Source organism: Cyanistes caeruleus, chromosome 2 (assembly GCF_971803275.1).
Source record: "Cyanistes caeruleus chromosome 2, bCyaCae1.hap1.1, whole genome shotgun sequence".
Classification (NCBI taxonomy): domain Eukaryota; kingdom Metazoa; phylum Chordata; class Aves; order Passeriformes; family Paridae; genus Cyanistes; species Cyanistes caeruleus.
In genome coordinates, this window is record NC_141702.1 from 53,194,660 (window position 1) to 53,688,807 (window position 494,148).

Below are 494,148 nucleotides of genomic sequence, written 5' to 3' on the forward strand. Positions count from 1 at the left end.
AAATAATCTTTTTGCACCCTGTCACTGTTCAAAGAAAAGGACACTGTATTAATTTAAATATATTTGTGAAAGATTGCTTCCCCCAGTGGAATTTACACAGCTACTTTCATTAATTATTCCTGAAGTTTCACCTATCAGCTGTCAATTTTCCACAGAAGGGAAGCAAAAGAGTTTGACTTTTCCTGACAGCGAAGAGCTTTAACAGAACTATAATGAAAACTGACATCTCACACTCCTTACCTCCCCAATGTCTATACTACCAGAAGAAAGAGCACTAATAACTCCTCTTTATGGAAGCATTAAAAACACAGTTTAGTCTAAACAGCTGGTAAAAGAAATCAACAAAACATTTAGTTTAATAAGTGTTACCTTGAATGTTTTTTCATCCTCAATATTTATCTTAAATGACAGACTTGTCTAACATTTAAGTTAATGAAGAACTGGTGGCACTGAATGTATTTGCTTATTTTTATTGAAACTGAAATACTAGATGTAATTTTAAAATGCATAAAAAACCCAAGCTTGCTCCGCTCCTTTCCTTTCCTTTCCTTTTCTTTTCCTTTTTCTTTCCTTTCTTTTTCTTTCCTTTTTTTTTTCTATTATCAGTGAGAGCCTTTCTAAAAGGTCCACAGAAAGATAGTCCATCAGACACAATTTTATTTGCCCAGTTTTAGAAACGGCTTTAGAAAGCTGAAGAACAAACTTGAATGTAATTACTTCTATTCTGTGTATGAACTTGAATCGAAAAGCAAATTGTTTCTGCAGGAAAAATGTGTTTCATTAAAGAATAAAGGCTTCATATAAAATGCACTTAACACTTGCCAGCATATCAGTGAAATTGATTATAATTTCCTACCTTTACCAAGGCCTTGATATTACCCTGCTGCAAGACATTTTGGTTGTCATTATAATTCACCATATGAAAACTCAGATGTATTTGCTGCCTCAGTGTTCTGCATCTATGCTCTTATTCCAGGTGTCCCTAGCTTTTTCTTAATGAGAAACAGCATAAAGGTATCAGTAATTGGTGGACTTCTTTCTTGGAGTCTTTTTTGGGTTTTCTTTATGGTTTGTTTTTCTGTTTGTTTTGTTATTGTGTCTTCTGTTTTGGGTTTTGTTGTTTGTTTGCTTGTTTTTAATTAAATACACAGGCAAATTGAACATAGATGAAGGAATTTGGAAAAGTCTAAGAAAGCTGTGGGAAAAGATCTGACATAAAGAGTTTAAAGGTTCCTTTTATTTGAAGAGGCAGCCAGACTCTTGGGCTGGCACCTGCCAGAGTTTCAGCCTGTGGGAGAAGATAGTGTCCAGGGAGTTCTCAGTCTGCCCTCATGACTCCTTACCCCTAGGGATGGTGGAATGAAAGCTGTATTTGGTCCAGCTGAGATGAGATTTGTCATCCATTTCATTACAAGCACAGATACAACAAGTTCTTTATTTTGTGTTTGTGTCATATGTTTTTTTGTTTACTTATCAGCCATTTTTTTCATGGTTTCAGGGAAGGGTCTCAGCTTCCATCCTCTACCTCACCCAAGGGATGGCTGCTAGCCAACATCTTTTCCAGTCCTACAGAGTCATCATTCTTGTGGTAGTCTGTGATGAGCACATTACACACATTGTGAGAAGATAACCCTCATGAGAGACTCGTTTGGGAAAACTGCTGGAGCACAAATATGTTCCCTTATCAAAATGGTCAATAAGCCAAATTTCCCACCTGGGGAGGAGGAAAGAGCAAAGGGGTTCTTCCCCAAAACAACCTATAAAAAGGCAAAAAGCCTTTTTTTTTTTCTTGAAGAACCCATAGGTAGAATTTATATTAACTTTATTTTTTTGTGTGTATTTTAGCCCTGACCTATTAAAACACTCAGTCCAGAAGGTTCACCAAGCGAAATAAATCTCATTACTTCTCATGTAAAATGATAACTTACTGGTTAGAACACACTGCATCCATTTCTTCTTGTAGGCAGCTTTGCATTGCAGTATGAAACATATGTTGTGATGCAGCCAATGCTCTTTCACCTTGCCCTTCTCCACAAACTTCATGTAAATTATCTAAGATTTCAAACGGTCTGTAAGGAAACATCCTGGGGCTCTCAGTTTGGAGTATAAGTCCTTCTGCCAGCCTTTCGTCTTGATTTCAGTTTGTTGCACGTACATTTATTTGACATCCAAGAGCATTTGTGACCCTTGGGCATCTCCTTCAATGTGTTTCTAGCACATGTTCCCTGCAGTTGGACCCTTCTCCTCTCCTCCTTTCTTCCCTTCACCATACTGCTGGAGACCCCTGAGCCAGGGGATGCTGAGAGCCTGTGGGGCACTACAGCATCCTGGACCTTTCAGTGCTGAGCATGATGTGAGATTTAACACACAGCCAGCATGAATAGAGAGATACATTTTGAAAAATTAAAGTCTGCATGTCCCTTTCCATCTCTCTGAGCAAAGTATCTGTAAGTGTTCTTGTAGAATTATGTCAACAGATTAATTCAGACTTGCCAAGGCTAGAGGATGAAATCTACAAAACGTTCCCACAAGTCCATTTTACAAATAATGTATTTTGTTAATTTCTTCTTTTCTGAATTCTGCTCTCTGCTCACCAAAAAAGTCCGCCTATGCTGAAGATGAGCTTGCCAAGGAAGATTCAGTATATCATATGAGAGAAGGTAATTTAAAAAGGGGAAAATAACATCCAATCTGAAAACTTAAACTCTTCCTAGAAGAGGGAGTAACATGAAATCAAAGTAAGCAGTCACAGGAAAAAATCCAAGAAAAGACAAGACAAGACAAAACAAAACAAACAAACAAACAAAAAACCCACCAAACCAAACCAAGAAACAATATCAAAGCCCAAAACAAGCCAGCCCCAATACTGAAAAAAAAAATGCTAAAGAAAATTTGCTGTTTGCTTTTAACACACAGCTGAGGATGCTTCCTTCCTAAACCCAGCAGGTAACCAGAGCCCCTAGCCCATCCAAGCCTGCCCTATGATAGGTACTTATGAGCTATTCCCTAGCTTGGACAGGAGCAAAGAGAGCAATCAGCTCAAAAGATGTTTGTAGCTTGGGGTGCAGCATCCTGTTTTGGGCAGTTATGTTTTTCCCAGAACACTGAAATGCATTTGAGTACATGAAATGTTATTTTCTGCCCCCAGACTGTGTGTTCTAACCCAGTCCCATGGCAAAGAGACAGGAGCATATCTCCCAGCTTCCATGTGGACACCAGCAACAGAAATGTTGTTGAAAGGGTGTGGGAAAGTAATTTTTGCTGTACCCCTTTGACTAGTTAATTTTAAAGTTTCCTTTGAAAATCGCTTCACAGTGGCACATTTCAGGAGCTGCCATGACAGAAAGTCACATACACACTGGATGACATGCATCCAGATATTCCTGTTTCCCTTAAGACCTAGGATCTTCTGTGGAGTTAACCAAGCTACCCCCATATGCTGCTTTTTAAAATTAATTAATCTTTTTTAAATTAAACACACCTAAATACATCACTTACCATTGTTCTTCCTGTGTTGTTTCATGTTTTTTAAAGCCCACTGACCTTTAAAGACTTGGAGACACCTTTAGAGAATTGGAAGGGGGCAGGCTTTTTCCACCTCCTCCCCAACCCAGAAAAGCACTTAGAGGAAAAAAAAACCAGTTGCAGTTGTTTCACTTTGGAATTAAGTTATTGTCATCCTGCCTAAATCACTCAGCAGATTTTGAGTGACACCCAGCAAGAAGCCTGCTTTCAGAGGTGTCAGCTGACCTCAGGTGAAGGTGGGAGGTGCTGGTTCAGCTACTTAGTGTAAATTTGGAACTACTTGTTGAAAATTGTTTCTGCTGAAAAGTTGAAATGTGTTCTAGAGATAATACCATGTTCCATCCATGTTTGGTTTGCTTCAGCCTGTGCCGAGTAAAAAAAATCTGTGAAAACAAGAATTAAAAGAAACCAAACTAAAACAACAAAATCGAGCAACATATGCAATGTCCTGTTTGTTGCTGGATTCCAGTCAGTTTACAAAGGCCATTGGAAGAAGAGGAAAAATCAGGTAAGAGTATAGAATCTAGTCTGAAAAGCACACAGGCTTGAAATGAGATGATTATCTGTCTTCCTTAAACATTTGTGTGCCTGTGATAAGTTCAGAATAGGTACCTTCTGGCAGACTCAAAGTAATGAGCAAGATCAGGACATCATAGTGCAGCAAGGAGTTAATTTCTTAAAAGTGAAGGCATGGAAAATGCAGACTTGTATGCGTATATCAACAAAAGAATTATCACATTCTAGTCTCTGTTTTTCCCAGGATTATCTGATAACTTAATTTTTATTTTGCTATGCTAGACTGTAAACTCAGATCAACTTGCAGGGCATGTGTCCCCCCCCAGTCCAATTTTCACAACTTTTCCCAAATGCCAGGTCAAGTAGGACTCTGAAGATATTTGTTTATCAAGTCGGCTTCTGTTTTCAGGACACTCAGAATTCTTCTCATTCTCTGAAATCTTTACTATGGCTCCCTGGAGGACACAGTAAAGCACTTGCCCCTCAGAATGCTCTCCCAAAAAATCCTCTCCACTCTTAACCCCAATCTCTGATGTTGCTTGTCTCAGTAAAAATTTTCTTCTTCTAAGAAACGAAAATTTTATATATATATATATATATACACACACATATATATAACTATGCTAGAAAAACAAGCATCAAAAAGAAGCCTGCACAGTAGCATTTTTCTGTCACTTAGCAGTGAGGTAGGGGCTGAGACCACCCCTGTGAAATCTCACCTAAGCTATAACTTCCTGTCACATTTACTTTACTTTTCATTTGTTGCTTTTCCTCAGATGAATGGCCATGTTTGATGTTGCAGCATTGTTTCACTTTTCTTGGTCAGCATCAACAAATATGGTATCACAAAAATTGCACCTTGTGGCCTTCAAGGCAGACTGACTCCAGAAATGTACTGGAGTTCATAGGTCATCAAATTAGGCATGTGATGAGATTCTCAAGTTTCTTTTTTCTCAAGTTTCTTGCCTGTGCTAAACCTGGTTTAGTGGCATTATTATTTTTCTAATATTTCACAATACCTCTGCAGAAATGTCCTTTATTGAAGGATCTGCTCACTTAAATTTCCCATTTCTTTCTCCTTGGCACTGTCCCTTGCTCAGCATCTTTTATCCTCAGAGGCCTAAATCAATTGTTCAACCTCCCTTGACCACAAATATGACATTTACTCAATATTTGAAACTTTTTCACTGACTGAAGCAGTCAAGATTTTTATATCCTTCCATATATTTCACAACTGCATGCTTTTTGGGAAGTTCCAGTCTTGTCTAGATTTTTATATTTTCTATCCTGCCAATTCTTACATCCAAAGCCAGAGTTTTCTATGCTGTTGCCAAATAAAGGGTGAACAAGATTCCTATCTTTGTGCTGATCCCAGTCAGTTCACTATTTTCTTCTCTGTCTCTTGCACAAAGTTTATAAATCTCCCACTACAAAAGATAAAGGCCTATTCCTCAGGCCTCTGTCCTCTGTGCTCACCCCCTGAATATTCTATAGGACTCATCATACTTGTCCCTGCTACCTTTAATCCACATACCATCTGTTGTATTTAAGGACAGAGGCTGCTGCAGGCTGTGATTCTGACTCCTTAAAGGACTACCATCTTAGAAGGGGTCTGTGTAAAGCAAGGCTATTATTTGAAGTAAACAAAGTGCCTGAAAGGAAGGCACATTGAAGTAGAAACAAAGCCTGCACTTCTTCCCTGTTTTTTAAAAGAAGTTTTTAAAAGCCTTTGCCACAGACAAAACCACACAGTTATTTTCTCACAGCTGTAATTGCAGCTCACTGTCGCACTAGCTGAACCATTTCTTCTGGCTGGAGGAGAAATATTAGAAGAACCTATAATGTGCCTAGTGCTTTTATATTCTATTTTATCCTCACCCCTGAAGAGGTCCGACCTATGAGAATTGCTGCTGTATGTCTAACTGCAAGGTAAGCTGGAAACCTTGATCATTTCAGGAGATGAAACCAAGCAGCAACTTTTTACACGGTTTAAACTGCACCAATTGAAACTTCAGTGACAGATTTTGTGCAACAGAAAAGGTTGTAGCATCATCACAGCCTTCTATGATTTCCAGCTAGTTTAAAATGAATGTATACACACCTTGAGCAGGGGGTTTCAAGCATTTTCAGTACACAGAGGCAATGTTAGTCTGGATTATCACTGTGTTTCATAACAACTTCACCCTGAAAGCAAGGAAAAAGGCTACAGCACCAGGTTCTGTGCGGAAGATAGCTCAGACCATGGTCCATATAGGCTATTTATTGTACCTGTTCATTGATACCACAAGTGGGTCAGAAGGACTAACAAAATATTAAGCAGTTTAATGTCCTTGATCATCAACAAATTATAATTTCACCTGTTGGGATTTAAGCAAGATAAACGTCTTCCAAACTTTTCTGAAACTTACGGTTTGACTTTATGGCTACTATGAATAACCAACTCACTCTGGTTATCTTGTGAGAGAAACCCCATAGATACTGTAATCTTTGCATTCATGTTTATTATCAGAACACAAAAAGACATTCACTTTCTTCAGCATTTCAGGACTGCAAAATAGTGTGTCGTTTCAGATACTATTCTAGAAGATTAAACACACAAAAGAAAGACAAAAGTTTTGCACTGAGAAATGGAAAGAGCTCACACTGGTTTGCACCTGGCAGGAAAATGCAGAGATATTATCACAGTTTGGAGGTGCTGTGTTTTGCCAGATGCCATTTCCGTGCACATTACCGAAGAGTTTCAGGATAGTCCAAAGCTTGCAAGAAATATCAGGTTTTGCTTCCATGTCCAGTTGACAGACTTTTTCTGCTGATTTTTTTATTTTTAACATACAGTTCTTTTTTTGTCTTTTACTTAGAGGAGGTTTGAAAAAAATCTCTGAGCATACAGGGATTTAAAATATATCTTGATTTAATTTGTGAAGTAAGGGACTATTTTCTGATCCAGATGGAAGCTAGAAGGCATTAAAAAAGACTACTAAAATCAAGCTGTTGTATCTCAACAAGGCACAAAAACATCTGTTTTTTGTTGGCCAAGACACAGTTAATAAACATTATTATTAGGTAAGCATCCTGTTGTGCTTGTCATCATACATACTCTGCATAAATTAGGACTCTAAACCCAACAGCAAGGAAAGAATTAATTTCTGAGAAGCGTGGGACAAAAAAACATTTATGCCTGTCAACCACCACCACAATCTCACATCATCCTTTTAGCCAGACTTCAAGAGAAAAACATCCAGGAAGCTTAAAATAATTTAGAAACATTTCTCTATTCTCAGTATCTCAATGTTTGCTCAAACAGAGGCCCCAGTTAAAAAAATTACCAAAGGTTATTCTGCAGAAAGTTGAAGGAAAATTTGTGGGACTCAACCTCTGCATGTTCTGAAAGTCTCATCCTCAGTACACACAATCTGATCCCAACAGTTTATTCAACCCTGGAAAGTAATGACATAGGTGAATATTCACAGATACCCTTGACTATCCTGGATTTGCAGAGGTTACAAGATCTTTGACTGTTTAACAAAGACCACTAGCAATAAATCACCACAAAGGTTCTTTTGTGAGATTAGGATCACTTTACTCAATTCAGACCTCTACGTGACACAGGAAAGTACAGCAGAAAATGAGTTACTTTTCTTTTCAGTACAGAGCAGAGCATTATAAAAGCAGCTTTTACATTTATTTCAAGATCTCAGGGTTTCTTCTGACACTGTAGCAGAGTGAAGTTTAAAAGAGGTCCTTTATACAGTCATTTGTCAGTCCAGGTGGCCTGGCCATGTAATGATTCTGCAACGTTTTTTCTCAGGCTGTCCCTTCCTTGTGCTTTAACATTTCAATTCACACTCGAGGCTCAATGACAAAGTACTTGCCTACCATTGCTTCCCCAGTGTGCTTTTTTTAGACCTTTGGTTTTGGAAATTGTTAATCAGTTTGAAAGAGCACACTCCTGCAGTAGCCTTGGCTTTCATGTTTCTGGAAGAAATATTATGTTTCTTAATGTACGATAGCATAAACTAAGTAAATATATTAACTGAGCAACTTCCAGAAATAAATAAATCCCATCTGCTGAAGATACTAAGCTTCAAGCTTCAAACTCCTGTGTCAGTGATTGTTTTCTAGGAAAGCAAAGCATCTTCCAAGTTGTTTCCCAATGGCATCATTTACCCAGGAAGCAGGAAATGTAAATACTAGGATCTCATCAAACAGCTGGGGTCTGATCTCTCAGGATCCAGATAAAAGGTCAAAATCTGAGTCTCCTCACACTTCTTTCTGCTGGAGTTAGGTCACATCAACAGGGAAGTCAGATTCAGAAGGCTAAAATTAAAAAGAAAGAAAGCCTCACACTATACAGGGTGCTGAGGTTTGGTAGCTATTACATCTCAATGACATGGCACAAAACAATTCCAAACATGTCCGTATTTGATGCCTTCTGTGGTTCTTCAGTGTTAAATTTTAAGACCTGGTTATTCTGGGAAAATTCAGATAATTTCAACACATCCTGAAATTACCTCTTTGATTATCAGCCTATAGAAAATGAACCAAAGCCATCCAAGGGACTCACAGAATTTCTTCCACTAACACAGAGCAGGACACTGAAGTCATCACTTCTCAGTTTTAGAGCAAAGAATAACTTCTGGCACATAGCAACCATGTTTTTTGGAACTTGTATTAACCAAATTAGTTAATTTCATTATTTGTTATTAAACCAGTTTCAACTTCATTAATTTCAAATTTGAAGCACCTCACATACCTCCATGGATGTAGCCTTTTGCAACTCTTTGTACTCTGCCTTGATGCCTGCTCACTGTGTTCACCATATGTGTGAGTCCAGCCTTTGTTTCGTCCTGCTCAGGAAAGCAGAGACAATGCACTGCGCAAGCTTTAGCCACTTGACTGAGTCTGTGTTAGTATTTCATCAAGGATGATAGCAAACAGAAAGGTTTTGAGGAGTCTTGCACCCTATGGACCACTCCAGGTTAGGAGCTGCTGGCACACGTGAAACGGGAGTCGAACGTTTCCCACTTAATGTCCAAGGTCAGGAATACTTCTATTCTTCCACAGCACACTCTTTTTGTAACAAATACTTGTTTTTTGTCTGGATCAGGTTTCAGTCCCCTCACTTCCCTTTCTTCTGTCAAGTATGGGTGAAAGTAAAGGATGCTGGAGCAGCATTTATCTGCAGTAACAAGAGCTGGTACCCTCAGAAAACAGAGCTGGGGTTTGCTTGCACTGGGTGAGATAAGAGAAAGAGCTGCACAATGAAACAATCTGTATCTTCTGATTTTATACTAAAAAACACATTCTAATATTATCTTTTGCCTAAGAGACCCTCAAGAGATAGCATTACTGGAGAATATTTCTCATCTGCTTCTCACATACCATATTCCCTCTGCATACTTTTCCCTGACCTTGCGAGGAAGAATTTCCCAGAAATTTTTCGTTCATGAGATATTGCAAAAGCTCTTTAGATCACCACAGTCAGCAACAGTTACAGAAATTATGAGACTCTCAGAGTACTTGAACACTGGCAGAGTTCCCCTCTGCAGAATGACCAGCAGCAGCTATAATCTCTTCCATCCAAGGGGATTGCTCCCAAGGAAGACTCTCTTGCAGGTTTAGTATGCTGCAATGCCAGGATTAATACTGGCACTTGCACCAGTCATGCTTGATGTCCAGAGGAAACTGGACTCAAAGGTCTTAACCAGGATCATGAAATTCTGATGGGGATGGACCCCAGTGTCCCAAACACAGCAGCTCACCATGAGAAAAACTCCACCCAAAACATAAATACCATTCTGCGCAGTACAGAATGTAGCTTTTGCATTCCACAACCCTAAGAGCTACTCATCTCATCTGTCACAAAATTAATCTAGACTTTAGACTAGTCTTAACAACATCTCAGACAACAGAGGAAGATTTTTCCACAGTCAAAATCATCTAGTGCCAGACAGACATCTAACAGGCAGGATGCATCAGGCATGTTGTTTCCACAAAAAGTGGTGACCAGACAGTCAGCTCTAGGTAACAGACCCAGCACTTGACTACCAAAGTTTGTTGAATGCCATTTCCTCACAGGGAAAGCTAAGAATGTTACAAAGCATGTAACATATACTCCACTTCCCAGTATGGCAGAAGAAAAAATAGGGCAATTTGAGTATTAAGAAGTCAGACCCAGTGAAGGTTTCAAACCTTATTTATTTACCTTGCTGTTCATAACTAGGAATTAACAGTGAGTGACAAACACACACACACACAAAAAAAAGTGGTTTAGATTTGAAAGAAGTGGAGCTATGCAGTACAGATGGAGTCACTGAAAAAAATCTGAGAAGCAGTGTTTCTCTAAACATTCCTCTGTGGTTTATAGTGTTGAATGGATAATTCCATGTATCTGAAGGAAGAAATTTAGGACATACAGATGACATGGAGCCTTGTGACATACTCCCTGAAATACCGGGATGAAAAATAATACAATTTCCCTTCGAGATTTTCCTTATCCAAATATATTGGTCTTCCAGAAAATAATGACTCCTTAACAAGGTCAGTAAATGAGAAGGTATCAATGAAAGAAAAAAATATAAAATAATCTTTAAATAAAAATTTGGTTCACTCTTACTTTACAGAATATTTAAAAGCACCATAGCATTTTACTGTCTGTTCTAAAAAACCAAGAAGCGACTGGACTGATTTTAGCTGGCAGCATAGAAGAAACTTTGTGAAGAAATGTCTGCAAGCTAAGTAAAAGCAAAGTAATATTTTGTACACCACAAGTATAATCAGAATCTGGCATTGGTTTATTCAAATTTTGCTTTCTTGGAAGCAAAGCTTACATGTTTGTAAACATCAAATCAAACATTGCTTAATTTTACAATTTGCTAAACAAATACTTTTTTACCCTGAAGGGCATATGCAGACCCATCTCTTTGTGTCACAGTTCTGTTGATCTGTGCTTCAATATTTTTTAAACAATTGGTTCCTGTACAATTTTAATGGATCTCAAAAATTTCTTCCAATATTGTGCAAGTCACAGGCAAGGCCATTTTGAAGTGTGCACTTCCTTATGTAGTTTTTTTGTCAGTACCTAACTAATGCAACTGTGAAAAACTATACATTTTCAGGAAAATTTTTAGATTTTGGTCCTGTACTTAAAGACCTCCTATAATCAAGTTGTTTACATGAATTTGAATCACAAGCATGTACACAACAAAACCACTATACCAATGTTTCTTGATCTATGCATAAAAAGTATGTCTTCTACTTACACTAAAACATACAAAAAATAAACTACAAAAATTGTTTACACTTGATTTCAGCAAAAAAAGCTTTCTTCAAGAAAAATGATTCTTCTTTTTTTCAGCCATCAAAAAAGGAATGCAAGTAAACAATAAATACATGTGCTTTCTCCATATAGACATATTTACACTTGAGTCTTTGGCTTATGTTTAAGTTTCTTTATAAAGATCTTTATGTGATCCAGCCATCATTGCACATTAAAACAAAATAAGCCAGTTTTTCTTTTACTATATATAATATATATATGCAACACTTGAAACGTATAAAGAATGAACCTTACTATCAATCTGCACTGTTATTGTACTTTAACAATGTATCAAAAGAAAAAAAAATTAATACCATATAGGAAATATTGATACATGCAACATATGGTCGCTCTACTGTATCTGAGAGACGGCTGCATATACACACACGAGAAGGTCCTAACTTGAGCAAATCTCTTCTGACTCTGGTTTTCATTAAATAGTATTTATGTGGCACTAAATGTTGATACTGTATACAAGCATAGAAACAGATTGAGTTCTTTTATTAAGATACACAACTTCATAAGAAAAATACTTTGCATTTAAAATTTAAAATCCCTCCCACCCCCCTCTTCCCCTAAAATCTTTCTTCACAGGATCAAGAACTGTTGTCAAAACAGCTTATTGAGATTCATATATTTGGTGAACTTCGTCACATCCTTTCCGACTAAGAGGATTCCAGGTACTCCAGTGCAACATCATAGCAGAAACGATATTGCTCCTTCAAGGGGAAACAGAAACAGAAGTTACACTAAAATCTAGAATCTTAGCAGCTGTATCTATAATGAAGAACAACATTCTTTGCTAACTAGTAGACTCAGACAGGCTTGGACTTTCCATTTTTCCCCCTTATTACACAAGTATATTACCAGCTCTGATTTAAAAACTCACCCTAACCAATGAAGGGGAAAAGGACCCTGACCATGGAAAGTAATGATGTACTTCTCTGATTTTTTCAGCTTTTGAACTGGTTTGTCAAACATGAAAAACTCTCCTCTCAGTCAGAGCATTCTTGCAGTGAAAGCACCTTGACTCTGATACACCACTTCTATTTGAGTTAGCTGATATTGAGCAGTAACTGGTGCAGGTCCAGAGCCCATTGGTACAATCCCATTGATATGGAATCCAAAAGATCAGATGCACATTTAAAAAAGAAGTTAAAGCTCAAAACCTCATTGTGGTTATTATTTCTCAATTGAGATCTGATACTGGGGGATAGGGAGGAGGAAGGAGGAAGGAGAGAGGAGAGGAGAAGAGGAAGAAGAAATAAAACCAAGGAAATTAATTTGATGTCTATTGTCCTCACTACTTGAAAAATGAAGTCTGCCCTTGTGATTTATTTTTGTTTGCACAGGAAGACAGTGTGATGCATTAACAGGAAGTTGTGGGGATATCTTAAAGGCTTTATGGCGCTGCTCGTTGTTATCTGATCCTGTTGCTGAATGTAGGGCACATGACACTGTTATATAGTGGTTTTCCTGGTTTGTTCTCTAACTAACAGCTCAACAGCTTCTGCTGTTCAGGAGCTTGGAATAAAAATTCACAGAACTCAAATACATAACTAAAAAATGTAGTAAATTCAGTGAAAAGCTACAGTGGAATTCAGGACTATTTTGAAATGCAATATAAGTTTGCAGAGCATTTATCAGAAACAAACACAATCTACCTTGGCCTCCCTTTACAGAAGCACAAATAATTTTCCATGTGATTTGACCTGTTTTCTTGACAGCAGTGAACTGAAATCCAGGCAGCAATTCAATATGTTGTGTCTCAGGTGTCTATGGCACAGGAGAATGCAAAGCATTTGCAGCAAAAGCAGCAATACCTAGCCCAGTGTCACTGCTGCCACAGGATGTTCTATTTGTTAACATATTAACCATTGTCTTAATTTATGTGGTGGCAAGGGATGGAAGTGATGCACTATGATTAAGAGAATCATGCCACAGAAGCTACTTGATATTAAACAAACACTGACACCTGGAAAAAAGGGGAATATGGGAAGAGGCAGCTACAGCCATTTTGCACAATATGCAAGTTCACAGGGTCAGAAGCAATTTCCACTATGCGTAAACTAAAATATGTTTTTAATTTCAATTGGCATCCCTGATTTTTATGCTGTAGGCAGCCATCTGGCTGAAAAGTGACACTGGCAGCTGGCAGTGTGAGACTCAAATGGCGGGAATTCCCAAACACTATATAACCTGCTTTCATTCACCTACAAAAAGGAAAAACATCCATGTGGGAGAATTTTTTTAAGGATCTTCCAGTCCTTAATGTTCAGTTTTTATGACAGAGGCAAACATTCGAATGGATAAGCACTCATACAGTATATGCATGAAGATTAACTAGAAGACTCAAGGTTATTTTGAGTTCTGGCAATGTACAAACAAATATTTAGTCTTGCAGTTTTGCTAATTCAGGCTCATATTGTTTATATTAGTTTACTGTTGATATCATTTATTATTTATATTGTTTATTATTTAACTGTTGGATTCAATACTCTTAATGGTCTCTTCCAACCTAAATGATTTTATATATTCAATTGTAACATACTAGATCCGAATGCTTGATTTTTAAGTTCTGAGGTGTCATTTTGACTACTACAAATCTGGGTAACAAGGATTGTCATTATTCGATACAACTTTCAAAGCAGCAGTTCTTACTAAGCTAAGGAGCAAAGTATTCACAGATCCAGCCAGGAATCTGTACTTCACCACTTATTCCTACCAAGGAGAAACGCCTTGCTCTGTAAAATTTCAAGATGGCTTGCGTGAGTGCAGCCTGCTGCAACTTCCTTTCAAACAGACCGGGTTATTTTGGGAGACCAAAGTGCATTCAGTTAACTCAGAATGCTTTCTGTGGAAAGCACGCAGCCACTACAAGAAAGGTAGTGTAAAATGCTAAGCCTGTCCTCTCATGATGCTGACTTGCATTTACACTCAATATCTGTTTGCTCTTCTCGTGGGCCAGGGTAGGTTTGCACTGTTTTGTGGGCACAGGATTGAAAACACAGCTCACACAACGAGGCAGCCTGGCTGTTTGCAGAAACCCTGCGGGGCTGGTGCTTACCGGAGTTTCTACCATGTTGGGCTTACTGTTCCGCAAGGTCTTCACAGCGTGGAAAACATCCACCACGTTCTGCCTTTTTACCATCTCAACCACAATGCCGATGGCACAGAACATCCCGCTCCGGCCACCGCCGTTTCTGTACGCAAGGAAAAGAGAGGGTTAAATGCCACTGTGCCCTAAGACGGCGTCCAGAACACATTTCTGTTCTTTCACTCTGTAAGCACAAGTGATTCCTGTGTCCCAGAGGGAGATCAGACTTTATCAATCTCTTTGCAGCTCCAGTGGGTTTGGTCTAAGACACTTGCTTTTTCTGACCTTCCTCTCAATTACTGCTTTTGAATTCTGCCCTTACAGCCCATCATGCTGCCCAACCATGCTATAAGTCTTAATTGCACCTGCTTTAGATACAAAAAAAAACAAACCAAGATCAAGTTCAATGGCAAGTAGGACATTAGAAATAATAAAAACAAGTTCAATGCCAAGCACATTTTCCACTTATCTCTGGAAAGACACTCACTTATATTAACCTATGATATGAGGATTATTCAACTAGATATGCTAAGATACCACTGATTTAATAACCTGTTGACCTTTGGGGACACTTTTGAACTATTTTAATCTTAATTTCAAAGAAATTAAGGTAGGTATTTCTTCTTATTAATTTTGAGGTAGCATAGGCTGAAATGGGTCACTAGTTAATTCTGAACATTTAAACAGAAGTCTTTTTTTCAGAGTAAGGAGAAATGCATAATTCAATTTCTAATTTTTAAACATTATATTTAAATAAGGTAGGAGACAGATTGATTTCTCTCTGCTTTGGGAGAAGATGCTCTCTTTTCAAAATTCCAGCTCCCATTTAAATATCAGGTAAGCAGCCAGCAGTCATTTACCAACAATAGTTTTATTATTGTGTATGTAATAGAGCTTTTTTCAGATGTCATATATCCATAGTTTTCCGTTTAAATTCCTCAAAATACTGTAGGCTTCCTTTTGGGAAAAAATCTAGCACACTGTGCAAAAGAGACACAAAATTTGGCACTCAGTATAAAAACCAGGAAGAAGAAACAGATCTGTACATGTCTTGCACCTGCAAAAAATTCTATTATACACAGAAGATGACAGTATACACAGTATCACTGAAGTATCACACTCAAAATATTAATTTCTTGACCTGACACAGAAAAAGCCAAAAGTTGAACAAAAGCCAACCTACAGTGGTAGGCAGTGGTACTTTTTTTTTTTTTTTCATTAGAAAAGTATCAGGTGCAAGTGCAGAAGAAGGTATCCATAAGAATATTGTTTAGTTAAAGCCAATAATGAATTGATTAGGGTTTATTTGAAGATCAGCAATTGACTTTCTCCAAGTTACTCACAGGCAGTGGATGATGGTCCGGCCCTCCCCTTCTTCACATTCCTCTTGCCATTTTTCAACCTGGAGAATTAACTTCAAGAAGGATCTCTTGGAAGCTGGTACGTCTCTGTGAGAAGCCCATCCCAAATACTGGAACTGCTGCACCATCAGATAGCCCTCTTGTGGCTGAGGGAAAACAATGAGTTTTAGGTCAAAATGGCACCTTTACACCTTGGCTTAGAAAACCAAAATATAAAACTAACATGAAACCTAGGTGTTTATATCATGGACAGATTCAAACGTGTAATTGCATGGTAGGGTCTCTGGTAATTTCTACCACTTCAGCTCAAGGAAGATGTCAGAAAATGTAAAAAAGGGAACTACATTGAAGACAACATCACAGTTGATCAATCACAAATGTAACTTATCCTGAATTCTAAATCAACAAATTCCCTACATCCCATATATTCTGTGTGCTAAGGTTGCTTAACACCACTGATCAATTTAAAACATCACTACTGAATTCTTAGGCTTGCAGAAAGAGAGATACATTTGGCTCCTACACATGATCTGACCCCATTATAAACAAACAACAAGTAATACTGGTGCACAAACATGACTACTGTCCTTGAAATCTTCCCTTTGTGCCAGACTATGATAATCATGACAGCCTTGCTGCCAGTCTCTGAGCCTTCCACGTGCTAAATGTGACACAGGGAGAGCTTTGAATAGAATTAGACTGTCACAAGAAAGGCCTCAATAACAGGAAGAATAAATAGTCTACCTAGCTTCTTGAAGCTGAAGATGACAAGTAGGAATGTGGATTTTAGAAAAATAAGAACAGAGCAGAGAGATTTTTTAAAAGCAAGGCCTATGAGCTAAAGGGCATAGGAGACAAAGAGAAGTAGAGGTGTAGAAAATCAAAGCATCATAAAAAAGGAAGAAATGGAAAAAAAAAAAAAAAGAGGAAGTCTCAAAATAAAAAAGCACTACAGTATGTTTGTCAGTGTGCCCACACCTTAGTTTCCTCTAGTTTCCAAGAAGAACTGAACATGTTTTTCATAATTCTGAATATAAGAAGAATAAAATTTGAGTAAAACACTAGCCACATAAAAACTAATCTTCGCCCCACAGAAAAATGAAAATGTGAGCAAAATAAAATAAAACAAAAATAAAATAAAATATATGAAAGATCTTTGTGTACACAGTAATTAATTTTCCCAACAGTTATCCTTCAAGATTAACGAGAGTTAAACACGTAGTCAAGATACACTAGCAATGGTGATAAATTTTCAGAGTTTTCAGAAGTTTTTCACACCCTGCTTTGCAGGGTGCCACAGTCTGCCTTTCCTGTTGTGGTTTTCACATCTTAGGCTGAGAAGCTGCTGGTTCTATCATCAGCCTCAGTGTTTCTGTTCATGATTCACTACAGAAAACATCTTACCAAAGCTATGAACTAAATACTTGTCAGTACATGTTCATTACAGGGATATTTCTTTTACTGTACACCAAACAGAATACAGAATACTTCTCACACATCAGGGAGAATACCTCAGAACAACATCCATTCACTTTAAAGCTCTCTCTGCTTAGTGTAGAAAAGTACTAGGAATCAGTATTAGATACTGATACTTGATTGACTCTTTTCTGAGTAATGTCTTATGAACATTAGTATTCTACTATTATTCAAAATTAAAAAGCACAAGAGCCTAGAGAGCATGAAAAATTGCATATCTTTCTGTCACATATTGTTAGAATAATCCTTACTCTTGTAAGATTGCATATCCTGAAAATTCTGTTTATGACGTCGCAGTCCATTGAACACGACATGCATTCCACTTGGATGGGGCCGTACCGCAGTATCCCTTCCTCAGGCCAGTATTGTGGGCAGCCCTGTGCCAGAGCAAAACAGGCATGATTAAATGGTAACTTACAACCTGAGCATTGCTTTATTCCACTGCAGACATCTCACCTAACCTTTACTGAGCAACTAGTGTTGATTAGTTGCTGTAACGCAGAGAATAATTTGCAAAGTCACTGCACTGCTCTATATTTTCATCAGGTAGTAAATCCAGGGTGATTAAAACACGTGATGGTACGTGGAGAACTCAAGCTCCAAACTAACCTGTGCTAAGTCGACTTCATTTAGCATCACAAGAGAAGTACAGCCATAGTCATATACTAATCTCCAGAAGTCTTTCACAGTGTTTGGTAAAGGATGTTGTGTGACGATAAAAGCTGCTGGCTGCCTGTAGCTCTGTAAACACAAACAATCTTATTAGTATCGGTATGGGAAGTACTTGAATTCAACTGAAACAGAACAAAGCATAAAAACAGAATAAAGCTGTGACATCTGTTACTTCATATATCACTGAGGATGTAAAAGTTAGAAATACATTATCATCTCCAGTAAGAACAAAGAGGTTACTCTGCTCAGGTCTGCCTTCTTCTTGGTTATAGAGCAAGCCCTGATTTTACACTCAGATATGCTGTGGGCACTGAAGATGTTCTTTGTGGCTCTGTTGAGACAAATCAGGCAGCTCTGCTCTAGGCACTGTGTCCAGGAGCCAAGCAGAGAACCTTCACCCCCCAATGCAGAGGTCTCAGAAGATCACCTTCCCCATTGCAAGGACTCTGTGACCAAACTGGGGACTCTATCCCAAATTCTGTTTCACAGTGCACAGCCACAGGGACACCCAGGAAACTGCCTTTTGGGATCACTAGGATGCATTTCCAGAAGAAAGCAGAAAGCAGAAGTTAAACAGCAAAATACTATTTCTTGCCATGACCAGTTTCCATTTTCTATGTGCTGTGTTATACACAACTGCAAATAGGGATTTCTAGCCTTGCACAGTAACTGAGATGCAACTAACAGCTGAAGGATGATTTTCCTGCTGCAGATGTATTACAAGCAGCAAGCAGAAGAGGAGATATCAGAAGTCTTTTGCAGGCAATTTGTAACCATCCATGGAAGAGTAAATTAACCCAGAAGAAAGACCAAGTAGGGTAGATAAACCACTTTTGCTATGGAAGCTTGCTCATGTGAGAATTGATCTAAGAGATCTTTATGTGCAATATATAGACATACCCTCCAATAATTTTTTGGTAATGTCTTTAGCATCAGTACTTGTTTGACAAGAGATTGAGGAGGTCACTGATTTTTTTTTAATCTAGGTTTTTGTTATTTTTTCTAATGCAGGAAGAATGTTGGGGTAGCAGCAGCTCATGTTCTACTTCCTAAAACTGCCCAGGGACAACACAGAGACAACCAATTTTGATTTTTCCCCTGTACTTTTAAGAAATAAAACACATCCTAGCTGATGTTGTCCGATCCCCTTCCCCATAATTTCTAGTGTTTCTCAAGACAAGAGAAAGAAAAGGGGTAAGCTTCTCTTGTTATTTTGTTATTGAAAGTCCCTTTTTCTTGTCCAGGAGTAGTTCCTCTTCTCTGAATAAATCAGTCTTAAAAGAAACAACCAGAAGAGAAAAGGCAAAAAACCCCAACTTGTGTTACCAAAAATTTTAACCTTTTACTTATAATCTTGCTCTCATTGTAATATAATACCTTTTTTCCTACTGCCGCGTTTCCTTTTATTACTACCATTTCTGCCTTTTCTAATTTGGCTCTGATTGCCAATCCATTAATACATTGCTTGGTTCATGCCCCTACCTGACACATGCTGTCGCACACTCAGAGTCCTCCTGCTCCCCACATCCTGTGTTGTCTTCCCTTCACCCCAAAACATATTCCTCTATGCAGCTCTATTGGTAGGTTCATAGCACATCAATTTTATCCAGGTGCTTAATGCAATTTTAACTGCAATTCTAAACAATTTTTGCTACCAGAATTCTGTTCACTGCTCCAATTCATCTGTTCAGGCCCTGTGATACCTTAATACATTGGTCTTACACATTTACACATGCTACTCCTCTCTTTTTTTTTGGTAAAATAAGCTAGTTGTGAGATTAGGGGCTGTATTTTGCTATCAGTTCATTTTCTGCACTAGCTCAGGCAGAACTCAAGGATGACTATACCAATCAGTGTTGATGATTTCTGCTGCTATTTGCCATTTTATTTCAGCATCTCTCCTTGACATGGCAGTTTCTGACAGCATTTCATTTTTGAGGAAGGGAAGATGCTCCTTATTTAAGTATTTACTGTAAAAGTGACTTTAGGGGCCTAACTTAGGAAATGCTAATGGGAGGCACAGGCAGGTATCTGGCAGCACATGAACTGTTTTATCGATCAGACACGTATTATAAGTGGGTTCAACTCCATTTTTCCCATTAATTCACCTTTTCCCCTGACAGTACTTCTGTTACTAAGACCACAGCTTTAAAGAGCTGCAACTCAAAATATAAACAACAAGATCCCCAGTCCAATACTCTATAACCAAACATTCCAAGAAAAACATTTTTTCTTCCTCTGTTGCTCCTGCCTCAATATAGAAAGACTTTTTTATGAAATAGTGATAGTAACCTCATGCTCAGATAGATAACATTTACTTCCTAACAAACAGATTTTTGAGATCCTGCTGAGATTTGGGATTTGGAGGTCTGGACACTAAAGCTTTATATAAAGCTGTTAAAAAGGTGAGATTTCCAGTGGGTCCCACAAGGATGCCAAAGACTAAAGAAAACAAACCTTCTGGACAAAAAACACAAGCTGGTGGGGCTTCTTACCCTTTCCCCCCACCCCCCTTCTTCATTTGGACTGTTTTTACTGGGCACTGCAGTGACAGAATTACTCTTTCTTAAACCAGCAAGTGCTCTCTCTCACATTACTGAGCTTTCCATGGCACGCTATGCAGACAAAGAAGGTAGTCTCTTACGTCCATAAGAGCAGCATTGATGTAGTTGCTGCTCTCCCCATCAATAGTAATTAAGAAAGGCAGACATCTGTCAGGTGGCAGCATATCCATGAAGCGGTTCTTGTCGTGGTTCCTTGGCAAGCAGGCGATGCTGCAGTCCTCTGCCTGCAGGCGAGGGGTCACAGAATTCAGGGTCTAAGGGAAAGAGGAGGCTTGTTTTAGCACGCTGAGATAACACACATGGACTCGAGAGTCCCCAAGTTTTACTGTAAAATATTGCAATATGAGAAAACATGAGGCATTAGCAAGAGGACATTAGCAAATGCAAGCTCCTGCCTGTCTGTTTGTTGGACATTCTGGGGCTTTGCAAGGGGGAGTTAGGCTGCAGGTATTAAAGGCACTCTGTGTACCACTGAATACATTCTGCATGACACCATCCCTTCCGAAAGGAATAAAACAAAGAGGATCCTTTGGAGCCCTAAAAAGCTATTCCTTCTATGTACAAATGCAAGCCAAAACTCTCTCTGGCTCCTATTCACTGGTCTTTATTTCAGACAGGTATTTACTGCAGTTTTATTAAAAGGCGGATAGTCTGTATTTAAAACAATTTTGCAAAGCACATAAACATGTGTGCTTTATTTTGTAGACAAAAAGTTAGGGACAAATTGCTATAAAAGTAATATGAAAAACCTTCCCCCTAAAATAAATTAAATGTATCTAGAGGCAAAAAAAATGTTGTCACATCAAGAGTTAGTAGGAACTGTGAATACCTGAAACTCATCTTTGAGATGTGAAGAGTTTGTCTGAGAGTCTATTCTAATCATATCAAAATAAGCAGCTTTGAATTCGCAGACAGGAATGGCAGTTTCTCCACACAGGCAAGCTTCTAGAATGGCATCGTGAATAAAGATGTACTGCTCCTGTCAAATTAGGAAAAGAAACAAAAATTGTAGCCATTTAAAACCAACAGATCTTTCTTTCTTTTGGGATAAACACTACTGCACACTCTTAAACCCATTCAAAGTGCTGTCCATCAATACATTAAATAATGCTTTAATACAGTCTTGCTCTTATTGGGGTGCAGTGAACAAGGATGTTTTCTCCGGGACCAATTTAAATTGAGTAAAACTTAACAGAACAGGGATAGTAATTTATTTAAGAGGAGAGTTTCAGTTTTCTTGTAGTGTTTGTGGGTTCCTGTGCATATGCCAAAGACTTGTTTGCTTTATCAATTTATTTTAATAGCTTTCAGTCTTCTGACATTAGCAGAAAGTGTAAATTGCTTCAAGCACTACTAGTGTGATTAGCAAGTATTTGGCACACTGCATTCTCCTTATGCACATGCAAGTTAGTGCATCAGTTGCCTCATACTTGGCTCTAGGCCAGCAATAAATTCCAGTGTGTTCCAACAGAAGCACCATTTCTTCCCTTTTTTACTAACTTGCCTTGAGATAGCCCGAGTCCTAGATAACTGCATTACTATTTCAGTTAGGCCTCCTGTCAATTTTTACACAAAATGCCCATTGTATTTACTCATCCTGAGAGTAATAGATGTAAACCTTGTCTAGAACTATGCCAGCATCATGTAGCTATTGTGAATACCAATGAGGTTCTTAAGAGCACAGAATTTAACATGTGCCTGTAAAAACAGCACATGTCCAGGGACCACAGTCATATTCTGGCTCTACAGTCTTACCCACACAACTATGGAACTATTGGCATCACTGTTGACTGTATGACCATCACAAGAACTTGATGCAATGACAGCTTTATTTTGCTGTGCAAGTATAGGAGAGACTTCTCTGAGAGAAGGTGAGAGGTAAGAGGCAAAAGGGGGAGAAAGGAATAATAGTGGATGTATTAATTCACATGCAAGTGCAGATTAAACTGGGAAGGTTAAAGCAGCCACACAGAAACACTTCACCCCATGCACTTCCCAAAAGTTAATGACCCTGTAGCAGGAGTAGTTGACCAGGATCATCTATTGCTCAACTGGCATAGGCTGCATGGAATAAAAACTGCACCAAATTACACTGACACGTTTGGCAGCCAAATGCAGAGATTTGCATGTGGTCACAGGTGAAATAGTATCTCAGGTATGTGTCCTTATGGAGGGCAGGAGAGAGAAGTGGTGAACCTCTTCAGGTAATCTGCCAATATAAACCAATAACCTGTGTTTCTTTGGAAGCTCAATGGTACTCTGGTGGCAGAGTGGGAGCTGTTACAACTTCATTCATAAGGCAATGGAGAAGATACTGAAGGCATGTTGAAAGAGCAAGAGTATGGAAAAGATTTTCAGCAAGGTTAATAAAGCAAACAAAAACAGAATTGAAAAGAGAGTGAGAAATGGACATAAAGTTCACCAGACAATTTATAAATAAAGTGATGGGAGATTGTCTAACAGGAGTGGCAGCCTAAAAGGAAGATCCACCTTTGGGATCCTGGGATTGCTGATACCAGAGCTGAGGAGAGACATCCCAGATATGCCTAGTATAAGGTCTTCCCTGAAAAAGATCCTTCTTTCTTTCCTTTTGTTGCCATGTTGAGTGGCCACTTTTTTCTGTGAGGACTACAAGAGTTGGCAGATCTGTTGTGCCACCTGGTTCTGGGCTCTTTTACACTGAGCAGTGCTCCCCAGTGGAGGTACCCTCTCGGCAGGGCCACTGCCTGCTCTTTTCAGAGGCACAGTGAAATTCTGACCTAGAACCTTTCAAAAAGCATCAGGTGCTTCACAGGGAAACTGCTGTACCTCAGTTTGTACCATGTTGATGCGCCGGGACCGCAAAGCTTTGACACAGTTGTAGATATCCACAACACCTTCTCTTTCTGCCATATCTAACATGATATCGATCACGATATAACAGCCTGTCCGCCCAGCACCAGCACTGGAAAGAATCAGTAAATGCTGTTAGGAATAGACTCAGAAAAACATCTACAAAATTTATAACCATTATTTGAGAGCATTTTTTATAAAATCATTCAGTTTTTCATCACAGCCACTATCTAATTTTTATCTTCTCTCCTTCTCATCATAACATCCTTTAAATTTTTTTATGTGTTCAAAACATTTTTTCCATCACATTTGATTCACTAAGTAACAGCAAAAAAGGAAAGGTTTATTCCTTTTATCACCCAGATCAATACTTAAATTAAAAAAAGAAGTTCGTTTAACTGAAATCTGGAGAATGATTAAACTTATGCACTTCAGAATATTTTTATAGATCTTGTTTTTCTTTAATAAGACTAAGAACGATTTTTAAGTGATCTATTACAATAAGAAACTCAAGTGTACATTTTACCAGCCAAGTTCCAAGCCAGTTCAGACAGCACATTTAACAATATCCAGAAGATTCACTCATGATTTATTTTGGCTTTACATAAAGCTATGGGCAGTTTTTGCACAGTGCATTATTAAAATCTGTAAAGGCTGAGTAACTGTATCTACAAAATGTAATTAAACATTCGACTAAAATATTTAAGTAAATTAAACATTTGTAGAAAGCAAGTTCTATTTGTCAAAGGACTGTGTCCCAACAACATAACCTTGCAAAATCTGCACAGGAGAAACATTATGTATTTGTTGCTACTAAACTCATTCCATCTTTCTTCATCTACTTGCTTACTTTGCTTTAAATTAATAATCTGTTCAGACATTATATGCAACACCAAACTATCAAAGCAGATGCATCTACACTCATTCTCAAACACTGTCACAAAATTGTTGAAGGCTACCTAAAATGAGAGCCTGGAGTGTTTTATTTAGCTAGTGCAGCTGTTGCAGGAAAAAGAAAATTCTCAGACTATTCCATTTAAGAAAAGTGTACTAGAATCTGGTTATTTTCAAACACTGCTGTAGACAGCCAAATCCTACTGCAGTGTGAATTAGGCAATTCAAAAAGGGACCAACAAAAACAGAACACTTCAAAATGATGGATGCTTCAGAAGAGACTGCTGTAAATAATGATAGAAACAGTCGTGAAAAATACAAATCTGTGCCTTCTGTACTCACCTGCAATGGACAACAATAGGCCCTGCACTAGGAGGGTTAGATAATTTGACTCTCCGTATAAAGGAAAGCAGGCCTGTGGCATTGTAAGGAACTCCATGATCTGGCCAGCCAGTGAAATGAAACTGTTTAACTTCACGGATTTCATTGTAGCCCCTCTGTAAAAGGCAAAAAAAAAAAAAAAAAAAAAGTTATGAAATTTGAAATATTTAGTATACTAGATATTATCTGACTCAAATAATGATCACACATACTGATAGAATCTACATGCTGTTTTCATCATTTCAACAATTATTTAAAGCAACAATCCATAGAAAGCTTAGAGATGTCATTGGGTTATTTTAATTTTGAAGTTTGTAATTTTTACTTTGGACATTAGGTATGCTAGTTTTGCTGCACTGAAGGTTTTTTTAAATAGACTTCGATGCATTTCCCATTGATTTTCAGAAGTTCTGTTAACTAGGACAAGGGCCTGCTACATTTAAACTCAAGTATAATTTAGCATATGACCACAACTGTATCACATAGAGTATTCATGGAATTTGTCCTTTGATTGACTCAGCAGTGGTCAGGACAGAGTGCATAGGGTTGAACAGCAGGCATGACTCATAATCTGGTACTTGAGTTTAGCTCAGAATTGTGGAGAAGAGGTGACTGTCAGAGAGGGGATGACAGCAGTTGACATTCTGGGGAAATTCCAAGTCCCACAGTGAGAGGCATGTTTGCGTAGCACTGACGCAATGCATAACTCCCATAGTAAGGTAAGGATGCCTACACTGTCTCCCAGATAACAAGCCAGAGGGATTTAGTATTCCACAGAAACATCAGCATAGCCACTTTCATCCTCCTTGCTACCAGGAAACAGTGTTTTCCCAAGCCCTTTCAAAATGCACTCACCCTTCCCAGAGTGAAGGTCCTGACAACATATTCCGCGAGGGGCTCCATCTCTACACAAGTCACTTTGAAGTCCCCATAAACTTCAGTGTCGTCAGGCCAGTATTTGTAACACTTGACCTAAATAAAAAAATGGGTATGATTTTACACCAAGGGAAAAGAAAAGCTTGAGGATACAGTACTGCATGTACTGCTTAACACCACATTTATTTCCAAAATGACCGTGCATTCATGTGGCTTGTCATGGCCAGTGGCTGTTATGTCAAGTTAAGCACTAGCTACAAGGAGTTTCCACTGCTTTCCACAGCTGTACTTAGGTGCCAAATTCACTTCTATATGAGCATTTGTATTTTCTTTACTCCTGAGCTATGGTATATATTTTCACTTATGCTAAACTGTGATGCATTTTGTACCCATAATCAAACTGTTGCAAGTAATCCCAGATACTTTATAGACTTCCCTGAGGTATGTGTTACTGCTAAACTGTAAATAATTTGCTGATTTCTAGCCACTGATACAGAAGCACATTTCCTCCACTACTCTTCTCATTTGAGTGATACTATATAAATCTATTCTGCTGAAATATGAGTTTTGGATTCAGAAATTTTTCACTATACATGAAAGCAACACAGCATCAGTTTTCAAAAGTTGCTTTAAGACAATACTATAACTGGAACATTGCCTGGACTCTTTCCCCTTGCCCCCTCAGGATGCTGCCCTTCATAAGACCCTTCTACATTTTGCCCATAGTATATCTTGTCAGCAGTTTTTTTTCTTTAAGTTTGCAGCATTAAAAGGAAAGACAAACCCAAAAACTTACTCTTCCAACTTCCACTAAATTTGTGACCATCACAACACAGGCTGACTGTTCCTGCCATATCATTCTCCAAAAGTCATACACAGTCTCATGAACTGGACCTGTAAGAAAAAATTCTAGGTAATATTCTGCAAAAAAATAAGTGAATGATAATAAAATCCAGTGTGTTTCAAAGCTGATGCATGTGAGAACATTTGCTCAGAGAAGAAAGCTTTTTGAAACCACATCATCATACTGATTCTAGTTTCCAGATTATATTGTTACTTCTGGATATTCTCAATTTAACTGAATTACCACTTGAAAGAAAATAACGGCAGATGTTTCATGTAGCAAAATGATAAAAGTTGCTTGAGAACTACAAGGACACAGCAATGTGTGACTGCATCTATAGTTACACTTCCAGTTTTGTTTTACTTTTGTTAAATATAATGTGTTGAGAATGAGTTTCTTCAGGTGCACACCAAGGAGATGCCCACCCCAGAGTGAAGTATCAGGCAGGAGGGCGATGGTACAGATCCTGTGCACTTACTATCCTGTTCCTGGCAAGCATGGATGCACAAGTGGGCACTGAGCCAGAAACTTCCCACTGAACTGTATTTAAACTAACTTAAGTACTTTTCTGTGAGGCAAATAGGAAGCACATGTTTAATCTTTGCCCCCTGCTCTGCTGCAGGGACATGTTCAGTCAAGTGACAGAGGCACTTGCCCTGTCACAATAATATCCAAAATAGCTCCTTTACCACCATCCAGCAGTACTATAAATATTGCTGTATATAACAGACATAGAATCACAAAATTATCTGGAAGAGACCTTTAACATCACAAGTCCAACTGTAAACCTAACACTGCCAAGTACACCACTAACCCTAAGTGCCATATTTGAAGACTCAAACACATTTTTCATATGCTAAATCAAAGGCTGCACATGAAAGCAGCAATTAATTTTTCTCTCCTTTACACACTATTATGTGCAATGATTTGCATAGTAAAACAGGAATAAAATACAAATATAGACTTAATACCGTATAGAGATGTATTTAGACAGCACTTATACAAAAATGAGAAACAAAATGTGGACAGAACTCTGAGCATCCTGCTGTAAAATAATTCTTTGACTTTCCTGTGTGCACCTACAACCAACTGACAGACAAATAACAGGATATTTCCAGACAGCTATCTGATTATGCTGACAGATCAAATAATGGCACACCTAAATCTAATAATTTTTACTTTAAATCATAGCCTCTGTTATTTCAGTGCAATCTTAGACTAATCTATTTGGTTTTCCTCATTGTGAGGAGTTTTATCAGAAGTACAAACTGAAAAATAGAATTATTTTTTTCTCTAGCACCTCTTTTTATTAGTACGATGTTATATGATAAAGATTTGCCTCACTCCTTTGTACAAAGAGTCTTTGTCCTCTGGCCTTACTTTACCCAGATTTTCTGAAAGAGTTTAATTTATCATTACTATCTTCCCTGCATCCTGGACTAAGTTGTAGACAGTAAAATTAAACATTGTACTAAGGCAAGAAAAATGCCTCAAGGCAGGTTGAAACTGTTCTCTTCTCTATGCATGTCTCTTTTCTCCATTCATCCTCATAATTGGAAATCATGGTAGTAGGTTCTGACTTTATCAGCTGAATTTATCACTGACAGATTTGCTCAATAGCTAATTAACATTATAAATTAGTGCAATTTTTGAATTTATTCACATTCCACCCAAACATACTATGTCAATTTACCATAACACAAAATGAAAACTCACAATACTGGGTATGCTTTATTTTCATCTACTTCTATTTTACCAAAACACTGTGGAACACTACAGAGAACAATTGTTTGATTGGATTAAGGCTGGCAGATACTTACCTTGGGTTGCAATGTAGTGACTTGGTCTCTGATATCCCTAAAACAGCAATATAAATTGGTTTGAGTACCATATTACTAACAGAGAGTGGAAAATAAAAGCATAAGGGTACTACAAAATCCATATATCTAGACAACATTTTCAGAACAAACCAATATTTAAGGGCAGCATGAAGCTCAAAACCTAAAAAACTAGTTCATATTGAAAAGGTTTGAATGACAACAGATAAAATGAAAATAAGAACATCTGACTTGAACAGACATTGCAGTGTACCAGGAAGGAGTACTCTAGATTGGTCCCTTGCACCTAAAAGTGAGTCCTCTATTGACATTATTTCCCTAGCTGTATACGTTGAGCTTTTATTGAAAATTTAATTGAAATTCTCTGCCACCATATTATCTCACAGCTGATCTGTGTTCCCAACTTAGCCAATATGGAAAAATAAATGCTTTTTGTTTTCTTCTAAACAGAGGAGCACTGTAAGGCACAAAGAGGTGTGTGCCTCAGCCCTAACTAATGGGGACAGATATATTGGTGTGTGCACAGAACCAAGGGTCCTACTGCAGTGAAATCTGCTCGACTGCACAAAGTGTGCACCAATTACAGTGAGCATGATACACACAAGTATATACACAGTCTTACACACACACACACATATATATACACATATACACATAGGTAAATAGATGACCCTACACAGCTAAGCCTTTCCAGATAGCTGGATCTATGCCAATGCTAGCAGCACTTACAGCACTAATTGTCCATGTAAAAAAACTACAAGACAAAGAGCTACTGCTCTTGAGGAAATAATTCAGGGTATATTTTGACCAGTGCCAGCAATTTAGGTACAAGGAGGAAGGAAAGTTTACTGTTGCTGGTGACAAGACAATACTGAATTTCACAATATGGAAATGTTAATAACTCCAATTATTCTCTAGGTTAAGTTTTATTAGGCCACTTGCTGGAAGTACTTTATTATAGGGGATTACAAGCCCTTTGAATTCCTGAAATTCACAAGATGCTACCAAAGTGAAGGATTTCAGTGTACCCAAGGAGTTTATGTTCTTTTCCACAGACAGCTTCATTATCTTTCTAGAGTGAGAGCACCTTCCTTTGGTGCTTCTAAAACAACTTTTGGATGTCTTACTCTTGGCTTTATGGGAGACCAAAATAGCATCAAGTGATGAAAGAATTTCTCCTGAAGTCCCTAATATCAAGTCACAGCTTAAAATTGTGGAAGTAGAACCTGTGCTACACGGGTTTACACTCAGTAATGCTTTCAAGAAGATAAAAGTGTCACTTAAAAATTGTAAAATGCCAGTTTTAACTTGCAGCTTTCTTGTCTGATTCTAATGAGATTCAACTCACTCCTAAATAAGAAAATCAATATCCCCGGGGAATTATTAAAAAAATCCGTGAGAGTTTTCTTGTTTAAGGCCCCAGGCAAAATATCACAGGCCTATCATTTCACAGAGATTGCCATGTTAAAATATCCAAATAAAACGACAGAAATACATCTGCTAAAGCTAAATCTTTATATCCTGGAAAGTCAAAAGAGTCTCAAATAACTTATCAACTAAAAGTGGCCAGGAAAAACTACTAAGGTGCAATTTTCAAGAAAAGCAATCAAAGACATGTATTACAAAAACACTTGTCATAGCTATTCCACTACCTTTCAAACAGCTTTAAAATTAATTTGAATACAACAACTTGTTTATTTCTAAGGTGTTAATTACAGATATATCATATTTTTTTAGTCAAATTACTTGGCAATTTGGATAAATTTTTAAAATTTATAAACTCATTTGTATTCTGATTAAAGAATGGAATTTCAAATTTTAGAGATTTTTTGCAGAAGTGAGGAAATTTCTGTTAAAATATATATATATATATATATATATGTGTGTGTGTGTGTGTGTGTTTGTGTATATACTTTGTAATACCTAAACTAGCACCTTAAAAGAAATGCCAGCTAAATATTGCTCATCTAAAACATTGTTAAAAACAAACTAATACAAAAACCCCCAACCTACAAATGTCATTATCCCTCCTTTTTCTGTCCAGCAATTATGACGACTACTGCATGGGTATATTTTCAAACAACTACAGCACAGCATACTATCTAGCTTCTTACATATACATGGGGAGGGGAAGAGAAAAGCTAGTGGCCAAAATCATCACTGAAAAACGGGAACAGCAAATTCTCTTTAACAGATAGGCTCACCTGAGTTACCTAACACCCAATAATATTCAGAGCTAAGCTAGAAGGCTAAATTGTCTTTTCAAAACAGGTACAAAAAATATTCACACAAAAATAAATTTTTTAAAGGAACAGATGAGATAGATGAAGCATGCATAGTTATCAACTGATAAAAATAGTAGAGGAAAGTAATTAATAACAATATCTATATTAAATATTTACAAAAGGATGCTGTTATTCACATATAGTGGTACTTACATCCCTGTACAGCCAAATCTACAGCCCAAACCAAAGTCAGATGTGAAAGAAAGCACAACAATGTCAGTGAGTACTAGGACGTAGAACAAGGAAAGTGTACATTTGTTCTTAATAAAAGAAAGCTTTTAATAATTTTGTAGCATAACATGCAATAATTTCACATAGAGAAGCTGGAAAATTGAGAGGGAGAAAGCTGTGCATTCCACTCACATCTATGTAGTTGGCATTAATGTAATCTGAAGATGGATCATCTTCAACAGGTTGCAAAATCACCCTGGAGTGGTCATCTGTAAAAACCAAGTGGTTACGGAGCCTTTTTGAAGAGTGATTTTTAAGTAAGATATTAATGGTAAGTCATCTAGAAAACCAAAATCAGCTGGCATAAGCGCCTCACAATTTACAGTCCTTAAATACGAAGTGTTTACACAGAAATACAAAGATCCATTTTGTCTGAGGTCTGCAATTACTTCAAAACACATTCACTACTTTTCACTAAGTGCAGCTGAAAGGTATTGGTACTGTTACATGTGGTTAAAAAGACATGAAGAAACCAGGTTACTTGCTCAAAGTCCCTTTCAACATCAGCTCCACTGCTGGTAATCTAGAAAACCAAAAATGCTGATCACTGTTTCCTCACTTCCAACCCAAGCCTGCTAAAGTTCATATTGAGACATTAATGAAACCAAGACAAAGGAGTTAGCAATGCACTTGGGATTCGATGAAGAGGTAACACTACCCATTGAGGGACTCCTCCGGCACCGTGATTCCTGCGTGTTCGATTGCATGGGTAAAACAACACAGATCGTGAATAAACAGAATCAACATCCAAATGAGTGCCAGTGTGTCGCTGATATATGCTTACCACAGCTTGCACAACAGAGATGCAAATGTGAAATTCAGCCTGAGTTATACAAGGAAGAAAGTTGAACTGTGAAGAACAACAACAGCAACAACAACAAAAAAAAAAAAGCTGAAAAAGGCACTGTTCTGCTTCTCCGCTGCAGGTATTGAGCAGCTGTGCCACCAGAGACTTGCAAAGGAGGAGAGAGCACGGCCCGAGTAACACACGAGTAGAGCTATTGCTCAAACCGAGGACACCGATACTCACATGCTATAATGTTTCCATAGCGGTTCTTTGTTCTGTTTTGATCCTTCTTAGCGACATCCCAAGAAGCTGACTGCCCCTCAAAGAAACTCTATAAATAAAAATGTTCCGAAAGAAAACATTCTGACCATTAATTTATCTCCAAAAATAACAGTTTAAAAGAACTGCCCCACCACAAAGTAAGTTCAGCTTTGCTTGCCTGCCCCAGTTACCTGGGCAGTCGCATGGTACAGAAATATCTAGAGAAGAAGGGAGCCTCTCTCCCTCTGCTACCAGTAAGTGGGCAACTCACTGAGGAACTCCACAGGGATTTCAAATCCTGTAATTGCTGGAAGGCTAAACTTGCTTTTACATCCTTGCTATGGAGGAATGACAGTAAACTGAGAAAGCACAGAGAGACTGATCACTATTCTTACAAGAAGGTGTAATATACAGTCTGTTTACTACAGCATTACATTGCTTTCCACATATTACTTAGTAAAACACCTTTCCTTACTACAGAGACATCAGAAGCTCTCCTCTGCCAATGTTCATTGCTCTTTTTGCCTTTCCTGATACCCCTCCCTCTAGTCACTATCAAAATTATTCTACATTTTTGAACTCTTAAGACTTTGGTCTCTCAATAATGATAGAAGAAGTTCTTATTTCTCCTTGGCTTTCTCTTCATTGCCCGTAGATATTTTACTGCTGTTGTAGGTCTATGCTACTCCTTCCTTCCAGATGATCTCTTATCCTGGGTAAGTTATCTCCAGAAAATACACAGCAGCCATGGAGTCAGAACTTTAATGCATAGTCAGAGGCTGAAAGCAGGGAATAGATGTCATGTATAGAGACAGAAGAAGCAGAAAGCAGGAAAACACCTGATATGGAATCAGGGACCACCCTCCCCCCCAGCAGTGGTCTTAGCCTTGAAGTTAGGCAGAGCATAACAAAGCATGTTTAAGTAAAAGAGAGGAAAAGAGCATAATATTCTTTTAAAAACCACACATTTATTTATTCCAGTTCTTATGTTTACAGTAGAGACAGCTGCGGAAAGGAGAGAAGGTTGAAAACTGTGTCAGAAGAGATTACTTCCTCAGAGAAAACTCATTGTAAACCTAGCTGCAACCTTGGCAGTCCCATTCCCATCTTTACTGTGTGTCCTGCCTGATATTCTAATCCCAAAGAATCACAACAGATTCAGAGATCAGAAATGAAACGTACTCATCTTCAACCTCCAGTACTGGGAATTTTTTGCTTCCATTTTAACATTAAAGTTGTAAGTAGACATGCTCAGACAGGTTTAATTAGAACTTCAAGACATTACTTCCCTTATCATCTCTTTACTGCTTCTCAGCTGGAGCTGTCCCAGTATTGCCCTACTGAGATGCTAAAATAAATCAGGGATGTGCTTCCAGTCAATGTTTCTTGGAAAACCAGGCAGGTTAAATTCTTTACTTTAACCTAATCCAGGAGATCTGCACTAAAAATAGCTCACATAACTGATTACAGCATTTCCACTAAAGAGCAGGAACAAGATTGGCAACTTCTTACAATATGTCAAAAGGATTCTTTTTTGTACCCTAGGAAACACACAGGGATTTTCTACCAGGCAGCTGTAAAGGCTCAAACCATTTGCCTCCATTTACTATTTCACTTTTGGGTTACATATATAAGAATCTTATGCCTGTTAATCTGTTTTTCGCTTAAACCCATGACATTTAGTTCCATGCTTTTGCAATACAATGCAAACAAAAGGCTGCCCGTTTCAAAGGGATTTTTCCTAGCAAAGCCCCACCACTGGAGATCTCACCTCATACTCCTCTTTAAATCCATAGCTGTCAGAGGTCTTCATTAGGTTAATATGTTGCAGGAGATCAGCCACCCTGATGGCAGGGTGCAGCTGCCCGGTCTGGTACGGGGACTCTGTGCCTTCGCAGAGATAACGAGGGACATCCAGGAGTCGGCTGGACTCTGCTGTTGCACTGTGATTTTCATCTGTATTCACAAGAAATCGCTGCATTATGTACCCACAGAGCAATAACACCTGCTGCTATACATAGCAACATCTATTTTGAACCTTCAAAAACCTCTCTAATTTCTGAGAACGCAAAGCACTTACTCTCCAGCACATAAATACTGTGAAGTATGTAAAAGAATTTAGCAGCAAACACATACAAAAGTTTGCAGTCCTTCATCCAGCAATAAAGATGTCTGAGGGGCATTTTATTTGAAGCTACAAAACTTTATGACGTTAATGTACTTGGGAACTCCAGACTCTATCAACCAAAGTAACTTTTTAAGGGCCAGTACATATCAATAGCAATATTACACCCTAAACAATAAATTAGAATAATTCCATAGTGGCATCAGCACATCAATTGTTTAAAGGCAACAAAGAGTGAATTGAAAACCCAGTGAAAAAGAGAAGCAATTATGCCACCACTTCAGAACACCACCTCCACTTAGGAAGATGAATCAGCACTACAGAGTGGTCATTTAAACTCAAGTCTTTTAGTAGAAAAATGAGACTTGAGTGGGCTGATTTCAATCACAACTTTTTCCCCTGTACAAGCAAATAAGTTTCTTCTAACACTCTGTGTTATATGAATTCTCATATCAAAAGCCAGTGTCAAAGCTGCATGAGGTCACCACATTTTGTCAATTCCTTCTGTGAAATAGTCATTTTACTCAAATTAGTAATTATCAGATCAAATGAATTTGCACAGGAAGAAAAATTGTAATCTAAGTAGCTACTGAAATGAGAAGTAGGTAGTCAGCCCCTCCTAAACTTCTTTGAAATCAGTTTACCATTTTCCTTGCAAAGAATCTAGATTAGGAAGCAAAACATTCTAGGAAAAAAAATGAATGCCCCAAGGGTTGGATTTTGTACAATTACACCAAAATGCAAACACTATTAATGCCTTCTGAAATTAAATCTCCCGAGAAACATGACTCTTTGAACTGTCACCCTAGTTGCTAATTTCAGTACCTAATTTATGCCTCACTAACCTGCCTAACAAGGCAAGTGACATGCAGCAGTCACTTTTTATTGTAGTGTTACCCATACTAAATCACACACATTTCAAACCATCTCAGGATTTGTAGTTCTCCCCATTCCTCACAGAATACTTACCAGTAATAGGCACTTTAACCCATTGAAGCAGCAAAAAACAATGAGTGAACAGAACATGAGAAATTTATTTAGGACTATATTAGAAAATGGCTAACAGAAAGTGACATTCAAAGTTGTTAAATCTTCACAATAGGTAACAATGAAAGCCATTTAAAAAATATAAGGGCCACATTATTATACTATCAGTGTAATAATAGGGACCTGGGAAAAGCAAAATTGTCATACTAACTTAGTGCTAATGTACAAAGAATGGAGAGCAGCATTAATAATCTATACATGAAGAGAAAGAAAACTAGTATAGCTACAAAGTAATAAGAATTTCATATAAAAAAACATGTTCTATGATTTAGAAGCCATAAAATATTCCTCTTCTCTAAATAAGGCAGAAGAAAACTGTTTTATCATGCTGGGCTGAGCGAAGGCTATACGAAAATGGAGTAGGCCAAACGATGCAGCTCCAAAGGAACAAGGCTATGGATACCCAGCTTTTACTACATGGTGTGCCCAAAAGCTTGTACACTTCTCTCCACTTTATCAGTCCACTCAATGAAAATTAGTACCTCTTCCAACTATCAATGATTTGCTCATATGAGGAAGTTATCATGCCCAGAATATCATTACCAGTAGATGAAAAAGCAGATAGGAATTATTAAGCTGCTCTGCAGTTGGTTCCTTGCCCTCAGTATCCACAGCTGTCTGTAACAGTGTCTGCCACAGCAGAAAATACCATGGCAGTATGGCACTGTGTGGGAAGGTACCATGAGCACTTCACAAGCACAGCATCCAATTTCAAAGTTATCTTGATTATTTAGGAGACAATGCGAAAATCAACAAAGTGAATTGAATGGTGAAGGCAACAATAGCGTGTGTTGGAAAGGGAAGTCAAATATATAAATAGAGAATGGAATAATGGGCTGGAAAATGATAACTGTGATTCTAACAGGTATCTCAATGCAAGTCAGCAACATGAACACAATAAAAAGGAGAAAATAGAGTTCAGTTAACAGAAACAGTAAAAGTGGGGCATAGGGGTACCTATTCCACTCAGCTCAGCATTAAGATTTCTTCCAAGAACACTACCTGATCTGGGGTACTGCAATTTAAAATTCAACCTATGAGTTGGAAAGTTGGAAAGCATTCAGAGGAAAATAATGACAACAAATTTAGAAAATATCACCTGCAAGATGATGAGTGAAAGAACTGGGTTAAACTCAACTAAAAGAGAAATAATTGAGGACACGAGATTTTCAATGTGTCAAAGACAGTTTTGAAGGGACAGAAACGTGCCAGTTTTCCATATTTTCTATCTCAAAAGGAGATGACTCAATCCATGGCAATGAAAATTTAGTCTAGATTAGCCTAGTTAGGAAAAACTAGGGGTGAGCATTAATAATACTTAGTAGTAACACCCAGTTAATAGTAATTAATACTCAGAAAATTGACCTTTGGGTCAATTACTAATGTGAATCAGAATTTATTCTTACTAAGGAGGACAGAGGCACTGAAACATTCCAGTGCAAGAGCAAAATTTTCTTTGCTACAAATTTTTAAAACATAATGAGACGATATCCAAAAAGAATCTGTATTTTATGTATAATGTCCCTTCTCAAAACAGAAGGGATTTCTTTGCCCCCAGGTCCCTTTAAGCTTTACTTCTAGGAATCTAATTTTCAACATGTCTATATTCACATCCATTTCTGATATTTGTCTTTTATCCTAAAATAACCTCATCAACTGACTGAAATTCAATACTGCACATTGTGTTTATCCAACCAAGAACTTGGGTACAAATTATACTTTTATCTTCTTATTTAAAAAAAAAAATAAAACAACTCTAAAATCTGCATTCAGTGTTAGATGCAGCATAGACATATGCAGCCTGTCCATTTCAAAGTATGTTCTTCTTTTTAAAGTAAGTACAAAGCTGAGAAATTTACTGGTTAATACCAATTCAACTATGTAATTAATATAGGCATACAGAAGTACTTGTTCAGAACATGCAAAAAAAGTTGTTTCCTCTTAGATATTCTGAAAGTTTTTCCATTTTCTATTTTTTTTTTCATTCTTGTTACTTAGAAAATTGAGCTTTGGGTGCCAAAAAATGCTAATGTGGACCTCAATTTTATGTTTAAAGATCTCTTAACAGAGCTCTAGTTTCACATGTCAGTTTATTGGAATTCAGTTTCAAAGCTCTGGGGAGAAAAATTTTAGTATTTTCCATTTACATATTTCCTCATTTACTCTTCAGTTAGCAGTGACTAGGAATAACTTCTTAATGAGAATATAAAATAATTTTTATTCTAAAATTGTTGTCAGTCTAATTCTGAATTGATGAACTGAGTGTAGAATTATTTTCTGGCAACAGCATAGTTTTACATAAAACAATCTGTTTCAACGTTCAACCATGCAAGGAGACAGAACTCATGCAGGAATGGATAATGAAGGACTAGGGTCCTCACCTAACACAGCTGTCGGCACAAGTGGATCATTGGGCACTGTAGGAAAACAAAGCCCATGAAGAAACACATTATCCTTAATTTGTGTATTTTTAAGAATAAAAACAATATACTTCAGAGTATGACCAAGCCATAACTAAACTCCATTAATTTTAGTACAAGAGAAAACCATAAAGAATACAGTTCTAGAAAGCATCCAGAATAAAAGAGGTATGAAAGGCAGTGATTTCAGACTTCAGAAATGTAATGATAAAAGCAAAGAGATCCTTACTGAAATGAAATAAAGAAGGCATTACATGTAATTTAGTTTTTGAAAGGGCTCCTCCTTCACTATTGTTTTTTTCACTTCACAATAAAGGTTCACTTTCATAGAACTCACTTCTTTTCTTTTAAACCCATCCTCTCATGTAATACTTGAGCAGCTAATATCAAAATAAAATGCTATTTCTATAAAATTTTCCAGGTAATTTAAAAAATTATATACATTTTTACTGTTAATAGCTTTTTTAATGTTCAATACCAAAGAGATTGCTCGTAATGAGTGTAGGAAAATCACAGACACACAGATGCAGATGTCTGAATAAAATTCATAAAATTTTATCTTTTATTATCACAGCTAGAACCATGCAGAGATAAATGCACTGTTTTGGACAGAAATGGCAGAATTCAGGATTTGTTTTGTTCCAGTCTGGAACAAAAAATTATAACATCAAAGTGTCTGTAACAGAATTAAGCTTCAGTTCTCAAACAATCTGCCTGAAAGTTTGTCACATAGCAGGAAACCCTGTAAGCTTGGAAGACTTGTCTCAGCACAGACAATGGTCAGAGGAAACAAATCCTCCAATACACAAAAAATCTCACACCTAGGGTGATAGAAACCAGTGATGGCCAGCCAGGACAGCTGCGGTGACAGGAGCTCATGGGCTCTTGGCATCGCATCAGTCCACCTGAAAGGCTGCCTGGGTGCCTGGCAGCCCTGGCTTACTAAAATCCATATAAATTCCTGATAAATTCTTAGCCTCCACCACAGTCCATATCAAACTGTCTCTGAAATCCTGCCTCCACAGCTTCCAATGCCAATAAGACATCAAACTTTAGAGACTTTTCAACCTGTTCCAGCCAAAACTGTGTAAGAAAACCACCAGGCTGACACTCCCATTTATAATTGGTTGAGAGACACTTAAAATGTTAGCACTTAGCAGTTTGGTAAGCTTCAATAAACCAAGCAATAAACCCTCCTCCAAAACCCATTTCCCTTACAACAACCAGGAAAGAGCTTAAGAGCCTTAATGGATGTATTTTGCTCAAGCATAGTAAGCAGTATGGGAGATGAGAATAAACATGGAGTGTCATTCCCAAAAGGTGGCAATTCAGAAGCAGCTCAGGCTGCTCAGATCTGTTTAAAGCCAAGCCACAAGTCCATGGAGCTATGAGAAGCTCAGGCTCCTACCAGCTCTATGGTAGAATTTTATCCCTTTGTAATTTACACACTAGTTTTGAAATATTCAGTCTGCCAGTGGAGTACCTTGCTTTTGGCAAGGCATAGTGCAGATGTTGGGAGGCAAGAGTGGTGTAGAGTGGCAGCTATAACCCTTAACAGTCAGAAACCCAATCTTTTTCAAAACCAGACAGCCAGCATGTCTACAAAAAATAAATACAAATATAGAACAAATTTTCAGATATATTAACAAGCTTGTTCTTAAACTTCAAACAGCAATGAAAATTGTCAATGTTTCCTTCTGTTCTAATGTCCTTACTGCCAAAAGAATAGAAATTAATTTGGACCTCATATTATTATTCAATACAGACGTGGTGTTATGCAGTAATATTTAATGTGCTGGCATTAAACAGTCTCATGCTGGAAAACTCAATTTCAAGTTTTAACTGAGGTATTCTATAAGTATAATACTTTCTCTAAAACAAATATCATTGCATAGTGAAAGCACATGCAAATATTTAATTAAATAATTTGGCACATTCCAACAAGGACAACATACAAACATCCCTACTCAACTTTTTCCTTTACCAGCATTCCCGGAAAACCAGGAGCGTAAAAGAATTTTCCTTAAGAAGCAGAATTGTTTTCTGTCTTTCTATATTCACCTGCACTCCAGAGTATCTATCACAGTCTACTTACATCTGGGGCTGAAGTTATGTGAGTCCATGAAAGTGATTGACAGGGGATCCTCTGCATGCAGAGTGCTCTGGTCAGCGTAACTCCTGTCCATGGCATTCACCATGTGCGTCATCTCCTGACGGGTGGTTCCCATGGCATCCTTGCGCTTCTTTGCAAGTTTGCTGCCCAGCCAAAAAGGAAAAAAAAGTAAACCACCTTAATATTTGATGAATGCTGATGTGTGCAGTAATCATTCTCTATAATCCTGAGTAGTGGAAAAGTTTGACTTATTTCCCTGCATGCGATTTTTTTCAGCGTGTGATAGAACTGTGCGCCCTGCTATGAAACAGTCATGGTCTTGTGTTTTCTGTACACAGAAAATGCTGCAATGGAAGAGCTTACTTCTGTACCCTGGTAGTAGTTTTTTTTTTTTTTCCCTGTGGAGCAATTACACTAATATAAACAAATTAGAGACTATAATTACATTTTAACTGAAATGACAAATAAGAAGCATCTGTGCATGCAGTTTTATCAACCATCTCCATTTAAATATCTGTTTTGATTTTTTAAATGGATAATTCATTCCCCTTTGCTTGCGTTGTTGGGAAAAAGAGTCATGTAACCTTCTAAATTACTTCGTTAGTCAAAAAACCTATGAAGTAACAAAAGAAGCATAATTATTCAATAAATATTTATATTATATATTTATATTATGTTTTATTTAAAAGGTTGTGCTGCCCATTCAATATACAAGAGGATACCACACTATGGTCCTGGTACTTAACTTTGGCTGTTTAAAAAACAAAACCACACTTATCATTCTAACTTTTCATGCAGTTTGGGAATATTTCATTTTTGACATTAACAGTCTTACACTCTGACTGTATCACAGTCAAAGACCAAGTTAATCTGTACAACTAAGCCCCTCAAATTAACACCCAGTGCCCTTAAAGTGCACACTTCAGAAATATCGCTCAATTCTTCCCTTTTTAGAAAGAACTGGAAGTGATTTTCACTGTCTCCAGGAGTCAAATGGAAGCAGAAAATATATTTCACTTATAACTTAAAGCATGAATCTCAAGTAGCAGGAAGTATGCAGAGCAGCATGAGCTGCACCTTGGTTCTGCAGAAACCCATAAAGTGCACCAAACTGTTCTGATATTCTCCTGTTTTCAACTGAAGCCATGACTATAATACATTAGATAGCCAACCTGCTTAGCTGGATAAATCTGACACCACATGGGAAAGACACAATCATCACTCAATATATTGAGTTCTTGAAAACGTATGTTTAAAACACAGCTTATCTTCATAAGCTTCTTCTGCTTAGAATACCATCAAATGCTCTGGTAATTGTTTAGACAGTGTTTATCTTACATTTCTCTTTACTAAAAGGATGGCCAACTCTAAATATTCCATGCACATTCTAAGGGCAAACAAGGATAATATTAGACAGCTATTACATATTATAATATTAGATGTTAGGAAGAAATTCTTTACTATCAAGGTGGTGAGACATTGACAGCAGTTGCCCAGAGAGTCTGTGGACCTACCCTCTCTGGATGTGCTCAAGGCCAGGTGGAATGGGGCTCTGAGAAATCTGATCTGGTGGAAAGTGTCCCTGCCCCACAGCAGGGGGTTTGGAACTAGATTATCTTTAGGGTTCCTTCCAACACCAACTACTCTGGGATTCTATGAAGAATATTAGTGTAAATTGTCCATCCATTTACTTGTTGAGTCCTGGGAAAGTTCACCAGATAGGACCTACACTGCTCTCGAGAGCAAGAAGTGCTTCATGCTTGCACATATTTAAGAAAATATGACAGGGCTGTTTCTTAAGTTAACAGTCTTGGTTCATGATGAGGGACCACAGCATAGAATATGGACGGACAAAGTCCTCCTATGAATAGTAGATTCTTCCACCAATCACACTCATGTCCTTATTTTGTCAGATTCCTCCCCCCACACACACCCCTTTGCTCCATCTATAGATGGAATAGTTGGAAAATTACTACTCAGTAACATTCTTGCTACAAAAATCTCAAAGGTGGTCTCTAAACCTATTATTTTTTCATCAAACTATTGTTTGAAGGGGTTCTGTATCAGTTGTTACACGAAAAATAAAAAAATCTGTTGGCTGTCCCCCATAAAATGCTTTCTTTTATACATTTACTCCACACATTTCTTTTAACTTAAGAGGAGCTGGTTTAAATGATACTCTGGTTGAACAAATGAAGACCACAAGGACTTCCAAGAGTGAAACTGCTTGAGTTTTATAACTGGTTCCCAATACTATCAAAGCCTCCACAAAACTAGCATTTCTAGTTCAAAGTAGTTTTTTAAGTTTCAGAGTCTTTCAAATAGTCTCTATACATTGAAGATCACCTTTTTCTACCTTTTTTTCTACCTTTTTCTACCATCACCTCAGAAACAGAACAAAAAAGACTATTACATCTCATCTCTCGACGATACTAAGCTTTTCTTTGAAGCATCACTTTGTAACAAAACCTGCTAGATTTGCTAAATAAATCAACAGCTATTAAGGCTTTCATGCTATTAGCTTATTACAGTAGCTACTTTCTAATTCTTATGCTCTGATTCAATGCCTAAAAAGGCCTATTGTGCTGTGGCGCTGCAACCCAAAGCTGCTGGGAAATGGGAGGACAGCTTTATTGTTCAGCAGCTCCTGGGTCCCTTGGGGTTTGACGACTTCTTTCTCCTTCCCTTTCCTTTTTTTTTTTCCCTTCCCTTGCTCAGCTAAAGACACATGCAATCTCTTCTTCGTGATAGTTAAGCGAATCATTAGGTTAAAGAACTTGAGGCTGACAGAAAGCATAAATGATTCTCATTATCTGCTGAAAGGATTCAGGTGGATTAATCTGCTCAGGTGGGTGTTACAGTGGTTGGAGAGGAAAGGTGCTCCATCATAGGATGAAACTGTGTGGTTAATTATCTTGAGTAGAAGCCATTGTTTTTTTAACAAGAAAATTATAATTTGTCACAATAAAAGAGAATGGCAGTTACCTAAACCAGCTGATTTTTTTTTTTTTTTAAGTATTTTAAAGTTTGTTTAAAGAAGTCAACTAATTCTGCTCAGAAACGTGGAAGAGCATTATTATCGGACACCAGCAGTTCATCAAAACACTCAAGCAAACCCTCAGAACTCCTCTGAAGTCAAGTGCTTTATGCATTTATTTAAAATGAAGGATGCGTGTAACTGCTTGCTCAATCACAGACAAAATTGTCACAGTGCTCACAAAAACTCATTTGGCCACAATGTATTAAAAAAGTCAGTTTTGCTTCAATGAAGCAAAACCTTATACAAACCAATGCCATAAAATAAGATCCACTTTAGGATGTGTATGCAAAGTACCCCTAAAGCAAAAGAGGCAGACCATAAACTATTTATAAAAGTTTGGCATCTGCCTACAACCTGCATAGGAAAATGGTGTGCAAGATCACTCCTGAACTGATAGTGAAGAATGTAGTTTGTGATTTACAGGCACATTTCACTAACTAGGAAATGGGAAAAGATTTTTTTTTTTTCCTTTGTGTGATGTGTTGCTGTGAATCATAATGCAAATTAAATTATGATTATAATAAAATTAAAGTGATAGTTATGGAAAAAAACTGTAACAAAAAGCTAAAGTCTCAATATACAGTTAGAAATACAATATCCCTTTAAAAAAAGAAACAACAGGGTAAGAATAACAGGAACAATGCTACAAACAATTTTTCAAGCCTGAGAACAAGGAAAGGTAACTTTTATAAATAAAACTTTGGAAAAATCACAGAGACTGTTTTTCTTTTTTAAAAAGGGATACTGCATCTTTAAAACACATAAAATAATAAGTCACCCGTATTCTACTTACAGATAGTAGGAGTAAGAATAGTAGCTCCTCCTGGCAAGCAAATCACAGACAGTGGAAAAAGAGAAGCAATGGTGAATGAAAAGCGTGACTCTGTCACATCCAATAAAGCAGAGAAATGTGCGTTTAAAAAAAAAAAAGTTGAAAAATTCATGTTTCTTTGGTTAGCATTTCAACTTGCTCATGCACAAACTAGCCTTACTTTGCCATGCAATTAAAAACAAACAAAAACAAAAATTAAAAAACCCCTAGCGTATAAAAATGATTTGTTTTTCAGAAAGATCACTTGAGAAAATTACATGCTGAGATTTCACTTATTGCCAAAAATTTTGAAAATTAAATGGATTGTGTAACTTCAACATGCAGTTCAGCATAATATAATGATTACTGCCTAGATGTCATGACAAATGAACAGCTGTGTACAAATCTTGTCAGCAGATATGCCTTTTACTTTTCAGTCACAAAAAAAAATAAAGGTTCCATTAATAAATACATTTAATCAGAAAACAATTTCTTGTCATTCACTTTAACATATTTATCAGTACACAGTTGTATGCATATATGTTTGTATGCGTACTGTGTGTAGCTGTACGAGTACACACATTTTAAAGAAAACTGCACATTTCCAGCAGACATGTGTGTACTGGCATATCCACCACACATTTCCTGAATGCAAACATATGCTTTCTATTTTAAAATCTTACAACTGGAAATGCTGATGTAGTCATGCTAAGCATTAAAAACATGGAAGGTAAACAAATGGAAGGAAATGAAGGACATTTGGAAATAGTCCAACAATGATTTTGAAAATAAAAATGGCATTGCTTGTTAAAGATGCAGTATCCCTTTTCTTAGCTGGTTTGATTACTCCAGTAAGTCTGTAAAAGCTGTTAAGAGCTTCATTGAGGAAAACTTCAAACCAATTTGTACAAAATGATCAGGCAAAGCCTAAAACATCTCGAGCTTATGAACAAAACTGCTTAAGTACTCCATTTTTCAATAAAATGTAATGCTGCATTTAATCAGTTTGAGATAGCGGTGGCTGTGCATACGACTTAATAAACCAATAAAAATGCAGAAACCATTGTTTTATTGACTTTTCCATCTAATAAGCTGTGGTCAATTCGGGTACCAAAAGGGATACTACATAATGGATCACTGAATAGGTACACTACAGAGGATGATTCAGACGGATTGGTTTTTAGTCCCACCACAACTACGTGAAGTGTGTTTTTGTATGTGTGAATGTGTCAGAGTTTTTACAGCTGCTGCTAGCTTCATTATTTTTTGAATTGCCCTGATTCACTAGATGGACTGATTTAACTCAGGAACACAGTTTTTCTACGCTTTTTGTAAGAGACCTTGACTAAAGCTGGTGTAAAAAAAGTGCCCATTTTCACTAAAGGCAGAGGGGGAGAAGAATGGCACACCTACAACATATGCAATGGATAACAAATTAAATTATTGTGATGAAAAATTGCTAAACATTAAAGATTCATTAAGCAGGTTAATTTCTCACCTATTTAGAATACAAAATACTAGAGGAGTTTAGAAATATTATGCACTATAGAATGATGATAATTTCTAAAAGAATACTGCCTTCACAGTTTCTGAGGAGGGGAGGGGGGAAAAGGCAAAATTTAAAAATATTACTTCACAGATTTAATTAACTCACTTTGGTCAAACCATTCAATAGCAAAAACTTGAGCCTAAAAGGACTCTGAATGGAAGAGGCAAAAAGGACAGGATAAATGTACACATGGATTTGTTTGTTTGCTATTTGCAAAACTAGTCAATCACATCTGGAAGTGACTGACACTGTAGTGTTAGACAGCCTTGTTCTCACACACAAACACACGTGCACACACAGAGAATTTTCTATTAAACATAAGGGGACCACTGCAACACGCACTAAGATGGTATTTCCCAGCACATACCTTGCTACAAAGCTAAAATATAGAGATTTCCACCTTAAAGCTGAAAAACAACTTCTTTTGTTTTTCAAAAGTCGTGTAAATAAAGAAGGCTGGCTGACTGTATGTCTTTTTTGCACGTGATGAGTTGAACCTTTTGCATATGTGTTAATTCTCAACCACAGAGGTAAACAACAGAGAAAAGTAAAAGCACTTTTGGGAAAAATCACATATGTAGCTAACTAACACAGAACACTATAAGCATACCTAATGTTTCTAATGCAGACGTTTCTTCTCCAAGTTATATATCTCCAGGGATAATTGTAAAAAGGCAATAAATTAAAAAAATCTAATGCAAACCAGCAATCATAACACAGAGAATGATCTTAATCTTTAAAAATAATAGCAAGCTGAATTTCAGAGGAATATACTCAACAATGACAAAAATACTTTTTATGATACATTCTGAAAAAGGCAAGGGAACGCAACGCACACACCATGGGAAGGCAAAGGGCTCGTTCTATCCAAGAGAAATCAGCTTGTGCCACATGAAGGGGACCCACCAGGGATGGGTTGCACAAAGAGAGAGGAACTAGTTTCTAAACTATAACTACAGAATTATAGGGACATATTATGAACTTTTATGGCAGGTTAAAAGAGTTGCAGCTACTGGGAAGGCTAGGCTTCGAAACACTGACCAAGCAATAGGATAGCACAAGTTACTACAGGTAGGAGCATTGGGATGCAGGGATAGCATTGAACAATGCCAGAAGATGGCGATATTGCTTACTGTCTAAGAAAGCACTGAAAAAAATTTAAATTCACTCAAATTAATACACTTTTAAACAATTTCATGCACTAAGGACTCACTAGATAATTTTACAGTGATGTGGTATGACTTTTAAGAAAAAACTCCAAGTTTACAAGAGCATAAATAGAGGTATAAAATTACATTATTTTCAAGTTGTGTAACATACAAATACAAATAACTCATTAGAGCCGCATAGAGAAAATAATATTCATTAAGTGGTTAAAACATGAAAAGTGCAATAAGTTATTATTTTTTCTTTGCTTTAAAAAATAAAAAAGGCAACAAGAATTTCAAATCCACCCACTTTAACAATCTGTACATTCTTCCATCTCCAACTTAAAAATCCTTGGAAATAAATAGTATGAGAAAATGTATAGTTATCAGATCTTACATATAAAGAGATAGTATCTTTAAAGACATCCTAAGAATCACAGCAAAACCAAGAGAAAATACAAGGAACTAATTCAAAAATTGACCAAAAGGACCTACCAGTCCTAAAACTTTTTTTTTTTTTCCTAAAGACATGTAAAAAACAGCCTTTAAAAATAGTTTGATAGGGAGGGGGGGAAAAAAAAGATCAATCAGCACAGATCATTTTCTTACCTTTTTTTGACAATCAATATGACAACAAGGAGAAGTAGGATGAATACCAGAATTCCAGCACTTATTCCTGCTATTTTCACCACTCGATCTGTTTGTTTAGCTGGATCCGGAATCACCTCAGGTTCTTCTGTTGCTGCTGCTAAATGAATCAAAAAAAGAAGTTACTTAAATGTGTAAGCACTAGAGACAAGGAAATAATTTTGGTGACAATTTTTGAACATGTGTGTGTCAATACAGTAGTCAAAATACAGATATAGGCATCATGTTTAAGCATCTACACATACGTATGTAGACATACTATAAATTTAACAGAACTATAGAATAAGCACAGTCAGAAGGGTCCAACACTTGGCCCTGCAGAGAGCCATCCCCAAGAGTCACACACAGCATGTCCCTCAGAGATTTGTTCTAACACTTGAACTCTACCAGGCTTGGTGCTGTGACCACTTCCTTGGAGAGCCCATTCCAGTGCTCAACCATCCTCTGGGAGAAGAACCTTTCAGTAATACCCAACCTAAACCTCCCCTGACACAGCTTCAGGCCATTTCCTCAGATCCTGTCACTGGGCACCAGACAGAAGAGACCAGTGCCTGCCCCTCTGCTTCCCCTCACAAGGAAGATGTAACTGTAATGACATCTCCCCTCAAGTCTCCTCTTCTCCAGGCTGAATCAACCAAATGACCTCAGGTGCTCCTCATACAACTTCCTCTCAAAGCCCTTCACCATCTTTGTTCCCCTCCTTGCAACAGCATGTATATGTGTATATATACAGCTGAATAAATATGTGTGTGTATATATACACACACACACCTCCACACATGCAGAAGTGTTTATGCACCTGGATTTCCAAGTAAGTTATGGTATTAAAAAGCAGAAGACAAACAAGAGACAATCAACTTACCACCCTTACTTCATTTAATGTTATTTTTTTCAGATATTAAATATGGAATATTTAACACTGAATAGTAAGAAAGCATTTACACACAAATAAATAGTAAAACAATTTTTCCAAGCCATGTGAACTCTAATCTGCAGTACTTCTGTCCTCTATCCAGTTTCAGTTCACCTTTGTACATTAATTCACCTTACAGCATCTGGTCTGAGATCTGCATTCTACTGGGAATTTTGATTCTCTAAATAAGGTCATCCACAAAGCCAAGTTTGAAGTCAGCAGTAGTTTTATTTCTGTTTATAGGCCCTGAAAGAAACCCCACAAACCACTGTTCTACAGAGAAAAATATAATATACATGAAAGTGCACAGCCATTCAGTCTGCACCTCTTTGCATAACAGCCTGGTGTAAAAAGGACCAGGAACAAGAGCTTTTCCAGCCTGGTAAAAATATGAAAAGTATAAACAAGTTTCAGCCAGGGGTAAAATCCCATGAGATGTTTACTTGTAGAACAGTAAATGGCTTTCTGGTTCTCTAGTTCCTGCTTTCTAGGGCTGTGGCCTTTGCTCTACTCACTGGCATGAAGGGGTGGGTATGTGTGCTTGCTCTCCCTCTGGCCCTTCTCTCACACTCCACCCAGCATGCAGCAGATGCCCCTTCACCTCTCCCCTCACAGCATCTTCATGTGGAATAAGTTACAAACTGCTGGTATCCTCATGCTTATGTCATTACACAGAAAGTTCCTTTAGTCTGAAAGTAGGTTGCTTCTCAACAGATCACCAAAAGCAGCAGAACAAAAACCAAGGTGTAGTCACATGAGAGAAAGGCTACTGCTCCCCTGAAAATCTACTCCATTTAGAAAGCCAGGGTAGTCCTTATCAGGGATAATTGGTATCTAATGCTTTCTGGGTTTAACCATGTTACAGATCATTTCTCTTTGTATTCCACATGCAGGAACCCATAGTACCTTTTGAAGGAAGGATACTGCTGTTGTTTAAAATTACTCTTTATTACTTGTTTCTGTAACCTTCATCTCTGCAGTATCTGAACCATGTACAACTTACCCTCAGAAAAACCTTCTGAGTTAGTGTGCTCTCTTCCAGACACCCACACGGGAGCTAGACAGACAGTGAGAGATCTGGTAGCGCTTTAATCGTAAAACTTAATCATCATCATAAGAATTCATCATTATAATCATCTCTCTCACCTACAGCTTGAACTCTATCTGCTGAGAAATACTAAATGTTTCCTTCTCTATGTAAATACACGCCTGCATGCACACTTGCATACATAACCTGCAAGGACTGAACACTGTATATTGTGTTTGTAGTATAAGTGTTGTAGGGGTGTCAAGGGGTAAAAGTGAGGATCTGGCAAGAGATGTGTGCATGTACAACACACACAAGCTAGAATTAATGTTGGATACACATATGATGCTGTCTAACAGAGGAAATGAGGGGCATGACTTTTGAGGCAGAACTGGAAGATGAAGGTATTCAACCTTCTCAATGCTTAAAATGAATCAACTCCCAGTCCCAGTATTAGCCAGGCTGGATGTGACAAATGTGAATGAATATTTGATAAGCAGTAGAGCCAAAAGGCCAATCAGTAGAGTCAAAAGACAAATCTAAGCTAAATATAAATGGCTTTATATGCTAATGGGGGGGAAAAAATAATTTTTGCTGTATGGAGTACTGAGAAACAGCAAGGACATGGGAAGGGTAAAGAGGGAGCATACTGGAATGGGATATTTGCTGTGTCTGGAATTGTACAATGTGAGTGCAGCTGGGCAGCTCTGACCTAGCAAAGGTAAGAGCTACTCAATCTGCACAATAACTAAGGCTGGAGCAAAAGATTTAGTTGTGTGGATGGAGATTTAAGGCCAAGTCTCAGAGATTTCAAAATACGAATGATAGGGATTGAATGTGACCTGAAGATGCACTTCAAAACTTGAAGGCTCAAAAATACATCCATCACTACAGGCTTGAGCTTTGATCAGGACAGTCATATTTTGAAAGGAGTATTAGTGATGAGAGAGTGAAGGGGAAAGAATGACAGACCTGTTTCCCACTTCTCTGGAGAAAGATAGGATACCTATAACTTGATAGAGTAAGCTGCAATATATGTGCTTCTCAGAATCATGTTTAAAACTACTGCATGGCCACACACACAGTTGTATCATTCAGAAAAGTTACATTAGAAAAAACAACTATCACATTTCAGAAAATCTGAAGGAAAGGTAACGGAGGGTGTTTACATATTTGGTTATGGCCAAACTTAGGCACAGGTGTTTTATTATATACACTCTAGGAAATGATTGGTTTGGATCACCAGTAACTTCAAAATGAAGCTCTCTGTCAAGTCTTTTGAACAACAGTGGAAAGCCAGAAGGATATCTACTGTTTGACCATTTGTTCTTGTTTCCATACATTAAGGGTTTTGAAGTAAGGGACAGTAACTCATTCCATGAACTTTAAGGCTACTTATGAGATAAAGCTGATGCACACTAGAAATGTACCAGAGAGTCCTAAATTAATTGAGGAAAATGTCATTGAATAGTCATACACTAACCAAGTGTATAATCAGTGGATGAGCCTCATATACCCAAAATGCTAAAATCTACTGGCAAAATGATACCTGTCTTGCCAATAACAGAAAAATTGCTTTGAACTTAAATGAATCCAGGATTATTATATGCATATTCCCAGCAACAGATAATATATGCATTCTTCAGACTAAATTCTACATTTGGGGACTACATGAAAGTAATCATAGATATAAATCACACTGTAATCTACGTGAATTGCATGCAATGACTGTTTTGAGGAAGCTCTTGAATGTAGCATAGAATAATTTAATCAAATGTATGACTTTGAAAACATTTCGTATTAGTTGTGTTTTAACTGTGATAAAGTGTGTTGTAATAACCATGTGTGAGCTTACATGGGTAAGCTCATAACCAGAGTGAAAAATAGAGAAAACTTGTGTCTACATGTTAAACCTACATATATAAGTGAATATCTCCTGGCTGCTGATTGCACAAGGACTACAGCAGCAAGTAAACTTCTGCTTACTGTGAGAACTTGCTCTCTCTACCCTCTACAAGACAATCAGGATTTAGTCCTCTGAAGTGGCTCTTCTGCAGGCTGAACTGCTGATTTTGTCAAACAAAACAACTGAAATAAACAAGGCTTCATCAAGAACAAAACTTGCCTAACCAATTGAGCAGCCTTCTGTGATGGAGTGACTACATCAGCGGGCAAGGGAAGAGTTAGAGAGATCATCTATCTGGACTTTTGCAAGCCTTTGACATGGTCCACAACAACATCCGAACACAACATCTCTAAACCGGAGAAATACAATTATTTTGAGAATTGGAATTAACTACTGTATATTTCTAAGAAGGGCAAAAATACTCTAAAATTATTTAAATTATAAAAACACCTGCTTTACTAATTTTTAATGTTCATTTTTAGTAATGTAGTCCTGCAATCCTCTCTTATATCTTGAACATCAGACTCTATTAAAAGGTAATTTATTGATCTGAGAAAGAACCCTGCATGGTAACACAATGATCATCATACAAAAATGGACTCTTTATTGACTACTAATTCCTTTGGGCAGCCTTACTGTAATAGACCATGAATTAAGTGCTAATTTTTACAATACCTTTGCCTTGCATATCAGTATGTTTTTTGCACTTTGATCCTGTAAATCCAAAAAGAGAGGACCCTGCAGTTTTCAGCCCATACAAACTCATCTTCCATAAAATTTGCAAGAAGAGCTTCTGACCTGAAACAGAGCGTTAACTACATCTTCCTCCTGTACAAAAATTGCTGCCTGCACTGAAGATTTATGAGCTAGACTGGGAGGTGAACACTGGATTTTAGCAATTTATCTACTTGCCTTTCTTCTGAACTAATGAACAGCAACAACAATCATATTCCACAGTTCCACTCACAAAGTTCATAAAATAACTCGATCCAGTGATTCTGACTCTGCACATAGCCAGTAACAGTCACCATATAAGAAGTTGTTCTCCTTGTTTTAATAGATGACAAAGGGGAGCATTCAATCAGTCAACTTCCATGATTAATAGCATGAAGTTCAGCTGTGAACAGCACTAAATTAGACTAGTGTAGCTAACTCTCTCAGGGACAGTAAAATTCTATCAGATGAGGTAGAGTCCATCATCTCACGATTTCCTGATGTACTTAATTACTCTAATTTTTTTAACTACATTTTTAATCAAACACACCAAAAATCCAATATCCACTTCTAAAATTGAGCATATACAAATTATTTACACTTAATTTTTGAAGCATACTGTGGCATAAGGAATCCAGTCACGGCACATATTTCTTTCCTGTCTTCTCCTTCCTTCTGTGGTTCAAAATTTACACAGAGCCTTGCAAAATTGTCAGAGAATTTATGACACTCAGCACAAAATCTATTCGCCTATACCTTCCCAAGAAGATGGTGTAGGAATCAAGATAATGATATTCTACTTACTCATCCAAACACAATTATTCAAGCAGAAAATTCTGGTAGGATTTTGAAGGGCTGTTTGCATGGTACCACTAAGAGAACAGCCAGCCTTCCAAAAGACAGCTTTTAAATCAGAAGTTTTGAACAACATTTTTATACATAACCTTCTCACCATATGATTTGACTCTCTTAACATTCACAGCATTTTATTCTGAGTTTCCTTTGTGCGAGCAAGGGATGAAACACAGTTTTATGCATGATTAAAGCTGCTATTTTATTACACTGCATTTTCTTTGAATGTTAATTTCTGTTTATGGCAGATCTTTGAATTCTCACAAACTGGTGTTATTGCTGCATAGCTTGAAGTTCAAAATAGCTGTGCTCAAGATAATCTGTTCTGCACTTTTGTTATGTGACATTCAAAAACTTTTAATTAAATCCAAGAATGACATCTGAATGAGTTCAACAAGGTAACATCATGATAACATCAAATGAAACTGAAGGTAGCTCTGGAGATGTCAGTCTACCAACTGAGAAAAGGGCTTGTTGAAAAACCAGGTGAGATTCTCTGATAAATATTTTTTTAGACTTGTCTGCCCTGTGTTTTAATCATCTGGCCAGAAAGACTGTTCTGCCTGCATCAGTCTAGTTTTTTCACTGCTTTGCTACAGTGATAATCATTGTGCAATTAAGGAAATTTTTTGTAAGTCTGAAATTTAATTAATAAATTCAAGTTCAGTGAGGGAAGATCCATAACCACTTTTAGCTTTATTAAGTTTAAAAAAGTCTGATTCTATTTGCTGAAAACATTTTAATGTATATTTGCAGGGATCAGCAGACAGGATGTGCAACTTGTTCTAGCAAACCATGCACATGATTCATGAGGTCTTACAGATATCCTCACATGGGTCACTTTGGTACAGCTCTACTGATTTTTCTTAAGTTGAAAGCTGAAGATATATTTAGTGGGAAAGGAATCTCCACAATTATTCCTTTCCTACAGCTCCTAAAGAATTTTTCTCCTGGTCTACAGCTTCTGGGAGATGAAGGCATGCCAGAAATATACTGGGGTTTGGATCCATCTAACCTGTTGTCTCCAGGATTCTAAATTACATATTTTTAGGGTAGCATTATTAGAAAGAAAAATTGTACATGATTATGAACAGAAAGTGTGATTCCCCAAGCTGAGCTCTGAAGTGTCAGGTTCATCCCTGTCACCATGGTAACCAGGTTCATGACTGTCCCAAAGAAGAGAGTTTAACAGACTCTGCTAGTGGAAAGGGGGAACAACCAGCCTCTTCTCTGAACTTGTCCTGAAAGGGGAGGGTAGCGAGGAGATGCTTAGATAAAACCTGCCGTCTCACATTTGTGTTGCAACATACTGTGCCAAATTTATCCTCTTGAGTGTCCCTCTCTGGGGGGAAGGGAGAGGTGTCACCACCTCCAGATGCTGCCAGCTAAGCCTAACAGAAGGAGCCCTCAGGGCCCCAAAGCTTTGTTAGAAGTTAAGCCTTCATATGGACAAATTTATATAAGACTACATTCTCCATATAAAAGGTCATTGTTGCAGAAATTGATACAGACACTGTTTATGGGCCTCTTTTGATAGTTTATGTGCAAAAACAAAAATACAGCTTCAGTCTAACCTCTAGTTAGTCAGATTTGGGATGGTGTAAGGAGCTGTAGAAGTTAAGCACGGGGAAACTCACAGTTGGCTATGCATACAAATATGGTGTCAAGTAAACAGGTTACACATCCTTCTTTCAGATAATGCAGAAAAATAGCCTGAGCTTATGCTACTGGATAATTTTAAAATTATGAACATGTAGCTTATAAATATTTATATATATTGTAATTAATTAGTCTAGAACAGCATATCTTGTCCTACAATAATGATAATGCTACTTGAAATTCCAGTATAATATGTACATTTATGTATAAAAGACCAGTTCCTGACTAGTGTTGATAATCCCTCTCAAATGTTAAATGAATGTTACTTTGATAAATCATATACAATCAAAAAACAAAACAAAACAAAACAATAAAAAAAACATCCCTACAACTCTCCAGGACTTTCAGATCACTTAATAGATGGTACTATTTTGGAAGGAAACTCTAAGGAAAACAGAATCACATGAACCAAGTTTCTGCTGCTGTAACGGTCTGAAACAAAAATTAATGAGGGCTCTGAAATCAGTAATATCCATGAATTTATTACCAATTAGCAAATACCTTAATAGATTCAGAAGTATCAAGTGAAGAAAGTGCTGAATCTGTTTGCCTCAGTAGCTGAGAAACCTTGGACATGAGCAGATGAAGAGAGCCAGAGCTGGAACAATGCTGAGGAGACAATGTTCCTGTAACACTCTGCCCTGCTGTCCATGGGTCACATTGAAAGAGAAAACTGGTGCCATCAATGTCTTTCAACTACACTTGCCACTAAGACATACTTCTGGAGCCATGTACTTTGCAGGCACTTTATCTTTAAAACTATGGCAAGGATAGGATTTGGTTATGGGGAATTAGGATGTTCAGTGAATGTTATAATCCACAGGTTTTACAACTTTTGAATTGCAAGGTGCTGTCCTCTGCAAGAAAACAGCTGTTTGTGCAGAGATAACAAAGTTAGCTTTAAGGGAGCTGGCTCAGTGATGCAACCATGCCCCCAGGACATAAAGAGCTCTGGGCCAATACAGATGGCAACACTGACAAGGCATTTTACACAGAGGTGTAAATTGAAGTTACCCTGTCAGCTTCTAGTTCAGTTGGCTTAGATGGGACCAGACATGAGATAAAAATGTGGGCTAAGGCTTCTGAAACAGCACCTCTCAAAGGGCAAACATGGTCAGAGGAACGTGGCTTGTCCCCATCTTGCAACATCATTGCCCAAGAGACTGAAGACTCCTCCTGGTCACAGCCTCTGACAAAGTGGAGGTGGCTGAACTGCCTTTGGAACTTTTAACTCCAGAACTTTCAGAACAAATTGTGTTGTTGAGCTCTACACGTGGATAAATTCGAGTCTATTTGTTAGTCTACTCGACACCAGAAAATCCATTACACCACCTTTTTTTCTTCCCTCTCATTCTGGACTTCCTTAGCTTCAAAACAAATAACAAATATTTGAAAGGAATCAGGATATCATACTTCAGGGGTCTGGTACTGTGTTTTTTCAATCTTTGAGGTTCTCTTTCAGGCCACTGTTTCAAAATAGTCAACAACAGTGCAAAGGTTGGAGATTTGCCTAAAAAAAATCCTAATCTGCATGAAAACTCAGGTTTTTGAACCTTATAGATCTTCTAAAAAGTAAACTGTGAACATATAACTGCTTATTATAAAATACTAGATCTCATTGTCTAACAGCTGCATGTTTGAAATGTGGAAAAATTCAGAGAAATACCTAATGTGATTTTATTTTTTTTGGGAATCTGGTTAATTGTATGTGTCTTGCCAAAAAAAATTTCCAAGTAAGGCCTTCTTGAGACGCTTGATGTGTTTCTTTCAGTAACCAATATGGAAGTAGAGATCTAAAAATTCAAACAAATTTTTTTTCATGGCATGTGTACTAACAGACCTTGAAAAGGACATGTAAAAAAATGGATGTAGAAATATATAACATGCATGCTGTAAAGTATTGGACTGAAACAAGAAAATATAAACCACTATTGCTCTCTGATTTTCTGGAAAGGGGTATTGACTAAGAGTGATCCTCTGATCTACCTCATCAGCAAACCACTTAAAAATTCTTACCATTTCTTAAGGTCACTGTGATTACTTCCCTTAAAAGCACAATGGACCTGTTGTAAGACCTGTTGCAGCATTTTTTCCTGGGAACATATAAAAGCAGTCAGCCTCTTGCTAACGAGATCATTTGTTAAGTTAATGTTTGGCTACATTACAAATTAATAAAATTTTAAGTTTTACTCTAAACAAACTGCCTTCAAAAATAAGTGTTTTTAAAGATAAAAATCTCTCTTGATGTTATAAAATTTCAACTGTGCAAGACACTGCACTAAGTTGCCTGGTGTTAACAATGAGTCCTGTATGACTTGTTAGCTCAAAATTAATTCTTAAAAGAAAATTATTTAAAAAGTAATGTTTGGTAGCAAATACACAAAAATGCCTCATCTTCCCACCAGATAGCATTTAAGAAGTTTAGCAGGGAAAGTACATTATAATGATCATTATTACTTATATAGGCACATTACATGGTTTATGTGGAGAAATATTACTCTCCGATGCCTGAAGTAACATTTTGCTATATTTATTGAGAATAACACTCTATGAATAACTTCTGCTAATTTAAGCAACTATAAAATTGCAAGCGAGAATTTGCTGGTAGTGTAGGAGTTGCAGAGTTAATGCAGACCTGTGTAATTATGCCGAAGGAAGTAAGGACAGCTTAACTCTCCTCCACCAGAAAAGTGCAAACTCTCACCCTAAATGATAGCTCAAAATACAGAAAATGAGACGAAAAATTTTCTTATATCAAATGCAGTGTTAATAACATTGCAGATGGAATCAAAAGATAGAGAAAATGAAGAATAGAAATAATCTTTCCTTTATTATTTCCAAAAAAACAAACCCACACAAATTAAAGCTTATATAATGCTAAATCTAGCCTTTGATAGTAGCCATCAACTGTTATTTGCCATTCAGGATGGTGGAAAGGTGAGAAAATAAACAAAACCCCTCCAAGAAAACAAGTGGTTAATTCTTCCTTTGGAGGTAGGTCCTAGTTTTTCCAAATATGCATAGATGAAATTCTATACATAGCATATATATATATATAGTTTATATATAATCTTTAATAGCACACATCTGTTCTTAGGATCCCAGATTATTACTGTCATGGCTGCCAGCCTTCACTATTTTTTCCTGCAAAGTTTAGTACTTTTTCAAATAGAGTGAAAGAGGAAATATATATATATATATATATATATATATATATATATATATATATATATACACACACACTCTGAAGGAAGAAAACATGCTTTCTTTCACAAGAGTTATATTCTTCCATTTAGAGAAATTTCTTAGAACTTCTTCAGTTCTATAATACCTTAATGACATGGTGCAGTGTTTGTAGGAGTCCACTAGGCTGGCTGAGAAACAACTACACTGGACATGCAACAGCCATGGCAGAGAACCTTTTCTTCACTTTTAAAACCTTCCCATCTGAAGAGCTTTCACTCCCAGAAAGCCACATGGATCAAAACTCTTGAGGTTCTCCTGAACTTTTTAGCACTAATAGGTGTCTAATAGCAGCTGGATGTCTGGGAGCATGAGGGAAAGGCAAATATCCTCTTCCAAGCCAGTGGGGGGGTATCACCCAGCTGTACATCACAGCAGGCTGCAAGTACTATCTCAGCCATTACCCTAATTATGCAGTTGCTCCCAAATCTGCTTATCCAAATACATCTGAAAGGTCTTATGTCAGCACTTTAAGCTCAGCCACCTGATTTTGGACTGAAACATCCAAAGCTGTGGTGCTTATCCCTGTGAGTATACCAGCTGTGACGTGAGGGCAACAGCCTTTGGCTGGTTAAAAGCTTTGTCATCTTCTGCTACCCCACCATTTCCAACCCAAATACGTTACCTAAGCCTTAAACCCTATGTAAGAAGTCAGGAGCTGGTCTCTAGGCTTGTTCACCACATCTGACATCTAGAAACACAGCCATAACGACACTGCAACAACACGCAGCTAATGCAATGACAACTGTATGAAAAACACATCAATAATCACAGCTCTGGCTTGACTGTCATTGATTATTGAGCTCAGATCAGGACCTGTAATCATATTAAAAGCCTTTCATACTGTGTCATTGCCTCCCTTTCTATATATTTCTACATTATTAATATGTCAAAGAAACTTTCAAGCAGGAAGAGGAGATGGCAGTCCTGCAGACTACAGGACAAAATATGCCAGCAAGAAAAAAGACTTAAAGTGTATTGCCACTTTCTGAACCTTTGGGTCTACTTTTTCATATTTTTCCCTTTAATACTGAAGCTTTGTTACCTTCAGACCTTAAACTCTAATTACTCTCCCTCATCTGAAAAAAATAAAGTTTTTTTTTGTTATTTCCATTACTCAAGGAAATAGCCACACAAGACTGATTGGGAACTAGGTGTAATAGAGAACTTCCATGATTAAAGATAGATGAACTTTTTACATCTGTTATTATACTGGTTCATAAAAAGTAAAGGAGAAGCAGCTTTTAATTTCACAAAGCACAGACTCTGGCAGAATAGTGAGGCTGTAGGAAAGGTAGTAATGGGCTGTACAGTATGCAGAACTAAAAGGTATCAGTTTGAAAATGACTGGTGCCCCCTCAGCTGCGTTTCACACAAGTATAGAGTGTGTGGTTGTTCTTATCCAGAGGATGAAATGACCTGCTCTGCATTGGATGTGCCTTGGGCTGCTGCTTTCTCAGCTGGTTTCTCCAGGAAAATACAATTGTATCAAAGGAAAAAAACCTAACCATATATTTAACAAAAGCTTCAAATTCACATACAATTCAAAAAAATGAAGCCAACTATAACATGCAAATATTGTATTATGATTTATGTAATGGATTGTCAGCAAAGAAGATTACTGTTCTGATATTTATGCTTTAAATCTGGTTTTAGGGTTTTCAGTCAGTTGTGATCTGATTAAAATGTGACTGATTTGGAGCAGGAAATCACCTTAAACTGAAGGACTGCCAAGAACTCTTGAGGTGGCAAAAAATATCTATACTGAGGCCCTGAGCTGTGTCTAACAATGACCAAAACCAAATTTGCATCTTAAAGTGAGAACGACTGTATGAAACAACTGACATTAAAACAATGAGCTCTAGTGTTGAGCACACAAGCTAAAACACATCTCTATTTGCATTGCTCCTTTGCAAATGTGAACTGCGTTTTGAAACACAGAGGCCACTCCACACTGTGAGTTTCCATTTATAAGCAGGTACTCCTGGCCATTCATGGCAAAAATGGCCTTTCTTCTTTTCAAGGAAGGGAAAAATGGCTTTCTTCACTGACTAACTTGATACAACTTTAATGAATGGTTCAATTCAGCTTCTTATTGCTTAAAACCCAAGCAATGTTATCTATCATCTTTCTTAGAGACAGATGGCCAAAATTTTCAAACTTGGGTTGATGGATTCACCCTCCTATATTCAGACAGCACCAACACAGGAGATGACTTTCAGATTGCTTGAACAGCTCTCATAAATCAGATGAATTGTCATACTTTAACTAACATGTGAAAAGAAACCAGAGAAATATATTAGTCAATGAATGGAATGACAATATCTGATAAGACCTGCCTGATTCTGTTGTAATGACAAGACTAGAAAGTACCACATGAGAACACAATGCAATCCCATATAATCACACCTGCTATCTAAAAAATACTCAGAAAGTAAAATTAAATGCAAAACTGTTTGCAAACTTCAAGCATTTAAGAAACAGAAAGTGGAGAACAATAATATGTTTCTGAAGCAAACATTAAACAACTTGGGACTACATTAAACTTCATAAGAAAATCAAAAAAGCCTTATTTATCACTGCAACACTTCAGCAGGACAAAATGCAAAAAAGAAAAGTAAGAAATATAAATTAAATCAGTGATTTGTGATTGTAAAATGGCAGTTTAAATTGGACTGGAATTGTATCCCTAACTACATGAATCTGAGAGTTATATGCCAATGAAAAGAGAAGCAAATCTAAATGTGGATCTGAGTGAAAGAGGTGGTCTACTTCTTTCCTTCTTTCCAAAGGCACTATCCAGACCTGTTTCAGACATTACTTCACACACTCTAGAGACCCCCTTTCTTGTGCTGGTTATCAATGGGACAGCTACATGTACAACTACACATACTGCCACCACAGAAAACTACCATTAACTCTGCATAAACAGCCTTCCTTTTTGTGAGATGCACAGAACAGGAACACAAATAGTGCTCGGAATCATGACAGGCACTATCAAATCTGCCTGAGGTCATTTACAGATCATTCTCCTTGTGATATATACCTTGGGTCACCATTAGTAAGCCTTCACCTTTAATTGGAGCAAGTACATCCCTTCCTATTTCTTACTGTGCAGACAGAAACAGCCAACCAGCATCACTGAAATGAGGGAAATGGTGTTACCTTCTACTTAAAAGAAAATATCAGAAAAGATCCTGTCATTTAACCTTACCTAACCTTTGTCCCTGCTCCACAATCAAACAATTCCTGCCTCAAAGTACTGCACTACTTTTACTCTTGATACTTCTTTTAAGGTTTTTAAGCCTGTATACCTTTCCCTAAGCTTAAAGAAATTATTTATAAAAGTAACCTCTACTGACCAAACAAATGAATCCAAATAAGATTAAGCCTAAAGATAGGCAAAGTAATGACTAAATTTCAGTGTCTGTTTACTTTTTTTTTTAAAAAAATATTAGCATTGTGAATGAGTGTGACCAGATTTTTAAACTAAAAAACGTTCCAGTTTACTTCAAATATTTTAAATATTCTTTACATTCTCTTGAGACCTGGCAAAATGAACACCTCTATATCCATTTGAGAACAGGACTTCTACAGAGATCAAGGGGGTTATGCCAGGATGGACAAACAAGGAGTGTTTCAACCACTCTTAATGGAAACTACTAAAAGAAAAGCCTAATTTCAAGATTCTGCATTTGCATCATGAAACATAGTGAACAAAGATGCCAATTTAAGGGTTATTAGTTTACATAACAGCAATATTTACTGCAACATTTTTCATCAATTAGTTTAATGCATTTGCTCTAAGATTCCAACAGAATCATATGCAAAAATATCTTATTTTCAGGCATTTAAAGCAAAATGTATTTATGCCCACTAACAAAAAAATGCCTTATTAAACATTCATAGACATTGCAGGTATTTATTAAATCAGTTTTTTCACCAGAAGATATTTTTATATAATATCAGTCTTCACTCTGTTTATTGAACTCTTGCAAAGCCTCTTTCAAGAAACATAAAATATTTTACTGAGTAACAATACACTAAATTTCATTCTCAGCTCATTGACTTAACAATGTTCACTTAGTGAATATGAATTCTAAACGAGTTTTATCACATTGAACAATCTTACACTAATCTTGACTTTTGGCAAGGACAAAAAATACCATTAATATTCAAGAACTTTTAATTACAAATGCTGATTGGAAACCCAGTGACAACAACAGCCAAATTCACACAAATTTTTTTGAAAAAGGCAAAAAATCCTCATCCCTTAACTCCAGAAGAAATAGCTCTCTATGCTGGCATGTGCTTCCCCATTAGACCCAAATATCCTTCTCCACTATGCCTGTGCTGCTGCAGGTGGGTAACAACTCTAAGGAACTCCTGCTCAGAGTTTCAGAGAGACCTTTCTCACATGCTTGGCCCATCAAATACTCTAGTAAGAGAATATGTCATCTTAGATTGCATTCCTGTCTCCAACACTGGATCAGGGAAGATTACAGCTGAGATTAAGCTGAGTTAGGTTCAGAGCTGGGTTATCCCTCCCCCTTCAAACAGGGCTTCTTGTACACAAGGGACGGTTCCAGACAGTGAAATGAACAGAAATGGTTTGAGAATAATTACTAAAGTTAAAAGAAGTCTTTTCACCTTAGCTAATACATTAAAAATTTCAAAAGGGCTGTGGGCAAAACAGTGAGAGTAGTACACAGAGATTTTTCAGGAAGGCTGAGCTCAAGGAATTTGGGGGAAATGCAAGTATGAAGTAGCACACTCTGGGAGTTATAATTTTTCTCCTTTTCCCACAAAGGCTTAAATTCTTAAAATTCCAGTTAGTTTCAGGTAACTGACTGGGAAAAATAAGCAGCTCATTGTCCTGTGCCCATTGGTATCTTTTTTCTAAATTCAGAGATAATGAAGAATTTCATTAATATGAAACTTCAGAACATCAGATTTGAATCATCACTGTAAACCTACAAAGGGGAAGAATTTTTACTAAAACTTCTTCCATTCTCAGTGGAAATTTAATATTCTGAAAAGCATGACCATAAAGTCTAAGCATTGCTAAGGAATCTGTCTGGCTGAGGTGGAGTAAACCTTCCTCACTAGAGTTGTTAGGGTGTTATGCTTTCAATTTGTGACTAAAACAGTGTTGATAACATTGTTTTAGCTATTGTTGAGCAGTACTTGCACAGCATTGAGGCTTCCTCATTTCTCACACTGCCCCAAGGGGTATCCCATGTCATATAAGGTCATGCTCAAATAAAAACAGGGAATTCTATTTTTCCAAACCGTGGGCATAGTCTGGGTATGGGCCTAGGTGTGGGAGGTAGTGCGTGACTGTCTTTGTATCTATTTTAAAAAAAATAATTTGATCTTTTCTTCATTTAAACCATTCTTAGCTCACAGGGTTTCTTACTTTCCCTCTTCTGATTCTCTTTCTCATTCTGCTGGTGAGCAGAGCAGCTGAGTAGATGCTTAAATGCTGGTTGGGGTCAATTTTCTACCCTCCAAAAAGTACACAGAAAGGAAAAAAACAAAAACAAACAGCAACAATGAAAATTGTTCAAGATCTTTTAAAAAAAACCCAACCCAGAGAAGAAACCCAAAAGCTACTTATACCATCGTCCATTTATATTCAGGTTGGTTGTCTAAAAACTAATAAATTTTTTTTTCTTATCCAATTAACACGACATATTTTTAACACTATATTCAGTTAGTTACTGTACTGTAATTGGCATGTCATCTCTCCTAGTTGAACCTTTAAAAGTCCTTTCAGGTATTTATTTCAGACAGAGCACTCTTAACAGCTGGAAGAGTGGAAACAGAAAATAAACAAGCTTGGGAGTAACAAGGATCTTGCACTTGAGCTACAAGTGTTTTCAGATAAAGGTAATGTCTGGCATAACTCTTTCTTTCCACAGTGTCTCTTTTCCCCTTCCTCACTCTGCTGCTTTTACAGCAAGGTAAGATAAGGTCATAACACATTTAGCAACCTTAACCAAAAAACAACCTACACTAACTGGCACATTTTCACACCCTTTTTTTTTTTTTTTTCTTGCTATACCTCTCTTCCCACCCCTCATTTTTTTTTCACACAGTATTTAAGGCAGTTAAAGATTAAATGATTTGAATGCCAGACTTGAAAGGTAAAATACTCCAGTTTGCCACAATTTTTTTTGAGAGGATGAATGAAAAGGGAATAAATGACACAGTAGTCCTTTCATACCCCTCTTCTTCTTTCAAGAGCATTCTTTATTTCCCTCACTTTCAATTCAACCCATTCACAAAGGATTAGCATAACACATCTGTTTATGCTTGTAAGGGTTACAGCTGTAATCGCCTCACCTCATCACTTTACTTAGAAATCCTGTCTCCAGAGGAGTAATTCGATTACTCACAACAATCCAACTTTTGCCTAACCAAATAGGAATTCATTATAATGCTGTGCTGCTTCATCAGTTTACTATGAGTGGATGGGAAAAATATAGCAAAATGAATAGCTGGTGTGAAAGGAAGAAAGTAATTGTTGGCTAACAAAAGGCTGCCAACAAAAGGTAGGATGACAAGCAGAAATTCTAAGTCCCATGGGCAGGGTAGCTTCCAAACTACTAATGACTTGAGAGTTTTAGAAGTCTTGGGTTTCAAATAGGTATGGAAACTTTGGAAATTGATGAGAACACCTGATTGCTTCAACCTGACTAGTCTTCAGCAGGTACGGGGCAAGTGTGTAAAAACCTGAGGCAGAGCTTTTCCACCTGCTGAAGAATCACCATCATCTTCTCTTGGTGAAAAACACATTCATATTGGTCCTTAAAATGGCTTTTCTCGTCCTTTTCTTCTAAGATTCAAAAATGTACAGGAAGTAATCTTGGCTGCATACTGCTTCAAAGTAAAACTAGTGCTATCCTTAGCAACTGTCAGTGGATAAGGATAAAAGAAAAAGATAATAATGAGGACAACTGGCATCTCCAAATGACTTCCAGTTGTCCATATGCCCACAAGCACAAATCTAAGAAAAACTCACGCTGATTGTGGCACAGAAGGACAGCACTTGGGGCAGAAGCACAGATGCCAGGATCATGCCTTCTATTTAGAAGTAGAACATTTTATTTTGTTTTGTATTATTTCTGTAGAGTGATTTAAAATGCCCAGATATAATAAGTTCTCAAGCACAACATTTGTTATGCCAAAGGTTTAGGAGCATTAGGATACAGCTGACAAATCTTTAGCTGTTAGACTGGCTTAGGTTGCTTTTCAGCTTTTGGAGCCCGACAACTATCTTCTTGACTTTTATTTTTATAGATTCCTAAGGATTTCAACACAACATATGGGCAGCATTAAGGGCATTAGGATTTATAAATTCACTTCATCATTATAAAAACATACAAAGTCCGAAATATACTTGGGGTTAAATGGAATACATGTATTACTCATGGTCAAATTAAATATTGATGTGTTTTCGTCTGCATTAAAAAGAACAATAAAACACATTGTTTTTACAGTAGCCACGTGAAGAAAACATTCCAGACACGAAGGAAGCAGTTCAGTGCATTTACTTTAGTCTGATTTCTTTTTCAGCTGGAATTTCTTTATACTTAAAGTTGCTGCTCTTTTACATTCTTCTAGGCAGTTAACCTTTATTGTGATGTGTGTGTACTTTACAGTGACTGGAAATCAATAACAATTCTGATACCAAGCTCTTTTTGTCTTGAAAAACTTAAAATATCCCTAAGACAGCATATCTCTTCAATACTACTCATGGGAATTTACTAATAATTACATTGTTAGATGTGAGTGAAGAAATTGAGTACGTGAAATAAAAGCCAAACTTCGACATGAAAAAAATTCCTCAGAACACAGGAAAAATTGTGGGTTATTGTTATTGTGCAAATTTTTTTAAACATATACATGAATGCAAAAACTATGCTCACTCTACACAAATAAAGTTATCTGTATTTTTTCTCTTTCTTTCTTCCACAGTTAAAAATCAGGAGAGCAATCCCCCTAACCAAGACCTCTTGCTCTGATCCTAATGAGACTTCCAGTTTCAAGAGAGAAATCTACAGCAGCACAGAGAGATGGGGCAAGATCCAGCATCCAGCCTTAAATCGGTGAGACACCTCAAAAAATACACCAAACTGTTCAGGTACAAGAACACACATTTTCTTTTGCTTCCTGACACTTTTTGATTCACTATGGTTTATTTCCTGAAACTGAATTTACAGCACTAATTTTTATCTGAGTACGCTCAGTTTAAGAAATGAATTACTCTGCTTGCAGAAAAAGCAGCTCTGATACGTTGTGCAGAGAGTTCAGGCACTCTGAGAATTAGGCAATGCTCTCTACCCCAATGGAAACAAGATCTTTTTCTTCAATAGAGAACTCTCACCAGAAAAGTCGAAATACCTTGCATTAAACTGGCCAGTAATAATAAAATGGAAGAGAGAGTGGAAAGATGTCAGCAGAAACATGAAACCATGTATTATTGCACATGCCCCAAACCAGAAAAATGTCCTCCAAATTGCTTGACCAAGGTAAAAATACGCTGTGGGACTGTAAATATCACAAGGCAGCCATCATGCTTACAGATAGAGCACTGGATAGTGTTCATTAGAGTGATAACTTTTTTACTCTTTGTTGTAAAAAAGCTAGTTAGACATTTAATTGGGAGTCAAAAATTACACAGTTCACAAAAATAATGTGACACAAAAATCAGCAGAATACAAAAATAACTGACAGTTATCTGATCTCATAAAATGACTTTAAAACACAATAGCTAGCTTCAAAGTTGACAAAAGAAATATATATTACATCTCTGCTTAGCTTCCAGCTTAGGGATGCTTTATTTATGCTTCTGTCTCAAACACTTGTACCACAGTATAAATTGGTTCTAATTACCTTAAGTAGCTACATCCTGAGAAGGAAGAGAAAAAGATGAAAGGCTTACAGTCATCTTATCTTGCACAACTGTATTTCCCCTTTAGCCTAACAAATGTTAAGACAATTTGTTGCAAATCCTACATTTCTTCTCATGTAATCTTCAGCTATGGCAATGACAAAATTTGGCTTGATGAAATATTTCAGCATTGGATAGGACTCCATACATGGCTGAATCAAGTGTGCAGTACTGCTGATATATTTTGCTTTGACAAGAAGTGGAGCGAGCAAGTCAAGTGTGGAAGGAGTTGTATTTGAAGAAATTCTACCATTAGATAAAAAAAGTAGCTGTCACTCGATCTTAGAGTTTTGAAAAACTAGACAAATGTCTTGTTCAGCATAAGATGTTGGCTACATCCTCATTTGTAACAAATATTCTAGCAATCAGGGCTCTCTTGTTCTGGCAGTATGACCCCTCCTCAGTGACATGGGCTACATCCCACAGTCAGGTCCTGACAGGTTCACATCTTGGGCCTAGCTACATCCCACAGTCAGGTCCTGACAGGTTCACTTCTTGGGCCTAGCTATGCACAATGTGCTACTAACCAAGCTCACCACTTCTACGGGCTTGCTGGTGGCAGGCAAGGCACTTAGACCCTTAGTGCAAGCTCAGCAGCAGCAGCAGTACTTGCACAGCTGTTCCTCTCCTCCAACCTATAGACATTAGTTAATACAAAACCCATCTGGTTCAGGTCCAGTGCAACAGCACCGTGTGCCTAACATCCATCACATTATGTTCTGATCTATGCAAGCATCTCAGACCCCTCTGCCAGCATAGAAAATTGTTCTACCTAAGTATGTGTTTGCATTCATCTAAATAGTTCCTTGATTGGGTTACTCAAACATAAAGCATAAAATTTGTATTTCCTGAAACAATTTGGAAAAATACTTCCAGGCGGTTCTGTTTTGTGGGTATAGAATTTCACTGTCTAAATTTCACCATTACTAAAGGGACATCAAGGAAGTTGTAATTTCTGTTGGTCAGTACTCTGCATGCATAAATTGATTTCACTTTCCTTGTCTGAGAAAACTCTACAGTTCTGTTTGAATTAAATTTATATTAGTAAAGCTACTTGATTTGGCTAAGTAAAGTAATGTCTCAGAACTTATGCTGAGTAAGCAAATGCTTTTAATACAAAGGCAACCAAATTACCAGCTTTCATATTTGGACAAGCAAATAATGAAATTCAGTTTTCTATGAGAAGCAGCTGAGTGAGCTGTAGTTCTTTAGGCTGTAGAAAAGAAGGCTCAGGTGGACCCCATCGCTCTCTACAACTACCTAAAAGGAGGTTGTAATGAGGTGTGGGTTATCTCTTCTCCCAGGTAACATGTGGTAAAATGTCAGAAAATGGCCTCAGTTCGTGCCAGGGGAGGTTTAGACTGGGCATTAGGAAAAAATTGTTCACTGAAAAGGTGGTCAGGCATTGGAACAGGGTGCCCAGGGAGAAATGGTGGAATCACCATCCCCGAAAATGTTTGAAGAATCTGCAGATATGGCACCAGGGGAAAGTAGTTCAGTGGGTTAAGACCTTAGATTTCTTTTACAACCTTAACATGATTCTGTGATTTCTCAGTTACTAAACTGCCAATGACCTATCATAGAGGGAGGTTTTCTAAATTATTTTCAAAAGGAACATAAGAACTTGGTAGATTTACAAATATGGAGTGACTCCTGCAAATTGTCAGTGGCCTTTCCCACCTCAGTGTACAGCATGATCTAGGCTGAAATATGTAAGCAGTTGGTAGCAGCCAGGGAGCACTCCCCAGCTCAAATTACTGATCAAAAATCCTATCTAATCATGATGGCTAATATCTGACTGCTGTTCATGGGGACTTGAGACATACATTCCTCAAAAGACAGAGTAATCTGAAAAACCAGCCTCCTTATCTGATGTGTATGGCAGAATTTTCTGTAAATGAGTGAGTAGGAAAGGAAATACATACAGCAAATCTTTGATCCCATTTGAGATAGAGAGGACAGAGGTTCCTTCTAGATGTTTCACTGAGAAGATAAAGCACCCAGTACCCAGGTTTCACAGTGCAGTATCTTAAAAGCCTTTATACCAGGACAAAGAATGATAACCCTTTTTATCAGAGGTATACAAAAGGATGTGCTATGAAAGATGAGCACATGTATAAATATTATAGTTCTATGATTTCAAGAGGAATGGGAACTAACAAAATTTCTAAATTTTGGAATATTATAAGATAACAGGCCATTCAGGATTAAATCTTTATGAACTACTGGAAGTAAGGAACATTAAAGAACTGTGAGAAAATCTATTTATATTTGCAGAAAATAATTACAGCATGTTGAATTACCAGTTCTTACAAAATTTGTTACAAAATTCTAGAGGATGCAGCACCATCATTTCAAAAAAGAAATGGAAGACTCAATTCAGCAAAATCCTTGAAATTACAAACAGATCAAAGGTTAATTCAAGATTTGCTTGACTACAGACTTTCTATTGTAATGGGTTAACAAAACAAGCAAATTCACACAATCCGGATGGTGTTAATGTATGCAAAAATTAAGACTCACATTAAAAAATGTCTGTACTTGTGCAAATCAATTCCTTCCATATGTTGAAGCAATTTGAATGCCAATTACAGTAATTGTAGAATCCTATCCCTTCTCTCTCTGATATGGAAAAAGGGTCATCTATTGTTAAAAACATGGATAAAGCAGTAAAATCTCTTCCAATGGTTCTGGCAAATAGTCAACAGTTGGATTTTTCTGTTATTACCTAATGGTCTCAAGAATTAGCTGGACAACCAGAATACACGTCCTTATATCATAGAATAGTTTGGGTTGGAAACACTGTCACCTAGTGCAGTCTGGGCCCACTATAAAGTCTTGAAGGCCTCCAACTAGACACTGTGCCACCGATTACAACCCTCTGGGATCTGCCATTCAGCCATTTCTCAATCCACATCACTGTCCACTCATCCAGTCCACACTTCCTGTGTGTGCCTGTGAGGATATTGTGAGACAATGTTGAGGTAGGTAATATTTGCTGCTCTCCCCTTAACCATCAAGGTAATTACTTCATCGCAGAAGACAATCAGGTCGGTCAAGCAAGATTTACCTTTAGTGAATCCATGTTTACTACTACTGATCATTCATCTTTTGTCATTTATGTGGATAGAGGTGGCCTCCAGAATGAGATGTTCCATCATCTTTCCCAGGATTGAAGTGAAGATGACTAGGTGGTACCTCCCTGGGTCCTCCTCCTTGCTCTTTTTAAAGACTGGGATTACATTTGCTTTCTTCCAGTCCTCAGGTACCTCTCCTGATCTCCATGACCTTGCAAAGATGATCATGAGTGGCCTAGCCCTTCTTGTTGTCCTTAATACCCTTGACCAGATTTAATTCTTTGGCCTTGGTCTTCCCTGTTTCAACTTACTCTAACAATCTCTCTGTATTCATTCTAAGTGGCCTGACCATTTTTCCACCTCCTGTTTCAGCTCCATCTTTCTGCCTATGTTTGATTAATGACAGGAGTTCTTTATTCATCCGTGCAGGTCTCTTGCTTCTTTTGGCAGATTTCTTGTTCATTAGGATGTGTCATTCTTGAGCATGGAGAAATGGCAAATTCAGAAACACAGGAGCACGAGGGATGGAAAGATTCCTGTTTTCTGTCAGTACGTAAGGACCTGGTTTCATTGTCCCAGGAAGACTCACATTTCCATGATTCTGTGAAGTGTGCAGACATAACCTTTTCTCTACCATATTCACTTTTACCATACAGTGCCATTCTAATTTTATTTGGATGTTATGATGGCATAAGTACCCATTCTTCACCAGAGCAGGATATCTTCAGATTTAATTTCTCACAGTGTGAAACTGATGACACATAAGTGAGGATTTGCCTTAAACTCACCCATTAGCCACCTCATTATGCTGCCTCTGAGCTTTACTCTGCATTTCAACTGCCCATAGAAACCAGTTTTAGGCAATTTATTTTCCAACATGAGAAACAGGTCTGGCATAACTGGATGTCCTATAATCTTGCTTCAGTGCTGACGATGTGACAGCAATTTAGGAATGCATAATTCAGGGCAATATCCTGCAGTTTCATGGCAGCAAGGGCATGAAAGCAGTGCATCAGAAATGGTTTGTATGCTAGATGTGGAGACGATAAAATGTCCAAGCTTTGTAGCCCTACACAGAGTGACAACAACTAATGTACAATAGATATTTCCTTTTATTTGAAGCCAGATGCCTCTTATTTCAGACATGCTGCTTTAACATCCTAAATACTATATTGGCATTTGCTATTCCCTGCATGCCTTTCCTATTAACTGTGGAGTTTTGAAAAAAGTGTGCGGGTGAAGTAGCATTGCTATTCTCACAAATTTCAGTACTGTAGCATCAGCACAGACTACTGCCTCAGGATATTTTCCACCACAGCAAGGTTAGAGCAGGAGCTCTTTCTCCCCTGTACTAATGGCCTGGCCAAGCTCTTGGCAGACGTGCTGAAACAGTCGATAATATGTAGTCCGCTTATATATGTCTGAGTTACCAATACTCAGTCATCAGCAAAGAGCAAGTAACACAACTCAGCACATATGGGACCTCTGATTTAATGTTCAGGTTAAATATTCTGGCATCTGTATGGTATTGAATGTGGTTATTTTTCCTGTTGACTCAACAAAGCAGATGTTAAACAGAAGTGTCAAAGAACACAATGCATTTTAGGACCTCTCTGACAGTAAAGGGTTCTGGAAATCCATCCTGATCAAGCACCATCATCACTGTGCAGCAAAAAGGGCATTCCCAGTCCTTTCCAAACTGCTGAATTCACACAGAAGTCTCCAGACACTTCCTAAATTGACAGTAATGAAAACCATACACAGGATTGTAATTCTGTTCCCTATGCTTTGAATTCACCTGGCCACAAAAATTGTTTTAACACTGCTTGTAACTACCCCCTGCTGTGACAGACAGATGTGTGATAACCATATTATTTCTAGAAAGATCATCCTGCCTACAAGGTCCATCTGCAAGCCCTTCCAGCTGGCATCTTTCCAAAAATAGCCTGGTTGGTACACAGCTTCCCACTAGAGCAGAAAGCAGCATGAGCTCCTGAACTTCAGAGCCATCATCTCCTTATGCAGCTGACAAAGCATCAGTCTCTGTATTCGAATAATTTGGCAGCAGTGCCAATCAACCATACTGACTTGCTCTGAAACACATTGGAATGTTTAGGAAGTGCTACTATACTTGGCAGTGCTGCTCCTTGTTTCTAGATGACTATCTGTAGAACTTCACTTAGCTCTGTCAGAGATGACATGCACATAGTTTAGTAAATCCTTGTAAACTTCATGACAACAAAAGGTGGGACTTCATTTCTTTTAGTTAAAAGTGTTCAATTAGATACAAAGAAACATGGTGACAACTGATTTCAGGGTCTTAAACCGTTTTCATAAAGGTAAGTAAGCATATTTCTGATGTAGATGTTGCTGAATTTCTTCTGCATTCTTTGTGCACCATTCTTTTCTGATAAAATAGCTCATGTCCTCCTTGTCCATGTGCACAGTGAGCAGCCTTACTGCTAAAATATATTTTGTCTTCTACTCAAGATACCTCAGCATTAGGCAGCTGTTAAAGCAAGAATGAATAATTGCAAAGATTACTTCCTCTGTGGTAAGGTGTTGCATGTTGTCTATGCTGACATCTTGCCAATGCAGAGAAAGTGTCATTCTGCCTGAAGAGTACTGACTGCATATAAACACAATTTATAATTCCTAGAGACACCTTTCTCCTCCTTTCTTGAAAACAGTGCTGTCCCTTCAAAAGGCTGGTCTAAAACTTCACTACAGCACACATGAGCCAAATTCTTGTCGCTCTGAGGCTGAGCAAGCACGAGATGCCTGTGACAGGCTGTTAGAGGCAGCAATCTCTGCCTCATCTGCCTCACACACTCTTCAACCCCAAGCATTGCAAGAGGCCATTTCAGCCAATGGTAGAGTTGATCACAATAGAAAATGAAAGTTTACACAGGCTGCCTCTGTGGAAAGGGGTTAATGAGACCAGTCCTATAAGGGGTCAGAGTTTACCGTCTCTAAACTTGTAATTTTACAATGACAGAAAGAAAGGAAATATATTAGAAAAGACAAATGAGAGATGGTGAAAGAACAGTAAGAAAAGAGGAGATGAAATACACACCTGCACCCAGCAGTATTAGCAAAAGGTACTTTTAAATGTATGTCTATTATAAGCAGAATGAAGGATTTTCAACTGCAGTTAAAAATCTAATAGGTTCTGTAAAAACTCTGGATTTCTAGCTTTATGCCTCCATATTCTCTGCAATGGATGCAAAACACTCAGTGCCTACAGTCTGATTCATAATAATATTCAATAATATTTGTAATGGGTGAAGAGACCTAATAAATCAAACATATACTAAAAAAGTATATATGCTAAGATGCTGATCCTTGTACTGTATTAACATTCTTCTTCTAATATTTAAACATAAACTAGAAAACTCTTCCTGAATTCTTACTTCTAAAATTATCATTCTTTAGGAAATCTTTAAGGTTGCTAAGATTTAAATCTTTGTGCATACATGAAAATACTCACATTATAGGTTTTGTATCTGGATATCTGGAAGTGTCTCTCACTTAACTGATTTTTAAATAAACATCATCAAATATTCCATCAAGGGATCACACAATTTTTTATTTACAACCAAAGGTATTACTTATCAGAACTAGCAGATGTGGTTGCTCGGTGAGCTACTGAAATTTCATATACAAAAGAGAAAAATATGCCATGCTAATGTTCTGTTTCCATCTTTGGAAAGCTCAGCAAGTCAACTAAATTCTCCTCCATGAGTGATAAAAGACATTATGCAAAAGACCACTGAAGTTTAAACATGCATATGAAAATACTTTTCATATGAATGTGTGAAAAAAAAAGATGTGACTTAGGAAACACCTGCATTCTTCTCTATGTTTATGTTGCCACTTGGGTCTCCAGTTCCTACTGCGATGGTACAGCTCAAAGTCATTGTAAGAGCATTGATCCAAACACAAAAACAAGAGTGAGAGAAAATTCCTTTCAGATACATTTAGCATCTGACATATTCCCTTCATTTGTGCATTAATCGGTAACAGACATTTTTGAGCATCCTGCAACAGGACGTGATTTGACTTTCACAAATTTCCCTAAGAGCAGAAACATCATCAGGAGCAATTTCAAGGAAATAATTATGGTCTAGACAGATTTATGACTTCTAAAGACCTAATCCAAAGCACATTAATGTCAGTGGAAGGACTCCCATTGACATCAAAGGCCTCTGGATCAATCCCCAACTGCTGTGGGAATGAATTCAGAGCAGTAATGATGGTGGACTAAATGCACACTTGGAGTTGAAATGTTACCACCCAGACCTCTTTATTCCTCAAATCAGATTAAAAAGTCATTTTCTGCCATTTCCCAATTACTTCCAGATGCGCATCATCTCAAATGGCATTTTCGTCCATCTGTATGAACCAAACATGCAGAGAGATAGAGAGGTTCTATACTGCCTGAACTAATAACACAAATGAAAACCACAAGGGAAAATAATGTTGGAATTGATGAAGTTCTTGTTTTAAATGTGGACCGAGAAACCCTGGACTTCATTTATTCCCTCTAACTATTTTGTGATAGAGCTGCCAGGCCCACCATTTCTTTATTTACTGCCACAGTAGATTTCTTCTAATTAAATTTTCAATATTTTCCTCTAGCCCACTAAGCAAAACAAAAGAATACACATAAATCAGTGTTAGCCTCAAACTTGGCAGCCTGAAAACTGTCACAAATGTCAGCTTCATATACTCTGCTTAATAACAGCTCCGCTGTCCCTTCTGTCCTCTTAAATGTCTATTTACATGCTAAATAATTTGAAGCATCACTCTTCTCTGACCATGTTAATCTAGTTTCACTCCCTTAGCAGTCAGTAACATTTCAGACTGTAAAGTGAAATGCTGATGTTGTGTGTGAGTGGAAACCATCCAAAGTTTTACACTTTGAGTCAAACTCAACTCCAGGATATGACAGATCGGTCACCAACATAACCTATTTACTCTGAAGTGCACACACCTTCTATTTACTTCAGTTTATCAATACTTTGGTTAGGCAGGTTTGGTTATCACGTATTCATTCTGATATGTGCATGTTATGAACTACTCGATGGTCTCAAGTTTTGCCAGGGGATCTAAATTAGGTATTAGGAAAAATTTCTTAATGAAAAGGGTTGTAAGGCATTGGAACAGGCTGCCCAGGGAAGTGGTGGAGTCACCATCCCTGGAAACATTCAATAAACATGTGGGTATGGCACCTTTGGACATGGTTTGGTGGTGAACATGGTGGCTAGGTTGATGGTTGGACTTGGTGATCTTAGGGGTCTTTTCCAACCTTAAAAATTCTGATTCCACAGTTGAAATCTGCCTTACTAAGCTAGTATTAGGAAGTTCAAGACTTTCTTTAGGAAATTATATATAACAAATGTTTAAATCAAAGACATATTTCCTAACTCCATCTTTCCATTCCTATTGAATATTTAACTTGTTATCTCAGCCTCTGCATTCTTCTCTGCTCTTCAGAAAACAAGATTTTTTTTTAAATCTTTCTTCAGTTACTTCGTGTGGGAAACCAGATTATTAGTGAATGGGTAATCCTACTATCTAGAGTCAAAAATTAACAAGGTAGAGAACAATTCAATGTTGTCAGAAAAACAAAAGAAAAATGCACTGACCATTGGTTACTAAGAGTTTCTGGATGAGAAGGGGATTCAGTTTAACAGAGGAAGACAGTATTGTCTAAAATTGTCCAAGGACCTAAACTTGTTCACAGTTAATATATTTTCTGGGCTATATCTGTAACTGGAAATGGTGATTTAGGTATGTTGTACTCACCGCCTGTGATACAAGGAGTTGTTTTTAACATTGTTTCAACTTGATTTCCTCAAGAATCAAAGCTTATGTGAACAGACTGTGTACATGTCTGTAACTTTTGATACTCTCCTCACATCTAATAACTCAGCCTGGCCAATTCACTCCACTGTGCAGAAGGGCAAAAGTTAGTCATTAAGCTCTCACAAGTGTCATGGAAGTAGGTGTCTGGAAAAAGGGGGAATCCTATTGTTAGTCTAATTTAGGGCTATCATAGAATAACTGGCATTCATCCTTCAGCTGCAAGTACACAGGAACTGCTCAGGAGGCTACTTTTTAAACAGGTGCTGCTCCAGCGTTTTCTACCACAAAAAATGAAGTCAGTGTATTTCAGTGCACCAGACACTAGCATGTCTCTCTGTTTACTCAAAAGCATTTCTTCAAGGCACACCAATAAGGAGCAGCAACATACTTTAGTCATGATTTGGCACCATCTTTTAGATGACTTGACACTTCAGTGCATTTGTTATCAGAAGCACATGAGAGCACTGCATCTGGAATATACAGACTAAAAAAGTACAAATGCTTCAATTTAAATCTGTTTGCTTTCATTAGTTTGACACCAATAAACAAAGTATTTCATCAATTCCCAAAAGTAGAAGGCAACCTAGGGAATCTTATGTATGAAATCCATTAAAATGCATGAAAAGCATGTTGCTAGGGAATTGTAAAAAAAAAAAAATTAAAAATTAGTTAGGTATGAATTTCTCCTGGACAAAAACATGACATTACAGTCATATTTTTTTCCATCTATACATCTTATTGGTGTGAATATACACAGTAGATAAACCAGATACTTGAACAAGATAGAAATAGAAAAGTAACTTCACTGGTAATACTGAACTTCACTACCAGGGAAATTTTGTCTTAACATGCACCTTTTTATGTTGTCCCTCCCTGCTCCTTTCCACCACAGCTTTTTAAATTTTTTAATGTCTTCACAACATATTCAAGGCATAATTCAGTTCGGCCACCTCTAGGCTGCTTCCAGACACAGGAGATGACACAGAACTACACACTACATTCATAATGGAATACGTAGTTTAGAATTTCCCAGATTTTAAGCAGGTATGTTCACTTTGCTGGAGTGCATTAGGTAAGGTGAGACAGTCCCTTTTTCCCTATGAAAATATTACAAATGTAACCAGATATCTCCCATGCCAATGATACAATGTGATCTTACGACAAAAACCAACCAAACAAATCAGGGTAACCAGAGGAGCATATGCAAGAACAATTACATTAAGTATACTTTTCTTTGAGTACAACATATCATGGTATTACTATTAAGATGAAAACATAGGGGGGAAAAAACTCAGTATGAACTTTCAAAAAATACTTCAAAATACCAGTATAACTCATTTGAGAAATATGAATGTACATGACTCTGAAATGATGATTCCTAATTAAATGCACTCCTACAGAGGAGGAGAAAGCGTTTTCTCCTAATGTTGCTTCCCTGTACAATTCATGTCTAGCAATTAAAATAAGTCAGAGAAAACACTTTGGTTTTTGGGTCCACTTTCAAGGAATTTAGCACTGATATCTCAGGCAATGCAGTTACTTCAGGAAAACTTGTCTTCAATCAGAGTGTCAAAGGCTCACAATGTATAAGGCTCAAAGGTAAGAAACCTCGTATTTATTTTGCCTTTCTTTTAGACTACAGCCATCAGGGGGAATGTGACTGTTGCAGAAGAGGAAGGTGTAAGCAACCACCAAGATTTCTCTTGTTACCATGAACATTGCTTTGAGACTGAGGGGAATACGTGTGGTTAAGCAAAAAATAATTTCCTCATATGACAGGTGAATTCCCTTCTTGTTTTATTATTACTATCCAGAAAATTTATGATGAGAGCAACCATTGCTTTTCTGTTTCACAGTCCCCCAATATTTTAAGTTTTCTGAGCCTTTCAAAACTCTCCCTAGACCCAAATACTAGCAGTACATGCTTGTGGTGCATAAACATCTGTTTATGCAAATATATTTTAATTCAAACATTTAATCTTGCCAGGTAAATATAAGAAAAATAATGCTGATTTACTTTTTACAGAAGACTTAGCTCATGGTTTTAATTTCCTGTTTTTAGTAGCTTACCTCACTTGATGAAAATACTAAAACATCTTAAGAAGTACTTTTTTTTCTGGTTTCTCAAGAACACATTTGACTGCTACTATCTCATTAGAGGCATCATCTTTTCATTTGAACAAGGTTTAAATTGAGAGAAGTTATTGAAATAATGGGGCTGACATGTCTCTGCAGTGCCTTAATACCTGGTTGCTCGTACCTAAAGTTGTTTTTATGCTGAATATCAAGATGCAATTAGAAAGAGACAAAGTAAGTGCTGGGCCTCTGCAGAAGACTCTTTGGGCATTTGTAAACTCCTTGCTTATTTATGCTGCCAGAGTCTGTCAAACAACTCTCATGTCAGCACAATCAAGCCACCAAAACGAATGGCTATAAATACAGTCAAAGCAAGAGATAACAATAAGCAGAACAACTAAGTCCTCATTTGAAGATGAAACAGTGTTTTTGAGTGAGCAGTATGTGATTAACCTGCTGTATGTGGGGTCAACATGATTTATTCTCACAGCTATGCAGTCAGCATTAGTCCTGGAACTCACTTGCTGTCAGAGACAAGCTTTCCTCAAATCAACCCTCCCCTACGTCTCGCTAACACTTGGAGCTCTTACTTAGGAAAATTAACTGTCATGTCCTTCATTTAAATGATTTCCACCCCTGTTTCAAAGTAATTGTTAGTCTAACAGACAGTTTGCCCATGTGCACTTTCTTCTCTCCTGTCCATCTGTGTGCTGCCTGCAACACTTGAGCATTCTAAAAGTAGATCTTGAAAACCACAGACAGAAAGGGGGAAAAAAGAGGTGTCCTTATTTTGTCTAAATTCTGGGTATTGCTAGAACATTACTCTCTTTGCTCAATACCAAAGAATAAAAAGCAGCAGACCATTTTAACACAATCGAGTGGTTCAAAATAGAGCGATAGTATAGGCTTTGCTTTGAACCTTTAATAAAAGTACCACAATTCATTAAAAAAGCTACTGTGTGTGTGGGGACGAACCTCTTACCTTTTGTAGCTATTCGAACACACTGAGTTTTGGTTTCCTGTTAAGGAAAGAAAAGTAAAGAAAACAGTCAGATCAAGGGCTTTTTCTTGCCCTGCCCACTCCATGAATTCATCTTAGACCTACTGATGAGTTGGTTCAACCCAATGAGTTGGCTCAGGGCTTTGGGCTTAGCAGGGGTGGAGGCTGGGGAATTTTGTCTTGATTGGACTATACTGTCCAGGATAAAAATGGGGAGAAAAAGTGCAGGACGGCCCAAATATAGCAAAATTTCAGGTTATTAAAATCAAATGGAAATCATGCCGTAAGAATACAAAGAGAGGGTGCAGCAGGAGGAAAAGGGAGGAGTGATGTTTTTTATGTCACAGCACAAAAATCCTAAGCTTGTGTTGACCTGAAACAGCACTGTGCAGCAAAGAAGACACATTCACTCAGCACTGATTCCAAAATTAGGTCTTGCTACAACCTGACGCTCTTGAAGCACCTCAAGCACATGAGCAGCACGCTCCCTCATGCTTCTGCATGTGGAATAAGCACAGATGCAGCTCAGATATCCCTCCACATATGACACAGTTAATCTACAACCTATACAATCTGCCCAGGAGACAGTGATTTGACAGCAATGTGCTTCAGAAAATGTTGCACATGCAAAGACAATTTGCATATAATTTACCACTCTCTCCTTTCCCCTCAGAAGTTTGGTCAGCAATTAAATCAAATGAACAGAGAAATGACTTGGTTATGCACAGTTTGGACAACTTGAACAGACAAGGGTCAATCATAAATGGGGTTTTCTGACCTTACTGTACAATGTGAAGTCATTTTAAAGGCAAAAATATTGAAATAGCATAAGGTTGTGTGAGAGGATGCAGCTGCTGTGGTATTAGATCACTCTAAAACATATTAGCATGTAATCTGAAAATATAATAATGACCATTTCATTCTATAAAATATGCTCACTCTAGTTCTCCATCCCTCAGCATTCCATCCCTGAATACATCCCTTGGCATCTATCTCCTCTTGAAGATTCAAAAGCAACAGGTAAAATACTTTGATGCCAGTTTGTAAACACGGCTTTTAGAGCTAGCAAAACTCTAAGTTGAGGCACTGTAAATGTTCAATAAGGACAATTTTTCAACTGACATGAAAGCCCTGTGAAGTTTACTAACATACCATAATCTTACCTATTCTCCCTAGTTACTGGATTTACTTGTCTGTTTCTGTTCAATATGTCTGTGAGGATCACAGAGTAACCTCCTCTCAACCCTACCATGTACTTCAGAGCCTACTTTACTTCCCTCTGCCTATTTTGGTGATCCCACACATTTACAACAAAGCATCTGTTTAAATATTCTGCAGTTCAGAGGTTATCTTACAACCACTCGATCTCTGTCCTTGGCAGAATGCAGTGCAGTTCCCCTCAAAACCCACCCCTAAATCCCTGTAGGAGCAGAAATCTGATCTGAAGTTTCAAACATAATAAAGAAATCTGTTTTAGGATTAAAATCTCCCAAACTGAAATCAAGTTTAAGTAAAAAATACTGTGTTCTCTCATTTTCTACTTATCTGTCAAAATCTAAAAGTCAGAATAAATATTTAGTTTTTATTCAGTATTTTCATTTTACTTTTCCCTCTTTTTTTTTCTTTTACCTCAGATAATGAAACAAGTTTCCTTACAGTGCAGTCTACTGGAAATCCACAAAAACAAAAGGAATTATTTCTAACAGGTGAAGGAAATATGGATGAGTGTCTAGCAGTCACCTTTTATTTTGCTTTTGTTTACTTCATGCAGCTCTTTAAATTGAAACTTAAAAGAGGACATGGTCTACTGAATCAGAAAAAAACCCCTCAGTTTTCAAACACCTTTGTACCCATTCTGACTTGATGCATTTCTAATTTTCAAAATCATAGATTTTCTTCAACAGACTCCAAGGCAAGGCTGCCTGTTAGCAATGATTTGTTTAGTCATCAGAGAGACCCAAGCATAAGGAAGGTTATACACTGCTTCTGCTCCTTTCCAGTGGTTCTGGTGGATATCAGTGATTATCAGTCTAGTTGCCCTTTCTAGTCCCTGTCTGAGCAGCCTGGACACTTCAATTTTCTAAATTATATATCCAAATATTAAATTTTAAATATCTAAAGCTTCTCTGTCTACCATATTTTCCCTTCTTACCAATCCTTTTCCTCTCCCTCATTTTTTATTTACAAGAGGAAAAACCACTTGAGAGCAACAGCCTGGGCTTGCAGAGCCACAGCTGTTCTTTGCACCTGGAACCTCTCTCCCTGACACTTTTCCTCCCTCCACATGCATACAGAGCCAGTAGCAGAACTCAGCAGCAGAGTTAAAAAGAAACACCAAGGAGGTAATGAAGGTGAATGATAGCCATAATTCTACTGCACAGCAGTGCTGCAAGCCTGAGGTACACTTCCTCAGAAAGACTCTCAAACTCATGGTGGGCCAGGGGTTACTTATACTCAAGAACATTTTTACTCTTTATTTGATGTACAGTGTGAGAGGCTTAAAAAGTTTGTAATGTTTTTTTTTTACCAGCCCACTGAGAAGCCCACATTCTCTTTATCCTGCAGCAATTTAATCTTCTGAAGAGTTCAGGTACTGAGAACTGGGCAAAGTACTGGGGATGTTATTTACCAAGGAGACAGAGTCACAGTCCTGAAATTACTTCCCTCAGACAATTACTAGGAGATGTATTAAACTCTCATCTAGTAGCAGTCACTATGACACGAGGCTGATGTGAAATGTGAATGGCTCACTGCCACGCTGTGACAGCACCGAGGGGATTTCAGCCATGCCACTGCCAACACCTCCCACATCCAACTCCAACAGTCCTCACTGTCATCACAGGCATGTCTTTGACTCCGTCTAGGAGAAAGGTGTTGTCAGCACTTGCCTTCTCAACGCTGCTCATGGCCTGGAAATAGATGTTGTAGCCTTTCCGAGGAGCCAGCGGCGGGTTCCAGAAACCTTGGTACGTCCTGTTGTCACCCACTGTAAAGGGGGCTGGCTCTGGCAGGTTTCCTGGGGGCAGCTGAGCAGCAAAGTAATATGGTGACCCTCCACTAAGAGCAGTCTGATAGGTGACAGGGATTTGGTAGCACTCCATGGCACCAGTTTCTCGCTTTGTTCGGTGCGGGTGCAGCTCTTCAACAACAATCTGGTAGGCACTGGTGAGACAGAGGAAAAAAGGACAAGACGGGAGATGGATGCAGAGAAGAAACAAAGGCTGGAAATACAGAAAAGCTATTTATTTCAGCTGTTGGAAAGAAGCAGCATCCATTTTTTTTCATGAAAAACAACAATACAAATCCGTACACGACCTCTTACTATTACTTTCTTTTAAACTTTTTTTTCTTTTGAAGAAACACAGGAACAATTGCGTTAAACTACAACAGATTAAACTCTTGGCTGATCAGAAGCAATCTGAAGTTAGCATTTTCTTTTGAAACAGTATTAGAGAAAGCTGAGCTTCAAGACCCAACATAATGGCTGCCTCCAGGCTGTGCTTGAAGCACCAATTTGCAGTTGTCATATCATTAGAGACAGAATGTGCTGACAGGCTTCTCCACCTCTTGACCTTGCTGTGGCTTCTATCTTGGCTCAGAGCTATGCAGATCTAAAGTACAAGTGACATGCTGTAATACAAGCACAGATGGACAGAAATCTGTCCATTCCACTGAAATAGACTGCCTCATTCCTTTACAGTTGTCAGTGATAAAATGTTATGAATTGCTGAAGCAAAGAGTATTCAGCCCATCATAACACCATCTCGACCTCCCAATACCTCTGTTGAAATGGATCATGGCTTGGTCACTTTTCAAAATCACCTGCTCGAAATAGAACAGGTAATTATAATTCTTGTTTCTCCTTTAGGGGAACTACCTAACTGCTGGATGTTACCAACTCATTATCAGCTTCCTCTGCTTTTCAGAAGTACAGAATTTACGTAGTGAGAGCAGAAGGCAATCCTTCATTTTATAAGATAAAAAAAGAAGTTTGGGGTTTTAAGGCATGTAGACAAGAAACCTGAAGCTTTTGAATTAAACTGGCAGACTTGTCTGTCTTGGGTTTGTTATAAAGCTTTCTAAACCGAAAAGGTAAAATTGAACCAAGTTCCCGAAGTGTCATTGCATTGCTGCAAGGACTCTGAAAGGCAAAGACTGTCTTCCTCCTTTCAGAACTTATGGGGTAGTGTTAAATTATTTTGTCAATTTTCTCTGCTACTGCTGCCCAGAAAACCCAATAACTGCAGTGGCAGAGATAAAGTATGATACTGGAGAATGGAAGAAAGAGAAGAAATAAAATGGAAAACTAGTTTCACGTCTTCCTTAAGCTGAAAGAAAATGTTAGCATCCCCTTTTCCTAGCATGTAAAAATTAAGCAGGTATGACTCTTTCATTTCAATGTGTTCAAGAAGAATATACAAAGTCATGCCAGTTTTGAAAGTCTAGGTAGAAAGAAGAATGAACAAAGAAAAACAAAAAGTTAGACCAGGGAATATCTATTTCTCATAAACTGACCATGAACTGAGCTCAGTTATACATCACCTTCTGTTGTAAACTTTATGTATTAACCATCTCCAGGTAATGGGGACTGTACCAACAAATCACTTGCACAAAACCCCTGTATATCCAGCATATTTCTTTATGCTTCAAAATAAATGCACTAGCAAAAACCCCTAACAGCATTGATATTTTAAAAACTTGACAGGACGAAAAATATTTTAAAAATTTTTATTTATAATGACCCAAGCTAAAAAATGACTACTGGCATTCATTCCCTCTCTGGCCTGGCCCTGGACCCAGGCATGGTAAAAACACTGTTTCAGAATTGGGCAGACAACCAGCTGGAGAGCGCTGGGACACAGACACCACGTCTCTGCTGCCTGAATTCTGCAGTCTTCTCTCATCAGCTGCCAGTGGTCTGGGACAAACACAAATTCTGCTCTCAGAAGTGACAGAAGAGCAGGAAACTTGTCTGTGACACCCTTGGAGCTTCAAAGGAGAAAGCCAGCAGGGACAGAGGAAGGACAGTGTAATGCCTGCACGTGACAGACACAATGGTCCCCTGGAACAGCCTGGTTTGTCACACAGCTCCAAAAATGAGACACACCACAGTGACCAAACCAACCCCTCTTTCCCCCTCCAATTTATAGAATAAGGGATAAATGTGGTATCCTCATTTTAAGGCATAGCTCCTTTTTTTTCAAGTCTCCTTGGAGACCCAAAATATCAAAGATGAAGGGCATAAGAATCAAACTGGTTAAAAGTCTCTTTTTATAGCATTCTTTAAAAGAGCACTGTAATTTTTGAATGGGATATAAAAAGTATGGCAAAATTTTAAGCATGAGACCACAATAAAATGTGAACGTTCTGAAAAGACTTTCAAATCAATTAATTTATTTAAAATATATTCCAAAAATGCTTTTTGGACCCCCCCATATGAAAAGCTACAGATATACATATTGTAGTCATCTACACTTACACAACAGGAAAAATAGGAAATTGCAGAAACTCTTTTAAGTCTCAAATACAGCTTTATTTTTATTTTTTAAAAAAATGTATTTTCACCAAGTATATTTAAATAAAAGATTTGCCTATCCTCTTCAGATAGGTGATCTGGAAGTATTTTTCATGCAGCATTATAGGCTAACAAGACATGGAGGAATACAGTCATTTACCTCTGGGCCCTTTGTGATACCATCTGTTTAAACCCATTTACTAAAGACTGCAGTGGCTCCAGAGCAGCACTGTTACTCTGTGTGCACATTACAGTATTAGGAAAGGACACCCTGCTGTGACATGTGATGAAACGAGTCAAAGCTAAGTTTGCAACTTGAAAAGTGGGGTGCTCACTGGCTGCAAATGTGTTTTGATATCAGATATTAGTGAAAATTTAACTCTGTACTCTGCTTATCCCTGTGTCTTTACATATAACTAATCCTAGTTCAATTATCTTAGGTTTTCTATACATTATTTTTTGTGCTAGGGAGAATTCAATTATTGTGAGAGCTTTTTGTGACAGGAGCTGAGGGAATTCCTACAATAGCATTTTTTCCTGGTCTTTCCATACAGCAAAGAAAGATTAAAATAGGGAAATAAAGAGAGAGTGGAAAGCTTAGATGACAATATTCCTTCTCCTTGATGACTAAAATAAATTCTGAGCTATTCTGAAGAGTAATAAAAATTTCAGAACCTGCTCCATAAGTCATCAGGATCATAAAGGCCAAACAGCTGTCTGAGACAGCCAGGTAAGCAGAGAAATTTTATAGATACAGCAGCTGAAAAGTTCCTGAGCTGAAAGTTTCCATGATTATTTCTTGTGACAAAACTTTCTTTTTTTTTTTATTAACTTAAGAAAACCTGTACAGTACCTCACTACTGACCAAGACAATTGCAAACAGGTGAGGAGGTCTCTGTCATCCTTTTAATCCCTCCCTAAAAATTCAGGCTTCCAAAGAGATATAGCAGTGGTGAATGTTGCTCATACTTTAGCCCTATTCTGAGTAGACTTTAAATACCTGCTAGACATTTCTTTCTACGTATCTAGTGCAGATACATCTTCCTCTCCTTTGACAAGCATCAGACTGACTGACGAGCCAAAGTTTCAGCCCAAGCTCTTGGAATTCTAATTGACAGTGATTGTTTTAGTTGCTCCCTGTCATGGTGCCCTTAATTAATCTTGCTTCAAAATGAAAACAACCTAATTCTTCATAAGAAAAGCACTTTAACCATCGAATAAAATAAATGTAATCATTAAAACTTTACTCTGATTCTGATGTACTCTCTTTGTAATCCTCATCTGCAGTAGGATTTGAAAACAAAAGATTGTTTTTCTGGTACTCAGTTAGGAACCTTCAGAAAAACTACAGCAACAAATCACATCTTCAAATGAATCACCGAAGCACCATTGATTCTACTGACTGAAATCTCATCCACAAGATTGATGGTGAAACAATACGCACTTCAAAGTGAGCCTGAGACATCCAGCTTTGTCTCCCTTTGCATTTCTAGTTTGTAATTTTGTTTTAAAACTCCAGGAGGCCATAAAGAATGCTAGGGATTGCACAATAAAACCTGACAGTGAAGGTATTATTGGAGTCACGTTTAAACTGTGATGACTAGGGCAGCCAGGCAGTGTCTTAAAGAAATACCACACATAGATTGTACTTAAGATAAGGAATGTCTGTCTGCTGAGGGGCTGTGCTGATGGGGAGGCTATGATAGAAATCTGATCATACCATAAGTCCATTTATAAAAGGAAAAGAGTATCCAACTAAGCTTTTTTAATTTTCCTATTTTTTTTTTCCTTTTCCTATTTTTTTTTTTTTTACATGAACCTACTGATATTAATTTAAATGACCCTCTACAGCTCCAGAGATTACAGGGCTGGGTAGAAACAAAACTTTTCAAAAAGCCAGCTGTATTCTTCAGGGTCAGGCTAAAGAACAGCATCTGAGTCTCTGCTACTCCATCACAGCTGCAGACACCATTTTTTTTCCCACCTACCTAGTAACACTCATTATGGCAGTAAGCCAGCTTCTAGAGGAAACAAAACTGCGGTGTGGATGGAGTGAAGCTTCACTAAAATATATCATTAGGTTTAGCAAAATGCATTGAATCAATTCAGAATTTCAGTGTGCTACATTTATCTCCCTATTAGGAAGCTGCTGAAAAGTACCTGACTGCAATATGCATAACTTCAGGAAAAGCAATAACACCATGCCTTCTGCATTCCCCTGGAGAATGCTTCTCATTCCAAGTGAAGAATAAAACACCTGGCTGATTTTAAGAAAAAAGCCCAAATCTCCAGTTATGGTAAAGGACTTATTTCCTTGGCCACTTGATGTTAGGTTTTAGAAATTAACTCAAATGGAGAGGGAAGATGACAGAAAGGAAGAAAGAAGTATGCTTTTTTGAGAACACAGTCAAACAGCAATTACTAATACTCTATGAAAATATCGCTATCAAACTGTCTATTAACATTTAAAGCATAGATTCTTTCTGCCATCTTCACAGTGACAAGCTCATGCCATTGAACTGAGGATGCTGTGAGGAAAACTAACAGAAGAAATGAGTTTGTCTGCTGCAAGTTTACTCTGCAGCAAGTTCAGAACAGAGAAACCACAACTTCTTGAGCTAGGTTGAGTAATTCTCTAGCCACATCCCATCATGCTAGCAGTTCACAAAAGAACCAGCCCTCCAGGAGAGGAACCCAGGATCCAAGATTGACCCCCTGAAGATGTGTGGTGGGATTGAAGGTGGAAGCCTGCTGCTGTCAGCACAGGACTCCCTGGACCAGCTGCTCTAAAGAAGATGTGCACCACTGCCATCAGTAGATCCCAGTGGTGTCCATCAGGCTTGCCCTGGGCAAGAATTTGCCTCAGCTCCCTCAGGTGGCCAGACACAAGACTGAAAAGATGTAGCATGGATTACATGAGAGACAGATATCACATTTCCCAAACAAGGACGGCTTTCATGAGGGCCAGCACCAGGACTCTTGGAAGTCTTTAAAAGCACCTTTAAAAGATATAGTGATGTAAGTTTAAGCACCTGCAGATTTGGGAGCATTTTCAGACCACAAGTCTGGTTTCCATGGTATTAGTTTAAAAAAAAATTCCTTATTTTAAGAATCCAAGTCCCGTACTGAAAGCCATCCTGTTTCCCAAAAATCCTAGGTTTGCCCCACGGCAATTTCTCAGAAACGAATGATACGTGGGATTACAATTTTAAATATAACACATCAAAATCTCCAGTAAAGGGGATGAATCTGGATTATCTTCTATGACAGAATATAAATAAATAACTTGATAATATTAATCATAAGAGTGATTATATGATAAGCACATAAAAATGCACATAGGTATGTGACTCATCCCCCACAACATTCAGGTAAAACATACATTCCTCTTAATGGAAATAGACTTAAGAAACAGTTAATTTTCCTTTGCTTTTAGGGCTTGGGCATGTGACTCGACATCAACTGAGCCGTGATAGTGGACTTAATGTAACACAGAATGAAATGCATTAGCCTGTGTTTCTCTAAAATGTCACAAGGGTAATAGCATGAAAACCTTCAGATGCTCAGCAGCTAATTAACCCCCAATTAGTCAACCCTGCCCCTGAATATTGCTGATGCAGCCACATCAGTAAAACACAAGTGGAATCAAATAATATCATAAAATTTTTACACTAGCGAGTAGACGTAAAGAGCAGAACGTGGACTAATCTTTGCAAACAAAATTAAATTATCTCTCAACAGAGAGCAGAAAGGGAAAGACCCCTCAAAGTTAACATAAATGAAACATTTTAATATGATTAGAGGACACGCCAAATAAAATTTAATAGCTTGCTACATGATTCCTAGTAAGAAGCACTCTCAGAAGAAAAAGGTCAAATAGTTTGTATTCATCACTATTATTCTCCCATTTCCCCACAGCTTACAATTTTCCAATCATACTGAAGCTGACTTTGAAGCACTGGAGAGAAAGTGTTATTTTCAAATCTACTTTCTGACAAACACCTTTCATCCTCATATTTCAGAGGCACAGTGAGAAAGTAAAATGAAATTATAATGTCTAGAAGGTGGTTCTGGGGACCCTATATCAAACAGGTCAGGTAGCTGAATGATTCAAGTCATGACTATCTTCTAAGAAAAACCCTGCCAAAGCCAGAGTTTTTTTTAATTACACATCTATTGGCAAGCTAGGTGTGGGTAAGAAAAAAAATAGTGATGTTAAATGAATATCACTCACAAATGAACAGCTCTATGTACAATGACACAACAAACATTAAACTAAAAAAAAAAACCTCTTCTTGATTTTTCTTTTTTGTATATATATATATGTATTGGTTTTTTACCTGATAGGTGCACCTTTGGCCTGAGCAGGTCTCAAGAGTACAGTTATTGTAGTAGCAGTTTCATTGAGAGATGCATCAACTCCTTCATAGTCCGGTAACGTGGGAGCTGATTAATGTTGAGCAGGAAGGAAAAGAACAAGAGACAAATCAGTGAAAACATTTTGAATTTTTATGAGGTTGTGGCTGTTTGGAATATAGAACAAAGCCACAATCTTTATTAGCCATGTGAGTATTTTTAAACAGTTTTTTCAGTCAGGCACAATCTTTTACTATGGCATGAAATGGGATTTAATGAACAATAGATAACTGTCTCTAACCACTTCCCATCAAATCATGTCACCTCTCAACTTGAAACAATTTTATTCAAGAGGGACAGAAATAGAGGGAGGAAGTGACTGACAAGGAACCCTAAACTACAAACGATGAAAATATTTCAGCCTCAGTTTTTCTACCCTGCAAATAACAACAAAGATCATGTTGAAGACCCAGCTTCTACCATCCTCCTCCAACAATTTAAGAATCTTTCACATTTCCTCTTGAACATCATGGGAAACAATGTTAATACCAACCAGTGTGCAGGAAAATTGGACTTAGACATGCATCTGTGGACTAGAACTGGATTAGGGAATCTATTCCCATGCCCATTCCTATCAGTGGATGGCCAAGCTGCTCATTAATCAGCTTCAAAACCACTATGAAAGAACAAAATCAAAAGTCAAAACCAGGAGTGGTTCAGGAACTAATTCACTAATGGGCTGTCAGACTGTCACACCTTCATGGCAGCAATATTTGTTGTGGGTGGGATGGCTAGTGCTGGCAATTACTTCAACCATCCAGCTTTAATCTGCTGCCTGTTACAGTCCTCACTGGTAATACTGTTGCTGACTTCAGCCCTAGTGCAAGGAAAGAAACAGGATTTTCTGTGAATCAGAAAATAATAGATTTCTAATAATTACTCATTTTTCATAAATTTGAAAACTATCTGAATTTTTGTGTTTTGGTTGTTTTGGTTTTTTTAAATATGTGGCTGTATCATAATAAAATCATTAATGAAGCCTGTATATTTCAAAATGAACTTTCATAAAAAGATGTTTCCTAGGAGGACATCAATCATTTAAGTCATAATAATTTTACAATACTATATCTGAAAGCTTGGAAAGATTATAAGCCTTGCTTCATTAGTCCTAGATCCTAGAAGAACGCAAAACCTGCTCTTATGTCAGGAAATGATATTTTATAGAATTTATGTTCATTTAATGTTAATTTTAAAATTACTGCTTACACCATGTTCACTAGAATCACAGTAACCATTTGCAAGCTTAGTTAAAAGGAATAATTTCACCCCTCATTAAACCAAAGTTAGCATTTTCTGAAACATGCTTTACTCCGTATAAAGCACCAGTCATGCAGAGTAGAACTAGACAACAGTTCAGTGCAAAGCAAGATAGAAGGATGGGCTGAAGTTCAGATACAAGAGGTGTCACAGCCTGCCTTTGAGCTTTCCTAGCATTAACCATGTCTTGGCAACTAACAAAACACATACTGTCTAGAAAGTTGTGCTATACCAGATTCTAGACAGAATTCCCAAAATTTGTGAGTGGAAAGGAGAACATATCTGAAGAAACCTGAATACATTGTAGTCCTACATAATCCAAACACCTTGAGGCACTTTTTCTCAAAACACTGAAATATCAGACATGCTAGCAAGATATACACCTCTTTCCCTTCTACAAAGATGTTAGAAAACAAGCATGCAAGGACTGCACCACCATCATATTTGAAAGTTTATGAACTAGAAATTGTTATGAAGAAACACAAGGACCCTTAAAACAACCTAAGTAAAACATCAGACTTCAAAACAATCTAATACCTACATAAACAGAACAGAACACATAATTCGGTTTTGGGGTTTTTTTTTGGTGCATTGGTTGGGTTGCTTTGAAGGGCCAGGAGTATGAGAAGTGCTAGTGCTTATGTGCTGGGATGGAATTCCACAAACAGTTAGCCATGATAAATACAGCATTTCATTTGCTACATAATTCAAGGAGCTCTGCCTTGAATTTTCTCATATTTTGATTTATATGTGTGTTTTCATGTACTATGAGGAGACTACGTGAACAGTTTCCCACAAAAAATCATAGGTGCATTCTGTTACATTATTAACTTCTCTTTACAGGACAATCTCAGTTTCATTATGACAGATAATGAGGAAAATAGCCTGCTTTCTTCTGTTTAAATTTTTAAATGACTGCCTTCTTTGATCTCTGCCAAGCTCTGAAGTCACCATGTCACAAAATCAAGTTTCTCTGAATACAGCATTATCTTCCACTATCAACTGCATAAGCCACTATCTTATTTTTTGAGAATAACATTGAAGTTTAAGAAAATAAAAATAATGTCAAATGAATTTGACATTACTGTCCTCTAGAGTTTGCAGTGCATTATTAAGACAAATAATGTCGAAGTCGGTGCACTGCAATAAATTAATAAAGGCACAAGGAAGCAGACCTATATGAATCTGGCAAAAGGAATTCACACAATGTCCCAGCTGTCCTGACCCTGTTACAGCTGTGTGCTGCTAAGTGGTGTCACCTTCACTAAGTCAGTAATTTTCTGCACCTGACTTTACTAACCTGCAAAATTGATGCAGTTCTTAGTGACCTATGAAGTGCTGAAAGGCCTAATTAGTTAAGGTTTACACAGCACTTCAAAATCTTTGGATGAAGGTACTATATTACACAGAAAAAAACCCCAGTTCACAACTACAGCTGAGCAATTTTCACCTCATGCAAGGATTTATCCCTGAACGTATGCTACCCTGTGGTGAATACACCCAGAAACATTTTTAGTAACATAATTTCTTAACACGGTAGGATTTTTTGTGGGGATTTTCTTAAGCATTTCACAATTTCTCCAGTCATACAAAAATATTCAAAAGACATTTTCCCACCCCCACCCCCTTCCCTGCTTTTTCCTTTGTGCTGTTGTTTGTTTTTACCTGAGATGTTGGTTGTTACATTGATCGTAGTTGCTGGACCAAACCCTTTGACGGTGCTTGCACGTATGAAGAACTGGTAGGTAGTCCCAGGGTGCAGGTGAGAGAAGACGTGGTGTGTGCTGTTCCACAGCTTGGACACTGTTTGTGGAGGTCCTGCCACCGGAACTGCGGGATCAAATGACTGTATACTGCTATAGCTGACCTGGGGAAACAATTATTTAAGGTTTTGGCACAAAGGATTTAGACTAGCTTGGCTCGAAAGGAAACAAAAGACACATGCTCATTTAGCTACTCATTTATCTTGGGGATATCACAGAATCATTTAGGTTGGAAAAGATCCTTAAGATCATTGATTCCAGCCATTAACCCAACAATGCTAGGTCCAGCACTAAACCTATGAGGATTTAATGTGTACTATTGAAGACTCTGCCTTACTTGAAAGGCTATGCAGGCACCCCTCATCATTACTGTTGGATGACAGACTCTCTTGCTGTTTAAAATCACCCTTTGAGCCTCACAATTTGCTTTCTTTGTAGCTGCTTTCTCAGAGCTAATGTCACTACTCCTGTTAATTCATTGCCTCTTGCATCTGTTTCCAATTAAAAACTAAGGAAGCATTTATCTGCTTTAATCCCATTCATCAACTGCTTTTACATAGTTCATGTATGGAAAATTTCACTGTTACATTCTGCTGAGGGGAAGTGAGTGAATGGCTGAGTGTGGTTGAGCTGCCCACCGGATTTGACCTACACTATTTAGTGATTTTTTGTTATATTATGAAATTTATGCATTAAATAAATAAATAGATTTTAAAGGGGTTTGTTTGGTTTGTGTTCCTATCATTCTCTAATACACAAAGTTATATCTTCTATTTCTTTAAAAGAGGAGTGCTGGAAAGCATGGTGTTTGTTGCTCAAATCAGCTTGTGTTACTTGCTAACCTCCTGTGGAGGTTCCCAGAAGGCTCATAAATTAAACACACCTTAAACAGAATTTATATGGAGGTTTTCTTAAAGGGTGATATAAAAAAATCTAACAGACCTAAAAAAAAATTGCTCCAAATTTAATAACCATCTTACTTTTCATGTAACCTTCTCTTCCAATGAAGAAAATTTTGCAGATCATAGTTGTAATGGCTTTGGAATGGTGTATAGTAACAATAAAATATTTTTAAAGCCCTTGACAGGGATGGACAGTCATATGCACCATAATTACAAATTTTGATTATCTAAGCACTGCAGAAAATCATGTATTCAGTAAATAAAAGGAGCATATTATTGACTAGCTGCATACAGAGCATAAACACCCACTGTCATCCACCTCTCTTGATGCAGCTCCCTAACCCTATCCTATGCTTGTTAGGTGTTTAATGATTACCTCATACTGAGTAATGATGCCATTTGGATCCACAGGTTCCTTCCAGTTGAGGAAGATTTTATCTTCAAAAGGAGTTCCTTTCACTGATTTGGCAGGTATAGGGCCTGGCACTACAAACAAAACACAAGTTTTAAAAATAGGAAGTTCTAGAGACAGAAAAACTAAAGAGATGACAGAACATCCTATTAAAACCAAAAGTGAGCAAGGGTCTATTTTTATTAATATTCATTTGCATGCAAAAGGCAATGGTAGAGTGTGTGAAAAAGCACTTCAAAGTGTATTTTGTCATTTGCAGTGCAGAGAGAGCATGAAGTTGAAACATGAACGTTATCCCCACACACGGTTTTCAAAACTCCACGCAAAGTCAAATTGTCTCGTAGTATAGCCAGGGGAAACAGTTCAAGCTAGATTACAACTTCAGGGAACATCACTGAACTCTGTAATAAGCGTATCTTAGGACAAGGACTACATGGTTCTAAAATTCTTTTAAAAGGAAAAAATCAAAGGCAAGGGAGAACTTCTGTTATACAGTTTCCTCCAAAGGAGAGAAATTCTTACAAAATAGTCCTCAATCACATTTTCTAGCAATATGTTGTTTTAAAAGACACCTTCATTTAAAAGAGAGGGCTGAACATAGGGAAACACACCAGCTCAGCTGCCATTTCTTTCAGCCTTTGACCTCCTCTTGTGCAGAAGGATCAAGACTGCTCACTTCAAATCTTTCAAATAAGAGATGTTTTCAAAGCTTTGAACTGAACAGGACTAAGGTGACCCTACTTTCGTATTTTAAATGGAACCAATATCCCTGGTGTAACAAGAACCCTGAAATGTCACCTCAGGCCTCTTTGCCCAAGTGATTCACAGCACCTCGTAATCCCATCAACACAGGGCAAAAGCACTTTGTTATCTCCCATTACAGCTTACAAGATATTTTTGCCTACACATACAATTCCTTTTTATCAGAGCAGCTCACCTGGGTTTGAATGCACACATGCTGAAAGAAGGAGGTGAGCATAAGTGACCACCTGGAGAAACTCTGAACCCAATGAAACACCTCCCCCCCTCAGAGAGACAAGGTTGTTCAAATTTGCAGTCTTCTGATCTAAAATGTTATTTCTAGTTAATATATTGACATATATTTCTGTCTTCTCCTAGTAAACCTATTTTCTTCAATGCAACTTTCAGTGAGCCTTATGCATGACACTCCTTGGATATTCATTATCAAAGCAGACTGAAGTTTTACAAAGAGCAAAAATAAATTAAAATCCAATGGATCAAAGGAAGTGTCAGGTGCTGTGCTAGCAGCAGGAAAGAGTGAGTGGTCTTTCCCATCAGTGAAATTTATTTCAGTCTACATGCAAACTATAAATGATGATCTGACCCTTGGTGCAAACAACGTAACTTGGCTCGTTAATAGTAAATTCAGGCAGTCAAAAAAGCCCAGAAGTAAACAGGTGAGAGCTTCACAGAACACGTTCATCTCACTGTTGTAAGAAGGTTTAGGAGAAGTTAACTAAAATCACAGGCTGGTGCTTTTCTTCAGTGTCCCAGGACAGACCAGGCAGTGGATGAAGGCTGACATGCAGTGACAGCCCCTCTGTGCTGCTTTTGTCATTGAGAGACTTCCTGTAGGCAATGTTTCATTTTTCATGGGAAAGCCCTACAGTATTTCCTTATCTCTTAGAAGAGGTATGAATGTACCCTGCTGCACGTGACATTTTCCTTGGGAGCTGCACGCACGATTTTTGTGTGTACATGTACACCTGTGTTTGGGAAAGAACACTGGTATGCACCAGGGCATGTTCACAGTGTATGAAATTTGACATTAAACCACATCAAAGTGCGTGAGGCAAAAAAACCCAGACATGATTGCTCAAAAACATGCAAAATACTTTTTGAGCAGTGCTTTAGAAAAGAAATGTTTCATATTCAGGTGAAACTGGGTGCAGGGCTCTACATTTGATGGTTGCATAAATCCTCCTACACCTTAGGTTTAAACACCAAGGTGAGAGAAGCCTCTAGGCTCATCTAATTTCATTAATTTTTTCTTCTCCTGCAACACAAAATTTGACGCTTAAGGCAGCAGTAGCAATGTTAAAGTGACTGGAATTACATGATCTCAGTTAGTTTCATACTTCTCTTGCCCCTGGCATGGGAAGGGTACAAGAACAGAAGCTAGCACAGCAATGAGGAGCTTGCTTGGAATCCCAATTCAAAAAGAGCAGAAAGAAAAAGAGACCAAGTATCTAGAGAAAGAGAACAGTGATTCCCACAAACCTCATCCACCCCCACAAATTCATAAAAATGAATGTTGGGATTAACTTAAATAATGTGAGAACTCAACTGGAATTAAAAAAAAGAAACAAATAAAAGTTCAAGTGTCCAGAAAAAGGACTATAAACTAATATTAGTTTGAAGGACACATTTTGATGGTCTAAAGTTATTTTTTCCTATCTATTTTCTGGTTCAGCCACAGTAAAAATGTCTTTTAATTGCACTGCTTTACAACAAGGGTAAAGGGGGTGAGGAAAGAGTAAAGGCAGGAGTACGAGAATTTGCTTAAAGAAAAGAATATCTTCAGGTTCATCAAAATAATTCCTTAGCATGCTTGTTTGTTCTTTTACATCTTTGTTATTAGGTCTGTATTTGTTACAAACAGAAATTTTAAAAAGACCAAAATTAGTAAAAAAAGTCCCTAAACAAGCAAAAAAACCACCAACAAAAGAACAACAGCAAGGTAACCTGTTGGTAACACTACCCTAAATACTCAAACTGCATTTCTCCATGTAGGCAACCATTGCTGTCTATTCCCTGCTACTCCCAAGCAAGACTCCAAGGACTTCAGAAATACTTTAAACTTCACATTTCCAAAACAGTGTTCAGAGCCCTCCCTTCTGTAGTGGATTGACCATGGCTGGATGCCAAGTGCTCACCAAGCTGCTCTCTCACTCCCCTTCCCAGCAGGACAGAGGAGAGAAAATAAGATAGAAAACAATTAGTGGGCTGAGATAAGGCAGATTACTAAAGTGGGAAAAAAAACCCAAAAAAGCAAAAGTTTGTACATGCATAAGCAAAGGGTAAAATTTAATCTCTACTTCCCAGAAGTGAACAGTGTTCAGCCACTTCTCAGGAAGCAGGGCTTCAACTTTTACAGTGGTTGCTCCAGAAGGCAAAAATTGTAAAATGAAGAATTCCCTCTCATTTCTTCTCCCTCCCTTAGCTTTTACATCTGAGCTGACATCATATGGCATGGAACAGCCCTTTGGTTTATTTGGGTCAGCTGGCCTGGTTGTGTCCCTTTCCAGGATCTTGTCCCCACCAGCCTCTTGCTGGAGGGGGAATGTTGAGAGACAGCAGTGATGCAGTGCCAGCCCTGCCCAGCAGCAGCCAGAACACCGGGTGTTATCAGCACATTTCTGGGTACCAATGCAAAGCACAGCACTGTTTAGGCTGCTGAGGGAAAATGAGCTCCAAATCAGCCAGACCCAATACATCTTTGGATGATATTTAGCAAGGACTTGGGTCAAAACTAGCCAGGTAAATGTCATCCTTGTGTTGATAATAGCTTTTAGAAAACTCCTCACAAATAGCAGGAAAGGCTTTCTTCAGGCTTGTGTGTTTCCAGAAGCTCCATCACTCACCACAGCACATTTTTACTGATTTCTCAGCTCTCATTCTTTATCTACATGAGCTCTCACTCTTTCCCTTGGACTTACAGACAGTTTACATTTAAATCAAAACACACAGGACTATTACAAGTGTGTTAAGGTGAAGTATGTTACTTAACATAATCATCTGAATAATTCAAAAAGTATAAGTAGCTGCTAGAGGAGTAGAACTCAGACCTTCTGGCCTCTGTACCCACTCTTGAAACAGATTCTGGTCTGCTGACCTTGTGAAGTGTGACCCCATCATCTCTCAGTGACTATGACAGTAAACACACTTTCTTTCCCATGCATTACTCTGTGCTAAACTTCCAACAAGTCAGGATTTACACTTATCTGAAGAAATGAAATAATTTAGGTGGGTTTAACTGTATCAGAAGAGATTCTGAACTTAAGCAAAAGACCCAAAAGAAACAAACAAAAAAAACCCAGTAAAAAAGTATACAAACATAAAATGCACATATATATAAAAGATAAAACAAATTCAAAGGGAATCTCAACAAGGTTTTATAGTGCAAACAACACAAGCTCTTCTTTCATGATTTACATGCATCTCCAGAGCTCTTTTAATAAAACTATATATTCGTATAGTGAATAGCTGATAATCTTTTCTTCTATATGCATGTAGGATGATGGGCTTTATAAATACTATGCATAATGAAAGTACAAACCATCAATCTGATATTGCACCAATTCATTTTATACCAATATATTTGCATTAAATTATGTCACAGTAACAAATAAATTGTTATTCACAAATAGTGTCACTTAAATGTTGTTCTACACAGACTTAGCAGGAAATTTATATTACTGTACATTACTTCTGGAAAAACAATGTATTAACTGACACCAACCACTATAAAAATGAATTTATATTGCTTCAGTTTTTCTGCTACAAAATAATGAAAGTGCATGTAAACAGAGTATTTTTATTATTATTATTATACTCCATGAAAGCCATGCACAGTATTACTATGCTCTGTGATAAAAGTTATGTGCAGAAATATGTAGGGTTATATTGGGATGAATTCCTCTGTTGTAATCAAAAAAGGCAGCATATCAGCAGCAAACTTACAGCCTTTCTCTCAAAGTCCATCTCATTTTCAGGAGATGGTGACAGTTTATTTGTCCTACTGTTCAAATGCTACCAGAAACAAAAATGGTCCACCTTTCCATTGGCTTTTTCTGAGGGATTTGCCATTTTTACTTTACACTTTACTACAGCTGGTAGACTAAGTTTTAAATAGAAGCAAATTTTATGTATTAAAAACAAAAAACAAAACCAGAACTGCTCTTACTGATCTTTACCATAAGAGCACATGCAGGAAAGATGGTGACAAAAATTACTTCTTTGGAAATCCCTTAAGTAGGACTATTTTCAGTAAAGAACAAAATACTATTGGATGTTATTGGGAAAAAATCTGATTTTATATTAACAGTGGTGTACATGCTCCACCTGACATTTCTTTTCCAGCCCCAGTGTCACAGTTTAACCCCAACCAACAACTAAGCTTCACCCAGCCAGTTGTTCACTCCTCCCTCAGCAGCTGGATGGGGCAGTAAAAAACAAAGAAAATAATAAAAACAGCAATGATATAAAATAATTAGAATATATATAACGAATTCTGTGCATTGCAATTGCTCACCACTCACAGAGTGATGCCCAGCTGTTTTCCCAGCTGTGAACCCTGGCCTGGTTTATCCCCAGTTTATAAAATGAGCATGATGTTCCATGGTGTGGAATGTCTCCTTGGCCTATTTAGGTCGGTGTGCTGGCTGCATACCCTCCCAGCCTCTTGTGCCCCTCCAGCCTTCTCACTGGCAGGACATGAAAAGCTGAAAAGTCCTCAACTTAGTATAAACACTACTTAGGAACAACTAAAATATCAGTGTTTATCAACATTATTCTCATCCTAAATCCAAACCTCAGCACTGTACTGGCTACTATGAAGAAAATTAACTCTATCCCAGCTGAAGTCAGGACACACATTTAGACAGTATGCAAAGTATTTCACTCTTCCTCTTCTTATTTTCTTGTCCTTTAATTATAAGATTTCTTCTTCCTCTGCTGTTCCCCAGAGTGGCAAGCCTGCTGGAGTTTTTCCAGAAGCATGAGCAATAATTGGACAGCTGGCATCTTAACCCTGCATCATAGATCTGAATAACTCTGCATGGAGCAGAATGAGCCATAGCCTCTGAAAGATCAGGGGACATCATTTGTGTCCAATGAGCCCATGCTTTGCCCCAGACCAAAGCTCTCTTATACTTTAAGCCCCAAAACAGATACTCCTCCCATTCTTTTCAATTAGTTGTTTGCCTACTGTTAGATGACATACTCCCTTACTAGTTATAAAATCACCATTGAACAGTTCGAGATTCACAATTTGCTTTCTGTGTAGCTGCTCTGTCAGGGCTAATGTCACTACTCCTGTTAATCCACTGCCTTTTGCGTCTGTTTCCAAATAAAAATTAAGGAAGCATTTATCTGCTATAATCCCATTCATCAACTGCTTTTAGAAAGGGTCCCTCTGAGTTGGCAGCACTGTGGTCAACAGGCACTCCAAGAACATGTGCATGGTAATGATTCATGCTAAACTGGTTCTTGTACTTTGCCTCCAAGTGCCAAACACTGTCTTTGCCCAGCATATATGCAGCCCCAGGTTGCATGAGCCTTCTTCCACTTCCTTTATCAAATTCCTCAGTGTCCATCCCATGTACAAGCCAGGAAAAGCTGTGAGTCCCTGCTGTAGCTCAGATAAGGCCAAGTGCCTGTGTACTCAGAAGAGCTTTCTTCCAAACCTAAGTAGCTGTGTGGCTTCTCCCCAAAGTGAAAGACATTGTTTAGTTTTTAAAACATGCAGAAATTTCCCTGTTTTCTCCATCTTTTTGCAAAAACTTGTTGAACAGTGTCTCATTGAAGGGTTTTATTTTTACATGGAATACAACTTCCTGTAAGTACTAAAACATAATTTAATTCCATCTTCCCATGTTAAATAGAAATACTGAAACTACCAAGTATTCAGATCTAGCTCTGGTCAAAAGAAAGACTGTTTTCAGACTGTCATGGTATTCCTGGGCTTTGCTATCTTGCAGATATTGAATTACAAGCTATTATTTCCTCATTTGTCAGCCATGGCTCCAAAGATCCGAAGCACAGCTTTTGAATCTTAACTCATTTCTCTACTAATTGTTTCTTGAGTTAATTCTGCTCCAGGTATCATATGCAACCCAGTTACCACTCAGCATTCTAACAGATCTGACCATTTCTGAAAAGACCCCCAGCCCATCTGCACAGTCTTACATAAATGTGAGCCTTTGTGAAAGACAACCAGAGAGCCTCCCTGTCTCAAAGAAGAGCCTCATAAAAGTCCAAAGTCCTCTGCTTGTAGGAAATCCTAGAAGTTCAGAAAAGTGTAAAGATCCTGGCAGAAGGGAGGAATTGACATGAAAGATATAGTGAGATGCAGGGAAAGGTTAAAACACAGCAAAAACAACTGAAGAGACAAAAAAAGAACAGCTTGGAAGCATGGGGAAGTATGATGAAAAACAAAAAATGAAGGGAAGTGGTGGAGGGGAAGAGAGACAGGAAAACATGGCGTAGGCATCTCTAACTCCAGTAGTCTACAAATTTTTTGCTTGTTTAGCAGTACCTCGTGACAAAAAACAGCACTGGAAAGAATCCCACACTACAGGAAAGCTAACAAAAATTTAATTATCAGTTGACATCTGGAGTTTTCCAAGTTTCTATTTATGAAAAGTATACAACATAAGTGCATAGTTTCAAATAATCATGCAATCGGGCTATTTCTAACAAATGTTACTTGCAAAAATGCAGAACTACACTCTATTTCCTCTATATTCCTTCTTCAAAATGAATCGCTGATAATGCCTCCATGATATAATTAAAATGATGGTTGTTCTACAAAACCTGCAAAACCCATGAAGACAATGTAGCTTCATCTGAGCACACGTGAAACATATATATCTGAAACATATAATTAGACCTCTCATTTTCTTAGTCCAAGTTCTGCTTCAGGCTTCAAACTGAGCTTGGAAATAGTTTCAGATACTTGATCACTCAGATTGGAACTAAATTAGCCTTGTTCACATAAGCAATCAGCTACAGGATTTAGTTTGCTATTGCTATGAGAGGTCAAGGAAAGGCTCAAGTGTTTCTCTCAGTATTGTACATTGTCTGCAAGCCTCAAACTTTGAAGTCATGGCACAGTGGACAAACTTTCAATCAATCAGTAACACAAAATTAAAATCCCAATAGTTTCACAGAGTAAAGCTCACAGGAGGCTATATTCAGGTCACGAGCATTATTACCACCAGCACATCTAAATATAGGTACCTTTTAAAATGTATTAGCCCCTCTGTGAAAACAACATGTGCCTCAAACAGTTTACCCTGGCAACTTCTGTTCACTGGGTGAGGCTTCTTCTACACTGCACTACTTGTGACACCAATGCCGATTCAAATTCGCTGACAGCACACTGGTGTGTTAGCTTGAGACCAACACCTGCCTCACGTGCACCTTCTTCCAAAAAAAATCCACAACAAAAACAGGAGACAAAGTATATAAACTCATTTGATTCTGCTTCTGACAAGTACTGACACAGTGACCATTTGCCATCTCCACACATCTAACAAGACAAAGGCCATTGGAAACCACAGCCTCTCTTGAAAGCCCAGGTAAAAAGGAAAATAAATCTCTTTTCCATGGACTTAACAATATCACTACCACCCTTTTTAACTTCAATGAAAATAGCAACCATACACACTGACAATGTAATCACAAACACAGAAATAATTTGTCATGAAATATGTTTAAAATTAACTTAAAAATTAATTTGAATTCCATTAAATATTCTAATTCTGTATTTGTCAATAAGTCTTCATATGATGCATCTATGTGTCTATAGTTTTCTACAGCTCCTCATATTCTACCCATTTAATAACTTTTTCTCTCTTTATTGCAACAGTAAATATATTCCTCTTCTCTCATAAAATTGAAAATATATGGAAAAACAACACTACCAGACTTTAACACTGACTGTTATATAAAGCTATAGTTTCCATTCATTTATTTTGCAGGCAAGTACACACTACCTTTTTCAATTTTACCTTTTTATTTATCTACAGACTTATATTAGTCTAAGTATTCTACTTGTGCTACCTATGGAAGTATCTATTTTCATTTTGGTGTTGTCAGTACTTTCACAAAAACTAAACATAAGAAAAAGAAACTAAAATTGTTTTTTGTTACCACATTTTAAATATTGTTAGGGAAAAATATCAATTTTTATTTTCACATATTCAATACCAAGATTCATAGCCTAACCTCTGAATGTGTCACCATTAAGTGTCTACATCTAGTTTTATTTTTCCACAACTAATGTAAATTCAACTGTCTTGTTGAAACTTTGTTGAAAGCATTTTGAAGATGAACCACAAAATATCTGGAGTCAGAAAGGACCCATACGTATCACTGAGATAATTCCCAAGTTGTCAAAATAATACTTTAATTTGATAGGGGCCTTTCAAATAGTTAACAGATGCTATTTTCTGTGACCTGCAACATAAAGTATTGCTCAAAGATATTTGCTATAGAGGCTTGAAATCTTGAATTGAGTCTTAAAGCACTGAACTCAATATTTAAATATGATTTACAGAATTAACTTTCAAATACTACACCTAATACTGTGGAGAAGTGTAACACCACCATGTTTCTCATCACCTGCATTAGCACAGTTTTTGAAAGACTGGGAAGCCATCCTCCTTTTTCTGGAGAGAGAGAGAAAAAAGATCTCTCACAGAGATAGATCCAGTTTGACTTGTGCTGCATGGACAGCTTTAGTGACATATGCAGGGTGACAACTATGATACCTTCATAGCTGCCATTTTTGGGCTAATTAATACATTAATAGAAGAGAACTTCCACCCTTCATGATACATACTGTAACACACAAAGTCATTTCCTTCCACCTGTCTAGACTGGACTTGTATGTAATTTCTATAAGAACTTTTAACATACCATCTTCATCTGTCTGGATAATGGTCTCCTCGCTTTCCTTCCTCCCTTCTGGGTTGGTTAAGATCATCTTGAGGCTGACATTTGTGTAGGGAGGCAAATGATCCACAACGTGCTGAGGTGCCTTGGGGTCCATGTCCAAGCAGTCTGCTTTGCTCTCGTTGTGTCCACAGTAGTAGTGGTAGCATATTGTGACATTGAAAGTATGGCAACGAGTGATGTTGTAACCCAGAGATTCCCAATCCACAGCGATGTGTCTGGCCTGGATCTCAGCAATCTTGAGGGTTTTTGGTGTTCTCATAGGTTCTAGAAAATAGAGAATAATGAAGAGAACACTGTTAATGTTCTTCATCCAGCACTGAACCGTAGATGGTAGACGGTACATTCAGGAACGCAAGAGTGAAGGAAGCACCCAACAAACACCCAAGCATCATTCTTTGCACAATTACCCTGGAGGAAAAACCATTCCTTGTTTTTTTTTTTTTACTTCATTTCTCTTTGTCCTGTCTTTGCAGGCTTTAGTCAGTGATGGAGACAGCAATAGTGAGAAAAAGAATAGTTAATTATCAGAGGAGCAATTCAAAGCAACTGAGAATACTGGCAACAGATGCAAGAAGAGTGACCAAAGGCCAACCAGCTGTCACTACTGGCTTCCCTTCTTGATTTCCCCTTTACTCTTTTCCTTTTTTTCACCTGTGTAAATTAGACAATACATCATAATGTAAAGAGTGAACATTTACTACATTATGACTTGTCATGCCACCAAGCAATGCTGTATACTAATTATACTAATTACCTTACTAAACTAGCAGTTACAAAAACAATGCAGATATTAATTAGTGTTTATTATTTTAGTAATGAAGCCATTCATTCAAGCAACACCCCTCGGAAATAGCACAAAAAAGTGCTTTTGGATATTCCCATTGTATCTTGATTCCTGCAAAACCCCAAAACCATGATTACTCTGAGCAGGTAATTTCTGACCTGCTCCCCAAGCTCAGCTGCTCTCCACATGTGCATTTCTACCACAGAGTATGTGATGCTCCCCAAGCGGTCATCAATCTTTCACTGTCTCTCTAGTGCATCCATTCCTCATGCACGAGTAACTTTTATCATTAAACTTAATTAAAATGATTACACAATGAAAATCACGACCATGTCTGTGTATACTAGAGTTTCACTGAAAATATACCCTGCTAATACATGCTTCCTCACCAGAGAAAATAAAGCCTGTTGTTGATACAGCTTCAGCCTTGTGTCCTTGCTGGTTTAAGGTCAAAACAGTCAAGACTGTTCAAGGAAGTGAAATATAGGATTTCTCTTTCTGAGTATAACTGTTCTCTGTAACTTGCATTTATGAGTTCCAACGAGGTAAAAACCAGCCAAAAGCACAGATGGTATATTGAAATAAGGAAATGTGAATCAGTGTAATCTATTCAGCATGCAGTTTGCCAGACAAACTGCAAACATTTAGTTTCAAACATCAAAACAACGGAATTCTAAATATAACATAAAGGTATTCCTAGTAACATGATGAGTGTTAAGGATTAAAAGTTACGCCTATTTGCTGCCATGATCTATCCTTTCTTCATTTTGAACAAGCACATATTTTACCTTTGCCATTAAGTACTGATTTATCATATATACAGTGAAAAGTGCAATTAAATAAGAAAACTTCCTGGGTAGTAGCTCTCTGAACAAACTGTGTACTGTAACAATAGAGATTTGAAACTGAAAGATAGCATTGAAAAGGTCCTTGAGAGATAAGAGACTTGAAGAGAGGGAGGAAAAACAGGGTTTTATAAAGAAAACAATGGCTGTAAAAAGCAAGTAGAGAGGTGTGAGGTGGTCATGGGGAAAAAAAAAATGTAGCAACAATCCTTGGAAGGAGCTGGTAAGGGTCTTCAAAGAATCAGTATTCCCTTTGCTACTGCAAGCATTTGGGGAAAAATGGAACACCCAAGTGCCACGGAGGAAGAGAACTGTTAAGACAAATACATACATACAAACATATTTATGTATATCTATATCTATATATATATACAAAATCAGCCTTTTTCTCATTTGAATGACAGTGCAAAACTTAGTTATACACACACTGATTTAGAGTTTGAGGTCTGAAAGAGTAAACATATCCTTCACCAAGGAAATGTGTTATAGGCCAAATTTTCCCTCTGAAATGGAATGATTTTGCTCATTTTAGTAATTTTGTCTTTGTTCTCCTACTCTAGTTTGTGCCTGAGACCACTCTCACTAGAGATGGAATTCAAACCTGAACTCAAAATTTATTGGAATTAATGCAACACAACACCAGGTGTCTGAGCATGAAATCTGAAACGATTAATGTTTGAAGCCAACCATTCAGTAACAGAAAATTCACTACGTTTTCATCTTGCATTTCTCATGAAAAGACTTAAACTGCATTTACACTATGCTGCACAGCACTTTCAAGAGAGAAGAAAAAAAAAAAAAAAGCTTTTTTAATCATAAAGAAAAATTATTTTACAATTCTATGCAAATTTTACAAATGTGTCACAGCATCAGAGGAGATACTGAAAAGCATCCTTTATTCACCTGTCAAAAAAGAAAGAATGAAAGACAGAGTGTGATCTCGCTTTCTCACAACTATTCCCTTCTTTGGCAGAAATTAAACAACTTCTGCAATATTGAGATGGTAATTAAAGTCTGCAGAGTCTCTCAACAGCTTTAGTAAACTCTGCCAACTGTCCCACTGCTCCTAAAATGATGCTTTAAAAACACAATTTTACTCTTTCTTCTGGGCAATGTTCATCTTGGGAATCTCTAGAGGTAAAGACCAATTGTTTTAAACCACCACACCACAAAGTCTCCATCTGTAACACCTCAGTAGAAAGCAATCTTCGAATAATTACTTTTCTCAGATAAGGCACTATTGAATTTTTGAGTAGGCTTCCCAAAGATCTCAACCATCTCATTAAGAATAGCTTTGATCTTGATGGGAGCAAATAGTGTTCATCTCTTTTTTTTTTCCATTTCCCATCACAAGTTAGGGTTTGCGTTTCGCTGAAACATTTCCTTAATCCTGCTGGGATTTTATTTCAATTTATGCATTCTCTTCTGATTTCTTGGCACTCTTTGAGCACTGCTAATCCAAACAATTCAATTCATGTCTTGTCTTTCCAATTTTTTCCCATCTTTCCTCTTTAAGTCACATGTAGAACTTTTAACCAAAATACGTGGACTTTCAAGCACATGAGTTCTTACTTCTTTGTTGAATTACCCATGTCAAATAGGCTTCCTATGACAAAGAGGTAAGAAATAAAATGCTCTCAAAATACCTGCTCAATCCTTAACCTGTCTGCTGGAGTGTCAGTAATGATGGCAGAAGGCACTTAATATTTTTCAAGCATTAATTTACCAATTACCCCTGTGAGACATGTAAGTGGTGTTAAAACTTTTCTGAGAAGAGAAAGAGGCACAAAAAGAGCCAATAGCTTATTCAAAGCTACAAAGCGAATTACTGCCAGGACTGCAAGAAAACCAAACCCAGGTCACTGGTGGCCATCAGACAGCTAGCTGCAGCAGTTCATAGACCTCATTTGCAATGCATGTGCCATTGCTTCCACCCAAATTCTAACTCCAATCCTGCACTCTAGTCCTTTTGTAAAAAGAGGTTTGGTGGGGATTTTTCAAAGGTTTTCTTAGAACAAGTTTTAAAGAGCATAACAGTGCTCAGACAGTAATTGAATATCTGAGCATAAGGATATGTTATCTGAAAAAACAATAATTTGGCTTATTCTTTTAGAAAGATTCCTTGATTGAGAGCTCTGAATTTGAATGAAACAGCTTTTTTTTTTGTTGTTGTTGTTGTTCTGCATTAAATATTGTATTTGAAATTTAGATTTTTTGGGAGAAGATATTCATAATTTATTTTATTCAAGCCTTTTTCTCCATCAGATAAAAGGCTGGAGAGAGTTCTTTTGTGGTGACAGCAGAAAGTATGCAGGACTTCTGTTGTTGCAGGAAATTCAATATCCTGTGACTGCATCAAGCTCTTAGATATGAAGATCCTGACTGGCAGAGTTAGATCTTTGCACAGAAACCCAGCAACAAAGCATATGGAGGATTTGGTGGTGGTGGTGGTGGCGGGGTTGACCTTTAGATTCTCGTGAACACCCCTAATGACGACAGGCTTCCTTCTGCCAGACCTGGCCTGTGCATGGGCTGCTGCTATGACCTCCACCCCACCTCCACCTCTACTTACGGCCAGCTTCTCCTTCTGCCCTTTCCTTTTAACACCTGTCAATACCCATCTCTGTTTTTCTCCCTCCTCCTCACCCCTGCTTTGTGTCTTGGCACACAAATACTACCAAGTGCTTGCTGACTCACATCTATTATCCAATCTGACTGGTTTTAGCCTCATTGAACCAATTAAAAACAGAGGCATTGGGAGAATAGCAAAAGAACAGAAAAAGCAGAATGATAAAGAGATTTGTACATTGGTACAGATTACTAAAACCTCAATCCTTATCCAGAAACCATGTAAAAGAATTACATGTACTTGGCACTCAATCACAACAATTTCTGGATCAAGAAGATTTAACCCAACCTTATGGGATAAAATAAAGGACATTTTAGTAATTCTCCAAAGGTTAACAATAGAGGGATAGACGAAGAAAGAGACAGAACCTGTTGACCCCATACAACCTCTCAACTGCAGGATGATTTAATAAGACTCTCCAGACAACAGATAAAATGAAATTCAATTTCTTTAGTGCTTGATAAGCAACACGTGATATGACAGGTCAATATCAAGCCTCTTTGTAGAGATTATCTTCACTTACACAGAGATGGGAGTGAAAACAAAAGCCTTCACAGCTGCAGAAGCAGCAAGGTGAGAGCATGCATTTCCTCAGAACCTCTTTTTAATGAGAATACATTTTAGCCAGCTGTCAATCAGAAACAAACAGATGTCCTGAAAGCTGTGGAAAAAATCCCATACAATGAGGCAAGCAAAGTGTGACATATGCTCTGCTTTTGCTGCCTTTCCTCAGAAATCCTAAATATTGACTGCAAGACTGTTTAATTTCCATGTACCTGGCAGAGGTGTGGGAATTAGATCTTCTGACAAGCAACCAGAATGCACACTTTTTCCACATGAAATAGAAAAAAATTGGACAACTTTTTAAAGCACAAACATTTCAGAAAAATATGGTGCTTCTCAAAAACCAGCATGTCTTGTCTATACACTGTCTGTATATTCAATTCTTTGATTGGGGTTGGCTTTGGGATCCTTCCTTCCTCTTGAACTCTTTCTAGTCTGTCATTACACCGAGGAGCTGACTTCCAATTCTGCTTTAACCACACTGAGTGAAATTCATATCAAATTTAAGAGCAACCGAGGTAGCCTTCATTTGCGACACTGGAGGTGAAAACTAACTGGACTTGGAAGGTGTGACAATGCACAAATTTGTGCATTTGAGGGAACTGCAGAGAGATGTAGGGCTTGTGTTAAATAAAAACTCTCATATATAAAAGCAAATATATGACCATTATTTACAAAGTAGAGGTAATAATGCCAAAATTTAAAGCACACTGTTTGTCACCAAGACTCCTTTAATTATCTTGCCTTTTAGAACAAAAACTACATACTGAAAAAGAAGTCCGTATATTTCTGCTAATATTCTCAGTCTGAACAGCCACTGAAATTTCCCAGAGTTTTCTTCTATGAGAACATGAGCCTCCTTGTCCTGTGGCTTCTCCTGACCTTTACAGGGTAACCCTTTCCTTGGCATGTGGGAAATAAAAAAGGATTATTCTAAGATGTCACCATGGTTGTTGCTCCTTTCTCAGTTCATGCAAGGTCCTACAAAAAGAGATTGTTCCCAAAACTCAAAACAAAAACCCAACCAAACAAAAACCAACAAACAAACAAAAAAACTGTTATTGTCCTGTAGCTGTAAAGAACTATTCTGAAAGACCCCTGATAAGAACCTGGAAGAAAGGTAAGAGGGAAAAGAGCCAAAGGAAGCACAACCCACACAGGAATAGCTGTCAGAAGTGCAGTAAACACTAAAAACAATAGAAAACAATAAACAAAGGTTTCTCTCTTGCTCATTTTTGCTGCATTACTCTCAATTATAACTTTTGTTATTAGCAAATGATGAATCAGGCAGAAAGGATTTTTATACAGAGACTAAATTCCTCACATCATAAACTTGGTTAGGACTGCTGAATATAGCAGTATGATCATTAAAAAGGACCAAACTAGAGTTAAATATTTCAAGAGACAACCACAGTCTCAGCAAGAACTATGCACATCAACTGTGATCACTTCTGCACTTCTGGGGGTAACGTGCTGTTGTCAAAGGAGCAAACTGTAATTAAGTTACGTTATGAACAAAGCTAGCAAAAATCCCTAGGTAAGGCGAGCTGTACTAGAATATCCATGATGATGCTCCTGAGTTTCAAGGATTATTAACCTACAAGTCCAAGAGAATTTAGTTCAGATTAACTCCCAATAACTCCATTATTTAACAATATAATGATAATACAGGAAGATCCTTCAGACGTCTCAAAAATGCCATGCTGATTTTCATAAACCAGTCTGTCTTTATGACAGAATAATTGTTGCCAATTCTATTCAAGTTTCTTGTCTGTAACTGGCAGATTTTTGACCATTTCAAAGTAGAATGTCTTTACTCTGAAGTAAAGACATAGAATAATTATCAGCAGTGGCCCCAATTCTTAACATACAGTGATAGTTCATGAACCACTTACCTTCAGTCAGGGATTCTCTTCTACTTACTTAATGTGTATCCCAACCCAAAACCACACCACATTATAAGTTATTACCAACTAGATCAATATCAATGCAGGATGATATAAGACATCAATACGTCCTTCTCTTATGTATGAGAAGAAATAAAATACTATTCCACTGTATTATAAATAAAATACTATTCTGCTGTTGGAGTACCTGAACTCCCTCATTCTCAGAATCTACAGAAATCAGGACACCTGTACTGTAGGTAAATGCAAGTTGGAAAGTCTCGGATACTTGGTAGTAGGGTTCTTTGTATGGTTGCATTGATTTTGTTTTGGGCTTTTATTTTACTGTTGGTTTGTTGGGTTTTTTAAAATCTTGTTTCACATCTGCATTTAAGATGCTTTTTTTATGCAGCCACATTTGAAAACTCAGGCCTTCAATCTTTTTAAACTTAGAAGCATTAAGAAATAGTGAACACCAAAGGAAGAGAAGTTTATGATGTTGACAGAAGTAGTACAATTTGAAGTCTTTTCTCCAGTCTGATGATAAAGAAAAAATTAACAGGTACATATTCCCACAATAAAAATCATAGGGATTGCTGGGCATCTCCCTTCTCAAATATGTGATACATACATAATGCAAAACAAATATAGATGCAAACATAAAAATAACTCAGGTTTTATGCATTAGTATGTCCATCCCTTTGTCATGTGAAACATGAACCCAGAATAAATGAAACTATGGTACTTACACTGTGTTAGCACTACAGATTTATTTTGGTGCAAACAAAGGTTATAAAGCAATTGCATGAAAATCTATGAGTTTTTCCTCCTTTCATTACATCTAGTGACTGATTTGTTAAGCCAGTTTACAAATTTCTTATTGACCACATACTTCAGGGAGCTGAAGAAAACATCTGAATTATTACAGAGATAATCAAATCCACTACACTAGTTTTGGTAGCAATGAGGGGATATTCAATATGTTTTAGAACATATCTTTTTGGATGCAAAATACAGCTGTCCCTGCATCATAGGTATAGTAAAGAGATAAATATAACTGCACTACTGACAATTATTTGCCCATTTTCTCTGGATAAGCCATTTATTCTGTTGCCTCCACGCATAATTAACAGTTTATGCATCCTTAGCATGTAATCAATAGCTACAAAGTCTTGTATTAGCTTGAGAGATTAGACATCCCTTGATAATAAATTCTGTTGATTTCTCCAGTTTAGCTTAGCTGCAAAAATCCACTTTTTTATTTTATTTTTTTTTAAATTTTTAAATCTGAGTTTAAATCAAAAGGATCTATATGGTCTAGGGAAGGAGAGGAAAAGCTGGCATGTTCTCTTTAATCTCATTCTTCCAAATGAACAAAACCTACGTGATGGTATAAAACACAAACCAGCACGCCAACGAGCATCCGACTGCAAAAGTAAACACAGGAAGCCTGACAGTACAAAATGCCTAGGAAGCCTGCTCAGGACTACAATTATGAAGTTTAATCCTGCAAAGTAAATTTCAAAACTATTAGTGATAGGGAAGAAGTGAACCTTTGACTTGAAATATCAGTGCATGGTTATGTTAAAGCAGAATGAAAGATATTTAAAACAGTAGCAATTATATTATAAGGAATATGTAGTATTTACACACACATGTATACACTTTTTACCCACTTTAACAGTGAACCTAACTATTTAATGTTATGAAGAAAACATTTATCTGAACATAAATCGCCATTATTGCTTAGGTGATATATTGTTCATTTTTCTCCAAAACACATTCATAAACATGTTTTTATGGTTTTGTTTACAAACTATATATTTGGAAGCTTAGGATGTAATGAGTATTAAGCAAAATAACTAAGCTGGAGCAGTGTGAATAAGCTAAACAAGAATTTTCTACAGCTATCGTTAAAGCTTCAGTTCCTTTCTCCTGTATAGAAAAATTTCAGTCCTCCAAGTTAGGAAGCATAAATATCATCACATGAAATAAATGAAAAAATGGGGAGTGCAGTCTGTATTAAAAATAGCACAAAGTAGTTACACTGGGAAAAAAGGCTACATTTACCTCAGATAATTAAGAATTGAAAATTGCAGGCAGTACTTATGATACCCATTTAAAACCTGTACACACATTTGTATGTGTGCATGTATGCTGATAGACCTATGCAGACACGTTTACTTCCCCACATGCAGATAAAACATGCACCAAAATTCACTATCTCTACCTCTGCATACCTACTGAAATGGTCTCAGTCTGATTTTCTCCTGTTTACTTTTTATCTCATCTGCTGGCTCTGGGGCCTTGGTTGAAACCACCCACCCTCCATCCCCCTGTCTGCAACCCAAAAAGCCTTGAGTTTCTTGGTCACAGCCCATGAACTAACACATCTAATGTTGTGCTTCTGTGGCAAAACTTGGTAATAACTGTGTGTTTCACCTTACTCTAGCTCCTTTCACAAAATCAGTAACACAAGGCTTCATATCACACAATGCATATATTGTAAGTGATAGATATCTTTATATAAATGCATATGATAAACCTTGGATGAAACACAGATTCATTAAGTTGTTTGAAACCAGAAGTAGCACTGGTAAGTAACATACAATGCCTCTGCTGTATATATTTTGTCCCATCGGTGAAACAAACCAGGTAATTTATTTTTAAATGTTCAACAACAACACCTGCAGCTTCTACTGTACAGAAAAGTTTTCTCTAAACAGTTGGAAATTTATTTAATGAATTGCCTTCATTTTTGTCATTGGTTCATACAAATTTAAGGACACAAGTTGATTGTATTAGTATAAGCAAGCTTGTTTTCTTTAGAGAAAAAAAAATACAGATGCAAAAAAGAATTCCTCTAACATTAAAATTTTGAAAAAGATCAAAAACCATTTCCAATCATATGTAGAATTCTAAAAATGCTGGTAAGGAGCCATGGGGGAAATTCCTTTCTAAGGTGGATACTGTGAAATTTTAGCATTTTTGAATTTCAATGAAATTCTGTTACTTAAGTCACACAGTCACCTGCCAAAGTTCAATTAAACGTGACTAAGAAAACTCCTCAGTCTATTGGTCAATCACCACTGCCAAGTGATGTCATAACCTAATACTAATAATACTAATAACCATAACCTAATACTTGTACCTATATGAATAATCTTCTTAATACCTTAATTTGATATTTCTTTACAGATATTTTAAATTTTCTGTACATTTTAAGCATCCCAATTTCAATTCAACTCTCCCTCGATGTGATGTACCTGTGAGAAAAAGTTGCATTCTTGCGTCAGCAGGCAAAGCACTGTCCATGATTTCCTAATGGAGCAGTCATGACATTTTTGTTAGAAGATACAGCCCTAAGTAGATAATTTCCAGAGAGGAGCCTTTTTTCTCAAAATTTCTTGAAAACTTTGTTTTCAGAAAGGGAAAGGATGATATAAGGAATATTCACTTTTCGTATTGCCTTGCTATCTGGGCAAAATTGACATGGTATCAACTCTCTTTCCTAATACCATGTGTGGCTACAAAACTTTGGAAAGCTATTCTGGGAAATGGGACCTAATCCTGCAAACCTTTTGTTCCTGGCACTGCCTCAATATAAGCAGAGCTCTGCAGAAGTGAGCTCACAAGCACCTTTTAGCCACTATGAAAGATGGTACTTGCAAAAAGAACACAAAAGCAACGAAAAGGCTTTGCTGACAGAGGCACTAGCAAGCTGGGGAACTGTTTTCTAAAATACGCCATGAAATTCAAATAATACTTTTCCATTTAGTTGCATAAAATACTCTCAAGAAATTGCCCTGCTGCTTCACTTTCAGCCATTTAGTGTTCCACCAAGCTATTCTTTCCTAAGCAGAAACTCGGAAAACATGAAATAATTCACCTAGGGTAAAAGAAAGTAATGTATTTTAGAAACAATTTTCTCTTTGCACACTTCCTCTGAACACTTCTGGCTTATTCCATGATCCCAAGACACAAAAACATTAATGAAAAATGATCCTAAAGAATTTTCTGTCAACAGGAAAGCTGGACAAGTTGCAACACAAAAAGGTGGCAAACCCAGCAAATGAAAAACAATCCTGGATGCTGTGGATAATAACTTACCCTTCTTTCAAAATCAGGTGTTTTTATAAAAATTTATTAATTAACAAGCAAATGATTTTACCTTACAAAGAACTGGTGATGTTGCTAAATGCAATCCAAATGAATCTACTTCTCACTCACATGAGAATGTAAAGGATTAGCTCTTTGCTTGCAGGAGCCATCACCATTCACTATGTGCTTTCTTGTTCTAGATACCCATCTAGAGAGCTATTTACTTCAAGCTGTCAATCACATTCAGTAATTTTACCACATTCTGACTTTCAAGGAGATATTCTACTAGAACAGTTGTCTTGGCTTCACTGTTACAGCAAAGCAAGTGCCAACGTGCTACCCCGACCAGCTCTGCTGCAGCAGTCACCCAAGAGAATGTCAATCACGCCTGCTGAGTAAGTGGAGCATTAAATTATTTTTTTATGCCTGTGTTGTACATGCTGAATCACTGTCATCATACCCTCACAACAGAATGCAAAGAAGGAAAGGAAGCCAATTAGCCAAGTCAAGGCCACACAGGCAAACACACTAATTTGGAAGTGCAGGCTAATTGCTGGACACCAGCATAATACTGTCACTTAAACCAGATTTATTGCTGAGTCTAATAAATGTTTATAAATAAATAGAATTCCTTTCTCTTACCTTATTACTGAAAGACTTAAAAATTCCCCTGGGTATCTGCCAGGCTTTTATTTATTTTTTTTTGGCACCCCATCATACTGCTAACCTTTTGGAGATCGACATAACAAGCACACATGCAATCTACTACCATCCCCTCTTGTCACCACAATCAAGCCACTAGGTCATAACCTTTATCAACAGCCATAATAATTTGCAGAATTAACAACCTACAGTAGAATGCCTAAATTCTTCAGAATTTGTTTAAAAACATAAAATTCTTCAGAATTTGTTTAAAGGCTTTTATGACTAGCAATGGAGGTTTTTTCAAATTTACATTCCAAATCTACCTGAGACAGCCTCTGCATTGCTTTTTGAGCTAATTCTATTCCTATCCATATCCATTAATACCAGCTTGTGATGCCAGCCTTATTCTCCCACTGGCCATATTCTCCATAACCACCTTCTCCCCCTCTCCTTGTTTTGAATCTTGAAGTTATTGTAACTCTTGCCTTCAAAATTTCCCTTGCTACTTTAATATTCAAGCAAAATTACAGTATTACTATTAAGTTGAGCTGAAACAAGGACATGTGCTAGCAGTCAAAAAAAAACAAACCAACCAACCACCAAGAAACCCCAAGCATGTTTGCCTTTCCCAGCAGCCCCTCAATTTTTGCTTTTGACTTGGATATCTGGAAGGCAGATTAAATCACAGCACAATAGAACAATTCTGCTTGGAGGGGACCTCTGAAGGTCATATAACCCCATCTCCTCCTCAAAGCAATTGTATCAGATTGCTCAGGAACTGGTCCAGTCTATTTCTGGATATCCCCAATGAGGTAAATTCTACATTCTCTCAGGACAAAAATCATGACAGATACATAGGAGACATAAATGTGACTTCAAGTCTTGAGCTGATTTCCAAATATTTGGTGAAAAGCAGAGAATTCCACAATTCCCTAAGAAAGCATCAGATTTATTTTTTTGATCTTTTTTTACAGTATCTGGCACTGATGTCTGTTAGATGGTAAGGCTCTTCACTCAAATTTCACCAAGCTTCACTTTGTTTGACACACAACTTCACAGTTCACAGAATACCAGAAGCATTTTTTTCTTATTGAAAATATTATTTTTAACTGCACTATTTAAGATAATTGTGCAAAATAAAGTTGAACAGAAGAACTCTTTTCAAACCACGTGAACGTGGCATTTAGGGCTGTGTTTTTGATGATGGACTTGGCAGTGTTAGGTTTATGGTCGGACTTGAAGATCTTAAAAGTCTTTCTTGACCTAAATGATTCTATGATTTTATACTAGAGGACAGAGAAAATCACTGTACTTTAATCTGCATGTTTTATACCACTATTTAAAGACATTTGGCAAGGGGCAGACATCTAAATAAAATGAGTTGGTGTTATCTGTTTAATAATCCTTAGGTTATCACACATATCTACTAGAAATTTGTTTGATTTGTTTGTTTAGAGGGTTTGGGTCAGATTTTACTTCTACTGAACATTATAATAGAACCTAAGAACAGAAGTCAATCATCATAAGTGTGCAGTGATGCATCTAAGTGCATTGCCTTAACTTCTTAATCAATTTATAAGAAAGATGGAAAAGGCCATCAGTTATATGAATGTACACGGCATAGAAACCCATTTTAACATCTAGAAATAAAATCAGGTATGTTGGAGTCGTGTAAGAAACTGGCTAATATAATTTTGTGAGCTGTGCTGACATTGCAATCACCAGTATGATTAATGAAGTTTATGCTTTCAGTCTTTTCTCACAGCTATAGTACCATGGTAGCACCGTGCTTTTTCAAAATTATGACAAAATGACTAATCTCTATTAATTGCTTTTGAGCAAAAGCTTTATACAGAGACTGAAGAGAGCAATAGAATACATGATTTTCACAACTAAGCATTTAAATCAAGCCATTTACTGAGAGGGTGAACTAGTTTACTTAATAGTGAGGGCTATCTACCATCGGGTATTTCTGCCAGGGCTGAAGGACTGGCTTACCCAAGTGACATACTCTGCAGGAAAGGGGGCCATGTACTCTGAAAAGAGAGAATTTCAAGCCCAGCTCCTAAGTGGTTTCAGAGAAAAAGTCACCACAGCCATAGAAATTTCCAAGCAAAGAATGTAATCCATGCTCTACTTGCAGTTTGGCTCCTGAGGAATGTGTCCCTCAAATAGCAGTTCCCGTAGGCATTCAACCCAAAGGACAACAGACTGCTTGTCTTCTTTTGGACACAAACACTAATTAAACAGTGTATATAAAATGAAGTTTCCTTCAGTTGCTGGGGAGTTTGGCAAGTGATTTTTTTTTTTCTTTCAAGCTGCTCTCCATTTAAATTCAGATATTTTGTTTCTAGACACAAGAATTCTCAAGGAAATTTATTTGAAATGTCTGGTTGATTTCTTTGTTGCTGCTGGCTCTGAACCCTCATTCTTGCTTAGCTTTTTTGATCAGGCAATGACTGAGTAACTTGCTAGGAAGACTGCTATCTGTCTTAGAAAGGATCCAAAATACTCTGAGCTGGTTTTAGTTCTTTTTAACACAATTAATAGATCCTTCCTAAACATGAAATACTGGAAGAGGAAGTTATCTATAGATTTATAAGAAATTAATTTAATTTATATAGTCCACAACAAAAACAGCTTTGTCTTTAATTGAACTGGTTGGAAACCATTTATGCAACCTGCTGTTTCATAAGCCTCATTATAGCAATCAGCATTTGGCATTTAAGAAGGACATTTAATAAAACCAAAAGATACCATATTCTATTGACAGCAAAATGATACTGACTCCTTGCGAAAGTGAAGCGGTAGAATTTGTGTTATCCTCATTTCCGTCTGAGAATGAAAATGCAACAACTTTCATTTCCTTAACATGCCTTGAAAAAAGACAAGAGGATGAGAAATCACTTTAATGATACTGTTATAAAGTAAAAACAAATGATGGAGCTGTAGCTATGATTACAATTATGGCTTTAGTCTGGTATCGCACAGCTGATAATATCCCAGCCTTATGTGTCTTGTGCTACTTCTTGAGTTCAATTTCCTTCAGATAATGTATTTGGGTTCCATAATATGCCTCTTTGGTGAAACCAATAACTGAATCCTGTGGTAATTCCTCCGGGAGTTATAATTTATGGCAATTGTCTGTTCCCACCACTTTTCTCAGTAATTTGTTCCAATGATTAATAGCCCACTGTTAAAGACAAATAATTGTACCTTATTTCTAATTTAAATGAGCCTGACCTCAGCATGCAGCCATGAGGTTCTTATATTTTACCTCCTCTAGAGGAAAGAGGTGTTTTGTATCATGTAGTATTATTCCCCTGTACAAATACTGTATAATTACCTCCTCCTCACTGATAGACATATATGATTGAGATCTTAAAGTCACCTTTTCTAAGACTGCATCTTAAGCCATGACTCTGTGGCACTTTTCTCCATTCCTCCCAAATCTGCATCTGTGTGTTGGAAGCATGGAACCAGATGTGCATCCAGTTATCAATATTGCAAAATCACATCTTTTCTCCCAGCACTGACCCTGTTTTTTTGTCGTATCCCTACACAAAGAACTTCTGGTGACTGCTGGTCTACATCTTCCAAAATCTTTTTGTGTTTCTCTACTACCTCTTTCAAATGCATTTATTCACATTCATGTGTAGACAGTAAGCCACACTATCTATTCTATCTCTAAACTGTCAGAGGAGCTAAAAATGCAAAAAATGAAGCTTCAAATTTAAATCTCAAAGCAAGGACAAAATTCAAAGAGGTATAATGTCATAAACTTTTACAGTGAGATATCTTGCCATTCAGGTTCTCATTTCACAGCTCAAAATTTTGATTGCACTTTGTAATCAAAAGATGCAAAAAAATTAGGGGTGAGTACAACAGGTTAAAAGGCAATAAACTTTATCTGCAAACATATTTACTAATCCACTTTGCTCATCACTCAAAGACTATGAATACACACATTAGTCTGAGTTAAAATACTACAATTATTTCATATTATTTTTGCAGGGAAAAAGAAAACAAAACCAGAAAAGAATGCCAATGTGGGGAGAAAGAGGGCTATGCCTTCTCCCTGTATAAACACTTCAAAAAATGCAGTCATGCTTGACTGCAAAAGACAATGACACAATTTTTTCTCAAAAACCAGTGCCTTGCTGAAAGTCACTGAAGATTCCCCAAGGACAACTTGAATTAGAGTCAAAGGCCAGACATAAAGACACCTCTCTGAAACCTAATCCTCTTGCCCATTTAAAATGTTCCTGCAGCTTCTGGTCAGAAAAACACAGCACTAGGGTTGTACTGTCAGTTTTACTTGTTTTTCTTTAGTGTTTTCAACACCAAATAACTCAAATATCTGAACAAGTATCAACACAACTAAAATAAAACCAGACAACCTATTCAGAACCATGTTAGATTGTTCCTACCCTTCCAAAATACTCTCTTCTGGCATTAGTAACATAACAATGTTTAAACCACAAATAGGCATTGGAAATGTTGGTGTTACTTAGTGGGTTTATATGAAAGTTGATTGCTTTTCCACTGTCCTTCCAGGATGTTCTGGTACAGTCATGGATTTAGGTACAAGAATGAGGCCTGTGTCTTTTCAGGCTCAGGATGAACCTGAAAGCATGGCACATTAGTTGATATTGGTACCTATTATAAAACAGCTAAATTTGTTCATAAGTAAGCTCTAAAGAAAAATATAAGCAGTAAGTAATAAGTGCAAAACAAGCATTTTTATGTCAGCTGGATAAAATCAAAAGAAGTCTTCATTCTGGAAAATATTTTACCAGAGTCCTTGTCTGTCACAGAAGAACTCCTCAGGGTGTCTCTTGACAGATCTGACAGCTCACCAGGGTACCCAGCAGGCTTCATGAACTGACATCCCTCTGCTTTCTCCATAGGCACTCCTCTTCCCCCATCCCACCCAGCTGCCTTAGACCTTTAAACCCCAAACCCACTCTATTTTAATGCCTCAGGTGTTTTGGATTGTCCTGCCACAGGTTGGAAAAAAAATTTCCTGCTCTTTATTTGATCTAACAATATCATCAGCAAATACAGATACATCAACATCAGGTATTTGATTTCAGTGCCCAGCCAAAAACCTAAGGTATTTTGCATTTTATTACTTGTAAACAAGAGATATAAAACTATGGCACCCACTCTAAACATAAATGTGTCACAAAATGTGTTTATAGTCTTCAAAACATAAAAGCATTTTCAAAATCAGGATAAACCTTCTCTAGAGCAATGCCAGGACCTGTACTACCTGATGTTTTTTGTGGGCTTTGACCTAAATGGGGCATCTCTGTAGAGCTCAGATTTTGAATGGACAAAAACAGATGGGACACAACACCACCAAAATTTACACCTGGGCTGCCCAGCTTCCCATTCCCCTGTCCCACCTCTCTTCCACATCAAACCAAGTCACACTAACAGAGATGAAACATCTTAGGTTCAGACAGGCTTGGGCCTGCACTGTGTGAAGGAGTGGATTGCCTCCTCATCCATTTTTCTTCACTCTTGCAGCTGAATACTATAAATCAATAAACAAGCTGTTAAATTGATTTTTTCTTTTTTTTTGGTCAAGCCATTAGATGCTGAATTAACTAAGCCTTAAATAAAACAGAATTCTAGCTGAGGAAATTTCACAGTCTGAATTGAATTAACACAGTCAAAAGTTTCCTTGAATTTTTCCCCTCTTCCACGTAACTCTAGGAGCTGGAGTCCAGGAAAATCAATACAACATCTGTAATAACAGCACACTAAAAACTTTCCAAACACCTCAGGGAAAATCCTACAACTTATGTTTATGACTATTCATAACACAGTAAATGAGTATTTTAAACTATTCCTTGTGCTTTACTCCCCCCAAACTTAGAACTTCATTAGCTGGTAAACTGATAAACAACTAACCTTTAAAGCAGCTTTTATAGGTCTTGTGTAGTTAATCAGTATACTGAACACTTATTATCACATTTATTAATTATCATATTTTAGATTTAACTGAGGTATGTATTTCCATCTGTATCTTTCAGCTATTTAATAGATGTGTCTCCTGTCACAATTATCAAATGCCCTGGAAAGTCTCCTCCTTTGTATGTCACTGGCAACATCATCCCCTGGTTTGTGTACAAATATTATGCAGTTTGCTTCCTTCTCAGCTGTGCTACACACAGGGTAATTCAGCAAATAAGGAATAGATCAGAATCACTTTTTTCTCCCCTCAAACACAGAGAACGAAATACTACTTTGTAAAATAGCATAAAAAGAATGATAGATTTTTTTTTTCAAAAATGCAAGCAAGATTAAAGTGTGCTAAAATCAGCAATGCACAGCATAGACATAGCAATCCATGTTAAATAATCATATTAAATATTTTTTACAGAAAACTATTTACTTTCCATAGTGCCAGAATTAATAAATCACTGTTAAAACTCTGATATAGTATTTCTAAACTGGTTATGTTTTGCTAGCCAACTCAGCCCAATAAACCCAAACAAGTAAAACTGTGAACGCTATTTTCAATTGCAATGAATCCCTACCTCAAATATTTTTTAAAAAAATATTTGAAAACTACAGTCCATATGTGAAATGTGCACCAGTTTAGAGTAGACAGAACTCAAAATTAGCTTCCTAACCCTTAAAATAGTTTCAGCAAACTGACTTAATATTAAAACTAGGGGAAAAAACTGTCACTTAGCACTGAAATACACAACAATCTAAGTAGTTTAAACCAAGATTTAAGCTTTAGCTCTACAATGTATCCACTGCATACCAAACTACCTGCCCTTTCAGTTTATTATCACTCATGATAATAAATGAATAAATTAAAAAAAAAATCCAAATATTTAATCCCATACCCTGCTAACAGAAAACAGGAAAAAAAAAAAAAAAAAGAGGAAAAAGATGGAGTTTTGTTCTGGACTTCAAAATGCACCTAATATATATTTCACTTTAAAATAATTCAGTCTTTCCTTCTTTTTAGCATTGCCCTATACTGTCAAGCTTGCAGTACATAACACACAATTCCTTCCTTCCCCTCAAACATATGGGATCGCTACCGCAGCATTGTGCTATTTTCACATATATGACACTTCTGAAAGAAAATAGCAAAATCTCAACAATCTTGCTTGTTGCTAATGCACAACTGGTAAGCCAAGCAGCATTTGTCAAAACTGCTTCAAGAAGATCTAATTCTCTATTCTCAGGACAGACATTGAGTTTCAAAGTATGTCACGTTATAAAACCATCTCAGTCTAGAACTTCTTTTTGCTGAAATGGCACATTTCCATACTCTTCCACCAGAATAAAAATTGAAAAAAAAAAAAAGAAAAAAGTGAAGGTTATAAAAGAAAGAAATTATGATATAATCAAGTCACACTTGCAGAGACTTCAAAATTGTCAAATATACATAATCAGAGATGGAGGAGATAAAACATCTGCTGTGGCAATAGAGGGATTCAAAATGATTGAATGAGCAAGAGCAACAGACCCACAAAGTGAAAAAAAACCCAAACCCTTGCATTCTTTTTGCATTGCATTTGTTTTGCATTTGATATACTTCCTAGCCATCCTACTGAACTATTATTAAATAAAAGCTTTCACATTTGATATGCTATGAAACTGCTACAATTACTCTCCAATAATCTTGACAGCTAACGTCGACCTTTTGCCATTTGCTGTGATTTTGCATAACAAGAATAATGTGTGACATTTTTAATACAGGAAAACTTATGAAAGAGATAAACATTTTGATGATGAAGAATATTTCTTTGTGCTTCAGGTCTCAAGGTTTGAGCACCCACCAAAGTGAACATTAGCTATGCCACGCCCAGCATAGGCAGCAGAGCCCATTGCTGGAGCAGTGCAGCCCACCCAGGCCTTCACAACTTTTAGAAGCACCATAGCAGCTCAAAGGTGTGTAACCTGTGCTTCAGCATCCAGCCAGCAGTGCTTACAAACATTAACAATTTTCATTCTATTCAGGCTTTTATCTGAGAAGTCCCTAGACTCATTTCTTTCTTCTCTTCCACGCCATTTCTTCTCCCTCTCCCCTAATATACGTCTAAAGAGGACAATTGCTATGTACCCTGACAAACACTGCTGAAAACCATAACCAGCATCAATGCAAAAACCACTACTGTGCATAAATATGACTTTCAATATGGACTTCAATATTAAGTGTGGTCTTGGAAGCTAGTGTTTAAGCTGTCTAAATTGTTTAATAAATAGCAATCTTTAATGTCGAAGAGGAAAAACCTAGGTTACCAACTGAATAGCCTTAATCAAAATAATGTAATGCTGAAATAATAATATTGAACCAAGTCTAAGCTTTTGATAGCTCTAGATACCAATTATCAAGAAATGTGAAAACTAAAGATCAGCCTTTGCTCCTGATTGTATATGTTATCGCCTGATTCAATGGAAATGGTAAAATTTTATTAATGTCCTGTTTATCTACCCATGAAAATTATATAATTTTCCATCAATTCTTTTAGCTCTTCTTGTTTAAATTAAGTGCTAAATGTAAGGCATAAACCAAAGAAACTTCAAAAATGACAATTTACTGTGTCTGTGTTTTATATATGCAAGTTATCATCTTTGGCAACCTTATTATACAAGACTTACAGTAAATAATCACTTTTGGGTTCTATTAAAAAAAAATAAAACTGTTACAAAATGAGCATAAACTTATCACCTACTTATTCATTTTTGCTCTTCTGGCTACAAGTCATCACAATCTGTACCAGAATCTAACCCAAACGACATGCAATTTACTCTTCTACATAAGGGGAAGAAAAAGTAATTTGGGGAAAAAAAATCCCAAACAAACCCCAAGGAGTTATTCCAGCAGATGTCTCTTCCTCCCTGAATGCCTATTTGGACTGTGCATTTCTGAAACATCAAAATGAATTTAAACCCATTGTATTTCTCAGTGACTTTTTTTCACAAATCAGATTATATAACACCTGCTCATCTCTTTCCCTCCACCTTCTTAGGTTTGGTATCAGACTTAGGGGTTGAATTTAGCTTTACAACATCACGTGCAAGAGGACAGCCACTAACCTCCTTGTAAGTTCATAACCACAAGTCACTTTGCTGAGTACCTTCAGTGTTTAGAGACACCTCATTTCACGATAAAGGGCAGTTAACACCTGTAAGGCAATTATATCTACCAAATGTTGTTGGCCTGAAATATGAATATGTAATTGTTCCTGCCATCTGTTAATTATACTAGTTGAATCACTTATTTAATCATATACATTTACTTGACATCTACAAACTTTTTAATAGCTTTCACAAATGCTAACCTGGCTCTCAGGCAGAACTAAGGTACCATTTATGTGTCCCACAAGGAAATGACACCATTATACAAAAGACCAGATTTTGCAGCAGCTCAACAAGATGAGAAGGTAGTTTGTGCCAGGCATCTCCCCAGCCTGTCCATGCTGGCTAACAGCCTCAGGCACCAACGGGGAATATTACTACTTGAGATAGGGGCATTGTTTGCCAGCAACAAGAATAGTTGGATTGAAAAATGAGGGGAGAGGGCAGGAATATGGTGGGTCCAGATGTGGAGGGAGCAACAGTACAGCCTGATTTACTAAGAAAGCTGCCCAAGTGTTCCTCAGGTTAATGAACACTGCTTCTGAACCTCTAAAGATAAGGAATCCATGCTACCACATCACAGCTTTGGAACTGAGCTTGCTTTTCCCACTAGTACTTCCTAAAGTACCTACATTCATCTAAGGTTGCTTTAAACCATCACAGAACTGCAGGCAGAGTGGACTTTTGCTATTCTCCAAGGATAAAAGGACATACAACTTGCATTAGTCTTGCTGTAGTGGTGGAGGGGGTGTTTGGAGGTGATCTCTGATGAGAACGTCTCCCACACCTCAGTGCTAGTCCCCTTATCCCTGCTAGAGCTGACACATGTGTTCCCCAGCCCAGATTAGCTCCATCCTGCTTCCCTCTGAATCCCAATGGTACTAAAAGCATGAGCAAGGCAACAGAAAGGAAAATAAGACTGTGACCTGTCTCCCTCGGTCTAGGACAGAGAAAGGAGAAGAGTTCCCCTCATTAACCTACTCTAACTCTCAGCCTTGTATGGAAGCTGGACTAGAAGTGGGAGTGAAGACAATAAATCCATGACCACATCAGGTTGGCAGACATTTTACCCAGCACCCCCCTCTGCCTGCAGCTGCACCCACCTAGTTGAGAGCAGCTTCTCTCTAGATACAGTGAGTCTAGGAAAAATGAAATAACAGAAGTAAAACAACTTACTGGAACATGTAGCATGATTTTCTTGGAAATTGCTTTAATAACAGGGTTGGGATTAAATGGTGCTGTGCATGCATATTTTGGAGATCAGCAGCCTAAACTATTCTGAAACTTTTGATGAAAATTTCAGGATCTTGGAGATTACCTCTCTGACTTTCTGTTGCAAATACTGAGCCATCAAAATGCAAAACAAAGCAGTGCTGCTAATCTGGCATTGCAAGAAAGATGTCCCCAGGTTAAAAAAAAAAATCAAATGTTAAGGCAGGTTCTTATAATTTGCATATTTGAATAGCTATTTTAACAGCTAATATTTTCATGCATCTGGACATACACTCACTTCTTTCTATCATGGAGAAAAACAACTCTGAATTTCAATTAGGAAAAATGTAACTTTTTGAAATAAATTCCCTTTGTATCTAAAACTAACAGTAGGTAAGATTCATGCCTAAAAATTCATAGAAGAGTATAGCTGTCATCTTGTAGAAATCAATCTATAACCCAGTACAATAAAACGAGCCCATCTTATGACTCCGTCTTCACCACTGGCTATATTCCACATTGCTCAAAACTGCTGACCTTTCCTAAAGCTGCCTAAAAACTTCCTCTGCTGCTTGAACATTAATCCAGAACTCATACTGGAACCCTGCTGGCACCCAAGTTGAAATAGCTATAATGATGTTTCCAGCACAGTGTGGTGGTGGCAGCTGCACAGGCACAGGGAATAAAACCCGACTGGCTGCAGAAGCCTGGGAAACACTGGGAAAGGTGAAACTTGTGGTCATCTCTACCCTACAGAACAGCAAATCTGCCTAACTGGGAAATAGTGAGATAATTGAGATGTTCCTGTAACATAAAGGTAGTTTTTTCTAACAATTCAGTTCCAAGTCCAAGTAAATGAATTCAGAGAAATTTGCTCTCTGATTTGCAGCTACTTCGTATATCTGCTGGTTGATGAATTACATCTATTGGATCCTCAAGAGAAGCCACGGTGAGTTATTTTATTGTCCCTAGTACCCAGAAATGGTCTACAAAACCCAGAACTTTGCTTAGATCAGGACTGTAAATGAACAGGCTAAAGGATGTGGCACCTCTTTCATTCCTAGTGAAAATCCTGCATTTATCAAGCTGCCCCCACTTCTCCTGGGAAGCAGCTGCAATTCACCTTTGTGCTTTCCAGGAAGAAATGCGCACCTGGGACCAAGGGTCAGTCGAAACATACATCCAGCCCTGCTCCAGGAAAAGGAAAAGAGTGACAAAGGCAGGATGGGGGATGTTCTCTTTTAAAAAAGTCAGCAAAAAGCTGCCATCACGGTGTTAGGGGGTTTGGGAGCTGTGTGGGGGCTGGGAGCAGGAGGGAACTCCTGGGAAGGGCTGGGTAGAGCCTCACAGCTTGGATCCCTAAGTATGAAAATCCTGTCATCCATACACCATACAGACCTCAGACACCTTTGGAAACTTCTTCAGATATGCTAACAAAGTCTCTATAGAAATTAGGAGAAAATCAAGTATGCTTTATTTTAATTACTTATGGTTAACTCAAATGTTGCAATTAATAAGGAGATCAGCAAATAATGTCAAAAATATTTAAGGAATATGCAAAACAAAGCCCTAGACCATAGTTATCTCTCCCCATTGCTCAGAGGTTCCCTATGTAAGGACAACTTGCTAGAACATCCAACCTTCTCTAGAGAAATAAGAAATAAATTGAAATCACATACTGTGACTTTTTCTAGCAAGGATTAGAAAAATTAAGTGGATTTCATCAGGTTTCACAAATATATCACAAAGAGCTATGGGCTCAAGATCTAATGTTCTAGCTATGCCTGTATTGACCTCGCCATTTATTTTGATACTAGTTTTCCCTTTTTCTTAATCAAGTGTCACTTTAAAAGCATGTGAATAGTATTTGGTAAGGACAAGCACTGCTGGGCACTCTGCCAAGGACTATGAATGCTCAGAGGCAGCTGAGAAAGAGAAAAAGGCAACAGTCTGAACTATGATTCAAAAGGAGAAAAAATAAAAAGTAGTCCAAAACTGGAGATTCAGGGAAGAAATTGGCAAAAATCAGCGTGGCATGGGTAGAGCCAAAGAATCTACTTAAATAAACTTAGATAGAAGCAGATCAAGTGCAAGCAGACAAGTTTTCATTATCAATCACCATAGGAATTTTTCTTATTATTACAGACAATAAAATTGCAAATGAATTTAGGCAAAGATATCAATCAGAATTGAACTGCATTCTCTGCTTAGACATCTTGGTAATTAATAGCTGAATTTTATGTTAAACTTCTTATTGACTATTATTTATTTCCATATGCCAAAGCAGATAACTATGTATTATTTTCACATTCGCCAGTCACACAGGCACATAACTAACCATATCAATAGTGTATTAAACACACTAGAGAAAAAATTATTAATTTTCTAAGTCAAAATCTTCCTTTTCCCTAGCAGAGGCCTCCCCTGCCACTCACACAGGCTGAACTCTTCCTCTTACCCAGCCTGAGAAGCTGCACACACAGTCCAGGGACTGTTCAGCAAACAGAGTCATTCATTCTCATCATGAGCTCATATGCCCTAAAGTTTGCTTGCTTATTTTTCAGGTGTACCACTGGGTCTAATAAATTATATCATTTTCCCCCATACAGCTACCTTCTTATATCATGGCCTGTCACAAATACAACAGTGTTACTATTCCTAAAGATTTTGCAGGGCAGAATTACCACTGAATCCAGTTGCAGCTGAAAAAAAATGAGCAGTTCTGTGGGTTGTTCCCCAGGACCCCAGTGCAGGGGCCCAGATTAAATTCTATCAATAGCCACTTGTGGAAGAACTGGTTTAATAAGACCTACCAAAAATCACTCAAAAATTTCATGAGAATCCAGGTATTTGAGAGTGAAGCTCAATTTCTTCCATCAAAAAGGTTTCTTTCTCTTCCTGAACTCTTTTGCCTTGTTTAACAATGAGTTTCAACTTTTTGGAAATCCAGTAAGGGTCATACTGCCAAGAAACCCCTTTATAAAATAAATGATTCTCTAGGAGACACTTTGGAGCACAATCATCCCCTTCACTGAATGGGCTAAAAATTATTTCTAATGAGACAATTGCACATTATCTCAGCACTCACCATGAAGAAGAACAAATAAGAGACTGCACTGGCAATCAAAATCTGACATTTTCTAACTAAGGAAGGCTTGACTTTGTGACACCTGTGCGTAACTTTTCCTTCCCATTTTGTGCTATTATGCCGGTATCTACCAGAATCATCAATATCTTTTGAGCTTTAAAGTCCCCAGTGTAGACAACTACAACTTTGAGGCAATGGGGCAACAGGGAGGGATTGACAACCTTGTGACATGGAACACCATTTTGCAGGGATGCCCTTGTTGACATTTCTACAACTTTATGCTGGCACTTAAAAAACAGTGAGATGCAGACTACTTTTCAGGATCCCTTCTCAGCTTTCTATAAATCTGATCCTTTCTTATCTATCCAGTAAGCTGTCCACGACTCACATGTAATTTTCCCCTTACTTAACAAGTAATACTTGCCAGTATTACTTCTCACATATACTCTTTCGTTTTGTCTCCAGGCATCTCATCAGAATCCATCATTCCAGTCTGCCTGCTCGCAGAATCACACAACAGCTGAGGTCAGAAGGCACCTCTGGAGATTGTCTAGACTGACCTCTCTGGCTAAAGTGGGGTCAGCAACTACAGCAGGCTGCTCAGGGCATTGTGCAGTCAAGTACTGAATATTTCCATTGAGGTCAACTCCAGAGTCCACCTGGACAACCTTAGTGTTTGACCATCTTCTCAGTAAAGTTTCTTCTTATGCAGTTCAGATATTACAGTTATGCCCATTGCCTCTTCTGCTTTCAATAGGCGTTTGTACATATGGATAATTTCCCCCTAAATCTTCTCTTCTCCAGACTAAACAATGCCAGCTCTCTCTCCTCTTATGGCAGATAAGCCAGTCTTTGTGGCAATAGTCATCCCACAAGCTTCCCCTTTTTAGCCCCATCTTTGCTGTTAGAGCTGGGCTCTAGCTCTAAAAGCCCTTTCTCTCTTAGTAGACCCTGCTCCCCTTTATTTTTGCCCAGTTATATCCAGCCTCAGTCATTGTCTCCTCTGCACTACTGCTTTCCAGCTCCTATTCAACTTACACTCTGTTGAACTGACTTTCTGTCTCTTCACTCTCTCACACAGAACTTCTGCCAGGCTTTTTTCCTGTTTTGCAGGTTCTCCTCTCCTCCCTTTTTTTTTCCACCCCATTCCTGTGATGCCAGGGAATTACCAGACTATGAAGAGCATAGGGACACACATATACACACTTGTGTCCTACTCTGTTCTGTTGTCTAGATGGAAACTACTTTCTGCAATCCAGAACAACTGCGGTAAAGATGTTCTCAAACTCTAAAAGTAATGGTCAGCTGTATTTTAATATACTCAGAATCTATGGGGAGTTAGACTTTGAGGTCTTAACAAGTCTCTGCTGAGATGTGATTTTTTTCAAAGGCCTACAACTCCAATGGGACATTCACAGGAATAGAAAAAGACACTCCCTTGATAGAAATTCCTTGTGAAGAGTCAAGTCCTTGCTTGAAATCTTAGGGATATCATATTTCTTCTCTATTTTTGATGCAAACAAACATATAGCACTTAGTTCTTGCATCCAGAAATCTCCCAAGTCCTCTGCCTGATTTTTTTCCCATGCAAAAAAAACCTCCTAGCAACTGAGAACAGGGCAAGCAGTAAACAGTTCTGTAACTAATGGTTAGTGGCAGTCAGCTTGGTAAATACAGTAAATCCCACAGAACTGTTCCTCCACAGTTTTACTCTTAATCTTATTAAGGAAACAGTTTCTATTTATAAAATTGAGTTTTATCAATTCTGACAAGATTTATTGGCATTTTGGGCACAGACACTACCAAAAGCAATCATAAATTAAATTTAATTATCTTTAATAGAAGACTAAAATGCTAGGAAAGTCTGCAATTTCTTTTAGGATCTCTTACACCTCTTTTGCCAACATCTCTCTTCCCTTTAGTATTTATGTTTTCTGATATAAGTCAAGTTAGATGAATACATTAACAAAGTTTACATGAAGGAGGAGAAGACCACCAATCAAAGGAACCAATGAAGCGTTTCTTCATATGTTTTTATTCTGCATATTCTTTTTATGTGTAAGGGTTTACTGAGTGTCAACAGATAACTCCCATCTGGAAAATTTCCATGCCAATCCTGAATATATAGCTTGACACCAACTGCACCGTAAGAATTTGCAACAATTCATTAGTTATTTTTCATCGTAGTGAAGATTTTAACTTAATTTTACACAATAGGTTTCTAGAGTATATGAAATTTTTTTGTCTGTCTGTTTTTCATCACCACTAAAGATCCATTTCTATCTAACTCACATCACAGCCAAGAAGCCAACTTCTCTTTCTGAGTATAATCTGATTAGTGGGAAGATACTTTCCAATATCAACATTTAAGAAAGTGAAGAATGAGTTATTCCAAAAATTACTTTCTTAATTTAGAGTCAGAATAAACTGCAAGAAGCAAGGGAATGGAAGAAATTCAGAAACTCAGAAGAGACTATAAGCTTAACAAATAAGGTATTTATGAATATTTGTCCTCTTATATAATCTCACAGATTCGTAAGTCTGTGTTATTCACAGGACTGTGGGCTGAAGACGCATTTAAGAATAGATGTTAAAGTAACTTTCATTTTTTAGCTTCCTTCAAACTTGTATAAATAAATCCATTTATACTTTTCACTAAAATGGATCTCAGTAGAATCTTACTCACTCAAGCTACATTTTTGGGGATTTGGTCCTAAAAATAATGAAACAGCAAGGGAAATTCATCATAAAATATACTGTTCTCACTGGACAGATATAGCATAGCTTTAAATTCCTAAAAAAGTTTGTAGCATATTTTGGAAGAGCCAGGAAATCTTGCAAAAATGGCAGCTTTCATGTCAGTCATTCTCCATCAAATCATTGCTCAGAGGTAAGGACAGATTGCTACTCTGCATGGATAAATTAGGAAATACAATGATGAGCAAGACCTCCTCCTCTTTGGAGAAAGTCCATGATACTTGAAAGTAGAATCTACAATGGATAAGCCATGCAAAGGATGAGGCAATTACAGCAGCCTTTGCATAATTAAAAGCAGTTCTAATTCTGGCATTCTGTCAAACACTGGAAGACAAGTAAGTGTTTGTAACTGTGGCAGTTTTCCAAATTCTAGATGAGCATGACAGGAGTAACTCCTTGCCTTGGTAACTAAACATGAACCACTAATGGGGGTGCTTTGAAAGGAAATCTGACCTAATGGAGATCAATAAGAAACTTTGCCAGATTAGGTATGCATTGTGCTCTGTGCCTGGACAGGGTGAAGAGACATTCAGATGCACAAAATGAATTAATTAGGCATCACCATTGAAATTCACTGCTTTTCTCCAGAAAGCTGCTTCCAACAGTTACCTCTGTAACAGATAATAGCATTTCCATCTCACAGAAGCTGTGGCTGAGCTTCCAGTTACTAAGAGATAAAAACAAAAAAAAGAAAAAAAAAAAGTAATTTGGCAGGAAACACAATGTACCCTTAGGTACAGTTTTATGATAAAAACTCCTATATAGGTATACATAAGAAATATGCATGCAAGGAACTGAATTTTGTGACAGAGGTTTAACATCTGACAGTCTTAAACTGTAGCTTTTAAAATCTTAACTACATGGTTTTGGGTATGGGTAAGGAAAGACAGAGAGGAATGCTGGTTAGTATTTATGTTCACCACTGGTTAAACTCTGTAAATGTGGTTTTCCTGAAAGTTAATGTTTGATACCAAACCACTTTATGAGTAATGAAGAAGAAACAAATCTAGATGTGGACTCCGAGACGTGCAGTCAACACAAGAAGAATGCACAGTGAAATGCCTGAAAAGCCTCTTGTTGATATTTATAGTGCAAGTATAGTAAGTTCAGGGATGATGGATATGTAAAAATAGTATTTGTAATTATTCTGACCAGAGTGAACTTGCCATCCATTACCTCAACATTCTTGAGGAAAAAAAGGCAGATTTTTTTTAAAGGTGCTATTTAATTTTTCATCTTGGAGTTCCACCAGTCATCCAACAAACAGAATTATTACCAAAATAACACAGAGTTAGGATACAGGGATATTAAGCGACAGGTCATAAGAAAGATGTTAAGATTTGACCCTGTTCCTCTCCCTGCTGTTTATGAGGCAAGCCTAGCATGCAACATTTGAAGTGCCTGTGGAGCTTTCCCTCTTGACAGAAAATATCAACAAACTATACAGCTCTGCTACACTTTGAGAAGGTGAAATGCAGCCTTCAAAGGTCTCGTAACAGGATGATACAAATACAGTCCTTTTTAGTGAAAACATGACAACAGAGAGAGAGGAACAGTGCTTCCTTTATTCTCACTCTACTCACCAGGCAGAAAGGCCTCTTTCAATATGAAACAGACTCATCAATATGCCAACTATGAAATCTAGGTAATGCTAGCCTTCTAATAAAGTCTAATGCTGGACTTATTTCCATAGATGTTCTAAAAGGAGTCCATTTTTATTCAAATATCTTCCATCTATGCATGTTCGCTTTTCTAAGAGAAGGCACATTTTCTCTTCAGTGGATAAACATGAATGCATTGAGAAAGGCAGAAATCAGCCTGGCCCTTCACTCTCAAGGCATGTACACAGTGTTGTACAGCAGGTCAGAGGGTAGACAACCCTTGATCAGGATTTTTGAACATTGTGGCTGTGCAAATGATACACACCTGCTGGCAGCTGCCATCTGGCACTGGCCTACCTGACCTGAGTTTACTGATTTTAAGTTCACTCTGCCAAAACGCTGTATTCCCAAAAAGCTGCTTTTGATTTTTCTTGAAGGCCAGAGTATTTTAGATTTCCTTTAAGTCTAGAAAAAACCTCAGTGCCATCTTACCTGCAGCTTGTGTCACATCCAATTTATTTTAAAAACAGCTGTGGAATTTGTTCCTCAAATTCTACAGATCTATTAGAAAGTCAAGTCACAGGGCTCAGAAATGAAGACCTAATACATTTTCTTCCTACTAATGTAAGGCAACTAGCAGACAGCAGTCAAAACAAAAATAGAAGGGAAGTGTCAATGAAGTCACACCATCATTGTGAACAGCTGGGAAAGTCACAATTCTGCCCACTTGATTTATTTAACTTTTGGAGAGTGTTTCCTTTTATAAACATGTTTAAATGCAGACTGCGTAACTGTAAGAAAATCCTATAACACCTCTACTTTCCTTGCAGGCATGCTACAATTCTGTCTAATCAGGATAAACAATTCACTCTAATGAAACTTAAACATATTAGTGACAGTTGAACATGTTTTGCATTATATAGCTAGGAAAATTACATATCTCTCCCATATAGAAATTAACTTCTTTAACCCCATGAACAATAATTACAATCAGCTAACATGAAAACACAACACGACAAAATGCACCCTGCAATTTATCTCCTCAACAAAATTACACTGTACAGATGAGAAGGTATTCCATCACTTAACTCAATACTGGTGCACCAAATGGCTAATGAAGTTCCTTCACTTACTGCAGATTGCCCCAAATCCCTCCCCAGCTAAGACGAAACAGATGCCATACACATAGCCTGTTTTAGATATTAACATGAATACAATCCAGCTGATCTCTATACTATGATTTTTTTTTTTTGTCTTTTTATTTTCTGCAGTGAAAAAGAAAAACCCAGAACAAGATACTTTCTACTCACACCTCAAATAGAACAGTATGGGTTTCAAATGTGAAAGAAAATAAATAAATCCAACCACACCTTTGAACACATACTTAGGACCAGTTAAAACAACACGAAATATACATAAACTTTCAAGAAGCAAAACTTAAAAGGGCACCATCGAATGAGTTAAGACTTAATTGAAAGTGTTTGCTTTCATCTTGACATACCAAAAAAAGGAAGAACATCACTGGTCATCATATGTAAGTGTATCCATGACAATAAACTAATTTAAATCCCTAAAAGAAACATCATTTGAGCACTACAATGAAAAAGAATAAAAACATATGAAATTAATATGGAAAACCCAAGGCTAGATCCATAATAGATAAAATCCGGGGTCAAGAAATAAAAGCAAAATTTAGAATTTTTAACAATTGTCAAGAAATGCCTTTCTTCTGCCTTTCTTGAAAGTACATGTCATTAATTCCATTCCTTCCAATAAAAACGCAGTAAAGCTACACTTCATGGAAAGCACCTCAGGTCATAGCCAGATCTGTATTTAATAGAGCTTTAGCCATGTTAAGAAATAAATACAGGTAATATAAAAACAAAAAACATATTTCAAAATAAAGGATGTACTACTTAAGGAAACTGGAAATATGGAACCATGAATTTTGCAGTGTCAAAACATAGTGGACAGAACATTTGAAGATAAAAATCACTTCTACCTAAATGAAAAAGCAATTATCTCTACCTCTGTATTTCATCAAGATATTACAATTCCTCTTTAAAAGAACAGTATGGTAACTATGCACACTTTATTTTCATTGTACATATTCTCCCTGCTTCTCTCTGTCCCTTGTTTCATAAAGTGACTCCTAAAAAGAGATGATAAAAGTGTATTTTATGACAAGGGAAATCAAAAGCAGGGAAAATTTTCTACTTCAATGTCATCCTGCTTTACATGACTTAAATTTTTTTTGTAGGAAGAAAGGCATCCTCTAGTCCACATGAGGAACAGTAGTTTGAAAATACTTCCTTTGATATTGAAACAGCAATGAGACTGGCAAAAGTTCCCCAGAGAAACTGTAGAGGACCCAGTCCTAGAAGTCTTCAAGTTCAGGTTGGATGGGGCTCTGAACAATGTGATGTATCACAGAATCATATCACAGAATTGATTGGGTTGATAGGGACCTTAGAGATGGATCAGTTTGACATTGTCTCACATGACACCCTTGTATCCAAATCAGAGAGATATTGGATGTGTGAACCACTTGGTGGATAAGGAATTGGCTGGAGAATTTCACTCAAAGAGTTGGGGTCAAGGGCTTGATATCCAGGTAGACCCCAGTGACTGGTGGCATTCCTCAGGGGTTGGTGTTGGGACCAGAGCTGTTTAATATCTTTGTTAGTGACATGGACTCTGGGATTGAGCACATCCTCAAAAAGTGTGCTGCTGACAGCAACCCAAGTGACATAGACAGCACACTGGAGGGAAGGGACTCATGGTGGGATGTGTGAACCTCATGACATTCAAGAGAGCCAAGTGCAGGGTCCTGCACCTGCACCATTCTGAGCACAAATACAGGCTGGGTGGAGAGTATCAGTATATATCAGTATATATCAGAGTATCAGTATAGGAGAAGGGATAATGACTTTAAACTGAAAGAGGGTGGATTTTGATTAGATGCCAGGAAGAAATTCTTTCCTGTGAGGATGGTGAAGCACTGGCACAGGTTTCCCAGACAAGCTGTGGATGTCCCATCACTGAAAGTGTTCAAGGCCAGGTTGGATGGGGCCCCAAGCAACCCAGTCTAGTGGAAGGCATCCCTGCCCATGGCAAGTGATCTTTAAGGTCCCTTCCCACATAAACCATTCTATAATTCTATGTTTTGGTGATTATTGGCTTAAGTGTACTGCAGTACATTGACAAGTTTAAAGAAATTAATGCATTCATAAATTGAAATAGACTCAATTTTAAAAATTTGATGTTATCAAGAAGTGTGTATCATAAAGAAGATGTCATAACTCAGAATTAATAAGAATAAATTAAATAAGATATTTTAATATTATTATTATTTTAATATTGTTAATTAACAAAATAAATTAAATAATAATTTAAATTATATTAGACAACTTCTTAAACACCTACCTGCCTTGAAATCCATATGTCATCTAGCATTTTGTCTTAGAGGATGATGAAGTTGGATCATTTACATGAACATTGTTTGTACACTTGTGCCTGGACTTTGAGCCTATCTAAAATTAAAAGTATCAATTGCTTTTGTTCTCCCTGATGTCTTCATCCTAGCCAACAAATCTCAGACATTCTCATAAGCAGAAAGAGGTGGAGAATTGCAGAAATAATAATAGTAGTAGTGGCTTCTGATCAGAATGAAATCATAAACCCTTCAGCCAAAATCAACAACACCCTGCAAGCTTGATATCCCCCAGTTATCACACCACTAGGAGGGTGCAAGGGTATCTCTGTGAAGAAGCAGCACAAATTCATTCATTTTCAGTTTTAAAATTCAAATTGAGCTGCCTGCAGAGAAGCTGATAAGCTCTCTAGTAGAGTATAAAGTGTACACAGACCTTAAGATCTAGCACAGGTGGATTATGTGTAATGAAGTAAAAGGAATAAATATCATCTAGGGTGAACAAATCCATCACAACTGTTATCCATGCAAGCAAAACAAAGCACAAAATGCGGCTAGAGTTATGAATATAAATATCTAGAAGAGTATATAAATATTACATTTACAGAAATGTGCCTTGGAGTTCCCAATAAAGTGAACTTCTGTGGTACCCATTATATCTTTAGGTGAACATAAAGCAGAAGGTAGGGAGCTTTCTCTTTCAACCGCTTGGTTAACAAAGAGTGATCAGCACAAAGGAAATTTTTAAGAAGAGTTTCCTTCAAGCTAACAAAAAGACTTCATCTTGCTCTTGATTGAATAAATGCTTATTTATTGCAACTCACATACACATTCAAGGTTGTTATGCACTATCTATCATGTAACACCTCCATCTGTGATGGGGCCACAGTTGTCAAGCAGGTAATAGTGTTACTCAAGTTCCTGGGTGCTTTCTTCTGTTGGGTTTTGGCCAGTTTCCTTTCCTCCATACCTCTCCTGATAAAAATGCCTCCCAAAAAACCCCAAAACAAAACAAAAACACAAAACCCAAAAAGAGCAAAACAAACCATGTGAAGTGGCTAAGTCAATAATGCCTCATGGTTCCTTGAGCTTTTTATGTCTTATTCTTATCTTTTCATCTAACTTATTTACAGCAAAGAGTGATTTTTGTTTTTCCTTCAGACACGTACTGGGTCTATAAGAGAAGAGCTCTATGCTATTTCAGAGGGAAATGGATGATTTTCTGCAACACAGAGGAGATAATTTTTAAATTTTCTAACATTGGAAGAAAATGAGTTAAAATGAGTTAACTGCTTGGAATAAACATTAGTGAATGTTGTTCACTGTGGCAATTCAAAGTATATTAGCAAATATTTTAAAGCATTTTGATACTCAAACCATTTTGAAAATAGGAATATATTTCAGGAAAAAATTATATGCTAAGTGAGCCAGAGCACAAATTAGTATTGGCTGTAATTCTGTTCCATTTAATTTGTTAGTTTGGGATTGCTACATATGGGCAAACTCTCAGAAAATGAGTGCTTCTTTACTGCTCCATTTGCAAATGTGTACTGGGGCAGTGAAGTTGTAGAATTAATACTTCAATATTCTTTCTTAAGCAGGGAAACTAGTTTCATATCTTGTTTGCCAACTCTACACACAATGCGCAATTTCTTTAAATATGAAGATTTTTCCAATACAAATGAATGGCCTAAAAAACATACACAAGAGGAGCACAATGGAAACATTCTCCTTGGTTTGTTGCAATTAGCAAATTATTTACTTTAGGTCAGTACTATTGTCAACTTTTGAGACATAACTTCTACGTTCCTTCCATGTAAACCAAATTTTAACTCTTGCACACAAATGAGCAAACACAGCAGGAGGTCACTGAAAGATTTGGTTTTCAGACTGTCAGCTCTGAAGTAATACTGTTTTAGCATATATTCACAATTTTCATTGCACTCATCAACTCCCCACTTCAAATTACATATAATTTAGTGGAAAGGTATTGATGATATTTAAAAATGCCTGTTCTAACATTAAAATTACTACATTAAGAACAGCCAATTACAATAGGAGCCAAGATAATACTGATATCAGAAAGCAAAATGTTGGTATTATAGAAAAGACACTTTCAGAATTTGAAGCTGCAGATGGACAATTATGATTGTGAAATTTCTTTCAGGGTCTCAGGTTATCTAATTAGTTTATATCATATAAAATATTGATGAGAGCTCATTTTTATTTGAAAGCTCAGACGACATCCATGTCACAATTAACCGTGAGATGCTGCTTGGCTACATCCTTTTTCTTTATGTCAGCAGCACGGGTACCTGTGGAGGACCACAGAGATGGGGTAGCATTGAACTCAGAGCAGCAGGGGCTCTCTGAGCTTGTTCAGGTACCTAGATAATTCTTCCTCTGCAGTGCTCTCTGTTCCTATCAGTAACTTAAGATGACTAGTTTGAAACTTGCCCACATTTACAGAAGTTTCAGCAAGATTTGACTCTATGATTCGCATGTATGCCAGACAGATAGAATTTGAATAGAAAGTTGGAAATAAACCCCTGAATTCCACTTAATCATATATCACTTAATCATGCTTTAGCAAAACATTCATTTTAGCATGTTATAGTTACCTTTACTATGCAGGTTAAGAATTTCTCTCTACTTAACAGTCAATACTTCTAAGAGACCTTGAAGGTTTGGGAATGCTTAAGTTACCCTGAAATATGTTGTGGTCAATAGGGGCACATATTGTGCTTTGGATCCAGGCTTATCCTTTCTCTTCTCTCCCAGTGAATTCAGTGCTGTAAATTTAAAAAAATTGGCTTAACTAACAGCTTTAGTCATGCTGAATACAGCTCTGCAGCTCACCCAGCAAGCACATTCCTCCCCTTTGGCAAGGCAGATGACTTGCAGGTGCCTGTATTCTGCAGAGGGGCATTGGGGTTGTGCTGACAACCTGGCAGCATTTCTCTCTGATTTCCAAGAACAGAGATCCATCATGGCCTTTCCTCACAGAACAGTTCTGGACTCCCACCTCCACATACTACATGGATAGGTCAGGATATCCCAAATACTACTCGAAGCCATAAGCTCTGCTTTGCACCAGCTCCGTGTATGTGGCAGGTCATCCTCCCTAAAGTAACCTCAGTCTTGTTTTCTGATTTCCCTTAAGAATCCAAGTCAAAAGATATTGATAAAATATCTTAAAATGTAAACATGAGACTCAAGTGACACAAAACTAGCAGAGTAACCAGCCCTGGGTGTGATAGTGAGGCGAGGTATTTCAGAGACCAAGGAGATGGGAAATCTCTGGCCAGCAGCAACTGACCATGTAGGCTTTGGACAAAGCTGGGTGGTGGTGGTGGTCTGAGCTGCCTTGCATAACTAGCTGAGGTTACTTATACAGCCATACAGAAAACTGTAATTTACAGCATAGGAAGGAAAAGGAAAGAATGCTAGACATCACAAAGTGATTTAGTTGGTCCCTAGATGTTATAGACTTAACAAAATAGGAGGACATAGGCTTCTGCTGTGGAAAGGCTGTATTTTGTAAGGGATAATGAGAGGAGAAAAGGAGAGCCTGCCCAGTCTCAGATCTTGTGCAGTTGCAGTAATCATAATGAAAAACATCAACACTTCTAAACAAAGACTATGCCTGATTCCTCCCTGTGGACCTATTTGCAAATACGAAGTCCAAAGCATGACCATAAACTGTATTCAAAAACAGCAAAGTGTAGGAGGGAAGATGTGCTCAAATTATGGATTTCTGATTAAGACAGACAAAGTTCTCAGCAGTAAACCAACAAAATAGGTTAAATAATCTAAATATTCATTAAGTTCCATATTTCTTTCCCTCTTCTTATTCTTTCTATTCTTTAAGCAAATGAATCAGGAAAGTCAACATATAACATAATGTTAAAATCCTTTGTATAATGTATTTTTCTGTGCCCAGTGGTATCTGAATTCACCCAAATGGCATATGCAGTAACAACTGTACATTTAAAAAAGGTAGTTTGGGTTTTATGTCTGAAAAAATACAATTCTATCCTTTATGGATCATCCAACCCCCTAACAAGAAAATTTGTTCTGCTTTTGAACTCTGCTGGACCAGAAACCACCAAGCCTGCTGAATCTTAAGCCTGATCTACAGGACTGTTACACTATAAACGTGTGACCCAAGTCAGGCATGGCTCCAGCACAGGAAGCTCAGCCTTCCCTCAGGTCCCATTTCTTCCCCTCTTGCCTCAACAGAAGCAGCTTGCTCATACTCCTGACTCTCACTTCACAGAACCATTAGCCTATTAAACCAGCTGGATCTGAGAAGCAGGCTCCACAACTGTGAAAAAGCCAAGGGCATGCTGAAGAAGGGAGGCATGTTTCACCTTGTCCTTGGCAGTAGTCCTGCAACAGAGCTTTTCAAAATATCCAGTGGAAAGGACAAGAGGCACAGTGGAAAGGATTCTGGATAGGCTGAACAGACCAGAGGGGAGTTTCCCTCCCATCCCCATATTCAGTTTTCATATTTCATATTCATATTTACCTGGGCTACTTCAACCAATTTAGGAATAACAACTAGAAAGATATTTTAAAGCACCAATGAGCCATGTAATTTGGGACAGAGGGGAAAGAAGGAAACCTGCCCTAATGTTTCCTTCTGACAAGCCTAGCATAACATTGCATTTCTCATCTTTTAAACTTTCAACATTTTATTTTCTCCCTTAGAGGGTTTAAAGACAATATTGAAATATCATGAAAATGTAAAGAAATTAATACCATGAAAATATTGGCAAGCTCAGAAAACCCCCCCACCCCCTCCTTTTCCCATGAAAACCTCAGTAGAGGTGTTCTGTCCTCTGGTAGTAGTAGCACAGGAGGAAATGCAAAGGAAAATTCCTGTAGGCTGCTCCTGATGCTTTGAGGCAGGCTGTCCTGTCTCCAAAACACAGCACACTGTCATAAGTAAGTAATGGCTGTTAGGGTACTTTAAGAAAGCAGCATTACAAAATGCAAAAGGTCTTGTGGAAGATGAGAGCAGTTAGTCACCATTTTAAGTGACTTCAGTCATCATTTCATGTGCAAAGCAGAACCATGAATAAACTTGTCAGTTTGGCAGGTAGGGGTGGCCAAGAAACAGAACAAAAAGCTAATGCTATAGCATGAAAAACAGATTAGGAGCTAACTACTAGTATCTTTCCCTTCTTCTTTTCTCTTGTTAAGCATGCCCATACTTCTTCTTTATCCAGGTTGTCATTCAGACAACCCTGACAGGATCCTAAAAGGAGGTTTACCCTTTCAGAATCCATTCCTCAGTCCATAAAAATCTACCTTCACTATGACTAGAAACATCTTTGGCCTCTTTGCTCTTAACCTTGGATGCGAACACAGTTCAGCCCAATTGCTGTAATTCTTCTGGGACTACTTAAATGAGTAACTACAGTTTTATTTTCAGGGCTAGGATGCAAAGATAATGTCACCTGATTTTTTAGAATTATCAGAGCCAATGCTAGAGAAATTTTGACAAACATGAAAAAATGTTTCAAAAGCAGTTCAGACACCTTGGGCTTTGGAGTCACTAAGGGTTTTTTTCAGCTGTCCTACAGCTTTTGTATTAAATTCTGCACTTCTTTTTTAATATGACAAAGACCACATCAAAGTTGCCCGCACCGTGAAAAACAGGATCAGTTAGCGACGGCTGAGATATTCAGTAACAAACAACACAAAAGAGATGTCATATCCCTGTAGTCTGTATCACATTCTAACAGAGGCTTTGCAATGACTTTTTTTGCAATATTCTTCAGAAGGTTGTCAAAAACACCACCCACTCAAGCTAACTGTTCATAATTAAGAAATACGAAGTAAAGTAGATTGTGGAATATATCAACTACCCTAGTTTCTCTAATAATTCAAAACACACTCAAGCCTCACTGTTAGTAGCCTTAGAAGTAGCCTATGACAGCCAAATTAATTACTAAGAGGCGTTCAAATCCCATTCAAAATTCTGCTAAAGGCATTACAATTACTGACACTTAACTAAGAGGGTTTTTTGGGGATGGGTTTCTTTTCTTCTTTGGTTTTGGTGAGGGTTTTTTTGGGCATTCTCTATCTCTTTTTTTTTTTTTTAAATTAAAACAGAAACTCTTTATGTATTCTGCTTTAATGTCATGGTTTTTCAATGTCTCCTCAAAAGGTTCAACAGAAAGGTGCTACATATTTTTGTACCTCTGAAAGTTTGACTGCTCAGCCAGAGGGGGAGCCAGAAGCAAGGAATTACAAGGCAAACACCCTTAATAAAATTACAGATGGAAAGATAACAGAAGCCTGTTAGAAAATGAACAGTCACAGAAAGATTTGTAATTCAATTTGTTCAGGGATTTTAAGGGTTTGAAAGAGCTGACAACCTGACGGGAGGATCTATCAATAGGAGAAGATTTAAAAGTAAAAAACACAACTTTTTAATGTTTACAAGGAGAAATTGAAGAGTGAAAGCAGCCCATACTCACATTCCAACAAAATCCAAAGACTTAATAAGGATGAAGAACACATTATAATTTTGAAAGACCGTTTGTTTCCAGGATCAGATTGCGTGTATTGCAAATCACACAACAGGATATAATTAAGCAATAACACATGCCAGGCATAAGCTTCTGAGCAGTCAGAAAACACTATAGATTGCAGTGAAAAAAAAAACCCAAAAAACAAACCAAAGCAAAAAACCCCCACAGTTTACTTGTTACTTATCACAGTTTGTACAGCTTTCCTACTGCTGCACTCGGCATGCACAATATATATATTCACTCTGGTGTACAGACGCGTGAAGCTGTGTCCGATCATATCTCATAAATCCTTAATTACTTCTTATTTATAAATCAAGGCCACTTCTGAAGACAATACAAAAGGCAGAGTCTTCTCTGTCAAGATCCCTGTAATCCTTTTATTAAGTGTTATGGGTGATAAAAGTTAACCTTAGCATGTACTGGCACATTTTTATGGTTGAGAACTCCTCTGTCCTAGCCTGTAATCATTTTGTGATTCTACTAACAGCAGATGGCCAGTTGACCATGCCACACACAGGGAAAAACACCAGTGTTTTCTCCACGGGTCTAACTTTAAGGATGAAAACAACAATAAGATCTTTTCTTCTTAAAGTGTTATGCCTTGGAGTTCCACTTGTTACAAGTGAGCAGCAGTTGTTCATTATAACTCAACCAATTTTTATTCAGCTGTAAAGTTATTACTCTGTGTGTTGCAATTCAGATTTAAGTTTTCATAGCACTGGCATCTTCCTTAAGAAAAGTAATCTCTAAGCAAATCAAGATCAACCAGCAGCAACAGTGCTACAACAGTTGAAAACATGCATGTAATATCACACTGCTCTCAGAATAAGGACCTCTGAATAAAACAAGAAAAGAAAATAGTTTTGCATAGAGTTTCACTGAACATTTTGGTAAATAATTACTCTGCAGGGATGTACTAACACTTCATTGTTCAGCTCAATCCCGAAGTTTTCAGTCACCTGAAAAAGGCACCAGGAGATATCCACTCCAGGAGCATTCCTCCCAGAGTAGGTGATGGAATCCTTCAAACATACCAGCCATCACAACAAGAACAAACCATAGGTGAAAAACTGATTCTCTATTTGCACACGAGAAAGATCTAACTGTTGACTTACAGCCCCTCCACCTGACTTTGCCTATTCTACAGCAGAAATACAGGACTAACACAAATCAGTTTCATAAAACTTCATCTGCTTTACAAGAAACCAACTGAATATGCAGTTCCCATTCCTCTTCAGAGGATGGATGAGCCCTGGAAGCCTCAAGCCAATTCTACTTGGACAAGAACATGAAGCCCTGAGCAACTGACATGCCTTTGATCCTGGCTTATGCTTAGCCAAGTTGCTGTCTTCCTGCTGAAAGTCAGGGATTTCAGGGGCTACTACCCATGGAGGGGACACTTATCAGACCATCCAAATAATTATCTGCATCTCAGGAATCTGTTGGAAGCAGATAAGCTCAAAACTTCAGAATGATCAGTTACGGGAACAGCATATGCCTATTTAGAAATTACAAAGCCACTTCAAAAAATTATGGTTGGAAGCCTGAAATTCGCCACAAGCTTTCTTTTAGTCACCTCAAAACCAGCAGCCTTCAAAATATGATACATGCTCAGTATACTGTGCTATTTATTAATAAACCTCTCAGTTCCACAAGGGAACCTCAGAACCAAAAATGTTAAGCTAGAGGAAAGACACAACCTTGCCCTCCCCCCCAATTATATGTGTTACAGTAATTGCTCTTGTGCAAACAATATGGGGTGCCTGCTAGATATAAAACAATTTTAATAGTGGCACTCTGGACTAACTGATGAGAAGAATGGCTGCTTGCCTCTGCTACATCAAATATTTTGTTCACATGTATATAAAATACACAGTGTGCCAAATTTTCATGGCAGGATTAGGGAAAAAAGTATATTTTATGTCTGGCTGATACATATTTTGCAGCAAGTGAATTTAATTTCCTAACCTTCGAGTGCCCTTTTCCCCCTGCAAATGAGGAAAAGTTTTTATACACACATCCTTTGGTCAAAAGCAATCAAAGCTATGAGGACTTTTTTTAGAGAGAGGAAATGCAAAGTACTCTGAATTCCCCTGTCCAGCCAGGCATGGCCGCAATCCCCAAAGTACCCATTGTAGATTGTGATCTGTGGATGAAAGATAACATCCACTTGCCAAGTTCTATTACAAGTCTGTGTTTTTATGTTAGAAACTTGCTTGGAGCTCAATTTCTGCTACATTTAGCCTTTATGTATCTTCACTGAATAAGGAAAGAGGTAGGAAATATATACTTGAGATTTCTTTAAAAAAGCATCAGATTTCTACACTGTATCATCTCTGACCTTGCAAGCTCCCTACATATATCTTATTCCTCAGGGCACACTTTTAGTGTAAAGCTCAGAAACCCATTAGATTCAGTTTTGGAAAGAAGAAGCAACCTCATAATCAAAAAAACACTTTTCCAAATCTTAGTAACAATAGATTACAGAAGAGCTGTGTTCCAGTCCTACTCACTTTTAGAACTGAACAATAAAAGAAAGAAAAAAAAAAATCAAAAAAGAAAAAAACCCAAAAAACACCCACAAAACTAAAAGCCAACAACAACAAAAACCAAACCCACAACCCCCAAAGGAAATACAGGAGAAAAATAAAATATTAAAATGAAAAAAGAAAAATTAATCTGAGCGAGCCTTAACATTTTGTATGGCAATCCTGCCTTCTTACTCCAGAAAAGGATAAGTCACTGTCACAAAATATCCTTCAAATACTGGTTGTGCCTCCACCCATGTGTCATTCAGATTAACTTTTCAGGACAGAAGGTAGTTTTCCATTATCTCTCTTTATTTACACAGAGCATCTCTTGTGGGCAGAGCAAATTAGATTCTCTTCTCTTATGACCCTTTATTCACAGCAATTCCCTGTCTGGATAGCAAGCAGGATACACAATGACAAAAAGAACAGGGAGGGAAAGAGACCTCACAAACAGCACCAGACAGGCATTGACCAGGAATGCAACAGCTTACTGAATGTGATGCCTTGAGAGGCTGAACAGAGTGAGAGGAATAAAGTAGGTATTTATTGAAAAGGCCTTCAAAGGACACACCTTGGGCAGAACAAGAGCCTGGCCAGGGCTACAGCTAAGATGGACCCCCAGTCACAAGTTTTCACACTTTTATAAATTTTGGTCCATTTACATATTGGGGTTAATTGTCCAATTATAGCTTCAGGTTATGAAGTCCTATTCTTCCAGATTGCTCTCCTCAATTCACTGTTGTTTATTCACATTGTTGTCAATTCACTTTTTGGGCCTGAAGCTGCAATGGTGTCCTTGGTTCTTACGCTGGAAAGGACAACTAAAGTGTGAAGAGAACTTGGTAACACTTTATATGAAGTTCAGAGTTATATACCAATGCAGTACAGAACCTGGAAAATATGAAACCTAAAACTTAAGGCATCAAATGAAGTCAGCTCGGGAGCAGGTGCTGGCTCGGGATTATGCGCATCCAAAAAATCAACCACCCAGATTTTTTCTACACAATACTAATATCCCAGTGAAGGTAGCTGCTAAGGATTTATTTATCTCTTTAGAAGTCAGTTCCAACATATATCTTGTGAGGCTATCAACCCCAAGAGAAGCTTCCCACAACATACCGATTATTTCAGAAATTTCTGGCTGTGGACATGATCAGAAGAAATTATCAGCAACTATTTGAGAGCCTGCCTATCTGTATTTCCCTGGAGTTTAACTACTTTGTTTCTTTTCTAGCATTCACCACCAGTGCTTTATTCTCCTCCACTCACAGTATCCTATTTTATTTGACACATTTGCTGTTTTATCTGGAGTTAATTGCAAGTCTCATAATAGTTTACCTGTGTAAACTGTCCATGGTCTGTGGTTTCTATTCAAAGCCCTTTTTCCTCCCATGACATTCCTTTCCATCAGGGGAAAAAAAAAAAAAAAGAAGCAGACAGCCAAGTACAGCCAAATTTACCTAATTTTTACCTTTCTCTTGAGCTCTGTTTTGGAGATGCAACACTTTGACATGAGTGCTGTGTACTTCATAATTCTGAAACACATATTTCCACCATAATTTTCTAGCTTTTTTAACAACCATTTTTTCCTGCAATTTTTTACTGCCGTTACAGTGCTGGAAATGTCCCCATTTCCATTAGCTTTCAGCTGGGCTGGACTTTTAAGATTTGAATTCTTCTATTCCTAACACTGAATTAGTTCATTCATATTTCCCATTCTATTCAAACAATGGGGGAGAAATAGGCATCATTTAATACTGCGGTTTAACTGGAGCCCTGTCTAACATATGACATTTTATAACATGACTAGTTCTAGTAGTTATCTTAAAAGCCAAACATCATTACAAGCCATTAATGTTTCTGCTGACTCAAATGCTGAATAGCAGTCAAATGCACTAGCAGAGTAGTTAATCATGTATTAAAAGTCACAAAGGGATCCAGAATTAATGCTGAAATTTGTCTACCAGCTATGTTAAGAATATAATTAAAAATAGTTAGAAATGGCATTATACAGAACACTAAAAAATCACACGTAGAATCTAAATGCAATAAACTTTTTAAGAATTAAAAATAGTCATCCTAAACCCAAACTTCTGACAATATCTTTTTCTCCCCCTTCTTCATCAAGGATGTTTTGGGTTTTTTTTTTACCACTTCTCCCTTCCAAATCAGTCAACAAATGCATAAAGAAAGAATTTCTGGAATAACCTTCATTTCCATAGCAATAGATTGAGAGATCAAACACAAGATTTTCAATTACCAGCTAAATTTATACAGTAGAAGAGACCATAGTACTCAAAATATTCCAAACCAAATGAAGTCACACAAAAATAATTTAAAAATAATCCACAAGCCCCCTTACTCAGATTCTACATTGTGGAAAAACAGGATAAAAATACAAAGACTATGATAGTCTAATCAACTTCTGATTTTCCTTTTCTGTGTGCATGAGCAGTAGGTCTTATGATAAAAGCTTTCTTTTGAAGGCTGACAATTGGTATGATACATTTTAGAAAGTCCTAGTTTGTAAAGAAATGCAAGCAAAAAATATTTTTCACAGTTCTCACTCACTCTACTTCTCCACATATGCCTACTAGATAATTATGTGTTTTATGATTATAGCAGGAGGCAATTTAAAACACTACTATACTTGAATTTTTATTTAAAATTATATAGTGTCCTCATTGCTTACTGGGGTGTGTTATAATTATTCAGCTTAGTACCAGCCATTAGAAAAGTAGATCTATTACATACTGAATGACATGAGACAGATGGTTTGTTTGTTAAATACTGTTTCTAACTTCTTCCTTTTTTGTTTGTTTTATGTTTTCCGTCATATTTATTGTTCTTAAACAAAAAAAGTGTCTAAGCACCAAACAATACAGACTGATTGATGAGCCTGGCATTATAATTCACATTAATGTATGTCTTCCTAGATAATAAGCAGATTTCCCCAAAGTTTCATAACTTCACATAACAAAAAGCTTTAAAAGTAACACACTAAAAAGACCTTTTTTAACAGGCCTTTAGAACCCATCAAGAAGTATTCAATAAAGAGATATAAACTGCTTAAAAGCACAGATTTTTTTTTTCTTTCCAATTTCATGTAGTGGTATCTTTTTTAAGAAATCAATGACTAGGCAAAAGCAGATTTGAGATTTATGGTACAAATTTCCTTTCTGATGACTACAACTCTGAAAATGGTCTTCATTTTTGGTTCACATGACTTTTTTTAGCATCTGTTAAAATAATAGCACTTTAAAATATGGCTTCTTTCTAACAGGCAACAGTCTTTCACAACAATTTAAAGCCGTAAAACTTCATCCTTGGAGAGCTTGGCATCCAAGCTACCAATTAGTTATGGAGAAAGTGATACTAGATCAACGCGGGAGCACCAACTTTATACTACCAGTTAAAGAGTGGTTTGGTGGTCAGAAGCCACTGATGGAGCATCTCCCCTGAGCTGGCCTGCATACAATGTCTGGGACTGCGGTAAGGTTTAAAACATAGAACAATGAGGAAAATGAGTTGGTTGAGTAACATTTTTAATGAATAAGATGGATGCCTCAGTCTATATGCATCTTTCCCCTGGGTACAGGGCCTCTGGTGCTGAAAAAACTTTTAAGCTACAGAATTCCCAAGATTTTCCCTTCCTGCTGCCTCAGGGTGTTTCTTTTCCCACCAGAAGCCTCAAAATTCAGTATCATGTAGGTACAATCAGTGTCCTGGAGCACACGGCAATAGCAGAGGCAAACACTGTGTGACTCTGCAGGCAAGCTCAGTTGTTCAAGGCCAAATCTCAACTTCCCAGACACAAAAGAGAGGTGTTGGAGAGGGGCCAAATAACTGGAAGAGCTGTTCTGCACTGGCAATGTTTTCTGGGGACAATAAACCTCACAGAGCTCGTGGCAAAATTATTCATGCACAAGAAAATTGTTGAATCTGAGGTGGAATCCAACAGACCTGCAAACCATTCCATTAGGCCTTTTTATGAAACACAATAGGTGATTTCTCCATTTCCTCTCAAAAAACCCCAAAACCCCTGCTTCATACAAGTATCTGCATTTGATCTATGTTTATAGCAAGTGTCAGGTGAGATCTTCAATCAGAAACATAGAGGACTGGGTACTGAATGAAAACACTTCCCCCAGAGAAAAGTGCTCATTCTCCTCCTCTTTATTTTTTGGTCTCCTGAAAATTATCAGTATTATATCATTATATATATAAACACACACACATATACATATATATATATATAAACATAAATATTATATATTATATACATATATAATATTAATTCTATTCTATGGTATGATATATAAAATATTATATATATATTTATTATTATTATTAAAGTGTTCCCTGGCTGTGAAACACAAGGGAAGAAAACAAGGTACTGAAATGTAAAATGAAACAATTCTTTGTATGATCCCAAGGAATGCTTATATACAGAACTGTAAGGTATTTCTATTATAAGAATGATAAGAAGGAAAAAAAAAAAAGGATAAAAGATTAGACAGAGAAATAGAAAAATGGAAAGTTATTTTACTAAAACTGAAGTAAAACTTTTTCTCTGGATGTCTCAAAATAATTGTTGCCTGGTAGTTTTTATCGTTTTTACAACCCAGCTTAGCTCAATTTGAAAACAAAATATTGTGTCAAAATCAAAGAAGAGGAGCCATTTCATTTTGAAACCACTGAAATGAAATATTTAAGCTCCCAATATTTCTCCTCAGCAGAAACTACGGCATGAATTGCATCAAAACAAGCAAATAGCTTTGATCAATACCACACTGCGTCTTCCAGTTAATACACTATTTGCATAAACAATTTCATCAGGCATTACCACGAGTGCAATTGAGACCACAGAAATAAGTCAATCTGCCTACTGGTTAATTTGCTGTGGGATGCAAACTACGCCATTGCTTACAGTCAAGGACAAGAGACAGAGTAGCCAAAGAGAAAATTACATTCCCACAGGTCCCCCCACACCTTCCCCCAACCAGTGATGCGGCACTGCCACACATCTGCTGAAACAACAGGATGGAGAGTTTCTGTGATAAAACATTTGGGATGTATCTACTTTTCCTTCTCAGAGAAGGATAGAGCTAGAGCCATCACATATGGGCGGTGGTCCTGCTAGTGAAGACTGCCCAGATATGAGGATCAAGGATAGGAGCAGACTGTCAGCTAGGAAGGGTTAAAAAGGCAGAAAGTCACAATGTGCACAAATCCCTGGAAGCATAGCCCAGCCTAAAACTGCATCACTACGTTCCTGTCTCATGGTCAGTTTTGCATTCCTTCCCTTGGTACGAGCATTAACCCCAGGAGACCAGGTGAATCCAGATAAAGCCTGGTGAGGCAGCAGGGCTGCTCTCCATCTGCACCACATGGGATGAGTTTCTGCAGGCAGTCAGCCACACCTTAATGGAAACAAATCCTGTGTTGCAACTATGTGACCACTTGCCATGAGGAACAACTCTGTTTCAGACGGAGGGCAACTTCACCCAGAAGCAACAAAATGAGCTCTCCTACCCCACAGACAAAGGAGAGGAGCCTGCGCCCATGACCCAGCATGGCAAGCAAGCGGTGTGATGCTCAGATGCCCAAGTCCTGGAACAAAGTGAAATTGTTTTGAAGCAGTTGGTTTCTGGCATAAAATTTCTGCAGAATAACAAATGGAGGTTGGCCTTATAATTAACAATTTCAGGGACCTTCTAGAATATGAATCAGAAGGAAGCAAAATTTGAATATTGCATTAGGGAGAGTTCACGTTCTAGTAGCCCTATGTGGACTGTCAGTGTGCATTCTAGTAGCTCGTTATGATTTATCTTCATCAGCCATGGGCTGAAATTACCAGACTCCAATTACTTTGCTACCCATGTTCAAGAGAAAAAAAAAAAAAAAATTATGTCAGGCCTACCACAGGAGATGGTTTAAAATGCCCGAGGTAGAGAAAGTAATCTACTGTTCTCTGACATTTGCTGCCTGAAAGTCATTCACATTAACAACCATTCAAACTTGTTTAGTGCAAAGCAATTGCTTCTATTTTCCTCTTGTCAGTAACATTAGCTTCAATTCAAATTTAACTCTTGGAAAATTTCAAATGTAGAATGAAATTCAGTGAGGCTTGTCAGGGACATGTAAGGGTCTTGACAGAACATACTGTCACTGAATTTGTCTTCCTTAATCTGCTAATTTTGAAATGTCTATTTTCAAGGGGAAAAAAACTGATGATCTACACTTCTTTTACTGTCACAGGGTAGGCAAGAGATTTATGGTGATGTTTACCAGACTCACCTTTTAATACCACTCCTAACATAACAAGGATTACAGAGGCAGAAAAATAGATGCGCTCAATTTAAACTAACAAATTAAGCGATTATTTACGAGAGCATCTCGAGGTTTAGTTACATAGAAAAATACATTTAATAACTTAATATCCCATCACCATGAGTAGACTTGTATAACAGGCCATTAACTTCTAAAGCCTTTGGGCTTATAAGGTTAATATCATCAGTGAGCAGGGGAAGCAGGTTAGATGGTTAAACAGTAGCTGTCACAGCCAGCTCAGATAGACACTGAGGACACTGGCTTTCATCAACATTCTTTCTTCATATGACACCCACTCAAAAAAATGTGCATTTAGTTTCTCATACAGGTAAATAAAATAAACAAAAAAAACCCACAAGACATACACACAGCCTCACATTTTTGGTATAGTGTTTTTAAGAACTAAATACTTTAAAGCCATATTACTGTTGTGTTTTCTGAACGTATTCATATTGTTAGGGAGGTGGGGACTGCAAGATCAGAGGGGAAAATTTATTTTCATTTATTTTCTATTTGTGAAATAAGGAAAAAAAACCTGCACGCAAGCTCATGCTGGCTGCGATAAATTCAACCACATTTCAAGCAAATTAGTACTGTTAGAGTTCTTTATGGTACAGCATAATTTAACCCAAGAAAAAGCCAAATAATTTCTTACATGCTAGAAAATGAAAGTAATAAAGCTCAGTATTACATAGTTGATTGTTTCTAAGCCCTGTACCTTCATTATTTTTAAAGTAGCTGTAAAATAATTACCGACAATAATTAACTTTGAACAGTTTGGGGTCAGTAGCTGGTTTACAGACTAAATCAGATGGGTTGATATGACCCTGATATCTACAACTTACACATCAGATTAGATGTTACACAAACATGGTATTTCTTTACTCAGTCAAAAAATTTTCTGGGATTTGCAGTGCATGTCAAGATGCCAGCTCCCTTGGGAAGACTGAGCAGTTTCCTGAAGGTAGGAGGCCTGGCATCACTATAACACATCAAGACCCCAACACAGCAGTTAATTGTTCTAAAAGAGTTTGACCTACTGCCTTATATTAACAGTAATATCACTATCTTTGCTGAGGGATTCAGCATGAAACTGGAAACATTCCAGTTTTAGTGTTTGTGCCACCTGGCCCATGTCATTCTCTCTAGACAGTTTCATCAGAGGTATCTTAAAATATTCACATTTCATGATCTAGGCACAATATACTTTTGCAGATATATGTCCAAGGAAAGGACAGATAGATAATCAAAATCCTGGTCCTGCCCTGAAAGTGTTAGCAGTGCAGCAGCTAGTTAATTAATGCCTGTCTGCTGGCAATTCTCTCCTCCAAAATCTCCACCAGTACAATGAGCAGATCTCATTTTCTGCAGTGAAAAAGTTAAGCAGTTCCAATTAAATTGGCAACAAGGGGGACTCACAGTAATATGCATGGCTGGTTTTGTCTGGCAGTAGGCAAAAAGGCCTTGTGTGATCTTTTCTGCTTTCCCTGGCAGGGGGAAGGCAAGATGGTAACATCCAGGAGATACGCAATGATAAGAAGACAAATAGCAATAATGCCTCAAGCCATCTATATGGAAAGCAAAGCTTGCAGTCAGCACATACCAACAAAATTAGGTAGAATTATTGGAAGGAAGATAAGTAACGCAAAACCTGGTTTGGTTTTAAGGAAAGCACTCTCCAGGACTTGGAACAGGATTCTGCTATAAAAACGTATACAGGAATGTAATAGTATTTTCTGAAGTTTTGAAACAGATAATTCTAATTATGTCCACATAATTTATACACCTTCAGATTTCTGGGGAGAAAAATCATCACACTGGAGGCCTCTAGAATTATTTTATTTTCCTGTTCTTCTGCATTAGTCTTTCTCAAGCACTCATGTGACAAATCCCACATTGCTTCTTGCATTACAAAACTCAGGGACCATTTTATGTGACATAGATCACTTTGCTGTTATAAAGCTTTGCAAGCACTCTAGCTCTTTGGGATTGGAAATGGAGAAAATGAAAAGAAAATATTGTTGATTAAAAAGCTCAGAATATTAGAGCATTTGAATTTTCAGACATCAGATACATCGGTACAATAATATCATGCAGTATTTTATTGCTGATTCTTCACTCATTCTAGGGCATCAAATATTATTATTCCTTCTTACGCAGCGGCAATACCTTGCAAGTTGATTATTCCAACTAATTTATTTTTATGATTCTTGATAACAATTTTTTTTTCCATTTTTGACAAAAAAGGAGTATGAATCAATGACACTATTTAATTTTTGCCATTTTCACTTTTCAGTAGAATGAGCAAACTTACCTTTCAAAAAGAAGATTTCTTTCATAGGAAATGATTGCTTTCATTTATTAGCTATATCACATTTATAGTAATTCAATCTCTTCTCTTTCAATCAAGCTGCATTGTTAGTTTCTTGAAACATCTGAACCTCAATGTTATTCTATACTCCTGTTTCAGTTATTTTCTGTGAGAACTGCACTGTAGCTACCAGAAATTTAGAAAAAACAAACTACCTATTTTTATGATTTTCTTTCAACTACCTGAACTGAGCTATTAAGAGAGGCAAAGATATCTTTTTGGTACTTATCAACTTGACACAAAGATTTTACAATTTTAGAGCAGCAGAGCCAATGTTTTTTCAGAACCAAACTTTTTCATAGTGTTTATATGGAAACAACACAGAAGTAAAATTCATACCATTACAGACTATCTTTGTTCTAACAGAAAACGTAGGATAATAACATTCTAGAATAATCCTGGTGGTTCAGACTTTATGTTTTGAGAATTTATGCAATTTCCTTACCTCAGGTCTGCATGCTGAAAGCTGAACTGCTGAACATATTTGTACACTAAGCAATAAACTTGAAGCATCAGCTGAACATTCTACCTAAGGAAAGCAATATTCTCCAAATACTGAGTTTTCTAGCTAGTCCAATTAAAATGAGAATGTGTTTTAATTGTACTTATAAATACAGTGGGTCATACCTGATGGCCCTTTCATGCACTGAGGTTATCCCAGCTAGCTAGAGCTTGGGTTACACCAAAATTCTGTGGCCATTGCAGAGCTTAAAGTGTTTAACACGTTTATGTCAGATTTTAAGCTGAGCATGCAGTTTCATTCTATTAATGCCTAAAACAAAGGATAAAAATTATAAAATAATACTGCTAAAAGCTCAGAAACTTGTGACTTGGGGAGCCCCTTGTCTTTAGTTTCAACAAGTGCTGAACATATCCTGTAAAGATCAGGCACAACCTAACGATATTCCATAATAAACTGAAACAGTAAATCACTGTTCATTGTCTTATTTTGGATATGGTAATTTCCTTGGTTTCTTTGCATCATTCAAGAGTTCATGAACAAGAAATGAAAGGGTTGCCTTCCCATCTTCCAATAATTTGTTTTTCTGCCTTGTCATCAGAGAGCAAAAACCATATAAAACCAAAAAACCCCAAAACTGTAAAACTATAGGAATTACAAAGGCAGTTGGAGGGTTGGCATTACGAAGAAGAGTGATTACAAGAGGAATAAAAGCAGACACTGACGCTTACAGGACAGAACTACAGCCTTCCTTTGATTCACAGTAATTCACATCCATAGATGTAATTCAATTTCCAGGTCCAGTATCTGATGTTTAACCGGAAATTGAAATCCTCATACAAGAGAAAGGTGGAAAGTGAATACCCAGGAGTTGAAGAGTGGATGAGAAAAACAAGTGAAGTAAAGCACATGCAATTCATTGCCATCAGCACTAGGGAAAATGTTTGAAAGGTGGAAAATTAGGAAAGTCCCCTTTCTTGCTCTGTCATGTTTTATATTTTCTGAACAAAATTAAAAATACAACTTCCCTCCAAAATCCACCAATCCATCCATCACAAAACACCTTAACTTATATATTCCCGAAAAAAAAAGAGAAAAACAACTGGAAGCTGGAGAAAAGACTTCTCAAAGACATACTTCTGAAACTGACTTCTAACACCTGAAGCTAATCTTACAAAGTGTATGAAACTACTGTTAAAAGAAAAAGGACAGTTGAGGATGTGGAAAAGGCTGAGTGGTAACATAAACACTTGAGAAGAGTATATGGTGAAAGAAAGTACAGGTAGTTTTATCTTACATTTCTTTCCACTGGACCAGCTGAAGTTAAGTAATGTTTCAAATGTAGGATATTCAAATATTTCATTAATATTTCAAATGGAGGATAATTTAAATTACAGCAACAAGGAAACAAAATCTATACAGAATTAGTTCTATTTAATAATAAAATATGTAAAACTAATTGTTTCTTCTAGTGTCAATTATATTGGCATGCTTGGTAGCAAACATTTAAATTAAATGAGCTTTTCAACTTAAATAGTAACTGCAAGAGTATAAGAAAATGCAGCCTTATGGGCTGTCATAAGAAATACCTCAAAGTTGGCACTTTACTTAATTATACAAATGTGCAATATGAAATCGATTTTTTGTGCACTGTATTAGTGCTTTGCTTATTGCAAAATACTTTTGTATTGCTTTTGTCAACATAAATTAGACTTACACAATTTTTTCTAACACTGTTAAATTAAATTATGTGCTTTGCAAGTATAATATTAAACCAATGAATTAAGCTTCTAAATTCCATTAAACCATTGTATTTCCTTTATATTCTATAATGGAACTTTACAAATCAAAATAGTTCTTAAAAGATACCTTCAATAAACCGCACCAAGACCAACTGAGCTAACAATTTGAAATAAAAAAAATTAAAATTAAAAGGGGAAATTTGCATCCCATTTATAAAAACTTTAAAATTTGCGGGAACTCTTTATTCATTAAAAATCAAGCAGCAGAGAGAATGCTACCAGCAATTAATTTTCAGCACGGCTTGCATTATCATTTCAAGGTCAGGTTTCATTGGCCATGCCTCAGTGGGAGCTTGGTTTTGAGATCACTAAACACTGCTCGCAAGGGAAACCTCATTAAACATGTACTTGAAAAAATGAAATTACTTGCAATAGCAACAACTGAAAAACTCTGATATCCTGCCTAGACCCTTTTAGCCTCCAGAGAGAAACAGGCATCTTTCAGTAAGCATTCGTGAGCTGCAAGATATACCTGTGATGGAATACTTGAGTCTACCCTTAAAAACAGCATGAGCTTCTAACCACAGATCCAGAGACTGGTCCAGTTCTTATGGCATCAGATGGAAACACAAAACCAGTGACCAATACTTTCAGGAAAGAATAAAATTAGAACACCTGAGAGGCAAATTATGCACCAAAGGGGCTGGAGGGAGGAGAAAGAGCAGTGATTCTTGGGCCCCGCAGAGATCAGCAGCAATCTTCACAGACAAAATTACTACATGGTATGCATCAGGCAAGGAAGTCTAACTTCTTCAATATCAGTGGTTGGGACACTCAAACATTCTTGCTGTAATTTTCATCTTCAACTGGAAAAACAAAGCTTTCTATTTCTTGGATGCTTATAATTTTTTTCCACCTTTCAGACTGCATTTATTTATAATTTATATTGGTTTTTTATTTTCTCTTTACCCCTAATTTAATTTCTTGACACAACTTTTAAGATTAAGCAGTGCTTTCTCTCACCATAAGCCATCCTTACAACACAGGGAGTTCCAAATAGTGAGGTGAATTCAGGTTACTGCAGATACCCAAGTAACTGGTGTCATTTTTGTACACCTCTCACATGACTGAGACAAAAAGATGACTATGATAACAATGTAGAAAATGTACTGAAAATAAGTGTCTGCTTCTTTGTAAATGATACCTGGCAGGAACATACAGTTTTGTCTATTTTTTCAAATTCAGAAAATACAGCAGATATGGATTTTTTTGCCTTCATATCTATTGTAATACACTGCGTGAGAGAAAAATACTTCCAACCACCTGCCTGGTTATTAAAGACGTTAGAACAATTTACAGAAAAATGTTTCAGTATGTTGAAACCATTTTATTCTTTACAAAGCTATCAGTATATTTTTCTTGAAATTGATATGTATTTCAACACATCTATGTGTTTAGGCGCATATACACAGTCTTAAATCTCAAAACAAAGGTTTCTCTATTCCTTTCAAATACTTTCAAATACTCAGAAAATACTGCCAGCAACACCTATGAGAGGTGATGGACATTCACTAGTAATTTCTGGAAGCAATCAGGGACTGCAAGATTTCAATTCAGTGCTACAGTCCAAACTAGTTAGGTCTTTTCCTGTCTTTGAACACAACAGAGAATATCAGTCTGCCTTTTTTCTTTTCCTTTTTCTCTCTGTAAAGCAGCTAAGCAAGAAAGACTGATTTTGAAGCACACGTTTCAGGATGACTCATTCAGGAACTGTTGATGTTGGTTCCTCCATCTACACCATGAAAAATTTCACTACAAAAGGTAGATGAGAAAACATATGATCCCTCATTGTACCATGCTGTTCCCTGGCCCCAGCCTTTAAGGATGGGTCCCTCACCTACTCCTGGCCCTCAGTTACAGTGGTGCATGCCAGAATTTCAACAGCAGAAGTGCAGCAGGGATTTGCAAGTGTTCTCATATCCTGCAGTGCCTCAATCTCTCCCCGGCTTTACAGCACATTAGATCTCAACTGCTACATTGGTGCCTCACCATTTTCATCTCCCCTGGTCCCTTAAACCCACAGGAGGCTGCACACTACGCATTTTCCCCTGGAGGACTCGGGAAGTCAGGAATTGCCTCGGCAGGTTAGCAGCCTCATGGAGGAAGAAACAGAGTGCACCACATTCCAGCTGAACAGCAATATGAACTGAACAGCACGGCCTAGAGGCAGCTGGGAGAGGAGAACTCGGTGGCTGGTGAGGTGGAAAAGTTTATCAGCTAGTTCATTCCTAAGAAAATCTAAGATAACAGAGAACATTTCAAGCCCTCTCTTGCTTTCCCTGCTTTTAATGTTAAAATAAGAAATGCTGTCCTCTTGCATGAGGACTTAGCTGTTTCTCTGTAGTAGAGGATGGGGTGGAGGGGCTTTGGTAAGCAAACACAGGCTTCAGCACTCCTGTGATTTTCTCTGTCAGTGTGTCACTCTCAAGGGAGCAGCAGGATCCTTCAGAAAAAGCAGAAGACCTGAGGGCCAGCAGCTAGAGAGGATGAAGACAGTTAACTATTGGCGCACACACAGCAGTACCACAAGTAGGAATCCAGAAGTTACAGAATGCTAGAAAGAAATGGATTTAGAGATGCTCCATGAACACCACAAAAACAGCAACAAAAAATGTAGGGATCAATGAAAAGGACACTGATGGTGCAAGCCTTAAGGATAAGTCACAGGGAAAGAAACTTGGTCATATCTGTCTTTACATCCAAGGCCTTGAATGGAGGGGGAAAGACATTAGATGACAAACATCAAAAAATTTTGTAGCCTTCTCAAGAGTTGAAGGGCTACTTCTTCTAATCCAATTTAGCTCACAAGACAAAGGTGAAGCTTGCTACAGAGAAACCTGCTACACATGCAGGTTTAAGAAACGTCAGAGTAATGCTCCAAAATGTGCAAACTCAAGCAATTTAATAGTTTGCATCTTTTATGCATTTTAAGGAAAATAATTCTCTTTTAAATGTCAAAACACATTTTTTATTAATTTTCTTTTTCTTTAGCTGCCAGAAGAAACTTTCAAGTGAAAGAACTTGAAAGGTCTTCATGTCTACTGTTGTTGTTTATAGCAAATTATATGCACAAAGCTATATTGCAGTAAAAGAGCAAAATAAAGTATTTAAAAGTTAGGAAATGCCAACTTTGAGATACCAGTAACAACCTTCATTCAGTTTCCTTATGCATATGCACCATGTTATTATAGTCCTTGAGGCAAGATGGAAAAATCTATACATAAAAATATAATGTCAAATAATTTAAGTGTCTCAAGCTTAAAAAAAAAAAGTAATAATTTTTTTTTCCTGTGTTCCTTGCACGCAGCTTTTAAATAATCAAACTAGATCACAAAAGGCATATCAAAGAATGCACCTTACTGACAGTTGTAGGCAAAAATAAGTGCTGCATCACTGGTGTCTTGCTGCATGAGCCCTCACACACATTTTGTACAGAAAAGCACATGGTCCACCAGGCATTCATCAGAGAACATCCTGAAAGGTTTGTCTGGCCTGTAAGCTACTCATGTTTGCCAAATATGAGTTTAATAATTTACCATGTGATCCAGAATATGGTAGGGCAGTTTATCAGTTTTCTGTACTGATGCAGTCAGCAAAGGAAAAACTTACATGACTGCTTTAAAATTAGAAAAACAGAAACAGAAGCATAATAAATAGATATTAAGTTACAAAAAAAGTTATTCAGAATATGCATAAGATATTGAGTATTTAAAATATCTGACTCAGATCAAGTATTTTAAATTTTCAAATATTTCAAACATGGAATGGGTTATTTACTACACCACAGATTAAGAAAAAACAGTAGATTCCAGGATGGTACTGACAATGGAGGTTTCTCATTCTTACACATGATAACTTAATTTCTCCTTATAAGAAATCTAACAGTTGCAACGTAGTATTTATCCACTCAGAATTAAAACAAGTTTAGAATACCATAATGACAGTGGATATTGTAATTGACAGGCAGAACCTGATTGATACAAAAGATGTAGAGACTCTATCAACTACTGCAAGTACAGACTCCAACTGAGAAAAAAACAAAAAGAAGCACAAAATCCTGCCATAAAAAGCAGGTGTGCTGGATTTCCACTCTCCTGGGAAGACAGTGGAAAAAGAATGATTGCCTCTCTCCAAGGTATTATGGGAATTAGTACAGAGCTAACAGGTTACTTAGATCAGACTGAAAAGGGACTGCAAAAGAGGAACCAGTTTGAAGAATTGCTTGTGGTTTCACTGATTTCCTAACTGGCAATAACTTCCAGGCTACAAGAAACAAAGCCTCTCTCTTCTAGCATATCCTCGGCACCTCTGCAGTCAGCATCAAAGGAAACTGGGTAACTATTTCCCCACTTCATTCAGTGTACAGAGCCCATTTGCTATACATCAGCTGAGCTCCAGCAGAGAAACAACTTGACAAGACAAGCTGAAGCAATATGTGTCAAAGAGATTGAATTCCAGTTTCATATTAGTACAGAAGAAGACAGTGCATGATTATTGCTTGGAGCGTGTGGTTGTTTAAGGCATAATGGTAGTACCTTAACACTGGGAAGTAATGGAAATTGTCTGTCTTGTTCTCATTCTTTCCGAGACAGTCACTTGTGATATGTCTTGTTACACTGCCAGGTCATTTCTCTCTTCAGGGTCCTTAAATATCACCTGTCCAGGTTGACAATACATTTCTCCAATGATGGCATTATGCTTTGTCCCTTGCTAAATAGCAAGACGCTCACTTTACCAAGGATCAAAAGTCACACTTTACTTGCAGAAATTAAAATATTAGAAGCTGGACACTGTATTACAGCTCTGCTTCCCAATGCTGCCTCCCATCTGCAAAGATGCTCAGACCTCAGTATCAAGGCATCTTAATGTGCCCAGGCCCATGTCCTCCTTTATGTTCTTGTTTATAATAAAGGGGACTATTCCTAATGTTGCTAAATTCAAAGAAACAGATTGAATTATTAAATTTTCAAACAAGAAAATGTATCTGCAATGATTTTCATATTTTTTAAATGCCATCATGTTCACCAAGAGGCTCCTATTACAGAAGCTGCAGTGCTTCCAGTCCCTGTTTTCGCACACCAGCAACTGCTCTGTGCAAAAAACAACTCGGCAAACCCTGCTCCAAAAAACAGACCTTTAGCACTAGAGACAAAAGAGCTTCCTTGTGAGTTGTCAGTGCTATATTTAACCCCCACTACTAGTCCACATCAGATGGAGTAAGGCATAGCATGAAACACAGAAAGAAGGATGGTGAGAATAACTGTATGATATTTAAAGGTGGATTTAGTGCAATTCAAGGTTGAAAAAACAGATTGCAAATACTACAAGGGTTTTTTTTGCAACTATTGTTCTTTACTGCAAATGCTGCATATTTGTTTCCTAGCCTGTGTTATGGTCTAGCCAGGCAGAAAGAAGCCTGCTCATCATACCTGGGTGCATTACACAGAACTACCAGAACAGTATGGCTGCTCTGCAGAGGAGGATAAAACACACATTGGCACATGTCTACAGGGAGAATAATTTAAAGTGTCCAAGAGATTAGTTTTAGGACAACAAAAAGCCTAACAGGAGCATCTGATATTCTCTAGTTTAAGTCTGTCCACAAGGCTGACTTTCCAAATGCACTGATAGATTATGGCTTCCACAGAACCTGCACCCCATGGCTTGCAGCAGCTCAGCTGAAGCATCACCCATGGGTACTCACAGCATATCTATTTTTTACAAATCTTTAAATCACCTAGAGTCACCACTCTATTTGTGGTGTAATTTGGAAATTATGGTACAGACTTAGAACTCCCACCTTAAACTTGAAAATCCTTTCTTAAACACAGAGACAGTAAGCTGATTTGTGAAAGCAATATTGAAGAGTGATAGCACTTTTTTCTCCTCTGTGGGACCAGATCAAATTAACACAGGAAAAAAAAACCAACCTACATTCGTGAACTGCCTTAATTTAATGCACATGACAACTACTAAATTCAGGACTAAATAATTCAAAGAAAGGCAAAAACATCATGGTTTATTGATTTCTACACAACTGTATTGTTGTATGTATTTTTTCTCATTGTATAAAGTATATGTAAATGCTCTGAATATGCCCCTCAGTGAAGAGACTATAAAAAATGTCTACCATCTTAACTTGTCTTTCAAATACACATTCTCCAACTTTTTCAAGTACTTATAGGCAAGATAAGCCACAGCTAAAAAAACTTTTACTTGTTTCTTTTCTGTAGAGGTTCTTCTATTATATTCATCACCATATGAACTGCAAACCTACAAGCAGATTATGCCATATGAATAATTTCTATAACATATTATTTGTTCCCTCATCCACTGTTTAGACAGAAGCATCCATATTTGTTTTAAACTTTTCGATTCTGTTTCAAGGCTGAAAGGAAGGAATAGCTGGGGCTGAAGGGGGAGGTATGGTTATGTTAAAAAAGGAACAAGAAAAATCATACAAAAAGCTGAGCATCAGGAAAAGAAAACTTGATAATGGTAACCTAGGAAGTCTTCGAGGGGAAGTGGCAGACACACACAGAAAAAAGGAATATGGTCAACTTGTATGATCCTTAATCATGGTTATTTAGCTGATAACAGACAAGGGCTAAGCTAAAAAATCCCAAAACTGACAACTTCAGGAATAAATTGATCTCCACGGATTTCTCTACAGTGTGTTTGTTGCATTCTTCCCACACTCCCCATCCACCTTATTATATCAAGTCAACACCAAAAGTCAATTCTACATGGACAGACAAAGAGCTTTTGGTCACACTAAGAGCTAAATGCAGACACTACAACAGTGATAAAACTTGTCACTGAATGAATAAAAATTTCACCCCTTACATATGATCATCCTTGTATAAGATTCTCATTACAAAATATTTAGTATTCAGACAGATAAATATAAGGTCTCATTGTAGCCAGCACAACAAAAGTAAGAAAAGTATTTGCTCTGAAAAAAAAAAAATAATCTGAAGTAAATAAATTTGAGAACAATTGCTGAGGAAACATTCATAGTCAACCCTGATTTCCAAATAGCAATAAGACATCAAAGTGAACTGATTTGTCAAAGGTGATGCCAAAGGCCATAAATGGAGAGTAGGTTTCTTGAATTGCAGTTCTGCACTGTCTTCAAATGTCATTACTTTAAGGAAACATGGTACAACTCAACTGGTTTATTTATTTGTAATCATCTAAACTACTACAGGTTGTGAAGTGTGAATAGAGCACATCATATTTCCAGTGGGTGCTCATGCTCTGGATTTCAGCCTAATTGTTAGAGTTCCTTTTGTAGACAAAAGAAGGTACACTGTGAAATACATTTTCACCAGTCCCTATCACTGAGCACAATTTCTCTAGAATAAAGGTATTAAACTGAAAAATATGTACTTATGGTACTGTTATAGTATCTGAAATGTTTAATTATCTGAATGATAATTTAGCATGTTGTCATTTCCAAGGGTAATGAAATAGCTGTTAGCAACTAATGACCTGAAAAACAAAATTCATAAAATGAAATAGTTTTCAAAGGTAACCTGAAATGAAAAATAATAGTATACAAAGGAATAAAAGGCTTATGCAGTTGATTTGGAGATGTGAAACAAGGAAAATAAATTTCAACCCCATGAGGAATTACTGCCTAAATCATGTCTGTATCTCCAAACTCAGTAATAATACTGGTCACATCACATATCAACAACAAGATTTTGTTTCCAGATTTCAACTTTCTGCCAGATTTTTTTTTATTTTGGTTTCCTAATTCTCCTGAAAACAAACTCTTGCACAATGCCATACCTTTAATTCTATAGAAAAGGATGCTAAACAGATTTGGAGAGGGGTTAGAGAGATGGGGATAAAAGACTTAGATCAGAAGAAAATTAATTTGGCAAGAAATTTCAAGATTACACCTTCAAAGATTTAAATCATTCTCCAATGCTAAGGAAAGTGTGAGAAATTTTGCTCTGGTTTACAAGACAAGGACTACAGGACCTCTTCTAGTTCCAGTGCCTAAGTCTCAGCCTTATTGGTCCATTACTCTCAGATCTGCTTTCCCACTCTCTACCTATGGCCTATTTTGTTTTTATTATACTGTAAATGTTGTACTTGAAACATAGATAAGATTCAGCCAATTCAAACTACTGTAAATTAGAACTCAAGTCTTTTTTTTCAAGCAGTTTTTATTTTCTACCAGTTTCATAATATTCTGTAATTTGTCAACTTTATCATAGTTACATTTTCTTTATACATGAAACTGTTCCTGATAGGATACAAACAGGAGCGTTTTTTCAATTAATTTATAAAACCAGTTTTAGATATATAAGCCAGTTCTTCTCTATTTGAGTTGATTTTATTCTGGTTTCTTAATCAAAATGCCTTATATCAAATTAAATGCACTAGAGAAGAACAATATCATCTTTATTAACCAAATCTGTAATTTAATTTTTAAAAAATCAAGTTATTCTGACAAGAGCATTCTATAAATCTGTTGACTGTCTCTAATTATATTATTTCCTTAATTCTTCATTAATCAAGCTTGGTAGTGGCTGTTCCCTTATTCTGTTCAGAATTAAAGTCAAGATGACAAGCTTTTAATTAACTGTGTGATCCTGAGCCTTCATGTCAGTATTTTTAATGTTTGTTTTTCAAGTCATCTGGAGCTTTCCAGGACTGCTCCAGATTTTTATTTGAAAACAGGCAACATTAAGAGCCTTGAAAAGTCATTTTTAGATTTCTGGACCTACTTATCACCTGAGGTGTAACTTGATCTCCACTGCTGCTTAATATTCTCCTCAACTCTTTGTTAAAATGGAGGCTATTTCATTATCATTCCATACAAAAGCATCACATGGTCCATTCCCCCTCTCAGCACCAGCAGGAGAATTTACTGAGAAATAAAGTAAAGAGTGAAATTCACTCAGTTCTGCTTCATACAGTCTAGGTTCAAATTAGGTGAAAAGAGTTATTCTGCTCACTATTGAAATGAAACAAAGTTAAAAAAATAAAAAAGCAAACAAGAATCAAATAAAAAAATCCAAATATTTATCTAGCAAAAGAAAGTCCAAAGAAATGATGCCTGTGAGAACCAGGGCTTTTGGTAAGAACAACATGATATCCCTGTAATGGCTTTGGAGAGGGACTCATGGAGGGGAAGAGAAAAAATATTGAATGCATTTGGTAAATCTCATCAATATCCCCTGCCACAGCACTGGCTGCTGGTACTGCTTTCCACCCTTCCACTCCTGCTACTCACAGCTCTCCATATCTAATGCACACTACTATACCAAAAACACCAAAATAACTGAAAAATTAGTATGCTTCCAAAACACTTTAGTGCTGCAATGATCAGAGCAACTTAAAAAACCTTATTAAAATTTTCCCTGATTAATTTTTAATAGACTGATAAATGAAAATACAATAAAAGCTAGTCTTATAAAAGTTTATTTGTGTACTTACCAATTCTCAACTCTCACTATAAAATTAATATTGCATTCCTGAGCAGTTGAGAGACCTTAATTATGAAACCAAACTAAAGCATCAAACACACTAATCAATCATACTAAAAAAAAATAAATTATTTCAGCTGAAATAAAAAATAGAAGTCGTAGTTCAAAAAAAGAGCTTCAGTATTCTAAAAGGGAAAGATATCTCAACCTGCACTCGTGTTTTTAAGAAGCAGACAAAGACTAAAAATCTGTGAACATCAGTCCCCTAACTTTGCAGAAGCTCTATAACCAGGCTGTGAGTTATCTAGCCTGGGTGCACCCACAGTACTTCCAAGTGCTGCAATATGAATTATTGCCCACATCCATTCCTTTACAGCTGGAATGGGCACTGCGGATTAATGTACTGCAATATATTTCCTCGCCACAGACAGTGCTCCTCTCAGAACTGTGATCTATTGACTAGTTACATGCACTTTGGATAAATCATGATGGTTTCAGTGTGCTGTGACATGCTCTGCTCTGGGAAAAACCACCAAACAAACCAAGGTGAGGCAAGAGATGGAGAAATTGCTTGAGAGACAGGGGAGCTCTGTGTGGTGTTGGTAGCCACTCCTTTTCCTCCCCCTGCCTCTACTACAAAGTGAAGGGGCAAGTGAAGTGACCCTGTGCCCCTCACCAGAAAGAGAGCCAGTAACTTTAACCAAGGTCTTTTCCCCAAAACCTTGACTGACCAGTGTGCTGAGTGCCAATGACCACAACCATGTCCTGCTGTAGGTTACTCGTCCCTCCCTGCCACTCACAGCACTCACAATGTTCCAGGAAGAAAGTTTCAAGTTAGTGCAGAGGGAACTCGCAGCTGCAAGTACCATGTAAATGATATTAACAAGGCTGAATAGAACAAACAATAAAAAAGTTGAAAACTAATTTAGGGGAAGTTGGTGTATGAACTTGCAGTTTACTGCCAATTCAACTGAGTCATCAGCATTAAATTCCTTTGAAAAAGAGGATACCATGCTTAATTTACACAATCTGCAAGAACTTGGCTGGGCAGTCTGCCTGGTCTCATGCTAGGTAAGTCAGCTGCACTACTCCTTTCTCATGGATATAAGCATCATTAGGATTCTATAAGTGGTATGGGTATCTCAGCAGTGGAAAGTAGAACAATAAGCAGAGCATGGTTGCTGGTGCCAGATGATGGCCCAAATCAGATGGCTCTTCTACAGGATGGTTCTCAATAACAATTCTAGTATTCAGTCTTAATGGGAATATGATAAAGCTCCTTAGACCAGACTTTTTCCATTGTTTTAATATCTCCCTGCTTCACCTCCCCATATCCAGTTGGTAAACCTATATGGAACAAGACTCTGGTGCGTTTGGAATCTGATAGCAAGACCTTAAATGGTTCCAATTACTACCTGGCCAAAAGCCCAGAAACAGTCACAAGTGACAAACACATTTATAAAAACAACAGCAACTTATAAATATTGGTGTAATGAGGGCTCTTCTGGAACGACAAACGTAAAATAATTTTTAAAAGTATCATACTCATTTAGTTTCAAGTTGTTCATCTTTAGCTTATCCTTGAAATGCGTTCAAACAGTAAACAACAAAAATATGAGTAATAAAAACATAATTTAAGCACTCAAAATATATTCATGTTACCTTTGAAGCTATAGACTAAGTACATAATAATAATACTTTGAGAGAAATAAGATTAAAATTCTGCTCAAAACATGAAGACAGCTGTTTTCCTATAAAGGTAAATATTTTTCTCTGTCCCCATTAAAAAAATATGGTTGAAAATTATGCACTTATCTGTATTTTTATTAGCTTTTAAAGTTTTAACCAATTGCAGTTGCACTACTGCAAGGGACACAAATGAAGAGCACAGCTTATCTGTTCAGTGTTGTATTTCCAGGAGCCTCCTGTGATGTTGACTCTACCCAACTTTATAAACACATTGCTGCATATTCCAACATCCTAAATTCCCTTGTATAGCATACAGCAAAGCTTACAAATCCAGGTCCCCACCCTGAACCTGCTGCATTGTCTCTGCAAATGTAAAAGCCAACAAATACTGAGTGAAGTAGCACTGTACACATCCCACATCAGCACATGTAGATTCTATACTGCAGTGTCCCTCTCACTCCACTCATTTTAAAAATCATTTTCAATTTTTATGTAACCACAACAACACTTTAGCTCTCCAGATGGCCATGCAGAGTCACTTCTTCAGTGGCAACCTCTCTGGGGTCCCTCTGTTATAAATTCCAAGACAATGATCAAAAGCCTTTGAGTTTGCATTTGTTTTTCAATATTTCTCCATGCTTTGCTTCTCTTGTTTCTTAGAGGAGAATTCAGAAGTGTACTGTACTCTGTGTATACTGTTTTTGAAATTAATACACATGGAAACTGTACACAAACATTCTGCATTTGAAAAGGCAGCAGAAAGCATCCCAGCTCCTGAGCCTCCAACCGCAGGTGTTCATGAGCCTGCACTGCACGGCTGAACCAGCATCTCCTGCTCTTGTGCCTTGAGGCTGACTGCTACCAATATCAGGTCTCTGTGATGGATAATGATTTTGAACAATGAAATAACAATAATGACAATAGTAATAATAATAATAATAATATCATTGATAAATATTTTTTCTTTCTCAGCTCTGCTAAAGCTATAAAGGTTCCCCCCTGCCCTTACTCATTTCATAATCAAAACCAAAAAAGAATGAAAACACACAGCACTCTTTTCTCCAACTGTTTTACAATTCCTCATGCTTTTCTGAAAAATCACACCCTTGTGCTGAACTTCAGTAAAGTAGGAGCAAGCAATTCCACTGTGTACATATATTAAGCTCTGGACAGGCTGAACTATTGACCTCCTTTGCTGCTAAAATATCAGTTAATCATAAAACTGAGCTGTGAGCTGTTACTCAGAAGCAGCAGCCAACATAAGAGAACAACTTCTAATTTAGAGTTGAAAAAGCAGGCTAAGCGGACAATTTTCAATTATCACGTATTTTCTAAACCCTGCCCCTCTCCTCCTACCCCCTCAAGGGAAGCAAGGCAGTAATAACTCAGAGGATATGCTAGGAAGGACAACACACCCCAGAGCCACAGAAAACAGCTTTAAGGATTACTTCTGGTTAAAGTGTTACTCTCCGCCTTTTGTTTTGGTGTTAGAATCCAGGAGAAGTGAATAATCTGAGCAATGACCCCAGGCAAGAGGTGAAGTCAGAATGAAATAAAACTCAGGTGTCCTGTGAGGACCGAGGGGGAGGGAGTACCCTTCAGCATCAGCAGCTGAGAACACAATGCCTTGATCATATCAACATCGGTGCTGCTTAGAAGAGGAAATAACAAAGCACACACCTGGCTCTTACAGAGGATAATGTAAGAAAATAGTGTTTTGCTTCAGATGTTTCAGTCTTCAGCCATTTAAAAATACTCAGTGGTTTCATATGTTTGATTGCTCAGAGCTGTCTTTAATCACAGACTGATAAAACAACACATCTAACAAAATGCCTTGGCTTCAGCACAGGAAAGATTACCTGGGAAATGCCGAGTAGACAAACAGGCTGTCAGAGGACTTAACTAGTGGAAGAATTATCCCATCATTAAAGAACAATTTTGCTAAGCATTAGTGGAAACATTTAGTAAATGAGTCACCAGACACTAGTTTTGTTATGAGGAAGACAGAAAATGATCTAAATATCTAATAATAAAAGTGCATGTATGACAATGAGGTAAGTATGATCATCACTCAAATCACTAAGGAGTAGAATACATCTCCAGCAAAGCAGGGGACAACTGATCAATAATATGTTATTAAGAAATAGCATGAAATTATAAATACTGAATGAATTATGGGAAAAAAGTATTTTAAACTTCATCTGAAAAAATGTTGGTATTTGCTTAAGCATTAAACAAACAGAGGGCAGAATCCTAGCTTATTCTCATTATTTTTTCAGGGAGTTTGCTATTGCTACTACTTGGAGTGTAAACTTCAATCCTTACAATCTCATCAGATCAACATTCACTAATGCACACTTTTTAATCTGTGTAGAGAGCAGTCAAACTTCATGTTAAAAATTCATTTATTTCCCACTATTCCATCTGATACTGAGCAGATAATCAATTATAACTTACATCAGAATTTGAACTGGTATGTATAAAACTTATGGAAAGGCAAAATTGACAAAGAACATTGACAGAAAAGAAAGTATCTGTCTGAAAAATAAGTGAGCTTGTCAGAAATGAGAATTAGGAATAATTGAAGAAACTCCAGAAAGAAGATACTGCTGCAGAGATGTCATCTAATATAGCACAGTAAATCACCTGCCAGTCACTGGTACAATACTGGCAGCAGCAGAGACTGCAGCATGAGATATTCCATCATTGCCTTTGCCTTCTCTTATAAATCTTTGCTTTGGAAGAGACTAATTTTTATGTTTATAATTTGCCTTTTACAAGAAAAATATAAGTATATACAACCAAGAAAATCATATTGATGAGGACTTGGAGGTATCTATCAGAAGCCTTGGGAGAATACTGCAGAAAAGGAAGGTCTGTCTCATTTTCCAGACAGGTGAGGAGGCAGCAGGGCGTTCAGTCTGGTTCTGTTCCTGACTTATCTCTGATGCTGGCCAAAATATTTCAGTCTTTACAAACCCTTGCTTGCACACCTTCTTCTAACTGAAATGAGTTAATAGTAACAATTATTTGACTTCAGTTTAATGGAATAGAAAGAATCAGTCTTACTGTAAGGTAAACATCTTGAAATTTTATTATTATTAAGATAATGCTGTCACAGAAAGTTCAGAATTTTCTGCTCAAGTGTTTTTTTAATCTGCTTAATTTCATAGTGTATTAAATTGAGTTGAACATTTTTCTCAAGCCAGGCTAGATTTTGGAGCCTTACATGTGAGTGTTATGCTAAAAAAATATATATATAATTAAAAATAAAAACACACCCACAATAAAATTATTTTCCCTAACAGGCCTCTAAAAATATGTCACATAATTCATTATTTCCTCTCCTACTAACAATCTAAATTTACTCTGTCACAACCTGGGTAAATTAAGTTACATTTTTTCAAGTGCTGGAAAACAACCTAAACATTTCAATTTGTTAGTCTCAGCTCAGCCTCTTTAAAACAGAAGCAGTTTTCCAATTTCTACTTTTTCAGAAGAATGTCTAAACCAATTCTGTGCAAAAAACCAATACTTTAACCTTACTTAGATCTCAAAGACTGACACCCTAACTGAGATAGACACGTAGATCTTTCTACTTTACTGGAAAGACAGTCTAAATTATAAAAACAATCCTGAACTCCAAAAGATGCCTTAACTTTAGTCTTACCCCAGCTTTGTGCATCAGCTTCTGACAGTACTATGAACAACTTTAAAAAAGATTCGCTAATTTTCTGGAATTCATACCCACTGACCTAGTCTGCTAGAATTTCTGGCTTCTGATCCAGACCCTGATACTCTTCCTTAAGTAAACAAAATGAGCAGTCATCAATCAGAGATCTGCCTTCAACTTGTGGAAAAAACTATTTATATTTCTGATTCACATATGCATATATATACATGAGACATGGAAACCACATATATACATGAGACATGGAAACCTGAGACACCAGCTTGTCCTTCTGATTAATGCAATTTTGCTGATGGTTATCAGCACTCTTTGCTAAAATATAATACTGTGCCAACTTTAAAATACTGTCAGGCCCTAGAAGTCCTGAAACTAGGAGGGAAAACACCACAATTTAATTTATGCTTGTTTTCCTCACAGTCTGAGATTCAAATTTATAATTTTTCTCCCCTGCAACTATGAGATGTAGGTATTATCTTTCCTCTTATGAAAGCTGAGATTAAAATAACTTTAAGTAGCTTTAGAAGGAACAGCATATAACACAATTTGACAGTGCTTAATCTTGGTGCTGGCCACTCAGGGGCACTCTAAGAAACAGGAAGAAGACTGCAGGGCTCAGCAGTACATGATTTTGGTGATAGTAGTCAAAAATGTAGAAAAAACTCTATTTGCATTTTCAATTGTATTCTACAATTTAAAGAATCATAGAATATCCTGAGTTGGAAGGGACCCACAATAATCATTGAGTCCTACTCCTAGTCCTGCACAGGAGAGCCCCAAGAATCACCAACAGTGTGAGAGCATTGTCCAAACACTTCTTGAAGTCTGGCAGGCTTGCTGCTGTGACCACTTCCCTGGAGAGCAGCCATAGCTAGACATTTTAGTATTTGTATTATAGTTCTTGGAGATTCTGTCAGGCCATACATAACTGCTTGGGAAAAGACAAATTATGCAGAAGTTCACTACTTTATTTTTTTGCACTATTCTATTTCTTAAACATATCCTTTTTTCCCATGCAATTTGCTTTATGTGCAAAGTTTACTTAAAATGTAATTGAAAATATGAAGGTGAAGAAATATGACGGAGGTTAGGACTTTCCAGAAATCAAGAGGTCCCCTTCTTTACGTGATGAGAAGCAAAATGGTTTCTTAGATTTCAGCTTCCCACCTCCTAATTTACCCTCCAAGGGTTAGCAACCTAGACAATGACCAGGGCAAAGAGGACACAGCAAATTCTTACTGATCTGGGCTTTTTGTTAATTTCTCCAGAGCAACACTCACCGGCACATTTGGTCCTGGTGATGAGTGGTGGCCCCGGCTGCCCCGTCCCACCTTCACCCGGTCTGGTGAGCAGGACCCGGATTTCATACTCGGTGTCAGGGTCCAGGTGCCAGAGCTTGTAGGTTGGTGCATTGACAGCATGGGTCTCTGTCCAAGTCCCAGACGTCATCCGGTACTCCACTTCTTTCAGGATAATGGGGCCGTCCCCAATGATGGAGTTGGCGTTTAGCTGGATGAGCAAGTACGTAGGCCCAACGCCCAGCAGCTGCGGGGGTGCTATCGGCCGAGGCGGCTCTGCAGGGGAGACAAAAAACAAGCCAGAGATAAAACATAAGCTGGAAAACCCACTCAGAGGAGGGCTCTCTACCCAGGAAGTTGTCAGAGTTTGGTCAGCAAAGATTCCAAACCTCAGAAAAAAATTCAAACTGACATCAGTGAAGAAGAGCTGAGGAGAATTTCAGCTGATGGAAGTGGGTGGTACACAACTGATATCTGCTCAGTGCTATATTTTCCTTTTAAAAATCTCAGCTAGATACCACAAAATCCTGTCTGATTTATATATTGCTGCTGCTTGAGTTTTTTTTGTGAAAAAACTATGCTCATTTATATCATTTACTATACCAATAACTTGACATTTTCTTTTATTGACTGAAGCCACATTTGCACTTTCCTTATAAAAAGGACTGCAAGAGATGATACACAACCCCTGCACAGAATATTCTTAAAAATAAGTATCAGTGCAGTTAATCTGAAATCCACTGGATGTAGTTAGGGAAAAGGATACAGATGCCTATTACATGCATTTAGAATACTCAGAACTGAGCAAAGCTGCCAGGAGAATGACAAAATAAAAACATATGGCAACAACACATAATATTTTATTCTTTAGTAAGTTACTACTGATTTTGAAACGTGAATAATAGGATGTGAGATGTCTTTTGTCATCCCCTCTTCTCATCAGCTTCTTCCTGACTACAGATTTCAATGCAGCTGCAAAGTGAAAAAGATAATGACAGACCAAATGGGAAGCGGTGGTCCCCCCTACCCTAAGAAATGTTAACATAGAAACATTGCCTCAGCATGACTTATTTTAAGAAACAATCACAAGCAACAAGTATTTTTCTAATAAAATGAATTCAGTGATAAACATGGAAGGTTCATTTTCATTCCAGATGGCTCATATTTCAGCTAATTTGTTTCAGTTAATTAGGCAACAATGCTAAATTCAGAGCACACAGGGGTTTAACACAGCAGCGATGCAGAACAAATCAGCAACTCTGAGCAGGTAGAGGGGATCTCATGGCCAGTACATTAAAAATAACTTTTAAACCCAGACCATTAGATTTCCCTAGCAGGGGACCCTTACAGTCTACACAAGAGAAGTTAAGACACAGACACATTGCACGTACTCTGCCTCCCAGGGATGATCCCACCAAAGTCAATGACAGAACACATGGTAAGGAGTGGTGGACCTCCTTTGACATCCCATCTGCCCTGCATGGTGAAGTTCAGCTAATGACTCCCTGGTTCTGCCTGCTTCTCTATTTCCAGCAGCAAAGCTTCCCTTCCAGGTACCACAGCTTGCTCCAAACAGTGTATCCCAAACCAGCTCTATGAGTAACCAAGTTTCCCAGATTTTGGCACATATCTCTTGCGGGCTTTTTTCTAAATTAGCTGCTTCTCAAACTACTCCACAGTTTGGAGACCAGGAGTCTGTAGCTATGTCATAATGGCTGTAATGGGAGCTGAATTTTTCCTCCCAGAGTGGAAAGGTGAATGTTCCAAGGTGTTTCCATTTCTGCTCCAGGATATGCAAAACCATAGAAAGTACCTCAATTAATTATTAATGTTTTACCCTTCTTTGGCAATATATGTGCTTATGAATTAATTTAGATCCCTACCTGCATCAAAGCTCAGAAATGCAGCTGGGCATAATGAGGGCAGTTTATTTACTGTGGAGCTAACATATTAAATGTCAAACTAATGCATTCTAAGGTCAGTGTATAGCACTGAATATAGCAGAAAACATCATCACTGATGAGCATGATGCATTACCAACTCCAAGTTATAAACATCTAAAACATATGGCTATGTTTAGAAGTATACACTTTGATTAAGAGCACGATTATCACAAATAAAACCTCACATTAATGAGACCATCGCCTATTAAGTTTTTATGTTAAGAAGTAAAGCACATTCTTATATTAGCATACACATTTTGTTTTTAAGCTCTCGAGGCCAAGGAGACTTATTTATAAAGTCTCTCCCAGTTCCAATAAATTATGCATGAATTTTAATCAGTTAGCAAATGAACAAGTAATTGTTCTGCAGCATTATTAATATTCTTCATAATACAATATACTATCAGAACCAGAGGTGAGGTGCAACCAGAAATCCCAAAAGTACACTAAGTATCAACTGAAGCATGCAATCCCAATATACCAGGATAAACTATTCTGATGTTACCCAATTAGCTTTCTATTAATTATTTCCATTCATTATTCTATAACCACATCTCCAATTATAATTTGAAATCACAATTTCCTTTTGTATATACAGCAACCTGAAACTTTTACAGTTTAAAATTTGCCACTGATAGCTAAAAAAAGATAGAGCAAAGGCATTATTAATGTTCTGGTTGTGATTCCCATAGAAAATATCACACATATCAACAATACTTTTCTTTCAGTGAGTTTTAAAATAGAATTTACGTCCTTCAAGGAAGTATATGTGGCTGGATTTTTTTAACCTAGCAATCTGGGTCCACCTGTAGTAAATAATCCAGTTTCAGAGTGCCCCGAGAAGACAGTCTGCCAAAAATGAAAAACCTCTTATATGAGGCATGAAAATACAAGATGCATGAAAAGGTACCCTAAAAAAATCACCCTCTCAGAAGTTTGTTCTGGCTTATAAACAACACAAAAACTCAGCTTCAGTCAAGCCAGGTAATGGCTCAGATGTTCAGAGCCTGGATTAGAGGTAGAATTGGAGGAAGCTGAGGCTCACTAGGTACCCACCACAGCGGCTTACCTCCTGCCTGGCCCTGTCAATCTGCTCCAATGCAGGTGGCCCCTACTCAGATGCATTTTTTGGCTTCCAGTCACCTAGATCCAAAGCCAGGTGAGGCAGCATGGTGATGTCACTCCACCCTCTCCCTGCCCTGATCATTGCAACTCAACCAGAGAGCTGTGTCCTTTATTTCTGCCAAAAAGGACACACCTTCTTCAGTTATTATGGGGAGATATGGCTAAGGCACACAGTATTCCTAGCAATCAATTTTTCTTTTCTTTTTCTCAGCCATGAACTCTCTGTGAAAAGCCATAAGGTTCTAAACAATAATCTATGAAAAAATATTTCAACTCATAATTGGTTGAATTCACCAGATGAATCACAATTTTAAAAGGTATTTAAGACACACTAAAATGTTTGATCAAAGACCATGCATGGTGAGTTTCATTTCTTCCTTTGCTAAGCAGAAAATTTAAGATCCCTTATCCAATGTAACTAGTTTAATTACTGACTCATTTTCTGATTATACTTTTAGCCAGTGTATAAAGGTGTTAAATCTGATGAAATCCCTTCTAGTTTTCATCTAACATCTCAGAAAGACTATATTAAAAGACCACTTCTACATCTGCAAGACATTAAATAAATGAAAGTGTTTTCATGCATAACATGTTGCAGTATTTGGTCAGCTCTGGTTTTGACATAAAATGCCCACAGCTAAAGTAATAAAAAATTAAGACTGACATTTCATCAGTACTAAGTTCTCATTCTGCTGAGCTACTAGCAGTGCATTATGCTCACATCAGTATGTATATGACATTGTATATTAAATGCAGTGTGATATTTAGGCACCAATGACTAGAATAAGCATGCAGCTTCAACCCCCTCAACCAGTCTTCCTACAGTTAAGTGGTTGTGTCATATTTTTAATATGAAACATTGTATGCAAATAATTATGCACTCACAGGCCGAAGAAATCAACCAGAAAAGGTCATTATTGTTATTAGTATAGTAACTAATATACATAAATTTCCAATGTTCTCCAGTAACATATGCATACGATACTACATTGCCCTCCAAGATTAAACACTTCCTAAGTTTAAAACAAAGGAAGGTAATTTCATTTGTATGTTACTGGCAATCATATACTCTTAATGATCAATTCAAAGCAAAAAAAAACAAAACAAAACAAAACCAGAATTCTACAGATTGTTCCATCTTGGAGAAAAAGCTAATACTGGATGCATGCCTGATAAAATCTTATTTGTAAATCTTTTTACAAGAGCTGAGCATTAGATGTACCAGTTGCAAAAGACTCTTGCTACACAGCAGAAGGGTTTGGAGAGGTGGGGAGGGGAGGGCTGGTCACCACATTGCCAGAACACTCAGAGCAGGTGCATGCCTTCATCCACCCTCAGCCCACTCGTGCCTTGTACAGGACCTGCACACATTAATGCTGTGCAGGAATAGCCTGCAAGTCCCTCCACTCACACACACACTGTGCCTTCCCCCTGTGACTGCATGTTCAGCTTGCTCCGTGAAATATCTCACACCAAGCCATACACTTGGTATGCTGATGAGTATTAACTGCTTAACCTAATACACACAACAAGGGTAATCATAAAAAGCTTAATTTTTACAAGTATAACAAAGCATTCATTCATTATAGGAAACCCAACATCAGCCTCACCTCCCCAGAAATTAAAATTGATGTTTTAATTACACCAAAAGCTATCAAGAAAGTAGGCCAACCAAAAGAATATAAAGTTCCTTTAAAATGTCATAATTCAAAGAAACAAAAATATAAAGTGATGTAAATACAGCTAATACTGGATGTTTGAGGGAGTATAGCAAAGATTTCTCCACAAATGACTCAAGACTGACTCAGCTCCCACCTATATCAAACTCACTTCCTCTTCTAGGAAGATTTCTTGCAAAGCTTTTTAAGCATGTCTAAATGTTTCTTACAAGCTTTCTGGTTTTCTAGTTGAATTACAGTGAGGTTCAGTGCCTGACCCACACTGGCTATGCATAGTTAGAGCACAAGCATGAGACACCCAGGCAATCTGAGACACCCAAGGGGTAAGGGGTAGGTAAATCCCTGCTTGCCAGGAGCTGGACCTGTACAGAAGTGTGCCTCTGCACCGGGCTGATTGCACATGGATGTATCATGGCAAAGTTGTACCACAAGACCCATGGCATAAGGGCAGAAGGGCATGGGGAAGCAGGGTGTCAATTCCTTGCAGGAGCTACACTGCTTCAGTACTCTTTGTGTAAGATCACATACTGCTCTAGAGATTTGTGTGTTTTAAAAAGTATTGAAATCCCCAAGAAGTATAAATATTTGTTTAAAATTTGGAGAACATGAATGACATTTAGAAGAAAAAGTTATGGCAGTCAAGTACTAGCAGGGAAACAACATTCTCAGTCTTAAAAGCTGGTTAATCCCACAGAAAAAAGAAAGAAGTAAGAAGATGTAGTGACCAAAAACTTAAATTCAAATAGAGTAATTGAGCCACAAATGGAACAATGAGAATAGAAACTGAAGAACAATAACAGTAGGGAATTCTGCATTCTCTTAATTATAAGTTGTGGGGAAAACAGAAGATGTTTCTCATACCTACGCCTCTGAAGAAGTACAACTGAAAGAAATTATGCGGTCACAAAGCAGGTGACAAAATTAATTATGAACAGTTTGAAAATAAAAACAAACCATGGAGGCTTTGAGCCCAAACACTGTTTTTTATTTTTTAAAAATTTTTTGTAAAAATCATTCTGCATGCGGCATATCTTTTATACAGACTAGAAATATTTCATTCAACTCTCCAAAATTATAAGGAAGTACTGCTCTGAGAGGGGGAAAAAACCCATCAGAATTAAAGACAAATAAGTTTATTTTGGACTTGGCCTGTCTGCAAGAACACCTGGCTGTCTTCTACAGTGATAGCAGCCTGACAAGACCTGTCACTCCTCAGCACCAATACAAGGTGTATTAACACAAACAAGGGACTTTGCCAACTAAGGGGAAAGCATTACAGAAAACAGTACTTGCCTGATAAGAAATTCCTCTGCTCAGTTAAAAAGCAGGTTAATGCAGAGGATTGAGGGATGCCAAGCTGAAAGCACAGACCTGATGAACAGCAGAGGTATCATGAACCTTAAAGTCACAGAAAGCCTCTGCAGTTTATTTTTAAATTTCCAACAAGATCTCAAGTTTTCTCTTTCTGTGCATGTCAGACTACACTCACAGCTGAGTCTGTCACCCTATACACTCCATCTCTAGTGAGCAGTTTGGTCCGTAGTGGTTTTGCTGACTAACACATAGAAGGCAAATAAAGAACCACAAAACTCTATGCTCTGAATAGTTTGTGCAACCCATTGAGGACAATTCAGTAATGGGAGATGAGCACTCTCCTTGGCTTCTGAAACCTAGGAAATGCAAAAAGACCAAAACTCCCCCCCACAAAGCCAAAAAAACAAGAATGTGGCATATTTTCTTTTTTAGCATTATTAGAAACACACCTCTAGGTCTACATTGCTTCAAGACCTTCTAACTACTGATCAGACTTCACATAGCAAGTTCAATAAACAAAGTTACATCAGGACAATATTAACTACTGAATTCATAGGTGCACCCAGCCTTAGGTGAGAAATGCTGCCATTAGGGACTTAGCTCATGGGATTCTTGCCTGCACACCACATAGTGGTACTTGCTTTTCTCACCTCAGTAGCTCTCCTTGTGACAAAGGAGAAGAATAAGTGCAAGCTTATTCTCAGCCAGACATACTATACATCAGCTACATAGATTACTCCTGCCCAAAATGCATCTGACAAACATCAGAATAAAGGAGGATGAGCTTGACTGCTGGGCAGGGCACACTGCAGAGGCTGCAGGAAAGCACACTTTCTTAAAACATCTGCAACCTTCAAAATAACTCACCTGAGAGAAGTTTTACAATCACCTCCACTACTGCAAGACCAAATGCTGCTGAGAAATTAACGCAATGAAAACCCAGCCAGCTGCAAGCTCTCACAAACCTTGGCCATTTAACTAATAATTCTCCAATCCATGGCTTAGATTTTCTCTTTGTTCATAAACTCAATTTACCATTTTTTTAAAAATTTGTTCCTTTTTTCTTTTTTTTTTTTCTCACAGTGGACAAAAATGTCTCTCTGCTTATCAAGTTCAAATCATTTTAACAGGTGCATTCTTTTTCGACATTGTAATTCTATGTACAATTCTATGTTCAATTTACAATTCTAACAATTGTACATTGTTAATTTTTTTTTTTCTGACAGGAAAATTTATATTGCTCCCATCTTTGTCTTCTACAGGTAGCTTGGAGAAGGCACTATATTGATGAGAAAGCAGAAAGGACTTTTTCTTAAAAATAACTAACTTTGACATATTACATCATATAATAACTTCTTCATGTAGAAATCAGTAAGCTTTTACAGTAAAGTGTTCCATATAGCTACAGGCCTGTCTTTATTTAAAAACAAACAAACAAACCAAAACAACAAAAAAACAACCCAAAGGAAAAAACCAAACCTAACTCCAACACAATCAAAAACTAATTCCAACTTATCTCAGCTGCTGTCCTGTGACCATAAGTGATGGTGGCTGCATGGAGAAACTTAAACAGCTCATGATCTACAATTCTGCTATAAAGGTTTTTCTCAAACTCTTTTTTTCTTTCTAATTCCACTTGCATGGACTTTATTTCTGTGAATTCAGAAAACTATTTCTGTGACTTTAAAACAGAATTTATCACAACTGCACAGTATTTGGAACTAGCTGCTAGTGCAGAGGTTGAGACACAATACCTACAAAATGTTACATTTTAATTAAGAGAGTTAGTTGTCTGGAACAAAAGAAGTCATTCTAAGTAATGGCTTAGTGACCAGGGGGTATCAAGTGATTTATCTAACTCTCTTCAGAGAGTTTGCAAGACCATTTTCATTGTCTTTTATTACTTGAAATGGAATAAATAAAAGGATCAATTCTATATAAACATTAAAAATAAATATCTATAACACTGAAATTCAGGTAACTACATAGAGAATCAGTCACTGGAGAAAAAACAGCAACAAACAGAAATGGCAAATTGAACAGTGAGTTCACAATACTGCCTTAGGTAGAGTACTGACATATTTCAACATAATATCTTTAATTTGGGGTCCACAAACAGGAATAGTATGTCACTAGCTCACTTCAAGTACTGTTTTAGCTTTGAGCACCTAATATATAAGGTTTGTGTCATAGATACAAAAAAGTCTGCAAGCTCATGCAGCTAAAATGTATTTAATTTAGGTGACGTGGCAGTTAGTGACCACCTAAAGTGCTGAAATAGGAATTATTTCAACAGTGAAAACTGCTAACTTCTGCATAGTGATGTTATATCCTATGCATCACCGTGGCATTTTATTCACCTTGATTTGAAACACCACCATGTTCATTTTATTATCTTCCTTTAAAATAAAGGAACAGTGTGCAGCTTCAGCATTGTCAGCAGAAACTGTAAACAAGGTTAAGAACATGACCAGCTTACATGTAAAAACAAACAAAAAAAAGAGTCTGTCTAAAAATTGGAATATGTCATCTCTTTACACAATTTATGATCAGGACACCTGCCTATTTTTTGAATGATAGTAGGCTATGATACTATGGGAATCAATTAGAAGATTATGACACATTTTGTCAAAAAGATTGCATTGTGTTAAAGACATTTATGCAGCACACTCCTAGAGGAAAAATGAATAAATGTAAGAAAAAGAGGTGCCTATAATGAGAAGACATTCAAATTTTCAATAAAAAAATTAAAAAAAAAATCAGCCAGCATAAATGAGTCAGCTGTAGAAATGTCTCCAGCAAAGAGTTGATCACAATGACTTCATTATCCACATGTATCAGTAATGCCCTCGAGATCTCAATGTTGAGATTACTGCTGGAAAGAAATATTTTATCTGCTTCATTGTCAGGAACCAGCAGGTTGAGAACAAATTGAATGCCTTCTTCAAAATTGGTACCTCCCAAGAAAGAATCACTCTCAACTCCACAAGGCTTTGCAATTTTACAACACTGCAATTGCATGCACATCCACATGCTGTCAATGGTGAGAAGGAACAAAATCAGATTACAGAATGACTGAAGAACAATAAAATATTGGTTTAGAGACTCCAAAATTTTCTTTTGCATGGTGATGCAATGTGTGATGGGAATATATTTATTTTCTAAGTACTTGGATTATTGTTTTGTTTAATTTTAAGTCTGAACCAGTCCAGTAAAATGAGATTGTAAAGATTTTTTGCATTATTCTTATATCTGTTGATGCTGTAGTCATGCTCACACACTGAGTATATTGCCTAAACAAACTAAATATGGAAACTTCCTGACAGAAAAAAAGTTACGGTGGCGTATTTATAATTAAACTTTAAAAATTTAAACTCCTGCAACAAAATCAAAGCATTTCAATAGAACTCAGTGAAACATAAATAAATAAATAAATAAACAAACAAACAAACAAATAAATAAATAAATGGGGGGGGGGGGGGGAGGGAAAGAGCTAACACAGATTTACACCTCACTAGTTCTAGCTATCTATAAAACTTGAAAGCTAAAAAAATCCACCCAGACAGCACTCCTGGGTGACTTCCTGGAATTCTCCTGTATGCTTTATTTTGGAAGTCACATTATAACATGCCAGCACTAACACAATTTTTTTTTTTATCACCACCTCTCCTGCATGCCTTTTAAACAGCAGAGAAAAATGTGTCACATGATTTTGGGACAGTAGCACCGTGAGGCGGGATTCAAAATTGTATCATGGTCTATAAATGCAACAAGCTGTACACATCCTTGTACCAGAAGGGTACTGAACTTTAAAGCACATGAGAGGAATAGCTGGCATGGCTTTGCTTCCAAGCATTTACAGTTGTATTTAAGAGAAATTACAGAAATTTAAGCATGTAAGATATGAGACTGATTTTACTGTAACCATTAACCTAAACCATGGGCTAAATGGGGAAGGTGTGGGAAGGGAAGGGAAGGTGTGGGAAGGTGTGGGAAGGTGTGGGAAGGTGTGGGAAGGTGTGGGAAGGTGTGGGAAGGTGTGGGAAGGTGTGGGAAGGTGTGGGAAGGTGTGGGAAGGTGTGGGAAGGGAAGGGAAGGGAAGGGAAGGTGTGGGAAGGGAAGGGAAGGGAAGGGAAGGGAAGGGAAGGGAAGGGAAGGGAAGGGAAGGGAAGGGAAGGGAAGGGAAGGGAAGGGAAGGGAAGGGAAGGGAAGGGAAGGGAAGGGAAGGGAAGGGAAGGGAAGGGAAGGGAAGGGAAGGGAAGGGAAGGGAAGGGAAGGGAAGGGAAGGGAAGGGAAGGGAAGGGAAGGGAAGGGAAGGGAAGGGAAGGGAAGGGAAGGGAAGGGAAGGGAAGGGAAGGGAAGGGAAGGGAAGGTGTGGGAAGGGAAGGGAAGGGAAGGGAAGGGAAGGGAAGGGAAGGGAAGGGAAGGGAAGGGAAGGGAAGGGAAGGGAAGGGAAGGGAAGGGAAGGGAAGGGAAGGGAAGGGAAGGGAAGGGAAGGGAAGGGAAACAGGTCACACATTTATTATTAAGGCAAGACCTTACAAATGCACAGGGGGTAGAGATGAACAGAAAACCTTCCCCTTCAGACTTGCAAGGCATTCTGCAAAGTTCTTTCTTGAGTATCCCATTTCACAGATGGTAACAACTTTCTGTCAGCACTTGAATACTACCATCAAAGAAAAAACTGATACAAGGTAATGTAAGGGTTAAACATTAATGATTATCTAGAAGGATTCTGTGTATGCTCAGCCTATGCAAATCTAGGGGGAGAAATGACAGAATCCATCACCACTTTTGAGCAAACTTATTTTTGAGGGGCTGTTTTCTTGCTCAAATCCCTCTCTTTCTATTCATAATCTTTCCTAAGACACATATAGATGTTCCCACCAGCAATGTCTTCACTTTTCTTATTACAGCATGTCCAAATATTTCTTGCCAAAAATGCCAGAAGGCAGCCCACTGGAATGACAGAGAAAGGGACTAATTTTAGGAGGCACTGAGACACTTCCTTCAATCTATGCAATGAACCAAGAGAAACCAAAATGGCTTTTACACCACAGTTTTACATCACAGATGTGAAATACATGTCATCTAACACGCACCGCAGAGGGCAATCCTACTCCTCCACTTCTCACCACCAGTGTTGCTTGCAGTGTCACTCCTCTACACTACATTCACAGCAGTTTAGGGTTAAAATTGATCCTGAAGGGGTTACATTGAAGTTCCCTGCTCTCCTATGTCCTTGCAGCAACTCCCAGTGGTTTCAGACAAAAGCCAGTGTCAGCAGAGAAACAGAAGCACAAGTTCGGGCTCTTGAGAGAGAAGAAAAGGGAAGGCAAGGATTGAGACTACCTTTTAAGAAGGTGCTGTCTACTACATCTGCTTTTACCATGAAAGCCAGTCTCAGAAAGGGGCAGGGGGATAGAGGTAGCCAAAAGTAACCACCATCCTTGCCACAGCACCTGGACAGATGCTAAGGAATACCTGTGAAATGAGGGTAACAAAGAAGCTGCCATACACCCCCACTGCCAAATGGATTCTGAGTGTGATGACAAGTCTGAAAGAAATCCCTGGAAAAACAAATCAGAACAGAAAACCCCACCAGTTCTGCATGCTAATAAGATCTTTATGTGATATTATGATTTTATATGAGTTGATAAAAGCCTGTTATCTTTGTTTTGTTGCAAAAAAGTTTCAAAATATCAATATGAATCTGGAATAGAAACTCTCTGAGTACAATAAAAGAGTCTAAATTTTGCATCTTATTCAACTGACACAAACATTTAGGTTTTTTTAAAAAAAATCTATTTTTTTTGTTCTCTTATTTTAACCATTCTAAGTTATCAATTTTTGATGAGCAAACTTAACAAAAACACACAAAAAGTTTCTTATTCTGCTACTGCATGTTTTAATTCTTGAATATGGTACTAAACAGCATGTATTTAATCTGGGCTGGCACACTGAAAGTTCTGGAACCAATCTTGTGTATTCACATAACAAAATCAACAACTCTACAAAAATAATAAGAGAAGAAATGATTAGGATAAAAATGGTACAGTACAGCTTTTCTCTCCAAATACAAGATCCACTGGTAATAATATAGTTTATAATAATATGCACCACTGTGAAAATTGCTACCTGCAAAGATTGCACGAGTAACCTATGTTGTTTATTACATTTAGAGGGACTGTGCATAACAGGCTTTTTGTCAAAGGCTGGGTTTCTGTTGGTTCTGGGTATTGAACCAAGCACCTAAGAGCACATTACAAAAGATTTGGAGACAAAAACAAATCACTTGTCACCATATTACCAGCTAAACAGACAGTAGCAATACCTTAAAGGAATCCTTACATTTTACATAAGTGATGGTAACAAAAGCATGCCATCGTGGGGAAATGACCTTGTGTAATTTTACCAGCAAGCTCTGGTAAACTTGCTGGTACAAACTCTGTTGGCCCCAGTACCCAAAGCTGGGAGTACTTTTTCAGAAATTTTAAATACTCTTTTTGATGAAGGCAAGGAAAGTCATGATTCTTCCTGCTAAATTCTGAAGTTCTGCCTCAAATTTTTAATGTGTGAGTGTTCTTTGAAGAATTTGTCTGGTTTGTTTGCTTTTAAATAACTGCAAGCACCAGGAAACTTTGCTCATGGGACTTGCTATCCCTCTGATAAATGTGAGTTTGGGGCAAAAAAAACCCAGTTTTGTCAACTCAGTCAAAAGACTGGTGAAGCTGCCCCACTGAACTCTATTTAGGCTTCTGCTTCTCAATGCATATAATCTTGCCCATTTTCAAGAAAGCCTTCTCCTATTATTCACCTTCCTCCCCAGCCTGTAATGGGAAAGGCAAGCTGGACTTTCTGAAATGTTCAGAATAGATGCACATAACTTTTTTCCAAGCATAAGAAGCCATAACACAACATTTTGACATTTAAAAAATACTCTAAACCTTCTCCTTTTCCTTTCACATAGTGTTTTTCTTTCCAAAATTCACTAGAGCTTTCCTCTAAGAAGTTCTTCGCCACTGTACCGAGAATGCAGCGATCAGCAAGATTTGTATCTCTAAGTTCCCCCCATTTGACACAGACTCTTTACCAAATTTCTGAGGCACATTCTCAGAGTGCAAATCCTTCTCCTTAGTACCCACATTCAGCCAGTGAAAATTCAGGGGCTAGGCAATCCCGAGCATGAAGCCAATTCTGGCTTTTTTCCAATGTTCAAATAATCTCAGGGCCACACAAGTACAGGAAGTCTATTTTATAGTTACCTTTAGTTATAGTCAAGAATATAGAGGTACTACAAACCCATCTCATGCACACATATTTTATACCTTCCTAAATTCTGTGACTGAAAAATGTAACTCCATATGCACCAAAGAATAACTGCATATACACAAAAAAAACAAAAAAAACAAAAAAAAACAAAGAAATCCTTCTTTGTAAAGAAATGGGTTAGGGAAGCTGAGGTTGGGGTTGCATTTCAAAGGAAAGAGTGGGTATGTATGTGTGTAGGAAAACAATAAAAGATAAGAAAGTTAAGATTAAAAAGTTCATCCAAATTCAGAAAAAAGCTGAAAGAAAAAAACATTTACAAAAATGACATTTTGATTTTTCATGCTAGTTGCATGTGAGGCACTAGATAATAAAAAGGGGCATTCAGAACATAATTCAGGATTATAGAGAAGACACTTAATCTCTCAGCATACGGACATTCCACATCCATTTCTCTTGTCTGACTGGAATTAGAATTTGTGCAGTCTTTCTGTTTCCAAGGACAGCACCTTACCCTAAAGATTCAGAGATTCTCAGGAGTCTCTACAACCTTCCTTTTGAGGCTGAACCATTTTCCTAAACATTCACTAAGTCATATGTCTGCCTACAATGCCAGTAAAAAAACATAGGGTTTTAGTGATGGCTCCAATTAAAGCAGCAGTAGCCTTATCTGTTGTGCTACATAGCTGCAGGTATTTTGTGAAAAGTCACATCCAGCCTTTCGTGTTTTCCTTATTAAGATACTGTAGAATTAAGAAATAAAATGGCAAAGTCAAAGCTGATAAATACAAAGCAGTGTATTGAGCCTTCTGAATCCCTTATGGACTCTAAATCAGTATAATCAGACAGGAATAATATTTCTACTGGGAATTTCAAGACAACGTCAGTTCAATCCAGGCAAAAAAAAAAAAAAAAAGATATCAGTGATTATTAGAAACAGAATACAAAGAAAGCATAATGTCTTGTGTGACTGTGTAAACCCATAATGTTCACTCATCTAAAATAAATTGTATACATCTGATCTTCCTATCTCCTGCCAGATGAGCTAGAAGACGTATAAAAGGCCAAAATGAAGTTACTGAAGACCTAGGACAACTTCCTATGTGGAGATAATCAATCTGCAACACTCAACGTGAAAGAATGATGATTGAAGGAATACATGCTAGACGTTTGTGAAATGACAAGTGGCATGAAACTGATTAATATGGAATGACTTGCTATTTCTTGGAGTGAAAATAGATGGCAACTTCAGAAAGAGTACATTCTTTCATGAATAACTTGAGCTAACTGTGGGAACTCATTGCTCCCAATTGGGCAAAAACCCAAGCTCAGAAATTATTTGAAAAATTTGTATAAGGTTTGTCATGGATATTACACACATGATTCATTGATACAGTCTTTGGCTCAATAAATCTTAAGCTATAGCTTGCTAGATGCTCAGTGATATATGGAGTGCCTCTCTCATTCTTACATCTCTAAGTAAGAATGAGAGAGGCACTTCATATATATATTAGATGTGTGTATATATATATATCTATATCTATCTATCTATCTAATGAGTAAGCCTACGCATTAAACTGAGACAATTTTGGCCAAGCAGCAATGTTTTCTGATATCACTATCATGTTCTCTAGAAGTAAAAAAAAGCTAAGAAATTGCTGCCAGCTGTCAAGCTACTCATTGAATATTGGACAATATTGGAAATAACCCATAGGCTTCAGTCCATGCAATCCATTATTGGATACAGTGACCTCTGCACAGAGTACTAATGATCCAACTATCTTCTTTCAGCATGTGGATGATGCATGGCTATATGTCACGTTTCCTTCGCATTTAATTATAAATTATCTTCTTTTCTTTTAATTTTTTTTTCTGATGCCTGAATGGAGAGCTCTAGGTTTTAAAACAAAAACTATTTTGCAGAGCCAAAGCAATCTAAGCTAACCAACTGAAAAGTGATTAATTTTCTGTTGATTTACATCCCTGAGTGGTTAACATAATACAGATGCAGTAAGAAGACCATAATTATGTTGTACCTTCATTAAGCCATTCCACATACATCTTATGAAGTTTTTTTCATATCCCATCATCGTTTTAATGTGTGGGGAAAAGGATCAGCAAAGGTAAGAAGTCAGCAAATAAAATAGCTTGTTTGAACTTCCTCAATTCTTCTCATTGCAGGCCAATCCATCAGTAATACTAACCATACTTACAACCATTAAAATACCTTAAAATAAGATAAAACTGCCACTCTTCTACACAGCCTCTCCTGCCAAACAAAATGTTTTGCCCTGCTGTCTGCCTTTGTTTCCAAGGTAATTAGAATACTTACCTGTACTGTAACTGTGGTGTTTATACTCTTCTTGGCCTGAATAATTTATAATTTCTTTCTCTTCAACACATAAAGTAAAAAAATGAATAACGGAAGCAGGCCAGTAACATTGCTGAAGCTCAAAGTACCCTTTGAAAGCACTGAAGAGCCCAAACCATTTTCCCTTTGATATGTTGCCTAATTTTCTCAAGTTGTTTAATGAAGCATTTCTCTTCATGCCTCATTTATACCATATAATAATCAATTATTTAAAAGCCACAAAACACCTGTTATTCCATCTACGAGTCTTCATGGCACTTTTCTCACCCAAGTTCATAATCTTTTGCTATTCACTATACTATTTTTGCCTTTGTATTGTCTTTTCTCTTCTGTGAACATCTTACAGTGCCCCCTGGTTGCCTCACTCCCTTTAAATGTCTTTTCGAGAAACCTGAATTACTTCTAATATTGCAATCAGTCACTTTTTCTTCAGTGGAAGAATATTTTTAATTTAGATTCAACAAATCCTTTAACAAGAGTTCATTTTTCCTCCACTTTCTTTCCTTTGGGTGAAAATTTCATATACTTCTCACAGCAGCACAGTGATGTGTGCATAGCTGCCTATCTTATTATTCATTGAATACTACTGATAAAACAACTACACTGACATGTTTGCTTTTCCATGCTTTAATTACACCTATACAAAACATAATAACTTACTTCTTACAAATCATAATAGCTTACTTACTTATACAATTAGCATATTGTTGAAAAGCCACTCCAAGTGTTATTGTATTTCCATATTTAAATAGCCTGATTAGCATTCTGAAATTAAACCAAATGTCCAGTTCAAGAGAAATATTTTTCTTATCTTTCATTTCCTTTTTATTTACCTTTCTTTTTTCTGGTCAATTTCTTCCTCTTCCACACCAAGTCCAGCTGTTTTTTCCCCATAACAACCCGAAGATGAGCTTTACTGCTGGTTTTCTATTCTAGCCTATTACATTAAGGCCTATCATTCTGGTATCTGGTTATCTCCTTAGCTCTGACAAGATAATGTGGGCTTGAGGGAACATACTTGTATCTCCTGTCATCCCCTCTCTGTTAAATCAACTTCTCTAAAGGCATGTTCATACAAGGAAGCTGCTACCAAAGAAAACCCCCAAGACAACACTGTTTATCTCAGGAACAACCACCACAATTCCTTGTGGGCACAAAGATTTTTGCAGCACAGTGTAATCTACCTGCAAAGCAGGCTGAGGATGCAGTTTAACATTATATCTAAGCCAACACAAAATGACCACATCAGTGTTGGGAGTGAACCACCACCTCTTCTCTGGTCTTTCTGTATTTCCCAGACCAGAGGTTCTACTAGTAGTAAACTAGTTTGACACAAAAACACCCACTTCTTTCTACAGTGTCAGGAGTTTGGTTTTTTTTAAAAATTTAGCTCCCCAGTCACCTCACTGGAGAGAGGGCCAAGCATGCTTCTGATGTAAAAGAGGAAATAACAAGTCATGGGGAGTAGGAGAGGGAAAAGAGAGGTAGGACCATACCTTTTGATGTCTCTACTGTAACATCAGATGCTGTTGCACATAAACAGACATTGCCCATGCCTATCTTACATATCTTTAAGGAAGGGTCGAACAAATAAATAAACAGATGATGTATGAATCTCCTAATGAAGCACAAATCAGTCAAAAACAGGACATACAAGAAATTCCTTCACAGATTAGGAAGCTGCATAAATTATGGAAATATGGAGATGCATTTTTCAGAGTTGAGGTTGAAACCAGACCAAATGGTAACAGCTTTCAGCTCTTTACTCAGTGCAAGCCCCTCTGTAACATTATGCTATGAGTCAAAACAGGATTTTTGTCATTGAAGATTTGCTTCAATTATTCCCACTCAATCGATTAAAATTCCAGAATCCTGTGAAATTTTTAATCCACCACAGAAATCCTGTAAACTCTGCTAAATTGGTAATAAATCCCAGCAAATTTTGATAAGGAAACATCAGGTGCTAAATCCCTGAAAGTCATCTGAGCTGGAAGTGCAGGAAGGGCAAAGACACTGAACTGACACTCACAGGAAACAGACTGTAGGTACCTGGTCCATTAATTTCTGTTAATTGCCTGAGAGCTCAACTTAGCATCATTTGCTTCCACTTGGCATCTGCTTAGTCAGTTGGCCAGAAGGCTGTCTTTTTACTGAAATATAGTTCATCTTAATTATCAGAAGTCCTAATGAGGCAAATGTCTTAGGGGATAGTCTCCTTAATAAGGTAACTCTTTGCACATACTGTTTGGCACACATGTTCCCCTGCCTGTCCCCTCCATTTTTCATAATGTGAGCAGTAACATCTGAATGAAACATTCAGTTTCAGAGAAAAAAACACTGTCCTCCTTTCACATTTCTAAAAAAATTCTTTGCTCCAGCCTGGAAGCACTGAAATACCACTAAATTCTTGCTTTAGGCGTTGTTTTGGTAAAGGGCAGCAAAATCTGGACAAACTAAAACATTAATTAAACCACTATGTCTTCAACTCCAGAAAGTTTCTTGGTCAACTTCTTGAAACTATCACTTGATTTGGCCTAAATGAAAAGCCAGCCAGTGTTACCTCTATCAATTCTTTAGCCTTTTATAATATTATTCAAAGAAGAGGCTAAAGCTGTTCCTGGAACAATTGAAAGTAAAAAAACCCCGAGAATCATTTTGTTTCTAATTGTGAAAATGTCACTGATAATGACAGCAATTTGGAGGGAAAAGAAGTGTCACTAGGGCACAATTCTTTGTGTTGCATAGTCCACATACCTAGTTAGAGGTCAAGTAGGTATTGGAGGTGTTCCCAGGAAAAATAAAACTCATTAAATATTTCTTTAGGCAGCCAGGTTGAAAGAAAAATGCAAGAGGAAGGTCAAACAGATTTTTAAAATGGCATTAGGAAAGAGCTGAAGATAACAAACTTAAGCAACAAAAAGTTAAATTTAAAAGATGGAGGTAGCTTCCCACATAAAACAAAGACAAATCTTGGGAAAGAAAAGAAGTCTGTAAGCCTAAACTTAAAACATCTTAAACATGTCTGCAGCCAGCCAAAATACAGACACAGTCCAATTTTTTTCTTGAGGTGTCCATTTATATTACCTTTACAAAAATCTTTTGGAAAAGGAGCTATTCTTTCTAGTAAAACAGACTTTTTTATCACCTTTCTATTACCTCATTGTCATTTATTGGCACATTCAACCTGACAGCATTTTCTCTGCTCCACTGATAGAAGTAGCAACCAACATGTAGGGCACAAAAGATGGCAGACTTAAATCATGTTGCAGAAAGCCCAGAGGTGCAAACTAAGGGAAAAAAACCCCAAACAAATAAATAAACAGAGCAGTCATTGGTAAAAGTGAGGGTTGCAGCATGCTATCCATACTTGTGAGAACTTGCAGATATCTTCTCCTCTTCAGTGCACTACGATAGCCACGTGTCATGCTGCATTACATTCAAAGCAGGAACTGTGTTTCAGCATCACATATTAAAAAAACAAAAGAAAACAACAAACCACACTGCAACTGTACCCTGAAAGTATCCAGCTGCTAAAATGAAGCTGTGCTTCCTACACTGCCAAACAGCTGCTCCTTTCTATCTCCAATAAAAAGTGGGGAAAATATTGCAGTGGCTGGTGATGCAGCCCATAGATCACAAGTTTGCTCACACTAAACTTGTCTTGTTTTTTCTAGGACATGCAAGTCATCCAGTCCAAGAGAAGTGAAAAGTTGAAGAATAAATCATTAGTCAAGAAATTTCCAGCTGCTGTCAACACAATTCAAAGTCAGAGTAAAGTTCAAAGCAAGCATTAAAAGTCATGAGACTTCAATCTCAATTTTTAAGCCAAAGAAAAACATCTAGTTTACCACTATCTCCCTTCAAAAGTGGTTGTCTTTCTATCTCCAGTTGTTTAAAAACACAGCTTATGTTACCATGAGGATATCAATATAAGAATAAAACTGCGATTTTCACATAAACTCAGAACTGCAACTTCAGGTTAAAAAAAAAAAAAACAACCCAGAAAAAAAGTATTTTTAGACTTAATCCTTATTGGACAGTGAAATAGATTAGGTAAACAATACAATATACTATTCTTGATCTACTCAGGAAATGAGTAAGCCAGCTTATTAAAGTAAGACAGTTTTACTAAAATAAATATGGCATTCATACTTTGTAGTATTCTACCTTGTATCCCTAAACAGGCACAGTTCCATAGGTCTTACAGAATCTGCCACAAGATAGGCACAAGGAGTCTAAAAGCTAATATAAATATCAAAAAAAAATTAATAAAAGATTCATTTAGATTCCACAAACTATAAGATGCTTGGTACATCCAAGTAAATTTTAAATTAATTTAGCTTATAATCCATTCATTTATGGAAAATTCCAGACAAAAGCTCTAAATTGAGCAAAGTATTTTTCCTGGTATTTATTCAAATTAACTAATTCACACAAAGTTAGGACAATCATTATTAATAAAACTAGAACTCATCAAAAATTATCTCTGCTTTATAAGCCTTAAACTAGCGCCATGCAATGTTTATACCCTTCAGATCACGTTGATTAGGGAATGTTTTCCAAGAAGGGCAACCAGACTCATGAAAGATCAAAAAAATATGGATTATGAGGAACAGCTGAGGGAGCTGGATTTGTTTAGTCTGGAGAACAGGAAGCTCATGAGAAACCTCATCACTCTCTACAGCTCCCTGAAAGGAGTTTGCAGTGAGGTGAAGGCTGGTCTCTCCTGCTGTGTCTGCAGTGAGAGGACTAGAGGTAATGGCCTGAAACTGGGACAGAGGAGATTCATAATAGATAGCAGAAGAAAGTTTTTTCACTGTTCAGATGGTCAGGCATTGGAATAGGTGGCTTGGGAAGGAGGTGGAGTCACCATCCCTGGAGATGTTTGAAGTCTGGCACTGGTTGATGATTTGGGGGTTACAGTGGTAGTGCTGAGTTGATGGTTGGACTTGATGATCTTAAAGGTCTATTCCAAACTTGAAAATTCCATAATTCTTGATATTTTGTACTTACATCCTCTTTTCTTGAAGGAAAAGTTATGGAAGTTTTCTTGAAGGAAAATGTTAAATTGACTTGAGATGCTTTTCCCTACCATCCCTACTGACCATTCTTATTAGTCTGTAAGGTTTCTAATATAATTCAAGTCGAAGCAATATTTAATTCCTAAAAAGGTGGTCTCACTTTTTCCTAACTGTTCACTGAATTTTGTGTCTTTTTAGCCCCCAAACTCATCAATAGAAATTTTCTCTTTTGTTTAATCATGAAGAATTCAGGAAAGTTAAAAATTTCACTTGTTACCATATATAGACGTCAACTGGGACGATACACTCAAAATGTTTGGTAGTACAAGACATGCCAAAAGACTAAGTAAATGGACATAGAATAACTACATGAAATGTTATAGATGAGGTCCTGGAAACAAAGAAATTCAAAAAGAAATAAAAAAATCACAAAAAATTTTGGGAAGAGATGAAAATTAATATATCAGTCGTAATAAAATAGTGTCATCCTTCCTCATGGACGAGGTAGGACACAGACTCTGCCATTAGCACTGTGAGCATACCTGGGGAACAAGGGAGAGAAACACATTCATTTTCCTTATAACACTCCTTAAATGTTCTCCAAGACATGCCTGTTAGCAGCTCCATATCAATCTCAGTGACAAGCTCTCTAGTAAACCAACACATCCAAATTCAACACTGCATCTCAGCAGGAAGAAATCTATCTTTCTGCATGTAGCTAAGCTTCCCCTTCTTCAGGAGAGTCAGATATGTTTCTCACCACTTTCTATATAATTCTGAAAAAATTCTGCAAATAAAATTAACACTGCAGAAAAATCCTGCAATATGAATTATTAAGCAGACAAATATTTAAAACTCTTTAGGAAAGAAAGAAAACTTCTATCCAAACTACTTTGAGCGAACTTTTTGTAATCTCTTTAAAATTATCTTCAAATAACTCCTCAGCCAAGATGATTAAAGGTCATTGGCACATTGCAAAGCATATTTTTACGAGATAAATTTCATTATAATTGCAACAACTTTTCCAGCGACAATTTAGACATAGAATCAAATTATCCATTTCATTTTCATTCACACCTCGTGGGCTAGATCATTTATCATGTTTCATGATAATGATCAGAGAGCACATAGAAAGAGATTTCTGGAGGTAACAAATTACTTATCGTATTAGCACAGCTTACAAGATCCTGTCAACAGGTACCACACATAAATAAGAGGTAATTAAATTCACCATGTGCAGGAGCATTTGATATGCTACTCGCTTTTCTAGAAGCTGGCAAAAAAATCTAGGTTACTAAATTCAACATTCCAAATTAGCTGCTTAAGTACAATAGTTTAGCTCTTCATAACACATCAGGAATCATTATGCCACTAGAACACCAACAGGTAGACAGCATGCAGTGGGCTCAAGATCTGGAGACGAATGTCTCATCATCGGGTATTATTGCTTCTTGCCACTGAATCATCCATCATGTCTCTGAGACAGCTTGGAATGATAGTGCCAGACCCTCACAGTACTGCTCCTTGAACTCTGTCTCATCCATCTTTTGCATCATTCCCCATTTGCAGCGAAGTATCATCTCCTTGCTGCAAAACTGAGTGTGAACCTGTAATGCCTTTAACCTGCAGTGCCACTCTAATAGTAATTGATTTCCTTTTATTGCAGGGTAGGTGCTCACTGAGACTCCATACAGCTGCTGAGGCTGGGAGATGGTCAGAACAGTGCAAGGCAAGCACCTATGTCTTTAGCAGTACAACCCATTTTCAAGGAAATATTTATATTTTCATTGCTAGCTATTTTATAATGAGTGTGTATATTTATCAATATATAAAATTGGTATAAGAATATATATGCAGTTTGTTTTTTTGCAGTTCAACTACAGTTTAATAGCAAGATTCACTCAAATGCAGCTGAAAATAAATGTCAGTGTGGTTTCATTTTGTATTTTTGTTCAGTGATTCAGCATTAGAACACTGTTAGATTTTTAAATACATACTAAAGCACACAGGTGCACCTGCATTAAGAAAGCAACTTAAATTAACTGTACATTGATCACGGCGAGACTTCACTAGCGTGATGACTTGTGTATCATAAACCACCCAAGACTAAGCGTTTTAATTCAGCTTCATCTGAATGCTGTTATAAAAGTTTAATAAATCAAAATGATCAAAATGCCCCCAGTGGCAGGTTGGGATTCAGTTTCCAATTCAAATTCCCTTTAATATATGGCTTCTCTGACATGCTGCATTTTCTGCCATCTATGTTGAATTCCAAATGCACCCCTTTTCATCATTACCATGCATCTACTCATCGGCACCCTTTTTAACAACTCTGCACAATACAGAGATGTCAAACCTAGAGGGGCTTTCCCCTCCCCCAAACTGGAAAATGATGGCAAGTAAGGGAACTTTGTCTGTATTTAAGTAAATATTTTAACCTCCACAGTAATGTCAGTGGCATTTAAACTGAGAGAGACCATCCTCAGCTGCAGTATTCAAATGAAATATTTGATTTAAATAAATGTAGAGACAGACCAGATACTGGAAGGGAAATTATCCAAGTGAAATACAGCAGTGATGCAGTGGGGCAGTCTGGAGACATCTCTAATTAAGATGAGAAAAATCACATTACTGCAAATGATCTTCATGTCGCTGTACTTGGATAAAACACAGATATAAGAAACAAAGCATCCCCTTTTTTCCTGCCTAAAGTGACACCTTCCGAAAGCTTTTCCCTTGCCTCTTTTTTCCCTTTGCACTGACTCCCATTAAGCCTAAAGTCCAATGAGAAACCCGCTATTCAAAGTGATTACATTTTAATTTCCCGAATGCTTTATTTGGTGTTTGAATTCACCTAAGTAACTTTGCAATAAGGAGGCACAGGAGAAAATGGCAGACGTATAGGAGAGCACCTAAACAGTGAGATGTCGCTCACACAGTCACTGATGCCACATCTCCGGTATCACCAGCAGCACCATTTCCAATCAGGCTGAGTGAAGCTGCATCATATCTTGGCTTTGCTGAATTTGCCAGAGCAGGTGATACCCAGTTCATGCTGCCAGTAAGGGGGCTGATAATACCTGGTCTGCTGCAGGGGCAGAAAACCCGTGAGGAATATTACCTAAAGCCAGCACTAAACCTGACAGCACAGAGCCAGCTCCTCTGCAACCGTGAGCCACTCGGTCAAGGTCATCTCAGGTCACCACCCATTACAGGCTCCCACTGATTTTCATTGACCCTGCAGCTGTATTTATCTTGCTACCAAGACATGGCAAGGTCTCCACAAGAGCTGACAAGAATAAGTAGCAGTCTACTGCCTGGTAAGCAGAGAAGGGCCCTTTTCTGGAGATTTGCTTTGAAAGCACATTCCTGCCTGAATGTTTATGTAACATGGTCAAAGACGGCCATCAGAAAACCAGCCAGGCCTGCTACATGTTCATTCAAGGACACAAAACAGCATCACACCTAATGACACACAAAATAGTGCCACACCTACTAATTAGGAATGACAGAAGAAAAGCTATCTGTAATTCTAGATGTGATCAGATGCCCAGAAATGCAACTACACTGACATACAGAAAAGCAGCTCTCAGAAAGAAGCAGAAATAGCCATGCAAACATCGATCCAGCTAGCTGTCAGCATCCCCAGCCTTCCTCCTCTTCTGTTTCCTTTTGTTCTGATTTCCACCTGTGAAAATAGTATGCCCATCATGCTTCTTGCTGCTGAGAAGCAAGCAGAGAAGAGAGGACTTCCACAGAGTTTTCTATCCCACGTGCTGTCATGCAGGCAGTATGAAGCCTTACAGAAAACACAAGAGGAACTCATAGTGCTTGGACTCGTGAATCAAAGTGCCACAAAGCATCAACATCCATCATGGATGTCAGGGGAAAATATACACCAGGCAATGAAAACTATAAATAGAAAATGGCCCTTGCACCAAGTAAGTGAATTAGTTAATCATTAATCTGTTTTGGTTCCTGCATTCTTATGAGTGAGAAACTGAGGCAAAACACTTATGTCCAGGCTGAGAGGGTATTGCCCTTTTCTAAGATGATGTCTGAAACACAGACCCCGGGGGTAGACAAATTTTAAGTTAGCAAAGGATACTTCTACATCAACTTTTCTCTGATAACTCTGCCCCAATCACTGGCTCTTGGGGCAGGACACAGAGCTACAGGACTTGGCTTTTTGCTCTGATCCAGACCAGTCACCTTTAAGTTCAGAGAATGTATTAAGATGATGCATATCAACACTGAAATTGCTAGCTTTTGCCTATTGGGAGTATTAATTTAGCCTATATCAAGCAGTACAAAATTCATGTCTAATGAAATAAAAGCAAAACGTGTGCTTTACCTTAAATGTTTCAGGTGCTCCTGAAGAACATATCAGAACTACAATAAAGCACCAGCTCACATTAGAGACACTTTGAGAGTCAGCTGGAGAAGAGATGTCTCAGGGGGATATTGCTAAAGTGTATAAACACCTGAAGGGAGGGTGCAAAGAGGACAGAGCCAGGCTCCTTTCAGTGACAGAACAGGAGGCACTGGGCACAGAGCGAAATATGGGAAGGTCCCTCTGGATATCAGGAAACACTTTTTCTTGCTGTGACGGTGCCTGAGAACTGACACAGGTTGCCCAAGGAGGCTGCAGAATATCCATCCCACGAGATTTTCAGAAGCCATCTGGACATGATCCTGGGCAACTAACCCTAGATGATTCTGCTTGAGCAGGGGGAGTTTGGTCCAGATGACCCCCAGAGGTGCCTTTCAATCTCAGCCATTCTGTGACTGTCATTTCAAATGTAAACCTGTGCAGCCAAGATTGCTCAACATAGAAATATGGAATGGAGCCTATGCCAAATACCTGGCATTTCTGTTACCTCGTGTGAATCAGTCTCTTTGGCTTCTTTGAAAAAACTGGTCTAAACTATTTTCTCCTGCTTCTCCAGCAAAAGCAGCTTTCCTGCACTTCCTAAAGAAAATGAGCAGTGCACTTATTAATTATATAAACCAGAGACAAATGTTGCCTGAGCAAAGGAGCTGAGCAGAGTTAATTCCACAGTAGGGTTGCCTGAGCAGAAAGTGAAGCTGCTGTTCTTTCAAATATGTATAACGAAATTGAGACTCCTATCTGGTTCAATTTATTCATTATGAGCATAAAACTTTCTGAGGCATTTTCCTATATCCTTGTTTCATTCTTTTTATGTAAAGGAGGCAGGATTTGACTTCAGGGTGACAGCTCCTCTTTACCTGCTGTGAGAAACAGAGGATTGAAAAATAGGAAGATTCACATGTTAAACCTACTTAAAGAGGATAAGATCTTAATATAGTAGAGAAATTAAAACCAGAGAATGCCATAAAAACATTGAGTTACTTGGCTTTCTGATGAATGCTTATGCCTAAATATACACCCAAATTATAATTTGTGTTTTATTATCAAGGTTTAGAAAAACTTCACAAAATAATTTCCTTATTTTTTCAACTACTGCAAAGTAATTATGACATTGTCATCTGCTCTTCCTGCAGGGATACAGCCATGAGAGAATTAGGCTACAACTAATGAGGAAACTTAAGAGTATAAAGTAATTTTGAAGATGAGCTGAGTGTCCAAAAGAGTACCAGTATTAATATCAATACTCCAGGAATGCATCTTATGAATCAAGCGTAGCAGCCACGGGGGTCTTCTGACACAAATAAAATATTTGCATACCTCTGCTGAAGTCTGTTGATGATTCAAAAGGAAACTTAGCCAAATTAGTGATGTAAAGCCCATAGGTTTCAATAACTTGGACTGCAAAATCTCTTTCCTCAATTTCCTCTCTGGTCTGAAATTCAGTGAGTTCAGAAAAACTCACACCAAAGGCTTTTCAAAGATACAGTCTAAAGCCACTGTCTCTTGGAGACTGAATTTCTGAACACATTACAAAGCATCACTAATAACCTGAACTGTCTAATATTTATGATGGCAGGCAATTTCACCAGAGGGGAAACATTTTTTTTTTACAAATTTCCTATTTATCAGAGAACTTAATAATGGAGGGTAGAAATATGAGGCATTTTGCAAAATTCGTATAAAAGTACTTCAGTCTATTTGCAAGCAGGGAATATAAATTCAGGTTACCTGATGTATTTACTTTCCACCTGCAATCTAGTACTCTTCTTGACATATTTTTAGGTCTGTTATTATACTGAATGAATAAACCAAGTCACAGAATTGAGTACACACATCTGAAGCAAGCTTAGATTTCACTTTTTTTTTTCCAGACCAAACAAGTACCAATGAAATTTGGAAAGTGCATTTCAGTCCACAGCTTTCTCAAATGGAAATATTTCAAAGCTTTCTTGTAAGAGAAAAAGAATAATGCTCCCATAAGAATTACTTGCCAAGGGCAAACTCTATCTTCACAGAGTTCTAGCATCACCAGGAACCAGCCAAATTACTAGTTTTCCTACATAAAATACCTAAAGAGATTCAGATAAAAAAGACAGAAGAATCACTGCCAGGCTTGTGTAACAGGAACTGCTTCTGATGGCAAACTCAGCCCAATAAAGTAAACAAAAAGAGCAAACATAATCACAAATCCCACCAAAAATTGAACCTGATGACTTAGAAGAGATACTGCCTGCAATGTCAAATCAAATGCAAGAAACAAGTATATCCACAAACTCATGCAAACAGGTGAGATGCCTAGAAACAAGTCAGTTCATCAGAAGTTAGGATTTTTGGAAGAACATTCAGATGACAGTAGAGGAAGACTGCCTTTTTTTGCTGTTACTAACTTGGATTTACCAGGTGCATGAAGACAATTCCATATTGCAATATAAATCAAGGCAGAGACCTCCCCTTTCTTTGAACCTAGCACAGAAGAGATGTTTCGGTTGGATGAAGAAATGTTAAAAAGAAAAAAATCACGTAGTAAAACTATAAAAAATTGCTGTAATTTATGGCTCAAATAAACCTTATAAACTTATCAGTAGAACCAGATGTATGATAGAACTCTCCACATTAACAAATGCCACATTTGATTCATACATTCTGAGGGTTTTATCATTTATTTTTTTACCTTATCTTTAACAAACATTTTCTTCCAAATCATATGTGCAAGATCCACTACATAAAATAAAATGCACCATATTTCCTGCTGATTTTGCAGCATTTAATACCATAATATCAAGTTTTGTACAGTTATTTTTCTAACAATGTGCAGCTACTTTAAAAAGAACCCAAACTTGGGCAAGCAAATGAACACTTTACATAAAGTGCAATTCATTTTTATACCATTTAAGAAAAGGGTTTGCTCCTTTTTTTGACAATCAGAGCAACAAACTGTTATTACATGAATATATATTGAATATTAAATTGAATATTTAAATTGAATTAAATTTAAATTGAATATTAAAAAGAAGGAGACTTAGCACCTGTATCTTCCCTGTACTGCAGCCAAAGAAAATGATTATTTTATTCACAGTCCTTGCAAGGCTGCCCAAGAGTAAGACATTCCAAATGGGGACAAACTGAATTTGGATTATTTTACAAAGATTTATTAACTAACCATATGAGAATGTAATATCAGCTTCATCCCCATCTCACAGACACTTTTAACAATCCATGTCAACTAAGAAGTTGCTATCACAGCTGCTGTGTTGGACACTACCTCATTTCTTGATGCACAAGGTAACTTTTCTGGCAAATACTAACAACTTCAGAGAAACATTCCAGTACATTTTTCAGAGCATGGAACAATAAAGCAGTACAAGAACTTATTATAGGGCAAAGTTCTCTACTGACTGAAGATCAGAACATTTGATACTGTCACTTGGAAAGGCTACACACTTGTATGTATCAAATATACACAGGTGAGATCTCTTTGGGTACTTCATTTCTACAATTCCACACTAAGCAGAAGAGACTTTGATATACATTTGCTCTCGAAAGCAAGTAAGAAACAAGTGAACAAGAAAGAAATCATCAGTGGCTTCTTGTTCACTCTTACCTATCACAGATACTGTTCCTCCCTCCCAGCATCTCCCTCAAGTTCCAGGAGAGACAGGAGTCCCTGAAGACTTCAAGAAACTCCCTTCCCAGAAATTTCCAATTAACCAGGGAAGACATAAATAGACAATTAATCAGATGGACATATTCAGGAGGGTAAGTAAACTAACACTAATGACAGCACCAAACTTCCTGTAAAAGGAAGAGGAAAGGGAAAACTCCTTCTGCACTCATCCAAGAATAATAGCAATGCCATAGAAACCATGTATAAAAAAATCAATACAGTGCAGCCACTGAGCTGGGAGCTGAAGACCAGCTCTAAACAAAGGTGAGACATTAAATCATTGACTGGAACTACTTTTGGTAAAATCTCATCATTTAATTAGAAATCCTATCCTAGTTCAATTTTTCTTCAAAAAACTAATCAGAGTAATTGAGTTATCTCTTTCAGGTTCTTGAAATGTATACCATCCCTCCCAGGTAACTACATTTGTAATAGAGTTTAGAACTCCACTTAAAGTAATTCTTCTGCTAAAGCTCAAAATGAAATAAAGATGTTTCAACATAATGTACATTATAGAACTGAAAACTTTCATTATTCATCAAGACTGACTTGTATCAGATCAGAAGTATCAGATGCCTCTACACCTGTATTATGGTATCACACATCTCTATAGACATGAGACATATCCCATGATATATCCATATCTTGGCCATGAATCCCAATACCAAGGTTTTGAGTTACTGTGCAACAACTCCTGTTCTTCATCCCTCTCTCTCTAATAAATGCTGTTGTCAATAAAGTTTAGCTTCTACAAACCAAAGACCCTATCGTTGCCCAGAATTATCTGGAAGCAATACTAAAGCCATGACAAAGTAAATTGTGTTTCATCGTTTTTTTCCCCTCCTCTGGCTGTGAGAACACACAGATCAATACTCTTCAGCATGAGAATTCTGCAGCGAAATTTTCATTTGTTACAAACAGCAACAAAAGGGCCCCAAGCATGCCCTGTCACTCCCAGTTTAGAAGGAAACGCACTAATAAACTCTTCCCCCTGGGTCATCTTTGACAATGGGCAATACTATGCCAGCTCTTATTAAAGGCAATTCATATCAGTGGCCCAAAAATTTCCTTTAAAATTATCATCTTTTGTATCCATGTAGCAGGATGTCAGCTTTAAAGTGCCACTGAGATATAGGACCTGTCATTATGGTTAATTTTCAGTAGAGTTTTAACACCAGGGTAGCTGATCCCTAAGGGTATGGGTATGCTTCTTTGGCTAACAAGATTTATTTAGCGGTTATCCAGACAAACAAGAAAATATATTACTGTATATTGCTTTTCAAATACAACAGCAAGCAATAAATCCAACTATAAAACATATATCTTTGTTCTCTACCATGATGTCAAAGAGATGAAAATGGTTTTGGAAGGTTTATCTTTTAGGGCATTTTTTAATATTATATATATATATATATATATATATATATATATATATATATATGTATTTGTGTGTGTGCATGTGTGCATATATGTACATATATATGTATGTAAGTAAGTATGTGTACATATATTAAAAAAAAGTTAAAATTCTTGTACTTAAAATAAAAAGCACACAAAAAGTAAAATCAACCTTTAAATAAAAAAAATGCTATGGCTGCTATATACATAGCTGCTTATCAAATTTATATTTTGAGCCATAAATATGGTGCTATCTATGAAATTACCTAAGTTTCTAAGCAGGACAACATGATGCATTTTAAAAGATGGTACTATGAAATTTTATATTCTTGTTGGGTTATTTTTTGAGACAAATAGTATTCTTAACACCATTTTATTGCCATTTTATACTAGAAAAAAATAGAAAACTTTATTGGATAAATACATTGATTTGCCCTGCCTTTCTAACAACAAAAGTCTGTTTTCATGCTTCAACAGGACTTATTTCAATTTATTAGGATGAAGACCATCTTGCAGTTTGGTAGACAAAAGGTGCATCTAACAGAATAAAAAGAAGCTCTTAACATGTTGTCTAAATCTTTGTGTAGTCAGCAAGGCCCATTTTTATTGATGTTTTATAGTAGCCATAAAACCTGGTTGACCTCAATCAACTGGTCTCCCAGGGAAAATACCTCTGCCAGCAAATACCAGATAAAAAATAGGCCAGGGCATTTCCTTCACGGCTTTTATTTCTACAAGCTGAGGACAAACTTGCTTGCCCTGCCCCCATTCCAGATGCAGTGTCTGACTACATGATGCCAAACTGAGCACACAGCCCATTGCCTCACCAATGAATTGAGCAAGAGCCCAGCTGCGTGTCAGACACTCCAACCACCTGGCCAAATCTGTCCCTCCATCAGGCAGCAGCTCCACAAACAGATTTTGTACACCACTTCTTTTTTCCACTTAAAAAAACTGTAAACCTCATCACAACAAAGAATGAAACAGGCAGTTTTGGAGGAAACATAATTAGGTAAGAAGTGGTTCAATAGCTTATTCCAGGCCATAGACCACACAATTTTGGAAGTTTTGAAGGAATTTGAAAACTGAATTTTATATGTTCAAACACATCTTTTGCCAGTCAAGATTACACGTTTCCAGAGCATAAAATGCAAAAAAGAAAAAGTCACCAACTTGATCACACCACAAACAAGCTATGGTTGCACATCAGCAAGCTTTTGAATTAATTTCAACCAGAAAAGTATTTCAAGTGGGAAAAGCAAGTTTTCTTTTCTTTCCTTTTACTTCTGTGTTGGAAAACATCACAGAATATCTCCACAATGCTCCCAGTCCTTGGTCAGGTGAAAGTTTACAACTCTTTTTATCTACCTGTCTCCAAGGTAACAGAACAATGTATTATTTGCTCTATTACCAGTGTGCTCAAGGCAACAGATTTTAAAAGGGAATGGTAACTATGTATAAGTGGAATCTGATTTACACCTAAGTTCAACAAATAGCATTCCCAGGAAAAGCAAGCAGGCACATTTCCAACACTTTGGAATCAGGATTTTACATAGGTGCATTCCATGGGAAGCAATTGGAAGAAAATTTGCAAACCAGTCTTTCATCATATGACAGTTTCATAGGGCTATCTTTGTATGATCATTTCAGATCAAGGCATATGTAGGCTAAATAAAGAGTGTAAGCAGAAAGCACTGGCATTAAAAGCATTTAACTGGATAAAATGAAAATAAATAAAGCTTTACCTCGAACAATAAGTTGAGCAAAGTTTGAGACTCCAGAACCTCTTTCTGACTGAGTTACACAGCGGTATAAATCCTGGTCGGTTTTTGTCACCTCTTGCAACTTAAAAGTAGCTGCAAATCTTCTGTGATTGATATTTTTAGTCTGAGCAACTGGAATATCTTCCCCATTTCTTCTCTGAAAATAAGAGTAATCAAGGCAGAGTTAACTCAAAAGATATAAAAGACATTTGTCATTATCATCATACAAAGAAGACACAAAAACCAAAATCTCAACCCAAATGCATTCAGACCATGCTGCCATGCATTTTCATGGTAGAAGAGCTCAGTAAGGAGGTGCCATCAAGAAACAAGCAGTACTCAAAATCAAGTTTGGCAGTGAAAAGCACCATCAGTATTTTGCACTGGCACAAAACATGACCATGACATACTTGACTGCAACTGCCTTATAGCTGGAATCATCCCAGGATAGCCCAGCAGTAGCAGTTGTACTCCTAAGAAAATCAATTCAACTTTAAGCAGATTTACAACACATACACTGGGTATATTGTAAGATATATTTAAACAAACCTGGCATTGAGGGATTTCAAAGGTCTGCAACAGCTCTTTTTTACCAACCAACCAATGTTTCCTTTTTAATGTTACCTTTTATCTGTCCAAATTCAATACCTTCTAAAATTTTAGCTTTGTTACACTAAGCACCACCTATCCATCTAAAGCTAGCTGAAATAAAAAGTGGAGGGCAGGAAGGCACAAAAAAAAAGGAAGAACACAGATCTCATTTAAAGGAAAGAGCTTAGAGAGTTCTTAAAAAAAGCACAGCTACCACAAATCACTGAAAAATTTAATCTGTCTGGAGCTGCAGGGCCAGGTGACAGGTCAGTAAGATAGAAACAGTTTGAGCTCTTGTGGGATCTTTTTCCTTATTACCATTCACATTAAATGCTCAATTTTGATTCCAGTTGAAAAACAAACCCTCCACCAAAAGTCAGCATTCAAAAACACCCAGAAACATGCACGAAGAGAACAAACAGTGCCACTGCTCTCTCCCATGGATCAGCTGCGTGTTAGGTCCTGACCAGGATACAGTTTCTGAGCATTCAGCATTGCTCAGTCCCCAGAAAGATGGCTGCATTTGCTTGTAACCACCCATTCTGCTCAACACATAGCAAAGCGTGACCTCTGTGGACGTTTTTAGCTCTAATCAACCTCTGGAATGAGAAACTTCATTGAGGTTTTAAACTCCAAGCTTTCTAACACCAAAAGGGCTACTGCTGAGCCACAGAATTTAATAACCTGAAAGCCTGTGGCAAAACATAAAGGGCACAAAAAGGAGATGATTTAATGCTGCATGTGTCTATCAGCCAGCCTCCTGTCACAGGCAGGAGTACTTCATAACACTCAGACCCTTCATTTTACATCTACCCTTAGTCATCCTAGCATGGTTTAGTTGCTTTAAAGAGTTTTGTGGTAGATTAACCAGGGGTCCATCACCACTGAAACAAGCATTCACTCTAGCTATTACCATGTTTAAGCTGATTAATTCTATTTATACCAAGCAGGCAGATTTCAGTCACTCATATTCCAGTACAAAGACCATGCCATTATCTTTGCCAAATGCAGGTTTATTGGTGTGATTTTTTTCACTGCAGGAAGAAGCCATCCAGTTTCCCTCACCCAGCCGCCCTCTCTGCCATTTCCTCAGGTGTGAGCTCTGTCTGCAGGGCTAGGCCACAAAGAGTCACAAGATACCAAGAACAAAATCAGATTTCCAGAACAAAATGGCACATAAGACACTTCCAAAAGGTACTCTTGTTGCCTCTCCCTAAAACTGCATCATCTCATAACAACCACAAACCTGGTTATCACAGGGGTATATATCTGAGAGGGTAAAAAAGCAATGGATGTTGGGCTCTAGGACACCTGGACCAACTGTGGTGCAGCCAAGTCACCCTGTGACAGACAGGCTCCATCCTCAGCTCTGTGGGTATCTGACTCCAATTTAGAAAAATTAAGGAAGTTTTCTGATGCCTGCAAATACTCCTACATATGAAAGGCCTTATTGAACTTCAGGAATCAATGAAACTATTAAATTCCAGTACCAAGCAAATGAGGGATGGTGTTAAAGACTTTATTTTGGTGATGCTTAAACAACAGTAAAATTATTTTGTGGGAGGTGCACCTTCCAACTAGCTGGCTTCTTTTTATAGAAAATACTAAATTTGAAAGGAGGATTTCCAATCCTTGCACTCCCCACTCTCCTCCCTTCCTCACCCCTGCCCCCACCCCCTCCCAGTGTCAACCAAAGGTTTGGACTGTCAGAAATGATAACTTAATGTAAACCTTGGATCTAGTGCCTTGAAGTAACCAAAATAAACAAACCTCATGATACTTTCTTCCTCTCAGGCTTGTGCCTTGCCCTGATGGCCTTGCCACAACATATCCACCCAGCAGAAGGATTCCAAGCTCCCCCACTAAATACAAACTTGCCATAGGATTGTCAAAAATACCAAGCAGCCAATAATAAACCAAAGGTGTATATTTGAACCTATATAATAGCAGACTTGACAAATAAACCATGTAATGCAGTCATTCTTGCTCTGCTCTGAAGGGAAAATACATATTAGGGAGTTTTCTAAAATGAAGGACTCCATTTCAGTAAGTCCAGTGCTTTAAATTGGAATGCAAAATGCTTAGTCTGCAGCACAGAAGCACATCCAAGCTACACCATATAAAATAATTTACACTCTGAAGATCAGAACTTGCTTACTTAAGCTCATCTGCATGCTTCAAGTTGAGAAACAAAGTGAATTGGGCTCCTACTTAAAATGAAATAGTAATGCACTTTCAGAGAAATTAATTAAAATAAAATTCGACAAGCTTTACAGTTCTAGAACAACACCTCAGATTTTCTTTTTTATTTATATCAGTGATTTCCTACCACATTATCTTACAAGACTCGGAGCAGTTGCTCTAATTTCTCTGTATTAGAATTTGTTTCTTTGGAATCCAACTGCAAAACTACATTTTCAAAGTCTTTCTTCATGTACAGATTATCCATTAGAATATTTCTCCATCATTAAAGTGATGAAAAGTTCAAACAGAAGAGAGTTCTCATCTGAAAATGAACATTGAAGAAAAAACCCTGTATTCATTTCAGCGCGTATCCCTTACACTGGTAACCCATTAGCCAGTCAGAGTTCAGATGCACTGTCACGATCTCTTAATTAAATTCTTCTTTTTAATGTCAGAGCATTACCACTGATTTTAAAGGAGAGGGAAGAAAGGCAGCAGTTCTCTCTGCTTATTAAGGGTTCCTGGTACATACTGTTTCAATTTATGTCCTGCTCACACTGAACAGAGCTTGAAAATGCTGCTCAATTAAGTTTTAAAAATTCAATTTAAAATTAATGTGGAGTTACACTAATGGGTAATGGCTGTACCCTGTGCGATCCTTGGTTCCTCCAGTCCCTTGCTGTCTGATTTGATAACCCTGAATTGCTCATTTAAGAGAGGTCACCACCAGGCAGCTCTCCTCTTTTGTGAAAATAACTCTGGGCTTCACAAAGAACGACTCTCTATAAACACTTGATTAAAAGAAATATTAGCCTGTGGAAAAAAAAACCTCCTTAATTCTGGCATTTCAGGCATTTAAAATTACAATCTTAAATAAATCGCTCTGACTTCAAGGTTATTTTTAATTTGATAGGAACATGATTTTATTAAACTTTTTTCAGGCAATGAAATTAGATCATCTATGTTTTAAATAAAGTCAACAGCAAAGCCTATGCAGCTTAAAAACAATCTTAGGTAAATTAACAATTAGTCTTAAATATCTCTCTTTTGCCTCATGAAAGAAATCAAGCATGTAATAAATATGAAATGCAATTTTAGTGGATTTTTTAGAACCTGAATGGAATCAAAAGAATTTAAACTCCAACGTCTTATTTAATTGGTAGAATTTAAGTGCATCGTATAGAAATTTAAAACTTATCAACCTTTCTCCCTCAACCTTTCAGGCTGAAAAGTGGGGAGTTTTGCTTTTTTTGTTTAAATAGCAATGAGGCACCTCTCTGCAGCAATGTTCCCTCTAAATTTTCCCAAACTTGGTTTTTTCACACCAGTGATTTTTATAAGCCTGGACAGCTCAACCTTACACATCCCCATCCTTTTCCTACTGTAAACACCTTAAAATAAGTCCACTCTACTGCTAATAATTACAGTCAACTCTGGTTGCCTTCTCGGGCTCTCGGCTGGATGCCAGGATGCCTCCAGAGATCAGAAGATGTCAACACTTTGGCTGCGGTGACACCCACATTACTCTGGCAGCAGTGCCCTATCAGCTGCCCTGCAATCGCTCCCTCCCCACCTTCCCTCCTGTGCTCATGCAAAAAAACCAACCTGGAATATGAAAACCCTTCCTGAAAACACACTCCCTGCCCATTTATTATCATTACCAAACGGATCAGCTTGTGGTCGGAATCACTGCACCGCCACTGGGAGCAGAGCAGAGGGCAAGTTATATGTGGTAAGCAGGGCACAGGTCTGGAGTTTGTCTGAGCAACCCAGTCCCCAAAGCTGTAATCACAACTTCACCAGCAGCACAAGGGCTGGAAAAATGCCCCCAGCAGCCCAGGGATTCAAACCTCTGCTGCCTTGAGGAAAGGGGCATTTGTAAAGAACATGTTCCAAAACATTCCTGAGTTTATTCATTATGTGAAGGGAGAAATGTCTCTTTTTGATGGGGGGGGGAAAAAGAAAGAGGATTGACTATGGATAGTTTGAATGCCAGCAATAATGCACAATCTCTGTCAGACCATGTTAAAAAAACAAAAACAAAGGGAGAAAAAAACCACAAATAGCTATAGTGTTTAAATTTTACTTTATATGTACCTGTCTGTCAGTTTTCCACAGACATATAAACTCTTTTAGCACATTTATGACACAATTTCCAAATGGAGAAAAAACAAAAAACATTTCTAAATTATTGTCCAATAATAATGGTAATAATAATAATTTGAATAATAATAGTAATAGTAATAATAATAATTTTATTTTACATAAATTCATCAATATATTCTTGTCATTTTTAATTCTATTAACATGCTAGGAATATAATAAAATATTACATATATTTATTGTGAGAAATTATGAATAAAATTTTCTTTTTACCCCACAAAAAATTTAATTCTTGAACAAAGTGGGATTATTTTTTAAATTTTAGTTAGAAGTACAAAATTTAGACCAAGAATATTTTTTTTTCAAGCAGATAATTAATTAGAAATATAGAATTAATAATATGCCTAAATAGTTCTATCTTAGCATAAAAGAAGGTGAGCTAGTAACTTTGTTTGTTTGATTGACCATTAAGGGGAAGCACTAAACTTTTTTAAGTAGGAAATTAGTAGGACTTGCTTTAACTTTCTGATCTCCTACATGCATAGCAAACCAGAATAAGATTCTACTTTCCAATGAACTGTGCACTCATTTATTAGCAAGAAAAGCTGCACAGCTTTTCCCATACAAACATACACTGAAGATCATGAACAAATGTGACAAGCCAAGCTTTATCCTGCATGCTGCACTGCAGTACAGAAAAATCCACGATTACTTTAAATGTCTTGGTATCATGCATTGCTGCTACTCAAACTTGTCCCCTTGGAAGTAGCTCACATTTCCATCACGCTGCACTGACCCTCCTACTGAAGAAATCAAGGGCTCTGATGAAATAATCTAATTGAGAGCCATCTGGCCCTTTAGAGGTGGCACTTCTAATTTATTTTATTATAATAAAAGCCACAGGAGGCAAACTAGCAAAATTCATATCACCATGTCCCTGGCCATGCCACTACACAAATAAAAGCAACACTCACTTTATCTGAGCATTTTAAAGCCTCTTAGTTTGAGCCTAACTGAATACATGTTGAACATTAAAAAAAAAAAAAAAGTATATTTAAAAAAAAGATATAGGAGTTTTCAGAAAACTTTGGTTCTTGAATGCAGTGCTCTTGATTGAAAAAAAATAACAATCAACCAAAAACGCATAATTCACAAAAGTATGGATTCCAGACACAGTGATTTGAGATCTATATCACCTTGGGCAGTGCACAGTGAACTACAGCATTTATCCTGCAGCATAAAATAAAAAAAATCTGCTTAGTTAGAAGACAATGAAGGAAAAAAGTTGCACAAAACCCCACCACTGAGGGCTAACACACCACAAGACAGCTCCTCAAAAATTTCTCAGCAGACAATTTTATCCTTTTCTAAAACACCCAAGCCTACCAGCTGCTCTTATTCTTCTGTAATTCATTAAGAATTACAAGAAACATCACCTTCATTTCAGGCATCTCATTCACTGGGTGCTTCAGCCACTGGCTGACTGAGAAGTGACTATAAGGACTACACAGAAGGACCAATCTTCCACTGCAGCTGCTCTGCCTGTAAAGCACAAAATGGCAGGAGGGGAAGGAGCCACCACTGGGGCCACACTCAGCAGCACAGTCCCCAGCACCAGATGCTCCAGCCACCACAGGACCCCAGGGAAAGCCTACAGGGAAGGCAGCTCCAAAGGCTGCTGTGCAAACTAAATGACTGCTAGCTATGCAGACCAGAGGACTTAGCTAACTGGGGCAGAATTAAATTAAGACCAGGAGGATTACAGTATTTCATGTTGTTGAAACCTAGGATGACCGGGCATCTAGGGGAAACTGCCATATTTATCCATGAAGCTGATAAATTGAGGCAGGAGAGACAGAGAATGGTTCATTCAGGGTTAAATGACATAGATAGCATCAAAGGTGAATAGAGGGGGGAAAAAAACAGGGGGGAAAAAAATATCCAACTTTGTGAAACAAACAAGTTATGAATACTGTAATTTTCATGGGTTGAATGTTCATTATTATCATGTCTGAGTCAGGACTGTGATACAGAATAAACTACAAGTCAAATAATTTACAAGAAGCCTAACAGATCACTTCAAGGAAGCTTTTCATGTAACTTTGAAACAAAGATTTGGAAAATCAGAATGTCTATCACAGACCGTAAATATGATACAGTGAAAGTGAAGGTAGAATAGACAAGTCATTGCAAAAGAGTCCTCTATGCCCACCTATACTGTGTCTTCCTTTCAAAAACACCCTTTCTGTAAGTAAAAGCATGCAGTATGAAACAAATGAGGAAAGTGAAGTTTCTGTGCAAGCCTCAAGCACAACAACAAAAAAAACTTATATCCTGCTTAGCCACTGTCAGTAATCAAGATAAAGGTAAGATGATGCAGACTTGAGCAGGATTTTACTGGCTGAGGAAAGGTTTGGCACAAATAGCCCAGTTTGCTGTGCAAATTAGTACTTGCTTTAGGCAGATGATCCTGATAATCCAAAAAAGTCTTCTGCCTCCCCAGAGGCTCACCCACTGCCACCCAGGGAGAAGAGTGAAACCAGAGCCATAGGCCTTCTCTCTTCCCACAGCCTCCACACAGCATCACTCCTCCTTAGGGCAAGCAGGGCTGACTGACTTATTTCAGTTCAAAACCAAAAAGCATCAAACTTGACAGTTGACCAAAACCGAAAAGGTGATCAAAACTCTTCATCACAGTTCCATAGCTGAAACCCTGCAGATGCTAGCAAGGCATCTTCTCTGAACTTTCTCTTGGCAACACTGAATAAAAAAGCAAAATAACAAAGCTTTTCTAAAATTCAGAGTAAGCTCTCCTTAACTTTCAGGGATCATAAAATTTGTGCAAACCAACAAAAAACATTCTTTCAATGTGATGAACATGGTGAATAGACAGGTGCACTGTAACAGCAAATGTTTTATCATCAAACTGTAGAAAGGGTATTTTAACCAGCTAATCAACTGTATCAAAATGCAATGGTATCTCAAAAGGCAAAGTTACATTAGAAAGCTCATAGAAAGCAACATACAAACAATGTAAAACAAAGTTAAATTGGACATGACTCTCCTATTAGAAATGCATTTTTTTCTGAGACCTAAAACAAGCCTCCCAGCATTCACTGATGAGTTAGCTAAATGGTTTACCCCAAAGGCCCGCAGCCCACGTTCCAACCCTCCTGCTGAATACCAATCCATGTCTTCACCTGGGAACAGCAGGAGGAAAGGACTCCTGTTGCATAACTTCTCTCCTTTGAGAGGAAATAGCCCTTCCACAAAGCAAAAACAAAATAGTCAATGTTTTGTCCCTCAGCACTTTGCCAGAGGCATGAATTCTTATATAGCCTTTCTAATCTAAATTCCTGGAATACTTTGTTGGTTGTGCACAATGCATCATCACAGGATACCATCTGCATGTACCCAGTCCAAAGACTTATTAAAGAGCGCATATATGCAGTACCTAGCAAGAAAAATGAATGCTAAATATCACATCCCATTCTGAGGCAATCAGCACCAAAACCCAAGATGCTGGTGAACAGGGCATTGAGGATTATGGCAGTTTCCTCTACAAAGGGAGAGGGATGAAGCCAGTTGTTTGAGCCCGAACAGACGCTCGCTCATCCTCCAGTAACAGTTGGTACCACTGGGAGGTCAGCCCGACTCCATTGTTTTTACAGCAATTTGCATTTTATTTTCCATAATGCTGTTTAATTTCACGTTTTCAATTATTACTCTCAGGCAATTGCTTTAATTATCTGTTATTCCATGAGGAAAGACACTTTCCTCTGGCAGAGAGAAGGGCTGCATCAGACCGTATTAACACTGACGAGTCTTTCCACGGGCGAGTGCGGGGCTGCCGCACCAGCCTTGGCAGCCCAAGTGGAGGGCGGTTAGCCAGCACCCACAGCTATTGCTGACAGATTGGCCCGCTCGCCACCGCTCAGATGGCAAATCTGCCCAGGATTACAAGGCGCATATTAAACCTTTAAATGCATGCAGCCGGTACCCCTTTGAATTTCAGATTCGCCAAGGCAAATGGTATCACCGCAGACCGTGGCAAAACACATCTGACTGCAAAGCCAGAACAAGCCGCTTTCCCTAATCCAATGCTATGTTAATGCAAAGCTCAGCAATGATGGATGGACTCATTAGTGCCGCAGTTATCGCCATCTGAGCCAGGTGCCAGGACATATGGTTTAACAGATGTTCTAGCAAAGAGCTCTACGCGCCGCACCGTACGAGTGTCCAGCTAAACCGGACATCGATAAGACACTGGAAATCGTATTGGGCTTCTGGGAGCCACAATTGTTCCCAGCTCAGGAAGCCGTTAAACACAGCCCGATTATGCAACAAACCCTATTGCTCTGATATCCCAATTAGATTGGCAAAACAAACGCTGGACAATATGCACACTGCTTTCTGGAGTTTTCGTGTACCCAAATGTTATTTAATCTACCCAGTCAATTCCATTTCTCTACTGTCTTAGCAAAGAAATGAAACTTTCTTCAAGCAGAACCCATCAAATGAAATACGCAAACAGAGCCCTCATCCCACTCTTGTATTTTCATGTTTAGAATGCCCTGTGTGCACTGTTCTTTCAAAAATTCAAAACACAGCACATATCCATTCTGAGCATAGCCTTCCCATGCAGAAGTGACTGCTTTGCAAGCTTATTTACTGACACAGTTCCAGTGGAATGCATGACATTTCACAGGGAAATAAATAGAATAAAACAGGGGTTCTTCTTACACTGATTTAGCAAATCAATGTGTATAAAGCAGCAAGGTGCATCAAATGTTAATAAAAGAAAAATTCCTTCTTCTTTAAATGTCTTTTCAAAGAAGGAGAATTCATATGCTTTAGAAAGGAAGAAAATCAGCAGAAAGTGGGCAAAACCCAATTAATTATTATATCTATCTATACACACTACATTAATATCTTTAAGACTACATATACACTTATGTTCACCTCCCACAGGAAAGCATTTTTCAGCAAGAAATTCTTCTAATTCCTAAAGCTCATAAATCAGAGCATACTAAAGTGTAACAGGTACAAAACCTTGGGTTACCACCTTGGGTTTAGGGACTCCTGTCACACAACCCAACTGCTTCAGTGTGGGCAGTAAGACCATACTACAGCTGTTGGTGTGTGTCATATTACAGTCAGGAAAATTTAAGACAAGTTGGAAAATACTGAGAAAATAAGCCCCCCAGCATTACATTCTGAAGGGAATGACAAGTAAAAAAGATACTAAACACTGTGAATGACTGAATGTATTTTAGAAGCAACATCAATGCTGTTTATAATTTAAACAAAAGCTAAGGACTTTGAAAGCTTTTCAGAATTTGCTAATAATTGCAGGTCATAAAGAGAATCCTTCAGCCCATAACTGTAAAAGATTTGATATCAGATCAGGTTGAAAAGGTGAAGAACAAAAGAATCTGAGCCACATTTCTGCCCTGCTCCCACACCTATTATTCACACTGTCACAAGGTGTGTTTCAGATCATCTTGTTCAACCAGTTAAATCTCTTTATCTGTGCAAATATTTGTTCAGTATTAATGCAGCCTCAACTTCTGAAATCTTCTGTTATCTTTGCTGCTTATCTTTCAATGACAGAGCTTTCACTGTCCCAAACACTGATCCACTGAGGCTGCAAAATACAGAGGAGGCAGGAAAGGAATATCAAAGGGGACAAGAGACCAGATGCAATTCAGAAACAAACAAACAAGAGCAGAATCTGCAGCCATGAAAGTCAGGAGAAGTTCAATTCAGTGTTAATCCCCATTTGTCTGAAATGTTTACAGACATACATTTATAGAAAATGGTGTTGATGAAAATACTGTCATTACAGCAGTAAACATGCAAGAAACAGTGTGTTGAAATGCCGTGCCTATTTTTGTCCATTTTTATTTTTAGGCACATAAAGCTATGTGCACTTAATTATACATACATTGTGAAATACATAAGCATGGAAATGTACTTGCAGATAGAACATCTAGTATATGATCAGGGCCCAATAATTTAAACAAAATTGAAGTTTACATAGGTCTACAAGGAGACACAGTACCATAATCGCCACTTTTATATCATGTGATTACAGTCTTTCCCTTTTCCCTGCTTCTAATCAAACATCCCAATCTTTTTCCACCTGCTGGCATTATTTATATGAGTAATTTAGACATGAATCAAGCTGGGGAAAAAGACACACACAGAAAAATCCCCAAAAAACAAAAGACCAAGCAAACAAATTTAAAAAAAAAACAACAAAAGCAAAACCACAAAAACAGAAAAAAGACAAATCAACAAAACCCAAACCAAAAAACCCACAACAACACAAACATTCCTTCCCAGCCCCCCTCCTCTGCAACAACAAAAATCCAGTTGGAGTCAAAATCTCTTTCAGTAAGATCACTTTCCTGAACTGACTTACTGGAGAGCTGCAAAATCTCCAGATCAGTGCAGAGAGGGATCAAGAGGGTGAAGCTGAGACTGTGGCAGCTCAGACCAAGCCTGGCTGACACAGCCATGGGACTGTAGGACTTTGAACACAGAACAGGGTGGCTGCTGTTTTTTCCACATGTTGCTGAATTTACTTTAATTCTTCTCAAAACGGAAGACCGCAAGAGCCAGGGAACATGGATAGAGTCTTCAACAAAAGACAACTCTGTGCAACTCTGCCTGCACATATTTACTACTTCAATGCAAATGAAAGCAAATGAATTCTTAGATCACCTCAGATGCAAAAAAGCCTGATGTCCCAGATTGCTTCTCGAACTTTTCCTTATCAAAGAATGTGTTTTAATAGCAACTTTGCTGTTTTTTTTCTTTTTTTTTTTCTCCTCAAGGAAATAGTTTTTCTCTTTCAATAAGGACATAACCAAAAGCTATTTTCTCTAAAACTATGTGCTTGGCAACTCTCTCCTTCCCCACCATCATCCACTTATTTTTCATTTTTGCACTTTGTCTTTTTTTTTTATAATGGTCTTTCTTGTTATGAGAAAAATACATTCCTGGAATGTTTCAGCTCAAGGCTCTCAAAAACAATTACTTAGGCATTCGATTTGATCTGCCAGTTCTTCCTTTCAGGCTACTCGGGCTTTATGAATCTTGAGTTTGGTCAAAGGTTAAAGTGAACCTTTTCCAAGTTACACTCCAGTGTTTCATGGGTCCCATACATACCCACTCCAGTTTTTAAGGATAAGGAGTAAATTCACTATTAGCTATGCACAGCAACAGTAACAAGAGTGCAATCTAAGGAAAATTATCCATATAGGGATGGTTACTGATTCACACATATTGGGCAAATCGTATTGCAAGATGGAATGATGAGTGAAAAAAAAAAACCACCCTTAAATTGGTGAAAATTCAGTATTGTTTACAGGAGAAAAGAAAGAAAACAGAAGCTCAAGTATCAAGGTATCTTCAAGAGTATCAGGGCACTTTACAAGCCCAGGCAACCAGAGTTATAACCTCTGAAGTACTTCATCTATCACACTGAGAAATTATCACATCTGTGATCCACATACACACACACAAAGAAACAAACTACCCATGAAGCATATGGAGGGACAAAACATATGTTTTCTGAGTTGCTCTGGCTGCTAGCTGGGCTTCTCCAGGGAGTGAAAGTTAGAAAGGATAATCTGTCAGAGTTATCCGACTCCAAGGAGTGAGTGATAGGGAAGATTTCCAGCTGGCTGTCTCTACTGGGTCTTTCTGACCCACAATCAACTGAAAGTGCCGCTTCACAGGTTTGCTGGAATACTCCTCATGCTATTGTCTTGCCTTGGCTATAGCAAAGCCCAGGCCAGTTTCATTTTTTGTGCTTTGTGTGCTCTGTTTGGCAAGTCTCTAAAATCAAGCTGCTTTTTCTGAATGAATGCATTACATGTTTACTCAATTTAAACAAATTACTGCTTAAAGACCTGGAATACAAATCATTCCTACTGCTGTGATACCTTCTTATTAAAAGCAATGCAGTTACTGCTTGTGTTCCTTTTTGATGTTGCAGCATGTTTGTCTAATAATACATTTTACCTATCAGATTTTTTAATCATCTTTTTAAAAAAAATCTCTAAAATTTCAAGCTTATCACATGCCTACATGGGACAGTTAGCCAGGGTTTTTCAGCTCCACTATTAAAACAGAAAGCAGGCTGAAATAACTGATTATATACTTCACTTCAAAATACATTTAACCAAAAATACATATTTTAAAGTACTGACTATCGATAATTTAAAAGTACATTTCCCAAAAATTACATAGGTTTTGGTTCTGAAAATAAACAGAAATACACATTATAAAAAACCAAAGTTTTAGAGGACATGATTAGAAACCATTCTAAAGGAATGTTGGTGCTTAAGGTTTACATATAAACTAAATAATGCACATAAGTTGTACCACTTATGTGGAAACATGTACCACTAAAGTGTTTCTTTTAATCCTTTTTGATTGTCAAAATTTAATTTTTTTAAGAGCAATTGGAAACTTTGCCATTGTTTTACTCAACCAGTGGTCTTAATTGTAAGTACCCCATCACCATAATACAGAGGAGACTGGGTATTTTGGAGGGATGGTGGTGTTAATTTATTTTTTTTCTTCCTTCAGAGTAAGAAGGGTTATAGTCTGGTTATAGTCTCAAATTCTGACATACATACAATTCATACTATTCATACATACTCTTCATAATTACACATGGGTAAAAGTTAAAGTTCCTCCTATTATGGGGACAGATAAAAAGGATATGTAGCAGTCCTTTCAGGTTTTCCCAATTAATATGCTACTGAGTAAAACTGATATGCACACAGAAGTACAGCCACATCCCTCCAGCCACCTGCTTGGACAAGTAATTTACGTGATTTAAAAGTCCTGAAAAGTCCTGTGTTACATCTGTGTATTACTAGATCCCAAATGCCAGTTATCTGCATTTAATAATAATAAATTTTGATACAGAGGAGTTGATTTACAATGGGACAAGGCACACAATGCCTTTAAGGGCCTATCTTATCCCAGTTCCACACCAGTTCTTATTTTTAGTCCAAGCTTTACAACATTGCAAAACTGATTACAAGTTTCTCCATTGAATAGACATAAAATTCCATTTAAACTACATATTTTACATGCAGAAGAATAAAAGGCTTTGAATTTTAAACATTTATTCTCCAAGAAAGCAGCTTGTCCTCTAGCCAAATAGACTTGCATGAGTTAGCCTTACCTGGAGCCATAACTTGTTATTCACTGCATCTCTCCCTGTAGCAATGCACTGAAATGTAGCATTCTGCCCTGCATTGACCTCTACATCCCCCAGCCTCAAAAAATGTGGAGATTTATCTGTAGAGGGGGAAAACAAAAATTAAAAATAAAAGTCATTACGAAAAAATAAAGGTAGCAGAAACATTATTATATCCCTCAACCTCCATGTTTTAGCAATCTTTGGCTAAGAAAGAAACAGAAGAAAGAAAATTATCTGTTTCATCTGTGTTCAAGGAATGCTTTCACTCCTTTCCCTCCTCCTCTGGTGATTCCACTAACTTTAAGTTATACATGTGTTATAATAAATTCTTTTTAAAACAGAAGTCAAAAGAAGGAGATTAGATGCCAAAATGTCAGCAGCAATGGACAAGAATCATCCCAAAGACTTTTGACTGTATGGAATCCATCATACTGAGAAAAACCCAATTTGCAGCATACTGCTCAAGCAAATAGATACTGTTCATGTTATTTGCAATGCAACTCAGAGCTCTTGTTTTGGAAAACAAAATCATTTGTGTCACTGAATACAGTATTTCAGGAGCTGGTAAATCTATTCCCCACACTGAGAAAGGCTGTAGGAAGTCTCAGCGGCACAACCACCTGAAGGACTTACTAGACCTACAAAAGCCAACAGAAACTTTTGAGGAATGGGCACATTACACAGCTCACCCATCCTTTTCTCAAGAACAACTTAGGAAAAGAGTAGCTGAACTGTTCTTTCTTTGTGCTTACTAAAAAAACATGACGCACAGGAAAAAACATTAAATTGGAACAAACAGGGTTTAAACATCAGTAACAAAAAGAGCTTGTCTGAATACCATAACATACTGATAATGTGCTAGGATGACTGTACCCAAGTGCCTTTTGTTTTGGCACTTCAAAACAAAACACAAAGAAGAGGAAGAAAATAAATATGAAAGCCAGGCACTGAATCCAAGCAGAGCTTTGCTGAGTACAAACATCAGATAGCTGGGCTGACTGAAATATTAAAAAGGTAACTCACTCAAATACCCTTTAAGCTTGGTAGCTACTGAGAGCTACAGTTTAAAAGGGTTTGAGGTAGAAGAAAACAAGATGTGAGGTTGCCACTGGAACTTTATTATTTGGCATCATTTTGCAAAGTTGGGGCATGATGTTGTTATGCCCTGGTCATTTCATTAAGCAATTAAATTATCAGCCATGTACATTCAAATGAAATCATATTTTACAAAGGGTGTGGTCTAGGGGAAGATGAGAAGAGTTAAACAGAAACAGATTGCAAAAAAAAATTGATAACAAGTGCCAGAAATGCATAGCAACAATTTCTTCCTCACAACCTTTTATTAGTAGAATATTTTCATTGTCACAACTTGTGTTTGCATATGTGCAATTATTCCCCAGGATTAGCAGGGAAAATGCCTGAAGTCTGTCCACAAAATAACAAACTAAATGCAATCCCTCAGCTGTTCAATAGCCAGAAGCCTTTTTTTTTTTTCTTGTTTGTTTTTTTTAATCTATTTTATCTGTTTAGAAAGAAAAACAAAAAGAGAAAAAACAAAAGGGGTAAAAAATCTGATAAACCTCCTACAAGCATCTGCCAATTCAGTTGTCTTTAATCAGTGAGTATATACATTAACATTAAAACTCATTTTGATTATGCACACCAACTGCATATGACTAAAAAGACACACTGAAGAATGCCCATTTTTTTATCCCTGTATAATTTACTTCTGGCAGAAAAATATTTCACCCAGGTAAATCACTATTGCAATCACATTTCTTCCTGGAAGCTGCAACAAAAATACTATTGAAAGAACAAAGAATATCAGTGATCAAGTGATGAAAACTGAGCAGTCCACAGCAATATCAAATATGTCCTGAAAAGACAGAGAAAAATGCAGCTCTTAATCATTACTTACCACAAGGGTAACTCAGGACCTGGATGTCATCAATGGCAATGTAGCCATTTCTTCCATCTGAGACTTCAGCTTCAAATATTACCTGTCAAAATGAAAGAAAAAATGTTTACTACACTCATTTCTACAGAATTCCCCCGGTGGCAAGCGTGTAGATATAAGGCACATTGCCTTTTTCATTTAGTTGAAGTTCCTACAAGGTTTGACAACTGAATGGAATATTTATTACTCAATGTGGTGCAGTTCCATACCATTCATATACATGGCTTGCTTTGGATTTTCTGTTCATAGCATACCAGAAAAAACATGTTTAACTACATACTGCTTTAGCTCAGCTAAATGTGCAGACATGATTCAATTCTGAAAAAATGCCATTGCCCTCAGACAGGTTAGGCATCACAGCACACAAGTGATCAACCAATTTTAACAAAATCTGTATTCTTCCTGGAGGTCACAATATAGTCTCCTGTGACCTTCTACAGCACAGTTGCACAGGAAAACACAGAAACAGCGTCGCACTCCCCAGTGGTGACAAAATGAACAGCTGTAGTGTGAGATTTATGCAGTTGTCATTCACTTCCTTCTTCCTTCTCACAAAGCAATGAGGAAATTCCTATGCATGAAGGAAAAGAAGAGACTGTCTTCACATCCAGTTTCTTATCCCACCCCAAACGGGGAGTTAACAATGAAGAATTGCTTGGTGGTGGCTCAGAGAGCTCCTGAAATTGTGCTTTGACTGCAGAAAGAGAATGCCTGTGGGGAATGTATATTTTGATAACATTGGACACGATCCTTCTTCCAGTTTCTTCAGGCATTATTGCTAGAACTGCACTTCTAGCCAATTTCTTTTTTTCCCCTTCTAATTTTCTTTGCACTCAAGTGGAATTTAGTTACAAAATCCACTTCATTCTCTGCCTCTTCCTCCTGCCTTGGCCAACAACATTGTGATGAAAATTAATTCAATGTCTGGGAGTCTTACTTTCAAAGAGTGCCCTGTCTGTTGACATTTCTGACCAGAGCACTTTTTGACAATGTCTACCCATTCTTCAGGCATTTTCAGAGAGATGGCACTTGTTCCCAGTAGTGAACATCAATATAGATATCTTTAATAATTTGGATTATCATCTTTTTTATTTGATTGGTTGCATGGTATGGAAGAAAACTCAGTAAAAAATAAACATTATCTTTAAAGTCCTTCTGATAGACTGGCTTCTTTACAACACAATACAGTTCTATAACATACACAAATTCTGAAAGCACATTGTTTCTCAAAGTCTAGTTAAGAAATTCAAGCAACAGCACTAAGAACTGAACTAAATTTGCACCTCACTTTAACTGGGTTATTATGAATTCACTTGGAAATAACTTTGATTCTCAGGAAAGCTCTGCCTATATAAGTGTGTCTTCTGTGTGTTGATCCCTTCTTAAACTGGGAATCAGAGGAGAAAAAGCTACTTTGCTTGGGATGCTGCTGGGAATTAATTTATTTCAGTTTTTTTTACTTCTGCCAGATTAATTCTAGTAATCTGCACCCAGCAGGAGTAGGAAGGTATCAGAAGAGGAGAAATCCACAGAAAATAGAAAGATAAAGACATGGAGATCCATGAGAAGAAGAAAAATAACAACAAAAAAACACAGAAAACATGGAGGAACATGGAAAGGCTAGAAGTCTGTGAAACGTTATAAGGGACAAGGTTTACAAGGTATGCAAAAGAAAAATACAGTGATTAAAAAGACAGATATTAGAGAGCTGAGATTTCATTCATATATATTAATATACATATATAAAATCACTTTTTGTATCCATAATTGATACAAATACACCTATGAAACATTCATAATTATAGATACAATATAGAAAAAGAAGCATCTCCGTTTAAAAGATTATTATAAGGCTTCAATTTGATAACATCTGCTCACATTTAAAATGGGAAATGGAAAAAGGGAATTGCACACAGAGGTGAAAACAGCAGTTCAAAATGCTGACAAGTCAGACAAGAACCTGAGGTGGTTCTTTTCCTCAAATACACAAACTACTTGAGAAAAAACAGGCTGTTGAGCCATTGCTTTCACCAGACAAGGCTTATCCTAATAAGACACAAGTCCTTGGGAGTGAATCCTGCACTTCATCTGCACTGATGTTCAGTTTACAGTCCCAGGAAAAATGGCTTCAACACTTTCATTTTAGCTGAAAAATAATTCAGATTATCACTCTAGCCAGAACACATTAGTTGTCTGTGCAACCATAAATGCCCTTCCAATCATTACAATTTAATTGCATGCCCATATAGTACACCTCTGAGAGATGGACACTTTCTTTAAAGGAGAGAAGAGAGAAACTGTTTCCAGGGGCTGAATTGGGCTGGCACAGAGCAGGGTTATGGAGACACCAATCCTGTCTCTTTTGTACCAGAACAGACACAACAAATGAAAATGGGAAATACTGAATATTTCAGGTAATTAAAATGCTACTCAAGGGAATCAGACTTGATCCCAGAATTTTCTACACAGTTCCAAGATGATACACAAATAAAAAGTTGTTTACTTCACCAAATAAAATTGCATATCTTTGTTTATGAAGTATCTGCATTCACAAACAAATGAAGATCCAGTGCCAGAACTCCCTGAACTGGATGTGCTCCTACATATTTAGCCATTCCTAATGTATTTCTTGTCCATATACTGGGCCATTTTCTCCCTAAAACCATGCAAGCTTTTAGTGAACACAGTGTCATTTGGAAAAATCCATGGGTTTACTATTGACAGCCTTAAGAGACATTTCCATTGGTATGGCTTATACCAGACTTCCTTTAATGACCCAAATCAGTGACAAATTGATCCCAGTCAGCCTTTTATATTATTCACAACTTTGTAAACCTCTAGTATATATCCCAAATGTAAATGTAAAAGTAATTTTGTCTCAAATTTGAAAAGTCACAGATTGTTCAGCCAATCTCATATAAAAGCCATTCCCTTTTCTTTGATTATGTTCATCCTTCTCTCTAAAGCTCTCTCTAACAGCACTATATTCTTTGAAGATAATGAGAGCAGAGCTGGCACACAGTAATCAAAATATGGGTGAGTCATAATTTATTCAACAGCTTAATACCATTACCTAATTTATACTGAACTTCTTTAACCATTTTAACACTTCATTTGCTTTTTTTGACCATCACTGGGCTCTATGCTGATGCTTATGAACCCCACAGTTTTGCTGCAGAGTGGCAATGGCAAGCTTCAGCTGAGTCCATCATTCTGTGTGTGAAATTTAGATTTTATGGAGTATGCATTTTTTTATATCTCACCATCAACACTAAAATGTGACTGTCATTTTATTTCTCGGTCACTCACTGTTAGTGATTCCTTCTACAGGATAATTACATACTGTTCTTGCAATTCCAACATAGCTTTTACCTACAAACTTCTGTGTTTGCACTGTATTTTGGCACCCACTCTGGTCTCATACGAACATGATGAAACAATTCTGTACCTAAAGAAGTATCTCATAGAATGGCAGCTTAGCTTCACTGTAAGTTTGTGCAGAGGGACATTTGAAAGTCTAACTAGATTCTGTCAATCACATCACTCTTACCTATATACTTGTCAACCTGTAAATGGCTCCAAGCTAAAAATTAGGTGTATGATGAGAACAAAATAAAATAATAATAAAAAAAACATTTAAAAAAGTAGTTCTTTTGGTTTAGGCATTGGAAAATAACACATACCTTTTCATATACCAGCTCTAAATCCAGAAGATGACAATCGCTATTTATTTTATTCCAGAAATAAACATTTTGACCAATTTAAATACTCAACAGTGTTTCAATGCAATGGAAAAAGTAGTAATTATTACAGCAGAGACTCCTACAGGCTCCTAGTTATTGAAGTTCAATGCTTATGAAATACTTAAACCTCCACATTGCTTTACAGCCCTAACAATGCATCCTGCAATCATCACAATGGCTAAGCCTGCACTGGCAGGAATACAAGAATTGTACTTCTTAAGGACTGGCCTCACTGAATTTTTAACTCTTGCCAGGATCCAAAAGTTTAGGTATCATCATCATCATTAGCTCATTTGAGGCACTGATCCAAATAAGCACTCCCAAAGCATACCTAGTAAATTAAGCACAAAATGTAGCCAGGAAAGAGGGAAAACAATTCTGTAGCCCAAAGCCTACCCTTAGGAATACAATTCTTCTTAGATTTTGTAAAAGCTGGTTTCTTGTAAGCAATGCACCACCAGCACCAAGAATGGTGTTTTCAGGATTTCAGACCTTCCTTGTCCTTTCTCCACTTGATTACTTCTGACCAGTCATGTAGTGAAAGAGGCACAATCTCCCAGTTTTCACAGCAGTCTGGGCACACCATCATATATAGAAAGCAATGCCTTAGTTAGATAGCAGTGATCATTAAAGGGTTTAGTTACAACAGAAATGTAGTGTTTCATTGACAATTTTTTCCTGCTAGGCTCTAATACATATAATTAGAGAGAGGCAAAGAAGAACTGGAGATGAAAATATTAAAAAGTTTTTAAAAGGAAAAACTTAGATACTGTAATTTCCAGAAATCACTCAATGTACAACACATTTCTATTCAGGTATAGTAGGGCTTCTACTAGCTGGGTTATCTGAAATCAAACTTGTACATGGATGAATTCCAGTGCTTGGTGGAAAGGTGTGCTAAGGAGCTCTATGAAGACAGAAGTTATCATGTCTGTCATAAACCACAGTAAAACCACAGTAAAACACAAACAGTAAAAACACAAAAACCACCCAAAAAACACTGAAAAGCAAACTACAAAAAAAACCCCACAAAATCAAACAAAAAATCAACCCAACCAAACTTCAATCCAAAAGAAGCAGTGAAGTTATATCAACTAACTTCACTAAATGCATTATATTAACCTCACCAGATAAAAAAGTTCAGTCTTTCATAAGAATAGAAAAAGAAAACTTGAAAGTTTTTTCCTTCTTCAAACACACCTCTTTCATTCATTAATTTTCAGTTTTGTAACAGCACAGTAGGGTATTCCAGATATACTCAAACCTAGTACTTGCAATAGAATTGATAAAGGCTAAACAGTACGTAGAAGAAAGTTTGTTTTGCAGTAAAATAATTCTCCGCAAATGAAATATCATGCAGAGCAAGACCAATTATATATAAAACAGTAACAAATTCTATTCACTGACAAGTTTCTAGCCCTATTCAATGCTTTCACAGTGTTAAAGGCATTTTAAAACACTGAATCAAGGGTTTTAATTACCAGGAAACTAAAAATTAATATAAACATGAAAACAATGTCATGTTACAAAAGAAACACTTAATGGAAGCCAGCTGAAAGGGACAGCTAAAGAAATTTTATCTAACATATAAAAATTTTGTTGACATAATATAAAGAATTTCCCCTGTGAAAGTTACAGACAATTTTGCTGAACTAATTTAGAAATCATGAAAACATAATTAATTCCACTTGAATGCTCAAGTAATGCTGTGAGGCAGCCTTTGCAGCTGACACGACCCAAGAGAACTTCAGCACAGCAAATCAAACACTTGGGTGAAAACTTTGGAATCTCAATTCTGCCAGGGTGGCTAACACCCTATTACCCCTTTTTTCCTCAAGAAAGAAGGTAAATCACTATTTACATACCTCCTGACACTGGAAACCAAAGAAGTTAAGGCTATCTTCTCACTGGTATCTGTTTGAGCTAGTCATCCCAGATTCTTTGACCATCTCAGAGTCGCCTACTTGGAATACCTACATTCACAACTTCTCTCATCCCTAAAGTTACATTTAAGCTTCACTTGACATTGGGAAATCTGTACTCCAAGACTGATCTCAGTTCGTGCTCTCTGGTGAATAATCACACACAAAAAACATGCCTTCAAAGGGCCCTAAAGGGTGATCTTTTAGGCAATTTATTAGTGGTAGGTGACCTAGTTACCTATTCAATTCCTGAGGAAAAAATAATAATAAAAAAAATAATAAAAACAAACAAAAAAACAAACCAAACAAAAAAACAAACCAAACAATACACAAAACCACACCACAAGTGTAAAATCATCTCTTTGCATGAAAGCAAGAACTGTAGGTGAGGTTTTGTCGGGCTAAACAATTCAAACAGGACAAGAGTTAACAATAATATTTTACCTCCACAAACAAGATACAAGTTCTAGCAAAGCAAATAATTAATATGAAGCATAATAAGCCTTCAAAGGACCTGTATGACAATTGTCTAGTGGCAGGAAAAGCTAAAAATTAGAATCGGTGACCCTGGAAACCACTGTGTTAGTAACGAACACCAGAAAGAAAAAAATTCACATCTCTGCATTTATCTTTGCTTACTTCTTTCAAGTTGCTTATGCCAAATGTTTCTAGACTCCTGCCTAGAAAATGTCTGGCTGAAGCACTACACACAGATGTGTTACAGCTACTCTGGCTTTGGAACAGTAGTAGTTTATCATGTGGGAATACTTACAGTTTTGTAAAATCCCACCCTGCTCTTGACTGATTGAAGAACTTGAAGAAGAAACATCCTTACATAGCCCATAAACACCAGATCATCCAAAAACCAAAACATTTTTTTAAGGCTGAAAACTCTTAAATGATTGAAATTTTAAAATAACAGTACAAAGATATGACTCTTAACCATGGGCGACAAAACATTGATGGCACTTTAAATCATGACATTTCAAGGTTAAAATTGGGAAAGTAACAGTAAGAGACAAGTTAAGAATACATATGAAATACTCAATGATTTGCTAATTTTTGCAATAGACTAAAACCTTAAGGAAACTCTTCCCAGTAGCACAGAAGCAGCCCTTTGTAAAATGGGTAGCTACCTGAAAATGCAGCAATACAAGCCTGGCATGATGCCACTTCAAACTTAGAGAAGAGGTCAGTCCTTTTTAACATTCAATGACCTTTGGGAATTTCCTATCATGTGGAAAAATTTTAAGCAGGACCTTATAACCCACAGAGGTGCCTTTCAACTTTGACCATTCTGATTTTCTGAAACTGCTGTCCCACAAAATAGTTTTATTTCACTTATATTAAACAGAAGGGCTTAAATTCACTTTTGACTGTCTATCTTCCAGACATTCCCTATGGGTTGGATTGAATATAATCCTTTTCTCTTTGGAAAGTGTTAATTGAAAATTTTCATGTATGCATTTTACAACTTTTATTATTTACTACATGTATTCTGCCAGAATGCTGGCTACCAACTAACACCTGCCTGTTTTATGAGGATTCCTATGAATCATGTGGGGGATGATGGAAGAACTATTGGTATAAGTCACCTGGAATGGTTTGCTATCCCCTTCCACTAATAACCTAGTAAAAATATAATATCATCCATCAACCAAGTTTTGAGCTATAAAAACTTATAGCTCAAATGAAATGAATTGTATAAAAACGATTGTTCTCCAGCAATCATTTTTAGCCATGAAAAATGTTATCTATCCACAGCCACAGAGAAGCAGAGACACATTCAAGGGACAACACAATGTATTTCCAACAGTCTTGCCCTGCTCTCCGCAGTTGTAGGGTGAGCTCACAGATACTTCATTGCCAAATGCTGACATCTGAATAAGCAAGTTTTTTTAATAACCCATAGCCCAAAACCTATTGTGTTAGTTCCCATATTTCCATGTGAGAATCCAAGCCTGAATGATCATGCTGCCCTGGACTATGGAGCTGACTCAGAGTAAATACAAAACTGACTTGTATGCTTTTTCATACTTTTTTTTTTTTTTTTTTCATCTCAAAGCTTTTTCTGTGTTTTGGTTTAATGAATCAGAAGTTTAAGAGGGCAGTCCTTATTTTCTTCTTAGTGATGACAGTTTATCAGCAGTAACTACAGAACCAGCAAATCCATATATTTATCACGGATAATCACAGGGCCCTAATTTACAGGTAAAACAATTGCATGGAAAGGCAACGCAAGCAAGTTCTCCAGAAGCACATTACAGAAAAGAAATCAAGTATAAAATGGCTTTTGTCACAGTGAAGCAATGGAATGCAAGCTAAACTTTGTTAACCATTAATTTATTGCTCCACAGTGGCTTTGAACAAATCAGTTTGACAGGCTGCACCTTTACTTTATTGTAAGCAGCACAGTTTCCACATAGAGTTAGAGTAGAAGAACAACCCCAAGCCCTAAGCCATGCCTAATAACTGACTCAACTCCTTTATTTTTTATTCCTACTACAACTGGAAGATATTAATTCCTCATGGTTGGTAAAGTGAGAGCAAAGCCTCCCAAATTCGTATTTGTGGATGAAAATGCAAAAGAGTCAGGTGGTTCTCAAGAGCATGATACATTGAAAATGAGACCCTGAAGAAGAAAGAGCTTAAACGTTTGCTTCTGTATTCATAAACTGATACACATTTTTTAAAAAAAAACAGACTATATCTCCATAGACATACAATGGTACCCACAGCTTTTCACTCTAAAATTTAATTTTATAGAGCAAAAAAGGAAAAGCAAAAGACAAAAACCAAATACAAAGCCAAAAGCACCCCAAAAACCCCAAACAAACAAAAAGCACTAAGCAAATCTTTCAAAGGATATTAACTGACATTCTTGTACATGTCATGTCTAGGGTATATACTCAGGACCAGGTTTTGGTGATTTTTGCCTTCACTTAGACTACCTAGAGAGCTACAAAGAAAAAACCTTGAAAAGGTCTCTAAATACACCAGATATGCCAGACCTCCAGATACTAAGATGCAATTTCAACAAGTCTTTCTGAAAATTTCTTCCTGCTTCTGAAAACATTAGACCAGGAACATTGAAACCATTTAAACTGTCACTACTACTTGGTTATACACAATAGCTCAAGCCTTGCTTAATGAAATCAGACAAGTCAGATTAATTCCTTAATTTCCTACTTAAAGAAGAAACTTGCACTTGAGATTGTAATGGTGAAATATTTATTTTTCAGGGTACTTCTACATCAGAAATAGGCAGAAAAGAAGATGAAGCAGGAAAAGTAATAGATGTGGAATCTGTAATATTTAGTAGATAAATATCAGTCAGGAACAATACCAGACCTAGATTTTCCCACCATTGGCAACGGCCAGTGTGTTAAATTAACTCAGGAGGGATTCTCAGGTATATTTTTCTGGGATATTTTTAGAGTTTCCAGGCATTTTATCATTAACAGTAAAATAATTAAATACAGAATCTTTGTAATTTCTTCCATTTATTTGGAGAAGAAAGCTAAAGGTATTCAGCTCATATCCTCAGTTTGCAGGGAGAAGTAAGAAAGAGGTACATACTATTAAGGAGCTCAACAAATGAAACTGGATCGGAGCAGAGAAGACAAGTTACTGACAAGTCAAGACAGGCACATCACACAAAGATAAAAATTAACCAGACAGAGACTTGGGGGAAAAGAACTTCCTCTGCCCCCTTTAAAACCCTTAACTTCAATATATCCACTCAAGTTTTATTAGCTATGTTCCTTTCAACCTTCCCTCTATTATCAATCTGCAAAGACATTTGATACTTCAACTAGCCTTTGCACAAACAAGCTAAACTGAAAAGTCAAACAAAGGGATGATGAATCCTAACTTCAAGAGAAAAGGGTCTCTCTGTTCTCAAAACAAATCCATTTTCATTTTTCAGCTGCTGAAGATTAATACTGAGCAGACCTTCTTTGTTTCTTCTATAGGTGTACCACATAAGCTATTTCAGCAATTTTGCCTACAAAAAAAATTAATGTTTCTGGTCTCTGGTATTGCACATGAATGTATCATTTTTCTCCACAGAAAAAGAAAGGCAAAAATACTTCCCAAATACATTTGTCTCCTGAAAGAGAGAAGTAACCAAGAATCATTCATAATCATATCCTTTGGACTTTTTCAGGATAATGCACCAACTCATGGTTGCTTGGGTTTTTTTTAATTGTTCAGAAAAATAGCTGTGAAACACCAAGCAATTACTATTCTTGAAACAGCTTAGGTTTTATAATGAGCAGAGCAAACTTACCAAAGCTTCTTTTAATTTGAAACCCATATTTTTAACATGCCTATAAAATAATTTTCTAACAGATGGATTATTAAATGGCAGAAAAAGATGGCTTAGATGAGTACTAGCCTTTCACCTCATAAAATTACAACTTTTATCTACAATGAGCAGATAAGAGAGAAGGACATCCTTAGCAGTAACCTTCAGACAGGTTCAAGATAAACTTCAAGCCCAGGACAAACACATTTTAGAATCTCTGCTCTCAAGGTTCATTGTTCATTATTATAAGCCATTGTGAGTTATTAAAGACTGTGCCACTGGCTATTAAAGGAAAGTAAAAACCTATATTTAAACTACCTTTTTTTTCCAGTGAGGGGGAAGAGACACTATCCCACCAGTGGATCCAGTTGATATCTGTATAACAGCACTCTGCATAATGTTCAACACAGTGCTTTTCACTTACATGACATTTTATAAAAGATGACAAAGGCAATTCTTAAGTGGGAGTAAATTAGGGTTTGCGATTGGAATGATGATTTCTCTCCTCACCAGATTCAGGCTTCTGTAGTCACAGGCAATTATCATCATGTTCTGTTCACAAAGGTTTGCAAAACACCACAGGCCACAAGAAATTGCCAACATTAAAACACAGCTCTAACAACCACAGACAAATACCAGGCAAAAGCCAAGAGTACATTGCTCCACCTCAATAAATACTGAGAAGACAGTGCCAGTGTGCATTACAAATTCTCTCTTGTTTCCTACTGGAAAATCCATGTAAATTTAAATTAGAAGAGTTTACCATGGAATATACATTTATTTTATGCTCACATTTCAAATACATGTGCAATTATATTTATATTCACAATTCTAAAGATGAGCTACAAATATTATTCCAAATCCACATCTGTGTTAAAAACTACAGGCCTTGATCTGTTTATACTACATCTTCTGGATATCAGTTCTCAAAAATCTTTTAAATAAAACCACAAGCCTAAATGTGGCACAGAGTTTGACTATACATATATACATATATTTATATATATACATATATATGTACACATATATATAAGATCTGGTTATATATATCTAATTTCCAAAGGAGATACCAGAGACACTAGAGGACAACAAGTTATTCACTTACAGCATGTTAAAATATTTCTGCATTTAGTAATTGATATAGAGATGTGTGCATGAACGTGCCAATACATACTTTGAATTTGGACAAGGTATTGATTACACATAATAAACAGGGCACTGTGTCTCAGCAAATATTAACTATGTTTATCCAAAGACTGCTAATAAACTGTCAAGACTCATTATGCCATTTTTAGTTAGCAACATTTACAGGTATTTTTATAAGTTCAACTGATCCACACAGAATTACCAGATTCCTCTCTGCTTTCCCTTGCTTAAAACAGACCCAGCCCTTTTCCATGTAACTTTTAGGTTCTCCTTCCCACACGGTGTGGCAGCTTTGAATTAACAATGCTGATTGCAATGTGTGCAATTGCAATGATTGCACCCGACATACAACACTGAGTAAGCCCTTGTCTTAGCTCTGTAAAAGAAACACTCCCTTAACTCAAAGGTAACTTGTATAACACTACCAAAACAAACACGGAGATCCTAAAACAACTTTCAGTGTTTTTGTTCAATGTCAGACTTTCCAACACCCTTTATAGAAAATAAAAATAATTTTGGGGGAAAATTAACATGCAACATTCTCCTTATGCAAACTTAATTTTGCCTCATTTTTCCTTTCCTCTATCAGGAATTTCTTGACAGCTTTGTGCATTCCAGACTCTCTACTCATTTGCCACCTTGATTATCTTGTTCCCCTCACTCCTTCCCAGAATACACTCAATTTTCACATGTTAAAACAAGGCTTCCTGCAACTACAGCTCCATCTTCCTTAATTCTCTGTCTCTCTTTCAATGTTGGCATCTCCAAAAGAATAATTTCACTACTCCATTTCCTTGGTTCATCTTTCAAAGCAAAGGTACCATCACCAATATGCATCCCTCAATAAAGCTAAGATTCATTTCCATCCTCATCGGACTAGGTTAGTGCTCTCTCTTCCAAAATTGAGAGCACTTAAGCTTCCATAGCACAGTTTTCCTATAGGTCTTCTATTTAGATGTCATCTGAGGTTTTTCTTGTTCCTGTAAGCACTGGGACTTCACAGGAGCTTTACACCAAGCTAAAGTCTCATTCTCTGCTTCCTCATCACTGACACCCTCAAGCACTAAAATATAAACCAAAATTTATTTCTGTTCTTTTGAAATGCAAAGTTAAAATGGCAGGGAAACGTCTGGTGAGGTAAGCAAACTTTTTCCATCTAAGACAGCTGATTGAAAGGCCAGTGCACAAATCAAATAAATGAAACAATGAGACTGGAAATACAAGCATCAAGGCATCACAAGGCAACAAAGACACCAAACTAATATTCAGTTGGCATGAATTCCAAACTCCAACTGATTACTTTGTCACATCTGGTGTGATGGACATGTCTGGTGGGCCCACTGCTGTCATGAAAATGAGTATCACCAAACAGGGAGGAAAAAACACACACATAATGTCCCTAGATCACACTACAGATAGTCCTAGATTTTACCTCATTTCCAAAACATCCAGTAATACAAGAGCCAATGCCTAAAGAATTTTGGAAAGAAAATAGTCACAGATTTCATGAGTTATTTGTATTGCTCACATTCTTCAGATTTTCTTCCAATAATCTGTCTCTAATCAGTTTGGAAACTGGAGTGCTGTACTTTCTTTTGCTGCTGCTTCTCTAACACTTTCTCAGCTGATAGTACTTTTGCAAGCTATTCTGCCCATTTCCATTTCATCCACAGATATAAACTGTGCTCACACACACACAGACTTCACACTGTATATAAGAAAGGCAAATTCTACTCTTGCTTAATATGAACAGACCATATGTCTTTGAAGGCAAAACTTAACATGACAGAGAAATATGTAAAAACAATTTGATAAACAGGATTTCACTTTGCTTCCAAGTACCTCAGCCACGCATTTCAGACTCTCTCTTCTTGCAGTTTCAAGCCAGATATGCCAACCATGTCAGCCAAACCTCAGCCTGAGGTTTCAAGGCTTTCCAGTTACAACACCCAGCTCTTTGGATTCCAGAATTCTAAACAGATCTAATCTCCCCACAGTGTTCATACAGCACCAACAATTATATTCTCTCAGTGGAGTGTGTCGGCCGCGATCAGGCAATCCCTGTCCTGTCACTAACCAGAGCCTGAGATGTGCCAATTGCAGAAAGTTGATAAAGTCTCCATTATTGGAAACTAGATACCAGAACATACACACTCACTTAAAAAACATGCTGTCTCCTGCACTGCACTTTCTCCTCAGCTATCCTGGCCTGAAATGATAACCATTAAATTTTGTATTTAATTGCTCAGTCAGGTAAGTTATACTTTGGCTAAGGATGCATAATAAATAATATGAAGAGTAACCAAATGCTTATAAAATATTAAACAAGAAGCACTTGCAAGATTTAAGAAAATTGGTGTGATTAGATCTTGTCTCATGGTGTTGTAATGCCCCAGAGAGGTTCAGTTAATCATGTGTCACCTAAAGCAGCAGGACTATTACTTCTGAAAAGCAAGCTGAAACTGCAAGCCTGAACAGTAGCTTTAACTCAATGCCTGTGTTTACTTTAGACCTCAACTCGTGATATTTGAGCACAGAAGCTCTACCCAGATTTAATTATTTTAAAACAAACACCACACAAAACCTATCCTTTTTAATTTATTTCATAACATTTGCTAAAATTACTTTTGAACACCTTGCTTAGAGAACCATAAATATGATTCAGTAACTTTTATGGCCAGCTCCTTTATAGACAGTAAAGAGAAAATGTTTCACCAACTAACACACCAAAATACTACAAAATATTCAAAGATCACCTTTAATTTATCAGCATTTGCTGATAGCTACAATGACTGATATCCCAGTGGATGGCTTCTCCTTTGCAATCAGGATGGGAATTAAACAGTGTACCTTGGTAAAGCACACTTCCATTTCCATCAAGGTAAACAGTGATAGGACAGGGCTATTCAAAGCATTTCTGTTTCCCTCCCTTACAGTGATTACTGTTTAATAATGGCAGATACGACAAATTGAGTAATAGTCATTTTGTCCTTTGGCATATCTGGGTATCCTTGGCTTAAGCTTAGTCAATCCTTTGCACAAAACCAAAGTCAAACATCAAAGTCCTGACAAAAGTAAGTGATGAATAAGGACAATACAAACTAAAGGAGAAAAAAAAAACCCTGTGTGATCCATTTCTGTGCTGTAAACAGGTCTCTGAATGTGAAAAAATTCAAGGTATTTGCAGAACAATAAATTCAGTGGATGTCAAAATATCTGGGGAACTCAGAGGCTATTCATCTTGTGCCTGAGAGATATGGAGAACAATCCCTTACTAACAGTCACGCTTTCTTTTCCTCCTTCCTCTTATGCTGTTTCACAGTAAGGTATTGAATGCCTCAAATCTTACATCCAGCACGGACTTGTGAGGACAAAATGCTTTCATTGTGAGCCAAGCAATTTATTATGGACACATCAGGGTATTAATACACACCTGCATGTGCACACAGGGTTCTTTTCCCCTTTACTGTCTTAATTGTCACTTTCTCTAGCACCATAAGAGATTTCAAGATACTGTAAGAGAGCTTCAATAAAATCTTCTGTTTGCTGTAGAAACTTCATCCACATACTATATAAAGGTCCAGAGTAAAAAGGGAAGTGTACTATTACCATAACAATTTACTTTGAGTATAAGGAAACATGAACAGATGGTGCATAATATTCAAGCTGATTTATTTATAGTTTAGACATTTATACTTGATTTCAAACCACAAAAAACTTGATATCTTTTATCCAAAGTAAACTTTTGATGAGTACCGGAAGACAGAGGTACACAATTATGAACAAAAAAAAGTCATTAGGTTCCAGGGCTTTAAAGCACAATTCTATGAAGTATAAAACCCAAAGATTCAGCAGCATCTCTCACTATGCCTCAAATACTCTCCTGTTACTATTATGAGTTAAACAAATACAAAAATAGTTAAGCTGGACATATATTAAAATGCTATTTTAGATAATTTTGAAAGAAATAACCAAACCACATATCCCTACCACACACTTGCGACAGTAGAATAGTCCTTAACTGAAATGGGAATATATATGACATACACAAAGAACAATTTTTAATTATCAGACATTTTCATTTCTAAGGGGGAAAATCCAGGAATACCATTAAAGGGAATGTTTTTGACACTGACACAGGGTGCTTATTTCCAGACTCTTATCTGAAGACTTATTATATTCAGCAGACTCCTGCATCTCTGTGATTAACTCACTAAAGCACCTCATGACTTTACCAGCTTATAGAGCTCTAACATAAACCATTACATTAACTATCACACAAAAACCAGCTCATTCATTTTGAAGATGCTCTTCGAGGCATTTCCTCCATGCTCTTATACATCCATACATCAAAAACTGTAAATATTTACTATGTAGTCTCAGACCAATTTTTACTTAGTTTCAAACTCTTCAACCCAGTGAACAGTGGAAGAGCTAATCAGTGGAGGAGCTAATCAAAGGATAAGATAGAGAAAAAAAATCAGGGTTTGAGTTTGATTAGTTTTATGTTTTTCCATTTTCCAGAAATGTTTTTACAAAAAAAAATAAAATAAAAAAATATTAAATAAAAATTGTCATTGCATTAAGCGTTCCTAAAATTGATGCAATTTGAAATTAATCTCACAGCAGTTAGCTGAAATTAAGTTTTTTGGTGCATGTAACCCGAGGAAAGTGAATATAAGGAATGGAATATTATGCCTACAGAAATGTTCATGTCCTCTCTAAAAACTAGCCAATGAAGACTGTGATTCCAATATTTACATGTGAGTAAGACTGTTACTTAGATGTGAGACAAGAGTAGTTAGAAAAGCACATGCCATACTCCATACAGAAACTTTTCTAGGTTTGGGAAAGCTGGGAAAGACACCATTTTAATAGCCCAGTGTATAACAAGGGCTTCCTTGACAGGTTGATACAAATACCAACACTAAACTACATGAAAGTAATGACTAAAATTTCTTCTAAAATTTAAATAAAATCTAACACACTTAAAAACTTACATTCTTAATACTGAATTCACATCATCCTCAAATTGGTTGTCTTGCCTCAGCTGCCTTTTTGATAAGTAAAACTAAAGTAGATTAAAACCCCAACCAACCCAAACTTCCCCACCTAGGCCATGAAGGCATAGATTTAACTACAAAATCAGGTCAAGTCAAAATATTTTTCACTGACAAACCAAAGGATAGCATCTCTTTTCACAGATCAGTAGCCAAACTACTTGTAGGAAGTCACTGAATTAAAAAGACGTTCCATAAAAAAAGTGACCACTGTATTCAAGATGATGTCTTCATTTTTAAGCTTGCTCCATTCATCAAGTCAGAGTACACATAAAGACAGATGTATGTAAAGATTTTTTTTTCAAGAAAATATTATTTTCTAAACCATAATTTCTTTATTTTTTTCCCCCTCTTTCCAGTCTCCCTGACCATCTCCTCTTTCATTGTTTCTTGCCCTTTTTGCAAAGGATAAAGTACCTTTTGCTATCCTCTGAATGGAGTTTCAAGGATAGTAATTTGATTTCTTTCATTTAAAGTGCTCCACTTAATTCACACAAAGCCATGAGGCTTCTATTCAAGGGTATTAATATATTTTTCAAACAGATACCTAAAAGCTTCCTACATAAACAATATCTTCATTTATGAGGTAGTACTGTAAAAATAAAGCCAGAAGTTGAAAATGTCCCATAGCTAGCAGCACAAGTCTGGAACAGAAATTTAAATTACTTGATGCATAAATAAATTAATAGAATCATGGAATCATTTAGGATTGAAAAGACTTTGAGAACATCAACTAACAATTCTTTATTCACACTCTTATCTGAAAATATCTGTTAATGTCCTTTTAATGCACTCATGCAGAAGCCTGTGCATAAAATTTAAGCATCTTAGCTAGAAAAAAACCCCTGAAATCTTGCTTCTTAACTACTATACGCTATTTTCTCCCTGGGAGGTGGGAAAGTCTTTTAACTCATTTTGAGGTTGTCCCTGCCAGCTAAGCATATGCTTACTTTGATCCAAACAGCAAGACCAATTTTCCTGAAAGCCACTTTTCGAAAACACATGTGGCTAAATACTCCACTGAAACAAAAAGTCTTCACTGTTTACTAGGGTAAATTTGACCAATTCAACAACTGACTTCAACAAATCCAGCAATTACATACTTCTCTAAGAACAAAGCACTAAATTAACTTCTAAAAGACAAAATAAAATATATGTGAAACAAAAAGCCGTCTTCACACAGTATTTCTGAACAGCAGGCAAGCATTTCTTGGGCCATTTCCCTGTGCTGTTAATAGAAGCCTCTTTCTAAGCATAAAAATCTTTTCCAACTACAGCAAAATCTCAAAGAAAAACATGAAACCATGTTTTCCCCTTCACTTACATTGCCTGCTGTGTGTCACCTGTTGACACAAGACAAAAAAGGTCACATTCTCCCCTTCTTCCTCAGTGCTCTACAGTCACTTATCCAGCAGATCCATTTACAGTCAAACCTTAGGATCCTTTGCCCTCGTCTGGGATAAATTTGCAGCCATCACTGGTTTGTTTTCTAGTCCTACCTTCTGGAACTGCACAGTTTTGTACATATAGGGCTTTTCTACCTGTTCTGATTTTGCATCTGCTTTTCATGCCTATATACAACAAATGTGATAATGCTTTTTAAGAGAGGTCTGAAATCTGTCTCAGCAGGACAGGAAGCAGTTTGCCAGGCCAAGGTTTGAAAATGCAGCCTCATACACTGCTGCTGATAGATGGGGCAGGACTTGCTAAAGGAGCAGGTCTGCTGCTTTGCCCACAGACATAGAGAATGTACATGATTGGTACTAGGAAACATGAATCTTACTGTACTCATGGACCACGAAACCTTACCAAAAGTACATAACTATTCTTGAAAACAAGAAAGAAGTGGGGGTTTTTTAATCATAAATGAATTCAAAATGCCTGTATCTAAGAGAGCAATTATTTTATCTGGTAACATTTACCTGTAAGTGATCTACTTTTTACAGTGCTATAAATATACATATTAATGACTACATTATCAGTTAAGTGACTGAAGTCTGCTCAGCTTTTGGTTTTGGTCTTGCTGTTTTCTTTAAAGAGTAGTTCATAATCTGTCTGGAGTACCACCTACCTAGAATTATTTCTCCTTACCTAAGAAAGTTCAATGCATATGCTACAGCAAACACTGAAAACAAACAAACGTGCGTTTATTTTGCTGGTATATCAGACAGCTCACATTTCCAAAATGCTTCTTTTGACTCACTGTCATTTACATTACATATTTTCCCTTTGTAAATAAGCTGCTTGCTGTTATAAAAATGTGCTTGCTATGAATCAATAAAACATAAATCTATTTTATACAAATCAAAGAGCCATCATATGTCAATGACTGCAAAGAGCACTGTCTAGCAGTTATGTTTCCAGCCCACCCATGAAGATCACACACAGCTTATACTCTGCAAGCTCCTATGGTGATCAATACAAACATATTTGTTGTAAACTTCTGCTTTTTAGGAGTCAGCAAGTGCTTTGCACCTCTTTTTCAAATTTTTCATTCCATACATAGAGAGAGGTTTTGCCTTCATTATTTTCCTCCTGCCTGACTGTATTTCAATCCATCATGCCAGTGAGGAACTCAAATTTCTTTTTCCTTGAAAGCTCCAGGTCTTTTCTCTGCAACAAAGAGTAGCTGGTTTTTCCCAGGTGTCAAGACTTGGCTCTTGATTTCACAGTACAAGTTGTGCTTGTAAGATATGTCCCATAAAGTCAGGATGGTGTGCAAAGTGCAGACAGGGAAGTTAATAAAGCTAAATATATGAATGTTGGCATGAATGGTAACACCGGTGCTTAATTAATTAAATATTTTTTCCCTACATCCAGTCAGATCTGCAGCTGTTGCCTCTTATCTTTTTGCTGTGCATCCCCCAGAAGAATTCAGTTCTGTCTTCTCCTGAACAACTCCTAGATTCAAGGTCAACACTAGGAATTCAGATCTATTTGGTTTGCAGCTTGCTTTTCCACATTATTTGAAAAATAGGTATCTATTTTGATATAGTTTCTATAATATCTATATGCTTATTCACATCCACATATATTTTATGAATGTCAGTCAGAGAAATCAGAGGAAGGCATAGAATGTGATTCTACCCACACAAAAAAGAAGGAAACCACCTGTTATCCAGAGGTTTCTGATTAGCAGAAGGAGAGATCTCAAGCTCTAAAAATTCTTTAATACCATGTGCCATTTTAGCAGCAATTCAGTGATTTCCTTCTCCTAGCTAATGAGATGTATGTTTCCTTAGCCAGAAAATGCTGTCAACAAGAGGACAGTGAAAAAAAATGATAGTAACTATACATTTTTTTCCTTCTTGGAAATTATTACTTACAGGACACTAAATAATAAGAACTTCCATTTTATTGTTTGTCCTTTCAGGATGAAAGATGGTTAAAATGGAAAACCAAAAACTGCAGCCTTCAAGAGGACATCTTCTTTAATTTACTAAAGCAAAACATCAGGAAGTAAGGGTAAAACTTAGCAACATGGACAACAGTTAATATCTGAAGAACCCTTTAGATTAGAACTTATTCTGAAGTATATGGACGTTGAATATGTTGAGACAGCTTTGCCTTTCTTCAAAATGGTTTAAAGCCAAAAAAGTACACTAAACTATTGTAACTTGCACCATTTTACTACCTCTGACATTGATCTCTCCAGCCCCTGTAAGAATGCCAGAAGTTTATACAAGGTATCCTTTTATGCTCTTTCCAAAGCAGAAGCTCCAAAATTATTGTACTTTTTGCTTGACCCAAAATATAATTTTTGCTGTCAAAACATGAGTTCTGAAATTAAGTATAACTCCAAAATTGCTCTTCCCACTTTGATCAACTTTACAAATTTTCATAAACATATGAATCAATTGTTGTTAAAGTTATAAAATATAAAACAGAAAAAATGCAAATCAAATTGCTCTACATTGTATAATACTACACCAAAAATACTTACAGGAGTATTTATCTGATGTACTATAAATGACAAGAAAATACCCTTCTCTCCACTTGTTGCGAAATACATGTAATGAAAGCACATATTCATCATATTTCCTGCTCTTTAAGGCTCTTTTCCTATCTTGAAAGTTTAGGCAGTTGTTTTTCTTTTTTAAACTGCATTTTTCTTTTATTTAACTACAGTTTACCTGGCTGTATGGCAGGCACCATTTCAGAACAGTCAAAAATTGATGCTATTAGAAATAATCCCTAAATGCTTTCTACTTTATTCTTTCTGTATTAATTCTCTCTTTGAAATTCTTAATGTTTTATTTTTCATTATGATTACCTTTTTGAGCAATGGTATTCCACAATCTCTCCAACAGCTCTTTCCTCCTGGCAAGTTTCTTTGCCAATCATCCATGATCATCATGAGATACTAATTCATAGTTAGAATTCCTCCTCAAACACATCATTTGTCCTGTAACATTTTTATCATTAAATTTATTTGGCTTAGTCTTCTGGGTATCTCTTTTGCATCCTTTCATAGGCAATTTTAGCTTTGACTATCCAAAACAATTTTGAATGCTTTTGAAAAAATTATCCCTCACTTAACCATCAATTTTTAATTCATTTGTGAGGATGCTTAAGTGCATAGCTTACAGAAGACTTCTTTCTGAAATTCCAGTATTGGGTTTCCCTCACCTTCCTGATCTATGACCACAAATTTTAATCCTATCCATAATTTCATTTTTTATAGGTGAATGAACTACAGGTTGTCTTTTTAGATACATTTTTCACAAGAAAGTTTGGGCCTTTACAAAGGACCTTTAGTCATAATTTGTATTATTGAATCTCCAGAAATATCAACTGCGTCATCCTTACACTCACATAATTCTTTTCCATGAACTCAGAGGTCAAAGACCTCATGGAAACTTATTCACATGAAGGGGATGAAGACCTCTTACACTCCATTTCTGTACATTTATTCATGTCTTAAGATACTTGTGCTGATTTTAGAGAGGATGAAGTTAATTTTCTTCATATGGTGCTGCATTTTGGATTTGACCAAAACAGTGCTGACAACACAGGGATGTTTTAGCTATTGCTGAGCAGTGCTTGCACAGCATCAAGACTTTCTTGCTTCCATGCTGCTCCACCAGCAAGGAGGCTGCAGGTGGGCAACAAGTTTGGAGGGAGCAAGAGCAGGACAATTGTACCCCAGCTGGCTAGAGGGACATCCCGTGCCATATTGCATTGTGCTCAGCAATAAAAGCTGGAGGAAATAAGGAGGAAGGGAGAGGACAGGGTGGGGGGATGGGATGGGGGCAGGGGGAAGTGGTTTTATTTTTATTTCGGTCATTAAAGTTTTAGGCCTGGTGTGTTACTGTTTTACATTCTCACTCCCTTTTTTATGACTGTCATCAGGGCATTACTTGCACTGTTTAAAAGACCTCCTCCTCCTTGTAATAGTCACCTCTGCTCTGCTCTTAAATCACAACAGCTTTTGGGCTCAGTGGTGCTGGGATATTCTTGGCCCTTTACACTTCTCCTTCCAGACCCCTCTTACACAGGAGGGTCAGCCCATGTTAGCTGAAATTGCTTTAACCTTTCAGCTGTTCCTTTTCATTTACTTTTTTGTTTTGCCCTAGAAAAATCTCATTCTTGTGAGACTGCTCCTCTGGTATGCATGAGACTGCTCCTAAGGTATGCATCAAGATCACTCCTATGAAATAGCAATAAAAATAAAAATAAAAATAATTATTATTATTATAATAATAATAATTTTTTTCCAAGGCTAGACAGATGTTTCCCTTTAGGCAGGTTTCCTAACTAGTTACCTCAAGAAATAACCATTCATAGAAGTGAAACCTTACTCTCCACATTGCATCTTAGCCTTTGCCCCACCAAACCCGTTTTACTGGCTTAGTATATCCCATTAACAGTAGCCATCCCAGCCAGGTTGGGATTTTCTAGGGTAACAGTTGTAGGACAGTCGTAACAGTCATAGCATAACTGTTCACAATAACCCTTTTTCACAGGGTTTCACAAAAAAAAAATCGCATTTTTCATGTTTTTATGGAGCTGACTCAATTTTGAAGAGGCTCCTTAAATGAGCTATTTGCTTAGGAGCAAAAGATTCTTGCAATGTCTGCATAATGACGGAGAGAAGAGTAGCTTATTTCTTAAAGAATTTTTTTTTTTTCTTCTGCATATCTTACCCTTTATTAAAGGAAATAAAAAGTAGTAATGAACCTACATATTCAGCAGAATAGAAGATTCCAAGCTTATCAGAAGACTGAGGGAAAAAAAAAATCTCATTTAAAGTCACACCAACTTTTAAAAAAATACCCAATTAAGTGTACTTTGCTTTCATTTTAACAATAAAAAAAATCCCCAATTAAGTATACTTTATCTTCATTTTAACAAACCCCTTAGCAACAAAACATTGTAAGACTTGGTTGCTATGACAGAAATTATTATAATTAATATGATTGGAAGCAAAATAAAAACTGCTGTGCACAGGATAAGGTATTATAACAGGCCACAATGAGAAAAGGTCATTAGATACTGTAGCTAATAATAATTAGCTGCTGTGAAAAGTCCCAAGAGAAGATGTTTTCAGTTTTTGTATTCTCTAACATTCCTTGAATCACCAGTGAAGCTTAAGCTGAAGTATGGACTTGACATCTTGTCTACCAGAAGCCAGACAAAACAGATGTCTAGTGCAAAACTCTTGTTTTCAATCCTCCCAGTATCCTTCAAAGGATGGGAATACAATTTCCCCATATTTAACAAATTGGCTTAAGCAGTGGGAGTTGTCTCTCTTTAAATTCTAATATGAGAAACATGCTTAAATCTGTCTTTTGAAAACAGAAGCAGCTATTAATTATAGCTTATACCATATCAGCTTTCCCATCTTTACTACACTGTAAGTGCTACTTCCAAATGCTTTTAAGGGTTTTCAGGTTCTTAAAAATAACTTTACATACGTAATTTTTTTAATAACCATTCTTAGATAGTCATGGATACTGTTAGAGTAGTTACTAGAAGGTAATGAAAATTTGATTATCAAAGTGGAAAGTAAAGATTGTGTTTAGAAACCTACAGCAAAAATTACTTTTTCAAACCAATAAATACAATTTGGTACAATTTTGACCCAGCAGATTTAAATTAATTTTTTTTTAAGTAACCAAACTGCTTTATAAGGCCCATTGAAACTGAATGGAATTTTAAAAGTGAGGACTCTGAGATAAATAGTGACTGACACTGAATCATGAAAGGAGTGTCTGTAACACAGTACGTGTAACAGGTGACTTTTTCTTTTCAAAGGTAACACAGAATGCTCAGTTATGCTGATTATACATAAACCATAAAAATTTCTTTTTATTTCAAGGCCTCAAGACTATATCCATTCTTGTTCAGAAAACAAATATAAAAAAATACTAAAATCAAGATGGTATTCACAGGATTACTTTCAGATCCCAAACAAATGTCTGTATTGCAGCAATTCATAATTTTCAGCTTTTGAGCATGTTAAGAAACACTGGGGATTCACAGATAGGTAAACATAAGTTTTATAAATGAGCTAATAAATTAGAAGCACAGAAACTTCATGGATGAAACAAAACTTATTTTTCTGAAATTTGGATAGTTTTGGCAGCATTTGAACAAGCAGCTGACCCTATCAGCACTTCCCTATTACAAGACTGGTTTCCTTCTTAGTCTCGCTGCTCCTGCCTGCCTTTTAACAGCACCAAAGCTCATCCTTCCACAAGGCAAAGAAACTTTTATTGCAGGGTTAGGTTACTCTGCCAGGGTCAGCGGTTAAACCAGTGGGTTGGTCCTACAAGTCCCCAAGCATGCAGAGTGGGAGAAGTCCCTGCATAGCCACAAACAGGAAGGAAACAATTAAGTTCAATAAATAGGAATTGGAACAGCTTTTCCAGGCAGTAACAAAACTGAAATTGCAGGGGAAGCAACCTCATAGTTTCCTGTGACCAGGTAGTGCTTCCTCTACCAAACCCTGGGAAGCTGTGTGGGGTCAAGCAGACACTGTCTGACCCATTCTGGGAATAGTGGGGAGGGAAATATGTTCCTAATCTCATGAGAAAATGCAGCCAGACTTAACAGCCTCATTTTACAATCATGCCCCAAGGATGCTCCTACGCCTTCTGTAAGTAAATCTACTAAAGTTCAAACTGCAGTTCCTCGAGTTTTCAAATGTCAGTCTTCTGACAGTTTTAATCTGTATGTACTGCTTTGCTTTTAAAACCTGCCCACCAGGTTTCCTGCTCTTTAGATTGGGAAAGTGGGTGAATGAAGTTTTCCAATGGAAAAAATAGTCAGTTCTCTGAAAGTGATGTAACTCAGGCAACAAGCTGAGCAGAGAAATCACTGAATGTTTCCTACCATTTTTATCCAGTATCATATCATAAACCCACTGTTAAAAGTTATAGAAGTTATCATGGGGAGAGAATAACAAGGTAATATAAAACTAAAACACTTCAGAGAAAGCAAACAAATCCCCCAGTGCAGTAGACACATAAAAACTACATGGAAGCCACAGGGTTCTCAAACTTCACTTCTGAGAGTTAACCCATGCATCTTGATTAACTGCAGTTTAAACTAACTTAACAAGATGGCAGTAAATAAAAAAATAAATAGATGGAACTATTTGTCCCTTTAGTTTCCTGCCACCATCAGTCCCTTCCAAATGTTTGCTATTAAAAAAGAACGTACACTTCCAAATGACCAATGGCCTTAGATGTACTTCAAAAACAAAAAAAAAATATTTCCTTAGTTCTATCCTGGGATAGATATGAAAAGAAAATAAAAAAAAAAGAAAAAAGAAAAAAAGCAAGCAAGCATCCAAAATTGTAGAGGATTTTATTTAACTGCAAGGTACAGAAAAAAGTGACCCTTTGATCAGTATGACTAAGGAGAGGTTGGATTGCTCAATATACTTCAAGGAAGAAAGGTTTTCTCTTCTAACAAAAAATAATTAAGGGTTCAAGATTCTGTAAGTCCCTGAAAATAATTTTAAAAACCAGTATTCTGAACAGTAAGCTAACTATTTTAAGATTTTATAACATCAGCAGAACTCAGGTTTTCTCTATTCAAATGGACAAAAAAAACCCACTTCAATTACTGACTGACATTCTGTCTTACAAATATCTATGTTCTGCTCTAAAAAGATGACAAGGAGTCGCTCTGATGTTTTTCTCAGAACTGTTATTTAACATTTTCCAACTCTGCAAAGGCATGAGAACATTAAAACTCTGTTGTTGGAACCAGAGCATTTGAAAGTTCATTGGCAGAGTAGTTACATCCACTTTTCAAGAACACATGATAATTCTCTCTCTGGTTTCCCCAAATAGAGGAGGGGGAAGCACATAGAACGAAGGAGCAGCGCACACAATATGTTTTTACTTCCATCTGCCATCTGTTAACAGTTTCAGCTACTTGGATAAATATGTATTTGTACTCATCAAGAAAGATTACAGTCTCGTCTACATGCAGTTACTCAGTACAGCTGTTCATGAAGAAGTCCAAGGTGAGGGCATTCTGGCAGAACCAGCAGCTAAGAGTGAACAGAAATATAATATTTTGAAACAAGAACAGCTAACTAAAGAACTATTCAATATTGGGTGCTTATGAATAACTAAATACAAAGCAATCCCCACAATTCATCACAATAGGGTCTACTTACTTGTACACCATTATCTACACAATGCAGAATCTGCCAGCGTGGCCTTGTCCTTCAGAAATCAGAGGGAGAAGAAGAAATTTCATGTTGAACAAGTGTAGTTACATGGACAGATGCAGAAGCTTTTTATGTTATGTTTCATATTAATTTAAGAAGTTTAATTAAACCACACATCTATCAAAAGATTCTTTTATCTTGAGACATTTAATTGCTTTTTCACTGCAGTTCAGTTGTCTCTTTGGCACACAAACTGTAAAACCCTTGCAGCTTTGATGAGCTCAGCTTAGCACCACTGTCATCTCAGATCCTTCCCACCTCGGCCTCTTGAGTAAGTGAAAATAACCTGAACTGAGATGACATGATAGTAACTACACATGGGAAGTAATCATCTTTTATTTCTGATGGAAGTGATTTAAAGATAAAAGAGGGCAATTGCAGCCTTGAGAGAATTTTTTACTTTTCCCCTAAAATTGCCTGCTTTCAGTTTCCCCCTGAAACAGAACTGTTCTGCAAGAACAACAAAATCTACACGACACAGGGCACTGCTAAGGCAGACTGTCACAAGCAGAAACAAGTCAATATGGGCCTGACTTGCAAAGTCAGGTTCTTCTGAAAGCAGCCCAGAAATGCCTCACCTGGACCAGGAGGCTGTTATCAATATGTGCATGTTCAAAAGCCACACGGGAATATGAGGCTGCAGGTTGGTTTACAGAGTGTACCTGCTAAGTGTGAATAAAATTTGTCTCAAATATTCATAACTGGAGAAGTTACTACTAGTACTAGTATAGATTAATACAAACATACATAATTGAAGTCTTTTTTTAATCCTTGTATTTGAAATAACCACTGAAGACACCAAAAAAGTTAAGCCTCAGCACTGCTGACATTAGATACAGCAGCATTGGCTTTGCTGGCCAGCTCCAGACCCATATAGAAGCTATACATACAAAAGAGTCATCGTGTAATTATCTCATTAATTCTCAATGCTTACTGTATGAAATGCATGCTAAGCTAACACTGTGTCCATCACAAACCTTCCTCAAACAGACTGCCTTTTTCAAATAAATAATCTCTTTATTCTCCTCTGCGCATTGCCATCACTGCATCTGTTTGTGTCCTTGGAAGGACTAAGGTGGACTAAGCATGGACTGTGCCTCCATCTCCACCATGATGCCAGGCAAGCTGGACCTGTTGATTGTGTTACAAATTTGAATGGGAGAGGTTGAAGCCAGTTACTACAGTGGACCTTCCCTGGGGATTTCTGGAACTTGTAGTTCCACTGCACAGCGTTAGCTGTCTGTCAGCAATCACACTGCATTCTGGCTGTGTTTTATTGCTGATTTGGGCTTCTATACAGCTAAGTTGCCCACTTTGATTTCACTGGGAATGAACCAGTAGACTATTTTTAAACACACTCCATGCAAGTAATCTTTAACTATAGTGCACGGCTCAGTTAACAGGCTTCAGCCTCTCTCCTGTATAACACTGACAACCTAGAGCTGCCATAGATACTGCATGTGTGTTACCAGAACCCAAAACAGGCTGATTTCAGTGATGGATACATGCCTGCAAGACATGACAAATATTAGTGGTGCACAAAATATCTGTATCAGTTATCAAGGACCAGTTCTTCAGAACTGTTTACGTTCCACTTCAGGAAATGCACATCCTGAGATGCTGCCGCTAATCAGAAGAGACAGAGCAATTCATGTTCAAACTGAGTTGTTACTTGTTTTCAGACCAGTGTTTCCCTTGGCCTGCACCATGCCTTAACACGTTGGCTCAATATCTGCCATCCTTAGAAAAGGCAGCTAACAGCCAGCACAATACCAACAACTCATTTACTGGAAAGGAAACAACCATGAGGGAGTAAACTATTCCTTCGAGAAAAATAGCAAAGATTCATTTATAAAATTAAAATGCTGAATGCTGTAATAGGAATTTGCAAATTAGGTAGAAGGTGATGATGGAAGACAAGGTAGAAAAAAAGCTGCCAGAGGATTGACTCTTAGGTAATTTGGTGCTTTATGCTGCCTATATGAAGCTACCAAAGAACTTGGTGGAAATGAAGGGATAACACAGCAACACACAACCAGGGGATGGAGCATAGAGGGGCATTTTTCATTTTAATTGGCTTGGGAAAGAAAACCTGAAGGAGAAAGTAAAACACCATATTTAAAGTTGCCTTTAATTACTGCTATCTGCCACAGTAATAAGAGCAAGTAAAGAGGAAACACTGCTCCCACCTTTATGAGGGGAACTTGCCTCCAATGGCAACCACCTGATACATCATCTTAATACTAAGAAAATCAAAGCTTACATTAGCTACCAAAAGAAACAACAATAAGTAAAAACATATTAAAGCCCACGAATAACCACATCTGGATTTACCAGTAAAACCTACAGATCCAAGTTTTATTTCAGCTAGGGTGTGTGAAAATTCTCCTTGGAGAATTTCAGAAGAATATCAATCCCTTCTTGAAAAATTTTATACCACAGTAGCATCTTGAATACAGACTTATTTAGCAGTTTTTATAAATTTTATACAAAAAAAAACCCTCTAGAAAATATTCTTTCCTGAATACTTAGCATATTTCTGCAGGTAATTTTTATCAGTTTTGCAACCAATTTTATTCCTATTCTCTACACAGCCAATTTAACCTTGTAACTATATTAGAGCAGAAATACAGCAACTTCTATGGCTCTAAATGTTGAATTTTAATTATATATTAAATATCATCACTCTGAACTAGAGGAGGACATACCTGTAAAAACTTCAACATTAAATAACATGGGTACAAATTATTTATCACCTCAAATTCACAATATTTACATGGAATTGAAGAATTTAGAAAAGCAATTAAGATCTGCTATAAGGCTCCTTTGTACACCATGAAAAATTACTACATTTAAAATTACAGTAATTGAACTGATAAAAGTGAAGCAGTCAAATGAAGCCACATTTCAGTGTAAACACAAAGTGTGTCATTTTCTTTAATAAACTAATCTGATTTGAAACTATATGAACGACACCAATGGAAAAATCAAAGGTCCAGTTTCTGTGATTGACAAATTTTCCTGGATCATTTTTCAGTTGTTCAGATTTAGCTTCATCTAGCACTTTCAGAGAAGTACTAGGGAAAAAAGCAATTTCAGCTTGGAGCTTCTACACAAATGAGTTTCATTTGCAGCAGCACTCCTCCTCTGTGTGATCTTTGGAGGCATCAAGTATCTAGTCCAATTCTTACTCTGGAATTAATTGACTCAACCAAACAATACTGCAATTACTATAGTTCACAGTTTATATGTTTTGAAATTGATTTGGTTTTACATTTTTACTAAAACTGCACTTGATTATTTTTTTTTTGTCCATTTTCAAAAGAAATTAATTACTTTGGATTTTGTTTTGTTTTGCAAATAAGCACACTAAACCTGTTGATTACACTTATGGAAGCAGATTCTATTCTTACTTGGACATGTATTTTCTGAAAGCAAATATTTAATCATTAATATTTTTTGGCAAAAATGAACTCTCCCTAGAAATACTCTTGGAATTCACTTCTTGCTGCCATCGGTTCTCCAGAGGCAACTGGCCCTTAAAATGATGCCTCCAGAATGATCTTTTGCCTTGTACTGAGTTCTAAGAAGTTGCAGCTCAAGCTGCAACTTTCCATTGTCCTTCCCACCTTTACCCTCTGGTGCTGACTGCTCCAGCAGCTAGTGCTCTGCATTTTGGAGCCTTCCCTGCAATTTACCCTTTCGTGGTCAGCTGCAGATTTTTGGAAAAAAAAAAAAAAAAAAAAAAAAAGCCCTACAGGTATTTTGTATTTGCCATGGGTTCAGAGACCTCCTTTCCCAAACACAAAGGCTATGAACCTGCCTAAAGTAAAGCCAAGTCTCCAAACAGCACTGGAACAACTTTTGTTCCAGACAGCCCTGAGAAAACCACCTCCCCCATCTTAAATGGAAATACAGCCTTTTGTTTCCCAAAAAATCAATAAGGACTGTTTTGCTGAGTGCAGCATCAAGGTAGAAGTCCCAGGTAGTTTTGACACAGCCCAGGTTAAGCAGACAGAGGTCTCAGCATCAAAAGTAGCGCCGTGCTGACCCATAGGCTAAAAAGTGTATGAGCCTCCTGATCCCCAAGCCACTCCCCTGCATCCCCTCCTGCTCGGGCTATGCAACCCTGCCCACTACACCCAGCAAGGAAGCATCACACTCTTCAGCAGACTTAAACTACTTACCAGCCCAGAATGCAAAGACTTTTTTGCTGTGTGGTGTGGTTAGGCTTTTCTTTGCAGAGCTTGCAATATTTTAGTACGTAATTTATTTAATTTTTTTACTGATGCAGCACGAACTTCCTCAGAAAAGAAGTTAAATTGCATCAAGAAGGCTGCATTTGCAAAATAACACAATTAACTTATTTTTTCATGTGCTATGCTTTGCTCCCATCATGGCCCAAACTAAAGTAGTTTTCCCTCAAACTTGTCAGAAACGATTGTTGAAAAAGTACAAGAATTTGGAATACATTAGTTACCAAGGTACTTTCTGCAGAGTTTGGGTTGAAGGTCTTTCACAGCAAGGAAACTGCTATTGAATCCCAGCCATACACAGGACTTGCAGAACCAGTTTTAACTTTACAGTAGACTTGCTGGACTATTCTGGATTTTAAAATGGAGAAACTCGTTTTACCAATTTAATTAACAATCTAAGATGGAGAATAAAATTACTTACTCCTGTTATGACTTTACTTCTGAGTAAAATTATAACCCTCTACATGATTATTAAGAATATCTGTAAAAGAAACTAAGTTTATTGCCTCTGCTACCGATCCTGTCACTTCTTTTTCAGAAGAAGACATAACACTTGCTCAAAATTAAACTCTCTAACTTCAGAAGTGAAGGCACCTGTATTTCAGCAGACTTTGCCATTGCAGATCTGATCACCGATGACAAGGCTCTGAAGCAGCCACGCTTTTCTATACTATCACACAAAATACCCTTGACAAGGGTCAGAAAAAGGGGAAGAAAAAAATAGGGGGCAGGGGTGGGGAGAATTCCAGAAAAATTAAAGGTTTGCTGTTATAATTTTGGAAGGAATAAAAAAGGGAAAAAAGGGGGAGAGGGGAAGAGCCTTTTTAATTTAGGTTGCAGTTCTTTATTCAAATGTGTTGAACCTAACCAATGGTTCTCTAAAGCTACAGCCAAAGAAAGCTTGTGTCTGATTTAAGTGTTTTGTTGTGACAAAATACCCACTTAACACATTTTTCTGTTTCAACGTGCTATGCCACATTTATCCAACATATGTAAACAAATAATACATTAAAATGCATGCCATGTTCCATTTCAGTAGGATTTCTGAAATAAGACAAACAAAACTGAAACTACTTGCATAGCATTTTGAAAAATATTGGTTATGCTACACATTATACTTTGGACAAATAGTAGTAAATCAACACCCAGAAGTGTAATTCAAATTGAATTCAATGCTACCAAGATAAGTACATCTGATGTTCCAGCTCTTTTTGGAAAAATCAGACAGCTGCTGCTAATTTCCATTTCATTGTTCAAATATATGCTGTTAAGACCTCATAATTAAATGCAGGGACAAAGATAAGGCTTTACTTTCAGGCTCATTTTTACCTCATTTTATCCTTATAAAAACAAAAGTAAAAAACCTAGGCACATGCAAACGCTTGCTCATATACACACAAATCCCATCACGTGTATCATTTTTAGTTAAAAGAGAAATGTGCCAACCAAACAAATCTTGGCTTTGTTCTGATTTCTCTGTTAAGTCACACAAAGAACAACTGATCTTCTGGCTATGACAGAAAACATTGTTTAGCAACCTGGAAGTGCACTGCAAGCTGCTTGATATTTTAACCTGTATCAAAAAAGCATAATCATATTTTGAAAATTTATCACAATTTTCAGTACATTACGAATAGTTGAAAAACCCAGTTCATATAGGAAATAAATTTAGATCAATGTGAAAGGTTTTTTGTAACTCTGCATTTAGGTTTCCCATTAAAAAAAAAAAAATTAGAAATATAGTAACAAGAACCTATCATCCCCTTGGCTAACCATTATGGAAAAAGGGAAGGGTTTGGTTAAGGGTGATTTTTTTTTGGTGGTGGTATTATTATTCACCAATAATAATTATTATTTTAGTTATTAAAACAAAAAACAAAAGCATACAAAAACCAACCAACCAACCAACAAAAAACAACATGGGGGGTTTATGTTTGTGTGTTCCTTACAAGATGTACTGCATCAAGAGCAGCACATATTCACCCTATCAAAAGAGAAACCTGGGCACTCTGGAAGCAATTTCACTGCAGGGTAGGACCTCTGGCAGTGCAGAGGGAAGATCAACACCAACTTCCTCTACACCCCATCCAGGGACAGAAGCTTGGAAAGCTGAAAGATGGACAGCAGCGGGGAAGAACCAGCATTCATTGCAGCCCCCTTGCCTGCAGCTGTGGGTGCAGCAGGAGAGGGAAGCAGGGAACAGAATTAGAGAAATACCAATGCTCAATTCATCAAAGTTAAACATGGCAATTCAGCCATATCAGTGGCTGATTTTCTTTTAACCACTAACCCTCTGAAGGTTGCCAGATCAGAGACATACAACAAAGCACTTTTTGAATACAAAAAGTAACAAAAAAGAAAGGGGGAAAAAGACAGACTATACAGGTTGTAACTGTTTCTTAATTCATTTACCAGAGGTTTGAAAGTTTACAGTTATCCTTTAAACATGGTGGAAAAGAAAAGAGAAGCTGGGGATCAACTCACTTGAGAGAGTGTGGACCTGAGCATATGTGTCTTTAAATTCTCACAAAGTAAAAAGAAAAAAAAAAATCAGTCAAAGAGAAGGCTATTTTTCCTATTCCTGCCTACAAGCCCACAAAGACAGAAGACTTTCGGATTTGAACTGTTTGGGTGCTTCTTGGGGGCTTTTTTTCATTTTCAGATGAAATCTACTTGTGAAGAGAACCAGTCAGCTGCAATACCTGAAACTAGTCTTGTCCAACCAAAGTTGCATGACGTGAGCATAATGCATGCCCAAAGGGCGGCCACATACACTAGGTAAAAAGTGTTTTACTACAGAAGCTCATTGGAACTCATTCCATTCTTCTTGTTTTCTACGGCTTGCAAGGTGCACTGGAAATGCCCTAAGCAAGCAGATCTTTCAGGTGTCTGCTGCTCAATCTGGCACAACTGCTGTTTCTTCTTCCATCCACAAAAATCACTGGCAGGATGATACATACCCCCAGAAACCCATATCACCACTGAGTTACAAAATTCTCTTGTTCTGTCTGGTGCCTTAAGGCCACCACCAATTGAGTGCTACCAGAAATTCCCTAATATTTGATCTCTCTTTCAGTAACTCAACAACGCACTAGGAAGACTAGAATAACCAGACTTGTGTTATTTAATTTTTTTAAAGGCTTATCATAGTCGTTCACATTGAACAAATATCCTTTGCTTGCTTGTAAGTAATTTAATTCCATAAATAGCAGCAAACTGCTACTACTACTTGCAGGTGAGAGTTATTTTCTTCCAACAGACACAACCTACCAAATAATGCACAACCTGTGAGATACATTCATTGTCTGGAGGACATAGCAAAGACAACAAATTGATAACTATGGCAAAAACGTAACCCAAGCCAAAAAGCTGACTCTAGACTAAAAATCTACATGATGAAATTTCTAAAGGTAAGTCACAAATGAGCACCAAGCAGGCACACACAACCACCCCAGTAAATATGTAAATATGTATGTTCCAGTAAATATGATGTTCACACAATAGCAGGTCAGTAAAGTGACACTGCAACCACCCCATTAAACTATTCTGCTCTGCATTAGCAGGGGAGTCTGTACAATCTGTACATTCCATGAGCATGAAAAACATGTCTTTGCTCTGCCTCACAGTTGTCCAGCACTAACAGCACTGTTGGGCTTCCATTTGCTGTTGTTTGTCTGTGACAGTAGGAGAGATGCAGTAATGGACATACATCAACAAAACCACAAAGCTTTCTAGCTATAGGACCCACTCCAGCAAATGAATAGTACATGACACAGTCTCATGGATGACATACAAAAGGCTTCAAAAGACACTAAGGTCACCAAAAACTAAAATAATTAAACCAAAAAACAGCAGGGAAAAACAGCTTAGGTTGTACTTTTAGGTAATCTAGGTACTTCGCTGAAGGAATCCACTCCAAAAAGTTTTATACCAATTCTTTAAATCTTCTAGGAGTTGCACATAAAGACATGTAAAGAAAATAGTGAAGGAGCTCCATAACTGACTAGGAAGAATGGGAAGAACTCTCTAAGAAGAAAATAATGTGTCTGTAAAGACACCAATGCAATCATTCCCAGTTTGGAGCCCAGAGAACTATCTGCCTGACTGTGCCATTGCTCTACCTCCTACAGGGCAATTGCCTGTTTGCAAACTTCCCATCATTATCTTAGGGTCAGAAATTTGTTCTACTTCAGATGATGTTTCAGAACTTCCAGAACAGGAGTATAATTTATTTCACTCTGGTAAGAGGGGCAAGGAAGGTGAGGGTGACTTTAAAATGCTTTGTACTATCTATTGGACAAACCAGAAAATTCAGTACCAGTTTGTTTGTTTAAATACACAGATCTTGTACATTTGATCAGAATGTGATTCTAGTGCAAATAAATTGATACACTTCCCCCCATCTTTGAATTTTGATTATTTTCTCCTTTAGAGCAACTATATCAGTTGTTTTTCCAATGTCACCTCAGACAAAGTCTAAACTTCAGAAAAGAAGCACATGCAGGGTAGAGAGAATTATAAAGATATGAGGTACTTATTTCTCTCTGAGGAGGTCATATCACCAAGCCAACATGGGATTCCTATTACATATTAGTCTGGATGAAGAATACCTTTTGACTTTACTCCAAGCCTCAGGCTTGTTCACCATTTAGCATTAGAAAAAGAGAAAATATTTTAAATAAAACCATCAAAACAACCAATACATTATAGTATGGTGTGCACATGCTCAAAAAATTCTTCTTGAGCATTTCATCTTGCCCTAAATAACAAAAGTCAGGAAAGGACAAAAGAAAGTTAAGTAGCTGCATAATTCTCAGTATTATTTTTTTTCCAACTGGACTAGTTTTGGCTGGGGTAGAGCCCATTTTTTTCATAGTAGCTGGCATGTGGCCATGTTTTGGATGTGTGCTGGAAACAGTGTTGATAACACAGGGATGTTTTAGTTACTGCTGAGCATTGTTTGCACAGAGCCAAGGCCTTTTCTGCTTCTCACAGCACCCCTCCAGTGGTTGGGCTGGGGGTGCACAGGTTGGGAGGGGGTACAGCCAGAACAGCTGCCTCCCCCAACCACACAAGTGACCAAGGGGATACCCCACACCTATAGCATCATACTCAGCATACAAAGATGGGAGAAGAAGGAAAAAGAGGGGACATTCAGACTGATGTCATTTATCTTCCCAAGTCCTGTTACATGCGATGGAGCCCTGCTCTCTTGGAGATGGCTGAACACCTGCCTGCCCATGGGAAATGGTGAATTAACTCCTTGTTTTGCTTTACATGCACTCACAGCTTTTTTGTTTTACCTATTAATCTGTCTTTAGCTCAGTGTACAAGTTCTCTTCTTTTTGCCCTTCCAATTCTCTTCCCCATTCCATCAGGGAGGTAGAAGGAAGTAAGGAAGGGACTGTGTGGGGTTTCATTGCCAGCTGGGGTTAAACCACAACACCAAAGAGGCACTGGGGATTGGAGGTGGTCAGGGAAAATCCAGACTACTGGCAACATGCAATGCTTCACAGCAAAAATTACCTAAAAATATATCTTATCATGTTGACATGATGAGTTCAGACTTTTAAACTGAAAACTCTGACTCTTCAAGGCCCATGAATTTGGAGACTGATTGGTTTCCAATTTTGAAGTACAGAGATTTTAGTGAACTTTCTGATAGTGATTCAATATTGCACTATTATATTTTTTATTTTATTCTCTTTCACTTAGGGGTAGTCTGAGAACCCCTAGCAGAGCACAATTCATTACTCAATCTTTTGAGAACCCATATAATAAAATGAAAGTATTATCAATTTCGGCTTTCTTTTAACCATCTACTTCAAGCATATATTACTGATTTCTGCCATAATCCTCTTTCATTTATTTCACTTTTCATGTGAATAAAAGAGCCAAGTGGAAGAGTATATCATTGCCAGCTCCTTGATAGTGTGATATTCGCAATTTTTCTTAGAAAGGGATAGGATCTTGCAGAAGGTGATAAAAATACGACAAAATCTGAGCTTCTTATGTAACAAGTAATTATGCTTTTCAACTACAGACTAAAATCCTAAAAAAGAATAATGTCGACCAAAGTAACCATATCCAGAACCTCTTTATTTACACACCATGATTTAAGTCAATCTTGTATTTCAGAAAAAAATAAAAAAACGAATCAGGCGCTCCGAGATGGCTGATTAGCAATACTGTGCTTTCCACTTCACTGCCTGACAGTGTTTGCAGTATGACAGGGAGGAGAATGCTACAGCCTTTTCATAATCTTCGTAATCAAGGTTAATACAAAATTTGCATACCACCTTGCAGATGCAAGGAATGATTCCTGGAAGAGCGCTGAGGTTAAAGTCACATCTATCTCCCCAGAAATTAAGCACTGGTTAAAAACATTACATATTTATCTCAAAGTAAGTCCTCATGAGTTTACAGCTAGTAGTGTTCCACTCAAGATTTTTAGGTAATTATTAATGTAATTCATAAAACAGATTCATATGGCATACTAACCTCCAAATCTTTCACTGCCTTGCAAAACACCAAGCATCTACTAAATTTTCATCACTTCACACTGAAGATAATCACTATATTGCAGGGAACAGTGAAAATGGTCAAAATCTTCATCAGCCTCATTGGCACTACATTTGATGACAAGAGAATTGAAGAGCCTTGTGTGTAGAGCTATGCAATTCCTTACAATACTTCTTGAAGTACTTCAGTACTTCAAATGTAATATTTCTATCCTCCTTTAAGTTCAGATCATACATAGAGCACAGGAAATCCAGAGCACAGTAGAACAAAAGAAAGCTACTCACGAATTGTAATAAAACAAAGAAAAGCTGTGGAAAAGACATGCAAAAGTTTTAAACAAAGGCAAAGGGAAGGAGTAAACTGCTGACATTTATTTTTTTCAGAATACAAACCCTTTAGCTTCAAAATTCTGTGAATTCGGTTTTTCTGTAGGACTAAGGATAGAGCAACAGAAGCAATTGCTCAGGGTCTACAGTTCCTTAGCCTGTAAAAACCAAGGCATCCAAAGTAATTTCTTTGACAGCCCTGCTGGAATAGAGTTCTAGGTGCTTTTGTGGAGGCAGAGCCATCATTGTTCGCAATGGTGAAGTACAGTTTGGATCACTGACTTAGACATGGCTGACACATTTTACCTGATTAACAATAATTTATGGTATTTTTAATTACAAAAATTCTTTGATACTCATTTATCAGCTTGGCCCTTTTTTAATGCAGCAGACCCCAGAATAAATTAGGTCTCATCAAAATAGGCTAACAAAAGCCAAACCCACCAAGTTAGGAAAGCTATTATATGCATCACCTTAAGGCAATTTTAAAGTTCTTAAACAAAAAAAAAAAACAAACAAACAAAGATGGTGGGTAGGAGGACATAGCACAATAGTTGGGGGAGAGGCCAACAGTATATATCATCATTATTTACCTGCTTTCCCACTACCATCATTCCTTTATCCCTAAGGAAGTTCCTGTGCCCATAAATGAGCTAACTCTGGATGGAAAGAAAACACATTGTGGCCAGCCTGCAGAGCATCCCCTCCTGAAACAATGCCACAGACCTGAATTAACAGCCTGCTTGTCATCTCTAAGAAGAAATAATTTCCAAGAAGTCTCCAATGTTGTTACTGAAAACCTAGATAGATGCTGGCACTTCAGCTGTGATGAGGCTTGTTTGGGCAGCGCTCACTTTCACTCTCTGCACTATGATTTCCCAGTCTGAATACTGGAACAAGTCAGCATTTGTACAAGTCCTTTGACAGCTGTGAGTGCTTTGTGATTTGCAGAACTAAATTATTAAAATGGTTCTGGTAATCACTCTATTGGAAATTACACGGTTTTTGTCCTCACCAAATCAATAAATATCTTGGAAGAAATGAGACAGAAATGTGACAGATATGCTTGAACACATTCATGTTTATCCTAGCAGTTAAAAAAGCTGGTGTTTGTACTAGCAAGGCTTGGAAAAGCAATAAGAAAGTCCGTTATTTAAAAAGTCTTTCTCTAACTAACTCTTCAATTAATTACATAAAGAAGAAGTCTTTTGATTAAGTGCTGCCTAGCAAGTAATAGTCAGGAGGACACTTAGGGGTTTAGAAACTGTTTCTGATGAAAAAGCAACATCATTCCTCTTTGGAGATATTTTCAAACATTAGAGATAGCAGTAAGCAGTGAGGCAGTTAAAAGTGCTTTCATCTGGTGAAAACTATGAAGGAAAGAAGGAAGAAAAAGGAAACAAATATATAAGCCATTTCACTGTGCAGTAATGAGCTAGAAACAAAATCATTCATTGACAGTCACCTAAAATTCTTAAAAGCCACAAAGTCTTCTCAATGGAGTTATTCCTCAGAAAGAGTGCTAAGGAATGATGCACCTGCACAAGGAACATTTCAGTGACTTATACTACCTGCAAACACAAGCTGATCCAAGTTTAAGAAAAAAAAGAAAGCTCACAGTTTATTAACTATATATAACTATACCTTTGATTTCTTTAATTATACAGCTAGCCCATCTTGTACTAACACATTTTAGGAAACAATTTTTGTATCTCTGCTAGAATGAAATACCGTCACTTCACCCTGAAGATAATCCATCCAAGAAGTTCTAATTAATACTTTATTTCTGAGAATCCATAGCATTTTGAAGAATTTAAAAGGCTTAGAAATTTCAATTTTAAAATGTCTAAAATACAGTGCTATCCCAAGTGAGATTGAAAGGAAATGGTAAGGAGAAAAAAGCCAAGAGAAATGGATGTAGGGGTGGTAGTGGCAGACAAAGTTAGCTCTTATTTCTACAGCCAGACAAAAACTTACATAAAATATGACCAAATTGATTTAAATTACCACAGAATAAAAGAAATAAATTTCATTTAGGAATTCAGAATAAAATTTAAGCACACATCCACTTGGGGGGTAGAAAGGGCTAGGCATCCACAGCAGGTATTTCTGTCAGGTACATTCATGGGTCTAAAGCCTGCAGTTTGACCAACCTCCATTCAATTTTTGCAGTCTGGTTTACCCACCAGACCAAAAAGGCGCCTAAGTCTTGAACTGGAAGAGGATTCCCCTTCATATTAGTGAGGGCTTTGCAGAACTCTATCACATTCCTCTAAACTGGGTCTTTTCCCAGGCCAGATAATTTACTTCAGCACTTCCTCTCACACAGTTACAGACTGCTCTCCTCTGCCCCTGAACTCCTCCTCATGTTCAGATTTCCATCAAACAATTTTTGCTGTCCTACAGCTGAACATCCAAGACTTAAATAGAGAGTTGTAACATTAACTGGTTGGCTGCTTATCAGTGTTGCTCAAATTTTTCAGATAAAGCACTTTCCACATTACATTCTTACCTAACTAGTCAAAAAACTTACACAAGCTCCAAGTTTTACTTATAGTGTGTCTTTAGTATTATTATTAGTAGCTTTCTGTATTCCAAAATATTTTAAACAAAGGCCTACGAAAATATCAGTCCTTTGGAATGGTGCTGATTTTTTATTTTATTTTAAGATTTTTGTACTTTCTTGATGTTAGATAGTATTTCAAGGGTAAAGTCATAAGTAAAAAAAGGACATTGGCCTTATAAACAGGAAGTTGAAGTTTGGGAGGCTGGGTTTTTTCTAAAGTTAGCCTATAACTCAGTTCTACACAGTTCATACAGGTACTTTCCATTTCACTTGTGGCTTTCCTTCCTTATCTATACCAAATGACTAAATCATATCTAGCCCTGTCTTCCCAATCTTTTCTGCATGTGGCTTGTTTAGAGTCTCACATGTCTACAAGTTCAGAATAGTGATCTGATATCCAAAAAGGCAACAAATTCTCATATTTCACACAAAATCTGTTTCCTACCTTATGTGGCATATGGCCCAACTGTACACACCATTACTTCAGTCTACCATCCTCCTGTTACACTTCTATTACAGCTTAAAGACCTTTTGAGATCATAAAGGAAAGTAATTTTCCAAGATCTTTGGGCAATTTAAACTTTTGCAAATCCTATAAATCACCAGTATTATAATAAAGAACAAATTAATTATCCAAATCAGGATTCACAATTCTGCAAGAAAACTATTTGGCTTTCCAGAATTTTCCTGCAGCACTTCTGAACTGATAAAAGACCTTTTGCTCAGTGCAGTTCAGTATTTTTACTTTGGTAGCTACACATCCAGGTGCAACATCACTGCTATGAAGCCAGTATCCCAGCCAGCACCTTAGATAAACCACAGAGCACCATCACTGTACAGTGAATTTACAAAGAACCATAAAGAAACCAAGCAATCAGTGTTTTTCAAGTTTGAAATTTATGGCTCCAAGTCAAGAGTTTATTTACCAGTTTCTGATATAAACATCAGATATGTAATATGAAACCTGAAAAGCCATGGTTCACATCACAAAGTGGACCTCATATATGAGTGAGCACAGATGTGAACCTGTGGAAGCAAAACAAATTTGCTGAGGGTGAGGGGGAGAATACCAAAAATAGCAAACAGGGACTTTTGGGGGAAAAGTGTTTAAAAGCAAACAAACAAACCACAAACAAAATCAAACTAAAAAGGGATGACAGAGGTAGCAAGGGAAGTAGAGAAATGACTGTGATGGAAGCAGAAAGGAAAGAGACAGCCTTCAGCAGTCAGATAACCCCTACTGTGCAAAGCAGGAGACAACTTGGGGAAAGAAACAGAAGCATTAGACAAAACAATTCATCCAGACAGGAATAGAAATAAACAACTCAACTAAAATAAATTAATTACAGTTATAACCTCCAAAGAAAACAATGAGACAAAACTCCTAGTCAGTTCTGAAGTTTAAACAACAAAAAATCCCAAATTATTTTTCCTTTGAAGCAAACTTGAGGCAGGTCAAAGGTGGCATACTTCCAACAGAGTGATAAAAAAGGTTTTTGATACCAAAATCAAATCAACATTGATCCCAGGGGATTGTCTAATCAAACTCTTTTTCATTGAGAGTTTATCCACATGTTAAATAAGCGGAATAGTGGTTGCAGATACCTTTGCTAGCAGGACACAGGAGACAGATGGCATCATTACAGGACTTCTGAAACTCCCCAAGTGCAAAACATGACAACTGAAGAATTACAAGCCCCAGCCTTGGAGAAACCCTCAGGAACAGTCCTAACATGGAATTTACCTCAGAATTCCTTGTCATATATACTGTAGACACTAGCAGCTTAAACCACTGCAAAAATAATAATAATAATAATATATATATATATATATATATATACACACATACACACACATTATGAGGAATACAGAAAGGCACCACTTAGGTTCTTAAGCTCAAAGTTTTTGAACCACATTTATGCTTAAGGCTGGAAGTGTATTCTGGGAGAGGTACAACCATGAGCTAGTACTGTTCCTGAGCTCTTCTACAAGCTTCCACTGTCCCTGCCAGCAGAGACAGGGTACAAAACTAGATAAAAACTTTAATCCAGCAAAGCTATTATAATAAACTGTACTATGCTTTGTCAGAAAATAAATATATAAATAATTGCCCAGCAGAATGCAGTTAAAGAAAGTTAAGGAAATGGACTATTTGAATAATATATTCCTGTGAGTGAAAGGAAGTGTTAAAACCATCTAAAAATGCATAAACTGAATAGCGACACGTAAAAACACTGTGCTAGTTTTGAATAGGAAGCAGTATTGTTTCAACAGAGCACAGCAGAGTACAGCAATGCTGCTTAGAAGCTAATTAACCAAGATGTAACACTGTTATTACAACTTATGTGGCTGTGCTGCCAACCTCTAAGCCACCACACGAGACTTCCCCAGAGTGCAACCTGTACTATCCAGCCCCTGACAATTTCTACTCTCCATCCTCACTTAAAAGTGAAGGAAATGGCAGTGAAGTTGACCTGATTTCATCAAAGTACATGCAAACAATTGTGGTCAGCAGAGATCTTTAGCAGTGTCCTTGCTTGTACAGGCAGGGATCCTATTCCTGAGTTGGTAAAGAACCATTTCCATCTTGTTATAGAAACCAGTGCTTATTTTCCTCAGTGCTAGCTAAACTCATTGACCAACAGGTAGATAAAAATGCCAAAATCACAATCTACAACTGTACCCCATGAGAGAAGAAAAAAAAAAAAAAAAAATCCATTCCAAAGCATAACTCAACTGAAAACTAAGGGGGGAAAAATCCCAAACTAAACTAAAACAAAAATAAACAAAAAACTATCAAAAACAATGTTGAACCAGAACACTGAGAGCTTAAAAAACCAAAACCACAGAAACTCCAACCCTGTTTGTGCAAACAAGCAGTTGCGCATAGATAGCATGCAGATTTCCCCTCTTGTTCATAAAAGTAATTGTGCAAGTTGTCCACAAATCACAGCAGGTTGCATTAGCAGTCCTCCAGCTCTTTTCCAGGCTATGTTTAAGTTAAACATAAACTGGGTTACACATGATTTCAATATTCCGTTGGACAACCAAGCAAGGGAAAGAATGAATTTAAGCAGTCTATGGAGAGATAATGTGAAGGTTATAACGTAAGTGAAAAATGGCCACACTGCTGAGATAAGGCCCCAACCACCAATCTCATTGTCAAGCATGGCCATCTGTCAGCAGAAACCTGATTTACTGCATATAATGCTGCTATACTTGATCACTACTGTTCTGTGATAAAAGCCTCCCGAGGTTTGTTTAAGGACACCAAATGGTACCTTCTAGCAACATAAAAAGGGTTAATAAAACACCTTCCCTTCTCAAACGCCAAGATTTTTGGAACCAGGCTTCAGAACTTTAAATCAAATTTTACCCAGTTTCAATGCCACTGGTAGATGAAATTGCTTTATAAAAAAAATATATTAAAAACAGGGAAACAAAACCCAAAAAAACCCCCATAAAATGATAGTAAATTACATAATTTTCACTGCATGCGTAACGCTGCTTGCACTGAAGCTTGTTTATGGATGTTATTTTGACGGTGGGGAATTGCAACAAACTTTAGATAAAGCCACTTTTAAGATGCATTCCTACAATACCACTATTCAACAAAACCATGAATAAAGCAGTCACTTTCCTTCATTTAATAACTACTCTGGATATCCAAACTGTTTGCAAGAGCACTAATGACGAATATTTAGATAGGAGCTTGTAAGCACATTAATACCTCGTAACTATTCAGGTGAGCACATGTAATCAAACTCTTCCCACTCCTACACACCAGAACAAAAATGCCCATGTATGAGATTCATCCTTCACACCAAATACCCACTGAGTAAAACAGCTGCAGGTACTTTCTCAGGTTAATCAAACAAATCAAATAACAGCATCTAGTAATAACAAAACAATTTTTCCCTCCAAACAACAGGCCTACACTGCAGGTGGTTTTGTCCCATAACAAGCAAACAGGAAAAAAAACACATCCTGAACAGCTGCTCATTAGGTGAGCACCATTCTGTCTGCACAGCAAATGAAGTAAATGTCATGTGGAAAAATACACAGTTTACGGTCATGTAATTAGACACGGTAACACGGGCATACACAAAAGAGGAGGGAAGACAAGTACAAATTACAGTTGCACAGGCAATTTATTTCTGGGAGTTCATAATTTTTGATGTTCCTGGACTTTAACCTTATCATTTCTTTTAACAAGGCTTTTTTCCACCTATTTTTTTTTTTTCTATTTTACAAAAACAGATAACTTTGGACAATTACCTGCTATTAAAAAATATCCATTCCCATACAATTATTTATAGCGAATGGAACACTTCACTTGAGGACACTGGGAGAATATTCCATTAGAACAGATCAAAGCAACAAAAAGTAAATAGGACTTTGCAGTAAATATAAAATGGTGTGAATTTATTGCAAGTTTACCTGATACTCATTGGGCCAGAAAGTGCTGACAGCCAACTCTGCTCGAAGCCAGTCTTTCCCAGTAGAGCCAGTCACATTCCAGATGGGATTAGCCAGTGGTCCTTTGTTCACCCTAACAAGGATGTTCAAAGTGCCTGGGTTTCCTCCATTCTTGCTGTACAGAAGGTAGCTGAAGTCGATGCAGTGAGTATCGTTTTCTTTCATTGTTGGAAGCTGAAGTCGAGTCTTTTCTCCAGGGTCATGGTCTGATGAAATCACTATCATATATGATCCTAAGAAAGGGGGGAAGTGGGAAAGGGAGGGAAAAAAAATGGTAGTAAGGAAAAAAAATAAATACTAAGAAACTGATTTTTCACTGTGACAAAGAATGCAATGCATAGGTTTTTTTATCCCAGAAACTTAAAAATCCAAGTGGCATGAATTCCAGTAAACTATAAATGGCTAGACACATGACTGATGCAGGACCTACAGAAGATATCACATAACTCTGAGGACCTTCCTAGATGCCTCCACCTACAAAATTTTCTATCTCTTCTTTTAGAAATATACAACTTCTATATTTTATATATATATATATATGTATTATACATATATATAATTTATATATCCTTTATAATTGGAAATAGTATCACAGATGGGAAAAAATAGCAAAAGAAGCAAAGGATCATCATTATCATGAGGTCACTGAGGCCAAAATTCTCTCAACTTGCTTGGCAAATTTTCAAAACAAAACAAAAAATAAGGTCCACATCCCTCAATGCAGCTTTATCACATCCTTTTCTAAACAAAAAAGAGGCAGACTTGAATTTGAGGTATATTACAAATGAAAATAGCTGACTTAGGACACCAAGACAAATTTCTTTGCAAAAGTTTTGTTTGCTGCTCGATTAGCCAATGGATTTAAGGGGATAATAGAAGTTTCTATAACTAGAAGAGCATCCATCTTGTAAATGTGTACTACAAATATACACAAGACAAAACAGGCTGTGCCTGTCTAGCTACAAAGGCAGAAAGTGGAAATCATATGTTTCAGCATGTTATACAGGCAGTAATAATGAATCAGTCTGTCCTGCTGTCCTGCAGAATGGATGGTAAAGACAGACTGCCATCTAACCTAGCCCGGAGCTGATCAGTTTCTTCAAGAGTGACAAGTCCAGACCAGGTACCACCTAGTGAGTGAACCCCACAGAAGAAAGCTTGCTAGACAGGGTAGGCCAGGCTGAACTTTCCAAACAAGTAAGAAAATCCAATTCAACATACAATCTGAATCATTGCTACAGGAAAGTCTCCTAACCTAAATTTACCTATCCATCTCCTTAATGAATCCAAAATCTTCCTTTTGACAGATTTTCCTTTTACTTTTAGTCCTAAAGGGCATAACAATACAGAGCCTTTTCTTGTGAGGAAATTTCAGGTTAAATTCATCTAAAATAGAGAAATAAAACTAACTTAAACTTAAAAAAAATAATGGATTTGTGAACATTTGCCCAAATGAGTAGTCCCACAGAAGTCCTGGGAGTATGTACATGAATACTGGCAAAAAATCTCCTATGGAGTATGTTTGTATAAATTATTATTATTTTGTAGATCAAATTTTATCCTTTGATTTTTAGACAATAAGGAACTATCATGTTCTAGTATGTCCTAACCAGTTGCATTAGGCATTCTGAAAATTATTCACAAGCTGTTGCTCAGGAAAAGATGAAAATTTATGTACATGGATTAAATCATCTGTGTGAGATGCTAATTTACTAGCCTGTAAAGCAAGTCTGTGCTAAAACTTAGGAAATAAAAAGAGAAATAAATACTATAGAATGAAAGTATTTCACTGTTTTCACATTCATTTCACTGTTCTTACTAAGGCACAGTGCATTGAAATCCATATTTTCAGTAGTCATCTTTAAGAGGTTTTAAAGAAAACTACTATAATGTAACATAAGCAACCAGATCATATTTAGAATTATATGCAGAATCCATTATTTATTTTTCTATTGAAGAATTTGGTAAAGTAGCAATTCCCAGTTACTTCTTCATCATTAATAGCTATTTATAAAAGCACAAAGGAATCATATTATACTACTGAGGTTTGCTGTTACTTTAAGTCTTTAAAGATTATCATTTAGCATCAGTTGATGACTGCCTGAGAAAGTGTTTGTAGACCACATCCACTGGTGTGCAATTTTTATGCTCCTTGACTGTAGAATAAAATTAATAATATGCTTCCTTGTAATCTCTATTTTAATAATACATATGTTCTTATAAGCACCTGATCATCAAACTAGAGAATAAGATTTTCAGAAGTTTTGTTACTAAACACTATGCATGTGGCAGAGGGAAGCAGTACATCAGCAATTTGGGTTTTTTTCTTCCACATAAGAGTCAGAAAACTGAAAAGGTTCAGTAAAAAAATTACAGACTGCTTCCCACACTGTTAGCACTAATTGTCCATGGCCATAAAAATTGCCTCTTTGCCTTTGTTACTTGTATCTTGCAAATATTTTTAAGCAATACACAAAAATCAACTCAGTCTTTCCTACAAAAAAAAATATAAAAAATTACTTCTAATATTTCTATAGCTAAGATACAGAAGAAGACAAACCCTTCAACATTTTCTGAAAGTGAATTTGGGGCAGGGGAGGGGGGAAGGAAGAAATAGAATATAACAATCAACTTTTGCAGATTTTAGAATTGTTTCTCTCAACTTCTCTAAAGATAAAATCACTGGAAGGAAAAATAAATCAAACTTAAATTACAACAAATAAACTAGAAGAATTTAAAGATCTTGTTTCTATACTAAGGGAATCTGCTATAGTCTTCAAAAGCTTCAACATACATTTTTAACATATCAACATATTTTATAGTACTCCACTTTCTCAACCTCATTTTTCATCATTTAAAAATACTTAACTGTGAATTTGCATACATCTCTCTACATGTTAGTACCACAGCTCTTCATGAAATGATCCAGACAGCATTCATAGACTATTTATCATAAAGCCAAAGCATCTGTTCAGCATCTTGGAAACTACTTCCCTTCTCCTCCTTTTTTTAAGCTTTAGCAGCTGTATTCCACAAATGTACAGAACCCTGCTCCCTCCTCAGTCATCTACCAACTCCAAGAAAGACAAAAGCCAATGCCAGAGTAAACGATACAGCAAAATTCTGTCTTTGGAAAACACATAAAATACTTTCTTACACCTTTCATAAGAAAGTCATTCTTTACTTGTAAAGAAATATAATATAATTGAAAGTGTTAAGTTTTCCCCAATTTAGATATGCTTGCAATATCTTAATATTAGTTATTAATAATTATATTATTGCAAAATATTCATAATACCTTAAGATACTATTTGACTTGGCAGAAATGCAAAGTATAGACAAGGGAACTGCTCACAATCTCATTAATTCCCAAGATTACCTGTTTGAGATTTTCAGTGAGAGGTCAGAGCAAGGGTTACAGCAAACTACTCACAGTGGTGCTCCAGAATGGAGCAGGGACAAAGAGTGAGGAGTAAGGAGCAGCAAACACCAAATGCAATGGACTGACTGCAGCCCCCAGTTCCCATCCCTCTCTGATGGGGTGGAAATTTGGTTAATTTTTCCCCAAGATGAATCTGTTTCATCTGTGACAATGTAACTGGTGATTTACAAAACAAGTTATCTCCTTGTCTTTGTCTCAATCCATGACCTTGTTTTCCATCTTGTACTGCAGAGGAAAGGATGAAAAAAAAGCAGGGTGAGGGGCTGGCCAAGGTCAACACACCACAGCTGCCAGAAAGGTAAAGAGCAGCGGTTCATGTTAGCTAACACTAGTACTAAGTGTTTTATTAAACCCCAGTAGAGCCAGGCTCCATGACTTTTTCCCCATTGTTACTGGCCTAACAAGGTCAGGTACAAGCAGATGTAAAACACTGTATACACCTACTTCCCTTGAAAATAAGGAAGAAAAGCCACACTAATCTGTGTTCTATTTCCACTAAGATTTTACAAGAAGGAAGTCAATTGAAAGTGAGTTATTCCATTAAATCCCAAAATGGTAAAAAATGAAATATAAAAAAAAAAATTAGAAGAAAAAAAATCAACATATTTGGGGCAATGGAGAGAGACAAATTTTACATGAAAGGCGAAAGTTCATTTTTTCTTCTTATTACAAGACGGAAAGGGCAAATTTCATCTTTGGATGATGCTGCAAAGAAATGAAAGAAGTATCCAAAGTCACATCTGTGCCAGGACAAAGATTCATTGCTCTTAAATATTCTTTTTGCTCCCTATTTTTCACCATGCTCCAGCATGATGTCTTTAGTTACCCTGGCAGTTAGTGCAGTTACAAAATGCACACAACTCATCAGTAACATTTTTCTTGAAAATTTTTCTTGTAGTTTGACAGTAATGCTGTTTCATCCTTCTTTCAGTAATTCCCAGAAGAATCTTTTCCATTCTTGTGAGTTTACGATCTTTAAAATACATAAATATGTTCTCTTTTGCCAAAGAAGCTTAAGTGTTAATTTTTCCTACTTGAACATAGTTTAGTTTTCTCCAAATCAAACCAAATCCTCTCATTTAGCTTTTCTTCTCTGAAGTGCCTTCTATCTATTTGCCAGTTAATAGCTTCCAATGATATTCCTGATGTAAAAGGTCAATCCAATTCTCTCCTACACAAAACAGAAACATCAGACTATGAAACAGCTAAATAGCATTGTCTCCTAAGCTTTGACCAAGTTCATGCAAATAGTTCAGCTTTAGGATCAGTCTTTCAGGAAGATTTTGATGCCTACTTGGCATTTAATTCATGCACTTGCTGAAAGACGCAGCTATGGAATAAGAGACACTAGACTTTCCCTCAGCTATGCTATTAAACATAGCTGTATATACATCATAGTTTTCACTGCCTTTTATTTATTTTGATAAGCATTAAATTGATGTTGATGTCCTAGTTCAGTAGCAAGGACAGATCATTTTAGAATAATTGAATTCTTTAACTAATTAATTGTGAGAAGCCTTAGGATTTATCCCCTACTAAAAACCAAGCTTTCTTATTACCTAGCAGTTAATCGAAGCTAAGAAATCATGCTAAGATTTAAAAAAAAAGTCCTTCTATAAAATAACATCTGCCCACTGTAAGGTACCAATGCGGCAGAGCAGTTTCCCGATCAAATTATTTTCTCTCACTTCCTTGCTTCCTGCAAAACGGGTTTGTATTTGAAGTGTGAAACTTGTAATTTTCAGCAGGCTGGTCTTCAGCTCCTGCAAATCCTCTTTCCTCCAAAGAAGAACTAACCATCAAACCATCTCCATTTCGGGGACCTACTGTGGTAATTTCTCTGCCTGTGAATGGCAATGTCAATTACACAAAGTGGAGGGTCCAGGCACTTTTGTGCCTTATCCTAAAGCTCGAGACTATGTGACCTTTTTATCTTTTAATAATGACTGTGTAACATAGTCCCTGATAACGTTTAGGGCAACATTTATGAGAGGCTGCAGGCAAAGAGCAGTGGCTGAAATAAGAGAAATAGGCTTGCAACTGGAAGCAGACTGCAAAGAAAAGTTCAGAGACATCTATATTAATTCACAGAAAATGTATATTTCACACACAATAGTATTTATGCCTATTTTGTTCTTCTGAGAATATCTTCCCTGTGACAGTTTGAGAAAGCCCTTTACTTGTATTTGTAATTTTTAATGTAATTTGCAAGAAGGGAAAAAATAAAGGCTAATTATAAAAAGTCAAAAGCTCTTAAATTTTTCCTCTTGCAGGAAGAAAAATGGAAAAAAAAACAATGAATGAGAATGAATACGTTAAATATACTCCAAAGCCTATGAATACATTAAATATACTCCAGGTAAACCTCCATGTGCTTGGGTTTAATAAAACCTGAGACCATTATAGCCTTTTCATCCTCTTTTGCCCTCCATTACCCAACATACAGTACATGTCTGTGAACCTAGGATAGAAAAAAAAAAAAAATAGAAAAAAAAACCCAAAGAAATTATGAAAGAAAACTAGAGACATTTATAGGGTTTTTAACTTTAGTGCCCTGCACCATCAGTTAAGGACACGCCTTAAGGAGATTTCCTAGAGAAAAATGTTACTTTGTAACACTAAAATCTTACTTAAGACACATTATTTGATAAACACTTAAAATGTCCAATGTAGTTATATCCTGATTTCACATGCTTGCATTGCAAAAAAACCAAAAATAAAGTGATTGGTGTAAACAGCAGAAGATTTTCTCCAAAATTTCTTTAGATGACTACAATTCAGACATATCTTTCCACTTCACTTGTTTACAATATCATGGACTATACAAGACTCAAAATGTTGAAGGCTTGTTTCAAGTTCTTTACAGGCTGTCAAAGTGAAAGCAGGGGTGAATGAGAAGCATGAATTTCAACTTCATTTCCTGACTCAGTTCCAAGGCACCACAACTCAAATGCAAGTCAAGATAAGACTCCAAATTTACTACAGAGATTAAAAATAAAAACAAAAAATACACAATACAGACAGGGACTTTTTTTTTTCCCCAGAGAATGCAAATATTTTGGGGTTTTCCTACTTCCAATAGAAAATGAGAATTATTAAAAGAATCAATCCAAAACAGGTTATTAAGCTACAGTGTATAAATGAAAGCAGAGGACTCACTCAATTTGAACAGAAACTTAGTCTCATGGACTGCAAGAGCTCATCAATTCATCAATTTCACACTGACATTGCAATTTCACAGGAAGAGAAAAGGTGTCCTGCCCTCCAGGCTGTACTTGTAGATGCCAAAGGTCCTGCTCTACAGCAAGGTCATGCAACTGGGATTTCCCCACTGACCATACCCACGGAGGTCAAGCAACAGGGACACAGCCTGACAACACTGATCCAGGCAAGGCAAATAAAAACAGCATCAAATCAGCCAAAGAATTAATATCATGGGCAGTACAACCAGTATGATACAACAGCTATGATACTAGTGGCTTGATACTAATACCACTCATGACTCATTCAGTTCCATAAGAATATGTTCGCAATTAAAAGGGAAAAAGAGAAACAAAAAAAACCTCTGTGTTTCAAAGGCATGTAGTATTTGCAATGAAGTTCACAATGAACTTCTGACTAAAATTGTTCCTTGAGCTGGATGTAGCTACAAAAGTTCTGTCCTCTGTACTAACATTTAAGAAATTAATAAATATGAAAAATATACACTCTGAAAGTATTGGAATTTGTAGTTTTCTCATACATAACATCAAAATCCTGTGGACTGTTTGTACTGACGCAGAGAAAATTGACCATGATGACAAACCAGTTTCTGAGGTATAATAATTTCCTCTCTTTTTACATGCAATGGGCCTTTAGCTAAAACACAGACTTTAGGAAATCCAAAACCTGAGACAGAAAAATTTCAGCAACTGAAATTTTCAATGCAAGCTTGTAGTGTCTGTACAAGAGAGCATTTATTTACAGGAGAGCATTGTGCTCCTTTGATTGTGCACCTTCCAACAAAGCATTCAGAAAATTACGTTTGATACGGTGCATCAAGCAAGCTTATGAAAGGACAGTGTTACTGAACAGTAAGCTGCATTTCAGTAACCAAAAGGCACAAGGAATAGTTCCATATTTATTTAGGGATTAAGTGATGTACTCTGTCATGAACTTTTTAACATGGGCATCCATGAATGGATGGCTAAGAAGAAAGTAGAAACAGCTCTGAACTGTCTGAAATTGTGCTGCAAACCCATAAATACCCCACGGATGGTGGCTTAGTGACTCCAGGATGCTTCTCAGTCACCCAGGAGCTGATCTGGCTGCCTAAAGAGCAGCAAACATTGGGCAGCTTCCAAACTCCAAGGCACTCCTGCACCTCCTGCGAAAATTTCAGTCGCATGAAGGCACCAATGCCTAAAAACAATCGCAATAACGTCACTGCATAAAAAACAGGTCCAGAAAAGAGTTTAAATCCATTTTGCTTCACCATTCCTGTTAGCTGCTCTGATATTACTGATAAGGGGAGCTTTCTTACACCCATTTTTGTTCAGACCTGCCAGGATGAAAGACCAGTGTTGGCCATTCTGTATCCACCTCCAGGTTTAGGATGCCACTGTATCACCACCACTGCTGAACATTTAGCATTTAGATGTTTCAGATGCTGATAAAAGAGACATACTTTACTTAGGATGTTACAAGAGATATGGATCATATTATCAATTTCCATGCAGTATTATTCATTTAAATAGAAATTAAAGTGAAATATAAAAATATTTAGAGTACTCTAGGGCAGACAGTCTTATAGAAAATGTCAGTGCTAAGCACTTGCTTAAATCTTCAGTGTGCTGCTACAGTGCACAAAAACAAGTTCACAGAGAATTCACAAATGTCAGCCAAGTTGGCCTGAAAGCTCACAGCTACTGAAATTCACAGGACTTTTACTCCTACCCCATGCCCTCCTCCATCTACACCCATCAGACTCTCGCAAAGCAACACACAAATCCTATAATAAAAGACCTAAATCTCCAGTACCTGCCTCTTGAGAGAGGCAAGGAGACAGAAAAGTTCGATTTCTTCCTAGGTGAGGGAAATGACTCCTGGAAAAGACCAACAAGAACCAAACCCACATCAAGATAAGAGAAGAAACTGTAGATAAGTGGAATTTTCTTCATTAAAAAACATAGTTACAAGTAACTTCTTTCAATTATCGTGAAAGTATTTAGAGAAAGGCAGATCAAAATGTATCTTTATAACTACTTTTTTAGTTGTTGCCAGCTAAAAACACTCTGCAAAGACTAGGCTTTTTTCCCCTCCAGAGTACAAAGTGACATCTAGATTTTACCTGAATGGGAAAAAATATAATTTTTGAATGCACATTCATACTCAAGAGTGTCTTTAATACACTAGTCATTCTTCCAAAACAACAAGATTAAAAGTGCCTTGAGAAGATATTTATTCCTATCAGCTTAAAACACTGAAATTGAGAACAGAAACGAAAGTGGTTATTCCCTGGATAAGTATGTGAAGGGAGAAAATAAGAATTAACTATCTGCTGAAAATACTACTCTCAAGCATCACCAACAGTTAAATAAAGGCTCATTACCATATGTGACAGCAGATTACAACTGCTATTACAGAACTTTCAGAAGATGAAATTAAATGTTCTATATTTTTATAGTAGTCTTAGAATTTATTTAAAGCATGGGAGGTTCATAAAATATTTTCACTGGGTTTTTTTAGGGTTTTTTTGGTAACAGGAAGAATATTTATTCCTTTCTTTTCAATCACTTTTTCTCAGCACCAAATTGTAATGTTTCCTTTTATGAAATAAATTATTTCTCATCATTCTCATTCAGAACATTACTTTATGTAACAGTGACCTGAAGAATCTTTGTTATTTCCAGGCTTTGCTGCTTTCACACATATAGGACCTACACTTAAGGAGTTGTATATTCCTTGATTAAATGTACAGCATGAGTTAAGAACCAGCTGCTGGGAAGGATAGGATACCACCGATACGAGTTTTGAAAAATAATATAAAACAATATTTAAATAGTGGAAATAATATTCACCCTATGCATTCAGAGGACAGATTTAATAGCAACTTGTTTGCTGTTCTTCAAAACATCATCTGACCTCCCCTCTGAAGTATATACCTCACTTTGCAGTGGCTCACACTCCAGTTGAGTACAACCATAAGTCAGGCCTTTGTCAATACAATAGCAGGACTCTCTAGTGAACTCAAGTAATTCCTTAAGGAAAAAAAGCTGAAAACCTTGAAATTTATTAAGCTCCAAGGAAGTCTTCCATCTGTCTTCCAGACCATCAACACATGGTTATGCATATTTTTAAAATAAAAACTTGAGCAATTTAACAAGTGTGGTACAGTGACACTGAATGCCCCATAAAGAGCTGACTATGACATAGATGGAAAGGAAGAGGCTAAAAAGAGGGATCATATACAGATAGCTACTTCTGAAATTATTTTGATTTTCCAGTTACTGATGGTAATATTGATCTCACAATTGCAAACAGTCCTATAACGCACATCTCTATGATAATTATAATAAATAATTTAACAACACTTAAAGAGAGCAGTCAAAATCCATGAATCATACATATGCAAAAAATGCACTGAGGAATGCACTACCCAAGAGTATGGGGATTCATATGCCACAATATTAATTACCACAGAAACTAGATTAAAAACCCTAAAATACACATTGCACACCAGAAAGAATCTATACAGACAATAAAAATGACAAAAACAGACAAAAAAACCCAAGCCAAAGCATGGTTAAAGCATTTGTCTCGATACCTAGGAAGGCTTACAAAATACATTAAAACCTTAAATTCAGAAATTAGAATTTGTTGCTCTCCTAGACGCTGGTGCTTGCAGTTAAAACAAAGACATGGGGTTTATGGTGTGTGACAACTCTCGTTGTGTTTCACATCTTGCTAACAGCCCTCTGCACCACAGACATCAACTACTCTTCTCTCCCAAACACTTCAACTGATTTGCATTAAGCCATTACACCCAGAGTAAAGGCTATAACCTGCAAGTAGCTGGATGCCTGCTGCATCAGCCATGATGGAGCCCAGGATGCCTGAGAGGTCATTGTATTTTCCAGCCGAATTAGTTGTTTTAAAACAAACGGATAAATAAGCTCTCCTTATAAAACTCTTGCCTCTCAAGTTATATTAGCAGCTCAACTGGTTTTACACTCTAGTACACACTGTCTTTCCTCTACAGGGAAATGCTCCTGAAATAGATTGAAACAACCCTATTCTACCCTATCTATTATAAAAATCACTCATGCTAGCATACTAGCGGTTTTTATAGTGTTTTGAAAGAAATAATTTGTCTCAGTGTCCAGCAATAGGAGAAAAGCAAGCAGAAAGACTGCACAGAAGCAAAGACTGCTGTGTCAGAGAAAACTTGAAGTTCAACAGCTATGAATGGGGTCTGGTTGTCTTTCTTGTTGTTTGGGGGATTTTTTTTCATCTCAGAAAACACCTGGGTTTATGAAGATTCACATCTTTCCTCCTGACACCACAGTTTCCAATTCATAAAATTTGGAAAAGCTTTTGGCTTCCAAACAGCTAGTTTATACATACTAATGCTATTTAAATCCTCCTCTATTTTGAATACTGAAGTTCACAATGCCAGCAAAATACTAAACATATGCATCCAAGCCCATAATATATAGCTGGTAACTTCATGCAGGTGGAGCAATTTTCTTTGCACCAGGTTAATGTGATTAACCTAAACTTCTGTAACATACAAAAAACCTGATAAATCCACCCAAATGTGCACCACATGAAGGATGAGAACCCTGCCTCCATTTCAGACAATTTGTGAAATTTTACCACTAATATTCATTAGCCAAACACTGTACATGATTATTAGGGCTATTAGGACATTGAACCCACATTCCAGAGGTAATTTAACACAAGTATCTTCTGTGATTTATTTCCCACTTTTGTTTTCTCCAGTGACACAAGTACAGATATCAGAGTACCCAGTCATCCAAAAGCTATTTTCTTTTCTTTTTCAAGCTGCAATTAGGCTTTTAAATAAAGGTTTTGCAGTTGTACTTCCTAAGGGAATGTATAACTTATCCTGAACTAAGAATATAATTTCAGTCTCTGAAACTTTTCTTTCAAAATTAGAATTTGCTGAAACCATAAAGCAAAACTGAAGTTGCTAACAGCTATGAATCATAATACTGCCTTCAAATGTTTTGAATGTCCAAATATGATACTCAGGAATCAAGTATCATCTCAGAAAATGAAGAGAGATTAATCTTATAGTATTGTCTTCTAACATTAAACTTTTCTAAAAAAAAAAAAAATCTCTGTGAAGGGAATATCAAACAAATTTAGAAAATAAGCGCAGCTGTTAATCATGACAGAGTAGTTACTAAAAAAGGGTTTTTTTGGAAAAAGATTGAATATTTTTTCCTCTTATGTTTTACCTATCAACCCTCTTGAGAGCAGCCAAGGACTAACCAGAATTTCCCTATTTAGAATAGAAATGCACAGCAATTAGGGGAAAGAAAAGGAATTTGATTCGTTCCAAATGAAATAGATAAAAATAGGCAATATACTCTGTGTACGTTCTTTTCTCACAAACTGAAGACATAACTGTTCCTGGCATTTATGCACATAGAAATATCTCAGGACAAAAGACTGTGACAGCAGATAGCAGAACACCTCTGACTCTGGTTAAGAGACAGTTATTAAGCACCCAATCCCAGAATTCAATTAACATTTTATCTAATCATCAACCTGAATCTCTCTTACTGCAATTTCAGATTATTACCGTTTAACCTATCACCAGCCAACATGAAGTTTAGGTTACTCCCTTCTTTGCACCAACCTTTAACTTCTTTAAAATTTTTATTTCTTTTTTCTGTCCTGTAGAAGAGACAATCCTAATTTTCTTCAGACTTTGCACAGAGGAAATGCTGTTGTTTAGCCCTCTGCCATTTCTGCTGCTTTCCTCTGAGATTTCCCAGAACAGGCATTCTCCTTCCATACTCCAAACTGAATAACAGTACCTATTCTTCTAACAGCACTAAGGAAAAAAAAAAAAAAAAGCAAAACTGAAAAGATTATTTAATGTATATTTCAACAGAACATCATTTACAAACCAATTCTGTCTGCCTTTTTCACAACAGCGTAATAAGCCTGAGCAGTTTCACCAAATAATTTCTTCATTATTTTTCAATTCTTTCTGATGAGTACTGCCCTAATGCATCATAATCATTTCTGAACCCCAGATTACCCTCAAATTGGCTCGCAGGTAGAGTAACCTGAATAGCCTCAGCCAAAGAACATTTGTTATTCCATCATCCATGGCACTAACAAAAACAATAAGAAAGACTGGATGTTATCAGTGTTTTCCAAGCAGCTTTTCACCTGCCATAAAGCCTTTTCAATTTCATCAAGATGTTTCTTCTATAAGCTTAAGTGGTATTTACTTCCCTAAGTGGTAACTACTTCTCCCCTTTCCTCTCCTCATATATTCAGAGAAATAAATTTGCACTTCATTAAATATTATAGAACTTCTTTCTTGGTACTCTCCAATATCTGTACCTTAGCTCACTACCACTTTAAATATACTGTCAAGACAAGTTATGGAGCTGAAGATCATCAGTTCTGGTGGAAAGAAGACACTTCATTTCAATGCCTACTCCTAAGATGCCCGAGTCAGCAGCAAGAGCAGCTATTCCCTGGCCCACAGGAATTAGTGAGGACAGGGCACTCACAGGTGGCTCCATTCAGGCCGTCCAGAATAGCCAGGCAGCCTCTGCACCCCTGAGTCCTGTGTGTCACACACACAGCTCTGAAACAGTCCTTTCCCATGCCCCTCCTGGGTCTGTCTTAGCTTTTTTAGGGATGGAAATGGGAAAGGTGAGGCAAGGGGACCTCACTTCAGCAGCTTCTGTAGTGCAATGGCACTGGCTACCTCAGGCTAGACTTCTGGAAGGAGGAGACATGCTGGAACACTGGTGGACAGCACAAGGCATGAACTGGAAGACAGCATAGCACCAGTGCTGGCAGCCAAGCAGCGTCCAGGACTGCACACCAAGGGCTTGGGCATCAGGTACACCTTCCTGAACTGCAGTGGTGTGCAAGCAAGGAAACCCACAGCTCCGGGAATGTTTTGCCCCCATTAAAACAAAGTTACCCGTGACACGGCAATTTCCATTTTGAGTGTTAATTCATCAAGAAAAAATTAGAGACTAAAAATGGAAATTAGTTAAACAATGGAAATTAGTTAGTGTCCATATAATTACATAGGAATCAACTGTTTGGGCTGGGGGGTTTTGGGTTTGCTGGTTTGGGGAAAGCTGTGAGTAACCAAGTGCATGATTGCAGATAGTGGCAAAGTGGAAAAGAAATCCATCAGTTGTCAATGCAAGAAAGTATTCTGGCTCTAGACAACTGTCATCTCACATCCCCTTCTCCAATGTTCTCATTATTACATAAAAGATACATAAACATGTAAACAAATGGATTCACAGGCCCACAAGAACAAGTAGGCTGCTGCTTCATCTGAAGAAAAAGCAAAACAAAAAATGAAATAAATACCTTCAAAAGTTGAAAATAATTTGAAGGTCTATGCAGCTAACAAAACCCATTAATTTCTTTTAATGCCAGGTACAAATTATAATTTAAGTTGGAAATTTACTGAGAAACTGAACAGAATAAAAATAATACCTTGTGAGATGTAAGATAAATTTTGAAAGAAGCACTTTTTTAAAATTATCAAGCATTTTTGTAAAACTCAACATAGCAAGGGCAAGGCAAAGCTTGAAGCAACCATATGGCTCAGTCATTTAGCAAAACAGGAATTAAGGCAGTGCAGGTGGCTATGGAAGTATTCGGTGATGTTTAATTTTAATGAACTAATTTGAACAATGTGTGATAAAATCAGCATATAAAATGATGCATATTGCTGGAATTATCAGGAGAAATGCCTCTCTCCTGCAAGGCTCAATTGTTCTACACAAAAAACACCTTCAGACATTGTGGGTGTGTAGGGATATAGGAGGGTGAAGCCAAGAGAAGTAAATGAAAACAGGTATCAAATACACATATTTACACCTATGTAAAGCCAGACACCTGTAGCCTATCTAAAACAATTACTCCAAACTCTGCCCTTAATTTTGTATTTCAGTTTTGCCAGAACTTAGTTCTGTATCATAGCAACAAATTGTCAGTTTCTTTTTGCAATTTATATTCAGAGTGTATATTAATTTTCTGAAAATTAGCATTTACTTGAGACTGCTAATGCTTTCATATTACATGACATCCAATGAATCAATAGTTTCCATGAAAAAAAATGAATGACAATACTATGTAAACCATGCTGCTGAAGTTTAAAATAGCAGACAGGTATAACTTTTGTGAAGAAAAACTACCAACAGGCCATAATTTTTAATATCTGCCACAATTTCTCCTTTAATTCAAAGGTCAGCAAGCACATTTCCTACTGTGAGTGATCAGCGTCTCACCGTCTTTATAAGGCACAATTACTTGGACAGCTATTAATCATTTCTAACAATTAGAAACATTGCTCCTGTCCTCAAAAAAGGGATGGTTATGAGGTTTTACCTCCATTCAAAGCCTTAAGAATTGGATTAGTTACTCCAAAGTGACAAGAGCCTCACATTGGTATGAAAAGAGAATTCTATACTGATAAATCATAGCACTATCGAAAGTGCTGTGCTGCCAGAGAGACTCACTTTAAGCAATACACTGGAAAATTTTCAATTGATGTGAGTCATAACGAGGCTCTTCCTCTTAGTCTTTCATTTTAAACTGAACACATGAACCTGTGGTACCCAAAGCAATGAAAAGCCCTGGAGTAACCCTGCACCACCCCCAGACATGTAATTGTTCCATTGGATTCAACAGAAACCATCTTCACCTTTCATGAATCGTTTTGGGTAGTGTATAATTAAGCTGAGGAAGGAACAAGATGATAACATGCAAATTTAAGCACAATAAGCTTCAATATTGCTCTGAATTATTTCTGAGTTAGCCAATAGACACATTTAATACTACACAATGCTCTGTTAGGTTTATTAATTTCTACTTGAGACCACTCATCATGAGGAGATAAGTAGGCAAAAACCTTCTTCACATTGAAGCTCTATTCTGCTAGTTAATTTACACTCCTGTGGCAAGAACCTTATTGGCCAGGAAAAAGGTAAATATAAGGGGGAAGAAATTTTAAAAAAAGCCAGACCAAAAAAAACAAAAAACAAACACCTAAACCATACAAAACCAAAAAAAAAAAAAACCAAAAAAACAAAGGGTAAATTCAATAGAATATAATATATAAATATGGATTACACCACACTGGAACACCATATAAAAAAAACCAAAAAAATCACATCAAATATGCCGGTGAAAAAAAAGTATCACAAAACCAGATGGAATAGCAGTGATGAAAATTAATATATGTGAAAGGAAAGCACAGCTAGACATAAAAAAAAAAAGAAAAAAAAAGACACAAACACTTGTTAAAAGGCAATCATGGGGCTGCAGAGAGGTTAATGACAGAGTTCCACAGGACCAGCTCTAGAATACATCACAGTACAAAAAAGCAGTAATATCCTGTAAGTCACTTTGTGATACAAGGCTGTGAGACATCTCAAAGTAATGGAGAACAAGAGCATTACAAACAAAGGTGTATTAAAGGGAAGGAGAATAAAGGGTGAAATACAGTTGTAACACATGAAATGTCGGAAATTTAGGACTTTAGATGCAAGACTTTGATAGCTGAAAAGACAGAGAAGCAGGAGGAGAGAAGTCCAAGAGAAAGGTAAATACAGATAAAGATAAGCTAAATAAAGACAAGCAGTATGCAACTTGACCAAGTCCAGGAACACAGTATGGGCAGTTGAAAAATGAACCTCTTAAATTTCAGTAAAAATAAAGCTTTAACTAAATTATTTTGTACATTAAACCTGTGGAGGATCTTTTTCCCAAAACAACACCCTTGTAATATTATATTTCCAGGACATAATATTATAGTTCCAGGATATGTCTTTCTTATACACAGGTGTTGTCCACGTTTAAAAAGCAAAACCTTCCACTTTTAGGCTACCAATTCAAAAAAAAGATTGCTGCTAGTAAATATCTGGTTAACACCATTCTTCAGTGGATAGCTTAAATTTAGTGACTTCAATACACTTAAGGCCAGTAGCTACCTCACAAAACCCTCTCTGTTACTTGAATTTCATAGACAACATTAAGTGAATAAGCAGTAAAAACAAAGTACTTAAGGGTTTTGTTTCACCTAAGTAGGACACAAGAGAGAAGCATTAAACTGGGAACTCTTCCAGTCCTTGTCTGTGGATAGCTAGATAATTAGGCTTCCAGACTACAAAAAAACTTCAAGTATTTTGTAAACAATAAAAATGGCCTTAAAATACCCAAGCAAAGCCTGATCAGGGCTCTCCTCAACCTGCCCCAAGGAAGGACTGAATGAAGCAGAATGCACACATTGAGACTGATGGAAGTTTTCTGAAGCTCTGTACCTCTCTCAGTCTTTGCAGAAAGGCTGTGGAAGCAGCTACACTAGGCTGCTCTGAAACATCTCATTTGGAATTTTTTTTCTTTTTCTTTAATTTTTTTTTCTGATGTGCTTGTTCAGGCACAGACAAGTCTGCAACATCCATGTTAATTTATTTCAGAGGCACAAGTGCAACCAAAAATTTTATTACTTACTCCACATCTAACTCCATTTTAGGAAAGAAAAAAACAAATAATTTTCTATCTTTCATATTAAATGATGCTGTTGTATATCTTAAAAGGACTCAAAAGTTCTAGTGAGACACTGAAACAAACTTCCCAGAGAAGCTGTGGATGCTCCATTCCTGGAAGTGCTCAAGGTCAGGTTGGACAGGGCTAGGTTGAACAACCTGGTCTGGTGAAGGTGTTCCTGCCCATGGCAGGGACACTTGGACCTAGATGATCATTAAAGTCTTTTCCAACTCAAACCATTCTATCATTCTACGATTCTTTGGTGAAAATAAAAATGAATGATGGTATGGTTATTTTTCAAAAGAACAGGGGAGGTATGAAGGGTTTAAAATTGTGGAAATAAAACCACAGTAATACACTTAAGTGTCTTACTACTCTTATTAATATATGATAATCATACAAAATAAAACTGTAAGTCCAAAATGTAGAGGGGCAGAGAAAATAAAATTATGTCTATCAAGTAGAACAGGGTAGAAGAGATGGCAGAGAACAAGAGTTAACTGGATGGTTGAAGATAAATTGTTACTTCATTCAAAATATTTCTGAGTATAAGGGAAACTAATAATAATAATTCTGAGACTTCAGAAAGACTAAGTGCCAATGGAAAATAACACCAGCAAAACCACCCTTTTCTCACATATCTGATGTAGCAGTAATGTGCAGTATTAAGTAAATGGTATAAGGGAAATGGTATGCTTCTGTGTGATGATTATTTTCCTCAAAAACATGCAGTTTTAAATTCTTTATTTACGACCCTATAATAAATCAGATTTTGAGGAACTGCTTTCATTTACTGTGTTTGGGGGAAGGAGTATTAAGGGAATGACAGGGTTGTTAGTTCCAGCTTCTTCAAATAAGCCTCATACCTAACCCACATCCAAAACAAATCCCCATATCAAGCTCTAGATGAGGATGAGGGTGATGGAAACTCATTTTCATCAATCAGTCATACTGAAGCACCAACCCTTTAAAAGATGCCATTATTTACCTTCTATCAAAAAAAAAATTCTCAGCAACTATGAGACCAGCACAATACTTGAGAACTGCAGTTGGAGAAACAGCACAGCAAACACAGCCCTGACCCCTTAATTCTTTTTGTCACCAGACCTTTGACTCTTCATGCAACCTCTGCCACTTACTCCTAGATTAACTTTTTGTGAAACAAAGATGAAATCTCTTCCATGACTGACAAAGTGTCAGTTTTATCTTCCACCTTCTTGCTCTCCAGCATGTGTACTGTGGTGTCTCTTCTACCAAGCAAGGTTTTGCCTCAGTGCTGAAATGATTCAACCTACTACAGGCTTCTTTCTGGCTCATATGAATTCTGGATCTCCCCCAGAAACATTTTGTCCATGCACACTGCTTCCCTAATGCAACCTGCTTAATATGCAGCGCTTTCCTTAGTAAGGCAAATGTAACATGGCACTAAAATGGGCCCTAGGTATTAACCTCAAATAAATCAAATTATTAAAATCTCTGGGAAAATGTTTCACAGAAAACTAAAAAAAATATTAGCCCGTGTCCATCCTTGCCACATAATTAATAAAAGACATTAAACTAAGCTGTTTTGCCAAACATGGACTCCCCTCTGAATTTTAAGTCCTTCTGAAAAATAGTTAAGAATTTAACTAATCTCAAGAATATCTAAGGAATTTCATCTCCCTAGGAAGTGGGAGCAGAACGACACCAACAGGGGCTGGCAACAATGCACTGAAAACAATTTCAGCATTTATTTCATGACACTCACCATTGATCAAGTCTATAAAACCTTTGAATCTAATAGAAGAACAGATTACCGCTTAACTTTATTACTGGATAAAATCTTCTTGCAAAAACAGCAAAAGCTAAGAACCTGTGAAATGAACACTTGTAAAAAAAACAATTCTTGTCTAGCATGAACACCCTCCAGACTACTACAAATGGCAAGGAATGGTAATGCTTAGGTTTTTCAAGTACGCACTGAATGCAAAAAGTGGGGTTTGTTTTTTTAAAATTATTTTTTTTTATCCAAGTTAATAATTCCCATTGACCAATGTTGTTTTAATAACTTAAGAAATGAGAAACGTCCTTCAACACATACACTCATATCTAAAAGCTGCTTGAACTCAGATGCTCCTGCAGAGACTAGAGAATCATCTCCAACGAGTTACATGCAGCTTGCTACTTCTACATTTTAGATTTTGGGAGAAGCATAATAATGGAAAAAACATATATGGAGAACAAAGAGCTAAAACAAAGAGATAAAATGTTCTTTAGGGAGAAACTACTTTTTGCTTGTTTTCTCAGTGCAAAAGAATAAGTAGCATATACACAAAAGACCTCACAGTTTTTGGAAGCTTATAAAGGCAGACGCCTAGGATACATAAATGAGCCAACTGCCATGCACAGCTTCCTAGAAACTGGGTACCAGACTCCTCTCTCTTGCTACCACTCTATCACTAACAATGGTGAGACTGAAGATTCATCCCCCTCTGGCATTCCCAATTTCAGAAGCTGTCTGTTGCTGTCTAAATTTTCAACAGGAAGGAGAAGATATGGGCAAAAAAACAACATCCAGAGTTTTTCCTGCATAAACTGAGACTATCAAATCAAATCTTCCATGTAGTAGAAAGGAATGCGAAAACACGGTTGTCCGGTTGTCTGTTCACAGCTTGTCAACACTTGCATTTGGGTTATTTTTTTTATAGGATATTTTTATCTGAACCAAAATTCACACCTTAAATGAATGAAAACCAAAGCTGAATGCTGTTCTCATGCTTTCCAGTGCAGAAAGAGGAAGGAAAGGTAAAAAGGAAATTATTTTAAATAAACTTTAAAAATTAATTATCATTTGTTTCAGTTGTACCCTGTTACCATAAAAGTATATTTTCCTTTGCTTCTAGACAGAAAACAGTACTCTTGATTATATATAATACTCAACAAGTATTCTTCCAGCTTCAAGATACCACAGAACTATGTAGCTTACAGCTCAAAACAAGCAAACAAAAATACCACAAACAAACAAAAAACCCCAAAAAACAGGTTGTTTTATCAAATGAATGAAGACTCAGAGCTCCTCCTGAGCTGCCTCCACTTCAAGAATCTCTAATTCAAGATGCTGAAGGTGTTATATAAATTAAAGAATCACTAAATGCAAAAAGGCTCCATGCCTTTCAGAAAGTGTAACCAAATAACAACAGTGCTGCAATAAATCATGTTTTCTCCAAAGAGCAGAATATGAGTCAATTCACCTTGCCTGCATGTAAGAGCCAGTATTTTAAGCAACATCCACAGCTACAAGCCAGTTCCCAGCACACCTCTTCCAGCCTTGCAGCACAAAACTGAGAACATTCAGGTCTTGTTATTACCCACCACAGAAACGATCAGTTTTACAACGTTTCCCCCCTGTTGTTTGGAAAAGGGTCAGACTTTCAGGAAGGTACTTAGAAGGGCAGCATCACAAGCCACTTTAAAGCTATCTTTCATACCCCTGGATCTATTTGTGGACCACTTCAAACCAGGTCCATCTCCTTCAAAATTTGAATACTAAACTGTCATGCCAATGGCCCTGCTTCCCAGAGGTAGTGAATAACCTCTTTCTCTCCAAGTCATGCCAGGATAGAGCTGGAGAAAGCAGTAGGCAGCAGCTCCTGAAATCATCTCTTACATTATTTCATAAAACAGTAAAATAATATTATCTGTGGCCCTGGCCATTTGGGATGTTTAAGGAACAGCATAAGAAAAAGTCTAGTTTTCTCCCATGTTCATTCTTCCGACAAGCAAGACAGAAACATCATAAGCCACTGTATGTAACCAAACTCTCATGCTAAGAGTCCTACCATTCACTAGTTCATCCAGCACTTTCATCTGTCCAAAAAATTTATTACCCTCAAACATCCTTCATTATGTTGTACTGTTTGTTTTATGGTCTCACCCTTACTAAAAGTATTCTAAGAAAAACTATTCTATGCTAATATATACTGTTTGGTTATATGTAATGTCTGAAAGCACACATGCTTTGTTTTCTAACTTCTGTTGCTCAAGCTCCGCTACACTTCATGCTGTTTTTTTCAAAATTCATCATCTTCAAGTAGAGGTAAAAATAGAGACACCATTCTTGATAGCTTTTTTTATTCTTTATTCTGCTTCTTTATCTTTTCAGATATTCCATATCCTTTTAGATACTACTCAACCCAGTCCTGATCACGTGAAGGTATGAAAGGACCTTTGGTAAAGAAGATTCCATCAACCCAAGCCCACCACCTGGCCACACTCTCTTTAATGACATAATGCGTGTCCTGCGTGCTTACGATAGCACTTCAAATCATTGAAAACAGATTGAACAGATTTGTACCAGCATGGCAGTGCAGGTCTGCAGAGGTAATGCCACTGAAACCGAGTTGGACTGGAAGATTGTGTCACCTGCACAAGCATCAACCAATGACAGACAGAAGAACTACCTAAAATTGCCTAGGACAAGGAAGCATTAGTAAATATCAGGTCTTCCCCTCCATTTTAGCAAAGTCCAACTAAAAGCAGTCTCTGTTACATCCACAAGCAGCATAAGACTGCAATTTTCTTGCAGCCTACAAATGCTTTCTATTTGCCCATTCAACAACTTTCACAGTAACTCAGTATTTGCTAGGCACTTCTTGCAGTAAGCAAAGACTTACTCCAAAGTTTGAACAACTAAATTGAAGCACAATTGGTGAATTGTGCTTCAGACGCTTTAATATTTTGATATCATTCAGCCACTCAATAAGATTTTTCCATAGCTCTCTAGAATATGATGCAAATTTAATCATCCTAAATAATTTTATTTTACATGGAAACCTTTTAGTCCCAGAGTGTGTCATCTTTTCACAAAACGTTCCACAATACGTAGAACAGCAAAGATCAGAGGATATATTGCAGAAATCCTACTGATAGCTTTTCCCACAGTAATGACTGGCTGTTTTTCCTCCTTCCTACTCCAGTCATTTGCAAAGGATGGCACCAGGCTTTACACTTTGAAGTGTCAGCAATGGTCAGACTAATATTTCCACAGTATTTCAGTTTCTTTTTAATTCCCAGAACATTATGCACTGCTGCCAGTGATTCCTTTCAGTGGACAGTACCCAAGGGCTTCCTGTAAACACAGCCATAGATGTTCTTATACAAAAACTCCTCTATTGTGTACATGCATTTAAAATTACATGTTTAGCTCCCCTGTAATAAGATGACCTGGAATATTCTTTTTAATCTTTCAATACCTGTTGTCCTCAACAGACACCTCCAAGCTCTCAGCTTCTAACATCAAAAGCTTCTCACAAAAAAGTTGGTGTTTCAATTAAATTCTAAGCTTTTAGCAAGATCCTACTAAAATTGTATCATGGACAGATGTGTTTGCAGAATTGCATTTAATATTCCAGGCTTTGTACTCTTTCCTGTTTTCTCACTGATATATAGCTCACACTTCCAATATATTTGATAAAAAAATAATATCTTGAGCATTTCCAGGAACCTCATTCTTTCATTATGTCTGATAAAGCTTGAATTCACAACTGAGGCTGCCAGCTTTCTTTCCAGCTTAATTCCCAACCTCCCAAACAGCCAGAAAACATGATGACACCATTTTATGCACACATATCTACAATATATCAAACACCACACTTACCAACAGCAATTGTTTTCATTTTATTTTAAATATGCCCTTATTAAAATGGCACAAGGAGAAAGATGTTTTATTAAATTACACTAAATAATACACACCTGAACTCAGGAGTGTTAAGCAATTGCTTGTCCTTGTCATGGTAGGAATGAACACAAGCCCAACCATTCAGTGTCATTAGTGATGACCTTCATGAATCATAGAACAACACAACCCAGACTTCTTCAATACTACAAGAACTTTATGCAACACCTGAACCATTTAAGGTCCACTGATTTTCCAAGCTGCCTAAACAAGCCAGCCTTTGCACACTTGTGAAAAACTGAAGGGTTACAAAGCTAAAGACACATCACCATGGAGGTATCTGATCTGGAAGAAGAATCAACTGTACCTGCATTGCTTGTTTCTTAGTCAAGAAAAACTTGTCAGGCAGTGAGCAAGGCAGTACTCACAAAAGCACTTCATTAATTTAGGAAGACAATCTCAGTTTTTGAGATGGGCAGAATAACATATTCCTTAAATATCCAGTGCCTTGTCACAGCTCTACCTAAAAGAAATTTAGAGGGTTGTACCTAAGCACATCTTTGAAGAAGTCTACTTTCCTTGAGCTGTCTTCGAAGTTTCACACTTTTGTCAAATTGAAGTTACTCCAACCCACTTGATTAGAAAAACTGCAAGTCCTGGATTACAACTATCTCCCCTTATTTATCTCAGCCCTCTTGCACAGATGATGCAGAAAGTACATACATCAGGAAAGGGTAAAAATAAAGGTAGAATTCTGCTCTTTTCAAATTAAAAAAAAAAAGCCTAAAATGAGACCAATCTCAAGCCAGACTACAGGTCATTATGACCCCTCCAAGGTAGTTTGTAACTAGCAAATGTGTGTTTGACACTATAATTTTATTTTGATTGGAACAAATTTATGTTTATACAAAATCTGTGGCACAGTAAGTCCTCAGAGACAAGAAAATTCTGCTAAGAAAAACATCCCATACTTAAAATTCTTCTTCAGTCTTGGAAGACCTTACACCTTTACATTTATTACATCTTATTTGTTATAACAAATAAGCCTATTACACAGGCTTTCTGAAAAAAGCTTGGCTTCAAGGGGTGGCAAGAACAAATTAAATGTATTCTCCTGTGTGGGAAAGTTAGGGCAAATAATTAAATCATGCCTTCTGGTTATTAATTGATTATTTCTATATATTTTAATGGTCTTCCTACAAATCTTCATAGAGAAAGTATACAGCATTATTATCTTGATTTTAAAAAGTTTGGAAAGTTCATAATTTAAGTTTAAATAAAAAGTTATACTATGATTTAGATCTTTATATCTGTTTTTCAGGTTTTAGGGGAAGAAAAGTGTTTCAATAACAAAATCAAACAGTTTTGCCTTTTTTTTTTTTTAAGGTTTATTTCATTAAGTTTTGGGGTTTTATTCAACATAGTTGTACAAAAAATAATGAAAATATATGGACTTTCCATTATCGATGACAGTATTTCAAAGACTGAATATTTTAGACAATATTTCAAGTTTTTAAAAAAAATATTGAAGAAAAACATGTAACAAAAATGCAATCTATGTAGGATTGGCAGCATTGTTAATAGGTAATTATAGGTCTAAAATGTTAGTTGCCATAACAACTTGGAACAGTTCTATATCCATTATAAATCTTTTGCTCTCTCTTCATATGTATGCTTATTTTTAACCCTGACTTCCTCCTGATGCACTTTTTGCTAAGCAACCTCATTAGCTAAACTCCTACTGTGTCAGATTGGCAGATAAAATTGCAGGCATTCCCACCGCCAAACAAACATATTATCTTCACACAAGCTGCCAGATGTGCCATATATCTTATAAATATGGGTTTGCACCTCCTTTAATTATGCTCTCTTCTCATGGATAGCAAAAAAATCTCCAAAATCTCTATCCCTTAATAGAGTGCTTAAAGATATGAAATTACTATATCACACCAGTTAAGGGCACAATGCACTGCAATTTATGCACGCGCTTAATACCATATGGCAAGTCGTAAACCTCAAACTTGAAAAACATTAAAATTATAACTACCTTCTGCAATTTTACAAACTTGTACCATCTCTGAGTAGATTAAATCTTTAGAAATCATTTATTTTACAGCTACATTTTGATTAAAGAAAAACAAACTTAGGCAAAGTTTAAAGAAAATTTGAACAAATCTACACTTGCCTCCTCTCTCTCATAAATCTCTAATATTGGAATGCACTCCATTTATTTGTAGAATTTTCAATATAATGAAAAGTCATAACAGTAATAAAACTGTCTGTGTTGCCCCAGGAAACTGTATATAAATTAACACTGACAAGATGAGAAATCCATCAGAAAAATCAAGCTAAAATTTTTATTATTAGAAAAGATAAGTGGCATAAGATGAACATGTAGTGCCAAAGTTGAACTTACTCTGAGTTCCAGAGCCAATATCAGATGGAAAAAGTAACACAGGAATCATAACAACTGTGCAACACTTGAAAAGGAAATGTTTTTTCCAATGAACCTCCAGTTTGCTTCTAATAGGACTATAGACAAAATCAAATCTGCTTTCTATGTACAGAAAACAACAATTAAAGAGATAGACAATACTTTCAGAGCTGGAAAGCTCCTTTGTCCTTCTCTTCAGAAGCATTAAATCTTAATAAAATTATTCTACAGTTAGAGAAAATAAGAAAACAAAATTCAAAGAATTCACAGAAAAAGAAAATGTTGAGGTTGAAAGGGAGCTCTGGAAGTCATCTGGTTCAAACTTCCTGTTCAAGCAGGGTCAACCTAGAGGTGTTTTCCCACAACAATGTGTTCAGCAGTTCCTGAGTATCTCCAAGGATGGAAACTTCCCTGAGCAACCGGTGCTAGTGCTCAGTCACCTCTGCAGTAAAGCAGCATTTCCAGATGTTCAGGGGGAATCTCCTTTGCTTCAGTTTGTGCCCATTGCCTCCTGTCCTTTCATTGGGCACTGCTGAAAAACGTCTGGCTCAGTCTTCACTGCACCCTCTCTACAGGTATTTAAATACAGTGCTAAGATTCCCCAGTTTCCCTAGTTCTGATGTACATTTGGTCAGGTTTAGAAGCACCATTGTGCTAGTGCCACGTATGGAGTCCACTGGATGAAAACAAGCTCTCATGTAAAAATGAAGCATCCTGTAAGAACTGTGCTTTTAAGTAGGTCTTCAAGAGAAAACGCTTGGGTAAAGGAACAATTAAAATACCCGCTTTCCATAAAAACATCTAATTATTCCACTGGTGTTACAGCTTTTCATTTCCTTCAGAAGTAGAAGATTGGCTGTGGTTTTATGAAACTCAGAGCATCAATAACTTGGCCTTCACCATATCAATTTTACCGTAACAAAATATGAGTCAAAGCCATTCACTGTCTCTTCTCCCTCATTATGACAGAACCTCAAATTCCAAAACAATTACATTTGACTTAAATTCTGCCATTCACTATGGTAATCATAATTCTCTATATGCTCTGGCTTGTAAAGCAATGAGAACAATTCCCTAAATGTTATATGTTGAGTCAGCCTTCTGTAAATAAAAAACAAACAAATCATCCTGCAAACCCTAGGTCACGTAACATATTCCTTGTTTACACTGCATTCCAACATACCCACCTGCTCTGGAAGGGTTTAGTCTTCAGAACTTTTTTTCAGAAGAATTAATTTCATGAATAACTCCTTGATTATATTTCAAAGGTCAATTAAGAATTCTGCAAACGGCTCACATCTCATCAAATTGAGAGAAGATTAAAACTCGAGTCATTAATTTTTTTGATAAGCAGTGCAAATATGTATGAAAAATGCTAGTTCTTTTGCCTCAGGCTTCCTTAGTCCATCACTTAGTCTCATTTAGCACATAGGAAGGTACTTGAGGGAGGGAAAGAAATGAAAGGAATAGCAGAATCCTTAAGATCTTGTGCATATATATTAATGTAAACGAACAAACTGATTGTGAAACACCAAAATCATGTGGCTGCAGCTTCAGATGTACTTTTACCTCATGACCTTGTGCCTATCTATGCAAGGGTAACTAAAAGCATTTCAGGAGGTGGGAGAGGGATGGAGATAAGTCAGAGCAAAAAGGGGAAGGGATGGCTGTGAAATGACAAATGATAAAATCAGTGTTTTTTATCATTTTAGGCAATGGAATAAAATGGTAACTATCTCTACTTCTAATTAACATGTAAGGTCAAAGACAAATATCATTACATGTAATTTTTCTTTCTACCATAAATTTCAATCAAGTACAAAGGCATTAGGGAAGCATGCAAATTACTGTAGGTTTTTAAAAATACTAAAATTAACATTCTTATTTAACACAAAAAAATATTCACTATCCTATCAAGTCTAACGGAAGAATTAATACATGCATTTCAAGTTCAGATCTTTGATCAAAGTTTGTTTTTCCAAGATCTATAGTGGTTTAGATCTTACAGGGAACTAACATGCTGATGATTTTGCAGAACAAAGACTTTACTATGGTAAATGATGAATTAAAAGCAACATTAGGTTTATGTTTAGCATGAAACATTCCGTAATATTTTTTTAATTATCTGAGAGCAGACTGGAATAGTACTCTACATTTTAAAATACTTGTATTTTTTATTTGATCATACTTTTGTTTTATTTCTCAAACTTTACTTTAAAATACAAAAATTAAGACAAAATCATAAAATATTTATGAAACCTGGCAAATAATTTAAACATTCAGTCCCTTAGCTTACGATCTTATGCTTTTGTCAATAAACCTCCTTGACTACAACTTTCAGTTTTATATTAATACTGGATTTTCTTTTTCTTTGTAACTGTACAATTGTAGAATTTTAAAGAGAAGCAAATCATGAGACCAAGAGTCTGCAGTCCCACATTTATAGTTTATATTTGGAGGAAAGATGGAAGGACACAACAGATCTTATTTTCAGCTGTCAGGCTTTTCTTTCCTTTAAGTCAGTTTTCTCAATTGTAATGCCTCAACTACCCACAAAAGATTTCAGTACATTTCCAACGAGTCATGCTGAGTCTCAAAGTGAAGGAAGACAAACAGGTGATGGGGATGTGGCACTCTCCACACCACCAAAGCAGCTGTTTTACAACTTAGGAATGGTTGTTTCCATTACTGTCCATCTGCAACTGGACTAACACAGTGAACACATGTTCAATGATCCCTTCTGAAAACATGCTGCAGTATCCTGAGCACTTACCTACAGGATTATGTGTAGGTAAATTATAAAAACCTTTATGCAATTCATTAAAGAGGAATTTTCTAGGATATTCCAAGAGTACCGTAAGTTTTAGTTCCCCAATATTTAGGCATGCATTCGTTAATTTAGTCCAAATTACTAACTATTTTCTTCATTATTTTTACAACAAATGTTTCTTTCTTCTTTATTTTACTGTTTAAGTAAAAGCGATATGCAGGACACCAAATAAAATAAAAAACAATTTAACCTATTCCACACTTGAGCAACACTGAGATTTATATTAAATAAACATGATTCATCTGTTAAACTCAGTACCTACACATTATAGCGAACATCAATTGTGTTACATTTCACTCAATAGTGTTTTACTGAACTGGAGAAAAAGTGAAAAATATTGTGATTCCCCTTTTTACACTTTTAACCACTAAATTTGATTCCCTGAACAGATCAAACTTATATTAAGAAAAGAATCAAGTAAAATTTCAAATTTACCTTTTCAAATACTGGTGTAGAAATGTTAGATCCTATATAAGTGATATCAGAGTTTCCTTGGGGAAAAATCATAAATGCTATCATAACTAGGATTTGAGTTAAGGATGAAAGAGATGGAGCAGATGGAATGCAAGAGATAAACATTTACATGCAAATATCTTTGTTAACAGGAAATGTTTTAGGAGAAGCTATCAAAGCACATGGAAGATAAATGTTCATCTATTTAAGTCAGATATATTTGAAAGTTTCGCCTAGCAGCAAAGTCAACTGAAGTCTGCAAGCAATCCAGAAACAGCACATGACTCAAAAAAGAGCAGCAAAGCTTTATTTTTTTTTTTTCCAATTGCCTTCTCAGAAGTCTATAGGAAACAATACAGATCTGAAAGAATACTGCTTCCCTCCTCTTGGTAAGGGAACTTGGTGCTCAAGCTAAGTAGAACACATTGAATGCAGTGTTTGGGATGTGCTGTCCCCCCACAACACCACTATTTCTGATTTAGTCACGGAAAAGTTAAAACATTCATTAATCCCTAATTTTCACTTGCTATCTTGTAATCAATTAGCTGACATCAGGAAGCCTACCTGAGGCATCTGTTCAAATCCCTGGCTTAACAAGGGCCTGTTCACTAAATACACACCTGCCACAGCTGTCATGATGACAAAGAAAACACTCTCTTGCTCCTCTCTCTTAAAAGGCTGGAATTGAAAATATTGTTACCTCTAAAACAAGCTTTAAATAGTACACAAAGTTCCAGAACCAAGAAGCTGAAGGTACAGCTCAGGCAGCTTTGTACGTGATGTTTATTTATGAAAATCTTATGGAAGCCTTCTTTAAATATATGACTTATATTAACAATATGTAACAATATACAAATAATGCAGGTCCTTCAAGGAGGCATTCACATGACTCTCCAGCAGTGCTGCGACCTCTTACATCTGGGGATTGCAGCTGCAATGGATCAATGGATCCACCTGCACGATCAAGGGATCAAGGAGAAGGAGAGGTGAAAGAAGAATAAAGTTTCAAGATATATATGATTTCAAGAGTGAGCGCTAGGTCCCAGCCCCACTCTTCAGACCCGCTTGTTGGTGCACAGCGCAGGTGGGATCAGCCCCTGAGATCTCAGACCTGAAAGAGGCTTGGAGCAAAATGAACCTGTCTCAAGGAAGTGCAGGAAGAACATGGAGAGGTTTTAGAAAATGGTAAGGACAGTTAGCAGGTTGGAGGAGATCGGGGCTGGTGAGGGGTGATCCTGATCTAGGGAAATGGTGCTGAACTCTTGACCACACCACAGTTTCCCAGTTTACAAGTCTGAAAATTTTGGCAATCCATGGTACAAACTTTAAAACACTGCCATACTCTGAAAATATAAAAATTAATAAGTAAATAAATCTTTCCACTGAGCAACTTCCTGGCTGAATAAACTGCATTCCTCCCAAGAGACAGGCCTAGTTGCCTTCAGGGGTTTGCATTCCAGCTCATTACTCATTTTGCACCTTCATAACACACATCCATGCAATCACTTCTCCACTTCAGACTGAATAAATACTTATTTTTTCAGTTGCATTTGTAGAAACTAATAAATACATAAACAAGCTACAAAACCAAGATCTGAAGTAGGCCAATTACAGTCACTGAAAACTAAAAAGTGACAAAACAAGCAACAAAAATCTAAAGTAACCCAAATTGTTTTAATGTTAACTTCCCTCAGTGAGAAAATAAATGTTTAAAATAGGGCAGAGAAAATTTTATATGACTTCCGCTTGCAGTCGCTAGACACAGTGTCTTTGGTGGCTGGCTTAAATAGTCATCACCAATTAAACCCTTTCCTCATGCAGCCACTCTGGCCCTTCTCACAAGAGCGGAAATTTCTTCCAGACTGACTCAACACTCACTCTGCAGTCTCAACAAGAGGCACTTTCCAAATCCTTAACATTGTTGACTGTTCCATTCTCTGTTCTTTGCCGTTTCTCAGCATCTGGTTTTGAAACAGACAACATCACAAGGGCAAATGCTCACTACAGATGCAATTACATTCTTCCCACCAACAATTTACACTCCAACTGTACTTGCGTCCATACATGGTTGTAAGATCTTTTGTCACTCCTGAGACCTCTTAAGTCATTGTTTTTTGAGTCCCACAGATAGAGTTAGTCATAAATGGCTGACTGAGCACAGGTACCAAAACAAAGTATACTCTGTGAATAAAACACTACCTTCATAAAACAACAACAAAATCTACTTATGCTACCACCTTTAAGCCTCATTCATTCCTTGTTATTGATTGCTCTGCTGTCAATATCTTATCAAATGCTTTCCAGGCAGATTTTAAAAAGAACCAAGAGTTTTGGATAGTTTATGATCTTCAAAGGAATCCTAGCTCATACAATGACAACATCACATCAACAAGCTCACCATCACATTGAAACAAGAAAAGCACAAAACCTTGGAATAAATTATAGTCTTTAAGAAAAAAAAAATAAAAAATATAAGTTATCTTAATGACTTTAAAAAAATCTGGAATCAAGGGTTTCATTCAAAAGGTCCTGCATGGATATAGCCCTATCCTACAGATTTAACATGAATTTCTTTTTCAGCAGTAGACATTTGGTATCCCAATTACCAGAGGGTGAAGAAAGTACCTTATTACTCAAAGCCAATTCATTATTACCAGAATAATGATTATTGTCCAGTATCTATTCCTGAGCAGAACTCTCAGCTCCCTCAGATCTGTACTACTACTGCCTAAACCAATTTGTGTCAGGCATCTTGTTCAACTCATTAGTCTATTTCTCCTACTTAATTTTCATCATCCTAATTTTCTAGACCTTAATTTATATTAATTCTTAATCAACATGCTCATATACCTGTTTTCATGAAGTCAGAGTGGTTCAGTTCAGAAGGCACCTCCAGAGGCCATTCTAGTCCAACACACTACTCAAATCATACTAAACTACATAGCAGGCCTATCACACTTCTGGGCATCTGCTCTGATTTTACCTTTTATCACTCATTAGAAAGAACTAACCAAAATTTTCCATATTCTTACTTGTGTCCACTGTCCCATCACCATAAGGAAAGCTACCTTTCCTGTATCTTCCAATGAGGCACTTCTTGACCACAAATAAGGTTTCCTCTGAGCCTTCTCTCCTCCAGGCTGAACACACCTGGCTCTTTGAATCTCTCCTTGAATGTCCTGTAATCCAGTCTCTGATCAGCTTGGTATCCTTTTTCTGGACTCATTCCAGCATGTCCATGCCTGTCTTGTCCTGGGAAGCCCAGAACCAGGTACATCACTTCAGATGTGTCTCACCAGCGCTGAGCAGGAGGGAAGGATTGCCTGTGTGTACTCCAGCAGCCCCAGGAGACTGTTAGCCATTCTTGTTGCAAAGATGCCCTGTTGGTTCAAGCTCCAACAGGACTCCCAAGCTTTGCAAAGCCATTGTTCTCCTAGCTGGCCCCAGTCTGTGCTACTGCATGAGGCTGCTGGTCCTCCCCAGGGCCAAGACCTTGCATCTCCCTTTGTTAACCTTCATGAAGTTCCTGTCAGTCTATTTCCTGCAACCTGTCCATGATCCTTCAAGCACAGCCCTGCCCCTCAGCACACTAAAGACATTAAACTAACCACCAGCAGGACTTTGCACCCCTGATCACAGCCTTGAATCTGGGAGCCCAGCCAATTTTCCACTCACCATCTCTTTGCAGAGCTCATATCTCCCCAGTTCAGAGAAAAGTAAACTATGAAAGACTGTGTTACAGGCTTACTAAAACCAAGATATGGGACACATGCTACCTTGCTCAGCTCGTACTACAGAAAGCAGTAAGATTCATCAGGCGTGATTTCTCCATACCCACATTGGCTGCTCCCACCACCCCTTCTTGCCTTTCATGTGCTTGGAAACTGTTTCTATAATGATCTGTAGTTCCCTGTATCCTTTTTCTAATCCATTTTAAGAACTGATGTGACATTGTCTTTTCCCAGTCCTACAAAGCTTCCCCCAAGTGCCATGAACTTTCGAAGATAAGAGAAAGCAGCCTCACAGTCTGCCAACCCTTGGATGTGTTCCAGCTGGTCCCACAGACTAGTGAATATCCAAGTGTTAAGTGATCCCTCTGTCCACATCTCCTCAGGTACAGTCTTGCTCTCGAGATGCTGAAATGTTTGGGGATAAATTCTTATGTCTGAAAACTGAAGCAAAGAAGGCATCAAGTACATCCTCTGTCCCTGGGTCCCTAATCTCACAAAACAATGGGCCTACACTCCCTTAGCCTTCCTGTTGTTGCCACTTATGCCTGTGGAGGAAAGCTTTCCTGTCATACTTCAGGTCCTTTTCTAGCTTGAATTCCAGATGTTCTTTGTGATTTGCTGACTCCATCCCTATTATGAGCAAGCAACATCTCCCTATCCTTCAAAGTGGGCCTCTCCCTGCTTCTCTGTCTGTGAACTGTTCTAGTGCACAGGCTCTGTTCATCCATCATGCCATTCTGCCATGCCTGTTTAACTCTCTGCAAGGCAACAGTCCATCCCCGTGCCTCAAGAAGCTGTCCTTGATCAACCAGCTCTCTTGAAGCCCTTTGGCCTTCAGGGTACTTCCCAATGGGATCCTGCAAAGCAAGTCCCTGAAGAGGTCAAAATCTGCTCTTCAAAACTCAAGTCTGTAATTCTGCTGTTAGCCCTGGGGATTCCTCAGGATCTAAAACTCATGGCTCATGATCCCTTCAGCTGACGCTGCCCTTAACCATACACAAATAGCTTTTCCTTGTTTGTAGCATCTCTCAGAGTCTCTAACTGTGAGGCTTTCACCAAGTGCATAAAGAGGCCTTCATCTGTTTCCGGCTCTGGACAGACTGTAGCAGACACTCACAGCAAAATCACCTGTGCTGATTTATTCTCTGATCCTTACCCATAAGCTATGTACACTGCTTTGATTCTTTCACACTCCTTAATCAAAATCTTCATAGAAATTCCACATGAATATTACATGAATATAATTTTTATATAAATATAAATTATATATGCAAAATAAATTGTGTACCTTGTGAGTAACATGAATTTCATACAATGTAAGTATATTTACATAGTAATTTTAAGGAGGTTTTTTTCATACAAGGTCAGCTGGTTGGGTTGCAAAATTCATTTAGCCTAGAGGGAATCAGCAGACTTTTTTATTTAAGAAGTTCATTGTACACTTTTACCCATGTTTTCTGTAAGCCATTGCACAAATACCTCTTTGTTGAATAGGCTATATTTGCTTGATACAGAGTTGTCTTCCTGCAGTCACCTGCTCCCAGGTGGCCAATATTTCTCACTTGGTGGTAACCTCCTCCTCCTCATACACTCTATGAATTCCAGTGAAGAATGTTTTCCAACAATGTGCAATCAACATACTCAAAAGTACTGAATACTCCAAAGAAGCTGCTTACATGGTTCTCCACATTTGGAGAGAGCACTTACACACACGTGCGAATATCCATTGTCTTGGAAGATGAACAGACTTTCTCTTGGTTTCAGACAAGTTCCAATACAAAAGCATTAGCAGGAACATGTAATGAAAACCTTGAGGCTGACAGGGTGGAAATTGAGATGATATTTATCACAAAATTAAAAACAAAAGATGAAATTAAAAACAAAAGCTGCTGTTTACAGTTTACAGGTATCATGACCTAACAACTCCCTGTGTCTGCCTCTCCTCTTGTTTTTATGTCACTCGTCCTTTCAGCTCCTTCATTCCCTTGTGCTGCTGGCTGTGATGCTTGTCAGACTTGAGTCAAGTCAATTCACTAAGCCAGATGAATCCAGAAAAACAACAACATTTTCTCAGGGATAAAGAGCTGTATCAGCTCTCCGTGAGCTCCGATGAGTAAAGCTAGCTGAGGAAGCTAGCTGAAACATGAAGGCAAGGGAGGAGAGGGAGTAAAGATGAGCAGAATAATCCCTTTACTCAACAGTAAGGTATTAGGCGAGCTCACTGTGACCTGTGAAGCTGCAACCTAATTGGAAACTTATACTGGCTTAATATCTACCTGTAACTCCAGTCTAATTAGAAAGGAGAGCTCTTACTGCCAGTCTGGAGGAAAGTGATAAGAGACTGCCTACAAAGCCTGGAGCCAAGGCAACCTGCTCCCATGCACTGTAACCAACAGACACAGGAACCCATCTCTACTGCTAGTACAAGGGATGCTTGCTAATGTCACTGCAAATGTCACTCAGCTGCATATTTTCTTTATTTCTTTTGAGAAAGTCCACAAGTTAGGAGATTTCAAAGCCACCCATAAGCCTAGCATACACAGTGGAGAAGCTGAGGGAAGGTAAAGGCTATGTTAGCAGATGTCAGCTATACCAAAGAGGAAAAATTAATGACAACAGCGTCTTCTGTTTGTAAGCCATGTGCTTACTGATCCCTCATTCATGGGAATAAGAGCACACAAATGCACAAGGAAGATGCTTCGTTCATACTGTTTGTTGACTTTCTCTAAAAGATTATAGTATGTCTGGTTCATGTTTATACAAGGCTAGGTTTTTGAAGCTAAAAATAGTTTGATCCCAAACAGAGTAAATAGCTGCCAAATCCTCAGAACTGCTCTTTAAAAAGACAGAACACAAAGAAGTTTGGGAGTTTTGCTAACTCTGCAACAGGTGGAGAGCTGGGTCATCTCTTCCACCTCAGGAACACCAGGTTAACTGGAGAACATAGAATAGTCCAGCACTGTACATTGTAAGTGTGCCTCTAAGTTTCACATTTATGTTCTTTTTTTTCTTTTCTGAAACTGTGATTTTAATGCAAAACAGACTGGGAGTTTTAAAAGTTATTTCCTCTGAAACAAATAATAATCAAATTCTTCTTTTCTTCAAGAAATAAGAAGCAAAATCACTACCAAAAAAAATAAAATATTGCACCCTTGAGCTTTTATTAGGTCAGAGCATTAATTAATTATAGCTGCCTAGACTAGAAGGGTCTGGACAGAAGTAAGGTTCTGATAGAAGACAGGTGTTTTTCCAAGTCTGCTGAGGTGATGGAGAGCCTAGAGGGGATGGGGAAAATACACTTTTTTTTTCCTCTGTGAGATAGACAGTATGTAAAACACCAAACAAATTAAAAATACATGATCTAATTCAAGTTTTCCTGCTTGCTAATTTACAGTTTAAAGCTGATAAAAGTCCACTCCCCATTGGACAGAAGTAACATGTTTCAGAATGAAGTAATGTATTGCATTTTCTAAGTCACATTCTTCTATTGGGTCATGTCCTTAATGGATTTAATTTCTTAGGAATATTCTAAAATTTACTCTAAAAAATATTTAAATATGGTTACTCTTTCAATCCCAGGAGGGGATGAGACAAAAAATAAAAAGACATCTTTGAATGTTGCTGTGTGTGTGGAAGCAAGATTACACATGCTAATGATTAAACAAGATACAGAAACAAACACAAACATCACATACAAGGCAGAGCAAAGCAACACAGAGTCTGTTCCTGTACCTGACACACACCTGCTCCTTCCCTAATAAGCATCACCTCAGCAATTGCCTCTTCACAGCCTACATGCTCAGAAATGAGAATTTATGTAAGACAGGTTTGCCTTTTCAAAGTGTTTCTATGCAGCAAGGTGGGAAAGGGAAAAAAATAATCCCAGCAGAGAGGTTCCGGTGTGGGAGAGAGTGACAGAAAATAAAATAAAAAAGGAAGGAAAAATAAAAAGGAAAAAGAGATGAAGCAAACCTTACTAAGTTGAAAAAATAAATTTAACAAGTATCTACAGTAAGTAATGATAGAAAGGTGCAAATTAAATATTTTGCAGTTTTCTGATAGCAATTGTTTCTTTTGCTCACCGCAACCTAAGAGAAGTTTGAACCTTCTCAGTTAATCCAAAATCTGTTCTATAAAATAATAATTTCATTAATACCACCATTGAAGTCACTATTAACAAACATTAATGACTGCTGCATCAGCATGGACTGCAGCAAAAGCACAAGGGAACATAAATTACATGCTGAGCAGTAAAAAGGTTGGAGCTCAGAAATCAATATTTAAGCAGACAGGAAAATTTCAGGCACTGTACAAGGAAAATGTTAAAGAAAGCATTACTTCCCTTTGGTTTTTTTGCTATTGTTTGGCTTACTGAATTTTATCTCATCTTAATTAAAGGTTTTTGTTAGTTTTTCTAGGCGTTGCTTCTTCTGTTGTTGGGGTTGCCATTACTCAGGTTATAGATTTGTAGGTAATCCAGATATTAGTTTACAGCTGCATAACAGAGCCTGTGGTAAATTGGGAATGCTCTTACTCTGCAGTGAATTCGAAGATCTCACTGCTTCCCTTCCATGAAGGGGCTTCGCATCTGCTGTGACCCAAAGTCAGAAGATAGCCCAGGGAAGGGTTACAAAGGACACAAAGGGTTACCACAGCATCATAGGAATAGATTACCACAGCCATAGAAATACCTGGCATTTCTTTCTGAAGTTTACTGCTTCAGAAGTAATAATCTGCATTAGCAACCACTGTACATTACTCATTCTATTACAGGTTTTTCCATCTTGTCTGAACACCAATCTTTTTCATACATCACAGTATTTTTCCCTTCACTCTTCTCCCCAAATAACTCCTATGTGATGTTTTTACTTATCCTCTTCCAAATAGTAAAATTATTTTACTTTTTTTCCCTATTTCTGATCTGGCTTCCCCTCCATCTCCTACATGTCAAGATGTGGTTATATTACTGCTAGAAATTGCACACAGGTGAGTGGGAGTGGAAAGCAGAGCAACCTACAGCAACCTTTCCAGTCAGGGCAACCTACAGAAATGCTAAAGCTAAAGAAGAGGAGCAGACATAGACAGGGAAAAATGCCACCTACACTTACAGCAAACTGAAGCAGCCATGCAAACACGAAATAATGTCACATCAACTAGTTGTCTACTTTTTTCTTTTCTATGAGAGGGTCCAGGCAAAGGGTGCCAAACAGAGGGTTCAAGATTACCAGATGTGCTGGCCCTATGCCTTCCTCTGCAAGCAGAGGCACACAAACCCTGCCAATGCCCTGAGCCAAATGAAGCCATGTGAGAAGCAGCACTACTTTAACTTGTGTCTGACCTTCTGCTGCACTCAAAACAGCCCAGAATATTTGAAGGTGAGGCAACTGCTATCTTCAGGAGAAAAATATTAATACATATATACACACACACAAGCAAGCTGAGAGTGAAAATTATGGTAGGACAATGGCACAACAGGCAGACACAATACTCAAAAGCAGGGCTAGCTTGCTCCTCTCCATGCAGGTAAGCTGTGAGAAACCAAATAAGTATTGCTCCTTGCTGTGCTTTGGACTTTTAGCTTTGCACACTCTGAATGCCTCTAAATGCCTCAAATAATCTGTAACACCTTCCAGGCTACCAAGGAGCTATTCAGCCCTGTTTTCCCTTCAATTTTGAAAGGACAGCACAGCACCATTTTGCTTTTTGTTCTCCTTAACAATGCTACCAAAATAGCAGTTCCAGGTAATGCCTCTTACTGTCATTCACAATTCCCGAAGCAGCAGTTGACTTTATACAAGCAATGAAACTTCCACTTACAGCCCAGGGTTTTGACCAAGAGTGGCAAGACTTGACCAGAACTGGTCATTTCTCCCTGCTCACAGTGCCAACCAATGCCATTTGGACTCCTTGAGATACAGATACCAGAAGTTAGAAAGCTGCACCACTCAAGAGAAGGCTGTCACAAGCAGGAAAAATGCTTTGATGGTACTAGGACAGCAAAGGCGGATTTGTCCAAAATTGACCTACTACTTTGAAACTCTGTACCAAAAAGATTTCTCCCCTTGTTTTAATTTAGTAGTCCAGATTCAGAACAACATCTTAATATACTTCAAATATTGAACTAGCTAAAAAAAAAACAAACAAAAAAAACCAAGGGAAATGAAGGAGCAGTTTCTCAAAAGGCTACATTTTATACACTGGATGGAAGGGTAAGGCTGAACAAAATAATATAGAAGAGAAAAAGGAAAAGTAAAACCAACCAAATCAGTGTAGATAAGAAGGTATAAAGCAGGTATAGCAGCTGGCCTTGAAGGTGAAATGATTTTGTGTAAATTTAGCAAGAAATCTGTGTCACTGAATGAAAATCCAACACATTTGTTATTCATATGTCAAACTTATTACTATTTCTACAAAAACTTTACTTTTACTAAACTCATTCCTGAATTTCTTGATGAAAAAATGGCTTACCTAAATGTACAAAAGCATTACAAAAACTGATACATTCATTGTACAATATCTATAAATCCCTCCCTGTGCCCCTCCACTGCTCACTTTATACCAAGTGTATTAAGACCAACCAGGAATCCTTGGATTTGGTCAATAGATTGAAAGTGCTCTGTACTGAATGAGCAAAATAGGATCAGGATGTTTACACATGTTCTTTAGACAGACATTAATTGCACTGGACTAACAAGGTAGGTTTCTTTCTGTTAAAGATGCTACTAACAAATAATATAAACAAAAAAAACAAGCACAAAGCTTGCTGAACAAGGAAGGCAGGAAAATATGTTTTTTCCTGATCAAGGAAGTACTTCAAATTAATTCAGCTCCACAGTGCATTGACAAATTAAAAAGGAAATAAATATCAGTCAACTTTTGGGGTGAAGGAGAATATGAAGACTTAAGCATCTGAGGAAAAATAATAAAGACACCTTCAATAAAACATATCTATCCTATCACATAAAGAAATGTAAAAGTGAGAAAGACAATTGGAATTTCTTAGCAGCCCCAAACACAGACCCAAGATTTAGCAATTTATTTCATAATGTAATGACCCAGATAAGCTTTCAATTATCAAATTTTAAAACCACTACATTCCTGGATTGCATTTGCCAATCTATGAACTACTCAACAAATTCCCTTGCTCACAGTTTCTCTGACTTTACACAAACAATGCAAATCATAGAGCAGCAAAATATTGAAAATTCAGTTCTCAGCTGCTCAGTGGACTAGTAAACTTTGTTAGTCTGTCTATTAAAAAAAAGAGATCCAGAAAGAGACCCTGTTTGAACTTCACCCTTCTGTAGCACAAAACAGCAAGCTGCCACATCCAGTGTGGAGCAGCATGACTGTGGAAGAGCTCAGTAACCCAGGACATGGTGAGAGTTCTGCTGCTGAGCTCTCAATTCTTTCCATGCCTCAAGAAATACACTTTTTTTCACTAGACATTGCTTCACAGTTAGCTTTCATCTCACTATACCCTTACACATCCACATAATTTAAATTTATTCATGGGTTGTCGGATTCATTTTTACAGGAGAAAAATTCAGGTTTAAGTGAAGTAAAAGGCCAGAAGTTTCATCTATATGACATTTACATTACAGCTTTCTTTCCTGAGCTACATCCATATGAAATCTATATTAAAACACAAATTTCATGACCTTTTGTCTCCCTTCTCTCAGTTATACATTTCATAAACACTTGCATTGGTCCTGTGCTGAAATTCATTTTGGGTCATGCAGGTGACACAAAAGTTATTTCCTTTCTGTACAAGGCAGAACTTAAATAGACCACAACTGACCTTTCAGATCACAACAAATATTCAACACTATTTGTACAGGAACATTCAAGTTTCACTCAAATCGAAGGATATAATTTTCATATTCTTTTCAGGCACCCTAGAGGTTTACACAAGCCCTGTACCCACTCAAGTCACCAGCTAACGTGGTCCTCATCAGCTGCACGAGCACAGCAAAGCTTTTTACAGATGCACAATGAACTAACTGGGTTAACAAACTGACCCACGCTGCATACTTTCTTTTTTTATTTCCAATCCACACAAGTACACAACCACATGCATATCAAAACAACTACGAGAAGGCAGAAACATGAGAATGCCTCTGGGTATGACAGGATGTGGTAATGAGCAGTCAGACATTCTACCTATAAACCATAAAAAAGAAATTACCATGAAAGCACAGCCTAAAATTTTTTGTCAACACATTTCCTCCCATCTCCACTATCTTTCACCATATACCTTCTCCATTCTGAAACAGCTCTGTAGGCTTCTGCCAGAATATCACCCTAAACCAGAATATGTTAATGTTTTACTTTTCAGGATTGTTTTGTTTCTTTTCCTTTCTTTCAGAGTAGTGAGTTTAGCTTTATTCTTCAATGGGGCAGCATGAAAGGTTATATATATAATTTCTGTAAAGTGAAAAAATTATTTCTGCAATACTCTTCATTGTAACAAATAAAGTTTGTACTTGCAAAACTCTATAATACTAAGGAACATTTTTAAAGATTTATCCTGTTTTTCTTTAGTCATGCTAGATAACAAGTGCAACTAAGACTTCCCCCACTGCTGTTAATTTAGTTTTCTCAGATTTCTATAAAATCAATTTAAAAAAATTAGCACACATCCAATCCAGGCACATTATCCATCTGAGAGATCAGAAATAAGATGTCCATCTCAGCACATCCGTATTGTTCACTATAATTTAGACATACTTCAAAATGCATTTGTAACCAGGAGGGTAATAGCCCTTATATTAAAAAAGCCCTTCATTAAGTGGCTCCCATCACACAGCCCATTACAAGCTCTCATGCCCTGACCTTGCATAGCCTCAGAGTAGTGTTGCTTTTAACAGGCAAAGCAAACAGGGTAAATAAACTATCTTCTCTATCTAGGGGTAAAGCCATCAGTAAATGTATTATTAATACAGATAAAATCCCCTTTTGCACATCTCCAGTGGTATAAGAAAGCACTATTATTTACTCTGTCTTCTGCAAAATTAAGTTATCCACACACAATGAATAATTCCCTAAAATAACTGGAAAATATCCATAGACAAAATTGGATTTCAGCTTAAGAGCATTCTCCAATTTCTATCTTGTATAGCATGATGTATAAAAATAACACACATGAAAACATAATACATGCCCTAAAGGGTTTGCTTGAACATCTAGAAGATGTCTTTCCTTACACGGATCAAGACCATGAGGTAAAATACTTGGACTTTATTTTTTTGTCACCATCTCTACAAAAATACAACACCTGTTTACCATCCCTGCCTCCCATAAAATGCAAATGCACAGTTGCAGAACCATTTCCACATATGGAACATTTCAGTAGTCTTGGAGTGTTTGACCTAGAATGGTGATCCAGAGAAAAGTCTGTATTTCATTTAAGAGGTATTTAAATAAAACTGAATGGGTGTGAGGAGACCATTAGCACTCAGCTTTGCACATTTCCTATACATAAGACCAACATGTTTAAAAGACAAATCATGTGCAAGTCCAAGAAAGGAAGAAGAGCTGCATTTCTCCATAACAAAACCTGGCACTCTGTTTCAGCCCACAGCAGATACTAGAAGTCTTCAAGGAGCCCACACAGCAAGACAAGACTGACAGAGCAAAACCATAGACTCCTTGAGAATATTACTAATAAAGACTGTTTCTAGTTGAGAACATTCCTAAATGCCAAACAGCTGGAAAGTAGCAGAGCAGTCAGGGCAGGGATCAGCACTTTTTTGTCACAACTTCTTGCCTAGGCAACGGATAATGGCTACATTCAAAATCAGCAGATCTTTAGTTTGATTTAGCACAGTTGATTTCATGTGCTCTCAGAAAGCTAATATTGGAAATCAGATGTTTTCCCAGGTCTTAAAAAAAGTAAACCAAAGATTTGTAAAAAGTAAACCAAAGAACTGTGAGCTGAAGTTCGGACAATTTACAAGTTGGTGTTTAAAGTTGTACTCAAACACCTGCTTTAGGTGTTCACTTTATTTTGAAATTAATCATTATGTACTGCATATATTTTTCCCACAACAGAAGATAAGTGGCTTTTGCCTCTGCTCACAGCTTAAGAAATACAATGTAGGTCAGTTTAAAAAAAAATGAATAAATCTGAAGTTGCATTAATTACTCAGAGGTAATTACACTTGCTTTACCAATAGCATTTATTATTGCTACACTGGTATAATGTTTTCCATTAGGAGAAGTTTTAATATTTTCATAGCACTGTGAAGCACATGCCATTAGGTCTGAAATTTCCCATGATTCATCATCACTCTCCAAAGCACAGCGTTGATTTAAACTACCACCTCTCTTGATTCAAAAGTAAAACACTGGCACTTGTCAATTTAGCACTTGCTATAACATTAGCAATTGTCTGTTTTTTCCCTTTTACTTCCTTTTTATATGTCCTATTTGCTCTTGCACTCTTTATTTTGGGGAGTTTTGTTGTTTGGGAATTTTGTTTAATAAATTTTTCTGAAGGTACTGAAGGCTGAAAATCATCATTTGAAAATTGAGTATAATCCTCTATAACTGCAATGACTCTCTGTGAATGTAGTGAAGTTAGAGCCCTGAAAGCTGAATACTGACTGTAAGGGTATTATCTTGTTATCACAATGGAAAACAGTGCTGCTCCCGAGACTGGAGCAACCAGTTAATTGTTTTCCAATGGGATGTAAAAGACAAGAGCTCCAAACACTACAAAAATGTGTCCATGTAGAGGAGGTGTCAGTTGGAGGTTGGGCCTAGCTGAAGGATTATTATCTGAGAAGAGATGCAAAGAACAGCCTTTACTCTAGGACTTCAGTTTCTTTGCTGCGTAGTTTTCCTGGGTACTCCTTCCCTCCTCTGCTGTCACTGACAGAACAGGAAAAAGTGGTCCCCAAGAGATTCCTAGCTTCTTCTACAACACAGCATTTTTCAAAGTGAAAACTGCAGCAGTTTAATTTGATCTATACTTTCATTACCACATCTTACTCTGCTTGGGTGGCTTCTTCATGAGCAGTAGAATGCTTTCATACCTACAGTTTCAACAGTAATCACAGTCACCAACGTTAAAACACTGCACAGCAGATCACTGCACACGATTACTCCCCTTCTGCTTTTGCCTGAACCTCTTACTGTTCCATTTCCTGCAGGTCCACCAGAAGAATTTGGCACTCATTCTAGAACTATGTTACCTTTTTAGACTTAATTTAAAATCATGCTATTTCAAACACAAATGAACTTGAATATTTAGGTATGGCATGCATCTTCAAAATCTTAAGGCTCTGAACTTCTTAAGCAGAAGCTCACCAGATCAGAACAGATTTGAGGCTGAGTTTTAGTCCACATCTCAGTCAGCAAATATCAAACTTGATGCAGGAAGTCTAGCATTCTAACCAAGGGAAGAAAACAAAAATAACCAGATCTTCTTCTGTATCTCCTTTGGACTATCTCTGAAAAATTCCTTTTTTCTGATAGATTTTATTGAGCAGCCACAATTTTGCATAAGATGCAAAAAAAAAAAAAAAAAGCACTTCCTCTGAAAGAATCCATGTGCTACACTCAGAAAAATGAGTCTATAGCAGAACTGAACAGAAAATACATGCCAGAGACCGCAGTGTCATTTAACTCTGAAAATTGCCTAAGGATGATAGGTATGTTATTTGGGATAAGCAAGAAACTATCCTGTCATTTAGATTAATTTAAAATACAATTGCTCAAATTGCTCTTCTTCCTAAACAAGGTGTGCCAAAAGTCTGAGAATACCAAATTTTTCCCAAAATGGTATTTCCATCACAATTAAGGTACCTCCAACCATTATAAAAAACATACATTCTGAAAAATGTAAACTGAATAATAACTAATTTTGGCCTTACTAGGGGATCTTTTTTAATAGAAGACCATCAAATGTTGAGGTTTCAGGCTTTAAATTTATTCTTCCTCGTGCAAAACTGAAGCACCAAGAAGTCCATTAAATAAAGTGTGGGTCTTGCTTAATTAACCTATTTTGTAAGTATCAGGCATGATAACACCTTCTCATATCAGTGACTCCAAAGCAGGGAGAATGCACCTAGGTAGCAGTTAAGAAGTAAAATTATTTAGATCAACCACCATCAATTCACAACAGTATACAAAAAGGAAGGTAAGGAATAGTGCAGAGGTGAGGTTACTTCTGTGTGGCAACATTTCCCACTCCTTCTCCACACATAGCTCACATACCTCACTTCGCAAAACCTTTTAGATACAAATAAAATAGCCATGACCTTTTTTCCTCCTCTGCATGATTAATTACTTAATGTATTATTAATTGGAAAATGTAGCTGAATTTCAAATGCTTTCATTCTCTCAGCATATCATGCTGTCTGGGAAGCGCCGATTAAGCTGTTCATCAAAGGTGAGCAGGCAAGGTCATATAGGCTGTGCCTCTTCAGTTATTCATTACCTGTCCTAAATAGTAATTAACAACAGCAATATTTCCATAAATCAAAGCTTTTCTGATTACCTCCAGATGATAGGAGGCTGGGGGGAGAGGGGAAAGAAAGAATCAGTGTATGGGGTTTTTCCATATATCGCTTTTCTCACCATTTCTTCTAGTGCCTACCTGAATAATTGAATTGATACATTGGCTGTCATATAAAACACATAATTTGACTTCAAGTCATCGGGAATTCTACATGGAATAAAGAGGAAATTATAGTTTCCTTCCTCCCTTCCCTATGCCTCACCCCAGCTTTAAAGGGGTATTTGGTCTAAGAAAGCTTCTCAGTTACCAAGATTATCATATTTACTATTTTCGTTCCTTTTTATTACTTCCATTATCAAGGTTAAAGTGAGGATCTCAGACCATAGCCTTGGGGCCACATTCAGTGAGGGTTTGAGTTTATAAACAAACTTATCCTTCAGCATCTGTGAGGTTTCTCACCTTGGGGCATTTCAGGTGGCAAATAGTGAGGCTCTTGAGCGCTGACGTGGACCCAGTCAAAATCGTCGTACAGGTCTTGGTGGTAGTCACAGGGCCCAGGACCATCATCGAAGGTGCATCCTCCTAAACAAGAAACTTGGTATTAGTTTATTTAAAAGCAGATATCTTCCAAGAGTCAAGCAGAGGTGTTTCTCTGGGGCCCACCACAACTGCAGCACCCACACAGCAGCTTTGTACCACAGCTCACAGGTTTGCATTTACAAAGCTAAAACCTGCAAACAGCACACCCATCAGTGTTTCCCTCTCTTTGGTGAAAACATCACTACTGCACACAACCAATTTCCAAGAGCACCTTCTGTCAGAGGAAATCATAGCCTGAAGTCACTGATTCAAGTGAAACCTTTCTCAGAGTCTGTGTGACAAAAAGCAACATGCTGTCTAAACCACACGGGAAACTGAAAATAATAGACCAAGCTCAAAGACCAAAGATGAAAATCAAAAGCTCTGATGCACTGAAAGTATGAGCAGTCCAAACACTGACAACAAGGATAAATACTGGGCCTAGAATAGTCAGAAAAAATAATTAAAATTACTTAGAAATTAAATAATTTCTGCAGAATGAATTGGATAATCTTGATTTACTAAATCAGTCTAGCATAAACATAGCAAGGCATTTCTTCAGGGTCACACAAACAACAGATATGAAAATCTTACAACAAAAGTGAGAAGTGACAGAGAGAAAGAAGAATGGAAGAAATGTAAATAATAGGAGAAGGAAAAAAAAAAAAAAAAAAAGAAAAAGAAAAAAGAAGAAAAGATGATTCCCATGTAGCACAATAATGTCTTCCCTGTCTCATTCAGTAAGTTTTTTATTCCATTCTTAACTCAAGGCCATTAAGTAGGCTGGGAAAAGAGAGAAGAAAGCAGACAATCACAGAAAAAGATCAAGGTTTGAGAAGGAAGAAACAAAGGAATCAAAAGAGCCTGGTCAAAGAAAAAGAAGAGCATAAAGGCAAGAAAATACAGATGTCACGCATACAATTTTACAGCAGCTGTTATCTCTATGCATGGCACACAGCCCTAGAGTTTGCTCCTCCTACTCAAAAACAAAAGGCAAAAGCAAGAGAGAGCGAAAGAGAAAACACAGTGCATTCATCATTATTTAGGTGGTATTTTTTAATCCAGAAAAGTTATATAAGAACCACAGAATTAGACTACAGACAGTTTTTGAAAGTCAGGGGAGATATTTCTTGCATCCTCTTCTCCCTGTCCTCATTAATTCTGGCACATCAATCCAAATAACAATGCTTATAACAACCAAAGTTCCTTTTGCTAAGACACTTTTAGAATAACGGGGTGTTAGTATTGACTTTGTTGTCTGTCTTTTTAAATACAAAATATGGGACAAGTACTGTGGGAATAAACAAAAACCCCTTATTACAATAGATTCCAGTGTTGCCCTATGATGAGTCACCACCACAGCACACACAGCCACCACCCTGCCCGGCTTGCCGGGGTCTCACCGGCTCACACTGCACTCAGGAGGTGAAGGGGCTGGAGGTGGAAAAGAGGAGTTTGAGGACCATCAAGAGCTACAGCCTGTGCTCATTCCTGCCCTCTGTACAAGACATACATGGTGTGGAACTCAGAAAGGCCAGAGGAAAAGGAAAGAAAGACTGTGCATGTATGTCACCAAACAGAGAAGGAAAATGTTGTCAACCCACCCAAAACAACATTTTCAAGTATCACATACCAGGCAGAGAGTTTGCACAGAGTTCATATCTAGGAAGAGAAAGTTCTTTTTACTAAATTCCATAAGCAAATCTACACTGTGTCCCATACCAAGAGATGATGTTGCATCTTCAGTTAGGGATAACTCAAATAGTTCCTACAAATCTGCAAAAGTATTTGTCATTTTGAATGAATGACAAAACTAAATTTTAGATAATCCTACATCACCAAAACCCATTGCCAGATTTGTACCCAGGCACTCCCAGAATTACCTGTTAACCAATGTTCCAGCTGGCAAGGACAACACCAGGACAGGAAGAAAATTCTACACTGAAGAAAAATTTGTGCTTAATTCTTGTACTGGAAACCCTTAAAACTTCATATGCATCTCTGTATTAACAACACTTGCTCAAGCATCACCCTGTGACAACATAAGCAGAGCATCAACAGAAGCAACAAAAACACCTCAACGTTTTATTCCCTGTAATAAGTTGGTTACTACATCAGTATCAGTGTTAAAGACTGCAAGGCACAAGAGAAATATATGTGTGTCAGAGAAATATTTATACTTTTCAATGTCCCAATTACAGTGCCCTCCATTACCAGTGAGAGACTTTTCTAATGAACATCTATTATGATAACACCAAAAAGACTTAGAACATAAATCTTGTATTTTGATTTAACTTACTTTACACTTCTATGATCACTCTACAGCAAAAAAAAAAATGTGCATTTCCTTCAACATTCTACTGATAAATGAATAGAAGTTTCCCTTAAAGGGAAATTATCAGTCTGCTATCCCAGCACCAAAATGACATATGGCTTTGAAGCACATGCCTGCAGGGCACCCATTACCCTTTTTAATGGTTTAAGTGCCCTCAGTATATAAATTTAAACTACCAATGAATCTTTTAGACTCATTTGGAAGATAAATGTCCTTAATTGCTTGTCTTTGTACCCACTATTAATTTTATTTATCAGAGTTCTGATTAGGAATAACAACACACCTGTTAATACACAGCAAGTAATCCCAACCTCCTCGTGTGCACACCGTGGCTGCACCCACAGAACAAGCAAGTGTGCATTTATCATATGCACATGAGCAAAGTTTATCAGGGCAGATTATCAAACCACTACAAAATCAACCCTGTAACAACTGCTTGAACCAATGGCTTCCTCTCATGGAGCACACCGCTGCCTTACCTCCTACCAACATACCAAGACTTTTCAAGGCAAGTAAGCAACCAATGCTATAGCGTTTTATCTAGTACAACACAAGACAGGCCAAGCATTTCAAACCCCCTGCAGACTACTCCTTAAGAAGACTTAAACCATGATCAAATTCAGACCTCTCCCTCTCTCTTGTAACAGTCAATTGCCTGTATGTTATTTCGATAACTCCAGGCAGTAAGAGACAAACCTAGTGCAACATGCTGTGTGGAAAACACAAGGAGAAGAGGTGGTGGGTGGGTGAAACCTGCAGTGATGTATTTTTTCCCTGCCATTTGTTCAAAACCATCTACATTTTAAATCAAATCTTAAACCACTCAAATGTAAAACCACATCTGAGAAAAGTACACCATGGGTCAGGACTTATTAGAACCCTAATTCAGCTGCTGGGCCACTGTCCACAGTAATGTAACATCATTGCCCAGGGAAGGCAGTGGATCAGCTTGATGAACATTCACTACCTTCCAATGAAGTTCAGCAGCTGAACTCAAGTACCCATTTATATTTGTTGCCTAACATTTTGACAACAGTCTGCTAATACCCTACAAATAACAAGTCAGGAATCTTCTACTAAGCCATTTGTAATTTCCCCCAAAACTCAATAAAACAGTACTTCACTATCAACCACTGTCCAATTACTTATCACCACCACATTCCTTTAGCTACCACTGAAATATAACTTAATTTTTTCTTCAAAACTACCCCACCACTGGAATTTGTCCCTACCTACTGATGCACACATCCTGCCACAGTGATTTTTACACCTCTGCCCAATCTCTGGGCTGGAAGCACAGACATGTTGACATTCTGACTTTCAAATGCTTTTGGATCTTGTAATATGTAAATCCACATTTATCTTAGATTTCTATGATCATGCTTCTGGAAAAAATGTCAACAGCAGCAGTGATCAAGAGTAATACACCAGACTGGTTTGACCTCAGCAACCTGATGAGGGTGGAAGGACTGGGATGCAAGGCAGTCAGTAGCATCTCCTCCTTTCAAACAACACTCGCCATCAGGCCACAGCCCAGAAGAGCTGGATGGGACAGCATCAACCACAGCCATGAACTGCCACACCAGAGTGGTGGCAGCAGCCATCAGGTCACCCTCAACAATCAAAGACGAACAGAAAGACCATCAAAAACAAACACCCCACCAACAGTTGGAATAGAAGACTAAGAAGACAGAATTTTAGGTGTCTGTGATTATTTTGTCAAACTACTAATTATATTTTGGATCAATCAAATTTGTTCAGTTGCTTGTGAAGTATTGGGGAAACATTTAAATTTCACAGAAACCAGGCAAAACAACAATTACCTGTATCCATTATCTTTTCTCATAAGCTTCACTAGGTTATCAACTTCAGCTTAAACAGACCGAGAACTCACACACTCCCCTTCAACGTCCTTCTAAAAGATAAGTGATAAATCATACTAGCCTCAAAAAATTTCCTGCCTACATGTCCATTTAAATTTATGAAAGATAAAAAATCTTAAATGTTCATTATAAAAAGAAAGATTAATATCCCACACTGAACTCTCAGAAAATAAATTAAAGCTCTGCTTAATAACAAGGTCATCAAGATTAACCTAAATTTAATCTCAAAATTAATCATAAAATCCCCCAAATTAACCAAAATTTAATGAAGAATTAATAAGATCATATAGTCAAGATTTATACATCATCTATTGTAGGGGATTGACTGTGGCTGGACACCATGTGCCCACCAAAGCTGTTCTATTAATCTCCTCCTCAGGGGAGAGAAAAATATTTTCAAAGACCTTTGGGTCACTCACCAATTACCATCATGGGCAAACCACACTCAATTTATTACCAATCAAATCCTAGTAGTGTAATGAAAAAGAATATCAAATCTTAAAAAACCTTTTGTCATACAGAAAATTTTTCTCCTTAAATCTGTTATCCCAGAGGCACTACCACTGTCTCTGGAAGGTTCAGCCAGGGTCTTTCTTGGAGACTGGCACTGGCTCTCTCAGACACAGGGGAAGCTTCTGGCAGTTCTTCACAGAAGCCACCCCTGTAAGCTCCCAGCCACAAAACTTCGACACACAAACCCAAAATACTTATAAAAAGCTATTTTTAATTATTTATTTACTTGTATTTAAAGTTAAATTACTTATTTTAAAAATTATAATGATAATTCCTTAGCAGCAATGCTTGGTACTGACGTAGCCCTATGATTTTATCTTACCTCCTTTTATAACAACCCAGGAAAGAAGAGCTAAACAGATCTTTTCTCCACCAGGTTAAAATATAAATCAGCTTAAGATTAGAAGCAGCATGTGTCAATAACTGCCACTGACAAATGGATGCCCATATCAACTTTACTGTGGACTCCCAGCTCATCAACTCAAGACAAACAGAAAAACTGATTTGAATTTGAATAACTGATCTTTCTCTAACAATTCCAAAGTTTTCACTGCAGCCCCTAGAGATTATGACACTTCTACTATTTAGAATAGAAAGATTCAGTTGCACAACATTAAATTAAAGATACTCATACCATTTATTATGAATAGCTTTATAGGAATGGTGAACTGGAGATCTACTAACTTCTAGATAAAAGACACTATTCCCTAATAGCATGTAAAAAGTCGCTTTGCCTGCTTTAATATTTAGATGTTAGAGGTAGTTTTCATTACTTAGTTCCACAACCTATCGACATGGCAAAGAATTTTCCCCAGCCTCAGAATGGCATGTGTAGAAAGAGAGTTGAAAGCATCCAACTTTACAGTTTAGCTCCGAGATTTGTTTTTGCATCTGACTGCTTCTGGTGTTATGTAAAACGCAAAACACACTAGTAATATCTTAGAGTTCATGCTCTTTCTTCCATTTTAAAGAGGTGGTTGTAAGCCTGGAAACTCATCCATAGGAACAGGCAGATCACCAATACAGGAGGAAATGAAAAAACAACAAACCAAGAGCACGAGTGAAGAGTTGTACCAGAGGCATACAAGAAAGTTCTGTCAGCACAACTCCTCCTGTGCAGAGGGCTCAGTTACCAATGGTTTCTTTCGGGACTTCCATGTAAGAAGGTGTCACATCAGGGAAGAAATACTCTTTTCTCATTCAGCTCAAATGACTACTTGGAACAATCTGCTCCTTTTATTCAAGAGCATGCTTTTATTTTTCTCCACCACCTGCTGTAAAAACATAATGAATATTCTAAATCTATCAAAGTAGATAGCTCCATGGCAAGAGCCCAGTAGAAAATTATGTTGATCTGTGATGTCAGGTAAAAGTCCTGTGAATTTTTTTTTCTCTTCTCACACTGAGTGGTAAATTGAAAGGTTGAAGAAAAGGAGCTATAACAGGTGCATTTTCATTCATATATATCCAGGTACGAGTTCTGCTTGTAAAAATCACCCACCTACCACATCAATTTATCTGTTTATATTACAGTACAACTTGAAGCACAGGATGTTTTCATCTTCTAAAGGCACTACATTTTTTCTTTTATGAGCATTTTAAAACACTTTGACTGCAGAGCATTCAGACACCTGTTGAGACTATACTAAGAATTGATGTTAATGCAGTTTGAGAATAAATTTTAATGACTTATGTTAAAATGCTTATGTTAAGTATTACCCACTGAAATGTAACACTGAAACAACCTTCATTAACCTATGGCATCTAAAAAGGCAGAAGATCAGAAGCACTATCCAGTGTTAAAAAAATAACCATGAAAAGAGCTGCACTTAAGGAAAATTACAGATTCTCCACTACAGGGGGAAGACATACTAAATATTAAGAACATTTATCTTCCTTAAAGTGGTATCTTACTTTGTAGTACTAAAATTCATTAAACAAAACAACTGATTTCAGATAATAGCAATAAACTCAACTACCTGCAAATGTTGTTCTCTTTTAATTTTTCTAGACTTCTATTAATATCAAGAAGTTTTAATCACCTTAGCCTAAGAACTTTAGCATGGAACTCCAAATCTCAAGAATGTACACACCAACAGCAAAATAGGAAATATGGCAAATTATTCCTAAATTAAATTATTATATTTTAGTTGTAGGGCTTTTGTTGGTGTTGTTATAACAGTCAAATAATCTAAACATATCTACAAATATAAATTTTTCTAGCAAAGAAGTGGACAGACCTCTCCTATATCAGAACTTGCTACAAATTACTGTGAAATAAAAGCCAGTCCCACCCTCCAAAAGTCATTAAGTAGTGCTGTAACCAAGGAGAAGAGTAGGGGACAAAATGCTTAAAGAGCTCACAATCAAGTCTGATCTATGCATATTCCTTTTCATTGTCTGTCTTCCATATTCCTTATTAATAAATAGTTAATTTAATATTAGCTAATTTTAGAATGGAAAGATAGGAACTGGATAATTACTAGGTGCAAGTTATGGAGAGTGCATGAAGACTCAGGTGGACATTCTTTCCAGTTCTCTTCAGGGTAAGATATCACTATTAATGCCAGCATTTATCCTAACCTCAAATACTGGAAGAGCATGAAGATTCACAATTAGGTGTGGTCTACTTGACCATGCCATTTATTAGATTTCTTCAATTGAATTAGCCTCTCTCATTTATCTATATCCAGCCTGGAAAAAGCTTGTACACCTCCAGTTTCAAAAAGCTTCACATTCACTGCCAAGAGGAATCTTTTCCATGCTTTACCAGCAGTGAACAGGATGGAAGAAGGAAAGAGACAAAGGGGAGAAAAGAGCAGTCTCTATTACGCTGTCTTTCAGTTTCCAAACTAAGCAAAATATATTCTAAACAAAAGTGTCTTTAAATTTCCTCTTGTTCTCCAGGGAAAAGGAGTTCTGTTCTTTACTGGAGAGGTGATAACAGGTAGCTGTGAAAAGTCACAACTGTTTAAAGTCTTTTTCATCCTTCCTTGACATGGGCAAGGCGGCAGAGAGCAAACAACCCGACATATGCAGATCACTTTATATAACTGAAGTTACCAAGACAATTTCCATTTCAGTTCACAAGATATTTCTGAAATCATGAGAAAAATTAACTGTTTCATGAAATGATGTATATATTTCCATCAATGTACAAGTTAAAACATCCACAGAATGACAAAGCTATTTCACATTTCAGCTTATAGGCTGCAAGCTTCAGTATTCCTGCAGTACACTGAGCAAACTTCTGACCAATTGCACTGGTGACAGTGAAGTTATACCTTCTAATACAGAAGAGGTTATACCACTCAAATATAAAAAAATTGGGGTATGGAGGGGTTGAATCATGTTGCTGAAATTAATACATATTTTCATAACTTTACTAATAGTAAAATGCCAGCAAAAAAGCTCTGTGACTTCAAGAACATAATTGAGAGCTCCAAAAATAAATTATTCACTTTGATTGTTTTAATGGATGTGTGGTCTTATAATGCTGCTTCTGAAAACACCTTTACCAATACACTGCTAGTGCTTATCTATAGAAAATCTAATGTAGATATCACAGTCTCTGGCATTTCTCCTAAACCTTCTCACAATATGCTGTTAAAATGCATTGGATAAGAACAAGATTAAATTCAGGAGGAGTGCTAAATGAAGACAGCCCTACAAACAGTACATTAAATCACAAATTTTCCTACATTGAGTGCTAGGTTATTTTGTAACTTACTCTCCAAGGGAAAAAAAAAAAAAAAAAAGGTGAAACAAGGACTTGGAAGAAATAAGTTCACAGCTCAACTTCTATCTCTACTAATCATGCCAACAACTCAACCACAAAAACAGGCCTAACAACTACACTCCACCAAATAAGCCGAGTTGGAAGGGACCCGTCAGAATCATCAACCCCTAGCCCTGCACAGCACCATCCCCAAAAATGACACCATGCGCCTGAGACCACTGTCCAAACACCTCCTGAGCTCTCAGGCTTCTGACACAGCTTGGTGCTGTGGCCACTTCCCTGAGAAGCCTGTTCCAGTGCCCACCTATCTTCTGGTTGAGGAACCTTTTTCTATTATCCAGCCTAAACCTCCCCTGACAACTTCAGGCCACTCCCTCAGGTCAAATCACTGTCACCACAGTGCCTGCCCTTCCTCTTCCCCTGATGAGGATATTGAAGACCACAATGAAGTCTCCCCTCAGTCTCTCCTGCAGGCTGAACAGAACAAGTGACCTCAGCCACTCCCCATATGGTTTTCCCTCAAGGCCCTTCACAATCTTGCCCTCCTCTGGACACTCACTAATAATTTAATCTCTTTCTTGTATTGTGGCATCCAGAACTGCCCCCAGCACTGGAGATGAGGCTGTCCCAGCTCAGAGCAGAGCAGGACAATCCCCTCCCTTGCCCAGCTGGCCATGCTGTGCCTGATGTCCCCAGGACAGGGTTGGCCCTCCTGGCTGCCAGGGCACTGCTGACTCGTGTTTAACCTTCTGCCAACCAGGACCCGCAGATCCCTTTCCATGGCACTGCTTTTAGGCATCTTAACCCACCCTATTACAACTCTGACAGTTTAGCCATAAAATAGTCTGACAGGGGACAATACAAGTTTTTTCTAGAACCCATCTTTTTTTCTCTCAGTTATGAAAAATTTCATTCAACAGACGAAAGCAAAAGCTTCCAGCTCAACAATAGGAGCAACTATTAAACAACAACAAAAAGACTCCTCTTTGAGAACAACAAACACAAGTTACAACAGCATCAGTGCAGAAGCCAGACAAACAAGTAAATGAGAGGAGAGTACATAAGTTATAGAGACTGAAGTTTAAGAGGAGCTCAAGGAACACATGCAGTAGAGAGCTCAAAATGAATGTGGACAACATGAAAGCTGAGGACTTCCTAAGGGGAGGTGAGTATAAGACTATGTATAAAATATTAAATGGTCGTGCAAAAAAGGAAGATCAAATTAAATGCAAAGAAATGGAAGAGCTCTGATGTTGAAAATGACAGAAGCTGTTACAAGAGGTCATTTCTGAAGTCTCAGAAGGAGGTAAGCCCAAGAAGGTAGAGAGATGATTGAAGAGTTCGGTCATCGTATAAATCCAGAGTTTCAAGAGGATGACAAGGCCCTCTCAGAAAAGACCTTTTGAGAAACAACATCAAGGTACATAAGGAATTAAGCTAGCAGTGAATCAAAAAACTTGGGCACATGAATAGGAGGGGCAATGAGCAATACTGAATTTAAAAATATGCCTTCGCACATTGTCATGGTTTAGGGCAAATTTGGGAGAAAACCTTTGAATTGGGTCCTTCCAGGTAGCAAATTGAAGTGCCCCCCCACCAATTGATTCAGGAAAAGATTTTGTTGGAGAAAAGTGGGAAAAAACTGTTTATTTAACAAGCAAAGTTTCTACAAGGATAAAAATTGAATAATAGTAAACAATAAAATCTCTTGCAATTTGACGAGAGGGCAAATCCAGAAAAGTCTTTTTCACGGGGTGTAGCTCAGCTTGTTCAGTCACTTATCAGTCCCACCAGCACTGGAAAGTGCCGAGGCCCGGGTCCCAGTGGGACACAGCTCCCGGTGTTTTCCTGGGGTTTCAGTCCAGAGCAGGTTTGAACAGATCCAAAAAAAAAAAGGATAAAAACACAGTCTGAGAAACTACTCTGCCTCAGCTTGCTAAAAACTAACTAGAAGCAAAAGAGAGTTCTCTCCCACTGTCTGTCCATGCTGCAGACAGCACAGTCCAGGAGCAGGAGTGCAGGACAGTGAGTATCATTTCTGAAAACAAACTCCATGCCTCTTTTCCCCACCTTCACTCTTGGAACCAGGCTTAAAGGTGCAGAACTTGATATGTAACATAAACATAACATGCTTGTACTGGGGATACAAGCATTATAAAGTCACCCCAGGACACACACAGGCACTGCCACACTAAAAGCCCAATCCTTTTGTATCAGAAGTGCAGATACTGGTCTAGTTTCTTATTTTGTAGTAAGAAAATTAGTAGGTACTTTAATATGAGGCACATCTTTTCATGAAATCCAGCAAGATGAAAGGAAGGTTAGAAAGTGTTAAAGTCTGAGGCATAGAGTGTGCCCTTGTCTCCAATGCCTAGCTCTGACATCCAAGAAAACACTGAATTCCATATAACACAATGAAAGCAACTGTTAAAGTTAAATGGAAAAGCTAAAAGTGTAAGTATGTAGATTAGAGACTTTTCTAAAGTCACTGGGTGAAAAAGTTTAGAGTATAAGCTAGTTTAGAGAACAGAAAAGATAGAGGGTTTAGGGCATTGTCTCTTTCCCTTCTTCATCTTCTTCTAGAGGTTTTTGGGTAACAGTAGGTGATTGGATAGAAAATGCTGCAGTACAGCACACAGGTGAAGGGTCATTGGGTCACTAAGAAAAATAATTTATGTGACTATAGTTAATTGGGTCAGAATAAGTATAAATATTAAAAAGCTGCGTATTTCGGGGCCATTTTGTGCCTTTTGAGACAACTTGAGCCAGACAATGGTGGGCTGAACTTGAGCAGAAAGTCTGGGGAAGACCTGCCAAGTCTTTTGATATATATTAATAAACACAAGAAACAAGAAGCAAATGAGCCTTTGGAGTATCATTCCTGAAACAGAACTGAGATAAGGGAAGCTTTGAGGGAGTATCCTAGAGGGGCTCAGCCATGAAGAGACCAAAACCACCAGCAACAAGAAAGAAGAACAGTGTAAAGGTATTTTGAAAGCAGTGAAGGTTTCTATACCCACGGGAAACAGCCAAGCTTCCAAATTTAGTGAAGGATCCAATGAGATATAGTCCAACAAATAACAAATTCAAGATATAACAGGCCCCAATCTACAAAATCAGAGAATGAGTATGGAAGGAACTACTGCAGGCCATCTGGTCCAACCCCTCTGCTCAAGCAGAGCCATCTGGATGCAGCTGCCTAAGACCATGTCCCAAAAATATCCCCAAGGATGGAGATTCCACGATTTCCCTAAGCAACCTGTGTCAGTGCAGAGTAACCCACACAGTTAAAAGAAAAAATAACAAAAATAACCAAAACAAACCCCAAACAAAAAAACAAATCAAAACAAAAAAACAAGAGTGTTTATAAGTGTTTCCAGGTGCTCAGTGGTACTCTCCCTGTTTGGAATAGAGCATCAACAACCTCATGATGTCTAAGCAGACAGTATTTGCTGATGTCGTCCCTCATGGAAATGGCTTCAAGTATGAGCTGTTCCACCACCTTCCCAGAATCAGGGTTAAACAGAGCAGCCTATGCTTTCCTGCATTCTCCTTGCATAATCTCCTATTAAAATGCTGTCTTATCTTAAGCTTTTCTCAGCAATGCTTCATGCTTTTCCTGGTTTCTAATTGAAGCTCTTCACTTTACAGGCTTTAACACCTTTTATTCAATCACAAAGACAAGTACTACATTGCCTTCTCCAATGTTATGCTTAAGGATGGACTCAAGTTTCACAGAAAATCTAAGACAAAAATCAGAATTATAGGAGAAATTTTTATGATAAAGAAGCTGAGAACAACAAGCACAAAGAAATAGAGGTTTGTCTTTTATCTTCTGTCTTCTACCTTTCCTCTTTAGACTTACAAATCTGAGTCTTCCTTTGCAGGTGCCCTACAGAATCAAATGAATGTCAAATGGATGATTTATTTCACACACTACTCCTTGTATTACTTGTACATTCTTCAGCAAAGTAAGATTTATCAAAATGCTTCTTAATTGTGAGGAAAATATTTTAGGGAGAGTGTAATCTACAGCAAAACCATTTAACACAGAAAAACACACATCATGCTAACAACTCACTTTCTTCATTTATCTATTGTAGCCAAATCACTACTTCATGTTGAATTGATTTAAAATATATATTGTGCATGTAAGCAAAAGACATGTCTCTTCTCTCAGATATCAGATTTGGTCCTCAGCAAGACCTATGATGAGGAAATGGCACAAATCATCACACCATTTTGGACAAAACTTACTGATATGCCATCAAAATTAGCTTTAATTGTGCAATTAAAGAAAACCTCTCAACAGAGGAATTGCAATAGGCGCATAAACTCCTAGCAAGAAATCACTATTTTAGGGTAGAAATATTTACAATCAGAATGGTAGAGATACTACAATTTAACAAACAAAGGTAATGTTATTTCATGCCTTCCCAGGGAATTGAGCTCAAGGACTTTAAACGTGTGCTTTTATCTGCAAATCTGCACTTGAGTTCCAATAAAATTATCTATTACAAGAATACTTAACTGTACTATAGTATTTCTCAAGCAGATACAAGTTGTATTTAAGCTCTCCACATCTTAAATGGAGAAGCATTCTCACTGGGTTGGCTTTTTAAAATAGTGTAAAGCCTGAAGTTTAGATAAGACCTACTTTGGACTGTGAAATGAAGTCGTAGCTTTTGAAGTCAATCATCTATCTGTGACACTGCCCAAAGCACAGCAAGGAGAACAGAGAAACACTATTCTGACAATCTTACTACTTCAGCACACAAGTGCAAACACTTCCCTTCATGTTACACTTTGCACAGAAGTTTAATGCAAGAAAAACTATGGTTGAAAACTGTCCTGGTAGACACTGATAGACACTGCCAGTACAAGTCAGAGCACAAATTTGCCACTCAAGTCTTTAGATTTTAAGGCCAAATCAATTTTTTTCAGGAAAACATCACCTTGATGCTAAATAATAGCTAAAAGGTAATTCAAGAGTTAAAACAGAGAAAATTTAGAAAAGAATGCTGAACATTTCTTTACAAAATTATAAGCCACATCCAGAATTCTTGTGTGGTTCTAGTTTTCCATCTGATAAGAGTTATAATAGAAATAATAAAGGCTTAGAGAACACTTGAAAGGAATAAAAGGAAAAGAAATCTCACACTTTGCTATTGGACCAATTCCTCTTTTTTCAAATTAGAAGGCATTTACATATTCAACTAGAACTTGTACAAGTATTACATGCCCATGTTTTCACAATATCTTTTCAGTTATCCTTTGGTAGTATATTCACAAAGGTGTATATAACAAAGCATTCACTCTTTGGTATGCCATTACCTAAAACAGCATGCAATTTTCTAGGGAAAGGAAAGAAAGGCTGCGCCAGGATAAGCTGCTAAAAAGTACCATTCTTAAAATTCCTACTATATCTCATCTGAGAATGAAAACCTCATAGAAGGAGAAAATATTTGAAGAGCTTCACATTTGGGGTTTGTTTTGGTTTCTTAAAGCCAGAAGAAACAAATGTGAACTGTTTCAGTGGACAACATGTGTCCTAATGCTTGCATCACTTGTCACCATAAATAATTTTTTTAAAAATTAGAAGTTAAAATAAAAACATTAGTTTCTCTACAAAAAATCAGTATTATTCTCTGTTTCTTAATTTTTCTCTATTATAACTTAAAGAAAGCTCAAAATTGTCTCTGCACTACCAAGTTATCATTTAAAGATTAAAATACAGAACATAATGCACAGCAATACATTCAGAAGAAAATACTTCATAGAGACCTAAACCCAAGAAAAGCATAAAATTTTTAATGCAATATTAAAATCAGTACTTACTAGCCAACACATGATCTGGATGCAATGAATTAAGCAATGAGCATAATAAAAATTTTTCTGATTTTGAAATGAAAACTTTAGTACCAGAGGAATATAAGTAATTTGTAACAAAACAGTCTCAAAGTGTGACCAAAAGTTTCCTCCTTCATTTTTTATCATATCACAATCCACCCCAAAACAGTATTGGACAGTGGAAAAACATGTATGTTTTATTCATACCACAATTTGTTAAGAAAAAATAAGTGACATGGACTGAAAATTGAGAATGGATGTTTTAAGTTCAAGTACAAATCCGCATCAGCCACAAGCATGGTGAGATTCTGTCCCCTCCTTGCATACACTTTGAAGGAACAAAGACAGACTCCAAGTATTTTTGTTTGCATCTCATCTCTGGGTGTCCTCATCTACAAATACATTTGCAAGCCCTTTTACTGTGGGGTTGACTCCATCATACCCCTGATCTAAAGTGGTCTAGTTCTGTCCAAACTGAACCTCAGCCTGTCTTTCTGACAATCTTAGAGAAGAGCAGCACAAGTTACAACCACCCTTTTTCACTCCACACTTGATCTCAGGTCAGCACTTCTTTTCTCAAGTATTACAGGTACCATCATTCAACACTGACATATTCCTTCAAGCCTCTTCATGTGTCCTTCACTCCTATACCAAATTTTTGAAGGATAACTAAAAAGCTTCTCTGAGACACACTCTCTTCCAGCTTTCATCTCCCCTTAACCCTTAACAAAACCATCACTTTGGCATCTCTTCTCTGCCCTTGACAAATGAATCTTCTCCCACACTAACCTGTTCACAGCATTGTTGAAAAGACTCTTTTGAAAGCCCATCACTTTGACTACATTCCACTTTCAGTTCCTTTCTCTATTTTCAAAGGACAAACTTCATTTCTGTTACCTTTCACTGTTTATGCCCACTTACAGAAAGCCAGCCAATTCAACTCAACAAAACTCGTGGCAGTAACTGGCAGAAACCTCTTCCTCTGTTGCTGTTGTTGGATTTGCTTTCCTCTGGTTTAGACAGTTAATGCAACACAGAGGGTTAGAGGGGAGGAGGGAATGTGGGGTTAAATAAACACAGAAAATAATAATAATAAAAAAAAAAGATTACAAGACTCTATTGCTAGAATAAGAAATAAGGCAGATGTGTTTAGAGGAAGATGAGAAAGTATGGAGGCTTAGGCAAGCAAACCCTTTGGTTGGCTATGTTTCCTCCTTTTAGTTACCCATAGGTATCCAAAGTGGGAAAGGGGAAATCTTCCCACACTACTCATCTAAGTTGCCAACAACATCTGTTAAAGTCAGAATGGTCAACCTGGCAAAGGCATAAGTGCTGTGGGTAGCTAACAAAATGCAACTTTTCAGAGTTTTTTAGAGATATTTTAGTTATAGCTACCCTGATACCATCTCTGAAGGTGAGAATGAAGTGCAAGTGCAGCTCAAAGCTGAGCCAGACTGAGAGGCAAACAGCATTATTCTGCAGACTTGCACAGCTTTCATCTCATACAGAGCACGGAGAATTGAAAACGACCAACTTTGTCAGCACATCCTTTACTATCCAAAGAAAAGAGAGAGACATCATCAGCACCTTCTCTGTAGTGACTAGCGACCCACACACCATTACACTTCTGTCTTGACCTTTATACAGACCAGTTATATGGAAAACACAACTCATCTTCCAGCCCAAATCAGTTTCAGTGAACCTGGTAGACACCAACACATCATTACAGCTGCAAGCTCCTACAGACAGCCTTCATTTTTGTGATCAGGAAGGGAGATATGCTGCAGGGGTCAGTGGAAAGTTGAGGTATATCAACACCATTTTGATCCCATTAGATCAACATCTTTCTTGTCCCATAGCTTTATCACTAAAGCAAACTATCACCTTCTGGTGACAGAAACAATCACCTTCAAAACAGGATAAATCACAGAATGGGTCAGATTGGAAGGGACCACAGTGGATCATCTGGTCCAGCCTCCCTGCTTAAGCATCCTAGAACACGTTACCCAGAATGTTGTCCAGATGGTTCCTGCATACCTCCAGTGAAGGAGAATCCACAGCCTATCTAGGCAACCTGTTCTAGTGCACAGTCTACCTACACAATAAAGTTCATCCTCATTTTCAGGTGGAACTTCCTGTGAATCAATTTCTGACATTGGTTGCACTGCTCAACTCAGAGCAATACTACTGAGAAGAGCCTAGTTGCACTCTCTTAACCCTCTCCCTTGAAATAACAACAGAAACAACAACAAAAAAAACAATTTCAGAGACACCCAGATGAGTTATATAAAGATGAGTTACATTTTGTAGAACTAAATCACCACCCGGAATTTACCGCAAGATTCTCTACTAATCCATCTCATAGACTAGTCAACGTGTCAGAGCTAATTTTTAGCTGTGTTCTGAGGTCCCAAATTTGACACACCATTTTGCAGACCTATAGCAGAAAATGCTGGTGACTGATCCCATGTAAAAGGTACACTGAGACAGTCTACTAGAAAACCTCTCCAGAATAATCCCTAAGTGATCTCTTCCTACTCTGCAACACCAGCAAACAGTTTTCAGTCTCTGCAAAAACAGCTCGACAGAATAGACCGTAAGAGTAGGTATGAGGACTAGCACTCCACATTTTCAAAGCTCTCATTGGTGTTACCCTTCAATCCATACAGTAGTTATCTACGTTGATGACTTCTACCTGGATCACTACTGTAAATACTTTTTTAATAATGAGGGAAGCAGGAATCACAAACTAGCAGTTACAGAAGGCAGTTACAGTTACTGCAACTGGCATATTTTCCATCTCTAGTAATGTTTTGCAAGTCAGTAGCAGAGCATTTCCAAAAAGAGCTCTAACAAAACAATCCACATCTGTTCTCTTTCAGCAACACTCTCAGTAGGTCTCTGACTTACTGCAGCCACTGATAAAATTGGATGTGGAACCCTCCCCTCTAAGCCCAAAAATCACAATAACAGTCTACACAGCAACAATATTGGATCTACCCAGGGATCCCTCATAATCTCTGGACATCTCAGCTCTTCAGTGCTGCTACTCTACAGCCTGAATATCCTGCATCAGCCTGGGCCCACCTACCATACATGTAGCTGTCACGCAACTCCACACTACTGAGTGTCATTTCAGACTACAGATGGTATCCCTACCCCAGCTGCCACTGCTGAGTCACACTGCTCTGCCATTTGCTCACTCTGAATACGCATTTGCTAAAACAGTCACAAAGATTGAAAGCTCATCTGACTTATTGTACCCAGATCTGTTTTGATATCAAGCATCACGGTTTTTTTCTTACTGCCAACTTTGTCACGTCACAGTTTGTCAGTGGCAACTCACTAGAAAAGGACAAGAAACCACACAGAAATGAAGTTTTACTCAGCCTTGCTACTTCAGGATGCTTCCAAAGCACCTGTGTGCTGGCCAGAGAGGCCCTTGGTGCCAGCACGCAGCCTGGGACCCAGCTGCATTACAGCTGAGTGGAGCACAGCTGCATGCAGATATGGTGAACAACAAACTCATAGAGCACAGGCTTCAACCCAGAGCAGTCATGGGCTAATGCAAGAAATTTCATTTCCAAAAATGCCTGTGGTTTGGTTTTTACACGCACATCGACAGTAGCAGTAATGAAATTTGAGAGTTGATTGCCAGAGATACTTTGTTACCTCCCTTCTAATCCATCTACTTCAACCCTCTCAATACTACTACATTCAATCCATAAATTAAAGAATTAGAAAATATTAAAGAGCTAAAGTGCTAAAAATAAATTAATTTTTTAGATAACAGGCAACCCAACATGAAGGAGACTGACTGTCAGAAAAAATCAGCATTCAGTTACAAAAAGGTATGCGGGTCCAAATCCATGCCCGTGTTTTATGCAGAAAATGTTAGGCAAGATAAGTGTTCTGAAATATTATTCAAGACAAGTAACTACCCACCACATGGTAGTTTTGCAATTAATACTTCTAAAAAGAAGAGAGAATCTTCACAAACGCTGAATCAATTAGCAAATAAAAAAACCACGAAAAGACAGAATCCCACCTAATCCTCAAATCTCCTTTGCCAGAGTAGGAATACCACTATCAGGATACAGTGGGTTTTAAGAAAAGGAACTTTCACCATACTGATGAAGTGAGGCCATTTCCTCAGCTCACCCCATCATCCTTAAATCTGTACATTACAGAGAGGAAATACAGAAGAACATATGAACTCTACACCACCAAAACCAATCATACTTGTTTAGAAATAGTGAAAGACTATGGCAGAAGACAAAAAGAACTAAATACTTTTTTCCTTAGGCCAAAAAGTTTTTATATGAATGCTAATCTGAAGAGGGTTGTCTTTTTTTGCCATCAGGAACAAGTGGACATCTTCATTCTTTGATACAGTAATTTATTTCTTTGCTGCTTTTAGGTCTTTCAAATGAGAAATTCACAACTTTAATTTCAGAAAGTAAGCAGAGGAGGATGTAATTTGAATTAGTTTTAAATTATACAGTCATAAATGAATTAAGTTTATTCAATCAACATTTTCAGGTCACCTTTAAACCTCCTGCTACCGATTCATATGGTAGACTAATTGCTTCAGATTCATCTTTCTTTCCTCTGAAGAGGAAAATCATGAAAATTAAATGCTACAATTGCAACAAGATGCAAACACCAGAGCTTTAATCTGCAAGCAGCTTACTGACAGAAAGTAGTCAGAATTTTGAATATACTGGATATACAAATATACTAGTTGGCCTATGGGTGGGGGCAGTGAACATTGGTGCTGATGTAAAGAATTCAGGAAGAAGAAAGTGTCAGTTCAAGAAGAGAAAGAAGATGAGGAGCAGCACTGGAGTGACACAGTTCTGCCCCAGGACATAACCCTGCCGAAGAGTCCTCTCGTCAGCTGTGCCTGAAATATGTATGATCAATGTGAAGTAAGCCTTAGCTGTTACTCAGGATTAAATTTAGTAGGAATACATAAGTGCAGATTGATGCTAAAATTACAAGAACTTTTTAACACAGATATTTGAGTTGAGATGTTATGAATACAGAGGCTATTTACACACATGGTAGTGCTTCTAACACAGCAGCCTTCTTCAACTCAGGCTGTCAAAAATAGAAGGGAATGGGTAGGAGGAGAGGTGCTCCTCTTTATCAGCAGCATCTTAATTTAAACGGATAAGATGAAAGGGAAAAAAAAAGTATTAAAATGTGAAAGAGAAGGATAACAGTGAATAGGCATTAGATGTTATACTTGATTTTCTCCAAGCAAAAAAGACTTGATATTGAATTATTTTTATATAAGTCATCAATACAAAACAAACAGAATGAATACTTGGAAAGTAATCAATAGAAATATTTGTGGTTAGAATCACTGTTGTTAATTACTTCATGACGAATTACCACAATAAATGTCAAACTCCCAATTAATGAGCAAGTCTTAGTCAGTGCCCAAAAATACCAATTAAAAAAGTAGCAAGTAGCTTTAGTCAAGTTTAGGCCTACTCATTTATAAAAGGAAGACTTCAGGTACTGTTCTGAAGAAAAATAAATGCTTTATATACCCTCCTAATATAAGCAGGGATCAAATAGCGGTAAAATTTATGCATTTCTATTTTTAATCAAATATGTAATACTGGAATGAACAAAAATATACTTACAACTAGCATTCTTAATAAAATGGAATTTACCCAGAGGCACTGGCAATAAGACACTTTTGCTCAGTGTTTCACTCCCCTTGCACTGACAGAGGGCTGATGATTAGAGGCAGCTACTGCTTTGGTCCAATAGAGCATTTTTCAATATAGCTTCATTGTAAAAGGCTTGGAGATTTTCACCTGCCCTTCTTGAAATACTCTGTTCTAATTATTTCTACTTCATTTTTTTCTTGCGAGATCCAAGTCTTAGAAACAGAACTAGAACAGTTTCAGCTTTTATTAAGAACTACCTGTACCACACTTGTATTCTTCAATAATATTAATTTGTTTTCAATTTATCTCTTGAGAGATGATTAGTAGGTAGTATTTGCTTTCTAAGGAATCTCTAAAGACAGGGTGGATTAACAATTCCTAAACCATCAGTTTTCTTGCAGTTCATCTTGAAGCCTACGACACATCCTGAGGTTTGATGACAAACTACTGCAACAGCTCCTTGCTGGGCCACTGCTGTTCCTAATTAGCTTTTCTGGAGTGTCAGAACACGAAACTTCTAGAGATAATGGTCACTACCATGCTTCTGGCTATGTATCAGTCACTCATTATAGCTTCACAACTTGCTAACTGAGAAAAGAGCAGCAGAGAGCTTTAAATTGACAGAAAAGAACCAAATGTGTTTTTTTGCTGAAACTTTCATCCAACTGTACAAAACTTATTTATATATTCTAGATGCTTAGGATGCTTCATTATTGTGTCACAAGTACATAACTTTCCTGGAAGAAAGTGAGAGAGAACATGTAGCTTCCACTACACACAGGAGCTTTGATAGAACCACCTACTTGACCACCCACTCTCCTGGTTAGTAAGTGAAAGCAACTGAATGGTCATTAAATGACTCCAACTCAATTTACTCTACATTTAGCACTTCCTTCTTGCTTACTAAGCAGAGAGAGGAAAGCAAATATTTGGAAGGGAAGGGAACTATGCTACAGAGAGTAAGAATTACTTTCTATCAAGGTTCAACAATTTTTCCTCCATAATGCATCAGCTGACAGGGGACCAAATTTCTTTGATGGCACACAAATCCCTCTCACAGATTTCTCTTCAGTCTAACTTTTCTTCCAAATGTAGCACTTGTGACTGTCTTCCATCTTATCTTTCTGCATACAAAGTATTGTGATTTTACTTCTATAATTCACCTTAAATACCAGCAACTAATATGCAAAAAATACAGAACAGAGATTAACAATGGTGTGTTCTGTCCTACAAGCAAAATGTGGGCACACAGAACAGCAGTTTTTATCCTACAGGACATTACCAGCAGTGTTAGCTTTTGATTAAAAGGGCAGTATAGATTCAGCCTAGAAGTGAAGATATCTTTACTTAATGCTAAAAAATAGCAATGTGCAAGAAAGAGTTCTCATGTATGACAATAAAAATGAGACCTTATCTACAACACCATGTTTTTAAGATTCCTTGTGACCTATAAAAGCATTTGGTTATGTTTATTCCTCCTCTCCAGAAGATATAGTTGTGCTTTGTGCAGATGAAAACCAAGTTCTGTCTTTCAGCAACATCATGTTAGTACTTTACTACTGGAAAAGTAAAGTATAACAGCTTTAGAGTTTAAGCAGACTAGGGATTTTTTGGCGTCATCTGCAGGAGAGGAGGGGATGTTCTAAAAATCTGACAGGAAAAAAAAATGGCATTCTAAATGTAAAGGCAACAAGAATAAAATAAAGGCAGCTGTAGCTATGGCTTGTTACATTTTGTCTCTGACAGTCAGTGATTAGGGGATGAGTCTGAAAAGCTTAGCCATTTTGATTTCTAAGGCTAGGAACTTGGCTAATGGAGTAAAAAACACCAAGCCTAATTATGTCCTTTTTAAATGAAAATGCATGTGCAACTAAAGACTTGTCACCGTCACCTGAAAACCATCTACTCTCATGTGCAAATTCCACTAATTACTGAAACCCACAGCCTTTTTTATTGGAGAGACAAAGCCAAGTCCAGGAAGAACAGTGAAATCTCTCTTAACGAGCGCAAACATAAAAAGATTCCCCTTTCTAATAAGAAAAATTGTCTTCCCATTATCAAGTAAGGGTTACAGCTTCCTAAATAACACACACAAAATTAATCCATGCTTCTCCAAAATTAGGTGGGCTCCTCACTAACTACCTATTAGAGGGATGAAAGTGCCGCTGTCGCTTCAACCATGTGCCCACAGCCCTAAGGCCTCTATGCAGGAACTCCTCCAAGGTCTGCCATCTGGTGCAACCACAGAACATCAGGTTATGGAAAGCACTGATTTGTCAGGCTCACTAAATACAGTCAGCACATCCACACTGGGCAGACAGGGAACTTGTTCTGCTCCGGCTGTACAGCAGAAGCAAGTTTGCCCTGCCAGCACTCCGAGCCACTGGAAAGTTTTGTATTAACATAGTGGCCAGCCTGAACTAAAAAGCCCAGATAGGAAAAAAAAAATCTTATTAGCCTGGCCTGAGCTTTGCACTGGGTCAGCACAGTCCCTGGATAAGAGCTGACATGATCTTCCTCAGGCTTGGAGCACGCTCAGCCATATCTGATGCAAAACACTGGGCATACTCAGTCATCTGTGTGGAAAAAATGCGGCAGAGAGCTGTCATCACTTCTGGAAAATGGCCATAACAGCTTATACTAGAAATTAAAGCAGAAAAAATGTTAGGTTGGGATTCAATATATTAAACACTCTTATCAAAACAAGACAACTTTCAGTGCTTAAGATAAAATTGTAAAGTCATTAAACAACAATAGTTTTATATCGCAGCCCAGCCAAAAACATTTCTGTTTGTGGTGACTTTTTGGGATTTGTTTTCCATAGAGAAGAAGTGGAGAAGAAACTTAAACAAAAGTTGTGATGCCTCCTTGACACGAGGACTTAATGGTAAGTTTTCCCCCATACAAGTAGGGGAAAAAAACCTTAAAACATTTTGCTCAAAGTCATAAAGCTTTTTGATATAGTTTGACACTTTAGAAAAAAATTAATCTCACCGGAGCAAAGAGCCAACATAACACAGAGAAATAGCCAGATTTACATTTGCAATAATAACAGTGAAGTGAACCCTGACCTCCTAATACAGAGTACTGTGCTATCAGCTAAATACCAGATTTATGAACAAATCTTTTGTCAGAACAGTTTTGCTGGTCTGACCTAAATTTATACACAAATCAAGACAACTCAAACTCAATTTAGCATCAGATAAAAGTATCAAATAGGTACATTCTATGTTGGTTTCCCTAATTAGCACTCCCAAATTTGTGCTCACACGTACAAAGTTTCTTGACCTTTTAGAAGGAAAGCTTGACAACATATTGTATTGAATCAAGAAGAAATAAAGGCAAAGTGATTTTGAATCACGAATTGTATAGGAAGGACTAGTTCTAATTGGAACAAGAGACTCCCAATGTGTTTGAAGAGTAATAAGCAGCATACCAACACTGGAGTCTGGGGTCATTTTGTTGAGCTATCTCAAGAGAAAACAGGTCAGACAAACCAGCGCTGTTTGAAGAGACCATAATCTACACAAGAGTTCCAGCCAGTTTTAAGACTACTTAGAACACTTCCATGTATAGAGCCCCGAAGGCAACATGATGCATTTTAAGATGAAATTAAACAGTGATATTTAATTGCTGCTTCTATTGGCACCAGCCAGATATTCCCAAATCCAGCCCTGCTGGATTCATATAATGAATATAAAGAGACAAAAAGATTCTAATGACCAACAATGACAAAACTAATGAACCTGGAAAAGTTAATTGGAAAAGTTACCATAAACTAGATTAAACATAGCGAAATAAAACAATACCTGAACACTTGAAAAATATATTTAATTTTTAAAAACTAAACATTACTTCTATGTGTGAAAATAAGAATTTATCTGTGGGGATGTGGGGCTGGGAGGAGATAAGGCAGGATATGATTGACAGCTCTTAAATATTCAATTGATAGTTAATAATGCCATGTTAGACAACAGAAAATTCTCCATGGTTTTAAAAAACTTCCTTTCAATACTTTTTTTCATGTTTCTTAAATACCATGCCTGTAACTGCAGCACCTAAGAAACAGTTATTAGAGTGGAGTCTGCACAGTTCACAGCCTGTTGTTCAACCTACTGTCAACTACACATCTCACAGCAGATTGTGAGCAAAGCAAAGACTACTTTTATAGCAGCTAATCAAATTTCAGAAAACTGAAATATTTTTATTTCCATGACATCACTTGAAGGATACAGAGGAAAAAAAAGAATGCAGAAAAATCAAAGCACACTTCAAATATTCAATTAGTGCATTAGGCAACCATAATCAAGGTCCACTACATCTTTGTCTTCATAGTTATGTGACTAAACCTATGTAAATAAAATTACATTGCCTTCCACTGGGTTGAAACCCTTCCTTACCATTTCTATTTTTGCATAAACCAGACTTATTTTATGTAAGTGAAGGAATCAGATGAGAAAGATCCAGATTAAGCCATGAAAAAGATTATGAAAGGTAGCCCTCAGTTAATAGTTAAATAACATTCGGAAACAATCAGTTTAGCATGGCAAGTCTCTACATTTAAGCTGTTCACTGTTTACATGATTAACATCTACTGTATTGCTGGGGGTATATGAAATTCCAAAAGCAACTGGAGGAGTTCAGAGTTAAATGATCATACAACAGCACTGCCAGTATCACAAACATAAAATTTGAGCAGAAGCAAAATTACAGCACAATTACACCAGCCATGCAAAGAGGTTCACAAAAAAAAGTCCAACCCGGAATCACAACAGGTTTGTACTACAGCTCTATCAAACTCTGCTTCATCCTGGCATCATTCTCTGTATACCAAAATTTTATCTCCTTACACAAAATTCAGCTCGAATAAATCTTATTGCTTTAGATATATAGAAATGTTCTTCAAATTAATATCCATGTTTCATATCATTTAAGTGATAAAACAACATTCACATAAAGTCCAAAATTTTGACTTACTAGATATTTTCTCCTACAGATTTTTCAAAATACAGAGTGGATTGTACAATTTCAACTCCTCAGTGCAGGTCTGCTCAGTTAATATACACAAACTCTGGATTTTGAAACTACAAGAAGACAGGGAAAAAATACCTGATTGCTGCTACAACGCTGACATGTTCCTTTCACACTTATTTGGGGTGTGTAGCTATATGCATCATATCTTTGGTCTGTAACATAACATGCTTTTTTTAACTAGCCTAAGTCACTGAAAGTGGTTATCACGTCTACTTAGGGATATAGAGATGTAATTTCTCAATAATATTAAGAGATAGCAAATACTGTCTTCAGTGCTATTGGTAGATATTGTCATTCTAAAAATAAAACTTTAGAACACCCCAAAAAAACAGTGACACATCTACCTTAATGTTTTCCTCAAAAAAAAAAAAAAAAAAAAAAAAAAAAAATCAGAAGTTGTTAATAGATGCATTTAGTCTATCTATCTAGCTGGGCAACAGTAGAACTTTTATTCTCATTTCAGAGAATAAACTCAGTGTTTCATTCAGAAGATGCAAACATTGGAAAAACCTCATTTCTAAAACCAACACACACTCTATGGAACCTGCTTGTGAAATACTGGAATGCTTACTTCTGAATTCAAAGGCTCATCTGAAAAGTGAAATATAGAAATATAACTTGAGTAACAAAAAGCTGCTAGACTATGAAGGTCACTTTCTCAAGGGACAGCAGTGGTTCAAGGAGACAGATTGCCTGGAGGGATAAAAATGCATTCCCTATCTTCCATTAACATTTTTGCAAAACCTGCACTCTTATCAGAAGCTCTTGATACTGGCTGACTCCAAGGCCTCAAAATAATTGACTGGAAGCTATGTTGAAAGAGTCGTGTTGTGTCAGCTCTGTGATAAACTGACCAAAGGGGGAAAGAGGGTTACACACATGGCACAGACTGGGTTGCAACCTATGACTCATTAAGAAGCTATTCAGCACTTCCAGAACAATCCACATGAGAGGGGAAGAAAATGGATGTCTTTTGAAAGCTAGGATTATACTGCCTTACTGCACTATTGTCAATCGAGCCTTGTACAATAGCCAGCGATCTTCTTTCAAGTCTATTTGACCTGGAATTGTTGAGGATTTTTTTGGTAACTCTTAGCAACGATTCATAACGTTCTTAGCAATGACAAAAAAAAAAATAAAAAAAAATCAAGTGTTCAGCAACCTAATGTGCAACTCTCTACACAGAACTTCTTTAGCTGCCCATGTGGTCACTGGCTCAGCTGTTAGGATCCAGGTAAAAACTAGGCTTTACCAACTCCTCGTACTTTCAACAGCAAGTTTATTGCATTCAGTCTTCTATCATTAAATGATTTCAACTTAAAACAGATTTTTTTTTTTTTCCTTTGATCCAGCTCAGTACTCAGGGGTTTTCCAGGCAGACACCTGACCCAGAAGATAAATGAGCCAAATAGGCTCACAGCAGGCAGAGTGCAAGCAACCACCTCCTACTGCCCATACCTTAGGATGCACCTGGAAAAAGAAAACAGCTTTGTTTCCCAGAGTCAAATGGCACAGGTTGCTTAAGTAACACGCTTTTTTTGTTTTGTTTTCTTATTCTTGCTTACAAGCCACAGTACTAATCCTCTTACTGAATTTCAATTTCTTCAATGAGATTCCATTTTCTTGGTTCCAATTCCTAGAAGAGGGGTTTTTGGCTCATCTCTGGAATAAGTGTTTAGGTGGAAAACCACACATAGAAAACCAGCCCTGATCCTATCTTATTGCTACTGCTCATAGCATGCATCTTTTGACTGGTTTCAATAAAATAGCTTCAACAACTATTCTGCAGCTGGAATCTTGATATAAATCCAACGAATTACTGCTGAGGTGCGTATCTCAAGTCTAAAGTAAGGATCTTACATGAAAGCAGCATAAGAACAATAAAGGCCAGAGCTTTAAATATATATATAAGCTTACATATGAGTGCCTTTACATGTATCTAATTGACAGATGTGCATCGATACACATTTACATGTTTTCAACTCACACTTTACCATCACTAATAGAGCTTTAAGAGCTATGAGGCAGAACCAACTGAGGTTCTACTCATTCAGCAAAATCACTATCTCCAATTAGCATCAAAAAGAACAGTTAATGGTAACAAGTTAAGAATAGTTAATAATTGAGTTCAGTGACGAAATGTTTACAACTTGTCTCTCTAAACATTATTGAGGTGTGACTAAAATTCAGAGGACAAATTCTCAGGATATCTGAAGCAAGTCAGTGTGAAAAAAGAGTTGAAGATCCAACACACACGTTCAGTCATTGATTGACTAGTGCATTTGTGATGCACTCATTTTAGTAATTAGGGTGGGAAGTCCATTAATGCACTACTCATTAAATAATGATCTGTAAGCCTAATGGCTAATTGGAATTTAAAAAAAAAAAAAAGATCTTTTGTGGATGGCATTGAAATTCAAGTGAGCATCAATAGGAAAAATACTGAACACGTTACATAGTCGAGGTATATTTTATCACAGTTTAGGATATAAAAATTTTGGGTTACTTTTCTCTTTTAAACACATGCCTACTGAAAAAGCACAATTCAAACTCAAGAGCTGCACTAACACCCAATAAATCTATTTTTGAAAGCCCAAAATTGCCTTTAAATATTTAGGGCAAGTTTTATAAAACACAGCAAGATGACAAGATTCCTTTGTGGATATTTAAATAGCCAGCCAGCATTCCAAACACTTTCACCAAAAAAGTGCTCAACAGTACTCTGTACAGATGTTCAGTATTCATTACGCACTGATATGTCTTTATGGAAGCTGCATTATAGATGAGAATTGGCATGAACAAGCAGAGTAAAGACAATGCCAATAAACATTAACACTGTTTCCCACGCTATGGGTGATTATACATCAATACCACAGCAGTAGTGTGATTCAGGAGGTAGAGGATAATGAGGATTTGCAGTGCAGCACAGCTGCACACAGCATCTCTTTCACAAACCCCTGTCCCTCAGGCCCCCACCTGTGATTGTGTCCTTCCTCTTTTGGGCCCAAGGAACAACACAGTCAGGGAGTAAGGGATGCTCGCTGTCCACCTCTCTAGAAAAAGCCCTGAAGCAAAGTACAGGCAAAGTACTTATGGTCCCAGTGGTGAAGTTTGCTGTGTGAGGAGACTGAAGACTACATTAGAATGGAAAATAGGGGAAAAAAAACCCAGAAAATTTCTTACAGCCTTACAGGGCTTCCTACCACAGCCTCAAGGTTACCTGTGTCATGTTCAGCCCACTTTCTGGTGCCTCCTCACCCAGCAAGGATGACAGCAGCCCAGCAGCATACATACTATTAGCATTGTGGAATGCTCTAATCCAAAAGACACCACTGTGGCCACACAATAACATATCAGATACACTCATGTGAGCCTGATAACAGCAACTGCACCTGGAAACCAATCAACCACTTCATTTGTTTCTGTGGTTGAGTACCCAACATCCAATATTCACATTTAGCTCTGAAAAGCAATGCAGAAATATGAAAGTGCATTTGAGCCAGACTATTGTCTCCAAGAATATTAACTGTCAATTAAAAGTTTATCAGAAGATTAACTCATATCCCCTTAAAAGCATGAAAACATTCCAAACAATTTCTGTTCATAACCAGGTTCTTACAGGTTAGACTTTTTGCAACATACTAGCAAAGAGAGCCCTGTCAAAGGACTCCATCCAGTAGAAATCATTAAAAAATAAATTACAAAACAATTTGTAATTTATTACAAGGTAACAATGGAGAGCTTACTATTGGAGAAAAAAAAGGCTTAAGAACAATGGCTGCCTTCCTGATTGAAGAAGGCTCCATGATTCTCAATTAAAGAAGTTTTAACTAGGGAAGAATAGTTAGTCCCTAATTGATAAAAACAAAGAGGAATAAAGCAGCACAGCAAGAAAAACCTTAACTCACTGGTAAAAGATACAAGACATGACAGACTACTTTTTCCAGTTAGACAACTGAGTCCACGTGACTGTCAGAGTCCTATCTTTAAGACTCAGGATGAAATTAAGATAGATATGATTAACTCCAAATCAGACTTGGGCAGCTATGTATCTGCTTTCCATATCGCAGTGAGCAGGTCATGGAGGAGCAAACAAAGCAACCTATTTAAAATCTGTTGTACTCACATCAGGCATAATAGGGAGAAACAAATTTCTCAAGGGCTTATACAAAGCTTTACTAAGCTGAAATTTGAATTAAGGGCTCATATCATCATGCACATTTCTTCATCTTTCATTTGTACAGGATTAACATTCATTAAACACCTACACATAGTCAAAGCTGAGAAGAAAGCCTTTGAAGTCAGAAGGGTCAAGTCATAAACTGTAAATGAGCACACCTGTGCAAGGCTGTGGCCCTCATAAAACAAACAAACAGAAGACTCCTTGGAGTGTTTTTCTTTGCATATATGTATATTTTTAACATATGTATATATAAATAAAATAACCCATAATAAATGACAGGTGTAACCATGTAACACAAGGTATTTCATTTAGAATTGACAAAAAAAAAGAATAGTATAAAAAAGTTGCTACTCTAGCATAAAATAGTACAGTAATAGACAAGCAAAGACAATGATCTGAGAAAGTAGCATGGGACAGAAAAAACTACACAAGTCTGAAGGCGATGGGAGGAAATACAGGGAAAGAGTACAAAGTACTAAGAAAAGTATCCTTGTCACAAGGAACAGAGCAAAGCCACTACTGCCAATGTGGACAAAAGGAGGGAAAAACAAGGGGGGGTGGGGGAGTGGTAAAACTCAGAGGTTTTTCTGTATAAAATCAGGACTGTTGTATAGTCCAAGTCTGCTTTAAAATGCTCAATTGAGGAAAAAAAAACCAAACAAACAAACAAAAAAAAGAAAAAAGAAAAAAACCACACACACACACCCCTAATATGGATTTTAGAACTCACAAGCTAAGTCTAAAGATGGCATCCTTATTTTTGTCTGCAGGGAGAAAAAGCAATACTCAGAACATTCGTACTAACAGGATACACCCGAACCTTTGCATTTTTCTATAAGACTACTAGCCACTCAAAATTATTTTAAAAGCTCACTATAGCTCCATGTCTATTAGCAAAAGCTGCATGCATAGTGTGTAACACATAGGCAGCAAAGGAAATTTTCACGCGTCCAGCAAACTCAAATATTAAGCTAGCAGGCATAAGAATTTTTTCATTCTGATTTTTAATACATCTGAACATATATTTTTTTTAGTCCAAAAACCAGATAGAAGGAACAGTAACTGCCAGAGTTCAATAGGTAGGTATTGTTGAGAGAATATTAAGTACAAGAAAGGAATTTTTGTTTCTATACTAAGAAATTGAAATAGCATATTTCTTAATTTAGCAAATCACCTTTGTTCTGAAAGTGCCCTCCTATTTGTCCTCACAGAGAAAGAAATGAAATTTAAGGGAGTATGTAGACCTGAAACAAGGATAAACAGTACTTGGAATCTAAGCCTCTTGGCTCTTAAGAGAACAGTTTTTCTGCATGATGAACCACTCTTTCCCCTATAGCAAGTTTCTCCTACATCAGCATGATCTCAGGTAGCGTTCTGCTTCACATTTCCTTCCCAATGACCATGGAGCTCCACTGAGGCTGAGCACCGATACACACTGGACACTTGTAATCCTTTTAATCCACTTCTGGGGAAACAACCTGGTCTAAGGTTGCAAGCGCTGGAGCTGTGCCAACAAAAACTCATGCAGAAATGCTGGTAACAGCTGCAGAGCCCTCCACAGTCTTACCAGGTGAACCAGCCCAGACTGGAGCTCAGAAGGAGAATCCACAATTCCTAACTACCCTGAAAAACCAAGCCAGAAGGTTCCAACAGCCTCTTCTGCTGCTGCAGTACCAATTCACAACCTGGACTTCCCAAAGGCTCTCTAGATGCCGCTGTACCAGGGAAGGCAGCTGTGGGTGCACAACATCCCCCCAGCCTATCCTCAGCCACTCCCTCCACCATCCATACATAGCCTGTAAGCTTTCCTTCACAAGGCACTGCCACTCCACACTAACTAGTAGAGAAAGAAAACCATGTGCAGGTGTTGACTTTATCTATGATGATTAATCCTAGAGAAGCCCAAATTCCAAGTAACTGAAAGCACATATATTTTACAGAGCTGCAAGTCAGAAGAGAGGCTGTAACCATGCAATGTTGCACTATGCCAGTCACATGCAATCTGACAAACTGAAGCATTGAGAAGGCTTTAATATAGACAATAAGTAGCAGAAGGCTTGTATGTCTGCATCAGAAAATAAATTGGCAACCCATCTACTTAAATGTAGTTAAGTTTCAATTTAAACTGAATTACATGGTTTGAAATTAACCGCATTTCATGATCCTCAAAATTACACCTTCACTTCTTCTCATCACCTTTAATACCTTGCTCAACTTGTAAATGACCAAAGGCAAACCAAGAAGTCCAGTAAGATCTTTCAGAGAAGCCCTGTTTTACCTAACATAAGGGAGTCTATTCTTCATTCAGATTATAGAATCTGAATCACACAAACTGGGTGGAAGATTTTCCACATGACTTCAAATGACTAGGTTTGCACATTCCACCTTCCACCGTCGCTGTTACATAGATTTTTTCTTCAAGTATACTTAGTGCATACAAGGAAGCTGTGTGATGTAAATGCTTTCTAAACAGAGTTCCGTAAGAGCACTCTTAGGGCAGATAGAATGGATCAAAAATGACATGAGAAGCATCAACAGGGCTGGCAGAGGAGAGCAGGTGTTTCAAAATCTTCATATTCACTCAACACTAGTCTCTCAGTCAGCTTGTTCACCCTATTAAAATGATGCCCTATGCAAAAAATGCTACACCATACTGTAAATGAAGGGGATGACCACATGTCCACTTCTAGTAGATCATCATGCTAACCTGAAGTTTGTGAGAGCACAGTCCCAGGCTTAGATTCACTCTGCTGCCATAATCCATATTGCAAACTGTGACCTCACCTGGATGGGTCCTTCTCGCCAGTCTCTATATTGCTACTCCATGAACCTCGTCTCTGCTGGTCCTTTCTTTACACTTTGTTTTCAAAAACACAAAAGAAAAAGTGTGAAACAAAACTGGGATGGTGGACAAGGGGTTGGCATGAAGACATCTGACTTTATCATTTCATAAGGTTATCTTTCTAGTGCAGTAAAATACACTCTTCTGGCCTATCATCAAGGAGTGAATTGAGCAGACAGTAATTCAGAATACATACAAAGGCAACCAAAGACATTAAAGATCAAGGGATAATGAGAAGCTTTGTCACAACAGACGAAAAACAGACAGTTCAATCAGTGCCTCAAGAGAGTTCTGTTAGGGCAGGGGTTAGCCTGGTGCCAGAATGGATACCACTTGGAGCAGGATTATCTGGGGGCAGACAAGCATGGAAGAAGCCATTGCCTAGCAAGCAATTTTCCTCAGCCATGAATCTGTTCTCCATTACCATAGGAAGGATGAAGGATGTGTAATCTCAAACAAGAGAAAAGTCTTCAAGTGCTGCTATTAAAGTGAAGAATTCTACAAAAAGAGTTTCGAGGAGAGAGTCCCCATAAACCTCTCTGACACAGTCACTTTCCTCTCATTTGCACCTCTTTCCAGTTACCTCCCAGCTATGCTATTCAAAATTGATGGTGGGCAGGAAATACAATTAAAATTATATGTGCTCCTGATAGCAGCACATGTAAATGTTTCTTTACCAGTTTGGAGAGAGCCATATAATTTTAAACTCAGAGTTTCTCAGAAATATTCTGACTAAATTCACATCACTGGGAGGGGGAAAAAAGAAAACTTCCAACTTCCCACCCAGCAACACCTGCCACCTCCTTATCAAGGTTCCCAGGCATTATACAAGAGCAATAAGGCACTATGATTCCTAAGTGACTCTAGAAACAGAATGGAATTTCCCAAATCCTACCATTTAGCAATATTTATTATGAAATTTATTATTACTTTCTTGCCTTAATTCAAGGATATACGCTATTTGACTAGCAACACATCACAGATAAGCTGAGATTCACAAACAAGCTTTCAACAACCAGAGACAAAAGGCCTGGCTAGACCCAAGGCTGTTTACCCCAACACCATCCTACTCCATCTCCACACACAGAGTTTTCCTCAGTCATCATCATGCCTCCAAATAATACCCCTTGTCTAGAGCAGTTCAAAAGCAAGCAATCCAATTCCCACCACTGAACCCTGCAGGAGAGGGGGGAAAGGTGAAGCACTGCCACCCACCACAGGAAAGGTGAAGCTCTCCCCGCAGACCATTTTCCTCTTAGTTCCTGCCAACTTCCTTGGCCTCCCCTGTTTCCTTCCACTTCTCTAAAAATAAGCAAACATATTGACTCACACATATATCAGGAAACAGTGGTAACCAGATAGTCAAGAAGACTGTTTCTCCCCCTGGGGAGGCAAAATCAGCAGACTAACATTAATGGTAAGAAAAACTGTTGATGGAGCTGTTGAAACCTTCTGGCTTGGTCTTTCAGGGTAGTTAGAGAAAACAAGCATACAGCAGCAAGCATGCAATCCCTTTTTCCATCATCAACTCAAATTTAAAACAAGGCTGAAGTGGCTGAGTGTTCCACGACTCACAGAAATTTGAGTCACTTAATGAAGTTCATCATTGCAGAGAACTACTGAAAATGCAAATACTGCTTCCTCCTTATGTGAGCACATATATTGGCTTAAGAGGTGGAGAAATCAATGTGAACCAATTCTAACTGGAAAGGTTTAGTGACTTACTTCTCCACTGGTACAAACATTTGGCATGATTGCTATTAATTCAATTGAAATTGTTGTGAAATGTTGCCTAAAAGCACCTTTTTTAAGAAGAAAAACCCTAAAGATTTAGGAACAGTTTTGTTTCCATGTTCTTCACAGAGAGGGAGAGGGGGAGGAAGAATCACCAGTAGGGCAGTCTCACCTCTTATTTTAACAAACGCTAATGTAAGTCAAGAAGGCTGCACTGACGTGTTTAGACAATTTTAGGCCCTTCACAAGAGAAGAAAGTTTTCCTTTAAGAGAATTTGAATGAAACAGCTACGTAAAGATAATTAAAAATGTGCTTGTTTGTTGAGCTGAATTAAATACCAGCTTGCACTGCTGTACTCCTTTCCACCTCCTTCACTGTCTTTCTTCTCTGTTAATAAGTGAAACCAACAGATGGAAAAGAACTTTTAAAAATAGTTTTTCTACGTACTCTGGAAAAGGGCAAAAGCATTTGGTTTTGCAAGATAGGAGATGATATAAAAAGAATATGAAAAATGCAAAAAGCCTTCAAAATGTGAACATGTGCAATGTTGTGCTTTTAAGCCACTCTTACAGAAATCTGCCTCTGGCCAAAAATAGCAAGAACATCACTGTAAACTACAGCCATTCAAACCATGATTACTATACTCTACCCACCCATCAAGCTGCTCCAACACAAAATATTTGGAAAATGGAATGCATAATTCCAAAGACAAATCTTAAATAAATTTAATCTGCACAGATACTTCCACAGGTTTAAAGTGGCCTTGATTCACACATTAAACATTTGTTCAAGAAAGCCTATTAGTACCAAATGAGCACATGCAAGGTTAAAGTACTTTATTGTTTGTTCAGCCTGAAGCTAACACACATAAATTATATTACAAACTTCCCTTTGTCAAGTCCTGAGAATATTTTAAGATTTCCATAAATAGATATACCCACTTTTAAGACACTATGAAATTGCTGTTAAACCTCCTAAGGAAATACTGACATCCTGCCAGTGACTAAGGTTGACTGGAAGCTCAGCATGCAAAGGGAGCAGGGGCAGTGAGAGGAACAAGAGCAGGAGGTGGGGGGAAATGCTTACTTAGTTTTCTGTGTTAGAAAACCAGGCAATACTTTTCCCTGAGAGCTTGCAAGGCCAGATTGGTTTCTTACAGTTTCTCTTGGCAAAACCAATGCTATATACCTGACACTTTTATATGACTTCTCCCTTCCAGCCCAAACTTCTTTGTAATCCCTTTCACATTCACTCTAAAGCTGTGATCTCTGTAAACCTCATCGCTTTTCTTTCCCCTGCTGATTCATCTTTCTTTGTTCTCTATTCCAGACACCCTTGCCTATGAATCATCCTCTCTCTATTTCTGTTTCAAAAAATTTTGTTGCCCCAGTTGTCCACAAATCTAGCTGGGACCTGCCCAAAATGTAAAAGTCACACTCTATTTCCTCAAGGCACAAAAAAGTACATGCACTACCTCATAACACACTTTCCTTGCCACCCATCAGTTGCTTTTAATTTACAACATTTTATTTATGAACACTTTAAAACCTAATTAAAATGAAGGATTGGGATATGCAGGTGTCCTGTAACACAACTGTTCACTCCAACCCGCTCCTCAGCAGTGTTCCTCAGCGTGTCACCCACAAAGCGATGGGGGCAGAAAGAAGAGTTCAACAGACTCATGAAGAACAAGATCGCTCCCAACTACTTTCAGTGTATGCAGAGATAAAAAAACACATTGTCATCATAATTACAATGTTTTTAAACTCTAAGAATTAATTTCTTTACCCTACAGCTGGCCAATTATACACGTTTCAAACAGGCCAGATGTTGCACTGAAAGGCTAGGTCACATTTGTGTACCATAGAAAGTGTCAATGTCAAAGACAAAAGAAGGGCATCAACACACCTGGTCTGGCCTTCTGGTTTCGCTTTTCCCCTGATGTCTTAAAATGACTACAGAGGAGGGGCTGGGATGAAAAGAATGCTTTATTTAGAAAACATGAATTAGTTCAAAAACACAAAAAAAATCAACATCCCAAACACATTTTGTGTTTTAAAACCAGTACAAATCAGATGGGTCTGCCTATTTGGACCTTGTAAATTTTTTCAGGTATCTACCTAAGATCACAAGCAGCTGGTCTCTTCCACATTTTTGCAACAACTCTTTTACCCTTTCCCATTCTCTTGCTCTGTTGCAGGTCCTTAGACAAGAGAACAGTACATAGCATTGACAGCTCCCAAAATGAGAGCTACTGCATTGCTTTAGATAAAAGAAGTGGTTCCAGATTGACAGAACACCATCCCTGTTATCTTTTTGAAATGCAATAATCTCAGAAGTTTACAGGCACAGTATATTGAGTGAATCAAAGCTGACTACTCAAAATTCTTAAAATATTTTGTCAGGGGACAACAGAAAGCAGTCTTCAGCCTAATAACAGCAAATCTTCCCTTTTTCTTTTGAGATTCACCTTTAAGAGTAAATGAGAACATAAGGTTTCTACCCCTACAAAAACCAGCATTCACTTTAAGTCTGAATCACATTTTAAAGATATGAGAGATTTATCACAAGTCTCTTAAAAACACCTTAAATAATCTCTTGTACAGTTATTCCCAGTCTATTGAGGAATTTTTGCCAAACTAGGTAATTTTGGTGGATTTCTAGAGTGAGGGCATCTGTAAATTGAAACCTCCTAAATATTTTCAGCTCTCCATATGCTGATGGAAGGATGTTGTATAACACTAGCAAAAGCATGTCCAAACCTGCCAGCTGCAGTAGATGACCTCCAACTTTCTGAGGCTGCCCTGGCCTCCAAACACAGCTCAGCTAACCTGAGCAAAGCTGTACAGGGACACAGCAATTTCTCTGAACTACACCAAGCATCACACTTAATTTAAATCACTTCCTCCACAGGCAAATAAATGTATCTAGAAAGTTGCTATCGTGACAGTAATTTTTTCCTCACATTAAGAGGAGGGAAGTGGGAGTGGGAGGAAAGACTCAGTAAGTAGAGAAACTAAGCAAGGTAAATGTATCAAAACTAATTAAACAGAAATGTTTGTTCCAAACTAGCTGGTGCATATATTTTAGAGCAAGCAATATCTACTAAAAAGGAAATGCATTGTCATCAGCAATGGGCTAATACACAGCTTCAGTGAATGTTTCCAGTAGTTATCACATACACACACTCCCAAAAATAATCCCTGTATTTAAAGATAAAAAAGACATTAAATAAAAGTAATTCTGGAATTGCCCTTCAGTATCTCTAAACTCTTGTTACATTGTATTATTTACAAAGTGATATATTTGTCTTTTGAAAAAGACAGCCAGGGTTTTTGTTCCCCACAAGCTGACAGTTGGTTTCACATTTGTGCCAGGGCAAAGAGCATGGCATGACAAAATGCAGAACAGATCAACTTCAGGACAGCACTTCAACCTTGAAAATTTGCCTAAATTTTTTTCAGTCTGTCAAAGCAGACAGCTGGGTCTTTTACTGATCTAAGAAAAAAAACACCACAGTTATATAATGTTTAAATCAAAAGATTCGATTAAGTTCAGATGGGTTTGCAAGGTGTATTTAATCAATAGTCTGGGACTGATTCTGATCTGTTCAGCCTTTGCATTTTGCCTCTCACTGAGTTCATTAACTCAACACATAAAACAACTTCCATAACCTTATTCGGCCTTGTTCAACAAGCAGTGGCGGAGAAAACACCATAATTCAAAAGAAGTGCTGCACAGTTGCAGAGAACCTACTCTGATCCACAAAGTATTTGTGTCTGCAGCAAGATAAACCTCTAGTCCACACAATTTCAAGCAGGAAAATAAATGCCACTGAGCGTCCTCCTGTACATCTGAATATTGGAGAATTCAAGCTCAAAAATACCTTTTCATAAGGTATTTTTTTATTTTATAAAGGGATTCAAAGCTGACAGTCTTGTCCATTAAAAGCATATTTTGATTCATAAAAATCTTCACTTGAAACAATTACACACATTAAGGCAGTTGAAAACAAAATTCAATAGCTGAAAGAGGGACACAAATTTTTATAAACTAATACATGTCTAGTAAAAAGATAGGCATTCTGAATTTGTTCTGTAGTTCAAGAGCAGACTGTTTGCAGTACTGATGAAGTGAGGGGCACAGATAGCCTCCCTGAGATTCACCATAACTTGTTAGCATAATACCTGACAGGGAACAACTCTGCTATTCATCCTTTTCAATGCCAAAGAAGATGCAATAAATATATCTTTTAATCTTCCAATAGACTTCTTACAAATAAAAGTGAACATAATCACTATTTCTCAAGTTTCTATCCTCACAAAAGGAAGACAGAAGAAATTTACATCCTCCCACACATGATTTGTATTTACATAAAATTAGTTTTATATGTATACTACATGGAGCACAAGTATGTATATTTTAAAAATAGATATGCACCCACATATGTATTTATGCACACACACAGACTCTTGTTAAACCAAAAGAGGAGCTGACAGGAATGATATTTAACCTAAATCCAGTCATCTCTCTCTTTGATTAAAACTAGGTACCTAAATGTCAGCTACAGTGTTAAAACCTTTGAAAGGCAGGAATTAAGTGAACTTTCAAAAATATCCTTAACATATTATTACCTTTATATATAATTACTTGAAAATGTGCTTTTTTTTTTTCCCTCCTGAAATACCATTCTTACCCTTTTTCCCACTCCTTAATTTGTTTAATCCATAGTCCTTTTTGAAGGAATAATGGAGTCAAAGTACAGATGAGTGGTAAATTCAAAAATCTTCTTCCATTACCTTTGAGTGCTCTAACCTGCCACACCTGCCCAGGAACGAAGTGTTCAGGGAGCACAGCCAAGCCAGTGGAAGTAGGCAGCTGGCACCAGCAAGAGCAAGGGGCTGCTGCTGGGATGCTTTGGCCCCTTTGCCTGTTCAGGAGTACTCAGAACTAGACTAAATATCCTTAGTAAGTGGTGCCAAGAGGTTGCATCCACTCAGGTGTGCTCACTCCCCATGGCTGCAAGAGGAAATGAGGTTAGGATGGTGGGAAGTTCTGCAACAATGGCAGTAGCCTAGAAGAAGTTATGGCCTGTGTTCACATAATGGACACTCAACTGGTGTTCATAATGTAGGGACTTCCATTTATCACCATGTTTTCTCAACCACTTTTAATGGAAAGTCTACTAAATCTTTTTAGAAAAAGCAACCAATACCCCCCACCCCCAAAAAAACCACAACAAAACAAAACAAAACAAAACAACCAAAAGCCACACTGTACAAAGTAGTGCCCTAACGGTTTCATTAACAACTAAACAATGTTTAGGATAAGGCTTTTGCATTCCTTTATTATTTTTATCCTCCCCCTCTTGCTCTCTTTCCCTTTGGATGTAGGGAAGCACATAAATCACCTCATAGATCACCATTACCTTCTGGTGTCCTTCAGACTACGAGCTGGGGCCAGGGTGCTGGGGATGCAGGGAGAGTAGTGGGGGTCAGAATATTGTGGATATTCCTGAAGCAGTATTTTAATACAGACCACTACCAAAACACAGCCTTCCCCAACCACCTCTTCTCCCAGGAAAGAGGAGGCAAAAACAAGATTTATGAAATAAGGCTCAAATTTCAATTTGAGGGATATTTGGGGTCTTTTTGATGAAAAGGAAAATCATTACGATATATTGGGAGACTTCATACACTCTCTCCTTCAAGTGAACAGATAAATACAGACAAAAACAGATGCTCTGAACACAGGCAGAAGCTACCACAGCACAACAGAAAGCAGCCTCTACCAGCAAAGGCAAATGAAACCAATTAGCCAAACCTAACTGCTTCCTGGGAAAAAAGAAAGAAAAATACCACAAAAAGAAATCTTCAATGCAAATGCTTTTGCCACATTTTCTGCTCACCAATACCAGGTCCTTTATAAAATATATCAAAGAAGCTATTTTTAACCAAACCATCAAGAAATCAGAATGACTAAGTCATTGATAGATGAGACCCTACTCATTTAGAGTCAAAACATGAAGACTGAGATTATACAGCAAGTATGCCTGTTATCTTTCCATAAACAAGCAAAAGTAATTTAAAGGACTTACAAACTAATGAACAAAAACTGAATCTTGATCCAGTTGTGGATGTATTTTCTCCTAGTATAACCCTTTTTCCTCTCTTCCTGATGCCATTCCTTCATTTTTCCAGCATTCTCATTTGGATGCTTTCTTTTTCAAACTGCAAGTCATATTTAATCTTGTTTATTTCTTCTAACTTTTATTTATAATTGCTCCTGCCTTTTCAAAATATCCCAACCAAAAATAAGCCAGAAACAGAGATGAAAAGCAAACAAGTTCAAAACCCGTAACATGTGGGGGTCAGTCAAGAACAGGCCTCCTACAGACCCTCATCATCCTCCAACAGCCTCCCAAATGCTCATTAAGGAAAGAAGATTTTTTTTTTTCCTCCCATCGCTCCAAAGAGATATGATCACCATTAACCAAGAGAGGAGAATGTCAGTTTTTGATTCCTCCACTCTTCCAGATAGGCTTGGTAAAATTGTTGAAAACTAATTCAACAGAATATTTTTCCCCTTATAAGCCACTCAACAAATAAAAATATAAAGAAAAAATAACTGCAATTTGGAAGGAACTGTAAGACCCATACACTTCATACATTTTTATAAAAACATTGTAAGCCCTGCCAATTTAAGAGTCTCTTCTTCTACCACCTACAACTACTTCCTTTTATCTTATCAGAAAAATAGCTCTTCACCGCTGTAGGCTAATTACACCATCTGTTTAGCCCCAGTACTGTAACACTGAGACATGGCACATTAATTCCTTAACTTTCCCACGTGGAACTGCCTTGTGTTACCCTCATACTCAAAAAGGCACGGGCTGGGCAGAGTGAAGGGGGGGAGGGAGGTGGAAATCAGCCTCACAGTTATTTGTATTCCCTCTTCCTCCACCACAGCTCTACTGTCAGCCTTCACAGGGATTTAAGCAATCTGACAATTTCTCTCTACCTCACCTCAGTACAATAGTGCCACTTGTCAGGATCAGCAATGAAAAACATCAATCACAGGCGCACACACAAAGAAGGAGGCAGAATCTATGCATCTACTCCTCATGGTATCAAGCGAGCTGCCTCCCTTCACAGTGGTCAGAGATCACCGAATTTCAAGTTAGAACCTTCCTTGGGAAACCAGGAGATATACAGCCTTGCACTAAAAGGAAGGATTTCTCCAATGTTTGAAAAATAGAACAACAAGCCCTCTACCTCTCCAAAGCGATCAGATCCTGTCCCATCCACCAGGACTAGAGACAGCACACTAACTGGCAGCTGCACCCCACACTACCCAGTATAGACCACACATGCTGACCTGCTGGGAGACGTAATCACAAGGTCCCTAAATCCTTCTCTTTTTCTTCTTTCCCCCAGCCCTTTAAATAAGGCAGAACATTTATGAAAAAATGTCATTTGGAATTCTTTACATATGCTAGTTACCAACTAAAAATGCAAGAGTGACTTTGGGGGCCAAACCCTGTTTACACAACTGATTTGGACACGTGGGCATGAGCAAATGTGTAGCAAGAGGAGGGAGAAGGCACAAGGGCAGTCACCTCTGCATGGCAGCAATTACAAGCAGCTACACGCATCAGCCTCTTCATCCAGAAAAGCTTCAGCAGGAAGGGAACACTTCTCTGAATCCTTGCAACTTGTAAGAATTCTCTTGTATATCCCTTAAAGTTAGAAAACTTGTTTCTAGCTTTGATTGCATCTGGGATTCTTCATATTTCCTTTTCCCCTTAGAAGCATTCCCGTTTTTCTAATGAGGTGATACAAAGCCCCTATAAACTGGCACATTCCAGTTTAGAAACTGTTTTCAATAGGAAAGAATACTGCTACTGATAACCACTAAGATTACACCAAAGGTGAAAGGAAAAAATCTTTTGACATTTAACATAATTTTGCATTACTCGGCCAGACATTTATTAACAGTTATTTATAGATTCATGTTTCTGCTCTGTGTCACAGGCTTGGGTTTTAGCCTTTTATTTTCCTTTTTTTAAGCAAGGCACGGTGGAAGCTGTAAAGGAAAGAGACAGAAATAAGGGAATACTTCAACTTACAGATTGCTCAATAAGATACTTACATCCATCTACTGAACAGCAAGGGCACAGGTCACTGGGAAAAAATTGTGACACAGAGGAGGAGAAATAAGAGAAGGTGAATTGATTACAGTCAATATCTCTGCCCTCAGCTCACAACAAAAATGAACACCAGGAGATGTGGATGGGATAGGGAGCAAAATAAAACTACCATATCCTTTCTTTCATAAAATATAGCTTATATCTTTGCTTGTCATTTCAAACTTAGAAACAAAGTACACAGCTATTCTTCATATTGCATACAGAAGTTAGAAAATTGTCATCACTGTATTCCTCCTGACCTTTTCAGTGGCAAAGTTACTCAGAAAAGGAGCAAGAAAACTTTTTTTTTTTTAATTTTAAAAAGGAAAAAAAACTAAAAAGAAAAAGAAGTTACTTAAATTAGGTAATTGTGAGTAGAGAAATGTTAAGAGCTTGGTCAAAACCATACTGATTTCTTCCTACTATTCAGTAGTGCCTTACACCAATCCCTCCTATACAGAGCAAACCTTAGTGCAGCCACAGCTCAGGGAAACCATCCGAGGAGTGGGCTGGCTCAGATTCAGGGACTCCTACACATTAAGGTCAAGGATACACTGTGCAAGACACACTTCACGAAGCACTGTGCTTGTTTCTATTCTCTGAGGCACTTTACTATCATGGAGATAAAAATGTAGAGTCAAGCATTAAGTGCTATGACAGCCGTATCTGTGCTTCCAGCTAATGGAAAAGTACCAAACATCAACACCAGCCCACAGAGCACAGGATCTCACACGACGGCTGTCACTTAACGTGTTCCCTTCCCACTCACGGTCAACAGTAGGGCCAGGGTAAGTGACTAGGTAACTTTATTAACCAAGTAATCCATTAACTTAAATCATAGGACAGAAAGCACAATCTGCTAAAAAGCAATTTATCAATTCCTTTCCAAAGTCACTTTGATACCCTAAGCCTGAAAATTTTGCCGGACAAACCCCAATTGAAAGACAATAAATTTTGCAAAAACAAGTGTGTTCCATAAGAGAGGAGAAATTCTACTAACTAATCACCTTCCCTTAGCTTTATTTAAAACACATATCTTTGTGCTTAAAATGTAAACAAAATATCTGTATTTTACTAGTAAAGTATGAGCTGTGTTTGCTTAAAAGGCAGGTCCCTGCAACAATGCACCCTTCCTGTATGTAGCACTCATCTGCTCACACATCAGCCCACACACAACTCCTGTACCCCAATATATACCTAGTATAAATCAGGTATCCCAATACTGGTACCAGGATGGAGGGGAAAAAATCTGTATTGTCGTTCAGATATAACTGAATGAAGATGTCTTTGTTGTTGCAGAAACTGTAGCTCATTAAACTACAAACAAAAATAGCTTTAGTTTTATATGAAGGAAGGGATTTGTGACTTGATGAGAGACAAATTGCCAAAAAACCCCACTGCAAACTTGCAACCTAATTAAACACCTTCTGTTACACATAGCATGAAAATTACCACCACTGCTTTTTATGACTATAAAACCACTCTTCCTTCTAACTGTTATTTACCTCCTGTTGGCCGAGTGCAGTATAATGCCAGCATGCACCCTCCAGGATTTCTCCAAGTTCCTACAGACAGAACAGATCTGTGTACTACCAGTCATGAGCTAGCTTGCAAAGAAACATATCTACATCCCCAAACAAAGGGGGTTTGTTTCTGAGTGGCATACAACTTTGACATTAGGAAAGCATTGTCAATAACTTAATTGCCTTGTTATGTCAAGTGCAATACATACAATCAAAGGTTAATGACGTAGACCATTTCCCTCACCCCAAAAGCTCACTGGAAGAGTCAGACTTCAGAAAGATTGCTCCCTTGAAACATCTGGCAGTCACATAGGCAGATTAAGAAAGTATACATGGAATGCTGAGCACCTCTTTAGTATTTCATTACCTCCCTGGCAGACAGTACCATTGTTCCACATACAGCACTTCATCTTGCGCTTCTTAAGTATGAAAGCATCCATTAACATTTGAAATTATTTAAAGCAGAACTGTAAACTCTTAAAGCAGACAAAATATTTAAACTGTACCTGAACACTGCAAAGAACAAGAAACCAGAAAACTAGAGAAGTATACGAGCAATCAAAGCATTATAAGGCTCGATGCTTTTCAAGATCCTGCACGTAAACTAAACTTCTGACCATTTCAGAGGCAAATTTTCACAATATGCCTGCTAGCACATTCCCAAATCATTCAGAAATTCCTTTCACAAAGGGCACCATAATTAACTGTAGGGTTCAACGCAAAACACAAGGGAACACCTTCCAAATTTCACAAGTCCTTAGCAGAATTCAAACACCTGTTACACAAATGCCTATCCCATTACATTTTCATATCTGAAAAACAAGTGATTTTAGCTGCTAGTCAGTAGTTTAGGTAAAGTGTTGACTAAGACAAAGTAGAAGGCACCAACTTCACATATGCAACATAAAATTGATTTGAGATCAGTAAAGAAAGGGAGGGTGACATTGTTAATAAACGGCAATGAAAAATCATTCAATTTGCTATTGCTCTCTGAGGTTAGGTTAAGTTTCTATGTAGAAAATATTTTCTAAACTTTTCCCACTGACAGAAGTACCATAACTCCTAAGCATTAAACGACCTTCTGAAGAAATTAGTCCTAACTTTTCTTACAACAGTCAAATGTACACACCCTAGTGAAATAGATTTGGTAACCTGATGGAGGTAACCTGATGACAGTCAAACTAGTAATGCATCCTGGCTCAGAAAAACACCCTGAAAAATTTGTCTTTAACTGTTCTGAAAGTTTAAACTGTCAATTGGAGGGATAACAAAACAAAACAGGAAAAAAAATTCATCACAGCTAAGCAGAGTGCAGACTTTTCCAAGAAACAGTCAAAGTCATCTTTCAATAACCTGATAGGAAAATTACATGAGAAGCATGACAAAAATATTTGAATTTGTACTCTGAAAGCAGATCCTCAGATGAAATACTGTCCAGATACAAGGCAGTTTTAAATTACCTTCAGAGAGGCTTGAATTTACATCACAGATATAGCTACACTAATACACTCTAACACCACACTTTTCATACATGTTACAGGTTGCTCATGAGTCTGATTTTTATTTTTTAAGTCACACATTTCTGCTACCACCACCAGGCTTATTTCTCCACAGTCTCCTTATATAAGAGGAAGCAGAACTCCTAGAGTTAGCTTATCCAAACACACTGCCCAGTTATAGGGCAGATTGCAAGCATCTGGGAACAACATTTGCTCATGATCACTTAATTCTTTTCTCAGTGTTACAAGCCAGCCTCGTAATCTTAAAAACACCTCATGTCTGCATATTTTCAGTACAAGAACACAGTCATAAGTCCTTCTATAGACACTTAAAATTATCACAAACTCAAACAATTTCTTCTTCCCTTATGTTCAATGCATCCCAGAGAAGTTTAAAGAATTTTTTACCTAGGTTATTCTGCCTTACTGACCTCCAAATCATTTCCTCTGTAAATTGCAAAGGCAAGATAATTTTGTTTTTGATTAGGGAAGTGTCCAGTTTCAAATAACCTCCATTTCACAGCAGAAGTAATTGGGGATACAAATACTACTCCCTACTCAGAATCAGGAACAAGGACAAGTCTCTCATCCCTTGATGCTGTTACTCAGTAGCTCCTCCTCAACCTTGTGCAACATTTCAAAGAAAGAAACAGTTGCCAGTCCTTCTCTTCCTGCTTCCTTGACAACCTCTTAAATCCTGTTTCAACATAATTTAGGCACTAAGTTCTTTCCACAAGCACGACAGGATATACAGGAGTGTACAATTGCTACAGTTATTGGCACACTTGAAGTTCATGCCCTACCTGAGCCTGTGACAACTTGCTCAAATACCTATACCTTTATCTACACAGGGAAGTTGGACACAAAGCACTGCTAAAAAGGAAGAGGATTAAAACTCCTTATTTTACTTTTCATCTGATCTGAGGAAAGCATAGGAGAATGCCAGAGGCATTGCAGATGCTGCTTTGTCCCACTGCAACACATCTCATGGGTAGAAAGTCTTACATACTTTTCATCCAAGCCTACTCAGCAAGAAAAACTCTGTTGACCTGCACTTCCCTGCCTGAATACTGAAAGCAAAGTCAGTCAGGACAACACAAACACTCCAAAACAGAAATCACCATGAACATTTAAATAGATTGGACACAGCCTAACCTGCTCATATTCTGTCATTTCTAGAGGAACAGTTACACATCAAATGTATCCCACACAAGCCTTATTTTCCTAAGATGTAAACATTCAGAATTTCTTTCCACCTTCCAAAATGACATCAACAATAAAGAACACTGTATCTAATACTACCACCACAGTTTATTAGATATATATGTATAACCACCTGTAATAATTGATATAGTAATTACACTGTGACAGCCAAAATACTTTAAAATTAAAAAAAAAGCCCTGTTAACAGCCTAAATTCATCCAGAAAGTCTCAAATGACATTTCATCACATAAGATCTTCTGTATATTAAATCATCTCAATTAAAAAAAAAAATAAAATATATAAATAAATACACCATTTGAAGCTGTTTTTAAATATTTAGAATTGTACTATGATCTCAGTGATTTCAGTTCATTGGTGATATCCCATGATAGCAGTGCTGCTCCTAAACACAAGGCTTAACTTCTTAATAGCTCCATTAAACGTGCTTCAAGATACAAAACAATTTTGCAAGGCCTAAGGGAATAAAAAAAGAAGGGCAAATTACGCTATGTGTGAGGCAATTATGCTATCTGTGAGTCAACACTAGCTTCTCTTCACTCTCTAAATATGTTCACAATTAACTGTTCCACAACTGCCTTCAACTTTTTGATACCACATAATCATTAATTGTTTCCTCCTTCAAGGCTCAAAAAGGACAAAACTACAGGAAAACCATCAGGTTTTAATAGTTCATGGTAGGTGGCATAAGAAAAATCTAACATGTATTTGAATACTGATTTATTTCTATTATGAAAGTTTATTATAAAATTTGACATCTCATTATCCACTAGCATCCAAATGGTTTTGTTTATGCAATTAGCATTTTTATTTGTATTTTAGTACTTCCAGACATGAGGGTGATAGCAAGATTCATTCATTTATCCCTTAATATCTAAACCTACCTGGGAACTTCAAGAAAAAAGCCCCATGTGTGACCATGTTAATACCACTTCTGGGAAAGGGTTATTTACAAAACCAAGATAATGTATATTTGTTCTTTCATTTTCCTGCAATTGAACATAAATTTGGATTAACCATTCTGGGATGTTGTGTTATCTCATTTTCCCCATCATGTGTCACCATTTTGACTACTGAACCAGGACCACATAAGCACTTGTGATGTCAAATTAAAAAGCCCAATATCCCATTACCTGAATCACAGAAATAAAGACTTCATGATAATTTACTGCAAGTAAATTTCACAGAAATGCACAACAGTTTTGTCTAGTTGTTTTTATTAGAAATAAGTCTCAGACTTCTACAAAATAACTTTCTACACCCTATTCCTACATTCACAATTACTGAAAAATTACTTTATGAAGCCAAAGCAAGACTGAAAGTACCTTTTTATTTATCTATATTCATTAAGACTATGACATGTCCTAAACCTCTTGCAATAATTGCGAAGAAACTGTAAAGTACCAGCAAGAATAAGTAGCCTCATTATCAATTAGCCAATTTCATTTAGCAATCCCACAAGAGCACATAATTGGCTGTCAAGCTGAGCATCACACACCAATTCTCCTTTGAGACCACATAGCAAAAGTGAAATACCTGTAGTCTGCAGAAACAGCAGGTTTCCCTTACAAAGGTGCTTTCCCAGAGTACTTGTCTTATTCCTCAATCAATTCTCTGACTTCTTTGAAGCCACAAAACTGAGAAGCAATCAGATAAATTTAGACAATATTTTGTGTTCCAGCAGACCATGAATAAAGTCATTAAAATCCCTGTATCTATGACTTCTGATTCCCAGTTCACTATACTTTTCCAGAGCACAAAATGGACAATGGAAATAACACAGGTTAAACTTAATAATGACTACAGATCTAAATAATTGCACAGCCCATTTTATCAGAAAAGCGCTAATATCTTATTTTTTATTTTCTGACTGAGATCAGAGCTTAAATAATTTTTAATCTGATATGTGATGAAAATGTATCCATATTTACAACTATGCTATATGCTCCTACAACCTGGCATTTAAACCACTGGCAATGGCATCTCTCCCCCTAGGAGGTCTGCAACCAATCTGTCAAGCATATCCTATTTCAGCAAATCTTTCTAACCAAGCAAATACAAAACTCTCAATTAGGTGATCTGCCAGCATGTCTTCGAGTGCATTAGGGGCCAAATTTGAATAAAAGGAAAACAACACTGACAAGCATTCAAGCCTGTCAAGATCTATGCTAAAGCTGCATTAGTTCTGGTGAAGCCAGTGAGCATAAGCAGGCACTGTCCCTGAAAAAGTGTCTGAGGACAGGGCCACTCATCCTTCAAATGGCATCAGAGAAACGACACAAATGAGTAGAACAGAAGTGAAAACCCTCCCCTTCTGGCAGCAATACACACAGTATGTACAAACAACAAGTTTTTATTACACAACAAGAACCCAAAACATCCTTCAGGATCCTCCTCCACCAGTACTGCCACATCCCAGTAAATTTCCTATTCCCATAAAACTTCCTGTATTGGGGTTGTTGCTATTATAAAGAGGAAAGATCTACTTACAAACAATATAAATCTTTCCTTTTTTTGTAGCCCTACAAGTTCTTTCATGCTTTTCATTAAGGAAAAAACAGAAGTCCTGTACAGGCAAGTACAGAACAGTAAAACCATCCAAAATATAATCACTGGGAGTAGAAATCTCCAGGAAGAGATAGTGAGGAAGGTGGTTTGACTTCATCATACCTGTCTCTCCATACACCTGCATTGTAGACTGCCCATCCTCCCCTCACCACTGGCTTTTGTCTGACTGATAGTATATCCCATTTCCCAATCTATGCCACAAGAACAGCAAAAGTGTGAGTGTTCCCCATTCCAGATTTTCTTTTCAAAAAATAAAACAGGTTAACTATTTTTTTAATCTATATTTCATAGGCTTAGTGAAAGAGTAGACAGGTAAGACTAAAGGATTTGAGAGTTGGAAGGTGGAACTAACAGTTGGAGATTGTATTCACCCAACTGTGATAAGTAACAGCCAGACTACTCTCCCTGGCTCTTTTTTAATCCATCATGAGAATAGGTAGACTTCAGCCTAGCTGAGGATTCACCAGAAGCACATATTAATTCCTTTCAGTAAATATTACATCTGTGTGGAAGGATGCCACACATCCTAATGCAGGGAACTTTTAACCTTTCCCCAAAAGACCACCTTTAGTCACAGCTATTTTACAAATGGAAACAGACAGCTTCTTGGCTCAGATAAGCCAAGTAGCAAAAGGTTTAACTGCATGGGTGACAGAATGTGTGAAGTTCCCTAACTCCTGCTAAACAGTGAGTTCAACAGCAGAAATGCTGTACTAAAGATTCCATGAATTTTAGAAATGCATTTTTAGAGCATCCATACCAAGGACAAGCCCACTAATGGTATACTAAGAGATTATTCTTCAACCCCCTAAGCTTTTGGCTTGAGCAGAAAAAAAGCAATGTGACTCACTGAACAACAAAGTAACAAATGACTAAGAAATAGAAACAAATTCATTATTTGGGAGGACAATCAACAACATTTCTTGGTTTATGCTTTCTCCATTTTGTATCAGGCACATGAATCATGGGCATGATGTATTTAAGTACATTTCTGACATATATTTTGTAGTTTGAGGGAGAGAAATATATCTACACACTCAGTCAATTGCCACAGGTGTTTCAATTCTATTGGAACACATTCTGCTAATTTTAAAGGGCTCAGTTATACTATGTTGGAGGAAGAAATCTGACTCTGAGCTCATTTAAAATGTTCTAAGCAATATCTCTAAAAATAGGGGAAAGTTAAACATAGCTAGAAGCATATTGCATAACACAAATATATCATTATACCAGTGTTATGAATAACGGGTGGGAAATGCTTTACTCTGTTAGCATCTTCAGTCAGCGGGATCAGCTGTATGCAGAAGAGAAGCAAGGGAAAAGAGACATAGTTTGGCAAAGAAAAATACAAATCAGTGAGCTAACTGCTATGTGAGCCCTTACTTATTAATAGAATAGACATTAGGAATAGCTTAATAGTTAGCTACTCTTCAGCTATTCCTTGATTAACATAATTAAATAAAATTCAGAGAGAGGGATTAAGAACCCCAACTCAGTTTGAATATGACTTGTATATAAATCTTGATTTTAAATCTGAAAGTGAATTTTTTTCCAGGTGTCCTCCTCCTTCACTTTTTTTTTGCATGAAGGATGTCCACTGCTTCATCACAACTAGAATGCTCCCTGCAAATCTGCACACAGTGATTAATTCTACATATTATCTCAATGAATAGAGACCAACCTGGGGAAGGGGCTGAGAGAGAGGCAGAAGTAAACATGAGGGAGAAAAGGGAATTTTACTAAATGAAGGTACCAAGGGAGTGACATTTTCTTATGTTAACACCTACATATCCAAAGATATTTAAGATGTACAGTCTACAGTGATAAACAAAACTGTTGAGGTGTTTCAGTTCAGGTTTTGGGGTTTTTTTGTTTTGTTCTAAAGATGATGAAAAAAAATCTGTTCAGAGATACAACTTAAATCAACAATTTAAAGCTCAGTCTTCATCTATAGTTAAAAAAGGCTGCAGTCTGTTCCAATGTACTTACAAAAATATTTGACTGATGCATCAGGACAGAAAAGTACATGACAAGCTATAAAAACTAGTTTTTGAATATTAAGAATAAAGTATTTCCCAAAACAGAAATTTTCCCAGGTATTAAGTTAACTTCTAAGTGAGTACCCAAAAACTGAGTACTTAAGATCCTAACATTAGCACACCATAATATTATAAAGTAGTATTTGGTCAGACAAATTTTCTATTCATTCCCATTTCACTTGCATTTTAAAAGATGGCTAAAAGCTGGAAGGTCTCCTCTCAAATGCAAAAGTAACTGGTATATCTAAACTGTCTACTAAAAGTCTTTCAATTCCAGGGTGCATACAGCTTATTACACACCTCTGTATTTACATATACTTAAAACTGACAAAAATTCATCTCCTGTATATCACAAGGAAATGTTTCCTACTCTATAGCATGCTTTGCTGTATTATGTATGTGATACTTTTATTTTCTCAGAAAAAAAACAAACCAGTCATTTCTGTTTTCCATTAGTTTGTAGACAGGAAAGTATCTTCTATGCATTACAATGTCAACTACATGTGACTCTTGGTCCAAGTTCAAAAATACTGTCGGCTCACTAAGTTTTAAATTTAAGTTGATTACTTGCCCTTTCTAAAGGGTAGTAACATTAACACAAACCTCTTGATACTCCATTATGGTCTCATGGTCTTATGTCTGAGACATAACAGATCAGAGAAAAGATTCAGAGTTTTCAGCTATTTCATCATATCACTTCCAATATCCGGTGACAAAAACAAGCATTACTGACAATCCCTAAAGATTGTCTTTGGAGCATGTCTAGTGTCTCTGGGATTAAGTTTTAAAAAACTTTACTTCATTTCCTAGTACAATGGAATAGTTTATATTTATAGGCCAAAGTACAAATAACGTAACGTCAAACTTATGTTGCTTGCCTACTAAGAACCATTTTTTTATATCTTCACAGTGACTAGCAGAAGAATTTCAAGAATTCCTTTTTAAGCTGAGGCATGCTATCAGCCAACATTGAAATGGGCCTGGTATTTCCATCTGTTTATATGTTCTGCTATATGCAACAAGCATCTGAAAGAAATTCTTGTAAGAAATTCCTATCTGAAGGTTGCTACCATTTCCCTCTTAAATTCCATTGATTTCTTCTCCTTTGAAGAAAACCAGCTAGACAGCACACTCCACCAATGCAGACACTGTCCTAGCCACAGAAGAATGCAACATGACCAACCACAGAATGGAGTAATTCTGCATTATAAACTTCAATGTACACTCTCTTGGATATATTTGGCAAGTAAAACAGTAGGTAACCCAAAAATCAAAGCCAACTTTAGGCAGCCAAGGCATTCACCCTAGCGGCAATAATTTTATAGCTAGATTGAAAAGATTTTCTCAAAAACAACAAACTACTTTTTTGCACTGAAAGAGTAGTTGAAGTGACAGATATATGCACACTCCCTGACACCAAATGCACAAAGGGTAACCCTTCTAAGACTGCACTGCTCTGGGCCTTCTCCTCAGAGGTGTCAAGTTATCACTACTCTGAGCAGATACTGTGACCAATTGCTGCTTCTCATTGCTGCACAGCTGAATTCCAACAAAATCTGCAGCCATATTTCACTTAAATATGTAAAAAAAATTCACTTAAATGTGTAAATGAATTATGATTCCTTTGGGACTGCAGGCACCATAGGAGAAGAGTCCTCTACAGCTACTGTAAACCTAATTTTCTAGGAGATTTGGTACAGGTCTACAAGTGTTCCACAACTGGGTTCAGGTATAATTTTGGCACATCTAACTTATGTCTCATTAAAATTAGTGCAACCTATTTTCAGCAGGCTTGAAGACAGCACTGGTGACAACAAGTGGACTAGCAGCACAGCAAATGCTACTTTGAAATATCCCTGCAGGGGTTAAAAGTCTTAAAAGTGCTCCCCTCCTCAAAGTCAGTTGCTTTGCAGTTAAGGCTTTGAAACACACAGATGTGTGAGACTACTAACTACACACTGTTCCCAGGGTTATGGGAAAAAAAATAAATTCTCATATTCAGTCGTAAGACTGAAACTCATATGAGAGAGTGATAATAAGAGACTCCAGCAACTCAGTTTGCAGGAATCAAAAAGGTGGGACATATCATTAAATCTTTTTTTTTTTTAAAAAAAAAAAAAAAAGCAAAACAAAAATGTTATTCATGTCATGCCAAAAAAATAGAACCATTGAATACACAAAGATAACCTGAGTTGTAGCTTCACTCTCGTCCCCATATTATCAAAGGACTTCTAAGGGTATTCCAAATCTGAATAAATGAAAAACTGGCAAATATTTTTCTCCTTGCGCTTTATGGAGTATGTTTCCAGTACAATGCTACCCAGCTCTCTATCAGTCCACAGGCAATAGACATCAAAGTCTCAGAAGTGCATGTGAATATCGTGAAAACTACAAAAGCAGGCCATCTTTGGTTTCAAACTTTTGCTTCACTCTCTGACTCCAGAAGGACAGTTAATGTGCTAAAGAGTCACCTCCCTCTCTTAAAGGATAGTGCAGCACTGCCCTTCACTGCACAGTTCGACCTCTTCATTTGTCTTTGGAAGCACTCTGTATAAGCAGCTGCTCTTCATGGTAACTACCTCCTTTGATTAGCTGCTGTGAAAGCCTCTATCAATAGCATATCTTTTTATCTCGTATCTTCTGACATACTTTGAAAATCCTATTACAGTGGACTCTACCCTCAAGGTTTGAGTTTAAGCTGCACCCTCCTCGTTAACTATATTATAATTGCTGTCAGCCTGAACCTGTTTTTCTCCAGAGCACCACTAGACAATGCTGACGAGGTATTTGTGGACTGAAACATCCTGGCAGGCTCCCTCCAACACTGTAATGCTTTAGAGGTATTATTGCACAGACCTGATTAGTTCGAAACACTGCACAAGTCTGTGTAGTGTCTCCCTGCAGGCACATCAGAGGTCACAAGCACAGTCCTTCAAAGTCCAGGCTTGCCCTTATTAGCATGCAGCTCTGTGTCTCAATACCACACATTTGTTCTGTTTGTACCCTACGACCTCTTGCATGCACTGGGTGAAATCCTCTCCTGATATAACCCTTGAAAATGACAGTAAGTACCACCATCGAAATGAAAAAAAAGTTTCAGAAGTTGCTCATTTCAATGACAACAGCCGGCATTGAAACCAACTAATGTCTACAGTACATTTATACACACTCACACGCTTCCACACCCTGAGTTTTGGGAAATTTTCCAGTCTTATCTCTGAAGTAAACTCTTCCTTTTTGTTAGCAGCCACTGATAACAGCCCTCAGTTCAAAATTTGTTACTGGTAAGACTTCTGTACAGGGCAGTATTGCCACCATTGACTTTGCTTATACCCTGTAAATTTCTTGTGGCCTAGGAGCACTCAGGAGACTCTCTGACCCACAGAATTCTTTCCAGTAGCTTAAATGCACGACTCCCATTTTTAGCAACTTCACTAAATCCCTTAAAGGACTTACAACTAGAGCCACAGTCAGCATTCAGATTTTTTTCGGTTTTATTCAAACTAATTTTAATTTCCCCACTTGCAATTTGGCATACCTGCAAAGAAAGCCTGTTTTCTTCTTTATAAACATGTTGCAAATGTTCCTTATCAATTGCCAAATTAAATTCCAATTTAAATTAACTTGCGTCTCTTACAATATTCTTCAAAGCCTTGCCATTAGGCATTTGTTCCTCACAGTTACATACTCAGCTAGTCCCAAGATACATGTAAATACATGGAAACAAGGTTTCTTTCTCCTGTTGTCTCCTAGCCTATTGCTATTTTTGGTATGGATTTCAAAAGGACAGTGACTACTTCAAAGTAGCTGATGGTCCTTGTGAAATTATCAGCAAGATTCATATTTAGAAACTGCTAGAAACTTGGAAGTTTGGAAACTACAGTTAAAAAAAAAATAAAAAAAATAAATGTTAGCTCTTAGATGATGTTCCTGCTTTCTGAAACAAGCTTAATGTGGGGAGATAAGCCCCTAAAAAATCTTAGGAGATTCTTTTATCCTAAATAGTGACTGTAGCACAAAATATCTACGCAATGTTCCCACTGCCTCCCTGAGCTTCCTTTTCTTTTTCTGACAAAGCAGATTCTACACGAGCAAGCCGCCTAAAAAGACATATTAGAGATAAATAGCAAGTTCACAAAGAAGCCTGCCAGTCTTGCTGTACCACACAAAGTACAAGAAGTATTAATCAACATGATTTTGGAATGATAACTCATTCTTGCCTACACTGTGGAAAACAAACAACAGAAATGAAGAAAATAAACTAAATCCCTTATCTTTTTGAATACTTAGCACACCCCAATTTCTATTCCCTCCTACCTCAGGTTTCCCCTTAACAGAAGTGACAGGTAGTAATATAAATGTAGTAGCACTTCTGTTGTAAAATCCAAAGTGGTTGCAAGTTTATTAAGTGGAATATAAAATTAGTTATCAAACTGGAGCATCAGAATAGTTGTACAAGATTGAACATAAATCTTTGTGCATGGAATTGTTAATCCTGAAACATACTTTCAAAAATAAACACTGAAAACGAACCTAAATCACTTCTTCTCATAAGGAAGTTTCTCACTGTATTTTGCATGTCAGAAAATGCACAAATTCAACTGCAGCAGAGCATTCCACAGCTGTGGGTACAAAGGACACACAGTGAGTGTTAAGCATTAAACCAACACAAACAGCAAATTGATTTTCCAGGAGAGCCTTTCAAAACTTCAAAATGGAGGGAAGGGAGCAGAAAAGGGAAACTTTTACAAAAACTGAACTGCTTTGTTGCTCTGTGGAAGCATTTCAACACTAGACAGAGATGACAGAAAACATAAGGCATCGCAAATATTAAATAATAGCAAGTTATCTAATTATATCTTCAAATAGGAAACTATTTCCAAAGCCCTAGGAGTCAAACAGAAAACGGCTCAACATGTACAGCTAACACTTCTATTCAAGCTAGCATTGAAGACACTGTTTGTTTACACTGTTTCTTGAATAGATTGTAAAATATTGAATCATACAATTTGGTAAGTAAAAATGCCCTAAAAATTAGTGTAGGTGACCCCATAGAGTTAAGATAATTTAGAAGTATCTGGACAGCCTGAAGGGACCCCCTTGCAGTTCACCCAACAAAGGTTGTAGGAGGTCAGCTCCAGCCTCTGACACATTTTGGAGGTGTAGGGGGGCACACCTGCACCTGGCCCTTGCAAAGGCTGTGGGCACCCTGTCCACAGACAACACCACCAGTGTCTCATTCCCTGTGCCACCTCTAGACAGACAACAGAATTCAAAAGCAGCAGGAAAGAAAGGGTGGTGCTCTCTGTCTCCAGGCACACGTGTGATGCACCAATCAAGGGATCTCAACCTGTACCAGTGCGCAGAGCGGCCTTTCCCAGGCAGGCTGTGGGCTTGGGAAAGACAGGGTGTGAGTACTCATATGGCACAAGTTAGCTGCACAGGCTTCTAAATTGGTCAAATAAAATTTACATTTTCGTGACAGCATGAAGACAGCAGTGGGAGGAGAGGAGGTACTTCACTGCTACGATTGCTCATTCAAACTCCCAACTGCTTCAGCTTTCCAGTAAAGCTAATGGGCTCTCCTTAACTTCCAACATTTCTCCAGTTTCACACCTCCAACTTACGAATTCCTACAAACCTGTGGGAAAAGAGGATGGCTGGTTAAACAAAATCCAAGCCACTTCCAATTTTGCAAGATGAGGAATAGATGAGGACAGATCGGGAATTTAGGGCAGGAGAAGTTCACACAACCTTAAATAAGCCAGTCACTGCTTGTCTACGCCGTACTCTGGGCTCGGAGGAACATGCCTATTAACATGTAGACGCGCACATTGCTGCGCTACCTCTTCCCACCAGTTTGTGCGAGTAAAACCTCAAAAAAAAATTTTACAAACGCGAACAGAAAGCCAACCAAACGGGAGGGCTGTGGCAGCGCTGTCGGCACGGGCAGCGGCAGCGGGCGGCAGGGCGCGGACCCTCTGCTGGCGCAGGGCCGGGCGCGGCGGCTCCGCGCCCGCGGGGGATGAGCGGCGCCAGCGCCCGCGGCTCCGGCGCGTTCTGTACCGCCACCTCCTGGCCCTGCCGGCCCGCAGAGCCCGGCACGGCTCCGAAGGATGCTCGGAGAGCCGGGAGAAGGGGTGGTTGCTAGAGGTGGTCTCCAGAGAAACTCGCTGGCGGGGGAAAACCAAACCAGACCAAAACAAATAAACGAACACGCCCAAACAAACTACAAAAAAAAAAAATAAAAGGGAAAAAATATAGGAAATGAAAGCTTTTCTTTTTTTTTTTCTTTTTTTTTTTAAAAAGCTTCCTTTGCTTCCACCAACCAAAAGAGGAGAGAAGGGGTGGATCAAGGCTGAAGGAGAAACCAAAAAACTGAGGAGAAACAAATACAAAGAGTATGACAAGCTCAAGCCAACTGAGCTTCCAACAGCAGCTTCCCCCAGACAGTATTACTGGGAATGGGAAAAAACAAAGCAGCACTGTCCATGTCAAAAAATAAACCACCAGGTATCTACAAAATGCCTGCTCCACAGCAAGCCTGAGAGCCTGCAAGCTGAGGAAAGGTTACCTGGATATTTATCCATCTACTGTCTCTTCTTGTCACCTGCCTTCCTGAAGGCCTCCCCGAGAGAGCAGGGTCTTCATGGGTTGCAGTAGCAGAAGGAAATACCATACAGTGCCAACACCTACAGCTTGCAATCAGCTTTCAGCAGAGCTGGAATGAGAGCTCCAATGAGCTCTTCCAGCAGAAAGATTAAACCCCACTGGGGCAGGCATCCATCATTCAGATAGTCCCAGCTACTTCGGAAAAGACAAGTTGGGAACACCGAAAATCCCTTCATGCCCACAATTAAATGGCTTGAGAAGAAAAAGACACTTTTGGGCAAGTTAGGGAGAAGCAAAGCACTCATCTCGAGTATCTTCTTAAAGTTCCTTTCTTAGTTTCTTCTCTGATGATTTTTTTCATTTTACTTCCTGGTTACTGAGAAAAGGGATTTGCTTCTGCAAATAAGCTGGACCCAGATTTAAAGAAAATTGCTGTGTATATGAAGCTTGAAATTCCAAGAGAAATTAAAGTTGAGTCAAAAAATTAATACATGAAAATGTATGTGTTTGTGTCAGAAAAATTAAGGTATTGGGTTTTGTGCATTTCTTGTGGTTGCACCTAATCGTACCTAAGACCACCACCCAAGACTCTATCTAAGCAACAAAGAAAAAAGATAGTACTCACATGTGCAATGCTTGCAAAAATCACACTACTTAAAAACATCTGGCAAAACATATTGATTTTGTGCTTAAACATCAGGTTAATGTTGCGTTTATAATTAGTGCAGATATAACTACACAGGGTTTTTTTTGTAAAAAAAATTAAACATGATTCTCATAACAAAAAAAAAAAAAAAAAGGAAACGGAACCCAAAAGAAAACAAACAAACAAAATAAGCCACCCACACACAACTTCTGTAATTTACAAATGTGGCTTACAAGTATCTGAAATTGATGCTTTCCGCTATCTCAAACATAGGCTACTTATAGAAACAGATCTTGTAACAACACAACATGCAAAATAAAATGTGTCCAGCTTTGTTTGTTAGAACAATTTACATGCACTTGCGTGACACCACGCTATGAGCAACTCAACTCCACGTTCCTGTCCAAACAAATCTAATCTCTTCCTTGCAACAAGCGCTCCAGAGCCTTCAAGTTGATTTTACCCAAGAGTATTTCTGGGCTATCTTTGGACTGCTTGTGGGGTGGGGGGAGGGGTGAGGGACCAAGAGGCAGTGGAAGAAACACTAGCAAGTAATAAGCAAATACAGATGGAAATTAAAACTTACTTTGTGTGTTGACCGAAAAAAATTATGCCATTCCCTATAAATCACTGCTTGGCTAACAGTGACCTCTGCTAAAATGTTTACAATGTTAATGCTGTCCTGTAAATTCAATCTCTATGAAAAATGGCACTTTTACCTCCTCTACTAATTTATGTTATTCCATTCATATGTACTTGCACATTGGTTAATAAATTATGTGTTCGTAGCCTGCTCTATGTTCAGCTTTCGTGTTTCCAAAAAAAAATTGCTACTTAAAAGAGGCAGGTTTTCTACTAAGCTTTGATTAAAAATACCGTTAAAATCTGAGAATAAAATAAGTAATTTCATCTCAACTCCAATGCAGATTACACGTTTTTTTCCCGCTCATTCTTTTATCTCCCTGATTTAAGCTACTGCTCCACAGCTTCTCTTGTGTTTCAGTTCATAAGCTTTTTAAAGAAGGGAAATCAGACACTTCTTTGTGTAGGAAATGCCATTCACACTTAAAGCTCTACAGAAACAACTAAAGCATGCACAGAAACTCCCTCACAAATTGCCTTGTTAGAAATATTTGGAAGTTTAAACAAGTTCCAGGTTTAAATCTGTGCCAAAACTTAGTAGTTACATAGTTAAGGTTCTCCCTTTATCTTTACTTTGACCAAAGCTCACAGTAGAAGTCCTCAGACTTTGTAGTAGTGCTCAAAAGTTATGAAACTTGGTAACTTCCAAACTTTATTCCACTACCTGCAAGAACAAAAGCCAAATGGAAGAGTGAAAGGACACAGAAAAATCAAGAGGAACACATAAAAGCAAGTTCTCAAAGGGTTTCTGCCACAGATAAAATGTAGCAGTCAGTGAAGAGGAAGATTACTTCTTCACTGTTCCCAGTTAGAGGTTTTGCCACTGCAGACCCAAAAGAAAGAACAACTGTCTGCAGTGAAGCACGGTACCAGCCCATTAATCCAAATTAGGTATTTTAAAGTGACTACTTTTCAAAAAAAGATAAACTGCCATTCCCCTAAATTTCAAAGTTTGTAATCACAGCTTGTAAGCACTTACAATTTCAAGTTTTCTATTACTTCCAAGAGACACTTTGCATTTGTAACATGAAATATTACAAAATCCATTTCTCTGCATTATTCTCAACACTATTTCTCTTCTTCTGTCATGCATTCTGCTAGTCATTTGCAGACGTCTGAGAGAAGTATTAAATCCCACAAACCTTCTTTAAAAAACAGGGAAGTTATTGCATCAAATTTCATAAAGCATTCAGCTATTATATTGATGGCAGTGGGAACATTATAAGTAATTTAAATAAATCCTACTGGTCTCGTCCTCCTTCCATGACTTAAACGCAGGGATCAACATAGAATTAATGACCAACAAAAATTAATTAAACAGGAAGGGTGAGAAAATGGAGGCATCTATTCTGATGTGTCCCAGAAGCATTAAAATAATGCCTTGCTTAGCACTAGCAGACAATATTGTAAAAACCTGTTTCTTAAAAGATCTAGAACCAGCTTTAACCTTCCAAACAGATTCCAAATGCAGATTCTAGAACTGTAACTCTAGAAAGAATTTTGTAGCAAAGTTATTAGTTAAGAATGCCATATTCAAAAAGCATGCTACTAGATCTACCCAGACACTACCCTTTTTCACAGACCATTTACATCCACTGCTGAGGACCAGAGATCCCATATTTTTAGGGGTCTGACTGGTAGAACAGTTAATGTTCCATTTAACACTGAGCTAACTAACTCTCGGTGCATATTATAAGGACTAAACAACAACAACAAAAAGTTGTCTTTGAACAATTATGGGCAAAACAGTCTTTATCATTATATATTTAACATTAATGATTTTTGATATTTAACAAAATGAACTTTGGTATTTAAGAACAAAATTTAACATTAATCAATATTGCCAATATTGATTAGGTTCTCACAAACTCAACAAACACCTCTCAGATACATCACAATGCTCTGCCCCTCCCATAAAGAGAGCAAAAATCCAGACTGTACTGACAAGTACAGCAATCTCTCTAAGCTAAGTTTGTCTCTTCCCAGAGAACTCCTTTATTTCTCAGACTGGACATGAATGACAACCATAAGTCAAGAGCACAGATTCTGGTTTGCCTGCACAACAGAGAATGATAATACAAATATTTCTGTTGTTTCTCCTAGATATATCCAACCCTACACAAACAAAACCAGAAAAAGTGAGGAGTTTCAAATCTGTATGTTCAAATCCCTGTTCACAATGTGATCACAATGTTTCAGTACAGGGATTCTGTTCTAAATGCTGTTGAATTACAAAATCTGACTCAAAGTTTAGGCATAGGAGAACACAAAGCTAAAAATTCAGGTGATTAAGTCAGGAAAAGATACTTTAAAAAGTAGTGTCTTCTAAGAACAGTCTGTCAAAACCAGATGCTTGTGTATTTAGGTCCTCAAGGTCAGTACTGAAAATATGACACAAGTTTCCTGTCTAATTTTCTACAAAGTAATCTCTTTAGACCACAGCACCTCTGGCAAGATTCTTTTCTATTTAATAAATAAACAAATAAGTAGAATCACTAACAACAAAAAACCTTCAGCTCTAGTAAATGCAAATGTGGTAACATATTAATGATAACACCAGGGCTGGTAGCACAGAATGGCTGTACAGAGCAGGCCCTGACCATGTATTTCTGTAAATTACTCTATCAAAATTAATCACTATTACTTGTCCACTTCAGACACCTTCAAAAACCCAAAATGTCACAGATAAAAATCCTAGAGAGAGTCACAATTTCTGTACTGTCCAGTTAATAAACTCTGGGATCTTAGTCCCATAACACTATTCCTCCTCGACTGCTCCAAGAAAAATATATATCTGCGCAAAGTATTGCAGTTACAACCTGGTTTGCACCAAACGCCACATGGAACTCATAAAATGAAAGTGTGATTAGAAGCAGCACACTTTACCTCTATGCAACGTTGCCAAGACCAAGAAATCAGAAAACAGAGCCCTGAAACCACAATCTGAAGAATAAATGTGCAATGTTTATCATTTACATCTTTAATGCCACCTAATAATAATACACGTGCAATTACAGCGGAAAGATATAATTAGGATGATTCATCTAGAAGAGGTAGCACTTTCAGTCTTTTATGACAAAGAGCTTAAGCTACAATGCCAAGCAACAGATTTGCTTTTACAAAAGTACTATCTGGTTTCAAATTTATGAATCACTACAGAAACCTTCAGACAGGACTAATGTCATCCAGAAGGATTTCAAAGTTACCTTGAATTAAAAAAAAAAAAAAGAAAAAAAGAAATCATTTCACTTCAACTCTTTTATTGGTCTGTCCTTTTCAAGTCTTTCAGCACAAAATTAGTAATATCATTAACAGTCTGCTTTCCTATTTGCCTAACCCTAAAGGAGGACTACTTAGGAAAAAAAAAAATCCAGTAGGAAAAATGTTTCCAGTATGCTGGCACACTAATTCTAGTATGCTCATGCTTAAAAAGATTTCCACATGTTATCCAAGGAGTTACCAACAGACTGACACAAAATAACTGGTAAAAGGGGAAGCAGACATTCTAAGTTCAGTAAGCAATGCAGATCTGATCACCAGTTTTGACCTTTTACTACTTGAAATCTCAGAACAAAAATAACGTCACAACTACAGGCATGCAAAACCCTTTAAAGTAGCACTGTAACCTTTTTGAGCAGTTGAAAGCAGATATCAATGAAGTGCCAAAGAGGCCACATGAGACATAACACAGGGGCATGAGGAGGTTTACACAGAGGAGGCTTACAGAGAATACTGGCATTTGAGTTGGTTAACCCAGCATATGGCTGAACATGACAGTGCACAATTTATTGGTTTTCTTCTAGGACTGCTGGCAACAAGCATTGCACAGTGTTTCAGAATGAAATAAATTACATCCTTCCCCCAGAAGTAGATAGAGAATTGTGAAGAATTTCCAACCTTTTTGCTGCAGCTGTGACTGCAGGGAGCCCAGGAAAAAGGAGTGGTCACTTCATCCTTTCTAACCAACAGCAAACAGTCAACCCAAGCTGGAGCAAAATACACAGCCTTAACTCTGAAGACCTAAAAGTAACCCAGACACGACTGATGGGGAAAAAATAGGAAGGGTTGCCAGTAAACAGGATAACAGATGAAGGGAAAACCTAGGGGCATGATTTAATATTCATCTTCCTTACCTAGTGGCACACCAACTATGGTCTCCGCCCTTTGTGCCTGTACTCATGCTCACCCCAGCCACAAAGCCAAGGATGTGGAGCTCTCTCAGGTCAGGAATCAGCCCTGCACTCCCAGAACTGCCGCTGGCCCTGCTGCTTCCCTGTGGCAACAGCATCGCTCCTGGCTCTCCCTTCCACCTAAGTGGCACCTCAAGGAATGGGTTGCTGCTAGATTATCAGGCTGGACTGGCAAACCAGGAACAGGCAGGTTCATGCCAAGGAAAGGGGAAGAGAGAGACACCAAGAGAAGCACCAGTTCAGGTCAGCTGCCAAGGAACCTACTCCTAACCTTATCTCAAGGAAAACCAGAAAAAGAAAAACTGCTTGTCACGTTAACCCAGATGCATTTACATTTCTGAGTTATTTAGACAGCAGTCAAAATATATTCAAGCTTAGGGTGAAGTTAAAACACCCCTTACTTCCACATTCCATTTGTAGAAATGAAGTAGGATTGAAGACACAATTACCATAACCACGTACTTTCCAGAGCACTAAACCTGTATGTAAAGTTCAGTGCAAAGTCTCATGACAGCCTAAAGCTACCATGAGTAATACTACCTTCCACAACTCACAAGTCAAGCTTCAGCCAGTCTCTTCCCACTTTCTTCCCAGTGTCTTCCCAGGGAAGTTGGTTACACCCTCAGAGGTGGCTGAGCAGAAAGGTCACAGAAATCCAGAAGAAGCCAGGCAAAAGCACAAATCCCTGCTGCCAGGGCAGTCTCATGCCAGTCAGTTTCTGCTTCAGAGGAACTCCAAGATCCTCAAGATCACTCAAAGATCCTCCACCTGCTTCCAGATGCTGGAAAACTTCAGGCAGTCTGGAAGGAACCCTCCAAAAAATCCCAAAAATACACTATAAAACCAACTCCAAATTATACATTAGGCCTAGACAAATCTATATAGACATATATATAGCCCCAGGATGGAATCAAACTTGCAGTTGATAATCCTAGAAAAACGCAGAAACATAACACCTGAATAAATGAATTTCAACTTGCCAGCATAGAAAGTAATAATTTCAGTTGACTCATGGTTTCCCTCCTGTTTGCATTAGTGAAAGCAACTCGAATGAGTGCTCAGTAATTAGAAGAAAAAACAGAGTAAGGGTAGTAATAATAATAATAAAGTAATATGTAGGAAAGTAAAAATTACATAGGGATGCGTACATGAACCTTATTGACAACTTTTAAAATATTCCTTGTCGCGTGTTTAAAATGGAGAGTGAATAATTTTTAATTTGAAAATTTGCTACAGGCAACAGTCATAGTTTCAGAGAAAACAGGTATAACAATTTTACAGCATTGCTTCGGCAATGCTTGAAAGATTTCTTGTTTAATTAAGATGTTCCTAGAAACACAGAGGAGGAAATAAAATACCAATCTTCCTGAATGTAAGCTGTTTTTTGTTTTTGTTTTTCTTCTAACAATGCCAAATGCTCTATCAAATTGCCTCTCTCTCTACTCTAGAAGCTAGCCTGAAAACAAAAACATTTACACTTCTCATTTCTTTCCCTCCTTGTTCAAGCTAAGACGTATGTAATATCCATAACACACATGACTCCACAGTGAACTGTGACTTCAGCATACTCACTTGACAATGAAGAAAGCCCCAAGGTCTGTATTTGTAGGAATAAAGCAGATCATATTAATCTGGCTGTAGGAATTTCAAGACTGGTATCATATTGCAAGTGGCTACCCACTTGAACATAATTTCTCCTCAGGTTTTTCTTTCTACTTGAACTGCCAGCAGTGTTAACTCATTCAAGCAGCACACATTGCCACTACAGAATCCTAGGAAAGCTCAAGATCCTACAAAGAACAACTTCCAATACATGAAACCAAACTGAATTGAAATTTAACTGGTTTTGACATCATTCTACACAAACCAGTCTTCAGTTAGCAATTTGGAAGCCTACACACTATATTTGAAATTATTTTACAAATGCAGTTTTGAAAGTTTAGAAGATTTTCTTTTATTCAAACTAGCAAGGCAAAAATGGGATAGATTTTTCTTGTGAATGGGAAGCTTGAACTGGAAACCACAAAGTTTATCCTAATTGCTTTGGGTAGTCCTGAAGTAGTCCCTGAATGAGGTTGCTTAACTTTCCTAAGCACAGTCAATTTAAAAAGACTAATCAAGAAAAATCCTTTAGAGTTGAATAATTTTCTCAGAAATTCCAGGAAACTAGAAGTTTCAAGGATGTTTTATAAGATATAACACTGGCAGTATTTACAAATGGGATTCAAAGGTCTAGGCCAATAAGTAACACATTAACACTTTTTTTTATACTTATTTTAAATCACAGAGAGTGGGGGAAAATTCATAGTAATAATAATAATAAAAAATTATAATAGCCATTCTACTAAACACTATCTCCTCAATTTGGTGTTTCAATTGTTTGTTGGCTTCTCGTTCTTTCCTCATTTTCCTTAATATTGTGACGTTTCCTACTTAAAAAAGCATCTGAATTATCATTATTCCTGAATTTTTGAATGGCAAGGAGAGATCATCAATAATATACTGTACAAAAAAATAGAAAAAAATAAAACATATCTGGGTCAACAGTATTATAATTTCAATTGGAAATGCTAATAGCAACCAATGGGAGAGAGGGTTTTCCCCCCATCTAAAGCAACTTAAACTCCTGATCTTTCTCAAAGCACAACTTTAAAGCAAATATTTTGTGACACATTTGCCCTCAGCATCTATTTTCATTACAATGGGTTGCTAGTCTTCTACAGTTTTCCAGAGTGTGCATCAAACTCTTCATCAGAATGAAAATACAGCATGCAAAAGAGAAACAGAAAGTGACAAAGCAGGACAGCACACAATAATACATACATGAGATTTAGAAGTGGAAGTAAAATCCTGCAATCACAGCTGTCTCAAAGGTTAGTGTTGTGTAACCCTAAACTGAATGCACTTTAAATGATGGACTGTTCTTTCAAATACAGTAAATGTGATACTAATTAATTGACACTGAGTGATCTTTACATGTAGCACGCATCCCATAACAGAAGACACCTTGTCCATAGAGAATTGCTGAAGAATTCTGTGCTAGCTAAGTGAAAGAGAACTCAATCTGCTGTTTTAATTTTGTAGTTAAGAACTAAGAAACACAATAGCCAATCAAAATTACTTGGATACTAATATTTTACACTGAACCTACAAAAAATTACTACAAAATTTTGCACTGATCTTCTACAAAACAAAAGCATTTATACCTCTGGAATGAAAAGTTGCTTCTGTTTCAAATTCTAAAGTCACAAAAAAGTCATCACTCAATTTATCGTATGTTAAAACAAGTACAAACGGGTAACTACTTTTCCCAAATATCAAATAGTCTGAATAGATTAGCTCAAAAAGTTTTGACAATATGAATAAAGCTTGTTTCACAAATACTAGTACACATCACATCAAACACATCATGCACAAAGGTGCTATTCTGTGGGTTGTTTGAGTTTGAGGGTTTGGGAGAGGAAGCATGTTTTCCTTGGTAAGCAGCAGCTTGTTTCTTGATTTTTAACCATGAGAAGGTTGTCTGTAACAGCTTCAGAGTACACAGCTTCGAGCAGACTTAAACTAATCCCTTTCAGAATCTGCCGACACAGCGTGCTCGCTGCTCTAACTCCCGCTGGATTGGTTAAAGCTGCTGAAGGAGTTAAGTCTCCCCTTTGCTGAGCATTAGCACAGCCCCCTCAGCAGAAGTATGGCCATCCTCTGTGGTCACAAAGGACTAAACACACTTCCCACTCCATGATCTGCATGTTGGCTTCAAGCTCTGACCTGGATTATTGGAGCAGACAGTCATGGATAAGAATTCCTTAAATTGCCCCAAAACAGATCACTAGATGCCTTGGGGACCTTAGCTATCTGAAGTATTTCTGAGGCTAAAGGCAAGCTTTCTCAAAGAAAACACTACAGAAACCATAAATCAGTGTTGCTGACAGACCTTAATGCCATACCTTTAGTTGAGTCACTGCTGTTTGCTCGGGACACCCCTTCATACACGTCTCCTTATTGATAACTTTAAAAATAGCCTTGTACTAAAAGCTATGCAGTCCACACAGCTCAGCTTGAATAAGCACAATATATTATCTGACTACATGCTTCTTCTCAAGTAAATTCATTGGAGAACCCAAAAAATGTACCTCCCTGATACATTGAGGAAAAAGGTTTAACAGGGCCTTCAGAAACTTCCCAAAAGAGAAGGATAAAATAGGGGTTCAGCATTAAAAGACAGATTTGATGTTTATACTCAACTGAGCAAGGAAGGGCTGAATCATATACCTGCCTTATTTTAATCATGACAAAGGAGTGTTTTTGTGCCATAGGATGACACATTGGAACAATGAAAATTACTCTAAATTATCTCTAAATTAATTTTATTTCACTTTGAAAAACTTGTGTAGCCTCTTTTTTCCTGAATTAGTCTACTTTAATCCAATTTACCATAATCCATTCCTAAGGTGAATTATACTAAACTAAATTTTAATACGACATGTTAATACTGAATGAAAGCAACCCACACAAAATTTAAACGTGATTTAACTAAACTGTTTTAAATTAATTTTTAATTTGAATTCATTTAATTTGACCTTATTGTCACACATGGACATATCACCTTCACACACGCTTTGAGAAATGGTCTGACAACAGAGAGAAATGTACCTAGAAACATTTATGTGACAGGCAGAAAACTTCACATAAGGTGTCTTGTGTGTTGGAAAGGGAGTTTTTCATTTCACCACCTCCTTGAAGAAGCCATGGGTTAAACAGGCTTGGGGGGTTTTACCTCAGCAAGCATTGAACACAACTGTAAGATGCTTCTTTTGTGCAACAATGGAAATCACATGGAAGAACTTCCAGACATTCTCTTACTAGGAGAGCTATACTTTGCAAATAACAGTAGCAAGAAGTCAAACTCCAAACCCTTGCTGTCTTTATGCTTGACTTGCACGGTGAGTTAAGTTTATAAATGAGTTTGCATGAAGAAGCATAAATCTTGCCCAACATCACAGAGTTACAGGTAAGGGGAAAAAGTAAAAAATGCAAAGAAGTCCATGTGTTTCTGCAAATCCATTCCTGGGTTATTTGTGAATGAACCTTTTCACAAAAAAAAAAAAAAAAATAATACAGTCTGACTGCTCAAAGAAGGAGCAAAGGTTATGAAAATGTCTCTCTGGAGCAGAGACCAACCAGCCATTCTGCCAGGCTGGAGCACTTTCAACCTGCATCGACCTGTTCCCACACCCCATGAAATTGCAGGCTACACTTCCACTAGAATCAAAGAAGGGTTGCTTGTAAGACACCTCTGGAGGCCATCTAGGCCAAATACCTCCTTCAAAGTAGAATTATCACCAAGGCTATAACATCAGCCACAGCTTTGTCTAGCTGAGGACTAAAAGCCTCAGTGGACAGGGGTTGCCCTGGGCAGTCTGTTCTGCTCCACCGCCCTTCTACACATGAGCAAAGTTTTATAGTATTTAAGCTGAGCCTCCCAAGCTGCAATTTGTGTCTGCTGCCCCTTGCTGTATTATTTGCTGCTATCAAAGAGATCGTCTCTCTCATCTTCATAACCACCCTTCAAGTTCTTGCAACCTCCTGTTAAGATTATCCCCTTACTCTTCTTCATCTTGAGACTAAACAAGCCCAGCTCCCTTCAGGTGCCCCTTGGAGATCACACCACCTAGGTCACACCATCCAGGGCCCAACCTTGGTACCTTCCCAAGAGGCTTCAGCTTCTCCACATCCTCCACAACCTGGGCACAATTCCCAACAAAATACTCCAGACATACCTCACCAGCACTGAGTAGTGGGGGATAGCAGCTTGCTACAATCTGCTGGCTACAATCCTCTCAGCTCAGTCCAGTATGCCATTCACTTTGCTCAGAAAAACAAAAAATTAACTAAAAGTCCCACAGAAGGAAAAAAAACAAACTAAAACAAACAAACAAACAAAAACAGCAACCAAAAAACCCCACATGCATACCCAGCCAGTTATCAACCACAAATCCCTTCGATGCAGGGCATCACCCAGCCACTACCCAGCCTACACCCACAGGTTTTCTTGCTGCCAAGATTGATTCATGCATTTATGTTCTTGGTCCAGATGCACTTTACAAATCCATTCAAAATTAAATTATCAATCCAAAACTATTCTGACTTGCAGAAGGTGTCCTGATTACCACAGCAGAAGAAAGAGGCTCACAACCCACTTTTTAAATCATGCCATTTCAACAACAGACAGCCCCCAACAGAATGAGGGGCACTGGTCACCCCCATTAAAAAACTGGCACTGAAAATGGAAAGACAGCAATAAGTGGTAGTGTAGGTATTGTTACTATAATATGAATTACAATTTTGCTTTTCTTGTGGGTACCTGGTGAAACACACCTTTGATAGCTGACATCCATATGACTTCTAGCCATAGCAAACCTACATACCTGAAAGATGTGATGCCAAAAAGTGGGAATGCAGGTTAAGATTTGAAAATTTTCTTCATCATTGCACCCAGTGTGCAACCAAATATATCTCATCTGGATTTTTATTTTGAGATGACTTGTTTTATATACTTACATTTCTCTGACTTCTGTGAAAACAGTCACTAGGAGAACTCAAAAAAAGGGGCAACTGAAGTGTTAAATAATGTATTTAACTGAACTGTTAAATAAAAAAAACATATTCCAACATTTTCTAACAGATAAACTATGAAAAGTTTGCACATCCCTCCTTCTAAAGGGCAATCTCATCTCAAACTCAGTGCTTTTGGGAGCTGTTGCACTAACAGGCAGGGAAAAACCTGTCTCATATGTCAATAATGACATCAGTCCCCCATTGCTTAATCAGAAATCTGATCTGCTTATTAGCTACCAGCTAAGGAAGAAGATTAAATATGAGAAGAGTGAACTTGCCACAATATGCTTTGCAACATTAATAAAACATTCAGTAGTAGTTTTGTTGCTAAGTCTGCTAAAGTAAAGTGTTCAAATGGCCTTGGAAGAATTTATTTGACAACAGAGCCCAAGTCTCTGATAGAAACTCAAGGCAACTTCCTATCCAAGTCCTGTAAGATAATCTGCTTGATACGGAGAATGTATGTTTATCTTCTTTGCAAATCACATTTTCCTTAGTCTGTGTGGTATTAATCTCCATGGGGGTGGACACCTCCAGGAAGGTGCAATGTCTCATCTCCTGCTTTTGGTCAATTCCTACTTTATTCTCACTTCCAGGTCACACTCTTCACACATAGTGAGATATTAAACTCTATAGGGGCAGGCATCTCAGCTAGCCTTAGCACGTAGCTTTCCCCCTTCTGACCAATTCTTATTTTAACTCTAATTTATTATTATTTACATTCCATTTTCAAGTTTAATATATTCTACTTCATTTTTATCAACAAGCCTTCTCTCTCCCTCCCCTACCTCTTTTCAGAGGTTTTCACAGGGAAAATTACCAGTTTGGTTCCTTTTACTAACCATTTCCTCAAAATCATTACCGGTGTTACTTGTGTTATTGGTGTCATTACCAACAGGTGTTATTACCATCAATGTTACCTGCAAACAAACTGACAATGCTTGCCTTATTAAGGACTAGTTCTCCCAGTGGGGAGCCTTGCTTCATAAAAAATTTCACTTACCTGCTGCAGGATGGGATAACCCCACACCTAGGTAACAAACCAGGATATAAGTCAGAACACAAGAAATTAAAGCATAATGCCTTATTGTACACTCTCCAATTGTCAGATAAGTCTCTGTCCTAAATGAGGGGTGTACTACAACAGAAATCACAGGAACATCATGAGGCTAAAGTATTTCAGGTCTATCAAACACAAGTATCGTAATGGGCAACACAGTCTCAGAGAGAAAAACAGAACCAGAATTCTTTAGCTTGCATGATATCTGCCTCAAACATTTTGAGACCAATCTTTGCTCTTCCCACCAAATTTAATTGGTGGGAACATTAATAATTAAACAATAATTCATTGTCTGAATACAGTATTTAATTTCACTATCTAAACATGCTTTCAGTTTTCCCTGGCTGGTTAGATTCTCAGCCTTGAAAACATTCATCACTAAATTAACACATCATCATCATCATCTTCATCTCTTATTTGAAAAACCTACTATCCAAATAGTTAAAACCACGACAGAGAGGCATATTTATGAAAAGGGCAAGAGACACAATTTCAAAAATATTGCTACTTTTATCAGAACATGTTCCTCTTCAATTTTTTGTCCCACTGATTTTTATATACTCCATAGCAGGGAGCCTGTCTAGTGTCCTCCTTTTTATATTTTTTTTTAATAAGTTGTACCTGTGTTGGGAATTTCATTCAAAAGAGAAGGAAAATAAATGCCTCGATTGCTTCATTTACCATTAATTTGTTTCTCAGCACAGTTCTTGTACATGTGAACTTCACCACCAGAGTCAGAGATGAGCGCAGCAGAAGCTCCACATCTGAAATGCTCCAACAGTTCTTGGGGAAGCTTGATTCACAGTTAGTGGACTATGTACCGTGAGATCCTCAGGAACCCAAGACCCCAGAAAAATTGAGCCTACAGGAGAAGACCATGAGATCTGAGGTAACCCTGCCTGGCTACACTGCATGCAATGGTTCCAAGTGTCGCATTCTCTGTAACGCTCCAGTTCAGCAACCAGCATCTATCGCACTAAATTGCTTGTCAATGCAGACACAGTCATAGTATGTCTAAGACACAGCAAAACAGAATTGCCCTGACAGGTACTAGTGTCACAGATGAAATTGGCAAGATCCTTCTAACTTCTTGCTGTAGCAGCTCGTAAGATTCCAAGAGCAAAATACAGTGCATATAAGTGTGCAGACAACTTTACTCAAACATAACCTTGCTTTGCCTTTGGAAATTATTTTTTTTTACTGTTTCTATTCACAGATATTCAAGTTAAAATCTTGAATTAAAAAAGGATGACTTTCTAGTTATCCAAGCCTTTCACTCCAAAATTTTTGGAAAGCAAACTGAAATACACTTCAGAACATTTATCCAAGCTTTGACTTCATTTAATTTTACCATGCATTTGCATTTTCATACATGGTCTTTATTGCTGTCTGTCTGTTAGGCTGCTATCTTCTGCAATCCATTAGCCTGTGTTCAAACACTGATTACAGTCCCCCATTAAGAATATCTTCTTTGCCCATGCATTTTATCTCCTGCTATTATAATATTTCATCATGCCAGAATCTGTAAATTGTGTCTGAGAGCAAACTAGTCTGTATCATAGGTAAACTGATCAATCACATATGAAAGAAACCAAAAATACTCCAGGGACCTAGATGTATTTATATATTTTACCATGTATAAACACATTCATCAAACAGCCACTGGGTCCATTTATGAGCTATACATCAATTACTGAACATTTACATATAAGATACAATCATTGGTAGTTTATCTTTTATACTGCTAAAGGCAAATCCTCTTAATTACAACTTATTTAGAGAGAAGTTTTTAATATGTGCAACTCTAATGTTCTTAATGTTTCTCTACTTTTTCCCCTGACAGATTACAGAAATCCTGAGGTTCAATCCCACTCTTTTTCTAAGTTGTGCTCTGAACTGCAAAAGTGTAAGAAAATAGCAACTTCTCTGGGCCTAAACATAGCCAAAGTAATCTTTTATATAAGAAGGACCCATTTTGTTTAAATACTGAGACCACATACTGCTTGCTCTTTCTTAATACCTAGCCAAAGAAATGCAAATTTAACCAGATACTTAATTACTGTAGTTGAGATATAGTAAACAGATAAGAGAATGTAAAAGAAGGACAGGAAGAATACTATGATAAACAATACACAGTCATCTTGGATGGAGAATGTTTCAAAAAAGGATTAGGAAATAAAAAGAAACCAGTTTTACCTGGATTCCTTCTTGGGTCTTTTTAATATAGTAATCAGGAAGATAAAGGTAGCTTGATCTGGGAGTTTAAAAAACCCCACACCAATAAAACAAAAGCTAAGCGGACACATGGAAGAAGCTGGAGAATTATCAAGAAAGTCACCAAAACCCCCTGCCTACCCATAACTCAAGTCTTAACTCAGAAGGTATTCATCCCACAGGCAAGTAGGCTGTTTTGTTTTTCTGACCTCTTTCACCTGGCAATACACTCAACATACAGCATGAACAGAGTTGTTTAGAATTTTACGTATTACTGCCCACAAACCTGTCAGTGTAACAAGATGATGATAAAATATGAGTTATTCCTAAAGTAGCAAAAGCTGAAGAGCAGCAACAAGGATGGGTTTATCTTCCTTTCATTCTCAGTCCACATTTGGTGTCTTATAGAGGAAAAAAGGCATCCTCCTCATTCATGACACAGTGCGGAAGAAACTCATTAACTTCAATATTTCTGCAATGGATTCACAGATCCCTTTTTGCCCTTCTTAATTTTACACTTTCTTCTTCATATTTGCTTGTTTACACAGCTGAAATGCTGCCACCATCACAGGACTCAATCCTGACCCACAGGACAGTAACTGATGTGGAAGAACATGTAAGAGGGCTTGGGATATTTATGGTTTAAGGACTTATTTATTACAAAATTGTGATCCCAGTACTTTATTTTGTCCCCCAACAAATATGAAAGCAGCCGCTTTTCCTCTAAGGACAATGGAGTAGTGCACTTATGCCTCCCCTGTACTTCACAAATCAAAGTAAGATTATGTTGTTTTCCCTTTTTAAAGTATTATTCAAGGCAAGAAATTCCCAAAAACTACTTTCCACTACAGCTTTGTTGCAGGCACTACACAAGCAGTGCCCAGGAAACAGCACTTGCTAAGAACTTAACAAACAGTCTATTAGGTAATCAACATCAGTACTGCTGTGCACTTCAAAAGTGAATAAAATTGATCTTTTATTAGGGAAATAAATATTTACCAACTTCATTCACTTGTTCTTGTGTCCTCTGAGGACTGCCTCATATACAAACTTACTAAATTCGAGCATTTTCTTTGGCTTTTGCTTCCACTTGCTAATGCTGGGGGTTTTTTTTGTTTAGGTTCACAATAAAAATGCTTCACATCCAAGTGCAGTGGAAGGTTTTTTTGTGTTTTTTTTAATCACATATTCACTTCCACTAAAAGGTAATTTTTCTAATTCTTTCAACTTCATCATAGAATAAGACTGGCCCATTAATTACTTAAGGCTGCTTTTTACTTAATAGCTGTTTAAAGAGATGGATGGCCAAAATTATTTCCCAGAAACTCAAATTATCTAGTGCTTGTTTTCATTCCCTTTTCCATGCTTAAGCAAACAGAGAGAGATGTTTATGCTTAGCATCTGGATACTATCACTAAGCAAGCAAAGCAATCCAACAGATTACTCCAGTATTCCTAGGGTCTGCAAATGTCATTATTAATCACAAATGCTACTCTTTCAGGTTCACAGCCTCATCACATAGCCCATAAAGCTCAGACCAAGGATTTTAAAATACATGGTTTCTGTCAACCTGAAAGTAATGTACAGACTCCTCTCTTCTGAATGCTCATAAAGAACATCTGTGCAGTCTCTCTAAACGAGAGCATAATCCTACCCTTCCAAAATGCTGGTCATTTAACTCAACTCTTTGTTCAACATTTGACAGAAACGCCAATAAATTACCAGAAGGATTGAGCATTTGGAGTATAAACCCAAAAAATACAGATAAGTGAGCCAGAGGGAACAACCACCACCCCCAAAAAAGCTGTTTAGTATATCCATTTCAATGCCTTTAAAACAACCTATAAACTGAGTCTGGTAGTTAACTGCTGCTGTGCAGACAACAGGGTACACAAACTGGCCAGGAACTCGCTCATCCCTGGAAAGAACTGCAGACCTGGAAGCACTTCATGCCTCCAACATGACTCAGAAGGAGCTGTGAACCTACCCTACAGCACTTAACCAAATCAGCATACAGGAATTTCAAAAGAAAGGAAAAAGAAAGGAAAAAAAAAAAAGAGGGAGGAGGAAAAACTACTGGGGATAACACACCACCTAGGAATGCAACACCTTCCCACTTAGGTAAGAATAATCGAAGTATTAAACCATTAAACTAACTTTATCAAAGAAAAAAATCAACCACAGTGGCTAATAACAGCATATAAAGTAAAGTAACTACTAACAGAAGTGGTTAAAAAATATTAAAAGTTAAAACAAAAACCAATTTGATTAACAACTTCTCACTTCCAGGTTTCAGACACCTCAGTTAGAAAAAAAACCCCACCTTTAAATCTTTACATGCTGTGACATTACACCCATCTATTTAGCCTACATCTACCAGGAAAATTATAATCCCTTTCATTACCAAGCTTCATTTCAACTGATTCAGAAATCCAAATCATTACACGCTAAGGGTTTTGGTCTCACCTGGAAAACGCCTTGCATATCTACTTACATTCCTATAAGTAGAGCAAGGACATGCAGGATTTTGTTTGTGGTGGGGGTTGTGAATAGCTTGTCATGCTATCTGAAAGGAAAGGTAGCAAGAAAGAAAAGCCAACCCCGCAGAGATTTACAAATGAAAAAAACTTAATATAAATAGACCTTTTGCACTAAACAAGACCACACACACAAAGTATTCATATGCTGAGGAGCTGGCAAGCCTGTGGAATGAGTTTGCAATTTCTAATATATTCACAAATTGAGGACTGATTGCTGGTAAAAACTAGATGCAAAAAGAATGTTTGGCTTTTCTGAACTGACTAAGACTGAAAAGATCATTTTATTATACTTCTGCTCTGCAAGAGTGGAAAACCTCTTTAACAGTGCTAAATTTAAGTAAATTTGCTAGCCTGAAAAGTGAACATGGAATGCACCAAACAACGTTGTCACATCAACAAAGACAGATACAACTAACCAGTTAAGCAAAGGAGCACACAAAACCTTCATGAAAAGTGATATTTATACTCAACTATTTATTTATACTGTTTATACTTAACCATTCTGAGTCGGGAATCTCATCTACCTTATCTGCCTTCACTGATGGCACCAAACTCTAACATTAAACTCTTCCCAAAAAAACCAAGGAGAGGCATAGAGGTTAAAGAAAGGGGAGGGAAGGGGCTGTTGAAAATGAGTGTTGAAGGTTAAAGATACATGGGGTGAGGGAGGTGGGAGGCGGATGCACCGCCGCAGGGACAAGGAGTGTGAGAACAGTGGGAAAAATGACAATCCACCTCTTTCTTCAGGTATGGGGGAAGGGATTATGGGACTGACTGGTAATTTCGAGACTGGACTGGGGCTTTTTGTTTATTTAACATTATTTTTAAATCAACACCATCATCCTCTCTGGAAAACTTATGACAAATAGCACTGAAGTTAACACAACAAGGTTTTTGTATGTACTACTTAAAATGCATACAGTACTTGGACTTAAGGATACTAATTGGACACAGAAAACTGAAAAAAATTACATTTTACAATTGTAAAAATGCATTCTCTAAGGAATCAGAAGTTGAACAAAATACAAAACTGCCTTTGGTGTTTTTATAAGAAATTATCCCTTTAAAGTATTTTAAATAGTGATGGCAGTCAACACTGACAACTTATCTAGTCATGAACTCAGTCACATTTCTTCAGCACTCTCATGGCTGATAAGTGCTTTCACATTTACAAAGAGCAGGCAAATAAGATGACAGTGGAGAACCAAGACAACTGATACCATTTTGATCTTACTCAAGCCAAATACCACAGAAATATGATACAGATATAATGGAGTGTCAAAACATAAAATCAAAGCATTCTTTTAATTAATAGCAACAGGAAAACTCTCTGCCAGGTCTTATAATTTTAATTTTTCACCATAGTAAAGAAGAAAAAAAGCAGTCTAAAATTTCAGTGCTTCAATAGACTTTTCTTTTTTACTTAAAACCATAAATAATTTTAAATCAGCAAACATAATAAACCACACTATAGAACTCACAAAGAAACACAACCTCTAATTAGAAATAGCAATACAAAAAATAGTTAAAGAAGTCAGTTATCCAGTGAAAAATTTAACTCTGAGCAGTTTTGAATCCATTTAAACTACAGCCACAATTATTCTTCATAGTATTTTTCTCTTCTGGTTAATATTCATCAGTCATTTTTTACTGTTACAGAGCAAGTGTTTACACACAAAAGAAAGCATACAACTCCACCTCAAAATAAATTGAGTAACCAGTGTGTAGTAACTAGAATGAACATACCATAACTTAATTGCAACAGAACTTGGGCTTAAAGTATTCAACAGTGTCTCATAAGTCAACAGAATTAATTTCATGACATAGTAGTTGAGAAATGGCTTCTTTTGCTATTCAATTAATAAACATAATCACACGTTTTCAGTAAGTGGCAACAGAAGTAAATGACTTTCTGACAAACTGAAAGGTCTAATCTTTCATACACTAGCTAACAAAAATAACCTCATATTACACCTCAGTACTGGACAAAGAATTTAATTTTTTCACATCACCAATCCTCAAGAAATTAAATCCCTCAAATCTTTTACTGAAAATGAAAACATAACTTTCAACTACATGGCTTCCTAGTTAGAGCAGACTAAGTGACTGGAAACTACAAAGTAGGCATGCACTATAGGTGACTGCAGCTGGGTAGTTTGCATAGTTTCAAACAACTGCTTTAAAGCCACCTGCAGTCAAGGCTTACCAGGAAGCAGCACAAGGTAATGACCTTTCTGACCTACAAAATTACATATAGAAGGATTTTATGCTCAGCCAGATGATATAAAATTGTCACCAGTGCCGTTTACTGCTGCCCAGCTGGCTCGTTCTGGCCTTTAGAAGCCATGGCCATTTTTTCCCTTCAACCCATATTCATGTCTCATGAACAATCCTATTTAAAAACCCCAGAGGATGGTCAAGAAATCATGCACAGAAGGATGCGAAAATGTAGAAACCAGCTTTAAACCAGTTCCTGCTGTGCCCCAAACTGGGTGTCACAACATCCTCTAATTCTAGCCTTGTATGTAGGTGTCACCTCCACCAAGTCCTCTATTGTTTGACATCACAATTGCTCTCTACTAAGTGCTATGAATAGGCCACTCCTTGTTTATACAATTATACAAAAAATGCTTTAGCTATCTATTATAGCAAAAGAGCACATTTAAACCCAGTTTACTCAAAGCTGCATGTCAGAAACACTAGCATAACACTGTCATGAGATGGCATACAGTCAACCAGAACGCAGCCTCAAACACCTTCACCCAGTCTAATCCCTCCAGCTCCAGAGCAAGTACCTTTCTTCCCACCTCAATTCATGTCCTCCTGCCTGCTCTTTGTACTTCCTTGGGTGGATAAAGTGCTGGCATGGTGAGCAGAGCTTGGATCCAGTGTGACTCAAACGAGTGCCAGGTTCGCCTCACATGAGCTACGCTGCAATCACAGCCATCAAACTGAGCCTCCCCACCCTCAGCCCTCATCCTCCCTCATGTCAGGTTTAGGTGTCTGCACACCTGCCAGTGAGCTAATAGGAAACTAATCCCAAGCCCCTTCTTCCCTTCAGGGAGATTCACATAAATCTAAAGCAGCTCACCCACAGGTCACTTGGTGGCCAGACGTAGCACAGCCCAAGACCCGAGAGCCACTCAAGTGATAGAAATGCCCCCCTCTGTGGCACCAGCAATTTAAATTAGCTTAATAGCATAGGCAGATTACAAATGAAGCTCCAAAACAGAGCACACACTTCTAGCAGCAGCACTACAAAGGCATCTTTTCATGACAATGATAAGCTATGACAGATGGGATTCCATCAATACCTGAAAACACAAGGTATGTCCTAATTGACCCAGCCAGAACTGAAGTAATTTTTTTGGAAGCTTCCTATTACACATTCAACAGGATCTGTGTTGCAAAAGGAAGAGTAGAGATTTCACCAAAACAGTTGCTGACACTCAGTCACATACCAGCTCCTGAGAGGTGAGATGATCTGGAGGACTACCAGATAGAGATCATACAAAGACATCATAAAGGCTCGAGAGCAAGAAGCAATGCTACAGCAGTGCTGCAGATCTCTCTGCATGTTAATCTAGATACTGCCAGTTTATACATGTATGAGGATAAACTCTTTTAAACTCACTTGTATTAACAAGAGCATATCAAGAAAGAGGCAAACCACAGTGACAAGAATTAAACTCTCCTAAACGTTCAGCATGAGGTCACAGGTCCTTCAAGAGCCTTGCTCAAAACCTCTCCTTCCTCCAAAAGGGCTGGTTAAAGACTCTGTCCTTCCCAAGACTCCTACTGTCCACTGGCACAGCCACCCCACAGACCATCATTTAATGCAATACCTCAGCTCTTCAGTAATGAAATAGTTCCATGAAAGTGTCAGCTCACAACCAGAAGTGAGACAAATGGTCAAAAAAGCCAAGCAAATGACAGGAATGATCACACAACAGATAGGGAACAGAACAGAAATCATTATTAAGTGCTATATAAATCCATCAGGCAGCTGTCTCATGGATGCTCTGAGCAATGTAGAACTGGAACAGAAAGACAAGGCTGATAAAGGATAAAAAGAAGATATGGAATGGTAGCTTCATAGAAGGTGGCTACAATTGGACTTTTCTAACTAGCAAAGAAAATGTTCAGATAGAGTGGAAAAAAAACCGTGTGGCATGAAGAAGATAAAATAGGAGAAATTATTATTAATCTTTTAATACAAGAGCTAGGATATATGAAATACAACAGGCTATTTCAAAAAACAAAGGACCATAGTTTTTTCCACACAACTTATAGATTCATTACCACAAAGCAAGGCAAATGCTAAAAGCAATACAGGCTGAAAATGTCGTTAGGCACAATCACAGTTACACAGTCCACTTAGAGTGTAAAATACCAGCACTTTGTTACTGCGTACAGACAATACTCAGAGGAAGTGCCAAAAATCCCTCTCCCCAAGCACCCACCATCAGAGGCTGCATACTGGACTAGGTAGACCTCTCACCTCATCACGTGCAGATTTCTTACCTCACCCCCAACCTTGGGATTTTTTACCTTTTATTTATTATCCTAAGTAGATCTTAAATAAGAGCAGGACATCTTCCTTGTTTTAAGGTGCACTGTGTGTATCACTACCACATTAATCAAGGAGTACTGTGATTCTCAGACAAAAAGGGACTAACTGGGACTAACTTTGGGGTCATTGTGCTCTGGGTACTTTCAATTTCACATGAATCAGTTAAGTTCCAATTAGAAAATTTATATCCACTGTATAAGTGTAATATGGCACCTGAAAATACAGATAGACAAGTGATCTGTGAACCCACAGTGCCATGGAAGGAGCTGAATATATAAAAGTTAAGAAAATATTTGAGAAGGTGGCAATGAAAGCAGGAAAATAATTTCAATTCTAATCTCACTCATTTTCTGTGTAATTTGTCAATACATTTTAACAGCTTGATAGGAAATAAAAAAGCTACTGATAAGTTTCTTATGCATGCACGCCTACCTGCACAAGTGTCTCCTGTATATCTCACATATATGCAAATTGTAGTACATTCTAGGTAAAATATGACTGGAGCATCTTTTGCTGTTCTGGCAGCAAAGAGCTAATTTGAGTTAAATTACTTCAGAGTATTTTAAAATATTTTCAAAGAGCTCTCAGTTTCTTCTCCTACATGATTACAAACAATAGATATGCTGGTTAAAATTTTCAGATATATTTCTCTGTAAGTATATTTAATGAAAAAAATCTATAAAACAAATAATATCTTCAACTTTATCGTATCAAATTTCTCAGTTAGTTTTAGTCTGTGTGAGTGAATCTATTTTATCAGGGGAAGGGAAAAAGATTAACATACTTACACTTGCATGTTAATTTGTGACACTAACTACTTCACATGCAAAAATCTAAGGAATAACTATTCTAATAAATTATTTGAACCCATAAAACATAGTGTTTTTTATGCTTAACTATCCCTAAGGTCTGAAATAACACAGTTAAATAACTTCAGGTAAGCTGATGTGTCTAGAATTTTTATCCTCATCTCTTTTATTTAGTAATTAAAAACCCCACACACTTGCACAGACACCATCAGAGGCAGTGCAATACATATTTCTATCAGCTCGTTGACAAGCCAGCAGCATTCTTCAAAATTTTTTTTAAAAAAATATTCCTTTTTTTCCTTCAAATTTGAAAATATGCAAATTGCTAAAAATAAAATTTTTAAAAAATTTAAGTTTAAAGTGATTGAGTTGTGAAAACAAGCTGAACTTGTTCTTTATCGAACTGTAGGAGTTGCAGATGAAAGGAGGTGCTATATAAGGAATAGCTAGACTTCAACAGAGAACACACTGCCAAAACATTTTGGCCTAGATTCTGACAGGCACGCACCCAAGTTGAAGGGTCATGGAAAGCAGCGGTGTAAAGAAACAATCTACAGAGACCAGAAAACATTACACTGCGGATTAGGGCTGTGTTGGAGGAAAGGGGGCGGGGGGAGGAGGGCAGAAAGAAGCTGCTTGGGGTTTTGTTTGCTTGGGGTTTTTTTCATTTGAAATCTGGGGAGAAAAACAAAAGATACAATGTCTCGATTATGTGCGAAGGAGGCAGAAAAGATATACAGTACAATTTCTAAGACAGCAACAAATTACAGAATGTATCTTGTTCTTTTTCCTAAGTTTCTGCAGCTCCTTCTCATTTGCTTTCAGAGAATATGTTAGAAGGAAGAACAGACGGCAAACTATCACACACAGTTCCTGAAGAAGGGCAACTTTCAAAAAATTCATACCCTGTAATTTGATTAGACCCTTAATAAACATGTCAAAGTTTTATGAAGAATTTTATGAAGAATTCTGGATCTTGCTATCTTTCATGCTCAGGGGTAGTACAGAGCATCATAAAAAGGAAATAAAAATCAAATTACAATGAGAGAGATTTGTGAAAGTTCCAGACTGACTTAATACCTTCATTAATGACAAAGGAAAATTAACAGTTTTCAATTCTTGCAATTCAGACAAGAAGAATATTAATAAAAAGGGAGCTGAGAATTAGCTAGGTTTAGTTTAACTTGGAAAAGCACAGGCTGTTATATTACAGTAAACATGGTGGAAGGCAGTGGAAGAAAGATGATGGCAAAACAGTATTCACGTTAAACAACAGAGATGCCTAGGTATAAAACAGATGCTCCAGTGTGCACCAGAGAAACTTCTCATTGGAGGCTACAGAAAGGCTCTCACTGGGAGGGACCTACGAACTCAAACCTTTGCGTGTGCGTCCACTAACACCAGGATAAAGAAGTTTCATCTACAGAATCATGAACACACATGCACACAGACTGGCTTAGACTAAGTAATGAAACAAAGTTTGTGGCAGTTTTATCAAATGCAGCAGGGCAAAGCTCTACCTGTGGATATCAAATGTATTTAATAAGAGCCCAAGAACCATACCTTAAACCAAGTACAATGACAGAACCATGTTTCACTAACATGAAACATGTTAGTTTCTATATGTTTTCTATTTCACTAAACCTTCAATAAAGTCTGAGTGTCTCTGATTAACAAACCTGTGACTGGTGCAATACATCAGTATCCTTGATCCTTGGCAATAGAAATTAAAGCCTTTATCTGCTGACATGCTATACACAGCAAAAAAAAAAAATTAAAAAAATTATAAAATCTTGTGTTTCCTAGATACAATTGTTCAACTCCTTGACAAGCTTTACCTACTCTGGTCAGAAGGATATTGAACATTCTTTTACACTTACCTAACACATACCCCACGGTACCAACCTGACTGCTTGTACTTGGCAATTCCAAAATGGGCTGCATGCCACATTTGCAGCATAAAATACCACAGACCATGCAAGTTATCAGAACTTCCTACTCTCCTTACACCACTGAAAAAGCTTATAAAAAATCTTTACGTAAGTGTTACCTCTGGTGTTAACATTAGTCTGATGAGTTAGGAGTAAAGCAAAAATCACTAGTCTGACTTAACCATGGTTTTGAATGAAAAGATATTACACTTGGGAATATTTTATTTTAGCTGTTCCTACAACATACCAGCTGTGTAGATGGTACATTTTCCTTCCCCTGGTAAAGGACTCGTAGGTGCTTACGTAAGTTTACAATTCTGATACAGAGACATTAAATTACACACACCAAAGTTAGACACACGAGGATGGATGTAATCTGCTCAGACCAGCACTGCTTCAACGTATTTCTTAATCGATGACATATCAAATGTCTCAGTTAAAAACTAATTTATAGGAGGACCAGGAGGAAAAGAAGAAAAGCCCCCTGACTATGCATCAGTCCTTTAGAGTCTCAAGAGTGCAGATTCTTTTATTAACGGCAGTTTTCAAATCAGTATCGTATGATAAAGATCTCAAACGCTTGTCCAACTGATGCACCCGATGCAACTGCAAGTACTATTCAAACGAGGGGGGGGAGGGAAGAAAGGAAAACGATAGCCTTAAGTCTATTTCAGCCAGCCAGTTAGTCCTTGGCGTAATACTTCACGTCGCAAACAGTAAGAGCACGTTTATGATAAAGCTTCACCCCAAGCAAACGAAGGCTGTGTCATAAACTACAGCGGAGCGGCTGGGGGTGCTGGTCCGGCACCGGAGCCCGCGGTGCTCCCCGCATCGCCCCGGCACAGCACGGGAGATGCTGCCCCCTCTTCCCGGAGCGGCAGCTCCGGCGCCGGGCTCTCTGCCCCGAGGCTCCCCCGGGGCCAACACCTCAGCACCGCCCGGCCCCGCGGGCTTTCATTCCGCAAAACCCCGCGGCGTTCGGCGGCCAGGGAGGAAGGGGCGAGAAATTCGCGGCTTTCACGCAACACGGACGCCGACCTTATCGGAGCTTTCCCTCCCGTTTCTCACCCACCGCTCTTTTTTTTAGCGCGGGGAGGGGGGATCCCGGTGGCCAGCGGCAGCTCGTGTTTCCCTGCCCCACGCCCCGGGGCGAGGGGAGCGGCCGGGCTGCGCCCTCCGCGCCGGGCAGGGAAACACCGGGAAAAGTTTGAGCGGGGGAAGGGGCGACAACAGCTCCAACCCCGCCGACACCTGGGAGGCCGGCCGGGGGGAAGAAAGAGGAGGAGGTGAGGAAGGGGAGTTTGTAAGGTGCCCGAAGCCCACGCTCTGTCCGCCCCTGCGAGCCCCGCTCCGGCAGCCTCCGCACACGCGTGGGTCGCCCACCGCGCTCCGCGGAGCGGAGGGAGTGGGGGTGTGGGGCAGCCCCTCTGCAGCCCCACCGCCGCTCCTCGGGGCGGGAGCCGGGTCCCGGAGCAGCGCGACCCTTCCCAGCCCTCTCCCGTTCCTTCCCCTCCCTTTCCCGGCAGGCAGCCCGGGCACGGCGCGACCCCGCCGCGCCGCCCGCCCTTACCTGGGCGCCGAGCAAGAACTCACCTGCCGAGAGCTGGGCCCGGGCCGCCCCGAGCAGGGCGGGCGAGCGGCCGGCCAGCAGGGCGAGCGCCGCCAGCAGCGGCAGCGAGGCGGCGGCGCCGGCCCCCCTGCCCATGCCGACTTGCGGAGAAGTTTCTGAAAGAGGCCGGCGCTGCCCCGGCCCGCGGCGGCGGGCGGAGCGCACCTCGACCGCCCCTCTCGCCGCGGCGCCTCGCCAGGAGCCCCCCGCGCCGAGGGGCGCCCGCTGGCCCCGGGGCCGCCCGCTGGGGCAGCCGTCTACGGCGCGACGAGCGCGGCGGCGGCGGCAGCGATTCCCCTCGTACTCCGGAGTTACTTTGCTGCTGGGCGAGTGGGGCGGGAGGGAGGAGCCGAGCGCGCACGTCCAACCCCCGCTCCCCGGCACTTGGCACGGGGAATGTGGGACTCCGGCCCGCAGCCCGGCGCGGGCGCAGCGGCGCCCGGCAGCGCCTCCTGCTGCAGGCGCGGCGGCAGCACCGGCTCGGATCGGCGCTGCCCGGATCGCCTCCGCTCCCTCGGATCGCCTTTCCCTGGCGCGGCGCGGCGCGGCTTCCCCCGGCACAGCTCGGATCGGCTCTTCTCCGCCCTCTCCGGCACGGCGCTGCTCGGCTCGGCTCGGCTCGGCTCGGCACGGCACAGGAGCTGCTACCGGCGGCTGTGCGAGCCTTCGCTCCCAGCCTCCCGCCCGAGGGGAACCTGCCGCGTCTGGAGGAGAAGGAGGAGAGGGGCGGAAGGGAGAGGGCGCCGGCTGAGCCGGCGGGGCGGGAGGTCGGGGCAGGGAGCGCGGCCGCGGGCGGCGGGTCTCGGGCGCTGGTTTCGGGGGAAGGTCCCCACGCCTCGGCTGGGATCTGTTGGCTCATCCCGCTCTTGGAAACGCCGTATAGATCGAGCGGCGAGCCCACGCTCGCATTATCGGCGCGCAATAAACAGCCCGGCTGTATCCTCGAGTCAGGGTTCGTGCTCTTGCTTTCTTTGGCAACACTTGTCTGGCTCCTAACGCCAGTAAAGGCTCATTGTTCTCAATTGGAATGGTAATAAACACTATTGCCATTATCCTACCGTTTCCACGCGTGATCACTGTCTGACCTTTCAGACAGGTCTGTGTGCAGCTGTGCCACTCTGACACCCGTGGGCTCTGACAAAGGATGCTCTCTCCTGATCCAGACCCCAGGTATGCCCTAGAATAAAGGCCTCGTTCTCTGTTTTTAAAAGCACTGCAGGTCCTTACGCTCCCAGAGCTTAGAACTCCCAAAAGCGTTTGGAATAACAGGTAAAGTCACCAGTGCTGGAATTTATGTTTAAATAAACATAATCTCCTCAAATTATTTTAACTTATTTTTTATTAGATTTTATTTTTTTGCGTGGCAACTTGTAATTAGAGATGTTGTATAATGATTACAACTGAACCTGAAACCACTGGAAACTCCAGGTTTTATTGCAAATTCGAAATTCAATCCAGGTTCATCAAAGGTTTGCTGTGATTCAAAATCCTTTCCAGCCATTGTCTGGCAATTGATAGGTTTACCTTTAAGCCCCACAAGCCCCCAGGTTCCCACAGCAAGAAAAAAAAAAAAAAAAAAAAGGAAAGTGAATCACAACGTGTTATACAAAATACCACGTAGATCACACACGCCCAACACTAAAAAAACTCTACACCTGGAAAACCCTGTCCTTCATTTGGGTGGAGTGGCTGAAAACCCACTTGTATGCTTACCCTGAACTGTAAAATGATGTGCTTCAGTGAACACTGACTCTTTGTTTGCACTTCAAGAAGAATGGGAGCTCTGTGAGATGATCTCACAACACCCAGTATTTCAGGAAGGATGGGCCATGTACCAGATGGGAAATTTTTCTGAGCAAGGTGAAAGAAAGAAGTGTGCCAGCCCAGCTTTGGATGCCTGAGGATACATCACCATTTCTGTTGCTAATGAAAAAGATGTACCAAGTCATATTGGTGTGAGGGAGTATGTGGGTATCTAATGTCTGCCTTCATGCTGGGAGCTATACCACTAACACTGTAAAAGTGACTTCAAGCCAGATAACTCGTGAGTTGTTTGGGAGGGCAGAGGAGAGGAAAACTGATGTCTCCTTCCCCTTTTACCTCCATGACAGACTTGCAGCTATCTCTGATGGTCAGCACCGCTGATTGCCGTGTCTGGAGCAGGGGGGATGTTGTTAGGTGATGGTGAATGTGCAGTTCCAGGTTGTTGCTTAGATAATTCTCTGAAGTGACGGATCCCACTGATGATGTGCAATCATCTGGGCTTTATCCAGATAGCTTACATATGCTCCAGTAGGAGTCTCTTGAGATTTTATCCTTTCCCATTATTCCATTGCTATTAAAAAGCAATGAAAAGTGTTTTGATTGCTATTCTTTCCTTGACTAGAGAGTTCAGGCTTGAGAGGTAGGGGTGAGGTGTACGTGTGACTCCACTTTTCCCTCAGGTGTGTGTGCATCTGTTGAACTACTGTGTGTGGTTCAGTCCATGTGTACTACTGCACTTGGCATCCTGACAAACACACTTCAGGTCTGAGGTATTTTTTTATGCTATATGACATAAATGGATTTATTTTCACTCCAGCTTTTATATTTTTAGAGCTCTAAATGTTTTACCGCTTTCCCATTTTCAATTAAGAACAAGCAAATCTATATTACCTGTTGCATGTTTTTTAAAAACTCTCTGAGCTAACAAACTGTATGTTAAATGCAAGTCTAATATAATAGCAGAAAGATGGAGACACATCACAGTAAAATCTTTCCCTCCAGCCTGAGAGCTATTTGGAACTTAAGGAAGGTATGGTCTTTATCTTAGTAATTGCAACATCTAAATAAAGTGACAAATAAATCTCTGTCAATTTCAAGAAACTGGTTCTGAAACTCTACTAGCTGCTTCTCTTTGTATTCCCAGTAAAAACTTTCCCACTATGCTTTTGTGTGTTACTAAGCCTGTCATAACATATTTTTTAACACAGGCTATCACTTAATTATATCTGTAATGACTGACAGATGTCTACTACAATATATTTCACAGCAAAATATCTTAAATTAGCAATATTTCAGTTACATCTTACATGGTCTTTTCCTACGGTATTTGAACAGTATATAAAGTCTAGATGTAAATTACATATTCCTAACCGGGAAAAATATTTCCCTCTTCCTTTTCTTTTTCAGGAACCTTTAACCATTGTCCTAGAGCACAAGTGGATTTGGAGAGATTTAAATGGAAGTTTTCAAAAAAAGATAGTCAAGTATTCTCATTATCCTGCTGCTCCCATCCAACTTTCCACCCCTCTGCACATTTTCTTCCTTTGAGAAAATGTTCTCATTTATTTTGTGAGCCTTAGCAAGATCCCAGGCCTTGAAGTTCTGGCTCTTCAAGGTTGGAGATCCTAAAGAATATTGAGAATTGTATTGATTGAGGTTTTCTTGGTGTTATCCAACAATGCCCATGGTAGGGGTTTCATTGTATTTTGACTTCTGAAAAGAATACCTCTATGAAATATACTTCAAATTTCAATTAAATGTGTTATTTTAAAGCCTAGTACTCACAGAGACTTTTTGAGAACATGCTGATTTCACAAAGAATCAGCAGCCAACACTCTTGTCTTAAGAAACCATGAATACATGGACTGAAGAGGAAGAAACAATGGAAAAGACAAAGAGTCTTACTGGCACTTTTCAACAACCTCCCCTCACACAGCAGCTTTTTGGAAGCAAATGTGAGGCAGACTACAAAGTATGGGGATTCACTGATGCACATCATGTGTGCACAGGTGGACCTGAATAATACCTCCCAATTAGGAGTATCCCACATTCACCCAGCTGCTTGTGGTACATGGTGAGACCAGGACACACAACAAGTGAACTGCCTGGTGACAGGGACATCTCTGCAGCTCTTGCTCACATTCTTCAGCCCTGTCATCAGAGCTAGTGACAAGCTAGTGTGACTACAGAGATTACTGTGTGGCAATTTGTTCCATCAAAGAGTGGGCTCAGTGACTTTGGAAGTCCTTTCCAGCCTTAATGATTATACTGTTCTATTTCATCATTCTCTAATTTCCCATCCTGAGCCTCCTTCCCACTTGACCACCATTGTCATCAATGTTCACCTTTCAGGGTAGAACTTTCCACCACCTCTCAAGAGACAGGATATTACTTGGGTCTTCTTGTCATCTCTGCAGTTTTGACAAAATAGCCTGCGATTTTTTTTAAAAGAGCACATTTCCTGTTATTGACCAAATACTGTCTTATTTTTTCTTTGAGCAGACAAAATAGTTGACAACTGAAATATAGCATGGGAAAAGCCTTCAAGAAGGAGCGAGACAAGGCCTTGTTCTGAAATAATTTTTTTTACTGAATTCCATCCCTTCAAAATGACATTGTACTGTGAATTCCTCATGCCAAGGTCCATCCCAGAAAGAAGGTGGTCCCTGAGTTTGTCTAAATATCAAAGAAAAAAATTCCGTAAAAGTCTCTGTTTTAACAGAGTCTTGTTCTGTAAGACACTATTTGGCTAAAGCAAGGGACACTGGAAGACAGCTAATAGCTGAAACTCAGAATACCTGAGTGATTATGAAGGCATTAAATTCCTCAGAACCACTTGGTTTTAAACAAGTTCTTGCTACACGTTTTCTGTATGTATGTGTTTAAGCAAATTCACCTCTCCACATTGCCTATAAGCCTTTCACCAGTCAGCTTCTACCCCCATGCTGTTCATCACAGCTTCATGCTCGTTTTCCTCATTAGAAATGTAGGAGGAAACATTGTTTTGTGCCACTGAAGGAGACACCAGAAAGATTTTAGAAGTTTCTGAGGACTTGCAAAAGTACATTGCACTGCTGTACTGATTGCCCAATTTTTTTAGATTATTGTACTTGTACCTGCTGCTTGCAGTGGTTTGAAAGCATGTAGAGCTTCAAAGTCCACAACACTGAAGCTGAGCTTGAACTCAGTTGAAGTTGTTCACTCGGGTCTTGGAACAGCTCCAAAAAGACACTCAATGTGCCCTGCAAAGATTCGTGAGAAACTGTGAAGAAAAATGGACAGATGGCCTTAGAGTATTTGTTGCCACTGAAGTGCAGTAGACAAAGAGATCCAACAGTAGAGAATGGTTGAGTTGGATGAGGTCTTGTGGGTGTTAATCTGATGCATTGAAAACAAGAAGCTGATAGAAAAATGAATATAAAAGGAAAATAGATGGGTTTTCTAGAGTGATCATTTTAGCAGCAGCTTTGGGGGCTAAATAGTTGTCTGTGATTAGGAGGATAAATTACACAGTATTGCTTCTGTTTCCTTATTAGGTAAACCTGCATATACTTGTAACTTAATTGAGTAAACATGCACATTTAAAATTCAGTGAGTAAAATGTAAAAAGTTAACGGATAAGAGAAACAAACTTAAAACCAGCATGATGCAAAATCAAGTTGCACTTTTCATCCACCTTTAACCCAGACTTAGGATGTTGTGATTAAAATGAGAAACATGGAAATATTTTGTTCATAAAAAAGAAATGCAGGACTGGGTAATTTTGTCTTGAGAACCTTTAAAAAGCATGCAGTTTGTGAATTGTCAGGTAATAGGCCTTGAAACACTAAAATATAATTTTGGGGGTGCTGGTGGGTGAGAGTCTGTACAAAACCCAGAAACATATACTCACAGCCTAGAAGGCCAGTTGTGTCCTGGGTTGCATCCAAAGCACCATGGACAGCAGGGCCAGAGACAGGATTCTGTTCCTCTTCTCCTCCCTGGTGAGACCCCACCTGCAGGACTGCATCCAGCTCTGGGGTTCCAAACACAGGAAGGACATGGACCTGTTAGAGCAAGTCCAGAGGAGTGACACCAAGATGTTTAGAAGGTTGGAGACCATCTCCTATGAGGACAGGCTAAGAAAATTTGGCTTGTTCAGCCTGGAAAAGAGAAGGATTTGAAGTGACCTAATTGTGGCCTTTCTTTACTAGACAACAGTATACATGAAAGATGAAGAGAAACTACTTACAAGAATATATAGTGACAGGACAGGGGAAATGGCTTCAAACTGAAAGTAGGTTTAAATTAGATACTAGGAAGAAATTCTTTACTGTGATAGTGGTGAGGCACTGGCACAGGTTGCCCAGAGAAGCTGTGGATGTGGACTCATCCCGGGAAGTGTTCAAGACCGGGTTGGATGGGGCCCTGATGAACCTAGTCTGGTGGATGGCATCCATGCCCATGGCGGGGGCGGTTAGAACCGGATGCTCTTTAAGGTCCTTCCTACAATTCTATGATATCTCTTTTTGCAGGCTTTTTCTTTTTTTCCAAAGTTTAAGATGTTTGGGGGTTGCAGAGGAGACATCTCATAGAAAGAGACATCTGAAATGCATTTGTAAATGTCAAACCATGAGCCCCTTTACTGACAAAAAAAATTCAACAACTTCATTTGAATTGTGTGATTTATTTAGTGAGAGTAATGGCATACAGGTTATCCATAGCCTCAAGACCTCTCACACTGCTGCTATGTCCAGTTATGCTACAATCAGTGATCAAGTTATTAAGGGGGCTTGAAGGAAAATCGATTATTTAGAAGTACAATACATTGGGAATTCAGTCTTCCTTTCCTTCATGGACGTACCGTTTTTGAGATTACCATTAGATCCTCAACAGCACACATTGTGGAACTCTTATCTGAAAGAAGACCTATATCAGAAATCTTGAAGTGAAATAAGTAAAGCTTATCAATCATTTTAAGTAATTCAGAACTCTGTAATGTTGAGCAGATCTGATGGGATAGGTAGTGATTTTGTTTGGCTTATCCAGGCAAAAATGTCCTATATAGATTACTGTGAAACCTGTTACCAAAATGAACGGAAGCTAGGCTTGGCTTGGAGGAGAGCAATTAGTCTCCCTGTAATAACTCTTGGTTTTACAGTGGTGTGTTCCAAATTTCTGTGAGATCCAAATGTTTGTTTCCACCTCTTCTTGTTAATTGGAAATTGATACATATGGGGGTGTTGAGAAATCTGCCTGAATATAAAACGGTCTAAAGAAAACAACCTTGAGCATAAACAACCATGAGTAAGTGACAATATAAAAAACATTAGCCAATGCTCTGGCACATTTATCCTTTATAAAGGAATTAATTCAGGTTCTTCCTGTTAACCAAGAGATGGCTATGATTTGAATAAGAAAGAAGCTGAAGAAGCACAGTATATGATTCAACCTTACCCTCACAGATATTAATGATAGCCAGGAATAAAAATCGGAATCTGCAATCAGTCAGTCCATACTCGAGGGAATAGGAGTATGATTAAAGATATTTTAAGTCCAGGACTATATTTATTTTTGCAGTCTCACTGGCTTCCAACTGAAAGCAAAACTGTATCCCATCTATATGCACTTCATATCTGTGGCTATCAGTGTGCTGTGGTGAGCTGATCAGTGACCGCCCACCAGAAAAGCAAAATTCACACCTGGCAGAAGTTTTCTGATATTACCCAGAGGGAAAAGAAATCTGGGCAGGAAAAGATGCTAAACAAAACATAGCCCTCTCTTCTTCAGCCTATGATGTGAATTTGTCAGCTGTGGTAGGGACCTTTCTTAGAAGGAGAAATAGATGTTGAATTATTTCTTCATCTCACATAAACCTGAGGAATCGTTAATGCTCTGAAAATACTTTTGCTGAAACAATTGTTAAAAAATCATGGTTGCCATCTTGTCTATAGTTTTAGGAAGATTTCATCCCCAAGGGAAATTAATCAAGACACATTAATACATACTCAGCATACTCACAAGTCATAACTGACGTCTGGTATAGTGATTGCTCATGTCACTCCACAAAAGCTTTCTCTATTAGAACAGTCTTTCATAAGTCTGCTACTAAACTTCTCTTCAAAAGTGGAAAGTGTCATCAGATAAATCTTACAGACTCATAAAGACTTTGTCTCTGGGGTCTGACAGCTATATTCTGGTTGTTCTTAGAATATTACTACCTCAGTTTTGTGTACTTTAACTCTAAGATTTCAGTGTGACTTTCAGATATCTTCCATAAAGCCCTAAGTTTCCGCTTTTATCTTCCTTCATTTTAGAGCTGAAGTTTTCAATTCTCAACTTTTAAAATAAGATACTAAAATGGAAAAGGCTACCTAATCCAAGAATAGATGTGTATATATCTTATCTAAAGTAGGCTACCTTCTGCCCAAAGAGTTTATCAGCAGTTGAATTACCATACTCTCTCTTTGCTGGATGGAAAGTGACTCACTCTGAATTCCTGTATGTCAGGATGTTGAAGCTGTGTGTAAAGTTGTTCTATTCTTCTCTCTTTTTTTTTTTTTTTTTTTTTTTTTTTTCCTAGTTCTAAATTTAAGGCTTACATTTCTTATATCCAGTTTTAGTTGTGTAATACCTGGAAGAATTCTTCCTTCTCTAGAACAACTTCATAGGAATATATCAGAAAAGTTTGAGAGAAAACATGGTGAAGACAATGCAACCTGAAACAGGATACTGTAATACATTTAATAATAATTTTATTTGAGTCTGGAGAGTGTTGAAAAGTAAAAAAAAACTGTAGACCAGAATTAGTGACGTTTACCTGGGAGCTTGCTGTAAATTTTTTTTGTATCTTGAAAAAAAGATTAATTCAGGCATTTATGTTAGAGAATTGTTTTACCTGGTCCAATTGTTTCAGTTTTAAAAATGTATCTCCACTGGATTCTGAAACTCTCTTTCTTTCAGTAAAGATCAAAGGAAAATTCCTTTACATTTTATGTAGAATAATCTGAAAGATGTAATAATGAACTTGGATGCTTTTTTTCTGTCTGTGCTGGGATAATTCTTTGTTATTATGGCATTTACTTTGCTGAGTTAGATTACTGTCTGTTTTATCTCAACAATGACAGACTAGAGGACAGTAGAACAGATTAAGAATACCTATAGCAAATGCAAGGTCAACCTGCACAATCTTTGACAATTATACTGCACATTACCATCATTTTATGTGCTGTAAATAAGCCCACATCCTTTGTTTTGCCTGACTCCTTCCAGATGCCACTTCCCTCAAACAAACCACAGTTCTCAGGTTCTCAGCAATATTTGCAGATTGAATTGTGCTTATGGATGTACCTTTGGCCTACAAGAATGTAATTTCTCCAGGTTAGACAACCAGATCAAGACATTTTAATGTTGCACTCTGCATTATCCCAGCCTATTCTTAAACTGCCATCTCTTCTAGGCAGGGACATTTAGGATACAAACAAAAATCTCACATCTTTATAGTACTGATGGCAGTAGTAACACTGATACAGTTTACAAGGTGATGTTTCTGTATGAAGGATTGGCCATTTTTCACCTTCAGCTTGGGTTTGGGTGGTTTATTATCCTCCTAACTCAAAATTACTCCAGGAGACCTGAGGCAATGTGTAGTATATCAGCCTAGTTTTCTCCACATTCTAGTGTATTCTGCCCTACTCTTGGCTGCTCATACTCCAGAGAAGAACAGGGCTCTCTTTTATTCTCAGGCACCTCAAATGAGCTATTATGAATGAATCTGAGCCCCAAAAAAGGTTTCATAGTGACTTCTAGAGGACCTGATCTTCAGGTTCTTTCAGTCAGGAATATTTCAGTCTCCAGGAAATGCCATAACACCTCTTGGCTCCTGTTCACAATAATTTGGCATGTTTGTCTCATTTGGTATCCCTGTGAGAGGAGGTAGCTTGTTGTTTACTCCTTTTCCAGTGCCCACCTGAGTGCTAGCATTTAATGACTAATCACCATGTGGCACCACTGTAATGATTGCACTAGTTGTAACACCACTAAGACAACTATATTATTAAATCATTTTCCCAGGGGAGATAATAGACAATGATAAAATAAAAAAAACCAAAAAACAATAAATATAAATTATGTTAGTCTTGGAGAAAATCACTAGCTTATTCAGGTAGGAAGAAAAACACAATTACCAGAAACACTTCAGTTCCTAAGAAGGAAGGGTTAAGAATCCCATGAACTCCATCTAACTACAGGTTTTATTTGGACAAAATATAAATTCAGAGGAAACCTGTCCTTGCACAGCTGAAATGCCCTTTCTGCTGTTTCCTTTCCCACTGGAGTAATTAGCTATGGTAGCAGTTCAAAAGTGGTTGCCTGGCATTTATGATTAGAATTGTTAATTCCAGAGTGTTAAATATTTCATTTATTAAGGAGTATAGTCTGCTTAAAATCTCACTTCTGCCTACAGTTTTGCATTAGAGGTTACTTGTAACATCTACACATATAAAGATTAGAGAATATATGTTCCCTCTATTTTTCAATGCACTCAGATGATGCATTTTGTAGAGCTTCAGGTCTGGTTATTCGGTTGTTATATAATCAATGAAAGCTCTGTCCAGCAACAGAGGTTCTCCACGTGGTACTGTGAACAGTTCCACTGAAATCATAGCCTCATTCATCATGCCTGAAGATAATAGCTTGCTAGGTTGGGCCAGATCTCATAATTCCCTGCTTTCCCCTGCACCCTTCCTGAGGGCATTTTCAAAATATGTGGAAGAGAAAAATACATAGTAAATCACTCAAAATGGTAAAAATGTTGAGATTTCAAAATTCAGCTTTTAAGGCCACTTGAATAGATCATTTGTGTGCTTTATGTGTAACAGCATCAGCAGTAGTGTCTTCCAATGATAACCTCTTAAATGACCACACTTGTTCAGCTAAATTAAAGGCCTGAAGAAGCTTTCAGTCTTTATTTTTTTGTAGAATCTAAGTCTTTAAACAGCACTTTGCCTTGTAATAGGTTTCAATGACTAATCAACTTAATTTTGAAAATGTTTCAACCTTTAAGTTCCAAAAATTGCTCTTTCTAATATCTCTCTAAATTAGTCTTTGCTTTTGCCTACACTAATTACTGTTTTATCTATATACTACAGATCTCAGAGAGGGTTGTCAGTAATAAAATTATTAAGAATATATTGTTAGCAAGCACTTAAGTTAAAATTACTTTTACTGTAATTTTTTAATCATCAACTGTCAGGGATTTGAGTCATGCCTGATTTACAAGGAAATCTGCATTTCTAACACCTGGGGGAGATAGGTTATTCTGTTGGCTTATGCTTACAATGAGTACTCCAACAATTCTTTGGGATCACAAAGTGGAAGTCTACCTATCTAGTCATAAATTATAAGCAGTCTCATTAGTTTATTTCAGGTTAGCACATGGAGGGTTTTTTATAACCACTGTTGCTATAAGGCAGGTAGAGTGCCTAGCAGCACGCAGGGATTACAGAGAGGTTTGTGATCTACTCAACCTGCTGTGTTCAAAGTTTCAAGGATTGTCTTGAAGCAGATGTTTGATGGATAGCATACAGTGCTCCTCCATCAAGCACTGTGAGTCATCGCATTGTGTATGGGACAAGTTTATTCAACTTCCACAGAGCAGCATATCCCCACAGAGAGACCTAAGTGTTTCTTTTTCCTCTCTCTCTCTAAGGACAAACTTTCTGGTTCTACTTTATATTCTTTACCCACAGCTTGTGAAGTAGAATAGAGTTCCAAATGTGGAGATGGTGACTTGACTTTGCTTTTTTTTTTCTTCACATGGAGAAATAAGCCTTGATTAATGATGAGTTTCTGTTCACAGTGCTCTTTCTTTTAAAAGGCAAAACCTGTTCTCTCTGTGTAAGATGACAGATTGACAGCCCTGGGAGACTGAAAGGCCTCTGTTTATCCCCAGTACAGGTACAGTGCACAACTAACAAAAATGAAACTTTGAGATATTTTACCAATGTATTTCAGCCCTACTCTACATGACCAGGGAAAAATACAGGATGCTAGAGGTTATTTTAGTTATTCAGGCTATGCAATCCTTTGTCTTTGCCAAAGCTACCCACCACAGCAATGGCAGTTTCTGTGATCTGTGTGTCTGAGAACATCAGCTTTCTGGTCTGAATTTGAATTGTATTCCATAGACAAATGCCTCAATGTCTTTTACCCAAACACCTAAGCTTTTCAGCTACTCTGCGTCCCTTTTTTGAAAGGAAAGATGTTATTTTCTGCATTTGTTTGTATGGGGGAAGGAATCTTGGCTGATGATACATGGGACTGATCACATTCCTTTCCACCCTTTGGTGCCTCTTTGAAATGGATGGGAATGTACCATGAGTTTTTGTGACTCCTCTTGCACAGCTATAAAATTCAGGGAGTTCAGGAGTAGTGGGCAAAGCACCCTGGACATGTGAGTGTTTGCAATGATCATTGCAAAAGATTTTCAAAGGTGTAGATTAGGAGGTTTACAGATCAGAATATCTGTAAGTACCATTTTGGGAAGCAGTACACCAGAAATGTAAATTATTGGCTTCTTAGCACATTCCTGTTTCATGGATGGATGCCAAAATTAAATCATCATTCTGGGATAGGGGAAGTCCTTGTACAGCAGGCATTGGTGAGGGAGAGGATGATGTTGAGGCTGGACTAATCTTGGGATCAAAGATAAAGAGAAATCAGGAAAAAACATGCATAAGAAAGGTTACCAAAGGAACTCCTCAAGAGTTCTTTTCACCCTATGCCTGGTACTTGGAAAGTGAGCATAAAATTATGTGACTTTCATTAATTTTGATCAGGGATCTGCTCAGGCCGCCCAATAGAAATATACCTCTACTTTTTTTCCCCCCTGAAGATAAGATTCTGTAGCAGTTTGGTGCAAGGAATTCAGCAGTTGCAGAAATTTCTGACATTTGGTCTTGGACGTGAGGTGACATACTTCCTTGCAATACTACAGTGGTAATATATGATTAATATTGCAATTAATAGTTTGTGTTTCTCCCCTGTGCACCCAGCTACTGAGCTGTCTGAAACCTGATTCAAGAGATCTTCCTGCAGCTGCATGATGTTGAAGCTGCACAACTCCCCTGTGCTTTTATAGCACTGTAAGTAATATTTCAATGCTACTCTATTCCCAAAGTCCCAAAATCTTATTTAATCTTCCTTTTTTTTCCTTTCTGTTTTCCCACTTCCTACAAATAACACTTGCTGCAAGGATTTGAATATTGTCATCATGTCAATGAAGGTCTACTAATGCTGAGTTGTCTTCTGGATTTCTTCATTGAGTTCTAGAACATGACTGAAATTCTGTCTGTTCTATGAGACAAGGAGGGAACTCATACCATTAAAGACTGAAAGAGACTGGGTTGCTGAAGGCCTTGTACAAAATCTTTTCATCCAGTTCCAGAATCTGTACCAGCCCAAGCTTTTCACATCTATGCCTGATGGAGAATTTTGACACTGACTTCATGTCCTTTAGGATGTAGAAAACATTAATGAACTTTCTGGGAGCACATTTATTTATTTATTCTGGGACCACAAAATCAGGATAGTTTGGGGGGGTTTGGGGTATATTTTCTGAGGGTTTAAGTCATCAGATACAGGGGGTTTTAGTGTCTCCCTGAGAAATGTGCAAGATATAAGTTGTGAATTTTCTCTCCTACCAAAAGGTTTTTTCCCCCCTCTTTGAATGGCCAGTACAAATATCTTCATGCCTCATCTATGAACTTCAAGTCCTATCAGGAAAATCTTTTTTCCCAGGAACTGAGCAAAGTATGTGCTCTGTTTGCAATTTCATGTGCTACCATGTGATAACAAGACTGTTATTTGGAAAAACTCCATTGATTTTCATTCTTATAATTACAGTGCTTGCTTAGTTGTCTGTTTAAATGTTCTTTGGTCCCCAAGGCCATTTTTAAATAAAGTCAAACTCACAAGTATTTTAATGTTTTATTTGAAGTGCTTTATACATAGGAAGTTTTTTGCTATTTGTAAACTTTTCTATCAGTTCAGTTAAAATTTCAAGCATATATTTAGTTCAACTAGCATCATCTGAAGTGTATGTGCTTCATTTTCACATTCGTTTTGTCATCTATACATCCCCCATACCATATGGTATGATACTCTCAGAGAGAAGCTAAATGTTTTCTGCACAGTAATTGTTTTCATTTCTATTAAAAGAGAAAGGCACAAATAATAGGCACAGTGAAGGCATGCAATCTTTGGCATGTCACTAAATCCTTGATGTCTATTAAAACCCCACCTAAACTTGCAATTCCCTTGACAGAGCACGTAGGAAGGCCTTTTTCCATCTGCTGTTTTTGCTGATGAGGTGCCAAATGTCTTTACAGATACTCTCATAGAAAAGGAAGGAAATGCAATTACAGGAATCATGCTCTTAAAAGAACCATTTGAGGAGATAAAAAAAAGGTGAAGTGGTTTTATATATATGAAATCACCTCAGAGACTGATTACAAATTTTGTTCATTCACAATATGACAAAGTGATAACTGATTTTTATGTATTGGTGTTTATAAAAGATGGTGTTTGTACTGTCCATCATTCTCTGCTAATTCAATTTTCCTCTTGCCTTTAAATTCATGTTTTAGTACAGAATGAGAAAGTAGTTTTTATCAGGTTTAAACAAATCTAGTAGAAGTAACTGAATCTGAATATTTTAATGAGAGGACCAGTGCTTCAAATGCTGTGAAAATGTTAAATCTTAAAATCATCCTGAATATTTGCCTCAGCCTGATCTATAACAGGTTTTTACTGTGGCATTGTATTTTAGATGTAGACAAGCAGATGTGCTTTCAAAACAGCAGCAAATTGTTGCAGAAGGCACTTCTTGCTTTGCTGGTTTGCAATGCACTGATATTAAATTAGAGCATTTTCTTAGAGACTGAAATGAAAATTACACCTTTTTTTGGTAACATGTCTAAACTGAAATGTCCAGAACCAATCAACTGACATATTTTGACGTTTTAATTGGCTTTTTTTTTTTTAAGAGAAGGAAATATGATAAACAGGATTCAAGCAATTTTAGATGGGAATTTCTTTCACGACCACTTGCTTGAATCAAACTATAATCCTAAAAACATCAAGTTGCTGAAAAAGTATCTATGAAAAGAAAACTGCCTTTGTGAACCATAGGTGATACATTCTCTGTGTTCTCAAATATAGGTGTAAATTGAAAAAGAGTAAAACTAGCAAGAGCAAACAGGAAAAGAATTAAAACACTATGTCTTTGTTGTTTCATTTCCTTTACTATAGAGTGCAATCAATACTTTACAACAGGGTTAATGTGGTCTCTTCAAACATGCTATTATTCTTTCAAAATAGCACAATAACTTTATTAGTTATGCTGTCTGCAGTCTTTCCAATGTGACAGGATTGTGTGGGTGTTCAGATTGTAAGTAATTTTCTTGGTGCCCTCTGTTGGAATATTTTTTGTGAGTGCTAACAATAGCAGCTAGCACCACACAGCTGCAAGAAATTGGAGTGGTGGAAATTCTAATTCTAATTAATATAATTAACACAAACAAAAAAGTTTCCCACACTGTGAAACTTACTGTTTCTACTTAGTAGTTATAATATTCAGATTCCACATCTGCCAGTTCTTTACTATTCAAGTGAGGTGGTAGTTGTTGATTTTTTTTTTTTTCCTGCTTCAGTGACATTCAGGTACACTGAAAGGTTATTTTAAAACATAGCCTAGAGACTGATCTTGCAACTAGGTGTTTGTGTTCCTTCTTGTACCGTATTTTTGGAAAGCATCTATTTTGTAAATAAATATGAGTAAGCATTGGCCCCGTTAGGTGTAGTAGTACCTCCTGCTTTTTGTTTAAGATGAATTCTGAGAGGCAAGAACAGAGATTTTTTTTTTCTTTGCAAGAGAATCAGGGTGAACAGGTTTAGAAATAGTCCTTGTGACCAGCTACAACACCTCAGCTGAGTACTCCAGTCAGATAGTCAATGGCCAGCCTTTGGAGATGAAAAATATCAAAATGATGGTTTGAGGAGACTTGAATATCCTAGAGACTCACTTCAGAATTGGCTTAGTCCCTGCCGTGGTGTGAGGGACTATCATCCTACATAATTTTGTTATTATCCTAATCCTGGAATCCTGGGAAAAAGCTTTTTTTATTTTTTTATTTTTTAAGCTTGGTAAAGGCTTATTATTCAAGCCACCTGCTCACCACTGTTTCTGCTCATAATCCAGTATCTTGGTAGAAGAGTTTTTTCATTTGCCTTTGAACATACATACATATCACCTTAAAAAAAGGGTGGAAATGTGATGAGCTTGCTTACAGTGAGAAATACCTTAGCTGCAAGTAGCTGCATGCATGTAGCAGAGGGCTTGCTACTCAGCACTACTTTGCAATGCAAAGGAATGCTCAGTAGCTTCAGAGCTGCTGAATGAATATTAGTGCTACCTATGGCTGGTCCCAATGGGCAAAATATGGCAGGAGTCATAATCTGAGAGGGGATTAGTTCACACAGAATGGATAAGTGTGTTGGCTGGTACTTATGAAAATGGAAGAACTGAGGAAAATGTTATCTTTTGCAATTAAGTTGGTGTTGGGCTATCTGTACTGGTTCACCTGCCAAAGTCACAAGTGGTCATATCTGCACAAAGTGATACTTTTTCTATCCCTTTTCTTGTCAAAATTGAGTCAATCATCATATGACAGACCACCCATGTGTAAAATGATATATGTCTGGCGGGAGCTGATATAGGACCTGAAGATGGGCTTACTGGCTTTGAAAGGCAAGTAATTTTCTATTAATATTTCCTGTAGAGGATAAGGTCCTGATACCTTTTGGATGAGCAGTAATTAGGCCAGTATTCGAGGTCTCAGATGTTTCAGCTGATAACTGTGTAAGTTATAGTCTTTTTCTAAATTGTCCTTTCATCTCTCAGTCTGGTTTTATGTCTGGCTGCAACACTGAATGAATCACTCCTGTTAATTAATAGTCAACATATTAGCTGCTTGAGTTGTTTGTAATTTCTTCTCTCTGCATTATCCTCACCTCAGATATCCATTTTTAACCGTGAACTGTTTTACAGAAGCATCCACTTATAGTTAGGTATTGCGCAAATATGTATAAAAAACCAAACCCACAAAGCATAGAAACTAAAGGAAGATAAAATTAATGACCTCATTACTCCAGCAGATAACTCTCAATACTGGAATTTTGTTTCTGTAATTTACCTCTTCCTCAGAAGTTTCTCATTGTCTGTATTTGACTCAAACAACATGTATTTCCTCTAGTACTTTTAAATGAAACAATTATAACATTTGTAGTAGCCCTTTTTACATAAAAGGATCTAACTTTGGCACTTACATAATTACAAGATTTGATATGTCACAAATGTACATTGCTCAATTATAATATTCTGAAATATTCATTTGAGGTCCGGTAGTTCATCTGTACTTTTTTCCAGGTGTTTCTTACATGATCATTTTCCCTTAAGTAATTAGCAAGAATCAGATGATCTGAACTAAAATAAGTAGTTCTTGGCATGGTTCTCATGAAAAATGAGATATTCCCCTGGAACTACAGAGAAATGAGAGAGTTAGATATACAGAAAGAAAGAATTAAACAGACAGAAGAATTAAAAATGTACCAGCAGCAGTGAATTAATATGTTCTCATGCCCACATTTTCTTATTAGGAATTGTAAGGAACCTGGGAGTAAGAGACTGAGGTATTTGTAAGAGTCTCCCAGAGGATGTAAATAGATGGGAAGCCATAAAAAATGAGAATCAAAAGGAAATATATAAAAGCTTACCAGATTTTTCAGAGTGTTGGAAAAAAATGCAATGGCAGCCAAGAGCAGAAGTTGGAAAGGGTTCAGGAAGATGAGCAGGAAGGGTGCAGAGCAACAGCCTCTTGCTTCATTCTACACTATAGCTGGATATCCAGTAAGGACTGTGGGCCTCAGAACAAAGAAGAGAGTAATGAGATACCCCCCAAGGGGCAAAGTCTGGAGAAGTTCACCTGATATAAACAGAAAGGCAAACAGCTGAAAAGACATCCTGTGACAGAGTACTTTAGGAGTGGAGCAGGACATGTAGAAAGTGTGCATGCTGTATAGCTGAGGTCAATACTGTAGAGATGGACGAATACTGGATGGAAAACACTATGTAAAGTTTGTTAAAATGGTATTTTGTTTATGATTGATCAAGGGAATCACAAGCTAAGTTCTGACAGATTAGCCTGTCAGGTTCTGTATGACAAGTGTTTGCACTGCCTTAGCTCTCAGAAACATCCCAGCTGCATAGGCTTTTGTGATAAAACTATCACAGCTGGGGATATCCTTGGTCCTGACAGGATAAAACCATTGTGTGGGAAGGGTTAAAACGCATCTAATTACACTGCATTTACCCTTACAGTTAGTCTAAAAGGAGTTGTACAGTTAAAAAAAGATCCAAGAGACAAAAAGAAAATATTTTCATATTTTTTTTTAATTTTAGTTTCCTTAAGTGACCACTAGTATGGACCTCTGTCAGGACATAGCTAACTGGAGCAGAAAGATTAAATCACTTCTCACTATATGCTACCAAACAGGAACAGAAGATGACTGAGTGCTCTCTACTTAACTGCAGTACATGCAGGTAAGTCTTATCTGACAGTCACCTGAAGCAGGTGAGATGCAAACCTGTGATCCCTGCCAGCAGGCTTGTAGAACACCAGGGGTATTTTAAAATCCTTCATCCATTTGAAAGAGAGTGTATCCCTGGGTCCTACCAAGCAGTTGCTGTGGAATACTTTCTGGCTTGTTCCTCTTCCAGCCTTGCCAGCAATAAATAACTTTAGACAGTAGCAGCAAAGATAGAAAAATAAAATTGTACCTAGTATGCCATATGTTGATTTGCATTTAGGATGCAAACCCTGCTTTCAATAACATCTGTGTGAAACAGCCCTGTTATCCAGCTGCCATCACAGTTTTCTCTTCAGAAAAGGGAAAATGTTTCTACATCTGAGTTCATTTGAGGTACACAATCCAGAGGGGCAGGTCTAGCATTACGTTTCCTGAAAACTTACGGCAATCATCAGTAAAATTTCAGATATATCAGTAGAGCCATTTACACAGAATGTCACTGCTCTAAATGTTTGGTGTGAGCTTTCTGTGAAAAAACCCCAAATTTTTGACCCCTTAGGTATAGAAGCAATTGACATGCCCCCCAACATAGACATACACCTTTCAATGAATATTTATGGTTGTGTTGGAATGCACCTGGCCAGTGCATTCAGTGGTTTCACAGATGGGAGAAAATTCTTAACTAAGTAAAATAAGTGACAAAGACTGTGAAAAGTCATGAATTCTCCAAAACTGAGGAGTTTATGCTAAGAATTACTCTATTGCAGGAAGCAGTGTTAGAATTACTGTAGAAGTAGGTGAGAAGTTGGGCTGGTCACAGTATTTCAGGGTTCTTTTTTCTGTTGGCATGTGTTGTTTCACAAGTGTGTTATTTTAACACAGAGTTTTGAGAGAGGTTTGCCCATCATCATTAGCACAAGCACGCATCACGAAGAGCTCTAAAGTCAGTTCTCTTTTCGGATGACTCATAGCAAAGCATTTCACTCATCTGAATTTCACACATTCACAGATTCAGAGGCCTCTAAATAATCTGGACATTAAACATGTAGATGTCCCTTGTTTCATGTTAGAGGTGTAGCAAATGGACTCAAACATTTCAGAGTCAAAATGTACTTGACTAAGTCCAAATATTACATCAGTCACATGGAAATGTTCAGAAAGTGCTTCTACCCTGTAGGACCGGACTGATATTTTTAAGATACAGTCATTATGTTAAACTCATCTCATAAAACAAGAGTATTAGGAAAGTTAAGGGTATGTATGGATTGCCTCTTTTAAAAACACATGAAAAATTGCAGAGATACTGCCTCTCTGTCCTCTTCCAGAAACAAACATATCCTGTTTTTCTGCCTACTGCCTATGATCCTTATTGCAACCATTTACACCATGCACGTTTTCATGTTTTTCTCTGCATGTTGGTTTTTAGGATTATTCAAAACAAACAAACACCAACCTCAAATACAAAGAGTTGTTTTTTAAGCTAAACTCAACTCAACTCATGCCACCATCTGAAGTTATTCTTCAGATATCCATTTACTTTAAATGGAGATATGCAAGGGATTATATTTATTTAGTAACTGCAGGTTGAACAAAACTGTATTTGTGTGGTTTATGGGATGCATTAGCAGCACTACAGCATTTCAGAGACTTGCCATGAGTTACTGCAATACCATGTGGTATTTCAGGCTGCATCTTCAGTCCATGAGAAAACATCTCCTTTAAAGATGAGATGATCTAAGATGAAGGACACTGAACATGTACAAATGTGTTCTGGAGATAAAAGCAAATTTTGTCTCAGTGACTGAACATCAGATACCCAGATGATTTTGAGGATACTTTCATATAAAAGGTATTATGCCTTGCATATTAAAGAAATATTGAAACTGCTTAGATACTTTGAGTTCTGGTTTCCACAATCTCCAGAGAGAAAAAATATCTCAGAATCCTTCTCTGAGCCCACAAGTTCTTGATTGTATTTAAGTTCCTTTGAAAACAAGAAATATATATAAAGCACTTCTTCCTTTCCCAATATGGAGAGGTCTTTGCTTAAGCTGTTATTCCTTATTTTGCAGTTCCATACACTGTAGGTCTTGCTTTGCATGGATTTCATAATTATTTTTTAAATATATTTTTCCGTTTAGAAATACCTTCAAACTGCCAAGGGGCTGCAAATTGTAGAGAAAAGCAGGTTGGCCTATCAGTGTATTGCTGCTCTTGCAATTGAAGTCCTTTATTGAAGTTTGTGATGATACGGCAATGACAGGTTGGGTAAGGTCTGCAGTGCCCCTTCCCCCTCTTTCTGGCACTGCTGAAGCTGTAAGGGAACTCCCCAGAATGTCTGTGTGCTGCACAGGAACGTGCTGTCCCTACCCCTTTGCAGACTCAGCACACCCCCAAGCGTACGCGCGCAGATGGTCCCAAGCTCAGCTGGTGTAAATCAGTGCTGCCCATCCGGCAGATTGTATGTACTTGCTGTAAATAGATGCTGCAAGTTATAGATCTGTGTCAGTGTAAAATCACTCTTCTGCAATATTGGGACTGGGAACTTCAATCTGTAAAACCCAGGCAAGTAAAATGAAAGATGTAGTCGCTTCACAGAATCATAGAATGGTTTTAGTTGGAAGAGACTATAGGGATTGTCTAGCTCTAACCCTCTTGAGACGTGCAGGGACACCTCCCACTACACCAGGTTACTCAAAGCACCATCCAACCCAGCCTTGAACACTTCCAGGGATGGGGCATCCGCAGCTTCCCTGGGCAACCTGTTCCGTTGACTCACCACTCTCACAGGAAAGAATTTCTTCCTAATATCTAATCTAAACCTACTTTTTTAGAGTTTGAAGCCATTATTCCTTGTCTTATCACTACATGCCCCTGTAAAATTTTCTTCAGCTCTCTTGGAGCTACTGGAAGGCTGCCGTAAGGTCTCCCCAAAGCCTTCTCTTGTCCAGGCTGAGCAGCCCCAGCTCTTTCAGTCTGCCTTCAGAGGAGACATGCTTCATCTTCAGATCATCTTTATGACCCTCCTCTAGACCTGTTCCAATAGTCCATGTCTTTCTAGTGTTGTGAGCCCCAGAGATGGATGCAGTACTCCATGGTAGGTCCAAGGAGGCCAGAGTAGATTGGGAAAATCACCTCCTTCCACACTTGTTTTGATGCAGCCCAGGATACGGTTGGTTTTCTGGGCTGCAAGCTCTCATTGCTAGCTCACATTGAGCTTCTCATTAACCAACATCCCAGCTCCTCCTCAGAACTGCTCTCAATCCATTCTAAGCCTAGCCTGTATTTGGGATTGCCCAGGCCCACATTCAGGACCTTGTGCTTGGCCTTACTCACTTGCTCCCCTTGACATACAAAATACAGTACTTTATTACATGTTTATTTTTAGTGCGTGTACAATGCAACGTGAGAGACTTAATGTTGCCATGGGAACCATGACTTTGAATTCCTGACTTTTTTATACAATGTTTTATTTAAAAAAAAAAAGTCTACAGAAAGATCATGGACAAAAAATAGTGGACAGAAGACTGCGGTACTCAAGTATGATTAACATGAGTGGAAGACTAACAAACCTAAGATACTGACATTCTTAAATAGCTAACATAATTGAAATTGGCTAAACATGATGAGGTTGAATACAACTAATGGATCTGGCAACAGGATCCTATATTGCTTCAAATGTTTCAAATTTCATATATCTGGCCCAAATTTCATTGAAGTAGCACTTGAAAATGATAGTTTTTCTACCAGTCTGTCACAAAACAAAAACAAATAGCTATCAAAAGGAACAGAAAACTGGATCTATATTCCTGTGTGGAGACTCTGATGTACCTGTTGAACATGGTAAAAAGTAAACTTTTTTATATATGTTAATGATTTTTTAAAATTTTTTTTCTCTCTCTCATATTTATCCTGAAACCATTCTATTCTACCCATCTTCATTGAACAGTCTACACAGTAGTCTGTAAAGAAAGTGTTATGGCCACTGTACTATTTTATAACTCTAGGAAGGTAAAGACACAGCAGCAGCAAAGTTAATAGATATTTTAAATTTGTTGTTGCTCAATAAGGAATAGATTCTTCCTTTAGCTCCACATTCAGACTGCCTGGAGAGATGACATTTCTTGGGTATCCTGGGGGCTCCACAGAAAAAGTACCTGAGCCTTATAACTCCTCTCAAATCTTTCCAAAGGAAGGGGCTTATACTGATGGAGGAGGTTCATTACTGTGCCTCTTATTTCCATCCAGCCATAATACCTGCCTCAAATAACTGCGTGTGAAATTTATGCCCTAATCAGTTAACAGCAACATGCAGAAAGTCTGAGCAGAATCTCAGAAGCATATCCTATTTATGGTTTTATTAACTTTTCTGCAGTGGCATCCAAGGAATCAAAGATTACTAATTGTCATGGGTGTTCTCCAGGAGTGTGAAATCCTGGATTACAGAATTGCTGCTAGAGGTTCTTCTCTGCTGCCCTGAAAGCCAGTCTGCTACTCTCTTGGTGATGCCACCAGTTTCCTTTATCCTTACACACATCAAAATAATTTGAAGGAATCACATGGCCACTTCTTAAATCTGAATGCAAGCACCCAATCACTTGGGATAGTTTCTGTTGATTAAAAAAAATGTTGGTTAAAATCCTTGTGAATTAGGCATTATTTGAGAGCTCAGAGCATTTTAATGGGTACAACTGTTCTTTTCTGTGCACTGTGAGTTTCTTCCCTTGCATTCATCACCAGTGGTCTAGCCTCTGCTACACTGTGGAGCCTAAGAGAAAACAGAACAAAACGCCTCTTGTGCTCTCTTTCTTCAGCCCTGTCTCTGCCCTCTGCTCAGGACTCATGTTTGTACACAAAAGTACACACATTGTTCCTAGTGGCAAAAGAAAATCTGGATGAGCTGGGTCCCTTGCGGATGTGGAGCCAGAGGGCATGATCAAGCATGCAGCTGTTGACTGATGGCTCCTTTGTGTACAATATGAAACTGAAGTAATTCTTTCTACTAGATAGTTTAGCTTATTGTTAGAAGAAAATTGCTTGGGTTTTATTTGGGTAATATGCCTGCTGGAGGGGGTTTGCATAAAAGTTTTTGCATCTGAAAGCACTGAGATGCATAATATTAGTGTGATCATGATGTCGTCTTATTAGTAAGACAACTTGTCCTTTTTTGTCAGTGAATTGCAAAGATCTGTCAAGGCCCAGTTTAATCTACTCCCTGTAATAGGATTTGTCTGTAGCTTGAGGAAAGAGAAGCTTGTAATGCATAGGGTTATTAAGAAGAGGATGTAAGCTATTTGAGACTCTTTAATAAAATATAATATCAGTATATTCAATGAATATGGAAAGAGGGATCTAAATATTTCTCGTTACAGCCTTCAAGTATCTTGGGAGAGGAGGATGATACCAATTAAAACAAGGGGGAAAAACCAATATCTCTCTGAATTCTAGCCTTCCTCTAAGTTAAATATTGATGTAAGCTAGAGTTCAATTCACGAATGTCATTGCTCCTGCTGCAGCCATTAAAGTAAATCCTTGCCCCATTCCAAGGAAAGGTTAATGTATTTAGGGAGCCTTGCAAACAGCAGCTTTTGTTGCTTTCATGTACACCCATGCGTGGCCCTTCTGCAAACAAGGCAGCTTTAAACAAGGAAAGATATTGCTGCCAGGAGTACAAAGTATTCTGCCCCGTGAATTGCTTCACTTCCTATGTAACAAGCTTTGAGACAGTTGAAAGTATTTGCAGTCCCAAACCTCACTCACCTCCCCCAGTGCCTTGACAGGAAACACAAAAGTCTAAAGCTTTAACAGCCTCTTTTTAAAGGGAATTTTGGTATCCGGAGCAAGCAATCAGCACAAAGTGATTGAATTTTTTTTTTTTTTGTGGATAGAGCCATTAGGAACAGGGATCTGTTCTGTTCATTTCACATGAGCATTAAGGTATATGGTGGTGGAAACAGACTGCTTTAACATAAGATTTATGGTTCTCCTTCACAAACACAGTTTTACCCCTCATGTGTGCACATATCCCTGTTACTGGAGATTCCTGGAACTGGAGTTATTTGAACTGAGACTGGCGTCTTTTAGTCATTAATATTTTTGCAGCACCTCTAGTATGTCAAATTCACTGTTTATCTTGCTGATTAATATGACCTTGTCTGTGTTATATCTAGACTGGTTAAATAACTAGATTGTTGGTCGCTGCCAAAATGTCACTATATCCATTGAAGTGAAATCACAAATAAACAACTTGGGACACTTCTACTCACTTGAAGTATTCCACAAGTGCTCCTTGACTGTGGTCCTCCAAAAGTACAGTAATGCAAAATGTATGTTTTGAAACCAAATGTTCTGGTTCCCATAACTGGTTGTTTCTGAACAGAGGATCTAGATTCAGATCTCTCAATGCCTGACTCACAAGCTGCTCCAAAAAGCCAGATACAAGTAGTCCTCAGTCTGTGGAAACAGAGAAGGGGGAGGTGAAAGGGGAGAATTTCAATTCGTTTGTTTGTTGGGACCAAGGCTGATTTAGGGGTAGGGTTTGGTACCTGCAGAGCTTTGCAGGAATGGCAGAAGCATGAGAATAAGTATGACAAGAATTTTTGGGTTTAATCAAAAGAGAATTGTTTCAGGTTTGCCATTATGAAATGAAAATACTCTTTGGACAATGATAAAAGAATGAGATGAAACAAAAAGGGATTTTCTCCTAAAGAATTATCCTTAGTTTAATGACTAAGAATTTGTTATTAATTAACCTGAGTTAATCTGGAAAACAAGGAAGTTGAACTCCCTTTGTAAAGTTATTTGCTAAAGGAAATAAGCCTGGATATTATCCCAGACGTACAGAAGGGAGAAGGAGTATAGGTCATTTTCTCATTAATTACATTTGAGACAAAATCATACAGTGAAAGAAACAGAGAGAAATTTAGTGCAGTCATGACTCAAATATATTCCACTGAGGCTTTCCCCAGGTCAGGAGGAGTGTAGTGCACCTTCAAGGAGTCCAGGATCCCCAGTTTGTGAACTGGCCTGTGGAGGGACAGCAGATGGTTATTCTTGTGGCTTCACCCATCCTCTGTCAGGAAGCTTATTCACATCGGGAACTGCTGCAGTGGTGAGACTGCCCTGGAGGCTTAAATTGGACCTTACCAAATAGCAGCATGTCTCTCTACTCCTGAACAAAGGGTGTCAGGTTACTCCTCTGAATCCTCCCTTCCAAAGCAGATATTACTTGGTTTTTATTGGAGAGTGCGGAACATAAAATGTCTTTTTTTATTGCTATTCTGTTTTGGGTCCCAAAGGTTTTGCTTATGATGAGCAACATGACATCCAAAACATTTCCTAACTTCCTGGAGAAATTTGAAGCCTGTAATTTTCAGGGACTTTTAACACAGCAGAGAATAGAGACTGAGAGCCCTGCTCACAGGGGGATTTGAGTAGCACAGATCATAGGGGCATCCAGTAAAGTACATATCAGTCCTTTACCTGAGCTGAAGCAGGAATTTGAAGGCAGTTTCAGTTTCTTAAACAAATGTATTAACCACAAGCTATAGGGCAAAGCAAGGAGCCTCCCAAGACTACAAGGTCTATGGGCACTTTACTAGGCAACATGCTTTCTGATTTCCATATTTCTGTATCTGTGCAGAAGAGAAAATCTTCAGAGAACAGAGCAGGAGACACCCAAACCCCTATAATCTAGTGAAAAATGTGTTTAGTGATAAATTAAGAGATGAACAGCCAAGCATGAATGAAAGGCTCCTGTGCCTATTAAGTATGTTGACTTACTGAGCTGTAAGGGAAGGAGTTAATAGTGGCAAATAACTTCTTCTCTTGCTGCCAGGGGTGTGATGTATATCCTGGTACTGCCAAGTGTAGTCATAGCTGCCAGTTCTCCATGCAGATCAAGATTGTACCCAGGCCTGTGCCTACCTCCCAGATTAACAGTCTGACGGTGCTAACGATGTAATTAGAGGATCACTCTGTCTCTTCTTTGCCTTTTACTTGCATTAGACACAGTTCCAGAAAAGAAACATTATTTGTAAGAGCCATAATTAGGGACAGAGAACACCTAAATTTCAGGTTCTGCTTAGTTTTGTGGAAAACAAAAGAGATTTGCCAAAGACTTTAAGTGGATAGTTTGAGAGATGTTAGTGATTTTAATGCTTAAATGTTGAAATAACTGGCATCCTTAGTTGAACTAAAATGGCAGCCTTAGTCAGTAGATTGCAAGAGAGATGAAGATATAAAACCTGGACATAAAAACAGATTAAAAAACAGTGGGTTTTTTTTCAGAAAACAAAATATCCACAATTAGCTAATTTTCCACTTAAAATCTGAAGTACATCTCATCTCATAAACACTCAAACTGTTGAAAAAACATAAGAAACATGTTCCAGTAGAGTGAAGAAAAACAAGGGCTGACAAGAGAAGTCATGAGCAAGATGGCAATGAACTTCTGTCAATGAAACTAATTTTGGTTGCAAATTATTTTAATGAAACACACAAGAGAGAGCCTGCTTCCAATACAATGGTGGTAAGTCACTCTAAACTTACTTTGTCTTACTAGAGCTAGAGACCGCTGAAAGATTTTTTGGACAAGTCTTATGCTTACCAAACCCTCATGTAACCTCAACAGCAGCATTGCAGCATGGCTAAGAGCACAATATGTTTCAAACCAAGTTAATGAACAAAGGGCCTGTGAAATCAAGAGTCTTAAATTCAGAAGGCTAAAGTTTCTATTGACTTCACCTTTCTAAATATTTCAGGACTAAATAAGTGTGTGGTCCATGCAGATGCAGAGGAAGCAATGCTTCATGTGTATTTTTTAAGCTTATTTGAAACAGCAGATAAAATAGCCAGTCTTCATGCACACATACACACATGATAGGCACTCTGATAGTGAGATATCACAGGTCATAGAGCAGGTGCAGTGGTAACAATTCTAATAATATTGAACACAACTGAGTGAAATTAACCTGTGGGGGGAAAAATCCTACATTGCAATCTATTCTTCTGTTGACTAATCTATCAAAGAAAGGAGCACTCATGCCATTTGAAACTGCACTGGCCATTTTTCTTCCCATATAGGATCAATATATTCATAAATAGTGAGGTTACAATTAGAAAATGAGTTTTAGGTAAGGGAGCTGAAGCTTGAGAGTTGGGTTGTTCTTACAGCAAGTGCCAGGATTTTTTTAACCCACAGATAGACTAAAAACTGCACAGATCTGCAGAAAACAGTAAGAAAATCTCTGTAAAAGATAAATTTCTCTGTAATGTTGGATTCCTTTAGCAACAGAGCTTCATTTTGTGAGTGGTGCTTGGGGCTGGATAAGGAGCTATTTCCTGCAGGATTTCTTCTTGAAAGCCTGAACTTCCCCAGTGGGAAATTTTTTGTACAGGCAATAAATACTTTGCAAGCCATTGCACATTATTTTCCCAGATTCTCCCCTCTTCTTAACTTACAGAGATAAAATGAGATAAAAACTTATCTGTGGTATTTTGAGAAAAGCAGTTGTAGACCTTTTCTTCCTGTACAGTGAATGTCAGGTACCTCTATTTGGATCTTCCTCAGACTGCTGCAGTTAGGAGGTGATTGTGTCCAGAGCAGGAAAACTGTGTATTGTCTTGTAGACTGCACTGGCTTTGACATTTTCTGTCTAAATGATAAAAAAAAACAGTCTCTAAGAGTTTAAACTCAGTATAATAACCTGCACCACTTTTGGAAGACATAATAGTGGTGGACAAAAGCAAGGTTTGCTTTCTCTCAGGTTAAAGTCTGTATTGCATCTCATACATGTCATGGTAAAGAAACAGAGATCACATCCGTGATATGTGGTGTCAGGGACAAGCCAAAAAACATATGGTGTAGATCACAGAGAGTAAGTATTGAAGTTTTAGTGCTAGGACTCCAACACAGTCTAGAAGAATTTTAAAAATGAAAATAAGAGCATGTGTCTCCAAATCCAGGATGGTCCATTTTGAGACAGACTGCAGGTTTACAGATAGCCTGCTATGCAACCATCCTCACCTTCATCCTGAAGAATTCAAAGAATGGTGAGAAAATTACACAATAGGATATGGTGATCCATTAGCTTTCAGTAAAAGTGTGTGCACAGTTGTCACTCTCAGGTGAAGCCTAATGTATGAACCTTGAAATGATCATGTGGGGAAAGGGAAAATGAGCATGGAAGTACAAGTTCTGCAGAGAGAACCTGATTTTTTTATAAACTAGAACAGAATGCATTGAGCTGACTAGCAAAGAGTTTGTTGGACATGGCCATTAAAAAAACATTGAATGACTCTATATTCTACACATGAAACAGATATCTATTCCTAGTGGTAACAGGAGCACATCTATGTATGAACATCAGTCTCCTTAATTTTAATAGACCAGACTTAGAACCTCTTACACCTGCTGTGAAAAATAGGCTGTGGCTGAGGAGAAGTAAGAGTTGAGCTAAGGATCCCTTGACACTTCTTGTAAAGATCAATAACTGTGTATAAAACCCTAAACATTTGTTTTTTCTGCAGATATTTACAGACATAGTGCAGAAAAATCCCATTATTTTCCATTAATTTGAGCTATTTATTAATAAGCACTTATTTGCAATTCTGTAAATTTCTTTGCTTTTCATTGTTCAAAATAATAAGAAAAAAAGCATGTGCTCTTTTGACAGATTTCATCCTAATACTTCACAAGTGTTAATTAGTCTAACACCCCATTTATTTATCAGGAGGCTTTAAATGTACTCAAGTCATAGGTGGTGTTGTACCATCAGAGTGGTCTGCATTGGTGATCTCAGCCAGTGTACCTGGGATTAATCCTTCTGTTCCAAACAGGCCATGGCACAAAGTTTGTTCTAATACATTTGCTCAACAAAGATGATATAAATTTATATTATTAATTCTTTTAAGACTTCCTAAGAGGAAGAAGCTTCCTTGTACATTGTTGGGTTTTTGGTTTTTTTTTTAAATGAAATTGCATTCAAGAAAACGAGGGTACAAATGATTTTTCATTATATAAATACCTTATATTTTAACATGTAAGGAAAAAGTTTTATGAGTTATGTGGTCAAATTAAGCACATCAGATTTTTTCCCAGATTAGTTTCAAAGCAGTGAGGTTAGCAAATTAATTCAACAGTCACTGTTTTAAAAAATATCCTTTTATACTGGCTTTGACCAGAGTAGGATGGGATCTATTGCAGTATATCCTCTAGTGAGCAAACCAGTTGTTAACATGTACTTAAACCATGTTTCTTAACAGTCCTCTGAAGAGAGGTTATCTTGAGAGGATGCTTAAGGTTCAGTGTGTGCTCAGCTACTTTGATGCACTTCAGTGTTTTAAAGAATTTAAAACATCCTTCAGGAATCAGAAGGACTTGGGTAAGTAATTACCTGTATTTGAGAAAAGGCTCGCTTATGTAACTAGCACAGATCAATAAAATATTTTTATTATATTTTTTATTAATATTAATTAATATTATTCATTAACTTTTTTTAGAAACCAAGGAGTACCAAGCATAGTAAAATTTTGTGTGATGGACAAATAATAATCTTGAATCTAAACTATAAAACAAGCCTTTCAGATTCCTGTTACATGGAGCTATCAGGATAGTGGATGGAAATAGCTATGGAAAGTGAATAAGACTCAGTGAGAAAGTTAGAATTCAAAATCTTATTTCAGAAAAGTTCCTGTGCAGACTGCATCCTGGTCTTTAAGATCTGTGAAAGAGTATGCCTTTCTATGTTTGTGTTAGAACTGGAGATAGAGTCCTGTACATCTGCTCTGGAGCACCTATGACCTGTGCCATGCAGAGTGAGCCAGGCTCCAGGTACCTTAAGGTAGCTCTGGCAGGCTGGGAGTGTCCCATAAAATGCAGACTCTCCTGCAGATTCAGAAAGGAGGAAACTTCCCTGGGTCCTCTCCTACCGCTGCGTGTCTTTACCTCAGCTGCAGAGGAACGTGCTCCAGCCCAGAGGAACCAAGAGAGCCTTTGCACAGTGCCCCACTTCCATCAGCAGTGCAGGGGTCACAGCCATCATAGCTGCACCCTCCAGGCTCTCTGTCCTGGTCAGAACATTTCCCTAAGTGTGAGATGTGGAGGTCTGGAAACTCTGACCAAGGAGGTGTTGACTCAAATGTGCCCATTTCCTGAGAGAATGAGTTATTTAAAAGAAACCCAATAAGTAAGTGCTTCACCTGGGGAGGTTTCGAGACCTTAAGTCCTGGTTAGATACTGAACATTAGAGAGGTGAATGTTTCAGATATTCAGGGGGTTTTGGCATTTAAGTAATTCCACGTCCAATGTATGACAGCTCTTAATAACCATTTGGGGTGTATAATGAGCCTGTAGGCTATGGGGAGTATGTTTGTACCTTCTAGGTACATGTGCATTATTTGCAGAGGCCTAAATACATTTTTATATCTAAGTTCCCAAACAAACCTTAACAAGGCAGGTAAAATTCAGCTTCATATCACAAAAAATTGAAGAGAAAAAGGTCAACAAAATTAACTGTTAGAAGAAATGAAAGAAAAAGTAGAAAATCACCTATTGGAGAGATGGGGAGTGTAAAGATAATTCTTTGCTGAAGAAACTGAGGCCATTTTATAAAAGTGCTCTGATGTGTCTTTGAAACTCCATTTCACACAGAGAGAACAATCTTGTCTCTCAGCTGGTATAAACTGTCAGGCATACATTGAAGCCAATTTCCTTCAGCTTCTGATCTGCTCCAGAGGTATCATCTACTGCTATCTATACTGGTATCATCTAGTATCATCTATACTGGCATCAGGATGAAATGTACATGTCTGCATATAGCTTTGTGTCTGGAAAAGACACTGAACTGCGCTTAGAAGAGAAAAATAACAGGTCCAGAATAAAATAGCTACCGATGGTTGAAAAAATCTGTATACACAGTAATGCACTGGCTTCTATTTAGTTTCTGTTTGTATTTATTTAGTAAGTGATGTCTTCAAACTGGACGTTAATTATATCAGCTTCATTCATAGACTTTTCCTATGCAATACAAGAGCATATTCTCTCTTACTGAAGGCAGATGTTGTTGTAATATACTTCATGTACTGCTACTGCTTCATGCACAGAGGATATAAAACACAATGCAGTCAGGGAAATGGCAGTCAAGTGTGACTATTGCCTGGTTTTTGGCAACAAAGATTGCTATACTTTTCCTCATCTAGCAATCTAAAAATCTATAAACAGTCAGAATGTGAAGGCTAAAGTGGCTGAGCCTTATTTTGAAACTTTATGCCAACTTTTTCTTATAGAGTTTCATAGACCTCAAAGAGGTTTTGTGTAGTTTTTTTCTCTTGTGGAAAGCACACACGAGTGTGTGTGTGTAATGTGTGCATGCAAGCCCATTCTCCTAAGGCAGTTTTACAAGACTTCCATCTGTGGATGTAAGTTCAGTGATGCCAGCCTGCAGGAACGCAGGCCTGAAGGTGTGGAGTCTGATGATACCAACCACATAACTACTGCCTGAGATGAGAAATTCCAGTAATTTTCTCTGCTGTTATGGGAAATGTCATATGTAATTCCAGTTTTGACAGGTTTCTCTGTAATTGGTATTTGGCTATTGGACACACCTTTTGCTGGAACAAGACACTGTCCCTCAGGCAGTGATTTGATGTCGGCAGCAGTGCTGCTGCCTCAGCTCCTGTGCCAGCTCTCGGGTCTGACAGCTCTGCATGGGAATTATATGGGGGACTGATTAAATATGTCCTGGATTAAAAAAAACAAAATCCCACCCCAGCATCAAAGGCTATTTTTTTTCAGTTGGAATCTGTACTGGCTCTATGAATGGCTGAAGTACCAGCAGGGTGCTGGGAGAGTCAAGGGGCTGGGACCAAGCACCTGGAGAGGAAGAGGAGGCAGCTTCCTGAAATGGTTCAGCTGATGTAAACTTACCCACTTCCCAGCTCCAGCCTGTGTGTATTTGCACCACTGCTGCTCTGATTCATGTTTGTGCTCAGTCCATCAGATTTAAATGACTTCATAACACACAAGACAAAGGAGAATGTAACCTTTTCTTATGGTCACAGCCTACGTTGCCACTGGAATGCTGAAGCTGCCCTTGCACTGCCTCCAAGCCCAGTCAAGGCGCGGATGAGCTTAATGCAGAGATGTCACTGACACTGACTTGCCAATCAATTTGCCTACTGCATACACAACACCTTATTTTCAACACTTCTGCCACTATTCAGTGTGTGTAGCCTGTTCTTGCACACATCTTTAAATGTCTGTGTCACCCCTGCATTAGTAGGCAGGCATTTTGATATAATATTTGAGAGACTTGTAAGCGGACAAACTCTAAGATTTGAAATTAATTCACCCTGCATAGATCTGGCCTGAAGATGGGCAGAAATCTGAGCTGCACCAGCTGACCATAGCTTGGCTTTAGCTCCACAGGTGCTTGCAGTCACACTCATTCTGGCACTAAGCAACCACTGTCCTGCACCTGTGGTAGAAGAGTAAGATGTGTATAGGTGCTTCTTGGCTGTGATCTGACTCTAACAGAAAGGTTATAACTGGGAAATAATTTTCACTAGGAAAGTGGTGTTGAAAGTTTGACTCTTAAACTCATCTCTTCTTCTGAAAAAGAAGTTAATCATATTCTGGCATCAGAATATGATTAACTGTGCTATTCCTTTGTATTTGATTTTAGGAAGTCCACAGTAGTGCTGTGGTAGCGGAAGAGTATTATTTTACATAGCATGAAGATTTAATTTCTAGATGTATACTGATAGCCTATGTTACTCCTTCTGTCATCACAAAACAAAGTAATTAATTCTGAAAATCTCAAATACTCTTTTAAACTGATTTTCAGAGCTGCTGAAAATATTTTTCCAGTCAGAAATCCACTTTCTTTGTTTGTGCTGAGATAGTAGAGAGCTACCTCTGTTACAGCTTTGTCCTAGTAGTTCCAATGTCTCTGAAGTGGATATTTAACCTGTTCAGTATCACAGGTTTAAATAATGAAGTCCATACATATTTTTTATTCCAGAACAGTTATCCCAAAAAGCTGAATTTATTTTTTGTTTTTCTGAATCAGACTGATTAAATACGTCAGGAATCTGTGTCACAAATGCACTCAATACTGTTAAGTATGTTACTGTTTCTCTCTCAGGCATTTGAAATGTTTTATACACTCTAGTGTCTGCAGACTAACTCAAATAGCTCCACATTTTGTGGTGCAAAAATGCTTTCAGATTTTCTGTTAGGTCATAGCAATAACCATAATTTCAGGATAGGATTACAAAATGTCTATTACACCTTTGTTGATGAGTGACCATTCTTTTCTAATTTTTTCTTTTCCTGTTCCTACGGTGATGCAGAAATTCCTTTTTTGTAATTGTGAAATTAAACTATTGCAAAGGCAAGGAAATGTACAACCTACTGAATTACCAAGAGGAAACCTCCTACGGAAATAAAGCTCAGAAATTATTAACCTATTGGTTTATCTCATGTGAAGTTCACTCACCAAAGAATATCCAACGCTATGCTAAGTAATGTGCTAGAAAAAAAGATCCCTAAAGCAGTGAAACATCCTTGTTACCACCTTTTAGGTTGTAGGGAAGGTGTCCATCACAGCTCTGAGCATGTTTCCTTCCCCAGACAAAGATGATGGTACCAGGACTGCAGAAGTGTGTGGGATCTGCCATTCTGTCTGGTCCTTCTCCCTCCAGCAATGATCCCCAGCTCAGCCTGGTGTTCCGCAGCCCCAGATTCTGCCTTCAGGTGACTGAGCTGGGAGGCCAGAAGGGCAGATGCAGTGAAGATCTCAATATACCACAGTTTCAGGATGCAGAGAAGACAAAGGCAGATCCACTTTGGATCTGACTTCTGAGTTGGATCTGATTTGAGAGGGATACTGGACAAGATGACCCCCACATGCCCCTTCCATAACCATTTGCTTATGTCCTTGTATTTTTGTTTAAAAAATTCTCAAAAAAGCCAACCCAATACCCATTCCTCCTCACACCCAAAAGAAACCTAGCCAACTTTGTAGTGCGATTAATTGAAAAAGCATTTAGCATCTCTTTCTATTTATTGAATACTCTCGACATTTGAAAGAAATTTCAGAGCAATTCTACCATTCAGTCCTTCAGCCATGAATTGATGGCCAATATTTCTCTTTTGGCTTTTCCTCTCAAAATTCTCTTATTGCATTGTATTGGAAATCAGCTCCTGATGTCAGAATAAAATAAAGTATTGTGAAACCACAATAAGTATGAATGTCCTTAAGCAAGACCACGGCACTCCTAAGTCACCTTTGTAATTTTAAAACCTTTTTTATTTTTGGTTATGCCAGTAGCCAAACATATGTGATGGAGAAAAAACACACAGAAGTGCTGCAGTTCAAGAATTATTTGCTTCAATGAAATAACACTAACATTAAAGAGGTGATTCCCCTGTAACAGAGATACAGCAAGTACCCGGTAGAACATATATAGCTGCAACAAGTGTGTGACAAATAATCAAAGAAAGGGAATTGTTTGCAAAGTAAGAGTACATTTAATGAGATAAATCCACTTCAGAAAGAAAAAGAATTGTTTTAATTTGTCCTTTGAATTGTAGTTTAATAAAAGAGACTAAAATGGCTGAGAAAAGTAATCAACCTATCAGTCAAACTGTGATACCTTTATTTTAAAAAAGCATTTTGTTTCACAAATAGTTCTATTAATTTGGTGTAACAGATAGGAGAGCATCACAGTTCAGTCATGCTGCCTTGAGATTGTGAGAGAGGACCTGAGGCAAGGCTGGCTTTAGTATCACAATTTTTTCAATTGATAAGTCAGAAAGAAACATTGCCTGCTATCAACAGAAACACTGGGGAGAGCAGGATGTTATGTTTTATTGTGTATCCTGCCTTTCAGTCAGCTCAGTACTACTTTTAAAAACTAGCAGCATTTTCTGTAGGCTTTGTGTGACCAGAAAATAGTCACAGACAGCTATTTTTTTGCTTGCTGAAAATTAGTATCAAGCACTTCTACAATATAGTCTAGACAGGAAATTGCCAAGTCCTTCAGCAGAAAATTGATTAGGTAATTCATTATATCAGTCATCTCAGACACTCCATCCTTTGAAAATTTGTTTTCTGTGTCTGATAAAGGCAAGATCTAGAGGTCTTCTTAGTACATGAGTAATCTTAGGCTGGGCTTTTCATACATATTTTCTTAGGACAGGGATTCTTCTCTGTGGCTAAGCCAATTGAAGGAAAACATTAAACTTGCCTGATGTTTATCTGTAGAATACAGGACTGAAAAGTTCCTAAAGGGAACTTTTAGAATTCTGTTTCTCTTCAGCTCTCAATCAATGGCTTTTGTTTGTCTGAAATGTTTGCACTCCCCCAAGAGAATGTTCTCAGTAGAACCTGAGTCTCCCTGAGGTATTTTCATTTCATAGCTATCTATTGATTTTCATTTAAGTGTGTAGATCACAACATATGCTTTAACTGTGTGCAGCAACTCAGAAAAAGTTCTTGTTTACATGACACATTCTGTTTCTGATGCATTAATGCTTGCATGTTAATCACAATTATCTGACTTTAAGCATTTGCAATTAGCAAGTGACGTAGTTGAACCTAAAAATATGCTCCATAGATTCTAGCCAACAGAAAACAAAAAAGTCAAAGAGTAAAGAAATGCAGCAATTTATACCAAATTAAGAGTAGGAAAATTTCAGAGGGCAGGAAAGAAAGAGCAGAAAAATGTAAACTAAATTACTGTGAATATATGACATGTCAAAAAAGGAAAACAAATAATAAAACAGTCTTTAAAAAGTAGTAAAGAAAGACAATAAAAGAAATAGTAATATGTTAGGGAGGCGGTTTAAAGACTTTCGAAAAAGAATTATATACAAAGGAACTTCTCTTTTTTTTCCACCGAAGTGTGCCATTTTACAGTCTTGATTTGGACAGAAAATGAGTAAAAGAAGTGCTGAAAGAAGTAAGAAAATATCCTTCAAAAAATTGAAGGATGTCCAAGCAAGCAAAAGGGAAGAAAACCTGAAAACTGGCAAATTAAACATAGTGACACAAATCACTGGCCAACAATTAATGTTTTAGGGATTATTTGCTTAAAACAAAAAGCAAATTCTACCTCAAAGCCCTGTGGTGTGGGGAGATCTTCCTTTGGAGTCATTAGGGTCAATTGTCATATCAGTGAGAAGAGGAGTTACAGCAAAAAATCCAAAGGGATTCTTGCATGTTTCCATAGTGTGGAAGATCTAAGAAATTCACACTCCAGAAGTCACCTTTAGTAGGATGAGTCTGAAGATCTCTTTTAAACTGAACTGTCTGCGGAGGAGGTTGTAAAACAAATTGTGGTGGTTTAACCCCAGCTGGCGAGTCAGCACTACACTTTTCCCCGGGGAGCAAACTGCCAGGACCATATGGTATTTACCCAGGAGATCTAAAGGAAATTGAGGATGAAATATAGCTGAACTACTATCTTCCTGAAAACTACCTCTATACGAAAGATGGCGACTCTGACAATAACTTTTTGCAATCATTTCAGCTAGGGATTCTGAGATTGCAGACCAGTTGTTCTCAAAGGAGTACTAAGTAAATTTGCTGGGGACAGTAAATTGTGAGGAACCATCAAATCCCTTGAGGTGGAAAGATCCTGACAGGGTTCGGAAAACATGACAGGTTTCAGCCCTCAGAAACATGGTGTGACTCTTGGAGTGTCCTGTGCGAGGCCAGGAGTTGGATTCAATGACCCTGATGGGTCCCTTTCAATTCAGCTTATTTTATGATCCATATCATTTTGATTTCTGGGAAGTAACACACAATGTGGAAAAAATAATCCTAACTTATATGCAGGGTCATAAACTCTGTACTTCCTGCTGCAGGTCAACAAAAAAATGTCTTGGATATGTAACATGTAATTCTGTGAAAATGTCAGTTTTTTGTTCAGTAAAAGTCAAAGGAGCAAGTATAAAATAAAACAATTTTTAGGTATTACACTTTCTTCATCGTATAATGCCTTTTGTGAAACACATGCCAAAAGTATATATTTTTTTATTTTCATTTGTTTTGGTAATAAACATATTACCTCCATTTCCAAGTTGCTTGCTTTGACATGTCCTTGGGTCACCACAGCAGGAGCAATGCAACAAATAAAAGATCAGGAAATGATCACTACACAAATAGAGAACAAAACAGCATGTTAGGTTATATCCACTTTTAAAATACCATGTTAGGCTTCTGGTCTCCCCTCCTTTCTCTCATGCCTAGAAGGGACAGGGCAGAGCTAGAAAAAGGTTCAAGGCAGGACAGTAGCAGTGATCAGAGATTAAATAGCTTCTGTAAGAGGAGCAACAAAATTGTTTAGGAATGTTCAGCCCAGGAGAGACAACTTAATTTTGTACAGTCATCATGGCCTGGACAAGACAGTCAATAATATTTTTTTTTTCACTACAAAAGCAAGTGAGAGTTCAAATGATGTTTTTGAGACGTAGGTTGAAAATTAACAGAATTAGTTATACTGTGGAACTCTTTCCCACAGGATATTTTCATATTAAAGTTGTACAGCTGTTCAGAAAGCTAATTAACAGAAGAAAAATTCACCAGATAATACACAAATAAAGCTAATATCTCTCAGGAATTTTCTGAACCACTAACCACTGGAGATTGAAAAAGTATTGTGGAGAAGTGTTGGCATATTCTGGCTTTGTTATTACACCATTACCATGATATCTGTATCATGGTCACTGACAGAGAGGTGTTACACTTTTGATGGACTTTTGATCTCATACTGTGAGCTATAGTTACAGTCCCTCATTTACCTGGGAATGTCTCATACAGCATTATAAGGGCTATCAAGGTTAATTTCTGAAGTCTCCTGTGCCCATCTATGTGTGCAGACTCTCAGTCAAAACCTGCCTCCTGTTTTTCTTAGGCTTAAACATGGCTAGGTTTTAGGTATGAAGGGAGTGGCATGGCTACTGTTAATATTTGGTCTCCCAAGAATGCAAGCTACTTCATCAGATCTTGAGGAAATGAAAAAAAAAAAAAAAAAAAAAGGAAAAAAATTGGTGGTCTGTAATGAATTACTGATTTGTAGTAATTGCACACAACAATGTGCCTCTGAGGAGATTGTGTGAGAAATTCTGTGTAATCAGGAAAGTGCAAATATAAAATATTCCAGAATATCCTAAAAGAATCATTTGAACGAGGGTGAAAAATTAAATGAAAAATTTTAAAGCTTTTCTGTAGTTGCTTTGTTTTTCAACATACAGCAAAATTAGGTCTCCTTTAATGCTTAGAAACTGTAAACATTACACAGTTATGAATTCCAACAGAAAATTTATTTATCTATGCTGTTGCCAAATTAGACTTTTTAATTGGAAAGAGGGTCAGATGTCTTCAGTGTGGCCATTTTCCACAGTTTCTGATGAAGGTATTAGGAATAAAATGCTCTTTGCAGTTTGCTGATGAGCATTTGACTTTTATGAAAACCCTTGATTTTTACGGTTAAAATGAATACTATCTTCTGCTGAAGACCTTAGAGGAATTAACTAAATGCTTTCTTGGTTGCTAGAATCAACATTCAAACAAACAAAAAGCCTAACATGAATGGAAACTTTGCTAGAAGCTCCAGATTCCTATGAATCAGATAGTTGGAGTCTGATCTCACTTTTTTTCCTTTGGAGACTATCAATTTTTAAATAAATCCCTTTGCATTGACCAGTGGGTCCTATACATGCAATTTAAAATCATGACAGTTTAGGCAGAATTAATAGAATAATATCTGGGCAGGAAACAGAAAGACAAGCTTTCTTTCTCCAATTTTCTGCCAATCTGAGGCCAATCTCTCACTCATCTGTTCCTCTCTTCTTATTTGTCTGTCAGCTTTGTATTTATGCCAGCAGATGTATCTTACCAGCAGTGTAACCCCCTCTCTGTACTTTGAAATTTCCTGATAACTATCAGGATGCAGTGGCTCTAAATTAATATAATGATCAATATCAGTTGGCTGGACCTCACTCATTCAGAGACATTTTACCTAGCTGTGAGATGCTAGCCAGTTCTACAACTTTGCTAGCCATTGTGACATCAAGATTGGAAAGTTTTGAATTTTTCATTGTAGTTTAGGCATAATTGGTGGTACTAAACATCAGTGTGGTAGCAGGGAGAAAATTTTCTTTTCTATTCGTTGGATTTTCAAATTGCTTATAAAGATGAAGAATTCTACGGAACTTTATTAGCTCTGGCAACAAGATAATAGAGAACATCCTGCTATTGACCAAAGTGTATGATCCCTCACCTGCCAATCTAACAGTCATTCTCTGCTAGTATGATTGGATTATTTCATTGGATTATTTCCCAGATGGGCATTAATGTGTTTGTAGGGCACATTCAGTTAAAGGGTCAATGTTTATTAAACCTGCAGATATTGCATTTGCTTGAGCATATAATTAAAACAGCAGATTGGTCTCTGTTTTGCCTTTTATATGGCTGCATCATAAAACAGCCCTGGATGATTTTGTCTACTGTTTTTATCAAGAGCTTTAAAGGAGAATATATTATAGGCTTCTTATATGAAATGAAATGCAATAGTATTTTTCCATAAAGCTAAGGTTTTCAAAGATTATGATTTATGCTGTAGTCAGGGAAACTCCATATTTTATCAAAGACCTCTGTCTTGGTTTATGGATTTGTTGTACCTATCTCCCTCCAGAGCTCTATGCTTCTGCTATTTAATTTGGGGGAGAAATCTTCAGTGAAATAAGTTTAATTTAGGTCTATTATTTCTAAATAGATGATGCTGTACATATCCATTCTTGCATAAAAGCAAGATTATGACCATGTTGTGATTGGACCATACCTTTAACTGTGATCAATATTAGTAATTCTCACTTAAAACTGCCTCTCCCTACAATATCAATGGCATCTGTCTTCAGGAACATATAAAATTATTTTTTCTTAACCTATTTTGTCTTTTCCAATTTCATTTGGCTTTATCTTATATATTCTAGGATTATTTCAGTTCAATAGTAAATGAAATTGTGTTTCTTATATATATTATGTACTAGAAATTAGCAACTGATAAAAATAAATCTTTTTATCAGAAGTTTTAATAACATTAAGCAATAAAATACAGCGGTCACAGGCATTAAAATGCTATTTTTAGTCCCCCAATACGTTATTCTATCACATAAAGTAAATATTCAAGAGCTTTGCTTCCTTTATCCTTCCTTTAGAAGAAAGTCTCAGAACCACATTCCCAGGCTGAGTCCAGAAGAAATTGCAGGCCAGAAAAACGAAGTCAGAAAGACCTCTTGTTTTTCAAAGTAACCTTTTGACCATATGTCATTAAGAAGCTGGATCTCTTCTAAGACCTCTTCCAATTACACTGGCTTAGTGCTATTCCAGGAGCTTACCATGTCCAATCACCCTAAAAGAATCCTAATCAGGCCTTAGGCTAAAATGCTGCATTGAAGGAAAAGCTGAACAGCAAGTAAGGTGTTGCATTTGCTTCAGCTGAGGGTCTGGTCAAATAAACACATTTCCAACTTCTGGAGTTAAAATAGAAACTTCATTTAAAATCAAGGTCATCCTTTTGTTCCCAGGGATGTAAACAGGCCTGCAAGTAAGCCTTAGACTGTAGCCTTGAGGCATAATTGAGGTGTTGGATCTTTAAGTTAAGCCTGGATGGAAAACAGCAGGGATAATGCTTTGCATTAGACATTTATTTAAGAAGTATCCTTCAGAGCTGCTCATATGGTCCATCCTAGGAGTATAAGACCTCTTTAGGATTTCTCATCCAGCCCTTCACACTTTGAGATCTGTGGGCTTAAAGACTCTCAAAACTCCAGCAATTTGTATCCTCTTGTCCTGTTTGGAGCTGCTCCAGGGCTCTGAAAACAGCTGCGCTGTACTCCAGACCTAACTGATACAATACACTCTGACCTGGAGCACTCACTATGGCTGCATTATGGCAAGATTAATAATAAGATTTCCATGATGTTGATTTTTAAAATTTTTATTTGTTTGGGTAACAGATTTTGAGAGCACAATGCCTAACAGGTTTGAATTGATATTTTAGGGCCTGATGGTCTCGTGCTTCATGCACAGAGTCACTGTGACATGTAAACTATAAAGCTCAGGTTGGGTTTACCCACATTAAGTAAAGCATACGTATTTTATTTGGTAGTACTTCGATTTGTATGACTTCCATTTCTACAGTATTGTGGTTGGACCCACAAAAGCAAGTTTGTTGCTGATAGAGTTAGAAAAACTATGGAAGGATTTCTATTTTTTTGCTTTTTTAAAATTCAAATGGCCATCCATATTAGCCATGATTTTAGATACCTGTTTGTGGAGAAGGCTGCCTGTTTATGTTTCCCTAGCCCTGGCTGCTATACCAGGCCAAGAAGAGCCTGCAGAGGATTAGGGAAGTGGTTTGTTTCCTAAAAGGTGTTGCAAACACAGAGAGGTGAGTTGCTTGTGATGTGCAGGTTAGAGAGGCAGGGACAAAGAGCACAGAGAGAGAATGAGGAATATTCAAGAACAGGGAGCAGACACCACACTGGGCCTTAACTGTGATGGGAAAGCCTTTTTCTGGGCAGCACGGGGAAACAGTGGCGCAGTAAGCCTCTGACTGCGGGACTGAGGGTGAGACTGAAGAAAGGGGAAATGTGTTTATAAATCATCTCTTTCTGATCTGTTTCACAATGTTTGGAAGTCATTTGGAAATAAGTTGATCCACTTCGATCCACTTTGATTTGGATTGTTTTACATTGGCCCATTGGGTTAAAATGTGACCCATTTCAGATTCCTCTCAGACCATATGTAATAAAACTTTCTCCTGAAGTGTGATTAGCAAGACTGTACCAATGAGATTAGTGTTGTCTAATAAAACTGATAACTACCCTATGTTCCCATCTGACGTCTCAGCTGGCAAGGCATTCTTCTCCCTATCCATCACTCCTAGGATTAATTAACAGCTGATTAAATCCCAGGAAAGCTCTTGTACCCTATGGATCAGGTGGCAGCCAAGCTCCCTACAAGAAGGTGTGGGAGTGGATATTTTCTGCTGATGGAGGGTTAGGCCTTTGCAACCGTGCAAGTTGTCGGCAGTAGTAGCACCAGGGATGAAAGCCCCAGATGGCAACAGGGGGATGCAGCTGTCTGCAGAAGGCTTAATATCCCTGAAGCAGCTGCTCTGGGAATTTGCTAGATGTAGCATGGCTTATGTATGCTGAGTGCTCTCCTGTAATCCTTCTGCCTTCACTCCGTCTTTGCTCATTACATTATTATTGCAAATTATTATCATTGCTAAAGTGCTAACAATATGGTCACCTGTTGACTTAGATCTACGTCCCTTGTTCCCTGGGCTTCTGGCCTAAGGTAGGCTACACTCAGCATTCATTGCTAATTACTATTTTTCTTGTCTTTCTTGTTTTGTTTTTTCTTTGTTTTCCACCCTGAGTAGGAACATTTTTATGGATGTCAAGAGCCTTGCATAGAAAGAATAAATAGCATTGTAGATGGTAGCCAACGACACAAGAACATTAATTATTGAACACAGTTCCTTTTGCAACTATCACCAAAGCCAGAAGATTAGGGTAAAAGATAACCTAGATGAAATTTTAGGTATGATTTAAATAATGTTCAATTTTGCATGCAGTGAAATTAAGATTAACCTTACACCTTTCTGTTTAATTTGTTACTTTAATTTAATAAATCCTTGGCTTCTTACAGTTCTTTGTGCTATCATTAGCCCTCAATCTTAGCACAAAATGCATATAGTAAAACTCCTTTTAATGTAGGAGCAAAAACTTTGAAGCATCCATGCAGAATTTGGATCAGTAGTCATGTTGCATCCAAAGGCAGCCTGATCTGCTGACCTGTTACATACTCTCTGTGGAACTAGCTCTTGCTTCCATACATTGCTGATTTTGGGGGAACTCTAAATAGGTCCCATTGTGAGTGTGAAGGAGCGCACAAGGATACTTTATTTTATATTCTGGTACAATTTGCCATTTTACATGTTGAGTCACCTGAGGAGCAACAAGGGTACAGTACAATGATGTCTCAGTTTTAGCTTTCTCAGCTCCCACCCCACTGGAGTTTGCTACCAGATATGTAAATCAATCTAAGGCATTTCCAGACAGGATTTCTGTGGGGATATGAGCTTTGTTTCTGGCCCAAAGTGAAAAAGAGCCTATGTGGTGGTCATTGTGAAACACTTTTTACCCATTTTAAGTCCTATTTTTGCACAGTTTTTGGGGCTGCAAGGCAATAACTGCCTAGCAGCAGTGCATACTCCTGAAACATTGCTGTAGAAGAGGTCAAGAGGAATAGATAAAGACACACAGAGAAAAAGAATTTGTTTATCGTACAATTTATTTAACGTGTTTTCAAATTCCGTTGGGTAACAGAAAACATTAAACATAGAGGTAATTCCACACAAATGAGAATTATTTTATTTTAAATGTTTTGAATTTATAAGAGGTTTGGGGAAGTGACTATTCACACACAGAATATATTGACTTATATTAGTTGGAATAGTTTGAATTACTGCTTGTGCAAAACTGTAGAAAATGTTTTTAGAGAATATTAAATCATACATTAAATGTCTACTCCCACTTTTGCTTTCCCCTTCTCTCCTTCTGAGTTTTTTTAATTTCTGTGATGTTTCTTTTCCTTTTTACCTCTTCTCAAACTTTTGCCAGTTTTGTTTTCCTCTTCCAGTTCCTCACCACATTTTCCTGTCATCTCCCCTTTTGCTTTTTGTGTTGCATTTACTCTGCCTTTAATTCCTGTCCCATATGCTGCATCCCTCTAGATACAAATATTTAGCTATTTAATTTTATATTTCTATCTTAAAAGAAAAAAAAAAAAAAGAGAAAGGCAGCTTTCAGTTAAATATTTATGCTGTATAATGGGCTGCTTGCTGTGCTATATATCTTCATGTTATCCTGGCATGAACTGACAAAGGAGATAAAATGAAGGATGAATAAGAGGAAAAAAAAAAAAAAGAAACGTTGACCAGCAGGATCTCCATGAAGCCATGATATAATAACAAGCATTAACCTAGAGATTCCTTGGGATTCCCTCTTGGGTTCATCTCTGCTCTGAGAATATATTTCAAAACTATAAAATGAAGATCTTGGAATCCCCACCCCTCTAAGGGTCAGTGTGATGACAAATATATTAGACATCTGAGGGGTGACCACATAAAGGTAATGATGCTGATGAAGAATGAAGAACAGTTAACTTCAGTGTGTCAACAGCTTGGCAAATACTTAAGCTGAGTAAAAAATATTTAGGTGGATTTTAGATTGTATATTTTTACATTCATTGTCAGCAACTAAACAGCGCAATAAATTTTCCAACATTTTATATCCCATATGAACTCTTGGGACAATTAAATCTCAGAATACTATAAAAATATTTTTGAGATATATTTCTTTTTCTACTTCATTTTAGAAGATTAATATTTTCTAAGACCAATATATCATCCAGATAATTATTAATAATGCAGAAGAGCTGGATAAATGATTTCTAGAAATCAGCTATCAGTTTTTAAAATATAGTATTCATTAAATAAATACTAAATAAAATATAGCAGTTCTGAAAAGAAGTACTGAAAATTGTAACTTGACTTAATGAAGCATTTTCAGGACATCTTATTTATTCCCTTTTTAGAGCAACCAGTTACTGTGACATGCATTTCGTACATGTAGTTCAGAATTCACCAAAAAAAATAGAGTGAGCAGTCAAGGATGAAGAATTAATGAAATAGTGTTAGCCTCAATAATTTTTTCAGTAGCTCTTCTGACATCTCTGTAACATTTTAGTAGGACCTACAGGAAAAATATTTATTTCGCTGCTGGAAAAGCAGAAGAGATGGAATAATGTGGAAAAGAAACTACAGTAATGAGGTAAAGTGATGACCAAACTTTGGTGTGAAAGTAAATTAAGTATTGTTAAAGGACTACAGGGGTTACAACATTGTTCCATTTTAAGCAAATTATTTTCCTCCCACTGAGTCAGTAGAGCAAGGTTTTCAGTATAATTTCAGATTTAAGCTTTGAAAAGCCTGCTTAAATAAACACTTGAAGTTCCCAAGATAACTTAGATGAGCCTATATTTTAGGGTAATCTGACCGACTTAAATCTGCATTACTACTGTCAGAAACAGGAATACAGTGTTTAGTGCTCCCCACAAAATGAGAGAAGCATTTTAGACAATGCCTCTGTTATTGTTCCTGAAAGGAAGAAGGTTCCTTTACTCATACTTCTATTGGCAGAAGAAATGAAGCAAGAGTGTTTTAAAATGCTTTATTTCAGCACATATTTTTTTCTATAGCTTTTCTTCATGTTCACTACTGTCTGTTTTTTGCTTTCAGAATTAATTTTGATAAAGCACTATGATATTACAATGAATAATCCAGGAGTGGCCAAATAATACATTAATATTTAGTCAGTCTTTTACTTTCCTAGCTTCAGTGATTCTAATGATTGGTAGTATAAATTTAGCGACAAAAATTCCAAGTAGTCATTACTTAGATGAATGCAGATCCTCGTGGTTCATAATTTATGGTAACACCACCTTTCCAGATTCCCTAAACATATTCCATATATTTTATTTTAATGTCTAATATAGGAAGTTGTAAATGTTTTCCATATCCTATTAACAGAATTTTGCCATTGAAAAATGTTCATAAATAAGTTTATATCTAAAAATATGCAATTGTGTGTTTTAGGAAATGAAATCCAGCGAGTTAGACTTATATCACGAATATTTGTCTTTATCATGTGCTGAGCACCACATTCAGGCTTGGTCTGTAGGGTGTGCATATGCATCTCTGCCTTTCCAGGTTGGGAGGTTCACCTAATCTTGACCCAGAACACAGTTTCTCATCAAGATGTCTGGCCACGGCTTTAAAGCAAAGCTCATACATCTTCTGTGTCCCACAACAATGGCACACTTCAAAATTGCTGAGTGTTGGCTACAAAAATCTTGAACTATGCTTTCTCTTAATCTAGTGCTTTTTCTAAGTGACTTCTCAAGGCCTTGTACTTGGATGGCTTTTACTTTTGTGCATTTACAGTTACAACTGACTTGTTGCCCTTGCTACTTCCCTGATGTTAACAGAAGTTACATAAATGATTAAATAAGAACAGTAATAGAACATATTTTATAAAGCAGGAAACATTTATCCTCGTAGGAAAGATCTTATATAAGAGGGATCATGATTAAGTGGGGAACGACTGTCTTTGGCTTGGAAAGACAGGGCACTGACTCCTTGAAAAGGCTAAAAAGCTGAAAGTACAGCTAAAGCCAATTTTGAATCATAGTGATTAGCTAGGGAATTCCTAAAACTACCACAAAATTAGTTGCTTGTCTTGGTTTTCAAGCTTTCCCCAACAGCAAATGCACTGAGGCAATCCCAAGATTTTCCGAAGAGTTAGAGACAAAACACTTTAAATAAAAGTAGGAGATGGGAAAGAGATTTTTTTTTTTTTTGAGAGTTCCTAAGCAAAGTAACTGAAAAAATTTTTGCAAAACTCTTTGGACAACCTTCCTCTGTCCTCAGAAATTTATACAGGATAAACAGAACAAATGCTGTTCATATGTGTTTGTTTTTCTATGAAACTTCTCAATACAAAAAGTAATGAAATCCTTTGATTACTATCATCCAAGTAATAAAGTTTCTATGTTGTAGCAGTAACAATAAGCTTTCAACTCTTTCAATGACCAATGTATTTTTTTGGCATTTTACATAAAGATAAAAAGTCTCCTATTTGTTCCAGCACAAATTCTTATATCATTCAAACTGTTGTGGGTTTGAGTGCAGAATTTGACCCATCGCAGGAAGTAATAAGGTTCTGAGATACTAGTTATTTTCAGTTTTTTTGAAAATGTTATAGTAATGCAATTAATCTTTTTAAATAAACTTTTAAACATTATTACACATGACAGGTGTGCACTAACAGACAAGGAAGGAAGAGGGTGGCATACAAGGCTTTCCAGAAGTCCTCTCTTTAGCTGCATGTGTTTTGTCATTCAGCAAATCAGCCTTGAGAGGCAACTGTTGCTCATGCAGGACAGAAGTGTTAATGCTGAGAAACTGCATAGCAAAAATAGCTCAGTTAAGCAGATACTGCTGGGCTCTTTGTCACCCAGTCTTACACTGACGTTCAAAGACTTTCGGTATGACGCAGTACGAGGTTGTGTGAAATTGTTCATAACAAAAATGCACACTTCCTTCTTTGAAATAATTACTTTAATTATGTATTATAATAGAGATTTAGTACAATAAGATAATATGTATTCATTAGAGCACTCTGATTAGATTGCTTCTTGTCATAATGTTTTATCACTAACATGAAATACATTGCAATGCTGATCTTTTTATTAAGCCAATATCTTTTAAAGCTAAAGATCTACCAAATTGTACAGGAAGTTAATTGTGTGTCTGTTTATTGAACTTGATTTACTCCATTGAGCTTTTAATAGAAGCAGATAAAATACACAGATCAAAGAAATTTCTTGCAGGGAAAGTGAACTGCATGTTAATATTTCCATGCTACCAGCGAGACTTGTAGTAACCCAACCAATAGAGCAGCTGCATTGCAGAGATATGAATCTTAGGAGTTAGACTTGCAGAAAAGCTGCAGTCACTGGCTATAGCTTATTTCAGAAAAAATTCTCTTTTCCATGACTTTGAACTGTTAGAATGCCCCTTTTACTCTGACTGTATTCCTATTTGAAGTCATGATAAAAGCAGGCTTTCAAAGCTATTCTAAGCTGAGCTCTCTTTTTGCCTATTCATTTAAAAAACAAGTAGCAGAATTTGTCTTACATAAAAACCAAAATTCACTGATTTGTTCTGTTCACATGTTGAATTGCAGTCTGCCAATGAGGTGAAATAATATTTTATCCATTTTCAATAATAGATCTAATAATAGAATTCTGTGATTCTGTGATCTCTCTCACTCACATCCTGTAAGGTAGTTTTGATAGCTTTGAGACTGAACATTATGTAACCCTATGAAGAATTCTGGTTAAATTGGTGAAATCACTTGCAGTAGTAATTTCAGGATGCGCATGCCATGTATGACTAAAACCATGTAGGATTACTTACAATTATTTTCCTGTTAAACTATCTCCAACACTTTTCTTTTCAATATTTTAAAGAGGCCTAACTTTGTATTTTTTAGCTATGAATGCTATTTTCTGGTTTGTTTAGAGATACATCATTTTCCAGTTAAAGACTTGAATCTGAAAACATTTAAGCATATGCTTAATTCTACCTAGTGACAAAATCTCATATATACAGACAAATGGGTTAAATGCATTCATAAGATTTGCTCCTTATTTGTCTTTCAGGAAATCATTTACATGCCTCCAAATACTTCAAGCAGCCCTTTTATCGAGCAAACTATGCCTGCAAGGCTACAAAGGAAGCCCAAAATAAAAACAGAGATATCTGCACATTTCTCTAAGAAGGACAGTTTTTTCCATTTAAGTTTTAAATGGAAGAGAGAAGGAAGAAGAAAAGTCATAGCAGCACCTGTTACACTGCCTGACAAACCCATCAGCAGGGCAAAATGTGGTGTGAACATGGCCATCAACAGAGTTAACAAGAGAAATGAGCCTCTTACAGTCAGAGCAAGCAGTGGAGAACTGTAATTGGTATGGTTGTCTTTAGAAATACAAGAACACACAATTTCTGTGGCTGCAAAAAAGGGCAAAGGGTAAGAAAGAAGAGCCTTGGTTAAGAGACATAAATTCACTAGGGTTTCAAGAAATGATGGCAGGTTGTCAGTAATAACTTCCTTTGTCTTTTCACCCCAGGTCAAGAAAGCAGTAAGTGCAAAGGTTGTTTTCAAGATACAGGCAAAAAAGTGAGTCCAGTTTAGCATACACCTAAATTCCCCTGGGTTTTTCATATTACCTTCAAGTGTGGGAAGAAATATTTGTGAAGTGTAACTGAAAATGATCACCCCTACAGAAACCAAGAAGTTCTCAAACTCAAGCGAGAGTCCAAATTTTGTCCAGGACCATTGATGCATTTGTGTGACACAGTAAGTTATTACTACAAAGATGATAACAAAATGAACCAAAGAGCAAAGCTGGCTGAGTTTGGAAACAATTTTGAGAGTTCTGATAAATATACAAGGCAATAGAGTAACAAATGCAATTACAGACCAAGTTTTTTCTGTCACTGGTACGTATGGAAAACTGTGCGACAGCAAGTTCCCACTAACAACCAGATACAAAATACATGTCATTATCAGTTCCACCACTTGGGTCACATTGACAACTATGCCACCTAGACTGGGAGACAGCTTTTTGCAGCAGGCATTTGCAATATCTTCGTACGTGTCTCTCACTCTTACCAGTTGCCCATCTTCATTTTCTTCATACAAGCAAGCAATTAGAATTTTGCCTGTGTAACAGCATAATGCTGCAGCCAAGACAATAAGAAGTAGACCACTGTAACCACTGTGGAGGAGAGCATATGGCAATCCTAGGACGAATATTCCCTGAAGAGGAAAAAGAGAGAGAAAAGATAGCACAAAAACTCCCGGGCAAAATGTTTACAAGAAATTGCACCCCCAAACCCATCCTCCGCTGAACACTGCTTTCACCCACCTGCATGGTGTAGGTACTGCTCCATTCTGCTACATAAGTAACAACCATGAGAAATGTGTTTATTTATGATAAATGAAATTACCAGCAAAAGTAACTACTTCTATCAACACACATGTAATGATAAGCTGGGAAAATGAGAATGTGACTGAATGATAGAGTCAGCTTTCTAGTTAATATTTAATGCTGATGTGATTAGAAGCACATTTTAGAAGGTTCGTTGTTAGTTATTCAGTCAACATGCATATTAATGAAACAGGTTCAGTATCAGTAAAATTAAGCATCTCTAGCATCATCTGTACATGTTTAACTCCAATTTAAAATAGCAGTGTAGACAGATTCAGTAATGACAATTCTCTTCAGTCTAAAAGTTTTTAACAGACCTCTGGAGAGAAAATGGCATGAGAGTGGATCAGACTATGCTTGTGCTTCATCCTCAGCTCCTGTCCACCTCATGCAGCCTTTGCTCTTGTTAAGTTCACTGATAAAGTGATTTTTCTAACTACTAAGATTCTAGACTGTGCAAACTTATTTAGGTGTTTAAAAATGCATGCAAAAATTTTTTTCACTAAGCAGTTTTTGAAAAGAACATAATTTTACTTATATCTGGTAAAATAAAGAAGGAATTTTACTTTCACAGAACATTATGAGCACTTCTTTGTCTTTTTCCTTCTTTCTTCTCAGTAATCTAATCGGTCCCTTAAGGGACAGATTACACTTCTATGTGGTTTCATTTCCATCAGCACAAAACCAACAAAACCCTTGAAGAGTAGTTATTAATAAAAACATCCAATTTAAGAAAGATGTTTTTGTGTCATTTCTCTTTTCATGTTACAAACCTGAAATTAAGAATTGTGCATGAGTCAAACTGGTCAGGCATTTTTATTCATGGCAACTGAAGAAAGGTGAGGAGGAAACAAAACACAATTATGCAGAAATACAAGTAGTTCTGTAGAAATTTTTACTTCAACACTTCTTACTTCGCCCATGACATGATGAAATGTGAGTATGTTTGCTCATGTTTTTTATTCTGGCCTGACAGGAGTTGATTTGGATCACACCCCTAGATTCTATTTCTGAGCAAACCTGAGCAACTATATCTGCTCTGCAAAACCTATGAACACCGCAACAGAAACTACTCCCCACAGAAAGGGTGACCCACTCTTCTCTCACTTCCTGAGTGGGTAGTGCTGCTGCCCTTCCAAAGGGCAAACAGAGCCAAAGCAGAAGAGGTGAGCTTAATGGTATAAATCTTGATCTTAGACTTTACCATCCGCAATAATGATCACAAGGCCATGTGAGAAACCAGAGTTTCAGGTATGCTTCTGCCTTTGGTGTTTTCCATCAACTCCCTCAGGTTTTGTGTCTATCAGACAGTTTCTGTGAAGACAGTCTAGGAGCCCATCTCTGATGGAGCTCATTAAGAAGGCAGGTGCCTGTCTCAGCTTTGTAGGGCTTCTACCTAGCATCCCACTTCTAAGTGATTCAAGTACTCCCAAGCCTGATCCATAAGGAGGGCTCTGAAGACAGGCATTTTTTAAAACACAAAATAATCATCAACATATAAAAAGTATTCTTCTTCTCTTCTAGTCACAGAATTGGTGGGGGTTTTTGGGCAGATTGCGGGGTGAGCATCAATCACAAAAGAAAGAAGTCCTTAAATTAGAGCAGTGTTTTGTCTCTAAGCCAATGAGACAAACAGAGTACCTATTATATGAAAGAGCAGCATTGCCTAATGCACCAGGCTTCACTCTAGAAGCAGGTATATTCAGTTTTCAGTTGAATTAGAGCTGGAAGAATTAAATACATGCACTAATATATTTCAGTTAGAAAGGTCTATGCCTGTATGTGTAGAAACAGAAGTACCTCAGTTATTACTACTGAAATAATAATAAAGTCATTTACCAGATACATTTTTTGGTTGTTTTCCATTACTTCATTTACAGCATTGGTTTTTTTACAAGTCACAGATGCCGTTTCATTTAGGAGCTGGCACGTTCAACTACACAGCTTGTGGTACTTAGTCACCCAAATCTCTCCACTCAATGTCTCCATTCTAATACAGGTCTCATCACCCAATTACCTTGCAGTGTAATTAGCATTTCTTTTGTACATGAACTTCACATAACTGTTCAAAATTCTACCACTTTTGCCATCAAGCAGTCTGTTTTCTTAAAAAGATTAGATATCTGACTTCATCCAGGCTGCAGGTAGCACATATGTAACAGTAGTTTTTGATACGATGCCATTTTTAATTGCAGCTTTCACTGACTGGAAAGTTAGATAGCTGCCTAAAGAACTGAATTTGGTTTCTTCCCTATGAAAACAATCCTTGGAGAACATTTACGTAACAGATTGAGTTTAAAAGCATCACAAATAAACGAAGTCTATGAAAAAATCAGGAAGATGAAGCCACAGAGTCATCTTCCATATTAACATAAGAACAATGATGTTTTCTCAAATTCCTCGCAGTTTCTACCAAGCTTATCTCTTTTGTTCCATACTCACATTGTTATTATTTTGCTGTCTAATCTGAAGCTGGGAGTTCAAACGGTATCTGTTGACCCAAAGGGTCACTGTATAATTAAGCTGCAGGTAAGTGTTGGCACAGGCATTACCCACACAATGGCTTCTCCCCTGCTGAATTCACCCTGTTGAGGACAGCCAACCCCAGCCTAAACCAAAGCAGAAGACTTTGAGAGACGTTATCACAGCTGTTTACAGTCCTCCCCACAGGTGCCTGCTTTTCCTTGCTTAATTGTTAGTTTAATCAGAGCATAACATAATTCTGACCTCTAACATATCCTTGCTGTTGTTTATACTAAATAATTTAATTCAGTACCTAACACAGACCACAGAATGATAGAGGTGGGAGGTTTGGGTTGGTTTCTATTTTTTTTTTCATTTTGTGAGTTCAGACCTTATGAAACAAACCCATTTTTGTCTATATTTTTTTTTCCTTAAAATTATGTATCAGTGGTTGTTTAGGTTATCCTAAAGTTTTGAGTTTAGATTTTCTAAATTGAACATTTCCACAGAAACTCTAAGTTTTTCTTTCAGCTGATATCTTTGACATATTTTTTTTTTCCCCAGTTTGTAAACTTCAGCTCTCAATTATGAAAACAAATATTGTGGACATTGTTTTGCTGCTTTTGGGTATAGAGCATGGTTAGTAAAGAGAAATGAAAGAACACTGAACATACCAATTCAGTAACTATGTCTGTAGTGAAAGGACAGTACTTTTTCTGCCTTTTCAAGAACTCTTTTCTATTTAAAATAAAAATAGTAATAAAAAAATCCCACAAAATAACCAAAAATGTTATTGATTGTCACAAGAACTCAAAGAGCAAATGTAAGTTTTTCAGACTTGAAAACTAATTTTGCATCTGCTCTCCTGATCTTACCTTTCCAAATTGTTAGGACAATTTCCTGAACATTATAAAGTTTAAATAGTTTAGCTGAAAAAAGAGATATTTTTAATAAATTATTTTACTGTCAATGTAGTATAACAGGTACAGGCATCAGTCTGTATTCTCTGGCTTGCAGCTGCTCAGCAACTTTAGAGCATTGCTAAAAGTGACTTTTATGTTGAAAATTCCTTCTCCATAAAGAAATCCTTTCCTGGCTGTTGATGAAGGTGCCTTTTGTGCCCCTTTCATGAGAAATGAGTGCACAGAGAATGCAGATAGAGCATGGCAATATTTCGCTGATTCCTTGCTAGTGGAAAAGGGACTCAGGTAATTCTTGCACCATTTGTCATTGCACATTTTGTCCAGCCTGGTCCCAGCACTTGCATTTATTGAATCTTCTGATCCTGTGTTCTCATGTCCAAATTATGGCACAGACAGTCTTAGCTGTGAGGCATCAGTTAAAAATGAGCAGCAAAAGCAACTGTTCCCTAAATTGCCTCATAACTCTTAGTTTCAGCATTCTGTCTGGGATGTATTCTGGTCTGAGTGGTTTTATTTCCAGCTGCTCCAGAGCAAAGTCAAATGTGTTAGCTCTTAATATGCTCATTTAAGGTGATCTGTTTATGGAATAGAATATCACTGGGGAAAAGCACTCGCACATCTGGGGACAGAGGAGGTGGCCTTTTTGAAACAGTCCTTTGCCATGGAGCATCTTGAGTGGTTGTGTTATTTACCATCCCTCCACCCACCCTGGCTGGGAAGAGAGCCCAAACTTGCCCAGGAGGCTGCATCTTCCCTTGTGTCCCAAGACAAGTTTGCAAGACTTGGGTATTTTCACCCTAAGCTGAGCATGGCAGTGCTCTTTGTCAATCAGTGTGTCTGGGTGGAGGTCCTTGCCAAACACCCAGAGCAGGCTTAGCTGTAGGCAGCTGGGCCAATGCAGGAGAAAGGACTGAGGGCTCAGCTGGTGACCAGCCTTTGAAGAAATAGCAAGGAGAAGAGAAGAAAGGGCATGAAAGAAAAGGTCAGAATCAGCTAGACACTCTTTGTCTTGTCAGAATACCCCCAAGCAGAAGCATCCAGGCATGACAGGTGTCACTAGAAATCACCAATCCACTTACAATTGATTTTGCAAAAAAAACAAGGAGAACAGGAATTCCAAGTTACAACTGCACATGAAAACACTTTGCTGATGGTTTGACTAGAATGTTTGAACTATAGGTGTGTGTTTTCCAAACCAGCAAGGCTGGCTGCTCATTTAAAAATAACTGACATCTGGACCAGTGCTGAATGAAAAAAATGAGCTTTCTGCTATTTTTAGAGAAGTATGATATTATGTTATATCATACTCCTTTACCTCAGGGCAAGTGCCTCCCCAAGGAATAAAATGTGTTTAAAAAATTGAAAAGTGAGCATGGACAGGCACCCAGAGAAAAATATAAAAATTCCTTAATATTCAGTTTTAAAGCTTTTAGACCTAAGTTTCACAAGTTGTTTTAACATGATATCTGACATTTTGAAAAAACAAAGCAAATTGAAAGGTAATTAAAAAGTAAAGAAGATCAGATTATGGTCAGAGTTGAGGCACGCCAAAAGACAATTAAATTAAATGTAGCAAAAAACAATGTTAGAAAAAAAAATAGGGAAAATTATTTTACCTTAAGACTTAATCATATGGAAAAATAAACTAAGAAATGAAGAAGAATTTAACTGAAAATGATTCCATTAGGACAATTCTCCTATATGCAGAATACATGCTGATACGTTAGACTGCCAAATTAGCTCAGATTGCCTTTCTCACCATCTGTAGTTACTTCATTGGAATGGTTCATTTGAGTCTGACTATTTTCCCCAATTATGCATTTGATTCCTTACAGGAACATGGGTTAGAGATAGAAACTATACCAGAAAGTGTCCTACCTGAATCTTTTTGGAAGAGCAGGAAGATAAATTCCAGCTCCCTGCTTCTCAGTACAATTCCACAGAATATTTAATTATGTTATTTAACTTTGCTGCTATGTAAAATAAAAAAAAAATTCCCAAACAGATGCAAGCCTTGGTTGCTGGTTTGGTTGCTTGATTTTGAAATTTATACAGACATGGAATTTGATTAGTAATAAATCAAAAAAAATAGCAAATCCCTTAATTTCATTCCATGATAAGGAAGTTACTTTGCTTATTGACCTCCATGGTCCTCTTCTTTCTCAGCCATCACCGTGATCATCAGTGATTTTGTATCTTCTTCCAAACCACTGTTGACTACATTGAATCATACTGGACCAGATGCTGATTATTCCCCCAGGTAGCCTAAACACTATTAGAAACTCATTCCTTTGACAATACATACACATTGACAATTGCTTTTTCAGAACTTGTCACTTAGGCAATTGTTAATCCATTTAAGATGTACTCTGTGGTTGCACTAATTTTTAAATCAGCATGTTGTGTATTAATGTGTCAAAATCCCTTTTTAAAGTGTAAATATATTATTTATCTTTCATTGCCTAAATTACAATGTCATAAAAGAATTATTTGAAGTGTGTTTAATAAGGACTGTAAGAACTCTTTCTACAGAAACATAATGATTGACGCTAATTGTATTTCTAGCTTTTTATTCTCTCTCAATTAAAACCTATAGTAACAATTACAATCTTTTTCTCAGCATTGTTGTCAAGTTTCACTAGTCAGGATTTCTCTAGTTTTTAAAATATTGGGATGATAACCACAATCTCCTGAAAATTCCACATGTAGTAGCAATTGAGTAGGAATATTACATGGTCAGATGTGTCTTTTGTTATGTCTCCCAAGTGAAAACTTGGTGGGAATTCTGCCTTCAAAATTCTATTGAGATACATTGTAAAATCCATTTTAAATGTGGTTATCTTATAGTTAATTGTCCAAATCTAAGCTTGAAAAAATCAGACACATAAATTTAAAATTCACACCTATCTTAAGATAGGTAATTGGCAGAACTGAGATGAATTTCCTTTCAGAGATGTCCATGCTGAGGATGAAGTGTACACACACAGTATAGAAACTCTGATACATTACTTTTTAATGTCTTATGCAAAATAGCGTAATGCCTATCCTGAAAAATTTCAAAATACCACACTCTTCTCCTGTTCTATGACTATGTCTCTCCAGGAACTACAAATGAACAGCTGTTGATGAAAAATCTATTGTTCAGAATTAAGAAGATTCTTAGAATCTCCATCTACTAATGTAGGAAATCACTGTTGGAAAATTCAGTGGGAGATCTCAGAGAAGATGAAGGTGATCTCACATTAGAAAATAACTAAGTTAATTTTTCCCATTCATACATCCATACATGTTCTGCTGTCTGTGTCTCAGTGGCTTGGCCAGGATCAATGTGTGCACCAAGGGGGACAACAGATGCCATCAGTCCAGTGCTCACTATGTCTCTGGTGTTCATTTTGGACAGTGATACCAAACAGATTTTTTTTTTCTTTTATACTCTTCTGGAACAGATGCATTTTTAGATATTTTGCCTCATTATTTTGTCTCATCCCTCTTAAATAGTAGGCAAAATTCCTGACTTTTAACAGAAGTGTTGTTTATCTTATCTGCATGTTTTATAAATACTATGTTCACTTGGTTCCCTTAACACTTATCTATAGGTGGGTTTTTCTACCTCTCCTTTTAAATGAAATCACTTCTATGCTGCTCCCTAGCAGTTAACACATACCTTCCCTTTTAACTTGGTTCTGCTGTTATTGCTGGTACTTTCAGACAAACATACATAGTCAAAGAGATGGACACACACTTCCATTTATATTTCATTTTTGCCATGATTAGTATCTCTGTTTCAAATTTTTACACTTAACTTAGACTCTTTTTTTCCCAGTTTCTAAAAATTGTTTTCTTATTGTTCTGATTACTGGGAGATGCATTATTTCCTCTCTACATTACTGTTAGTAGTATATAATTATTACTCTCACCTTTAATTTCTCACTTTTGCTATGCATATATTTAAAAAAAATAAATTAATACATCCACTTCACTCCCGAAGTAAGAGGGGTATTAACACACTGGTTTAATATTTCTTAATTATGAGGTGTGGCTTCTGGACATCTCACAAATTCTTATTAAACAACTTTAAAGTTCCTTTCCCAATGGGTTGTCTGTATTTATTCTTCCTAGTCAACTATCTCTCACAATTTTCTCCAGGTTTGAAACATTCACTTTTGAAGTATCAACTAGATATATTACTGTCCTCTGTTTTCCCATAATTAATGTAATTAGATCCTCCAATTTGTTCCTCTTTATCCAATTTAATGAGGCCCAAAAGAGAATCATCTTATGCTAGGTTCAATACCTTTTGTGTTAGATAATTATCATCTATAATTCTTAGAAACTTCAATGATCTTTTACTACATACTGCATATAATGTCTACTATAGGTTTTTAAAACTGAAGTCACCAAGAACAGTATAATTTTTCTTTCCAGACAATAGCTCTAATACAGATAATCATCTCTCTGACACAGAGAGATGTTTCTTTTGCCTGCTCTTTTTAGGTAAATATGCTTTATATAATTATTTTTAAATTCTGGCTGCACAGATCATACCACCATGTATTTGCAATATCAGTTATATCCCATTACTTTTCAGCAGTAAGAATTTCCATTTCCCTGACTGTCTACCCAAAGTCCTGGCACTGCTCTACAGATGTCAGGAAAAGAATTCATCTACTTTCCCTCTCGTTACACAGTTTGTTCACAGCTCAGCTGAGTTAGAATTCAAAAATACTATGAGCTGTTCTGTGGAAAACTTCAAATATTGTCTATGGCCTGTCTGACCTTAGCAACAGATCCATCTCCTCTAATGTCAGTGAAAAATCTTCCTTTAACTTTGGGGATGGTTGAATTAGACCTCAGAAATCTTGTTTTTCCTAATTTTTCTTCTTTCTCATTGCCAGTGCCAGCCCATTTCAGCTGCAGAGAGGACTCTGACTAAGGTGTTTATTCTGTGATTAATGCCTTCAATTGCCTTATATACTGACAGAAACTTTGGAAGTGCTTACCTGTCAATCCTTCAGGTACCATAAGTAGATGATAAGGCAGATTTAGACTGCTCAGAAGATACTGTGATAAGGTAAGCAGGTAAAGAATCTGCATGGTCTGCACAGCAAAATGCATGCATCCATTTGACTGACAGAAGCCACTGATTTTTTTTCTCTTTTTAGTGGACATATTAGTCTTAAGAATCTCCAAAAGATAAGAAAAGTGAACAGAGGAAAGAAAATGACTGGGAAAATAAGGGGGAAAAAAATTGCTGCTATTACATATGACAGTTTCTCCCATAGGCTTTGCTATTGGTTTAACTATTTGTTCCAAAATTGAAGTATGCTTGATGCTTAATTTCTCAGGGTTTGATGAAAAATGTTAATTTGCATAAATCCAGAACTCTCTGCAAGAAGGGACTGAATCACAAAAAGAAAATCTCCGAAGCAAACTGCCTTTTAAGAAAACATTATTTTGCTTGTTCCCAAAGAAGAAGGATTTAATAAAAAAAGACAAAAAAAAAAAAAAAGAGGGTTCTTATTATGTGTTATGTATCAAAGAGGAAAAAAGAGATGAAAAAAGTAAGGCAGCTAAAACTAAAATAAACATTATTCTGAAAGTCAGTTGTGGTGAGCAACATGGACTCCCTGGTTGCTACTTATTTCTCTCATTATAGACCAGGATTTCACCTGAAGGCAGGCAAGCGATCCAAACAACCAGTGAGTTCCGTGAACATGTGGCCAAAAGAGCTCGAGGGGAAGCAGAGGGGGGCTTTGGGAGACTACGAGCAAAGCAAAGCAGTGGGGAGTCAAATAACTTTATTTGAGTGTTCACTGACATAACAAAAGGAAGAATTAAAGTGCATGGAAAGTTCAAACTCAGGCTGTGAGAAAGTATTTGGCTCATTAGGAGTTTTCTTGAATTCTGCCTGGATGGGACAAGCCACAGTTCCCATCACTTTTAACAAGCAATGTTGAAGAGGAAATGGAAGAAAACAACTCCATTCTACAAAGAACTTTGCATTGGAAAAAACCTTATTCACCTCTGAGAGTTGAAAGGAAAGCCAGGTTACATCTACTAGAAGTTGAGTTATATTTTCTGAACAGTGGCATAGGATTTGTTGCGAATAAAAAGTGACTGAATCCTCCCCTGGCTCATATTATCCTGTTCTTTCCTCAGCACAGACATAACCACCAAATTTAGGTGGATTCTTACTCAAGCTATAATGACTTCTAGAATTCAGTATATAAAGGGGAAATTTGTCTTACAGCACAGCCTGGGGAGAATATAGTTAATAGCCTGAATGAAAGACAGGAACAGTGGTATATGATTATGTTTGGTCTCCAGGAATCACTAAAATGATACTCAGTATCATACTGTATTCCTCTGGAATATGTGAGAAAAAAATGCTGGTTTACCATTAGGCTGGGTATAGACAACAAATTTCTACTGCTTTTCCTCTTTTAACCTCACTTAAACTTCAGTGGCACCCCAAAGGCTTCTACCTTTAGGGTAAAACAAGCAGCAACTGATTTTACTGCTTGATAATTGATCATGCACAGATACAGATAAAGTTGAGTTTGCAAATGAATCCACATAATGGAGGGGTCTCTGTCCTACAATGACATAATTCCTAATGTATAACAAAGTAGAATAGTTCCTCTAATTTCAAGTAGATTAGATAAACATTCCGAAACATGTATAATTAATAAAAAAGAATAAAAATAAAGGTCAGAAAGAAATACGAGTGGGGTTTATGTCATGCTGTGAGTAATCATCAAAAAAGCAATGTTAGGTAATTTTTTAAAAAAAAATTAATATGGTAATAGATTGTGAAAACAGGTATATGGCATATAAAATACACATTGAAAACATCTTTTTAAGGTTTCTAGATGTAAAATACTTGAAGTATCACTACTTGCAGAGGTATTTTACATTCTGTTGTACAGACTGTGATAGAGGTCCTTGACCTCTACTGACCCATGAAGAAAAGGAATGGAGCTGCAAAATAACTAATATTCCTTTTCTGTGTTGTCTGTTTCATTTTGTTCTATCTTCCTTTTTTTGTTTTGTTTTTTTTTGTAATTTTTTTAGTCTGTAGTTGCACTGGAAAGACAAAAGCTGAGGGAACAAACTGGGAACCTTGATCATTTTTGACCCCTGATGAGGACCTCAGGTTTATTCTTAACTTTTATATACAAAAGTTATCTGTATGGAATGAAATAAAAACACTCCTTTCATTATTAAAACATAGTTAGCTAAGCATTTGCTGTAAAAGTTTATACATAAAAAAAGAGTTTTGTGTTTTTTCCTTAACTCAAGTCATTCTGATAGCACAGAGAAAACTTCTCAGCTCTATTGGATCACTCCTTCGTTCATACTTTGGTGTTGAGATTTGTAATGATTTCATATTTGAGAAACTGATTTCAAGGCTACATACATACTGTGCCTTTCTCCTAAGTAACATTAATTTCTTACATTAAAATTTTTAGCAAAACCAAAATTTATTCACAAGGTGGAATTAATGAATTTTAGGTGAAAACTCTGTGACAGTAATTGAAGTTACTAAAGGGACTACTTTATTGTCTTTGGTACCCAAGAAAATTACCACTTCTTAGCATCTATTAATTGTCTATTAATTGTCTTTTAATTTATTAACTTCTGTCTAAAACAGATGTTCAATGAATGAGCACACACAGTAGCAGAAGGGACATGACAAATCTGCCTTGCTTTGATGCACTCTTACTAGGAGCAGGATTCCTAACTTTCCCTTCTTAAACATTGCAAAAAGTTAACTAATCACAGAATCACAGAATATCTGAGTTGGAAAGGGTCTGGTGACTCCAGAAAGGATGGATAGAAATAAGGATCACCAGGTGACTCTTTGTTCCCACAGTGTAGGGCACTTGTTTTAGGTTTGGGAATCTCCATCAGAGATACCCATGTGACTCTGTCATCTGTAGAGTCAGGTGAATTCCTTTACAAAGGCCATGAGATGGTGGCATGTCCTGGAAGAGCAAAGGAAGAGCAAGAAGCTGGATAATTTGGTAACAAGACTGAACCAGGGGAGGCAGGAAGAGGGCAAAAAATTATGTAAAGTGCAGAACATTATGTAAAGTGCAGAACATTAGAAAGAACATAAGGCTGTGAACCACATGAGGTAAAAACAAGGAGTAGGAGAATATGATGGGCAAGGGCAAGTGAGGAAAAATTACTGGATATGAAAAATACCTAACTCTAAGCATATGGCAGGAATAAGGAGAAAACTAGAAGGAAAGTATGCATTATGCAGCTTTGTGATTAGGAAAGGAGATCTTCAGGGGTGGAATGGCAGCTCCTCACAATTTAGGAGACAGTAAAAAATCTCTGAAATCCCATCCAAGGAGCAGAGGGAAGCCTACAATTTTGTACAGGTATTTTATTTTTAGCCTGAGATGACAACAACAAAAAAATATAAAAGGAAGAGCTCTGCCTGAGAGCAGTTGGTTTTCCAGCCAAAGTGAAAGAAATCAGCAGGCAAGTAAAGGCAACAAGGGCAGGAGTGGAGAACTCATTTTAAACTCCAGATTCCAATTAAATCTTAGAACGAGATTTTCAAGTCCCTCAAGGGAAGGTGGCTGAGGAGATGTCATTTGGAGTTGCAGAAATCATGCAGACAATGAGACAAGAAAACGGGTTCAAAATGTAGTGAGACAGAATAAACTTCAGTGCCAGCTTCTAGAGAGACAGTAAAATGAGAGCAATAGCATGCATTATAACAGGAAAAAAAAAATAGATAACTTCTTATAAACAAAAGAAATAATTCCCTATAAATATAAGATATATTGAGTCTATATTTCATATAATTCTTATTCTCAATCCACATTTTTTCAAGCTTCAGTAGAACTATTCACAATTTCTGAAATATTCTGAAATATATAGTCTGAAATAATTAAATTAGAATGGTTTTAAAACTGAAAAGAAAAAAGTTCTCTGCTTATCAGGGAGGAACTAGCCTGAATCAAACATGATTCTGGAGGAGAAAACAGACACAGAAACCATCATGAGTAGAAATATCCATGCAGAGTAAAAAAAAAAAGGCCTGAAATGGCCATTGGTACTAGTAACATGAAACAACAAAAAAAATGTTTGTTTTAGAGACTACAAAATATGATCTGCTGGTGCTTATTTGTGTCAGTTCAAGAAATGGACTGAGATAAACTGAAATGGATAGCAATCTGTGTGTATGAGCTGAAGTGAGTGTTTCCTCACTTTGACTCATATGTTTACATTTTTGGGAAGTAAATATTAAATTTCATCTTTTTGTTAGCTATTTAGTAACTAAGCATTGTACATATGGCAAAACTAGTGCCACTGGCCAAGAATACAGAGAAACATTGCCTTCCAAGAAACATGGTGTATGTGGGGAGAAGAGGAAGAAGACATACAAATAGAAGACAATTTATTTCATTAAGCTTTGGGGGTAAAATGTTTTATACAGCTTACTGTGCTAAAACTAGGTTACAATATATCATATTCAATACTCTGTATAATCTGTGTTTAGGGCTTTTTATTTTCTCAAATAGCTCCATTTGCTCATTCAGACAGAGTTTGTACCATTTCAGTGAATCTACTGCTGTCAGGAATTATATACACTGAAGTAAACTGTAGATTAACCATCTATGGATTGTGTGGAAGATGCTTTACCAAGTGGAAAGTCTGCTAGAGAAACATCACTACTTCTGATTCTACCAGCACATTATAATAATTCCTATGTCCTTTACTTTCAGCATTAAATTCTTATATGCACTTGCAAGTGCTGAGCTAGTAAATTTTTATTCCTTGATGAACCCTAGAGCTCACTCTTTTGCTTCATAAAAAAATGAGTTCCCTTCTGCAAATTTGCTAATGGAAGAGAAGGAAGTTTAGAAAAAACAGGAAAGGAATACCATATGACAAAATACTTTACTTTCTGCTGCCTGTCACTCTGTTCTTACTGTCTTGGGAGGAATGTTATACTGGGAGGAGTTATATGACTCAGTATGTTTTATTAAAGCAAATTTTCTGAGGTTGCATACCTCATAAGTTTAAAAATAGGGGCAGAAAGAGCATTTTTAAGAAGAATGTTTTCCAGTAGTGATAGATGGTCAATGGCACACGCTATACAGAGGAACAAGTACACAAAATATCTCAGCCACAGAAAGCTGGTGAATAATTATAAGAGGTAATTTAGGCTTTGCTTTGAAAGTTAACTGTCAAATGTAACATCACAACAATGAACTAGCCAAATATAACAGATACAGAAATTCAGAGTTGCCTAATAACAGTGTATTTAAATACCATGTGACCTGCCATGAATTTAAAAAAGAAAAAGGAGAAATTACACCATCTGTTTCAATTCAGCTTGTTAAAAATGCTCTCAGGGATTGATGACACCAAAAAGTATGGTAGATTAATTTGATTTTAGTATAGTGGCAAATTACATCAACTATTCCCTTCACCTGAGGGAGCTAGAGATCCTTGTTGTGCAACAAGTCGTGGCACATTAGATTCTCCCATGGAATAAAGGGATCCTTGCATTCAAGCAGCTGACAGTTACTCGATCCTTTGTTTTTGGTAATCTTTATTGTTTCAAAAAGTATAATTTTCATGATGTCACTATCCATTTATCTTTGATATCACATTTCTGTAATTTTCTTTCTTGCCCATCTGGATTTTTAAGATGGAATGCCAGTTTTTATGGCTGAGTTTTCTAAAGGTACTCTTATCACATCCTTGTGCTGATTTATCTTATGCTCAGTCCCTACAATAAGTCTCAATAGCTAGGAGAATCAATTCCTTATAGAGAAAAAAGAGGAAACTGAATCAAATGTCAAGCTGATTTATCACAGGCTACATTTAAACAATCATTATTTTGTAAAGTGTTTCTGTAAAATAGGAAACATTTTGAGACTCTTTTAAAGTAGTTTTCATTATTGGAGCACCTGGAAGTCCTTGAATGTAATCCCATTGCGAAAAGCAATGTGCAAACAAAGCACAAAAAGATGGTCTCTTCTCCTAAGTATTTAAAATACAGGGGTAAGATAACAAGAAACAAATTGTCCTAGGGTGACTTTATGATGCTTCTTTCCCCAGTCATCTGTTCTGTTTATGCTGGATATTAAGTTCTGCACCTTTAAGACTGGTTCTGAGAGCGAATGGGAGGAGGAGAAGAGCAGAGTTTATTTGCAGAAGCTGCACTTGTTCCCCTGCATTCCTGCTCCTGGACTGTGCTGTCTGCAGCATGGACAGTGGGACAGAGCTCTCCTTTGCTGTTTGTTATGTTTTAGCTAGCTGAGGCAGAGAATTTCCCCAGACTGTGGCTTTTCTTTTTATTGGAACTGATCAGCCCTGCTCTGGACTGAAAACCCAGAGCACTGGGAGCTCACGCCTGTAGCCCACCAGGGCCTGAGAAGCTGAGAAGCATTCCAGTGCCAGAGGGAGTGATAAGAGATTGGGTGAGCTGAGCTACACCCCATGACAAGGACTTTCTGAACTTGCATCTCTTTAGAACAACAAGAGGTTTTATTGTTTAATATTATTCATTTTTTATGCTTGTGAATACTTTGCTTTTTAAATAAACCAGTTTTTTCCACTTTTCTCCAAGGAAACCTTTTCCTGAACCAGTTGGGGGAGGGGCCACTTGAATCTGCTTTCTAGAGGGACCCCTTTGGAAGATTGCTTCCAAATTTGCCCTAAGCCAGGACACAAATACAGAGAGGGAAGTTGAGGAAACCTTGAGTCAATACCAGATACTGTGAGTCAAGAGAGTAAATGGTGGCTTCATTGTAGCTTATAACTGTGCAACTTTCATCAAAAGGGCATTTCTAAGAGTATCAGAGGAATTGCTTCATATAAGTTCAGAGGAACACTTGTTTAAGTATTTACCAAATTGAAAATGGTAATTGTAACTGGAAGAAGCGAGATCAAAGTCAATGGATGCAGGAAGAAAAATGGTAGGTTATTATAGAAAATATGATCAGCTTAGATTTGATTTGACGGTTGAAGAGTGTCTTGCAAGAGCTAGTGGTTTCATGAGTAATGGAACTGCATCATCTTTCCAGGTGGGTATGCATGGAGTGAGCTTGGAAAGATTAAGGAAAAGTGCGTTACTGTGACCCAGATGGGCTCAGATCAGTTTTAGTCTCGTGGATTGGGAAACCAGACTATGTGCTAGTGTGGTTTTACTGTAAAAATAAGCAGGATATGGATGTAATCTGAGTGTGAGGATGTAAAAAGAGGTCTGAAAGATGATGCCAGATGATAGGCCTTCATGATAGCAAGGACAAGGACTTACACAGGCAGTGAAGGAATTCTGATGTGGGCAGACACTGGACAGAAGACAAGGAGCTCTGTTCAGCGGCTTGACCACTGGAAAGACAGCCAAGTATTTTATGTATGCAGCAGCAGAATCTAAATAAGATGTGAACTTGAACTGGCCCAGGAAAACACACTCTGTTTCAGTCCCACATTCCCACAGGTGGGGAAAGATGTGGTGTCTATCAGCTGTGTCTGTAGAGCCCCAAGAGCCTGAGTCTGGTGCAAGCAATGACCTGAGGGAGGAATGCTTGAGGCAGGCATTCGGGAGAGGCTGCTAGCATTAGCTGTGTGCCCTGTTAGGGACAGCAACACAGAGAAGGGGAAGCTGGTTGTGACCCTATGTACTAATTCATGTAAGACCTTTCCTTATAAAAAATTGTTTCAGTGAAAAGTAAAAAGAATGGTGTAGAGTGTGTGTGTGTGTGTGCGCTCTTCAAAGTTATCTGTGCACCAATGCAAAGCATTTTTTAGGCATTAACACCACCAGAGCAGGCCATCTCCAGGGTGCTCTGAAGGCCCCCTAATGATGAAATGAAAACAAAACTCCTAGGACCAGGAGGCACAATGTTCAGGTTTCTGAGGTACTTATATGTACCATTTATTCCATATGTCTTATGGATGAAATGGAAATGAACACACCCTTTTTGCAAATATGTGTAAATCCTACTCTGTCACTTGACAGACTGTGTATTAAGCTCTAGCAACACCACTTATAGTAGTCGGCCTTTGAATAATGGCAGGATTTGAAGCTCTTGGATGGAGAACTACTTAAGCTGAGTGAGATATAAAATAGTTCAAATACTGACAGACTCCTCCAGTGCATCCAGCCAAGGAATTCTGCCAGTGTTGGAGGCAGGACCTTGCACTGTGCCTTGCAGGCACTGGAGCAAGGTGTTGGACCCAAGGATGGGTCCTTATGGCTCCCTTTCATCTCAGGATCTCTGTTATTCTATGACTCTATGTCCTCACTCTGGACATCTGTTGGCAAGCTGAATTTGGCAGCCTGCTAAAGCAACTTGCAAATTCCAATTGATGTAAAAGTTCATGTTATTACTTGTTGGAAAGTACCACTATAAGGAGAAGACTTGAGCTGGTCTCTCCCAGGTTATTTACCACACTACTGTATGCTTACTTGCAAGCTCTTTTGTCCTTTTACATGCACACAATTTCTATTAACAGCTGCTTCATGTAGGAGCACTCACATCTATAAAATAGCTGTTCTAGAAGATTAATAGTCATAGATTTTCCAGATTAAACAATTTTCAAGTTTAGATGACAACTGAACAGTCAACAAGAAATCCTCACTTACAAGAAATAGCCACTTGCAAATTCTCCAGCACTTACTTTGTCAGACTGCCGCAAACTGAACATCAACCCCAGGTAAGTATACCATGTATTGAAGTGACTTAACTGCTGTTAGGAGTAAACTGAAGATAATGTGGTAGCTTTGAAATGTAGATGTTGAAATATACAGACTTCAAAAGTACAAAGCAAGAAGAGTTTCTGCTAAAGTTGTTGGAAATTATGATAATTGAAATTGCTAAAAATCAGGTGTCAAATAAATACTTTCTTGAAATGTAAGGTTGTAATTTGAGATTCTGAATAGAATTATTCATTATTCATTTCTTTAAGCCTAGCAGTGCTTCTGGCTACTGTTATCAAAATAATGAAACATTACACAGGTATGTCTGTAAAACTCAGGTAAAAACCTGTTAAAGATATAAAATAAGATATTGGTTATGAATAAACATTTTAAAATATATCTGTCGAACACTCAGCGGAATCAAGATATTCAGATTTAAGGCTGAGGTTGCATATTAAATTCCATGTTTTTTTTAAGTATTATATTTCAGAATGTTTCCTTCTCATCTCATATGAGATAAAAGTCATATATGCTAATTAGCTTAAAGTAGATCAATATAATAAATTATATAATAAAATATATCTGTCATAACCAAAATACTGAGAGTATTAGAATCATTTATGAAGGAGACACAGAGAGAGACACCTCCTGTAACTCTCTTGTGACTCATCTGTTAAGAAACGCAATTTTGAACACATGCTTCACATAAGCATGATCTAAGGACTGCTTTAACTTCTAAAGACATTTTAATATGTCATTTAAACATCTAGAAAGCTTAAAGAATTGCACCACTTTGTTCTGTTGCTCGTGGTACCCATGTACTTGTTTCTATGCCTCAAGAGCATGTATAGTATGGTGCTTTCTGAACCAGTAGTCCATATGTTGGGATATCTGCATGTCCAAGGAATAATTTTGTGGACTAGTTATGTTATATCACAGTTTCTACTTGACGTAAAATCTGATATGGAGGGGCTTAGGAAAACTGATCTGACACTCCTAACGTTTTCATAATAGCTACAGTTGTCTATGCTGATGTAAATCCACTCAACGCTCCCTCCCTCACACCTGATCATTGCCCAAATAATGTGACAAATGACACAAAAGTCAAAAGCTACAAAACAGCAACTTCTATCCCATGAGAATTATCCAAATATTTATTCCTGGAACAGTTTTCAATGAGCCACCTCTCTATGTTTAGGAAGTTTGTCTTCATAACCTTTTTTTAGTGTTTGCAGCTGACCAAGGAAAAAGCAGACTGATGAAGTGCATTGTCTAATGAGATTTATGGGAATGGCAGTTAGTTAACTCAAAAACCAGCCTGATGCACTGTGCTTACATGTCAAATAAAGAGATTTCTCTGAATTAGATGTTATTTCTTTGTTGCAGGATAACACATTTTTGATAAAGAGCTTTTGTGATAAGAAATAGGGTTGGGAATAGAGAAGATATATATCCTGAATGCAGCCTTCTCTGTACTATATGAGTATGTGCACAAAAGAAGCCTACCACAGGGTCTGAGCTGAAATAAAATGTTATAAAAAGTAGTGATGTATATCTGGAATCTTTTTTTCCCCTCAAGAGAAAATCAGAAGGGAAAACCAGGGCACAAACATTAGTTACAGAGTCTTCTCCCCTAAAATATATATTTTATCAATTGCATTGCATAATGGTGACATTATGTTATAGAAAAAACAGATCTGAATTTAGATGGCTCTCACCAGGCTATTTTGGGGTCTGCAGGTCTGGCTATAGGGGTTTGTGGTTGCAAGCCTTGGAAAAAGAAATTTTCCAGTACTGACAGTACATTTCAGCAAAAATCATTCTCACTATTTGGAATTTTTATGTGCACCACAGTTGCCTTAGTATCTTGGAATTTTACTTTGTGCTGTCATTTTTTGATGTTTCATTTGGAAACTTGAATTACTTTCTGGTGCTAGTTTAGATATCAGCATTGGGCATCTTCCTTCAATTCTCAGTACCTCATCTTGATATGAAATGCAGAAGTTAGTTTCTCTCAGATGTCTACAATTTAGTTCAGAGTTCAACTTTAGCTTAAATGCATATGTCTTCACCTTCAATATATAATGTATAATTCAAGGAAGTTACTGCTTTGTGCTCAAGAAAAGATTGGCCCTTGTTCTCACGTCTGGAAAATAAATACTTAAGATCAAGTGCTGCAGTTAAATCCAAGTGGCTATTTATCTAAACATGACTAAATTATTTAAGGTTCAGGATGAGAGGATTTATATTGTTATACATCTAATGGCCTGCTTTCTAAGCACACAAGCATGTACATATTTATATTCAAGAAATGCTTAAATTTTGTGTCAGTAAAGCTTCATGTGAGGGATGAAGCTTAGACACCACTCAGATGTTTGCCTTTATATCTTTAGAGGCATATCTGTTAATTCTGTTCCGCAGCATCAGTGTGTTTTCCAGTTAAGTATTTAGGAGTTACCTAAGTTAAAATGAGCTGAATTAGAACCCAGAACATACAGAAGTATGGTTATTAAGGCATACAGTGAAAGATATATGGATATTCAGGATTTGAAATTATGATATTGAAGTCTTGAGTGTTTTCTAAGCTAATGTATAATATACAGAATAGAACTACAATGAGAATAGCTACGATTACTACTGCAATAACTGGTAATTTATTATTGACACATTGAAAAATAATGATTAATTATGCTAATTGAAGTATTGTTATTCTTAGAAGCATTCAAAGTAGTCAAGCACCCTATTGTGTTTCTCTGATCATGGAACAAGAAAATTTCGCCTGCTGCATGTATTTCTAATCTTTGTACAACTTAAATTTTGCAAAAGGAAGGATAGGAATGTAGGTAACATTAGGTATAAGATGCATTGAATCAAAGAGAACGTTCGGTGTGATTTCACAGTATCATTTTAGTTGGAAAAAATCTCTAAGATCAACAAGTCCAACCTTTGACCAATCATCATCTTGTCACTAAGACTGTGACACTAAGTGTCGTGTCCTGTTGTTTCTTAAACAGCTTCAGGGATGGTGACTCCATCCCTTAGGCAGTCTCTGCTAACACTTATCTATCCTTTTGGCGAAGAAATAAATCCTAATGTCCAACCTGAACCTGCACTGGCACAACTTGAGGCCTTGTACTCTCATTCTGTCACTGAATGAGAATGTAGCCCACCCAGCTACAACCTACTCTCAGGTAGTTTTACAAAGTCACAAAGTCTTCTCTGAGCCTCCTTTTCCCCAGGTTAAACACCCCCAGCTCCCTCAGCTGCTTCTCATAGGACTTGTGCTCCAGATCTTTCCCCAGCTCTGTTGCCCTTCTCTGCTCCAGCCCCTCAATGTCTGTCTTGTAGTGAGGAACCCAAAACTGAGCACAGGATTTGAGGTGTGGCTCCCCCATGGCAAGTACAGAGGGACAATCACTGACCTGGTCCTGCTGGCCACACTGTTGCTTATACAGCCCAGAAGTTCATTGGCCTTCTTGGCCACCTGAGCACAGTTTGCTCATGTCCAGCTGCTGTTGACCAACACCCCCAGTCCTTTTCTGCTGGGCTGCTTTCCAGCCAGGTTCAATACATCATGTTTTACCAAACCTTCAGGGAAAAGCTGTGTGATTATATTAGCCTGTATTTTAAAGATTTTTCAGGCATCATAGTACTTAAAGTCACTTGAAGCTTTCTGGTAAAGTGGTTGACTTTTTTCAGTGTTAGGCCCTCCTGAGACCTAAGTGGAGATTGACTCACAATGGTATAAATTCCAATTATAAATTACATAGGTACAAATTATAGGTGAAATTATTTTTTTTCACTTCTTTCCATTATTTCACTTCTCTTTCTCTCTAATTTTTTTCTCCATTCTCTTGTGCCCCTTCACAACCCAATATAATGAATGTCTTTTAGTTTGGCTTTCTCCATAGCGTTTGCAAAAATCCTATATGTGACTGGCAAATAAATAGTCTTTATTTTCCTTTAGTTCTGCTGTGAAATACTGTAAGATTAGAATTAAACTACCTTCTTCTTTGTGACTATTGCTTTGCTTATCTATCCAGCACCACTGGATGTACAAGTCATTACAAATAATTTTGGCCTTTTACTACTACATACAAACAAATGCAGCTTGCTTCACTCTGCCAGATGATGCTGTACATTTTCCCATTTGAATTAACTCAGCTTTATGGTCTCTGTCCTCACCCAGATTAACTGAACACAGGTTTTGATTTGCCTGTGCAGTGCTGGAATACGAAACATGTTTCCCTGGAAACTTAAATGTCTGGAGCAATCATTTACACATACAGCATCAGCACCAAAAGTACGTATTTTTTCAGTTCAAGTTAAGAACAAAATAAAAATCTCTTCTTTGTTTGAAGAGACTTATATTTAAAACACTGTGAGAAAACCCTTGTATTTAATTTTAGAGACCAGAGATTTAACTGTTCCCATAATAAATCTGGGTTGCAAAATATTGTCATTTTTAGACTGATTGTATTCACTGAAATAACTGTTCAGAGCGCTTCAAAATTCTGCTGAAATGTTTACCTCTAATTGCCATGCAAAACACTTCTGCCCTTTCCTCTGGGTAGGGAAAAACAACTGTCATTTTATCAAAGATTGTTTTCACCAGTCAAGAACGTTTGGATTGTTTTAATCATTCTGTTCACAACTCTGACTTTATTTTCAAAGCTATTAATAGAAATTTCTTCAAACTGTTATTTTCTGCTGACAGATGCCCATTCAATATTCTCCCCTCTCTCCTCTCCTGACTTTCCCCTTTCCTTTTTCTACTTTGTTTCTGAACCAAGTCACTTGCTCCTAATCCCAGGTATTGGGAAATAGGAATAATACAAATATGTGCACATAGATTCCCAGATGTGGTTGCACATGCACACAGTATAATAATGTGTCATCAGGGAACTTTGGTTACACTATAAATGAAACTGCAGTTTCCAGGCTTTGCAATCTTCAGCCTGCCTTAGGAGGAAACCTCAATACAGATGTAGTCAACTACTTTTTAATACTAATTTCTAAAATATTTTACCAAGTGAGATCATAGTAGCATAGCATCCTGAGAGTTTTGACTAGGACAATAGTTACTGATCTCTTTGGAAAATGTAGCTTGAATTTGTCCTGATTTTAAAGAGTAAACGTCATATTTGACTGTTAAAAAATGTGTTATCAATCTGTTTTTTAACTGAAAGCTATATTATTAATAATTAACAGTAATTTGTACTGAACAATATTTTGGATTTTTTTTTTGACATTTTGATGTATTTACAGAGGCATTATTGTTTTTTGTTTTTCTGAAAGGAAAAAAATGGGTTAGAGAATGTGATTTGCCAAAAGGTCATACAGAAAATATTGACAAAACTGACTTCCAGAATGAAATCTTGGCTTTGCTGAAATCAAATGCAAAACTCACAGAGACAATGGGCTCTCATCCCAGACTCCTGTCCTGACTAGATTCTGCTGTGGGAGATTGAAGATAAAATGTGTTACTAGAATGCAGCTGGGTTATTTTAGGACTTCACACTTTTATTCGCAGCTGAACACTTTCAGAGTATGATATGCTACAGTGCCCTGTTATTGCACTGGCTCTCATGTGGTGGTGCTCATGTTTGAAAATACACCAGGGTTAGAAATATGTCCTTTTTCTCCTCCTTTGCAGAGCTGAGGGATGAACTGGATGTGTAAACAAATGTTCGTTGGCATAGTCAGACTTGTGTGATACTGGAAGGATTATTTTTCTATAATTGAAGCAGCATAAAAAAGTGTTTAAACAACAGTTACTGGGGACTAGGTGTGTCTGTGGATGGTGCTTTCTTCTTCCTATGTCAGACAGTAAGTTAGTGGTTATAAGTTAGAATTATGTAAGGAAATGAATCATGAAAAGTGAGAAAAAGATTCTGAAACATTTAATGCTAAATTTAAGGGTTTGGAAAGATACTCAAATTCCACACAGAATGCTGGGACCAAATGTTTTCAGTCTATTCAACCTATTTTCTTTAACACTGCCAAGCATTATTACACTTCTTGTGCTTCATGCTTCAATTTATTTCTAGTTTAACTTATGTGTCAGTAAATTTATGTCTGACGTCAGTCTAGCTCTAGCCATCCTCCTTTTATTAGATGTTTACCTCACATTTCTATCAAATATTTCTGTCACTGAATTCAAACATGCTTATTAAAATAATGTCGGCACTGCCAAACAGGTGGAATCACTACCTTTTCAATTTTACCCAATTTAAATGGTTTTTAAACTTCAGATAACATATGTATAGTTTTTCCCTTTGGAACTCTGTTTTATCAGAGTGCTAATCTTATGCAGAAAGATTCAAATATGTGAGTAATAAATTCACAGAAACCTTTTGGAATATACAAAATGATGGTACAGATAAGTGAAATAGAGCAGACTAAGTGATGACCAGGTTTTTCAAATGATGAGTGGAATAAGTGTGGAAATAAAAGGTTACCTGAATGGCATTTGTTACATTCCATCCTGCTTCCCAGCTGGTGATCAGTTTGACCTGGGCATGTGGCAAGGGAGCTGGGGACTTGTATTCTGGATCCTGGTGACAAATACCAAGCTCAGATTTCAGGGGTCCATCTGGTTCCTCTCTGTTCTCACTGTGAGCTCTGTTCAGTTCATCGCTTTTAGCAAAATTCATGTGCTCTTCATCAGTGTCTCGGCAGCTGTCCCACCTCACCAGTCCCAAAAAGAGAGATGGTGTTACCCTAAAGCATTTGAAAAGGGATGAAAAAGTCTGCTTCAGGTGAGCCATTGTCAATGCCAAGTATAAAATTAAAATCTTTCATTACATGTCTTTATTTTTTCAGCAGTTGTACGTTGTCAATCCTTTTGCTAGGTTAGCCTTGATAGTGTAGCTGTGATTAATGGAGTTTGTTGTCTTTGGTTCATTTATTTGTGCCTGTTTCAAATGGCAGTTAAAGAAATATCTCCAGGGTCTTCAGCATACTGCCCAGAGTAGCATGCAGCAAGATTTAGTAGTCTGCAAGCTCCAATTTACAATTCAAATTGTTTTTCCTTTTACCTATGGCATCTACGTAGATCAGTCATTCATGAAGCATCTACAGGTGGCTGCAGGAATGTTTTCCTGGAAATTATGCATGTTTCTAATACAAATAAATAGTTCTGCCAAAAGGAAAAATAAATGCTTCATTAAAAACTAGAGCTGATGGACTGACTGCTAAGGAAATGCATGTAAACAAGTTCGCTTTTCCAGATGTGAGAATTTTCTGCTGTGTTTTAGTGTCTACAGAGGTCAGTAGAACTTTAAAAATGTTCTTAATGGAGCTTAAGTAGCATGGAAAAGAAAAGTAGCTTGTTTGTAACTCTATTTAATTGGTACCAGCAACATTTAGGGGAAAGACTTAGAGGTATGATGATAGAGTTTATGGATGTGAATGATATATTATGATTATTCACATTGTAGAATCATAAAAATAATATTTACAAAAGTATTCTCTTCCTTCTTGGCATGGCCCATGGAATTTGTGAAGATAGGTAAACAGAGAGAGAAGTGGGTTACATTGTTGTAGGTTTATTTATGCCCATTTTCATTAGTTATTTGCTATACTTGCCCTACATTGCCCTTCTCTCTTTCTTTCCAAAGAGTACCTGGTTTTAACAGCTATGCTTTTCTGCATTAACAGCTGAATAACTGGTACAACACTGCTGATCATGCTGAAAAAAATTGTTCACTTATAAAAGGTCGGCATAGGGACCTTGGAGCATGTGAGGGGAGTGACAGTCCTTGCTTGCCCTAGCATGTTTTTCACATTAGAAGAAATTTCAGTAATTCTAAAAACAATTTTAGACGTTTATAATTCTGAGCAAGAATTCTAAACCAATGACTTTTCTGTCATATTGTATGTATTTATGAACTGCAGTCTCATTACAGCCCTCAGGACCTGACCATTTCCAAAATGAATCATGCAGGCCTTGTTGCTTCCTTTTTCTTATGTGCTCAGGATTAAATAAACATGGAGACAGCCTTCAGTGTTCTGACTGTTACGATCAGACACTGAAATTTCTCATCAGAAAACTAATATTCTGAAGCTCTCCACAGTTTAATCACCTGTCTTAAAAAACCCAAAACATTTCAGAGACACTACTAATATGGAATTATGTTCCTATTCCTATCTTGTTCAAGCCTCATCACTGATTCTTTTATGTGCCAAGTCCATGGGTTTATCACTCAATGCTCTAGAGTATTCTTTTACACATTGTGAAATCTGCTGATTTCTGACCTGAACTGAACAAAAAGTGTCTCTTAATTGTTAAAATATCCATTTATTGGTAATTCTGAAGACCAAAGTAAACATTGCTAGCCATCTCACAAATGTATCATGCTCTTCTGGAGAGACCTGGAAGGCACTTGAATATAAAAAAGTGGTTTTTAAAGCAAATTTTGACCTTAGTTTAGTTCTTCTTTAGTGGAAGCTGTTCCACTAGGAAGCTTCAGGAAGATTTCTGAGAGGAATGTTCTGTGATAGGTGTAGACACTGCTCAAATTAAGTAACCTGGCAACAGTATCTGTAATGTGAAAAAGAATAATGTTAGAAATCACATGGTTAATTTTCATAATATATAGAGAATGGTCTGAGATATACAAATGGAATTCTGGGAAGTGGTAAACATTATTACGTATTTTCAGTCTGTTCTGAAGCATTACTTCTGTAGATGTTTACATTTCTGGAAAGGACCATTTTGTTGTCATTGACTTTATCTAATGTGAAAGGCATAATGTCATGAAACAGATAATTAGCATTTTAAAAGATATTCTTATCAGTTAAATGCAGATAAGAACCATTTTAACATCCTGAGGAACTGAATTCCATCAAATGTAAATGCTGATTGCAACAAATGAAGTATTACATAAGAAATTGCACTGTTTATCTGGTGTTTGTAGGACCTTTATTTTCTATTCAAAAGAATTATTGAGACAGCAATGAGTGCTCTTTGGTGGGGGGAATATTTTTCTTTGTTTTATTTTTATTCTTTATTTTATTTAAGTTTTTTTGTTGTTGTTTGCTTTTCCTTGTAGATTAGTTAGGATTTCATGCAGCTATCTAAACCAAGGTAAGTGTATGCAAGTTTAGAAACAGAGAATTGTGTGTAGGTATAGAACCATTTATTTTGACTGCACAGGCTTAGAGAGAAATTATCCAGTTTTATCCAAGGTCCTCTCACAGCACTGGAAGGAATCCATTTTCAGATCTCTTCTCTGCCAGGTGCATCACATCCAGAAGTCAGAAAAATTAAATAATAGTTAAAATTGTTTTCACAAGGTTACACAGAATTTCAAAAGTAATGTAAAATCTCTTTTTAAAAAATAGCTTTTAGTTGGTTTGAATTCACTTCTTCCCTACTGACTACCAAAACAAAGGCAAGTAAGTCTAGGAGTTTCAGAACTCTGAATTTTAATAAAATATAAATATTAGCTATCCCAGATTTGGTATACTGTTTGGATTGTTTGTTTCAAAGAAATATTAATTTCTGACATACGGCATAGAACAGGAGAACCTCACTCATCATTGTAAATATTTATTATAATCTATGTTTAATGCTGCTAAGAGATCCTAGCAGCCACCTTTGGATTAAGTGTCTTAAAATCAACTAGTAGGAGGCAACTTTTTTATGAAAGGTATACAGTTTAACAAGTGAAGAGAGCCATGGCAATCTGGGAGTCTAAGCTTCTTCGTCTACTGGGCACGGGTTTTTCATTCTATATTTCATTCCCTGCAGCTTTGATTTTTCCAGCCAGTGGGACAAATTGTTCTCTTAGTTACATCACTGTAAATTTACTGGTTTTTTCACTGACATAAATAATGAACAGAGGAAGATATATCAAAACCATTTTTATAATTGCATGAAAAATTGCTGCAGTAAATTTCATATTTATTGTGCTACTTCGAAGCTATCAGAAATAAGCAGTAAAGGCAACAAATGAGAACTGGACTCAGTTGAAGGGTTCTCTACTTCTCCCATGCAGTAATTCTGCTAGACATTCTTTCTACAGATGTTCTTTATCATTGCAAGTCAGTATTTAAAGTTTAATTAAATGTTATGTCTCGTCTTGGGAAAAACTTCCTGATTTATGGTAGGCCTGTAAGCGTGGTTATCATTGTCCTTGGCACCTATTCACCTATTTCTATTTCAGTACCAAAACTGAGATTCAAATTTTCTTGGAAAGCAGCAGACTGTCGCTGTGAATCATAAGCTTGACAGGGCTGAATTTCAGGAACAGGAGGAGCACATGGATAGGCTTAGAAAAGACATCTTTCTTGGTCAGTAGAATTTCATAGTGCAGTTGCTTATGCCCAAGGAAATAAGGTCTTCAGAGCTGCCACTTGTTTAATTCATCCATGCCATGGTTTTATTCAAGATCTGTTTGACTGTAGACCCCTTAGTTATACCCATCAAGAAGAGTATTTCAGAGCCATAATAAAAAGTAGGCCAACAAAACAGTTTATCAGTCCTGTATGCTTTATCCTACTACATAGCAGTGCATTTATTTAATGTTGACTATTTATAAGTTCACTTTTTGCTGTGAAACATGGGTTTGGTTCAAGTATTGGGGTAGTAAGAATCTTGTTGCTGTTTAGCACAATAGTCACCACTGTTAGTCCTGAGGGTAGCTGGGGAAAACACAGCACTTCCAGCTATGTGGGACATTTTATCTACAATAATTAAATGCTCTGAGGATATACACTGCTATTAGTCCCCATAATGGAATCAGTTTGCAACTTTTTCAGTCTTTCCATGTTATTGTGCACTAGGCCTGTATATAAAATTGGATTTGAGAACATGAAAATCTTAGGCAAAGCTAGACCTGTGGTGTATTCCCATGGAACTCCAAAGCCGTATGATGGAGCAACCAGGAATGCAGGTGCACTGCTGAGTGACTGTTTTGCACAGTTTAGGTGCTGACTATCCCAGAAGCTCAATAGGTCTCTTTTTGGTAAAGAAACTCTTTAGATGTATTAGTCCAGCTTTTGGTGATGCCTGAATGACTTTAAACTAAAATAGATGTGACAGTGCAAAATGAAAAAGTACCTGAAACAAAAGATTCAGTTTGACAAAAAAAAAAAAAGATCCAGAAAAAAAATCCATCCACCCTTTGAGTGGTGAAGGTTAATGATGGATGAGATGAGGAATTATTTGGTAGTGAAATAAGGATTTAATTTTTGGTACTATAGATACCTAATATAAATATTTGCAACATTTTTTTTCACACTTTTAACTGATGCTTCTTTGAATGCTCAGGTTTCTTAGAAAAAATAATTTCCAGGTGTTTCTGCCACATATACAAATTTGAAAAGCAGATTCAGAAAAGGCACAGCACATGATGAAAGACAACATTAGTAATTGATTGGATGTGTTTGAAAAGGTTTCTTCGCATTCACTTATGTTTATTTGTATGCTTTTGTAAGGATTTTTTTGTATTGTGGACTGCTCTATGCATATTACTCTGGCAACTCTTTAAATAGCTATTCAAAATTATGTTCAAGCATGGAAATATATATATGAGTTTAAATGCATGTGGCACTTTGGAGGAACATGAAATATAACATCCCTGCCCTATGAAGATAAACTGTAATCCAGAGAGAAAAGAATTATTGTGATGCCAATTTAAAACTAAAGAGAAAGAACGGAGTGGTTAACATTGAAGAGATGAGTACCTGAAAGTTTCTTGAAAGAATTTGATCACAAAACAGAATTTGTAGAGGACTACTCTTGTTAGAGAAAGTGCTATTCAAAGCCTAAGGGATGTGGAAGGAATTAAGCCCTTAGAGGAGAAAGAAAGAAAACAGTAGGAATGAAGATTGTAAGAAACATTGGTCTGCATGGTGTAAGAGAAGATAAGAGCATGCATAGAAACAGAAAGGGAGCTGGAAAGAGTGGAGGACAGGATGTCATAGTATGGAGATTTTTGTCACTTTACACAGAATATTTCCTAAGACATGTCACAAAAGCTTCATATATAAGCAGAATTGTGGATTCTTCTCTGAGTTTCTCAAAGTTCCTACATGCTAATATTCTTTCTATTTCTTGCATTAGAGGGGAAGAGAATCAGTTCTGGCAATTTTCACAGTTAAGGATATTCTGCTGGAAAAAGAAATGCAATTTGTGAGGATCAAAGAAAATGCCAAGTAAAAAGACAGAAAGATACTTCATCATGAGTGGCTATTTAAACATATCCCAGGGATGACCCTCAAGGAATATTTGTGCTACAAATCAAGCTCTCAAGAGATGCACATGCTAGAAGTAGACATTCACCTTTAGTCAGATGATTTGTACATATGAATCATGATGTAATTCTTAAATGTCTAGAGGTTTATATCTTCCCATTGGCTATTTTACTGAAGAGAAATCACCATTATCTAGGAAAGGATCAGTGTTATGGGGCTAAGACAGCTGATGATCTCCAGAAGAGACAAGGCAGTTTTTTAGCTCATGGAGAAATGTATTTTCTCTCTGTCTGCAGCACTTAAGTTACAGTTTGGTGAGTTGCATCATGGTTTTTACATAAATTAATATGAATGGGATTCTTTTGAGCAGAGAGAAATTTTCTGAGCTACCCATTTAGGCCCCTTTCATATAATCAGTAGAATAAAACAGATGCTTCTAAAGAATTGCTTGTCTCAGCTTCAAGCTGGCACCTGAAGCAGGTTGGATGCCATAGGTCAGTGGCATGAAATTGGCCATTTTCTCCCTCTCTGTATAAGGGAAATCCTGAATTACTAGCTTAGAGTTCTATGCCTGTCTGCACTGTAGTCATGTCAAGGCAGATGAAGTGAATCCCACACTGATTCCTGAATGATTATTTTAATTTGTAGCTTCTGCTGCAATGTAGCCCATCTTACTGCTCTCACCAGATACTGGTTGAATTTGACATTAGAATTTATCAATAATTTTGGCATTTTTTGCCAATAATCTGTGCCAATAATTTGTTCAGACATGTAAATACATGTAAATTAAAATAATTAATCCCCTTGTTAAATGTTAAAGTAGAAAAAGATTTACTAATTTTCTAAAGCAATAAGCACAATATATGAAACCTAATTTATTTGGAAGTAATTTGCTCTCATTGATTTAGGAAGCTGAATACTTACATTTCTTAAATTGTTACCTTATCACCTTATGGAGAATAGGAATTTCATGGCTCTTCAGTGCAAGAATGTGGACTAAAAAAGCGATTCTGAACAACTGTCTGCTATGTGGAGACTATCCCTTGAGCACAGGATAAGAAGGGGTGAAAATACGTGATTATGTGGTAAATTACTATTGTAATGATGCATAAAAGAGCTAAATTAAGATTACAATAGCAAATCATAAAAATCATTTACAGCTCTTCAGCACTGCCTTTTCAGTTCCACTTTTAAAAGCCTTCTGTAGAGGTGCACCTGTTTCATAGAACTGAGAAGGGATGTCAGGTTGTGGGAAATACCTAAGCATCACACAGCACTCGTAGAAATGACATATTCTTTTATAGGCCTGATGAAATAATACAAATTTAAACTTAAACTTAAGTGCCAATGGTAGAAGGTATGTTAATTCATGTAATTCATGTAATGTTAATTAAGTTTTATTCTAGTTCTGCTGAACTTAAATGATATTTTTACAAAATTAAATGCATATTTATATTCTGATTTTAGATGGTACGGTGAAAGAATTATCAGTCACAGCATATTGCCCTTTAATCCAGCAAGATATATATTAATAGCACACACTTCAGCTAACAAATGGTATGTCATGTCTGAAAAAATTCCATGATGTTGGTAAGTGGACATTAAATAGATACTAGCATCCTCCTCCCCTTCCTTGTGAAATGAACTGTGAAGATGTGAAGATCAAGAGTTTCCTACCTGGAAATGTAACATCCAGATGAAGCAATCTGCCACTTAAGGGAGAACGATAGGAAACAATAAAGCACATCTACGAATAACAGATGAAATTGATGGCTACGATTCAAGTTGAGTAAGTTGTTGAGAAATAAAATTGCTGTGACAATGAAGAGCAGCAGACATAAGCAATTCTTCACATAGCACATAAAGTTATTATTTCCACTTCTTCAGAAATAACTGAGATGTACAACATGAAAACCATGCTAGATATTTTTGTACATATGTTCCACAGCATAATAGATTTTTCACTTTGCTTTCAGGAAAGTGAATGTGTTTCCACCAGAGCTGCATTTCTTTGTGTTTATTTGTAGTCTCCTAAGGCCAACCGTGTTGCTTCATCGGCAAGTTTTGCTTCCTTAGTGCTCATCTATAGCATCTGCATTCAAGTATTCATTCTTTACAGGAAGAGTTTCTTCACTTGTTTTATGTCTTTGTGATAGGTATAGCCTTCAAGGAACCCTATAGGGGAAGATACAGGTGTAACTTACATGCATGGCATTATTGTCATCTCTGCATTTCATTTTAGGAACAGCTGAAATTACAGAGATGATTACTTAGTGTTGTGATGCTTACAGTCATTTGGAAACCAAATACGTTATTCTTGATGAGATACATTTTAGACTTTGAAGGATGATTTGGGATTTTCCTCACAGTCTCTCACATTTTTTATTTTTAATGCAAAGCACAAATATATGGATAAATAGTGAGATAGTATAGGCTCACAACACATACATCCATCAATGAATGAAAGAAAACAAAGAAAGAAAGAAAGAACTGCAAAACAAATTGTCCTTTGCTGTGACAGGTAAAAAATGCTCTGAGGTGCTAAACTTGCTTGTATTATGCAACTGAAATTAAATATCAGCACTTACCCAAATTAGAATAAGCAGTACGGAGTAATTAAATCAAAATTATAGAAACTTTTACAGATGGTTCAATGAGAATAAGCAGAGAAAACAAAAGAAGCAGAAAACAGATGAATAGAACCTCTGCTGTTCCTGACTATAAAACTGCTGTGCTCTACTCCCTAGGTTAGAAATGCATCTAGTTTCATAGGCAGTATATCTCTACTGGTTTTCCCCTTTAGCAATGATCTTTCCTCAATAACTCAATTAAAAAAACAAGATATTTTACTTCTTTTTATCTCATCCTTTTGTCTTTTTATGATTTGTTTTTAAACCAGTGTTGCTTTGGGAAGTGACAGTGTCCAATCCCAAGAAGCATTTCTGATTAAAAATAAATACCAAATGTGGGATCATTCAAGTCCCTGAGCTTGAAGAGTAACCGTATGAAATCTTCATAATATTTTCACATTTTGTGCAGCTGCTGGTAAGGGAACATGAGAGTGGAAATACTTTATTCATAATAGGATCATATAGTAATTAAAACTAAAATTAACTACATAAAATCAAGTTTTAGAATAACTTTAAAGTTGCCAGGGAAGAGGAATGACAATTCATTCAATTTCTACCAGTCTGATGCCAGCATCTGGAGAGGGATCAGGTCACCATGAGAGCACCTGAAAAGCATCACAAAGGAATTTCATCTACTCAAATGACTCTATGCAAAGGCATGTAATATGGGACATAAACAAGAGGAGTTAGAGTTGTGCATGCATCTGCAGGGCAGTGATCTCACTGGCATTGTGGAGACATCGTGGACACCATAAAGGAGGAGCTGGTGGGAAATGCTGGTGAAGCCTTAGCCACAGAGACTGTGAAATGGTGGAATTGGAGGTTCTTGCAGCAGTGTGGATGGCACACAGCAAGCTCACCACCCTGGACTTCAGGAGAGCAGACTTCAGCCTCTTCAGAGATATGCATGGTAGAGTATCATGGGATAAAACCGTAGAGGGAGGAGGGGCCCAATAAAGCTGGTTAGTCTTCAAGGATCACCTCCTCCAAGCTTGGAATCAATTCATCCCAAGAAAGAAAGCCAGGAAAAAACACCAGGAGGCCAGAATGGATGAAGAAGAAGGACAAAAACAAGTACAAAAGGAAGCCTAACAGAGGGTGTAAGCAAGGTGACCTGGACAGAGAGATTGTCCAAACAGACAGGGATCTGGTTAGGATAATTAAAGCTCTGATAGAAATAAATCCAGCCAGGGACATTCAGGGCATCAAGAAAAGCTTCTTTAATGTTGGTGATAAAAGGCAAAGAGAAGATGCCAGCTTCTGCTTCTCTTGTGCAGTGGATGATTTGGAGCTTTGTCTCTGCAGGATCATTGTGAAGATCCTGTTAATCTTTTTCACATTCTCTGACACCACTCTTTCTGCTTGCCTTCACCTGTTGGCAAGGCAGGTTCTGAGCCACAGCACATCGCCTGCAGGCAATCTTCTCCTGCTCTGGCCCAGGGAGAGGCACCAGTTGCTGCCTGAAGCCCCAGACCTGGATAGCCACATCTGCAATTCAGAGCTCTGAGCCAAGGCCTCTGCTGCAGCTGCTCAAGCTGATGACAGGCTATGTGTCTTGTGGCACATGCCCAAATTTGTCAACCAGATTCATGCTGCTTTAAGCAGCTTTCCAGAACCCTTCCGTAACTTTTCTGCACAAAACAATGTGTTCATTAGCTACTACTTGGTGCACTGTAGGTGTGGTAGGTCATTTGACAGCTCTAGCCCATGGGTGTGTAACACTCCATAACCAGGAGTCAGTTGCAAACAAAAGCTCTAAGCACCTTGTCCAGGAAAGACTAGCAGATACTTTTATAAACTGAGTTTGCTAGATGGGAAAGCCTATAGTACTCACACTTTTCCAGCAGCAGGAGGCACCTCAAAATTCTTAGACAAATTCCTGGAAGTCCTCCAAACAACCCAGGCAAGAAAAGAAGCTCAAAAATAGATGTGCAAAGTGCTATGGCTGTTAACTGCCTCTGCTGCACCCTGGGCAAAAGGAGGTAAAGTTTAAATAAACTAATATTACTTATATAGCTCTATAATGTGTATTTTTGGAGTAAGAGTGAGCCTTCTGCTTTATACTTTACTGGCGTATTACCTGAAAGGAGTTTTATTTAGAGCTAATTAGCATAAAGGAGTTTTGTATCTTCTACATGAGCAGAATGCCTGAACATTCTGATTTTCTTAACACTGTTATGAAAGTTGTGCAGAAGGAAATGTTGAGCAACTTCTCTCCCACATTAAACAACTAAGATGCTTTCTCTTAAGCAGACCATTATTAATTGTTTTCAGAACTATTTCAGAAGATTGATTCATGCATAAAAATGCATTTAGTCAAGGATTTCAGGTTTCAGCAACTCTGCTTAGAAAAGCTTTATAATTTTCTTCTTGAAGAAAGATCTTTAATTACATTGGAGCAATAGAGTGGGATTTATGCATATATTCTAATTATGTACTAGTAAAACTGAAAAGCTCTTCGTTAAAACCATGTGGAGAAAAATCAGACACATGCCAGCACTTCATTACTGAGAATTTAAGAGGAATTGTGTGGTGGCTTATTATCAGTGTTACATAAATAGAAGGGCACTCTACATATTGCATACGTCGACACCGTCTTTTAGATAAAAAAATAGGCCGATTTTGAGAAAACATTAGAAGATGCAAATTAACTCAGTTAATTAAACCAAACCAATTTATTCTACATTAGCACCTTACTACCTGTTTAGTAGAGGAAGCATAATAATTAACATGTTATTTCTAAGTTAAATCTGTATATTTATCTCCATGTACAAACATATATGGAAAATATAAGATGATAGATCAAGATTTACTCAACCTCAACTTTAATTAGATCTAAATAGTGATCAAATACTATGACTAGATCATGTAATTGTTCATAAGAATTACATGCTTATAGCATGATCAGAATATATGGCATGCTTTCTGTTTAAACAAGAGCCTTTATGATGAAGGGTTTTCTCATGTTGTAAACAAGGACAGCTGGTGCACAGGCTGTGTTACAACACACTGGAATAGTAATACAATAGATTTATTGTTACTTCTAAAATTGTGTATAAAGAAGTCATTCATATTTTAAACACAGAATTACTGAGCATTTCTTGCCAAATCGCAGACCCTCATGAACAAATCCCTTTGAGTCACAAGCACATGACTTTTCACTTCTGAGGGTCAGTCCATAAGATGATAAAATAATTAAGACTCATGAAGGGGTTGGGTATGTACAAAATCCAGCTGCTGACTCCAATTTCATAGAAGGGAGCTGAGTAAACTATGAATCTGAGCAGAGTAGAGAGGGGATACCAGTAGAAGTTAGAATTGAGAATGGTAAAAACAGCATGTCTGTGAGTCTCTGCTGAAGTTCACATTTGGCCAGCTCCTGCAGCTCTGTTATTGAGATCCCTTATATTATACACCTAGACATAAAAAAATGATATTGCTGTATATTCTAAGTGAACCAGCTCATTAAATGTAAAAAGAGTTGACACAGTGATTTGGTTATGGAGAAGATTTTTTGTGGTTCTGTGTATAAAATACGTTGCTCATTATTTTTTAAGTGAAGAAAAAACAACCTAAATTATGCACGTATCACTGCATGATTAAACAACATAAATAATTTTATAATATTAAAAATATCCCATTTTTACCTCTAACGGTACATATTTTTAATGAAAAGTATTACTGATTTTTTTAAGGGTAACTTTAAAGTAGGACACATATGAATGAGAGACTTCCACTATCACCAGTTTTAGTATTGTTCTACTATGAACAAATTTCTCATGTAATTTGTTTCTTACACTGATCAAATTTGATTTTAAGCTTCTAAGATTTCTAAAGATTTCTTGTATAAATTACTCTTTTGAGAAGAACCACAGAATTATAGAATGGTTGAGACTGGAATGGGTCTATGGAATTCATCTGGTTCCAACCCCTCTGCTCAGGCAGGATCACTTAGAGCTGCTTGGCCAGGATCATGTCCAGATGGCTTCTGAATAAAAGGATGGAGACTCCACATCTGCCTGGGCAGCCTACGCCAGATCTTGGTCATTCACATAAAAAATTGTTTCCTGATGTATTGACATATTCCTATGTAGAAACTTGTGTTTCAGTTTGTGCCCATTGCCTCTGGTCCCGCCATTGGGCACCACTGAAAAGGGCCAGGATCCATTGACTTTACACCCCCCATTTCAAGTACTTACATATATTAATAAGAGCCCACCTCATCCTTCTCTTCTTTAGGTTAAGCAGTCACAGCTCTCCAGGTTTGGCCTCACAAGTGCTGAGTAAAGGAGAAGGATCACCTCCCTTGACCTGAGGTCATTACCTTGTCTAACACAGCAATGGATACCCTTAGTCCAGGCAGACAATACCCACTGCTCTCCCCTCATCTACTTGGCCAGAAATTACACTGTAAAAATGTATCAGTTTGGTCAAACACGAATTTCACTTGGCGAAGCCATGTTGGCCATTTGATTTTGGCCTATGATTTTCTTTTTCTTGTGCATGGAAATAATTTCCAGGATTGGCTACTCCACTGCTTTTCCAGAGATCTAGGTGAGGCTGATTGGCCTGTAGATCCCTGGATCCTCCTTGGCCTTCTTCAAGATAAGAGTAACATTTGCTTTTCCTGCAGTCTTCAGGTACTTCTTGCTGTTGCCATGATTGATCAAAGTTTATCCAGAGTGGCCTTGCAATGACAACTCCCTGGGCATCATGGGTGCATCCCACGGGCACCCACTGGCTTATGCATGTCCAGACCATCAGGAACTCCAACTGTTATTACTGGAGTTAGAGCAGCACTAAATTTGTGGGTTGTGTTCCTCCCACATATGGTGTACTGTTATACTGATATAGGGATAGAGATAGACAAATTCAAACAGGAGACTCAAGGAGAGGAGACTCAAGGAGAGGAGACTCAAGGAGACTCAAGGAGACTCAAGGAGACTCAAGGAGACTCAAGGAGACTCAAGGAGAGGAGACTCGAGGAGACTCGAGGAGAGGAGACTCGAGGAGAGGAGACTCGAGGAGACTCGAGGAGAGGAGAGGAGACTCGAGGAGAGGAGACTCGAGGAGAGGAGACTCGAGGAGAGGAGACTCGAGGAGAGGAGACTCGAGGAGAGGAGAGGAGACTCGAGGAGAGGAGACTCGAGGAGAGGAGAGGAGACTCGAGGAGAGGAGAGGAGAGGAGAGGAGAGGAGAGGAGAGGAGAGGAGAGGAGAGGAGAGGAGAGGAGAGGAGAGGAGAGGAGAGGAGAGGAGAGGAGAGGAGAGGAGAGGAGAGGAGAGGAGAGGAGAGGAGAGGAGAGGAGAGGAAGAAAAATTAAGGATCAATGAACACTTGTCACTGTGATATTCTTAAGATCACTTGATCTTCATCATTTTTCCCAACCACAGATTGTTAGCTGTAACTGAGAGAAAAAGGGTTGAAAAGTGTTTGGGTTTATTTGGAATACAGGGTTTCACAAAATGTTCCATGTAAGCCAGAGGAATGGGAAAAAATTACCCACTGATATGGCTGTTGTGCCTGGAAGATACTCTCAGTTTCTCAGATTTGTAATAATAATTCATGGCATATGCACAAAATCTGTAATAAAAAGTTGTTAAAGTAAATTTAAAGTATACATCATATCTACAGCATAGTGTAACTATCACTATTATATGTATGTTTTTTTCACAATAAACTATCAAAAGGACTGGGTCTTGAATGCTGAAAATACAACCCAACTTTCATTTCCACATGCAGACAGAGACCAGGGCAATATTTACTTTTACTAGAAACAGTTGTGTTGGTATAGCTCGTACAATGTCAGTTTGCTTTAGAGTAATTTTTTGGCTTTCTGCAAGTGACAGTAAAGCAAAAATTTTTCCCCTCTCTATCAATCTCTGTGTGTTCTGCTCTCACTATTCACCTCTTTGCAAGTCCTGCGCACCTGTAGCACTCATTATGAACAGACCTGGCTAAAGGTCTTCAGAGAGAGCTAGGGGTTAGCCATAAGATGTGTCCAGAGATATTTCTAACTTCACACAATGTTGTGTGTATTGCATCTTGATACAAAGATAAAGTTCATTGTATCTTGATACAGAAGTAAAGTTTAGTTGGTCATTTCCTTAAATCTAGTGTTTCAATAGTACACTTACACATTTTTTTAAATTCTATCCTTACAAGTAAAAGGCCTAGGAACTTTTCTTTTAAAAGAAGGATCAATATTTCCTTTACAGTACTATATCTAAAGAAAACTGGATCATGGTGAACAAATCCTAGAATGATTTAGTTCATTCAACACATGAAAACAAAATGAAAGTTAGTTAAAAAGTAATATTCTTATATGTAACTGGTTTGTGATCCTTCATTCTTTTCCCACTGAGATTTTCTTATTTCACAAAATGAGCTGATTTTCTTTTCCCTGGAAAGATTATATGAACAGACTCTACATAGGCTAATATACAGCTGTGTTTCTATCCCAGAATAGAAAAAACTCACTACTGATTTTTGCTTAAAATACCAGCCCATAAGCAGGTCTGGGATAGCAGACACCTATCACTGATCTGCACAGAAATCTGAGCCCCCTGTTTAGACACAGCCACATAGTCCCCACACAGCCAGCCCTCTGTTTCTGACCTTTTTTCACAGCCCTCAATGGAGCCATCTTCTGTCTTGGAAACCTGTATTTCTTCAACCCATATCCTTATTTGTCAAGTAGGAGACTTGGCATGTTGTGTAAGAGTGCCAGACCATCCCAGAAAGCAGTCAAAAGAAAGTGTAGAGGAGCGAGGGACTGAATTCCTCAGCCCTTCAGTCACCAGAAGTAATTCACTGTCAAAGCAAGAGCCAGAAATCCTCTTTCCAGCATTGTTGCTCTGCTAATACCCATTAGGGACAAATGCCACCAGCCTGAAATTGAGCTTTCAGGAAGGTAAATGTTCCCAGTCCATCAATGGGCTCCTGAGAGACAGTGAGGCACCACTGCTGCATCTTGAGTTGCTGTCTCCTTTTCCAAATCACATGGCCAGACTGGTATGGAAAGTGACTGGTTCTTCTCAGCAAACAAGTTTAGTAAAAAGATTCTGTTCTGTGCTTATGTAGAGAGTTACTATAAAACAAAACACCTGAAGGGGGAAAGAGAATATAAACCTGTCCTTGATGCACTGATGCCTCAAAGCCCATCTTTCTGTCTGTCCTTTCTTCTTGTACTCCCTGAAACAAGAGAGGTCTTCCACCTCTCACATTCTAGTAGTTTTAAGTCTAGAAGTCAAGACCTCAGAGAAGATGATAAAAGAATAAAAGGTGGTGTAGCATGTCCTGACTCTAGGCTGCAGGTTCAGGATGGTATCAGGGGAGCAAGAGAAGATTGGGAAATGTGTGGGAAGCAGCCTGCAGACAGATTTTTGTACTTGATGGATGTGTGGGCAGCCACCCACCATGCCTTATGTTATGCACTGTACAAAATGACGTTTTTCATTCATCTCTCACAAGACCCTGGCTTCTCTAAAAGGACTGGGCATACACAACAGCAGGATGCTACATACGGATGTGAGAGAGGCTTCGGGCTTGGTGCTGTGAAACTTATTTTACAAGTGAGAGTAAAGCATTAAGTTACCATTTGGGATACAAGAAATGTTCTTTCCCTCCTCTAGCCAGCCAAGCCAATTTTTTACCTGTAATAAGGGAAAAAATAAATAAATTGTCGCTGTAGAACACACAATGATTCACACAGACATGGCTCCTGTATGACAGGGAAAAAAACCTGGTTTTATTCTTACAACTTCAGTATTTATAGATTCTCAGCAACGACCAGGGATTGGATAGTTAGGTTGTCACCTTTCCAATCACACTGGTCATGCGAGATGTCCATCAAAAGATGTGTATTAGAAAGAATGTATACATATCTAAGTTTGCAGTCACTGTCCTGGGAAAGTTCTTAGAAATTATGTCAACAAGATCAAAAGTCTTAGTTTTCAGGGTGACAAGAAATCTAATGCCTTCAGGAAACAAATGATAAAGGACAGAAGGAAGGATAGGAACCCCTGAGTCACTGAATCACTGAATCATATAATATGCCAAGTTAGAAGGGACCATGAGGACCATCCAGCCCAACTCCTGGTCCCACACAGGATACCCCAAGAGTCACACCATGTGCCTGAGAGCATTGTCCAAACATTTATTGAACTCAGGCTGGTGCTGCGACCACTTCCCTAGGGACCCTTTTCCCATGCCACCAGACATGCTCTGGGTGAAGAACCTTTTCCTAATATCCAACCTAAACCTCTCCTGACACAACTTCAGGCCATTCTCTCTAGTCCTGTCTAGTCTAGTCACTGGGCACCACAGAGATAGGATCTGTGTCTGTCCCTCCTCTTCCTCACACCTGGAAGTTGTAACTGCAATGAGGTCTCCTTTCAGTCTCCTCCAGGATAAACAGACCAAGGAAAAAGATATAGAGGAAGACTCTTTACATCAGGACAAATCAGAATAAATCAGGACAAGTAGAATCAATGTAGCTGCAGATGCTGCAATAGATAATATTCTTCCCATGGAACCAGATCCACTAGGCTATAAACACAACATGAGCTGGACAAAGGTCTAGGAATTGGTAATTCTTACTGCAACTATGTGAGTGAGATTCCTCATTTGCTTTAGCTAGGTTGTAAAGGGCACACATCATCAAACCAGTATCACATGCAGCCCTGGTGGACTTTAACACTGTAAAAGTTCAGCAATGGCAAATATGTGCCAATGCTGGCAATGGAGGTAAGAACTGTCATGCAATGGGTATCAATACAGTAAGGTAGTCTGGCATTTCAAAAATACTGGGCATCATAAACATGTTTCATGTGTCTAATGCTGATGAGAGTGAGAGACACTAAGGTATTGTGAGCAGCTGTCTCTTCTTCCAGTTCTTTGTATAAGTCAGCAACCTTTTTTCCACGGATGTTTGAAGGAATGTGTATCTGCTTAAAGCTGAGAACAGCTGGGCATTTTTTCCCACTGGAACCTGATAATGTTGTCTTAGTTTTCAAATGGACCAGAAATATCCACCCTTAGTGTTAAGTCCTGGAAGGGGGACTTTGATACATTGAAATTGATAGCTTACTCTGGATCATCTCAGAATCTGGAAGATGAAATTGTACTATCAGTTAACATTAATGCTTGAGTTCCTCTCAATCAGGACAGTGTAGTCACATGAGGTATGATATTCAGAGATACCCCAGAAATTCAAAGTATGGATATGATTGAAGCAGTGATGTCCCAAAAATATTCTCATTAGGGCAGCCATTGGAACAGATCCAGGAGAACACTGTAAATGTAGGTATGGATCTGTGTTTTGCAGTTGTTCAAACACCACAATCTAGTTATAAAGTACACCAGCACTCAGTCAAGAACTTCTGGGAAGTACCAACAGCAGGCTGTGTCACAGTGGAAGGTGAGGTAGGAGCTCAGTGTGACAGAAACTGAGGTGAAATTCATCAAAAAGATGAGAGAATTCATGTTGCTTGGAAACACAGGTAAGACTGTGCAGACTAATACCTGTAGTGGAGATGAAGCAGTTTTTGTTTGGACCCGTACTGAGACACATTTCCTACATAAACCACTATGGTTCAAAAGATCTATTTAAAATGTTATAATTCCATGCTTAATATGCTAACTAGAATTAAGAAAAGAGCATTTAAAAGTTTGGAATTGCTAGGCTGGAACAAGAATGATCACTTATTAAACATATTAATTTTTCTTCATGAGTGATGAATCTTGAAAACCACAGTGATTTGTCAAAATAATTAAATTCCATTTTATTTTCAGATATAAATGCCTACACAGCTTGCCAAAGTAATCCTTGCTTGCAACTCAGAAGACTAAACTTTCATAAATGTACTTTCTAAACCACATTTTTTCTTATTCGTTTATGAGGTAAGGAAAAAAAAAATCATTTTTTTATTCATTCTGATTATAATCTTCAATGTTGTTCATGCTAATCCTGCCAAAAGAATTTGTTTTTCCAAATTAGGTTCACATGTAGCACAGGGATAAAAAAGACCCATTTCCTCATTGGTAGACAGTGCTAATTTCATCCTGATTTGCTTTCATCTGTTTTAGCAACAATTCAGGCAACTAACCCAAATTTCAATATTTTGATTGAAAAAAAAGGCTCAACTTGGTACTGAAAATTATAAATACCCAGCATTTACCAATGAATCTTGAAATTATAAGAATTCAATATGTTTTTAACATGCTATATTATTTAATTTTTCTTTATTCTTTCAAATCAAGTTCTTAGATCAAGTTTCCCTCTGCAATCAATATGCCTGTAAATTGTAGATTGTTTTAAAATTAAGTTGATATTCACAGGAAATCAGTTTCCTCCATGAAGTGGACTTTCAAAGAAAAAAAAGAAAATTTGATAATTTGAGTAATGTTTAGGCTGCCTGAAGAGCTCTTACTGAGAGTTAAAACTAGGATAGGCTGCGCTAGATGAGTACAGCATAGGATATTGATAGCATTTGGCAAACACATACAATATATTTTGGAATAAACTCCTATAGTAGCAAACATATATATTTAAAAATACTTCAAAAATCTCAACTGTTAATCTGGTTTGCCAAAATTCAGGTCTTTTATTTCCTTCTCTTTTTCCTACCCCCTGCTTATCTTAACCCTGTTGATCTTACCCTTTTTTGTTTATAAGATCTACCAGGTCATGACTGTCTTGCATTAAAGCTGGACTTCTTATTGCATTGCCTTCAATCATCATGCTGGAAAATGCTCTCTATGCCAAGTAATGTAAATAGGTTTGTATGTATATTGTTTATGATTCAAGTTCTTTGGGACAAAGATCTATATCCATTCCAGCAGGACACAGTGGCAAGAGAGAGAGTACTGTGATTCAAGGACCGACTCATTGTCCCCTACACCTCAACAACATGGGCCTTCCATCCATGGAAAGGGGTTACAACCTGCTCTGAATCCCCAGCTTGGTGGTACAACTCTTCCTGAGAACCATAGTGGTACAAGAACCACAGTGGGCTGAGGCTACTAGGGTCACTTTCCTGCTGCATGCAGCACTGGGATCCCTATGCACATTCTCCTGTCAGTGTTTGGGAGCAGCATGAAGGGGGCTGCTCTGCAAGCAGAGGCAAACCCAAAGCTGAGGACACCACCGAGGCAGGGAAGGCAGCAGCACTGATGAAAATGAGCCAAGTACCTGAATGTGGAAAGCAGATCAGGTCTGGTGACTGGAACAATGGTTAGACATGGCCCAGTGATTGCCAATCTAGTCTACAGTGCTCAGACAGGTCAAGGACCAGGTCAGAATGTCAAATGTATGGATTGGAGGCAGAATCAGGGAGGTATGAACAATCATCTTGCAGCATGACTCAGGCACAGAACCAAGATGACAGCCTGAGATTATGTCCTGGTCCAGAGAATAAGGGAAGGCTCCCGCAAGAAGCTTCTCATATATCTCCTCAAAGCCCTTAATGTATCACAGTTGGTCCTGAGTCTGGGCAGACAGATTCCTGGGATGGGGGAGGATTCATGCTGGCAATTCCCAGCTGTCTTGGAAATTAATTGATTTAGTCCATTTTGGAGTATGAACCCATTTTATGTTAAATTGAGGATTAGGAAACTGAACTGACTTGGCAGAATTCTGTATGTATGCATATTCTGTATGTATGTATATCCTACAGGACATCCTAAACATTACTACAGTATCCTTTGCCATAGCAGTAAGGGAGCAGTAGTCTCTTCTTGTAGATTTGAGGTAGAATTTATGTTTTAACTTACTCAATTGGTTTTTTTTATATATCTTTAACACTGTGAACTGGGAGACTCTTGAGTATTTTTCACAAACAATAGATTAATCTTGACAAGTCCCTAGTGAGATTTTCTTAAATCCATAGTAGAATAAAATCAAAATATGGAGCTAGGAGACTACTATGCTAATTTATTATCTTCCTAAAGTCTGAAATTACAAGTAATTTTCAAACAACAAGTTTTTTTTCAAATTTCACTTAGGTAGATTTAAAACAATGGTATTACTAAAAATTTAATAGTATAGAGAGTGTTTATAAGAGATATATATCATTCATTTACATAGATTAAAGGATGTCTTTCATTAAAAAAAAGTATTTAATATCCAGTGAGTGTGTGTGTATATATATACATATGTATATATGTATATGTATATCAGGAGAAAATTAAAACCATATATACCAACTTTTAGAAGGATATTTATATTTACACATTCAATATTGTTATTGCAATGTCATATTTAATGTTATTAAAGCATAATGTATGGTTTTAATATTCATCTCTTATGTATTTTAAGACTTTATTTGGTTTAATATTCCAAACACGGCAAACAGTTTATGTCAAATACCTCATTATCCATTTGTAAAAACAAGTCTCTTATAACTGCAGTAATTGGATAGGAAGATGTAAAATACAAGTTTGAAAACTAGCTACAAAGGGAATGGTTTGCAATACATTACCTAAAACATGCCAAGGAAAAGTATTTTTTCATACCTCTTTAAATTTATGATGAGAAGCTACTTATTTTCCTATAAGATCATTCACAATTTATAAAGGAGCGAAGCATATTCTTGGAGCAACAGCAAATATGCCATACACACGTCACAGGCAAGAATGCTGGTTGGATGAGACATTCAGAGGTTCTTTAGTCTTTTTTTTGCTACTGGATACCATTTGGTAGCCAAGCCATTAATTATGACATTTTGAGCCTGGCAGTCCAGCTACTTCTCAACCTATCTAACAGTTGATTCATCCAGATCATGTGTCTTCAGTTTTGCAGCGAGCTCTCTGCAGGAGATGATGTCAAAAGACCTACTAAAGGAAGGTATATTACATGAAACAAAAAATAACAGCAAAGAATATTAAAAAGTACCTCAGTTGCCCAGTGCATACAGTTGTGTTTTACTGTGTTGCTCTCATAGATGTCAAACCATTCCTTCCTTTTTGTAAACAATAAAGCCAGTGCCTGAAAGTGAAAAAAATACACGCGCAAGTGAACTCTCCACAAACCAACTGTACATGGCAGAGAAATCAAGTAATGCTGTCTCAACATCTTTGGGATAATAACCTGAAGAGACAACAAAAAAACCCCAAAATTTCTCATATAAAGTATACAGAACTCTGTTGTCTAGGTCAAGTGGAAACCACATTTGTTTTCTTATTTCTGTAATGAAGAAGCAGATTTCAGAACAAGTTCCAAAAGTCTACAGTGTTGGACTGAGGAGAAGAGCCTTCTGTTTTTCTGACCACCAAGTTATCAGCCTTCATATGAAATGAATTTAGGAATGTATCTTGTTTATTGTAATCAAGCTGTCAAGCTAAAACTTGACAAGAGATATCTGAAAAAGATTCTGTTTCTTGACTATAAATATAGAACTGTTTCATTAGCAGAATTACTTTCCATATGCCTCTTCCTATGTTTTATGGGTTCTGTGCAGAAGTAGTATTATTTTGGATGCCTAGAACAGGTGTAGTATTTGTATTGTGTACATAGTTCCACAGGCTGATGGGCAGTTACCATGAAAGAAAGTTTTTAGAGTTCATGACAGAGACTAGTTTTATTTGACTAAAATAGATGTCAAGCCAACAGTAATACAGTGTGCCTATCAATAAAGATTGTGTAATTGGATATTTATTTATATGAAAGATGCTTGTCTAATCTGGCCATTTAATTTTTTTTTTAATATTATAATTTCATAGAAAAACAGCTTCCTGATGGCACCAAGCCACAATTTCTCTTTGAGGATGTACATGCACATTAGAAACATCCCTTAATTTTATACTTTAAGATTGCTAAAGGGAATGTATTCTATCAGTACAGAAGTTGACCCTAAGATATTTTTGTAGATGTACACAAGGGCATTTGCTAAATAGTTCATGATACACTGTTCTCTCAGAGGAGACATTGAACTCAAAATTCTTCCTTTTATATATTTCCAGTTTCTAGATTTTCATATTTTTTCCTTCAGAAAACCTAAACTCAAATGACTCATAAAAATCTACTCTGCAACTGCTTCTAAGAACCCAACTTTAAGGATGCAGACAAGATGTGGAGGCTTCTTTATTGATTGGAAAATTATGTTACTGCTTAAATGAAGAAGTTCACTTTTGATCATGTATACAAACATGTAATTTGACAAAAGTGTGACATCCACTGCTCTTTTACAAAATTCTCCAGGTTTTCCTGGTGAACAAAGTGTATCAATTGACTTTTTATCACAATAAGGAAGAATACACTAACCATCTGTCACTTTGCAGAGCAGTTGCATGGAAGAAGTCTTTAATGAAGATCATTTGCTTGGCCCTTTCTGTTTTGCAGTAAATCAGCTGAGAAAAACTCAATAGTAGTTTAGTAGTAGAAGAGATTCAATGTTTCCTTCCTTCCTGAGTTCCTGCCTTTCTTTTCCTTCCTTTCTTTTTTGATAATTTGCCTTCTAGTTAGTCACAAGCTTCTCTATTCTAAGACACAACCATCGTCAGCTTCAATTGCACTATGATACAGAGCTCTAAAGGCCTTGATTGAGAAACATACCAAAGATTTTTCCTCATCAAACCATAGTACAGCCAGCTCAGTAAGATGCAATCCTGTGGGCAAATATAACCCTGCAGCTGATTACATTGATTCTAGCACTTCATACCCAAAAATTCAGATGTCTCCAGGCCCACCCAGGTATATGTGAGGTGTGGGGTATTATGTTATCTTTTGGATAGTCCTGTATGGTTATCTCCTTAGGGCCATGATGATTTCTGGTCTTGTAAAATGTAGAAATATTGATGACACATTTTTCTTTCATAAATTAAGGCATCAGAGTCTCAGAGAGGAACAATAATCTTTGTTTAGAAAAGTATCAGGAAATGAAGAAAACATAATAAAACTTAGGCAGACAAGCCAAAATTTTAGATTTTACCAGATATAGTAACATGGTCTCCAGATCTACAGATCAACAGGAACATCAAAACAATTTCAAAAACAAGCCAAAGAGTTTACCAAAAATTTTTTTGAAGATAAAATCTTTCCACTATGAAAGAAGGAACTTTAATGCCTGTACGTTTGAGGATATAAAATGGTAATCATCTAGTGAACTGATCCTTGTTCTCAGATTACTGTACCAACCTGCTTTTGCTAGTCTCTGGGTGTGATGTCATTGCAAAGAGGAATATCACCTAAGCAACCCTATAATGCTAAAAAGCTTATAGCTGAACTATGTAGAAGGAAACAGATGGGGCAGTATCTGGAAATTTTATTTGTCAGATATCGCCCATCTGTTTCTCTCCCTATCTGCATGTTTTGCAGTAATATCCTTTTTTAGGAAGGCAAGTCAATCTAATTCTACAGAATTGGTTTAATCTTGCGTTTTATTATTATTTTTTAATTTTTATTTTTCACCATTCATTAATGGCTGGCAGGGAAACATAAAACCCACACTGGTGATTCAGCCAAAAAATTTTTATTTCCATTCTATGAGAGGCAAAGTTATACTTCAGGGCAAAATTAGTAAATGTTAACTTTTCTTATTAATTGGATCTAGCAATTTTGAGTTTCTCACATACAATGGACTTCCTAAATAAATGAATGATAGAAAGTATTTTAAAATGCATTATAAAACTGAGACGATTATGTGTCATTTTAGACTAAGTTCTAGTTTCTTTATAGTGAAATGAGTAGCTATTAAAATCAGTAGGTCTTTTTTGGCAGCTATCTGATTCTCTGAAAGCAGAGCCACAAAAGGCTTTGCATCAGGTATATTATTTATGGAGAATACATAAAGACTTTGGTTGTAAAAATTAATTATGGGCTGAGAAATTCTTTTTGTTTTCTGTTTCATATTCTCAGCTAAAAATTAACATAATGTCACTGATACTGCTCTTTTATTTTCACAGAATCCAAATTAAAACAAAAGCCACTTAAAATAGCAGCATAAGCATAAAATAAGTTATTATAAGTCAAGACCAGAAATAAGTGGCACTTCCAAATGGCCCACAGAATCCAATATCAGGCAAGAACATGACTCCTCTCTGTTCCTTATGCTTAAGTACCAATACAGAGGTACTAACAGACGAGCATTTAGCTTTTATAAGACTTAATGATAAATAATGACAGTAAGTAGGTTGAGTGTACTAATTAATCTGACTAATTACAGGGGTGGTGAAGAAGGCAAAAGGGAGGGGTTGAAACAAAATGATCTCTATTCGGAAATGAGCTCCATCCTGATGCCATGTCTAGCTCATCGAACTGTAACAACTCTGCTCTTGACTGTAGGCTCCTCAGCATGCAATGAACTGCTGTTGCTGTCATCCTCTCTTCTCAGTCTCTCTTGCTAAATTATTAGTTACCCTCTCTTTATTATCTAGGCCCAGGCCTATTCTATCCTCCCCCTGTTCTTTTGATTATTTTTCCTTTCTTTCCCCCTTAATTTTACAGGACTGCTTTCTGACCTGCAGCTATCTGCATCAGCTTTTAAACTGACAATACTCGGTGACCCTGGCAACAGAGGGCTTCACAAGAATAGTTTTCTATCAGTGTTAGATTCTCTCTTTTTTTCATGTGTCCTTTGTCTACTTTGATCTTTAATTCTGGTCTCTACTTTGATATTGATTCCTAGTCACATATCTCATTTCTTTATCCCTTGTCTGTCTTTTAACTTGTCTTTTGTCAGCCCCTTCCCTAACAACTGCTTTGGGTGATCACAACCCTGGCACGAGGACATCCTGGTTCCTCCTGACTTGAGTCCAAATCATAGACTGTGTCTCACCTTGCCCCTAAAATGGGTTAATTCTTTGATTCTTGTGGATCACATATTTCAACTCATCCTAAGTGCTGTATCTTAATCTTCTCTTTATCCTTTAAAGCTCATTTTTAATGTTTATTTTCTTTATCCTTTGATTAAGAACAAAGGATACAAAGGAAACTTAAGAACACAGGACAGGGTCGCACAAGTTATCAAATCCATTCCTCCTGCCTTTTGCAGGCAAGTTTGTAATGGAATTACTTTCATAAATCTGCCAAGATCTACTTTCAAACTGATTATTTTTTCCCCTCTGCTCTCCTAACAGAAGGCTGTTTCCACACCTTATGATTAGAAACCATCTTCCATTTCCCATCCTATACTGATCCGTATCTTGCTTACGCTCTTTTCCTTTTATGACAATTCCATCCATTAACATCCCTGTTATGCTAAGAACTGTCTCACATCTTATTTTCCTAGGTTAAACAAATCAAACCCTTCTAATCTATGTGTCTCAGATAAGCTCTCCCTTCCCCAGAGGCCTCTGCTCTGTTTAAGTCTGAATAAATTCTTGAACATGCGTGATTGTAATTCCCTATGATATCCTACGTGGGATGCAATAGTATTAATTTTCATATCTTCACTGGAAATATTTTCCCCGATGTTAGGCTTTACGTATTCTAGGCTTTCCTTGCTTATTTCATAGCTGCATCATTCTGGTGACTCAAAAATGCCTTGTGACTCACTGACTTCCACCCAGGAGTCTGGGGCTATATTCTTTATTGATCATTCTCATAACTGTTACTGATAGCCTTTATTGGCATGACTCAGGATCTTTTAGCATTTAGATCTTCTGATTTTTTTTATATTTGAGTCAGTGAGAATAAAAATTCTATAAACTCACAAAGTATATTGGTATACATAAATGCAAAAAATTTACAAAATATACATTGGTCCTCCCCAGTCCTATTTTATCAGCAGAATTGATTTTAAAATCCCTCTCTTTAATGCAAAGTCATGAAAATATTAATTCATATTGGTTCCCAAAAAAGTCCTTATCTGATTTTACTCACATCCTTCTCTCAGCCCAGCAGTTCCATCCTCAGTACAAACTACCATTAATGCCCCTTTAGCCACTGCTTTAGCTAAAAAAACTTCTTATCTAGCTTGTTACAGCCCAGGGTGCAGCTCTGCTCCAGGCTCTGCTCCAGGCTCTGCAGCCTTGTCTCCTCACTCTTATGGGTTTGTCTGCCTGTGCTCAAGGCCACTTCTGACCCGGCACAGCCATGTAACCTTGTGTCAGGCAGGGGTGACACATTTGATGTGGGAGGAAGAGCTTGAAGAAACTTTGTTGGTTTCTCCCTGCATTTAAGGAGTGGATGCTGCATTTATGTTGCATGTTTTACATTGCAGCTACACATGTGCATCACTTTGCACCTCACTGATCCTGCCCCTGATTTGCAGACTTGATCTCAGATCCATCTCCTGCCTATGAACTTGTCTGGAGATCTGTTATTTTGTTTGATCCTTGTTATCACCCCAAGATCTTCCTTTTCTGCATTCAGAGACTGCAGGAGGACACTCTCCACTGTCCAGTGGAACCTCAGTGGTGCCACTTCATCTTCTAACTTGCTTCTCTTTCTGGAGCAGCCTGCTCTTTCTGCTTCTTGATACAGCTCGGCATTTTATGGTATGAAATTATTTCCTGTGGTTCAGATGTAAAAAATCATTGAATGAGTCAGCAGGTCTTCCTGGCATATCTTTCCTCTTGGTGTCCCCAAAGTATTAAAAGTTTTGTATCTCTGTATTAGCTCTGACAGGTGATGAGGTACCTGGGTATGCCAGAAGTGCTGCTAAACTGAAACTAGGCTGAGTTCTAACAACATATCCTCACGTTAAAGACTACACAGGTTCAACAGCATGGTAAACCGATTCAAATAAAAGCTCATGTAAGGTCAGATGTTGTATTTAATATTAGCACAATATTAATACTTGGGGCAGTAGGGAACCCCCATAACGAATCTGCTCTTGATCCCAAATTCATAGAGATCATAAGTCATGAAGATATTTTGCAGATACCTCAGATCTGATGAGACCTTAACATAAAGCAGCAGAGGTTCCTGCCTTCAGGTCTCACTTCCAGTTTCTACAATCTGCTTCTGGAGTATTGCCTGAAACTCATCTGCAGCACTTGCAGGTTTTGGAGACCTGGAAGGAATTTCTCCAGCTGGGGGACTATGCAAGTTATGCTAGTATGGCTTTTATGCAGCAGCTGCCACTATGCTTGACCAAATTCAACCAATAAATGTGTTATTAGAATCAAACCTATGTTGATTTAGTCAGATCCCTAAGTATGAAACTGGCACTAAATTCTCCAAGTTACTGTAATATACTTGGGTTGGAGTGTTTATCTATTGTACTTAATTCACTAGATTATTCCTCTTGCACATATACACAATTCCTTATCGTCTTGTCAGCTTTGTTTTGTGAGTATACAAAGTCAAAATTTTTGCATGAAGGGAATTGCAAAGGGAGAAGTAGCTGGAAAAAAGTAGCGACTATTACTGCTTGTAGGGAAACACCTTACAGACTAAATAAATACTGATAAAACTGTGGGTAGAGTAGTAAACATCATCTCCCTCTCTGTCCCTCACAGTTCCCTGACTATGTATACTTATAAAACAAAGATGACAAGACGAAAAGCACCACGGTAAACCTTGAACTTGGGTTTCAAGTAAGTAAGAAGTGCAGAAGACCACACATACATAATTTCTTGGCATCAGGACTCCAGTATTTTCCATTGACTTACAAGTGACAAATGGCCGAGCCATACCAGAGCACTCTTGTTGCTGTCCTGTGTCCTGTGCTGGCAGAGCAGCTTACCAAAGGCCATGGAAGCAATGGGTGTCCAGTAACAGGATTTCCAGCAGCAGAGTTCAGGCTTTTAGGGGAGAAACCTCAGAAGAGAGGTTTTGTGATGAGCTAA

General features: G+C 37.5%; 2 protein-coding genes and 2 long non-coding RNA genes across 15 annotated transcripts; 1 reads left to right on the plus strand and 3 right to left on the minus strand.

Annotated features, from left to right (window-relative positions):
* Window positions 1-10,219: 10,219 nt before the first annotated feature.
* Window positions 10,220-392,666, minus strand: PTPRK (protein tyrosine phosphatase receptor type K). Of its 12 annotated transcripts, none has more exons than XM_086877038.1 (34): window positions 392,405-392,666; window positions 308,017-308,139; window positions 262,737-263,008; window positions 218,717-218,798; window positions 216,781-216,896; window positions 202,674-202,848; window positions 170,734-171,027; window positions 101,888-102,190; window positions 92,186-92,295; window positions 90,810-91,011; window positions 87,812-87,917; window positions 80,845-81,118; window positions 77,939-77,975; window positions 46,621-46,759; window positions 45,474-45,515; window positions 43,297-43,326; window positions 39,446-39,606; window positions 37,312-37,347; window positions 33,530-33,714; window positions 31,741-31,828; window positions 30,843-30,919; window positions 30,633-30,650; window positions 28,177-28,213; window positions 26,309-26,406; window positions 25,492-25,608; window positions 24,598-24,752; window positions 23,338-23,473; window positions 21,359-21,508; window positions 20,610-20,783; window positions 17,903-18,034; window positions 17,545-17,670; window positions 15,800-15,963; window positions 14,427-14,562; window positions 10,220-12,078 (listed from the first exon to the last, which is right to left on the minus strand). In XM_086877038.1, the coding sequence occupies exons 1-34, from the start codon at window positions 392,514-392,516 to the stop codon at window positions 12,025-12,027; spliced, it is 4,461 nt and encodes a 1,486-aa protein (XP_086733164.1). In that variant the 5' UTR covers window positions 392,517-392,666; the 3' UTR covers window positions 10,220-12,024. The 12 variants fall into 12 exon arrangements, with proteins under 12 accessions (XP_086733164.1, XP_086733150.1, XP_086733152.1 ...); XM_086877024.1 differs by having other exon boundaries at window positions 46,621-46,756; window positions 392,405-392,611; XM_086877026.1 differs by lacking the exon at window positions 30,633-30,650 and having other exon boundaries at window positions 392,405-392,611.
* Window positions 392,667-406,137: 13,471 nt separating this feature from the next.
* LOC147654814 (uncharacterized) lies at window positions 406,138-410,457 on the minus strand. The gene is made up of 2 exons (XR_015283193.1): window positions 409,998-410,457; window positions 406,138-409,763 (listed from the first exon to the last, which is right to left on the minus strand). It is a non-coding gene; the product is annotated as an uncharacterized LOC147654814 (long non-coding RNA).
* A 113-nt stretch (window positions 410,458-410,570) lies between these two features.
* LOC147654815 (uncharacterized) lies at window positions 410,571-426,281 on the plus strand. The gene is made up of 4 exons (XR_015283194.1): window positions 410,571-410,823; window positions 419,204-419,340; window positions 422,076-422,194; window positions 424,606-426,281. It is a non-coding gene; the product is annotated as an uncharacterized LOC147654815 (long non-coding RNA).
* Window positions 426,282-439,301: 13,020 nt separating this feature from the next.
* LOC111927275 (vesicular inhibitory amino acid transporter-like) lies at window positions 439,302-468,125 on the minus strand. The gene is made up of 2 exons (XM_023924125.2): window positions 466,042-468,125; window positions 439,302-442,341 (listed from the first exon to the last, which is right to left on the minus strand). The coding sequence occupies exons 1-2, from the start codon at window positions 466,348-466,350 to the stop codon at window positions 441,190-441,192; spliced, it is 1,461 nt and encodes a 486-aa protein (XP_023779893.2). The 5' UTR covers window positions 466,351-468,125; the 3' UTR covers window positions 439,302-441,189.
* Window positions 468,126-494,148: the final 26,023 nt, after the last annotated feature.

Excerpts from the sequence above, each read along its gene's own strand:
- LOC111927275 (XM_023924125.2), bottom strand. The coding sequence starts at position 466,350 with ATGGCTCACCTGAAGCAGACTTTTTCATCCCTTTTCAAATGCTTTAGG. Across the intron at positions 442,342-466,041 it reads ATGTAACAAATGCCATTCAG|GGAATATTCGTCCTAGGATT; the intron begins GTAACCTTTTAT and ends TTTCCTCTTCAG.
- PTPRK (XM_086877038.1), bottom strand. The coding sequence starts at position 392,516 with ATGGGCAGGGGGGCCGGCGCCGCCGCCTCGCTGCCGCTGCTGGCGGCG. Across the intron at positions 77,976-80,844 it reads CCATGAGCAGCGTTGAGAAG|GAAACCAAAACTCAGTGTGT; the intron begins GCAAGTGCTGAC and ends TTTCCTTAACAG. Across the intron at positions 17,671-17,902 it reads ATGAAGTCGACTTAGCACAG|GGCTGCCCACAATACTGGCC; the intron begins GTTAGTTTGGAG and ends GCTCTGGCACAG.